Source organism: Ambystoma mexicanum, chromosome 7p (genome assembly GCF_040938575.1).
Source record: "Ambystoma mexicanum isolate Mex_15411 chromosome 7p, UKY_AmexF1_1, whole genome shotgun sequence".
NCBI classification, from domain to species: Eukaryota; Metazoa; Chordata; class Amphibia; order Caudata; family Ambystomatidae; genus Ambystoma; species Ambystoma mexicanum.
This window is the reverse complement of record NC_090939.1, coordinates 507,038,875-507,615,590: the sequence shown is the minus strand read 5'-3', so window position 1 is coordinate 507,615,590 and position 576,716 is coordinate 507,038,875. Positions and strand designations below refer to the sequence as shown.

The window sequence follows — 576,716 nt, the reverse complement described above, 5'->3', positions numbered from 1 at the left end:
GTGATAACACAGAGTACAGCCAGTACAGTCAAGCAATGTAGCGTATCCTACAGATCAAGGTGGATATAATTTTTGGCCACAGGGCAGAGGGAATGGGCCTAGATGCAGACAAGGGGGATTTCAAAACTCCCAAGGAGAAGAGGAAGCTTCTTTTAAATTGCCAAATGCTGTCTGCATTTCAGTTGTCCATATTATATGCGTTTTCTCTTTCTGTGCTTCCTTAAGGCCTGCCAACAAGGGCCTTGTATATGCGGCATAATCCAATATCCAGGCGCTGAAGTAGTAACATATCCTGAGCAATTTCTGCACATTTAACTTTGTGTGGTCTGGTCGAGGCACGCACTGTTGCCGCCCTGTTGGGTATAATTCTTTTACCATCTTTTGAGATCAACTGGCCCAAGTACAGGACCTCGGTCAGAAAGTATTGTAGTTTCTTCTTATCTACTTTGTACCCTTTGTGTGCTAACAGTTGGAGGAGGGCAAGGAGTCTCTCCTACAACTTTCTTCACCGTCAGTGCAGACTAGGAGGTCATCCATGTACTGAATTATGGTGCTGGGAACCAAATATTGCCAAGGTCTTTGTGTAGGATTCTGTTGAATATACTGGGGATTTCACAGTATGCTTGGGGCAGGCGACGGTGTACGTACCTCTTCCCGCCTAGTATGAATTCTGTAAGGTGGGATCAAGGGGCACAGGGAATAAGGCATTTTTCAAATATACCACAGTAAAGTGGGTAGCCACGCCCCCTGTCACTTTCTTGATCAGATATATGGCCGTATTGCATGGGGAGTTGGAGGGGACAATTATACCTTTTTCCTAAGAGGGCACACAGTGCTTCCTGAATTCCTTCTTCTGCCTCTCTGGATGAGGGGGGTACTGCTTTACTCTAGGAAATATCGCTCCTGGTTTTAATGTAATTCTCACAGGTGTCACTTTTCTTAGTAGCCCTACATCATGGAGCTTGGTGGTCCACAAATGTGGGGGCACTTGCTGCATATCTGAGTCATAAAAAGAAGGTGGTGTACTGACGACAGCCATGAGGGGGCTCAATACTTTCCTGTACTGTACCATCACTTCACACGGGATACTTATTTCCAAAATAATTTCCCCATCATTGCTGTCATCTGTAAACAGTTCTTCACCACTCAACTCACGTAATGGTACATTTGGGTCAATGCACAACACTGTGCGCCATTCACATCCATGGGTGTCCATTCCTATTGCTACAATCCTTTTAGCAGACACTTGTACCCCTTCAAGATCTAGGGATAAAATTGGGCCAACAGCCATTTCGGGGGCAGCTATGGGCGGAATACAAAATCAGAAGGCACTCTCCAATCCTTTCTCGTGAGCTCAGGTACTGCTCTAGCCAGTACCCTGATTCCATAGATAAACATGTCAGGGTCCACTGAAATTCCTTTCACTCTCAACTCGTTTGCCACTGTGTTTATCAATAGCATGGCTCTGAGGGAGCACATGCCAGGGGTAGAACAAACAATCCCTCTTTCAGTGAATGATATTGTCATATTCAATTTGCTCAATAAGTCACAGCCTAGCAAATTGAGTGAGGAACGTTTGTAATGAAGTAGGGGTGCCTGCACTGCTTTACCTCCTATTTTGCCATTAAAATCTTCTGTAAAAGCAACTGTTTCTACAGCCCCAGAGAATCCTTGCATTTCGAGATTTTTTCCAGATAACAGAAAATCAACTTTGTTTACACATGTGTTTTCCGTCCACCATGAAGATCAACTGTGTCTTCCCTATCTCTGCCCCCACCATTGGTTCCTCTTCTGGATACCAGGTAGTTGATATAACTGGACATGCAGGTGCTCTCTGTGGGCTGTCCTAGTCAGAATGGGTGTCTGTCCCCAGGCAGGAAAAGATGTTTTCATGGAGTACACATGTTCCCTGATAAGGTGCAGGTGTATCGTTCACAGTAGTGGCGACAGGATTCTGGTTTCATTGGACCTGCTGAGTGGGGCGATTGTGTTGCGCCGGCATCGTGTGGGTTGGGTGACGTAATGCATTATAACCAGGTGGTGGCATTTGTGATCGCTGTTGCTTTTGGGGACCCTTGTGTGATCCCTGGGGCAGTCCATAGGGGCTTCCTAGGTGTGGGTGTCCGTATTGGGGAGGGGCATACTGAGGTGGTGTGTAGTAAGGTTGATTGTATTGGTAATTCCCACCTAGCCTGCTGCGGCACTCTTGTGAAAAGAGACCACACCTCCTTCATGTCCAGCACTGCCCTTGGTTTCGCCTCTGGGTCCTGGCCCTCCATATCCCCCTTCCCCATGTATCCTCCTCCCCGAGGTCCCCTGAACGCACCTCGTCCTCTTGCAGGCCTTCCTTGCCATTGTTGTTCCATATATGGCTGCTCTCCTTCCCACTGCCCTTGTCCGTTATCCATTTACTGTGGCCATTCTTGCCTTTGTAGCTACGGAGACACACCCCTCTTCTCCCAACTGATCTGTGGGTGGTGCGGCTGTGGCTGCCGTGACCTTCACTAACTTTTTCTGCACAAGTGTTGCTTCTTCAGCTAACCTTCTCAGAACAATCTCTTTCTTTGATCCTCCTACAATGGTGCACTATGATGCTTTGATATTCTGGCCACCCCTTTGCTTCTATTCCTGGTATTTTATCTGGGGCCTTCTGTACTTCCTTGGGTAATCCCCTTTTTATGATAAAGTAGAATAGGAAGGTCGATAGGTCCCCCCGTTTCCGCACACCACATCTCCTGCACCCAAAGAATGAATTGCGCAGCATCTTCATCCTCCCCCATTGTACATTGCATTATAGAGCGTAAGTCGGGGGTGTGTTGGGGAAGGTTCTCTGCAGTGCATCCCACACTTGTGCCAGAACATTATTAAATGATGCCCTATCGTGAGTGTCATTACTCAACTTTACTCCCGCGAACCCTGCTTTCACCCACACTGCATCTGCTTGATCTCCTACTGCAGACACCAAGAGGCTTTTAATGTCCCCTATGTACGCCAGCTGTATTTTTCTCAAAGACATATCCATTTTCCCGCACCCACAGTGAGTGGGGGAGGGACTTGAGGAGATTGTTTTTATCCATTTGGGCCCACGGAACATAATGGGATCGCCCTGCTCCGTTATGGATGAGGGGCATTTGCAATTTTGATTTTACTTTTCCATCCTTCATTCCAGATCCTTTCTTTTTAGCTAGTGCCATTCTTCCCAATCTGTTCCTCAACCTCCCCTCCCAGGCATCTTCTGCAGTAGGCATGATCCACTGGACCGGCTGTACCCCTTCTACTGCCCTTTCTTCTGATTCGTCAAAATCCCCCCATGATTCTTTGTCCCTTGCGGAGGCCACAGTATCATATCCTACACTATCAGTTTCTCCCTCTCTTTCTACCCGTACTGCACGTATGGGTGCGCTGTCAATTTTGAAGAGCATTTCTCCCGATTTCCATTTGTCTTCCTGTATCGGTGGGGTGCCCCATGGCGGTTGGGGGTCACCCTCTAATTCTCGTATTGGGTCACATACTGCTCGTAATCAAGCCAGTTCTGTTCGGGTGGACGCTAATCCCACTTCTAGATCCTGTGCACCTACTCCTGCAGGAGCGGGAGTGGTAGTCGATGGGACATAAGGAGGGGGTGGGGCTGTACTCTGTGTGACTGGTGTATTCACCCCAGGAACATACATAGGAGTTGAATACCCTCCTGTGGGTTTTGTGAATAGGGGATACATTCCTTTGGGTCCTGTTTCCCCAGTTAACTTGTTTTTCCCCTTCTCTCTCCAGAGCTGGAGTTTCTGACCCTCTTTCCTTCTTATGTGTAGTCAGAGTCTCTTCGAACATCTGCCACTAATCTACTATTTCTCTTCTGTTCGGCAACTGTTTCCCCTTGTATTTAGCTGTTAGGAATGTGGACAGGTGTTCTAGAGTTCCTTTATCAAAAGATCCGCCATCTGGCCAAGCATGTGATAATCCCTCTCCTTTCGTTTCTGTTAACCACTGCCTGTGGTATTTTTTTAATACGCTCACTATACAGGGCGAGCTGCTTACAAATATGTGACAAAGGTGTTTCTGTCCCCATTATTTGCCGCCCCTATTCCTTTTTTTGTCCGTTCCCTTTCTTCAAGGCTTGTGCAGAGAGAAAGGTACTCTTCCCTCTACTTTCCTTTCCTTCCTGAAGTTTCTTTTTCTAGGTTTGTATTCCCCTCCTAGCGCTCAAATCTCGTATGTGTTACTATATTACACAATTACAAAACATAAATACACATATATATAGACATATCAACATAAAACATTTTTCACATCACCAGGAAATAATACATAAAACGAACCACATATAACAGAACAACCTCTCCCCACCCTTATTTCAGAGCCACCCTTCCGTTCCCACTCACTCCATCGTCATTCACATCACAGTCGCCCCTCATGGGCCATCCTCTGTGCATATATATAAAAAAACCACTGAAAATAATAAACTAAGATAATAAACTAAAACAACAACTTCTACTTGTCCCTGTCCCTGAGTCGTCTAATTATATGGGGCTCCTACTTTTTTACTTGTTTAATTCCGATACTGCCCAAAACAGTGCCCTGTGGTGCCACTCTGCAATCTCTCTCTAGGTCACGCCTCCATACTTCCTCTTTTATCTTTTCTTCACGTGTCTCTACCAAAAAATACTAATGGCCAATAAAAATGGAAAGCGCTTTACTTCAACAAGTCACCCAATTCAGTCATCCACTCATCCACTGCTTGTTCTCCTCAATCACATTGCACTATAATCCCCACAATAAACCCTGCTTTGTTGTTCTTTGCAATTTATACTCACCTGCCTGTGTTCTTCAAGGAGCCTCCGTTCGGTTTCTATCCACAACTTTTGGGCCTCTCCTTGGGGCCGCACCCAGCTCAGGCGAGCAGCAGGGGTATACGCAAAGCTGAGACCCACAAGAACCTTCTTGTTTTACATACCCGTCTTTTCGGGACTTGCTGAAGAAGCCCTGGATCTTGCCGCAAGTACAGGGGACTCAAGGATATCATGTCTACCGGGGTCACCAGACGAAGGCACCCACAAAGCACGTGTCCCACTAATACATAAAAAATAAGGTAGACTCCCCATCAGGGGAATGAGACCAGGAGATGAGTTGCAAAGATAAAGTTTATATAGTCATAAAAATCACCAGCAAAGAACTTTGCTGCCCGAGAGCGCTCTGCCGAAACCTTACACACGCAGCACATTAAAAGGACACACAGCATCACTGATGATGACATGTATATGGTACATTTTCTTGTATCGGATTGGTGGGTGGCATAAAGAACAGCTGATACTATATGGGGATACAAGATGCTAATTGGTCGCCGTCTTGCAGTCACACTTGGCACACGTGGATCAGCTGGGCTCATCTCCGCAGTGTGACGGTCAGGGCAAGGGAGCAACATCTCTAACTAATTAAACTAAACAACAGGAACTGATAATGCAGAAATAATGGCACACATAAAATCTTGCATGGGTGGGGGTACCTAGGTCAGATATGATATGATAATTTATATAACGCCAATACACAATGTGTTTCAAAGCAATATATTGGCATTCCAACCCCTGCACTCAGGATTCTCTTTGATACCACAATTCTCGCACCCATGTGCCGACCCCAAAGGTTTTGATCTGCCATCTGTCCTCCAGGGGGTCCTAGTGATATAGGTGGGCATGTGTTGATTTTGGGAAAATATACTGCTACACAAAATTAGGGCTGTGGCAGGGGTCCTCGAGTGATCGAGGTGCGGGCGGGTCAGATGCGCATCATCATGAAAGAAACTGGGGGGTCAGGCTGGTGGGCTCTGGCTTGGCAGGGGTGGGGGTTGGGAGGGCCCAGGCAGTTTAGTGGAGATGAATGGGCACTAGGGTTTATGACTTGTCACTGTCTCCCGCTATCTGCAGAGCACATTCTTTCGGAAATGATACTACGGGATTGTAACAAGGCATGGCTGGGCTTCCGTGAGAACAGGGCTCGTGCGGAGCTGGCATGGGAGAAGGCGATTACGTGGGCTGGCTGTGTGAGGGTATGGGAGAGCTGCATTTCTACAGAGAGATTTTCGGCCTAGAAAAAGATGGCATTGGGCATATTTCAAAATGGTGTTATACTACAATGCTAGGGTTATATCCTATATGCTGTTCGCTTTGGGTGTGCGTATGACATAAGCATGTAGGGGGTGGCTGCGCCTCCCCCCTTAGCTACTATGTATGTTATTCACCTGGAGTGACGTAAAGTGGAAGGGGGCAAGGATTGTTTCCTTCCCAACATTGGCAAAGAGACGTTGGCAGAGAAGGTCGGATTTTGAAGTCTTGGCCTGCATCCTTGTGCTAGAGAAGCCATAGAGTGGGCTAAGCTTCAGTGTGCCGCCATGTCCCATGCTGAAAATGTGGGGAAGGGGAGCCAATGGCTTAGAGACACTGACATATCAAGTCTTGAATACTTTTCTTTTGCATATCATGGTTTCCACACTATTTGCATTTAGAGGTAAGGATTGGCAATAGGTTTATTAATATAGGCCCTTATATTTTGACAAGACGCCATTAGGACTGGGTTATCATTGATGGTTGTAGCTTGCTCCCATCTTTAGATTTAGGCGTTTTTCAAATCCAATTGACGTTCAATAAACACCCTTGAACTGTGATCACTTGGGTCTGTCTTACTGTTTGATACCATGCCTTTCTTACATTCCCCACTGTCCCTTGAGCTCTACTGCAAGACCCTTTTTGCGTTTTGCAAGCTGGACGTTTGCCGCTCCAGATTTCTTTATTTCCATTCTTGGCTGATGCCCTTTATAAACCCAAATGGCATTCTCGGACATGTGCCTCCCACGACTTGCCCAGGAAGCATTTTGCTACCCACCGTTTCACATTTTTCCTTTTTCTGTTGGGGTGGGTCAGGTGGGACACAAGATTTGCTCTCTGGCCGCCTTCTGACAAGCTTATCCATTAAGGATGTGCTTGTCCCCAAAAAGTGTGCACCATACTGTGGCCGCCCTTTTTATGCAGGCTTCTAACCCTTGCTTTCTTTTGTTTGTAGCTAGGGGGCCGGGCCTCCGCCGGCCTCTGCTGCGTATTTCGCACCTTCTGCTTTGGGGATGGGGTGGGACTGGGTCTCTGCCCACCCCCCCTGTTGCTTATTTGACCAGGCCAGGACTGACCCCCCCCCCTACCCTTTGGACTATCTTTTGTTTTGTTGCCCCCTGTAACCTGTTGGTTGGCATTGGGGCCTGGGTGAAGGCGCCAACTTGGTGCCCACCGGAAACTAGGAGAAACAAGCTGGCCTGCCCCCCGCACTCTGGCCCTCCATCTTCCCGCCCTTTGGCCCGTCAGGGACCTGGGTCCTAAGCGGAGTAGGGCAGGCATCCCTTGCTTCCTACCCACACCTCAACTACCTGTAAATAACCACGCTCTACTATGGCTTCTGTGGAATAAAGATTTGGCCATAGGCGGGGCGTGGCTTAACAGCCATGTTGTGAAGAAGCTCTTCTAAACAGCTCCCGATGATCCTGACTGATCCTGGCCTGCAAGAGTGGCCATAGCATATGCAAGTACTCCAGGAAGCACCAGCAGCTGCATGAAGGCAGCGGGATCACAGTGGAGAAAATTCGTGCATCAGAGGTTTGCTGTTTGGAAAGTTATATGTAATAGAAGGAGGTGTCTGGAACGTCGAGGTGAATGAAGATGGCGGTCACTGGGACCTAACCAGGACTCTGCCGAACAAAGCACAACGAGGTGCCATGTACAGAGATCGATGCCCAGCGGGGAGCTGTGCAGGACCGGGTTTGCAGTGTGATCACCAGTCACAAGAAGCACAGACTGGGCGAAATAATTTAGGCTTGTGAAGCTACACTAAAGTGACTGAATTGATGGCGGATAGCCGAAGAGGGACGACAGAGGAGCAGCCGGCGGGGTGAATGGAGCGGCCGATTGCAGCACGGCTGAGGTATAACGGTGGAAAGCGCAGGAGGTGAGCGCAGAAGAGGGACGAGGGCAGATATAAGGCAGCAGTACAGAAGTCCGGCATGTAACACACCAGTGCGGCAAGGTCATGAAGTGGCCCAGCCAACCCCCCGACCCGCTCGCATACAGCAGCGTGAATACTGCCGAAATGCATTAGTGGGCATTCATTGGAGCCCGAACCGAGCGGCAGGAATGAAGTAAAACACAGCCCCAATGTACAATCAGTATCATATGTGCACACCTCTGGGGACAACAAATACAGCTAAGCGGAGAGCGGAACATTTCACATTCAACAAGATAGCATAGCAGTGGGGAGAAACGCTGGAGCACCAGAGCCCTGTAACAAAGTATAATTGCTGACGAACCCACGCAACACTCAATACAACGGCTCACAGAGCTGCAAGCTTCGTAGAGCCCAGAATTTAGCAGCTAAAGAACTAACTTCCCACACCAGTCCTGATAAGGGAGTATACAGGAGAGTGCATACACCCTCTGGACATAACAGTGGGCACCGCAGATTGGAGAGCAACCAACAGTCAGAGGGTGACAGCACAGGAGTGTGAAGGCAGGACTGCAAACAACAGATTACAGGAACACATTATTAAAGCCTAACAGGCTTAACAATATAAGGGATATTACGAGGCCAGACTGTACCTCTCAAAGGGCACATCAGGCAGCAAACTTGGGTTGGCCACATCCCGGGAAAAGGGCAATATGCAGCTCTGGGGTGCGGGTATATAGTGGGAGCGCATACCCGCCAGATGGAACGGAAGAAGGCGCTACCGACTGTGGTGCAATCTACACTTTTCATCTAAAGGGCCGCCCTTTGGTTTCTAACCGCGTCTCATGCCTTCCCTTCCAGCCCCCGCATTACGGAATTGAAGAAGCGCTATCCACAAGCCTTCACCCAGGCCCGGGCTCGGATGACGCAAACTTTCTCTACGCTTGCCACTCTAAGAAATGGCATTATGCTATAAGTGACACGCCGCTCCACTTCCTATATCCGGTAAGCCGCCATTTGTATTTATTACTGATCTTCAAATGTTGGAAGTTTTCACCATAGCCTGTGTGTTACGGATCATAATTGCTTCCACCCCCAGAGGATTTATTCATTTTTCTTCCCTCGCTTGATAACCAACAGTTGCCACTCTATTCATGTTAGTGCTCAAATCTCTACAGTTTGTTTTCTCTCTCTAGCCGTTCCACCAGTGCCGTCTAGAGAATTGTTATCTCTCCCATACGTGACGCCCCACCTGAATAGCACAGATGGGTGTCCTGATGATCTATTCAAAGATCTACCCCTAGACATATGAACACTTACACCAATGTCTATTCATTTGAAGGTGATGCCCTCGATCACTGGTCTGTAGGAGGACATTTGATGGGCTTTCAACCATTGTTTCTCTTTATCGAGTTACATTATGCCTATGTGCGATTACACAAGAAGTAATGGAGTTCATGTTAAGTTCTCATAAGTGTATGGTCTGATTATGGTCTTCTGCCCCTTTTACAACAACCGCTCCCTTTTAGTGCATTTAGTGGACTGTAGACAGTCCCTGAAGAATTTCCACACCATTTTTGTTCACATGAGGATTGGAAAGGAACATGTTGGTATAGTTTGTTGCAAGAAAGAATGAGTATGAATGACCTCAGAGTAGTATGAATGGAGTTTATGATTGTGTTTGACTGAGAAAGTTTGCACAGCACAAGACAGTTTTTTTGTTGGCGTCAACGCACAGGGTTGGACACCAATAGCCCCGAAGACCTAACCCTGTCTGTTCCATTGTTGCACTGAACATTAGAACTATTATTCAATAATGGTCTATTAATTTGTATACGTTTTTGTTGTTGTAGGCAATTTGGTTGCATTTTTAAACTGATTAGGACAATTGATGACTTTCCCCACTAGCCGGAAGATCGTGGAGCTTCCTGTGGAGAGCAGTGAACTTAACAGACGTGAAAGACTCGCTCAACATGTGCCCCTTTGAAGACAATTCTGTCTGGTTCCCCCAGGTGCCCTGCAGACTGAAGGCAAACTGGTAGATTGGGGAACAGTGGATGCCGAGGGACTCGAGCTGAGCAACAGATGTAAGTAGAGCATTGAAAGTGGCAAATAAAGAGGAGGGATTATAGTATAAATGTAAATATATAGTAACAGGATTTGTGTTTCAAGAGATGGAGAGATACCTTGATTCCTGATTCTAACGGGGCAGAAGAACATGCATTAAACTCTAAGTAGAGTATATGTTAGGGATTCCTGGGGCAAGCACCAATATGAAGAATGCATGTTACACTCCAAAATGGGGTAAATATTGAGATGAGATACATTTTCTATGAGAAAGGTAAAGGAAGTTGATCACAGAAAAAGAAAAAGTGCACATTTACTTGGGGTTAAATATGTCAGTGTAAAACTTTTATTGTGTATAAACTAAGAAACATAAAAATAGTAATATTATTTAATTATCAGGCATCAAAATCAAGTGATTCACATCAATCAGAGAAGGATAATAATTGAGAAAAAAATAGTAAATTAAATAAAGATTCTTCCAGTGGCAATAATAGAACAAACAGGGCAGCAAGAATCAATAGAATTATAAACGAAGAAATAAAGAGAAACGATCTTGTATCAACTTTCAAATTGGTTAAGATGTCAGTTTTTTTTTGCAAAGGGCGGCGATTGATGGTGCTTGCCCAAATCGATTTTTGTGTTGTGGGTGATTTAAGAAACTGGTAAGCATTGGCAGTCGAAATCGACTTGTCATAATGGGCGACACTCCCCTTTTACATCTATGCAGGACACTACCAAGATACGCACCTAAAATGAGGAAGTACCACGCTGAGTGGGTAAAAGGCACCACTAATAGAATACTTATGCCATGGCCTCGGGAAGGCTCATTATCAAAAACAGTACTGTGACACATGACAACATATTTGCATGCTACATATACGGGGAAAAAGCTACAAAAGAGGTTAGCTGTTTTATAGCTATGGAAGATGTATCAAAGTGATAAACAAGACCCACCGTAGAAGGAGTAGATGCTCAATCAGCATAAAGAGGAGGAGGACATAATGCCCTCAGCTCCTCTTTCTCCTCCTAAAAAAGATAACACGATGGAAGATAAACAGGGAATTTACCCTCTAAAGGAATTAAAGGCAGCTGCGGGTATGTTAATTCAACATACACACCACCCGCTTACAATAGTGAAGACAGCATGGAAAAAAGTGAGAATAATGAAGGTAAATATATGTCCACATGCCATGAACATAAGGAGCGTGATGAGCAAAGAGGTAGACAGATAGAAATAGAGGAGGAAATGGAGGAGGAAGCTATCAAACAAAAAGACGGGGAAGGACAGAGCCAAGGAAGGGATCATAGTACAAAACGAATGGATGGGAGGACAGATGTTACTCAAGCTAGATGGAAAGGGTATCGATGGTGATAGAGAGGGAAGAAAGAAGAGCGGGAAGAAAAAGAAAAGGAAGAGCATAGAAAGAGGAGAAGGAAAAGAGAGAAGGTGAAAGGAAGAATGAAGACGATATGATGAACAAAAGGAGAAATAGAATAGAGGAGAAGAAACAGTGAAATAGAAACTCAGAAAATGAAAGAACATAGGTTGCTAAGAAGGCAAGAGGAAGAAGAGAAAATTCAGATGAGGAGAAGGGAAAAAAATGAGAATGGTCAGGGAACAAAAAGATGGAGAAATAGATCATCTTATTAACAGATGCATAGTGCCAGTTGAAGTACAAGATGGGAGGGAGGGTCACAACAGCCCCGTAGGGAGTTACAGGAAATATCAAGAATGCAGACATGGGCTGACAAGAAAGAAGCGGAATGTATATGGAAAAGGATAGGGGCTTTATATAGGCAAATAAGGGATACGCTTGGTTGCAAAAACAAAGGGAATATCAAAGGATCTCTATTAGAAGGAACAATAAGTAGATTGGATGAGATAATGGTAGATCAGCATAGAGTGCTGCCCTTGAGTGGGTTAGATCTTAATGATGAGGAAAGGGACGATAGTTATACAAGTTGGAGTATAATGATCTCGGATGAAGAGAGTGAACAAAATGAAAAAGCACAGAGAGAGGGTGCATGTGGTTTTTTGATAGACCCAAGCATAGAGAAAGGGGTAAAATGGTCAGACTTAGAAGACCCTAAATAGAAAACACCAGAACCAACATCATATTCTGAATGACCGCCAGCACGATTGTGCAGTACAGGGGATATAGCCCGGCCATACGTGAGCATAATAAGGTTGCTGCCAGGAAGAAGACAGACAGGTGAAACTAACCCCGCTTGGAAAACGAGAAGTGTAGGTGGGTATGATTATGGGTGAGGGAATACACAATTCCCATAATTAGAGAAAGGGGGAGGACGACCACAAACACAATTCCCATAATTAGAGAAATGGGGAGGACGACCACAATATATAGCGTGGCCGCAAATGGATAAAGACCACGTAAAATGTACATTGTCTACTTTGACTGCAGGTGTGGGAAAATGGATTTATGAGTTAGAAAGAATGACAGCAGGAATTATGTCAACAGTGGGTGACATAAAAGGCCTACTAGCAGCCATTCTAGGGGAGAGAGTTGACATTTGGAGCGAGCAGGGTATGAGAGTGTAGCGACAAAACACGACACATGACAGAGCGCCATTTAATAATTGTAGAGCAGATGTATGGAGAGCGCTCAGAGTACAGTAACCTGACACATCAGACATGCGTGCGATTATGACAAGGAAAATGGGTGAGGATGAAGATCGAGTTGCCTTTAATTAAGAGATTCAGGAACGTTGGCGTCTCAACACTAGAGAACTGTGGGATTAAACAGCGGCATTATTTTATCATATTTTCTGTCAGGGGCTGCCCTAGCCAGTTCAACGTCAGATGAAGAAACAGGTAGGAATGGAAGCGAAGACATGGCCAGAAATACTGTTCACTATTGTACATCATTGTCAATTGTTGCAAGAGAAAAACAAACAAGAAAGCTGAGGGTAGAAAGCAAGAGGAAGCAAAGTTAGTTCAGAAACAATTGTAAAAATGTGCTATATAGGGAGCGGTATTGACAAGTGACGAAGGTGTGATAACACAGAGTACAGCCAGTACAGTCAAGCAATGTAGCGTATCCTACAGATCAAGGTGGATATAATTTTTGGCCACAGGGCAGAGGGAATGGGCCTAGATGCAGACAAGGGGGATTTCAAAACTCCCAAGGAGAAGAGGAAGCTTTAATGGAGGACAGCCGAAACAATGTTGGAATTGTGGGAGAATGGGACACATAATCCGAACGTGCAGAAGTAGAGGGGGCATGCAGCAAACTGGCAGGCTCCAAGAGGGGGTGGGCTATTCTCCACAGTATAATACAGAACCGCAGGAGTATTATGCCCAAGATCACACAGGGAAATCAGACAAATGCACCGCAAATACAGCAAGCACAGTAAAGTCCAGCACAAGTGCAAATGCCACAAGGGCATCTACAGCAAGCCCAAAAAGTACAGACCCAGCAAGCAATTGCGCCACAATGGAATATGAATACAGGAGTCCCACAAGCATCCACACCCAGCATAGGGAATGTGACCCTGCTAGAAGGAAATCCTTTGATGGTTACTGGGATGAATTTCTATCCACAATAGGACAGCCCACAGAGTGACCCGATGTGATCACCATCATCTGTGACACTGGGCCTCCAAGAGGAACCAAGGGTCTGGGTAACGATAGGAGGCAAGACATTTGGGGCCTGATTCATGGAACGTTTTCCTATGGTATTGCGCCATTATAAAACACTTCCATGAATCAGGTCCTTAATTTCTTGTAGAGACTGAAGCGACTCGTTCCTGTGTTCGAGTGTGAAAATACCTAATGCCTGGCATTGCCATGAATGCGCAGGGATTCTCTAGGGTGACAAGTTTAGTTCCTTTCACTGATGAGTTACAAACTTCTATAGGCGAACATGATGTGTCTATGCTGCTATGGTTTTCTCAACAGCCGCCAGTTAACATATTAAGACGTGATCTGATGACAAAATTAAACATTACAATATCTTTCACTGATAAAGGGATTGTGTGTTCCACTCCAGGAATACATCTTCTGAAAGTAAGAGAGCCAATATTGGCATTTGCAGGCCAAAAGGGGTTCCCCTAGACCCAGAAGTATTTTTCTATGGCGTAACTATTCTGTTAACATGGCTCCCCAGAATAGTAGGTAAAATATTGAGAATACCTGATGGATTTTTGTTTAGACCAGAAATACCTATGAAAGGTGAAGATGGGCAGGTAATTTGCATAGAATTAGAAGCAGCAGTAGTAAGAGAAGAGAGGGTGGTCATCCATAGGACAGGTGAGGGAAGAGGATGGTGAGCAGTGATAGCCCTCAGTGAAGGATATGGACTGACAGACTTGACAGATGAGTTATTCAGAGATGATTATTCAGACGATTAATTCATATTTTTTATAAGTCTTCCTTATTGGATTAAAATATAGAGTAGAGAAATACTGCAAAGAATGGCATTAGTGAAAACGAACCCGTCATTTTCTCCAGAATACTTGGAAAAGGAGCATCTTGTGGAATATTAGTAGGAGCAGTTAAAATTAAGCTCAAGCCTGGAGCTATCTTGACACGAGCAAAGCAGTACCACATGTTCAGAGAAGCAGATGAAGGTATATTTGAAACCATTTCCACTTCAATACAGCAAGGAATATTGGTGCCATCAGAATCTCCATTTAACACAGCTGTGCACCCCGTGAAGACTTATTCAGGATCTCTGCCCTCAAGAATATTGTTGAAGCAGAGTTTCCTTTAGTTCCAAATCCATGTACAATATTATGTAATATTCCAGCCACAGCTAAATATTTTATAGTAATAGATTTAAAAAACGTGTTCTCTTCAGTTCCCCTTCATGTGGACTCCCATGATTTGCCCTAATTTCTGGAATGAGGGCCTAAAACACACTACTTCCTCAGGGATACTGTGAGTCCCCCTCAATCTTTAATAGGGTCCTTCAGATGGACCTAGATAATGTGCAGCTTGAGAGTGCAAGATTTCAGTACGTAGATGACATATTTGTGTGCAACGAGACGGAAGAAAGATGTAGAAAACACTCAGTTCAACTCATGACCATATTAGCAGAGAAAGGATATAAAGTAAATAAAGAGACGATACAATACTGTCAGGAAGAGGTCCTGTACATAGGACAGTTAATCTCTCAAGACTGGAGAAAAGTAACACCTGAGAGAGCAGATGCAATTCAGAAGACTCCTGAACCAGAGACAGTAAGGCAAATGCAACAATTTCTAGGCCTATGTAGTTATTGTAGGGCCTGGGATTTTAACTACAGTACATATATCCAACCACTTTTAAAAGGACTCAAGGAAGCAATTTGTACAGCCCATGTGCTAGGAATCCCAGATTATAACAGAGTTTTATTTGTTTTCACATTCAAATGGAGATGTAATTACAGCAGTCATTACACAGAAACCGACTGTAGGACATGGCCACAAACCATTTGCTTTCTACAGTTGGATTTTAGACCCAGTAATGAAAAGTCATTATCCTTGTGAACAAGCTTTAGCTGCTGCCGCTTTTGCAATTGAAAATTCTGCAAGTATTACAATGAGGTGCTCAATGACATTATTTGTCTAGCACTCCCTATTTCCCATGCTAGAGAAGCCTGAAAGTACACTGACTACAAAAAGAGCATCAGGATATGCGGTAATTATTTCAAATCCAGCAATTAAAAAAGTGTTAGATGTAGAATTGTGGACCCAGTGACATTTCTAGCAGAATTGGTAGGGAAAGAGGATTATGTACATGATTGCACAAAGTATATTGAGTTTTATGACGACATTCCCTATGTTAGAGAAAATGCCCTCAGAAAGGGGGCGGGGGGAGTTCTCTTTATTGATGGTTCTTCAAAAATTGTCCAAACGACTGGCGAAAGGCATACTGGGACGGCAGTAGTAAAGTTTAAAAAGAATGGTGAATTTGAGGTAGTGACAAGTGCGAGATTGCCTTTGCATTGTTCAGCACAGGCTGCAAAATTAGTGGCGCTTATCGCGGCAATCCTGAGATCTGTCAGAACGCAGCTTGGAGAATATGATTCTTCTCAGGGACTCTGGACGTTGTGCCTCTGCTCTCCGAGAGAATCCGACCCACAGACCTGACAGTCTGTGCGACTTATTCCCCCGGGCGGGAGTGCTACTGGACACACACCCCCTCAGGTACAGCAGAAAAGGTAACATGAGCTGCAGTAAATTAGATAATTAACACAATTGGTCTAATAGTAGGCATATAAGAATATCCCTTAGACACCCAATCAACAGTCTAAACGTAATCAGGGCACTCCTGGTGGTTAAGAACTCCAGAGAATGATCCTTCCCTACACTCACTAATTACCTTACTTGGTTATTCAGAACTGTGAGAAACAGGATATTTGGGTTCGTAACACAGGTCATAGAAACAACATTCTACCGTTGCGAGACACGGAAATGCATTTTCACTGTGTTTAAATACACACACACGGAACTTCCTGAAACAGGGACAACAAAGGAACAAAGCCAGCAATGAAACAACATGTACGTCATGACGTTCCGATCTGGAGATCTATAGAGGGCATCGCTCTCCCATCTTCCAGGAAAAATGGGAAGCCCCAGTGTAACATCCAGGGATGGCACGCCTCTGTGCCTTAAACCCTGTGAGGGAGTGTGACGGGTGAGCGGTACGTAGTAACAGATGCGTGCCTCGTGGCAGGTTCCTAACAGCATGCCCCCCTCTAAAATCCCCCTTCGACACCAATAGGGTCGGCAAAGGACCAGGTTTCGGAGGGAAACAAACGTAAAAACGTTTCACCAGACATCACAAACATAAACCCAAGACCTCTCCTCTACCCCATAGCCCTTCCAATGAACCAAATACTGTAATGAACAACCCCTTAGGCGGGTATCCACAATGCCCTGTACTTCATATTCATTCTGAGGACCAACAGCTGGAAGAGCTGGGGTTATAGGCCAAGGATACAGTCAAGATGCATGAGAAGACTTCAAAAGAGACATGGAAAACTGGATGAATACGGTATCGGATGGGTAATTTCAGTTCCATAACCACAGGATTAATGATACAGCATATCCGAAAAGGACCAATATAACAGAGTTTGAGTATCTTTGAACAATTAGGTATTTTGATATGTTCAGTAGATAACCATACTTCTCTTTCTTCTGTGGACACTGGCCCTCTTGTACTCGCTAACTGCATTGGTTCAGGGTCTTCCGAAGTATGTTCTTTTTCCCCCATCGGGGAGTCAGATTCCAGCGGTATTCAAACTGCCATCGTTCACCATTTCTTTCCATGGCTCTCTCATCAATTTGGATAACCAATGTGAGAAAAGCAGAGAGTGTATCAGGGAGATCAACCAGCCAGCTATGGCCGTCTTTAAGGTCTTCCCCGAGTCCTTTTCTGAATATGGAGATATGGGCATCTTCTGGCCAGTTGGTTTTTGTAATTGGCCCTTTAAAAAAATGTTATGTTATTTGGCATTTATATAGCGCTCTATATATCATTGGTATGACCTCAAAGCGCTGGTAGGTTGAACGCCCTCAGGAGCGCGTAGTCCAGTTCAGAGATTAAGGTGTCATAGGGTGCTTCGGTACACCAGTTATGTGTTCAGCTGATGCAATTGCCTGATGGTAGCTGCATCCTAGCATTAGGTGTGGAAATACTGATATCAATTGAATGTGTGCAGTCTGGAGGGGGGGGGCACCAAGACTGGGTTCAGGCAGCTTTAGGCCTGTGTAGGACGCTTATGTGTCATGGGATGTAGCTGCGTTTTATTAGGATGTTGAGGTGTTCATGGAGTACTGTTCGTATGTGAGCAGATAGGCCGGAAGGTAATATAGTCTTGGGTGTGTCGGATATGTAGGTGGAGCGAGTTACACATAGTTGGGGCCAAGGTTGAGAAAGCGGATCCTCTGATCCTGACAGAGTTAGAGGTAGGAATCACTAGATGGAGGGTAGTGCTTGATCTTAGGGTGCGAGATGGCAGGTAGGGTTTTATCTTTTCTTGTAGGTACATTGGGCCGGTCTTGTGCACTGCTCAGAGAGGGATGCATTGTGGGATGTATTTACCCATGCATCCTAGCCCTACCTCAAAACTGTGCAGTACTGACATGGAAAACATCATGATGGCCAGAGCTTCCCAGAAAATGCACAGGGAAATGCATGAAGAATAGGCTGCCACTCATTTTTGCCGATGTTATGGGCACAGAAGGACACTGCCTAAAACCACCATTGGACTACCCGCACAGTAGTCTGAAACCATTGGGAATGGCAATGCTGATTGCCAAATGCAACCTAGAATTGTGGGGAATTCATTTCTTAAATCCCAAAAATGGGTGCAGTACCAGTACTCACCACTATCCAAAAGCCGGCGTTTTAAAACCACTGTTTCCCTGAAGGCAAGTCAAAATGCCTATTTTCAAACATTGCAATATGTGCAAAATATTTACTGAACACCAGCAGACATTTGGCAGAATGGAGTTTTGTGTGCCTACAAAATCTGGGAAATGAAGATCATAAGACAAGGTTTATAACAAGACTGGCTGCGCTGTGGATTTCAGCAGTTTAAGTTGCACTGGATTGAAAGACACTAAAAAAAAAAAATCTAAATGTTTAAATTGACTGAGTGACCTACTTTTGAGTGTCACATAGGTTGCAATTGTTTAAATGTCATAGTTTTGCACTTAGAATCAGCATTCTAGCTGCATGTGTAAAATTGCAAGTTAATTTAAAAAGCAACAAATAACATGACAGTAGCTGAAAGTCTGGCTTAAGGAACTTGATTCTGGCTGGCAACTACCCCCATCAGGAGTGAAATTTGAGTCACCACTGTGTTCCCAGGCCAACCTTCCTTTTGCTGCCCACACTAAGGATATGCCATCTATCTGATAATTGAATTACCTGTGCTCTGCAAGAGAGTGAACAAAGCCCTCTTCACTCAGGCAAAGGTTTTTATTACCGCAGTCGTAAAATGTAGCTTCCTCTTGGCAGGAGCTGGGAGGAGCACTGCCTGTGAGAGCAAGCTGGCTTGGCAGAAACTGGAAAGACTGGTTTCTATACCATGTGACCTGGGAAACCACACCCCTTTGGAGCCAGAACATAACTTTAAAAAGATGAATAACTCATAGAGCGGACATGTGAAAATTTTATAAATGATACCATAATTCTTGTGATTTTTCTGCCCACATTTTAAGAGGTTTTTCGACCCGGTGGCATGTTCAGGGGGGTTTTAGCGGAAAAATGGATATTACTCTAACTGTATGCATGTTAAAAATCTGAAACTTCTTCAGTTAATGTCCATACTCCCTGCACACATGTATGTAAAGTTGGGTCAATGTCAGAAATTGAAAAATCAGTTAAAAAGTGAAATATGTGCCATTTCTGAATGCAAGCTCTTAGAAACAGCAGATTTGGACAGAGACATGGCTAAATTCAGCCACACCATGTATATGTAATTTCAAACAACTGTGTAACTCTGAAATATGTCTTTTATTATCAAATATAGGATATGTGCAATCTGACAGAGGAGTGTCCTATCTGCAGGCCATAAAATGACATCCCTCTGACTCACAGTTCATTCCCCAATCAAATAAGAAATGGAAGTTTGACCAATTAGAAGCTGAGAGAGAGGTAGGGTCAGTGATGCTAGAACACACCCACATTCTAAACACATAAAAGCAGACAGACAGGACAGATAGGGACTTTTTAATTCCATTTGCTGCAACGCACTCTGCCGGACCATACAACATCCAGAGATCCAGACTTTACCTCCATCAAACCTCCAGAGAGCCAAACTAGAGACTTCAATCTATCCAGAACTAGAGACCAGACCAGAGGGAGAAAGCAGTGCTGTACCCAGAGAGAAAGCAGTGCTGTGCCCAGAGAGAGACCCGAGCCCAGTCCAAAACCCTGACCAGATCCATGGCGAGGCCCATTTCACTCAAGAATATAGTGTGAGTACCTAGAAAACTGTGCAGAACCAATCTCTTAGTTAAAATAATATAATTCAATCTATTTAATCTAAGTAGAACTGCCTCCTAACTGTCACCTGTCATTTGTAAAGCTGTCACTTGTCATTTTCTAGTCGCAAGCTGCACTTGTCTTTTTGAACTTTAAAATTTGCAAAAACCAAAAACGACCTCTAGTAAATCGGTCATATCTCCGCAACCGTTTGGGCTAGAGACTTGCAATAACTTTCATTTGGAAGCTGAGATCCTAGGCTTTCCTAGGACCCCAAAACGATAGAGATAGTCCTTGCGGTTCCTCCGTAATAGCGCTCGGCGCATCCGCGAATTTTACCGCGATTTGCAATTTCTTCACATGTAAAAACTGCTGCTGCTTGCCTTCCATTTGCCAGAAATTCGTTTAACCTGCTAACTATCCCTGCATCATTGCTAGTGTGAGCCTGGACTAATATTAACTAGATACCACTCACCCTGAACCTCTGAAAAGGGAATTAAAAGCATTTTAGCATATTTTTTAATTCATTGCCAGCACATATCAAAGCAATTTGGGCCTGTGTTTTCAAACTATCTGTTTTCTTTAAGCTTGCTGGGGTGAACTGAATTACATTGAATTGCATTTCTGAGAATTGTGTGCCTTCCATTTCCTTGCCTTGCATCAAGGGGGGGAGGGGATTGCCAGAGAAAAGTGATTACATTGTTTGGTTGAAATCATATTGAGTATTTTCTGTACTGCATTCATTGAATATTGCATCCACCTGAGCTTACATAAAGCATTCTGTACCACCTTATACTTTTGTTCCTATTCACCAGTGTGCTACCTTATCCATTTCATCTCAACTCCTTAGTAATTATAAAGAAGTGTGCTAGTGCCAGATTCTCTGTTGTTAATCTGTATCATATCAGATTAAGTGTGATATTCAATTATTAATTTATTATAAAGCGTGATATATATATCTATTTTAAATTATCAAATAAACCTTTTAAACTTGCAAAACAGAACTACTTCTTGGCTCAGTGGGGTCAGGGGGATGCCAAGAGAGGGGTGTTATATAGGGGTAGTCATCCAGAACGCATGAACTGGACCTAAAGATATATCAATAAGGGTTTTCATTCAGTATTCTAGACTAGGCGTTAACTTAGCTGTAGTGCTGAATTGAATCCTCTTACAGCATAGGGTCTTGAAGGTGGCCCTTTGTCTGACTGGGAGCCAGTGGAGGGTTCGGAGAGCTGGCGAGATGTGGTCTCTTTGACCCAGGGCGAGGAGCAGTTTTGCGGCAGCGTTTTGGGCTCTTTGGAGTTTGTTGAGTTGGTATGCCGGAGCTCCTAGGTATAGGGAGTTGGCATAGACCAGTCTCGACATCACAAGAGACATAGCTGCAGCAAGTATGTTGGGGTAGGAGAGGTAGGGAAAAATGTGTTTGAGAAGTTTGAGGTGGTAACAACAGCATTTTGACATATTGTTGATCTGACGGGAGAGGGTTAGGCCTGAGTCCATAGTGCAGCCAAGGTTTTTCACTATATTGGAGGGTGGTGGAGGGGGGGCCGAGGGGAGGGACAGGGGCCACGGGAGCAGAGGGGAAAGGGGCTACGGGAGCAGATGTGGCAATGTAGGGTATGGGAAATGAAGGTAAGTAAATCACAAGTTCCTTGTCGGATGTCCAATAACTCGTTCCTGACTGCTTGGACAGTATATTGTCGATCAAACATGGTGCTAAAAGCAACCTGAAAACCGTTATAGTCATTCAATAAGGGACTATTCCGGTCTACATATGAAGTAGCCCATTGGAGGGCTGTTCTTTCAAGATTCAGTAGTATAAATGACACTCTAGCTTGGTCAGGGGAACATATCGGAGTTCTGAGGAAATGGATACGACAGATTTGAACTCTTTAGGATCCCCACCATATTTGGGGGGCATGGGAGAAGGAATACCTAATGAGGTGCCTGGTCCTGATAAGGTAGCAGGGGCAATCACTGCTCTATTGTCAGAGCAACGTGTAGATCACAATGTTCCGATCTCGACTGTAGTTGGAAATAAACAATATGTAGATCTATTGGGGGCGTCGCTCTCCCAGCTTCCAGGAAGAATGGTAAGCCCCATTGTAATACCCAGGGAAGGCTCATCTCTGTGCCTTAAGCCCCGTGAGCGAGTGTGACGGGTGAGCAGTCCGTAGTAATGGATGCATGCCTCGCGGTAGGTTCCTAACAAAATATGAGGATGAGGAAGATACAGTCTACTCTTACTCTGCCTATGTGACGTCAAACCTACACGCAGGATAGTCACGCTCAAAAAGGAGGGGTTTCCTCCACGCAGAGACGACTCACCAGTGCAACATGCGCAGCTATTGGATATGCTTATTAAAGTATGCAACCTTCCATTGGCTATCATTGCGCAGCCCATACTAAAAGGGCAGATTTGATTTCTCGCAGTAACAAAGCCACAGACGTTGAAGCCAAAAGGGCAGCATATTTCCCAAACATTTCAGATTTTGAAGTAAAGAGTGTTGAGCAATTGTCAGGACGGTGCATGGTGATGAAGGAAGGCTTTAATAGGTTATCTATTGTACAGTTAATTGAACTACAAGGTCAAGCCCCACAGGAAGAATTGGATTTCTGGAAAAAACAGGGGTGTTCTTTATCCCCACAATGAGGCTATATGGAGATAAAATAGCACTGGAAAGACAGTTATTCCTATAGCAGCAGTGAAGGTGGCATTGGAGCACCTTCACTAATCTGCGCACACAACAAGAGAGAGTCTTGCTGCCACTTGCAGAAGACTGGTTTCCACCAAATGTATTAGAACATGTGGCACAATTTATTGTGAACTGTATTGTATGCTAGAAGTTCACAGCAGGACACACTTTAAGAACAGTGAGAGGAGCAATCCCAAAGCCTAATGGTCCTTTTCAGCATCTACACATAGATTATGTGGATATGTTGCAAACATGCAATGGCTTCAGGTACATGTTAGTGGTAGTATGTCCCTTTTCCTGATGAATCAGGGCAGGTCCAAGCATGCACCCCGATGCTTCATGCGCTGCCAAGTTGCTCGAGCGTGAGGCGTTTCCTAGAAGGGATGTGTGCGAAGTCTTGCGGTCTAATAATGGCCTGCATTTTGTAAATGAGTTGTTTGAGCAAATAGTTATTGTATTAGGTATAAAAAAGAAGTTTGTCTGCTTATCGCCCACAGCCCAGTAGTATCTGTGAGAGATTAAACATTTAAAATGACTCTGGAAAAGGGGTGGCTACATTGTCTACTCCTCATTTTGTTTGCATTGAGAAACCTGCCTGGTTCAGAAAACCACCTGACTCCCCACTAGTTGGTGACTGGACGCTCCATGAGAATACCTCTTGCCCCTCCGACTGGAACAGAAACTGATGCCCACAGTGTAGCAAAGGCTTTAGGTGATGAGATACATGATTATTTAACAAATATGATTGCTAGTGTTTCTTTTATTTCTCAACAGATCAAACATTGGAAGGAATGGTCAAAGACGATTGAAGAAGACAGCCAAACTGGTGATCTCAGCAAACTGTTAAAACAGCCTATTTGTACCCAGGGGACAAGGTGCTTGTGAAAGGTTTTCTGCGCACTTGGAATAAGCCCCACTTTGAAGGATCATACTTAGTAGAGGAGGTTACACCTAGTTAAATTAAAAAACAGAAGAGCCTGGCTGCATCTGAATGAGATAAAGCTCTACAAAGGAGAGACATCAACCCCTACGGCAAACCAACAAGATCGGCTGCCAAGGACCAAAACAAAGACTTATCAGAATAAAGAAAACGTTTGAACTTTTCAGTCATTCCCAAGTCCAAAGAAAAGTGAAAATTGCAGCAATTCTCAAGTAATTTTAGTCAGGAACAATGTGCCAGAGACAAAGCAACAAAGTATACATATATAAGGTTACCAGTCATTTGGTCGAAAACCAAAGGATCGAATGCCATTTGATCGACAGTCAAATGGTCGATTTTTTATTTTTATTTTTTATTTATTTTTTTTAAATGGGGGTTCCCCCCCAACCCACTGTTTTCTTTATTAAAAATATTTTTAACCAACCAAAACAAAAAAATATATATAAATAAAAAATTCAACCTTTTTTTTCCACCATTTGACTGTCGATCAAATGGTCATTCAATCTTTTATTTTCCACCATTTGACTGGACACCCATATATAACACTGTTACCCATAATTGTAGTGTTGCACACATTACTGAATACTGTTTTTACCTATATTCTCTGATCTTACCCAGCTTTAGTAAGACGACACCGGGATGCTGTTCTCATTGTTTGGGAATCCTAAAAACAGTCCCATCATTTTCAGAATTATTATTGCCATCATCCTGTAATTCTTGTTGTAAAAAGGAATAATTCATAAAAGTGACAAGTATATATATCGAGAAGAATGAGAATGTTCCAGATTACAAGAGATACCATGCCAGTGAGAAGACTAATAAATTCATTTGGATTGATGCTTGTATTGTCATTCTGTACAATGGGCCTCATTCCGAGTTGGGCGGTCTGATAAAAAAAAGTGCTGGTATCCGTGGATACCGGCACTTTACTGGAACGCCCGACTACGGGTTTGCCTATGGCGGTAATGAGTTTAGGGCCCTTTAGGAACATGCATATGTAATGGATGAGATCACACCGAATAATTAATAAATAACTGAACTAACTCAAGCAGATGGCAAGGTACTGATTTATTAACCATTATCTAAAACAAGGCGTTATCAACAGACGTACGTTCAATTTCTTTCAGGAATCTTCACACAAATCAGCTTTCATATCAAAAACATGACAGAGGTGACGTCATACTACATGGCAATAATGAAAAACCTATCAAGGGTCGGGATAGGCATGGGGAACATCTAAGTATACTTTTCTGTAAGGAATAGGATTGTGATTGGCTGCCCACTATCAGGTGGACAACATATGCCTACCTCTAAAACATGTAATCTTTGGCAATATTAGATACACAATTTCTCATTGGTTTTTCAAACTATAAGGTCCTTTGTTATATGGACTAATACAATTGGTTACCACGCTTGTGCCAGGTCAGGAACATTTGGTTCACTTAGCAGCATGACCCAGGTGCAAAGAGATGGGGCATGACGCTACCTCCCCACCCATTTAGTCCAGCATCTCATTGCCCATGCCTTCTGCCATGAAGATTGTCTTTGAACGTGGCCTTGCAAAGTATCCTTGTCTTTAGACTGCATGGGAGTGAGAGCACTCACTATTGTGTTCTGGGACTCCCAAGTTCGACCTCTATTTTCATCCATTGCTCACTTGACAGGAGACCACGATCTGGTCCATTTTGCAGCTTTTAAATTCTTTAAATGAATTAAAATTGCACTCTTGGTGTTTTTCTTTGCACCATAACAAGGGATGATTCATCCTTCGCACGTTAGCCAATTTCCAGAATAGATAACGAACCTTGGCTTCTTCAGTCTTGACTCCAGGCCAGACAGCATCGTCTTGCAGCTCCACGATTCTACTTATTCTTGCTACGACACAGTTTTCCATTCCAGCTTCATGAGTCCTGGTTTACTAAATTCACGATGCCGATGTCCAGCTTCCATACAATGGCAGCTTAGCCTAAGTTCTATTCACTACGTATAGCCAGCTTCTATGATAACTTAGTCTACCTTGCGTTTCAGTATCTGTACATTTATTGAACAGATGATTTTCTACAGCACTTTGTGCACATGTAATCTTTTACATTTGAGAGTTCACTCGATTCTTTACTTCGCTATTAGTTTCTTTAGCGGAGGTAACAAACAACCTTCTTCGTGGGGATCAATGGGATAGCTCTCTTTAGCCCAGCTTCCCGCTGCACAGACTCTGCGTGCTTTTTGCCACAGAATGGTTTCTCACAGCTCCTTCGCCAGTGCCTTTCTCCTTGCTCTAGGTGGCGAAGTATTTTATATCCATTAGGAGTGTCAAGGGAGCTCAGGTGTGGGCCACCAGGACTGACTAAGGCCAAAGCTATTAGGTGGACGTGCCTGGTTGTTCCACCTGCATACCTCTTTAGTCCTCTTCTTCGTCTCAGTACCAGAGTGGTGTGTGTATGTATGAATGTCTATGGGAAAATAGGGGTCTGACCTACAATACCCTGCAAAGGTCTGGGGGATTGATGGAACATCTTGAAAGGGAAATAGGGGATACCACGTCTCACCCAAGGGTTTCTCTTCCCCAGTCCCCAAGTCCCCTCCATCCAGGTGATCCTCCCTCACATATACACCCACAGCGGCATTATCAAAAAGCAATGGCATTTCCCTGGACCCCTGGTGGGAGGAGAATATATTGGGAAAAGAGGTGAGGACACCCTCAGATTCCTCGCACTTGCTAATCACCTTCTTCAGCACTACCTGAAAATGGAACCGAAAATGGGACCTGCTACTTTACCAACCTTCCCTTTCCAAGCTGGTCCGTCTTTGACTTTCTCAGGCATATAGTTATGCAATCCGAACCATGCTTATGTCCCCTAGAGCTAGCCCATCCCCTGTCAATGTGTTATTTGCTACTAGCTCCCCTACTCTAAAGCCCCCAAAGTATCATGCTGCCCTGAATAACGCTGTCACGTAACTGTTGGTGCACATCGTTTCGAGCACCACCAACAGACATACCATTTCCCCAAATTACAGGGGTCTCCTTGCGTCTGGCCTGTTTCCCTCGATCTTGTCCCACTCCTTTAATGCATACCTTATCAGCGGGTTATTTTTTGGGTCTGTCCCCCTGGCCACCTTCACTGCGTATGCTACCACTGCTAGGTGTGCCGTTGCCCAGCTTTTCCTTTTTCCTTGTGTAAAAGCCCACAACAAATGTTTGATGATATCTGTTTGGGTAAAGGTCAACTCACACTTTTTTTCAATAATATTTTTAACAATTACTGGGTACTTACAGTACTGCTTAGCTGTTTTTCTGGGCCAAAGCGTTCTTGCCGAGGTACACTATGACCTGGCCCGTCCTGCTCTCCGGCCTCTCCCTTTCTTTGCTGGTGCCATTACTCTTTAAAGCGTCCAGCTTCGAGCAGTGATCTCTCTCTTTTTCGAGTCTTTCATCTTTGACCATGCCTCTGCTGGCGTGGCTGTCCTTAGCAGGTCTGCATCCGGCCTCAGTCGCCTGAAAGTTCCCCACTTTGAACGAGACCAGGCGTCAGCGACATCATTTACCTCGCCGGTGATATGCCTGGCTCTCAGTACCATGTTATTTCTCAGTGCCATTACAGTTATTGCCTTTAATACCTCCAACACTAGCTGGCTAAAATGCACTTCCTTTGTTAAGCACTTGTACCACCGTCATATTATCTGACCACACAGCCACCTCTTTGTTACGCAGGTCGCTGCTCCAAGTGCATATCGCTACCCATATTGGAAACAGTTCCAGTAGTATGATGTTCCTGGTCCAGCCCAGGACCTGCCAGCTCTCTGGCCACCAGTTTCCACACCATTTGAATACTGATGAAGCCGCTTGCGCCTGGTGCATCTGGAAATAGCACTCTTTTGCTTTCCTGGTTGATAGGCGTGCGTCAGATAGCCGTGCCGTTGACATCCCTCAAAAACTCTTCACATATTGCCAGGTCTTTCTTAATGCTTGAGTCCAGCCTGGCCCTGTGGTGTTTCTGTGAGGTCCCCCTCTCTCCTCAGTTCAGTGCTTCTTTTAAATACCTGCCCTTGCAGTATTACTCTGCCTGTAAAGTTTAGTTTCCATGCGAGTGACTGTAGCTCCCTTACTGCTGCTTTATTTTTGGCTTTCATACGCACAATGATGTCAGCTAACTCTGCTACTTTGTCCTCTGTGATGTGGCACAGACCTTCCCTCGCGTCAATTTCTATTCCCAAGAATTGAAGTACATGAGCTGGGAGGCCTGTTTTCTCTTGTTCTAGTGGGATACCCCAATCCTCTGCTAAGCCCATGACACTTTTTAGGGTTTTCCTGCATAGCCTGGAGTTCTGGGGCCCTACAAAATGCACTAACCGTGCTTGCAGCATTATTCTATTGACCGCCCACTGTATTAACGAGCTTTGCTACTGAAAATATGAACAAACATAGTCCTGGGTGCGAGGTCCTGTGTACAGGGAATAGCCAGAAGGCTGATTTAATGTCTGCCTTTGCCAGCCATGCCCATCTTCCTGCCCCTCTGACAATTTACACTGATTCCTGGGAGGCAGTGTATGTTACTGCTGCCTCCAGCGGGGAGATGCCGTCATTCACCGAAATGCCCAGCGGGTATGATAAGTTGTGGATCAATCAATCAAACTACCCTTTCTTGCTTTTGGGTACTAGACCCGCGGGGGAACATATGAATTTATGGAATTATATTTCTTAGAATGGGCCCCGACTTCCAACCATTTAAATCTATTTTTGTATTTTCTCTTTCACCAGCTCTGGGTTGTCCCTTGCCGACTTCAAGTTCTATGGTATGTCCTGCAAGCCCTGCCCATTAAACGGGATGGTAAAACCCCTATAAAACAGCCTTTTATTAGCTTGGCCATCTCTATGTCTGGGAAAGCCTGTAACCATTTCTCCATCCTTTTTGGTGACCTTCCCTTCATACCCAGGCCCTCAAGGGTGTTTGCCCCCAGTCTGTTTTGAGGCATTTGCAATGGCCATGGTACACGTTGTGCTGCTGTGCTCCCTGCTGCACCTGCTACATTGATGCCTACATTTGCAGTCCTTTCCCCAGCTGCATGACACTAAATCGAATTTCCAGCAAATTGCGGCAGGACCTTGGACGGCCTGTGTACCCCCCCACACACCCTTGCCCTGTGCTCTCTGGAAGGCATGCTGCTCTGCCAAGCTTTGCTGGCCCCTGAACTGCTTCCTCCGAAAAGGCTGCCCCCTTGCCAGTTTATATCCGTTATCACTACCCTTGTAGCTGCTCTACCAATATGCTTTCTTTTGCTGGTTGCTCACGCTCTGGGTTGACTGTTCCCATTTCTCTTTTAGTATGTTGAATGTAAATGTTGGTGTCCTCATCTCACCCTAAATCTGGGTAGCAACCCATTTGCATGCGAAAATTCGCAATCATATTCTAGCCATGCAGCCCCGACAAAAGACTTCGGAACTTTAAAAACCCTTTCTTCGTAGTCTACCAATGCTATCCCTTCCTCCGAATATTTCTGCATTATAATGTTGGATAGGATGTGGAAGGCCGACAGCCAATTGTTCTGCTCTACTGCACCTTTTTTGCTTGCCGCTTTCTCTTCCTCCTTTTTCTTATCCCTGCAAACGTCATCCCCCCCTCTTCTGGTATTCCAAGAGTGAGACCATTTCTATGAATTCTTTGCACCAGATCATATTATTTACCTTCTTTTCTATGTGCCAGGCCATTGTTTACTTTTTCTCCGGTGCACATCTTTACCCATTGTTGCTCTCCCAAATGTAGTCGTGACCGCACCTCTGTCCAGGCTATTCTTAGCCTTGTTTTCCTCCTACCTTGCCGCCATAACTGCGCCCTCATCCTGGCTAACTCTAGCCTTGTTCTCTCCCTTACCTCTTTCCCTGCGTATTATGCTCTTCTTCCTCACCCATCCCTTCAGATGTTCCCTCTCATCATCTTCACCAGTGTCTGCCTTATCCCGCCCCCTCTCCTCTGAGTTGGATGAGCTAAGGCTGACATATTTTGTGCATTTCTTCTTTTCCCCATAATTTTTTGTTCTTGCAGCACCTTTTAGTGCGTTTTGCCCTGCTCGCCTCTGCATGAGCGTAGCATTTTCATTATACATTTTTCTAGACCACTTTTTTTAGTACCTGTATTTTGTTCTTTTCTGTTTTTCTTCTTTGGGCCTCCATTCGCCTTTTTTTCTGCACAAGTCCCGGCCTCAGCTCCTCCTTTTCTCTTCTGCACTCTTAGAAGGGTCTCTTCCTCTGCTCCTCCTGACTCGCCGCCGCTGCTTTCATCTATTAATAGTGTCAACATTTCTCTATTCTGCTCCTTGCAGTGCTTTGGTCACCCACTGTGCTCCAAACTTATTCTCTGCTGCTTTTGCCCAGGATCAGTTTGTTCTCCCTCTGGCGTTGCTCCCCTGCCTTTTTCAGGAAGCAGTGAGCTGGTAACCAGTGAGGTGCAACCATAGCCACCACTGTCTGCGACTGTCCTTCTTCTGACCCCCAAACAGGCTATTTGCTGCTCATTCCATTTTTTACAACTGCAACCGTTGCCACTGTAAACAAATGGCTGGTATTCTGCTAAATGTTTCCAATTTCCTCCCACTGTGTAGACACAGTCTGTGATTTGTTTTTTAGCTTAAGCCTGCACCATAGCCACTGCATCATGCTTGCCAGTATTATGCGTGCTTTTATTGATTATTTTGTCCTCTTATCTCTGGGCCCAACTGTGGCAGAAGCCCTGTGGGGCTATGAGCCGAGCCCCTGCTTTCAGCCGCTGCGCTGAAGCTCTTCGTGAGCCAGTGTGCTGTGCAGTAGCTCCGCCCCCTTCAGCCGAAGTCTTCTTGCCACAATTGTTGCAAATTCGCTCCTTTTCTGTGAGAGTCTCCTGGCAGCCCACCTGATCTTGCCGCCTCTTGTGTGCACCCCGCCGACACCCCCGCTCCGGTTCCCTCTTCATGGATCCTGGCAACCGGACTGCTTCCCTTCTTCAGTCCCGCTGCGCTTTCGATCTTGACGAGCAGCACTATCGGCAGACCTCCCCGACTTCAGTGCTCGCTTTCTGCTTCTCCTCGACTCACCAGCAGCCCAGTCAGGCCCAAAGAGCGTCGCGCTCACCGACCAAGTAGGACCTGCAAACGAAAGAAGATTTTTCCTGCAAGCTTATCCATTGAGGATGTGCATGTCCAAAAAAGTTCTACCCGTACCGCGGCCGCCCTTTTTATGCCGGCTTCTAACCCCTGCTTTCTTTTGTTCGTACCTGGAGGGCCTGGTCTCCGCCTGCCCCATTGCTGCATATTTCGCACCTTCTGCTTTGGAGGGGGGGAGGGGGGATGGCGGGGCGGGTCTCCGCCCGCCCCACTGTTGCTTATTTTGCACTCTCTGATCTTCTCTCCCTCCAAGGACTGCCCCCCCTGCCCTCAGCAGCTCAAAACGTTCCTCTTCTTTCTCACTCTCCTGCTGACCTACCTGTCTACCGTACCGACTGGTTGCTTGGCTACCCTCGAGTCTCACTGGGTACCAGGCTCTTTCTTGATCAGTCACCCTTGCACTGACTCCGGGCATAACACGCACTAAGGGGCTGTAACTGTAACCCTACAGTCCCTTGTTCTCCTTGCACTACCCAGAGCCGTGCTGCACTATTCAGAGCATTGCTGCCCTGTTTTGCCCTCCCCTCGCCCTTGTACTCCCCCCTCCCACTTCTCTTACTATCTGAATGACACATGGCCTAGTAAGATCATTTGTCTTGTCCTCCCTCAGTCTTCCCTCCCTGGTCTTGTTGCACCTAGAAACACTTGTATACAGGCACGTTATAAATGACATCATATCATATCTTTGGAGACTCTTGTTTTGTTGCCCCCTGCAACCCGTTTATTGCCATGGGGGCCTGGGTGAGGGCACCAGCCTGTCGCCCACCCGAAACCAGGGGAAACAAGCTGGCCTGCCGCCCGCGCTTACGTGAGGAATTCGACCATCCGCACGGGGAGTGTGCGCTCACCTGGGCTTTTGCTGAAATTTTGTAAGAAATAGAATGATGGCAGATCAACCTCAGAAAATGTGTGGGCTAATCCGCACACATTTTCCTCTGCTCAACATACACATACTGAAGTGTACTCCGGTGAACTCAGCCTACAGGTGTAGTTCTTCCTTATCACATTTCGCTGGTATGTGACAGCCACGGGTACATCAAAGCATCTCAGGAAGGGGGAAGGAAACAGCTTCCTCCAGCCATGGCCAGCCTAATTAAAATATCAAAGGCTCCATGGATCCACCCTGCCTATTGTTAAGTTCTGTGTGGTGGCAGCGCATACTGAAGAGAGTTAAGCAGGCCTGTGAATAGGCCTGTTCACAGAACTAACAAAGGGCAGGAAATCCAAACACCTTTTTGATATGCAATGTGTCAACTTAAAGCTAACTCCCAGCCCTCTGTATGAAGGGCAGTGAATGTCATGTCTGGGACAACTCTTTAAAGTAGGCAACCCCTGCAGGCAACCCCCTTTCAGAGGGAAGAAGTATGTGATTTGATGGAGACAGAAAGTCTGTTCTCACCACAGACTTCAAGAGGGAACTGCGCTTTGATCAGGAGTGACCAAGCTCAATTAACCAGAGAGACACTTTGATCCACGACAGGAAGATGGGTGGGACTTAGTAGTACATGTTGTCACCCCTTACGTTTCCTGTTGCAAAGCACTCTGGTTAGGACCTTAAGATTGTTGGTGGGAACCCATGATCAGTTCATTAAGGTAGGCTTAGCCTGCACCAATCACATTGGGACCATTTGGCTTTAAAAGACGGTTGAGCCCATCTTTTGGCAGATCATCTGTTGACTTCGAAAGGAGTAAGAAGGACTCATTTGGACCCTGGCTGTGCTTCGGACAGTGAAGGAAGGCCAGGATTTCCAAGAGGGAGCCTCCCCTAAACATCCCCGAGGCAACTGAGGGAGATACCAACCTCAGAGGACCCATCCAGCAGCTCCAGAACATGTACCCAGTCAGCACATAGCGTGCCCTGCTAGGTTCTGGCAGCAAGCAACCTTCGTGAAACAGTCCTCTGTGCTCCGCTAAAGGGTGGGCTGTATATTTTAGTGTGCTAGAACGGTCTGTTGGAATAATAATAAAGTAGATATATTTATACAACCTTGACTGGACAGTCCCTTTTATCATTGGGTAATAATTGTATTTTCACTGTGTTCCAACTAACCACGATCCACAACCATGCAGAGATAAGCCTGCTGTTCCGTCCACGTTACCAAAATTGGACAAGGAGGTTTATAATGGACTTGTGTTTCCAATCTGTTCGGATCCCTTGTGGTGTACTAGAGGTGTGGGCGGATTGATGGTTTAGAAACAGATAGTCACCCCTGGGCCACTGGTGCCCCGGAAGTTGAATCGTCACAACTTAAGCCCCAGGCCCTCTATCTTCCCGGCCTGTCCTGGGTCCTTGTATCGGTGCCCGAGGATGGGAGGCATTGTAAGTCCCAACCTTGCAACACCAAAAGGCTAGTCACCAAGAGTGGAACTTATAAAATATGCATCTGCACCATATTGTGTAAGTCTTTTGAGAATTGGATTCAGGATCGTCACTACCTTCTTTTCTGTCCCCTTCCCCCCCCCCCCCAACTTCACTCACTTGCCTGCCTACGCTCTCCCTCCATTCTTCATCTTCCCTCCCTAGTTCTTTCTCTCCCTTCTTCATTCTCCTCCAGGGGCATAAAATTGTCTCAGGCACCAATGAAAAAGTGGCCCACAGTTGCAAATGGCAATTCATTCATTTTGTGACAGACTGTTTGAGTAGTACCCAACAGGGAGGTTTTTGATAAAATGTTATGTAAATTGTGCATTTCGAAGAATATTTATTCAGTAACACTGGTCATAACTACTAGTCGCATGGTTAAGTAACTTATGAAACTGGCCCACTTTGATCAAAAACATGGGCCCACACTTGCATTTTGCGTTTTCGGCTCAGGCATTGCCCTATAGGCCAGTCCGAGCCGGTCTCCTTCTGTCATGATGACAGTGTCACCTGTCCTGGCTCTCCTGTAATCCCTGCATTAATTCTCTTGCACCTTCCTATCCCCTTCCCTTTTCAAATCTCACTCTTTACTATTCTGTCCCTTATATTTCAGGTATCTTGCTCTCTCATTGTCCATCACTACCGTGCTGTCTCTCCTCCTCCTCCCCTGTTCTCACTATTAACTTTGTTGTCTTTCCTCACTACCCTTCTCACGCTCTCTGTTCTCTTCCTCTTTCTCATTTGTTATTTTCTCTTTCTTGGCTCCCTCCCCACATCGCCTCCCTCAGCTCCCTGTGCCATCTCATTCTTTCCCTCTAGTTTGTCTCCTTGACTCGCTCTCCAGTTCTCACTTCTTTTTCTGCCTCCAATTCAGTTTCTTGTTTCTCTCTACTTTTCTCTCGCCTTCTATTCTATGCCTAGCCTGTCTCCTGATAAACATCTCTCCCCTTGCTCTCAATCCTGTTTTCTCCTTCTTGTCCTGTCTCTTCTCTTTGCTCCCGTTTCCACCACCTCTAGCTACTGCCCATTCTCTCTTATTCCCGTTTAGTTTATTTTCTCTCTCTCAATCCTTTTCTGTCCTTGGCCCCTGGTGGTAGGTAAAAGATGGCTTGTGGGCAGCATTCCTGGCTGACTTGAACAGGTCACAAGTTTGGAAAACGGTTGAGGTTGAGGTTCCAAACAGCACTCTGGGTCTATTCACTGATGTAGATTGGAGGGTGGTTTTTGGGGTTATTGTGTGTACAACCTGGTGTGCAGTGTAACGTTCCTTGAATTGTTCCCCATTGTAGTCACCTTAACGATGTAGCGGAAAGAGTTGCACAGTAGGAGCATGTCTTTTTTGGTCAATAGCATGTCCGTGGTCCAGGCCATCAATTATCAGAGGACATCTGGCTCTCTGGTCATTAGGTTTTTAAAGGAACTAGTGTTGCCTTGTTTGGTGTCAAACGTATGTTTCGAAGCAAAACATGTTCTCTATGCACAGAATAACACACCTTATTCTTTGTCTCATTTTAAGATGCAGGATTTCCGGAGATGGCACACGTGGGATTAAAATCAGTTGACCGTTTTCCGGAGACACTGTGCAAGCTTAGTCCCCATCAATCTCACATATGATCACACAGTCACTGGCGGATAAGACTATTTCGCTCTATGAGGGGGCCTTCAGGGACTTTTGTATATTTTGCATGTCAACAGTAGATTTGCCATGGTTTACAAGGGAGACATTGTTGCTTAATTTGGGGCATTTGCATTTGCAAGGGGTTTCAGTAGTTTACACTAGGAGGCATGTGTCAGCTTAACAGTTCTTTGTCGGCCTGGTGAGTGATGGTCAGTATTTCCGCACATTTTGAAATCCAAACGGCGTTGTCAGGTTGGGGGAAATTACTAGGGGTGAGGTAGGATTGTAGGAGGCCCCTGGATCTGGGGAAATCGCCTTTTGAGGCTCATAACTCATTGGGGAACTTGTTCCTGCCAGTAAACGAGACATGAAAGGAGGTATTGAAAGGGGTGAAGTATAACTGGTAGGGAATGCAGTAGCACACCTGTGGGTCAGGAGATCTGAGAGGTGTAGGGATGCACGTTCAGATCACCGCCCCTCCCTAACGATTTATATTGGGAACAATATATTAAACTGCAGAGAATGCCTAGAGGACAGTGTAGGAGTCCGGGGGGAACCTATGGGTGAAGTAGTCGATGGGGAACACATGTATTTTAGGAACTCATACAGGGGAATACTAACCATTGCTTTGTGATAGTGTCACTTAAAATATATTGCATACATGCAACATTCATAACATGAGCTAGGGCTGCAATCAATAATAGGCCTGAATCCTCACAGGCCCTGTTGGAGACAAAGAACAACGAGGCCTCATCTCTTGCTTGATTATAACATTCCAATCCCAAGGCACAGCAAGGAACACGCAAGCACACCCACATATAAATGTATCAAGTTAGCCCTTTGAAAAATTAGGTAGGAATGTCAAAAGACGAATGGGAGACGGGCTGCGACCCAGTCGAAGGCCATACCCATGTGAGCTGGGACAGAGGTATGAGTTGCCAAAATAGGAATTGAGATTTAGGACACTAGCGCCCCCTAGAGGAATAGTCATTCTGTTTGAACTACCAGATGCAGAGTTAGTGCTCTTAAATCCTTCATAAATTGGATGGATTAGTAGGACCCCAGTTCCAGCCCCTGTGAGGGGTAGCTAATACAGGGGGGGGAGCGGAGCACAGCAAGGTCTGTGATTTGTACAAGGGAGATTGAAGGGTGATGGCAAGTTACAAGATTACAACGGGGGGCACAATGGGGGTGCCTACGCGTCTGGGGTGAGAAAAGAGTTGCCGTGCTTGCAAGGAGCAGACTGATCTCAGAGTTATCTGTTGAGTTCATGCGAATGACCAGGCGCACATAATTTGGTTAGAAGTGAAGATAGGATGTCGCCCTTCAACCAATTACCTTGCAGCGCTCCGAGGTGAAGAACTTGCCACCCACATGTGGAGAAGATGGTGAAGAAGACGACAGCCATTCGGCACATGGGCCATATGCAATCATTACCATGTAAATAGGCGGCAGCCAATGGGGGTGGGGGATTAATATGGTATATCGAATGTGTCATGAATGACAATCTTTGTATTTATAAAGTGACCTCCATCTTGAGGAGTAGAGAGCTCTGTGGCAGTGTACCATTGTCGCCATTTTCCTTTTTGTATACAAAATAAAGCTCTTGTTCCTCTTGAGGATGGGCACACTAGCTTTTTTCCCTAGCAGGTTGTCTTTTTCTATGTCTGGTTGTTGAGAAGTTACCCTACATTATTGGTGACCCGACGTGATCCCAGACTCCCCTGCGAAGACGGAGGATTCCTGGCCGCACATCCGTAGGAGCCACGCGCACCTGCAGAAACCAGTCCCCCTTTTGCGCACCTTCGAGAGGTTTACAGAAGCCATGTTATCAGAATTCCTGTCCGTTCTTTGGAGCAGGGTGCTGTCCCCGGATTGTGAAGGGACCCCGTGGCGGAGGATTTCGGGTGAATGCATAGATGCAAGTGCACCTTCTTTGGATAAAAACAAGTGGCATATCGGAAGGGAGCATGAGTGTTTGAGGGTGTGAAGAGCGGTCTTCGTGTATTGGTAGGCCAGGAAACCATGTGGTATTGGATATATGTCAAGTTGTTTTTGTTTTGTTTATATAAAGAATTGTGGTGTAACGGGACCCTTTCCCAACACTTTAGGGAAGAAGACCATCCGCAGCAGCAGCATCATCATCATCGGAAGGGCAGGAGCACTACCCGCAGCCCATCTGCCAGACTTGGATGAAGTACGACCTTCGTGCTTCGCAGCTTCTTTAAATGGGGTAAGCTTGCCGAAATCGGTAAGAGCCGATGCATTTAAGCCCCACTCTTGACCCATCCAGGCACCCCCTGCATTTCATAAACCAGCCCGCATTTATGCCAGCAACATGCAAGTTTGCTGTGACAAAATGGCTTCTCCTGCATTGTTGATACGTTGCTAGGCAACATTATCGACCTAGGATATGCTGATCTTCACATTTTAAAGGATAGCACGTCACCGGATGGCGGTAGCCGGGCCTCACTCCTAAGGCCTCCTACATAAGGCTAATTCTGGCTGGGCCTGTCTGGCCGAAACAGAATCAATGGGCCCGCTACACTGCCCTAATTCAACCAGCATTGCACCAAGGGTAAGCCACACCATCGTTCAACCCACCTTAACTTCACTGTCAACTTTCTATAGACTTCTACCACGGCAATTGCTGAAAACATTTCTTCAACTGACCTCTCACCGCCTGTCGTAACCAGCCCTAGGGGCGTTAATACCGTGATTCATACTATAACACTGTATGAATCATCACTATAAACATTGTCATGATGTACCCATTATTGCTGGCCTATTAGCCATGGCATAACTCAATTGAAATACTGTCACTGTTATGTATCGCACCTATCATGCTAGATTTTGACTTATTCATTCCCTGTAACAAATTACATGTATCTGACACTATACATGCTCCATCGCATACGGACGGAGACGTCAACACTTTGAGAGCATACACTTCGCCATCTGTATGCACTGCATTGTGTGCCTTTGCACGTTGTAATTTTATTTTTGCTCGATTTTAGTTGTTCCCGCCTTGAGAATTCTGCATCATGTTTCGTCACGTGCATGCCTTTTTGTTGCAAGCCTTTGCATTCTAAATTACACATACCTGAACCTAGTTCCTGTCCAGATTGTCTTGTACTGTGCAATACAACTCGGATAGTAGGCTGATTGGCCGTCGGAATGTGGCCCGCCCCGTATCCAGAGTCAGACTTAAGCCCTCTGCCGCAGTCAACTGCCCTTCACAACCGTAGCCCACCACTGCTACTGTTCCACTACGCTCACCACTACCCAGCCCTACTATCACAGATTACAAAACTGCCTCCGTTATTGACCCGCCACTGAGCCACAAGCTGTGTGTGGACAGCTTCACCACTCTGAACTTCGCACGGACCTTCAATCCGCCCTCCCCTCCAAACTACTGCTTAATCCTAACGCATCGTCACCCTCACATGTTGTATCCTACTGCGCCTCTATATACCTAATCCTACCTCAAATAGTGCATGGTACTAGGTCCATAACTGCGCATTTGCAATAATCATTTGTACTGCCTCACCCCTTGTCATCTCACATATTCATGTTACAATTTTGTAACTATGTAAACAGCTGAATGCTGTGCCTAGGATGAATATTACAGTGCTTGCCTAACCTTATGCCTATGCCTAGCATTACTCCATAGCTGACCCTGTTGATTAATTTCTAGGCCCATGCCAAATGCCTACTTAACGGATCTTGCCTAAATTGTTCATTTTCACAGTATCTGCCCAGTCATATGTCATTACCTAGCGCTACTCCTTAGCAGATTGTGCTGCTAAATTCTCTTACCCATGCCAATCTGTTTAAAATTACCGTACCTATGCCAATCTGTTTTACCCAGCTGGCTGTTCCTCAGATTGTATAAAAACCTCAGCAGGCCTAACTTGACACTGAATGTTGAATGCATCTTGCTCCAATTGTTGCCAACTGCTCATAGCACTCAGTAGATCCTCAACCTTTAACCCTGTGGGAGTAAGCCATGCTTATGCTTCACCTCATTACCATCTACCTTCACACTGCGCCGAGTTCTCTAGCTCACCATAGCTCAGGAGTTACTAGGGATCACCTCCTGCTGCCCTCCAACAACATGAACACCATGCCTAGTTTCCATAACACTCTTATAGCTATGCCCAGAAGGCAATTGACCTTAAATCACATGCCACCCACCCCATTTCTACCACAGGGCCTCCTAGCTACCATAAAACCTCATCACAACCTACCCAAATGCCAAAACAATCTTAACACACCTGACCTATGGATTAAACAATTTACCAAAAGACCCACCCCGAACCAATCTTGCTCGTTGAAAGCTAGAAATGAAAGGCTGGGTTCCAGACTTACACTTGCTCCATCATTACCCAAAAAAAAATCTTCAGCTACTTCTGTTGATCCCCCATCTAGGGCGCACTATACTCCTAACAATTCCCCTACTTTAATCAAAGGCACGATGATTAATGCAAGATCATTACCAGCACATACCCTTGATATTGTCGATACCCTAACATCTCTCGAACTCTACTTCCTAGCAGTCTGAGACATGGCTCCACGCTGCAGCAGGACCTGCTCGCTCATTTGAATTCCCAGACAAGTATTCCATCATCAGACTTGTTAGAGACTCCAACCGAGGCAAAGGTGGAGGTATCGCCTTCATTTCAAAAACTGCACTAGGCTTGGGCCTATTTCTAACCAACCCTTCCTGTCGGCTGAAATATTGTCCATCAAACTACCCACAATCACCTTACATCTAGTATACAGACCACCTGGTCCTGTACCCACTTTTGAAGAAGCTATCACTCTTCTCCTCTCTAACAATACTAAGCCCGGCTCACAAATAATCCTACTTTGAGACCTCAACCTGGGCTTCCAAGATGTAAAATATACCAAGGCTGCTTCCCTTGCCTCCTCAATCACTGAAGTAGGCTTCATTCACCGGATCACAGAACCTACCCACAAAGGTAGGATGTTAGACTGGTTAGCAGATCTTAACGGACATAAACGTCCTTTCCAAATCACCTTGTGCCTGGACTGACCACCACTTGATCTCATTCACAATAAGGAAGAAGGCATCCAAAACAACTCTCACTGCCCCCTCCACTCAAACAAGGAACTCTCAAAATATAACAGTGGAAAAGTGGCTTCCATTAATGCAACCAATCATCAAAGCCACCAACACTAAACACTCAGAACCTACGGTTTTAGTGGACTTGTTCAACCACACCATTCTCAATGCCATAAACTCAATGGCCCCCCTTAAACTACGCAAAGCCAAACCCATGGCGCATCTGAACTTGTGGTTCACCCCACACCTTAGATTACTGTGCAAATCTAAAAAAAGCCGAAGCACTCTGGAAGAGTCATCCAATAGCCTCCAAAAAATACAGCTTCATAATCTCCTCCCGTAATTACAAAGAAGGAATCCTACTAGCTAAAAAAGAAATGTACAACACCCGTGTCACCCAAGCTAAATCCAACACTAAAGAACTCTTTAAAGTTCTCAGACAGTTGGAATCCCCAGACACCTCCACCAGATACCTGCATTTAAGACGCCTCATGGTGCACCAATATTCAGTCAGCACTACTGAACAAAATAACCATGCTGAAAAACAAAATTGAGGCCACAAAACTCACAATTTTGGATATTGCTTCCATACAAACTACCTCTACTCTCGCCCCAATATCTATGAGACCTTTCATCTTCTCCCCTCTTTCCATCATCAAGAATGTAGAGGACATTATCGGCAAATTAAAACCCTCAAGATGCCAGGGAGATATCTGTCCTGTGCCTATCAAAGAGACAGCCAAAGAACTGGCTCCATTCATTAGCACCCTAATCAATACATCATTTGAAACAGGCATAGCGCCTAATAATCTTAAAGCCACCTGGGTCCTCCCGCTTCACAAAAAGCCCACTCTATACCTGAATGTCCCCACAAACTACAGACCTATCACCACGGTCCGTTTCCTTCTAAAAATCATCGATAGAGCAGCCTATCTACAGAAGCATCTAGAAACCAATAACCTCCTGGGTCTCAGACAATCTGGTTTTAGACCAAGGCACGGCACTGAAACAGCTTTAATTGATTTAAAGACACAAATTGAGGAGTTGAAAGACAAAGGAAAACTTGCCTTACTCCTCCTACTTGATCTGTCGGCAGCATTCGACTTAGTAGACCACAAAGTCACAAAGTCATAGGTCGATGAGAGCCTTCTCACCATCAGCCTCGGCTGAGCCGGCACAAGTCACATGGGGGGTTCCCCAAGGCTTGTAGTACAATGTAGTTACGAAGCCCCTGTTCGATGACCTGGACTATATGGGTGTCACCTAAACTTGCTATGCAGATGACGCCCAGATACTCATACCAGTATACGGAGATTATGAAACGGACGCCAAGGTACTCGACATCTATGGCGTCATACAGGCCTGGATGGCTAAACATGGTCTGTGTGTCAATAATGAGAATACTGAGTTTCTCCTCATAGGGTCCAAACTTAAACTTAACAGATTAGACAAACAATTTGAAGCTTTTAATATTGACAGCAACTCTATTCAGGTTTCCAAAGATGTTAAAACACTTGGCATCTACATCAACTCCTCTCTTAACCTATCCAGACAGGTTAACGCGCCGGCCGCTGCCACAGCTTACACTTGTAAGCTAATTACAGCTTGCAGACCATACCTCGCCACCCCCAACTGTATTACAATAGCCAGAGCGCTAGTACTTTCGAAGTTAGACTATTGTAATGCATTTTACCTTGGAACCAGCCAACAAAATTTGAAAAAACTACAAGGCTTGCAAAATAATGCCATTAGGGCAGCACTTAACATTCCTAGATCTGAACATATCTCGGAGGGAAGACACAACCTGAATTGGCTCTCAGTCAAGCAAAGGATTGCTTTCAAAACCCTCTCTCGCCCACAAAGCTCTCGCCAACTTAGGACCAAGCTATCTAACAAAAAACTTTGCACGCAATACCTCTGACCGCCCCATGAGATCGACGCAGAGACATTGCCTCAAAATCCCTAATTTCAAGCTGCTAAAATTAGGAGGTAGTAGTTTACCCGTTCTAGCAGCCAAATTATGGAACCCCTTACCTCTACCACTAAGAACAGAACATAACTAATTTCCATTCAGAAGGAACACTAAAACATGGCTTCTTGGCCAAGAATCACAGCTACCTCTATTTTGTCTACCGCCAGCAGACCTACAAACAGAGCGTCACGTTAGAAACACACTATCATATGCTGTACATATATAAGCTATTCCTTGTAAATTGCTTTCTTTTGTATATACTGTATATTATAAAACTCAATTCTTTATCAAACGTATATTCCATGTCTTGTCGCTCCACTACTGTAATTACATAAACTTCTAGACATGCCTCTTGTAAATTATGTAAACTTATAAATATGCCTGTGTACTTCTGGAACTGCCTTGGCAAGAAATGCACCCAGATGCCTATGGGCTTGGAGCGCAATACAAATAAAAATAAAAATGAAATACAAGACAGTGCTGTGTAACGGAATGAAAAGGATGTGGATAGAGACCCTGTATATTTAGTGGGTCTGGGATCTCTCTGCCCAATATAAGCGGGGCGTGAGAACGAGAAGTAGTTGTGGTAGAGGCCCTTGGGGGCATGAGATATCCTCACCCAATTTAAAGTGGGTGTTGGAACAAAAAAGTAAAAAATGTTGTGATAATTTTAGTGTTGTCGACTTGTTGTTGTAATTAGCTGAGGCCGCATGAAGTCCTGTTGTGTATTTTGGGAATATTGAGAGGTGTGAGCAGGTGTGTGGGTTTGTTGTGTGTGGAAAGTGCGCATGGAAGCGAGCATTGAGGGCAGGGGGTTCAGCAGTGGCTAAGGGAGGGACATTGGGGAAGGGGTTTTGTTTGTTGGGTTGGGGCAAGGGTATTGAAGAGCTTATCAAATAATGAGATGGGCGGCTACGATGGTGCTGGAAACCCTATTAGAATATATGTGCAAGGCGCTTCCTTTGCATCGAGAAAGATTCTTAAGTATCATAAGGAATGGCTTGCGGAACGTAAAGGAGGAATGTATAAATCATTGCCGAAACAGGGAACAAATAGCAGGGACAAACTAAATATAAGGGGAGAACATTTTAATATATAAAAGGAGGTTTTAGAATTATGGAAAAGGGTGGAGGATTTAGAAGATGGGGACTACATAATCCCTTAAAGCGGCGAGTGATGGTAGAGAAATATTGTGTCCCGACAACAACTACGCCCACCTTTCCAAAAGTCCTTGCTACCCATATTGAGGTTGCCCAGTGTCCCCCGTTAAGATGTTATCCTACGTGTGCTGCTTCAGGATATATGAAACACACATGTTCCACTATCTACCACGGCTCCCCCGCTGCCTAAATTCCAGAATTTCCCCAACCGTATAGCATCTGCCGCTGCAAGGTGCAACATACCATCAGAAAACACTGATACAAAGCAACAGGAGTTGGTAGATGCATTAAAGAAAGCGGAAGGCGAAAGGCGTTGTAAGCGATATTCAATCAACACTACAGCCAAGTCAATGCCTAGTCTGGGATGCTGAGGAAAACCCTTATTAATGTATTTTTATGTCTAGTTCAGTACTCTGGCTGACCACCCTTGTATTACACCCCCCTCTTAGAATCCCCCTGACCTCACTGAGCCAAGAAGTAGGTTTGTTTTGCAAATTAAAAGGTTTATTTGAGAATTTAAACAATATATATATATATCACACTTTATAATAAATTAATATCTGATAGTACACTTAGACATGATGTTGATCAACAATGGGTAATCTGGCACTAGCACACTTCTTTACAATCAATGAGGAGTTAGTATAGGATGGATAAAGTAGCAAAAATACTTTTATGATTTCAAGGGAAAAGCCATGAGGAATAAAATGCAGTACAGAAATACTTGATATGATTTTAGCAAAAGATAAGATAATCACTTTTTCTCTGGCAATTCACCCCCCTCCCCTATGCAATGTAAGAAATGGAAGGAGATGGAAAGAGGAGCACACAGTTCTCAGGAATGCAACCAAATACAATACGAAATTCAGTTCCCCCCCAGCAAGCTTAGAGGAAACAGGTAGGAGTTTGAAACACAGGCCCAAAATCCTTTTAAATGTGATAGCAATGGATGGGAAAATGTGCCAACTAATTTTAATTCCCTCTAGAGATTCAGGGTGAGTGGGAGACACGTGTTGGTATTAGTTCAGGCTCACTTTAGCAGTGCTCTATGAGTTATTACCAAGTTGCAAACGGATTTTAACAAAAGAAAGAATGGAGCTGCTATTTTGACAAGTGGAGAAATTGAGCCAAAATCGCAAATCGCGGTAAATTTTGCGAGTGCGTAATTCGTGATTGCGGAATAAGTATAAGGAGTAGGAAGTCGGTTCTAGGCTTGTTGGAAAGCTTAGATTCTAAGCTTTCAGATAAATTTAGTTCCTAGCCGAAAAGGTTCCAGAGATACGGACGATTAAATAAAGGTTGATTTTCGGATTTAAAGTAAAACTCAAAATGACAGGTGACAGCTTGCAGCTTCAGAATTGACAGGTGACAGTTGTGCAGCTTTACAAATGACAGATGACAATTTCTAGGAGGCTGTTCTACTTAGGTTAAAATAGTTTGGATTAGATTATTTTAACCAAGAGATTGGTTCTGCACAGTTCTGCTAGGTACTCACAATATAATTTGAACTAGGCCTCGTCACGAATCTGGTCAGGTTTTGGACTGGACTCCGGTTCTGGTCTCGGCACTTCACAGTGATCTGGGTCAGCTCTCTGGTTCTGCTCACAGCGGTCTGAGTCAGCTCTGCTCTGCTGGTCTAGCCTCTCTGGATTCAGCGGCCTCTGGTTCTGGATACTGCTCTGCTTTCCGGTCCGGATCAAGTGGATTCTGGATGTAACACTGCTTTCTGGGTACTGGCAAGAGTTCTTGGCAAAAGAATTCAGACAGCTCGCCCGGTTGTGGAATAGTTTGCAAATGATTTTGAGGCCTGCTGACAATACTTTTGCTTGCAGTGGGCCTTCTTGGTTCAAAGTTCTGTAGTCTCTGTTTAGCTTGGAAGTCTAAGTGTTGGATCGCTGGATGTGAAGTCGTCGGTCAGCATGCTCCGCAGCAAATGGAATTGAATCTCTCTACCTGTCCCAGCAGTCACTTTTTTATGTGTTTTGAAAATGGGTCTGGGCCTAGCTAAGCCTGCCCCTCTCTACTTGTCGTTGGCCCAATTCTCCCCTCTCCCATGATTGGGGGAAGGAAATGGATGTCATCATGATGAGGTCTGTTTATGGGTCAGAGGATCCTCCCCTGGTCAGTTTGCCCACAAATCTATATTTGATTCAAATACATCTTTCCCAGATATACAATTTGTTGAAATTACATGTGCACATTATATATTCCTTATGGTCCGTGCCTGCCTGCCTCTGATCTTCCTGGGGGCTTGCATTAAAAAATGACAACATTTTGCACTTTTTAACTGGTTTTGCAATATCGGACATTTACCCAAAATTACACACATGTGCGCAAGGAGTATGGACATTAATTGATGAAGTGTCAGATTTTTAACATGCATACATTTGGAGTGAGACCCTATTTTCCGCTAGCAACCCCCCAGAATACACCACAGGGTCCTAACGCCTCTCAAACTGTTCACAGAAAAATCACAAAAATAATGATATTACTTATATAATTCTGACAAGTCCGCACTATGAGTTATCTATCTTTTTAAAATTATGCCCTGGTCAAAAAGGGGTGTGGCTTCCCACATCACAGGGTGGAATAACTGGTTTATCCACTTTCCCCAAGCTCCGCTGCTAGCAGAGGCACTGCCCCTCCCAGTTTCCCCTAAGAGGAAGCCACTTTACGATGCCCCCAATATAACATTTGCCTGAGTCAAGGGAGTTGCATTGTTCTGTTCCTTCCAGTTCCCAAGTGCTCCACCCCTAATCTAATCAGAGAGGTGACAACTCCTTTTGGCAAGGGGCAGCAGGATGCAGCTAGGCCTGGGAAGAGTGGCTGAACAGGTTTCTCCTGTCGGGGGTAGTTGACAGGCAGAATTCAGTTTCATTAAACCCGGTTTCAGCTAAATGTCACTTTTTGTTCCCAGTTTAAACAATTTTTACATATACATTAAATAATTACTTCCTTCAAGTCATTTCAGAATATAGTTTTACATTGTATCCACCTCTTAGCAAGTCTTTCCTTGGTCTGGTTTTGTTTCATTTGTGCAGTTTTACACAAAAGTCTGGTGGTTTTAAAACGCCGGCTTTCTGATAGTGGAGAGTACTGGTAATGCAACCATTTTTGGGATTAAGAAAATGAATTCCCCACAGTTCTTGGTTGCTTTTGGCAATCAGCATTGCCATTCCCAATGGTTTCAGGCTACTGTGTGTGTAGCCCAATGGTGGTTAGGCAGTGCCCTCCTGTGCTCACAACATAAGCAAAAATGGGTGGCAGCCTATTCTTCATGTTTTCCCTGTGCACTCTCTGGGGAGTTCTGGCCATCATGATGTTTTCCATGCCAGTACTGCACAGTTTTATTGTAGGGCTTGGATGCATGGGTAAAAACATCCCACAAGCCCCCCCTCTTGTGATGGCCATTCTGTCCTTTCTCAGATGGAACTCACAAGATCTAGGATGTTCTCCTCATCTTCTTCCGGTAGATGGCACAGTTCAGCATCTTTTCCCCATCCAGTTGGATCGATGCCGGTCCTGATGGGAATATTGGGTGGTACCCCGGGCCCCTCGGGTCTCTGCTCCCTGTCCCCAGTCGTCCTCCTTGGTCAGTCTCCATGGTTTCATCTCTCCTAGGATGATAAAGCAAAGCGGCAATACACATTCCTAGACATTTTTCCACCACTATTAATGGTGTGGCGAACATATACATTTTATGAATCAGAAGATATGAACATATACATTTTCTTTTTTAACTTAGGAGACAAGAATATATATATATATATATACACACACACACAAGGATCACAGAATTTTATATGCTATATGTGGAATATTTTAGGGTTGGAACTGAATTACTCTGGAGCGGCCCCCTCTGGGATTCCAGTGGATTCCTCCAGTTGTTGCAGTGTGTGCCTGGGATGGCAACACTTTAGCTGATTCATATGTACCCACTTGTCTTCCCCCTCTGCCAAACCGCCTTTGGGGATGCGGATCTTGTAGGCCACGGGGGAGATTTTGTCTATAATTTCAAACGGTCCCTTCCATGTAAGCAAACATTTTCGCTGTTTGGCCTGGTTCCTTTGGAAATTGTATAGATAGACCCGATCACCCACCTTATATTCCTTTCGGGTAGTTTTTAAATCATAGTGGGTCTTCATGCTCTCAGCTGATCTTTCTAGATTCCGCTGAGCATAGGCAAAAGCATGCTGAAGGTGTTTCCTTAAATTCCCCACATACTCATGAGTTGTGGAGGCATTTATAAGTGTCTGCTCTTGAGTCCTGTAGAGCAAATGATGGGGAAGCACCATCTTGCGTCCAGTCATCAACTCAAATGGTGAAATTTTGGTTGCAGATGAAGGGGTAGATCTGATGGCCATTAGGACCAGAGGTAATCGGATATCCCAACTTGGCCCAGAATCTGCCACAAACTTTTTTAAGATGCTCACAATGGTTCGGTTATATCTCTCCACTGCTCCAGAAGAAGCTGGCCGGTAAGCGATATGTAGCTTTCTTTTGACCGCCAGTATCTCCCACATCTTTGTCATTACTTCACTGGTGAAGTGGCTACCTCTGTCCGACTCAATCCTTTGAGGTAGACCAAAACGGGAAACGATGTGGTTAATCATCAGGGCAGTTGCTGTTTCTGCCTTGCAGTTTGGTGCCGGGAGACATTCCACCCACTTGGTAAACAAGCATGTAACGGTCAACATGTACTTGTTTCCTCTAGACGAGCGGATTATAGGGCCTACGAAGTCAATTTGCAAATCTGACCATGGCAGTGTCATCCCCCTCTTTTGGAGAGGCGCACGGTGTGTGAGGATTGATGGCTGAAATTGTGCACACACAAGACACCCCTTCAAGTATTGTTCGAAGTCCTGCCCCATGTGTGGCCAATATGCAACCTCTCTTTAGATTTCCAGTGTTGTGTGAAACCCCCTATGACCGGCGGTGGCCGCATCATGGGCGTGACTTAACATCAGGCTTCGGAATGAGGTAGGAACCACCCACTGATCGTGGCCAGCTTTGGATTTCCTTACCAGCAAACCGTCTTGGATTCGGAACATTTTTGGACATTTCATCAACACTCTTAGGTCCTCTTTCCCAATGTAATCAGTATCCGTCAGGAGAAAGTTCTCAGGGTCCTCAAGGTGTTGGTAAAACTTACCAATAATTGGATCCCCCTTCTGAGCTGCAATTAAATCAGCATCAGGGGTCTCCTTACTCCATTGTGCAGTTGAAAGATCATTGTGAGCATTTGTCTGGGACCTAGTGATAGCAGTGACCTGGATTTCCCCCAATAGGCACTCTATTTCTATTAGATCCCCTTGGATGGCCCCGGTTTTGGCCAGCTGATCAGCTAAGTCATTTCCAGTTTTGTCTGGTCCCTCTACTTTGGAATGACCCTTGATCTTTTTCCAGTAGATGGTCATCCCATTCGATGTGACCAGATCATCAATATTTTGGATTAACTTCCCATGTTTCAGGGGTTTGTTATTAGCATATAACATGCCTCTGGTTTTCCAATTAACCAGGTGCTCCACGAACCCGTTCAGTACGTAATCCGAATCTGTGATTATGACCAGTTTGTGGAGTTGATGTTGGACAGCAGTGAGGATGGCCTGGTGCACAGCCATCAACTCTGCCACCTGACTACTTCGGGGACCAATTTTGTATCCAGCGGAGGGTTCTGGAAACTCCTTCACCCAGGCATTCCCTACGCCGGCCACCAGTTCTTTCTCCCCGTTGTTGTCAACATGGTACGAGCATCCATCCACATAGACAGTGGGCATTCCCTCACACTTGTCTTCTTCAAAGACTTTGTGTGGGAAATTAAGGTATGCCTCCATGTTGTCTTTGATTTTTAGACTTTCGTCCTCGGGACAGTTGTCTCTGGCACAATCATGCAAGTCAGCCAGACCTTGTGCGAGGGGACTCTTCTTGTTTTGGCCATATCTGACCTCCACAGGAAAGCCTTGCATTGACAGAATCCAGGAAGTAATTCGGGAATTACTCACATTTCCGGCCCGGATTCTGTCACTTTGGAGATATTGCAGAGGCTGGTGTGGAGTCTCCACTATGATGTGTTCCCCCTGGATAAACGGGCGGTAATTCTTCAATGCCCACACCGTTGCCAGGAGTGCCTTCTCACAATCGTTGAATTTTTCCTCCACAGAGGATAAAGTTTTGCTCGCATAGGAGATTACTTTATTGACCTTGTCATGCTTTTGGTATAATACTGCCGTCAAGCACGTATTAGAGAACCCCGTCTCCAGGAAGAACTCCTGGTTTCTGACAGGGTAAGCTAAGCAAGGCGCTTGTGAGAGGCTTCTTTTGAGTTGTCTTACCGCCTCGGATTTTTCTGGACCCCATTCCCACTTGACCCCCCCCTCAAGAGATGAATCAGGGGTCTAGTGATCTCTGCGTAGCCTTCAATGAACTTTCTGCTGTAATTAGTCAGTCCAGGGAGGCTCCTTAGTTCCCGCAGAGTTGTGGGGTCTTTCAGTTTCTGGAGTGCTTCCACTTTCTTTTCTTGGGGACAGAGACCCTGAGGAGTAATCTCATGCCCCAAGAAATTAACACGGGTTCTTGTCATAAAGCACCAAAGTATTGACTGAAAAGGATACGGTACTCAAAAGGATACAGATAGTAGGGTCTTCCGAATCCCTGTTCACACGATTTGATAGTTGTGACGTCAAGTTTAGACCTTCCAAATGATACGACTCTCTGGCTGATGAAACAGGCAGAGAGATGGATCACTGGAAAGGGCGTGGGTAAAGTATAGGAAGTCAGCCTAGAACAAAATAAAGTATCATAAGAAACTGCCCCAAATCGACTCTCTATGATAGAACAGTATTTGGCATTAATTCACACACTGACCTTATGACTGGTGTAGAAGAATCCAGCAGAAGTCTCTTGAGGAAAATCCGGAATTGGAACAAACGACAAGGAAGGGAAGATTAGTAAGGGAGACTTATCCCGAACGGCACGAGGCTCACGCTAGATACCGGGTTGCTGCACCACAGGATAGCGTCCAAAGTACTGTTCACTGTCACCTTCCAACAGTCCTTGAAAAGCTTCCTTCCCACATAGTGAAAAGTATAGAAATGAATAAATCCACCTGTTAATATCACAGATGCAGGAGTCGGAAATAGCGCCCTTTTGTGGAATAAACAAAGTACACGCGGTTCTGAACAGCCACGAAGAAAATAGTGTGCGCCTGTGGAATTACACGCGAACAGGATTCACGCAGTCCAGGCCAGCCGCGCTTGAAGACAGCGTGCACGTGTGGAATTACACGCGAACAGGATTCACGCAGCCCAGGTCCGCCGCGCTTGAAAACAACGTGCGCTTGTGGATTTGCACGCTGACAGGATTCACACAGCCCAGGCCAGCCGCGCTTGAAGACAACGTAAAACTTGTGGATTTGCACGCTAACAGGATACACGCAGCCCTGGACAGCCACGTTTGAAGACAATGTGCGCGTGTGGAATTACACGCGAACAAACAGCTCCAGGAATCAGCGTGTGGCGGAAAACACACTATAGAAGGCCCAAGAAGCAGCTGAGGAAAACTGCAAGGACGCAGATCAGAAGTTCAGCTACACAGCGCCAAATGATTCGATCAGAAGCAGTGAGTGAAGTTTCCACGCTACTTATATACGTAATGCCGTAGCTCACGTGACGAAACAGAATTCACGTGAATTTAGCGACGTGAAAAGTGCAGACGTCGCTTTCCCGGCAATGAATCGAACAACCGCCATTTGGAATAGAACGGTCTAGCTGTTCTATGAGCGTAAGAGGTAGAACCACGTCCAGCATGCATGACAGTTCTACACCACTGTGCTTTCTGAAAGGAAAGTTTTGCTCCGGCGGCCCTCAACTGTGTCAGAACATAACCGATCTCCGCTATGTGTTCTTCCACAGATTAACTTTTGATGAGGACATCTACATAAGCCAGGTTACCCCTCGCACCCAGGTCGGGCATGGCCTTATGTAGGAAAATGTTGAATTCATTGCCGGAGTTGAGGTATCCGAAGGGAGTACGAGTCCATGTGTACTGCTGGCCCCCAAAGGTAAAAGCCAGTTTGTATTGGTCCTCCCTACTGACAGGCACGGTCCAGTATCCATTGGTCAGGTCTATTGCAGTGAATACTTGTGACCCTTGAATCTGGGCCAGCCCTTGGTCAATGTAGGGCAGAGGCCATCGGGAAGTATGGACCCATTTGTTGAGCTCCCTAAGGTCGGCGTAGAGTCTCCACTGGTCGTTTGGCTTCAATATTCCCAGCACCAGATTATTGAAGGTGCTGTGTACTGGACGCATTATTCCCGGGACTCAAGGTTCTTAATTATTTCAGTAAGGGACTCCATGGATGCGAGAGGCAAACGATATTGCTTCACAAACACTGGAGTCATTCCAGGGTCCGTGGGAATTGTTGTGGTGTGGATGTCGGTGCAACCACAGTCATATGAGTCTACCGCAAAGAGATCTTGAAAATCCAAGAACACTTGTTTCAACTTTTGCTTCTTTTCCAGAGTCACACAGGCATCAGCTAGGTTGACTCTCTCTTCCACCATCTGCCTGAAGCCGGGAAAGACTTCTGGTTTGGCTATCTCAGCGGCCTCCTCCAGCTGGGTGGAGAAGTCCCTGATAAGAGTGCTGATTTGGAATGGAGGCTTCAGGTGGGAAAGGCAGCCCTCATGGACCTGGAAAATCACCTCATCCCTCCTGAAGTCACAAGTCACATCTTCCTTACCATAAGGGCAAGAAGTGTACACCAGGAAGTTCCCCCCATGCCGGGTGAAAATCATGTCTGGTGTTGTATTGTCCTCACTGTCAAAACAGTCCTTGGGGATTGGTCCTAACAGTTCATTTCCTAAATCAATGGAGAAATGTCGGTCATCAACCTCCATTCCAATAATGGTGCCTGCGGCTAGAGTAATACTCTAAGTCGCTGTTATCCACCTCTATTGGAATGGTGTCATGTTCTATGTTGACTAATGGTGTTGGGTTTACCCCCAACCCTTGCTGTTGGAGAGAAGCATTTAGATGTATATAAGCATCAGGGTTTTTCAATTTTTGTCCTCTTTTAACTTGCACTTCCAGGGAGAATTGTCGGGTCCTTTCTGGAATGGTGACTTCCTCTTTGATCTGATTTTCAACTGCACAAGGTAGCAATTGAGCTGACCTAAATGCTTTTTCTGAATCATCAAAGCCCACGGGATTATCCGCTAATCGGGACCAAGCTTTGAAGTTTATTAGGTCCAAACTAATGGCGAAGCGATTGAGAATGTCACTGCCTAAGTAAAAGGCGGCAGTGACATCTCGCACGACCCAACAATTATGGACTATGCTCTTGTTGCCAATGGAGAGTTTGAGCATACACCTGCTTGGCAGGAGATGTTTGGAATTAGGTGCTTCCAGGTCCATTTCCCATTTGTCTATCAGTTTGAATGTGGGAATGGCTGGATCTTTTGGGAGTTGGCGGAACATGGCTTCGCTGATGAAGCTCTTACCGTTGTTCACACACACTCGAGCGAGAACAGAGTCTTTCCCATCATTTAACTGAACAGGGATGAACAACTGCTCTCCAATTTGCTGAATATCAGCCAGGCTCTGAGCTGATTTCACATCTTTCTGGACTATAGGAGTGGGAGATTCTGATTGTGGATTAGTAAAGAATTTCAGGGTGTTTCCTTCCAGTGTGGAATACCACCTTAAACTGGAAGGAAGGTTGATTTTCAGAAATAGAGAGGACCCCCCCATCACCAGTCTGTTGTCCTACTGCTATTACTGTCACGTCTGGAGTTTGGTTATTCTGGAAGTGAAATTCTACTTGGTCAGATTTTTGTTCAACCATGTGGCAAGTGACGTTTAAACTAACATGGTTGACACTCTGTTTTAATTTTATTGGTCGGCTAGTCTGGGTCCAGAGGACCTTGTTTACGCAATCTATTAGGGGTGACAACCTTCTCAGGAGGTCATTCCCTAGTAAACAAGGGGTGCCCTCTGGAGTCACTACTATGACAGGGTGTTTCACCTTGTGTCGCCCAATTTTGATGTCCAAGTCTGCAGTCCCCTCAACGGGAATTTCCTTCCCGTCAAAGTTCTGCAGTTGGCCAGGAAGAGAGGTGAGAGGAATTCAGTAATTCTCCCCCCCTTCCTGCATTTAGTTCCTCAAAGGCCCTTTTGGACAGAAGGGTAGCTTGGGATCCAGTGTCCACCAGTGCCAAAATTGTACCCTGCCCCTGTACTTGTACCGGGGCATAATATCTTCCCTCCTTCTCCTCAAGGGGGCACAGATAATGAACATTTTTGGACAACTGGTGGGCTAACTTTCTGGTTTTGGACATGGCGAGAGAAGATATTTGGGCAGAATTCTGTGGAAAGCCTTGGGAATCTGAAAGAAAAAGTTGGCAACTGGAGATCAGAGCCATTGTGGGTTCCCCTGGTTCCGGTTCTGGGCCGCCCCCCCCTTTTTGGAGGCAGTCACCAGGATGGGTTTGAACCAGGGGATTTTGGTATTGTCGGTTCGGGGATGAGATGATGGGCGGCGGTAGCTCAGTCTCCACATCTCCCCAGTCTGAATTGACATCCCTTGGGACCCATTTTTCCTTGGGAGGAGTTCCCCCATCTCTGAAGGAGAAGATCCTTTTCCCAGGATCTTCTGAGGATCCCTCTCCCTCACATTGGAAGACCTGTACCTCCTCCACAAAGTGGGTCTGTTTGGGTCCTCTGTTTCTCCTACCCCCCCCTCTGCTCCTTGGGAGGCAAGGTTTCAGGGGCAGGAGATTTTGTTTCCGGTTCCTGGTTTTCCAGGGGCTGTTTGCATGTTGGGAAGGAAGCTTCCTCCAAGGCTTTACACCCCCCTTCCCCTTGTGCCTCCTCCCTGGGAACCAGTGGGTTATCGGGGTGCTGCCCCGTCATTGTTCTGGAGCACCAGGTCCAGAGTTTGGGGCATTCTGCGGCGGCATGCTCATCTGAGGCTTCTGTTGAGCCCTCAGTATGTGACCCAGATCTCGTGCCATATTTTGGACCTGGCGCTCAAGTTGTGAAACCCGCTCAGGCTGATACGGGGCTCTATTTTCTCCCCTGGGCTGATCCCGTTAAGGGTAGCTATCCCTTCTCTGGTAGAACCCCTGATTGGGAAGATTTGGGTACCCCTCCACCCTTGGCCTCCTCTCTCCCAGATTAGGTTGTCTGGGCTCAGGGAATTGGGGAAAGAAGGATGGATGGTTTTGGGGTTGGAAATTGGGTGGATACCTAGGAAAAAAGTTCTGCCCAAGATTTGGAGAATTTCTGCTCTCCTGGGGGAAGTTAGGAGGGAAGTTCCCCGGGTCAGGTGCTTGGCTGTATCCCCCCCCCCCCCCCTTGGGCTGGAGGAGTCCACACATAACCCAGGATTGGTCGGTTTCCCTTGTAGCTGGGACTTACATAGTCAGGGGAGCGGGGGACCCCATTTGTGGGACTACCTCCTCGACTCCCTGTTTGTGACTGGCCCGAGGGCCTTCTGGGCTGTGAATTATTTGGTGCAGGCAGGTTTTTAGGCCCCCCATCTCCCAATCTAAAACGGGGGCAACCTTTATCTCTGCCACCTTGGCAGCAGCAGGGGTGCTGTTGGTTTTGGGGTTTTTCGGCGCGTTATTTTTATTTTCGATAGGCTTCTGCACCTCATAGATCCGGGTAGCCTGTTCAATGACCCAGTCTAGTGACCTTCTCGTGAAAATCTCTCACGAGCTGGGTCATTATGTATTTGGGTAAGGCATGGAAAAACTTATTGATAAATTCTCCGCTATCCATGCGCACTCTTCTGGTGGTCTGCGCAAAAGCACGTTTTAATTCTTGCACAAACTCTTGTGGGGCCTGATCCTCCCCACATTGCAAATTGTAGGCTGCCTTGCGAGCCGCTTGAGGATTTCTGTGAACAGAAAAAGGTTTCAAGATGGCCGCCTTATAGGTGGACCATCTTAAATGATTTTGGTCCTCCAGCCCCGCAAAGAAACTGGAGTATTCTGGGGAGAATGTCCATTTGACGTACTGGATGCAGCTACTGCTGTCCTTCAAATGGAAAGTCTCCATCATTTGCTCATAGAGCTCCAAGTGTTCCCAAATGGAATACTTGGTGTTCTTATGATAAGGAGTGATGACACTCCTGATTGCCTTTATTTGTTTCAATGCATCCTTAAGCAAGGCCCTTTTTGCCTTATTGGCCTTTTTGGTTCGGGTAACCCTGGTCCATTCATCCTCTGACACAGAAGCACTGCTCCCAGAGGTGCCTGTATGATCTTCCAGGTTTTCCCAGATTCTGCGAGCCTGGGAATGGCTGGCAGAATGTGGGGACCTGGTCTCCTGTGTCCTGCGACACTCAGAGGAGTCTTCAGATCCCTCCTTGATACCAGGATTTGCTGGGTATCCCCCCCACTGACCTAACTGGGCAGAGGTTTTCAGGATGCCCTTAATGGGCCTACTCTCCTAGGGTTCCCCACTAAATTGCACTGTGCTTGGGTGCCCATACCCGGATACCCACCCATCCATTCCTGGCAGGTGCTGGCCTATGAGCCCCATACTTCTAGCTGGATAGTAATCTGCCATCCCCGTGGCCCTGGGCTCATGTGCGCGAGGGGACATGGGGGTGGCAGAGTCCAGGGACTGGGAGAGATGAAGGCCTCTGGTACTAGGGCTCCTGAGGTTATGCTCAGGAGTTTCTCTTTCCCAGCGAACCTCATCTCTATCCGCCCTTGCTTCCTGTTGCAATGCAAGAGCCTGCGCTTTCGGTTCCTCAGTTAAGGCCTTACTCGACTCTATCAGTCTCTCCTGCATCGCTACCTGTTGCTGGAGCCTATCATTGTGCTGACAGAGAGCCTCATTTTCTCTCTGTGCCTCCCGATTGGTCCTGGGACAGTCTCTGCTGCAGGAGGGTTACCTCCTGAGCTGTATCCCTATTGGCCTGCTCCTTTCTTGCCAGAGCATCCTCCACCCTCCTGGTGTGCTCTAACAAGTTGTGGTGTTCTTTTTGGAGGTCACCCAGTCCCTGGAGGGCTAGGTGATTTTCTTCCATTTTCCTTTTTAAGTGGTAGACTTCCTGGCCTAAGGTATCCCTTTCCTGACTAAGAGCCTGCATCTGTGCTGCCAGGTCGTCCCTTTGCCTTTGGAAGGCACCAGCTTTCTGGCGCTCCTGATCAAACTCTGCCTGGGTATCCAGGTCTTTCAGAATCAATTTATTGCTTTCCTCTTTCTCTCTGTCTAATCGAATTTGCAGGGTGGCTACCTGCTCTGTGCATGCCCTGTTGAAGTCCAGTTGTTGCTCCAGCTTTTTCTGGCTCTGCAGAAGAGAGTCCAAACCTTCTTGGTACTCCTTCTGCAAGGCCAGAAATCTGGTATCCTGGTCAGCCTTCTCCTGTTGCAGTCTATCCATGTGCTCTTTTATTTTAATGATATACTGCCTACTATCATTTTCTGACTCCTGGCTCCTCTGCAGCCTCTGCTCAGAAGAGACCAGGTCAGATTGGGCCTTTTCTAATGCCAGCTGTTGCCTACTTGCCAGATCTTGGCCTTCAGCACATTTGTCCTGCATTGCTCCCATATATAGATACAAATATGCCACTATCCTAACCATCTTGTCGGGTTCATCTTTAACTTTAGGAGCCATATATAATTCACTCAGGGCCACATGTAGGGGACCCTGATCTCTCCATATATCTGACCCTGATTCAGTGACCTGATGCGCGATTGCCTGCAACCAGACCGTTTGGTCCTGATGAGTCCACTCACCTCTCACAAATAGCTTATGTAAGAAGTGCTCTCTGGCTATTTTGATGTCTACCAGTGTCGTCATTCTGGAATTTGAGTTCCTTCCTGACTTACAGAAGTTTGTATTTTATTTAGCAAAACAGACCGTTTCCTTAGAGCGTTCCTTTGAGGGGTGCTTTCACAGTGTAAAACAGCGTGGTGATCTAACTGGATATGTGTATCTGGTCAGTTGGCACACTGTATTAATCTGCACAAATGGTAAATCTAACCCAGAATATCCCAGACGAGCCCCCACTTTTGTAAGTGATATTCAATCAACACTACAGCCAAGTCAATGCCTAGTCCGGGATGCTGAGGAAAACCCTTATTAATGTATTTTTATGTCTAGTTCAGTACTCTGGATGACCACCCTTGTATAACACCCCCTCTTAGATTCCCCTTGTCCCCACTGAGCTAAGAAGTAGGTTTGTTTTGAAAATTAAAAGGTTTGAGAATTTAAACAATATATACATATCAGACTTTATAATAAATTAATATCTGAAAGTACACTTAGACATATGATGATCAACAATGGGTAATCTGGCACTAGCACACTTCTTTACAATCAATGAGGAGTTAGTATAGGATGGATAAAGTAGCAAAAATACTTTTATGATTTCAAGGGAAAAGCAATGAGGAATAAAATGCAGTAGAGAAATACTTGATATGATTTTTAGCAAAAGATAAGAATCACTTTTTCTCTGGCAATTCACCCCCCTCCCCTATGCAATGTAAGAAATGGAAGGAGATGGAAAGAGGAGCACACAGTTCTCAGGAATGCAACCAAATACAATACGAAATTCAGTCCCCCCCCCAGCAAGCTTAGAGGAAACAGGTAGGAGTTTGAAACACAGGCCCAAAATGCTTTTAAATGTGATGGCAATGGATGGGAAAATGTGCCAACTGATTTTAATTCCCTCTAGAGATTCAGGGTGAATGGGAGACGCGTGTTGGTATTAGTTCAGGCTCACTTTAGCAATGCTCTATGATTACCAAGTTGCAAACGGATTTTAACAAAAGAAAGAATGGAGCTGCTATTTTGACAAGTGGAGAAATTGAGCCAAAATCGCAAATCGAAATTTCGTTCCTAGCCCAAATGGTTCCAGAGATACAGACGATTAAATAAAGGTAGATTTTTGGATTTAAAGTAAAACTCAAAATGACAGGTGACAGCTTGCAGCTTCAGAATTGACAGGTGACAGTTGTGCAGCTTTACATATGACAGATGACACGATTTCTAGGAGGCTGTTCTACTTAGTTAAAATAATCTAATCCAAACTATTTTAACCTAAGAGATTGGTTCTGCACAGTTCTGCTAGGTACTCACAATATAATTTGAACTAGGCCTCGTCACGGATCTGGTCAGGTTTTGGACTGGACTCCGGTTCTGGTCTTGGCACTTTACAGTGATCTGGGTCAGCTCTCTGGTTCTGCTCACAGCGGTCTGGGTCAGCTCTGCTCTGCTGGTCTAGCCTCTCTGGATTCAGCGGCCTCTGGTTCTGGATACTGCTCTGCTTTCCGGTCCGGATCAAGTGGATTCTGGATGTAACACCGCTTTCTGGGTACTGGCAAGAGTTCTTGGCAAAAGAATTCAGACAGCTCGCCCGGCTGTGGAATAGTTTGCAAATGATTTTGAGGCCTGCTGACAAATACTTTTGCTTGCAGTGGGCCTTCTTGGTTCAAAGTTCTGTAGTCTCTGTTTAGCTTGGAAGTCTAAGTGTTGGATCTCTGGATGTGAAGTCGTTGGTCAGCATGCTCAGCAGCAAATGGAATTGAATCTCTCTACCTGTCCCAGCAGTCTCTTTTTATGTGTTTTGAAAATGGGTGTGTGCCTGGGCCTAGCTAAGTCTGCCCCTCTCTACTTGTCATTGGCCCAATTCTCCCCTCTCCCATGATTGGGGGAAGGAAATGGATGTCATCATAATGAGGTCTGTTTATGGGTAAGAGGATCCTCCCCTGGTCAGTTTGCCCACAAATCTATATTTGATTCAAATACATCTTTCCCAGATATACAATTTGTTGAAATTACATGTGCACATTATATATTCCTTATGGTCCATGCTTGCCCGCCTCTGCTCTTCCTGGGGGCTTGCATTCAAAAAGGACAACATTTTGCGCTTTTTAACTGGTTTTGCAATATCGGACATTTACCCAAAATTACACACATGGAAGGAGATGGAAAGAGGAGCACACAGTTCTCAGGAATGCAACCAAATACAATACGAAATTCAGTCCCCCCCCCAGCAAGCTTAGAGGAAACAGGTAGGAGTTTGAAACACAGGCCCAAAATGCTTTTAAATGTGATGGCAATGGATGGGAAAATGTGCCAACTGATTTTAATTCCCTCTAGAGATTCAGGGTGAATGGGAGACGCGTGTTGGTATTAGTTCAGGCTCACTTTAGCAATGCTCTATGATTACCAAGTTGCAAACGGATTTTAACAAAAGAAAGAATGGAGCTTAAGAAAATGGGATTAAGAAAATGAATTCCCCACAGTTCTGGGTTGCTTTTGGCAATCAGCATTGCCATTCCCAATGGTTTCAGGCTACTGTGTGTGTAGCCCAATGGTGGTTAGGCAGTGTCCTCCTGTGCTCACAACATAGGCAAAAATGGGTGGCAGCCTATTCTTCATGTTTTCCCTGTGCACTCTCTGGGGAGTTCTGGCCATCATGATGTTTTCCATGCCAGTACTGCACAGTTTTATTGTAGGGCTTGGATGCATGGGTAAAAACATCCCACAGCGCAGTTAAAGTTGTATAGTCGAAACGGGCAGCGCTTACCTGTAGGAATAGATGAATGGAAGAGAAGGAACAGCCACTTGTTATTTCCCCACGAGTTGAAAGCTTGTGGGGACCTAGGTTCCGAAACAGTTATGGCCCCAAAGCTGTGGCTGAAAGATCGGTCGTAAGAAAAAGAAAGTGGTGAAGACGGTAGGAGCGCAGTTTCCATTGTTACACAAGGGACCTGGGAGAACACACTATTTATCATGGTCCCACATGGATAAAAACAATCTTATAACGACGCTCCCATCCCTTACTGCAGGGAAGTGGATATATGCTTTTGAAAACAAACAGATGGTACAACCTTGGCTGTAAGGGACTTGAAACGTTTGTTTCGATACTGGGAGACCAGGCTGACTATAGCCATGATGGGGTGCATTTTAATGACATTAGACCTCAAGTGTGGGCGGCATTGCGACGCACATACCAGACACCCCCAATCTGCAATCGATTATGCAAAGAACAATGCATGATGACGAGGACCCGGCTCAGTATATACTGCACATCCAGGAAATGTGGAGGGTAGAAACAGAAGACTCTTGGGACCAGACAATTCCATTATTTTATTTTGTTGTGAAAAGGGGACTTCCAAAGGAGGTACAGAAAGCGCTTGAGAAGATAGTGGGGAACGAAGCGAAAGGGTGGGCAGAGATTCAGTCTATTATTATCCATTGTTGTAAATGGCCGAAAGAAAAAGGAGAAGGAAGTGGCACAGCGAGTGGAGGAAGCAAAACTGGCTCAAAATAAGTTAGCAAAGGTTGCATTGGAAGGCGCTGTAGCAGCAATGCAGACGGAATGACCGACAGAGTTTACGGCTGTCCCGGCCGATGTGCAAGCGGCCCTAGGGTGGGGGGGTGAAAATGATTGGGCAGGTGGGTACCAGCCTCAATACCAGGGGGAATTAACCCGGGGGTTTCAGCGAGGAAGAGGGCGGGGGTTCCAAGGCCCGGGGAGGGTGAGGAGATTTGGGAGGTATGGGCCCTCGAGGAGGAGGAGCAGGTCAGTGTTGGACATGCTGGTGAATTGGCCACTTTTCAAGAGAGTGTAGAAGCAGGCAATCGTTTGCATACCCTCAGCAACAGATGTATCCCAATCCCCAAGGAGGTCTGGCCCCATACCCCCAGTCATATGGTTAATTGCCCACGACAGCCCCTTATGGAGTTCCAGTCCCTGTTGCCCTGCCTGTTCCTGTCCACAATAAAGGCTCCAGTGAGATGCCACCGTATGCAGTGCATCAAAGGCAACAGCAGGGCCCTCAGATGCCAAACAATAATGCTGTACCCAATGGCACAGTGACGCATTATTAAGGGGCCACAATGGTCCAAGGAAATCCATTTGTCTTTCCAGGGACAAACAGATATTTAGATTAGGGCAGCCCACAGAGAGCCTTTGCATGCCCAGTCACATCAGTCACTGCTGACCCAGAAGAGAAGGAGAGAAACCATTCATTTTATGGTAGACACAGGTGTGACTAAATCATGCATTAGTGAGGGAGAATTACATTTGTCAGGTGAGGTTATGGACATTCAGGGTCTCTCTGGAGTAATTCCATCGGTTCCTTTCACGAAACAAATTACCCATTAAGGTGGGCGGCAGGGAAGCATGGGCCCCCTTGTTGTACTCTACTGCAACCCGAGCAACCTAATAGGAACGGGCATCTTGAGTAAACTCAACAGGACCATCTTGTTTACTGAAAGGGGCGTAGTGTGTCCAACACCCAGTATGTGTTCTGTGTGGGTGATGTTGACCTTACATTCATTGGGCATTGAATCCGCAGCAAGAGGAATGTCAGTAGCTCCTGATTTGTTCTTATATGGTATCACAATATTGATCAGTGCAATACCACAGGTTGCCAACCGATATTTGCGTGTGCCCTCCGAATGCTTGTTCCGGCCCCCCACACCCCTCAAACCCAGGAGGATATTGCAGGGACAATTATCATACTTGACATAGAAGGAGTTCTGGTGACTCAGACAATGGGGAGTGGTGCACAGTGTTGGGCATCAATCCCAAAATACTGATTCAGATAGGGACCTTATTGAGAACAAGGAAAATGAAGGGGAGATAATATTGGAACTATGTGTCCCGTGCCAGATAATGATTCAATATAGACATGTGGCCTGTTCTATGCTACTGGTAGGGGCTGTTCCATCTTTTGCTTCAGAAGATTTGAATCAGGTACCCGATATGTTATGGACAAGCAACCCGCAGGACGTAGGGCTCTTACAGAGTGTTGCACCAGTACGTATCACATTGGAATCTGGCGCTGTATTGCCCAGGGTGAAGCAGTATCCCCTGTTGCAGGCAGCGGAAGAAGGGATTTATGACACCATTATGGCTCTTTTGCATCAGGGCATCACAGTATCATCTCGCCGTGCAATACAGCTATCTACCCAGTGAAGAAATCAAAAGGGGCTATTTGGAGGACGATTCAGGATCGGCACCCCCTCAATGATGTGGTGCTTGCAGAGGTTCTGATGGTTCCGAACCCTACCACAATACTGTGTAATACAACAGTTGAAGAAACCCATTTCACTGTGGTGGTTTTGAAAGATGCTTTTTTTCCTCAGTGCCCTTGCATCCAGACACACAGCGTTTACGTTTGCCGGGAGCCGATTTGAGCACACTCGGCTACCTCAAGGGTACTGTGAAGTCGCGGCGTATTTATAAGAGGGTTCTACATGAAGATTTAGGAAACATTGATGTAGCTAGTACGATTATTCAATATGTGGACAATCTGTTGGTATGCAGCACCACTGAAAAACAGCGCTGGGAGGATTCCATTGTGTTGTTACAACTGTTGGCTTACAAAGAATATAAGGTAGACAGAGCAAAGTTGCAGTATTGTCAGTGAGAGGTGTTGTATTTGGGTCAATTAATTTCAGAAAATGGGAAGAAAGTGACTCCAGAAAGCATGGCAGCAGTGCACGGTACTCTCAGCCAGTGACAGTTAAGGACATGCAAACATTTCTTGGGTTATGTAATTACTATAGAGCATGGATCTTTGATTACACATCATACACTCAACCCTTACTTCAGGCCCTCAAAGAAGCACAACAAATAAAAAAATTCAACTATTAGGACATACGAGATGGTTAACAGTTTTCAGGAGCTGAAAAACTTTCTCTCTACGTTCCTGTTTTGGCAACTCCTGACTAGACCAAAAAGTTTTATCTTTTTTTACATTCCAAATTTCAGATAGTCAAATGATGACCGCAGTATTGACGCAAGGCAGCAACATGGGTCACAAGCCCCTAGCCTATTATAGTGGCATGATAGATTCTGTTATGCAAAGACAGTTCCTGTGTGAACAGGCATTAGCTGCTGCTGCTTTTGCCATTGAGAAGTCTGTGACTATTGTCATGGAGTGTTCACTGACATTGTATGTTGAACACGCTGTCTTTGCAATACCAAATCCACATTGACGACACAGAGCTTCCACTTTTCGCTCAAGCCCATCTATTCACATTGTTCGTTGTAAAACTGTAAATCCAGCCACATTTTTGACTGAACCCGTTACTGAAGATGACGAAGTGCACGACTGCTTTACGTACGAGGGTCCTGAGGATGGTATTCCCAAAGCATGCGACTATGCTTTAGATGATGGAGTGGTGGTCTTTGTTGATGGGTCTCCCACTATTGACCAGGAGATGGCCCAGCGACATAGTGGTGCGATTAGTGGACTGAGAGTATGAGGTTCTTGTACAGCGCAGCTTGCCGGGTCACAATTCAGCACAGGCAGCAGAATGAATTGCTCTCATTGTATTGCTCGAAGCAGAGCAAGAATGTAGGGTCACAATCTATTTGGATTCAGCTTAAGTCACCACCACTGTTCACTCAGGATTGTCGAGCTGGATGAGGGTTTTGGAGAGCAGATGGGTCTCCAGTTCAGCATGCGGCGTTGCTAGATTGATTGATGTTCTATCACAATCCTCACTGACCACACAAGTGGTGCAGACTTAGTTTCCCTCAGGAACGAGGCAGCGGACAAGGCACGAAAATTGGCTGCGTACTTGCTGGTGCCAGAAATTCTTGAGCATCCAACATTTGCAAAAATGCAGTTACAATTGCAGGTTCCATATACTGCCCTTCCAGTCACTGAAATAATTGAGATACAAGGTCAGGCACCACAAATTGAGAAGTTGGTGTGGCTAAAAAAGGGAGGAGTGCGCAATCCCCAACTGATTATGTGTTGAGACAGACTAGTACAGGAAAAATGCTGATGCCCCAGGATTTGGCTTTAGTGGCCTTTGATCAGATATACTATCCCACCCATGTGTTCAAACAGCATATTGCTGCAGATATTCAAGAAGATTGCTGTGTGCCCAATATTCAGGAATTCTTGTCCATGTTTACATCCAACTGTGTGGTTTGCCAGACAAACAGAACTGGGCAGACATTAAAAACCCTGAGGGGAACTTTGCCTCGGACAATTGGTCCATTTTGAGACTTGGACATAGATTTTGCAGATATGGGGGAAAGATCTAACACCTTCCACTAACTCATAGTCGTGGTCTGCCCATTCTCCCATTTGCTGTGCACATCCTGATGCTAAATCGGTCGCCAGGTTTTTGGTAAGCGAAGTATTCCCCTCATGGGGGGTCGCGATACGCTCAAAAATAACAATGGTATACACCACTTTAAAGAACTGTTCAAGGAAATTGCAGCTCTTTTGGGAATTAAACACAAGATGTGTCCATGTATCACCCCCAGGCCAACAGTGTTGTGAAGAGAATGAAAGATTTGCTAAAGACCAAGCTATCTAAACTTTTTGCAACATTAAAAAGAAATTGGGTGCAGGGTCTCCACCTAGCCTTGTTTAGTTGGAGGACCCAGCGCTGTAAGGATCATCACTTTTTTTTTTCATCACTTCTCCCCTCACAAAATAGTGGCAGGGAGGCCTATTCACACAGCATTATCTCCCTTGGGCAGTACATCAGATTCCATTCCATTCATATTGAACTCAGTTAAAAATGTATTTAAAACCTTTCGACAGATTGCTGCATGTCGAACGGAAGGTGAAAATAGTGCTGCACCGGAGACTGCGAGCTCACCACCATTACAATTGTTTCCTGGTGATAGGGTCTATAATAAAAACTTTGTCCACAGGTGGAGTGAGCCTTGGTATTATAACGGCCCTTACACTGTGGTGTATGCTACTCTGCTTGCAGTCAAAGTGAAAGAATTACGGTACTGGATACATTTGTCTGATGTTAGGATGGCATCACAAACATTGCCTCCTCCAACTAGCATTTTATCGGAATGTTTTTGAACTGGCATCTTTCTTTCCTGTGACATTTCTTTTTTTAAGGTTATTTGTGTTTTAGTATTTGGGCATAATCTGGACCTGTGTTTTCAGTGATTTATTGAAGTAATATTTTGGAATATGTTTTAGTCTGTTTTTGCATTTTTAAGGGTCTCAATGTAGCACATTTTTCTGTTTTCTATAGAAGAATGTTTTTTTCTCTTATGAGTGGATTTTTCTTTGTATTGTTTTTATATTTCTCTGGTGAAGTTATATGATTAGGTCACATAAAGCAGGAATGGGGGTGTAACATAGGGCAATGTGAAACTACTCAATTTTGTCATGCTACAACACCAAGTGATGAGTAAATGACTACTGAAATGAATTTTAAAAGAATGAAGATACATGACACAATGTTAATGTCAAAGATCATTTGTACCACCCACCATCACCACTGAGGTGGCCCCTTGGCGCTCTGGTGGATCTGTAAGGTAAGAGTGGGGTGGGGGGGTAGTAGGATATAGCTGGAATAGGTGGGGCAAGAGTTGTAATGTCCTGTTGACAGCTTCAGTTCGGTTTGCACTGTTCACTGAGCTTGGGTGCGATTAATGGCTCAGTAGATTCCTGTGTGCTGTTGTGTAGGGCTATGTGAGGTTTGTTTGTCATTGAAGCGTGGTGAAGTGCATGCAGATTGCTGTACAGAGAGGTGTTTATTTTGCATTTGAGAAGTGTGTGCAGAGCTTGAGGTTTTTAGGGTTGGGTTAGTAGGGGTTATTCTACCTTGTTGCTTTGGACTGCTGTGCTCATCTTCTCTGTCCTTGCTGTGCGTTTGTATTTAAAAATGTATTAAATCCTTGTGTTCAGGAGGCAATAGCAAACAGATGCCTTTTGTTTCACAATACATGCATTATCATTAAGAATTCAATCTTGATCATCCATTTATTGGGTATTTGTAAATCGCATATACATCAAATGGTGTTTCAAGGCGCCACAAGACAAAAAGGGGACAGCAGCGGAGAACAATAATAATAACGGTCCTACTAGGCCATGTGTCATTCCAATCATTTGTGTGCAGTAACAAGAAGTCCAGAGGGAGTGGGGGGGAGGGGAGTGCCGGTAGGGGCAGAAGGGATAATGCTAGGGTGGGAGGGAAGTGCAGGGCAGAATGGCAGCATTCAGTGCAGGATGGGGGGGAGGAAGAGGGTCCATGGGGCTAGGCAAGTGCTAAGGGGAGGGCCAGGAGGGCAGTGCCAGGGGATGTAGGGAGGACCACATGCTAGTACAAGGATGGGGGAGGACCAGGCTCGGTAGGGATACACACCCAACCAGGCTTGTCAGAGGGAGGGGGTCTGGGAGGGCAAGTGCAGGTTAGAGCGGGGGGTCAGGTAGACGGGGTGCTGGGTGAAGAGGGCCTGGTGCCTTGTAGGACTCAGAAGGGACCAGGCAGCCAGTCAGTGTGGCAGAGGGGGCATTAGCAGGGGAGAGGGAAGGAAGAAGAGAAAAGGAGGGTCTTGAAAGCTCCTGTAAATTAAGGAGATCTGCCTCAGGCCTGAGGGGGGGAGGGAGGCCATTCCATAGAGAGGCTGCTGCCAAAGAGAGAGATTTACCCCGGCTCTCTGCTTGGAGAACTGTCTGATCTGCAGAGTTGAAGCTAGTAGACCGAAGGGCTCTAGAAGGGAGGCATTTTGGAAGAGAGAGTTGGATGTAGCGGGTCCCAGGCCCCAGAAAGCATTATGGATGATGCACAGGGTATAGAACTTGATTGTCACAGCCACCGGGAGCCAGTGGAGAGATTTTAAGGCTGGAGAGATGTGGTCCCTGTACTTGAGGCCAAGGATAAGTCTTGCAGTCCCATTCTGGTTTAGCTGAAGGGGCGGAGGGAGGATAAAGGTAGATTGAGGAAGAGACTGTTGCAGTAGTACATCTTAGAGAGGACCAGATCTCTAGAGACATTGAGTTTCTGGGGAAAGGTGAGGAAAGGGAGAATGCCTCAGAGGAGGTGCAGCTCAAAATGGTCCTTCTTACCAAGGTCTGCGATGTGAGGAGAAAGAGAAAGAGATTGACGATGACGCCAAGGTTTTTAGCCTCACAAGAGGGTGCGGGGAGGGGACCCATGGAGGGCAGCCAAAGAGTAGGAGGGAAGAAGGGAGCAGGGGTCCCAATGAGAAGGATCTCAGTCTTACTTGCATTAAGGCAGAAATCATTAGCAGCGCACCATGCATGAATAGCAGTCAGACAGTTGGGAATGAGAGAGGAAGAAAAGGAGGAAGTGGAGGGAAGCGTGAAGGAGAGCTGTGTGTCGTCTGCATAACACTGCAAGTGAGACAAGAAGCTGTAGACAACCAACAGATTCAGTGTGATGGATCAGTTGTGAGATGACCAACTTCTCCAAGAGTTTGCCCAGGAAGGGGCTAATGGAAATAGGGCGGAATTTAGCCAGGCTGGAAGGGTCGGCAGAAGGTTTTTTATGGAGAGAGTGCACAATAAAGTGCTCGTGGGGTAGTGGGAAGGAGCCAGTGGCAAAAGAGTGATTGCAGAAATCAACCAAGGCTGGAGCAAGGGAGGCAATATTGTCCTTGATCGTTCTGGAGAAGTAGGGGAGCACCTGTTTGGAGGAGATTTTCACTTGTTTAGAGACCTCATCTGGTGCGATGGGCAAGAAGGAGGAGATTAGGAGGGCCCCAATGGAGGCCTGAGAGCGGGTGGTTGTGAAGTGGGAGGCCAATGCAGAGGGCCTGGGATGGCAGAGGAGAAGCAGAGACTGCAGTAGGATTGGCAAGTTCCTTGCATATTTTGAACAATTATGCTGTGTTATTGGTGGCCCCAGAGATGCAGGCTTGGATATGGACTGCTTCATCGAGCCGATATGATACGATGGGTTATTTACAACGCGCTTAATACCCAGACATTTCTAAGCGCGGACCCGGGGATCGAACCTGTGGTGCTCCGTGTTGTCTTGCTTCCAAGGTGAGCAAGTTGCCCCTGAGCTATCCTCCTGAGACGATGGAAAGTCTGTATTGCCTTTGGAGCAGGTGGTAGGCCAGTCTATCAGTGGTTGTACTTTAAGCCAGCCACTTCCGTTCAGCAACGCTGCACTTGGGTTTCAGAGAGGCTAGGTCAGAATCATACCAGGTGTTGCGCTTGGAAGCAGGCTTCATGCGGATACTCATGACAGGGGCAAGGATGTCCAGGTGTTGGAGATGGAGAAGTGAAGTTTAACAATGGCTGTGTCAATGCGAGAGTCGGTGGCTGGAGTGGGAGAGGGAATGAAAATGGCGGCAAAAGCAGCAACTGACACTCTGAACGAGAATGGCAGCGCAGGTTGATGCTTAGCCGGGGGACCCAAGAAATCCAGATGAGAGAACAGGAGAGCATGGTCAGACAAGGAGAAGGGTGTAATGAGAGTGTAAAGGAAGGACGATCTCCCCCACCCCCTTAAACCGAGCGTAGATAACTTGGTGTGGTAATCTAGTTCAAATGTGCAGAAAACTAGAATTATAGTGCTTCACAGTAGAGCACTTTAAAAACCGATTTATGTTTATAAGGTACGAATGTTTTAAATAATGGAAGGCTTGTTAAGTAGTACATGATAAGCATATTGTGCAAAAAAACTAGACACGGGCCAGGTGTCAAGATATGACCAGAAATAGGGTAATCCACCATTTTGTGATAGGTCAGGTAGCGATTCCTAAAATGGTGGATTACTGCGAGTCATGATGACACCAGTGGGGATCTTTTTTATAAAGTTCATGTAAAGGACAAAGGAGGGGAGAAGGAGTGAGCAGAACCAGTTTAGATTAGGCTGGAGTGGCAGATGGGCCAGTCGAGTGGCAGAGAGGTCAGCGAATCACAAAGTAGAAATAGGAACAGCTCACTGATCATGTCATATGAGTTAACGAATCAGAGATAGGAAGGGGTTGTCTTTGTGACAAAAACCATTAGCTCACCTCCCTAGGACTGTATATAAGGCTGGGTAAACTTATCAATTTGAGCAGAGTTCCTGAGGTGTCCCTGGTGTTTGATGTTTGTTTCGCCAGCTGGAAGAAAATAAACTGATAACTTCTGAAACCTGCCTCAGTCTCCTGCTTGTTCCAGAGTCTCCTTTTTTGACCTCAAGAGATGCCAAGACCCAGCAGATGGGGCTGTTGGGACCCTCATGAACACTTGGCGAGCCAGCCACTTGTCATGAGCTGATGTCTCCAGGACCGACTGAACCAGGAAGATTGGGTAAGCCATGCCATCACGCCTGGATGGGCAAGTGAGAATGAATTAGGAGGACAGATGGGGGGGCAAACAGCAGTTGCCCCAGCCGATAGAAAAGAAGGGGCTTTCAGACATGATAGCATGGCAGTAGGCCTTGTCATTAAGCAAGTGAAGGGGACCATTTATTTTTGGCAAATTTCCAAGAAAAATTATTTCAGAGTCCTTTTTGGAAATGTTCCAAGAAATTTTAAATTGAGTAAAAATCTGAGGGTCTTCAAAAAATTAAATATTATTAATTATTTAAAAATCCATGAGAAGCATTACAGAAAAAACATGTTTTCTATTTTTCAAGAAAAAATTAAAAGCCACTTGAGAGAAAACTTAGAAAAATTATTTTTTGAGGTAAGGTTTTAACGGCTTTCAGAAACAACTTTAGCAACTCATGGGGAACCCTTGGAAGAAAAATGTTTTGAGATTATTTGTTGACGGTCTTTTCAGACACAAGATTTACTAATTAGAGGGAACCCCTCCAAAGATTTTATTTTTTGGAAAAGTAATATTTTTAAATAAAGTGTAAGTAGTTTAGAAAGAGTAACAAAAAAATGGGAATTAACTCAAGACGTTAAGCGTCAAGGAACTTTTAAGAAACTTGGCTCGAGTGTTGCCGAGCAATTAAGAGACATTGTGAGAGAGGTCACGATAAGAGAATACGCCTTGTTCCTAAGCTTTAAAGGACAAAGGAGTTTGTCCTTTAAAGAAGGACAAGGAGGAGAAGAAGTTTGAACCCATAGCCCCATGGCGGGATACTAGGAGACAGTCCCACTTAAAGGTGGTTCTAAAGGGGTTAACTTACGTTCCAATCAAAGCAATTTTTAGAAGGCAAGAATATGTCTTAGAAGAAGACTGTTAGAGGAAAAATATATGTGGCCGGCTGAGTGAGTTTGCTGTCTGTTTTGTTTGTGTGTTGTGTTTCATGTCACATGTGTGCACTGTACATTTCTGTTTATGATTTAAGACAAGAGAATGCATTTTTAGTCAATTTAAAAAGGTGGCATTAAGCCAGGAATTAAAAGTAAATAAATAACAAGAATGAGATAAAAAATATATTATAGATCATGGTAAACCGATCTGTGGTGTTTTTATGTTGATAAAAACAAAACAGTGAAATAAATGAAAAAAAACTTGAAAGAAACTGCCTCCCTTTGAGCTTTTATAAGAAATTAAAGGCCAGCAACTCTGGAGCTAATTTCTAGATTTGCTAACACTAGACAAAGCGATTCATGATATGCACCCCATACGATAAAAAACTGCATTGATTTTGATGGAAATAAGTAGGTCAAAGATAAGGCTGGGAGTGGAGTTTTCAACAAAAGAAAAGATGAATACAAGTGCACAGGCATCTAAAACAGCTCTGTGATAGAGAAATGCCAGCAGACAGAAAGTTAAAACCTTTATATTTATGATGTTAACATCTTCAAGGGCTTGAAAAATGTCCAACGGTATAAAACCGTATTGTATTTTCTTTTAAAAAAATTAGAGATAAGATGGTGTAGCCACAGAATAGGAAGCTGTAAATGTGCTAGAAAGCTCCAGTAAAGTAAAGAAGATTTATTGGTTTTAATTGCATAGCTGACAAATGGCCAAGATAATGCCCGCACTAAAGCGATCTACGCAGTTAGATGTATGACTTATGTTTGCAGTGGAAGTCTTTGGAATTAAATGTAATTTGAAACTGCATGAAAAACATGACATTGAGTAATGGTTAACTTAACAGATGAGAGAGAAGCAAATCTCTGTTTGAAGAACAGAGTAAGGTAACTTTTTATGTGAATAAATGGGCGTTTTTAGGGTTAAGGAGAAGTGGCTAAATTGAAGTTGAAAGCCACGCTGACACAGTGTTCGAACAATCACAGAACCATCTTTTTTTAACACTTGATGCATAAACTATGCCTCATTGTGAGGCAGTCCTTTGATTATGTTAGGCTAGCTGGCAATAATTGTTTTGATAGATGCATGGTTTGAAAAATGCCCATGAGTTATGTGGTTTAAATAAAATGAATTTTCAGGTTGCGAATAATTGCATGAAGTAAAATAATTATGTCCATTTATAAAATTGCACAAAATAAATTTGCGCAGAAGACAGGTGTTGAATGAGGAAGAGAGGTTTTTAGTGATATATATATATATATATATTTATTATGTTTGAGAATTTAGAAGACATTTGGACATGAATTCAGAGAAAAGGTGCCCAGGAGCACACAATTTGAGAGAGGTGTAGCTGAGATTTAAATTGTATTTTTATGTGCAGAATACAGCAGATAGCAGGCCAATGTGCTAATAAATGGTACTTGGACCAAGCACAGTAAGCACATTATGGGAAGTAACAGTAATATATGAGAAAAAACATTATTTGATAAATGTTTTTTGAGCTAAACAACAAATTTGGAAAAATATTAAAATATATAGTTTAAAAAGAAATATGAAAGCATTTAAGTAAAATCATAGCAAACTGTACCGACATATGTGGGCATCCATAAAGATGCATTGACATGATAAAAGACACAAATCGCATTACACATGAGTGTACCACTGGCAGGCTTTTTTAATCAAATGCTTGCAACAATACAGATTGAAAATATGAAAGGTTTTGTTTTGCCTCAAGTATGCAGGCCAGAACAGAATAATTTGACAGTGTTTAAGAAAAAGGAGATGGTCAGGTTTAGATGCATTTGGATCTCGGGCAGCAGAATCACTGGCACAGTTAGAGCAACTTAAAAAAACATCACAGTGAGTGCAAGGAAGTTTCCATCTCATGGGAGCACAATTGAGATCATCGTCAGGTAGAAGGTGGTGCAGAGCCATTGCCCTCACTGTGGACAGACAATGAGAAATGAAAATGAGTTTGAGGCTTCATAGTTTCTCTTGCTAGAGAAAGGGTGAACCAGATCACAGCATGTACCTTGATTCTAGAGGAGTATGAGTAAATTAAGGCGCAAACTCCAGAGTTTTTGACTTCTAGCGCTAAGTGGATACATGTACTAGACGAAATGTCAGAAAGAGGCACATTAAGCTACAGAAGACAGCAAAGGTCTTCTAGCTGTGGGGACAAAACAACTGATGACAGTTGGTCAAATGTAAGATATTTAAGAATTACCACTCATAATGGAGGGCTGTGTAAACAATTAAAGGGCGGTAGTCTTGAAAGCGCTTGTAGTGCTGCGTCCAGACATGCCAGATGAGGAACTATCGAAATGCCAGAGGCTGTCAGAGCTTATGCTGACACATCCTAAGGAATTAGTGGGCCTGGAAATAAGGCCATGATTAGAGATGTAGTTAACCATTGTGCATTAGTGCAGGCTTATGTAAGAAAAGAAGCACAAGACAAATAATGCTGGGAAAGTGAGAAAAGGTGAAATAAGTGCAAAAAGTTGATGAAATACACAATTGAAAGGGCAATGTGAATAGGGGAGGCAAATCGAATTCCCAGTAAATAAGCAAGCATGCCGCAGATAAAGAACCAAATGCAGCTTGATCAAGGTAATAATGGATCAGCACTATAAGGTAGGGGAGGCTTCTAGGATAGAGGCATCCCAAACAGTTAGGGAAATTCTCAGAGTAACCCGGGTGGGTTTCAAAATATGCAGAACAATCGAAATATGCAGGATGGGCAGGTTAGGAGACCTCCTCCTATGCATTGCACATGAGGTATGTTAGAAGATTTTTTCACGCATGTGTAGAAGCCAAAGATCCATGCAGAATGAACAATCCTCAAGAAGGGGGACAGCATGCCCCTTAGTGTACAGCTCACAAATCAAGGAGGGGCTTTTATGAATGAGAGAAGGAATACTGAGTAGACTCTGGTTCAAGGATGATCAAACTATACTGAGGAAATATTCTTTTGCCATATTCAAATGGGACTGATAATAAAAGCCCATATGCAGAGACTCATATTAGGGTGGGCCTTGTGTGCGCACTACAGGGGGGGGTTTTGGACCCAGTGATAAGGGATCACTCCCTTTGTGACTACAATGATGGCAGCTGTTGAGTATGCCATCATGAGGGCTGACAGTACGATAAGATGATTTTGTAACATAAAATATTGAACATGTAGGGGTTTTTCTGTTTAGGTAAATCTAAAGGTATGTGGGTGTCTTCAAGGGCTACTGCCTATGAGGGGACTGTGTCAAAACTGATGATTAAATAGTCAGAGAAATGAGAATTCTGGCATGGGGCAGCGAAAGGCACTAGGAGAAATTGCGCAAGCTCATGATTGTTTGTATTTGGAGGAATGTTTAGGATGAACCCTCAAGGGTAAAGAAAGAAATAGTGGCAGCAGGGGAGATTCTCTTTTCTGACGGTTCTTTAAGAATCAATCAAGGTAATCGACTTAAAGATGCAGGTTCCGCTGAGGTAAAGCGCACGATTGATGGAGATATTTGAGGTATCGACAAAATATATGCCTACCATCTCGTTTTTCATCATAGGCTGCTGAATTAATGGCACCGATTGTTTCACTAGAGAAATCTTGTAGACCAGGAAGTAATGGTGTACAGTGACCCCGCCTATGTGACGTCGGCAGTACACGCAGAACTAGCACCTTGGAAAAGAAGGGATGACCTCCGAGTGGGCGGCACTCCTGTGCAGCATGCAGCATTATTGAATTGACCCATGGAAGAGAGCACTACGACTCCCAGTGGTCATTATAGTAGGGTGATAGGATAACTATGCTGTTTGGAGTACATCTATAAAAAAGAACCACGCCGCAATGTCTGCGAGATATGTTTTGGTGTGAATAAAAAAGAACTCGTTGTATAAGTAAAGTGCACCGTATATAAAATGAACTCACTGCAGAAGTTAAGACCAAATAAGTCTACCTGCAGATTTAGCAATATGCAAAAACAGAATACATAAAGACACATAGGAATAAAAGGTGTTAGCCTAAAAAGAAGAAATGCCTTTGAAAAAACAGAGGTATGCATGAATTTATAGTAGGACAGCCTCACAGGGGGACCCGATGCATTTAGCATTGTTAGTGGCACTAGGTTTTAAAGGTGCCAAGAATTAATATGGCAAAGAGAGAACAATTTTTGCTCTAGTGGTAGACATTGGGACTGTATGTCCATGCAGCAAAGACAGAAAGGTGGTAAATGAATATTAGAAGGCTGGGGATGATTTTTGTAGACTATAAGTGTACATTTTGTCTAGTAAGAAATTAGCAATCTCTGAAGGATAGTGTGTTATGATGAATTTGGTGTAGTTGCAACAGGTACCTGCCTGTGGTTGAGGAAAGGATTGATTGACAAAGCCCAAGCATGATGATGTTGTTTAGGTAATCAAAGAAAAGTGTGTTTTGTTTTGAGAAATATACCATTTTAATATGGGTATATTTATAGGGGCATGAACAAGGCAGCAGGCCGATGAGATTGTTCTGGTAGAGGTCAAAGGTTTTTATTATTGTGGCAAAAGCACAGTATTAGTGTGACCTAGTGGAAACGTGGTGAGAGTATATGATGAATTCAGTCTCAGACCACAGATATTTATGAGCAAAGAGGGGGGACAGTTGACCTCCATGAAATTAGAGACAGCCATAAAGCAAGGAAATATGGCAAATGATTAAGGAGTGAAGAATAAATATAGGATCATGAGGACAGTAATGGTTCATATAAAAAGATTTAGGTTAAGTAGTGCCACAGATGGCGGTATACCTAGATAGGGCTTAATGGAGTATGAAGTGGTGCTTTCTGTAGGCAACATCACACATTAAAAGGAAAGGAAACATTGCAATATACATGACAATGATGTAGCAGCATTTAGAATATATACAAATAATTGGAAAAAGTGTCGAAACGTTAGGTACACTTGGAGCCTTTTTTGGCATGGGTCCAGAAAATTAGATAAAGAGAAGATAAAAATAAATAATCTATTCTAAACAGTATAATAAAAGTAAGGATCTCAGTTTAAAAAAATTGATGGCTTTTGGACGAAAAAAGAAAAATATATAAATAAAAATAAAATAATGAATGAAAGAGAAGATCGAATGAAGAAATGATTGGACGAGAAGATCGACCGAATAACTGGATATGAAATTAAATAGGGAACATAAAATAAAACAAAAACTCATTGAAAAATTAAGGAGAGCAATAAAGAGAGTCAGGAAATAATAGAGAACCAGAAAGGGGTATGGTTGACCAAAATTGGGTTAACCAGACAAGGAATATTAATTATATACAGAACCAATTGTAGAAGAAATAAAAAAATTGTAATTTACTCCCCTTTTTATGAGTGCCTATAATGATTTTGGTTTATGTTACAGATGAAAGTCGAGGATCTTGCGTGAAAACAAGAGAAATGTCTGCATGGCCTTTAACGGGGAGAAAAAGAAAAAATAGGAAAGTACTGGTTCACACTACAAGGGTGTGGACACACAGTTGATCATAACTAAAAGAGGATCCAGGTAAGTAACAGAAAAAGAGGTAGGTAGAGACATAGTGTCTTCAATTGTATAACCATTTTTTCCCCCAAGATGGATGCAATCTGATGTGAAGAGATTAGAAAAATAGATGAAAGTGTGGCCACTTCAGACAAATGCAGAAATCAAATTGAAGGTGGGTAACCATTTCCCTATTATTGTGGAGTGTATAAAGATGTTCAGAATAGGCAAACACTGTAGCTATATGATCTAATATGAAGGCACATTGTAAGAATTGTTGCCATAGTCTAGAAAAACAGGGGTAGCATAGGTTAGTGTAGTGGGGATAGGGAGGAAATAATGTTTCTGGTTGCCTCAACAGGATCAAAGCAAAGCACAGAAGGAAAAGACCATGGTCCAACACAATCGGGAGAAAGGTGGAGAAACAAAGGCATGAAGCATTTACAGCATAGCTGAATGAAGAATTTACAGCTGAGCTGCAAGCACGCTCTGCTAAGCGGATGAAGACCATTCAGCTAACCAGAGAAAAAGGCTAAAGTATAGGCCTAAACCATATACAGGTCCAGTAAACAAGTTTGTTCTTATGTGTGTAAGCGACTTCAATTCAACACTACAGCTAAGTCAATGCCTAGTCTGGGATGCTGATGGAAGCCCTTATTGATGTATTTTTATGTCCAGTTCGTTACTCTGGATGACAACCCTTATATAACACCCCTCTCTAAGAATCCCCCTGACCCAGCTGAGCCAAGCAGTAGGTTTGTTTTGCAAATTAAAAGGTTTATTTGAAAATTAAACTATATATAAATATATATATATCACACTTTTATAATAAATTAATGTTTGATAGCACACTTGTGAAGATGATAGTGATCAACAATGGATAATGTTACAGTGGTACACTCTTTTTGATGGCTTAGAAGTGATATAGAGAGGATAAAGTAGCTGAGAATGCTTTTATGGCTTCAAGGACAATGCAATGATTAATGAAAATGCAGTACAGAAAATAAACTTGATATGACTTCAACAAAAGACAATGTAATCACTTTTCTTTGACAATTCACCCCCCCCTTTATGCAAGGTAAAGAGATGGGAGGAAAACACACAGTTCTCAGGAATGCAATCAAATATAATTCAATTCCCCCCTAGCAAGCTTAGAGGAAGAGGGATGATTTTAACACAGGCAAAGTACTTTAAAGGTGGTATGCAAAGAAGTGAAAAATATGCTAAAATGATTTAATTCCCTCTAGAGGTTCAGGGTGGGTGACAGCTACTTTGTATTAGTTCAGGATCACTTTAGAAATGCTCTATGAATGATTATCAGGTTGCAAACAAATTTTAGCAAAGGAAAGCAAGGACAAATATTTTTACATGTGGCTGAAATTAAGCAAAATGTCAAATCGCGGCAAATTTAGTCGCGTGCGTCGAGCGCAATTACGGAGGCACTATAAGGTATATTAGTGTATTTAGGTTCATTGGAAAGCTTAGGATCTTAGCTTTAAGATGACAGTTAAAGCTCGCTCCTAGCACACACGGTTCCAGAGATACGGCCGATTTAGTAAAGATTGTTTTTCGGATTTTAAATTTTAAAGCTCAGAATGACAGATGATAGTTTTCAGTTTTAAAGATGACATAATGACACGATTCTAGGAGGCAGTTCTAATAGGCTAAAATAGTTTGGATTAGATTCTTTTAAACTAAGATTAGTTTTAGCACAGTGCTAGCTGGGTACTCACTAGATTTTGGACAGGAATGCGACTTCGTCACCGATCGGGTCAGGATTGGACTTCTACTAGCGGTTCTTCACAGCGATCTGGTCTCTGGGTCTCTGGTTCTGTTATCGGTTCTGCTAGCGGTTCCGGATACAGCACTGCTTTCTGGATACTGCTACAGGTTCTTGCAAAAGTTCTTGGCAAAGAATTCAAACAGCTCGCCCGGCTGTTGAATAGTTTGGTTGGTTTTGAGGCCTGCTGAAGAGGATTCAGCTTGTGGATTCAGGCCTCTCTGCTACAAATTCTGGAGTTAATTTCTGTTCTCTGGAGATTGATGGATTTGAAGTCTGGATCTCTGGATGTGAAGTCTGAAGTCTCCCAGCAAAGCGTCCTGCAAGAAAGTGGAGAGTGAATGTCTCTACCTGGGTTTCAATGGCTCTTTTTGTGTTTTGAAAATGGGTGTGTGCCTGGTCCTAGCTAAGCCTGCCCCTCTCACTTATCATTGGCCAAGCTTTCCTCTCTCCCTTGATTGGGGGAAAGAAATGGAGTGTCAGAGTGATGCTGTAGGTTTAATGGTCAGAGGATCCTCCCCTTGTCAAATTGCACACAAATCTATTTCTGATCCAAACACATATTTATCTATGTACCATTTTTCTAATATTATAGGTCCAGTTAACATATTTTCTGTAGCACCAAACCATCCGATCCCTGTCTTCGTAAGATGTCGTGTCCACCTATGACAGAATTCTCCCCTTTTCATCCAGATAACAACCTCTAAACCTTTCCAGATTTTACACAAATGTGCACCAGGGATATGGGTTTCAGATGATAAAGTGTCAGATTTGTAACATGCATACATTTGGAGTAACAACCTTTTTTCCCGCTACTATCCCCAAGAACATACCACAGGGTCCTAACACCTCTTAAAATGTGCACAGAAAAATCCCAAGAATGATGATGTTATTTATATAATTTTGACAAGTCCACACTGGGAATTATCCATCTTTTTACAATCATGCTCTGGCCCCAAAGGGGTGTGGTTTTCCAAAGCACATGGTGGAATTTCTGGTTTATCCACTTCCCCCAAGCTCAGCTGGCTCTCACAGGCACTGCCCCTCCCAGTTTCTCCCAAGAGGAAGCCATTTTACGACCCCCCCAATATAACATTTGCCTGAGTCCAGGACAGGGCTTTGTTCAACTTCCTGCAGTCTGCAGGTACCACTCCCCTAATTCAATCAGAGAGGTGTCACCTTCTTTTGGTGGGGGCAGCAGGATGCAGCCAGGCCTGGGAAGAGTTGTTGAGCCAGTTCAACTCCTGTCGGGGGTAGTTGTCAGGCAGAATTCAGCTAAATGCCACTTTAGTTCCCAGTTTTCTACATTCAAATCCAACTTACAATTTTTGCACATGCAGCTAGAATGCTGATTCTAAGTTCAAAACTATGACATTTAAACAATTTAAACCTATGTGACATTCACAAGTAAGTCACTCATTTATTCTAAACATTTCGATTTTAGTGGCTTTAAACCCAAATTCACTTAAGCTGCTGACATCCCCAGCTATTTTTTATATATACATTAAATAATTACTTCCTTCAAGTCATTTCAGAATATAGTTTTACATTGTATCCACCTCTAAGCAAGGCTTTCCTTGGCCTGGTTTGGGTTCATTTGTTCAGTTTTACACAAAAGTCTGGTGGTTTTAAAACGCTGGCTTTCTGATAGTGGTGAGCACCAGTATTGCATCCATTTTTGACATTAAGAAAATGAATTCCCCACAGTTCTGGGTTGCTTTCAGCAATCAGCATTGCCATTCCCAATGGTTTCAGGCTACTGTGTGTGTAGCCCAATGGTGGTTTTAGGCAGTGCCCTCCTGTGCTCACAACATAGGCAAAAATGGGTGGCAGCCTATTCTTCATGTTTTCCCTGTGCACTCTCTGGGGAGTTCTGGCCATCATGATGTTTTCAATGCCAGTAATGCACAGTTTTATGGTAGGGCTTGGATGCATGGGTAAAAACATCCCACATGTGCACCACCGAGTCAGAGGAAGCTATAAAATTAAATGAGCTAAAGGAGTGAGAGATGATCTTACATTAAAAAAATGTGTTAGTAGCAAGAAGAAAGGGTTTAGGTTAGGAAGAAACTGGACCTCCTTGCCAGTCCCCGAATGACTTTTGTCTCTATTTCGATTTTCTACAGACAACAGAGATTCCTACAAGCAATGTTCCCGTCTGCTGCGGATGCACCTAGAAGAAGACATCCTTCTTTTTATGAATTTTTCATGAGCTTATTTGTTGTTTGTTATTTTTGTCCCCTTTGTCTGAAAGTGTGAACCGGAGGAAATGTGTCCCCCCGAAGGACAAAAATGGTATAACCAGAAAGCCCATATGTCACAAGTGCCGAGAAAAATGAGAAGATTTAAAATTATGTTTATTGAAAACAAATCAGGTTCCAGCAGGCCAACCATACAGTAGAATATGTATTTTAACAAAATTGAAAGAATTAGTAGCTTTTGACACACCAAAACCAAAATAATGTTGGATATAGTTTTTCTAGGAGGTAGGGATATTCAGAAAATGTGTATATGTAGTTTGTTTAGAAGGCAGGTGAAGTTTGCCAGAATAAGCAAACAAAGATTTTTAAGGGGATGGGTTGACAGGAAATGTACTGCTAATAGAGACATTTATTTTACAAAGGAAACTCAATCAGTTTTATATTACAGGTGGACAACGAGGGACCCATGTGGCTCAGAAAATTGGCCAACTACATAAGCAGAGAGAAATCACAAAGGAACCCAATGCAAAGCCCTGTTCAATTACCCATCTGTGTTCAAATCTGCAAAAGACTCCCCCCCCCCCCATCCTTGTGTTCCCCTGCTAAAGTGCCCCCTCCCCCCACCAGTTGACATTTAATGGACATACAACTAATGCTCTATGGAAAAAGAGACACTCCAAAGCGAAAGAACTGGCATATGAAAGGAAAGGGCCTACGGATGGAGTCGGGTGGAAGATTTAACAGGGAAAAGAAAAAAATGAACTTTATGCATTTGAAAAGATGTATGGGCAAGTCAATAGGAGCAAGGAATGATGTTGTGTTGTGGGAGTAGCAGAAAAGATGTGGATGATGAGCCACAATATGGCTAAAATGTATGCAGATGATGGGCTGTTGGGTTACCTCAAGTAGTGACTGTCTCTAAAAAAAGGCACAGTGGCTGTGAAATTTTCTGAGACATATAGTTGGCTTAGAGTGAACTGGGGAATGGAGGTAGAGCTCAAATAAAAGTAAATAAAAGTAGTTCAGGGACAAATACATGTTTTAAGACTAGGAGAGTATAATGTGTTAGTACTGACGTTGTAAAAAAATGTGTTAGTATACCTCTAAGATTAAAGAAAATTACCTGTACAAAAGGGTGATTAGGTCAGAAATGTGTAGGTACATGAGAATTGAAGATGGTGGACATGGGTGTGGTTGTAAGTATTGTGTAAATAACTAAATACTGTACAGATGGGGGAGCGTATAGGAATGGAAATCCCTCCTCACCTTACACCGAGCATAGATAACTTGGTGGGGTGATCTATGCCTTCAAATGTGCAGAAAACTAGAATTATAGTGCTTTGCAGTAAAGCGCTTTAAAAACTGATTTATGTTTATAAGGTCAGAATGTTTTAAATAATGGAAGGCTTGTTAAGTAGTACATGATAAGTATATTGTGCTAAAAAACTAGATTTGAAACGGACTAGGTGTCAAGATAGGACCAGAAATTCCTAAAATGGTGGATTGCTGCCAATCATGATGACACCAGTGGGGATCTTTTTTTATAAGAGTTCATGTAAAGGACAAAGGAGGGGAGGAAGGTGTGAGCAGAACCTGTTTAGAGTAGGCTCGAGTGGCAGATGGGCCAGTCGAGGGGCAGAGGTGTCAGCAAATCACAAAGTAGAAATAGGAACATCTCATTGATCATGCCATATGAGTTAATGAATCAGAGATTGGAAGGGGTTGTCTTTGTGACCAAAACATTAGCTCACCTGCCTAGGACTGTATATAAGGCTGGGTACACTTAGCAATTCGAGCAGAGTTCCTGAGATGTCCCTGGTGTTTGATGTGTGTATCGCCTGCTGGAAGAAAATAAACTGATTGACTTCTGAAACCTGCCCGAGTCTCCTGCTTGTTGCAGAGTCTCCTTTTTGACCTCAAGAGTTGCCAAGGCCCAGCAGATGGGGGTGTTGGGACCCTCGTGAACAAGTGGGTGGAGATGGGGATTTCTGCTGAAATGAGAACATCCAAGGTGTGTCTGGCTTAGTGGATTGGATCCGAGGGTAGAATGGTGAGGGAATGAGACTCACAGAGGCGGGGGAAGTGTTCAGTGGGCGCATCAGGATAGTCGAGGTGAAAATTAAAATCGCCAAGGAGGAAGAGCTTGGAGGTAGAAGACAGGAGAGAAGGGGTGAGGTCAGACTGAAAGGAAGTGGGAGACCAGAGCAGGGGTCAGCAAGAGGATAGGAGAGACACCAAGCCTGAAAACGAGGCATTCGAAGAAACAGTAGGACTGAGTGGGTATGACAGTAGCAGGGACCCATTCAGGGAAGAGCAGGGCCACTCCGCCTCCAGACCAGTTAAGCCTGGGCTTTGAGAGGATCTTGGAACCGTCAGGGAAGAATGTGTCAAACAGTGACAGAGCTGGCAGTTAACCACGTCTCAGTGAGAGCGAGGACGTCAAGGTCAAAGTATTCAAGGAGATGACAGATGTCAGGAGTGTTTAACGGCAGAGCAAGAGTTTAGGGTAGCTAAGTGAAACTGGTTGCCACCTTTGAAAGTCTTCTGAGGAGTACAGGTATGTGGTACACCCAACTGGTGGCAAAGGGGTCAGGGGGGTGGCAGAAGGAGGAGTGGCAGGAGAAGGTGGGAAGTTGGAAGACGCCCATCACTAAGGAGGAGGTTGGGCTGAGAGCCCTGGGCCATGACAGTGCCATTCTGGTACACCCTAATGATGCACCTAGAGAACGGGAAGTGTTATCAAGAGTACTTCCCATCTGGCTCCACCCTTAATGGGTGAAGAAGAGCAAGGGGAGAGGACTGAGACGTATGGGGAGTCCATGGGGGTTCCATGTGATAATATCACCGCAAATATATTTTAAAAAAATGCGGTGATATTACCCCATGGAACCTGCGGGGGACACCCCCGCAACTCCCATATATTTTAAAAGGGAGCGGGGGACACCCCCGCAACCCCCCCATCCATTTATCCCATAAATTATCCCCACCAAAAATATCACCTATGGCCGTTCCCGACAACCATTTGTAAGGCGATATTTTTGGTGGGGATAATATTACCTGATACCTCCATAGGTCCAAAGAGGTAGCGACAAACAGGATGCCAGTGCTTGGAAAAAGCATTGATATAGGTGTCAGCAATTGGCAGGCCTCTTAAATGTTTTCCTTCCAGTTCTTCGAAAGAGAGGTGGGATAGGAAATAGAGCAGCAGTTAGAGTAAATAGGGGAGATGGATAGCACCATGGAGGGAGAGGGCAGAGAGATGGAAGGGGGAGAGAGAAAGGGGAGGAGAGTAAGATGGAGAAACTGCACGATGAACTTATCGGGTGGCCTAGCAGCAAGACAGGCACAGACGAATCAGGTGCACAACGTCTCATAGGTCTTGATCCTTTGCCAGGTTATACAGGTGGCCAACCTGGCCGTGGCTCACTCCTCAGAAGACATGTGCGGCAGGGCTGATGCAGTGGGCCGCCTAATAACAATGGACCGGCCAACTTGTGCTGGAGTAGATCAGTCTGATCCTTGGTTTTTGATGACCCCTACAACAATATGGAAGTTACAGTTGCAGGTTAAAAGGGGTATAAGGAAAACAAATAGAACCAATACAAACATGTAGTGTGATACAATGTCTGATGTGCACCACCCAGGTACAGTCATATGAACTGAGTGGGGAAACAGAGGTAGAACGGGAGTTATGACTGCTTTCTCATCCCCCATGTGTCTGGGGCACCCAAAATGTTAGTAGCCCAAGAAATATTGCCCTTGGAAGCCCAGTTCTTGGTGCAGCTAGCGCTGTGCAGGATTTGCAGTCTGTTCCAGGGGCACAAGGTACAACTTGTACTAATGGATAAAGATGAAGAGAAGTGTGCTAAATACAACAGTGCACCCCAATGCAAGCCACAGCCAATGTTAAAAGTATTGTTTGTGTCGAATAGATGGGAGAAGGCGGTGGTGAGCTGAGCTGCAGGGGGGTTGGCAGGGTTCGGAAAATAAGTGATATGGAATCTCCACAATACTAACAGGAATAGAAGCATGTGAAGCACCAGTAAAGGTCAACCAGCAGAAGAATATCAGTTTTGTTTTCAAGGGCATGGAACTGTTCCTGTAGGAACTAACACCAAGGTCAACAAGACAATGTGCATCCCAGATCTTGAAAAATGGACTGCAGCCTTAATGGATTTGTAATGGGTATGCAGTCAGCAAGCATACCTGTATCTTCCTTCTTCCTGGCGAGGCACAATTGCACTCCGCTAATGTAGTGGCGCCTGAAGCTCATTTTAGCATCCATCTATTCCCTCAATACAAAGAAGAAGAAGCGGTTGGTGAAGCAACGAAGGAGGAGATCGAACGACCTGTCGGAAGATTTGTCCAAGCTGCTCAAAGCAGTTCCAGATAAATACCGGCTGTACACCAAGACAGAGGTATTCTTTGCATCACTCTTGCTTCCAGGGTTCCAGGCTGCAGTAAATGCCAAGTGGTTGCACATTGTCCAGTGGGAAGTGATCCAGTTGGCAAATGACACTGAGCAAGGGTTAAACGCTATCAAGAGTGAGCTGAGGGCAATCTCGTTGATGATGCTCCAAAACCGGTATGTCTTGGATCTCCTATCGCCCAGGGAAGGTGGCGTGGGTAAAAGGATAGGATTATTTTGCAGTACATAGACACCTCCAAATGATGCTGAGAATGGGTCCCCGACACACATTGTAGGGGCCCTGCACAAGTTAAAGACCGACATAGAAAGTGATGCAGGTGTGCAGGCCAAAGATTGGTTCCAAACGCTGTTCTCGTGGGCCCCATCCTGGCTTGGGGCAGTGGAGAAGATATTGGTTCTCATCATGGTGCTCCTGCTGGTGTTATTCTGTGCGTGCCAGGTGATGCTTCAATGTTGTGCAAAGACTATCCCGAACAGTGCAATGATGATGGTTACTATTGGGGCAGGTATGGCTCTCCCAGGTACAAACCACAAATGGTGAGTATTGAAAGACTTATAGACCACCCCGGGGATATTGACTTCACCCCCAACAGACCCAGAGAATTAGGTGGAACACTGGGTCGATTTATCAGGGGATAGGGACTGCCTTTACCTCACATGTACCCCAGAAAAATGTGCACAAAATGGAGAAAGCATGCGTCATGTGCGTAAAGCATGGGTGCCCAAAGATGATGATTACAGAAGCAGGGAATTGGCTGGGTTAGTTAATAAAGGATTAACTAAATGGGGAATGTGGGGATTCACGTTCAGATCACCGCCCCCTCCAAACGATTTAGATTGTGAAAAATATATTAAACTGCGGAGAATGCGGAACAGTGTAGTGGGGAGGGAGGAACCTATGGGTGGAAGTAGTCGACGGGGAACACATGTATTTTAGTAACTCAATTATTTTATTTGACATTTGTAAGGCACCTATACAACAAATATTGTTTCAAGGCACCACAAGACAAAAGTGGGGGGCAAGGGAGAAAGACACAATAACGGCCCTGGCTAAGTCTTGTGACATTCGGATCGTGCAGGTGCAGAACAAGAAATGCGAGGAAGGGTTGGTGGTGCCGGTCTGTGTAAAAAACGAAGTGCTAAGGTGGGAAGGGTTAAGGTGAGGTGCAAGTGCTTAGTGGAGGTCAGAGGGAAAGTGCCAGGGAATGCAGGTAAGTGCAGGGAAGTGGGGGTGAACTGGGAGGGGGGCCTAGAGCCCTACAGTACTCAGAGGGAACCAGGCAGTCCGTCACTGAGGCAGAAGAAGGTGTTAGCAGGGAAGGGGGAGAGTAAAGTGTCACTTAGAATATATTGCATACATGCAACATTCTTAAAATGAACTAGGGCTGCAAGCAAGAATAGGCCTGAATCCTCACAGGCCGTGTTGGAGACACAGAACAGGGCATCGTCTCTTGCTTATCACATTCCAATCCCCAGGCGCGGCAAGGAACACCCCCACATATAATTGTATCAAGATAGCCCTTTGAATAATTAGGTAGGAATGTCAAAACCCAAATGGAAGACGGGCTGCGGCTGACTACAAAGGCCATTCTCAGAGCAGCCGTGGCAGAGGTCTTGAGCTGCCAAAATAGGAATCGAGATTTAGGGCAATAGTGGCCCCAAGAAGAATGGTAATTCTATTTGAACTACCAGATGCAGAGTTAGTGATCCTAAATCCTTCATGAATTGGATAGATTAGTAGGAACCCAGGTCCATCCCCTGGGAGGGGGTCGCTGATACAGGAGGAACCAAGCACAGCAAGGTCCTTGATTTGGACCGGGGAGAGCAAAGGGTGATGCCAAGTTATAAGATTACAACAGGGAGGCAAAATGGAAACCTACGTGCCTGGGATGAGAAAAAGGTTGCCTTGTTTGCAAGGACCAGACTGACGTCGAAGTCATCTGCTGAATTCATGCTGATGACTAGATGCACATCACATGGTTAGAAGTGAAGATAGGATGCTTTCAAGTTTAACCAACTACCTTGCAGCGCTCCGAGGTGAAGTACTCGTCACCCACATGTGGAGAAGATGGCGAAGAAGACGACACAACCAATCGGCACAGGGGCCATGTGTAATCATTAGCATGTAAATAGGTGGCACCGAATGAATGTGGGGGAGTCATACTGTATATCGAATGCATCATGAATAACGATCTTTGTGTTTATAAAGGGAAGGGACCTCCCATCTTGAGGAGGAGAGAGAGCTATGTGGAAATGGACTTCTAATACCACTGTCAACATTTTTTTTTTTGTAAACAAAATAAAGTGCTGGTTCTTCTTGAAAAAGGGTGCACTAGCTTTTTTCCCCTAGCAGGTTGTTTTGGTATGTCTGGTTGTTGAGGCATTACCCTACAGAGGGATCAAGAATGGAGGGAGGCCCAGATGTCTTTAGGGTTAGGGGAGAACCCAGAAGTTATGGGGGAACACTTTAACGGTTCAAGGACAAGGGCTTCTGTAGTTTCAGAAGGACGGTTCTTGCCTGTCTATTTCAGTTCAAGGGAGGGTTTCAGGTTACACTGGCTGGGGCAGAACTCAGTGGGGCAGGGTATGCCTCACATTCATTCTGGATCGGTGCAGGGAATACGACAGTTGGATTAAGATTGGGCGAAAATAATGGAGGTGTGGAGTGTTAGGGAGAATTCTCATAAATGTGCCAATCCCCTTCACTTTAGAAACCCCCAGCAACTTTGCTGGATTTTGATGACTTGATTTTTTTACCTAGAAAGAGCGTGAGCCTTTTTTTACCCAATCTTTCATGTGCATTTTACTCGTGTTCTTTGATTATGGAGTTTTAAGATTACTCCATAGGCATCTTTTCATGCGTGTTACACATCACCCTCAGTGCAGTGACACAGGGATGTCTTTTTAGAATTCCAAAAGGTTTAAATACCTTCTCTGGGATAATCTACTGTTTCCCAGAGAATGTAAAGTTAAATTGACTTCACTGGCCTTTTTAAGTTCCTAGACACATCACACATTATCTTCCTATAGAGTGCTGAAGGGGTTACCTAGTATCCCCTATGTCTAGAAACTCATGTAGCAGTCAAATGCTACCCTTTTCTATCGAAATGGCTGGTGGCAGTGGTTTTACAACAAACTACCATGATTTTTCCCGACCGCAAACACCGGTAGCTAATAATCACAGGAGCCATGTTTTTCAAGATGGTGCCTTAAGCCCCTTTGTTTAAACAGGTCCTGGTCTTTTTTCGCCATTTCTTTTTGGAAAGGTCCTTCTAGTGTTTGTCTCTGCACGCCAAGGTTTGGTCCCTTGTTTTCATGCCTTTGGCGGGCTTCAGCACTGAAGACCGCCTCTGACATCTGAGTGTCTGGGGTGGACAGGAAGTGAGGGAGGTGCCCGAAGCTCCCTGTGCTTAGTCTCCTAGGAGACTCAAATGCACTCTTGCGTGATTGGCTGGCTGACTGTCCGGCAAGGATAGCCACCCTGCTGCGTGAGTGACAGCTAGGCTGGAATGAAAGGGAGAAGACTGTTTAAAATGCGAGTCTGTTGGACTGGAAAGCAGAGCCGAGCACTGGAACGAAAGAACCAAAGACGAGCTGGAAGAGGACGGCTGCTGCAACTCCTGGACCGTTGGTTTGCCCGGTGAAGCCCAGCTGCAGGTCTGAATTGTCAAGTTCATCTCGACAGAGAAGCCCCTTCAAGGACGACTTCTTCCTTTGAGTTGGTCGGACCAATCAACTCGTAAGCCACCTGGATGCCATTCTGTGAGCTGGTTAAGATTAACCAGGGGGAAGGACACCAGCTTGTGTGCTTGACTACAGTTACTTGAACTGAAGTGACTCCATTTTGTCCGCGTTTTCCGACGATCCTGTGCAGTGCAGGAGTCCCCCATCGTCCTCCCTCTTGTCCCCACGACTGAGGCTCAGGAACAGTGAGATCTGCAGGAACCAACATCTTCAGCTGCATCTTTTGCTTCATATTAAGTTACTGTGCCAACCTGATTGAGGGAACGCCTCGCTTGCGGTGAAAGTTCGTGGAACTTTACCAACTTGCAGGCCTAATCAGCTTGTGACCCAACATATGATTCTTTTCGAACACACTACTTCTGAGAATTTTGGCAAGACTTTAACGTTTACTTCACAAACTGCTCTTTTCTATCCAAGACACTAGCCCATTGACTTTAGACTAGGCCTATTGAACTGAATCGAGTCCTCTAGTGAACTGAAACTATTTGCACTGCCTAAGAAAGTATTTGTGATCATTCTATTAACATGTGCCTTTGCCCTCCTATTTAAAGTGGCTGAAATGCTATTTGCTCCTATTTCAGGGGAGCCTAATTTACTCAGAAAAGTATTGGTTTGGTGTTGAAGTTTATTTGTGTATGATATTAAGTTGCCTCCTTCTAGTGAATGTTTTCTAAATGATTGTGTAATAAATTAATAAGCGTTTTACCAAGAAACCTTGAGTGTAAGTGTCTACTTGAACCACTGATTGTAAGACCTCTGTGTTACATCCTTGTACTGCTCACATTCCCTCTTGAAAACTGTAGTACAGACACCTGTAGTCCTAACTTCGGTGGTGGTCCCAGAGGGAACTGCATGCAATTCTGCCTAACACTGCTGGCAAGCAGTGAGGATAAAGTATAGTTGTTAGATTGAGAGTGCTGCTCTTACTTTTGTTCAAAGTAAACACTAAACAAATAAAAAAAAAGGTTAACACAAAACAATTTACAAAATTCAGCCACACAATTCTATTTCTGTTGACTGATCACTAATTGTGATTCCTTTGTCAGTTATTTCTTTTATCTTTACAGTTCTCCCACTTGATTTGTGTTCTAAACCCAATGTTTGTAGGATCTTTGCAACTGCGATCACCATTTTCGTACTGTGACCACTCATCATTCTTTCCCACCATGAATCGTCAGAGTCTTATCTGTTCCATAAATGGAGTCAGAGAGGTCCTTCTTAGTACAAGGGTTTCGGGGCAGGCCAGTAAAAGGTGTTTGATTGTTTCTGTAGAGTTCTCGTTTTTAAGAAACCTGCAGCTGTTATTTGCTGTTTGTCTCCGATTTCCAAGATCTTTCATTTTTAGGACATGGAGTCTTGCTTTCAGGTATGTTGCATGAAAAATTCTGTCCAGACAATTTTCCAAATATTTCCTTACTTCATTTATGTTTTGAGAGTTGCACCCTGGTAGATGTTTCGTCAATTTACATTTGGAAGCATTTTCTAGTGCTTGGATCTAGTCCCACCTTATGGTTTTCAAGCTTACTTTTGTAGGGTTAAGTTCCAGCTCTTCCAAAGAGCTACCCATTTCTTCAAGAAGCTTTAAGTTCCTCTTTGCCCAATTCACCATCATGTTTTTTGACCTTCATCCATCTATTTCTTGATTAAGTCGAATATTTTGGGTCTGGGAGTTCGTTAAATCTTAAAATTCCATCTCTTTCTTGATTAAGTCGAATATTTTGGGTCTGGGAGTTCGCTAAATCTTACCATAAAATTGCAAGTTGGCTTTGGCCAATTCCATCTCTTTCTTGATTAAGTCGAATATTTTGGGTCTGGGAGTTCGCTAAATCTTACCATAAAATTGCAAGTTGGCTTTGGCAACATGCCTGTGTAGCGAAACTAAGCTTAACTCTTTCCTTTCCTTATGATTACAATTGGTGTTGGGTTAGGCAATTTCAGCATTTGCCGCCAAAAGTGACCTTCAATATTCTTCCAAAGTTGGTTCAGGATGGCTGGCATGGCCTCTGCTCCGTATATTATTGTTGGAACCACTTGTTTTTTTTATAAAAGTTCAATGTCGGTATTATACAAAAGCATCCATATTTTTATCCAGCATGATCGCCTGTGATGTAAGCATCTTCATTTTCATCCTTAAGGCCATTTGCTTCGGGCTTTCTGTTGGAGTTTTGTTAATAGGGACTCCCAAGTATTTGTGCATTTGAACTGATTCCAGAGTCACACCCTCTACGTTCCAATTATATTTCCTCACTCGTCCAGCCAGATCCTTTACCCAGAGTCAGTATTTTGTTTTTTTCTTTATTCGTGTCCAGATCGTTTTGTTTCAGGTATGTGGACAGACTATTCAACTGTCTCTGGAGGCCCACTTCAGTTTGGTCCTTTAAAATTATGTTGTCCGCATAGAGCAGGCACAAGATTATTTCATCTCCTACTGTAGGAGGAAAGGAACGCACTGCAGCATCGCAGGCTTCCATATCCTTAATGTAAAATTTATACAGTGCAGGAGTCAACAGGGAACCCTGTTTCACCCCTCTTGCGGTACTTATGGGCTTTGATAACAAGCAAGCTCCGTTCAACCTTACCCTCATTGAGGTTTCAGAGTATAGACATCCGATTGGCTCTAGAATGGATCTGGGGAGTTGCCGTTCATCCAATTTTGCCCACATTTTGGGCCGGCTTACCCGATCAAAAGCCTGTGATAGGTCAATGAACGCTAGATGGATTTTTGGTTTTCCCGACAAACTTTGGCTTTAAGTGCGCTTATGAGCATGATGTTAGCATTTGTGCCTATCCCTTTGGTGAATCCTCTTTGCAAGGGATCTACACAGCTCTTTTGTTTACACCAGTCGTGTAATTTATCCAAGAGAAGAGATCCAAACACTTTCCCTATTGTATCTAACAGGGCGATCGGCCGATTATTGGTCTTATTCCCCTTCTTAAAGATTGGAATTACATTAGCAGTTTTCCAAGACAAAGGGATATTTTTCTGGGCTATACATCTGTTTAATTTTAAAGATAAGGTCCGTCCATTCCTTGTGATGTAGTTTCAAGGTGACATTGTTTATGCCATCAGGGCCAAGTGCCCTAGAGTTTTTTTAGGAGCCTTATTTTTTCTTCCTATTGACTCTTTGTCAAACTATCTCCCATTGTGTTGGAATAGCCCCTTGAGTAGTCTCTTCCATTGCTGTAGTTTCAGAAAAGAGGTCTCCAAGGTACGTCAACCAATCCATTTCACCCACACTATTCTGTAAGTTATTCGGTGAAGCTCCAGTGTTTTTTTTTTACCAATGACCAGAAGTCACAAGAGTTTCTACTGCACACGGCCTTCAACATTGCTTCAGAGTCTAGTTGGAGCATCTTCCAGCGCTAGCTCCTAAGCCATGATCTGCAGGCCCTGAGCGCGTGATCTGCAAGGTCTTGATTTTCCTTTGTTAGCCGCTTAATTGCTTTCCTCTTTTTTTGCCTCATGATTTTTTCCCTGTCTGTTAATTCACCATTATAGGCATGAAGGTGTTGCTTTAATGGCCCGCTTCTTTTGTTTCTTTGCCTCTGGTAAGGAATTAACAGCAGGCAGTAATCAGGTGTTTGGATTTCAACAGCATTATAGTTCTTTTGTGCCGCGTATTGTAATAGTATTTCACCAGTCGCCTTTTTTGTTAATTTCAGGCACGTTCCCTGGTTGTCTACTTAAATTGGGAATTTCATGATTGTTTTTGTTTTGGGCCCATCCTTCCAAATAGCGATTCATAGATTGTGGTCACTTCGTTTGGTTTCCTTTACTTCAAAAGTTTCAATGAGAGCGAACAAGCCTTTTGACACATATACGTGGTCTATTATAGATTTTGCACCTTCTCTCTCCCACGTCAGAATCTTGGGTTTAGAGGTTTCAGACAAACGATGAAGGTTGTGCAAGTCTATTTGGTCCATAAATTTAGCCCACTGTGTTCCATGTTGCTTGGATTTTTGATGATATATATTATTTTGCCTCTTTTTGTTTGTTGCTGGTTCCCATATATCGCTGACAGCAGGGATAATTTAATTGAAGTCGCCACAGATGGCTGTATACTGAATATCATATTTAGTGTTGGCCTCATCCAGGGCTAGAGATAAGTTATCCAGCATTTCATTAATTGTTACCATCTTAGGGTTCCAATATATATTAATCACCAGGATCCATGACCTTACACTGGTATTCGGCAGATTTGCTGGATAGGACCAACTCACCAAGACCACTTGAATGAATGTCGAAACATACAGTTCTTTGTGGATGTTCAACGTACTCCCTGATCCGACAGCAATTAATAGTCCTGCTATTGGGCGACCTTTAGTAGCTTGTGCAGTTGATCATTCATACCCATCAATGGTTGGAGCAGCTATGAGCCATGTTTCCTGGAGACATATCACATCAAAATCCTTTAAATTTATGTCACCAGGGCTGGAGTTGTGAATTTGCTGGGAATTTCGTTTTTTTTAGCCACTATGAGGTCCGTTTTTCCATCATTTAATGATGGCTATTGACGTTTGTTACTAGCCAGAGATTCCGGGACCCAGGCACATTTTTTTGTTTCTTTATCTTGAAGGGTTTTTAAGTGAGTGGCCCCTGCCGAAGTTTTATCCTTGACCAAGTTCTTTCTACTGAATGTCACTTTGAGTTTAGGGGGAGGCCCATTTGGTTTTTGTTCAATATCCTGGGATTCCTCCAGAGTAGAATCCTTCCTCTTTAAACATTTCCTGTCTTCTTACAATTTTTTTCTTGACTGAAATCCCTTTTCCTCGATGATCGTTTGATTTTCGCACACTTTGTGTTAGTGGACCACCTTTTTCCATTAATAGGGCCATTTGAACTCTCTCAATGCTCATCTCATGGATGAAGGTGCTCAGAGGCCATTTTTCTCGATTGCCTCTCAGTCTTGCTAATCCAGGTTCGGTCTTGTGAGTTCACGCCCCTCCGGCCTCTATTTTCCGATGTTCTAATGGACTCTACCTTCCTGCCTCCTCATCTTTGAGCCCCTTTCTTCATGGTTGGCTTTTCTTATGTCATATCCAAGTCTCCGTAGGCGGCTTGCCATGCTCAAAAGGGTGTTTGTTAGAGAGCTCAAAGTGAGATGTAAATATATGGAGTCGTCCTTCCGTTTTCACAAAATTCGATAATTTTTATGTCATCTGATTTGATTCAGTATCGGACAGGAATATGCTGTAATAGTTGGAGTGTTTTTCCTATTAAGGATTAGTTTGTCACCGGTGTCTAACACTCATTCCAATTTTAAAATTCGAATAGACCAATTTTTCTGTGTGAATAAGGGGCCATCTCTTGTTGGTATCCTATTTGTTTTTTCTTTACTACAATCTTGCGGGAGACGTCCTCTTTCTTTCACCAAACGATAGTTTTGCAAATTTATCTCACTCGGTATTCTCATATTACAAGTCTTCCATGGGTGTGGAGTAAGATCTTTTCCCCCTTCTGTTGTAATAGGTTTTCGCTTTCCATTCTGCAAAGCTACTATATTTCGGTTTTGCATCAACCTGGTTACACGGGAGATTTCTTACTACTGCAGACGGCCTGCTATTTTCGGCTCTCGATCTCATGGATTTTGATCTCTTTATTGCCATCCTTCCAAAGGCTAAGCACCACTAGAAAAGCTATTGTTTTAAATGCCAAATATGGATAACTTTAAACAGGAAGCCCTGATCATTCTAACAGTAGATCAACTGAAAGATATGTGTACGGTCAGGTCTCTCTCTCTGTTAAAGGCAAGAAAAATGAATTAAGAAATTGTTGAATCATCAAAGACTTGGAGGTAGAGCTATAACCCCTAAACCCTCAGCAAACGTGGATAGTGTTGATAATGATTCAGTATTAGCTAGAAGAGTCAGGAGTCATCTCAGGATGTGAGCCCAACTGTACTTGTACCTGCTTTAGGCCCTCAATGTATAGCCACAAAAACCCTACCAGGTCCAGTGCCGAGTCCAGAATGTCTCTCTCTTGGAGAGTTCAAAAGGCTCCAAATGCAAACTGAAAGTAAACATCAAGAAATCAAACTCAGAGAAACGGAAATGCATCATGCTCTTGTAATGAAGAAATTGTCTCTTGAAAATGGTTCTATCCCGGAGTCTTCTAGGTCTTCCAGTCCTAAGAGGCTTTGCATGCCTAAAGAAGCTGTGAGTATGCATGAGGTGAGACTTGATATTTTGGATTGGTTGGCTGCTTTTGAATAGAACTATGGGATTCAGGGTTTTAGAGGGAATCAGTTGATTCCTTGGCTTTTGTCTGCGCTCCCCCGGATTGCAACTGATGCTGTAATGGAGGTGGGAGAACCTGAAAGATTGAAGTATGAAAATGTGAAGCTAGCTTTGATAGCTAGATTCGGGAAAACTCCTTCCCAGTACCTTAAGAGGTTTAGGACCCTCAAAAAGCATGATGGTGCCCCTTGGGCTACCTGGGTGTGTGAATGTTAGAAGAATTTAGATGGTTAGATAAAGGGTTACAGAGTTAACACTTTGGAAGGAATCAGAAATCAATTTTTGTTAGAATCTATTTTTGATGCCTGCTCTCCTGAGCTGACAGAGCACTTGGCTGACTCCAAGGAAATTGATCCAAAGAAGTTAGCAAAGGCTGCTGACTTGTGGGTTGCCAACAGGGCTACTCACAAGGATTCTGGGGCAACTCAGAAGGATGATGGGAAGCAGCAGCAGAAAGATGGCAAAGAGAGTTCTAATACCTCCAATCCAAAAGAGGACCCCAAACAGAAAAAGGGTAAGCCACAATGGAAACCGAATCAGGCTAGTGAAACCTCTGGTGCCAAACTAGAGGGAGGTCAGCAGAAACCCCCATTTGGAAAATGTTATTCTTGTGGGTCTACTGACCATGTGAAAGGGGATCCCAGATGCAAGGGTAAACCTTCAGGGGTCCACACTGTCTCCTTAGCCTTTTCCCCAGAGGGAGAAGAACAAATGGCAAGTGGAAACTTTCAATTACTGGCTGAAGACCCCATTGGAGTCTCTGCCAGTGTTTCTTTAGTGTCCCTGGGTCTGTGGGAACAGAAGAATTGAGATGTCTATAATTCAATTCCAGATAACACAAAAGAATATTACAAGGACAGTGCACTTGTGAATGGTCAGGAGACCCCTGCCATTAGACACACTGGAGCCAGCATTACAGTGGTGGGTGAATCTTTTTTCAAACCTGAGGATGCTGCTAAGGCACCCAAATGCCTCACTAAGCTTGCTGGAAGCCTTGTCCAAATGCCTCCTGGACTACCAGCTCTCATCCAGTGCAACAACATGACTGTCAAGATACCCGTTAGTGTACAATGTGAGGTGCCTGGGAGAGTCCTGTTGTGGAATGACTTAAAAACTCTTTGTATCAAGCACCCCCAGGCCTACCAGCAAAAGGAAACAGGAGCAGACAAGGAAGGCCCGATAGAGTACCTTAACTGACTCTAGTGAATGTTACAGAGAAATCTATAACATCCAGTCCACAGGAATTACTAAATGCTAGAAGAATGAGAAAGGGGAAAACTAAAGTTTCAAAGAAAAAGCCAGAATGCACTCCTGTGCTACCAACAAGGACATCCCTGAGATGACTGTCCAGAGTCACACCTGTGACTGCTCCACCAGCTGAGGCGGAGTGTGAGGAACAACCAGGAAAGGTTGAGTCAGCTTCTGAAGATTCAGAGCTGGGAGAAGACCTTACCTTTGTTGGAGATCTAGATCCTAAAGACCATCCTGAGCTGCAGTCTTTACTGGCAGAAGGTGGCCCCTGTAGGGCAGACTTCAGCAGAGGTCAAAGAGCGTGCCCTACTGTTGAAGGTCTTCACCAACAAGCAACTTCCCAGCTGGACGGGCAAGAGCCAGGGAAGCATATGTTGTACTGGGAGGATGGCCTCTTCTACAGTGAACCAACTGAGTCTATCCCAGGGGACTACAGAAGACTTGGACTGCCTCGAGAGACAAGACAACAGTTAGCCCACAAGATTTATTTGGCTGGTCACTTGAGTTTCAAGAAGACCAAGGAAAGGCTTTCTCTGTATTTCTACTGGCCTAAATTGGGGTCTGATGTAGATCAATTCTGGAAGCTGCTACACTAGTCAAACCACTGGCATGATTGGAGCCAAGAATGTGGCACCTTTAGTGCCTCTCCCAGTGGTGGTAGTTCCGTTTGAGAGGGTAGGAATCGACATTGTTGGTCCCTTAGACCCTCCAACATCTTCAGGCAATCGATTTATATTGGTTGTAGTAGACCATGCTACTAGGTATCCTGAAGCTATACCTATGAGGACTGTTAGAGCTCAGGCTGTTGCTAAGGCCCTACTTGGTATTTTTACCAGGGTAGGTTTTCCTAAGGAAGTCACCTCTGACAGGGGATCCAATTGTATGTCCCACTACATGCAGGCCATGTGGAAAAACTGTGGAGTGACTTACAAGTTCTCAACTGCCTACCATCCCCAGACGAATGGGTTGGTAGAGAGGTTTAACCGTACAATGAAGAGCATGATAGGTGCTTTAGAGGAACCCCTTAGAAGAAAGTGGAACCTTCTACTGAAGAAGAAAGTGGAACCTTCTACTGAAATGCCTTCTATTTCCTCATAGAGAAGTCCCTCAGGAGGGAGTTGGATTTAGTCCCTTTGAGCTTCTATATGGTCATCCAGTTAGAGGCCCATTTGGCCCTAATGAAGGGGTTGGAGAGTGCTCCTTCTCCCAAGCCAGTAAGAGTCACTGACTCTGTGTTAGGTCTTTCCGGAGGAGAATGACACAAATGATGACAGAAGCATCTGATAACTTAAAAGCAGGTCAGGCTCTGGTGAAGCATTGGCATGACCAGAAGGCGAACATGGTTCAGTTTACTCAAGATTAGCAAGTTTTAGTTATGGTACCTACAAGGCAAACAGCCTTACAGTACAAATGGATTAGACCCTTCAAGGCTGTGGGAAAACTTGGAGAGGTCAAATATCTGGTGGACTTAGGCAACCCTAAGGAGGCCCCCAGGGTCTTTCACACCAACCGTCTAAAAGCCTATGTCTCCAGACCAGAAGTGGGAGCTTTGCTTTTAGCTTCAGCTCAAGAGGAGGAAGAGAGCGAACCTCTACCTGATCTCCTCAGAGGACAACCTTTAGATGACAAAATAGAAGGAGTTAATCTCTCTTCTAATCAGACACTGGAACAACAGGAGAAGTGCAAGTTTCTGTTAAATTAGTTTGCCTCCTTGTTTTCACTATCACCAGGCTTGACCCCTTGGGGCCAGCATGATATTCTCATTGGTGACTGTACCTGTTAAAAGCAGAGGTTACAGGATGTCAGATTATGCAAGAACCCACATAAAGGAAGCGGTCAACAAGATGCTTGATCTTGGGGTAATAGAACCCTCTACCAGTCCATGGTCTAGTCCAATTGTAATAGTGCCAAAGGCAGGATCCAAGGAGTTGAGATTCTGTATGGGCTATAGAGCTCTAAATGCAGTCACTAAGACTAATGCCCATACTTTACCTGGGACAGATCAGCTGGTAGACAAACTTGGTTCAGCCAAGTACCTCAGTACATTTGACCTAACGTCAGGCTATTGGCAAAGAGCCCGGACAGACCATGCCAAGGAGAAAACGGCATGTTCAACCCCAGAAGGCCTCTACCAGTTTAAGGTAATGCCTTTTGGATTAAAGAATGCACCTGCAACATTCCAAAGGATGGTTAATCAAGTTCTGAATGGGATGGAGGACTTCTGCATGGCATACTTCGAGGAAAATTGCAGTGTTCAGCCCTACTTGGAAAAAACATGTTGACCACTTAGGATATGTTTTGCAGGCTCTTGAGCTGGCCCATCTGACCATAAAGGCAAGAAAATATCAAATTGGTCAGAACAAAGTGGTCTACCTTGGACATGAGGTAGGAGGAGGTGAAATAAGGCCATTGCCTATCAAAGTACAAGCTGTACAAGATTGGGCCACCCCTACTACTCAAACCCAAGCAAGAGCCTTCTTAGGTCTCACTGGCTATTATAGGAACTTCATACAGAACTATGGGTCCATAGCTTCTCCCTTGAATGTAGTCTCCTCACCCAAATTTCCTAAAAAGGTCAGGTGGAATGAGGAGTGAAACAAGGCATTTGAAGGACTTAAGACTCGAGCTTGACAAAGGGCTTTCTTAAGAGCTCCTGACTACAGCCAAACCTTAATTGTGCAAACAGATGCTTCCAATACAGGTATAGGTGCAGTTCTGAGTCAGCTGGATGAGAAAGGTAGGGAGTACCCTATCTGCTTAATCAGCAGGAAGGACCCAGAAACAAGGTGGGCAACCATTGAAAGAGAATGTTTTGCTATTGTGTGGTCACTGAAGACGCTTAGACCATACTTGTATGGATCTACTTTTGTGATTCAGACTGACCACCAACCCTTGAGATGGTTAATGCAGATGAAGGATGAAAATCCTAAATTGTTAAGGTGGTCAATCAGCCTACAGGGGTTTGATTTTACCATTGACCACAGGGCAGGGTGTAATCACCAAAATGCTGATGGTCTCTCCAGAATGTTTGACCGACTGGAGTAAGGCGATTCATCCAGGGGTGGATTAAATCCTCCTGTCCCCTAGTCTCGGGGTGGGGGGGGGGGTGTTAGAGAGAATTCTCATAAATGTGCTAATTCCCTTCACCTTAGAGACTCCCAGCAACTTTGCTGGATTTTGAGGACTTGATATCTTTACCTAGAAAGAGTGAGAGACTTTTTTCCCTTATGTATTTTGATGTGAGTTTTACTCTTGTGTTCTTGGATTATGGAGTTTTAAGATAACTCCATAGGCATCTTTTCATGTGTGTTACACAGCACCCTCAGTGCAGTGATACGGGGATGTCTTTTTAGACTTCCAAAAGGTTTAAATACCTTCTCTGGGATAAACTACTTGGATAAATCCAAGAGAATGTAAAGTTAAATTGACTTTACTAGTCTTTTTTAAATTCCTAGACCCAGCACACATTATCTTCCTATAGAGTGCTGGAGGGGTTACCTAGTATCCCCTATGTCTAGAAACACATGTAGTAGTCAAATGCTACCCTTTTCTATTGAAATGGCTGGTGGCAGTGGTTTTACAGCGAACTACCATGATTTTTCCCAACCGCGAACACCGATAGCTAAAAATCGCGGGGGCCATGTTTTTCAAGATGGCGCCTTAAGCCCCTTTGTTTAAACGGGTCCCGGTCTTCTTTTTTCACCATTTCTTTTTGGAAAGGTCCTTCTAATGTTTTCTGCGTGCCAAACTAGGCTTGGTCCCTTTGTTTTTATGCCTTTCGCGGGCTTCAGGACAGAAGACCGCCTCTGGCGTCTGAGTGTCTGAGGTGGGCAGGAAGTAAGGGAGGTGCCCGAAACTCTGTGTGCTTAAGTCTACTAGGAGACCCGAATGCACTCTTGCGTGATTGGATGGCTGACTGTCCGGCAAGGACAGCCATCCTGCTGGGTGAGTGGCAGCTAGGCTGGAATGAAAGGGAGAAAACTGTTTAAAAGGCGAGTCTCTTGGACTGGAAAGCAGAGTCGACCACTGGAACGAAAGAACCGAAGACGAGCTGGAAGAGGATGGCTGCTGCAACTCCTGGACCGTTGGCTTTCCCGGTGAAGCCCTGCTGCAGGTCTGAAATTGCCAAGTAAATCTCAACAGAGAAGCCCCTTCAAGGACGACGACTTCTTTTGAGTTGGTGGGACCAATCAACTCGTAAGCCACCTGGATACCATTCTCGGAGCTGGTTAGGATTAACCAGGGGGGGTTGAGGGGGAGAAGGACACAAGCTTGTGTGCTTGACTACAGCTACTCGAACTGAAGCGACTCCATTTTGTCAGCGTTTTCCGACGATCCCGTGCAGTGCAGGAGTCCCCACGATGTCCTCCCTCTTGTCCCCACAACTGAGGCTCAGGACAGTGAGATCTGCAGGAACTGCCAGGAACCAACATCTTCAGCTGCATCTATTGCTTCATATTAAAAAGGTACTGTGCCAACCCGATTGAGAGTATGTCTCTCTCACAGTGAAAGTTTGTGGAATTTTCCCAACTTGCAGGCCGATCAGCTTGTGACCCAACATGATTTTTTTTCGTACAAACTACTTCTGAGTACTTTGGCAAATACTTTACTGTTTACTTCAAGAACTGCTCTTTCCTATCCAAGACACTAGCCCATTGATTTTGGCCTAGGCCTATTGAACTGAATCGAGTCCTCTAGTGAACTGAAACTATTTGCACTGCCTAAGAAAGTATTTGTGATCATTCTATTAACATGTGCCTTTGCCCTCCTATTTAAAGTGACTGAAATGCTATTTTGCTACTATTTCAGGGGAGCCTAATTTACTCAGAAAAGTATTGGTGTTGAAGTTTATTTGTGTATAATATTAAAGTTGCCTCCTTCTAGTGAATGTTTTCTAAATGATTGTGTAATAAATTAAGTGTTTTACCAAGAAACCTTGAGTGAAAGTGTCTACTTGAACCATTGTGATTGTAAGACCTCTGTATAACATCGTTCTACTGCTCACATTCCCTCTTGAGATAAGCCTGGCTGCTCAGCTCGCTACCACAAAACTGTGCAGTACAGACTCTACCAAAGGTTGGTTTTGCTTACACCTGTAGTCCTAATTGTATGTGGTGGTCCCAGATGTTACTGCATGCAATTCTGCCTAACAGGGCGATGGAAGTGCAACGCGAACAGGTGCTAAATGCAGCCTCACCTGTTGGGCTAGGTTGGAGTGGGGGACAAGAGCAGACGCAGGCTTGGTCGACCAATAATATGCTATTAACAGGTTGTTCTCGTCAAGTACACAGAGCATGGTAATGCATCAGGTGGTATGGATTGGCCAGTCATTCATCAGGCTTGTGCAGGATTTTGGCAATAATGGCTTCAAGGAAGATGTGTTTGTGTGGTAGATCAGCATCAGCTGTGCCTCGGAGTTCATCAGTTGAGGTCGGCCATGAAGAAGGAAAGGGGCAGATGTCATTTGCCTTCGTCGGACCTGGAGATCCTGGATAATTGGGGCTACAACTTGATGTCTTTGGGTCATCAGGGCCCGAGAGAGCATCTGGTCTCTGCCTTTCATGGATCGGCATGTTTTGTCCCTGGGCTATCATTGCATGGTCCCAGATCATACTACAGAAGGAAGATAGTTTGGTCCACTTTGTGGGGGTGGTGGCACCACGGTAGGATTAGTCGGTACAAAAGGAAGTCCATGCTAAGGTTAGGCATAGCCTCCTTCGACCTCCTGCTGCTGCTGCGCTGCCGCCAGTCCCCCTCGTTGAGAAACTCCCTGCTGCAAGGATTTTGGCCCAAACAACTGCCCTGTTTTAAGTTGTTTGTGGTGGAGCCCGCAGTTGGTGGTGGACTGTTTGGACAGAGATTTGTTCTTCATGTGATCCCTGGTGCCTGGGGTTGGCTGGTAAGTGCTCAAAGCAGTACTCAAGGAAGGCTCTGGGCCATTAAGGGCCACAGGGACAGGAGTGGCATCGGCGAGAATTGGTTGCAGGTCCAGCGTCTTTGACCCGCTTCTCTGCTATGCACTGCGAGAATGCAGATTTGAGTGGTCCAACATGGTCAACAAGATTGGAAATGTTTGTGAATACGTTGTTCTTGCAGTATTTTGAAGTTGAATAAATGTGGCCTACTATAGTCCAAAAACGTTGTGTGTGTCGTCTTTTGAGCCCAATAACCTGAGGCCCAACAACTTCATTATACCCGAAGCATACGCTCAACAGGGTGGAACAATGCAGGGATTAGTTAACATATGGAGGTCCGTCTTTGGCCAGAAAAACCACATTTAAAGTGACACCGACTTTAGTTTGAGAAGAGTGATGCCTCCCAAGGGAATAGGTGCACACCATCAGCCCTTGAAATCAGGAGGTTAAGAGCTACAGCTAGTCACAGGACAGGCAAACAGCAGGGGCGATTAAACTCTTAATGAGCACTTAAGAAATGCTATTAAGCACTCTGGGCCTGAATCATTTATTTACAGAATTACGTTTATTTTCCTCACTGATTTGCGTGCATTCAGAGTGAGAAAGGGGTTTATTTATAGACAGCAGTTTATTTAGAAACTAAGTCAGAGGGAGTTTTTGTTAAACACCACCTGAGAGTGCGAAGTGACCTGTAATACAGGTTTACAGGGCCTCATAAAATGTAGTGTTTGGGCAGGTGGTGGACCTTGCAACCTGCATCTCCTTTAGGCCAAAACCAGCAAAATGTGGCCACTCAATTTTCCAACCTCCTTCCCTCGATTTCAAATCCCACTTTAAGCACTGGGCTTGGCAGTCCCAGAATTAGAACTCTGGAGTTTGACCTGGGGTTGAAAGTATAGCGATGCCCATACAAATAAGCAACCAACCAAACTTCAAAGATTGCAATAAAATGCTATCGAACCCCTCAAGATACCTACATTACATTGTGCACGAACTCTCAGTTCTCCGAATCTTACTTGGAAAAAACATGCTCTAACAAAACATTATTCCCCCAACTACAACCCTCCCTCCATTTGTAGCATGTTTCCTGCCTTCCAATCCTCTTTATCTCCCCCACCCCCGTCTCATTTTCTTTCTTCCAGGAAACTACGTTCCAGGTACATCAAGCAGGGGCATAGTACATCGCTCCACAACCAAATCTAGGCGCTCAGAAACTACTTTGGTGGCGATTTGGCACAGCATACAATCATATAAATATAACCGTTACGGAGGAACATATACCAGTATTGCAGAAAGGAAGGTGTATTCTAGAATGTTTGGAATTCAAATGGACTGTGTGCACGAGCGTCCGCTTCCAAAAGCAATAGGTATTCAGAATCAAATAGTGTTTGGCTGTGTGCTGGAGGTGTGCTCAAGGGGACAAATGCTGATTAGTAATTCTGGGACTGCCAAGCATAGAGGCATAGTGTGTGCCAGTAAACAATAGGTAGTGCGTGCGGTGAATATTGGTGGTGAATAAAAGGGAAGGAAGGGTAGATAGTCTGTCTGATAAATGTCAGAATATGGGGAAAGCCTGGCGTCTCGTGATGAGACTGTGACAATGTTGAAACTGCCCCAATTCTAAAAGGGAATGATACATTCTCATGTAATATCTGTGCGAAGTTTTACTCGACTACCATAGGGCAGACGCTTTTGTTAGGGACTGTGCCCTATATAATTGATACTATATAAACAGAAGTTAGAGGACACAGAGGTGCAGTGGAGCCGAGAGTACAAATAGGTCATAAAACATAAGCAGAAACCGATGAGCACCATAGGAGTATATGTAGTGGCTTGAAGCGCCCATCCCCCTGCACTTGGCAGATCAAGATCCAGCTCAAACAGCTGCAGGAAAACGGACTGATAAACCACATTATAAGATAACAAGGGTATTTGTTAAGGCACGTTCACCCCCAGAGGGGCTTCTTGGAGCTATTGAGGTGCGTATTGCTACTCAACTTAATGGTACTCATTTTATCGAGGCTTAATTTGAACCTGTGGTCAAACAGACTCATGCAGTGGATGCATTGGTCCACTGAGCCACAGACCCAGCTAAACTGCTTGCCCGTCTGGATTTCATTTAATTTTAAGTGTGAACATGATACCCCTACACTGCATCCGCACAGTGGAATTCGGTCAGAGCTGCAGACAAAACAAGTGTCCAAAACGGTATGCCTGGCGTTTCCTTCAGCGATACCAGAAGGTCTAATAAAGTGCCTGTATTCACACGTGTGCATGGTTACTGATGTTTAAAATGATTTTATATATGTTTAGTTGATCTATAGAGGATGTTATAATGGCTAATTAGAAGTTCAATAGATGTAAAAATTGTCATACTGATCCAATCCTGAAGCAGTCAGGTTGTCGAAAGGGACAATTCATAATTAACGTTCTCCATGTACTATGGTAGAGGTGTCAAATGTCCCCTCACTACTAGTATGCAAGGCAGCTCTTGGACAGAAGATTCTTGTGCTTGCTCGACCTCTCTTGCAATATGTCCTTAAAATGTCAGTCGGTCAAGACCAGTGGCGTGGTTAGCCCAACGTCAGAACAAAAGGGCTGCAGCAAGAGAATGGCAAGCCCGAAGGAGACTGAACAGGGGTGGGCCTACTGGACAGTCATTCGGCCTTGTCCTCAAGACAGTACACGGGGAAAAGGCCCAACCAGTGGAATAGTCAAAACACCACGATCGAGGCATATCTGAATCAGAAGGCATGCATACAGGAGCCAAATCTTCCTCCAAAGAGCCCCACAGCAAATAATCCTGACCCCCCACAGGGTGAACCTTCCCATACGGCCTCCCACCCCCTCTGCTCCCTCCCTGCACAGACCACCTCACTCAGCAGCTAGATCCGCACTACACCAATGACACACACACACAATGACATACAAAAAGGTAAAATACTCCCTCTGCTGCCGCATAACAGTGATGTGACGTCAATAAAACATGCAAGCAGGAAAACTCCCAAAGTTCTTAATGTAGAAACAGCAGCGTCAACCTCCTCTCGCCCGACTACTTTATTCACTCTCCTGCTTCAAAAATGCATGGCTCAAAAGACCCCCAAAGCATGCTCCTCGAGACCCAGCACATCTCACGCGGTTACTGCCTACAAACCACAGGCAGTGGTGAAAATTGAGCCTTCCACTCTTTACCCTAAACCCAAACCCCCAGATTTACCAGTCAGAACCTCCCAACCCCCCCCCTGCCGCCTCTGGTGCTGTATGCACGGGTGCCAGAACCAAACATTCTACTTATTAAAGTATATTGCTTTATAACGTTCTAAATTGCACCATATGCATCGCTTCAAAGTGTAGGGATACGAGGAGGAGTAGGGAAGAGTCAGTGGACCGTAACAGCAACCCAGGGCCGCATTCCGATCCTAAGGCACAAAGAGGAACAATAGATTGGTGGCTTGGGGGGGCAGAGTACACGGTCGGTGGGTCGCAATCAACTGCCGTTAGCACCATATCTAGGAAAAGAGGGTGCAAAGTTGCACCAGTGGCTGATGTGTGCCATGTATGTTACCATAACATGACCCAGCGTAGATGGGCCGGAACACGACTGGCAAAGGTTGTTTTGCTGAAGCGCTGCTCCTCCATCCCGATGCGGAGTAAACCCGGACAATCCGGCGTAGCGCTTCAGCCGCAGTTCCCCAGATGCACCCTGCTCGCTGCAGCCCGGGGCGGAGGGTTATTTATGTATGCTTTAATTCATTGTCAACCGAAGCTCGGGAAAATGCAGTGCTTGGACAGTGTATTCAAGCAAACAAATATCTCGGCGCACAGGTTCCTGCGTTTCGCTGGCCATGGAGCAAAAACACAGCATACCGCACAGATCTGTTTGTTAGCAAGCAGGCGCGGCACAGGAGACCATATGCAAAAACAGCCAAAGCCTTTCACCGTATGCAGAAGCTCTCAAAATTGTATAACGTCATGCAATTTGAGTTTTGTGACCAGTGAAAAGAGCATACAGTCCGACATCCATTACTCTTTCAGAAGGGTCGCTTGCTGGATCGCTAACACAAAATGTTTTCACATTTAAATTTGTGAGGGTTCTAAAGTTCCCAAAATGTTCTTTGCTTTTGCGCAAATCTCCAGACTTGGGTTCCATGTAGGGTGACCGGATTTTCAAGAAGAAAAACTGGGACGGCCAACAACATAAAAGGACTACCACCTCAATCCATTTATAGCACTGACTGACATAACCTATGGGTAAGTGCGTGTCCTCACTTCCCAAGGCAACAGCAGCAGGCCTTCCTTCTGAGCCCGAGGCGTCAAGAGTGTAATCGCAGCACAGCAGTGTAAATCTGTGCGCTGTAAAGTACCCTTGGGTCCCCCTTGCCTTTGTCGCCCCTAAGCCTGGGCAGGGTGCACTCGCAGGCAGTTTCGTGGGTGTAGCGTAGCAGCTGCGGGTTCGAAAGCTGCACCCGTCTCCGGCGTCCGCCGCCACAGACTTCCAAGGCCCCCGGCAGGCGAGCCTGCGCTTGGTTTAACCCGGGTCGCAGTGAATCCCTTCTGCCTGGCGTGACTGGCTGCCTTCGGGTTACGGTTTGATCGCTTCCGGAAGATGAAGCACGTGACTGGCGCACGTGCTCCGTTCAGGCTGCAGCGGAGGCTTGGCAGGCCGCCTCCGAGCTCTGCTAGCTTTCTGCGATCCCCCGGCCGCCGGCGTATTCTCTTTCATATCGTGGCCTCTTTACCCCCCCTCCCCGGTGCCTGGCTGTTTTCAACGCTTGCCGTGCCGGTTCCCCAATGGCGTGCCTCATGTCCTTGCACCCGGCGTGTCTGGCTTAAGCTGCCAGCCTGAGTGAGGTTCCTGCGCTGGCGCCTTGCTCGCCCCCCTCCCTTCGGTGAAAGCCCGGTTTACTTGTGGTGCCTGAAACATCGTACCTCGATCCATAAGCGGCGGCGCGAGCAGGTCCGCGGAAGCCATTTTGACGTAAGTGCCAGGTTTCCAACGTTCATTTAATGGCGATGTTGTCCACCTGTAACTCCGCACAAGAAAAAGTGATCTTGATGCAACGTCCCACATAAACCTTCAACTAAGCTAATATATGGAATATCAGGGTACTCCAGTCCTAGCTGTGTTGGGATTTTCAAATGAAATGGCCAAAGGGAAAGGTATTGTAACGCAGCAATAGGTGTCCCTAATTGGTGGCCTCCCTACGCCCCCCCCAAATAACTCTTTCCAAGATGGAGCCTTAAAAGTGCTCCTTCGCTCAGCCGCCATTCGCGTGTTTGCAGGCCTTCTATTTGCTTAGACTGAGTTCGTTCTTCTGGCCTGAAAGGAACCCAGTGGGAATCAATGGGCCCCGAATATCACAGGGGTGGGGGATCATCAATGTTAAAGGCAGGCTACCTACATGCCGGGCACACTATTGTTTTCAAAATGTGCATCTTACAATTGCCTAGAAAAAAACAAAAAAGACGTTTCCAAACTGAAACATGCTCTTAAACTTACATTTACTAGTTTTCTTTAAAATGTGTTTATATTTTTTTGTCAGATTACTGTTGTAATACGCAAGGGCTCGTGCATGGGCATCGTGTGGAATGTTGATCTACGTTCAGAATCAACATTCCGCAGGAGCAGTTGAGCGAGGGGAGCTGTAGCTAGAGGCTGCGGGGTCTCGCCAATAAAGAAACATAAATACAATTACCTGTGTCTATGTAATTGTGTCATTGGCGACGAGGACCGGGATTGTAGTCGAGACCCTGTTCCACCCGTGTGCTAGCCTGCTGCCTGGCTCCCCATCGTCTGTGGCGCAGTCGGTGCGGACGGGGCCGACTGGCGCTGGACCGTCTGGAGCTGCTGCTGCGGGCTTGAAGGCCGAGCGGGTGGTTGCCTGTTAGGTGTGGTGGTCGAGGAGCAGTTCGGGCGGGGAGCTGCTGCCCCGGATCGGAGGCAGGTGAGCGTGCCTGCATCGGCTGTCCGCGGGCGCCTCGCCCCGCATTCGTCAGTTGCTGGTCCAGCTCCGGGGGAGGTTGAGGAGCTGCTCGAGCGCCCAGGCGGGGTGCGGCCGGGCTGCCGCTGGTGGCCGTCAGGCGCGGAGGTCGAGGAACGGTCGCTGCAGGTTGGCCGGGGGCAGTTGGTGAGGTGCCCTGGATCGGAGGCCGGTGTGCGAGCGCACCTGTAGTCCGCCGGCAGCTGGCCCGGTACTCGTTGTCCGCCGGCAGCTGGTTCCGGCGTTGGAGGCCCAGCGGGAGCACAGGCAGTTGCTGGTCCAGCCCCGGTGGAGGTTGAGGAGCCGCTCGAGCGCCCAGGCGGGGTGCGGCCGGGCTGCCGCTAGTTGCCGTCAGGCGCGGAGGTCGAGGAACTGTCGCTGCCGGTTGGCCGGGGGCAGTTGGTGTGGTGCCCTGGATCGGAGGCCGGTGTGTGAGCGCACCTGCAGTCCGCCGGCAGCTGGCCCGGTACTCGCTGTCCGCCGGCAGTTGGTTCCGGCGTTGGAGGCCCAGCGGGAGCACAGGCATTGGCGGGCACCAGCAGTTCGCCCGGCAGTGGGCGCCGACCTGTTAGGTCCGCCGGCAGCTGGTCCCGCCCCCGGTGGCGTGCCTGAGTGGGGGCCCGGCGGGAGCACAGGCACCAGCAGTTCTTCCGGCAGTGGGCTCCGCCTCGATAGTGTCTTCGTAGATACGAGGCGGGGCTATGGTGACGTCTGCATGATCAGAGCTGCCTGCGGTTGCTCCAGGGAAGCAGGAGGGGCTGCAGGAGCAGGTACAGGTGATTCAGGAAGCAGCTGTCGGTCGCGTTGGTGGATGGAACAATAATAAACAAGAGGAGAATAACATCAGCTACGTGGCCGGGGGGGCTGCTGGTAAGGTGGGGACATCCCACATCGTGGATTTGGTTGTGACTCACCCTGTGCCAGGATTTTGGTTGTACTGCATATGCGTGGGGGTGCACGCGCACAAGGCCACAAGGGAAGACATCCGGGTGCCGTCATCGGGGTTGATGTGGAGCCTACTGGCTTGAAGTGTCTCTGATTTTAGGGGCACTTAAAAGTGGATATAAGTATTTTTGGGTGGGCACAAGTTCTTAGCCAGCAAAGTTGACCATGTTGCATACAGCAGCTAGGCCTCCACCAGCATTTCTGCCTAGCCCGGGAGAACCAGTGGTGCCTTGGGAGCAGTGGGTAGATGCTTTTAAAGTGTATTTGCGGGCTGCTGGTGGGGCAAAGTTTAACGATGATGAAAAGGAGGCTGCTTTGCTTAATTGTATTGGTACGGAGGGCTTGAGAGTCTTTCGTCACCTGCCTGGAGAGAATGTAATGATTCAAGGGGGAGGTGAAGGGGAAATGGTTGTAAGTGCATATGAGACAGCTTTGAAGAAATTGCAAGTACGCTTTGGAAAAAGAGTAAATGTGGTTTTAGAACGGTATAAGTTCTTTTCTAGGGCACAAGGTTCCACGGAAAGCATAGATTCATATGTTACTGCCTTACGTGCGCTCATGGCTACATGTGGGTTCCCGGGTAACGGTGAGGAACAGATTAGGGATCAGATAATGATGAAAACGTCAAATCAAAAAATCAGAGAGAGATTGTGGATTGAGAGCGATCCGTCACTGGATAAGGTTTTGGAGATTGCTAGAGCTATTGAAGCCTCCAAGGCGAGTGTACAAATGGTTACTGAAAGGGATGGAAATAGGGTGACGGTGCATGCGGTGGTGTCAAAGTGCAAGAAGGCACTGGACAAAGGGGTTGCACAAGGGAATAGAGCACAAAAAAGTAAAGAAGTGTGCAAAAATTGTGGTTGGGCAAGTCATACAGTGGATTCGAAATTCTGTCCGGCTAGCAATGTAGAGTGCAGGAAATGTAAAAGGATGGGCCATTTTGCACGTATGTGTAAAGGGCAGGTGGTCGCAAATGTATCTGCAGAAGAGTTGACTAGGGGCCTGGAGGGAGTTTCAGGTGGGGGTCCCAAACAGACTGTCATATTACATGTGGAAGGTGATGGGCGGAAGGGTCCATGGGTGTCAGTATTGGTGGACCAGCACCAGGTGGAGATGTTGGTGGATTCCGGATCACCTTATACACTTGTGTCTCCGGAAATGTATCAAGAGGTTTTGGGTAAGCCGATCTCTAATTTGTTGGCTCCAGATATTAGACCGTATGCATATGGGCAAAATTCCATTGAGCTACTGGGTTATGATTGGTCAAATTTTTCATTCAAAGGAAGGCAAACTTTAGGTAAATTGTATGTGGCTAAAAAAGGGACAAGTGTGTTGGGTTGGGACGAGCAGGCTGCACTTAAAATACAAATTCATCCTGGTGAAAAAGAACCGGTTCTCAGTGTTGGGGAGAGAAGGGAAGAGAAGGATGCAAGAGTAACGCCTACAGTGCTGATGAGCGAGTTTCCGGAAGTATTTTCTGACATCCTGGGAAAGCTTAAGGGCTTTACGCATCGCATTGTGTTGAAGAAGGGTGCAGTGCCTAGAGTTCATAAGGTGAGGGGGGTGCCAGTTGCAGTGAGGGAGGCATTTAAGGCGGAATTGTCTAGGTTGCAGGTGGCAGGAATAATAGAACCCATTGAGGCTTCGGAGTGGTTGTTTCCTGTGGTTTTAGTGAAGAAGGGTGATGGCAGCATCAGAATGTGTGTGGATCTACGGGAGTTGAATGCCAGCATATGGGTGGATCGGCATCCTTTGCCAAATATTAATGAGTTGCTCTTGACGTTGGGTGAGGCTAATTATTTTTCGACTTTTGATTTGTCAACGGCGTATCACCAAATTGACTTACATGTTGAGTCGAGACCTCTTACTTCATTTGTGACTCCATTTGGGGCGTTCAGATTTTGTCGTATGCCGTTTGGTTTGGCTTCGGCCTCGGCAGTATTTCAGAGGCTAATGCAGCATTTGTTTGAAGGGGTGGTGGGTGTCAGCTATTTTCAAGATGACATTTTGGTTTGGGGCAGCAGCAAGGAGCAACATGATGAAAGGGTAAGGAAGGTCATGCAAATTCTTAAAGAGAGTGGCCTAACAGTAAAATTAACAAAGTGTCAGGTGGGGGTGGAGGAGGTCACATATCTGGGACATACTTTGAGTTCACGAGGTGTAAGTCCAAAAAGGGAGTTGGTACAAGTGTTGAGGGATACGCCAGCTCCGGTTAATAAGGATCAGCTGAGGGCTTTCCTGGGTCTTGCAGAGTATTATGTTAAATTTGTGTCAAATTACGCGGAAAAAACTGTGGCCATGAGAGCTCTTATGAGGAAGTGCGTAAGATTTGTATGGTCTGCGGAGTGTGCGGCAGAATTTGAGCTGGTTAAGAGGGAGGTGGAGAAGGCTCCATGTCTGAAATCATTTGACCCAAAAAATAGAACTGCGTTGACGGTGGATGCAAGTGAGGTGGGCCTAGGGGCAGTGTTGGAGCAATGCATCAATGGGGAATGGGTCCCGGTGGCTTTTGCTTCGAGGACCTTGAGAGATGTGGAAACCAGGTACTCGGTAATAGAGAAAGAGACTCTGGCAGTGTTGTGGGCATCAAAACATTTCAGGACATTTGTGTGGGGTATACCTTATGTAGTCAGAACGGACCATAAACCGTTGTTACAGGTATTTTCTTCCAAGGGAGTCATGGCAGTATCCCCGATAATTGCGAGGTGGTCGGTACAGTTGCAAGATTACAACTTTTCTTTGCAGTATGTTCCGGGGAAATTGAATGTGGTAGCGGATTGTTTGTCCCGGTTGCCAGTTGTAGAGCAGGTTAATGAAGGGGAAGTAGGGAAGGAGGATGATGTGCAGGAGTGTCAGGTTGCTTTGGTTACCTCGGCTGTGGAGAGGTCGGTGTGGGATCAGGAGTCTGAGGGTGACATTGAGTTAAAGTGGATTAAGGAAGGTTTGGTGAAGGGGTGGCACACTGTGAAGGAGAGGCCGGAAGGGAAAGGCTATGGTCAGGTTCTCCTGGAATTAGCAGAGGGTCCTTGGGGTGTCTCGAGGGGTAGTAGATTGATACCCCCGATAAGTTTGAGGGGGAGAATGGTGGAGTTGGCACATGAAGGTCATTTGGGCCGATCATTGACTAAAAGGAGATTGAGAGAGGAGTATTGGTGGCCGTCAATGGACAGGGATGTGGAACAGGTAGTGAAAGAGTGTCAAGCGTGTTCTGTCAGTGATAAGAGTAAGGTACTGCATCCACAACCGGTGCATCCTGTTGAGGTTCCAGAGCAGGTATGGTCGAAATTGGCGTTGGACATTATGGGTCCATTCGACTGTCTGGAGCCTGAATCCAGGTACATGTTGGTGTTGGTGGACTATACGTCCAGGTGGATTGAGGTGGCGGCGTGTTCAGATATTACGACCAGTACGGTAATTGATTTTCTGAGAAGAGTGTTTGACCGTGAGGGTTTACCGGCAAGTTTAGTTACGGATAATGGTGTGCAGTTCACTTCTAGTGCCATGAGAGAATTCTTGGAAAAGCATGCCATTTCGCATTATAGGACAGCTTTGTATAATCCGTCGGCAAATGGGCTGGTTGAAAGGGCTAATGGCACGATTAAGTCAGCCATACAATTGGCGTTGGCCAATGGTTGGAAGTGGCAAGAAGTTGTGACACAATATTTGGCTGCATATAGGAGGACTCCGGCCGTGCTAACGGGAAGATCTCCATTTGAACTAATGAGGGGCAGGAAGGCAGGTACAAGGTTGAGGACATTGGCTATGGGGGGCGGTGGCCCATGCGAGATGGATTTGCAAGCAATACATCGTAGCATTATAGAGCGCCAGCAGACTATGGAATCCTCACAAAGGAGTAGGAAGGAGTTGAATGTAAAGCCTGGGGATCAGGTGTACATAAAGAATCCTAGATTAGTTCATAAAGGGTACAGCACTTTTATGCCCTCGAGGAAGGTTATTAAAGTGGGAAAAGGATATGTGCATTTGGAGGATGGCTCTGTGTGGAGTAAGAGGCGTGTGGCGGTGGATGGACGTGGAAGTGAGGATAAGGATGGTGTGGAGTGGGAGGAGGAAACACAGGAAACAGCGATGGATTATAATCCTGTGGTGTCTCAATCCATTGGGAGTGAACAGCAAGAGGGTGTACCAAGCCAAGGTCCTGTGGATCCACAGGTAAATGTGGAAGCTCAGAATGCTATGTCTCAGGAACCTGATCTAGTTCAAAATAGGGATCGCGTGGGTAGGAGCTGTGGGCGTCCCATAAGATTTAGGGATTATGTTTGTTAAGAGTGGAGGACATTGAATATTATCCATGATTCTTGGATGGTTATATGGTTAAAAGAAGTGGCATTTATGACATGTCAGGTTATGTTGTTTCATCTTCCATTGCTAAGAAAATTGTAAATATTTTTATCTAAGGGAAGAGGATATGTTGTAATACGCAAGGGCTCGTGCATGGGCATCGTGTGGAATGTTGATCTACGTTCCGAATCAACATTCCGCAGGAGCAGTTGAGCGAGAGGAGCTGTAGCTAGAGGCTGCGGGGTCTCGCCAATAAAGAAACATAAATACAATTACCTGTGTCTATGTAATTGTGTCAATTACCACACAAATACGCTGTTATTTGTGTGCCCCTTCCTTTGTGTTTTATCAAAGGATATATTTCTAAAGCTGTTATATGTTTGTCAACCTGCTTAATCGAAAATAAATGCTTCTTTTGTGCTGATAGCAGTTTTTGGGAAATTAAACTGTTTTTTAAATATATAACACCTTAGCAACTGTCACTGAACCTGCTGAGCTACCCTGGTATTTACATTAAGTATAAGGGAAATACCGGGATGCACCTGTATATGCAGTCCTGACCCTGCCCCAGAGTCATTAATTACCAAAGAACAACATTGAGATCAGGAATAACTCAGTATCAGCAGTGTAAGAAAATACAAAGGATAGAAATGGTGTATATCCCCAAAACAAAGGGCAAGCAATAGCAGAACGATGAGAAAAGGGTATATACATTGAAAAAGCTTTAATAAATATTAAAAATCCACCCTGTGGCTAAAAACATTTAACACACAAGGATACATACACAATCGCAGAGACGTTCAGAATTCACAATTTAAATGTTTTACAGCTAAAGTGCAAAGATAAATGACACGTGAATAAAGTGCTATAGTGACTCTTGTACAAACAAAGTTAGGACTAACTGATGAGGTAGAATGGTCTGTAAACTAATTCCAGATCACATGGACTTGGGTTTCTAAATGTAGTAACAAAGGTTCATGTATAGGCCATTGCAATTTTACAGTGCTATTGCTCTAACAAATTAGTTTAGACCATTCTACCTCACCAGTTAGTCCTAACTTTGTATTGTGCATATTTGATAAAGCAAGCATGCTAAGTGTTATGTGGCTAGACTGGGATTTTGGTGCAGCCAGTCTAACCATTTCTTACTGTCACATGACATTGTGTATTGGGTATCTTTGATAAAGCAAGCATGATAAGTTTTATTATAAAGCTAGAATGGCATTTTAATGCAGCCAGTTTGGATGTATTTTCATACTGTGGCAGGGCATTTTTAATGGTAAAGCCAACTGGACTATGTTCTTACGTGGGGATACTGGCATATTTTGGCAGAACAAGCGTGGACATGATTTCTTACAGTATCATTACTGGCATAATGCGTAAAGCAAACATGAATATGTGCTTAAATGGGAATACTGGCATATATTGGTGCAACCAACATGAACATGTTTTTATCCTGGCATATATTGTGGGCAAAAGCAACCTGAAAATGTTTTGGCGAAATGCTCCTCTGCACTGTTGGTGACTTGCGTTACCGTACTGCAAACTGGCATTTTACCCAATTTTTGCCCCATTTTTAGCCATTATTTAAAACAATTCTCTGGGTGGGAAGCTCCCCAACACACCTTTTATTTGGTTTGGGCTCCCTCGCTACGCACTGTCACACTGGCATATTTGGGGGAAATATTTACATCTCTCCAATTAAACAATTCACCAGCCGGCACGGGTGTGTACAGCCAGAAACTGAACAATTCTGCAGAGGCAAAGTGAGATTCCGGCAACCACTGCGAAAGAACCAAGGGAGCAGTTGCCTCCTTTGCCCACGTACTTCGCGCCTTCATGTGTTCAACAGCAGTGATTGTTAAACGGATGATTTTTGACCAGCTATTATTTAAAGCTGAGTCAGAAGTGATATCTCTTCTGCTAAATACCACCTTGATCTACACATTATTTGAAGCTGTGGTAGGAGTAATTTCTGCTTGAAGTAAAATAATGCATTCTCTTGAGGACTGCAAGGGCATTTCTGCAACGGTTGAACATGAGTTAACTTTTTAGGAAATATATTAATTTGATTCAAAACTTTTATTGCATTAAACTTACTTCTCTGAACATGCATAGTGACCATTTTTTTTTAACCAGATTGGTCAAATATAGGTATACTTAAACCAGTTTGGCCTGTTGACCCTTATTTGGTGTGCTGCCACCACCCGCCTCACCATGTTGTATTTGTGCCCCCTGGTTTGCCCCCTAATACTGATTTCTAGTGACGCCACTGAACGGAGGTCGGGGAACGTGGGGGCCACAATTGGTGTCTGATATGCCCAGTAGGATTACCGCTTCACCCTACGAATGATGCAAAGGAGCTAGTAACTCGCAGAAATATTCTTGATTGCCTAGCAATCCCAGGGTCAATTGAAGGTGAAACGCCCTGCATGGCTCTGGTTCTTACTGAAATCGGAAAGTGTGAAACAATGGGTGCAGACCAGTAAGTCCAGCAAACAGAAGTTTATTTGTCACGACGCACCTCATGGCCGCACCACCACTAAGCCGCCACCAACTGTAATAGGATCTGGAACCCTGGCCAAAGAACGACGACCACGGTTCTATTACAACATTCCTCCCTCCCTTAACAACCCAAAACAAAACATGAAGAATGGGGAGAAAAAGAAAGGACTTATGGAAATGTAACCAAAGGGATGAAGAAAGGAACCACTGACACAAAATGATAACAACTGGCTGTAAAGAATGAAACGCTAATAAACGAGGTAAGTAACATGACATATAAAAGTAATACTCAAACACTCACACCCTTCGAGACATAATCCCTCAATTAGACTAGAGACAACCTGATCCTTGGTGTGTGACACTGGTCCCTATGGACCGTACTGTGACCCTGGACCACAGGTTCTAACACTGCCACAACACTGCTCACATCTCCAGAAACTACCCCACCCCGCTCCCACTGCACACCTCATCACCCACACTACTTCTTCCTGTCGCACTCTCAGCCATGTGATTACTCCCACACGTGTCGTGCAGCATCACAGGTGCCGCTTTCTGCACCACAATTTTTCTCTTGCTCCACCGTGAACCATCACCCAGAACCACATACCCTGCCCCTACCTTTGCCACCACGCGTGGAACCATGAACACGCCCTCTGGGCACAAATCTGTACACGCACCCAATCACCAACCTTCACTTCAGTCGGCTGTCTGTTCACCTGCTGTGACCTCACGCTCTCCTAGGCAAGCCCTTACTCTCTCCAACACATCAGACATGTTTAACTCTGTGAGCACCCCACCACTTAGGGCAACTGTCCTCAGTTTAGAACCTGCTTTCCTATTCTTCATGAGTTCAAATGGCGAGCACCCTGTAAGAGCGGACGGTGTGTGCCTGTAAGCCGTCAATGCCTCTGACACTACACTACACCACGCCAGCACAGCCTGTTGGCCACAGCCAATTGAACAGCCCCTTCATGAACCGATTCATTCTCTCAACCAAACCGTTTGCAGAGGGATTGTATAAAGCAGTCATGCTGTGCCTGATACCAAGATTCCCCAAAAACTCCTGCATGCGATGCAAGACAAACTGAACACCATTATCTGTGACGATGCTCGCAGGTATGCCTCCCTGTCAAACACTCTGCTTAGAAACTGAATGATCTTCTCAGTTGTCACCGACTCCAACACAACAGCCTTCACCCACCGCAACGTGTAGTCCACCAGGACCAGACCACCAATGAGACCATGATGTCCAACGCTAGCTTCGAGCATACCTCACCCAGAATCTCTGTAGGATATATTGGTTGCGGGCACAAAACGCCGCTTTTATCACTCATGGCACATGCCACACACTCCTCTACTGCAAACTCCACCTCCTCATCCATCCTTAGCTACCAGTACGACTCCTGCAATCTCTTCTTGGTCAAAGACCTGCCCAAGTGCCCCTCATGTGCCAACTCCACAAGCCTCGCCCTCAAACTGGCAGGTGGAACTAGCCTGTCGCCTCTGGTGACGCACCATGGACCTTCCGCCAACTCATTCAAAACATGCATGTAGGCCTTTCATTTCTCCTCAACATTGATGGTCTCCCATCTGCCATGCAAACCAGCCCTAATTCACGACAACTCAACATCCTATGCACACTCTCTTTCCCACTGGCTTTCGTCTATGGCCGAAAGCACTCTGGCAACTTGGGTGCACACCTCACACTACACTGTCTCATCCGGGGCGGCGACTGGCAACTGGGACAGTCTGCCGCAACATTCATTGTACCAAGAATATACCCCGCAACAAAATTTAATTCTTGAAGGCCCACTATCCACCTTGCTATCCTTGGGGATAAAGACCCCCACCCCTCTGGTAGTCAGTACATAGGTGAGAAGTTTGTGGTCTGTCCTAATGACATATGGAATGTCCCACAGAAATGTCCTTGAATGTTTTGATGCCCAGGACGCTGCCACGGCCTCCCTCTCAATCACGGCATGACGCTTTTTGGCACCCCTGAGCGCCCTAGATGCAAACCTGATGGGCCTGAATTTTCCATCTTGCTGCTGTTCTAAAACAACCCCCAGACCAACATCACTTGCGTCAACGGTGAGCACAGTCCTATTTTTGGGATCAAGCAAACAGAAATACGGGGCATTGTTTACATTATCCTTCAACTGAACCAGCTATGCCTGGCACTGCAGCGACCATTCAAATTTGAAAGGTTTTCTTGAGCAAGGCTTGCATGAACACTGTCTTTTACACATAGGACGGAATGAACTTGACATAATACTCGGTCATCCCCAGAAATGACCTCAGCTGCTGCTTATTTGCAGGGAGCAGTATCTCTTTCATCACTTTAACTAGGCCTTGCCTGGGTTTTATGCCATTGGCATCCAATGCGTGCCCTAGATACGTAACACAGTAAAAGCCCACCTGACACTTTGCCCACTTTACAGTTAACCCACTTTCTTACCAGATCTGCATGAAACTATGCACCCTTTTGTCGTGCTCGTGTCGATCCCTAGCCCAAAAAAAATATTGTCTTGGAAGTAACTCACACCAGGCAGTTTCCCAAACAATGCCTGCATCAAACGCAAAAAAACAGCACACACAAAGGCCAGACCAAACGGCTTGTGACAAAACCTGTATGCCCCAAATGGGGGGGACAAACGATGTGAGAGGACGAGACTCCTTTTGCAGATTTATTTGATGATACGCTGAGGAGAGGTCAAAAGTGGAAAAACATGATGCCTGGCCCATGGTCGCCAAAAGCTCATTAATATTCGGCGGACCATGGGTGTGCACCCAGAAGTTCGGGTTGAGCTCTCTATGGTACAAACATCCTCAGACGACCATCCCTTTTCCGCACCAAAACCACCAGCAACAACCATTCCGAAGACTCCATTTCTTCAATTATACCAGCCTCCTTCAGGTGGAGCTCCTCTTTAAGTCCTTCTCTGGCCAACACCGGAACATTTCTGACCTTGTGAACCTTGGGCACTGCCCCTCTCTGGAGCATAATCTTGTGTGAAAGTCCATGTAACGTACCTAATTTCTCCTCAAAAACTGCAGGGTACCTGCCACTTAAGTAGTCCGCTGACATACGGCCGAGCCGGAGGATCCCTGTCAATCCACAACCTCTCTCTGACCTTAGCGTTACTTGTATTCATCATATTCTGGTCTCTAATATACTCCTCCTGTACACCTGTAAATGTACAATATGATACGAGAGTCTGCAAAGCTGTGACATATGCATCAATGGACTCCCCCCTGCCCTCCCACACCCAAATGTATAAAACCCTGAGCCCTTCAGTGCCAAAACAATTCAAGAGCGTAGCCTCCTCATCGTCACTGTATTTCGCTTCACCAGCCGCTCTCAAGTAGTTCTAAATGGCGTCTACCCCGAGACCCCACCACACTGGAGGTTCACCAGGAGACGCTAGAAATGCAGGTGGAGGCCTGCAGTTTTGCTGCATGACACCAGAAATGAGCACAGGGAATTAACAGTACCTTCTCCTTTGCTCTTCCCTCGCTGTGAAACTCAGTGCACTCTCCACCCCAAAAAGGAGTTCTTTGCACAGCAATGTGACAACGGCCATACTGGGACGAGGAAGATGCCACAAAGGTTGCTCAGATCACAACAGATGTTCTTTGCACAACACTACGATACAGCAGTACTAGGATGACAAAGCTCCCACCAATGCTGCTCACCACGCAACTCGGTAATGCAATGCCATTGCTAGGTAACCAAATATGGTTGCCACGTTGCCCGACTTCTACAGGTCCTTTTCTCAGACCAGAGCAGATCCTACGACACTCAACGGTCGGCAGGCAAAGTGCCGACCAAAGCAAGCATGCCTGGATGGCACTCCCTTTCTTGTGCACCCCTGCCCTCGTGGGGCTCTCTGTGTGGGATTGCCGCAGGAAGTGACCGCACAGCTCTGCCGCCACAAGCGGCCCATCCAGGCTGTTTGCGGCCAAGATGATGACGCTGGTGATCCATCGCCGGCCAGCCAGACAGAGATACGTGGTTCTGCGCCAGTGAAAGAATGGATGCAGACGAGTAAGTCCAGCAAACAGTAGTTTTATTGTCACGACGGACCCTGTGGCTGCCCCGCCAATAATCCCCCTCCAACTGTAATAGAATCTGGAACACTAGCCAATGAACAACGACCAGGGTTCCATTACAACACAGTGCTTAAAAGGGGAAGCACCATGACCTATGTAGTATGAAAATAGTTAATACTGCACCTTTCTCTACCAGACACATGCAAAATATTTATAATAAATGAATATTACTGTTTCTAAAATGTCTTTTAAACATGCACACATATATACACACTGGCAGTCAACTAATACGCTTATATTGTCAACTAAAGTAACAGTATTTAACGTCATATATACAAAATGAATACTATTTATTAAAATGCTTTACTCGCATGACAATTATTACCAAAGTAAGCACGCGCGATGCATAAACGTGAGACGGAAATGGCAATTCGGTTATGTTGGGCCTTTGCAGGCCCTTTCCTTTCCTGTGAACATGCGTGTGTTGTGTACATGTCTTTACTATTCTTTTGACACGCATGGCGGCTGTCCACTACGCTTTCTTCCGGTAGTCCCACAAGGAGACGATAGACGTGTTGCCTTTTCGGTTTTTCTCGAACCTCTGCGGCAAACGCTACCCCGGTTGTTTGTGTGCGGCCAGTGTAGGTGAAGGTGTCGCGCCCCTCTTCTCTCTCCGAGACCGCCTAGTTGGCAGGGATCGGCCAGGCCCCTGCCTCCAGGAAGTCTTTTTTCCTCTCCCCCAGATGTGAAGTGCCGGTTGAATGTGTATAAATAACCCATCAAAATCCCCCTTTTGTAAGAGGTTGGCCATAGAAAGGGAGATATAAGCGCCGATTGCGGCAGAATCTCCCTGCAACAGGGACATTTGGCGTGTGCCTGCCTATGTGGTGTCGGGTAGCAGGCGGCCCGTGCTGCGGTGTAGGCATCGAGGGCTTCGTGTGTTCGTCTGGAGAGAGCGCGGACTCCGGGCTCTGAAAAAAATAAGCGCAGAGCGTTTAGAGGAAGTGGAAGCATCAAAGTGGGAGAGGGGAGGGGGGAGGAGGGAAGCCGGCAGCCAGAGACTGGGGGAGGGGTGGCCTCGCCATCTTTTATGTCAAAGACAGACAGAGCCCGTCTCGGCTCCTTTTCTAGGAGCGGGAAACGTGCGATTAGCAGCAGCAGACATCGGGAGCTGCGCACAGACACAAGGCTGCTCTGCTCCCCAGGCAACAGAGGGACCACGGTACAACACACACGGACCTGCACACTGGGAAGCAGAGCCGCATGGGCCTGCCGGCCACCCCGCCATGAGACATCACGCATTGCCTTGCAAACGCAAACGGGGTGGGGGAGCAGCACATGGCCCTCCAGCCACGAGGCCATAGCTCACAGTGGCCGCAAAACGGGCCTTGCAAACCGGGGAGCATAGCTCCGGCACCCTCCGTAGCATAATAGTTCCAGGCAATCCGACACAGCGTTGCAAATCGGTGCGCAGAGCTGCATAGTCCTGCCAACCATAGCACAATGGAAGAGAATGACGCATGTGCATCAACGGGCCTATCCGCCACACACCCAGATGACACCTGGTCAGCGCAGGCCTTAGTGGCAGGAGCGCCGCGGGCAGAAAAAGAAGCTATTTAGCCCCTGGTCAATGGGGGGTGGGGGTTGCAGGCGCCAAATGTTTCTTTTTGTGATGGGTGAAACGTCGTTTTATAATTAAACGTGCTCTCCAGAGCTGGTGCATTTAACAATAGGAGGAGCAGGGTGGTAATTATTTGAATAGGGTGCCAGTACCCTATTGTGGGCGATTATCATTTTAATAAGGTGCCACAGCCTCCTATTGTATTTGTATTTATTGATTTATAAAGCGCCTTACACCAAAGCGCTGTATTGTAGTTAAATGCGCCCGGGAGCGCATTTGATTTAAAAATTACACTTCTCCAACCATGCCAGATCAGGGTAGCCCTTGAAAGGCTCCCCCAGCTGGCGCCATGGGTGGCTAATTGCGCCCTGGGCGGTCGCCCGCCCTGCCCTAAGGCCGGCTCTGCACTGGGTCATCCCACACACAGCCCAGAAAACCAGTGAGCATTCAAGCCACTTTGCCGTTGTGTTAATGAGTTTATAGTATTGACATTATTCCTGTTCTTTCCTGTTTTAATTGCGTCATTTTCATATATTTTATATTGATGTTTTTACATGTATGCATTGTGTTGCGCTATCTTATGTGCTTTTTTATGTACTGCGTCTAAAATAAACAAAATTTGACTAACACCAAGCCATTTGGTACTGTGCCGAAAACGCGGGTGCTCCCCCCTCCCGAACGCTATTTTCATTAAAGTCTCCATTCTTGGAATGGGACTTTTTTTTTTTCTTTTTTTTTTTGCCGCCGGCCACCCCCCGCCCCCACACCCTGGGAAAACCAAGGTGGTGCCCCTGGTACTGTGACCGTACAGGGTACACACTGTTAAATGCTTGTCCTGCTTAGTATCGTACAAAAATGTCGACCTGGGAATTGCGACGGCTGAAAATGCCGACTTTTTTTTTTACCTCCCCTTAGACCACATATATATGTGGGGGGGTTTAGAGTATAATATTAATATGGGGGGCTGCAGAGGTCTTCCCCGCATGTATATGTGGTGTAAAGGGTTAAAAAAAAGTCTGTTTTTTCGGCCATCACAATAATCACATAGATCCATCCTGCTCACCAAGACAGGGTTGTTGCTAGGTCTGGAAAAGATCAGGGGCTAAGCTAATGCCTGGACTGGTGGGATTCGGGGCTAACTATAACCTTTGGTTGTAGTCCTTGAGCTTCTATCCGGGGCTACAACCAAAAGACAAGGGGCTATAGCCCCCTCAGCCACCTCCTTAGCAATGCCTCTGCTCCACGATACCAGTGTGCCCCCAACACCTCAGGCACAAATAATACACAAGATACCAGAAAAACACACCAGTGCATGGGAGGGCTGCTCACTGCTCTGCCCCTCGCAGGTATGGGTCATTCTTATATACAAACTGAGTTACTAAATCCACCCATGAAGTTTGTATGATAACAAAAAGGTCAATTTCGGATAAAGGGGAAGGAAGCCTGCAGTTGCGATTGGCTTTCAGTTCCATTTCTGTGAGGTAGCCACTGGCTTTGGGATTTGAGCCAGCAGCTGTGTACATTTTCAGCAGGGGCCTGAACTGACCATGGCAGCCTGAGGCATCACACATTCCAGGGCGCAGCTCTGCTCGGTGACCTCGCTTGGCAGGGGTGTTTCAGCTGTAGGCCAGTCTCATTGTGTCTGATTTGCCTCAAAGAAACCAAAAGAAAAAGCAGTATCAGAGATGGTAACACACACCAGCTACACAACTGCCCAATATCGAGAAAAAAAATGCAGTAAATCTCTTGATTCTGTGACCCAAATGCATGCACCATAGTGACCTTCTAAAAATGAAACGTGCCAAGACTATAAATAAAAAATGAGGTTTTAAATAAAACAAACTATCCACTTTGTACACCTGTCTGTCTATCCGTCCAATTACGTTTGTATTTTGCATAGTGCGCTCCCATTCACGCTATTCTGTTAGACTTTCATATTCTCCCCCTCCATGCACTTCCCCTTTTTCCTTCCCCATGCACTTGCCCAGTCTCAATGTCACTGGGCCCATTAAGATCGTTGTTTTTTGTTCTCCCTTGTTGCCCTCCCTTTGCCTGGTCATGCTCTGAAACACTTGTGTACAAGCGCGATATAAATAAAATATCACATAAACAGCCAGCCATAGAGCATCGAGCTGGTGAGTCTACCTATGGATTTCTTCAGCGTCAAGCTGTACACGTGCCCTTATGTCTATCCTCTGCCTCGATGGCATTTGGACCCTATTGCTAGAACGACCAGATTTTTTTTTATCTAAACTGGGACGGGCCACAAACATAAAAGCCGTACACTACCCCCTTAACAATCTGCGCCCCGCCCCCGGGATCCTATAATACATTCCAATTAAGGAACTGCTCCTTGATATCAACTGTGCGACTTTGCTGTGATTGTAAGCAGTAAAAAAAGAAGCAAGGAGCTTTTGTTATGCCTTAATTCTGAAACAGTCTGTGGCGCAATTAATTAATGCAGGTGGCGGGTAACTGAAAGGATGGGGGCTCGAGCTTATCCGGCACGATAAGTAATTATTTGGTTTATTAATTAAATGTTGCCAACGTTAAATTGATGTTCATGCTGAATCTTTATATGCAGTCTAGATGTGATCATCCTCACTTTTCGCAAAACTGGGGGGACGGGTTTAAAATAAACAAAAAAGCCATTGGAATGTGGTGGGAGAGGGCCCAATGTGGTCACCCTATGGTTTGGAGGCGGGGATCCTGTGTGGAGTGGGGCTTAAGTCCTGGTTGCACCTGCCGTGCTCGCATGTTCTCGAAACGTCCTCCCGGCCAGGCAAGACGCGAGAGCAGCACTGCCAGGGAAGCGGCAGGCAGTGCTCCCGCGCGCCCGGGCTGTTCGCCTCGCTTCAAGACTCTGGGCTACACAAGACCCGCGCGTGAGAGGGGACGCCGTCGAGGGCGAATTCAGGGCGCTAGTTCCGTGCTAGGAACCCCCGCCGGCATTCTGGGTGGTCCTGGGAATGAAAGGATTGATATGTGTGGATTGTGTTCCGTCCCCGACACGCCAGTGCCGCGCAGAGCCTCGAGCTCTTTCGTCGAGGGCCGCGCGCAGACCGGACCGCCCCGACATCCGGGTCGGCCGCCCTCGCTTTCACGTATCCCGCGCCCGCCTGAGGTGCAAGGGGATTTCTGGGCCTGACTAATCGCGCGGGCGTCGGCTGCCTGCACTCATTGCGAGAGAGAGGCTAGTGGTGAACGGGAACACGTACAGGCGTCAGATGAGGGCTGCTGGCGCGAAGATGAGAGAGGGGCACAAGAGTGAATGGGAGACGCGGACCGTGGGGAAAGGAGGGTGGAGGGGGCGGATGGTAGGTGGCGAGGCATAACAGGGATCAGGATCAGATGTGGGCTGGCAGGGGAGAGTGCCGACGGACGGGTGGCAATAAGATGGGGAGAAGGAGAAGGGTATTCAGCCCCAAGAGTGGGGCAGAGAGGAGAGTAAGGGGAGCATAGGGGTCGTTGGAACCAGAGTGCACGGAGCAGTGGCGTGGCACATGGGTGGTAGCGAGCCGAATTGGGATGGGAGAGGAGAACGGGGATAGGGAATGAGCTGCTAAGAGAGGGATCGCACGATAGTGGAGGGGGGGGGGGTTTGAATAGAGACTTAAGCTGGGCGATCTGAGGGGCGAGAGTGGCAGGGCTGCACGGGTAATAGAGCTGCGAGACCATGGAGGTTGAGGGATGGCGTCGGCGAGAAAGGAGGCTGGTAGAAGAGAAAACAGGGAACAGGAAATGGAAAGTGAGGGCGCAGAGGCAGAACACGTGTCAAGGAGGGACTTGAGCTGATGAGAGCGGAGACTGCAACGAAATGGAGGCGAGAGGAAAGAAGACCACCAGAAAAAAAAGAAGGGATGTGGTGGTGCCTTACAGGAAAATGACACATGGGGTTAAATAAGAGATGGGGCGGGGAATACAGCGAAACGAAGAACTCGACTGACAAAGGGGGAAGCGGAGAGGACTCGGGTGTGGGGCATGAGAGGTCCCCGGAGAAAGGGGGAATTACCAAAGACCAAGTGTGTTGGGATGAGAATAAAGGCGGAAGCGAAGGCAACTAAGACAAACGAGGACGATTCGAGGGCGCAGAGAGGCGGGGGTGACCGCGATTCGGGGGGTGAGGGGAATTAGATGAGGGGGCGGCTGTAAGAATGAGACGTGTGCGAAGGAAAGCCAAGGTGGGAGGTTATGGGAGTTGCGCAAAATACGGTTCGGAGGGACATGGCTCATGAGCTGCCAGAGAGCACAAGCTAGTTCAGAACCGGGTGAACCTATGCCCTTCTTCCCCATCCATGTATATTAATTTCCGACATCAACTAAACTAACGGCGCCGCTTTCCACCAGCTCGTGATGGACAAGCGCCCCATTAGGGACGGGTCAGGCACTGACTTGCAAATGTTTTTTTTCCGCTGCTGCAATGGCACTGACGGCATAAACAATGATTGAAAGGAAAGCTGCCCCGAATAATTCCCAGCGGTTTAACGCATTCATAGCTTTCCATCCATCACTTTTCGGGTATTTCAGCACTCGCCCACACAGGCAGCCAGAAGCAAACGTGTGGGGAGGGGTGTTATTGTGCAAGATACCTCATCGTGTTAAGCGATCGCTTCAAACATCTGTGCTCAGTCTGCAGGACGTCGTTTTTAACCCGGGCAGGGATCAGACAGCCCTTTAACCATGCGAGAGCAATTCATTGAGGACCATTAACTTGGATTATATACTGCTATCATAGCGTTTAGAAGCTGGAGGATTCGGACATAAATCTTTTCTTATTTTTATCTTCTTAACCTTAAACACATGAATCGCAATATAAAATTGTAACACATGCAAAAACATAGGATACATAGGTGCTGGAATTATTTTAGGCGGAAGAACGTAAAACACAGAAATATGAGTGTGTGCATATAGCCCCATTTCCCCGCCTGCATTTCAGGATCGTTTGAACTCTGCTGATCTGCGTTGGGGTGTTGTCCTCGCGTGTCTGCATAGCAAGAGAAAGCCCATCTCCTGGTCGCCGGTCCTCTCTTTCGTAGAGGTTGGTTAGTTTCGTGTTTGCTGGTGTTACGGCTTTTGGAAATGTGCTGCTGGCCGCCTGAGAGAGCCAGCTTCTGCGTTGAGTGGAATGAAGGCCATTACAAAGGGGATCCCGGGCAGGTAGCGGTAGCCAGTGACGCGCAGGCAGGGGGGTTGAGGTTTCTGAAGCTGCCGGGTTGCCCTGCTTTGGGTGAACACGGGTTGGTTGACGCCTGCAGACAGTGCACCGCCGCAGACGTAGAAGTGCTGGCAACAATATTTTTACTGTTCGCCGGAGTGTCCAATGAAACTAGCCCGTGTGGGCCTTTTTGACAATGTGACGTTTGAGTGAAGGTTGCCGTAAAGGATGAAGCACATCGATACAGCGCTCAGGGCTGTTTCCGGCATGGAACCATTCGAGGCTCTTAATATAGATAAGATGATTGCAGGATTAGAATTTTTATTGTCAAATGTATTTCCTTGCATCTATGCTTTTTTTTCCCAAGTTTCGGAGAGTCCCCATACATGAGTGCCTCGCAAACAGCCATCCTTTCTTTCAGCCTGCCGCTCTAACCTTCCCATACGCACAGAACCAAGATTCGTCATAGCTCGTTCCTCTACCTCCTGGCACACTGTCATGTGCCAGGAGGTGGAGGTATAACATGCAGTTCTCCCTCAATGCTCTTCACCTCTGCCAAGTCACTGTGTCCAGGAAAACACACTGCCTCTCAGCACCCACTACCCCCACTGGAGGCCTCCATGGTTAGTCATTCATTACCCCAGCTTGGACCCAATTTGTAAGCTGGCGCGCATGCATACGCAAGGCAAAAAAAAGAGGTGATGGCTGGTAGCTTTAGACTTCATCTTAAACCTCTGGCAATTGCTCTGACCTTTGTTCTTCGCCTGCCAAGCCATTACAGAAAGGGTAAAGACCATATGAATATCAGGCTTGGACCCACCCCCAAAGGGGCAGTCCAGCCCCAAACTGCTACATCACAATCCCTTCTGCACGAGACCACACACATCCCCAGATCTATTTCGGCCTCATTGGGTGCCATCAGTGAGTAGCTTGGGTCTCTAGTCCCAGCAGGCACAGGACCCACGTCTGGGCACACCAGTACCACTTGGGGTGACAAAGCAAAATAAAGAGGGGATGGCTGGAATACATGCATACACGCTTTGATGAAACAACTTCCGGGGTTGGGGGGGGGGGTGCTATTATCGCCAGTGGTATTAGTGCAGAAAATGGGCTTAAAGTCGGCGTATTCACCTCCAACTCAGACCTGAAGGTGAATACCTCAGAACACGGTTGGGCGGAGCAGTAAATGTGGCAGTAATAGCCTTACCGTCAGATTTTACCACTCCACCCAACTTGTGATGACCCCCTAAGACTCTTCTGCAGGTGGCATTTTTCAGTCAGGACACATCAATCGAATTAGTTCAGAACTTTCTTCACCCTAGAGAGATTGCTCATAAGATCCAAACTTGTCATACACAAACTGTTAAGCATTCCTTCACATACAATTCTGAAATCATTCAAAGACTTGTTCTAATTTTTTTGCATTACTAGCCCAAGTACTGAATATAGCAAGTTTTCACGAGACTCCAGAAGTTTACGATAGGTCAGTTTTTTTCATCTCACTACAGATGTTTTCCCATTAAAGCTCAAATCAAACAAAATAGTGGTTGTGGGGACAGAGTTGGGTATTCCCATAAGCCTTCTCCATATCCTGGCTTCTACCTTGGCCAAAACGTCAACCACCCAGCACGGGTGAACCCCAATACCATAAGTCAATTTCGGTAGGACTACTCCTAGGTACATTTTAACAAACGGGATAACCGAATATCTGCAGAACCTGTTTTTTGCTAGTAACATGTGGGGAATAATTAGGTGGGTTTTCTGTTTGAAGAATTACATTACTTCGCTCTTATTGTGGGAACCCAAAAAATAGAAACCCAAGTAAATCATTCTGGTAAAATTTTCTAAGTGTTCTCCGCCCAACTCCCATTTCCCCTTGGACACCATTTTCCTTGCAGAGAAATTCAATACCTTTGTTTTAGATGGATTGATTTTCAACCGGTTTTCCCCCACAAAGGCATTTAATAATCTCTGCAAGCCCACTATGGTGGAATCAACAAGGAGAAAATCGTTGGTGTACACTAACCTTGAGACTCAAGACTTAGCTATGTTAGGTGGAATAAAAGAACAGGGCTAAATGGTTTCCCATATATCTGTAACAGTTTTATTACACAGCACACTCCAGCCAGGGACTCTTCCCCGACAATGAACGTGGCGTACAATAAAGCGCTTTTTATTTTTAATAAACCACATGTACTTTTTCTTTGAGTAGGCCTCTAACCCGTCTCACACCCAACCTCCACAAGCACCCTGTGTCACAATGGACCAGGAATCAGGCCGGTGTGTATCAATAGGATATTTATTAATTTATTATTGCAAAAGGAAAATCAAAATATTTCAGAGCCACCAATGTTGTGGTAACACACATGCACTGATCTCTACAAAACAATTAGGTTAAGATATCCTGTTACAATTCACACAGAACTATTTTATAAAGAGATAACACCAACGGTTTAGCACTCCCCCCTGCAACACCCACCTCCAAACATCAGCTAACTTGATTCCTTTGAATGGAAGGCAGTGGCATGGAGTAGGAATAGAGAGACAAAATCGGATTTGGGCTAAATCCCACCACCCCAAGATGGGAAGCCAGCAAAGAAAGTGAAAACCCGTTTTTGGAGCAAAATGGCAGAATGGGATTTTGATTACTCACAATTGCTAGGGGACAGAAAGAAGGGAAATTTGAATTGCTTATACTTTAGGAGATAGGGAAAGTTTTGAGAATACTAATCAGCACACCAGGGCAAAAATAGAAATGAAGTGGGAAAATCGGTTTTGGGAGAAAGCAAATGCAAACGGGAAACATACAATGGCAAACAGAAGTTAGTTTTACACTGGATTTAGAATGGCGGGCAGCTCAGGGAAGGAGTTTAGCTCAGAATAGGAAAATTGGGTTTCAGTGACAGACACATAACCAATCGACTTGTAGGCAAAAGGGATTGCTCTCAATGGGACTATGATTTGGGGTTTTAATAGGACAGATGCAAATAGGAATTTGTGAGGTGATGCACACAATACAAAGACAAACTCGGTTTAGTTACAAGGAGACTAATTATTTTGCGGCAATACTTTAATGACTATAATAATTAAAGAAAGACACCATTACTCAACATGTACATCACAAGGTGTCATATATTGCATTAAATGTCCATTGATTACTATATGTTGGACAAACCAGTCGAAAAGCGCGACTGAGATGGAACAAACACAAATCTAACATAAGGACACAAAATCAATACTCACCAGTTGCTAGACACTTTAATCAGTCTAACCATCAAGTAACACACACCAGATTTCAAATTCTAAGTAGTACCATCCACCAACCTAAGAATGAGCTTCACGAAGAAACTTGAACAGAGAGAAGCGTACTGGATCGAGAAATTGGACACAGTATCTCCCCGTGGATTGAATGAAGAACTAGATTTACATTGTTTTTTGTAAAGCAAGACACAGACCAGTATGGCACGTAAAAGTCATTAAGTCATTGATATGTTAACTGATGAGAACAATATTTATCAGAACCATGGATTAGCATCTCAACCAGGATTATGTTGCATATAGATTACAAGTTCCTCAAAGGGTTTGCACTACCTTATTCTAGATATAGACAATGACTCTTACAAAATAACATGTAAACAATGTAGCAATTGCCAAAGGTATAGCTGCAAACTATTGAGAGTAATTTCTATGAGACTAAATGGGTATGCATCCCTAATTACGCCAATCGAAAAGAAATTGCTTTGTTAGAACTATTTTGTTCATTGTGATAGGTACCTTAGCGCTGCTGTATATCCTATGTTATTCAAAATCACCCTCATTATTTGTTATGTCTGATTTACAAGTCAAGAATTTTTGATCATTGTTAATCAAGAGATAAGAATTTTTTAGAAAATGCATGTCTAGGGCTGTATCCAGAGATATGTATATGTATATTTGTACGAGAAAAATTAGTCACTTGATGTTATGGACAGATATGAGTGCCATTTATACCACAGTAGGCACATATTATATACATATCCTATGTTCAATGCACATAGGTGCATACACTAAATTAAATACATTTGGACGGGTTAATGCACGATATGTAGAAAAGACCAAATGTCTATAACATAAACGGAAGCATAGTTTAGTTCTAACTATCTACACAATCTGCCAACACCCTTCAACTGTCTTTACCTATGCATTTTTGACAGCACATTAAGTTTGGCTTTAACGGCCAATGTTTACGTGTTACCATAAGGTTTAAAGAGAAAGAAGGTACATCCATGCTAAATAAGGACAAGCTATGCTCCCTCACGGAACCTCAAGTGAATATCTTGCCACAATGTATCGAAGCGCATTTAGCCTTGCTTTTATTTAGATGCACCGTTATTAATGATGAACATGGGTACATAGTTATTCTGTACCTTTCGGAACGGAGTATAGTTTTTGTACTTTGAAGATGTAACATTTTTCTAACCAGTGACAACTAGTACCGGCTTTTTCTTCATAATCTCCGTGACTAACCGGTAGGTTGCCTAGGCAACACCAGAACGCTACGTGTCGCCACGTATGGACATATTTCTCACGATGTGTCAAACTCGCGATGCGAGTTTCCATAACAACGGCAACAACCCGCGGCCGGACTTCTTTACCTGGCCGCGACCACGCTGCCGAACACAGATTTTTGTCCAGAGATTAGCCAACATGGTAAGAACAATTTTACAACAAAAAGGAGAAGCAGATGCTAGAAAAGCTACGCACACTATAAGAAGTGGCTAACATTATACATCATTCACTAGGGGCTACAGAATAGACGATAATCGTTGAGAGATGGCCTGGTTGCCATTTTCCTCGGTACCTGGCCAGTCTGTGTACAGATACAGTGACACGAATTGCAACCACACAGTTTAGAACACGGTACGAAATCCTGTAATTAGTATCTCTGTGTATTTAACAGCGACAATGAGACAAATATATAACATACATATAAGACAATATAGATAGAAGCGCAAATCTAAGAACAACTTTCATATTATTTGTTTTGCAGAAGCTTTATATTGGAGCACCCAGAGTTATATGCATTAACTTGAAAGTTATAGAAGTGACCGATCGGCAGCTAAAGGAGTGTGGTTATTTAACATACAGGACAAATGGATTCATAGCGCTAAAAATACGAGTGCGCTTAAGGATATAGACAGAGATTGTCTAAAGATTAGACACATTGTTGTGCAGGTACATTTCAAATTATGTTTGAGTTTATTTTTCCGGTCTAACATTGAATGGTGTGGAGTCAATAATATGGTATCAACGCATTAGCTGCTCGATAAAATGGTGAAACATTACCAAGAACATAGAGTAAGCTGCAAGCCTGTTCTGAAATATGCTCTGTCTTACTTTCTTGGTGGGACGCTAAAGGCTTCTTGAATGAACAACAAGCTCTTGCCAGATTTTGACTGTATATTATAGTCTGGTTAAAAAATGTCTTTTAATGTCTTACGCTTTGGGTGTGACACTAGTAGGTCTTGAGTCACCGACAAATTTTTGACCGATTGTGTCTGTGGATTACTGTCTGGTTTTTGATATATGTATAACTGATTAAGCATATTGTTTCATTTTGTAGAGTCCGCCCTGATGAAGGACCAAATGTAGGTCCGAAATGCATTGGCAATATACAGACTCTGCTTCTTCGGCAATATTGAGCTACAATTGAAAGAATTAAATTACTACTAAAAGACTCGATTAAGAATTTTCTTCCCTTCCTTTTGGGAAATATGAATATCAGAAATTATTAATGACTGAGTAAGCATTACACAGTAGTATTCACTATACGTGTTGGCAACCCCAGGGCTGATGAAAGAATTTCATTGGACACTTTTTTTGTTGAAATTCGAAATTAAATGAAATTGCCTCTGTTCAAGTTTCTTCGTGAAGCTCATTCTTAGGATGGTGGATGGTACAACTTCCAGAATTTGAAATCTGATTTGAGTTACTTGATGGTTAGACTGATTAAAGTGTCTAGCAACTGGTGAGTATAGATTATGTTAGGTTTGTGTTTGTTCCATCTCAGTCGCGCTTTTTGACTGGTTTGTCCAACATATAGTAATCCACATGGATATTTAATGCAATATGACACCTTGTGATGTACATGTTGAGTAATCCTTGATCTTGACTTTTTCTCCCGCCCTGGGGTGCGTAACAGTATTGCCTTTGGTAATGTTATTACAATTACTGCATGTCATACAGGGGAAAGTACCTTGTTGCTTAGATTTCAGTTTTGTGTTCACATGAGGTTTGGTCTTCACGATAAGGTCTTGTAGGTTACTTGTTCGCTGGTACGCAAATATGGGTTTATCTTGAAACACGTTCTGATATTTGTCGTCAAAGGTCAGTAAGGGCCAATGTTTGAGAATTATTTTCTTGATTTTGTGCGTTTGTATACTGTATTTACTGATGAAAACCAATGGATTGTCAGATAAGCTGGTATTTCTTTTGGAGTGAATAGACTCCTTCTATCTTTGGCTTTCTCTGCTGCCGCACTTAATTCATCGTCCTTTGCAGAAGTAGAGGATGTAGCCAGATTGCAAGAACAACACTTTGCTGATTATGTGCCTGCCACACCCAGGAAGACACAACCGTTTGTTGGGTGTCCTGACCCACGTTTGGACTATTATGTTGCAACATTTGGTGCTGTGGGCTTAGGAAATCCAAGAGGGCGGCAAAGCCCACATTTGCGCCAGAATCCTAGAGAACCGTGCAGTTTTGCGCACAGCAAAGTGGTCCCCTGACCTGCCACCCACCAGTGTAAGCATGATGGGCCAGGAGGGCCATGAGTGAAATGTGTGCCAAAGGAAAAACAGCAGTGCCGGTTGGCTAAAAAAAGCGCTTTAAAATCACCTTTGTTTCCCTGAATGCAAGCTCAAAATGCCTATTTTAAACATCACAAGATATTCAAATATCTCAATGAACACCAGCAGACATTTGGCAGAATGTATTCTTGTGTGCATACAAAATCTGGAAAGATGAAGAGCCCAAAACAGTGTTTATAACAAAACTGGCTGAGCTGTGGATGTCAGCAGCTTAAGTTAAATGGACGGAAAGCCACTAAAATCGAAATGTTTAAAATAAATGAGTGACCTACTTTTGAGTGTAACATAGGTTGCAACTGTTAAATGTCATAGTTTTGAACTTAGATTCAGCATTCTAGCTGCATGTGCAGAAATTGTGAGTTTGATTTGAATGAAGAAAAACTGGGAACAAAAGTGACATTTAGCTGAAGCCAGGCTTAATGAAACTGGATTCTGCCTGACAACTACCCCCGACAGGAGAGGGAATTCAGCAGTTATGTTCCCAAGCCTGGATGCATCCTGCTGCCCCGGCCAAAAGGAGATGACACCTCTCTGATTGAATTAGGGGAGTGGCACCTGGGGACTACAGGAAACTAAACAAAGCACTGTCCCTTGCTCAGGCAAATGTTATATGGGGGGGGTCGTAAAATGGCTTCCTCTTGGGAGAAACTGGGAGGGGCAGTGCCTGTGAGAGCAAGCTGACCTTGGGGGAAGTGGATAAACCAGAAATTCCACCATGTGCTTTGGAAAACCACACCCCTTTGGGGCCAGAGCATGATTTTAAAAAGATGGATAATTCATAGTGCGGACTTGTAAAAATTATATAAATAACATCATCATTCTTGTGATTTTTCTGTACACATTTTAAGAGGTGTTAGGACCCTGTGGTATGTTCTTGGGGATAGTAGCGGAAAAAAAGGTTGTTACTCCAAATGTATGCATGTTAAAAATCTGACACTTTATCATCTGAAACCCATATCCCTGGTACACATTTGTGTAAAATCTGGAAAGGTTTAGAGGTCGTTATCTGGATGAAAAGGGGAGAATTCTGTCATAAGTGGACACAACATCGTACAAAGACAGGGATCGGATGGTTTGGTGCTACAGAAAATAACTGGACCTATAATATTAGAAGAATGGCACATAGATAAATATATATTTGAATCAGAAGTAGATTTGTGTGCAATTTGACAAGGGGAGGATCCTCTGACTATAAACCTACCTCATCACTCCGACTCACAACCCAGTTCCCCCAATCAAGGGAGAGAGGAGGAACTGGCCAATGATAAGTTGAGAGGGTTGGGCATAGAAAATGAGCCGACCCACCCACTTTCTAAACACATAAAAAGAGCCACTGGAACCCAGGTAGGGACATTCACTTTCCCCTTTCTTGCGGGACGCTTTGCCGGGAGACTCCAGACTTCAAATCCAGAACTCCAGGGATCCAGAACTTTACTTCAGAACTTGTAGTAGAGAGGCTAACCCACAAGCTGAGTTCTCTTCAGCAGGCCTCAAAAATCATTTGCAAACTATTCAACCGCCGGGCTGTGCGGTTTGCTGCTTGCTAAGAATCCACTTGATCCAGACCCGCAGAACCAGAGACCGCTGTATCTGGAACCGCTAGCAGAACCGATAACAGAACCAGAGACCAGATCGCTGTGAAGAACCGCTAGCAGAAGTCCAGCCAATCCTGACCCGATCGGTGACGAATTCGCATTCCTGTCCAAAATCTAGTGTGAGTACACAGCTAGCACTGTGCCAAAACCAATCTCTTAGTTTAAAATAATCTAATCCAAACTATTTTAGCCTATTAGAACTGCCTCCTAGAATCGTGTCATTCTGTCATCTTTAAAACTGAAAACTGTCATCTGTCATTCTGAGCTTTAAAATTTCAAATCCGAAAAACTACCTTTTTACTACATTGGCCGTATCTCCGGAACCGTTTGCACTATGAACAAGATTTAACTTTCATCTTAAAGCTAAGATTCTAGGCTTCCCAACGAACATAGAACCAACTTCCTACCCCTTATAGTGCCTCCGTAATTGCACTCGACGCACGCGACTAAATTGCCGCGATTTGACATTTTGCTTCATTTTAGCCACGGGTAAAAATATTTGTTTTTGCTTCCATCCCTGAAATCTGTTTTCAACCTAATAACCATCCCTAAATCATTGATAGGGCTGGCCTGAACTGATTCAAAGTATCTATCAACTACCCTGAATCCCCCATAGGGAATTAAAAGCAATTTGAGTATATTTTTCACTTCATTGCCACCACATTTAAAAGGATTTTGCCTGTGTTTAAAACTCCTACCTGTTTTCCTCTAAGCTTGCTAGGGGGGAACTGAATTACATTTGATTGCATTCCTGAGAACTGTGTGCTTTCCTCCCATCTCTTTACCTTGCATAGAGGGGGGGGGTGAATTGTCAAAGAAAAGTGATTACATTGTCTTTTGTTGAAGTCATATCGGGTTTATTTTCTGTACTGCATTTTCATTCATCATTGCATTGTCCTTGAAGCCATAAAAGCATTCTCAGCTACTTTATCCTCTCTGTATCACTTCTAAGCCATCACAAAGAGTGTACCACTGCAACATTATCCATTGTCGATCACTATCATCTTCACAAGTGTGCTACCAAACATTAATATATATATATATTGTTTAATTTTCAAATAAACCTTTTAATTTGCAAAACAAACCTACTTCTTGGCTCAGTGGGGTCAGGAGGATTCTAAGAGAGGGGTTTTAAGGGTTGTCATCCAGAGTAAACGAACTGGACATAAAAAATATATCAATAAGGGTTTCCCTCAGCATCCCAGACTAGGCATTGACTTAGCTGTAGTGTTGAATTGAATCCGCTTACACATACAGAAGATGTAAGGTGTGTACAAAACAAGGAAGGAGGAGGAATACTCAGGTGTACTGTCCCCCATGCCCTTCAAAGCCGGCCCTCTTCCAACAGCCTTGCTTTGATTTGTATCATACAAAGAAAAGATATTGGGAGATCAAGTGATTTACTGAAATGCCCATCTTTCCTACAAAGTGACCCATAGACTCTCAATTCATGCAACACCCAATTTACTTGTGTTTTGGAAAAGACACCATTCAGGCTTCCTCCACTTGAGGCGTGCCTCACCTTCCATCAGCATTACAATTGCAACTGCAAACTTCTTGATGGCTCTGGCCTTGGAGAACACCAATGAACTCGAACTGAAGTAGATATAATTTGCATTTTCCCTATACTTGTGTAAGATCCACTAAGTCGAAATCATGGGCTCCCAATGGAATTGATCCAAAAAACTATCAGTATGTTTTGTTAGAAATTTTGAAATTGCGAAAAATTGCATGATCTGCAGCAGGTGGGAAATTATGTGCTCTGTCTTATACTTTATACAGCTTCTTACGGAAATAGCTTGTGATCGTGGTGTTCAGATATGAAACACAAATGCATTGGAATCACTGTATTTTGTGGTTGGTGCCATTTTTTGTACTTTTATGATGTATGACATATGCATTTGTAACTTGTAATTGAAAGTTATGTTTTTTTTTAAAATATTTTTTATATTATAAAAATATAATCACCCTAATTTATTTTAATATGGGAGGTATCCTACAACATTTCTACAATGTCAGTACTAACACATTATATTCTCCTAGTCTAAACATGTATGTGTCCCTAAAGAATACCTTTGTTTACTTTTATCTAAATCCCACCTCTATTACTCAGTTAACTTTAAACTAACTATATGCCTCAGATAATTTTACAGCCACTATGAAAATTTGAAAGACGGTCACGCTTTGAGGTACCCCACCAGCCCGCTTGTCACACTTTATTCACGTGTGGCTTATACTCCACATTTGTTCCATCGCTCCCATCCCATAACATTTCCTGGTTCCCCATTTGTATTTTTACACATTGATTTTCCCTCTCTTCTTTATTCATTGTGTATTTCTTCCACCCAAATCATCTTGGTTTGGACTCAATAGATCGTCTGTCCGGTCGTATTTGTCCTCTTTTTAGGCGTGCTTTGCAGCAAGCTCCTGGCACTTTCACTGCATGGGCCACTTAGTGCATTACTTTTCATTTTTTAATGTCTTTTTGTATACCATTTTAAAACGTGGAGAGCGTTCGGCCACTTCTTGGGGAATTCAACGATATGGGAATTTTCACAGGAGTTTGTCCACTGTCAAAAGCACACAGCAGACACATTCGTGTAGGGCATCTGGTTAGGTCACTTGACCCTTCTCTCTGCTCATAGGTTCGAGTGCCGCCAATTCTGCGGGTACATAGGGTTCTCTTTCTCCCCACCTGCAATATTAAACGGAATGAGTTTCCTTTGAAAAATAAGTGTCTCTATTGTCAATATTTTTCCTTTCAAACCAACCCTTTAAAACCCATTTATGTATTACCTTTAAACATTCCTTCCTGCTAAACAACCTCCATTAGATTTTTTGAACATCCCTGCCTCCTAAAACAAAACTTTATCATATCATTTGGTTCTTTTTTTGCAAAAGTGACTTTTGCGTACCCATTTACTTTTTTCTTACTGTATGCTGTCTAATACCGGGACCTGGTGTGTTTTCAGTAAACACATTCACCTATGTGTAATTTCTAGGCAATAAATACATTTGCCTGTCTCATTTTTTGGCCTTATGTTTTATGGGCTTCTTTTTACAAAAATGATTTGTCCCTTTAGAGGACTTGCTCGTTTTCTAAGGTCGACACTTTCAGACCAAGGTGACAAAAAATAATAAACAACAATAGAAACAAATATAACAAAATGAGACGACTTCTTCTGTCTTCTAGGCGCATCCATAGCAGAAGAGGACATTGCTGGCAGGGATCCCTGTTCTCTGTAGAAAAATCGAAATAGAGACAAAAGACATTCGGGTACTGGCAAGGGGGTCAAGTTTCTTCCTAACCTAAACCCTTTCTCCTTGCTGATAATAAAAAATGTTCAGTAGAATCGTTTCTGGTTTTTTTCAGCCCATTTAACTTGTAGGCTTTTCCTGACTCGTTGGTGCACATAAGAATCAAAATAATTTTCTTTGGTCTTGTACACAATTTTAACCTGTTCTTGGTTTTTTCGTCTGCTTTGCTGCAAATGCTTCATCTGCTTTGCTGCATGTACCACACTTAGATGGAATTCTCAATTTAGCCTGCGACGCATCTAGATAGAAATGTGAATGTTAGCATGTACCACACTTGGATTGAATTCTCAATTTAGCCCGCGCCCCATCTAGATAGCAATATGAATGTTAGCATGTACCACACTTAGATAGAATTCTCAATCTTAGCCGGTGTCACATCTAGACAGGATTATGAATGTTAGCATGTACCACACTTAGATTGAATTCTCAATTTTTGCTTGCGTCACTTCAATACAGGTTTGTGAATGGTAGCATATACCACACTTAGCTGGATTTCTCAATCGAGCCTGCGCCGCATCTAGATAGAAATGTGAATGTTAGCATGTACCACACTTAGCTGGAATTCTCAATGCAGCCTGTGCCGCATCTAGATAGAAATGTGAATATTAGTATGTACTACACTTAGATTGAATTCTCAATTTTAGCTTGCATCACATCTAGACAGGATTATGAATGTTAGCTCATGCCACACTTAGATGAAACCGTAATGATGACAAGGTCAACACCCGGATAGAATCATGATCACTAGCCTCCTCGCATATAGACAGAATTTTGAATTGGGAAGCACCAAACACTTAGATGGAATAATGAATGATAGCAAGCATCACACCTAGACATAACTGCAAGGACAGAAAGGCCAACTAACCAATCCTCTAACAATGTCACCCCTCTGCTTACACAGAGCTCAAACTCTAACGAAACACAACCACAAGCCTAAAACGCAGCAATCCGCACAAACTTCACTACACTGCAACAACAAAACAAACCACACAGAGACTTGCACAACAGCACACGACGACTACCGATCGTAAAACACCCCAAGCCCAGCCAACGGACCCACCGGGCTGAGGCTGCCAACAGCAAATCACTGCTCTCTTGGACTTTTCCAACCTATTCCCACTAACTCAACCCCCACCCCCCCTCCCTCTTTCAGAGTGCCAGGGGACCACTCCGGTGATGACAGTGTGCGGTACAAATATCCTTTAACATTAACATTAACCTCTAGCTTTGAATTTGTCCAGCATAACCTTTTTCTCTTGTTCCTATTCATGTTCTGTATTGATGATCCGCTTTATCCGCAGTAGTTGGCTATATGGTAAACCTTTGATGGTTGTGGGTGGATGAAAACTCATCCTATGAAGCAGATTATTTCTTTCAGTTGGTTTATGAAATTACGCTGGTTACAAATGATGGTGTCAGAACATCCAGAAAATGTACACTTGGTTTACCAATCTCATGCGTGAATTGAATTCTTTGGTTGATCATGTTGAGAAATGTCAAAAATGCCCTCAGTAATTTCGAATTTCAACCATCTTGTGCTGTGAATTTCAATAGGGGAATTAATTGATTTACTTAAAATATGCTAAGGATTTACACAGACACTGAGAGGTGTACCACAGGGAATATGCTAACATACACAGGTTAAACACAGATTCTTCTATGGGAAGGTGACTGAATTACACTAGCAATGTGGGGGTTTTAATGAGGGAATTATTGGGTGCAATGCTACAAAAGAAGGGGCTTTTGCAATTTAGGTCTGAGGTATATGCTATTTACAAAGCAAGCCTTGGTTTAGGATTCAGGACAGCCAGCTGGATCTCAGGACACTGGACAGCTAGGCAAGGGGTCTGGTCACTGCACTCTGCCTTGGTTTGGGATTCTGGAAAGCTAGCTGAATCTCAGGACACTCTGGACAGCTAAGCAAGGGGTCTAGTCCCTGCACTCTGCTTTGGTTTTGGATTCTGGAAAGCTAGCTGAATCTCACGACACTCTGGACAGCTAGGCAAGGGGTCTGGTCACTGCACTCTCAAAGATGGTAAGGTACAGCCGCCTTCTTTCCGTCGCCTTCTTTCCGTCCTCCTTCTCCTGTCTCCCTGGATTTTTGTGTGCATCTGTCCTCTGACTTAGCACAGTCCCCCTTATATAGCACAAATGACATCACTCAATTTACAATCTAGGGGGAGTACTCTGTAATTACCCCTACCGCTTGGATATGACAGTTTATACCATTCCTTTCTCCGCCCCCTTGCATGATTGGTTCAAGGGAAGAGAGCACCATCTGCCCGGTTGCATTTATTATTATTCTTTGTTCTCTTGGCCACTTTTTGACAAAAAACATATGTCTCATAACTTCATAATTCTGTATGACGTAGCATGGCCCGGTGACACATTTTTGTCCTTTACACAAAATGTATAACGGTCATAAATCTGCAATTGATCAAGCATGTTCATAATTTTATTTTCCATCAATTGTCATATTTGTCCCATTTTTAGATCAACCAGGACACCGTTCTAACTGCCCATTTCAGTCTCCAAAGTCCTAGGAAAAATGCACGTCATCTCTCTAAAACCGCCTGGAAATTACATAGACATGGCATAAAATGAAATTATTTCTTATTCTAATTGCTGTGAAAAATGCCTAAAAAGGAAATCCTTTAATGTCAATTGGGAGGATGTGTCCCCTTCTGTGAGAGGGGTGCTTCAGCCCCCACATCCTGTGACCAGAGATTTTTATGACCCCCCTTTGAAGTTGTCAGTTTGTTCTTGGTAGTGGGTGCAGGAAGGAGCTCACACCTCCTAGTCAAGATTTAGCCACACTTGCTTTCTTTGAAATCCCCTAGCCCCTGCCTTCAAGTCTGGCAGAGCAGGTAATTATGACGCCCTCAGTAACATCACATTTGACTGCAGGATTGCTCACTGGTAGGTGCGACTTCCAGAGGAAGCAGGGCTTTTAAATGTGAAGTTTCCTGTCTTAGCCCAAACTGGTATTTCCAGTATCTGTGCCTCTTCAAAGGTGACTGAAGTCTTGTGGGTGGAAACATCATATACATTGCTTTAGTCAACCTGCCCACAGCATATTTTCCTGACATTTCTCTGTGAGCAGTGCTGTCTTATCACTGTGGCCTTTTAATGTCATTTTTCTTGTTCACGTGTCCAAGCAGTTTTTTTTGTCTAATTTTTGAAATCCTGTCTTGTATGTCACGGGATTCTTTACTTTCTCCTTTTTGAGCAAGTTTGCATTTGCTGTTGGTCCATTGATAATGAAGGGTAGACCCCCCTTCCACACGGTTCTGTGATTTGACATGAACAAAAGAAAAAGCCAAGCCGTTTTTAGTTAGCAGCGTTTCAAGGGCTGTTGTTCCAGTGAAATGGAAGCAAAAGCTGTCTCTGGTCGTGGTGTTGAATTTCTTGCCCCTCATGTGAATTAAAAGTAAAACAACACAGTTTTATAACTTCTTGTCATTCCAGTGAAATAAAAGCAACATAGGGCCATTTTTGGGTTGCAGTGCTCAACTGCTGGCCACTCATGTGACAGGGAAAGCAAAGCACGGCCTAATACCATCTGAGCTGAAAAACGATTGTTTCCTTTTTGATTTAATGCACAAGCGCAGAAAGGAAGTAATGTCAACTCCCATTCTAGACCATGCTTGGGAAGGACTGTTACTCATGAGAAAACCCTTCTCAGAGCCGGCACTAAAAAGGCAGCTGGAGAAGAAATGTAAGGCATCGGAGGTATCCCCGAAAATGCCTTGCATCCCAATATCAGCAGCAGCATGCAGAAACTCAAACGCTCAAGGTCAGAAATGAGCAGTACCACTTGCAACGACAGCAGGAAACAAGACGCATTTGCCAAGAAAATTCTGCCCACAGGAGCCACAACAGTAAAATCAGCAAATTTACTGGCAGTAATCTTGAGATAAGACCACGAGATGTGGAACCGTATGGCGCCGCTATTAGAGTACTTGCCAGAAGATAGAAGAAAACAGGCCGTGGATGTCCTGCGAGAAGGGGAAAACGCCTCCAATCATGCGATCAACATCGCAGTCGACATAGCGAAAACAGGCTTTAAAGTAACAGCATCCTACTACGGAGACAGGCATGGCTAAAGTGCACAGATTTCAGAGTGGATGTTCAATCAAAAGTACTAGACATACCTTTCGAGAGAGACCAACCTTTTGGCCTCAAAATTGACGACACCTTTAAAGCGATCAAAACAGACATAGATGCAGTGAGATCGCTTACCACCATGATGGTGAGATGCACTTTTCGCTTCTTCTGAGGAGTCTCGGGTCGCTCCACAGTGACTAATAGAGGCAGAAAGGTATACCAGAGGGGAGCCTCCCATTCGCAGATGTATTACCAGAGGTATCGCCAGGAGTACCCGTACAAACAAAAAGACTACAAGCAAGCTCCAAGAAGGTGACAGACAACATCCACCTCTAGAGGCAAGCAGCAAAAACAAGCCTGACTTCCCTTTCTCGGCCTGCAACAAGTGGAGGGCAACTTGCAGTACCATCTACGGTGGTCGGTCAAAAGACCGAAAAAAAAATCTCGAAATACAATAATCTCGAATCCAAAATCCCGAAAAAAAAAAAGTCGAATTTTTTATTTATTTAATTATATGCTTTTTTGGGGTCAGGTAAGTAAAAAAAATGGGTTAAAATAAAAAAAAAATAGAAAAAAGGGGGGTTGGGGGGGAACCCCCCCCATTTCGAACAAAAAACGTCATTAAAAAAAATTCGACTTTTTTTTTTTCGAGATTTTGGATTCGAGATTATTGTATTCGGGATTTTTGTTTTCGGTTTTATGACTATAAACCAGAATTCCAAGGAACACTCCCTTTGACGCCCCTAGTATTTCAACACCAACCACACTTAAACATCTAAAGACGCGAAATGGAGAAACTGCTCATAAAAAAACACAATCGAAAAAGTCCCAAAACATCAGAGGGGCAAGGGCACCCACTGCAGATTCTTTGTGGTAAAAAAAACAGATGAATCATGGCAACATATTCTGGACTTAAGAAGTCTCAACAAATATGTGAAGAAACAAAAGTTCAAAATGGTCACCTTGGCAGATGTCATAAAGTCAGTAAGGGACAGCGATTTCCTAGCATCACTGGATCTCAAAAGACGCATATTTTCCCATTGCCATTCGGAAAAGCCACAGAAAGTAAGATTTGTTGTGCAAACAAATCACTATCAATTCAAAGTCCTCCCGTTTGGTCTTTGCTCAGCCCCAAGAACATTCACAGAATGCATGGCCCGATGGCCACCTTGTTCAGGAAAAAAGGATACCATGTGTATACATATCTTGATGATTGGTTAGTACGAGCACCATTGCACCAGGCGACAGAAATGGCGACCCAGCAGGTGTCCCAACACCCTGTCCCACCTCGGCTTCGCAACAAATTCAAGCAAATCCTGCTTCAAGCCATCAAACACACTAGTGTTCCTAGGGGCACAATTCAACACCACAGAGAGCCAGGCACGTCCCTCGATAGAGAGAGCAGCGTCTAATCAGGAAATTCTACCCAGACACCAGAATCAAAGTCGGAATGTTCATACAACTACTGGGCACCATGTCGTCCAGCATTCCCCTTAAACAACATTGCAGGTTACAAATGAGACCGCTACAAGAATTCCTAGCGGATTGGTGGTCCCAGCTAAAAGGATCATAAAATGACAAATTGACAGTAAGAAAGTCACCCACAGACAGCTTGCGGTGGTGGCTCATGCCATCTCACATCACAAAAGTTGTCCCATTCAGGGATCCACCGTTTCAAAGAAACCTGATCGTGGATGCCTCACTGACCGGATGGAGCATGCACGCACGTAAAGGCCCGTTGGTCCGCAGCCGAGGCACAACTTCACATCGACATCTTGGAACTGAAGGCAGTAGCACATGCCTTTCGCTCGTTCAAGCCAGTGCTCAAGAACAAAGTGTTGAGTGTTCATAGGCAATATGACCCAATGCATTATGTGTGAAGGGAGGCACAAGGTCAGTGGTGCTCTCGAGAGAAGCCCAACGGTTGTGGCACTGGGCCATCGAAAACAACATACAACTACAAGCATTCCATCTTCCGGGAAAGAAAACAAAACTGCAGACCAACTGAGCAACGACCAGTCCTACGAATGGCAACTGGCGGACAGGAAACTCCTACAAATCTTCAACAAGTGGGGAACACCGACCATCAATTTGCCACGTGGGAGAATAAGGAATGCCCTCTTTTCGTGAGCAGATATCCTCACAATCGATCTCTAGGCGATGCGTTTGCAATATTATGGGGAGGAATCTTCGCCTATGCATTCCCCCCCCAACACCGGAGATGCGCAAGTCCCTACAAATGATTGCGACATAAAAGTGCACGGTCATTCTCATAGCACCAACATGGGTAAGACAACCGTGGCTCTCAGAGCTTGTTCACCTATCGCAGGACCGTCCAATCCCTCTGGGTCAGGACCCCAACCTGCTTTCCATGTGCAACCAGCAGGTGGTCCATCACAATCCAGGGGTGCGCAACTTAAAGGCCTGGCTCCTGACTTCAATGAGTTCAGACAAGTTGCACTCATGCAGGAATGCAGAAACATCCTAAAGGCTGCCAGGGGGGAATTCACAAAAAGATCATATCTATAATAGTGGAATAGTTTTTGCACTTGGTGTTCTCAACAACAATTTGATCCATTAACTGTATAACCTCACCAGATTCTACCACACCTGTTAAAATTAGTGAAAGATGGTTTGTCACACTCGTCCATCAAAGTACATCTAGCTGCAATTTCTAGATACAGAGGGAAGCAAGGTAAAGCTCCCATATTCGGGGCCCGCATTGTAAAACACTTCATGAGAGGCCTCTTCGGCACTTATCCCCCTCAAAACAAAGTGCCACCTCACTGGGGCCTGGAAGACTGCCTTTCTAGTAGCAATCACGTCTTTCAGACAGGTGTCGGAAATACATGCACTATCTGGTAGACCTACAAATCTACGCTTGAAAAGAACAGTCGTCTCAAAAATGAATTCTACGTTTGTTCCCAAAGTGTTCACCAACTTTCACCTGCAAACAGAAGTAACCTAACAGTTTTCTTTGCAAACCAGTCCACACCAGCTGAACAATCTGTGCACTCGCTACACCTTCGGAAAGCCCTGAAGTTCTACTTAGACAGAACCAAGAACTTTCGACAAACGTCTCAACTATTTGTGGTATTCGGCCCCCTAACAAAGGTCAACCTATTTCGAAGGAAGATATTGGCAGATGGGTTTCCACCGCAATTTCGGCGGCGCACACTCAAGCCAATCGACCACTACAAGGACTCGTTCGTGCTCATTCCACTAGAGCAGTGGGCGTTTGGCAGCGCTATGGGAAGGGTTCCCCTGTCGGACACATGCCACGCAGCAACCTGGGCAGACCCGCACAGCTTCGTCAAGCATTACTATGGAGGAAAAATGAGAATCTGAAGCAAGGGTAGGAAGAGCTGTCCTACAACACGTGTTTCAATAAAGTAAGCCTTCTCCCGTTACGCCTCCTATTAGAACATTTAACTGCTGTGGCAATCTATTCAAAGCATGTGAATCCATGAAAGATCCCATGCTGGAGAAGGAGTATGTGGCCTACCTGTAACTCCTGTTCTCCAGCATTGGTATCTTTCATGGATTCACACGTGCCCACCTACCACCCCTAAGGGAGCAAGGCTATGTTTCGCCAACTATCTGAAGATGGACTCCTGGGTGGGGCTTTTCACTCGACGTCCCATTGGCAGAGTCGGTATACACCCAAAAGGACATGGATGGGCTACTAAAGAGAGCTTAAAAGCTCTACTTTAAGCTATAATAAAATGTTACAGAGAATTCCCAGGCTGTTGGGGGGGTTGAGGGGGTATATTCAAAGCATGTGAATTTATGAAAGATACCAATGCTGGAGAACAGGAGTTACAGCTAATCAACATACTCCTTTATTACAGCTGGGTGAGCACATATCAAACGGAACAGTGGACTGGAACTGATTGATGGGAGATGACATCTGGCCATTCAGCGAACATTAGTTTTATACTATAAAATACAATGGTCAGACACTTAGAAACAATTGCAATTCAAAATGTTCACACCACATGGGACCCCCATCACCTGTGACCATACCCCACAGGCAGCCCACACCACATGGGACCCACCCATCACCTGTGACCATAACCTGCAGGCAGCCCTCTGTAACAGGTTTCCCCCCTTCTTACCTGTTTGTGTTCTTTCTTTGTTGGAGTCTTCCTTCGCACGGCACTGGTCTTATATAAGCCCGCGCGGGTGTCCTCAGCTTCCAGCGTGCGTTCAGTGATCCAGATCCTGGATCGTTCTGAATATCCGGGAATTTCTGGAAACAGCAAAGCTTCCACTCGGCAGAGTGTACCCGGAGATCCGGGATGAAAAGGAGGGTTCAAGGAGCCAGGAGCTAGTAGTTAACGAGAGCGAACTTCGGCAGCACACGTCAACCTCAGTAAACAATAGCGTTGAGATGGCCAGAGCCGCGGGAGCATGGCCGCTTTATGGAACGTGATGCGTGCGATGCGGAAACTGGTGCGCAGAGTTCCGTAGTCTGTGGCCATGTTGGATGTACTGCTGCGTGTAGGCCTCTATGGGTCAGGGACCAGGAAGTCCAAAAAGGACGAGTCCGGTGGTTCATGACACCCACACCACATGGGACCCCCCCCATCACCTGTGACCATACCCCGCAGGCAGCCCATACCACACGGGACCCCCATCACCCGTGGGCATGCCCCGCCTCATGGGACCCCCCATTACCTGTGACCATACCATGCAGGCAGCCCACACCACATGGGATCCCCCCATCACCTGTGACTATACCCCGCAGGCAGCCCACACCACATGGGACCCCATCACCTGTTACCATACCTCGCAGGCAGCCCACACCACATGGGATCTCCCATCACCCGTGACCATACCTTGCAGGCAGCCCACACCGCATGGGAACCCCATCACCTGTGATCATACCCCAAAGGCATGCCCCGCCTCATGTCCCCCACCACCACCAGTGACAGCAATCTGCATGCAGGCCCCGCCTAATGTCCCTCACCACTACTAGTGACGGCAACCTGCATGCAGGCCAAGCCTAATGGGAAACCCACAACACACTGTGGACTGATAAACATCAATTCCGCAGATGCGAAATGAAATGCCACCACACGCTGCACACTCCCAAGTGCATCTTCAACACCCATCCATTGTTCATGTACAGCACAACATGCCACATACCATTGGAAGTGAAACATGACGCATGCATGTGTGCACACACATGAACAACATAGGACAGCATCATGGACATAGAACAGAGTAAGCAAGAGTGAAACTTGCCCTAAACCATCGAAACCAGACACCACTTTGATTTTGAATTAAACAAATATATTAATAACAATATTCAAGTCATACTCCTATGAAACAAAATAAGTAAATCATCATCAAATGAGCAAAGAAATAAAAGATAGTCAAAAAGAAAATCTAATTCCAAGGCAAACAAATTAAGATGAAAGCAAAGATGTGGTCCATGTCCATTAAGTAACTCAAAATGAAATCACCAAAAAGAGAACTATTTACACAGATCCAGGGTCCATTGTCCAAAACCATGTCCAAATATGGAGAAGAAGAAAAACAATGAAGAACTATATACAATACGTGGAGGAAAGTACAAAAACTCCTAAGGAAAAAATAACAAAAGGAAACTTAAACCTAATGAAGTAGAAGGGTCCACGTGTGCCTTTTGCCCAATGGTTGATTGTTGCCTCACCTCCATTGGAAGCCCCGAGTCCTGTCGCCTCCTACGCCGAGCCAACCACTGCAGAAAAATGCAGTGCCTGCGCCTCCGGGACAGCCTGCAGAATGATGACAACCCTCGGGGCTGTCGTGCATGTGCCCAGCTGCTTGTTGCCCGCTCATCTACCATTGCCACATGTCCTGTTGCCGGATGGATCCCTGTGGTGACCACCTCTACTGATCCACTGTCGACTCTCGATCCTGGTAGGGATCTAGTCTCCACCAGTCTGGCTGCCGGGGTTAGGACAGGTGCACAGGGGGCCCTGGTGCCAGCCAGTTCACGAGACGGCAGACCTCCTTGTGATGTCGTGCAAGCGCCTGATTGAAAGCCTGCACATCATCACGAACGGAGTCTACCCACCTCATGATACCGGCTAGTGCAGGTTCCACCCTGTACTAAATGGCGACATCCACAGGCATTGGTTTTTCCGTCTGTGGAAACGACTGCCACCTGTGGGTCTGGCCTGGGGCATGCCCGCAGGTGCATACTGCTGCAGTCGCAGTACCAGGGACAGGATTAGGCACAGGCCCCCCCACGACGACCTGCACTGCCTCTGGCCCCTGACCCTGGACTGCAGCAGTCACACCTACGTCATCACCCCCGCTGGGCCACATGGGTTGGGCTGATGTGGCCTCCTCCTCCTCTCCCTCCCCCGTCAACCTCCTGGATGCCTCCCCACTTCCTTCCGCAGTGTCTTGCCCCTGTGCCTCCCACTGCTGCGGAGTCCTCCACCACCTTCACCCTCTTGGACCTACCCTCAGCAGCTGCGGCCGTTGACTCTGAGGCGGCACCAGTCTCGTCGCTCACAGAAGATGACAGTCCCTGGGAGGATGACTGGGCCTTGTGTCTACGCCTGGTGGAGGCATCCCTGCTGCTGTGCTCCACAGTGCCTTCTCCTCCCTCTTCTTCCATCATCGCTGTGGATAGGGAAACATAGAACACATACATCAGGGTACTGGACATGTGTGTTTGTCACAATGTAAATGTACATCAGTGGCACTGTCAAAGGTCCTAACCATCATCACCGTCCACAACACACAGGGAAGTGCCATTCACACACATGCACAATCATATCTGTCATTCACAGCAGACATTCACATCCTTGGACAAGGCACTGCCAGCTAATGAATATTGTGCATTCAGCTCACACGCATCATGGGAAATACACATCTCATTCACACACATCACCTGACAGTCATGAGGCAGGCCGTGGAGCTATTGCGCCAGAGTGCACTCGAGGTCAAATTGGCCTAATGAGGCAATCACACAATCCAAAGCCCTATTATCATACTCAGCTACTCAGACCATGTAACCATGCATGTTGCCCAAAGCACCTATGTGTCAACCTCTGGCATGCCCCAGTCCACACTCAGGCATGCAAACATGTGTACGTTGTTACATGCTGGCACACATCACGCATTACAACACATGACAGCATTGATGTTGCACACGCTTCAGTGGACTCACATGCAGCAGTAACTTGGACATGCACACAGACATCTGTACAGGAGGCATGTCAGACATAAGACCAAGCTGCAAACTCCAACCACACGTCAACCTGCACATCCACTATGGTGGACAAGGACACTTACCAGTCGACTCCAGACGGAGCACCAACTCCAAAACCTGGACGTGCAGCGCTGGGTTGATGCGCATCTCGGCGGTGGTCTACTGGCCCCTTTGGTCATCACCAGGCTTGACGAGGTGCCGGGCCTTGTTGAGGGTCCTGGACTTGTAGTCTTCCCAGCGCTTATGGACATGTCAGTAGTCGCAGGATGCCACCCCCTCGGTGTTGATGGCACCCACGATGTCCGCCCAGATCTTGTTCCGTCCTTCATTGCCGACTTGGGAAGAGGGCATCATGATGCCCCAGGACTTGCTCGACCAGGATGCCAACTTCCCTGGTTGAGAAGCTGACAGCCCTCTGCCTCTCTGCCAGGGGGTTGCCACTTGCCTCAGATGGTGTTGGGTCAGACATGGCAACCCCTGAGGCAGGTGTAGGTGGGCAAGGTGGTCCTGGGCTGTGGAGCGGTGGTATGGCAGTCGGGAGTCTTCAGGATCAGCAGAGGGGGTCACGACGACAGGATAACTGGCAGTGGCTGATGAGCAGGCACAAAAATGCAGGGCACGTGGGCAGCAGGCACACAGAGTGGGCTGGCAGCAGCAGATGGCTTGTAGGAGGCAGCTCGGAGCAGTTGGAGGCAGGTAAATTGGCTGGTATGCAGGAGCGTGGTTCTTCCGGGTTCTTTGCGTGGCCAGCCGGAAACAGAGTGACTCTGCATGTGCGGAAACGGCACATTAGCATGTAATCAGAGGAAAGGCCCTAAGCGCGTAAGTTATGTGACACGCGCTGAACGTTAGGTGTTGCCGTCCAGTATCGGGTTAAAGGTGTGCGTAGGACAACATTACAATGTACGTGCATTTCGTTGTGGACGGACGCGTGGACTTCGGAGTATTTTGGGGTCTCACCCGAATTGTTCACTACTGTTCGAGTGCATACTCCTTCTTTTGGTGGGGGAGTTGCCTATGCACACACGCACGTGTAATTTTTTTCTTTCTACGAGGCAGACGGTGAGTCGCGCACGCTTTTTTCATACTGTGGTTGCCCCTGTATGTCGCGTACCCCATTTTCGAGGTCATAATACCATACGTGTACCATTTTTTTGTGTTGCTGGGGGCAACAGCGTACTGCGTGACGTTTTTTCTTCACACGAGGGCTACCGAGGGTCGCGTACACGTTGATTTTGGTGTTTGGGGTGCCTGAGCGTCCCACGACCCATTATTCTTTCCCCAGGGGTTGCATAGAGCCTTGCTGGAGCACAGTGGTATGTTTTCCATCACATACCCTGCCCCCTCACTCCACTTGCCCAGGACAATTGTTAGCTGCACCTCCCATTGCGCTAGTCCATCAGTAACATGACTGGGAGGGCAACAAGTGGGAAGGGAGGCAAAGGTGGGCAACCTGGCAGAGGTGGCCAAGGTGGGTGAGGTGAGCAAGTTGTCTGAGGTGTCCAGGCCTGTGCAGGGAGAGCTATGCCCCCCACCCAACAGGGTCAGGGAGCTGCAGCTGATGCTCACGTCCCCAGCACCCGGTGTCCCAGACCAGCAGTGTCAGCTGCTGTCCAGAGCTGCCAGGGTGTGGAAGCTTCAGGGGCAGCTGCGGCTACCACCACCTAGGCTCAGGGTCACCCAGCCCGGACTGTAGTATTCCCAGCCCAGGCCCAGAGTGACTCAGGTGCAGATGTTCCTATAGGTAAGGGCAAGGGATGTGCGGAGAAAGCTACTGGCACCAGCACCCTGGTACGGATACCTGCAAGCCAGCCTACTGTCGTTCCATCAGTGGCTGACGCCATTGCCCAGTCTACCACTACTTCAGCCCTTACTGACCCAAGTGGTCCCAGACACTCCAGGTCTGCACCACCTTGCAAGAAGCAAAAGCGTGCAGTAGGGGTACAAGCTCCAACCCAAGACACTGCACAGGAGCCTCACACGTTGAGGAAGAAGAGCTTCCGTAATGAGGAACTCAACATCCTCGTGGACTACGTGTTGGAGCATGGACGTGACATGCTTGTGCGTGCAAGGAGCACACATGCGCATGCTCCGCGTATGGTACACTGGCGGCATGTCGCGGATCGTATAAACGCCATCGGTCATGAGAGGCCCACAGCTCAGGAGGTGATCAAGCGTTGGAATTACCTCAAACGCAGAGCCAAGGATAAGCTGGGTGCCAACTACGCCTCTACTCTGGTGACTGGAGGTGGGACACAGCCAGCAAAGGAGGAACTCACTCCACATGAAGAAAATGTCAGTGATCTCATTGATGTGGGGCAGATCGAAGGCGTGGGCGACCTGCCAATTTCTGACGGATCATCCGGTGAGTGGTGCATGTTGCTTTGATGAAATGTTGTTGAATGATTTGCAGTTATGCCTAGGTTTAGATGACTGCTATGTGTTGACAGTGTCATGGTGGACTGATATGTGCTTGTTGTCATGCAAACTGCATACGGACAATGTGCTGCACACCGGGTCAATGCTCATCATCACCCCTACTCACTGTCCAGCCTCACTTGCCCCTCTTCCAGCTGCAACCTGTTATGGCGTATTGCCTGTAATGATCTTCCTATGCACACTCGCATTGTCTCGTCTCATCTCTTGATGTCTGTGAGAGGTCCCCCTCCTCAGGTGTATCCTACCTTTCATCTCCTTCCCCCAGCAGCTCACTGTCTCCCGGGGACTGGTCATTCCTATGCTGACCTACTGCGACAGACTATGCATATATTTCTGTGCTTCTACTCTCTACCCTCTGCAGCTCCCCCAGGACTGGACTGTGTGAATGGTCCTTTTATTTTGGGGCCAGGTAACACCCTAGGACTTTGATACCGCCACTGGCTCCCAGACACCACCCGCACTTGGGGTGTATTTACAATATCTGTACAACCCACTGACAGTGCTTCACGCCGGTTTCATGTACTTGCCCTTCCACTGCCGCCATCCCACAATTTTGCATTTCCCGGGTAATGTAGATATATGCTACATTGAGCGTGTTCACATGTACTGCAATGCCCCCTCACACGTCAAAACCCAGGTCTCCCCTTCTACATGCCTATCCACTTGCTTTGTCAATGTGACCTGGACACATGGAGTCGGTGTGCCTGCCTTCACTCTGTTCCACCACCCTAGCATTGCAGCACCGTGTGACACTTGTGTATTTAGTCATTGGTATTTCCATGTCATGCTGTTTGACGGTTCAGGCATGGCCATGCTGGTGGCATCTGTGTGTTCATCAGTGATGCTGGTGACTCAACTATGTCAGTCTGGTGCTTGTGTGTGAAGCACATGATATGCACCATGCACTACATGTGGTGATGTGCCCTTTGACACACATCCATGTCTCCTTTCATGATACCCTTGCCTTCCAATGACACTGTGTACGTGCAAGTGTTTGTGACCTCACTGTCATGGCAGTTTGATATGTTGCATGACTACATTGTGATACCTATGTGTGTGGGATATGCTATTTAAAAGTGTCTTCATGTATTTTTCTGTCGTTCTGCAGGTGATGAGGCACTGGATGCAGAGGTGGAGGAGGTGGAGATGACTGGGCATTACATACTCTGCCTCTGAGGAAGCCTATGGCTCTGGTGGCAAATCGGACATGGATTCCTTCGAACTGTCGCAGGTGAGTGATTCAAACATATCCCAAACATCTTTAGTGGGGAAAGAGCCCTCACAAGCCCAGTCAGTGCTGAAACATCAGTCTGTGGTGGTTATGGGTGCAAGGCCACGCTCCACACTATTGGCCCCTGTTCCTGGGACAGCTGCTCAAGGGAGGGATGCAGTCCTAGAGCCACAGAGCGCAAGCACATCAAGGGCCAGGTTTCCTTGGGCCAAACAAGTGTGGGGCCCGCCAACATGGTGGCCGTGTGCCAACAGGGGATAATGTGTGGGAGCAGTCCATGTATTTTGTTGCACAACAGCAGGGGGCTGCATATGAGATGTTGGCTCAGGGCATGGATAGGGGGGCCAATTCCATTTTCCCCCCTGAGAGACAGATTGAGCTCTGGCTGCAGGCTTTGCGGTCCCAATGCCGCTTACACAGGCTCCACATGGTGGCCAGCAACAGGTGCTGACGGGCAGAAATTTGGTCTCTGCGCTCAGCCATGGCTGCAGAGGGTCGGGCCTGCAGGGCAGCGCTGTCGGATGAGGCCAGGTTATTGCAACTTACACTGACTGCACTCGAGGCGGCATGCAGTAGACGTGCAGAAGAGCACATGTAACTGTTGACACGCACCATCTCTGAGGAAATGCGAGCAACCAATCAGGTGTTGCAAGCAGAACTGCATGCATCCTGTGAGGTGTTGCATGCAGACCTCCGTGCCATCATGCAACAGATGCGCACATCTCAGTCCTGCATGGCCGCTGCCATGGCGGAGCAGGCCCAGGTCTACACATGGTATGCCTCCCTTACCACAGCCACCTTCTATTGTTACACCAGAGGATGGCGACAGCAGCGACAGCTCGCCCAATCCATGATGGCCGAGCGGACCACGAACCCATGGAGGTTTTTTTTCTCTCAACATCAACATGTGAGTGTTGAGGTGCACCCTACCCCTCCACCCACCTGGGTTGTCCGCCCCCGCCCCCTCCCCGGGTCCACCAAGGGCATTTTCTTTTATTTTTTTATGTCTATTGTGCATTTATGTGACAGTGTGTTGCTTTGTGTGGCATCCGAGGGCATCCACTGTAGGTTCCATCTGGGCCATACAGGCTTGTCTTGTGTTGGTACACTCCTTGTTTGTGCCTTAGGGTTCAGACAAATATCCAACTCCTGCTTCCCCTTTCCATGGGCTTGCAAGGAGTGTAGCGTGTGAAAGTAACTTATACACAGGCATTGGGGTTCTATTTCATCTGTGGGCAGTCTGAAGTCCGACCAGTGTATACACCCCTAGTGGGATTCATGATCGTTTGTCCAGTGCATGGTTGGCGTGCATTTTTGTTTTGACATTGAGATGCATCCTTTTTTCATGTTGCTTCTTCATGTATTTGCTTGGCCCTCTCCATTGTTGTTGCACTTCCTGATGTTTGCGCTTCCATGCCACCTTTCATTTGGCAGGCCAACACTACTAATTGAAGGGTGCCATGTGTTAGTTAGGGCACATTGAGGCACTTGTGGTATTCTGATTGTTGACTGTCGGTCATATTCACAGTTGTGTCCTGTGTGTGTGGTATGTCATACTGGCCAGTTGATGTTCCTGTGTTCATGATTGTTTTGATGTGTGAGAGGGAGTTATTTCAGTACTTGTTCAGTTTAGCCTTCAGAGCTTTTTGAAAGTACTGTTATGCATTGGCCGTTTATGTGTCACTATTGATGTTGCTTGGCATGGCTTGCGAACCAGGTGACATGAAGTTTGGGATGCTTTAGGTGACATACCGTCATTTGGATGTGTATTTTTCCATGGTGTTAGTGGCATACTGCATCTTCCATGTGTGCCTTTGGTGCACACAAGTTTGATTTTGTTTTAGTTGAAAGGGATGCACACGATTTAGCACTTCCAAGGACAGGTTGTCAGGGTGGTAAGGTTGTGACAGATGATTGTCCCTTTGTCATCATCGATTGTCACCTGGAATGTCCCAGGCCTGTGTGCATTCAGCAGGGGTTGGATTTTAGGTGAAAAAATGTGCCACAAGCTGAGCACAGGCAGCCTCGCCACGTGCCCTTTCCCCTCCCATGCGCAGCGGCCATGCATGTGGTTGGGGTTGTGGGGGCACCACCATGTCCACTGGTCCGCCCCCCACCGTGTTTCAACATTGTGCATGACACATGCTGCCCCAATGATCCTGCACACTACTGGCGGTGCATTTAGTAGCTCTCCACCAGAGTGGTCAAGGGAGCGAAAGCTTGACTTTAGCACTCCGAATGTACGCTCCACTATGCCCCTAGTTGCAATATTGGCTGCGCTGTATCTTACCTGGAGTGGAGTGGTGGGGTTCCGTATTGGCATCCTCATGTAGGTGCTCAGTGGGTAGGGACTGTCCCGTGTGGAGGTGAGAGAGTTTGTCAGTGGTGTGTTTTGTACTCACCAATGAGCCATGTGTTGCCATGCCTCCCAGCTTCCAGGGCCTGGTGTAAGGGTGACATTCTGTATACGTGACTATCATGGGTCGACCCTGGATTGTTAGCATATACAGAGGTGATGATTCCCTTGGCATCACATGCAGCTTGTACGTTGATGGAATGCCAGTGCTTGCGATTCCGATAGATGTGCTCAGTGCCCTAGGTAGACGTAGGGCCACATGTGTGCAATCGATGGCACCAAGCACTTTAGGGAAGCGTGCCTCCCTATAAAAGTCCTGGACCACGGGGGGCGCTGTTGTGCGGCATCGAAAATGGCCGCAGCCTGAGAGCGCTCTGCTGGAGGCTTACCAATCCTGTCCCACCAGAGGCTCACGACAGGCTACAACTGCTTTAATTATCTGCCTTACTGCAGTGGAACATCCTGGGATCACTTGGTGTACAGCTTGGGGTGAGCTGTCGACGATTTGCGGCGTTTGGCTCCAAGCCCTAGGACAGCTTAGGCCGCGTGGTGCTGGTGTGCCCTTCCCCCCGCTCTGCGGAGTAGAGGTTCCTTGGTGGTCCCGTGGACAGAGGAGTCGTGGCTGCGAGGTGGAGCGGTGCCTGGCGTGGGCGGCCCGTGGCTCCAACGTGTGCAGTTCATGAGGCGGGGAGCAGTTCCTTTGCCGGGGCCTGCTGTACTGGTGCCCCTGCTTGACATTGGGATGGCGCTGGCATGCGGAGCTCTCCCGAAGTAGGTCCGCGGTGGACTTGCTGTCGGCTGGGGCTGGCGCTCCCTAGCACCTGAGAGGAGGTGGGGCGAGGGACCTGTGGAAGTGAGTGGTGATCCTCTCTCCCGCCTGACACATACACCCAGCGGAGGATGCTGTGGCCTGGCTCCGGTGCCCGCTCACGCGGCAGCACCCTACAGTGAGGGACTTTGGGGGATCCTGCCCACCTGAACTCGGCTTCCTGGACTACGTGGGGGGGGCATTTGATGTTTGGGATAATTTGCGCCACCATGTGGGGCGGCAGCCTTGTGAGGGAAATGGTGATGTAACCCAACTGCTCCCCTTCCCTGGTGTGGAGCGAGTTACCCCTCCCCCCTGTCAGTAGAGGCTCTGGTTAGGGCAGGAGGTTTTTTTTTTCTTTTCCTCTCTACGTGTGGACTGGTGGCCACTGAATTACCTGAAGCTGTGGGCTGGACTTGGGGGGGAGGGGTGGGAGGCCGTCTGCCCCTGCTAAACAGTAGTCGCATGGTGTGCAACCTGTGGATGGTCCTGGGGGCCTGAGAGGTGGGGCTTGGATCTCGGCCCTTGCCCTGGGTACATTGGCTCCCCGACATTGGTGGGTCCTGGTTTATTGGAATCCCTTCTTCCTGGGCATTGTGTTGAGGCGAATCGGGCATAGGCCCTGACTGTTACTCCCTGCACCCCCCAGAATGGGTAATCAAAAACGGCAATCCAAGATGGATCAATTTGCAAGGGCAGACCGTTCCTCTGCCTGCCAGGAGGAAGTCCCCGGGGACACCCGCATTGACATATCTGCATTAAATCAAATCCTGCTGGCCCTCAAGGGAAGTACTGACAGCCGGGGAGCAAAAATTGACGCCCTCATCTGTAAGGTGGATGTGTCGGCGGTACAAATTGAGAAACTGTGTGGTAGGATGGCGTAGGCAGAGCAAAGGATAGGGGAAGGGGAGGATAAGATCTCCGCTCTCCAGAGAGAGGTGGCATCCCTGCAACAGAAAATTACTGCCAAAAACGATGACCTCGAAGGGAGACCGAGGAGAAACAATATAAGGATTACAGGGGTGGCAGAAACTACTCACATTGACAATATGGAGCTCTTTGTTGAACAGTTACTCAAAGAGGTCTTGGACAACCCGCCAGTCACTAATATGTTATGGTTGAAAGGGCCCACCGCTCGTTGGCGGCTAGACCTCCCCCGGGGGCCCCGGAAAGAGCTATCATAGCTCAAATTTTCGATTACAGAGATCGAGATACCCTGCTGCGCGTGACCAGAGAAAAGAAGAACCTGCAATGGGGCTCATCGACAATACACTTATTTCCGGATTTTAGCCAGAAGGTGCAAGATCAGGGGAAAACGTTTCTAAGTGTCAAGGCCATGTTGCGGAAGAAGGGGATTCGCTATTCCATGATGTATCCCGCTAAACTTAGGGTGGTACAGGATGGCAAGGTATCCTTCTTCACTAACCCTGAATCGGCTGAGAGGTTTGCCTTGAGCATTCTGGACCTCATTCCCCCTGCTCCGGTGACCCCTTGACCAGGAGGAGGCCAGCGTGCGCATATGGCTTTATATTGGTGCACGGCCGGACTCGATCAAAGGCCGATTAAGATGTTCCACTGCTATATGATCATAATTGGTAATAATTTCCCCAGTGGGCAATCAAAAGTGTCATGTTACCATGGTATTGAGCCTCCAAGCTTTATGAGCCGCAGATGCCGCCAGCTTCCCCCCGAGCCCAGCGGCCACTTAGCTTGGTTTTGATTAATGTTTGAGGGGTCAAGGGAGGCGGGTAGTGTTAGGGGGCCAGTAGATTGGGGTTTCTGGCATGGGGGGGGGGGGGGTTCAGGGTCTGTTTTGCTATTCTGTTAGCGTTATTTGTTCGGGGAAAGGGGGTACCCAGGTTGATGCAGATGGAGACCCGAGAATTGAATTAAGGGTGGGCATTACCCGTTTTCTAATTGTTATTGGCCAAATTTCACACCTGTCAGTGTTCACTCCCGGTCTTGGGCATGGTTGTTTTGTTACACTCTAATCTAAGGGATGGGAGGGGCGGATTTTCTCTTTAGGAAGGGCAACGCTCTATGAGCGGCATGGTCAGGTTAGACACTCTCATGGCCTTACATCAACTGACACCTCAGTGGCCGCAGATCCTTCAAACAAAACCCACAGAGCCATATCATGAGTGTTTCCACGGGGTCAGGTCCCCCTTTTACCTCTGACATAGCCTTGCTTACATGGAATATTCAGGGCTTTACTAACGCAAAAAAAGGCGCGACTCATATCCAACTACGTGAAGAATCGCCAAGTTAATGTACTATGTCTGCAAGAGACACATTTAGGGAAAGGTCACAAGTTCCCTGCCCTGTCTGGTTGGGGGATTCACAGGTATGGGTCGTCTTACTCTACACACTCCCAGGGTATTGCAGCAGACATACACTGCTCCTTGGGATTCAAACTTCACAAACAGGTGGTGGACGGGGAGGGACGGTTCTTGTTGGTGGCCGAGGAGATTGCAACCCGATCCGTCCTATTTATAAATGTTTACGGCCCTAACTACGACTCTCCCGATTTCTTCCAGGCATGCTCGGAGCATTTACGATTGTTCCCGAGATACGATGTGGTGTGAGTGGGGGATTTTAACGTAGCCCCTTCCTCCACATTGGTTAGATCGGTGTCGACCCAAAGGACGCTTCCCCGCGCAGCACAAAAATGGCTGTCCATCGCGTCCGATTATTCCTTGTCTGATGTCTGACGTCGGTGTCATCCTCACACCCGGGAATTCACGTTCCACTCTAGTGTGCATGAGAGTTCGTCCAGGATTGATTATGTGTTTCTGTCTCCGGACCTGACCCATGTGGTGGACGGGGCAGTGATTCTCCCGCACACCCATTCCGATCATTTCCCGGTCCTGGTGAAATTCAGGGGCCCCCCATCCTACCCCAGACAGCTTCGTTGGAGGTTTCGGGCCAGGGCATTGGAGGACTTGGTGTTCCGGGGGGGGGTTGCGTCAAGCCATTATAGAATTCTTTCAGTTCAACGCAGCGTCCGTCCCTAGTCCAGGGGTAGTATGGGAAACTTTTAAGGTGTTCCTCCAAGGCTGGTGTATGTCACAGGAGGGGGGTCCTTAAAAGTATTCGCAGAGCCATTGCGCGTAAGGAGAGTGAAATTAAGAATTTGGAGCTCCTCCAGGAGAGTGCGGATTCTTCAGATATTCAGGCTGATCTTGCAGCAAGGAGGCGGGAGATCTATGCTCTGATGGATGGAGAGGAGCGATTCTTGGGTGACCCGATCACTGCAGCGAGATATGGGGAGGGAGATCGCCCGAGTTGAACCCTTGCCTGGGCCATTAGGCAGGAGAGTCGACTGGAGCCTATATTAGAAGTGGACCCCCAGGGGGGAGCACCTACCAGGGATGTGTTGGGATAAATGAGGTATTTTGCCAATATTATGAGCAGTTGTATACTACTCATAGCACGGCTGGGCATGATGATATCATGCAATTTCTTGATAGGGTTGCCTGGGGTTGGTTTGATTCAGAGGTGGGTGGGCTTCTTTATGACCCCCGCATGGAAGAAGAATTTCATAGGGTGATAGAATCCCTCCCGAATGGTAAGCCTCTGGGAACGGATGGGATATCGGCTGAACTATACAAAACATATCCTGATTTGCTTATACCCCATTTATGTAAAATGTTTGAGGAGGCGGAATCCTCTGGAGTGCTCCCGGAGTCCACACGGACAGCCCTAGTCACAGTGTTACTCAAGCCCATTAAAGACCCCCAAAAAGTGTCCTTCCTATCGCCCCCTGTCACTGATAAACACTGATAATAAAAAGTTACTCACGTACCGTCTTCTCCCACACATGCCTGCTCTGATTCTTCCAGATCAGGCGGGATTTATCCCGGGGCGATCACCCCAGAATAATCTGCGTAGACTATTCACCTTAATGCACAATGTGAATCCGGAGGTCCCTATTGCGGTAGTGGCCTTGGACGCGGAAAAGGCGTTTGATTCTGTGGAATGGCCTTTCCTGTTCGAGGTCCTAAGCTGATCGGGCATCGGGCCTGTGTTTCTTAGTTGGATTTACCTTCTTTATTCGGCACCATGGGCGAGGGTTTACACAAACGGTGTTCAATCTGCTCCTATTTAATCCAACTTGGGGCACTAGGCAGGGTTGTCCCTTCTCCCCTCTCCTATTCGCTCCGGCGATTGAACCGGTGGCCTGTGCACTGAGAGAGTTTCTCTCCCATTGTGGAGTGACAATCCGCTCACACGTATCTATCGTCTCTCTCTACGTGGATGACATGCTTTTATATATAAAACATCCTCGGACAAACTTGCAGCCTGTGATGGAGGAGATATCTGCATTTGGCGCTTTGTCCGGGCTACGGATAACTGGTCTAAATTGGAGGTGCTCCCGCTTACACCGGGGGTTGCCCTGCAGGATGTGGGCGAGGCCTTCGCATGGCGCCCACAGGGAATCTGATATCTGGGTATAAAAGTATCCACCTCCCCTGCACTTATGTATGAGGAAAACTATATTGCCACTTTGCAACACCTGGAACATCGGGTGGACACTTAGCTCTCTATTTCTCAGGCGGCCCCTATTTCCTTAGCTAAAATCGTGGTCTTACTGAAACTTTTGTATATCTTTAATAACGTCCCGGTATGGCCCCCTGCAACGTTCTGGAGCCGCATAAAATCCTTGATGATTAGGCTGACTTGGGCGGGGAAACGATCCCGCATCTCCTTGCGCACTTTGTCACACCCATATGCCTAGGGGGGTATGGAGGTTCCCAACCTGCTTCTTTACTATTTAGTCGCTCAGATCCAGTACTCTATCTGGTGGTGGTCACCAACGAATAACTTGCCACATTCACAGCTTGAGAGGGCTATTGCCCAAGCAGAGGACCTTAGAGGCTTTCTTTGGGATCGCCTAGCAAAGTGGGTTGGGATGGGTCTGTGGTATTCACCCATGATAGCCATATATAGGGTTCGTGGGATCCCTCTTACATTTGAGCACATCTTCATTTGGCACTTTCAGAATTTGCGCATCTACACCTTGGGCGATGTGGCACGACAAGGGAAATGTATAACGTGGGAGGACCTTAGGGCCAGAGGCGACTGGACTCCGGTCACCCAGTTGTTGTATTTCCGCCTCCGCGAGGTTCTGAAATCGAGGTGGCCTGACCTTCCTAATGCCGAGAGACTTCCCCGATTCTAGAGTATACTGTAGCCCCGCCTTCTCCTAGAAAGGTGATGTCCTCCTTGTACAGCTTGGCGCGGGGGCTTGGGTCTCCTTCATCTTCCTCATATAGGGTCAAATGGGAAGATAGTTTGGCTCGCTCACTGTCTGAGGCTCAATGGAAATTCATACTAGCTCAGACTAAATAGATTTCCAGCAATAACAGATTTCGCTTGATTCACTTCAAATTCTTACATCAACTGTACTTTTCTCCCCTTTCGTTACACAAACTGTTCCCACTCAGGTCTCCGAATTGTAAGAGATGTCATCAGTCCCCTGCTGATTTTTACCATGTAGCCTGGTCCTGTTCCCAAGTCCAGACCTTTTGGGTGGCAGTTGCTGAAGTGATGGAACAGGTGTTGGAGGCCTCGATTCCTTTTACTCCGGAAACATGGGTACTGGCGTGGGTAGAACTACATGTAAACAGTGATAAGACTATTTGGTATGGCCTCTGTGTTCGCCAGGGCACTGGTGGCTCATGCATGGGGGCATCCACCACGCCTTCATTACATCAATGGGTGAACTGCATGGCGATGTATGAGCGAAGGGAATCAAAATACAACCAAACGCTCCCCCTTAATAGCAGCCCCAAAGACTATTGGCAGGCCTTTAGAAGCTAGACGGCTCGTGAATCGGACTCCGAGAGCCCCCTCTCGTCGCAAGACAATATGGGGGTCTCCTCTGGACTATGTTAAGGACTATCTGCTCTACAGTCTTTTCAGAGTCTGCGTCGTAGTGTGGGCCCGTCAGTGTTTAGTTTATTATTGTATTAGTGTACTCTAGGCCAAGTGTCTTCTGTTGTGTTGAGGGCTCTCAGAGGTGCCATGCTGCATCTATATACAACCTGGTGGGTGTTCGGGGGGTGGGGGTGAGTGGGGGTGGGTTTCTGTCCTGATGTGGGACGTTGTTAAGTGTTCTTCTTTAAGTTTTACTCGGCTGTGTCTGAACTGTTGGATGTTGTGCAATTGAAAAAACGAATAAAAAAAGTTTGAAAAAAAAAATCCTGGACCACGGCCTGCCTTTCTGCGGGTGTCCTGGGCATCTATATGTGCCTGCGGACTGAAGAGTGTGTAGTCATGATTGCCAACACAACGCCCCCCACAGTTGTCCGCTGAAATGACCCGGTGGCCAAAAGATGCAGTACATTGAGCACCTTTTACAAGGTGGGTGATGTGAGGTCATTTCCCACTCCCTGACCAGGTTTAGGATGCTATGAGGTGGAAACCTATACCTGCCATAGATCTGGTCATCAGGCATCCCAAAAAGGCTGGTCCTGGGTAAAGAAATGCAGTGTCCCACGATCACTGCTGCGAGAAATGTCACATTCATCGTAGCTGTATACGCGTGTTTGTGTTTTGCGTGTCTATTTATGCATTGTATTAGTGCGCGGTGACGCTTGCGCCAGTTTTCGCTTGGCGGACGTGTTTCCGGATTAGCGTGTCTTTTCCCCCGTGCCAGTGAGCCCTGTTTGATTCCATGAATACGTGTTGTAAGTGCGCGTGTGGGCGTTGCGAGTATTTTACTGTGGTACTTCCCACGTAACGCCCACTTTTACGCTTGTTGTTCCCCATTCCCTTTCTAGTTGACTGCGTTAGGCTGTATGCATCTTCGCTGGGCGCCTCACGCAAGCCGTTTGCGGTGTCGCAGTGACGTGTTGAGCCCTCGCCGATTCCGTGCACGTCTCAGGTAAGCCACACGCACTGTGTTCCATGAATCGGTAAACGGGAGCTTGCGCGCATTTTTGCGCCCAAGTACCCCCTTTTACGCACAGATGAATCAATGAATCGGGCAGTTAGGGTCTGATTTACAAAGCATCTCTCGATGGGAAAATCCCATTGCAAAATGTTTTGTGAATCAGGTGTTTCAGCTCCCTGCTGGCTGGCTCCCCTGTGGTAATCTACAGCAATTAACATCCTCGCTGCATTCCTTTGTATCCATCATTATTTAAGCACCCCATGGTTTCCTCAGTCTATTTTCTAAAACTGCTGGCAAGTGGGCCCTCAAACATCATATCGAAATGGCCTCCCACGAGTACTGACAAATCATTAGCCAGCCCTACTCTCTCGCCATCTCTGCCCCTCCCTGCCTAAAGAGAGGGAGCAAAAACCTAACCGTAAAGAGGGCGTGTATGGAGCGGTTCGAAATAGCCTCAAACCGTTTCAGGAGTCCCTTGCTTTTAAAAAAAATATTTTGAACGTGTGCGACAGGAACCGGTTCCGTTTGTTGCTGTCTGTGTATCCTGCTTGTGGAATCGAGGTGCAGCACCTATGCCACTTGTGAACATGTCTTGTCTCAGGACTGAACCACCCGCAGTCCACTTATGGGTCTGTTCTAGGTTGCTAGGCAACAACACCACGGAGTGAATGACGAGGTGGTGAAGAGGACAGGATCTTTTGCCTAAAAGGGATTCATGCCTGTGGAAGAAAGCAAGCAGCTTGAGCTCCCTGGGGCATTGGCCAGCTCTACTTCGTGCAGAATTAATCTTTATCTCGGTTCCTGTGTTGTCCAGGCTCCAGTAAGAAATCCACACCTGCTGCTGCCCCCTGTGAAGAAACAGAAACTGGGTAGCATACCCCAACGTTTTGATTGTGCCAAAATGAAGGTACATGTGAAAGTTAGAAAGGCCATATCACAGAGAAACCGAGTGATGTTCCCCTGCTTTTGCATATGATCCCTGGGTTCTCAGCTGATCTTTAGAGAGCTGCAGAGTGATAGGTCATTGCTGCACATATGCCTTGAAGGAATTGATCTGCTGACCTCTCAGTTTTGAGCAATATAAAGAGAACCTATTAAGAGCGGGACAGCTCCAAGAACCTAAATAGCCTGGGACAGTTCCAAGGACTTAAATAGCCACCTTCCGTGAGCTTCAATCCTCTTTCTCTCTCTGTCACGTGACTTTCAAGTGGATTGTACTGCACACTGCTATCCTTCTAATGTTACAGAGCAAGAGTGAGGCTCTACATGAGTTTTCCCTTTTGGACCTGACTACTACAGCTAAGTAGAGGGTACATCCGGGTGGACAGTGTCCACCCACTTTTTCAGAGGACAAATGCCATTCCCCTGGTGTGTTTGAGGTAAGTAAAAACATGTATTGTGCTCACGTTCATAGAATGAATGGGTTAACGCATTTTAAGGTAATTGCCAGATTTCAATGTACCTGTTGTACCACATGAAAAATGTCACCAAAGCACTTGTGAATTGTCCAAGTGTGATATTGCTGTGGAGGGAATACTTCAGTATGGACTCCTGGGTTTAAAAGGTGCATTTCCTTTATACATACTGTTGTTCCCCGGCTCCTCCATTTCCCTCCTGCCTCCCAGCTCGCCCTGTGAGCCTGATTGGCCTTCCTCCACCACATTGCTCATTGTAATCACCGGCAATCCTTCCTAGCTGCTCTTTCCCCATCGTGAGCACTAGGTGAGTGAAACTGCTGTTGGTGACCCTCCTGGGCCTGTTCTCTCCATGTCTGCGCTTGTATACTGCCTGTGTCCCGGCCCTGCACCCTGTTGTTCCCCGGCTCCACCATTTCCCTCTCCCTCCCTCCCTCCTCCTGCCTCCCAGCCCGCCCCATGAACCTTTATTGACCTTCTTCCACACCTTGCTTGGTGTAATCACTGGCAATCCTTCCTGGCTGCTCTTTTCCCATCATGAGCACAAGGTGAGTGAAACCGCTGTTGGGGACCCTCCTGGGCCTGTTTTCACCTTTTCTGGGTTTGTATGCTGCCCGTGTCCGGGCCCTGCACCCTGTTGTTCCCAGACTCTCCCTCCCTCCTCCCAGCCTTCCCCATGAGCCTGATTGGCCTACCGGTTTACTCAAAACTCAACTACCCTGGGCAGCCCTCTGCACAGCAGCCCCTGCGGCGAACGATCCCAAGGCAATGGGCGGCTCCTACAGAGGCGGCTCCATATCATGTCTGCAGGTGTCAGCAGGGGAAGCCAGCGGCCAGCCGTCAACCAGCAGCAACTACTAAGATAAGTGTGGCATGGGTGGGGAGTAGAGCAATCACTGTACTCCAGAAATCCCTGCCCCTCTACCTTACCTTACCTCAAAACATGGTTAGCCATGCTTCTATTACTAACAAGCTCCACAAAGAGTGAGGATTGCTGAACTACTATTCAAACTGTGGGATGTATTGACCCACTCCGCTATGCTATGCGGTATCAGCCTGCTAATTATGGTGAAAGGCACTGCAACAATGGCGGCAAAACTCTTGTGCGCGCCAAAAACCTACAAAAAAACTGTGTGCTTCAGCACACAAAAAGAGGGATGCACAACCTGCCACCCATGGTGCATGTGTAGTGGAATAGAGCACACACCGCAGAAAATGTGCCAGTGGGCTCCTTGACCAGCAAACGGAGTGCAGAGAGAGAAGCAGCACTTTGCAAGTGAAAACATTTGCTAAAATTCATGTAATCTAAGGAAGCATTGCGGACATACAAAGTCCTAATATGAAGAGCAAAACATTCATCAGACAAATTGGATTGTCTGTAAACTGACAGCATCTGTCAAAATCTGGGTGCAGTACCCTGGGCTACCTGAATGACGGCTGTCAGATGAGTTACTGATGAAACTTTAAAGTGATCCAAAACTAAAAAGTCTGCTGAATTAGCAAACATAAAAAGGATTTTTGCTAAAAGGAATACAGATTTTAGTTGTGTTTTGATCCCCCAGATGTAAAGCCAAGAAAGTAATGTATTTATGTTTGATGCAACAAGTTTGGGTTTTGCTGGATTTAAGAAGTTAATTAGCCTGGCGGAGCTGCAAGAACTGGTAAAGCAGGTTTCTCCCATGGGGAGGGACTTCCTCTCAGCAGAAACTCACCTGCAGGTGCTAATTGCGGGTTAGCCCAGACTTTTGTCTATAGAAAGCGAAGGAACAATGACGGGCCCTTCAGCCCAGGAAACGGAGGTGTGAAGGTGGTCGTAAATGGCTCCTGGAAGTAACTTCCTCAAGGAGGGGGATGCACTGACTCCCAGGAGAGACAAAGGGGTGGAGCGAAGCGACCATCTGCTGTTAAGAATGAACAATGAACAATTTTTAAAAGATTCATAACTTGTGATTCAAAGTGGGGAAAATATAAAAAGGACAGTTGTTAATCTAATTTTTGGCTGCACGTGTGAAGAGGCGGTAGAACTGTGTAACATGTTCTGGACAGGAATGGCAATATATGTGGTTTCATGCGAAATGCATTAATTTTAGAATTGTGAAAATGTACACACACACCCCTATGTTAAACACACACATTTGTGGAAATTTGCATAAAATTTGGAAATTGTGTTGATAGCGAAAAGGACACAATTCTGTAAAAAGTTTAAACAAGATCCCACCGCTGCGGGATTTGGAGGAACAGATGCTACATAAAATATGGCCTCTTTGTGTGTGATTTGTAAAAAGGTGACTAATGTATAAATGTGTGTTTAGTATAAAATCCGATTTTGAGACCAGTTGCTAAAGGGAGGTCTCTGAGGACTGTAAAACAAACCATAAAATGTGACATCATCCGGCCTTGATCCAATCACCCAAATGCAAGGCGGAGATGAAGTTTTGATCCTATCCCAGCTCACAGGGGCAAGCTTAGCTAAGCCGCCCCATACACCCACTTTGTGATGTCATTTTTAAGCATAAATAAAGACAATTGACAACACGTAGGAACTCACTGATCCACTCACTTTCCTGATTCCGGCGAAGCACTCTGATCCAGCATTCTACATCCAGCTTTAATATTCTTCCAGATCCAGATGCCAAGACTCTTGCCAGCAATAGAGCGCTATTGATTTCTGCAAGGCCTAATCCTCAAACTTATTCCCAAACCCCCAGAGAAGTACTGTGTGACGGGAAGGCCTTTTAAACCAGTATCCTGAAATTCTCTGGCTTGCCACCACTAGGCTTGACTGAGGAACTCGTTATCCAGCTGATTGAAATATCCACAAACAAGAAGGACAGATCCTGTGCAAAACCAGTGACCGGCCTAGCTGAACCAATCCCGTGCCTGATGTGCTGTTCTTCCTAGACCGGATCCAATCCATGACCAGAACTGATAGTCCAATTTAATAACTTATTTTGGGAGTATTAATAGGAAGAAAAGTGACCCTAATATCTCTGCATAGTCTTATCCCAATCGCAATTCATCCTATCTGTAAATTCATAATCATAGTATTGTCAGTATCTTTCTGGCGCTGATTTTTCTCCTTTGTTTCATAAAATCATAAGTCATTAGTGATTTTGAGTAAGACAAGTATATCCCAGAACGGAAACTAGAGTATCACACGTGAAGGGTTACGCTGGCCACGTAACTGTGGAAATTCACGTGTGACATTCTCTTTTTCATAGTCATAATATAGTGGAATCAAAACCATCTTTCATTTTCAAAGTGCATTTCCGTTTTCCATTCCCACGCCTATTTTACAAAAACGACCTTTACTAAAACCGGTATAACTCCCTCCGTTTTTATGATAGAAACGAAATTTAAATTCCTACTTGTACCTAACATCCTTAGCTATCCATAGAACCCAAAACAGTGCGATTCTCCCGTTATCGCGAATATCGTGCAAGGAAAGGTTTGCCGCGAATTACAATTCTGAAAGAATTCTAGACTTGTGAAATAGCTTTAAATTGTTTCTTACTAGGACTTTGAGATTTCAAATGCTTTCTTTGGACTAAATCATTGTTTGTGACTGTGTGCAACTGTTCAAAGCGGCTACCATAGGAATTTACAACAATTTAAGTATTTTTGACAATACTTGGTGTTTTTGCCCAGTCAATTCTAAAGACAATTTTAAAGCCATACTGACAGCTGAAAAGTCAATTCTGTTTTTCTCTTGTGTTTGAAAGGGGAAGGTGGGACTGATATTCTGTATGATTTGTGCTATTCCGGAATACCTGCTCTCTCCTCACATCTACTAAATTGCCAATTGGGGGGTTGAGGGGTGTTGCAGGGGGAACCTTTAACCATAGTGCCATCTGTCCACACCAACACAAAAGTATTCTTTTCTGCGCTGCATATGTTTTTGGTGCTCATTAATTGATTCCTAATGTATTAAAAGATATTATTCTGTCACCAGTTTGGTGATTGTTGTTTACCTATTCAAATATACTGTGATTACATTTTAAATACATAAATAAATATTTACCTTTGCAAACTAGCCTGATTCCTGGTTCATTGTGACCGGGGCGGGGGGAGGTCTCAGGAGAAGGGTGTGATATGAGTGGTATATCGCTCAGAATATTGAATTTATAGATAAAAATAAATAAGGGCTTCAATTGCGCACTACATGCTGGGCGAGACTTGGGTCTGTGCCGGATTGAAATCACTTACCCCCTTTGATGAGCAGCAATTACTCTCGAGATGGATGGGGATGCAGACCTTGCTCATACATCAATAATGGCGCCAACTCAGGAAGTTGACAAAAGGAAAACTGTTTTAATATCAATTATCTAAAACAGGGAGCATAACGAACATCAACGCAAATGCTTGCTCTTCAAACTCAAAGTACTTTAAGAAAAAACTGCACTTTTATAAGCAGAATGTGTCATCAATGACGTCCAATCACATGTGTACTAACGTCATCCTACTTGGCAAACTACAAAAACTTATAAACATGGGCTATTGGTTCTGAGTGAACGTCTAAGTATATGATCCCTACTAGCCTAAAAAGTGTAGCTATGTGATTGGTTACCTAACATCAGGTGGGGCAACTAAGTCCTCCCTTCAAAAATGATCACTATGAACGTCACTAAATACACAATGTCCCATTGGTTTACACACTATAGGACCCCTGAATACGCCGGTCCTCTACAATTGGTTGGCAGTCTAACAATCTTCAGTACTTTTCCACCTATGTTAACAGCCTGCACGCCGGCCATCCAGATGCTGGGGAGGTTGCCTTAACTTTAGCTTCCCACCAATTAGCATATCAATCCATCATCACCTCCATGGTCTACAAACGATTAGACCTTTGAACTTCATCCTTGAGAATTTTCTTAGCTCTGAGAAAATTAGGGAGTGAGAAGCACAGTCTTCCTTCATGTGTAGGTGTGACCATCTCGTTCACCCAACTTCATGCTTCCACAAGACTAGAGACCATAAAATTGAACCTTTTCGTGCATTTAAAATTCTTTCTTACCAGACCTCTGATGTCTTCCTTGTTATGTTCATTCCTTTTGAACAGGAGGTTTGTTCTTTCACACAAATTTGTATCCAAAGTCAGTTTACTCCAGTTTTGATAAGACCTTGGCTTCTTGGCTCGCTCAGCCATGCCTTTCACCGATGCGCTGCTTGTAATTCAATGTCTGCTTTTTAACTGCGACACACTGAACTGAGGCCTTTTTGCTAATGTCCAACCAGCTATAATACGTTTAGTGGAAACATCCATAATTCTCTCATTCCTATGTATGTATACATTGCCGCTTGCCGCGATCTATTTACTATAAGTGTAGAGCTAGGTTCACGATTACTTTGCTGCTTGCGTTTCTTCTGCGTCTGTCCACGTGTAAAATGATGTGATATCTTCATCTGTTTCTGTTGCATACGTTTCTTCACCTTGAGCCCAAGATGTCACGTATCCTTATTGCTTTCTTGATGCCTTATAGAATATCCGTATTCTCTAATTACTGCATCTTTTCTATTTACTTCATCCTCAGCTCCATGTAACATATACTTGGCAATGGCTAGTGATACTACCATTCATCCTTGCCGTTTATTGGTTTTGCTTCTTCAGGGATTCAATTCAGATGGCCATCATATTTCTTCGTATGCAAATCAAATACGGTTTCCTCAATCGATACCTTGGCTCCCAGATTTTCTTAGGTACTGACCCTTTCACTGGTACTGGACTGAGTCCATATTCTGCTCTTTGTCGATCCAGCTGTTCTGTATAAGTCACATACTCTGGTTTCCAGCATACAGATAAAAGGGGCGGGGTGGTTGAGGTGGGGGTACTTGGCTCCTCCTCTACACTACTGTGAACACTAGCCTGCATCACATTTTATCTATAGGATGCCTTATTGGCACGAAACTGCGATTATTGATATAGAACTATGAAGAATAAGCTGCATCGCTCTCTTAAGAATCTCCCACATACATATATTCACATATACATAAATAACAAACCTTCTTTGCATGTTATATTTCTAAATGCACTGTATTATATTCTGAAACCTATATCGCATCGTATTCCAGACATTTGTTCAATTGCCTCCTCCCCGTTCATTTGGTGCCTGCTGCGCTGTGGGGCCTAGGCCTCTCTCCCACTGTACAGGACTCCCGGGTCTGGGGTGACCGACCTCCATCTTTGTTTAGTATATGTTGAAACCTACTGCATTGTGAAACCTAGGCCTCTCTCCCACTATACAGGATTCTCAAATCTAGGTGTAGGCTCCTTCCTTTAGTATATGGTGAAACCCACTGCATTGTGAAATCTAGGCCTGCATTCTGAAACCTAGGCCTCTCTCCCACTATGCAGGATTCCAAAATCTAGGTTTAGGCTCCTTCCTCGCTTAGTATATGGTGAAACCTACTGCATTGAGAAACCTAGGCCTCTCTCCCATTATACAAGATTCTCAAATCTAGGTGTAAGCTCCATCTTTGTTTAGCAAATGATGAAACGCACTGCATTGTGAAATATTCTAGGCCTGCATTGTGAAACCTAGGCCTATCTCCCACTATACATAGTCTCGAATCTAGGTGTAGGCTTCATCTTGGTTTAGCATATGGTGAAACCCACTGCATTGTGAAACCTAGGCCTCTCTCCCACTATACAGGATTCTCTAAGTTTAGGCTCCATCTTTGTTTAGTTGTCTACTACTGGATTGTGAAATCTAGGCCTGAATTTTGAAACCTAGGACTCTCTCCCACTATACAGGACTCTCAAATCTAGGTGTAGGCTCCACCTTTGATTTGTATATGGTGCAACTACTGCATTGTGAAACCTAGGCATCTATGGTATTGAACTCTCTAATCTAGGCCTGTTTCCTCTGCTGCACTGGACAAGAAGCTAAAACTATTTCCAAGCTTACGGTACGTATATCTCATACCACCAGTGTGGACACAGGCCACAGCCACAGCCAAGCATCCATGCGCCGTAGAATGCTGCTGTGGCTACGCACTTCCTGTCTAGCATCACATATAGCTGTCCAGACTGAAACACCTGACATACCTCAACACCTCTGCCTCTAGCATACAGTGACTACCATCCGAAAGGAACTCTGTACAGCTGGCCAAACATCGACTCATCAATACAATTGATCACAAACCTTCAACAGCGTCCACCCACGTGCCTGTCCTCTCTTCGGGCTGCTTAGTGGAGCCTTACCAGCCACCCAAGGACTACAACGGCAACATGCAAACATCTATATCTAGCTTACCAAAGTACTGGGCTTTTTTTCCTATATTTTGAGAAATGGAAATCTATCTTTTGCATCAATTGAGTACAGTTCATTACCAGATGTTCCAAAGTTTCCATGGTTTCAGTAGCAAGGCAAAATAGAGAATTGAAGCCCTTAGGGCTAGTCACTATATTTCTCCAGAACGTCTCCAGAATTTGAACAAATTCAAGCGAAAGCTGATAAAATCTCGACGTAATCTTTGACAAGGGAAGAGTCTCGAATGCTGGGCTATTTTCCCCCTGCACTTATGTCCATAAATCAAATGACGGTGGGCTCTATCACAAGTTGGGTGGCTAATAGCGTTACCGCAACACGGTCTGGTGCTATTGGCACTGGATCACAAGTTGCTGGCGGTAAATCCCCATTCCCATTGGGTCGATTAGACCCAATGGGGTGGGGAGGCGCTATTACCGCCGGCGGTAATAGTGCTGAAAATGGCCTTAAAGCCAGCACATTTATTTATTTTTAAATTTGTAAAGCGCACTAGCAGCCCGTAGGCATCGAGGCACTTTTCCATGAAAATGACTTAGTTACAACAGAGTATTCAGCTCATGGTTTTCACCTCTAGCTCAGACCTGGAGGTGAATGCCCCAGAACACTGGTTTAGGCGGAGTGGTAAATGCAGCAGTAATAGCGTTACTGCCACATTTCACCAGTCCACCCAACTTGTGATGTCCCCCTAAGACTCTTCTGCAGGTGACATTTTTTAGCCAGGACATACTAATCGAATAAGTTCAGAGCTTTCTTCACCCTAGAGGGATTGCTCATAAGGTCCAAACTTGTCATACCCAAACCGTTAAGTATTCCTTCACATACAATTCTGATATCATTCAAAGACTTGATCTCATTTATTTGCATTACTAGCCCAATTACCAAATATAGCGAGTTTTCACGAGACTCCAGAGGTTTACGATAAAAGGTCTGTTTTTTCCATCTCGCTACAGATGTTATCCCATTCTAGCCCAAATCAAACAAAATAGCGGTTGTGGGGACAGGGTTGGGTATTCCCATAACCCTTCTCCATATCCTGCCTTCTACCTTGGCCAAAAAGTCAACCACCCAGCATGGGTATACTTCAATACCATTTCAATACCATAAGTCAATTTCGGTAGGACTACGCCTAGGTACAATTAACAAGCGAGATAACCAAATATCTACAGAACCTGTTTTTTACAAGTAGCATCTGGGGAATAATTAGGTGGGTTTTCTGTTTGAAGAATTCCATTACTTCTCTCTTATTGGGGCAACCCAAAATATAGAAACCCAAGTAAATCATTCTGGTAAGATTTTCTAAGCGTTCTCTGCCCATCTACCATTTCCCCTTGGACACCATTTTCCTTGCGGAGAAATTCAATACCTCTGTTTTAGATGGATTGATTTTCAACCGGTTTTCCCCCCACAAAGGCATTCAATAATCTCTGCAAGCCCACTACTGTCGAACCAACAAGGAGAAAATCGTTGGTGTACGCTAACCATGAGACTCAAGACGTACCTATTATAGGTGGAATAAAAGAACAGGGCTCAATGGTTTCACATACGTCTAAAACATAGAGGTTGAAAAGACAGGGGGCAAGAATGGCCTGATTTGGTCAACTTGACCTGAAGAACTGTGTTCTCATGCAGCCTAATGATTAGTTTTTAATAAGCCTTGCGGAATCCCCCATCTGGATAGTTTAACCAAGAGCAAATTCCGATTAACTAAATCAAAGGCTGCATTAAGATCGAAAGTAGCTAGGCAAATAGTTTTGTCACGGCCCTCCTGGACCAAATCCTGACAGGTTTTAAGGATGAACCCGTTCAGCGAGGTCTCGTGGGACTTTCTGAAGCCTGTTTGCCACTGGCTCAGACACCCAATACTATTCGCCCGACGCTCAATGCTCCAGATGTTTAAGGAGAACAGCAGCAAAGATCTTACTACCAGCATCAATAATTGAAATTCGGCGATAGTTCTTGGGGTCTGAGCGCCGGCCATGTTTGCCAGAATGATATATAAGCTATTTTACAGGTTACCGAGAAACTTTGCTTAACACAGATGTCTGCGAAGAGAAATGACAGAATAGTTGCCCAACAAAGCGCACTTTCCTTAAATAGCTTACTTGAAAGTTTGTTGGGCCCCGGTGTCATTTTTAATGATGTCCAGGAGTCAACCAGGTGAAAAATCTATTCTAAACGGACGATCTTCCTTAGGCTTGTCGAAATCAATCTTGGTTCCCTTCTTATCATTAGCATTTCATAGTTAAAAATGGGAAACCCAAGCTCTTTCGGGCACTGCATTTACCTGTACAGCTTTTTTTTAAAGTTAATAGATGAGTTAAACCATGACCAAAAGTTATTCCCTTGTTTATTCCTAAGGCAGCCGAGTATCTGAGAGGAGTCCTGAAGTTAAAGTCTCACTCTTTGACCTTTGGTACAATTTCTTTTTTTTTTTTAACCAACTTTATTTTCATTTTGTTCTTTTTTTTATACGAAAGACAACAGTTAGCCTTTGGTTACAGCAGTACTACAACCATTATCTGTGAAAACAAATTATTTAACCTATTTAAACTTTGGCATCGAGACTATTATTGTCTTCCAACTCCCCCCCCCCCCGAGTATCCCCACCTTCGCCCACCCATCCCACCCCTTTCCCTTAGAGTTTATCTGAACTAAACTGAATCAAGGTTATAACCAGAGCAGAGCCGTTTCCTGAGCTCATCGCTCCTCCATGTCTACTGCTGTCTCTATCTGATATGAATGTTTCTTAGAGTCCTGGGTTTAAAGAATTGAGCCTCCCTTTCCCTCACATAGTCTTGAAGTGGATCCCATATGGCTAAGAATTTCAGGTATGTCCATGATTTTGTGGCGCAAATGTTTTACATCGCCATAACTCCTCATACTTTCATCCACCACCATGGGGTTGTAGGACCTTCCACTGTCTTCCATTGTTGGGCCACTGTCATCCTTGCTGCAGACAGTAGGTGGGTGATGAGAGCCGCTCTGTTCCCTGAAGCTGCGTATCTTCCTTCTGACACTGCGCCCAACAGAATGACCTTAGGGGATTGTGGTAGGTCTGCGCCTGTTATGTCTTTGATTAGACTCAGTATTTCCTTCCAATACACTTTTATCCTTGGGCATGACCACCACATGTGGAATAGGTCACCTCTTTCTCCACACTGGCGCCAACAGTCTGAAGGATACGTGGGGTTCATTTTATGAATTCTACTTGGGGGCAGATACCGCCGGTAGCCGATTTTATATGCTGATTCTTTGATTGCTGTGGATTTGGATAGTTTGTGAGCCCCTCTCCAGATTTGACTCAGTTCTTCCTGTGTGATTTCCTCCCCTATGTCCCGCTCCCAGTCCTTCATATATTGGAGGGTTTCATCTGCTTGCGATTTATCGAGTAACTTGTACAGTCTAGTGATCCCTTTTTCCTGTGTCCCCTCCCGTATCGTGGGTTCTAGACCTACTGGGGGGCGTAATCCAGCCTGTTTCACCTCTGGGTGTGAGATCCAGTGACGCACTTGTATATATTTAAATCTGTGATGCTCAGTGATGCCAAATCTTTGTTTGCATAGTTCAAAGGAAAGTGGGGCATCATCTTGGTACAAGTCTCGTAAGGACACTGTGTGACTATAAGAGGGGAGAGGGGACACCCCTGCCGTGTACCTCTCTGGATATTAAGTCTTTCCGATGTGTAGCCATTTACAATTAGGTGTGTAGAAGGATGCTGGTAATTAGCCAGAACCATCTTAGTAAATGTCGGCCCGCAGCCGAAACCCTCTAGAACCAGATTTATGTACTCCCAGTCTATGCTGTCGAATGCTCATGTGGCATCAAGTGCAGCGATGGAGAATTTCTGGACGCCCCTGGTGCCCCAGTCTATGATGTCAATTACCCGCCTGACATTATCCTGAGTGTGTCTTCCCCGTACAAAGCCTGCCTGGTCTGTATGTATTATCCCAGGCAATACTGTCGCCAACCGATTTGCGAGTATTTTTGCATATAGTTTAGCGTCAGTATTGAGGAGGGTAATGGGGCGGTAACTGGAGCATTCCACCGGGTCTTTCCCCCGGCTTTAGGGGAAGGATTGTGACCGAGTGTCCCATATCCTTTGAGACCGCTCCCTTATCCCTAATTAAGTTGAAAAGGCGAGTGAGGGGGGTTGTCAGCTGCGTCAGGAAATACTTTGTAAAACCCGTTCCCTAAACCATCTGGGCCGGGTGCCTTTCCTCTAGGTAGTGCTGCAATCACGTCACTCACTTCTTGTGTTGTGAAAGGGGCTCCTAAGTGATCATTTTGCTGTTCGGAAATCTGTGGCAGTTTTATGGTTGACAGATAGGACACTTGTTCTGCCGCGTTCAGGTTCCCACTAGACATCTGGTTTTTGTGAAAATGGACCATCGTTTCTAGTTTCTCATTATCTCCCGTTTGCAAATCCCCACTACTATTTCTGAACCGGGTGATGTGGCTGCGCGCCTTCTGTTTGCGTAATTTGGCTGCCAAGAATTTGCTCGCTTTCCCCCCGTGTATGTAATATGATTGTTTAGTGTTTAGCAGTATTTGCGCTGTTCGGTCCGCCATGTGGTTTTCTAATTTGGATCTAGCCTTTTTTAGGTCTCGCCAGGTTCTGGGGGTCTGACAGGTTTTATGGAGCTTTTCAGCATTTCTTACCTCTTCTTCTAATTTCTGCGTTGTAAGGGCTTTCTCTCTGTAGTATTGCGTTGCTTGAGCTATGAATTCCCCTCTAATAACTGCTTTCCCTGCATCCCATACTACCCGCCAGTCCACCGCTCCATTGTCATTTTCCAGGAGGTAATTACTTCCTCCATATGTGCTCTGAGCGCTATGTCCCTCTGGATTGTTTCATTTAGCCTCCATTGTGGGCGGGGCCTATTCGTTATTTTCTGCAGTTCTATGCAGGTTACCACTGGGGCGTGATCTGAGAGGTATTGGACCTCGATTTCTATTTTCTTGATATAGGGGATCAGGGTGGAAGACATCCAGGATCATGTCAATTCTAGAATATCCCCTGTGTACCGCCGAGTAGTGTGTATATTCCCTGCTTTCTGGGTGGAAGAACCGCCACATCTCTATCACCTCCAAGTCTCTGAAGAGTTTTCCCAGGGCCTGTCTATTTCGCTGGTCTGCAGCTGTCGGGGGGGGGGGGAGTGTTTTATCTATTTTTGGGTCCATGACGCAGTTAAAGTCTCCACCTTTTATCACTCTGCCCTCACACCAGCTCCCGATCTTCTTGAGTAGTTTGGGGATATACTTGTCCTGTCTTTCATTGGGGACATATACTGCTATAATTGTGTACATTTGGTCATTGATGGTACCCTTCACACCCAAGTATCTGCCTTCCCGATCCTTCATGACATGTTGTTTGTGGAAGTCCAAGTCCCTGCTACATAGGATTGCCACCCCTTTTGTTTTAGACTGGCTTGAGGCGGAAAACTGGAGAGGGAACGATCTACTACGCATCCTTCTTTCATCTTGCTGGAGCAGGTGTGTCTCCTGTAGGATTGCTATTTTCGTTTGCATGGTTTCCAGCCTACTCAGAATCGATCGTCTTTTAGCAGGGGAATTCAGACCCTGGACATTAAGCGAGATTATGTTCACTTCTACCATTGCTCTCTAGGAGATGGGGTTCGGCATATTGGATCTTGTATCCTGCTACAGAATTTTCCCACTGCCTGTTGTCTTTCTGTTAAACCCAGTTGTGGAGGTGGCTCATTTTTGCTCATAGTTTTTTGGTTCCTTGCTTTCCCAATCTTCAAACATTTCCCCCCCCCCCTCCCCTCCCCCTTCCCATCCCCTTTCCATCTCCCCTATCCTGGGAGAGTATGAGGCCTGGGCCCCAAACGGGCTCCTCCGCTGAACCAACAGATGTAAGGCCTCTAGGGTCCCCCCAGTTCACAATGGTCAGGAGTAGATTTACTCTGACCCTGCTTCCAAGATGAATGACCTCCTACCACGGTGCAGGCGCTTCAGAGTCATTTTGCGGTCTTCTCACTTTTAGGTGGCGCTTCACTCATTGTCTGTGTGCTTGGCTGCCTTCGGGTCTGGTGGGCCTTTGGGTTCACAAACCTGAACCGGTTGGGTGCTGCCAGTTTTACCCATTCTTCCTCGTCTTTGGCCGAGGGCGCTCGGGTGCCTCCTGCTGTTCGTCCTCCAAGTGTAAGAGACCTAGACCTTCTGCACAGTTCCCGATATTCTTCTGTTTGCCTTCCCATGTGAATGAAGGGCCGAACGGGTGCAACCATCTATATCTGATTTGGTGTGTCCGAAGGGCTTTCGTGACTGGTTGTATTAGCCGCCTTTTATGAAGAGTGATTCGGACGAGGTCTTGGTATAGCTGTATGCGGGACCCGCTGATTTTGAGGTCCCCGTTCATCCTTGCCGCATGTAGCACCTCTTCCTTCAGACCATACGATGTCATTGCTATTAAGACATCTCTGGATCGTGACCCCGGTTCGTTGCGTATTGGGCCCACTCGATGAATCCTGTCGAAGCCTATAGTTTCAGGTTGGGCATCAGCTAGTAGGCTGCTAAAGCAGAGTTGCATAGTGTGTCTTAAGTCCTTGTCCAGTACTGATTCCGCCAGGCCCTTAACCCTGATATTGGATCTTCGCAAGCGGTTTTCTAGATCCTCCGTCTGGAGTTCCAAATTGTTCGTTGCGGTTGCCAGCTGGTCTAGAAGCAGGCTATTTTGATTAGTCTCCTCCGTGATGTTCGAGAGGCCTCTTTCCACTATGTCTACTCTTTCACCCATCTCCGCCATTTCCTTGTTAACCTCCTGGAGGGACGATTTCAGGTCCTCCCTAAGTTGTTCCATTTGAGTATGGAAGGCGTTTGTCATCATGGCCTCCATACCTTTCAAGCAATTTAACAGTTCGTCTTTGTCGGTTGCCATATTACTAGTAGGGTGGGCTTGTGCTTCAGTGAGTGTTCGAGGTGGCATGGTTGTATTATTTCGATGCACTCTGGATACTGACAGGAGGGCAGTCAGTAAAGTAATTAATCACAATGTTCAAGGATACTTAGTTTCAGCACAAAGGGAGCAACGGGTTGTTAAATGTCACTATGGGCCTTCGGAGAAGGACCAGTGGGACAGAACCACAATCTACTTGTAGAAGTTCTTTGTGCTCGACAATGTAGAGTCGGTTTTAGGGTGCTTTGCAGCTTCTGCAACAGAGTTCAAGGCAGGAGACAGCTGCGGGTATCAGGCGGCAGGCAGTTCTGAGAGCGAAGCTGGATGGAAGGCTGCAGGCTGGTATACACGGTGGCTCGGGTTCAGGAATCGTCTCAGTGCTGGTCGGTGGGTCTGAAGCACTGATCAAGGCGGCTCTGACGACGTTAGAGACTCTGGCATGACAACAGTCAGTGGTGCAGTCGGTTGCAGTTCTAGGGGCTCGACTGTCTCAAAAATGTCCTTTCAGGCAGATGCTGGTTGAAGGTTGTCGATGCACTCCTCCTAGCTTCTTCTCTGGGCTTGTGTCATCCTTTAAGGGGGATGGCCCATAGCGGAGGAGAGTGTTGCAGGCAATGGCCTTGTCCTGGGTTTGGTTCAGACACTCTCTTGACACTTATCACCTAGGAAGCTTGCTTGCAGAGCCCAGCAGGGTATGCTGTGTGCTGGTTTAGTACCGGTTCTGGAGCTGCTGGAAGGGTCCTCTGGGTTCAGTATCTCCGTCTGTTACCTGGAAGATATTTAGGGGAGGGATCTTGCTTCCCTCTTTGCAAATCCTTGCCTTCCTTCACTGGTGGAAGCTGTAAGGCAGACTGTACCTTCAGCCAGAGTCCAAATAAGTCCTCCTTGTTACTGCTTGCAAAGTCTTCAGATTATCTGCTAAGAGAGGGGCTCAGCCCTCTTTTAAAGCCAAGTGGGCCCCAGTGATTGGTGCAGGCTAATCCTAGTTTAGTGAACCAATCCTGGATCCCCACCAACAATCTTCTGGTATGTGTGAGGTCATAACCAGAGTGCTTTGCAACAGGAAAGGTAAAGGGATGAAAACATGTACTACTAAATCCCACCCATCTTCCTATCTGTTGTAGATAATAGGGTCTCTCTGGTCAATCAAGCTCTCTGTGGTTCCTGATCAAAGAGCAGATCTCCCTTTAAGTTTGTGGCGAGTACAGACTTTCTGTCTCCATCAAATCACAAACTTCTACCCTCTGAATGGGGTGCTCCTGCGGGGGTTGCCTACTGTAAACGCATGTAATAGACATGACATTTCACTTCCCTTGATACTAAGATGCAGAAGTTGACTTTAGGTTGACACTGATACATATCAAAAAGATGTTGGTTTCCTGTCCCCTTTGTCAGCTCTGCAACCAGGCCTCTCGCAGGCTAGCTTCAATTAACTCTCATCAGTATGTGCTGCACCAGCAGACTGACAATGGGCAGGGCAGATCCATGGAGCCTTTGATATTTAATTAGGCTAACCATGGCAGGAGGAAGGCATTGCCCTCCTCCTCTTGATGCTTTATTGTACTCCTGGCTGTCACATTCCAACTAAATGTGACAGGGATGGACTGCGCCTGTAGGCTGTGTCCATCCAGAGGACACAGGTCTATGGGTTTGTCGAGCAGTGAGCATAGGAAAATGCGTGCGGATTAGACCCACACATTTTCCGAGGTTGATCTCCCATCATTCAATTTCTTTAAAAAAAGATCAAACAAGCCCAGGTGAGTGCATACCCACCGTACGGATGGTCGAATTCCCCACAATCCCCCTAGTTCACTCGACTGAAATTCGATTAATAGTGCTCCGACAATTGAAACCACTAGTTTTGCATTAATCGTGCCATGGTCCATTTTTAATAAGGTAATAAGCCCCCTCTTTGGTCTTCCCCGCTCCTCTTTTGTGGCTGCGTGAAAGAATGAACAATAACTATTAACACTGGGGATGGGGGGGGTGGATGAGCTAATGTTCCTATGGCACACACAAGGCATAAATTAGTTTTCAAAAATTGATTAGCAGAGTTTGCTAATTAATTTTGTCTTGATTAGCAAACAACCCCATTTGATTAGCAATTTTGTATTAATGTTTTTAATGCCACCAGAAGATAATTTTATCCGAGATTTAAAATGAGAAACAATATAGCCGTTTTGTGTTCCTGCTGTAAGTAAGACATTATTGAGAAGTCAGGCCTTGCAAATGCTTTAAAATTCCACTAGACCTGCAGGTTGAGTAACTTTGTTTACCCACTCGACTGAAGAGACATGCACTAGACCCATGGCAACGGATGACAGCAAATTTAAATGCACTTTCTGTAAAATGGTGCATGTCACCACAAACCCACTTTAGTTTGGCACACTGTTGCCACCTAGAGGCCAGCCATACACAGTTAAACTTTTTTTGACATTTACTGCAAACAAAGTAACGTTTATTTAAATGTTTCAAACAACCCCTGCAAATGCTACTGGCCCTTCTTAAAATTTACTCGACTATGCAAGTGGGCAAAAATACTTCGCGAGCCCTAAAGGAGTGTCTGTAAAAAGGTTAGCTGCATGAATGGACACAAATCAATAGATATGATAAAAGGCTCTGAAAACAGTTTGGCCAGCTCTCTCTACTGCAGGTGCAAATATATTATGCAATCATAATCATAGAGGAAATTGAGCCCTGGAGGCCAGCCACAGTGCACAGTTTTGCAGTGGGTCTGTAGATGTGCAGACTGGATGAAATTATTGATCGCTACTTTAAGTAAATATCAAGTTAGCTTTGTGAATTCATTATGTAAAAGACCAAGTAGTGTGGATGCTGTAGCAGGCACAGAACTGGGCAAACTAGGCAGAATATTGTAGTTTGCGCCCCTCTCACTTTCAGGGTAGCGGGTATAAAGCAATATGGTAAGCTAGAATGTCGAGGAGTATGGGATCAGCTGATGGGTTGAACCCCAGTTGCAAGCGTTATGTAACCAGCAGGCCACAGAACTAGGTTTGCCCTCCAAGCATTTGGCTGCGTGGTCATGTACATTTTCAAGTGTCCACTCGTCATATGATGCATCTTCCCCACCAAAATGAAATCTAGTTGACACTGAAATTTAGATACTTAACTGTAAAGCATGGAGACTATGCAGTGTTTTACAGTAGCAATCCTGTAATTATGCATTATGTAACCAATTATATTTTTAGAAAAGGAATTGAAAGCCTTTTTAAAAAAAAATAACTAACACATACTGCTCTTTGGCAGACAGGATACAGTTAGCTTAATAACATTATTATCCCGATTATTTCTGGTTTGCAATTATTTGAAAAAAATGTGCGTAGCCCTCCCACACAGACATTTTGGCACATGAGCGAAGAGGATGATTACTGCTGCACTCTCTCTCTGTTAGCCCCTTTGAACTTGCAGTCAGAGAATCGAGGGTGGAGAGAGCTCTGCAGGCAAGAGAAATGCTGGGTGAGCTGTGCGTTCATTGAGCAGGGTGACTTAAATAGCTAGCTTTGCTACACAAGTGCTGATTTAATTAGCAAACCTACAGAATCGCATAGCAAATTGCTCCGCGACACTGCTTATTTTATGCCTTGCACACAATATGATGATTCCACAAAATGGACAGTTACTCATTGTTTTTAAAAAGTATTCCATGACCCCGAGAATTCCATGAAAGTATGCGTATTGTGGATTTTACTGCTATATAGGGACATTTCTAGACTCTTGATTCCTGTCGATGTTAATAGCTCTAGAGAGCCAGAATCAGTCTCTCTCCACCCTTTACCCATTCATGAAACTCTCTGTAAGGTTCACTCTTCTTTTGGTCCTTCCATTTTCCATGGAAATAACAAATCTTTACATTTATGTGACAAATTTTGAAATACAGAATCACCCCCTTTTGTTGAAGTTTGGCTAATTAAATCCCTAATTTCAAAACCCAGTTTCCTAAACTGGACTGATTCTCGGAGGATAGCCTCTACCACCAAACTGGAAGAGGCATGCGGGGTCACAATATTTGTGTGAAATGGATGTCAGAACTCCACACGATCAATATCCCTTGTGCTTAAACAATTAAGATTCGGGATTTCTGAGAATACCATTAATATGGCTGATCTATTCAAAATCAATCGGGGATCATTCTTAAAAATACATTCCATTTCAATTGTGGGATTTCACGAAAGATTTACTTTCCTAATATCTGCTGAAATGGCCACTGGAGCCTCCACCCGTTGTTGTCCCCGGGTGGAGTCCCAATCCTTCCCAGACTTAAAACCACCACAGGTGCCCCTAAGTATACTAAATTCTCCTGGGGCTTGCCTAACTTCAGGATTATAGCACGCCTATATCAGCGGTTTGGACTGAACGCACAGTTTTTTATGCAATAAGTCTGCAGCCCCGTAGATTCATGATGGTAGTCTGACATATTGTGATGGGGTCCATTTGTTGCAACCACGGAACCATCATCGAGACTGTTTGGTTGACCATGGGTTGGGAACTTTGCGCTTCGCAAAATGCGATTCAGGGCCCAAAGGCTGAGGAACTCTTAAGTGAATTCCATTTTCCTCATGGTTTGAACAAGCGACCTCTATTTGGGCTGCATTACTTTGCATTAAAACCGGAACTGTGAAATCGCACTGTGTACCAATAGTAGCTCCATGTTTTAATTGCGATAGTACTGAGCATTGTGAATTTCCAAGACATTTACATGGCTATTTGTTTGAGAGAGTTGGAGGGACCCTGTTGGAAAAACCCTATCTCTGCCTTGCTAATTGGGGTTACCCTCCACTTCCTGTCCCGGCCTCCAGGCTTCCATTTGTTGTGGAATTCCAATGGGGCTCCTAGCAATTTGTGAGGCCGCCAAAGCCTCATTCATAGAGGGAGGTTCTTCTGACCATCAAGGATTACATTGGCTTACCTCCATGGGGATCTGGTTGTCTCGGAAGGATAGCTCACAGTCAACGTGCTCGCCTTGGAAGCAATACGACACGGAGCACCACAGGTTCGATCTCCGGGTTGGCCCTTAGAAACCTCTGGGTATTGAGTGCGTTATAAATAACCTATCATATCATTTCCCACTATTAACTTTTGGGGTTTACCCCCTGGTGCTTGGCGAATCCCTGTGAGTCCTCTGTTTAACAGGTAATAGTTTGCCAAGTCATTCGTATCCGTTTGAACTGACACTAGTATTAGCCCTTCAACCGTAGGTTTTAAAGCAGAGGATTGAACCAAAGTTTGGCCAAACTCCAATCATTTGGGTCCTTGGCCCACTGCTATGATATCAAGCTAGATCTTTTCTTGCCGTGCTGTATGAGGCCCTTTGACAGGTTTTAATAAACCACCCTCAACAGGGTAATGCGACCCCCTTTGCCGGTTGTAAAGGAGATCATAGTTTGTCAGGTCGGCTGTTTCAGTTTGAACCGACAAAGCAATTTTCTCTTTTCTCCGATCTCCAAAAGAGAAATGTTGACTTGGCATTTCCCCTCACTCATGAGCATAGGTCTTTTTTCCAGCCAGAGTAGTCCTGGTCAGAATCAGCACCTGGTGAGGCAAGATTGGTGAGTCATACTTTGTAAGCTCTTCTTCCGAAAGACTGTTTGTAATGGTTTGAGGAGGGAGTTTTCCTTTTGTCCGACCCAGCCATTGCTGAAGAGATTTTGCCTTTGCAAAGGCATCTTTGATCGTTATATTTCGAAAAATCCTTTGGATGATTTTTTGTTATTATTAGGCATTGGGCAGTTCTTTGGCTTTTTTCCCCACCTGTGCCTCAATATGATTTTGCTTACATGGAGCTTCCTTATGCTGCATGGGTACTGGAGTGCTAGAATCTCCTGGAGGACCAGAACGATGAAACCTTTGTTCACTTCACAGAGCTCCCGAATGATCTGGGCAGACATATCCAGCGCTTCTCGTAAAGTTACCTTCGGGATTTGTAACATTTGTATAGCCTGAGACCAAACCGACGACAATCCTTTTTTTGGCGCGAGGGCTCTAGGCATGGAATGGGCTTTTGAGTCTGCCTCATTTGTAGCCGTGTCCAATCTTTTTTTAATAGAGTCAAGGGCGATTGTATGGATTTGTAACTCCTTTTGTATACTTTCGTGCAAAGTACCAAAAGAATAAAGATCGTACTTAAAAGCATATAACGCTTTTTCTGTATTTGGCGCTGGTTCCTCAATTGAGTTGACCAAGTTTGTTGGTATACATTCTGAAGTTTTACGCTGAGGAGTAGGCGCATAAGATGTGTCAGTAGTATCAGTCACGTACGTATTCAACAGCCTCCTGGTCAAAATAAATAGGAGAATTCAAGGTTGAGGTATTGTGTACATTAGAAGGTGATTCCAGGTTTATGCGGCCATCAGTTATATTCACTAGTTCTTCCGTTAACGCCAATGTGTTCGAGGCAGCTTCATTCGTTTTTAACGTTCCCCTATTCGACTCAACACCGGAGGGTGGAATCTCATGTTCTACGGACTCTGTCCCTCTTTTTTGATTCATGGCGTGCAAAGCCGCAACTTCTTTGGGGGAGAAATCGGCAGCGACAGATTCCTCACCATCTTAAACCTTTGTTCGGCAAGACTTCTGAGCAAGTACATGCTAAGCATAAAATCAGGGCTCAAGTCGAGGGTACACACGGGCGGACAGAGTCCACCCACTTTTTTCAGAGTGTTGCCACAGGCCCCCTTGGCATTTAGAGGTTGTGTGGAAAATGAGAACATCTGTCTGTCTGTCTTTGACTTTATGCCAAACTGGGGATCCGAACCCAGTTCGCAGGCCAAGCACTTCACCACTGCACCATATAACCTGATGAAAATCACACTACAACCAGTTCAAATGACACAGTTCGGAACGGCATGTTCCAGGAAAACATTGGTATTGATTCTTGGAGTTTAAAACGTACGTACACACCTTTTAACATTTTCAAACATTTTCAAACACTATCAGAAGAAACTATCCTCTTCATTGTTGGTGGGTGTTGATTTTCTGAAATGCAAATGCCATTCATCCTGTTGAATTGTTATGGTTATGGAAATTAATTTGAATGCAATTTGGATATGTCACCTTGATATGCAAATTTCCGGTGACGCCACTGCGTATATTAAAGAGTCCCCCCACTTTCATTTTGATGGACTTGATCCCTGCATACAATCTAGTTGATCTGGCACTCACCCCGATTCCAAGCTAGGCCGATTAATCAGAATGAGAGACAGATCCCTGGACTTCACTCCTTCCAAATCCAAGGGCCGGATTATTCGCGGCTGCTTGTCCAAATACACGAAACGCACAGCTCGCACACCGTTGATTCAGCGACTCCTTGCAACATGGAGATGGAAACAAGACTGCTGGCTCCAACGCTGTGTTTAGACAAAGATTACGGCCACCAATGTCACGAAACACGCAGCTCGCACACCATACGTCACTTCCCAAAGTGTGCACGAGTCGTCCTACGTTTTTTTTTTAACTTGTGCCCTGTATCAGTAGTTTTTATCAGCTGCTGCTCTTAGAGATTGCTTGACTGTTATTGATGTGCGAGGCCCCATATGGTCTCGAAGAACTAAGTTCACCACATGCCCAACTGGCAAATGTGAGAAATCTTTAACTCTCGCCCTCCAGCTACCATTGATTACTTAGCTGAACCCTAAATGCAGACATGTCCTGAACCCTCTAAAGATTTTGCTAAGAAAAGCGCAACTCTACGTTCTGTGAGTGCCCGGGTTTCTAGCGCCTCCAGTCGAGAGTGGGAGCCTTGTGGCACTGCAATAGTCCTTTTCTTTATTCAAGGCTTCCTAGGTACTAGAATACTGGCGTTGTCTCACTGAGCTGCACTGTGCGCTAAAGGACTGAGCTCAAGGGGCAGTCTCCCTACTTTGGCGGCGCTAAAGCCAGAAGAGCTCTCGCTACCAAACCGAGCATCTGTCTTTGATAAGTAGAACTTGAGGACTTTTATAAAAATGTGCCATCACATATATTACCAGAAACTGGCACAGTGAGCAAACGCTGGCTTGTGCCTCAATTTTTTTACTGTATTTTAATTGTGTGTTTTGGCAATTAATGTAATTTTGGTTATATGTTTCTCATCTAAGGTTATTTTATTACATTTTTGCTGTATCACTACAAGTTTCACATTGGGCCTCATTAAGAGGTAGGCGGTAAAAATCTGTCATTATTGGCATGCCGGTATGAACGTGTCCCTGCAGTACCCACTCCGCAAACAACGTACGATTACGAGTCTGCGTGCATGCGCGTCCCTGCATGCCGGTAACGGATGCACCGCCTTGCTGGTAAAGCCCCCCCCCCCGATAGTGGCATCAAGGAATGCATTGAAACCTCCCCTGCCAATGCTGACACCCTAAATAACGTCATCGCGCCGGAACAGGAAATGCACCGCGGCCATCTTAAAAAATACAATCCATTGCAATCCTCCGCAGACAGGACCTGAGCACCCGACTTCCCAATCCCTAGTGGTGGACAATGGGCCTCATTACGAGTCCGGCGGTAGCCGTGCTGGAAAAACCAGCAGGCTGCCACCGGACCCGTAATACCATTCCGCCTCCGTGATTGCCGGAATCACTGGGGCATTAAAACCCTGGTGACCCAGTAATTACGGAGGCAGAATTTTGTAAATCCCCATTCCCTAGGACTCCATGGAGATGAGGACCATTGAAACATCGGTACCGTCAATGACAGAGCCGGTGTTACCATGTCCGCTGCAGGCGGGTGGTGTTAATCCCGCCAGGTCTGACCTGGCGGGAGTGACACCTCCTGCCTGCAGGACTCTGAATCAGCTGGTCCGGAAAGAACGGTGGCAGCGGTTTTACTGCCACTGTTCTTTCCGGGCCGGCAGGGTCGTAATGAGGCCCAATGTCAAGTCACCAAGAAAGGCGCAGCACATTTGCCAAAACCGTGTTTCAGTGATGATGAGCTGAATATGCTCGCTGATACGCTAGTGGAGCAAGCGGATATCGTTTTTTTGTGCAGACCTGCGCCGTCCAGCACAGCTACAGAAAAAAAAATGGGAGGAGGTTGCCAGAAAGGTGAGTGCGGTTGGAACCACTGCACGCTCCGTAAAGGACTGCAGGAAGCGGTGGGATGTCCTGCGCCTGCGAGTCCGTAACTTCTTATCGGCTAACCGCAGCCAGGGGCAGGCAACAGGCAGCGGTCCAACTCCCCCATAAAGCTGTCGAGGTGGGAGGAAACCTGTAGCTCCAACATCGACATGGAGGCCATTGAAGGAGTTGGTGGACCAGAGAATGGAGTCCCATCATCGGCTGATGAAGGCGAGTGACCCTTTGTGCACCACACAAGTCCCCACAAACACCGAACATCCAAAGTACAAAGTAGGCCAACAAATGTGATTTTGATGAGAGCAAATACATGGCCCATCATACACACATCCCTGCGAGATGCTGGACGCACCAGTGTCACATCAAAACGCATGCTGCATGCAGATCCTATACACAAACAAAAATCACATGTCACACAGCACGCAAGCCCCAACACACCTGTTGGCCTCACAGAAGGCACCATGGAAAACATGTCTACACCTGAGGGATGCCAATACGACCTCCCCCAATCTTGCAAGCACCCTGTCCTCCACGCCAACAAGCATGCAATGAACCACAAGGCCCAAACTGCACAAACACCAATGCATGCATGATGCAAGTACTCCAATCACTGATGCCCTGCCTCTCTGTCCCCCACAGGCACGGATGCAGACATCGACGAGGATGATGCAGCGGCACAGCCCAGGACACCTGCCAAGACGTCCAGGGGTCAGGACGATGGCACCAGGCCATCCATGTCCAGGGGCACACGGAGGAGTCAAGGGGCTCACAAGGCACACACCAGTGCCCAACCGGCTGCACAGCCCCCAAAACATGTCGATCAAACACCTGCCCCTGCCCCCCTGGAGACACACATTTCACAGGATGTGCCCACATCTGTGGCAAGCAACCATGACGGCACGCAGCCGGCAGCCACAAGTTCAGTTGGGGAGGTTGCTGTATCTGCCCAACATAGTGCCGATGAGGAGAAGGGGCATGAGGAGGACACCTATGAAGGGGGTAGCGTGTTTGGGGATGGACAAATGCCCAGGCCTCAGGACACACCACGGGCCACTGCTCAGCATGAGCCTGAAGGCCAGGGCAGCCAGGAGGAGTGGTCTCCACCAAAGGACAGCCCCTTCTTGCGCACATCCACACCAGCCATGCAAACATCCACTTCCACCGCAATACAGGACCTCAAGGGACGTTTGTCGAGGATGGTGGGCCGTCAAGAGTCCATGCATGCACTTGTTAAGCAATATGTTGCCGATGGGGAGGCAACACGCCTGGCGATGAGAGAGAACATTGTGGCCATCATCAAGGCTGTAAATCAAAATTCAAAGCGGGTCCATGAGGGCTTTGCAACTGTGGCCCAGATACTGGAGAGAATGGCCTACACCATGGACCAGCGGCGTCCTGCGGCATCCGAGCCACATCCATCCACTTCCTCGACTACCACGCCTGCCAGCTCAACACAGCCAAGCCCTGTGCGCAGGTCCCTGCGCAGCATGCGGCGCACAAGCATACAACCCCCTCCATCGAAAAGGGGGCGGCAGTAGCAGGGGTACCCTGCACGTGTTGACTGTCATTGCATCTGTTCTTTCTGTTCAATACACCCGTAATTCACATGACTGGACATTGCTTCTTCAGCCTGTGTCAATTTATTGCATGACAGTGTACAGTGTCCATTTTTCCCCAAACCCAGTGCCCATATTCCCTCAATCACAGTGCCCAGGGTCCCACATCCATAGCACCCTCTGCCTCCCAGTGCATCAGAAACTATAGTCTATCACTGATTGGCGCAGAGCTGGTCCCTCATGTGCATCGCTACCTGGCTGATGTGCAACATCTTCTCCTTCCTCATCTTCATCTTCACCTGATGGTGGCTGGTCCATGTCAGGTGGCAGAGGTACGTTTGTTGTGCAGCATGGCACATACTATGGCGATTTTGCCCACCTTCTCAGGCCCGTAAATGAGTGCGCCACCCGACCTGCTGAGGCAGCGAAACCGTGCCTTCAACAGGCAAAGGTCTGCTCTATGACCACATGAGTGCGTGTATGGGCACAATTTAAAGTCCTCTTCGTGCCTGTTCTGCGGATTCCTGACAGGGGTGAGGAGCCACGGCTTTTGGGGATAGCCAGCATCACCTGCATGGGAGCGCAATAAGGTATGTGTAAGGGTGTTTCTTCAATTCCATTTGTGCTCAGCCGGTACATTGTTCATGTTCATATGCATTATATTGTCAATGGCAGCTATTGACTTCACATCTGCGCAACTATCTGCCCCGAACACAACTTGGCAATCCATGGTGCTGGTCTTGGGTGATGTACACGACTTAGCGGCCTTGACATTGGAATCACCAACTACCCAGATGGGGTGTCAAGGTCCATGATGTACTCGCATGAGTAGGTTGTGTGGCAGGGGATGAGACCAAATGCATGTTGGGCCATCTTTGATGCATTAGGCTGATGCCCAACATGATACAGGTTGTTTAGACTATCATGCTTTTGGATAATTGTTGACGCCATGCACGTTTTTCCATCGGCACAATGTGATTGTCGGTAGGGTCTGCCAGTGTAGGGATGTGTTCCTTGGATGATGCAGGGTGTCGACTTGCATGCTGGTACTCGTGTGCTGTGGGTGATTCCTGCACCCATCACACCCATGTAGGTGCTGTTCACTACTTGATGGGTCTAATTTGAAGCATCCTTGTCACATGTGTTTTCCCATTTGTATTCATCTGCACATGTTGCCATGGTGTTATACAGTGTTGGGGCGGGGCAGTGACAGGGTATTTCCCTGAGTGGGAATTCATACTGCGCACTCATGGATGCTTGACCTGCAAGGTGCTTCGATGCGGTCATGTGTATTCAGCTTTGTGACTGCATGATGGTGCATTGTGGTGCTGTAGGTACGGCCAGGTGATATCCAGTGGACAAGTTCGGGGGTGGGCGCTGATTGTGAGTCTGACATTTACACATTGGTGTGCGGCCAGAGTATGTCGGCCTCCATTGTCTGTGTCATGCATCTTATTTGAATGATTATGGGCACGGTGTTTGCCAGCATGGACAGTGTCCAGTCACCCCATTGAGGACACTCCCAGAGGGCAGACAGGTTGCATATGCATGTACCCCCCGCCCCCCAATATACACTCCCATGGCCCAGGGAGCAGACAGGTTGCATATTCATGCCCCCCCCACAAAATACACTCTCATGGCCCAGAGTGCAGATTCACCCAGCAGCTAAGCATGTCGGGCAGCATCTCGTTCCATGTAGCGAGGAGTTCCGCCGCACCATTGCATCATGTGTAGATCCTGGGAATCTGGCACAGCAATTTGTTATCATCTTGCTGGCATCACACACCATCTGCACATTGATGGAGTGGTATAGCTTACGATTGCGGTACACCACCTCTATGGCATGTGGGAATACCAACTCCACGTGAGTGCAGTCAAGGGCACCATTGGCATTGGGCATGCCTGCCAGTGCATGAAATGCTATTTTGGTGTCATTCACCTCCTGTACTGTCCGTGGTAGGGATATGTAGGCCCTTGCATGCTTTAGGAGTGCATCCAGCACTTGGCTTAGCACATCGGAGAAATATGGTTGCGAGATGCCATGCAGCTGGCCCACTGTGTGCTGGTGGCCAGTTAGTGGAGCACAGACGCCACCTTCAGCAGAGGGGGGATCGCGGTGCAGATGTTGATCAGGCTGATCAAGTCTTCATGTATTAAATCCACTATGGTGGTGATGGTGTCCCTGTCCAGACGGTACAGGGTGTGGATCTGTGCTGGGGTTATGTTGAATGGACTGGCCCTTATGCGAGGGATTGGTGGCTGCCTGCGGGGAACCACTGCCTGCACTGTTGGAATTTTCTGGGGCAGTCTCACCCTCCTTCTCCTGCGTCTCCTCTGTAATCCCTGGTGTACTGCCTGCTCAAGGAGAAGCAGTGCAGGCATGTCCTACAGCTGCAGTATCACAACTGCAAGTGGAATCATTTTGGTCTTGGAAGGGGTGTGGTGTGTGGGTGTGCTCCTTTTGTGCAGGGCCAGGCTCCATTGCCTCCACCTGTGCTGATTGTGTGCACCTGTGGCAGTTGAGAACACAGCAGTTTACTATTAACGGGTGATCTGCGATGCTTACCGGCATCATGGTGCCCGTGCGCAGGCCGGTATGGTGGTGCATGGCCACAGCGGGTCCCTGTCGATGCCGGTAGGACCGGCATTGCAGGTTGTGATGGGCCGGTCCGGTAAATGATGCCGGTAATACCTTACCGGTATCGTTATTACTGGACCGCCAGCCCTGTAATGAGAATGAGGCCCATTGACTCCCACACGCCCTGAACGTTTTTGGATATCGTGAGTGTTTGGCCTCACTACTCAGTGGCAAATGGTAGCATTTTGAGACCCTACTTTTAAGAATGATGTCAGTGGATGAAGGGAGACTCCAAGTTTCCAGCGCACTGGCAGTCGCTTCCTGGTCCACAGTATCTGCTAAAACAAATAGTTATCCGTATGAAGCATATTTTCAGTGTGTGAGTGTTGTCAGGAGGAAGGGGCAACAGACCACTCAGGATCTGACAAATTAAATATGATACCTTTTATTCCGAATGAAATACACAGTGCAGTTGGTAGAGAAAGAAGGGCACAACAAACAGAAAATGACCTACTTGGCAGGGTGAATGTTGGATCCAACAAAAGGTGATTTTCAAACCAACGAATGGGCGTATCTGGCAGTACTCATAGTCAATACCATATGGGTATAGGGACACCCCCCCTCCCAATGCCATAGGGCTGTTACCCCCCTTTTCCCAAATACTTGCCCTGTATTTGGCACAGTCTCCCTGGCTCAGTTTTGCTAATACCTGTAGTCCTCTTGACCTGAGTCTTAGGATCAGATTAGGATGTGAAAAACCTCTACGGGGACCTACGGGAATATATAACCAACCACAAATAATCAGGTAGCAGTGTCAGGGTGGTGGGATACATGAAGCCACTGAAGGCTCCTAAGCTCAGAGGGCCTAATATCTTAGTCTAGCATCCTATACCTATTCTAATAACGGCAGATCCAAGGCGCATACACCCAGGAAAGCATTCTTCAATGGTCTTCGACTCCTAGGGAGCTTTAAGTGCCCTAGCACACTTCTTGGCTTGTCATTCGCAGATGATCCCAAAAGTTAGCATTCCTCCGGGATTTGCCATCATTTGAGGCAATCCTAGTGTGGTATGGCCTTTCATATTACCCCTCTTGTCCTAGTTGTCTCCTCAGACTTATTACTGGAGCAAGATCTGGCATTTTTTCTTCCTCTTGCCCTAGAGGTTTCTTTACACTGTTACCAAAGCAAGAAATAATTGAAGAAATAATTTTGCGCACTGCGCGCGGTCTGTTGCCTGCCTCCCTCCCATCTCCACTTCCTGGTTCTCCTGCTTCTCTCCACCCCTGATTGGTCCAGCTCTCTTAACGCATCCCTGCCAGGGCAGCCCCCTGCCTGTGCAGCCCCTGCGGCTAAGGGCCCCAAGGCAAAGTGCGGCTCCATATCGTGTCTGCAGGTGTCAGCAGGGGAAGCCAGTGGCCAGCCGTCAATCAGCAACGACTAGTAAGGTAGGAGTGGCCCGGGTGAGGAATAGAGCAATCACTCTACCCTGAAAACCCTGCCACATAGCAACCTTACCTACAATAGAATAATACTGTGATGATTAGCCTGTGCCACATTGGAATAGTGCTGTGATTATTGGCGTGCATCACACCCTCAGAGACTTGGTGACAGGACCGTGAGTCACATCGAGAGAGTGCCACACTTGGATAGTATTGCTGATTTGTAGCCTGTGCCACTCTGAGATAACACTATGGTTATTTGCCGTATGTAAACTGCATTGTGAAACCTAGGCCTTTCTCCCACTATACAGAACTCTCAGACCTAGGTGTGTTGTTCTTCCTGTCCTTCCTCTGGAGTCTTTCGCTACCTCTGCAACTCTCTCTCACTCTCTATCCTCCCCTCTGGCCCGACTCACTTTGCAGGGCACACTCTGGATGTTCTGATCCCTACAGATCTTCCCCTTTCTATCTCTCTCACCACTCCTCTCTCCTGGAGTGATCATGTTCTCCTTTCCTCCCAGCTCACTCTCTTCACCCCGCAGGCCAAGCCAACTCCAGCACTGTCACCTACCTTCTCGGTTATCTGACCCATGAAGCGTGTGTCAGTTGAGGCTTTCTCCGCCACTTTCTCACCACCCCTCCCCCTTCGACTGACTCACACTTTGACACAGCCCGTTCTATGCTCCACTCTGCTATATCTCATACTCTTGATGTTCTTGCCCATGTCATGAGGATCTGCTTGAAACCCAAAGCCAAGTGCAACTCCTGGTACAACTCAAACCTTGTAACCCTTATACGTAAGTGCAGGCTGTCTGAGAGGAAATTATGTGCTTCTTGTACATCCTCTGACAAAATGGCCTGCCGCCTGCTCTCTGTCCGCACCAAGAAGAGAGCCCTCATCCAAGCCCGCATCTCTGCGGCATCCAACAACTCGGCCGAACTCTTTAAAATCTGCAAGGAGCTGGCCAATCCTGCTGCAGATTCTACCTCTCTTGTCCCTCCCAGGCCCTCTGCATGGCCCTGGCTTCTCATTTCATCTCTAAAACACAGGACATCCTGTCCTCTCTCTCTTCCTCTCCTCTTCCTCCCTCTTCTCCCTGCTCTTCTGGCCCTACTGTGGCACCTCTCCTCCCTCCTTCTCTGCCTTTCCCCAGTTCTCCCCAGGCGAGGTTTCTAGACAAGTCTGATCTATGAAATTCTCAACAGGTTCTCCCCTGTTCCTTTTAAAACCATCAAAGACCACATTGACACTCTGGCTCCTGCTTCGGCTGACTTCTGCAACCACTCCTTCGCCACTGGAGTCCCCCCCCCAGAAGCACTCCCTTGTGCACCCTCTCTTAAGAAACCCTCAGCCGACCCCTCCTGCCCTGCTAACAGCCCAATCTCCATCACTCCTTTCCTGGGCAAACTCCTGGAAAAGCTGGCCATCTCCCAGCTTAATCTTCACACTGAATCTGTTAGTTGTCTCCATGACCATCAGTCTCGCTTCAGAGCTGCCAGAAGCACTGAAACTGTTCTCCTGAACATCAGTGAAGACCTGCTCTCCAACCTTGACTCCAGTACCCCCTGTGTCCTCATCTTACTTGATCTCTCTTCTGCCCGTGACACGGTCAACCATGCCATCCTGCTCAACCGTCTCCGTGATAACCTGGTTATCACCGATCAGGCCCTGGCTTGGCTGCCCTCTTTCCTCTCTGATCGACCCTCCCAAGTCTAACTTCTCCTCTATCTCTGTCTCTATCTGTGGTGTTCCCCAGGGGTCTAACCTCTCTCTCTGGCTGTTCAACCAACACCTGCCACTTCTTGCCCACTGCATTGCCGCTCTCTGCCCCAACTTTCAGTGCTATGCGGACAACACTGTGCTCATTTTCAGTCTACCTTCCACCACCTCTCTTCTCTCATTTCTGACTGTCTGTCCTCTATCCTGGAGTGGTGTGCTGTTAATGATCTCTGCCTTAATGCCATTAAGACTGAGATTCTCCTCATCGGTACAACTGCTCCCTCCTTTCCTGTTGATCTCTGGCCGGCGTCTCTTGGCCCTCTTCCTTCTCCCACCTGTGAGGCTAAAAACCTTGTGGTCATCTTTGACTCCATACTCTCCTTCTCTCCTCTTATCTCTGACGTTTCTAAGAAGTCACACTACCAGCTGCACCTCCTTAGAGGTATTCTTCCTTTCCTCTCCTTCCCCCAGAAGCTCACTGTCTCCAGAGCCCCGGTTCTCTCTCGGCTGGACTACTGCAACAGCCTCTTTCTAAATCTTCCTGCTTCTACTCTCCAACCTCTGCAACTCATCCAGAAAAGGACTGCAAGACTTGTCCTTGGCCTGAAGCCCAGGGATCGTATCTCTCCAGGACTGAAATCCCTGCACTGGCTCCCAGTGGCTGCGAGGATTAAGTTCAAAACCCTCTGCATTGTCCACAAGGCCTTCTGGGGCCTGGGTCCTCCATACATTCAACTCTCTCTTCCTAAATATTTTCCGCCTCGAGCTCTTCGCTCATCCGCCTCCAACTCTGCTCATCTGCCTCCAACTCCCTCAGGGTCAAGTGATTCTCCAAGCAACGTGTTGGTGGTAGATCTCTTTCTTCGGCTGGGGCCTCCCTCTGGAACAGCTGCCCTGCCTCCCTGAAACTTGAGGAGAACCATCTACAGTTCCAGATGCACCTCAAGACCTTCCTCGTTGCTTCTGCTTTCTCTCCTCCTCTCCCCTGCTGAACTCTTGACTGAAACTGCACTGGTCACCTGGCTACCCTCTGATCTTGGGCCCAGGTCCCCTCTCCCGTCAGCTGCACTACCTCCCGAGCAACCCATGCACTTGGGGGGAGGGAGGGCTGTTTCTGTATCCTGACAGTCCCCACCAGTTCTTGACACTTGATGTCTGCACTTACCTCTGCACTTGCCACAAGCTGGCCTCACTTTTTACCTATTTTATTTATTCTGTTTGTTACTGCTGGTCCTATGTACTGCACTGCCCACTCCCTCTGCCCCAACCCCGCACTTTCCCTTCCCCCTCCCCTGCACTTGCGCGATCTTAATGCCACCTGGCCTAGTAAGATGTTTGTCTTCCCTCTGTTCCCCCTTGCCTCATTGCGCCTTGAAACACTTGTGTATAGGCGCGTTATAAATGCCATATCATATAATTTCATATCAAGATGGCACAGTTTCCCCCTCCCCTTGGGTTCTATTAAGGCCGCAGTAATGATAACTGCCGGGGTTGACCTCCTTGGGTTGAGCTACAGACTCTGGACTCTCACTGTTGCAAAACTTCGTTTTTCAGTTGGAGTAGTTTGGCTTCCAACAGGCTCGTAAATCGAGTTCAAAGCATGCCGATCTCGTGCTCCTCGTTTTCAGTGTCCTCTGGCTCTTGATAGCTTCTGGGACTGGGCCCTCAGCAGGCCCATTGCTCTATTCTCTCACCTGTCTCAGTGTGGCCTTCTTGACCTAACCCCCTCTGCTCATTAACTCACTCCCAGTGTGGTCTATTTCACTCGTTCACCTCCTACCCACCATTACTGTACAATTGTGTGTTTGGTATAGCGCAAGATTGTGTGATTGTTATATGCAAAATGGTTCCGGCTCCTCCTCAAGTGGCTGTTGCATTCCCCTAGTGTATTAATCTGTTGTGTTTTCCCTAATGATTCTATTTGGCCATTGTCTTGGCCTCTGCAGACCAAGGTCTCAAGTAGCATTTCTGTCTTCTTGGAGTCAGATACTAGAGTCCTCGCATCTCAGCAGTCCTGTTTCAATCTGAACCTGCCTACGCTCACTCAGGTTCAGATTGAAACGCACCCGTATGCAGTAGATGCTTTCCTCTCTTTGTCGCCATTTGCTTTTCCTCATGCTATGGTCAGTGGTCAGCTTGTCTCTTTTAGAGTACAACCGGGACATTTGGTAGTGGGGCACCTCTCCTGTGTGGCACCCTCTGAGGTTGCCGAACGGGAAAGATGTCCCGCTGGCAGAACAATGAGGTTGCCAAGCACGGTGTTCCTGCTCATCACCCTCATTGTCCTGGCACAGAACATTACCATGGGAGCCATTAGACATTGCTGGGAGGGAGGGGGGACTATTAGCAGGTACTTTTGTCCCTTATGAAATGTGAATGAGGATGATCAGAAGTGAGAAGGGTGCATTATGCTGCATGCTTTATGAAATAATGACAATGGCTTAAAAACCCAAGGGGGGTTTGTTAGGCTCACATTTATCTGCATGATGCTATTGTGACGTTGCATGCAGGATGGGAGGAATAAAGCAAAAGCCATACTCTTATTGCTCAACATATTTCTATGACAATGGGCCTCACTACGGGTCCCATGGTAACCCTGCCGGTGCTACTGGCGGGTTACCGCCAGACCCATAAATATTTACTGGCACTTGCCTTCCCGGTACCACCGGGAGATTACAACCCTGGCGGCCCGGAAAGTCAGGCGCCAGTAAAATGTAAGTCCCCATTCCAGTGCTGGTTCTTCCGTGACAGGTCTTTCTACTGTGGCCACTGTGCCCGGCAGGGTCAGACCTGTCGGGCACAGTGGCTCTGGCAGGCAGACGCACAATGTGGCGGTTCGGAAACAAGGGTGCCGGTAGGCTTACCGGCACCCTTGTTTCCAGACAGCCACTATTTTAATGAGGCCCAATATGTATAGTTAGTTTATTATGTAATATGGTTTGCTTCCAAGGCATTGCTATAGATAAAGTATTATTTAAGCACATGACATACAAAGCAAAACCTTAATAAATATCTATATCGACTAAACCTGGGAAGATGTGTTCAGTTTCTTAAATTGTCCACATCCTGGTTTCACCATTTATCCAAAGTGTGTGATCCTGGGCGAATCATTTTAATTGCACTGTGTCTTATCTGCAGCTCTGTAAGTGATTCACTTCATAGCGTATGTTAATATATCATGCTGCTATTAAAAAATGACTATACCGTTTCTCCATATATAATAGTGCAATTTAGGTATTTTGCACCACAAAGTTATTTGCCACTTAGCTTACTTATGGCAACTTATTCTAAAGTCACTTCTCCAGCATTGGATCTTTCATGGATTCACATGCTTAGAATATTCCCCGTCGTCAGACTGGGAACCCTCGGTACACATATATAGTCGTTTCCTATAGGAAAAACTTCCGACACTTGTGTGTCCTATCCACATCTACGTTCTCCCCGGGGACGTCCACGCACGCCCCATAGGACGTAATGGTATAAAAGCCCCGCCCCCGCGGGTCCCGTCAGATTTCAACCGTCTCCAAAGATAGTGGGATCTCCTCACGTAGTCTCTACTTTCTAGGCTATCGTTGAAATTACTCGCTGGATTGACTGAACGACCCTCTAGGTTTTTTGGTCTTACCAGGATGTCGGGCAAACCTCTGTTTCGCCTGTGGGCCACATGCGGATTGAAGAAGGTTTACGAGGGGGACGGCCATCTAGATTGTATTTATTGCCTCCACCCTCACCATTCCGCAGACCAGTGTGAAATATGTAAGGGTTTTTCTCAGAAAACCCTGAAAGATCGGAATCGGCGGCTGGTGTCGTGGTTAAATGACAGGGCGGGAGCATACCCTCAGTCGGAGGTGGGTTCCGTGCGCAGCGTGGCCTCGACGAAAACATCGGGAGCCCCGCGCCGTTCAACCTCGTCGGAACCACCGGCGAAGAAGACTCGACCGGCGGAAAGGGATGTTCCACGAAGCCACTCTTCCAAGGACTCTTCAAAAGAATCTTTGAAAAAGATACCATCATCATCATCGTCGAAAAAACAAGGAAAGGAAAGGCCAAAATCCTCCTCGGGCGATCCTCGTAGATCTGCCACGAGTAGAGAATCGGATAAACGCAGGGAGAGCACCGTTAAGGCGGGACCGCCTAAGCCACCTGCAGGCCCACCGTCGATGACGACGAACCAGTCAGTGTCCTCACTGCCTCTGACGCAGTTGGTTTCCCCCGTCATCAACCCGATGACGACAGCGACGATGTCCTCGTCGACCGAAGTTCTGGCCTGGAGACCAGAAGTTTTTGATATGGGGTTGCCGGACACTTTACTGCAGGAACAAGCAGTGACGATTTCCTCGAAGGAAGACGACGGTTTCAGGATTGCGGGCCCGGAAGATCTTGGGCTACGAGCCAAGTCGCCATCAGGAGCTACCTGCTCTCAGGTGTTTACCAATATTCCAAACTCTCAATCGGCCCTGTCCATGGAAGTCCTGTCCTCCTTACACTCGCTGCTAAAATCGTTGGATGAAAGGCTTCCACCTGTGGCATCGACCCCCCCCCCGTCGACGAACCCGGCCCGTCACACCGTCCAACCAAAACGATCGGAGTTCCGGTGACTCCAGTAGTCCAGGAGGAGGGTGAGCTTTCGGACTCTTTATCTGACCGTGGGGCAGCATCGGATATCTCCCTGTCTCCATCTAGGGATCCATCCTGGGTTTCGGATGTGGAACTGGAAACACCAAAGAGCCCCACTCGCCCATCGCCACCAGACGATATTGGCGCTTTTCATTCAATGATGGAAAAAGCATGTAAGGAGTTTGGCCTGGCCCAGCAGGAGGAGAAAAAGGACTGATTTCTATTCGATCATATGGGTAAGAATAGACGCTCAATATTCTCAATACCCATTTTAGATCATGTCTGGAAAGAGGGTGTTCAAACCATGCGTCACCCGTTTTCTGAACCGGCCGTCAAAGGCCGCATTGAAAAGAAATTTAAAGTGCCAGACTCTACCCTGAAGTGTCTTTCGTCCCAACCTACACCTGATTCAGTGGTGTCGGCAGCGGCGACGAGGAAAGCCAAGGCTCAACACAAGTGCTCTACCCCTCCGGATAATGAGGCAAGGCGCCAAGACGTGTTTGGTAAGAAGGTTCTTTCCGTGGGTGCTGCAACTGTGAAAGCGGCCAACTCTCTGGCTATTGTGGCCAGGTACGACGGGGAGATGTGGCACAGACTGGCCCCTATACTGGACCACCTTCCGGAGGAACATAGAAGAACGGCGATGTCTCAGGTACGAGAGGGCGAAGAGGCGTCGAATCATGCTATTAACATAGCGGTGGACCTGGCAGATTCGGGTTTTAAGCAGATAAACAACGGAGTTGTTCTAAGACGCCAGGCTTGGCTTAAGTGCACCAACTTCAGACCCGAGGTGCAGTATAAGGTATTGGACATGCCCTTCGAAGGTGACCTTCTTTTCGGAGAAAAGGTGGACGAGGCCTTGAAGGGCATGAAGGAGGATTCGGATACGGCACGGTCGTTGGGTGCTCTTCAGGGTGGTAAACACTTTCGATCCTTTCGTCCCTTAAGAGGGGCATCTGGCAACTCAAGATTTTCTACACCCAGGGATAGATCCTTCGGCAGATCGGCGTACCCTTCCCAAGGATATAGACGCGCCTCGCAAAACTCAAGCCGACGCAGAAACTTCCAGTCATCCAAGAGACGACCGACCTATTCGTCGTCGACGAGCAAACAGAAAGACCAGCAATGAGGGAAAGCGCACCGTTCTGGGAGGAAGAGTGTCAAGCTGCGTCAAAGAATGGGAAAACATCACAACAGATCAGTGGGTGTTGGACACAGTGAGGTACGGACATTCTCTACTAGTCAAATGCAAACCTCCGAAGTGTCCACCTATACCCCTACCCCAACCACATCTGGACAATTTGCTGCAGGAAGTAGCACTTATGTTACAGAAAGGTGCCATAGAGTTAGTCCCTGCATCGCAGAAAGGCCAAGGGGTATACTAGCGGTGTTTTGTGGTAAAAAAGCCGAACGGAAAATGGCGTCCCATTCTCGACCTACGCGACCTCAACGAGACCTTACAGAGCCAGAAATTCAAAATGATCACGCTGCAGGAAGTGATCAGGTCTGTTCAAGTGGGAGATTTTTTGGCATCTCTAGATCTACAGAACGCATACTTCCACATCCTTGTGTGTCAAAAACACAGGAAGTTTCTGAGGTTCATGGTAGGTCAGACACACTACCAATTTGCAGTGCTCCCGTTTGGTCTCAAATCCTCCCCAAGAACACAAAATGTTTGGCGCCCGTGGCAGCCTGGCTGAGAAAGAAAGGGCATCATGTATACCCGTACCTCGACGACTGGCTTGTGAGGGGATCCTCCTCGGCGTCGACCAACGACAGCGTACAGGCTACCTTACAGCTTCTGCAACGACTGGGGTTCGCAGTGAACTTCGAAAAGTCCTCTCTAAGGCCATCAAAGAACTTAAAGTTCTTGGGAGCTCAATTCGAAACCCAGTCGGGAATAGTGAAGCCTTCCCTAGACAGAATGTCAAAGATCAATCGGCTGACGAGTCAACTACGTCTACATGGCACACTCTCAGTGAGAAAGTATGTGGCGATCCTAGGTTCCATGGCTTCCTGCATCCATCTAGTAGCCAACTGTCGATTGTTCATGAGGCCACTTCAGGAATTCCTGGCGGACATATGGAAGCAGTCCACGGGTCGGTGGTCAGACAGGCTAACCGTCGACGACGACAAAATCATCCGAGCCCTCCAATGGTGGAAAATGGTTCACAACCTGGACAGAGGGGTTCCTCTACAAGAACCTGAATTTCAGAACACCATCATCACGGACGCATCCCTGACGGGCTGGGGAGCACACATGGACAACCACCAAACCCAGGGCAGATGGTCTCCCACCGAATCACGCCTACATATCAATGTACTGGAACTGAGGGCAGTGAGATGGGCCTTTGAATCATTCCTCCCACATATCAAGGGGTCGAGAGTGAGAGTGCTGACAGACAACACGACAGCCATGTTCTACTTGATAAAACAAGGCGGCACAAGATCCAGGACCCTTTCTGTGGAGGCTCAAAAGGTATGGCATTGGGCTTTGAAACACAGCATATCTATAGTGGTTCACCATCTCCCAGGAGTGAAGAACGTACAAGCGGATTCCCTGAGCAGGAGCATGGCTCAGATACACGATTGGGAGATGGACACCATTCAGCTGCAAAGAATCTTCAAAAGGTGGGGTCACCCCTCAGTCGATCTCTTCGCAACGAAAGAGAACAAGAAATGCAAGCAGTTTGCGAGCAGATGGCCTCAGAAAGGATCCCTAGGGGAAGCGTTCTCATTCCCGTGGACAGACAAGTTCCTGTACGCCTTCCCTCCATTTCCCCTTATACGGAGGACAATACAATGGATTTGCAGATACAAATGCCGGGTCATTCTGGTGGCACCGTATTGGCCAAGACAACCGTGGTTTTCCGACCTACTACACCTGTCGTTGGAACAACCGATAACTTTCCAGAAAGTTCCGAATCTCCTATCCAGGGACAAGGGAACGGTGTGGCATCACAATCCGGACAGCCTCAACCTGACGGCATGGCTCCTGACTTTGCAGAATTTGGCAATTTGAAAGTCTCGTCGGATTGCCGGAAAATTCTACAGGCTGCTAGGGCTCCTTCCACTAACAAGTCATAACTATGCAAGTGGCGTAGGTTCTGTATGTGGTGGCAAACACAGCACGAAATAAGGCCTTGGGAAGTAACTCCTGAACAAGTTTTACCGTATCTTCTTCACCTAGCAGAGAGTGGGCTATCCTCGTCATCCATCAAGGTGCACCTGGCGGCCATCTCAAGGTTCACGAGAAGGAGACATTCCGCACCGTTATTCAGCGACAGACTGGTAAAACATTTTATGAGGGGTCTCTTTAGAACTTTTCCCCCTACAAAGCGGTTCCCACCATCGTGGAGTCTAAATGTGGTGTTGGCGGCTTTAATGAAGCTTCCTTTCGAACCAATGTCCTCTTCATCCATGCAGTTCCTATCGTGGAAGCTGGCGTTCTTAATTGCCATTACGTCAGCTAGAAGAGTGTCGGAATTACAGGCATTAGTCATAGACCCTCCATATATGAGATTCTTTAAAGATAAAGTGATACTATCAACTAATCCTACTTTCATCCCGAAAGTACCGACGGTCTATCACAAGCACTCGACCATTGCTCTCCCTACTTTCTTTGCGACCCCGTCGTCGACGGCGGAAAAGGCTCTTCATACGCTCGATGTGAAAAGAGCGTTAAAGTTTTATCTGCAAAGAACGCAAGAACTCAGAACTACCAGACAGCTGTTCATCGCATATGGTCCGTCGACGAGAGGGAGGGCAATTTCCAAGCAAGGACTGGCTCGATGGGTCTCGTCGGCAATTGCTTTTAGTCACTCCAAGGCCGGTAGACCCCTATAAGGGCACCCTAGAGCCCATTCCACGAGATCGACAGCCTCCTCCGCGGCGCTATGGGCAGGAATTCCTCTGACAGACATCTGCCAGGCGGCGGCGTGGTCAGTCCCACACACGTTCACACGCCATTACTGCCTGGAAAGGCAGCATGCGGATGAAGTACAGATGGGGAGGGCAGTGCTGCGCCATCTTTTTCAATGAAGAAAGTCAAATGGTGAGACTGTTGTCTTTTACCTTGCCGATGTTTGGTTCCTTCCTTGATGTGTCGCCTTTATATATATATATATATATATATATATATATATATATATATATATATATATAGATATATAGATATAGATATATATATATATATAGATATAGATATAGATATAGATATAGATATATGTATGTATTATGAATACGTTTATATCAGAAATATGTTACTGCTTACGGGCATATATAGATATATATATATATTTGGACTGGGAGTGGTTTGTTTTGTAATGTATGTTGCATTGCATTCTCACCTCCTTCTTCTAGGATACTGCTATACAATCTATTCTAAGCATGTGAATCCATGAAAGATCCAATGCTGGAGAAGGGAGTAGTTTCTTACCTGTAACTCCATTTCTCCAGCGTTGGTATCTTTCATGGATTCACATGCACCCACCAGCCTCCCCGAAATGCAATGTGCAGGATATGTGCATAAACAGGTTTCCCCCTTTCTTCTTTGGAGGGGTCGAAATCTGACGGGACCCGCGGGGGCGGGGCTTTTATACCATTACGTCCTATGGGGCGTGCTTGGACGTCCCCGGGGAGGACGTAGATGTGGATAGGACACACAACTGTCGGAAAACTGGAGAGGGTATGATCTACTATGCATCCTTCTTTCATCTTGCTGGAGCAGGTGTGTCTCCTGTAGGATTGCTATTTTCGTTTGCATGGTTTCCAGCCTACTCAGAATCGATCGTCTTTTAGCAGGGGAATTCAGACCCTGGACATTAAGCGAGATTATGTTCACTTCTATCATTGCTCTCTAGGAGATGGGGTTCGGCATATTGGATCTTGTATCCTGCTACAGAATTTTCCCACTGCCTGTTGTCTTTCTGTTAAACCCAGTTGTGGAGGTGGCTCATTTTTGCTCATAGTTTTTTGGTTCCTTGCTTTCCCAATCTTCAAACATTTCCCCCCCCCCCCTTCCCTCCCCCTTCCCATCCCCTTTCCATCTCCCCTATCCTGGGAGAGTATGAGGCCTGGGCCCCAAACGGGCTCCTCCGCTGAACCAACAGATGTAAGGCCTCTAGGGTCCCCCCAGTTCACAATGGTCAGGAGTAGATTTACTCTGACCCTGCTTCCAAGATGAATGACCTCCTACCACGGTGCAGGCGCTTCAGAGTCATTTTGCGGTCTTCTCATTTTTAGGTGGCGCTTCACTCATTGTCTGTGTGCTTGGCTGCCTTCGGGTCTGGTGGGCCTTTGGGTTCACAAACCTGAACCGGTTGGGTGCTGCCAGTTTTACCCATTCTTCCTCGTCTTTGCCTTCTCCCCGTCGTCCATTCCCATGGCTTGCTTGACTGGCCAGGTGCGTTTGGCCGAGGGCGCTCGGGTGCCTCCTGCTGTTCGTCCTCCAAGTGTAAGAGACCTAGACCTTCTGCACAGTTCCCGATATTCTTCTGTTTGCCTTCCCATGTGAATGAAGGGCCGAACGGGTGCAACCATCTATATCTGATTTGGTGTGTCCGAAGGGCTTTCGTGACTGGTTGTATTAGCCGCCTTTTATGAAGAGTGATTCGGACGAGGTCTTGGTATAGCTGTATGCGGGACCCGCTGATTTTGAGGTCCCCGTTCATCCTTGCCGCGTGTAGCACCTCTTCCTTCAGACCATACGATGTCATTGCTATTAAGACATCTCTGGATCGTGACCCCGGTTCGTTGCGTATTGGGCCCACTCGATGAATCCTGTCGAAGCCTATAGTTTCAGGTTGGGCATCAGCTAGTAGGCTGCTAAAGCAGAGTTGCATAGTGTGTCTTAAGTCCTTGTCCAGTACTGATTCCGCCAGGCCCTTAACCCTGATATTGGATCTTCGCAAGCGGTTTTCTAGATCCTCCGTCTGGAGTTCCAAATTGTTCGTTGCGGTTGCCAGCTGGTCTAGAAGCAGGCTATTTTGATTAGTCTCCTCCGTGATGTTCGAGAGGCCTCTTTCCACTATGTCTACTCTTTCACCCATCTCCGCCATATCCTTGTTAACCTCCTGGAGGGACGATTTCAGGTCCTCCCTAATTTGTTCCATTTGAGTATGGAAGGCGTTTGTCATCCTGGCCTCCATACCTTTCAAGCAATTTAACAGTTAGTCTTTGTCGGTTGCCATATTACTAGTAGGGTGGGCTTGTGCTTCAGTGAGTGGCGCTGGGGGAGGAGAGGGCGAGTCCGCCTGCGTACGGCCTCTTTGTCGCCAGCACTTCTCAAGCTGTCCCTCCTGGGGCCTGGCCGGGGTCCGTGCTCTTGATGGGCCCGTTTTGGATTTGGTACCTGGCATCTGAGGCAGGCAGCTATTGTCGGCGGTTAGTTTGCCTGAGGCAGTGCGAGTTTCGGTGTTGCAGCCATTGCCTTCTTCCGTTTTAGGTGTCCCTTGCGGAATTGTGGATCAAGGGTCTGGATCACAGCTCCTTTTGGGTGCCTAGGCGGAAATTTCCGTGCCTATCAGGGTTCCAGTGGCCAGTTACTGGGCTGCTAGCGTGGCGCAGACTTAGGGGGGAACCTTTAAATACTCCTAGCGTGTTCTGCTCACAGCACCCCTTCTAGCCCAAACACCTCGTGTAATATCATGGGTGGGGGTCACCCACTGCCTGGTGCCTCGTGATGTGCTAACTCCTCTGGTCCAAGTCCGACCTCCTTCTCACTGCTCATCCGGGCGAGCGTACGCTTTTCCACGGCTTCAGGGGTGTCAGCAACCTGGGGGGGGGCCCAGGCCGCGCTCAGATGGGAAACTTCTAGAACTTGGGGCGCTGGATGTGCCCGGTGTCCGCTCCCGTGCTTCCACAGGGGGGGTTCCCAACCTCAGCAGCGTCTCCCTCTCCCCCACCACCGCAGCTCACTGATTCCATATCCCGGGCCTTCCCCCCACGCCCGCCGCTCCCCCCTCCATTCACACCGCTGTCTCTCCCTCTGGTCACTCACCCTGCAGTATGTGCCCCTTTTGCAGGGGCCACCGGCACCTCGCGGGCCCCTCCGCGCCGCTGAGGTGCGTTGATGGGCGGGGGGGAAGAAGGGAACCCCTAGCGGGCTTCTCTGCACCGGTGAGGCGTGCTGTTGGGCGGGGGAGGCGAACTCGCAGCTCCGATCAGCTTCGCTGCCTTCGGTGCGGCCTGGCTCAGGGCTTCGTTGTCTGGAGGCGGGGGAGCCGAGCGCTTGGGGCTGCCCGTCACCGCTGTCTCGGGACCTCTTGCCTCCCTCCGAGGTCTCCCACACTACACCGACAAAATGGAGCGGGGGACACCCCCGCTCCCATTAGTCGGTATAGTGGTCGTCGGCATATTATTACAGCGCAAATGGTGCAGTAATTAACATGTTGCAGTGTTCGAGGTGGCATGGTTGTATTATTTCGATGCACTCTGGATACTGACAGGAGGGCAGTCAGTAAAGTAATTAATCACAATGTTCAAGGATACTTAGTTTCAGCACAAAGGGAGCAACGGGTTGTTAAATGTCACTATGGGTCTTCGGAGAAGGACCAGTGGGACAGATCCACAATCTACTTGTAGAAGTTCTTTGTGCTCGACAATGTAGAGTCGGTTTTAGGGTGCTTTGCAGCTTCTGCAACAGAGTTCAAGGCAGGAGACAGCTGCGGGTATCAGGCGGCAGGCAGTTCTGAGAGCGAAGCTGGATGGAAGGCTGCAGGCTGGTATACACGGTGGCTCGGGTTCAGGAATCGTCTCAGTGCTGGTCGGTGGGTCTGAAGCACTGATCAAGGCGGCTATGACGACGTTAGCGACTCTGGCATGACAACAGTCAGTGGTGCAGTCGGTTGCAGTTCTAGGGGCTCGACTGTCTCAAAAATGTCCTTTCAGGCAGATGCTGGTTGAAGGTTGTCGATGCACTCCTCCTAGCTTCTTCTCTGGGCTTGTGTCATCCTTTAAGGGGGATGGCCCAAAGCGGAGGAGAGTGTTGCAGGCAATGGCCTTGTCCTGGGTTTGGTTCAGACACTCTCTTGACACTTATCTCCTAGGAAGCTTGCTTGCAGAGCCCAGCAGGGTATGCTGTGTGCTGGTTTAGTACCGGTTCTGGAGCTGCTGGAAGGGTCCTCTGGGTTCAGTATCTCCGTCTGTTACCTGGGAGATATTTAGGGGAGGGATCTTGCTTCCCTCTTTGCAAATCCTTGCCTTCCTTCACTGGTGGAAGCTGTAAGGCAGACTGTACCTTCAGCCAGAGTCCAAATAAGTCCTCCTTGTTACTGCTTGCAAAGTCTTCAGATTATCTGCTAAGAGAGGGGCTCAGCCCTCTTTTAAAGCCAAGTGGGCCCCAGTGATTGGTGCAGGCTAATCCTAGTTTAGTGAACCAATCCTGGATCCCCACCAACAATCTTCTGGTATGCGTGAGGTCATAACCAGAGTGCTTTGCAACAGGAAAGGTAAAGGGATGAAAACATGTACTACTAAATCCCACCCATCTTCCTGTCTGTTGTGGATAATAGGGTCTCTCTGGTCAATCAAGCTCTCTGTGGTTCCTGATCAAAGAGCAGATCTCCCTTTAAGTTTGTGGCGAGTACAGACTTTCTGTCTCCATCAAATCACAAACTTCTACCCTCTGAATGGGGTGCTCCTGCGGGGGTTGCCTTCTGTAAACGCATGTAATAGACATGACATTTCACTTCCCTTGATACTAAGATGCAGAAGTTGACTTTAGGTTGACACTGATACATATCAAAAAGATGTTGGTTTCCTGTCCCCTTTGTCAGCTCTGCAACCAGGCCTCTCGCAGGCTAGCTTCAATTAACTCTCATCAGTATGTGCTGCACCAGCAGACTGACAATGGGCAGGGCAGATCCATGGAGCCTTTGATATTTAATTAGGCTAACCATGGCAGGAGGAAGGCATTGCCCTCCTCCTCTTGATGCTTTATTGTACTCCTGGCTGTCACATTCCAACTAAATGTGACAGGGATGGACTGCGCCTGTAGGCTGTGTCCATCCAGAGGACACAGGTCTATGGGTTTGTCGAGCAGTGAGCATAGGAAAATGCGTGCGGATTAGACCCACACATTTTCCGAGGTTGATCTCCCATCATTCAATTTCTTTAAAAAAAAGATCAAACAAGCCCAGGCGAGTGCATACCCACCGTACGGATGGTCGAATTCCCCACAATCCCCCTAGTTCACTCGACTGAAATTCGATTAATAGTGCTCCGACAATTGAAACCACTAGTTTTGCATTAATCGTGCCATGGTCCATTTTTAATAAGGTAATAAGCCCCCTCTTTGGTCTTCCCCGCTCCTCTTTTGTGGCTGCGTGAAAGAATGAACAATAACTATTAACACTGGGGTTGGGGGGGGGGGTGGATGAGCTAATGTTCCTATGGCACACACAAGGCATAAATTAGTTTTCAAAAATTGATTAGCAGAGTTTGCTAATTAATTTTTTCTTGATTAGCAAACAACCCCATTTGATTAGCAATTTTGTATTAATGTTTTTAATGCCACCAGAAGATAATTTTATCCGAGATTTAAAATGAGAAACAATATAGCCGTTTTGTGTTCCGCTGTAAGTAAGACATTATTGAGAAGTCAGGCCTTGCAAATGCTTTAAAATTCCACTAGACCTGCAGGTTGAGTAACTTTGTTTACCCACTCGACTGAAGAGACATGCACTAGACCCATGGCAACGGATGACAGCAAATTTAAATGCACTTTCTGTAAAATGGTGCATGTTTCCACAAACCCACTTTAGTTTGGCACACTGTTGCCACCTAGAGGCCAGCCATACACAGTTAAACTTTTTTTGACACAAACCCACTTTAGTTTGGCACACTGTTGCCACCTAGAGGCCAGCCATACACAGTTAAACTTTTTTTGACATTTACTGCAAACAAAGTAACGTTTATTTAAATGTTTCAAACAACCCCTGCAAATGCTACTGGCCCTTCTTAAAATTTACTCGACTATGCAAGTGGGCAAAAATACTTCGCGAGCCCTAAAGGAGTGTCTGTAAAAAGGTTAGCTGCATGAATGGACACAAATCAATAGATATGATAAAAGGCTCTGAAAACAGTTTGGCCAGCTCTCTCTACTGCAGGTGCAAATATATTATGCAATCATAATCATAGAGGAAATTGAGCCCTGGAGGCCAGCCACAGTGCACAGTTTTGCAGTGGGTCTGTAGATGTGCAGACTGGATGAAATTATTGATCGCTACTTTAAGTAAATATCAAGTTAGCTTTGTGAATTCATTATGTAAAAGACCAAGCAGTGTGGATGCTGTAGCAGGCACAGAACTGGGCAAACTAGGCAGAATATTGTAGTTTGCGCCCCTCTCACTTTCAGGGTAGCGGGTATAAAGCAATATGGTAAGCTAGAATGTCGAGGAGTATGGGATCAGCTGATGGGTTGAACACCAGTTGCAAGCGTTATGTAACCAGCAGGCCACAGAACTAGGTTTGCCCTCCAAGCATTTGGCTCCGTGGCCATGTACATTTTCAAGTGTCCACTCGTCATATGATGCATCTTCCCCACCAAAATGAAATCTAGTTGACACTGAAATTTAGATACTTAACTGTAAAGCATGGAGACTATGCAGTGTTTTACAGTAGCAATCCTGTAATTATGCATTATGTAACCAATTATATTTTTAGAAAAGGAATTGAAAGCCTTTTTTAAAAAAAATAACTAACACATACTGCTCTTTGGCAGACAGGATACAGTTAGCTTAATAACATTATTATCCCGATTATTTCTGGTTTGCAATTATTTGAAAAAAATGTGCGTAGCCCTCCCACACAGACATTTTGGCACATGAGCGAAGAGGATGATTACTGCTGCACTCTCTCTCTGTTAGCCCCTTTGAACTTTTAGTCAGAGAATCGAGGGTGGAGAGAGCTCTGCAGGCAAGAGACATGCTGGGTGAGCTGTGCGTTCATTGAGCAGGGTGACTTAAATAGCTAGCTTTGCTACACAAGTGCTGATTTAATTAGCAAACCTACAGAATTGCATAGCAAATTGCTCCGCGACACTGCTTATTTTATGCCTTGCACACAATATGATGATTCCACAAAATGGACAGTTACTCATTGTTTTTAAAAAGTATTCCATGAACCCGAGAATTCCATGAAAGTATGCGTATTGTGGATTTTACTGCTATATAGGGACATTTCTAGACTCTTGATTCCTGTCGATGTTAATAGCTCTAGAGAGCCAGGATCAGTCTCTCTCCACCCTTTACCCATTCATGAAAATCTCTGTAAGGTTCACTCTTCTTTTGGTCCTTCCATTTTCCATGGAAATAACCAAATCTTTACATTTATGTGACAAATTTTGAAATACAGAATCACCCCCTTTTGTTGAAGTTTGGCTAATTAAATCCCTAATTTCAAAACCCAGTTTCCTAAACTGGACTGATTCTCAGAGGATAGCCTCTACCACCAAACTGGAAGAGGCATGCGGGGTCACAATATTTGTGCAAAATGGATGTCAGAACTCCACACGATCAATATCCCTTGTGCTTAAACAATTAAGATTCGGGATTTCTGAGAATACCATTAATATGGCTGATCTATTCAAAATCAATCAGGGATCATTCTTAAAAATACATTCCATTTCAATTGTGGGATTTCACGAAAGATTTACTTTCCTAATATCTGCTGAAATGGCCACTGGAGCCTCCACCCGTTGTTGTCCCCGGGTGGAGTCCCAATCCTTCCCAGACTTAAAACCACCACAGGTGCCCCTAAGTATACTAAATTCTCCTGGGGCTTGCCTAACTTCAGGATTATAGCACGCCTATATCAGCGGTTTGGACTGAACGCAGTTTTTTATGCAAGTCTGCAGCCCCGTAGATTCATGATGGTAGTCTGACATATTGTGATGGGGTCCATTTGTTGCAACCACGGAACCCTCATCGAGACTGTTTGGTTGACCATGGGTTGGGAACTTTGCGCTTCGCAAAATGCGATTCAGGGCCCAAAGGCTGAGGAACTCTTAAGTGAATTCCATTTTCCTCATGGTTTGAACAAGCGACCTCTATTTGGGCTGCATTACTTTGCATTAAAACCGGAACTGTGAAATCGCACTGTGTACCAATAGTAGCTCCATGTTTTAATTGCGATAGTACTGAGCATTGTGAATTTCCAAGACATTTACATGGCTATTTGTTTGAGAGAGTTGGAGGGACCCTGTTGGAAAAACCCTATCTCTGCCTTGCTAACCGGGGTTACCCTCCACTTCCTGTCCCGGCCTCCAGGCTTCCATTTGTTGTGGAATTCCAATGGGGCTCCTAGCAATTTGTGAGGCCGCCAAAGCCTCATTCATAGAGGGAGGTTCTTCTGACCATCAAGGATTACATTGGCTTACCTCCATGGGGATCTGGTTGTCTCGGAAGGATAGCTCACAGTCAACGTGCTCGCCTTGGAAGCAATACGACACGGAGCACCACAGGTTCGATCTCCGGGTTGGCCCTTAGAAACCTCTGGGTATTGAGTGCGTTATAAATAACCTATCATATCATTTCCCACTATTAACTTTTGGGGTTTACCCCCTGGTGCTTGGCGAATCCCTGTGAGTTCTCTGTTTAACAGGTAATAGTTTGCCAAGTCATTCGTATCCGTTTGAACTGACACTAGTATTAGCCCTTCAACCGTAGGTTTTAAAGCAGAGGATTGAACCAAAGTTTGGCCAAACTCCAATCATTTGGGTCCTTGGCCCACTGCTATGATATTAAGCTAGATCTTTTCTTGCCGTGCTGTATGAGGCCCTTTGACAGGTTTTAATAAACCACCCTCAACAGGGTAATGCGACCCCCTTTGCCGGTTGTAAAGGAGATCATAGTTTGTCAGGTCGGCTGTTTCAGTTTGAACCGACAAAGCAATTTTCTCTTTTCTCCGATCTCCAAAAGAGAAATGTTGACTTGGCATTTCCCCTCACTCATGAGCATAAGTCTTTTTTCCAGCCAGAGTAGTCCTGGTCAGAATCAGCACCTGGTGAGGCAAGATTGGTGAGTCATACTTTGTAAGCTCTTCTTCCGAAAGACTGTTTGTAATGGTTTGAGGAGGGAGTTTTCCTTTTGTCCGACCCAGCCATTGCTGAAGAGATTTTGCCTTTGCAAAGGCATCTTTGATCGTTATATTTCGAAAAATCCTTTGGATGATTTTTTGTTATTATTAGGCATTGGGCAGTTCTTTGGCTTTTTTCCCCACCTGTGCCTCAATATGATTTTGCTTACATGGAGCTTCCTGATGCTGCATGGGTACTGGAGTGCTAGAATCTCCTGGAGGACCAGAACGATGAAACCTTTGTTCACTTCACAGAGCTCCCGAATGATCTGGGCAGACATGTCCAGCGCTTCTCGTAAAGTTACCTTCGGGATTTGTAACATTTGTATAGCCTGAGACCAAACCGACGACAATCCTTTTTTTGGCGCGAGGGCTCTAGGCATGGAATGGGCTTTTGAGTCTGCCTCATTTGTAGCCGTGTCCAATCTTTTTTTAATAGAGTCAAGGGCGATTGTATGGATTTGTAACTCCTTTTGTATACTTTCGTGCAAAGTACCAAAAGAATAAAGATCGTACTTAAAAGCATATAACGCTTTTTCTGTATTTGGCGCTGGTTCCTCAATTGAGTTGACCAAGTTTGTTGGTATACATTCTGAAGTTTTACGCTGAGGAGTAGGCGCATAAGATGTGTCAGTAGTATCAGTCACGTACGTATTCAACAGCCTCCTGGTCAAAATAAATAGGAGAATTCAAGGTTGAGGTATTGTGTACATTAGAAGGTGATTCCAGGTTTATGCGGCCATCAGTTATATTCACTAGTTCTTCCGTTAACGCCAATGTGTTCGAGGCAGCTTCATTCGTTTTTAACGTTCCCCTATTCGACTCAACACCGGAGGGTGGAATCTCATGTTCTACGGACTCTGTCCCTCTTTTTTGATTCATGGCGTGCAAAGCCGCAACTTCTTTGGGGGAGAAATCGGCAGCCACAGATTCCTCACCATCTTAAACCTTTGTTCGGCAAGACTTCTGAGCAAGTACATGCTAAGCATAAAATCAGGGCTCAAGTCGAGGGTACACACTGGCGGACAGAGTCCACCCACTTTTTTCAGAGTGTTGCCACAGGCCCCCTTGGCATTTAGAGGTTGTGTGGAAAATGAGAACATCTGTCTGTCTGTCTTTGACTTTATGCCAAACTGGGGATCCGAACCCAGTTCGCAGGCCAAGCACTTCACCACTGCACCATATAACCTGATGAAAATCACACTACAACCAGTTCAAATGACACAGTTCGGAACGGCATGTTCCAGGAAAACATTGGTATTGATTCTTGGAGTTTAAAACGTACGTACACACCTTTTAACATTTTCAAACATTTTCAAACACTATTAGAAGAAACTATCCTCTTCATTGTTGGTGGGTGTTTATTTTCTGAAATGCAAATGCCATTCATCCTGTTGAATTGTTATGGTTATGGAAATTAATCTGAATGCAATTTGGATATGTCACCTTGATATGCAAATTTCCGGTGACGCCACTGCGTATATTAAAGAGTCCCCCCACTTTCATTTTGATGGACTTGATCCCTGCATACAATCAAGTTGATCTGGCACTCACCCCGATTCCAAGCTAGGCCGATTAATCAGAATGAGAGACAGATCCCTGGACTTCACTCCTTCCAAATCCAAGGACCGGATTATTCGCGGCTGCTTGTCCAAATACACGAAACGCACAGCTCGCACACCGTTGATTCAGCGACTCCTTGCAACATGGAGATGGAAACAAGACTGCTGGCTCCAACGCTGTGTTTACACAAAGATTACGGCCACAAATGTCACGAAACACGCAGCTCGCACACCATACGTCACTTCCCAAAGTGTGCACAAGTCGTCCTACGTTTTTTTTAGAACTTGTGCCCTGTATCAGTAGTTTTTATCAGCTGCTGCTCTTAGAGATTGCTTGACTGTTATTGATGTGCGAGGCCCCATATGGTCTCGAAGAACTAAGTTCACCACATGCCCAACTGGCAAATGTGAGAGCTCTTTAACTCTCGCCCTCCAGCTACCATTGATTACTTAGCTGAACCCTAAATGCAGACATGTCCTGAACCCTCTAAAGATTTTGCTAAGAAAAGCGCAACTCTACGTTCTGTGAGTGCCCGGGTTTCTAGCGCCTCCAGTCGAGAGTGGGAGCCTTGTGGCACTGCAATAGTCCTTTTCTTTATTCAAGGCTTCCTAGGTACTAGAATACTGGCGTTGTCTCACTGAGCTGCACTGTGCGCTAAAGGACTGAGCTCAAGGGGCAGTCTCCCTACTTTGGCGGCGCTAAAGCCAGAAGAGCTCTCGCTACCAAACCGAGCATCTGTCTTTGATAAGTAGAACTTGAGGACTTTTATAAAAATGTGCCATCACATATATTACCAGAAACTGGCACAGTGAGCAAACGCTGGCTTGTGCCTCATTTTTTTTCTGTATTTTAATTGTGTTTTGGCAATTAATGTAATTTTGGTTATATGTTTCTCATCTAAGGTTATTTTATTACATTTTTGCTGTATCACTACAATTTTCACATTGGGCCTCATTAAGAGGTAGGCGGTAAAAATCTGTCATTATTGGCATGCCGGTATGAACGTGTCCCTGCAGTACCCACTCCGCAAACAACGTACGATTACGAGTCTGCGTGCATGCGCGTCCCTGCATGCCGGTAACGGATGCACCGCCTTGCTGGTAAAGCCCCCCCCCCCGATAGTGGCATCAAGGAATGCATTGAAACTTCCCCTGCCACTGCTGACACCCTAAATAACGTCATCGCGCCGGAACAGGAAATGCACCGCGGCCATCTTAAAAAATACAATCCATTGCAATCCTCCGCAGACAGGACCTGAGCACCCGACTTCCCAATCCCTAGTGGTGGACAATGGGCCTCATTACGAGTCCGGCGGTAGCCGTGCTGGAAAAACCAGCAGGCTGCCGCCGGACCCGTAATACCATTCCGCCTCCGTGATTGCCGGAATCACTGGGGCATTAAAACCCTGGTGACCCAGTAATTACGGAGGCAGAATTTTGTAAATCCCCATTCCCATGGAGTCCAACAGGACTCCATGGGGATGAGGACCATTGAAACATCGGTACCGTCAATGACAGAGCCGGTGTTTCCATGTCCGCTGCAGGCGGGTGGTGTTAATCCCGCCAGGTCAGACCTGGCGGGAGTGACACCTCCTGCCTGCAGGACTCTGAATCAGCTGGTCCGGAAAGAACGGTGGCAGCGGTTTTACTGCCACTGTTCTTTCCGGGCCGGCAGGGTCGTAATGAGGCCCAATGTCAAGTCACCAAGAAAGGCGCAGCACGTTTGCCAAAACCGTGTTTCAGTGATGATGAGCTGAATATGCTCGCTGATACGCTAGTGGAGCAAGCGGATATCGTTTTTTTGTGCAGACCTGCGCCGTCCAGCACAGCTACAGAAAAAAAAATGGGAGGAGGTTGCCAGAAAGGTGAGTGCGGTTGGAACCACTGCACGCTCCGTAAAGGACTGCAGGAAGCGGTGGGATGTCCTGCGCCTGCGAGTCCGTAACTTCTTATCGGCTAACCGCAGCCAGGGGCAGGCAACAGGCAGCGGTCCAACTCCCCCATAAAGCTGTCGAGGTGGGAGGAAACCTGTAGCTCCAACATCGACATGGAGGCCATTGAAGGAGTTGGTGGACCAGAGAATGGAGTCCCATCATCGGCTGATGAAGGCGAGTGACCCTTTGTGCACCACACAAGTCCCCACAAACACCGAACATCCAAAGTACAAAGTAGGCCAACAAATGTGATTTTGATGAGAGCAAATACATGGCCCATCATACACACATACACACATCCCTGCGAGATGCTGGACCCACCAGTGTCACATCAAAACGCATGCTGCATGCAGATCCTATACACAAACAAAAATCACATGTCACACAGCACGCAAGCCCCAACACACCTGTTGGCCTCACAGAAGGCACCATGGAAAACATGTCTACACCTGAGGGATGCCAATACGACCTCCCCCAATCTTGCAAGCACCCTGTCCTCCACGCCAACACGCATGCAATGAACCACAAGGCCCAAACTGCACAAACACCAATGCATGCATGATGCAAGTACTCCAATCACTGATGCCCTGCCTCTCTGTCCCCCACAGGCACGGATGCAGACAGCGACGAGGATGATGCAGCGGCACAGCCCAGGACACCTGCCAAGACGTCCAGGGGTCAGGACGATGGCACCAGGCCATCCATGTCCAGGGGCACACGGAGGAGCCAAGGGGCTCACAAGGCACACACCAGTGCCCAACCGGCTGCACAGCCCCCAAAACAGGTCGATCAAACACCTGCCCCTGCCCCCCTGGAGACACACATTTCACAGGATGTGCCCACATCTGTGGCAAGCAACCATGACGGCACGCAGCCGGCAGCCACACGTTCAGTTGGGGAGGTTGCTGTATCTGCCCAACATAGTGCCGATGAGGAGAAGGGGCATGAGGAGGACACCTATGAAGGGGGTAGCGTGTTTGGGGATGGACAAGTGCCCAGGCCTCAGGACACACCACGGGCCACTGCTCAGCATGAGCCTGAAGGCCAGGGCAGCCAGGAGGAGTGGTCTCCACCAAAGGACAGCCCCTTCTTGCGCACATCCACACCAGCCATGCAAACATCCACTTCCACCGCAATACGGGACCTCAAGGGACGTTTGTCGAGGATGGTGGGCCGTCAAGAGTCCATGCATGCACTTGTTAAGCAATATGTTGCCGATGGGGAGGCAACACGCCGGGCGATGAGAGAGAACATTGTGGCCATCATCAAGGCTGTAAATCAAAATTCAAAGCGGGTCCATGAGGGCTTTGCAACTGTGGCCCAGATACTGGAGAGAATGGCCTACACCATGGAGCAGCGGCGTCCTGCGGCATCCGAGCCACATCCATCCACTTCCTCGACTACCACGCCTGCCAGCTCAACACAGCCAAGCCCTGTGCGCAGGTCCCTGCGCAGCATGCGGCGCACAAGCATACAACCCCCTCCATCGAAAAGGGGGCGGCAGTAGCAGGGGTACCCTGCACGTGTTGACTGTCATTGCATCTGGGCACATGTTGTGCTCTTGATGTGTGGGGGTGTAGGGGGGTGTAGGATGGGGGAGGGGAGGGGACTGTGTGGGGATGTTGGGGGAGGGGCTGTGTGGGTGTGGTGGGGGCAGGGGGAGGATGGTTTGTGGGGGGTGAAGGGTTCATTCATGTTGAAAATACTTTCTGTTCAATACACCCGTAATTCACATGACTGGACATTGCTTCTTCAGCCTGTGTCAATTTATTGCATGACAGTGTACAGTGTCCATTTTTCCCCAAACCCAATGCCCATATTCCCTCAATCACAGTGCCCAGGGTCCCACATCCATAGCACCCTCTGCCTCCCAGTGCATCAGAAACTATAGTCTATCACTGATTGGCGCAGAGCTGGTCCCTCATGTGCATCGCTACCTGGCTGATGTGCAACATCTTCTCCTTCCTCATCTTCATCTTCACCTGGTGGTGGCTGGTCCATGTCAGGTGGCAGAGGTACGTTTGTTGTGCAGCATGGCACATACTATGGCGATTTTGCCCACCTTCTCAGGCCCGTAAATGAGTGCGCCACCCGACCTGCTGAGGCAGCGAAACCGTGCCTTCAACAGGCAAAGGTCTGCTCTATGACCACATGAGTGCGTGTATGGGCATAATTTAAAGTCCTCTTCGTGCCTGTTCTGCGGATTCCTGACAGGGGTGAGGAGCCACGGCTTTTGGGGATAGCCAGCATCACCTGCATGGGAGCGCAATAAGGTATGTGTAAGGGTGTTTCTTCAATTCCATTTGTGCTCAGCCGGTACATTGTTCATGTTCATATGCATTATATTGTCAATGGCAGCTATTGACTTCACATCTGCGCAACTATCTGCCCCGAACACAACTTGGCAATCCATGGTGCTGGTCTTGGGTGATGTACACGACTTAGCGGCCTTGACATTGGAATCACCAACTACCCAGATGGGGTGTCAAGGTCCATGATGTACTCGCATGAGTAGGTTGTGTGGCAGGGGATGAGACCAAATGCATGTTGGGCCATCTTTGATGCATTAGGCTGATGCCCAACATGATACAGGTTGTTTAGACTATCATGCTTTTGGATAATTGTTGACGCCATGCACGTTTTTCCATCGGCACAATGTGATTGTCGGTAGGGTCTGCCAGTGTAGGGATGTGTTCCTTGGATGATGCAGGGTGTCGACTTGCATGCTGGTACTCGTGTGCTGTGGGTGATTCCTGCACCCATCACACCCATGTAGGTGCTGTTCACTACTTGATGGGTCTAATTTGAAGCATCCTTGTCACATGTGTTTTCCCATTTGTATTCATCTGCACATGTTGCCATGGTGTTATGCAGTGTTGGGGCGGGGCAGTGACAGGGTATTTCCCTGAGTGGGAATTCATACTGCGCACTCATGGATGCTTGACCTGCAAGGTGCTTCGATGCGGTCATGTGTATTCAGCTTTGTGACTGCATGATGGTGCATTGTGGTGCTGTAGGTACGGCCAGGTGATATCCAGTGGACAAGTTCGGGGGTGTGCGCTGATTGTGAGTCTGACATTTACACATTGGTGTGCGGCCAGAGTATGTCGGCCTCCATTGTCTGTGTCATGCATCTTATTTGAATGATTATGGGCACGGTGTTTGCCAGCATGGACAGTGTCCAGTCACCCCATTGAGGACACTCCCAGAGGGCAGACAGGTTGCATATGCATGTACCCCCCCACCCCCAATATACACTCCCATGGCCCAGGGAGCAGACAGGTTGCATATTCATGCCCCCCCCCCACAAAATACACTCCCATGGCCCAGAGTGCAGATTCACCCAGCAGCTAGGCATGTCGGGCAGCATCTCGTTCCATGTAGCGAGGAGTTCCGCCGCACCATTGCATCATGTGTGGATCCTGGGAATCTGGCACAGCAATTTGTTATCATCTTGCTGGCATCACACACCATCTGCACATTGATGGAGTGGTATAGCTTACGATTGCGGTACACCACCTCTATGGCATGTGGGAATACCAACTCCACGTGAGTGCAGTCAAGGGCACCATTGGCATTGGGCATGCCTGCCAGTGCATGAAATGCTATTTTGGTGTCATTCACCTCCTGTACTGTCCGTGGTAGGGATATGTAGGCCCTTGCATGCTTTAGGAGTGCATCCAGCACTTGGCTTAGCACATCGGAGAAATATGGTTGCGAGATGCCATGCAGCTGGCCCACTGTGTGCTGGTGGCCAGTTAGTGGAGCACAGACGCCACCTTCAGCAGAGGGGGGATGGCGGTGCAGATGTTGATCAGGCTGATCAAGTCTTCATGTATTAAATCCACTATGGTGGTGATGGTGTCCCTGTCCAGACGGTACAGGGTGTGGATCTGTGCTGGGGTTATGTTGAATGGACTGGCCCTTATGCGAGGGATTGGTGGCTGCCTGCGGGGAACCACTGCCTGCACTGTTGGAATTTTCTGGGGCAGTCTCACTCTCCTTCTCCTGCGTCTCCTCTGTAATCCCTGGTGTACTGCCTGCTCAAGGAGAAGCAGTGCAGGCATGTCCTACAGCTGCAGTATCACAACTGCAAGTGGAATCATTTTGGTCTTGGAAGGGGTGTGGTGTGTGGGTGTGCTCCTTTTGTGCAGGGCCAGGCTCCATTGCCTCCACCTGTGCTGATTGTGTGCACCTGTGGCAGTTGAGAACACAGCAGTTTACTATTAACGGGTGATCTGCGATGCTTACCGGCATCATGGTGCCCGTGCGCAGGCCGGTATGGTGGTGCATGGCCACAGCGGGTCCCTGTCGATGCCGGTAGGACCGACATTGCAGGTTGTGATGGGCTGGTCCGGTAAATGATGCCGGTAATACCTTACCGGTATCGTTATTACCGGACCGCCAGCCCTGTAATGAGAATGAGGCCCATTGACTCCCACACGCCCTGAACGTTTTTGGATATCGTGAGTGTTTGGCCTCACTACTCAGTGGCAAATGGTAGCATTTTGAGACCCTACTTTTAAGAATGATGTCAGTGGATGAAGGGAGACTCCAAGTTTCCAGCGCACTGGCAGTCGCTTCCTGGTCCACAGTATCTGCTAAAACAAATAGTTATCCGTATGAAGCATATTTTCAGTGTGTGAGTGTTGTCAGGAGGAAGGGGCAACAGACCACTCAGGATCTGACAAATTAAATATGATACCTTTTATTCTGAATGAAATACACAGTGCAGTTGGTAGAGAAAGAAGGGCACAACAAACAGAAAATGACCTACTTGGCAGGGTGAATGTTGGATCCAACAAAAGGTGATTTTCAAACCAACGAATGGGCGTATCTGGCAGTACTCAATAGTCAATACCATATGGGTATAGGGACACCCCCCCTCCCAATGCCATAGGGCTGTTACCCCCCTTTTCCCAAATACTTGCCCTGTATTTGGCACAGTCTCCCTGGCTCAGTTTTGCTAATACCTGTAGTCCTCTTGACCTGAGTCTTAGGGTCAGATTAGGATGTGAAAAACCTCTACGGGGACCTGCGGGAATATATAACCAACCACAAATAATCAGGTAGCAGTGTCAGGGTGGTGGGATACATGAAGCCACTGAAGGCTCCTAAGCTCAGAGGGCCTAATATCTTAGTCTAGCATCCTATACCTATTCTAATAACGGCAGATCAAAGGCGCATACACCCAGGAAAGCATTCTTCAATGGTCTTCGACTCCTAGGGAGCTTTAAGTGCCCTAGCACACTTCTTGGCTTGTCATTCGCAGATGATCCCAAAAGTTAGCATTCCTCCGGGATTTGCCATCATTTGAGGCAATCCTAGTGTGGTATGGCCTTTCATATTACCCCTCTTGTCCTAGGGGTCTCCTCAGACTTATTACCGGAGCAAGATCTGGCATTTTTTCTTCCTCTTGCCCTAGAGGTTTCTTTACACTGTTACCAAAGCAAGAAATAATTGAAGAAATAATTTTGCGCACTGCGCGCTGTCTGTTGCCTGCCTCCCTCCCATCTCTGCTTCCTGGTTCTCCTGCTTCTCTCCACCCCTGATTGGTCCAGCTCTCTTAACGCATCCCTGCCAGGGCAGCCCTCTGCCTGTGCAGCCCCTGCGGCTAAGGGCCCCAAGGCAAAGTGCGGCTCCATATCGTGTCTGCAGGTGTCAGCAGGGGAAGCCAGTGGCCAGCCGTCAATCAGCCGTCAATCAGCAACGACTAGTAAGGTAGGAGTGGCCCGGGTGAGGAATAGAGCAATCACTCTACCCTGAAAACCCTGCCACATAGCAACCTTACCTACAATAGAATAATACTGTGATGATTAGCCTGTGCCACATTGGAATAGTGCTGTGATTATTGGCGTGCATCACACCCTCAGAGACCTGGTGACAGGACCGTGAGTCACATCGAGAGAGTGCCACACTTGGATAGTATTGCTGATTTGTAGCCTGTGCCACTCTGAGATAACACTATGGGTATTTGCCGTATGTAAACTGCATTGTGAAACCTAGGCCTTTCTCCCACTATACAGAACTCTCAGACCTAGGTGTGTTGTTCTTCCTGTCCTTCCTCTGGAGTCTTTCGCTACCTCTGCAACTCTCTCTCACTCTCTATCCTCCCCTCTGGCCCGACTCACTTTGCAGGGCACACTCTGGATGTTCTGATCTCTACAGATCTTCCCCTTTCTATCTCTCTCACCACTTTCTCCGCCACTTTCTCACCACCCCTCCCCCTTCGACTGACTCACACTTTGACACAGCCCGTTCTATGCTCCACTCTGCTATATCTCATACTCTTGATGTTCTTGCCCATGTCATGAGGATCTGCTTGAAACCCAAAGCCAAGTGCAACTCCTGGTACAACTCAAACCTTGTAACCCTTATACGTAAGTGCAGGCTGTCTGAGAGGAAATTACGTGCTTCTTGTACATCCTCTGACAAAATGGCTTGCCGCCTGCTCTCTGTCCGCACCAAGAAGAGAGCCCTCATCCAAGCCCGCATCTCTGCGGCATCCAACAACTCGGCCGAACTCTTTAAAATCTGCAAGGAGCTGGCCAATCCTGCTGCAGATTCTACCTCTCTTGTCCCTCCGAGGCCCTCTGCATGGCCCTGGCTTCTCATTTCATCTCTAAAACACAGGACATCCTGTCCTCTCTCTCTTCCTCTCCTCTTCCTCCCTCTTCTCCCTGCTCTTCTGGCCCTACTGTGGCACCTCTCCTCCCTCCTTCTCTGCCTTTCCCCAGTTCTCCCCAGGCGAGGTTTCTAGACAAGTCTGATCTATGAAATTCTAAACAGGTTCTCCCCTGTTCCTTTTAAAACCATCAAAGACCACATTGACACTCTGGCTCCTGCTTCGGCTGACTTCTGCAACCACTCCTTCGCCACTGGAGTCCCCCCCCCAGAAGCACTCCCTTGTGCACCCTCTCTTAAGAAACCCTCAGCCGACCCCTCCTGCCCTGCTAACAGCCCAATCTCCATCACTCCTTTCCTGGGCAAACTCCTGGAAAAGCTGGCCATCTCCCAGCTTAATCTTCACACTGAATCTGTTAGTTGTCTCCATGACCATCAGTCTCGCTTCAGAGCTGCCAGAAGCACTGAAACTGTTCTCCTGAACATCAGTGAAGACCTGCTCTCCAACCTTGACTCCAGTACCCCCTGTGTCCTCATCTTACTTGATCTCTCTTCTGCCCGTGACACGGTCAACCATGCCATCCTGCTCAACCGTCTCCGTGATAACCTGGTTATCACCGATCAGGCCCTGGCTTGGCTGCCCTCTTTCCTCTCTGATCTACCGTACCAAGTCTAACTTCTTCTCCTCTATCTCTGTCTCTATCTGTGGTGTTCCCCAGGGGTCTAACCTCTCTCTCTGGCTGTTCAACCAATACCTGCCACTTCTTGCCCACTGCATTGCCGCTCTCTGCCCCAACTTTCAGTGCTATGCGGACAACACTGTGCTCATTTTCAGTCTACCTTCCACCACCTCTCTTCTCTCATTTCTGACTGTCTGTCCTCTATCCTGGAGTGGTGTGCTGTTAATGATCTCTGCCTTAATGCCATTAAGACTGAGATTCTCCTCATCGGTACAACTGCTCCCTCCTTTCCTGTTGATCTCTGGCCGGCGTCTCTTGGCCCTCTTCCTTCTCCCACCTGTGAGGCTAAAAACCTTGTGGTCATCTTTGACTCCATACTCTCCTTCTCTCCTCTTATCTCTGACGTTTCTAATAAGTCACACTACCAGCTGCACCTCCTTAGAGGTATTCTTCCTTTCCTCTCCTTCCCCCAGAAGCTCACTGTCTCCAGAGCCCCGGTTCTCTCTCGGCTGGACTACTGCAACAGCCTCTTTCTAAATCTTCCTGCTTCTACTCTCCAACCTCTGCAACTCATCCAGAAAAGGACTGCAAGACTTGTCCTTGGCCTGAAGCCCAGGGATCGTATCTCTCCAGGACTGAAATCCCTGCACTGGCTCCCAGTGGCTGCGAGGATTAAGTTCAAAACCCTCTGCATTGTCCACAAGGCCTTCTGGGGCCTGGGTCCTCCATACATTCAACTCTCTCTTCCTAAATATCTTCCGCCTCGAGCTCTTCGCTCATCCGCCTCCAACTCTGCTCATCTGCCTCCAACTCCCTCAGGGTCAAGTGCTTCTCCAAGCAACGTGTTGGTGGTAGATCTCTTTCTTCGGCTGGGGCCTCCCTCTGGAACAGCTGCCCTGCCTCCCTGAAACTTGAGGAGAACCATCTCCAGTTCCAGATGCACCTCAAGACCTTCCTCGTTGCTTCTGCTTTCTCTCCTCCTCTCCCCTGCTGAACTCTTGACTGAAACTGCACTGGTCACCTGGCTACCCTCTGATCTTGGGCCCAGGTCCCCTCTCCCGTCAGCTGCACTACCTCCCGGGCAACCCATGCACTTGGGGGGAGGGAGGGCTGTTTCTGTATCCTGACAGTCCCCACCAGTTCTTGACACTTGATGTCTGCACTTACCTCTGCACTTGCCACAAGCTGGCCTCACTTTTTACCTATTTTATTTATTCTGTTTGTTACTGCTGGTCCTATGTACTGCACTGCCCACTCCCTCTGCCCCAACCCCGCGCTTTCCCTTCCCCCTCCCCTGCACTTGCGCGATCTTAATGCCACCTGGCCTAGTAAGATGTTTGTCTTCCCTCTGTTCCCCCTTGCCTCGTTGCGCCTTGAAACATTTGTGTATAGGCGCGTTATAAATGCCATATCATATAATTTCATATCAAGATGGCACAGTTTCCCCCTCCCCTTGGGTTCTATTAAGGCTGCAGTAATGATAACTGCCGGGGTTGACCTCCTTGGGTTGAGCTACAGACTCTGGACTCTCACTGTTGCAAAACCTCGTTTTTCAGTTGGAGTAGTTTGGCTTCCAACAGGCTCGGTAATCGAGTTCAAAGCATGCCGATCTCGTGCTCCTCGTTTTCAGTGTCCTCTGGCTCTTGATAGCTTCTGGGACTGGGCCCTCAGCAGGCCCATTGCTCTATTCTCTCACCTGTCTCAGTGTGGCCTACTTGACCTAACCCCCTCTGCTCATTAACTCACTCCCAGTGTGGTCTATTTCACTCGTTCACCTCCTACCCACCATTACTGTACAATTGTGTGTTTGGTATAGCGCAAGATTGTGTGATTGTTATATGCAAAATGGTTCCGGCTCCTCCTCAAGTGGCTGTTGCATTCCCCTAGTGTATTAATCTGTTGTGTTTTCCCTAATGATTCTATTTGGCCATTGTCTTGGCCTCTGCAGACCAAGGTCTCATGTAGCATTTCTGTCTTCTTGGAGTCAGATACTAGAGTCCTCGCATCTCAGCAGTCCTGTTTCAATCTGAACCTGCCTACGCTCACTCAGGTTCAGATTGAAACGCACCCGTATGCAGTAGATGCTTTCCTCTCTTTGTCGCCATTTGCTTTTCCTCATGCTATGGTCAGTGGTCAGCTTGCCTCCCACCCCCCAGTGTCTCTTTTAGAGTACAACCGGGACATTTGGTAGTGGGGCACCTCTCCTGTGTGGCACCCTCTGAGGTTGCCGAACGGGAAAGATGTCCCGCTGGCAGAACAATGAGGTTGCCAAGCACGGTGTTCCTGCTCATCACCCTCATTGTCCTGGCACAGAACATTACCATGGGAGCCATTAGACATTGCTGGGAGGGAGGGGGGACTATTAGCAGGTACTTTTGTCCCTTATGAAATGTGAATGAGGATGATCAGAAGTGAGAAGGGTGCATTATGCTGCATGCTTTATGAAATAATGACAATGGCTTAAAAACCCAAGGGGGGTTTGTTAGGCTCACATTTATCTGCATGATGCTATTGTGACGTTGCATGCAGGATGGGAGGAATAAAGCAAAAGCCATACTCTTATTGCTCAACATATTTCTATGACAATGGGCCTCACTACGGGTCCCACGGTAACCCTGCCGGTGCTACCGGCGGGTTACCGCCAGACCCATAAATATTTACTGGCACTTGCCTTCCCGGTACCACCGGGAGATTACAACCCTGGCGGCCCGGAAAGTCAGGCGCCAGTAAAATGTAAGTCCCCATTCCAGTGCTGGTTCTTCCGTGACAGGTCTTTCTACTGTGGCCACTGTGCCCGGCAGGGTCAGACCTGTCGGGCACAGTGGCTCTGGCAGGCAGACGCACAATGTGGCGGTTCGGAAACAAGGGTGCCGGTAGGTTTACCGGCACCCTTGTTTCCAGACAGCCACTATTTTAATGAGGCCCAATATGTATAGTTAGTTTATTATGTAATATGGTTTGCTTCCAAGGCATTGCTATAGATAAAGTATTATTTAAGCACATGACATACAAAGCAAAACCTTAATAAATATCTATATCGACTAAACCTGGGAAGATGTGTTCAGTTTCTTAAATTGTCCACATCCTGGTTTCACCATTTATCCAAAGTGTGTGATCCTGGGCGAATCATTTTAATTGCACTGTGTCTTATCTGCAGCTCTGTAAGTGATTCACTTCATAGCGTATGTTAATATATCATGCTGCTATTAAAAAATGACTATACCGTTTCTCCATATATAATAGTGCAATTTAGGTATTTTGCACCACAAAGTTATTTGCCACTTAGCTTACTTATGGCAACTTATTCTAAAGTCACTTCTCCAGCATTGGATCTTTCATGGATTCACATGCTTAGAATATTCCCCGTCGTCAGACTGGGAACCCTCGGTACACATATATAGTCGTTTCCTATAGGAAAAACTTCCGACACTTGTGTGTCCTATCCACATCTACGTTCTCCCCGGGGACGTCCACGCACGCCCCATAGGACGTAATGGTATAAAAGCCCCGCCCCGCGGGTCCCGTCAGATTTCAACCGTCTCCAAAGATAGTGGGATCTCCTCACGTAGTCTCTACTTTCTAGGCTATCGTTGAAATTACTCGCTGGATTGACTGAACGACCCTCTAGGTTTTTTGGTCTTACCAGGATGTCGGGCAAACCTCTGTTTCGCCCGTGCGCCACATGCGGATTGAAGAAGGTTTACGAGGGGGACGGCCATCTAGATTGTATTTATTGCCTCCACCCTCACCATTCCGCAGACCAGTGTGAAATATGTAAGGGTTTTTCTCAGAAAACCCTGAAAGATCGGAATCGGCGGCTGGTGTCGTGGTTAAATGACAGGGCGGGAGCATACCCTCAGTCGGAGGTGGGTTCCGTGCGCAGCGTGGCCTCGACGAAAACATCGGGAGCCCCGCGCCGTTCAACCTCGTCGGAACCACCGGCGAAGAAGACTCGACCGGCGGAAAGGGATGTTCCACGAAGCCACTCTTCCAAGGACTCTTCAAAAGAATCTTCGAAAAAGATACCATCATCATCATCGTCGAAAAAACAAGGAAAGGAAAGGCCAAAATCCTCCTCGGGCGATCCTCGTAGATCTGCCACGAGTAGAGAATCGGAGAAACGCAGGGAGAGCACCGTTAAGGCGGGACCGCCTAAGCCACCTGCAGGCCCACCGTCGATGACGACGAACCAGTCAGTGTCCTCACTGCCTCTGACGCAGTTGGTTTCCCCCGTCATCAACCCGATGACGACGGCGACGATGTCCTCGTCGACCGAAGTTCTGGCCTGGAGACCAGAAGTTTTTGATATGGGGTTGCCGGACACTTTACTGCAGGAACAAGCAGTGACGATTTCCTCGAAGGAAGACGACGGTTTCAGGATTGCGGGCCCGGAAGATCTTGGGCTACGAGCCAAGTCGCCATCAGGAGCTACCTGCTCTCAGGTGTTTACCAATATTCCAAACTCTCAATCGGCCCTGTCCATGGAAGTCCTGTCCTCCTTACACTCGCTGCTAAAATCGTTGGATGAAAGGCTTCCACCTGTGGCATCGACCCCCCCCCCGTCGACGAACCCGGCCCGTCACACCGTCCAACCAAAACGATCGGAGTTCCGGTGACTCCAGTAGTCCAGGAGGAGGGTGAGCTTTCGGACTCTTTATCTGACCGTGGGGCAGCATCGGATATCTCCCTGTCTCCATCTAGGGATCCATCCTGGGTTTCGGATGTGGAACTGGAAACACCAAAGAGCCCCACTCGCCCATCGCCACCAGACGATATTGGCGCTTTTCATTCAATGATGGAAAAAGCATGTAAGGAGTTTGGCCTGGCCCAGCAGGAGGAGAAAAAGGACTGATTTCTATTCGATCATATGGGTAAGAATAGACGCTCAATATTCTCAATACCCATTTTAGATCATGTCTGGAAAGAGGGTGTTCAAACCATGCGTCACCCGTTTTCTGAACCGGCCGTCAAAGGCCGCATTGAAAAGAAATTTAAAGTGCCAGACTCTACCCTGAAGTGTCTTTCGTCCCAACCTACACCTGATTCAGTGGTGTCGGCAGCGGCGACGAGGAAAGCCAAGGCTCAACACAAGTGCTCTACCCCTCCGGATAATGAGGCAAGGCGCCAAGACGTGTTTGGTAAGAAGGTTCTTTCCGTGGGTGCTGCAACTGTGAAAGCGGCCAACTCTCTGGCTATTGTGGCCAGGTACGACGGGGAGATGTGGCACAGACTGGCCCCTATACTGGACCACCTTCCGGAGGAACATAGAAGAACGGCGATGTCTCAGGTACGAGAGGGCGAAGAGGCGTCGAATCATGCTATTAACATAGCGGTGGACCTGGCAGATTCGGGTTTTAAGCAGATAAACAACGGAGTTGTTCTAAGACGCCAGGCTTGGCTTAAGTGCACCAACTTCAGACCCGAGGTGCAGTATAAGGTATTGGACATGCCCTTCGAAGGTGACCTTCTTTTCGGAGAAAAGGTGGACGAGGCCTTGAAGGGCATGAAGGAGGATTCGGATACGGCACGGTCGTTGGGTGCTCTTCAGGGTGGTAAACACTTTCGATCCTTTCGTCCCTTTAGAGGGGCATCTGGCAACTCAAGATTTTCTACACCCAGGGATAGATCCTTCGGCAGATCGGCGTACCCTTCCCAAGGATATAGACGCGCCTCTCAAAACTCAAGCCGACGCAGAAACTTCCAGTCATCCAAGAGACGACCGACCTATTCGTCGTCGACGAGCAAACAGAAAGACCAGCAATGAGGGAAAGCGCACCGTTCTGGGAGGAAGAGTGTCAAGCTGCGTCAAAGAATGGGAAAACATCACAACAGATCAGTGGGTGTTGGACACAGTGAGGTACGGACATTCTCTACTAGTCAAATGCAAACCTCCGAAGTGTCCACCTATACCCCTACCCCAACCACATCTGGACAATTTGCTGCAGGAAGTAGCACTTATGTTACAGAAAGGTGCCATAGAGTTAGTCCCTGCATCGCAGAAAGGCCAAGGGGTATACTCGCGGTGTTTTGTGGTAAAAAAAGCCGAACGGAAAATGGCGTCCCATTCTCGACCTACGCGACCTCAACGAGACCTTACAGAGCCAGAAATTCAAAATGATCACGCTGCAGGAAGTGATCAGGTCTGTTCAAGTGGGAGATTTTTTGGCATCTCTAGATCTACAGGACGCATACTTCCACATCCCTGTGTGTCAAAAACACAGGAAGTTTCTGAGGTTCATGGTAGGTCAGACACACTACCAATTTGCAGTGCTCCCGTTTGGTCTCAAATCCTCCCCAAGAACGTTCACAAAATGTTTGGCGCCCGTGGCAGCCTGGCTGAGAAAGAAAGGGCATCATGTATACCCGTACCTCGACGACTGGCTTGTGAGGGGATCCTCCTCGGCGTCGACCAACGACAGCGTACAGGCTACCTTACAGCTTCTGCAACGACTGGGGTTCGCAGTGAACTTCGAAAAGTCCTCTCTAAGGCCATCAAAGAACTTAAAGTTCTTGGGAGCTCAATTCGAAACCCAGTCGGGAATAGTGAAGCCTTCCCTAGACAGAATGTCAAAGATCAATCGGCTGACGAGTCAACTACGTCTACATGGCACACTCTCAGTGAGAAAGTATGTGGCGATCCTAGGTTCCATGGCTTCCTGCATCCATCTAGTAGCCAACTGTCGATTGTTCATGAGGCCACTTCAGGAATTCCTGGCGGACAGATGGAAGCAGTCCACGGGTCGGTGGTCAGACAGGCTAACCGTCAACGACGACAAAATCATCCGAGCCCTCCAATGGTGGAAAATCGTTCACAACCTGGACAGAGGGGTTCCTCTACAAGAACCTGAATTTCAGAATACCATCATCACGGACGCATCCCTGACGGGCTGGGGAGCACACATGGACAACCACCAAACCCAGGGCAGATGGTCTCCCACTGAATCACGCCTACATATCAATGTACTGGAACTGAGGGCAGTGAGATGGGCCTTTGAATCATTCCTCCCACATATCAAGGGGTCGAGAATGAGAGTGCTGACAGACAACACGACAGCCATGTTCTACTTGATAAAACAAGGCGGCACAAGATCCAGGACCCTTTCTGTGGAGGCTCAAAAGGTATGGCATTGGGCTTTGAAACACAACATATCTATAGTGGCTCACCATCTCCCAGGAGTGAAGAACGTACAAGCGGATTCCCTGAGCAGGAGCATGGCTCAGATACACGATTGGGAGATGGGCACCATTCAGCTGCAAAGAATCTTCAAAAGGTGGGGTCACCCCTCAGTCGATCTCTTCGCAACGAAAGAGAACAAGAAATGCAAGCAGTTTGCGAGCAGATGGCCTCAGAAAGGATCCCTAGGGGAAGCGTTCTCATTCCCGTGGACAGACAAGTTCCTGTACGCCTTCCCTCCGTTTCCCCTTATACGGAGGACAATACAATGGATTCGCAGATACAAATGCCGGGTCATTCTGGTGGCACCGTATTGGCCAAGACAACCGTGGTTTTCCGACCTACTACACCTGTCGTTGGAACAACCGATAACTTTCCAGAAAGTTCCGAATCTCCTATCCAGGGACAAGGGAACGGTGTGGCATCACAATCCGGACAGCCTCAACCTGACGGCATGGCTCCTGACTTTGCAGAATTTGGCAATTTGAAAGTCTCGTCGGATTGCCGGAAAATTCTACAGGCTGCTAGGGTTCCTTCCACTAACAAGTCATACCTATGCAAGTGGCGAAGGTTCTGTATGTGGTGGCAAACACAGCACGAAATACGGCCTTGGGAAGTAACTCCTGAACAAGTTTTACCGTATCTTCTTCACCTAGCAGAGAGTGGGCTATCCTCGTCATCCATCAAGGTGCACCTGGCGGCCATCTCAAGGTTCACGAGAAGGAGACATTCCGCACCGTTATTCAGCGACAGACTGGTAAAACATTTCATGAGGGGTCTCTTTAGAACTTTTCCCCCTACAAAGCGGTTCCCACCATCGTGGAGTCTAAATGTGGTGTTGGCGGCTTTAATGAAGCTTCCTTTCGAACCAATGTCCTCTTCATCCATGCAGTTCCTATCGTGGAAGCTGGCGTTCTTAATTGCCATTACGTCAGCTAGAAGAGTGTCGGAATTACAGGCATTAGTCATAGACCCTCCATATATGAGATTCTTTAAAGATAAAGTGATACTATCAACTAATCCTACTTTCATCCCGAAAGTACCGACGGTCTATCGCAAGCACTCGACCATTGCTCTCCCTACTTTCTTTGCGACCCCGTCGTCGACGGCGGAAAAGGCTCTTCATACGCTCGATGTGAAAAGAGCGTTAAAGTTTTATCTGCAAAGAACGCAAGAACTCAGAACTACCAGACAGCTGTTCATCGCATATGGTCCGTCGACGAGAGGGAGGGCAATTTCCAAGCAAGGACTGGCTCGATGGGTCTCGTCGGCAATTGCTTTTAGTCACTCCAAGGCCGGGAGACCCCTATAAGGGCACCCTAGAGCCCATTCCACGAGATCGACAGCCTCCTCCGCGGCGCTATGGGCAGGAATTCCTCTGACAGACATCTGCCAGGCGGCGGCGTGGTCAGTCCCACACACGTTCACACGCCATTACTGCCTGGAAAGGCAGCATGCGGATGAAGTACAGATGGGGAGGGCAGTGCTGCGCCATCTTTTTCAATGAGGAAAGTCAAATGGTGAGACTGTTGTCTTTTACCTTGCCGATGTTTGGTTCCTTCCTTGATGTGTCGCCTTTATAGATATATGTATGTATGTATTATGAATACGTTTATATCAGAAATATGTTACTGCTTACGGGCATATATATATATATATATATATATATCTATATATATATATATATATTTGGACTGGGAGTGATTTGTTTTGTAATGTATGTTGCATTGCATTCTCACCTCCTTCTTCTAGGATACTGCTATACAATCTATTCTAAGCATGTGAATCCATGAAAGATCCAATGCTGGAGAAGGGAGTAGTTTCTTACCTGTAACTCCATTTCTCCAGCGTTGGTATCTTTCATGGATTCACATGCGCCCACCAGCCTCCCCGAAATGCAATGTGCAGGATATGTGCATAAACAGGTTTCCCCCTTTCTTCTTTGGAGGGGTCGAAATCTGACGGGACCCGCGGGGGCGGGGCTTTTATACCATTACGTCCTATGGGGCGTGCGTGGACGTCCCCGGGGAGGACGTAGATGTGGATAGGACACACAAGTGTCGGAAGTTTTTCCTATAGGAAACGACTATATATGTGTACCGAGGGTTCCCAGTCTGACGACGGGGAATATTCTAAGCATGTGAATCCATGAAAGATACCAACGCTGGAGAAATGGAGTTACAGGTAAGAAACTACTCCCTTGCATGGTGCCTCCAAGTATCAAAGACTGATGATGCTCCTTGCAATGTGCTTTTCTGTGAAGTCACTTCTGTTGGTGCACTCCATATGCAAAATGGGAGGTTTGCATGCATTTTACCCCACAGAGCCTGGCCAGAGCTGTAATAGATGAGTTTCCTGCATGTGTAATGGTTCTGCAGTTTAATTTCTTTGTTTATGTGTTAAAAGACCATCTGCCACTAATGTTACCAAAAAACTTTAAAACTTGATTTTGGGGGTGGGGCCGGTGGGTAGGTTGGATGCAAATGATACCGAATGAAATTGCGCATACTGCATTTGGTGGGAAAAGTAGCAGGACCGTGAAGGCAAGCCATTGTTAGAGAAATGGGGAAGACAAGAAAAGACGGAAGCAGGCGTTAATATGTGTGAGAGAAGAGAAAACCGTGTGACGTGAGAGAGGACCCAGTAAAGTCTAGAATTCAAAGAGTGAGAATGAGACTGCTATAGGATTAGACATGTGGGAAAAGAGAGACTCCAAATAAAGTGAAAAGCAAAGACTGAGGGCCTCATTACACGGAAGGCGGTAATGGTTAACGGCCACCGTTAATGGTAACGGTGACCGTTAACCATTACCACCTTACTACGAGGTCCCTTAGTGGGTTGGTGCTTTAACGCCTGCTTTTTGCAGGCGTTAAAAACCAACCCGCTAAGGGACCTCGGAGCTAATTACGGCACCGCAAAATTGCGGGGCAGAAATGGGAATGGGGACGGGCAATAGCAGAAGGGGGATTTACCGCCCCACCAACCTTGGAATGGGGCGGTAAATCCCCTTTCCGCCAAGGCAGTGCCGGTATTTTACCGGCACGAGCCATGGCGCTAATAGCGCCATGGCTCACCGCCTTCCGTGTAATGAGGCCCTGAGACCGAAAGCAGTACGAATAACGTGCATGAAAGAGAGAGACAGAACCTGGAAGAGACTGCCATTGAGAAACGGTACACAAGAGACCTTACAGGTTGAGAAAGAGACTCACGGCATGCAGAAACAGAGCGGGAAATCGCAACTGATATAGACGCACATGAACTCAAAGAGAATCCCAGAGAGAGAACATGTGACAGATAAGCATGTGAGAGATAAACCAAGAGAAATCATAAAAAGGAGATACATCGACAAAGAAAGAGGGCCCAGCTAGAAGACTGGTGTCAATTTACTCCCCCTCATCAAAAATCCTTCTTCTATGGACAATTCATCTTTCACTTCCCAAAACTTCATGCATTCTCCATCAACTGATCTCTTTTCTGGCCAACCCAACATTGTAAAATCTGCAATTATCTGTAGTGTTACGTCTTTAGTGAACTCATCTAGCCATTTTTCCTTAGAGGTCACTTCTAAAACAACCACCACCATTTCTTCATTACATTCTGCCTCTAAATCCATATTCTTTAATGGTAAGCGTGACAAATAGTCTGCAATGACATTTCTCTTACCTGGAACATACTTTGTCACAAAATGATAATCCTGTAACTTGATGCTTAATCTAGCCAACCTAGGTGACGCTTTACACATTCCTCTCACAGTCAACACCTCAACGAGTGGCTTGTGGTCTGTTTGTATGACAAACTTGTAACCCCATAGATACTTTCTAAAATAGTTTACAGCCCATGAGCATGCCAATAGCTCTTTTTCAATTACGGAATACCTGCTTTCTGTGTCCGAAATCGCTCTGGAGGCATAGCATATTGTCTTCTCCTTGCCGCCTTCATCAATTTGGGATAACACTGCTCCTAGACCATTTCCACTAGCATCCACTGTAACTTTGGTCAATCTCCCAAAAACATACCCACCCAATTCTGTGGAATTGCAGATTTATCTTAATGCAATTTACTGCTTCGTCACATTCATTACTCCACATAAATTTGGCCTCTTTCTTTAACAATTTCCTTAATGGTTCTGTTATATTAGCAAATTTCTCAACAAATTTGTTGTAATATTCGCAAAGCCCTAGGAATGATCTAAGCTCATCCTTATTACTGGGATTGGGAGATTCCCTGATTGCTTTCATAGCATCACTCTTTGGTTTATATCCCTTGCCATTAACCGTGTGTCCCAAATAATCAACTTCATTCATGCCAAATTTGCATTTACTCTTTTCAATTTTCAAATCCACGCTCTCCAACTTCAACAAAACATCCTTCAACCTCATGTCATGTTCCTCTCGACCTTTGCCAAATACAATGATGTCGTCTTGATAAACAAATATTCCCTTCAACCCCTTCAACACATGTTCCATGACCCTTTGAAAAACTGCCGCCGCGGATGCCAATCCAAACGGCATGCGTTTGTATCTATACAATCTGTGTGGGGTAACAAATGCTGTGATGTCTCTACAGTCTTCCGTCAGAGATATTTGATGGTATGCACTAGAGAGATCTAGAGTAGAAAACACATCTGCACCACCTATGCGATTTAGCAATTCTGATATTACAGGAAGCGGAAAAATGTCAACTATGACGTTTTTGTTCACATCTCGAGGTCAACAAAAATTCTAACTTTCCCTCTTTTCTTCATCACAAACACAATGGGGCTTGCCCTCTCCGACGATTCAATCTTTTCTATCACTCCATCTGCTTCCAACTGTGCTAATTCCTGTTCAACCTTGTCCGCTATGGCAAAAGGTATGGGTCTAGACTTCACATGTCTGACAGGTACGGCACCATCCTTCAAGCGAATCCTATGTGAAAAGTCCTTTAATAGTCCCATTTTCTTCTGTTGTATACCTTTCACAGTCTTAATTTCTTCTTTCTGCTTGTGACTGGTATTGACAACCAAAACGTGTTCATTTTCACAAGGATCTAAACTGATCCGCAGACCAGCTTGATCTCTCCAGCCAATATGTTAACTCCCTTTTCTGCAACGTAAATCTTCACCTCTGCTTGTCTGTCCTTAAATTCTACGATACCCGAAAACCAGCCAATCATCTTGATTTTCGACCCTTCAAATCCACCAGGGTTTTTTTTATATCTGGTTCATATAGTTTGCTTTTAAGACCGCATGTCAATAAATTCTTCCAGGTTCTTTTTGTGATGATCGTCCATGGTGAACAACTGTCTACTTTTACTTTGGGTTTCCAATTGTCAATTGTTATGACACAACTTGGGCATTTGAAGTCTCCCTCAGGTGGTTCACGGATGGTAAACACTCTTTCTTCATCCGAATCTTCATCTTCATCTTGGATGACAGATATTCTCTTTTTTCGTCTGCATGTGACAGCAAAGTGTCCTTTGACTCCACAATTCCCACACTTTTGTCCTATTGCAGGACAATGTTTAGCATAAGCAAAATGACCAAACCTTCCACAATTTTAACATCTGTCGCCCTCTCTGGGTTGTGCAGTACTCGGTTTGGGTTTGGGTTTCACCCAACCTTTCCCTCTGACTGACTGTCCTTTGTTTTCACATCCTCTAGACCTATTGTTCTTGACAGCATGGTTTTCTGCTCGTTCCCTTGTCCTCAGTGCGTTGACCATGTCTTGTTCTGCTGAGTCTAATGAGGATTTGTCATTCTGTTGTTGCATGTTCAAAGCAGCCTCCTGTTTTTTATTTTTTATTTCTTTGGAACATAGATGGCTGTGCTCTATTCGCTTGGCAATGGCCATAGTTTCCGGCAAGGATGGGTTTCCTACCATCCACAGTCTCTCCTGAACCAAGCTATCTTTTGCATGTATGGTGATTTGGTCTCTAATAAGTTCATCCAGTGTGATCCCATTGCCAAAACGACATGTGCGTGACAACACTCTTAAAGCTGACACATAATCTTCAATAGATTTGTGCTCCTTCTGAGTCCTTGTGTAGAAATTATACCTGTTTATCGCTACATTAGTCTCAGGGGTATGATATTTGTCTAGTTGTCTTATAGATTTTTCATGTTCGTCAGCATCTCCCGCTTCATCTACTGACAACTCCGGTAATTCTCTGTATTTTCTTTGTCCTTCTAACCCTAAAGCATGAAGCAGCAGCGATTTCTTCTTATGAGGGGTTAGACCTTCTTGGTCAATTGTTTGGACATAGTTTAGCCAAAAGTCCTTCCATTCCAACCAATTTACAACGGGTTGTCCAGCCTTTGGGAGGAAACTCGCTGGGGGTTGTATGCTAATGCCTTGCATTACTCTGTATGGTTGTGTCAGTGTTAAAAGGGATTACTATGAAATTACTCCAAATTCAGTGTTTACTATGGCTTAGAATTGTTCAAATTCCACCACCTCTTTAGTATATATATATATTTTTTTTAAATACTGTGAAGAGAATGAGGAGTCTGGTGTTCACTCCTCATTCTGCCTGACTCCAGGAGGAACGAATCATGTGATTCGCGTGTGCGAGGCGGGTCCTTTTCTCCAATATACTAGAAACACGGTGTATCCGTGTTGATGTTGGCCCAGCAGCCAATCAGATCAGACTTGAAACTTGAATGATCGGCACAAACCAGCGCGACTTCAAGCGTCGATTCGGAGCATCTGCTCTCCCTGCGGTGTCGTATACAGCAGCACAAACCAACGTTTTGTTTAACGTTAGTTCGGAGCATCTGCTCTCACTCTCTCCATGCAGCACAAGCCAGCACAGCGCTGTGCGATGGCTTGGAGTGCCCGCTCTCGGTTCCTGCTTTCTTTCTGGTTCTTCGTGGGTCCTCAGGACGCCTGCAATCCTCGTTGCCAAATGAGGTATGCCAGTCAGAAACGTTGTATGATTAAGAAGCTTTATTTCTTATAACTATTCGGCGCCCTGCACTGCCGCTCACACTCTAGTCTCCCTCTCTCTCCTGACTAACCCTCACCAATCGAATCCCCTTCAACTATAAACATTCCTACCCTCGCGGCAGGCAGGGACGTCGTAGGCAGAACACACACAGGGATGGAATACTACAACTGGCATAAATGATGACCCACTAACAACACAGAAACGATATTATCATGTCTTCTGATGATGGCAAACTCTTTGTTGGTGTTCTGAGCTTTGAGACAGATGAGCAGAACTTGGAACAACATTTTGCCAAGTATGGTGGGATTCAAGAAGTTGTGGTGGTAAAGGACTGAGAGACGCAGTGTTCCTGGGGCTTCAAGTTCATCACGTTTGAGAACCCGTAGGACGCAAAAGATGTGCTGCAGGCCATGAATGGATGCTCGTCAAATCCAAGTGGACCAGGCAGGCAAATCGGAGTGAGGTGGTTGCAGAGGCTACAGAGGAGGGTCTTCTGGTGGCAGAGCCTTTCGCAGAAGCAGAGGTCGAGGTAATTAATTTGCGGTGTCCCTTTGCAGTGAGGAACCACTGTGACCTCCCTTTTACTAATCAAGGTTGTCAGAAAAGGGTACCCATCTATGGCCCAAATCGAGTTGAGAAGTAGCCCAACCACATTGTTTTGCATGGGCTTATATTTTCTGTTCAAAATGATTAGCATTCGTGTTAACACTGCACTGCAAATCGTGTACAAAAACAAGCCTCAGCCTTCCAGAGCTCCTGTGAGAGCAGGTAGCGCCCCATGCAGCCTCCATTCGAGGGTAAGCTTAGAGTCGAGACCGTTTTCCTCCTTGGCCTTCCTCGGTAGTCCTCCACGCTGCCCGTGTTGTGTTTTCCCTACACTCCCTCGCCTTGTAATTCTCCCCTGTACCGCCCCTCCCCTCTCCCGTCCACCCCCTCAGTGATTGGTGTAGGGCTCCAGGAAGCGCATCGCCCACACCGCACGGTGATCGGAAGGCCCCTTTCCTCCCAGAGCTCCCGCGAGAGCAGGTAGCAGCCCCTGCAGCCTCCATTCAAGGGTAAGCTTAGAAGCCTTTTCCCTCCTTAGCCTTGCTTGGCAGGCCTGCACACTGCCCCTGTTGTGTCTTCCCTGCACCACATCCCCCTGCAACCATCCTCTGTTCCTCCCACGCCCTCCGTGATTCGTGTAGGGCTCAAAAAAGCCCTTTTAATCGAGAACCCCACGGCAGCATTGCCCGGCCAGGCCAGCCAAGGGTGGAAGGCAAAGGACCCCTCTATTAGGCACCTCCTCGTTGCCTGGTTGTGCCTGTTCGCCCTGGGCAGTCCTGCCAGGCCGGGACTACGTATTTTGCCACTGTCTTTCATATATGATTCCGGATACGGAATTGGATTGGGATGATCTCTGTCAACACTGTCTCACTGTTCTTGAATCTAGATACCCTAGAATGGTATTGATTTGGCTGGCACTAGAATTGCATTATTTTACATAGCGCTGCTTCTGAAGTTCAGACACTAGAATTGTATAGATAATGTATTGAATCTAGATGCATCATTAAGTGTAGCCAATGTACTGAATTTAGGTGCATTTTAGAGCGTAACCAATGTATTGAACCTAGACACTCCCGCCAAGAAAGTAAGGAACAATGTCAGCTTCTCAGGTTCACCAAGCAACTGAAGAACATTTGAAAAACAGGACTATGTCTAACTTTTGATAGCGCTCGTCGCTTCTTCTTGTAAAAGTCAAATTTTTCTTTTTTTTGACTATACACAAGTAAATAAAAAAAAAGAACCTAGGTGCATCACCCAGGATAGCCACTAGGCTGAAAATGGTATGGTGGCCCTTCGAATATTGCCAGTGTGCTGAAAGCTAGTTTGCACTGTACTAAACACCTCTGTTCCTTACTCCTCTCTGGCATACATCTCAAGTACCACACAAGCCCAAAGGTCCATCCACCCCACACACAAGACACAGAAACCGCATACCTCCCTAGTATACCGCATACCTCCCTAGTATAGAGCTGGGGGAGCCAGGGATTTCATGGGTTGGCCATGAAATCCCTGTCTCCACCAGAAAAAAAAATTGCCCTGGTGAGTCACCATCAGTGTGCATTTTTTTTTTCATATTTGGGCATTTCTTTCCATTTTGGCCACACAGCGCGGGCAAAATGGAAGAAATGCCGAAGTATGAAAAAAGAAAGCAGCCCTTGTGCCCTCTCGGCACCCGAGCCGGCATAGGGGCAGATTTTTTTTCCTTCATATTTGGGCCTTTTTTTCAATTTTGCCTGCGCAGCACTGGCAAAATGGAGAGAAATGGCCAAAAAATTAAGATAGGGTGGGGAGTGGAGCCTACCGTAATTCCGTTGTAGCTGCTGCGCGCCTGTCTCGTCCTGCACCAAGTGACTCCCTGTTCTGCCCTCACCCAATAGTGTTGTCTGGGGGTGGGAATGGAAGTCATGGCTTGAGGGTAGTGTGTGGACGGCCAGGCCTGCATGCAGCGTAGGATATGCTGCTTTTCCTTGCTGCGATTGTGTGCCCACAGTCACACTTCTACTGGGCAGCCATGGTAGGGCAAGGCACACCACACAAAACACACACCCACCTCAACAACCGCAAGCAACCCAGACACTGGACCTTACCCCTCCTGTCACAACAGTGCACACAATCAAAGCACACTCAGAAAGCCAACATGCACATACACCCGTTTCTCCTGATTCTGCAAACACCAACAGAAGAGAGCACAATCTATCCTATGCATCTTCCCTCACTAACATACCCTTCCCTCTTTTTTACAGAGCCACGTGAGTGCCTGGAGACCATGCAAATGGTATCGGTGTGCAGTAGAAGTCAACATAACATAAAGTGAAAGCATAGGAGCAAAACTGACAGAGGAATGATGTCGTCAGTGGAAAGTATCAGTCACGTGTGGGGCAAAGAATTTCTTGCGCATATTCTTGCATTCTACACACCCCAATTGATTACTTAGTGTACGCGTGTTCACAACAGCCTGCAGTGCAAAGGATGCAGTGTTACATATGCACATTAAACATTTCTGTTGCTTCAAATTTATGCGTGATGTAACCCAGATGGTCCATGACATAGAGTGGCAACATGATTCGTTATTGTGTACCCTGTCTCATTTGAGCTCCAAGTTGTTCCGTTCATTTGTGAATAAACAATCCTTATGGCTTACGGATGACAAGCTCATACTATCAACGTAGATTGGTAAGAACCTGCCCTTCTCTTTATAAACTTTTCAGGCACTGTTATGTTCCATAACAGGGACTCAGTATAAGTTTACAGGTAACTGAAATAATTGGAGGTAAAAGAATTACCTCCAGTTTTTATTCACTCCTCACTATAATAATGTTGCAAACCAAAGAGGAGGTATTACCTCCAATATATTCATTGTGGTATGACCTCCAAAAAATGGAGGCATTACCTCTGGAAGCAACTCACCCAGTTACCAATAACGTCTTATGGGACTTAAGAATGGGGACTAACCACAACTCAAAATCGGGTGGAAACACCAAAGTTTCCTTTTGGAAGAGTTAGAATTACTAATATCTCCAAACATTTAATGATACCAACAGTAATGGCCCCTGGTTTATGGATTGTGCCGCAAGGTGGGGGATGTTAGCTCAACCCTCTTACCAAGAAAACTGTGCTGCCAGTGTGCTGTCTTTTCTATAGAGAAAGTGAGGCTTGGCTACAAGCTAAGCTACCGGACTCTACACAATGAGTTAGGAATCCTGAATACACAGTCCATGGGTACCAGCTCTCTTTTGCACAGGGGCCCATTCAGCGTAAAGTCCATGGAGACTGTAGGTCTTGACCAAGGACCCCCTAAACAGACCATGGTGGAGAGAATGCCTCCTACACAGGGACCCAGAGCTAGGACACCCTTTGAGGACAACTGACCACACACTGCCCCCAGCCCCTCCTGAAAGGAGTTATGTTGCTCCAGGCAAAGTGCCATTTTGGCACCTTTCTTACCTTACAATGGGGTAAGATTTGATGATTTAAATGCCATTAGCATATCCTTTAGTGACCCGCTGCTAGTGGAGCCGCATTCACTTGCTTAGAAATGCATTATTATAGCTGCCGCCCTACAGTGACCTGATCAACAAAGCTGCCCCAATGTATTCATTGCACCAGTTTTCCTATCACTGGAGCCTCTGGAAGAAGTGCACACAGCAAGTTCCTATTCCGAGAATCACGGGCTATCCCAGAGTATAATGAACAGAACCTGCCTATACAAAGTACCAGTCACCATCTCAATATCCCAAAACAATTCCTCGTTAATAATGTATGCTCCTAGACACCTATCTATTAACAGAAATAAAAACAAACCCATTATTGCAATCTTTCCGACCCCTATGGCTATCCAAAAGCAAATACTTAATGTCACACGTAACCTACAACTCTCCAGAAACAATACCTATTAGTACAATATCCGAAATGCCCTATCCAGATCTAGTGACAACCCAACACCACAAAGTGCCAGACACCCTATCAATCTGCAGAATCAATAACCTATCAATACATTGTTACAGACTCTGTAGCAATAATCAGAAACAAATACACATTTTTACAAGGGCTTACTCGTCTATCTACGACAGAAATAAAAACATATTCCTTAGTCACATGCTGTCAAGATTGCTAACGGCTAGGTCTCTCTCCCGTGACCCCTCCTCACCTGAGGTTTCTGAGGAAGTGTTCAAAGTTCTTGAGGACCCTCTGCTTCCTCTAGTAGTGGTCGTCTGAGTCTTCTTTCCTTGGCCCTTGACCTTCTTATCGTGGAGGTAGGGACGAGCTCCACTGGAGGCCACCTTGGCAACTGAGGAACTCCCCGCCAAGTGGGACCCCCAGTAAGCCCGTCCAAGTAATCAGGGAAAAAGCGTCTGCGGCACCAAAAAACCCTGAAGCACACAGGCTGAACTTGGAGCTTGATCTTTCCGGTGGTGGAATTCCAGAGAAAGGTAAAGGTATATAGAGAAAGGCAGAAGGAAGAGGAAAAACGGAACAGAGCGCCAAGGGCAGCTTTAGAGTGTGAAGGGGCACAGGAAAGTAAGGGAATAAAGCGACCCGATTCGAGTTGGCACTGGGAATCGAAGTCAGGAAGAAGGAGTTAAATCTACTGAAGGTCGGAAGAGAGAGAGTGGGAGCGAGGAAAGATGGAAACAAATCAATCCGGGCGGAAAGAAGCAGAGCGAGGAAGGACGGAAGCCGGGAACAACTCCCGCAGAAAGGACCTGGAACCAGAGCGACCAGAAGGCGAAACGAACCAGAGTAAACAAAGTCACAAACAGGAAGTGGAAGCGATACAACGCACTGAGCGTAGGTCTCAGTGCGTTGTTATAGCAACACTGACTGGGGGCGGCCATCTTGGAAGAAGACTAGACCGTGCGAAACGGTTCTAGTCGTAGATCGCTCACCTAAGTCGGGAAAGGGACCATTTTTGCCAAACCTTCATGGCCGGAACATAACAGTATGACCTCTTCTCCTCGGGGTTCCCCCCGGCTTGCCAGGGTGTTTTCTGTGGAACATTCGCAACAGACGAGGTGCATGGATGTGATGACAGGGTTCCCAGGTACGTTTCGCCACTGAGTATCCCTTCCAATGGATCAGATATTGTAGGGACCCCCGGTAATATCTGGAGTCCACTACTTGAGACACTTCATATTCTTCGGGCTCAGATACAGGAGGTATTCTTAGTTGGATTCTGGGTCTTTGGTAGGAATCCGGCACATAAGGCTTTAACGGGGAAGTATGAAACACTGGATGAATTCTCTTCATCTTCTGGGGGAGTCGGAGACGGTATGCTACTGGGTTAACTTGTTTGATGATTGAGTAGGGTCCCAGGTATTTTGGAGCAAATTTGCCAAGGTGTAACCATCTAGGTAGGTATTTGGTCGAAAGCCAAACCAGCGTTCCAGGTGTCCATTCCGGGTTACTTCGTCTATGTCGATCTTCCCTCTCTTTTGTCTTCTTGCGGCTGTCCTCCAATGCCTTCAGGGCCATCTTTTGGGTGGATCGAATTGTTTCCAATAAACTGTCCACCGTGGGAGAGTCTGAACAGTCTTTCCGAAGGCCTGGTACGTGGGAAGGGTGGAATCCATAGGTGCACAAAAACGGGCTCATCTTTATGGCAGAATGATATGTGTTATTATATGAAAATTCTGCCAAGGGTAACAAGGAAGACCAGTTGTCTTGCTCCCTGTTACAGAAACTTCTGAGGTATTGTTCTAGAGTGGCATTAAGTCTCTCAGTCTGGCCATTACTTTGTGGATGGAATCCCGATGATAGTGCTCTCTGTATTCCTATTTGTTTACACAAGGAAGCCCAGAATCTTGATGTAAACTGCGACCCTCGGTCGGAAAGAACTGTTTTGGGTAACCCATGCAGTCGTACTATTTCACGAAGGAATACTGTTGCCATTTCTGGAGCTGTTGGGAGTCCTGCAAGTGCAATAAAGCGAGCCATCTTACTAAAGGAATCCACAGTGACCATAATGGTTCTAAGACCTTCCGAGGGTGGCAAATCCACTATAAAGTCAGTAGACACGTGTTCCCAGGGCTGAGATGGTACCTCCGGTTGTTGCAACAGACCCAAGGGTCTACCAGTTTGGGGTTTGTTCGCTGCACATACCGGACACGAGAACACGTATTGTTTGACGTCTTGAGACAAGGTTGACCACCAGAAAAGTCTCCTCACCAATTCCGTCGTATTCCTCAGACCCTTATGTCCTGCCAGGGGAGACTCATGGCACCACCTCAGCACCTGTGTCCTCAGATTCTGTGTTGGGATGAATAAAGCTGAGTCGTGAAATAATAGTCCGTCTTTGAGAAGGAGATTGGGGTCTACTCGGTTGCTGCTCTGAATTTCCTCTTGTATTGCCTGCAGAAAACTAGAAACCACTGAGATAAATTTCTTGTTGGCAAGGAGCAACTCGTTGCTGGACTGTGTCTCAGAAGAAACGTCCCAACTTCTAGACAGGGCGTCTGCCAAGATGTTTTGAGAACCTGGTAGATATGTAAGGTGAAAATCAAATTGAGAAAAATAATAGGCCCACCTAGCATGTCTAGCGTTGGTGCACTCCATCTGTTGTAGCACTCGCAAATTACGATGGTCAGTTCTTATGACAAAGGGCTCCAGGGATCCTTGTAAGAGGTGCCTCCATTCCTCACAGGCTTTCTTCATTGCCAGAAGCTCTTTCTCCAGTACAGAGTAATTTCTTTCACTAGGACTCAAGGTCTTGGAAAAATAAGCTATCGGATGTTCAGCTGTCTCCTCTGATTTCTGGAGCAGGGCCGCTCCAATGGCATTCTCCGATGCATCTGTCTCCAAAACAAAGGGACGTGTCTGGTCAGGTTGAATTAGAATGGGAGCAGAAGTAAACAAACTCTTGAGATACTGAAAAGACTGTATTGCGTCGGAGTCCATCTGAAACCTAACCCCTTGTTTCAATAGTGCTGTGAGTGGTAGAACAATCTTAGAGAAGTGAGGGATGAATCGACGATAGAAATTCGCCAGACCTAGAAACCTTTGAAACTCCTTGACACACCTGGGTTCTGGCCATCGTAATATGGCCTCGATCTTTCCTGGATCCATCTTGATACCTTTATTGGATAGGATGAAACCTAAATAGGGGATAGAGTCAGCATGAAATTGACATTTTTCGAGCTTAACCAAGAGCTGATTCTCCTGAAGACGTCTCAGAACTTCTTTTACCACCTGGATGTGTTCGTTCTGATGTACAGAAAATATAAGGATGTCGTCAAGATAAACAACTACGGATCGGTATAGTAAATCTGAAAATAGACGATCCATAAATCTTTGGAATATTGCAGGGGCATTGACCAGACCAAAAGGCATCACCCTGTATTCGAAATGGCCTAGGGGAGTCCTAAAAGCAGTCTTCCATTCATCTCCTTCCTTAATCCTAAGGAGATGATAGGCCCCCCTAAGGTCCAACTTGGTGAATAGATGTGACCCCTGCACCGCCTCCAGGATATCTCTTATTAGTGGCATTGGATATCGATCTCTACAGGTGATCCTATTGAGACCTCTGAAGTCAATGCAGGGCCTTAGTTCTGTAGTTCCCCTCTTGGGTATAAAGAACAGGGAGGCCCCACCAGGAGATCGTGACTCCCGGATCAGTCCATTCTCCAGATTCTCCTCCAGATATTCCTTAAGGGCCTTCCTTTCTGGGAGAGATAGAGGGAACATTCTTCCAAAGGGCACCACTGCACCCACCTGTAACTCGATGGAGCAGTCTTCTGGTCTGTGAGGTGGCAAAAGACGTGGAACCTTGTCTTCGAACACTTCAGAATAACCTTGGTAGACCAGCGGAACGCTCGAGACAACCCTAGTCTGTAGAGTGTTACTTCGCCCCTCCTGTCTCTCTGGTACCTGCTTACTAAGGCAGTTCTTATGACAGAACTCAGAGTCAAATCTTAATGTGTTGAGGGACCAATTGATGTAGGGATTATGCTTGCTGAGCCAAGGGATCCCCAGTATAATGGGGAAATGAGCTGCTCTTATCACATCGAAACTGATCTTTTCTTGGTGATCACCCATCTGTATCCATAAAGGTTCGGTCTCGGAAACTATGGGTCCAGAAACAAGAGGTGTACCATCAACTCCTTCGACAGGAATAGCTCGGTGTTTAGTCTGACAGAGAACTCCTTGATCCGTAGCCCAGACCCCATCCACAAAGTTCCCTGCCGCGCCGCTATCCAACATCGCCAAAACCTCCACGGACTTCTCGGTAGACAACTGTAATCGAACCTGGAAAACCATTAAGCGAGAATCCTCAGCTACACCTGAGGCTTGGGTGTGATCGCAGGGCTTGCGATGGTGTCCCCCGAAGTCGCCCCTGCACAGACTCGGGGGGTGGGGGGGTAGCGTTTCCCTTCTTCCGGGGAGGCACATCGGGACTATTCCGGAGTAAATGTTTAGATGACCCACAATACATACATAGACCCAATTCACGTCTTCTTCGTCTTTCTTCAGGTGTCAGCGGGCCCCTGGCTGATCCAATCTGCATAGGTTCTTCAAATACAGACTCTGGTTTAGGTACCAGCTTGGTTGCTGGAGGAGGGTCATACGAGGGAGATTAACCTCGTTGCCGTCTCTTCTCAAGGCGTCTCTCATTGAGCCGATATTCGATCTGGAGAGTTAAGGCAACCAATTCTTGAAACGAGCCAGGTCGTGAAACCCGAGCTAGTTCATCTTTGAGTTCTTCGTGTAAACCCCTCCTAAAGATGGTTTGTTGTGCCGAATCAGGCCATCCAGCCTCGGAAGCCAGCTTCTGAAATTTGGAAACATAAGTTTGGACGTCTGCACCACCCTGCCTGACGTCCAACATTGCCTCATATGAAGCAAAGACCACCTCCGGGCGATCGAATCTTGCTTGAAACTGTTGCGAAAATTGATCAAAATTCTGTAAGACTGGGTCATTATTAGTCACTAGTGGAGTGGCCCATGCCAACGCGTTCCCCACCAAGCTTGAGATTAGGAAACCCACCTTCGCCTTATCTGTCTCGAAGGTCTTTGGTCTAAACATGAAGTACACCTTACAGGCATCCATAAATTCCTTCCAAGCCCTGGGATTTCCATCATATTTGCCAAACGATAGCGGCATCAGGGGAAGGTCTCCTCTATCCTCATTGCGGGCGGCCACTTGTTGTCTCAAAGAGTTGTTCTCTGCCTGCATGTTTTGCATTTGTACTGTGAGACCCTGGATGGCGGCCACCAACTCCTGATATTGTTCCAGGCTAGCCATAGGTGTTTTCTGGCGTTGTATACTGTCAAGATTGCTAACGGCTAGGTCTCTCTCCCGTGACCCCTCCTCACCTGAGGTTTCTGAGGAAGTGTTCAAAGTTCTTGAGGACCCTCTGCTTCCTCTAGTAGTGGTCGTCTGAGTCTTCTTTCCTTGGCCCTTGACCTTCTTATCGTGGAGGTAGGGACGAGCTCCACTGGAGGCCACCTTGGCAACTGAGGAACTCCCCGCCAAGTGGGACCCCCAGTAAGCCCGTCCAAGTAATCAGGGAAAAAGCGTCTGCGGCACCAAAAAACCCTGAAGCACACAGGCTGAACTTGGAGCTTGATCTTTCCGGTGGTGGAATTCCAGAGAAAGGTAAAGGTATATAGAGAAAGGCAGAAGGAAGAGGAAAAACAGAACAGAGCGCCAAGGGCAGCTTTAGAGTGTGCAGGGGCACAGGAAAGTAAGGGAATAAAGCGACCCGATTCGAGTTGGCACTGGGAATCGAAGTCAGGAAGAAGGAGTTAAATCTACTGAAGGTCGGAAGAGAGAGAGTGGGAGCGAGGAAAGATGGAAACGAATCAATCCGGGCGGAAAGAAGCAGAGCGAGGAAGGACGGAAGCCGGGAACAACTCCCGCAGAAAGGACCTGGAACCAGAGCGACCAGAAGGCGAAACGAACCAGAGTAAACAAAGTCACAAACAGGAAGTGGAAGCGATACAACGCACTGAGCGTAGGTCTCAGTGCGTTGTTATAGCAACACTGACTGGGGGCGGCCATCTTGGAAGAAGACTAGACCGTGCGAAACGGTTCTAGTCGTAGATCGCTCACCTAAATCGGGAAAGGGACCATTTTTGCCAAACCTTCCATGGCCGGAACATAACACATGCAGCCTGTTAAACAGCCAGAAACAATTTAGAGTTGCTAAATCCCAAACACGCAATCAATATCAAGAAACAATGCACAGTGATATAAAGGCCACAACCCCACACCATTAATCATGAGCAATGACTTACTGGGCCTCATTATTTGCTTTGTGGTAACGGTGTAACGGGTGATATTTTGTATTACTGCCTGTTTTAATCTCTGCACTAATACAGGTTTTGCAACCCATGTGTGCTGACAACGCCAGGTTGTAAGCACAGATATTACCGCCATTTCCAATGGTGCTATTGACCCATTCAGCATTACCAAATGCACTAATACCACACGACCTTGATGGGGTTCAATGGGACCCCAGCATGGGATTAACTAGTGACTCTTTAGGACTATAATCCAGTAAATTAATGTTACCGCTGTCAAAGTATTTTGGTTTGAATAGGTAATTGGAGGTAATACGTCAAAATTCATGATGGGGACTATGGATGCGGTGTCCCAGATACCAATTTGTTATCCAAATCCAAATGTACAAACAAAATATCAATATCCAGAAACCATTCTCCAATGATGCAAATTCCCAGACACCTTACAGAACAACACTACTTCAATAGAAATAAGTCTTCGAATTCAAACACTCTATTAAGATATTAAGATCCAGATCGTGCAAAAAACAATCGGCCATGAATAGACGCAATAACCCACCAACATTAAGTCTCTCACCATAGAAATGTCCAGAATCAATAACCTTTCATTACAAAGCCAAATACACACTATCACTATTCAGAAACCATAAACTACCAATAAAATGTCCACATCACCCTTTCCAGATCCAAAAAAAACCTCATTAATACAAGGTCATAGACACTGTACTAACATCCAGAAACAATACCATACAAACGTTCCAGACTCCATCTCTAGACCCAGAACAAACATGATATTGTAGAGCCACCCCACATCCCCCATCGACGTGCAGTAAAATGTCTTTCTTAAATCAGATACCCAGGCTCCAGCATCATCTCCACTGGACTCATTGCACAATAACCACGAACTACTGAAATTCCATATAGGGAAGTCTTTCAGGACTATTTGCTACAACACTTGCTGCTCCTGCAGGATGTGGCAGCTCAACGATTTTCTGGTCGTTTTTACGCAGGGACCATGGTATGGACTGTACGTCTGTATTACTCAAACTGAAATAATCCAAGTCAAGGCTTTTCTAGCTCAATTGTGTGTAACTTGCCTCAGCTAATAAATGCCTGAAAACCGTGGTTTTCAGAGATATAAGTACAGATATGTGAATAATATCATGATAAATGGTGCTCCAAATGCGCTGTGCTGTTTCCCCTATGAAAACATCTGAAACCAATACAAATTCCGCTTAAGTATTACTCGGCAAAAGAAGAGGAGTGGACAAATATTCACACATAACACTGCTGAAATTATTTCTAGCAAACTAATTATTTCAGGTGAACAGAATGACAGAGGTATGTATGCTATGCACTGAAATAGGCTAAACTGTATACCACTTCCTGCTTCTCTCTTATGACGGCCCTGGGAGTGATTGACTACATCCATATGACTGTAAGAATTTGGATGCATCCTTTCGTCTGCTTTGTGATCCTCCAGAATTAAGTAAAACCGGTTTATTTACTAATTATATTTATTAGAACTTTTTGGGCGGTATGGATGGTGGGGTTTGAGGAAGCCTGGTCTACAAACATGTTGATTTAATGTTATCTTGTCTTTCCAATGAATGCTTTTTTATGGGGGCACAGGACTCACAACCACACAATAGGCAGGCACTCTGGAAGGGGGGCAGTAGCAGACTGGCTGTTGAAGCAGCAGAGAAGATACCGCCAGTGCATTGGAGCTGCTAGAACTGGAAGCCATTTTGTTTGTTTAGCCATTTTGTATGTTCAGTGTCCTGACAGGCTAGGCACAGCCAGACATTTTGTTTTCCATTTGGATGGAACAGGGAAGCCCGATGGGCTCAAATGTAAAGTACAAAACTATTTAAAAATCTATAGAAGGGATATACAATGAAATACAGAACAATACATTTCGAAGGGATTGTGTCCTCTGACATATTCCTTATCTTGATAGATTACTACCAGCTTGCTGGCCTCAGAAAATGTTTTCAGTAGAGGGCGCTGCACGTCGACATCCCTCGAGTTGGTGTCCCTCGACAGCCTCCGTATCAGCGCCAACGTCATCGTGCGTATAAATAGACTTGCGCAGCTTCCGTTGCTCAGTTCCGTTTTCCTGCGCTTCGTGGGCCTCGGAATCGTCTTCAAGTATTATCCTATTATTCCTCGAAGATATCTTCATTCGATGGCTTCCTCTTCCGAACCGTCGACCCCATGGTCCGTCTTCAAAAAGTGTTGAGATTGTGGGAAGAAAATGTCATTGACGGATCCTCGCAGGATCTGTTTGTGGTGTCTGGGATCGGAGCATCACTGTTCGGAATGCGAGGACTGTATGTCCATGACGGCGAAAGCCTTGAAGGAGCGTAAGTGGAAGCTAGAAAGAGGTAAGACTCTTAAAACTTCAATTTCTTCGAAAGTTTCCTCGGCAGAGTCAAGACATTCGTCTCCTCGCCGTCACAGGAAACATTCCTGTTCAAGGTCTCGAAGCGGTTCCCATCAGTCTTCGAGATCTAAACACTCGAAAAAGAGGCGTCGTAGATCTCCCCCTTCTTCTTCGTCGTCTTCCACTATCCCGGAAAGGGTCACCTGCCCCACGAAACACAGCTCTCCAGCTAAGTGGGAGGAATTCCGTAAAAAAATGCTTAGCGTCTTCGAGAAAGCAGCCTCGACCCCCTCGGAGACGACTAAAGGTGATACCTTGGATGAAAGACCCAAAAAATCAAAACACTGTGAGTTGTTGCACCCGGCGAAAGAAACTGCCGAGAGCGTCATGAACCCTCGAGCAAAGGCAGTAAGACTGCGTCATAGACGCCGTCGTCGAAGGTTCCTTCGGCTCATAAATCTGCATCATGAATGCCTTTATCGAAGGGCCCGTCAACACACAAATCGGTCGAATCGACGCCGTCTTCGACGCCGCTGTCGACACCGATAAAGGACAGACCTACTGCTGTTACTACATCTCAGTCAGTAGACGCACCGAGGGCTTCGACCATGACCTCGAGGATGTCGTTGTTAACCTGGACGACTCTGAGTAGGATTCCGATCCTCTCAAGTTCTTCGAGGCCTCTTCATACTTTTTCAATGCCTTTTTCAGTTTCATCGAAACCTTTGACTTCCGCGTCGACAACTTCGACGTTTTCTCAGCCGGTGACTACAAGCTTGGCCCCTTCTGCTCTAGAAATGGGCTTTAAGCCATACCCAAGGTCAGATTATTTCAGAGCTTTGTCCTCTATATATGAGGAAGGGGAGGATTCTGACCATGAAAGACCCTTTGGGTTACAGAGGACCACTACACCTATACCAGAGGAATTTATCTCTGAAGAGAACAGATTGAAGGACCTTCAAGACTCTTTGCATGAGGCAAGTGGTTTAGATACTTCTCCAGAAGTAGAATTCGCTAAACCAGACCAAGGGAACATGCTGAGACCCCTTATAGGGTCTTAATGGCCAGAATAATAGAGTTCATGGGGTGGTCTACACCTTCACCTTCTTTTCAACAGGATGATCTTACGGACATTCTACTTAAAGGCCCACAGGAAGATCCTGTGGTTCCCTTTCATGCTGCATTGCAGAGAAAAATATCTGTCAACTGGGAAACTCCTGAGGTTATCCCGGCAGTTAATGAAAAACTATCTGCCAAATATAGGGTATCTGCTTCTGACCCTGAATATTTGAGCAAACATCCAACTCCAGAGAGTTTGGTTGTACAAGCAGCAACTTCATCGAACAGTAGATCTGCATACCCTACTATTACACAAGACTGGGATGATAAAAGATTTGACGCTATGTCAAAAAATGTCTTCTCGGCATGTAGCATGGCGCTCAAATCCATTAATACTACTTGCACGCTCGCAAGATTCAGTCATACACTTTGGGAGTGTGCTTCATTTGCGGCTGACTGTCTCCCGGAAGGAGAGGAAAGGGAAGCATTTCTGAACATCATTAAAGATGGTAAAGACGCAATGTGTGAGTCCCTTGAAACTGGCATTGATTCTGCTGACAGTATCAGCAGGGCCATGGCGGCAAGTACTACAATCCGCAGATATTCGTGGTTGCGAAAGTCTGGTTTTGCTTCAGATGTACAGGCCAGAATTTTGAATATGCCCTTTGGCGGCACTTCTTTGTTTGGTAAAAAGGCTTATGACAGCCTAGAGAAGTTACAAACATCCAAGGCAGCAGCGAAATCTCTTGGAGCTGCAATCTCCGTATTGCCCCTCAGAAACCTCTTGGAGGTGCAGGTCCTTTCGCTTTTATACCGCATTCGGAAAAGGCAGAGGACAGCCGGGGGGCCAAAAACGATTCACCTGCGGTGGACGGGTTAAAAGTACAAAAGCTGCAGTAGCAGCAGGTGCCTCCTTGCAATCGGCATCTGCATCAGCCGCCTCTAAACCACTCTGAGGTCTCTCCTTACAAGACACCAGTAGGGGGCAGGTTAACTCAACATCTGACGGAATGGCAGGCTATTACGTCAGATGCTTGGGCATTGGAGACAGTTGCCCAAGGTTACTGCCTGCCTTTTCTACGCACCACTCAGAGTCATCCACCGGGGAACAACTCTCTGAATTTTCCAGATCCGCTCCTTTCGCAGGAGATTCTAGACCTGCTAGAGAAAGGTGCCATAGAACCGGTACTTGTAGCGGAGAGGAACAAGGGTTGGTATTCCCCCTACTTTCTAGTACCAAAGAAGGATAGAGGACTGAGACCCATCTTGGACTTACGAGAATTGAACAAATTCCTCAGGAAGGACAAGTTCAAGATGGTAACTCTCTCTCAGATCCTTCAGGCCGTCCAGCTTCAGGACTGGCTGGTATCTCTAGACCTTCAGGATGCTTATTTCTATGTGCCAATCCATCTCAAACACAGGAAATCCCTGAGGTTCACAATTGGCAACTCACTATCAATTTCGAGTTCTGCCATTTGGGCTGACTCTGCCCCGAGGGTCTTCACCAAGCTAATGTCGGTAGTGGCTGCAAGTCTAAGGAGGGAAGGGATCCACGTCTACCCCTACCTAGACAATTGGTTGATCAGAGCAGTATCTTCGGAACAAGCTCAGATCCAACTAGATTATGTCTGCCACTTCCTTCACAATCTGGGCTTCTCCCTCAATTTAAAGAAGTCACAGATGATACCATCACAGAGACTCCAGTTCATCGGAGGGGTCCTGGACACTTCCCTGGGGAAAGCCTCGCCACCAGAGGTGAGGGCTCCAGATATTCTGCAGATGATCATCAAGTTTCAAAATGCCCAACGTCTCCCAGCCTTTGACTTTTTGAGGTTACTAGGCCTCATGGCATCCTGCATCTTCCTTGTGCCAGAGGCTCGCCTGAGAATGAGATCCCTCCAGTGGGCACTAAGAACCCAGTGGTCGCAATTCTCAGGAAGAATGACAGATCTCCTCCAGGTCCCGGACAAAGTGGCTCGAGACCTTCAGTGGTGTCCCTGTCCGGAGAACATTTTGAAAGGAGAACTGTTTTGGCAACCATGGCCTGAGATAACAGTAGTCACAGATGCCTCACTCACGGGGTGGGAAGTCCATGCCAACGACTTGACCATCAGCTGTCGTTGGTCTCCATCGGAGTCTACACTACATATCAACCTGTTGGAGCTGAGAGCTATCAGATTAGCGCTGAAGGCTTTTCTGCCATCTGTACAAGGGAAAAATGTCCTAATAATGACGGACAGCACAGTGGCCATGCACTACCTCAACAAAAGCAGAGGCATAGGATCACTGCCACTGTGCAGAAAAGCGATGCAGCTCTGGTTTTGGGCAATTCAAGAAGGAATCTCTCTATCAGCAGTTCACCTAGCTGGAGAGAAGAACTTGACAGCGGACGCTCTGAGCAGGCAGAGCACAGTCTCCGACGAGTGGGGGATAGCTCAGGAAGTCCTTCAAGAGATCTTCACCCTTTGGGGAACCCCTCAAGTGGATCTGTTCGCCACCAGTATCAACAGGAAGTGCGATCAGTTTTGTTCAAGGGAATTTCCCCCGAGAGGAGCTCTAGGGGACACGTTTGTAGTGGACTGGGAGTTTCCACTTCTGTGCGTGTTTCATCCGGTCCCTGTCATTCCTCAGATGATCAGGAGGTTGAGAAGATTCCGGAAGACTATGATCCTAATTGCCCCAGAATGGGCCAGGAGAACGTGGTACCCGGACCTTCTGGACATGTCCATCTGCCCTCCGATTCGTCTTCTGCACGGGGAGGGTCTTCTCTCGCAGATAGGAGGTCAGTTTCTTCATCCAGACATCAGAACCGTCAATCTTCACGCTTGGTTTCTGAAAGGTTGAGATACAAGGATTGGGACCTCCCATATGACGTCATGGAGGTGTTGCTTTCGGCTAGAAGGCCAGCAACAAAGACTTTATACAGCTACCGTTGGAACAAGTTTTGCAGCTGGTGTAGAGAAAAGAATATCGAACCCTTTTCATGCGGTACACCAATGGTGTTATCTTTTGCTCTATTTGGCGAATTCAGGTCTTCAAGTTGGTACGAACAAGGGCTACCTCGCAGCGCTGTCGATCTTCAAGCGCACTGCGGAAGAGCCATCATATTTCAAATTACCCCTAGTAATTCAATTTCTGAAGGGGTTAACTATGTCTATCCCCCAAAGCCGTTTCAAGTTCCCTTGTGGGACTTAAATCTAGTCTTAAATTTCCTGATGGATACTCCCTTTGAACCACTCCATTCTTGTTCATTAAGATTTCTCACCCTTAAAACAGTCTTACTAGTGGCTTTGACATCTGCCAGAAGAGTGAGCGAATTACAAGCTCTATCTTGCAAACCTCCTCATACAATTTTTCACAAAGACAAAGTTGTCCTACAAGTGAAGCCTAATTTCCTCCCAAAGGTAGTCTCTGAATTCCACATCACTCAGAAGATAACCTTACCTTCATTCTATCCTCCTCCCTATCCAGGGAAAGAGGAAGAGAGGCTACATAGGCTGGATCCAAGGCGAGCCTTGAGTTTTTATATCAGCAGACTTGCCAGGATAAGGCAAGCAGACCAACTGTTTATAGGTTATGCAGGACACAAATTAGGATTGCCAATCACAAAACAGACCATTTCAAGATGGATTATTTTAGCCATTCTAGAATGCTACAAATTGGTAGGGAAGGAGCCCCCTCAACACCTTAGGGCTCATTCAACCAGGGGTATCGCAGCCTCTTCGGCCATCCAAAGAGGGGTAACGATTCGAGACATATGTGCGGCTGCCACATGGTCGTCCGCACATACCTTTACAAAATTCTACAATCTGGATTCCTCCTCTAGCCAGGAGACAAGATTTGGCAAAGCTGTGTTACACTCTGTTCATTCTTAAAGTGAAATATTACAATTTTACTCCCACCTCCGTTTACACACCACTGCTATGGGAGTCTATCAAGATAAGGAATACGTCGGAGGACAAGTTACTTCTTACCTTGTAACGTTCTTTCGATGGGATGTTCCTCCGACGTATTCCATATCGCCCTCCCATCCATCCCCTCAGTAAAACTTCCCTTGTAGTTGCAGTTTACGCTCCTTCAAGGTCAATAACCAATTCAGGCACAGCTACTCTTAAGCTTCAAAACGGAACTGAACAACGGACGCTGCACGAGTCTATTTATACGCACAATGACGTAAGCGCCGATACGGAGGATGTCGAGGGACAGCAACTCCAGGGACATCGACACGCAGCGCCCTCTACTTAAAAAAAGTTCCGAGGCCAGCAAGCTGGAAGTAATCTATCAGATAAGGAATAAGAATCCCTTGCCCCACGAAACATAGTTCCCGGGCTGAATGGGAGGAATTCCGCAAAAATATGATGAGCGTCTTCGAGAAAGCGGCCTCGATCCCCTCGAAGACTGCCGAGAGCGATGCTCTGGTCGAAAGACCCAAAGGTCAAAAACTCCGCGAGTCGCAGTACCCGGCGAAGGAAACCTCTCGAGCGCGTCTCGAACCCTCGAGTAGGACTATGACCTCCAAACCTTCCTCGAAGGTTCCGTCGACGCCGTCGACAAGGGTTCCGTCGACGCCGAGGTCGGTGTCTTCGACGCCGTTGTCGAAGGGACCTTCGACACACGGGTCTGTCGACTCGACGCCAGCTTCGACACCAGCGTCGACGCCAAGAAAAGTCACGGTCACGACACACCCAGTGACTATCCCCAGGTCCTCGATGACGATGGCTTCGAGATTGTCGAGTAGAATCCCAATTCTGTCGAGGTCATCGAGGCCTCCGCCTTTGTTTTCGATGCCACGCTCGAAGCCTTCGACGTCGGCGTCGACGACATCGACGTTTTCGAGGCCGATAATGACAAGTTCGGCACCCTCTACGTTGGAAATGGGATTTACTCCCTTTATGAGTTCAGAATAATTGAGAACTATGTCCTCAATTTTGGAAGAGGGTGAATTGTCTGAACAGGAAGACACATTTGAGTTGCAGGGACCTGTAACCCCAATTAGAGAGGATTTTTCCTCTGAAGAACGCAGGTTAAAGGATCTTCATGATTCCTTACATGAGGCAAGTGGGTTAGACACTTCCCCTGAGGTGGAGTTTGCTAGGCCAGACCCGGGGGAGCATGCTGAAACCCCCTATAGAGCCTTGATGGACAGGATCACAGAGTTTATGGGGTGGTCTGCACCTTCACAATCTTTCCAACAAGATGACCTCACGGATATTCTTGATAAAGGCCCACTGGAGGATCCTGTGGTGCCTTTCCATAAAGCTCTTCAGAGGAAAATTATGACGAACTGGGAAACCCCAGATGTCGTCCCGGCAGTAAATAAAAGACTTTCTACAAAATACAGGGTATCCTCTACAGACCCGGAGTTTTTGTCAAAATACCCATCCCCACAAAGTCTGGTGGTACAGGCAGCATCTTCTACCGATGTCAAGACGGCTTATCCTACCGTCCCACAGGACAGGGACGATAAAAATAATAATGCTGTGGCAAAGAAAGTTTTTTCGGCATGTAGCATGGCGTTAAAATCTGTGAATGCTACTTGCACCCTTGCTAGATTCAGCCATACACTTTGGGAGTGTGCTTCTACAGCGGCTGACTGCATCCCGGAGGGAGAAGAAAGGGAGGCGTTCCTGAATATCATACAGGACGGTAAAGACGCTATGTGCGAATCCCTCCAGACGGGCATTGATTCGGCTGACAGTATCAGCAGAGCAATGGCGGCAAGTACAACAACCAGGAGATTTGCTTGGTTGAGAAAGTCTGGTTTTGCCCCAGATGTACAAGCCAGGCTCTTGAACATGCCATTCGATGGCTCTTCTTTGTTTGGGAAAAAGGCGGATGACAGTTTAGAAAAACTGCAAACTTCAAAAGCAGCAGCAAAATCCCTAGGCGCTGCAATCCGTCAGACACCTTTTCGTCCCACAGGAACCTCTGCGAGAGGCAAGTCCTTTCGCTTCTACTCCGCATTCGGAAGAGGTAGAGGACGACCGGCTCAAAGGGGACAAAGAAGAACTACCCGAGGTGGACGGGGTAGATATTCAAAGGCCGCAGCAACAGCAGGTGCCTCTTTATCATCGGCATCTGCATCAGCCGCCCCAAAACCACTCTGAGGACTTCCCTCACAGGACACCTGTAGGAGGCAGGTTGACTCAACATCTGGCGGAATGGCAGACTATCACGTCAGATGCTTGGGCATTGGAAACAGTTGCCCAAGGTTACTGCCTGCCTCTCCTACGCATACCTCAGAGTCATCCACCGGGGATCAGCTCTCAGAAAGCTCCAGATCCGCTCCTCTTGCAGGAAATTTTGGACCTGCTAGAGAAAGGTGCCATAGAACCGGTACCTGTAGCGGAGAGGAACAAGGGCTGGTACTCCCCTTACTTTCTCATTCCAAAGAAAGACGGAGGACTGAGACCCATCTTGGACTTGCGAGAATTGAACAAATTCCTCAGAAAAGACAAATTCAAGATGGTCACTCTTTCTCAGATCCTCCAGGCCCTTCAGTTCCAGGACTGGTTGGTATCTCTGGACCTTCAGGACGCTTATTTCCATGTGCCTATCCATCTCAAACACAGGAAATACCTGAGGTTCGCAATTGGCAACTCGCACTATCAATTTCGAGTGCTGCCATTTGGGCTGACCTCCGCCCCGAGGGTCTTCACCAAGTTAATGTCGGTAGTGGCGGCAAGTCTAAGGAGGGAAGGGATTCATGTCTACCCCTACCTGGACGATTGGTTGATCAGGGCTGTCTCTTCGGAAAAAGCTCAGATCCAACTAAATCACGTATGCCACTCCCTTCACAGACTGGGCTTCTCCCTCTATTTAAAGAAGTCACAAATGATACCATCGCAGAGACTCCAGTTCATAGGAGCGATCCTGGACACTTCCCTGGGAAAAGCCTCGCCACCGGAGGTGAGGGCTCAAGATATTCTACAGATGGTTACCAAGTTTCAAAATGCCTAACGTCTCTCAGCCTTCGACTTTTTGAGGTTGCTAGGCCTCATGGCATCCTGCATTTTCCTAGTGCCAGAGGCTCGCTTGAGAATGAGATCCCTCCAGTGGGCACTGAGGACTCAGTGGTCACAATTGTCAGGGAGAATGACAGATCTTCTTCAGGTTCCCGACAGGGTGGCTCGAGACCTTCAGTGGTGGCCCTGTCAGGAGAACATTCTGAAAGGAGAACATTTTTGGCAACTCTGGCCGGAGATAACAGTAGTCACGGATGCCTCACTCACGGGGTGGGGAGCCCACGCCAACGACTTGACCATCAGCGGTCGTTGGTCTCCATCGGAGTCCAGACTACATATCAACCTGTTAGAGCTGAGAGCCATCAGACTTGCGCTGAAGGCGTTCCTGCCAGCTGTACAAGGGAAAAACGTCCTGATAATGACGGACAACACGGTGACCATGCATTATCTCAACAAAAGAGGAGGCGTAGGATCACTACCCCTGTGCAGGTTTTGGGCAATCCAAGAAGGAATCTCTCTATCGGCAGTTCACCTAGCCGGAGAGAAGAACTTGAAGCGGACGCTCTGAGCAGGCAGAACACAGTCTCCCACGAGTGGGAGCTAGCTCAGGAAGTCCTTCAAGAGATCTTCGCCCTTTGGGGAACCCCTCAGGTAGATCTGTTCTCCACCAGCCTAAACAGGAAATGCGACCTGTTCTGCTCAAGGGAATTTCCCCCGAGAGGAGCTCTGGGAGACGCGTTCATAGTGGACTGGGAGTTTCCGCTTCTGTACGCGTTCCCACCGGTCCGTGTCATTCCTCAAATGATCAGAAGGTTGAGAAGATTCCGGCGAACCATGATCCTAATTGCCCCGGATTGGGCCAGGAGAACGTGGTACCCGGACCTTCTAGACTTGTCCATCTGCCCTCCAATTCGACTTCCACTCAGAGAGAACCTACTCTCACAGAAGGGAGGTTCTCCATCCAGACATCAAAACCCTCAACCTTCACGCTTGGCTTCTGAAAGGCTGTGGTACAAGGATTGGGACCTCCCTGATGATGTTATGGAGGTGTTGCTTTTGGCAAGGAGGCCAGCAACAAAGTCTTTATACCGCTGCCGTTGGAACAGATTTTGCAGCTGGTGTAGAGAACAGAATATCAACCCTTTTTCATGTGGTACACCAATGGTTTTGTCCTTCCTACTATATTTGGCAAATTCAGGCCTTCAAGTTGGCACCATTAAGGGCTATCTCGCAGCGCTATCCATCTTTAAGCGTACTGCGGAAGAACCATCCTATTTCAAATTACCCTTGGTAATACAGTTTCTAAAGGGGTTAACCAATGTTTATCCCCCAAGACCATTCCAAGTTCCCCTATGGGATTTAAACTTAGTACTTACTTTCCTGATGGGCACACCTTTCGAACCTCTCCATTCTTGTTCGTTAAGATTCCTTACCCTTAAAACTGTTTTATTAATAGCACTTACATCTGCTAGAAGGGTGAGCGAATTACAAGCTCTTTCTTGTGAACCCCCTCACACAATATTTCACAAAGACAAAGTTGTCCTGCAAGTGAAGCCTAATTTCCTCCCAAAGGTGGTTTCTGAATTCCATATCACTCAGAAGATTACCCTACCATCTTTCTATCCTCCTCTTCACCCGGGGAAAGAGGAAGAGAGGTTACACAGGCTAGACCCTAGGAGGGCTTTAAGTTTTTTCATCAGTAGACTAGCCAGGATAAGACAGGCAGACCAGCTGTTTGTAGGTTACGCAGGTCACAAGCTGGGGTTACCAATAACTAAGCAGACCATTTCCAGATGGATCATTCTAGCCATTCTGGAATGTTATAAACTGGCAGGGAAAGAGCCCCCTCAAAACCTTAGGGCTCATTCGACCAGAGGTATTGCAGCTTCATCGGCCTTCAAAAGAGGCGTGCCGGTTAAAGACATCTGTGCGGCCGCTACATGGTCGTCTGTCCATACCTTTACACGTTTTTACAATTTGGATTCCTCCTCCAGTCAAGAGACTCGGTTTGGAAGGGCTGTACTGCATTCTATTCATCAATCGAAGACAGCGTGAAGTCAGTACTCCCTCCTCCGATAATAGAATACTGCTATGGGAGCCTATCTAAGATGAGGAATACGTCGGAGGGCACAATCCCTTCGAAGAACAAGTTACTTCTTACCTTGTAACGTTCTTTCGACGGGATGTTCCTCCGACGTATTCCTCATCGACCCTCCCATCCATCCCCGCAGTTCTACTTCCCTTGTTGTTGCAGCTTACGCTCCTTCAGGGTGATTAGTTTAGTCCAGAAAGTATTATTGTGGGCTACAAAACGCTACTGAGCACCGGACGCTGCGCGCGGCCTTTATAGGCAGGATGACGTTGACGTCGATACGGCGGCTGTCGAGGGACATCGACTCGGAGGACGTCGACGCGCAGCGCCCTCTAGAGAGAGAAAAAATTTTCCAAGGCCAGCAGAGCTGGAAGGAGATATCTAAGATGAGGAATACATCGGAGGAACATCCCGTCGAAAGAACGTTACAAGGTAAGAAGTAACTTGTTCTTCTCTGGCAATTCACCCCCCTCCCCTATGCAATGTAAGAAATGGAAGGAGATGGAAAGAGGAGCACACAGTTCTCAGGAATGCAATCAAATACAATACGAAATTCAGTTCCCCCCCAGCAAGCTTAGAGGAAACAGGTATGAGTTTTAAAACACAGGCCCCCAAGTGCTTCGAATGTGGTGGCAGTGAAGTGAGAAATATGCTGAAAATGCTTTTAATTCCCTTTAGGAGGTTCAGGGTGAGTGAGAGATACTTTGGATGAGCTCAGGCTCACGTTAGCAATGATTCAGGGATGGTTATTAAGAGGCAAACAAATTTTTAGCAAGGAAAGAAATGACTGCTGATGGTTACACGTGGCTGGATTTTTAACCAAATCGCAAATCGCGGTAAAATTCGCGAGTGCGTGAATCGTGATTACTGCAAAAGTATAAGGAGTAGCAAGTCGGTTCTAGGTTCGTTGGAAAGCTGAGATTCTAAGCTTTCAGAGGAAAGTTCAATTTCGTTCCTAGCCCAAACGGTCCCAGAGATACGGACAATTAAATAAAGGTAGTTTTCCGGATTTAACGTAAACTCAAAATGACAGGTGACAGCTTGCAGCTTCAGAATTGACAGGTGACATCTCTCTGCACTGGTCCTGGCAAGAGTTCTTGGCAAGGGATTCAAGCAGCTCGCCCGGCTGTGAGTAGCTTGCAATGATTTGAGGCCTGCTTCAGAGAACTCAGCTTGTGGTTTTAGGCCTCTGATTTAGGTTCTAAAGTATAAATTCTATGTTCTGGAGTATGTAGCTGGAGTCAGTCTGGAACTGGTATCTTCTGGATGTTGTGTGGTCCGGCAAAACGCTCCGCAGCAACTGGATTTGAATGTCTCTACCTGTCCCAGCAGTCTCTTTTTATGTGTTTTGAAAATGGGTGTGTGGCTGGGCCTAGCTAAGCCTGCCCCTCTCTACTTGTCATTGGCCCAATTCTCCCCTCTCCCATGATTGGGGGAAGGAAATGTGAGTCAGAGTGATGCTGTAGGTTTTATGGTCAGAGGAACCTCCCCTTGTCAGTTTGCCCACAAATCTATATTTGATTCAAATACATCCTTCCCAGATATACAATTTGTTGAAATTACATGTGCACATTATATATTCCTTATGGTCCATGCTTGTCCGCCTCTGATCTTCCAGGGGGCTTGCATTCAAAAATGACAACATTTTGCGCTTTTTAACTGGTTTTGCAATATCGGACATTTACCCAAAATTACACACATGTGCGCAAGGAGTATGGACATTAATTGATGAAGTGTCAGATTTTTAACATGCAGACATTTGGAGTGAGACCCTATTTTCCGCTAGCAACCCCCCAGAATACACCACAGGGTCCTAACGCATCTCAAAATGTTCACAGAAAAATCACAAAAATAATGATATTACTTATATAATTCTGACAAGTCCGCACTTTGAGTTATCTATCTTTTTAAAATTATGCCCTGGTCAAAAAGGGGTGTGGCTTCCCACATCACAGGGTGGAATAACTGGTTTATCCACTTCCCCCAAACTCAGCTGCTAGCAGAGGCACTGCCCCTCCCAGTTTCCCCTAAGAGGAAGCCACTTTACAGCCCCCCAATATAACATTTGCCTGAGTCCAGGACAGGCCTTTGTTCAACTCCCTGTAGTCCCCAGCTGCTCCACCCCCAATCTACTCAACAGGGCCATGTGACCTCAGGATGCAGCCAGGCCTGGCAGCCAGGCCTGGGAACACAGCTGTTGATCCAGTATCAACTCCTGTTGGGGGTAGTTGTCGGGCAGAATTCAGTTTCATTAAGCCAGGTTTCAGCTAAATGTCACTTTTTGTTCCCAGTTTTCTACATTCAAATCAAACTGACAATTTTTACATATACATTAAATAATTACTTCCTTCAAGTCATTTCAGAATATAGTTTTACATTGTATCCACCACTTAGCAAGTCTTTCCTTGGTCTGGTTTTGTTTCATTTGTTCAGTTTTACACAAAAGTCTGGTGGTTTTAAAACGCCGGCTTTCTGATAGTGGTGAGTACTGGTAATGGAACCATTTTTGGGATTAAGAAAATGAATTCCCCACAAGAAGGTTGTATCTTTGGAGTGGTCTTGTGCCAACTGCGCAGTTCTCCTATTCTGGCGTGAATGTGGGCGGTGATAGCTCATCCCCACATCCACCCAGTCTATTGATTCAACATGGGTCAAAACCCATGACACATGGGACAGATGGAGAGCATGGAACGGATTGAGTGCGTGCGACAAGTGACATGGGCTGAGCCAATAAAGTAGGATTAATCAACTAAATGAGTGGAGTGGGTGGAGCGGATGAGCGCGTTGAACGGATGAGCGCGTTGAACGGATGAGTGCGTTGAGCGGATGAGTGTGTAAAGCGGATGAGTGCGTAGAGCGGATGAACTGGTTGGAACGGATGAACTGGTTGGAACGGATGAACTGGTTGGAACGGATGAACTGGTTGGAACGGATGAACTGAGTGGAACGGATGAACTGGGTAGAACGGATGAACTGGGTAGAACGGATGAACTTGGTAGAACGGATGAACTGGGTGGAACCGATGAACAGGGTGGAACGGGTGATATATGTGGATGGAACAGGTGAAGTATATGGATGGAACAGTTGAACGAGTGTAGAATGGGTGAAGACGGTGGAACAGGTGAAATGGTAGAACAGATGAAGTAGGTGGATGAACGGCTGATGTGTTTGATACTGGTGAAGTGGGTGGAACCAGTGAAGTGGGTGGAACGGGTGAAGTGGATTGAACGTGTGAAACGGGTGGAACCAGTGAAGAGGATGGAACTTTTGAAGATGACGTATGTGGCTGGATGATACATGGAGAAAGGATAACGTGGGTAGAACAAATGAAAGGAGCAGTGCATAAAATGGTTGGAGTACATAAAATGGTTGAGTGCATAAAATGGCTTGGAATACATGCAACGGATTGGAGTGCATGGAACGGATTGGAGTGCATGGAACGGATTGGAGTGCATGGTACGAACTGGGTTGCATAAGAATGGCGTGACTTACATGGAATGGGTTGGAGTGCATGGAACGTTTGAAAGAGCATTGAAACGGACAGTAGAACAGATGAAGTAGGTGAACGGCTGATGTTTCTGGAACAAGTGAAGTAGGTGGAACCGGTGAAGTGGATGGAACGGGTGAAGTGGATTGAACGTGTGAAATGGGTAGAACCAGTGAAGTGGATGGAACATGTGAAGATGACATATGTGGAGGGATGATACATGGAGAAAGGATAATGTGGGTAGAATGAATGAAAGGAGCAGTGCATAAAATGGTTAAGTGAATAAAATGGCTTGGAATACATGGAACGGATTGGAGTGCATGGAACGGATTGGAGTGCATGGAACGGATTGGAGTGTGTGGAACGGATTGGAGTGCATGCAACGAAGTGGGTTGCATAGAATGGCGTGACTTACATGGAATGGTTTGGAGTGCATGGAACATTTGAAAGAGCATTGAAACGAACAGTTTTGAGTGCTTGAAACAGTCGTAATGCATAGAACAGTCAGAGTACATGGAACGGATGGAGTACATGGAACTATTGGAGTGGGCTCGATCGCAAGCACCTAAGGTCAACCACCATATCACATCTCCACGATTACTCTCTTCTTTACACCGCCACTCAACTAGAACACAGCGATACTATGACACCATTCGGTATAGCTGTTCTCATACCATCATTTTGCCTCATACTCCCCATCACTCTAACTAAACGCTGCTGGTTTCACACCCTCCAGCCTAGGATTTCTCCTCAGGCCTAACCCAACCACAATCGGTCTGGATAACAACCTGCCAGAACAAACACATACTCTTGATCTCTCAACCACCACACCTACCGCTAAGAAGCAGCTATCACACGAATGCCACACCAGCTGCACACATATCCGGTGCTCACACGCACCTTTTGACTCCCTCTACTTCTCTCTACTGACTTGAACTTTGGTTCCCGAGGGCGTTCAACCTGCCAGCGCCCTGAGACCATACCAAAGGTACATAAGGCGCTATATAAATGCAAAGTAACATAACATAACATATGTCTTTCTTTTCCTTGCTGAAATGCATTCCGCCTATCTCCGTACTTTTGAGATTTAAGCCCACTTTCTTTCCTTTGAGGTTTATGCTTGTCTTTAGTTCAACAGGCCTCATGTCCGACATCACCATTTCTGTGCTGGCTTTAGACTTCAATGGGACTTTACAAATTACTCTGGCCTCTTTATTTCTGGCATTCAGGGGCTATATTTTACCCCACACAGTGGTGTCTCTGTGACAACGGGCATCAAGATAGCACTGTGTGGCGCGTAGTGATGTGGACAGCACCCAGTGCACAGGGCCACCCAAAGGATTGTAAAGTAGCCACAGCAGCGAGGGTGGGTGGCTCCCACCAAGTTAGGGAGGTCACCCTGAAGCTATGGATGGGCCGTAAGTCACAGCAGTGATGTCAGGCGGCCTCACCAGGCTACGGCGGCGAGAGCGGGTGAGCTCCCACTTGAGCAGGAGGCCGCCCAGGAACATTTAACGCACAGGCCGCACATGGTGTGTTTGGGCAGTCCCAGGTGGTGGATGGGACAAGGAAAGGGAGGAAGGAAGATTAATACGTTTGCTGATGTTGATGCTTTAGCTCTATGTGTTTTACAGAGACACTCTTCTTTTCGTGGTTTGACTTTGATGTTCTGGTTGCTTAGCCCTATTGTGGTGCAAGTGCATTGCTCTGGTCGCTTCCTCTAGCCTGGGGCCCAACTGGCATAAAGTTGAGTGGGGCTCACGGGAACAGCAGACGCTGCTGGCAGCAAGTTAGCAACGTCCTGCATGTTTTGCTTTAAGGCATCCAATACCCAGTGGAATCCATTGAAAGCTCTTGGCTTTTTTGTCTGGTGGTTTAGCAGGTATTCCATCCACCAGGGCAAGTTGGTGCACATGGTATGCACTACTTTCTTTATCGAAGGGTGGTGTTGCGGTTCAGTGAACATAGCACGTTTTGTATTGTTGAAAGGGATGGCATGCAGATAGCACGAGCCAAGCAAGTGGGGCGTTTTTTTTACAGGCAGATGGGACTATGCTAAAGAATGAAGATGAGCGGGCATGTTGAAGGGATTATAGATACAAGAGGTGCAAGAGAATGTCTGCTTTAGCTACTGAGCGGCGCAGAATTTGGGTGCCCGTTTTTCACTGTTTCTTTACAGTTACTAGGCCCAGGCAATTCCCGTTATTAGTCAGTGCTAGACATATCCCATCTGGTGGATGTTACGCATGTGTTTCGGCAAATGAGGTGCGTCGTGGCTCAGGCGTTCGTTGCCGCTTTCTTCCGCAGGTGCTCTGGTTGGGTATGGTGGGACCCTTGTGGATGTCCTAATTGTCCAGGAGTGCAAGGCAGTACAGGTTTCATAGTGCCTCCCTAATCAGGGTGTGCCTCTCTGCAAATTCAATAGGAACTGTCTCATAGCTCGCGGGGGATAATGACCGCTCTGCAGGGCTCGAGTCCTAAAAAAAAAAAAGCTGGGGGACTCTGACAAGCATTGGGAAGTGACAGAACGGAACGTCAAAGTGAAATATGCAAACTTCATCCAGGCTTGCATTTTGCCAAGACAACAGACTTTCATATTACCTTGCTGCATACGTTTAAAATGCACGCACCTTTTAAATCCGAGAACATGTAACAAAACATGTCATATATCATATCAATAGGAGACATTTTCGAGTTTAAGCACCAACTATTGCCGTGGCCTTTTAGTTAAGTCTCCCGTTTTACAGGTGCAAGGTTCGATTTCCTGCTGCAGCCAATTGTTAGTTTTTTTTTAACATGTATTTCTTAAACACATATGGGGACGGCATTTGCCCTCTCCAAAAAATGGGCGGAGGCTGTCCACCCGCGTGGTTCCTTGACTTGAGCGCTGCCCTTTTGTTATTTGGGGTGTTACAGTTTTCAGGGTGTTGCTGAAATAGCTGTACCATCTGCTCCACCAGTCCAAGGAGAGTGCACCTCTGGGCTTTGTGAGTATTTTAATTCAATAGTAGGATTTTGTCTCCATCATGTGTGGGCAGGGTTTCCATGGAGGTGCACAGCTGCATTCTTGGGGCAACAGAATCATGGGTTTAACCTCTGGCCCCAATGGGGCCCTTTCAGGTAGGGGCTTATAGACAGGTGCATGTAAGGGATAAGGTAAAGTAAGCGCGAAAAGAAAGAACTAAGAAACAGACACAGGGGTTTTAAAAGTATTCATTTGAATGTGTATGTGCTTGACTGGACTTGCCTGACTGAACCATGTATCCCCACCATGGGAAAACATAGAACTCTGGGACAGTGGAGCCGTGCCAGGAAGAATGTACTTATCTGAGAAAGATTCACTGAAGGAAAGACAGTTAAAGGTGTCATTTTGAGGAAGGGAAAAACGCAGCATGGCAGACAAAGATATGCAGAGAAATAAGGAAGGCGAAAAGAGAGAAAAAGGAGCAAATGTTAACGTTCCTTCGGGGCCATGGCCTCGAGCGGCCCCCCAGGTCATCAGGAAGGGGGCTGGGCCTGGCTGTGTATGCCAGCTGCAGCCCATCAAAAGCCCTGGGAAACGTGTGGGGTGCGGCCCAGGTGAAGAAGCACCCCTAGCACAAGTTCACAGCAGTGAACTGATTCCCCAGACAAATGGCGGTGTGGCCAATGAGGCAATGGGCCGCCGGGGTCCAGTCTGGGCGATCCGGGAACAAGGGAAAGCATGGGTCGCATTACGAGTATGCGGTCTGGCCACGTGAGCGAGCGTCTCTGACTCAGGGCAAGGCTTGAGAGCTTCGGTCCAACCGGGCACCATGATGGGTGGACTGGAGAAGCTCCAAGCCCCGGGCCGCATTGCATGGAGCAGCCCGGGCGAATATGGCGGAGTGGCTGTGTGGGGAAGCCCACCCGCCCTGTTGTCAGACAGTGCGGGTGGTGAAGCTGAGAATCGACACTGACGGTACCAGCGGCACGAGCGGGGCTGCCAGTACCACTGGGGGCCCTGTGAGGCAACTGCTCTCCCGGGCCCATACGGGGCGGGTGCGAGCATCGAACTTATGCGGCCGGGCTCCTGGTAAGTCCTATGCGGCCGGGGCTCGTCACGCAGTGCACATTGGTTCACCGAAGGCTCTGCCCTGGTGGGCGGGATCTGGGTGCATCCCAGCTGGGACTTTCCCTGCCGGCTCAGGGAAACAGAAAAGCGCCACCAAAGAGATGAAATGTAAAGGTTGCCAAAGCCCTTTAACCACAGACATTGCCATGTAGTAAAGTGAAGGGCTTCCAAATCCTATTGAAAAAAGCGCTGTCATGGAGGAAATAGAAGGGTTGTCAAGGCCCTTTAACCAACACACCGCACAGAGGAAAATGATGGGCATCCAATGCCCTCTTGAAAAAAGCACTGCCACGAAGGAAAGAAACGGACTAATCAGGCTCTATTAATTACCCACACCGCCACAGAATAAAAGAGCAGAAGACAGCAGGCAGCAAGGTCCCAAAGGACCACTTCTCATACCTGTGGCAGCAATCCGCGGCCTAGCAGGGGTTTGACCAATTGGTGCGTCACAGCGGTGAGGGCGCAACATGAAGGTACTATGCTTAGTAGACTTTTTAAATGACTGACAAGTAGGGACTCGGACTGGAAAAAGTAAGGGCATTCTGCAGCTGCTAATGTGATTTAATCGATTACAGTGAAAAGTGTATTGGGGAAAACGGAAGGGCTGGAATGCATGTATTTCGCCCAGGTGGAGTGTGAAAAGGAACGTGCCCAAAGTTCATATGGTGTGGGGCTTGTGTCACATATTATCTGCCGCTTTATAAATGACATAACATGCTTTCATTGAGAACCTGAAAGGGGGCATACTGGAATGGGAAAAAAGGTGTCACTTATTTATAGTTGACGTGTTGTATATAAAAGCTCGTAAGCATGTCATAACCCTCTGGTACACCACTGCCACCAACACTAGGCCAAATTGCATCCTGTGATAATGATGCATTCCAAACGGTGCTGTAAAATCTCCACAGTCTTCTGTTAACCTCATTTTATGGCGTTGGGGGGGAGGGGTAATACGGGACAAAGGGGTTTAACTTTCAACTAGTGCACAAGGATCCCACAAGACAGAACAAAGGAAGTGGTGCCTGAAGATGGCGGCCAATGCCACGGAAAAGGAGTAAACCTAGCCCAATTGGCTTCAGCCACGCCTGGAGCAGGAACCAGCAGGCAAAGGAAGGGTTTTCTAAGTGGCTCAGATGGGAAGTGAGGACAAGTACAGCTTGGTGCCTGCTGGGCTGGAATCCAAGGTCTTTGGGGTGAGTGCCCCTAAACGCTAGATCAGGGCCCCTGTGGTTCCAGGTATGGCATATTGCATTGAATTTGTACTGGTCCCTGACATTTGGGGACACGGTTAGAGAGATTTTCCTCCTAGATGGGAGCTGAGGCCGTCGCTGATCAGCGTGGTGACGTCATTGTCAGGCATGTTCATGCACGGCCACTCTGTGCCCGAAGTCCTTGTGCATGCAGTGTCTCGGGTGTGGACGCCCTCTAAGTGGGGAAGTGGAGCAATGTTCCTGCTCTTTGTTCAGGGGCGCTCGAGATTCGATACTTCAGAAAGGGGATGTGTGTGTGGCAGCCAAGATTTATGCGTCTTTCCACCCACCGCCCCACCCCTAACTTTGAGGATAGGGCAAGTGTGGGTAGTGCTAGGGTGTGAGCAGTAGATTTAGTACAGTGCATTGAATGTATACTTGCCCCAAACATTTGGGGACATTGGTAGAGAAATGTTTCAGATAGTTGGGGGCCGAAGCAGTTATGGCAGGCTTGGGGTCTGGTCTGTTCGGTTCATGGAGTCACCTTATTGCCCCAGGACCGTTCTTTGGGCATGGAAGAGATAGGAACAACCACTCGCTCACGCATAAGTAAGGGATGGAACTGTGAGTATCTTTGCTGCATTGCATTCACTACTGTTGCATTTTGTAAATAAATGCGGCCAAAGGCCTTCCAAAGGGATTCATGTGTCTGTCTCTCTCCTTGGCCTCAACGCCTCTGTCGCCTGTACCCTGGTTTTCTGCTCCTTTTACTCTCTTCCCCCATGCACACCGCCCGGTCCATCCATGTCTCCCGCACCTCATCTTCAAAATGGTCACGTGGGAGAAACACCTCATGCCCAAGTTAGAGGAGTTGGGCTTGCTCTGGGGGGGGAGGGATCCTTGGAAAAACATTGTCAGGGCCACTTTGGGTTCACAGCCCATGCCCAACACCTTTCGTTTTTGATTTCCCTCTCACTAACAAATTTAATTATCTGCAGAGCCAAGAACTCAATTAAGTGTAAGGAAGGGAGGGCTGGGGCAGCTCTCCTGTTTTTCCTTGGAACTAGGCGACACCATGTGACACTTTCCTAGCTCACTGTGGCCAGGTCTAGGCTCACTAGCACCAGGCCTGACTGACCGCTTAGTGTCTGCGCTGTAGACGTAGAGGCTCCAGTGGCTATGGCAGGATGAACTCTGTGGCTGAGATTGGAAGTGTTGGCGGATTGGTGAAGCCAGCAGGACACAGAAATCTGCCTGTTTCACTTAACATAACAATTACACGCAGACTGTGCAAGCGGAGGGCAGCAAAGATATTAAGTTTGCAATTTGTAAGACGAGGGCAGGTATCAAAGACAGTGGGGGTTTTTAGCTTTAACACAAATATCGTGCTATCACATCATACACCCCCCACCACCTAAAAACGTGCAGATCAAAAACCCAAAATGGGAGAAACCCTCATTCAAGTGTGAACAAAAGCTGCAGTTGCCAGTTCTGTGGGTTGGGGCCAACTCAGGAGATTCTCAATCACGTTTTTGCTTTTAGTGCCTTTCTCTGGGGAGAAAATCTATTTCCATATCAGGCTGATGCCTCCCACAAGGTCCGTCCAGCACTGAAATATCTGCAGATCGCTTTTGAACAAACAGCGACCGCAAGCATGTGTTTCTGCCGATGCGGTACCTGGGAGTTCATGTCTGGATTACCCTGAACACTCTACTCAAAAAAACTACACCCGAGAGACCCTCAAGCAAGAGGAGACAACAGCTATAGTAGGCACCTTGTTCCAGCGGGTATACCTGACACCCTCTCAAGCCTCCTCATTCTCATAGGCAGTGCTTTAACTGGGGTGATAAATTGAGGGGGAATCTCGTTAGGCGCCGTGGCCTAAGTACGAGTGTTAGGCCACGCCCCCAACAAGAGCCCAGCCCTTGCATTCAACGAGCCTTGGTTAAAGAAATGCCTGCGCGGGATAGGTTGTGTAGGAGGTGGGGGGGGGGGGGCACTGACCCTCCCAGGCAACCCTTTAACCACACAGCTCCTTAGCTCCTTGAATGCAATGGTCTGCCTGCTGCATGATGTCTCTTTATTCCGAAACAAAAGGAGAGGCTGGCCAACCCAGCCGTCCTCCTGTTTCTGAATAAAGAGACATCCCATCTCAGGTTTAGCTGAAGCACTGCTCTGGTACACAGCTGACTTCAGGTGTCGGCATTTCGGATTAGAAAAAAGAAAAGGCATATAATCGGAAATGCCGACACCTGCAGGCAGCAGTGTAACCATGCAGCGCTTGAGTAAATGGCTGCCTGAGAGGTCGGCCCTGGCCCACGTAAAGCCCTGCTCATAGATCCCCCAATAAGCCCACTGCCAAGCATCGTTAGTGTTGGCAAAACAAGTTAGCCTGAGGGACCGTGCAACCAGTCCTATTCCTCTCAATCTCTCTGTTGCCTGTAACTTCTCAAGTCTCCCGATTAACACTTCTCCACTCTGGCCATAGGTAGATCTTAGTTTAGAGGCAAGTCTGAAGGCTGTGGCAAGAAATGCATATTTTCAAGCTAAATTATTAGATGATAACTCAAGGAAAGCAGACCAAAGTGGCCAGTCCTCACCTCATATCTCGCTGACGATGAAAGAAATTGCACGCTGAGGTTCAGAAAGTCGGGCAGTGTCCTGAAATGCTGAATGCTGAATTCTTCCCCAGCCCACAGTGAACGACAGCATAGCTCTTAGGCCCCCTCATTGTTTTACCAAGCTGTTCACAATGTCCATCCAATGTATCTGTCCAAATCATTTTACAGATTCTCCCTCTGCGGGCAAGTTAAAGCTCAAACCTGTGTTAAGGTGGCTGTGCAGTTCATATCCCAGGGAAGCGGAGGCCAGGGGGCATGGAGGTGGGGCATCCAGCGATACCTGATGACATCAGGCTGAAGGACTTCTGGACAGAAAGCGCATCGTCTCAATGTTTATGACATGGGTTGCCTTGGCTAGTGCACGCGGAAGTGGAGCTCCAGCACTGTCCCAAAACTTCATCTGAGCTAGTGATCCCTCAGCCTGCACAATGCAGTCGCAATAGTTTACAGCAGTAGGGATGTATCAAACAGCCATCATCCCTCTCCCAAAGGGTGAGGCTGTACAAATGAGTACATATATATATATATATATATATATAGGTTGCAGTGCTTTTACTGTTAGGGTATTACCATAAGTTAACATTTAAAAAAGGCAAAAGGCCAGTGTGCATTATGTGCTCGAAATGGTTGCAGGCTTGAGTCACTGTCACAAACATATTCGTCAACTCTAAAAAATGTTGTCATTTATATGTTCGACAAATGCTCTTTGATTTGTGCAAAACAGCAAGTAGCTTACATTGGTGCTATTTTTCTCGGCTTCCCTTTCTCATACGTGATTTCCCTGCCGGCTCAGGATGAATGGGGGCTCATGGTGATCAATTACAAAATGATGTTTGGGGATTCCCCCTTTACTCCCTTGTAGGCAGCTGTGTGCTGCATAGATTACAAAGGAGATGTTTCCAAATGAAAACTGTAATGGATGATTTCCCTCACGTTATCATTGAGAGTGCATACCATGAGTGCCCCCTATTATTTCCCGAGCATATACTCTGCCCCATACTAGAGTAAAACATGCCAGTGAAAAGGTGCACTTTTTAAAGAGTTCTGTCTTTGGTCAGCAAATTCACATTTAAAGTAACAGTCTTTCGCTTGTTTATACCAATGCCTCCTTCAAGAATGTTTGCAAAATATCAGCCCCATCTTTCGGGTTAATTTTGTGGCAGAATCCTGCATAACGCAATGGAGGCAGGGGCGAGTAGTTGTAGAGTATCAAGGTGCAGATGTATTACCCCTGCATGGCAGAACAAAGAAAGAGGTGCAGCTGAAATCCTAAATGATCACTTAGGAAGAAATATTATTCTGCCCCTGATGCCGGGGAAGTTGATTCATTTACAGAATTATGGCCATTTACTCACTGTTGGAATTCTTTATATGATGAGCGATTAAGTGGTTTATTTACAGACAGTGTTTTATTTACATATGGAGCCAGAGAGAGATGTATGTGCCTTATGCAAACTGGATACAAACAAGACAAACAGGGACAATGCTGAGTGATCCAAAATGTATGTTTTGCAGTGTATCGTTATGTGATATTTGGGGCAGCTGGCCCTTGCCTAAACCATGTGCCCCTCTTTTAATCCAGCACTCTTTAGGCCAAGGCCAGCACTTGGGCCACACACCCTTATTAGAACCTCCTCCATTTTGCATCCCACTTAAAGCACTAGGCATTGAACAGCAGGAAACTCCAGCCTGTAATCACAACTTCGGTGAGGGGCTGTTGGGCTGTATGGCTATGAGGGAAAATTGGCGTGTGAGTTGGCTCAGTCTGACTGCATTGGTCCTTTGACGTTGGCTCTCATGCTTGTGCTGTTCCCATGGCCACTGTCACAGACGTGTTAGTAGGTTGGTTGTTTTGGAGGAAGGAGTGGGGAGACTAGGTTAGAATCGCTTAGCATTTATATATGGGGGCACATTTCTCCTACACAATGATAAATGCGGTTTTTGCTATATGAAGTAATCTCTTTATAAATATTTGTTTTATTTTTAAATGTGTCAAATGTGTATTTTTAACTGCTTAGCGCGCCTCCAAAAATCCTATATAATGCAATTGGTCAAAGTGCAGTGAGGAAATAGCCCTCCACTCCAGAGGTGTCGCCAGGATTGTCTAACAAGTGGGGCCTGAAGCTAATGAGAGTGGGTCCCCTCCCCCAGTGGAGGGGCTGCAGAGTGGCCGGGACGGGAGGCGCCAGCGAAGCAGCAGAGGAGGGGCGGCTGCTGGCTTGGCCGCTGGGAGTTGGCCGGGGCAGGGCACACCCTCAGCAGAATCAATGGGGCGAGCTACATGTGGTGCCGCAATAAGGGGGTGGCGAAGGGAGTGAGGACAGCAGCTCCTCTACCTCGCCTTTTTGGACCCTGCTGGACGGCGACTTCTGGATCTCGCCCTGGGGAAAACAGCTGACGCGCCTTTCTCTCTCCGCCGACCAGACAGAACTGCTGGACTCTCCACTACCAAGTTTCCATCCCACCCACCCGTTTTGGTAGGAGAGGAGAGGGAGCAGGTGGCAGGTGGGGGACCAGGTGGTCAGTGATTTACCCCTCCGAGGGGGACCCTGGGGCCGGTTAGGTGCAGTGGTGAGGGCACAGTCTGCCCGGCAAGGGGTATCCGATGGGAAGGTGGACGAGAAAAGGGGTTTGGGGGGGTCCAGGATGCGAAAGATGTCGGACAAGCGAAGGGTGCCTCCTGGGATCACAGGGTATGGCGGGGAGGTCCGCGACAGCATAGGGGGGGGGGGGGCTCACTGCTGTACAAACGCCAGGGGGTGTTCCACCAGGAACTGCCTGTCACAGGAAAGAAGTATTGTAAATTGTTCGTTATGATTTAGGCTTTAAAATTGCTTTGTAAAAATGATAAGATACTCATGGTTACTAGGGTCGTGTTTAAGTCAGTAATTCATTGATTGTATTGCGTTAATAATGTTAAAGGATTACACATGGACGGATATTTCCAAAAAACAAAGTGTGTGGGTTCTTTCTCTCCGGTCTGGTCGGCAATGCCTCCCTGCTAAGCCCATGTAGTTGGGCCCATTGCAGTGACATTAACCTCTGTAAATGCGCACACAGTGCTTCTGAGTGGGCATTTACAGATTTTAGGTGGGCGTTGCCGCTCAGGCCCTACCCTGTCTACCACTCTGCTCCACACCCTGTGGGTCTTGCACCAAGACATGGACGGTTATGTTCTGCGCAACTCGGTGGTTAAATGTTTTCAAAAGTAAACAGTGTGTCCTCTGTAATCTGTGGTGCTTTTCCAGGGCCTCTTCTCACTATGCTTAGGGCCCAATTGTTGCAGAACTCAAAATGTGCTCCTAGGGCTATCTTTCCACTGCCCCATTAAAAGGAGACACATCAATGTGCACTAGGCATGGCCACTTGGCATGATTCACCAAACTATTTTTCTGGCAAGCAATCCCGTTTGCGTGAAAAGAAGTTGTGTCCCATTCACAAAGGGCATCTCTATGTGTGCATCATTGTTCCCCTACTGTGCTCCATTGGGCAAAGTAGAGGATGGAAGAGGGTGTATTAATAATTCCAAAGTGCAGGGGGCGCTGTAAAATGTGTGAAGGAGTCAGGTGTAGGCCATTGCAGAATTAATAATAGGGTAATTTTTGTAAATCAGGACAACAGTAGTTTGAGCCGCTCCTGCCCCCTTAAATTTCTATTCCCTAAAGAGACATAGACATTTTGTTTATTATATGTTTTACCACATTTCACATTGGCAGAACATCACGGCTAAATGCCCTTCCAGCAGCCATACGAGGGCTGGCAGGCCATCATCCATTATTAATGTATGCAATGGAGAAGCTGGTGCAGAAGCCCACCAAAAATGAACTGGACACCTTTTTTTAAACTTGAAACATGCTCACCGGATTCACTGTTTATTGCTTGATTTTTGTGTGATTCGGTCTCACTTCGTTTATCTTTGGGGGTCTCTCGGAAACTGAAAAAAGCCACAAAATGTGAAATCACTCTTTTGCTATTATCCCAGGCCATCAATCAGGCGGCCCCTTGTACCTGACCAATCACAATTCAACTCCGAGGAATGGCTGACAAGGGTGTGCGATTTCCATGCATAAATCCACCAGCCAAGGTCGTTGAATCACCACGCACGCACTGCTGTTGTTTCCATCCAGTTATTTGCGCGATCCATGTGCTGTAAATGTCACATTATGTAAGCAACTACTAAATCAGCCGACTTTTGAAAAATAGCAAAGGTTACAACAGCGATTTGCCATTTAGCATTGATTCTCAATAAAGTGGCTGTGCGCCTTTTCACGTACGTCACTTCCCTGTCCATTCTTCATTGTAATTCCGTGGTTTCTACTCTTCCTGTTTTTTTTGTGAATGTAATGTAAAGTGGTCTTAGGTAGCACACTTCTGCCATTTTGGTTACCTCGTGGTGCGCAGATCTGGAATAAACGAGAGGGGGCGGGGAGCGGGGGTAAGGGAGAAGATGGAGAGATGGGAGGAAAACCAGAGCTGTTGATGTGTGCAGGCCGGAAACAGCCAGTCTTGGATTTCGGGTGTGATTGTACGTGCTTAGTGACAGTATGTTTTATTCGCTGACAGCTATTGGACACCAGATGAGCCACTGCTCTGTGAGGGAGGGGCTATGTGACTAGACTAATCATGGGGTATAGGATGATGAAACTTGCTCTTCTTCTGCCTGACTTGGCCCAAGGTGTTCCACTTCGGGAGGGAATGATGGGGTGTCTGTATGCCCAATAGGACACACGGTCCAGGGACTGAGTGGGAGAGTGTGGTTGTTAAGAGATGCATCCATAGGATGCAGTTACTGCAGAATGATGCAGTCTGTATCGTAAAAAGTATCCCAAGAGGTGACCCAATCTCTGAACATAGAAGAGATTTGCATTGGTTGGCTATTGAGGAGAGGATCAGTTTTAAAATTAGCACAATTACTCATAAGTGCTTATATGGTTCAGCCCCGGCATATCTTTGGGATGGTCTCTAGCTGCAGCAACCTGCCATGACCATTAGGTCCGGCGTGACAAATCGACTTCCGAGGCTCTAGTACACCAGAAGGGATCCGAACACAGAAGTCAATTATAAACCTCCTTGTCCAATTTTGGTAACTTCGAAGAAACAGCAGGCTTATCCCCGAAAGGTTGTCGATCGTTGGTTAGTTCCAACACAGTGAACATACAATTATTACCCAATGATAAAAAGTGACTGTGCGGGCAAGGTTGTATACAAATATCTATTTTATTATTATAACAACAGCCAGTTCTAGCACACTACAAAAACCAACCCACCCTGTAAAGGAATGCAGAGGACAGACAGTTTCAAAGAAGGAAAAGGGATGCGATCTGGAAACTGACAGGAGGGTACTCGGTATAGTAATCAGTAGGATACTCTGTTTCAACACAAGGGGAGCAATGGGTCATAAAATGTCACTAGGGGCCTTCAGAGAAGGAACATGGGGACAGAACCACAATGTAGCTTGTGCTTGTACCACAAGCGCATACGGGTGAATAATCACAGACGCTTGTACGTCACCACATCCCTTGTTAACCATAAACAAACGAACCAAATCTTTATAACCAACACATTTCCAACACAAATATTGCCTCCACCCCAGAGTGCTGTTAACTATCTCTAAGTCTGACTATTGACTACAGTTATTTCATGGGTCAATCATGTAGTCTTCTGGGGATACACCTGTGCTCTCTTTTAGGATACCTTGCTAGTGGTGAAGCCATCAGGATCCTGATCATCATCTTCTCCCGACTCCCTCCTTGCAATCGTCATAGGTGGGATGTCCAGGTCATTTATCTCTGGGATGTCCATTTCACCCTCATCTTCATCTGGCCGTTCACTTGCATTCACATGGGAAGGATACGAAACACTTTCCAGCTGAGTTGGGGACTTTCCTCCATATGCAAAGATCTGTATTTTGGGCTTGGACAGGCCTGTATCTATTAACAAGGGTACCTGGGTCACCCAAATAGTTACAGCACATCTTGGCTGTCATCTCTCGTTTTTCCCTCCTAATGAAAGAGCGGATATAAAGAAGACATCCTCTGTGTCCAGGGTGTCGTTCTGTGCCTCTCTCCCCACAGGAGTATCTTCGGAAAGGTTAGCCACCTTTACTGTCCGACCTTTCGATTGATGACCAATACGATGCGTAAATGACAGAGGCCATGGCGCCCTGCAGACATTCGCAAAATGGGCCATTTTCTCAGAGCAGCCACATTGGCCTCCCATGGCGAGAGTCTTTGTGCGTAAGGCAGTGCACCACCACAAAACTCGCAGGGGTGCTTTACAGCCTCCCTGACGTTTGCTTGCACAGATGCTCATCCTCCTGTTGGACCCCTGGAAGGGGGGGGGGTTCCTTTGTTGGTACAGACTGCTTGGGCTTCTTCCACCTTCAGGCCCTTCATAGCTTCTTCCATGTGTATGGCCAGCTCATTCGTGCGGCCTAGTATGAGAATCTGAAGTAACGGTAGGCACGACTGCGTTACGAAGCCTTTTTGTATCATTTGTCTTTGTAGCTCCCCTTCATTATCCTGGAAGGCACACGTTGCAGCAAGGTGTTGCAGCCACGTATAGAAGGCATCCAGCAACTCATTGGGACCCTGGGTGGCTTGTCTCCACTAAAATCTCTCGTAGTCCACGTTCACCGCTGGCGTAAAGTAGTTTGTGTGAGCATTGCCAGCGTCAGTGTAGGAACCCATGCCTTGAGGGAGTGTCTTGAACACTTAATGTACCTCATTGCCTTCGTAGAAGAGTAACATAGACTTCTTTTTTTGAGTATCCTCAATCTTGGCAGCCGCAATAAATATCTCAAGACGCTCTATCCACAGTAGCCACCTTGGCTCCAGAGATGCTGAATTGCTTGTGGTATCACATTTGGGCACTGGTTTGGGTGTGGGATTAACCCCTTCCTTCTCTTGAACGTGCTGTGCTCCCTCTGCACTCAGAGCCGGCTCAAGGGGCGATCAAGTTGTGCGGGCGTACATGGGTGTGGCAAATAAAGGGCACCACCTCAAACTACTGGAAAGGCAGTGACTCACTGTAGTGAGTTTGGACGGTCCAGACTTGATCGCCCCTTGAGTCGGCTCTGTGGACCACAGGACTGGAGTCTTTCTCTGGCTGCCAGGGCCAACTCCGAGACCCAGTAAAAAATGGGTGTGGTGTGGCAGCGGCACAGCGCCTATGTAGCAGTAGGCAGCCAGCTAGGCTATAAAGAGCAAAAGAAGACCTCATTATGAGGTTGGAGGTACGCTACCTCCATACCGGCATGAAAATCCAGCACTCGCGAATGGGCAATTACTGGGGTATTCTGGCCCCGTCGGACCTGGTAATTGCCCTTTCGCAGGTGCCGGTATATCCCCATTCCCATTGAGCCCTATAGGCTCAATGGCAATTGGGGATTCCTGTAGCAGCGGCACTGTTCATAACGGTGCCGGTGCTACAGGCTTGCTGTGCTCGCGGGTGCCTTTCATTCTGCCAGGCCAGGTCTGGCAGAATGAAAGGCACCTGCAAGCACAACTCAGATTTTGCCGGTCCGGTAACAACGGTACCGGCAAGCATAACGGTACTATTGTTACCGGACCGGAAACCTCGTAATGAGGCCCAAAGTCCCCCACCATCCTTCTAATCCCTCCCCTCCCCTGGCATGCAAGTGCTAACCCCCATTACTATTTCAATTGCCTAAAAACCGATGCATACAAATGCAGGTGCCAACAAAGAACTTTAAGCGCCCGTTTGCTGACGCCAGGCTGGCTTAATTTACAATCCCCCAATGTACAGCACTGGGTGGCAACGAGCTGTCCTCCTCTAATTTGCCCAGCACCTCTTGCCTGGAGCCACACTGGGGAGGGAGAAAACAGGAGCACGTGCGTCTTAAATAACACATGCTCATAGGCCAGCAAAAAGCAGAGAGACCGCATAAAGCCATGATGCGAATCCCCCAAAATCCCCACTAATGTGTCCGAGCACATCCGGCGCTCAAACACTTGTGCTCCGTTTTGCGTCTGAAATTCATAGATATTGGGAAGCGAATGGGCATACCCATTTATACATTAAGATAATATATACCTACTCACAAGTGAGAGCCAGTCCCGATGGTAGGAGTGCGTGTTTGCACGTCAAATGAACCACAGGGCAAGGGTCTGTAAAAGCAAATTGCAGTCAGGATCCACAGTACTCCCCAAATGGTCAGGCAGACCCATGGACGGCTTGGAGAATCACTATGTGAGAAACAGTGGAACATGCTGTAAACATCTCTGCAAGCACCTCCAAGTGGCAGACTTCTCAATGGTCTGTGACGAATGAACGGTGCACACCTTTTACTACGGTCCATTGCATTAAGGTGACCACGATTTGAAGGACAAAAGAACGGTTAATGAGCAGTATGGTGTGCCAAAAAATAGTGCTTCGTTCAGTAAGTGCGGTACACTGCCTTGAACTTTTTTGTTCTAGCGCAGAAATCCAAATGCAATATGGATTGGAACCTTGTTCTATTATCTAAGGAGGCAAGTAAACCTTTGCTGCTCATGTTCCACCAAAGCAAACCCTGCACTCTGCCATGCCGGCGATCCCCCTGGTGTTCCCGGGCCGCAACAGTGCGCTGCGTGATTGGAGCTGTTCTGTTTGGAAAAAAAGAGAGGCAAAGCAGCACGGCCGTTGCCGCCGCCGCGGCCGCCGCCACAACGAAGCAAGTTAAACTCCTGCCTGGGGGAGGGGTAGCTTGGAGCAGCCCATATCTCTGCTGCCTTAGGGAGATGGGTTTGGTGCGGCCAGAGATGCTGACTTTCCATGGTCCCGGCAGGTGGACCCACCTCCCCGCAGCGATTATTCCCACCTGCGGAGAGAAGCGGTGCGGCCTCTGCTGCCGCCGCATGGATGGGCGCGGCGAGCTACCGCATGATAACATGCCCAGCTCCTGCCCTGGGAGAAACTGGGCCGCGCCGCCCTATAACAATAATCATACCAGCTGGAGATGGCTTTCATTTTTGCAGCCTTAAATCTTGATGTGTAAACATTTGCAGTGCACCATTCCAAAATGAGCAATTAAAATATGAATGCTCATTTGATCCTAAATGCAATGGTCTTATGCCATGGTCAATCGATATATCCTTTTGCAATTATATATGTGTCTTGAAAGCTCTTAATCAATTTTGGAATCTGGATTGTATTATCACTGTGGATGCTATATCGTGAAACAAACGTGGAAAAAATGTATAAGTGCATTGTAAAAGTGGTTCTTGGTTCACTTGCACACATCTGGAAATTGTGAGGTGCAGCGTGGCAATAGCAATATTGCCATGAAAATGGGGACATTGGAGAAAGAGGCAGACATCTTAGATCAGCCCATGACTTCCTGAAAGATCTTGACTTGAAATAAGAGGGCTGAGCAAGGAAACGCTGCCTGGCGCGGCATGGGCCCCCATTTGGTAAAATACAATGCTCCGGCGTGGGGGAGAGGGGCGGCCCATGCCTCTACATTAACTTGAGATGCTCCCATTTGGTGTGCGCATGCGTAGCGTGGCCCAGACACTCTGCCACCAGTGTCTTGCTGCTGCCTGCCCCACCACCAGGACTACAGCCGATTTGCGACCTGATGTCTTTGGGTGTGGTGTTGCCGGTTGATTAAATGTGCACCCAACAATCCTGGACTAATAAAAGTGTGTGTTCTCCCAACCCTGACAGACCCACCAGAGCTGCACATAACAGCCGAATCACTATTCCTAAGACATTCAGGACTCGCGCAGGTGGATCTAGCTTTCCTGTCATGGCCGCGACCCACTGGAACTGCCTAACACCTCACCTCAGGAGCATCGACTCGCACATAGCTTTCCGGAAAGCCAGCAAAACTCTTGTTTTATAAACGGGTCCGAAGGGTTTTGCAGCTTTCCATGCTGCATGTTACGCCTCCTCACGCTATGTATGCTTCACTGTTAAATGTATGATGTATGTAACGGACTACCACCTATGTAACTTTCCTGATCTGTTAGTTCCATGCTCTCTGTAACCTTGAGCAAAGCAATCCTCTTTGTAACTAAGAAACTTTCTTGCAACAGCGCCTCGATGCCCCAGGGCTGTTAGTGGGCTTTACAAATTCAAAAAATAAATGCAAAATTAAAATAAAACCCCATGACTGTGTCCATGTTTGTGGCCACGCTGCCCCAGGGCACGCATCAGGAGCCGGTCACGCCCTGGTGTTTGGGGTCAAACTGGTTTCCTGCAGCCTCAGGAATGCTCAAAGAGGACTCAGTAAATACGCACTTTTGATGCTGTGAGTCTGTATGTCATTGATGTGCTTAAAGTGGTCCAATAATTATGTGTGTGTGAAGCTGTGATCATGCAGATTGTTGGCATGCTTAATATGGTTCCAGTAACTGACAATGGTGCTGTCTGTTGGTTGGAGTGCCATCCTTCCACACTGAATAAAGTTTTCCTTATGATGCGTTAGAACTGCCTATATGCCACCAGCAGTCCACCAACTCTGACCGCCATCCGCAAACTAAGCAAAGGGAGGTCTAATAGTAGTTTTGGTTATTTTATTGTTTGGAACTGACTGAGTCTTAATGTATGTGGTTATTTAATGTTTTACCCCACGTTTCCCAAGGGGACCAAATATTGCTGTTTGTGACTGTTGATTTGATGTCCATTGATGTTGTTTTCAATTTGTTTGTTAAGAAAAAGGAGGAGTGTGGTATTGTCTTCTTTAAGAATGTTTGTCTGGCTCCCAATAAAAGGCGTCTCAGCCAGCACGTGCGCCAAAACAGCAGCAGACTCTATGAATGGCACTTCTGTCTTGCCGCATTTTGTTCGGGCGGCCAGGCTCACGCTGTGTGACCACGGTACTCCAGCCCCCACAGATTGGCGTGACCACAGACCCGCGTGTGTAACCTGGTGCCCTCAGGCCACCGTCCAGCCGAATGCCCCCACCTCCATTGAAGTCCAGATGCCCCTGTCAACCAGGTACGTCTGTGTGAGCACGCAGCAGAAGAGCCTGTTGGGTGCCCCCAGCACTGATCCGGACACCCTGACTGATCGCTGTTATGGGTGGATCAAGCTCCTTTGGTCCTCAACGAGCGCGGGTACACTAGACCCGTCGTTGGCAGTTGTTACGTTGGCGGAAATAACACCATACAGTGTGGGGAGGCCTGAGTGATATACTTACTAATAGACTGACCCATATTTTTGCGGGTGGGGAACTGCGGGAGGGTTCTTTTATTTACGTCACGTCCACCAGCGCCACGCACACGAACCACACAGACGAGTGTGTGCCACCACAGCTTCGAACTTCAAAGAGGGCGAAGGCAACCGCCTACCTGGGTTTCGTGGACTGCCCTCCACCTGGCCGCGCTCATTCTAAGCATGGCTTCCTCTCCACGTCGGAGCACCTCTCGTTCTAATGACACACTGGCGCAGCGCCTGCTTGCTGTGCATTATTTATACCCAGGCCTGTATCTCTAAACCACCTCCTGTTCCTGCTGCCAGGCCACTTCGCCCTATCAGGGATGTGCACACTACCGGCCCGGTCAGGGGCTTCGGGGCTTGGCTGGTGCCTGCGCTTCCTGCTGCCCCCAGCCAGCAGTTTCCAGAAGGCAGGCTTGTCAGGCTCGGAGATGGCTGCTTGCGCCCATCCCCCTCCCCGCACATCCTGTCTCTCTGCTTCCTGAGTTGTGCAGCTCGGGCTGTAATTGTTCGCTGCGTTTCCTCGCATCGCGGGGCCTGCTAAGCATGTCCTGGCCGCGGCAGCAGCACTCACCATGGAGTGATGGAAGCACTTAGCCCATACTCTCCCTTGACCCGTCCCTCCCTTCTGTGATCACAGTCATTCTCCTCAGAAAGCCTCCCACAATTTAACCCCAGTGCACCGGCAACTTCCACTGTAATTATTGCGGCATGTTATTCGCTCCTAATTGTATCCCCGCGAGTGTAGGCCTCCCGGGACCAAGAGGGCGTTTAATCTGCCCTCTTTGGCGGCGCAGTCCGTTTTCGTAGCTTTTTCGCAATTGCTACATGTGAAAAAGCCCTATGAAGGAACCCAGCAGCGCTAATTTTCCATTTAAGTAGTGATGTCAGTGACGGCGTCTAATGACTTTCTGGCAGAGTGCTAGGAATAATACAAAACCAGGCACGCCACCAGAATCCCAAACCACCCTCTTTTGGAAGGCATGTTTTATGACCCGGCGCTCGTGCGCTCCCATGGAACCACCTCCCTTCCCCGCTAAATACTCACATGTTAGAAGGCTAGGCTGAGCTCCCGGAAAGATTGGCAGACGCCATGATGGGATATAGAATGCCCCGGTTATGAGGTAAGATATAATTACCCAGGTCTGAGGAGCCCCAAAAAGCCCCAGGCAAGAGGCGAAAGAAGATAGAATGACCGGGGTATGAGATGAGGTAGAATGCATGGGGTATCGGGTGAGATAGAATGCCCTAGGTATAAGAGTATGTATGTAGTGCAAACCTGTCAGGGAAGCAGCACTGCACACAGGGAGGTTACACGTAGGGTGCATGAGTAATAGAGGAGCTGGGATGGGTAGGAGGAGCCGTAGGAGGGGTGATCTCTGGAGAGAGGTAAGTAGGGTCGAGTGCAGTGATCAGAGATGGATGAGATGCCCTTTGAAGAAGAGGATCCTGGGGGTCTTCCTGAAGAGTGGGGGCTTCTTGATGGTAACTTCTCCTATAAAAGTAAGACAGATTGCCTGGGTACGAGGTGAGATATAAGCACATTGGGCTGAGGTGAAAGAGAATGCCCTGGACAGAAAGTGAGTAAGAATTTCCTTAGTATGAGGTCAGATCAAATGCAGCAGCTTGAGATGAGACAGAATACCCCAGACATGAATGAGACAGAATTCTCTCTGTGAGACCAAAAACAGGTTGTGCCGAGCATGCTGTGAGATAAAATGTGCCGGGTATAAATTGGGATAGAATGCCAAGGGTACAAGGTTAGATAGAATGCTCCATACCAGAGACGTAGCCAGGACTGTCTATCAAGTGGGGCCTGAAGCTAATGCCCAGTGTAGGAGATAGAATGTAGCAGACAGGAAATGAGAGAAAATGTGTTTGTATAACGTGGGATAGAATGCCTGGGGTATGAGGTTAGTTATAAAGCTCCAACCATGAGATGAGATAGAAAGCCTTGGGTATGATGTGAGATAAAATGGCCCAGGTATGAGGTGAGCTAGAATGTCCTGGGTCTGAGATGAAAGAGAGTGTTACAGACAGGAGATGAGATAGAATATCTTGGGGATGAGGTGAATAGAATGCCCAGGCATCAGACGACCTAGAATGGCCAGGGTTTGAGGTGAGGTAGAGTGCGTTGGGAATAAGGTGACTGGAACGGGCCAGGTATGAGGTGAGATACAATGCTCAGGGTATGAGACGAGGTAGAATGCACCAGATCTGAGGTGAGGTAGAATGGCTTGGGAATAAGGTGACTGGAATTGCCCAGGTATGAGGTGCGACAGAATGTTGGACTCCGGAGATGAGACCGAATAGAATGGCTCAGGTATGAGGAGAGATAGAATTCCCAGGCTATGAGATGACAAAGAATGCCCTGCGTTTGAGGTGGGGTAGAATGCTTTGGGAATAAGATGCCTAGAATGGCGCAGGTATGAGGTGCGATAGCCTGCTCAGGCTATTTGATCCGAGGTGAGGTAGAATGCCTTGGGAATAAAGTGGTTTAGAATGCCCGAGCATGAGGTTAGATGGAATGTCCAATAATGATGTTTGATAAAATGTCCTGTTTATGAGGTGTGACAGAATGCCTCGTATAATGTGAGACAGGAGGTCCAGAGTATGAGATGAGATAGAATACTTTGGGGATAGAATGCCCAGGTATGATGTGAGGTAAAATGCTCCAGGTCTGTGGTGAGGTAGAAAGCCTTGGGGGGAAAGGGCAGGTATAGGGTGAGATTAGAATGATTTGGGAATAAAGTGTCTTAGAATGCCCGAGTGTGAGGTTAAGTGGAATGCCCCCATAAGGTATGATAACATGTCCTACCTATGAGATGCGATAAATGCCTCGGTATAAAGTAAGATAGAATGTCCTGGGCATCCGCTGGGATAGAATGTCCTGGGTATGGGGTACAGTTCTCTGGCTGGATCTGAGTTGAGATGGAATGTCCACTGTGAGCTACTGAAGTGCTGTTTAACTATTTGTATTGTAAAATGCACATTATTTAAAGAAAAACAATTCCACATATGAAACGAGATAAAATGACCCGGCTAACAGGGGAACTAAAATGTTCCAGGTCTGAGGTGGCATGCAATGCCCCAGGCTTCGGGTGAGATGTACCACCCCACCATACTTGAGAAGAGTTTCTGCCGGTGTTAGCAGAGACAGAACAAGACAACCACGAGGTGGGATAGAAGGTCCCGAGCATGGCATGATAGAATGCCCAGGTGATGCCCAGGTAATGCGGTGAGATTAGGCCATACTTGTTAAAAATGGCCTGCAGTCTTGTGTAATACCGTTGCAATGCAAGCCTCCCTCTTTCAAGCACAGAATCCCCTCTCGGCTGTTTCCGACGGTCCACGTGATTGGGGACATCATGAAAGCATGCTGTCGTCGATGCCCATATAGCTGTCCAGGTGATTTACAATGTATTCCAATAGACCGGCGAATGCATTGCCCCTCCCCCACCACCGGCGATCTGGGTTGGCGATAAAGTGAGGAATTGCCCTGGCCATGCTCTCAATTAGCGGTAAGTAGGGGGCCGGAGGGGGGGGGGGGGTAGGGGCGATGGGGGGAGGGTCTATGATGTTGAGATTGGGGGTAACGCGAGGGGGCGTAGAGCGGTGGCTGGGGAGAGAACAGTTGGAAATACGGGCTGGAAAGAGGGAAGACAGTGAAGGTGGTGGGAGAGAAAAGTAGACATGGGGAGACAGACAAAGGGGGAGGGGCGAGAAAGACTGAGAGATACGGGGAGGGATACGCTACAGGCCAGGAGAGAGAGTTGCGAGGAGGGTGGAGGATAGACGTGAGAGACTTGCAGAGTGAGGGCGATAGGACGCGTGGTAGTGATAGGAGGGAGTGTAACAGAAAGAGGAGCAATGAGACAAGGGAGGGAGATGGCAGACCGAAAGAGAGCGAGATTGGCGGGAGTGTGACTGAAAGAGAAAGACACGGGGGGTGAAGGCAGATTTAAAGAAGGCGAGGGGAGGTAGTGCAGGCATGAGAGGGCGCGAGGGCGGATGAAAAGGAGTCTTCCACAGAAGAAATATACGATGCATATTCCAAGAATAGAGGAAGGAGGGGGCTGTCTGTGTGTGCCGCAGCCTCTCGCGGGAAGGAGCAAGAGATCCCGTCCATTAAGGAAATGGAACAGACCACCGGGGGAGGTCCTTTTCGGGGTTGCGGGGATGTGGGGGGGCAGGGCAAGTGAGCGCACACGAGTTAGCAACCCCGTCTATTTGGAGGTGATCAGACACCTTCGGATGCCCAGGGGCTCGGCGGACTTAGGCGCTTACAGCCGGAGGGCATACATCGCCCACACACGCACCCATTGCACGAACGATGCAGAGAGGGCAGCCCAGTGGCCCTCGCAGCCCGGACCAGCAGCTGTTAGTTAGACTGACCTTCGCATGCCTTTGGCATGATAGGGCCAACGCCTACCACATAAACACACACATCGGACTGGCTGGGCTGTCTTGTCGAGCAGCTGCCAGTCTGCGTGTTTTGATTGGGGCGATGTTTTGTGGATGTGCCGCACATGACATCATGTGCTGTGTGCAGACGGTGCGAACGTGCACAAGGCTTCCGGGCACAGCGAGCTCGTCTCCCGGGGAGCGGCAGCACCGTGGCCGTTCCCTCCGAGGCGATTCACGCACTCCCGCCTCGCTGGAGCAGCGGCACAGGAGCAGCATGTGCTCTGCGGCCTCGGGTGCGAGCGTGCCCGGAACTTAGGTCTCCGCTTCCCCAGTTCCCGCGCCGGCGGGTTTCACTTCTGCCTTAAAATGGACGTCCGTGTATTTAAAGTCTTCCGCGGCTGCGTCAGGCCAGCGAGGCCGCGGCCTCAAGTCAACCCCTTGGCAGCGGCAGCGCCGAGTGTCTCTGGACGCCCCCGTGCCTCCAGAAGGATGGCCTCATTAGGCACGGCGCCCTATCTTGGCATCGTTTGTAAAATGATCACTGTAGTCGGTGAAAGTCTTTCAATATTTTATAGATTATCTGCCAGTGACGTCAGAACTAGTCAGTGATGACGTAAAGGGTTCATTCTTATATCATCAGATGTGTTTACTGTTTTTGGTTATGAGCCAGCTGCCGGCCAAAGTAAAGGGTTTGGGCCAACTAAGCCTGGTAGAGTGTAGGGATCAGGAAATTGCAAATGCAATGGAGCGACAATGACACATGCCATAAAAGTGCTGAATGACTATGCATGCACCCATGCTGTCACAAAACATTTTTTCACCTCTGCTTCCCTCCCTGTGTTTGTAGCATCCCTCATTCCCATCCCCTTATCGTATTAGGTGGTGGGGAATGGGGGAGGAATGACTACTGCAGAGGTGGAAAATCCCAAGACACTACACGCATCCACACTATCTATGGCCCCTTAGGGTTGCAGATCTCTTTCGTATTTCGGGAAGAAAATGAAATGGATCATGGAACAAGCCTGTAGTATGAATGTGACAAATCAACTTCCTGGGTACCAGTGGTCCAGGGATGACTATTGGTTTCTAAACCATCAATCAGCCCCACACCTCTAGTACACCAGAACGGATCCGAACAGATTGGACACACATGCAAATTATAAACCTCCTTGTCCAATTTTGGTAACGTGGACGGAGCGGCAGACTTATCTCTGCAAGGTCGTGGATCATTGGTTAGTTGCAACACAGCAAAAATACAATTTTTACCCAATGATAAAAGGGACTGTCTGCTCAAAGTTGTATACAAAAATCTACTTTATTATTATCACAACAGACAATTCTAGCACACTACGAAATACAACCCACCCTGCAAGGAATGCAGAGGACAGACTGTTTCGAAGAAGGAAATGGGATGCCCTCTGTATACTGACAGGAGAGTAGTCAGGATAGTAAATAATCATAACAGTTCAAGGATACTTGGTTTCAGCACAAAGGGAGCAATGCACAGCCATTGCTAGGGGGATGAGGGGGCTATAGCCCTGGGTCTTTTGGTTGTAGCCCCAGATAGAAGCTCAGGGGCTACGGGCTACAACAAAAAGTCTAGCTAGCGCCGAGTCCTGGCATTAGCGTAGCCCCGGATCTTCTACAAATAGAGCAACACCCCTGGAGCAACAGGTTTTTAAATGTCGCTAGGGGCCTTCAGAGAAGGACCAGGGGGATAGAACCACAATGTATCATGTGCTGTAGGAGTACTTTGTGTTCAACAGGGTCGAGTTGGTTTCAGCGCACTTTGCAGCTTCTGCGACAGAGTTCAAGACGGAAGACAGCTGTGGGTATCAGGCGGCAGGCAGTTCGGCAAGCAAAGCTGGAGGAATGGCTACAGGCTGGTAAACACAACAGCTCAGGGTCAGAAAAACGTTGTCTCACTGCTAGTCGGCGGTTCTGAAACACTGGTTGATGCGTCTCGGATGGCTTTAACGACTGTGGAATAACAACAGTCAGCAGGGTAGTTGGTTGCAACTCGAGGGTTTTGACTGGCCCAAACCTGTCCTTTAAGGCGGACGTGGGTAGATGCTTGTCGATGCACTTCTCCCAACTTCTGCACTGGACTTGTGTCATCCTTTAAGGCGGACGACCGAAAGTCGAGGAGAGTGTTGCAGGCAGCTGCCTTGTCCTTGGTTTGGTTCGGAGACTCTCTGGCACTTCCTAAATAGGAAGTTGGCCGCAGAGCCTAGCAGGGCATGCTGTGTGCTGGCTGGGTACCGGTTCTGGAGCTGCTGGAGGGGCAGCTGGATTAGTTATCTCCCTCTGTTCCCTGGGAAATGTTTAGTGGCGATGCAGTGCTTTAAGTGGGATTGGAAATCGAGGGGGGTCCTAGTTAGGGGGTGTGGCCTAAGGACATGCCCCTTAACGAGAGCACCCCCCTCAATTAAGGATGGGGGCAGCTGGTAAAAGTTGGAGCTGGGGCACACTGGCATTATTACCTTTGATGTGCCCAGCCCTTCCTTTTAAACAAAAGAAGGGACTGGGACGTCCCAAAAGGTGTGACACCAGTCAGGTAAAAACCTCTCCAAACTTCAACTAGTGCAAAACAACGCTCTTAGGGCCGCCAGAGGCCTCTCACGTAGGGAACATATCTCAGGGCTCAGAAGACAGGTCCACTGGCTACCAGTCAAAGAAAGGATCATTTTCAAAACTCTTGCCCTTACGCACAAGTGTCTCCATGACCTGGTCCCCCTTACCTTGTCCAAAGGATCTCCAAACCCCCTGCTTCCAGGCCATCCAGAACACCCTACTCCAACATGATAACTGTTCCCAGGACACACAAACAAAGCCTGTGCCGCTGGCACCAGCTTCCCAACTATGGCTGCCACCTACTGGAACGCCCTCCCTCCTCACATCAGGCTAATTGATTTTCATGCGGCCTTTCGCAAGGCCATCAAAACCAGACTGTGTATGAATCAGCATGTCTTTCCTGACTCTAATTCTGTATCTGTAACTAAGTAACCTGATGGTCACCTATTTCTGTATGTGTAACTGTGTACCCTGTACTGTACCCTGTACTAAGTCTACTTATCATGGGCGGATTTCCTGTAACCCTGAATCAAGCCTTCTTACGTTTATCTTATAGCACCTCGATGCCTGTGGGCTGCAGTGCGCTCTACAAATCCAAATAGTGTGCCCCAGCTCGCACACATCAGGAAGCACTTTCATTCAAGGAGCCCGCTTTAACCACAGGCTCCTTGAATGGAAGGTCTGTACTTGAAACAGGAGGAGGCCTGGGGCCCAGTCTCTCCTTTTGTTTTTCGAGTAACTAGTCATCACTCAGCATCATGCCGTTAGTTACTAGTTAGTTGCTGGGCAGTCCAGTCCTCCTCCTCTTTCGGGTCCATAGACATCAGGCAGCACAAACTACATAGTTATGCCTGCTGCTTGCAGGTGTCAGCACTTCGGTTTAGAAAAAAGAAAAGGTGACACCTTTTCTTTTTTCTAAACCGAAGTGCTGACACCTGCAGGCAGCTTGTGTAACCGTGCTGCCTCTACACTGGCTCCCTGAGGTGTTGGCTGGCTGGGTCAAGTCGGTGTGGGCCTCTGCAGGGCCCCGGAGACCTTTCGGGAGACTGCCGGGGCCTGGCCCCAGCTGTACCTGGCCCACTTAAAGCTTTGGGGAGGGGTCTCGTTTCCCTCTTGGATGTCCTGGCCTTCCTTCACTGGTGGAAGATGTAAGGCAGACTGTACCTTCAGCCAAGGTCCAATGTTGAGTTCTTCTTGTTTCCATGCAAAGTCTTCATATGATCTGCCAAAAGAGAGTCTCAGCCCTCTTTTAAAGCCAAATGGACTGCAGGGATTGGTATAGGCTACGCCTACCTTAATGAATGAATCATGGGTCCCCACCAACAATCTCCTGTATGCGTGCGCTCATAACTTGAATGCTTTGCAACAGAAAAGGTAAAGGGGTGAAAACATGTAATACTAAGTCCCACACATCTTCCTGTCTGTTGTGGATCAAAGGGTCGCTCTGGGTAATGGTTTCTGATTAAAGCAGCATTTCTTCCTTGAACCTGCAGGAAGACCAGACTTTCTGGCTCTGTCAATCCACATACTCGTCCCATCTGAACGAGGTATCCATGGGGGGATGACTACTATAAACACGCTATCCCAGACAAGACATTTCACTGTCAATACTGAGGGCGAGAGCAGGCATCAGGTTGACATAGTGCATATGACAGGGTGTTGGGGTTTCCTGACTCCTTTGTTAGCCTTTGCAGCCAGGCACCTTGTGGGCCTGTTTGAATGAAACTCTGATTATTATGTGAATGCTGCCACCAGCTACAGGGCTCAACAAAAGGGCAGGGCGGATCCATTGAGCCTTTGTTCGTTAGGCTGGCCATGGCATGGGGCAGGTTTTGCCCTCTGAGGTATCCTGAGCCAGTGATGACAGGGAGCAGGAACCAGGCTGACTCAGGTAAGTGTACAAGGAAACGGGCTTTATTCTTCTTGGTTACATAGCATAGTCAATGAAAGGTAGGAGAGTAGGTAATAAGCCTCTGCCCTGGTTCCCAGTCAATCTCCCAGTCCCAACCGACACTCTCTAGAATCCTCAGGCCGCCCTCACTCCAAGCTCCACTTCAACATTCTATGAGGCCCTTGTATACGCTCAGCCATTCACCACAATCATACCAGGATACCACACCCTCCCCCTTCTGAGATGACATGGTGTACTCCTGGCGTCATATCCCAACTAAATATGACCGGGAAACTGCGACTGTAGGCTGTGTCCACCCAGAGTACACAGGTCTATGCATATGTTGTGTGGTGAGCATAGGTAAATGTATGCAGATTAGCTCCACACATTTTCCAGAGGTTAATCTACCATTATTCAATTTCATTTAAAATTTCAAAAATGCCCAGGCGAGCACACACCCACTGTGCAGATGGTCGAATTCCGCACAATGAACGAATCTTCTCCAAATAGGAAAATCAGATCTACAGTGTTACAGGTCGACCAGAGAGAATGTTGGAGCTTCCATGGTCCCAATCATTGCCAAGATGCCCCCCCCCAAGATGCTCTTCATTCTGGGTCTCAGAAAACTGTGAAATTCATGCACACGGTTCGTCGATGAGTTGCAGAGCAGAAAAGGTAAAGATGGAGGAACAATCTCACAAAAAGTCCACATAGATGGAACGCCACGGCTGCAAAATGGCCCATAGAATAGGATGTATAAGAGATACTTCTCCAGAGAGCCCCCAAGCCAACTCCAACCTCAGAGCAAACAATCCCACTGCTCAGGTGCAAGTCTTGTCAGCAACAAACTGTCCTTCCTGGGTTCCACTTTTCAATAAGTCTAGGAGTGTGCACAGAGGGACTGCAAGCATGGAGTGTACATAAGGTTAGTCTGTGATATGGAATAGTAAGTTATTGAATGACGCACATTATGTTAACACTATCTATATTTTATGATATAGTATATAATAGCCTGGTATGAAAGAGTACGTATTATAGTATGGAATGGAACTCAATAGTATAGTAACTTATGGTATGTTAAAATAAGGTAGGGTTTCAAACAGTGTTGTTTTCTGGTACAATATTGGCATTTAGGTAGCGCTCAAATTAGACTGAGCATGTCAGGTGTTAAGCTTATTTCTTTGCATTGTGGGACTTGCTGTTTACTTTACCGATGGTTTGGATGAAGGATTGCATTACTAAACTCCTGACCCATCCCACTTGGTTGATTGGCCAGCGAGGGTCACATGGATACTCTGTCAGCCCACACAGAGGCAGGAGTTACGTTTAGCCTGTGGTCCTGGCACGTACTCCCACCCCTCTCCCCACATTTGCTTTAGCATAGGTTGTAGTTAATGTTGCTTTTCCTGGGTTGGGGACTCGTCTACCACTTGGTTACGAGTTTTCATCTCTATCCTAAAGTGCTCACGTGGTTTGAGATGTGATGGGTTCATCAGAATACAGACAAGATTCCTAGAAAGTAGAGAAGGATGGGAGGTAAAATCGAATTTAAGTTATGGAAAAGGGGACATGGGGAAGTTTGGAAGGTAGGCCTGAAGAAATTCGCAGCAAGGCCTGGTTTTCAGGAGGACATGGAGATGGGGTGTGTGCTCTTTGGGTGGTTTGATTCATTGAGGATCCAGCCGGGGAAGTGTAGGAATGTTCACCATATGGGGTCACTTGGCTTTGTGAGTTCCGACATGCATTTGAATGAAGAAGACTTTTGTCTACCTAATCACAGCCTCCGCGATTACCTTCGCCGGCCTCTCTCTCTCTCTTTGCAAAGAGAACCTCAACGCTGTCATGGGGGTTGGGGACTTCAAATTCACTGCATGCAGTCAGTTTGATGGACATTTAAACACATGGTTTGTTTCTTAAAGGCCAACCCTTTATACCGTGCAAACGCGCTGAGGTATCTAGCAAGGCATCGGTGTTTATTATTTGAATCTGCTTCCCTCGGAGACGGTTTCCACCTTGGGAGCTTGAATGCGCATGTTTCTCTGACTGCCGTCGTAATATTTCACCTTCAAAAGATGCACATCGAATGCAGACCTCCACACCTCGCACGAGAGACCGGAGTGCGCAGGTGCGATACTGAGCGTGGGTCGGGTATAATGCACGGCCCGAGCTCTGCAAGGAAGAGGCCCGGTGTCGACATGGGCTGTGGCGCGTGCAGCAGCGGAGCACGTCCGCACGATTATCGGGTTTCTCTCTCTCTCTCTTTCTCTCTCTCTCCCTCTCCCCCTCTCTCTCTCTGAGGCAAGCCAGCCGCCTCGCGGAGCCCCAGCCTTGCGCATCCTCCTGCCGGCGAGCGGGGGCCCCCGCGAGGCTGCTTCCTGCCGGCATTATGGAAAAGTAATTACGTGATTATCGAAAGCGACGCTTCATTCTGCGCACCCCCCGTGCTGGGGAAAGGGGGCGCATATAGGTGGGGGGCCGACACACACGGGGGATTAAACAGACGGAGCGTGTTCTCGTGACTTCATAAAGAAAGGGTGTTCTTGATGCCATTCACAGAAAGAGGCAGAACAACATGTACAGGTAGAACTATAAGTGAGGCGTCAGGCATAAGAGGAATTACGGGGCACGGACATATCTGGAGGCAAGTGTGATATTGCTTGTGACCAAAGCTGAGGGCACCCAGCTGACATCTCGGGACAATGGACACCCTGTCAGAAGGTGAGCACAAGGTCTCTTCCATGGCCTGGGGGCACCCAGGCAAACACAAAGGACAGCTCAGGAGTTGCCCAGCAGGGGCACCAGCACCTCACTGCAGAGTTGCCCATCAGGTACTCTAGGACCACGTGGATGCAGAGTTGCCCATCAGGGGCTCTGAAGACATAAGGGGGGGAGGGGTCATCATGTATAGTGTTGCCCAGCAGGGACACTGTCCGTGTGGAGGGCCCTGCAGCAGCAGGCCCTCTGCCTGCTATGCAGCGCCAGCTTTGTGCTGCAGTAATAACACACACAGCAGGCAGGGCTCCATTACATCAACTGATGAGCCGGAAATGGCATGTCTCTTTTATTACTACTGAGTCACATGGCCATAACATGTGACCTTGGCACAAGCCCTGGGGCTAGCTCACGGCCGCAGCTAAAGAAAAGGCTGTGCACTTTGCTTAGTTTCATACATACACTTACCCGCTCCCCATTTCCGGGGCTTGTGCTTCTTTATTAGTGCCTCCAATACAAACACGTCATGACCTATGCGCCATGACACGCTTCACTCTTGTCCCCGGTCTGTACATCACATCCCTGTCCAACTTGGACCAAAAGTTCATGGGTTCTCTCGGGTACTGGTTCGCTGGTACACTGGTACACTCTGTGAAGGGCATAGCCCCTGAGCTTGGTAGATGCTTTTGGGTGCTCTCAAAGGGGGTACCAGTGGTCCAGGAATAAATATCGGCTTCTAAACCATCAATCAGCCCCAAACGTCTAGTACACCAAAAGGGATCTGAACAGATTGGAAACACAAGTCAATTATAAACCTCCTTGTCCAATTTTGGTAACATGGACGGAATGGCAGGCTTATCTCTGCAAGGTCGTGGATCGCTGGTTAGTTGCAACACAGCAAAAATACAATTATTACCCATTGATAAAAGGGACTGTCTGGTCAAGGTTGTATACAAATATCTACTTTATTATTATTACAACAGACAGTTCTAGCACACTACAAAATACACCCACCCTGTAAAGGAACACAAAGGACAGACAGTTTCATGAAGGAAAGGAATACACTCTGGATACTGACAGGAGGGTAGTGGGTAAAGCAATCAGTCTGAACTGTTCAAGGTTATTTGGTTATAGCACGAAGAGAGCAAGGGGTCGTAAATGTCACTAGGGGCCGTCAGAGAAGGATCAGGGGGACAGAACTAGGGCTGTATCGAATAGCATATTTAGTATTCGGCCGAATACCGAATAGTTTGTCAACTATTCGGCCAGAGCCGAATAGTGAGCTGAATAGTTGTTGAGGGGACATGGGGGGGGGGGCACATTTCAAAGCGAGGCCGCCGGGGTGGGCAAAGTGCCCCGGCGACCTCCTGAGTCTGGGGGGGCGCTCCTGCAGGAGCGGCCCCCCAATGCAAAACAATGTCAGGCCACCGGCTTTGCACCGGTGGCCCGACAAACAACAATATTATTGCGGTGAGGCTGCGGGGGTTCCCTGTGGCCCCGTGGCCTCACCGTGCTGAAGGGGCGGGGGGCACATTTCAAATCGAGGCCACCGGGGTGGGCAAAGTGCCCCGGCGGCCTCATGAGTCTGGGGGGGGGGCCGCTCCTGTAGGAGTGGCCCCCCAATGCAAAGCAATGTCGGGCCACTGGCTTTGCTCCAGTGGCCCGACCAGCATACAGAAAATTATTGCAGTGAGAATGCGGGAGTGCAGGGCACCCCCGCGGCCTCACCGTGATGAGGGGGGCACATTTGAAATCGGGGCCGCCGGGGTCGGCAAAGTGCCCCGGCGGCCTCATGACTCTGGGGGGGCCTCTAGGAGCAGCTCCCCAATGCAAAGCAATGTCGGGCCACCGGCTTTGCACCGGTGGCCCGACCAGCATACAGAAAATTATTTCAGTGAGACCGCGGGGGTGCAGGGCACCCCCGCTGCCTCACTGTGATGGGGGGGCACATTTGAAATCGAGGCCGCCGGGGTCGGCAAAGTGCCCCGGCATACTCATGACTCTGGGGAATGTCGGGCCACCGGCTTTGCACAGGTGGCCGATGAACAACCATATAACTGCGGCCTCACCGTGATGGAGGGATGGGTGGGGGCGGTCATGGTCACTTACCTGGTGATCTCTCCAGGTCCGGGTGCTGGCATCTGCTGGAGCCCGTCCGTTGGCATAGTAAGCGAGGGAAGGGAAGAACTGTTCCCTTCCCTTGCTTCCTATTTCAACACGTTAGGCTGGTTCCTCTGTAGTCAGGCTGCAGAAGCCAATAGGCAAACAGCTTGTTTGGCTTCTGCAGCCTGAACACTGTAAAACTTTCTATGATTGGCTGTCCTCTCCCAAAGGGCAGCTAATCATAGAAAGTGGACTTCGGCTTTGAGTCCCTACACAGAAACTATTCTGCCGAAGCCGGATAGCTGTATTTCAGCCGAACTTTGGCAGAATAGGGACTCGAAGCCGAAGTTCGGTACAGCCCTAGACAGAACCACAATTTACATGGTGCTTGAGATGATCTTGATGCTCGTCAGCATCGAGCCGGTTCCAGGACGCTTTGCTGCTCCTGTGACAGAGTTCAAGATGGGAGACAGCTGCGGTTATCAGGCGGCAGGCGAAAGCAAGGCTGGACGGGCGGGTGCAGGCTGGCCTACACGGCGGCGCGGGATCAAGAATCGTTGTCTCTGTGCTGGTTGGCAAATCTGGAACGCTGGTCGAGGCTTCTCAAACGGCTTTAGTGACTGCAGCCTGACAACAGTCAGTGATGCAGCTGGTTGTGGTTCGAGGGCTCGGCTGCCTCGAAAATGTCCTTAAAAGATGGACGCTGATTAATGCTTGCTGTGGCACTCCTAGCTTCTTCACAATGCTCGTGTCGTCCTTTAAGGCGGATGGCCCAAAACTGAGGAGAGTGTTTGTAGGCAACAGCCTTGTCCTTTGTTCAGAAACTCTCTGGCACTTCCCACCTAGGAAACCTGCTAGCAGCACCTAGCAGGGCACTCTGTGTGCTGGCTGGGTGCCGGTTCTGGAGCTTTTGGACAGGTCCTTTAGTCTGGTATCTCCCTATGTTCACTGGGAGATGTTTAGGGAAGGGATCTTTCTTCCCTGTTGGAATTCCTGGCCTTCCTTCACTGGCAGAAGCTGTAAGGCAGACTGTACCTTCAGCCAGGGTCCAAAAGAGTCCTTCTTCTTACTCCTTTTGAAGTCGTCGGATGATCTGCAAAAAGAGGGGCTCAATCCTCTTTTAAAGTCCAATGGGCCCCAATGAATGGTAAGCCTACCTTACTGAACTAACCCTGGGTCCCCACCAACAATATCCTGTTTGTGTGACGTCATAACCAGAGTGCTTTGTAACAGAAAAGGTAATGGGTGACAACATGTACTACTAAGTCCCACCCATCTTCCTGTCTGTTGTGGATCAACATGTCTCTCTGGTTAATTGAGCTCACTGTGACTCCTGATCAAAGTGCAGGTCTCTCTTGAAGTTTTTGGCGAGAACAGATTTTGTCTCTATCAAATCACATACTTCCTCCCTCTGAAATGGGGCTCCCTGCAGGGGTTGCCTACTGTAAATAGTTGTCCCAGGCATAACATTCACTGCCCTTCACACAGAGGGGTGGGAGCTAGCTTCAAGATGACATATTGCATATCAAAAAAGGTGTTGGGGTTTCCTGCCCTTTGCAGGCCTGCTTCAATTAACTCTCATCAGTACGCGCTGCCACCACACAGAACTTAATAGGCAAGGCAGAGTCATGAAGCCTTTGATATTTTAATTGGGCCATGGCCGGAGGAAGGTGTTGCCTTCCCCCTTCTTGAGATGCTTTGTAGTACCCATGGCTGTCACATTCCAGCTGAACATAACAGGACTTCTCTGATAGTCAAGTGTACTCTGGGTGACAAAGTCTTGTTGTGCGGTGAGCATTGGGGAATGTGTGCAGATTAGCCCCAACTTTTCCCAGAGGTTTATATACCAACATTCCATTTCTTAAAAAAATTATCAAAACAGCCCTGGTGAGTGCACATTCCCAGTGCTGATGGTCGAATTCCGCACAGCCAGGGTTGACTCCTTCGAGCGGGTGTAGCAGTTTCTCGACATGTCTCATCTCCTTGTGGCTTTGAGTCACTGGTCCAACCTTGTTCATCCTGGGTTGGACTTGTTTGGCTTGCTCCAATATTGCTTGACTGCTGTGGGATGTTATCCATGGGTTGCTCTTGTTCAGCTCTCTCCCCAGCCATTTCTGGATACTCTTGAGGCTGGCAAACAGTGCAGTTGGCACAGTTTCTCCTCTCCAATGGGGGTGTGGGGGTACTTCCCCGGAAGCATGATGAGTTGCCTATCATTGATTCATGTTCCTTTCCCCCGTAATCATCCCATGATTGGTCCTCAGTACGATCCATGGCTAGGACTCCCATGACAGCATCATCTTCTTGTGTGGGCACCTTGTCTTGACTAAGACTGAGTCCCTGATGATCAGATTCTGGTGTTGGGCTCCTCTTGCTTGGCTTTCTTTGGCATTGTGAGCTAGTCTCCGTCGTTCAACTTCTCTGTTGTCTACTTCTGGTACACCACATCTTTCGTGTAGCGGTAGGCCTGTATGTATTGGTACTCTGAACATTACTGCTGCTGGGCTGACCTGCGTGGAGGAATGTGGAGTTCGCCGATGTGACCAGAGAAACCTGTAGACCTCCATCAGCCACAGATTTCTCAGATCTTTTGCAATCCCGACTACCTAGTTGATGGATGCAATTCATTGTTCGGCATCTCCGTTCGCTTGTGGCCAATTTGGAGTAATCCCGTGGTGTAGGATGTTCAAGTTGTCAAAGAATCCTTGGATCATCTCCTGTTTGAACGGCGGTCTGTTGTTGCTTTTAACTTATCGTGGCATACCTTGTATTGCAAAAATCTTCTCCAGGCCTGTGACTACTGACAGGGCATCAATTTATTTCACTTGCTCTACTTCGGGGTACCTGCTGAGTTCATTTACTGCAACTAGCAGGTATGCTTCATTTGCGATTGTGAAAAAGTCAATGCTGCTTGATTCCCACCTCTTTTGGCTGCAAGGCAGATTTGTGTTGGGTAACGGATGGCCTTACTGTTGTGTGAATTGGCATGCCGCGCACAATGTTTCTTGCTCCAACAATTTTGTTTGGATGTTGGACATCCACACCCGTGATTTGAGGAAAGCTTGGGTCTTCAGGATGCCCTGGTGGCCTTCGTTCTATGTGAAGTACTCAGAGTTTGAAGATACTGGCAGGACGATCTGGTTCCTGAATTAGGATGAGGACTTCTGGTGATACAGACAGTTCATACTGGATATTGAATAGTCCCTGGAGCATCACCTGAGCCGCTGGAGTTCAATGTGTTAATGCAGTGAGGAAGTGCTTCCCTTCCCCTGATAATATCGCTTTCTTGGCCAGTTTTAGACAGGTGTCTTCGGACGTCGCATTGACTACCATTGGAGAGACCCACAGGTTAGGACCTAATGTCTTTTCGATGACGTGGAGGTCCACTAGCTTCTTCAACTTGGCTTCTACTGCTTTCCTCATGTGGAATGGCACTCGCGGATGTCGTACATCTCTGGGTTCTACTGTTGGGTCGTTGTGTAGAGTCACTGTCTTGTTCTTGAGACACCCGATCTCTTGGAATAGCTTTGTGTGTTTGTCTAGTAGTTGTTTAATTTCAGGGGTCTGAAGACTGAGCGCAAATTGTATGATCTTCAGTTGTTCTGCCATCTTGCAACTAAGCAGGGTTTCGATCCCGGTGTCCACCGCATATATACAGGACCAGCATGTTTTGAGTTTGTAGGTTAGGTTGGATTTGAAAGAACCCTTTACTGGCAGGGGTTTCTTGCTCCCATATGCAAATAGTTGTACTGTCCGCTGTTGTAGTCGGCACGTGGCAAGCTTCTCGAACCTAGATGTCGGTATATTGACTGTTGCTCTGGTGTCTATGACCATGCACATGGGTACTCCCTGCCAGGACCATGCATGTCAGCTTGGCCTTTCATTTTCCACTCTTAGGGATTATTGCAGAGATCATGTGTACCTTGTCGGTTCTCTTGCAATGGTGCCTTTTCCTCTGTTCCGGTGAGGATTCTCCCTCTGATTGTTCTCCATCTTCGCTGTCACTCTGTTCTTCTACTGCTCGAGCCCTCCCTTTTTTCTTTTGTACTGGCCTTTCAGTGCTTCTCTGTCTTGGCTCTTCTTTGGTGTTGAGTTTAGGCATACCATGGCAAAATGGTTGTGTCAGCCCCATTTCCGGCATTTCACTCCTTGAGCTGGACATGTTTCCCTTGTTTGCCAGGTGCCGCTGCACCACTTGCCAGGCCGTTTTGGCATAAGGTTTCCCCGGCCTCTGTTTCTTGTGTCAATGGCAGCCTCTACTGCTTCTGGTTCGGCAGCATCTATTGGAAGCCGACTCATAGCAACCTCCATTGCGGCTACTTGTACGTCTGTTGGTTGTATGTTGTGGCCCATTTCCAGGATGCGGTCTAGTGCTAGGTTCCTTTCCGAGAGTATGGCATGGCATGGCAGAGCTTCTCCAACGACAGTACATGTATTACCTGCTGTTTGGCTGAGAACTCCTCATCCATAACTTAAAGTCTGACTGCCATTTCTCACAGTCTGGCATGGAAGTTGTGGATTCTTTCATTTGGTCTCTGTGGAGCTAGGCTCATTTGGAATTGTGTGTGGTCTGGGTTGAGCTGTGGTTTGAATTTGTTGGTCAATGCCGCCTTTGCCGCTGTGTAGTTGTAATCCGGGCCACGATTTGGTATTGAATTGAATGATCGTAGTGCTAGCGTACCAAGGTTTAACATGAAGAATACTCTCTTGTCCTCATCTGCTGCAACTTTCCTCGATCTCAGGTACAGTTAAAATTGTTTTAGCCACAGATCCCATTTAAGGGCTGCTCCTGGCGCATATGGCTCAAATGGTCTCATGAATATGCAGTCGTGTTTGGGTCCAGCCGTTCCCCTTCCGGGTCCCATCCTTCTGGTCTGGGTGCAATGTCTCTTGCAGGGGGTGCTTGCTGTTCATCCGCCATTTGCCAGTCCATAGTTTCCGCCTGCTGACTCTATATTACCGTCAAGTAGGTCTGACACTTTCTTCAACCAACTTTATTTTTTTCAGTCCTGTTCCCTGAATTGGCCAGGTCGGCATTGATGTGCATGCCTCCCCAGTGTTTGGCTCAGTAATGATTTGGATCGTTGGGGGCTCTATCTCATTGTTTTTTTTTCTTATCCTCAGGCAGATGCAGGGGCGTAGGAGACACATAAAATCTGGGGGGGGACTGGGGACACCTTGGGGACTTTGCCTTCTTTATTTATTGTGTTTTAGTCAAAGAACTCGACTTTTCACAATTTTTGGATTTGTTATCTGACTATGAGCTCATGGTAAGAGAGGAAATAACAATTCCTTCCAGTGGGCCACAGCTAGGACGCCAGCTCGTTAAGAGGCAGATCACCTGTAAGTGGATTCCTGCCAAATAAAGGAGTTGCAGCCTTTTCTACCAACTGCAAGTTGCTACTTTTTTTGTGTCGGTCTCCGGGAGGTTGGGGGTAGAGCAAACAAGGAGGATGAGCGATCGCAAGCCCACCCCCTTATAAACACTCCCCAGGTCCGCGGCTGGATGAGTCGGACCCGGGGGATGCCTAGTAAGTGGGATGTATGTGGACCCAGGGGGGTGGCCTGCCTCTCTAGCGCTCCTGTGAGGGCCAGCCTCTCACAATGAGTCTGGTCCCTCTTATTCCATCTCATGCTGGCTTTAGAGCCTAGCCTTTCTTTGCCTTTGTTATTCTGAATGCAGAGCTGTACTCTGTTCTTTCCCGTTTAACATTTGCTGCAAAGCCTGATCTATTTGATTCTCTCATATGTTACTAGGACGGCAGAGCATGGGTCCTCTGCCCTGTTACACTATTCAAAGAGCCCCTCTGGCCTTTCTTTGCCTTTCCCTTGTCTCACTGCTTGCTTGCTTAATACATACCTCCTTGCTTGAACACTCAACATATTCTCCCTAACACAGCAATGGCAGCTGCAGTCTGTCTTAACTGCTGTTTGTTCCGTGTCTTGAATTGGCCTCTTATTTCCACTTTACTGTCTGCCGTGGAAAGGCATTTGCCAGTCACTGCCATAATGATTCTACCTGGCCATAAGAGGGCAACAGCTAGCCAATATTGGAAGAAAATGGGCATATTATGCCAGAGGCTGGCAACTGCCTTCCTAATGCCTACACAAGAGACACAACTCTTGCCTTTGTTTCTAACAGTAATTCAGTAGATGAAGAAACGTGAGAGCACACATATTGCTTATAATTGAAGGGATGATGTCACACTTGGTTAAGACATTTTGATCATGCCAGGAGCTAATTTCCAGCTGCAATTAAGCGATTACCTTTTAAACTTTTGGCTTTAAATAAGGTTAGTATCACCTGGAAAGCACAGAGGTTGCTCAACAGGGTTCCAGGAGCACGAGGGGTATCCTACTCGTGGGCATGGATGATTGATGGGCATTCTTGCCCTGGTTTGGAGCCTGGCCCTTACATCCATGATGGGGGAGGGGCCTATTACTTTTGGTTGTACGCACCCTTTGAGGGTAGGCAGACATTGCCTCCTGCTTTAGCCCAGTAACAGCACTGCTTTGCAACTTTATCACACATGCCTGTCAGATGGTGTGTAACTCAATGCTACTAATGTTATCAGCCTCGGAAGTCTGGAATCCTGTGCCACATCAACTAGGGTACAAGGCTTGCCACCTGAGACTTACCCATGTCTGAGTCGGCATATGTCGCCCTGTGGGGAAGACACACATAGAAAGAGTAGGGTACAAACAACAATATTATTGCGGTGAGGCTGCGGGGGTTCCCTGTGGCCCCGTGGCCTCACCGTGCTGAAGGGGCGGGGGGCACATTTCAAATCGAGGCCACCGGGGTGGGCAAAGTGCCCCGGCGGCCTCATGAGTCTGGGGGGGGGGCCGCTCCTGTAGGAGTGGCCCCCCAATGCAAAGCAATGTCGGGCCACTGGCTTTGCTCCAGTGGCCCGACCAGCATACAGAAAATTATTGCAGTGAGACTGCGGGAGTGCAGGGCACCCCCGCGGCCTCACCGTGATGAGGGGGGCACATTTGAAATCGGGGCCGCCGGGGTCGGCAAAGTGCCCCGGCGGCCTCATGACTCTGGGGGGGCCTCTAGGAGCAGCTCCCCAATGCAAAGCAATGTCGGGCCACCGGCTTTGCACCGGTGGCCCGACCAGCATACAGAAAATTATTTCAGTGAGACCGCGGGGGTGCAGGGCACCCCCGCTGCCTCACTGTGATGGGGGGGCACATTTGAAATCGAGGCCGCCGGGGTCGGCAAAGTGCCCCGGCATACTCATGACTCTGGGGAATGTCGGGCCACCGGCTTTGCACAGGTGGCCGATGAACAACCATATAACTGCGGCCTCACCGTGATGGAGGGATGGGTGGGGGCGGTCATGGTCACTTACCTGGTGATCTCTCCAGGTCCGGGTGCTGGCATCTGCTGGAGCCCGTCCGTTGGCATAGTAAGCGAGGGAAGGGAAGAACTGTTCCCTTCCCTTGCTTCCTATTTCAACACGTTAGGCTGGTTCCTCTGTAGTCAGGCTGCAGAAGCCAATAGGCAAACAGCTTGTTTGGCTTCTGCAGCCTGAACACTGTAAAACTTTCTATGATTGGCTGTCCTCTCCCAAAGGGCAGCTAATCATAGAAAGTGGACTTCGGCTTTGAGTCCCTACACAGAAACTATTCTGCCGAAGCCGGATAGCTGTATTTCAGCCGAACTTTGGCAGAATAGGGACTCGAAGCCGAAGTTCGGTACAGCCCTAGACAGAACCACAATTTACATGGTGCTTGAGATGATCTTGATGCTCGTCAGCATCGAGCCGGTTCCAGGACGCTTTGCTGCTCCTGTGACAGAGTTCAAGATGGGAGACAGCTGCGGTTATCAGGCGGCAGGCGAAAGCAAGGCTGGACGGGCGGGTGCAGGCTGGCCTACACGGCGGCGCGGGATCAAGAATCGTTGTCTCTGTGCTGGTTGGCAAATCTGGAACGCTGGTCGAGGCTTCTCAAACGGCTTTAGTGACTGCAGCCTGACAACAGTCAGTGATGCAGCTGGTTGTGGTTCGAGGGCTCGGCTGCCTCGAAAATGTCCTTAAAAGATGGACGCTGATTAATGCTTGCTGTGGCACTCCTAGCTTCTTCACAATGCTCGTGTCGTCCTTTAAGGCGGATGGCCCAAAACTGAGGAGAGTGTTTGTAGGCAACAGCCTTGTCCTTTGTTCAGAAACTCTCTGGCACTTCCCACCTAGGAAACCTGCTAGCAGCACCTAGCAGGGCACTCTGTGTGCTGGCTGGGTGCCGGTTCTGGAGCTTTTGGACAGGTCCTTTAGTCTGGTATCTCCCTATGTTCACTGGGAGATGTTTAGGGAAGGGATCTTTCTTCCCTGTTGGAATTCCTGGCCTTCCTTCACTGGCAGAAGCTGTAAGGCAGACTGTACCTTCAGCCAGGGTCCAAAAGAGTCCTTCTTCTTACTCCTTTTGAAGTCGTCGGATGATCTGCAAAAAGAGGGGCTCAATCCTCTTTTAAAGTCCAATGGGCCCCAATGAATGGTAAGCCTACCTTACTGAACTAACCCTGGGTCCCCACCAACAATATCCTGTTTGTGTGACGTCATAACCAGAGTGCTTTGTAACAGAAAAGGTAATGGGTGACAACATGTACTACTAAGTCCCACCCATCTTCCTGTCTGTTGTGGATCAACATGTCTCTCTGGTTAATTGAGCTCACTGTGACTCCTGATCAAAGTGCAGGTCTCTCTTGAAGTTTTTGGCGAGAACAGATTTTGTCTCTATCAAATCACATACTTCCTCCCTCTGAAATGGGGCTCCCTGCAGGGGTTGCCTACTGTAAATAGTTGTCCCAGGCATAACATTCACTGCCCTTCACACAGAGGGGTGGGAGCTAGCTTCAAGATGACATATTGCATATCAAAAAAGGTGTTGGGGTTTCCTGCCCTTTGCAGGCCTGCTTCAATTAACTCTCATCAGTACGCGCTGCCACCACACAGAACTTAATAGGCAAGGCAGAGTCATGAAGCCTTTGATATTTTAATTGGGCCATGGCCGGAGGAAGGTGTTGCCTTCCCCCTTCTTGAGATGCTTTGTAGTACCCATGGCTGTCACATTCCAGCTGAACATAACAGGACTTCTCTGATAGTCAAGTGTACTCTGGGTGACAAAGTCTTGTTGTGCGGTGAGCATTGGGGAATGTGTGCAGATTAGCCCCAACTTTTCCCAGAGGTTTATATACCAACATTCCATTTCTTAAAAAAATTATCAAAACAGCCCTGGTGAGTGCACATTCCCAGTGCTGATGGTCGAATTCCGCACAGCCAGGGTTGACTCCTTCGAGCGGGTGTAGCAGTTTCTCGACATGTCTCATCTCCTTGTAGCTTTGAGTCACTGGTCCAACCTTGTTCATCCTGGGTTGGACTTGTTTGGCTTGCTCCAATATTGCTTGACTGCTGTGGGATGTTATCCATGGGTTGCTCTTGTTCAGCTCTCTCCCCAGCCATTTCTGGATACTCTTGAGGCTGGCAAACAGTGCAGTTGGCACAGTTTCTCCTCTCCAATGGGGGTGTGGGGGTACTTCCCCGGAAGCATGATGAGTTGCCTATCATTGATTCATGTTCCTTTCCCCCGTAATCATCCCATGATTGGTCCTCAGTACGATCCATGGCTAGGACTCCCATGACAGCATCATCTTCTTGTGTGGGCACCTTGTCTTGACTAAGACTGAGTCCCTGATGATCAGATTCTGGTGTTGGGCTCCTCTTGCTTGGCTTTCTTTGGCATTGTGAGCTAGTCTCCGTCGTTCAACTTCTCTGTTGTCTACTTCTGGTACACCACATCTTTCGTGTAGCGGTAGGCCTGTATGTATTGGTACTCTGAACATTACTGCTGCTGGGCTGACCTGCGTGGAGGAATGTGGAGTTCGCCGATGTGACCAGAGAAACCTGTAGACCTCCATCAGCCACAGATTTCTCAGATCTTTTGCAATCCCGACTACCTAGTTGATGGATGCAATTCATTGTTCGGCATCTCCGTTCGCTTGTGGCCAATTTGGAGTAATCCCGTGGTGTAGGATGTTCAAGTTGTCAAAGAATCCTTGGATCATCTCCTGTTTGAACGGCGGTCTGTTGTTGCTTTTAACTTATCGTGGCATACCTTGTATTGCAAAAATCTTCTCCAGGCCTGTGACTACTGACAGGGCATCAATTTATTTCACTTGCTCTACTTCGGGGTACCTGCTGAGTTCATTTACTGCAACTAGCAGGTATGCTTCATTTGCGATTGTGAAAAAGTCAATGCTGCTTGATTCCCACCTCTTTTGGCTGCAAGGCAGATTTGTGTTGGGTAACGGATGGCCTTACTGTTGTGTGAATTGGCATGCCGCGCACAATGTTTCTTGCTCCAACAATTTTGTTTGGATGTTGGACATCCACACCCGTGATTTGAGGAAAGCTTGGGTCTTCAGGATGCCCTGGTGGCCTTCGTTCTATGTGAAGTACTCAGAGTTTGAAGATACTGGCAGGACGATCTGGTTCCTGAATTAGGATGAGGACTTCTGGTGATACAGACAGTTCATACTGGATATTGAATAGTCCCTGGAGCATCACCTGAGCCACTGGAGTTCAATGTGTTAATGCAGTGAGGAAGTGCTTCCCTTCCCCTGATAATATCGCTTTCTTGGCCAGTTTTAGACAGGTGTCTTCGGACGTCGCATTGACTACCATTGGAGAGACCCACAGGTTAGGACCTAATGTCTTTTCGATGACGTGGAGGTCCACTAGCTTCTTCAACTTGGCTTCTACTGCTTTCCTCATGTGGAATGGCACTCGCGGATGTCGTACATCTCTGGGTTCTACTGTTGGGTCGTTGTGTAGAGTCACTGTCTTGTTCTTGAGACACCCGATCTCTTGGAATAGCTTTGTGTGTTTGTCTAGTAGTTGTTTAATTTCAGGGGTCTGAAGACTGAGCGCAAATTGTATGATCTTCAGTTGTTCTGCCATCTTGCAACTAAGCAGGGTTTCGATCCCGGTGTCCACCGCATATATACAGGACCAGCATGTTTTGAGTTTGTAGGTTAGGTTGGATTTGAAAGAACCCTTTACTGGCAGGGGTTTCTTGCTCCCATATGCAAATAGTTGTACTGTCCGCTGTTGTAGTCGGCACGTGGCAAGCTTCTCGAACCTAGATGTCGGTATATTGACTGTTGCTCTGGTGTCTATGACCATGCACATGGGTACTCCCTGCCAGGACCATGCATGTCAGCTTGGCCTTTCATTTTCCACTCTTAGGGATTATTGCAGAGATCATGTGTACCTTGTCGGTTCTCTTGCAATGGTGCCTTTTCCTCTGTTCCGGTGAGGATTCTCCCTCTGATTGTTCTCCATCTTCGCTGTCACTCTGTTCTTCTACTGCTCGAGCCCTCCCTTTTTTCTTTTGTACTGGCCTTTCAGTGCTTCTCTGTCTTGGCTCTTCTTTGGTGTTGAGTTTAGGCATACCATGGCAAAATGGTTGTGTCAGCCCCATTTCCGGCATTTCACTCCTTGAGCTGGACATGTTTCCCTTGTTTGCCAGGTGCCGCTGCACCACTTGCCAGGCCGTTTTGGCATAAGGTTTCCCCGGCCTCTGTTTCTTGTGTCAATGGCAGCCTCTACTGCTTCTGGTTCGGCAGCATCTATTGGAAGCCGACTCATAGCAACCTCCATTGCGGCTACTTGTACGTCTGTTGGTTGTATGTTGTGGCCCATTTCCAGGATGCGGTCTAGTGCTAGGTTCCTTTCCGAGAGTATGGCATGGCAGAGCTTCTCCAACGACAGTACATGTATTACCTGCTGTTTGGCTGAGAACTCCTCATCCATAACTTAAAGTCTGACTGCCATTTCTCACAGTCTGGCATGGAAGTTGTGGATTCTTTCATTTGGTCTCTGTGGAGCTAGGCTCATTTGGAATTGTGTGTGGTCTGGGTTGAGCTGTGGTTTGAATTTGTTGGTCAATGCCGCCTTTGCCGCTGTGTAGTTGTAATCCGGGCCACGATTTGGTATTGAATTGAATGATCGTAGTGCTAGCGTACCAAGGTTTAACATGAAGAATACTCTCTTGTCCTCATCTGCTGCAACTTTCCTCGATCTCAGGTACAGTTAAAATTGTTTTAGCCACAGATCCCATTTAAGGGCTGCTCCTGGCGCATATGGCTCAAATGGTCTCATGAATATGCAGTCGTGTTTGGGTCCAGCCGTTCCCCTTCCGGGTCCCATCCTTCTGGTCTGGGTGCAATGTCTCTTGCAGGGGGTGCTTGCTGTTCATCCGCCATTTGCCAGTCCATAGTTTCCGCCTGCTGACTCTATATTACCGTCAAGTAGGTCTGACACTTTCTTCAACCAACTTTATTTTTTTCAGTCCTGTTCCCTGAATTGGCCAGGTCGGCATTGATGTGCATGCCTCCCCAGTGTTTGGCTCAGTAATGATTTGGATCGTTGGGGGCTCTATCTCATTGTTTTTTTTTCTTATCCTCAGGCAGATGCAGGGGCGTAGGAGACACATAAAATCTGGGGGGGGACTGGGGACACCTTGGGGACTTTGCCTTCTTTATTTATTGTGTTTTAGTCAAAGAACTCGACTTTTCACAATTTTTGGATTTGTTATCTGACTATGAGCTCATGGTAAGAGAGGAAATAACAATTCCTTCCAGTGGGCCACAGCTAGGACGCCAGCTCGTTAAGAGGCAGATCACCTGTAAGTGGATTCCTGCCAAATAAAGGAGTTGCAGCCTTTTCTACCAACTGCAAGTTGCTACTTTTTTTGTGTCGGTCTCCGGGAGGTTGGGGGTAGAGCAAACAAGGAGGATGAGCGATCGCAAGCCCACCCCCTTATAAACACTCCCCAGGTCCGCGGCTGGATGAGTCGGACCCGGGGGATGCCTAGTAAGTGGGATGTATGTGGACCCAGGGGGGTGGCCTGCCTCTCTAGCGCTCCTGTGAGGGCCAGCCTCTCACAATGAGTCTGGTCCCTCTTATTCCATCTCATGCTGGCTTTAGAGCCTAGCCTTTCTTTGCCTTTGTTATTCTGAATGCAGAGCTGTACTCTGTTCTTTCCCGTTTAACATTTGCTGCAAAGCCTGATCTATTTGATTCTCTCATATGTTACTAGGACGGCAGAGCATGGGTCCTCTGCCCTGTTACACTATTCAAAGAGCCCCTCTGGCCTTTCTTTGCCTTTCCCTTGTCTCACTGCTTGCTTGCTTAATACATACCTCCTTGCTTGAACACTCAACATATTCTCCCTAACACAGCAATGGCAGCTGCAGTCTGTCTTAACTGCTGTTTGTTCCGTGTCTTGAATTGGCCTCTTATTTCCACTTTACTGTCTGCCGTGGAAAGGCATTTGCCAGTCACTGCCATAATGATTCTACCTGGCCATAAGAGGGCAACAGCTAGCCAATATTGGAAGAAAATGGGCATATTATGCCAGAGGCTGGCAACTGCCTTCCTAATGCCTACACAAGAGACACAACTCTTGCCTTTGTTTCTAACAGTAATTCAGTAGATGAAGAAACGTGAGAGCACACATATTGCTTATAATTGAAGGGATGATGTCACACTTGGTTAAGACATTTTGATCATGCCAGGAGCTAATTTCCAGCTGCAATTAAGCGATTACCTTTTAAACTTTTGGCTTTAAATAAGGTTAGTATCACCTGGAAAGCACAGAGGTTGCTCAACAGGGTTCCAGGAGCACGAGGGGTATCCTACTCGTGGGCATGGATGATTGATGGGCATTCTTGCCCTGGTTTGGAGCCTGGCCCTTACATCCATGATGGGGGAGGGGCCTATTACTTTTGGTTGTACGCACCCTTTGAGGGTAGGCAGACATTGCCTCCTGCTTTAGCCCAGTAACAGCACTGCTTTGCAACATTATCACACATGCCTGTCAGATGGTGTGTAACTCAATGCTACTAATGTTATCAGCCTCGGAAGTCTGGAATCCTGTGCCACATCAACTAGGGTACAAGGCTTGCCACCTGAGACTTACCCATGTCTGAGTCGGCATATGTCGCCCTGTGGGGAAGACACACATAGAAAGAGTAGGGTACTGTGCCCTTGTGGGTTTATCACACTTCTTCCTCGCGGTGGGCACAATTCACTCTGCAGAGAAAGTGGCACATTCTGGGCAACATTCTCCGACTTTGCAATGTCACCCAAAGAGCTAAATTGGCCCTTTGAAATACCTCTGTCGAATTATTATTGCACAATCCACACTGATCGGTTTAAGCACCTCTTTAATGTGAGATGGCAATCAATTAAGGGCATTTGCCAACACACTCAAGAAGCACATTGCCATTTATCTGGGGTCAGGTTAAATGTATTTATTTATTTATTACATGTGTAGCATCACGCAAAACCCACAAGCATCAAGGCGCAAAGTAAACTGCATGGAGTGGACCATTTCCATTGGCGCAAGTTTTTACTTTTCCACCTCAAAATTGAAGATTTTAGCATAAAAGGCAGGTGAAATCGCATTGCTTTTCCACTCTGGAAGAGTGTAAATACCTCGGACAATTAGCGATTTCTGGCGGAATTGACAATGGCTTCCTCTGGACTCCGCTCGCTTTTACCAGGTTTAATTTCCAAGGAGATCCCAGAGGAATCCCTTTCCTTATTTCCAGCATGAGAATCCATGCTGGCAGTAAGGCTGCATTTGTCTGGTGGAGCACGAAATACAGGAGGTCCTGGTGTGTCCACTCGGCTCCCGAACTACACCCAGAAAATGCACGAAAATCCGGCCAATTAGAAAAAGTGACAGTAATAGTGTTTTCCACCACTTTTTCTGAACTGATTGACCTGGAAAATTCTGTGTTGCATCGAAAGCTGAATGCATTCACACCGCATATTATCCCACCGGAAGATTAAGGCAGGTGCTGAACACAGGTGTTACATATTCCTGTGCACGATATGCATTTGGAGCATTAACTCACTGAGCTACCTTACAAATGATATCTCTTCTGGGGCTTTACCGTCTTAACCCCTTAACTGCCATGGGTATTTCTGCCAAGGCCTTTTTTGGTGATTTCGGTATGTTGCCATTCAATCCCTTGTAACTTTTTTGTTACATAAGATATCTCGGCCAAATTTGGTTCCTTTTTTCCCCGAATGTAGGCGGTCGTAACGTTTCGGACTTTGCCGGGGATTGTGGGTAATACATTCTGGGGCAATTTACGCAAGTCAGACCTCTGGATTCCCACAGGTGTCCTCATTTTGGAAATGCATGAGGATCCCTGTTTTCCTTGGTGGCTTCGACACCATAGGCCCAAATCTGTATGTTGTCCACATGAGCAAAATCTGCTCTGCTGAAAGGCTTGGGGTTACCAGTGGGTTAGCCTTTTCCCTTTGCGCCCAGGTAGGTGCACTCACACATGTGAGGTACCTTTTTAGTTGATACACCTGTGGGAACGCAGAATGGTAGGACATGTGTTGTTGGCAGCGTGTTTCGGTGGTTGTCCAGAGTGAAATGTCTGAAAAAAAAACATTTTCCACCAAATTTCAGAGACATTTCCCTCTGCCCACCCACCGAAACAAGCCGCCAACAACAGATGTCCTATCTTCCTGCGTTCCCACAGGTGTCCCGACGAAAACGGTACCTCATATGTGTGGGTGCACCTACCTGGGCGCAAAGGGAAAAGGCTAACCCACTGATAACCCCAAACTAGAAATCTGCCCTCAGGGAGGGCTAAATGAGATGCCCCCATCCATTTGGGGTAGGGGGGAGAGGGCCACCCCTTTCCACTACTAACATCCATGGTGGTTCAGTGAACCCCCCACACCCACCCAAAACAAGTTATAATTTGTTTTGTTTTTGTTTTGCCCCTTTCCTAGGGGCTGATGGGCACATGTGTGTGGCCATATGCCCCCGGGGGGGGGGGTCAAAACATACTGCCCCATGCTTGGGGGGTGGCTCTGCCAATATTTGCAGTGGCCTCTACCCCCCACCCCAAATGGATGGGGGGCATCCCATGTAGCACTTCCTAGGGGCAGAAATCTGCCCCCAGGGAGGGCTACATAAGGTGCCCCATCCACTTAGGGTGAGGGAGAGGGCCACCCCCTTGCAAAAATCCCTGGTCTAGTGAGCCCCACTGGGCCTCCTACCCCCACCCAAAACAAGTTGTAGTAATGTTTTTTTTGTTTTCCCCTTCTCTAGGGGCAAATGGACACATGTGTGTGGCCATCTGCCCCCAGGGGGGGTCAACAAGTACTGCCCCAATCTTGGGGGGGTGGTGGTCTGCCAATATTTACAGTAGCCACTCCCCCCACCCCAAATGGTTGGGGGGCATCTCATGTACCCCTTCCTAGGGGCAGAAATCTGCCCCCAGGGAGGGCTACATAAGGTGCCCCATCCACTTAGGGTGGGGGGAGAGGGCCACCCCCTTGCAAAAATCCCTGGGCTAGACATTACATCCCCCCACTTACAATTGTGGGGGGGATTTGTCCCCCCATGTCCTACGCCCATGGGCAGATGTATGCTCTGTGAACCTTCCGAGGTCAGATGGGCCGGACTGGCGTCTGCCTGCGCATCCAAGTGTCTCTGGAGGGCAGAGGAGTGCTCAACTGTATCGGCGTGCCTCATTGGGCGGGTGGCTGGCGGCTACGTTCTGCACCATCGTGAACCGCTGGGGCCCTCGAACATGGTGATCGCTGGCATGTCACTGCAATCCATGCAAGGTTCACGTGGCATCCTCTTTCTCCTTCACCAGTGTGATACTGCTGTACACTAGCTTGCGGCCGCAGCAAAAAAAGGCGGTGCACCTTGCTTAGTTTCATACACACACTGACCCCCGTTTCCGGGTCTCATGCTTCTTTATTAGTCCCTCCTCCAATACACGCATGTCATTGCCTATGCGCCATGACACGTTTCACTAGTGTACAGTACAATGGGAGTGTAGGCGCACTCAGAATTAAATAATTCTGAACTTTTTAATAGAGTTCAGGGTTTTGGTTATAAAGTTAAAATGTATTTCAGGTGCTCCTGAATGGATCTTGGCTACAAGATCGTTGACAAATGGCAAAAAGATAGGCGGTCTTGCAAGTTTGGGAGACAACTGCAGTGCACTCTTGAAGCTAACAATGCAATGGTTTCTTCAATGTCCAAAGTAACTCATTTCTTGTAAATAGTTGGTTAATTAACAAGGTAAGTAATACAAAGTACTTAAGAGCATAATGTGTATTCTTTGCATGTAGTCTCTTAAATGTATGCAGTTTTTCTCAAAAACATAATTTTTCATCCCAATATGTTAAAAAAGAAAAGTATTTTACATAATACAGGATAAATCACAACAAATAGATCATTCATGTGACACTTGTTTAAAGAAAAAGGTCGATTAAAGTGGAAAACTAATGTTTCTTTCAAGAGCCTGTGGTACTGGAGACCAATTCAGTCCAGTATCACTGCGCGTTTTGGGCAGAGCCTTTCATCAGGTGTAAGTAGTAGAGTGGGTATCTGTAAAATAAGTAAATGAAAATTAAGTCACATTACTAAAATGTGTGTTTTTGTTTAAATAAGTATTCAAAATCAAAGTACATCTGACCTTGGTGTTCATTTTTCTGTGTCAGAGAGGAAAAGACTATATAAATTATATCACTCGTCAGGGCGAAGTAATTCAGACATTAGTCATCTAGGTGATGAAGGAAAATGAAATGAAAAGGGAAGCTGGTCTCAAATGTGTGTTTTTCAATGGTAAAGTAGATGGGTGGCCAGGCACGGGATCAGTCGCTATGTGTTAGCGCTGGGTCCCATGGCTCGACCATCTCTCATTGAGTTGTGATGTGATTAAATTAATTAAACTTACTGCTCCATCGGGGTAAGTAGTTTGGACACGTAGTGAATAGTCAAGTTTGGCTCAATGCTCAATGGTATTGCATTTCCTATAATGAAATGTGCAAGTCCCGGGTACATGTCTATGATGTGTGATTCAACATTGAAGTCGTTGTGAAACAGTATTAATCAGGACTTAAGGTAGCTAGCTTACTTGGTACGGGTTTGTACGTGTTCTAGTGTCCTAGTATTTCGTGTTCTAGTGTCCTAGTATCTGGAGAACTTTTGAAATTTTGGTTCAGGGTATGAACATGTAATCTCTTTATACTGTTTGGGTGTTTTAGGGGAAGTTAAATGTTTTATTGTTTTATCTCATTGCTTGTTTTATTGTAGATATTTAGAGGGAAGTATGTGTGATTCATTATTGGGGTGCACGTCTTTGGGAGTATAGTTGGGAATACTGTTTTTTATTGTGTAAGACAGTCTGATTGTTGGGTCCGTAGTTGATCGGACCCTATCCAAGCAATGCTTTTTATTTGTTGTTTATGTCTTTATGTTGTTCTTGTGTGTGTTTGTAGGTGTGTGTGTGGGCTGTGCTATCTCATATCTTGTTTATCTACTGTAGTGTAGGTCTCCTTTCTGGTTGGAGAGGATGTATAGAGATTTTGTTGGTGACAATACATTTGTCATTCGTTGTTATGTGCTCTTCGATTACTGTTAATTCTGTTATCTCCTATATTTTGGGGTTCTCTGTAATGATGCTGAGTATATATAGATTGTGATGGGGTCCTTGACAGTTGGAACCTGGAATGTTAAAGGTCTAAATTGTCAGAAGAAAAGGAGAATGGTGTTGTCAATAAGGTGGAGGCATAGAGTTGATGTTGTTTTTCTCCAGAAGACGCATTTACTACCGGGATCTGAAGGGCTTTTGTCTAACTCTAAATATCCAAAAGTCCTGTTGAATTGTCATATAGATAAGTCTAGGGGTGTAAGGATTCTATTTAGAAGAGGTCTGACTTTTAATGTGGAATGAGTGAGTATGGATGCTGATGGACGTATCTTGTTAGTTGATTTGAAATTTGAGGGAAGATTAATTTCCATTGGCTCTATTTATGGCCCATGTGTTCATAGTGGCAAATTCTTTGAATCTTTGGAAGCAATGTTGCGTGCGTGATATGAGAGGAGAAACTATTAATTTGGGGAGGACTTTAATTGTATATTGGATTATAAAAGGGATAGGTCCTCTGTGTATAATTTTTCAGGGCAAAAGTCAGGCAAGGAATTTAATGATTTTTTGGATGTCCATGACCTTGTGGACACTTGGAGGAACTTGCATCCAAGAGATGTTGGTTACTCTTTCTATTCCCCAGTGCATAATTCATTTTCGGGACTGGATTATGTTCTAATTTCTTATGTCTTGATGGAATCTGTAGTGGAAGCAGGTATGGGGGAACGCCTTAAACTGCGTTTTGATAATGAGGGGAGAGGGAATTGTAGATGGCGACTCAAGCCCTTTATTTTGAAAGAGGAGAATGCCTCAAAAGCATTGAGTGCTTCCATTATTAATTTTTTTAATGATAATAAAAGCTCATAAAATGGTCTGATGGTTTGGGACTCCTTTAAAGCTTTTATTAGGGGAGAGTTAATGTGTTGGACTGCTAGGGCAAGGAAAAAAGGGGAAATAAAGATATTGGAACTAGAGACTACTTTAAGGGATCTTCAACGGAGATATGCCTTATCTGATAGTAATAAGGATAGGATGAAATTGAATACAGTGAAAGAGGCCCTTTAACTGGAGATGGAGTCGCAAATGGAGAAAGGCTTGTTTTATATGAGGCAAAGATATTGGGAAGGAGGAGATAGAGGGGGAAATTGTTGGCAAACAAACTGAAGGGTTCTTTAGAAAGATCACATGTACGTAAAATTGATAAGGGTGCTGATGGTGTGGCGGTAACGAGGAAAGAGATAGGTGAATTATTTTGTTTATTTTATACTGACTTATACACTGATGAGCTCACACCACAATATCAACAACTAAATGAATTCTTTGGGAAAATTAATGTTCCATCATTGTCTGAGGATGGCAGGAATTTACTTGACGCACCAATTACTGTGTCAGATGTTTTATTCCGCTATTAGTGGGTTAAAGGATGGGAAATCCCCAGGTATGGATGGTTTATCTACTGAATTCTATGAATGTTTTGATGAACTGCTAGCGCCAGAGATGTGTGAGTTGTATAATCGATTCCTAATGGAGGGCGTTTTGTGTCCTTCAATGAAGGAGGCTGTTGTGACAGTTGTTCCTAAACCAGGGAAAGATGCTGCTTTATGTTGCAATTATCGACCTATCTCATTGCTTAATGTGGATGTTAAAATCTTTTCTAAGATATTGGCAAATAGATTAGATAAACAAATGGGAGGGCTGATTGATAGAGCTCAGGTGGGGTTTATGAGACAAAGACATGGATACGATAATATTAGGACTCTTCTGGATATTATGCACTTGCCAGAATCTACAGTTGGTGAGAAATCAATAGTTAATTGGTCATTTCTGAATTATACTCTCTTGAAAATGGGATTTGGACCTGTATTTATCAATGCTATTGGGGCTTTGCAATCAGATATTTCGGCCAAGGTCTGGGTGAATGGGGGATTTTCAGGGCCCTTTCGGTTGTTTAGAGGCACAAACAAGGCTGTCCCCTGTCTCCTTTCCTTTTTAATTTGGTTCTGGAGCCCTGGTTAGCCTATATCAGACAAAATGTTGCAATTAAGGGATTGTGTGTGGCGGGTGGGGAACTTAAAGTCTTGGCATATGCAGATGATGTGGTGGTAATCCTGGATAATCCGAGGGAAGGTGGTCCTATTTTGAGAGCTATGATGGAAGAGGTAGGGAGGTTGTCCTGTTATAAAATCAATTGGGGGAAATCAGTATTTTTTCCTCTAAGTATTACTCTTAATTGTGATAGATTATTGGGTTGGGATTGTAAATGGGAAAGAGATTTTGTCAAATATTTAGGTATCCTTTTGGTTAGGGACGTTAAAAAGTTGGTTGAGTTTAATGTGAATAAAATAATAGAGGTTCTCCAAAAAGACATTAGGAAATGGCGGTGTACTATCCCGAGTATCTGGGCGAAAGTTAATGCAATTAAGATGATGCTGCTTCCTAAGGTTTTATATCTCTTACAATCCATTCCTTTACGGTTCACGAAGAAAGTACTCGGTAGTATAGAAAGTTTTTCAAGATTTTTTGTGGAGGGTTGGGAAGAGAGCTAGGATTCCACATTATATTATGATTCGGAAAGTTTGTGATGGTGGATTTGGTTATCCTGTGTTTGGGAACTATTGTAAAGGCTTCTTGCTTAAAAAAATGTTTATTTTCTTGAATGATGATTTAGACTTAATGCCCTGATGGGTGAGAATTGAGAGGGAAATGTTGAAACCATACAATGCAAGAAGTTTATATTCTCTTGGGAAATTGCCTCGTCGGGCAATGAATCTGAAATCAATCGCTGTCACTAAGGACACTTTGACCTTCTTGGTTACTAATAATGGCCAGGGACTACATATGTATAGAGAAGCTTCTTTATGGTGTAATCCTGGTTTGCAGGTTAATAATATGTTGTTGCATTGGAAGAGTTGGTATAATAGAGGTGTTCTGGAAATTGGGGATGTTTGGATGATACTGATGAGATGATTTCCTTTGATGATCTGTGTTTAAAATTTGGACTAAGTAGGAGGGAACTGGGAAGGTATAGAATGCTGAAGGATTTGCTTTCTGAACGGCGACAGATGTTAGACTCTGGATTTGTAGAGAGGACAGAGATACTTGGGTTGTTTACTGTAATGGAACAGAAGGTGTCGAATATTATGAACTTTCTCCCTTTGAAGAATGCTTGGTTATTCTCATGGGAGAATCTTAGAACAAAATGGTCTAAGGAGTTGAGAAGTGACATTCCGATGGAAGAATGGGAACTAATCTGGAAGGTCCCGGTTAGGGCAAAAGTGGATTTAAATTTACGATATGTTCATCAAAGGGTATTGGGAAATATTTACTGGACCCCGTTGCATATGTGCAGTCTTGGGTTGTTGGAAAATTATATTTGTTGGGGGTGTCGGAAAGAGAAGTGCTCTTTGTTACATGTGTTACATATGTTATGGTGCTGTGATAGAGTGAAGGACTATTGGATAGGATTGATGAAATTTGGATAATTGATTTCCCACGGAACCCATTATCGGTGCTTCTGCTGTCTCCAAGATGCGGGCGTAATATTGCTTATGTGGTTAGGAGTTGGATTAATAAAGGAATATTGGTAGCTGTTAAACAGGTGTTAAAAGTGTGGAAAACGAGGAAGAAACCTGTTCTGGAGGATTGGCTATCTGACATGAGGATTCTTTCAAGATATGAGAAGTGCTTATTTTGTAAACAGCAAAAAAGAGAAATTTATGAGGAAGTGTGGGTGTTTTTTTAGGTGGTGTGGATATGTGTTCTCTATCTTGTCTTGTTTGTTTTAGTTTGTCTTGTTGTTTTTTTTTTATAGTTTTGTAATATTTTGAAGGATCTGAATTTGAATGTTTTTACTGTACTCATTTCTTCTTGATCTTAATGGTATTAATGATTGATTGAAATTCATGTATGGAAATTATACATTTTTTTAAAAAAAAAGGCGTCTTCCCAGTTCATCGCGGGTTGTCTTGGCAACCGTGATTGACTTGCGCATTCAGTAATCACTAGTGTCCCTGGTACGGATATCACATGAGGGGGCACTTAGAAGCACGGTCAGTTAGAGAAGTCATTGTTGGGCACACATTCACCCGAATTCATGAAAAGTACATTATCTCGCATTGGCTACCCTGTACCTCACTCGGCACAACGGAGGGGGGCACAGTGGCTAATGTTTTGGATAACAAGGCCCATTGTGGTTTAAAACTGTGACCTATCAATAAAAACCGAAAACCATACAAAACGCGAGCATGGGTACGCATGGATCATAAATTACGAGTTAGGGTCTATTCCTCTTGCACACGTGTATAATACATTAGAGGTGTGAGAAATGCATCAGGGAGGCCAGGAGTGTGATATCTATTTAGTGGGGTATGGTTATTAACTTAAAACGCACAGCGCCCTCTCTATCTGGTGGTTCATTACTAGGAGGAAATTAAATAGACTGCTTGACATACCCTTTGACTCTCTTTATGACAGCGCAGGAGAAGCTCAAAATCTACGCACCATCCAGAAATTTTCGGATGTGAGGAGGAGGGATGATGCAACAATCAAGAGGCTGTTACACTACGGCAGCAAAGAGCTTTCTTACGAAGACCTTCCCAACCATGGACTCCGTTTTGGCATCCTTACAAGTTGCCTTGGAAACTGTTCAGGTCACGTAAACGTGCTAGTCAGCTGATCGGACGTGCTTTGCTTACACGGAAGCCAGGCCCCCTTGTTCCTTAAAGCCTTCAGCCGCGGGAACTTCGTTGCTGCTAATTGTACGTTACTACGTGCCTTTTCGTAGCCCGCCTACGCCACTGTTTGCCTTCCTCGGATTACCCTCCGTGAACCTTTGACTCTGAACTCTCGTTACCAGACCTCGGCTTTGTACTCTGATTCTGTTTATCTGGATTACCCTAGGGACTTCTTGCCACAGTAGTTTTCCTTTACTGCCGGTAAACCGCAGGAGCCTCCCCGCTCAACCTTCAGTTTCTACAGGCTATGCGGTTCTTCACTTCCGCTCAAAACTGAACTCCAGTTCTCATTCATATTACGTTTGCACAAACGCCCTTGTTTTCCATCTGGAGTCTCCAGCTCTATGATTTTCTGATCCGCTTCAGCGTGACATTGCTTGGTCCTTTCTTCCTGTTCAATCTGAATCATCTACTTGGACTATAAGACCATTCTTACCAGTGCTGCTTATCAAGGACTTCCTTTGCTCCAACTACCCGATTAACTGTTTGCTCTTTCTACTGAAGTGCATTTACGAACGCTTTCCAGGACATGCACCAACCTGGCTCTAGTGCGTCCCTCGTGCCGTTCGGGTTGTCCTCCCTATACTAACTTTCCCATTTATTATTTTTTCCTGTCGTTTTCATCAACCATTTGGATTTTGTTCTCATTATTGAAACTGGTCCAGGATTTCCTCTCGGGTCTACTCACATACACTATCTCAGGTACCGGCAGTTCTATTGTGTTTAATAGAATTAATTAAAACAAAACAAGTTAGGCATAATACTCAAAACCTTTTCTGTATCTCTTGCAGCATTGGTCTGTCGGTGCACTCAATCCCGCTCTTTTGCATTATAGATTACTCTGTCTGTTCTTACATAAATAGCAGAGTGGTACATCGTGAAAAATAGCCCCTCTCGAAGAGGAAGCCTGATTCGTGAAATCAGGGGAACTGGGTTTTCGGAGACGTCTACGGCTCATTCTACATCTCGATCCAGGTTGGGGTCACATACATCTTCCGGCTTGGGCGAGTAACAGAATTAGCAGCCTATAAAGATGTCGACTGAGACTACCGATGCTTTAAACCAAATTGTGCAGATGGTTACTGATCTCTGGACTGACCTGACAAGTGCACAAGAAGCATTGCGCCAACGCATGGACGCAATTCAGTCTCTAGTCACTACTCCAGAAGCACAGGCAGCCGCTGTTGCTATGGCCTCTGGGTCTGGTTTTCCAGCACCCGTTCAAGAAAGCGCTCCTGTGTTGCTTACTACCCAGTTCCCATTGGCTCCTCCGGAAAGGTTTTTGGGAGATCCCAAACAATACAGGACGTTCATTAATCAGTGCAAATTGCATTTCCTATGCCATCCTACCTCCTTTCCCACTTCCACTACCAAAGCGGCTTTTGTTCTTTCTCATTTAGGTGGTACTGCCGCAGCCTTGGCCAATCCCCTGCTTGAATCCAATAGTCATGTACTATACAACTGCGATGCTCTTCTTACCATGATGAGCAAGTTGTTTGAAATCAGATACACTACCCAAGCCACAGATTTAGAGCTACTCAAACATCGACAAGGCAATTCTTCCTTGTTGGTTTATCTCGCCCGGTTTAATCAACTGGCGGTGGAAGCCGACTGGCCCGAGTGGAAAAAATCGGCAGTGTTTTATCAAGGACTTTCAGAGGAACTTAAGGATATTTTGTCCACTGTTCCCGTGGTGCCTACAGCTTTCGGGGAGTTGTTCGACTTGGTGCTACAAATCGACGCCCGAAAGGCAGAAAGACATGGAGAAAAGAAGGCCACACCCATACTACCGGCCTCAGAAGCCGTCTCTGCACCTCTGCCTCTCCCTGAACCCATGCAAATCAGTGCTGTTGAAAGTCCTTTAACGCCAGCTCAACAGGAATATTGTAGGTCCCACAATCTGTGTATGTACTGTTGTACATCTGACCATCTTTTACCAGAGTGTCCAAAGAAATCCAAAAGAAAGGCGGGAAACGCCAAATCCCGACAGTAGACAGAGTCCCTATGTCGGGAGGTCCAAATCAGGACTCACCTTGCCTTGGATCGTCTCAACTCATTCATCTGCCTGTCACATTTTCTTTGACTCCTGGACCATCCATTGAGGCCCAGGCAGTTATTGATTCAGGAGCCACAGGCAACTACATTGACCATGGTTTCGTCTCAGTAGCAGGGATTCCTTTGATTCTCAAGAAACAACCTGAAACGGTTAATTCTGTAGACGGTTCAATCCATGTTTCTGGAATGGTCACCCATCAGATGGTGCCCCTGGTCATGTGCCCCCAGGAAGGAAATACTGAGACCATTACATTTTACGTTATTAAGGCTCCAGTTTATAAGGTCATTCTGGGTATTCCATGGCTTCGTTTCCACAACCCTGTTATCGACTGGGTCACACACCAGATACAGTTCCCTTCTACTGTGTGTAACCTTCAGTGCATGCCCTTGCATGGTATTATTCAGAATACTCCTATTAATGCTCTTGCATCTTCTTCCCTGCACATCGGAGCAATTTCTACTGTCGCCTCACCATCTGTTCCTACAGATTATGCCGACTTCCTAGATGTGTTCGACAAGGGCATGGCTGAAACCCTACCACCCCATAGGATCTACGACTGCCCCATAGACTTAATGCCCGGGGCAAAGATTCCTGTGCGAAGGGTGTATTCTCTAACCCTAAAGGAGGATGCTGTGCTAAAGGAATATCTCGATAAAGCACTTGCTATGGGGTTTATTAGACCGTCTAAATCACCGGAGGCGTCCCCACTCTTCTTTGTACCTACAAAAGAAGGTGATCTTCGTCCCTGCATTGATTACAGAGCCCTGAATGCAGTTACCATAAAAAAACAACATCCACTTCCACTGATTTCTGTTCTTCTCGATCAGTTGGGGTCTTCTCAGATTTTCACTAAGTTGGACCTCAGAGGAGCATACAATCTGGTGCGCATGCGAGAAGGGGACGAGTGGAAGACTGCATTCAAGACACGGTATGGGTTGTACGAATACTTAGTGATGCTCTTCGGGCTTTGTAATGCCCTGGCCACTTTTCAGGTTTTCATGAATGACTTGTTTCATGATATCTCAGACCGGTATGTTGTCATATATTTAGACGACATATTATTTCATTCACAAACCCTTACTGAACACATTCAACACATAAAAACTGTACTCCAACGTTTAAGGGAAAATCATCTATTCGTGAAAGCTGAAAAATGCATTTTCCACACTTCTGAGGTGGAATTCCTGGGTTACGATCTCACCAACCAAGGGGTGCGTTTGAACAAATCCAAAGTGAAGGCCATACTTGAATGGCCAGCACCCAAGACAGTTAAATCCCTCCAATCTTTCTTGGGTTTCGCCAACTTTTATAGACAGTTTATTCATGGCTTTTCTGCTCTTGCAGCACCTCTTACCTCACTTACCAGTGTTAAAACGCCATACGATTGGTCACCTGCGGCACAACAGGCTTTCGACCAATTAAAATCAGCTTTCGTCTCTGCACCTGTCCTTAAACACCTTGACCCTGATCTTCCTTTTCATGTGGAAGCTGACGCCTCAGGGACTGCTATAGGAGCAGTCTTGTCCCAAGAATGTCCACAGACTGGGGAAATGCATCCCGTAGCCTTTTTTTCTCGCAAATTAACAACATACGAAAAGAACTACTCCATCACGGAACGGGAACTGCTGGCGATCAGAGATGCCTTCACTGAGTGGCGACATCATTTGCTTGGAGCACGTCATCCTGTCACTGTGTATTCGATCACAGAAGTCTTTTGGCTTTCAAATCTAGGAAGTGTCTCATGGCTAGACAGGCAAGATGGCATTTGTTCTTTTCGCAATACCAATTCCATATAACCTATCGTCCTGCCAAGGCTCAGGTATCAGCTGATGTGCTATCACGTCTTCATTCGGAGGGTGACCCGTCCAAGACGGAGCCGCCTATGCTTCTTCCAAACAAGGTTGTTTGCGGATGTATGGTACAGCCCTCCTTGCGTAATATCATTGAGCAATGGGCGATTGAATATCCAAAAGGGGTCCAGGAACTCAATATGGATTTGTCTCAAGGTCTACCCATCATTCAAGGGCGTATTTTCATACCTCCGGTCAGGCTCGTTTATTGGCGCTCCAGTGGGCACATGATTCTGTGGTTGCTGCACATCCAGGTCAGAATAAAACACTGGAATCTCTACAGCGATGGTCTTGGTGGTCTAACATGGCTCGTGATATGCAAGATTACATCGCTACCTGTGCTATATGTGCCCAGTGTAAATCCGCCAGGTCCAAACCAGCGGGCTTATTGCGGCCTTTACCGGTTCCTCATAAACCCTGGCATATGGTATCGATGGACTTTATTGTGGAATTGCCAGAAGTTCAGGGACATGATACCATATGGGTAGTCGTGGATTACTTCACAAAATACGCCATTTTTGTACCTTGTTCGGGGTTGCCTTCTGCTTCCTGTTTGGCCAGACTGTTTATAGCTAATGTCTTCAGATATTTTGGTCTTCCTTCCATCATTGTGCCTGATGGGGGTACACAATTCACCTCAAGATTCTAGAGGGTGCTTACTACCTCTTTGGGTATCGATGACAGGTATTCTTCATCCTATCATCCTCTAACAGATGGCCAAACTGAAAGACTTAATTCCACTATTGAACAGTATTTGCGCTGTCTTTGTCTCAAGTTCCAACAGACTTGGTATGCAGCCCTGCCTCAAGCGGAATTCGCATATAACAATTCCTTACATTCTTCTACGGGGGAATCCCCCTTTTTTTTACATTATACGGTTTACACACGAGGTCTTTACCATTGACTCTTCCCTTACCTGAGGCCTCTCCTGCTGCGTTGGCATGCGTAAGAGACCTAGACCAAGTACATTGGGATGTACGTTGCCATCTACTCCGGGCTCAGAAGCATGCAAAAAGGGCAGCGGACGCTCGCCGGCTACCGGCACCGGACTGGTATGAAGGTCTGGTTGTCTTCCCGCAACTTGCGTTCCTTGCTGCCACGCTTTGTTGGTCCTTTCCGCGTTTCTTCTGTGATGAATCCTGTCGCGGTTAAATTGGATCTTCCAAGGAGTTGGCGTATTTACCCTGTGTTTCATGTTTCACTAATAAAGCCATTCATTCCATCCACTCGGATGCCTGCATGCCCTGCACCTATCATGGTGGATGGGGAGGAGGAGTATGAGGTCTCTCCGCATCCTTGACTGTAGGATCTCTAGGGGTTCTGCTCTTTATTTAGTGGACTGGAAGGGGTTTGGACCTGAGGATCGTACTTGGGAGCCTTTGACCAATCTGCACTGCCCAGATCTCTTGCAGGAATTCCATGCTGCCCGGGGGTTGCCGGCGTTTTTGGAGGCGGATGCTGTTACACTACGGCAGCAAAGAGCTTTCTTACGAAGACCTTCCCAACCATGGACTCCGTTTTGACATCGTTACAAGTTGCCTTGGAAACTGTTCAGGTCACGTAAATGTGCTAGTCAGCCGATCGGACGTGCTTCGCTTACACGGAAGCCAGGCCCCCTTGTTCCTTAAAGCCTTCAGCCGCGGGAACTTCATTGCTGCTAATTGTATGTTACTACGTGCCTTTTCGTAGCCCGCCTACGGCACTGTTTGCCTTCCTCGGACTACCCTCCATGAACCTTTGACTCTGAACTCTTGTTACCAGACCTCGGCTTTGTACTCTGATTCTGGTTATCTGTATTACCCCTAAGGACTTGTTGCCACTTGTTGCAGTAGCCTCTCCGCTCAACCTTCAGTTTCTACGGGCTCTGCGGTTCTTCACTTCCGCTCAAAACTGAACTCCAGTTCTCATTCATATTACGTTTGCACAAACGCCCTTGTTTTCCATCTGGAGTCTCCAGCTCTACGATTTTCTGATCCACTTCAGCGTGACATTGCTTGGTCCTTTCGTCCTGTTCAATCTGAATCATCTGTTTGGACTATAAGACCATTCTTACCAGTGCTGCTTATCAAGGACTTCCTTTGCTCCAACTACCTGATTAACTGCTTGTTCTTTCTACTGAAGTGTATTTACGAACGCTTTCCAGGACATGCACAAACCCGGCTCTAGTTTGTCCCTCGTGCCGTTCGGGTTGTCCTCCCTATACTAACCTTCCCATTTATTATTTTTTCCTGTCGTTTTCATCAACCATTTGGATTTTGTTCTCTCATTATTGAAACTGGTCTAGGACTTCCTCTCAGGTTTACTCACATACACTATCTCAGGTACTGGCAGTTCTATTGTGTTTAATAGAATTAATTAAAACGAAACAAGTTAGGCATAATACTCAAAACCTTTTCTGTATCTCTTCCAGCATTGGTCTGGCGGTGCACTCAATCCCGCTCTTTGGCATTATAGATTACTCTGTCTGTTCTTACATAAATAGCAGAGTGGTACATCGTGAAAAAGAGCCCCACCTCGAAGAGGAAGCCTGATTCTTGAAATCAGGGGAACTGGGTTTTCGGAGACGTCTACGGCTCATCCTACATCTCGATCCGGGTTGGGGTCACATACACCTTCCGGCTCAGTGAGTAACAGAGGCACTGTTTGCTTTCAGGTAAAGAATTATACAACTCAAATTCCTGGTGTGGGCATCTATATGAATCAGAGGAATTTCATTTAATATACCCTTCCAAATTAGTATTAAAAAGCTAAGGCTGCCTTTGGCACTAGTAAGTCAATAGGACACTTTGCTAGGGTAGTGTACGTCTCACAGAGGGGCCTTGTAGGGGGGGGCGTGGTCATGTGGTACTTAAAGCCCTGTCAGGGTAGGGTGTGTCATTGTTCCATGCAGGTGGAAAGAAGCACGGAACTAACCCAGGGTTCAGGTATCAGTAGCAGGTGAAGCCAGTCGCAAGCCTTCCGGGTAAAAGTGTGGAGTCCAAGGTGCTGAGGGAAACAGGGCTCCAGTAAACAGAGCAGGATGCCCCCGTCGGCTGAAACAGTATACACAGCCGCCAGGTCCACACCAAAAAGCTGCTCTCCTGTTGGTAATAAAATTAGCAAGCAAGGTTTTAGATGTATATGATAATCAAAATATTATTTCGAATTCCTCCATTAACAATAATTATAATTGGTTATTTATATCTAAGTGCGGACCCGGGGATAAAACCTGTGTTGCTCTGTGTCGAGAGCGTTGCCCTTGAGCGATCCACCCGAGCTACACAGTAAAATACATAATCAGATCCACAAGATAAATACAACGTCATAAAACCCAATTTAAAACCTTCCAGTTCCAGACATAGATATTTAAAATAGACAGACTGATAAACTTCAAGGTAGGTAGAAACATAAATCTATTCGCCCGCATTGTGCAAAATATGCAATCTCAGGACTAACACTCTTTTTTCAAATTCAACCAAATCATACAAAAATGAAGTATCCTCTGAATTCAGGACAATAGACATTGCTTCCTTAATAACCTTAATCTGCTTACTCCTAAAATGTGGTTTTAACCATTCCTTCCTCAAATCATGATAATGTGGACAGATGAGAAGAAAACAAACCAGATTCTTATATAACCCTGTTTTACAGCCACATTTACCACAACCCCTCATCCAGCTCATCATTCTAGGCAGCGGCAATAGATTTAAACATGCCAAAATCAGTAGCCTTCTGCCTGCTGGTGAGTTTATTTTAGTAATGGGGCTGGTCCCAACTTAACATTTTCAGGTCAGAATACCAGGCCTACAACATTAAGGATTTAGAATGTGCCACCTCTGAGTTGTGGGCCTTTGCCTTTGACCAGAAAAGAATACTTGCCATTGCTTTAATGTGCCTCGCTCAAGGTATTCCCCTGATCCTGACCGGAACTCCTGCCAGAGGCTTTGCCTGGTTCTGAACCACTCATGTTTCAGTGCCTTCGCAGAGGCCCCAAACTCTAGAAATCCAGCAGCCCCACGAGCATTACCAACAAAGCCTAATTTGAGCTCTTAGATGTAAGCATTTGCAAACCCATCCCTCCTTTACAGGGACGGAGCCAGCCTCAACATTTTGGTAGGCCTGGTGGCCAGTTTTAAAAAGCATGTCACGACTGTTGCCATGAGTGATCACCCAACACCTAATGCCCCTCCATGGGCCTGCATGCCCAATGTCAATTGTGCCTTTTCTTTGTGCACTCTTGCCTCAGTAACCCTCAAACATAAGCAGCCCCACTGCTTCCAAATGTCCATAAGAAAATTAGGAAAAAAAGTGAAACACACGGGGGTCAGTGTTGATAAGTTACTTGTGCTGGGAATCAACAGGGCACCTTCTTGAGGTGGTAAAGTGTTGTGACGAATTGCAGGATACCGTCACTTTTCCACATGGGGAGCCTTTCCCTGTGAGGCTAGGGAGGTGAACCCTCTATGCAATAATCCACCTAGGGGTGGTGGTAAGTGGGAACTCACATGGAGAGACTGCCCCCCCCCCACACCCCTGAGGGACCAGGACTCCCATTCTGCAGGGGAACTCCATAAAACCCTTCCCCTTTACACCACAGGGACACCATAAAACCAAACCACTGTGTGTTGTAATACAAGATTCAAGACTTCCCTTGAAGAACAATATATTGTAAACACCATGAAGAAGAAGAATGATGAAAGAGTTATAGTAATTACTCCCCAGTCTGGAACCAACTAGTACTGTGACGAAGAAAATTGAACCAAGAATAAAGAGTGTTCAACAAACAGAGGATGGACTATGATCCTCCGCTGGGGAGGACCGAGGAACCTGTAATAAAAAGCAAAGGAGGACTTCTATTACAGAGACAGAGAAACAAAGCCCTGAAGCTTCAAATCAGGCAAGTCGTGATTGAAACAAGAGACCGAGAGATCATCTGTCGGGAGGAAGGCAGAAGGTGCTGTCGGGCAGAAGCCTCAAGGAAGTCCGGGCCGACAAGTAGATTGGAAGAAAACTCTAAGAAGGAGAAGCAGGCAAGAGCGGTGGCGTGACCCTGGAGGAGAGGACTGGTAAGTCCGAGAACTACGCATAGACCGATGGAGCCCTGAAGCCATGGAGCCGCAGATAAGAGTCCAAAGCAGACGGAACGAGAAACCAAGCTGTCCTGACAACGTATGAAGTCCTGCTCCTGCGAACAGGTCTAGTGACACCAATCCTCGAAAAGCAAGGTAACGGGTACAGCTGGAGACTCGGGAGGGAACACAGCAACACAGAATACTGTCAACCTATAGCCACAGTGAGTGGGCCGAAGTTAAGAAGTGTGACAAACACTCTGGGACTCAACCTGCTAGTCCCAGTGAGTGGTCTAAAGTCCAGAAAAAAGTGATAAAGACTCACTGACAGCTTATTCGGCCCAGTGAGTCACCAGAAGAGAAAAACCATTGTGAAACCCATCCTACTCGTCTCAGTGAGATAGGAACTGGACAAGATGATTACTATTGGGTCTGCAATAAGAATAGCAAGGAGAGAAACAGTGAATCAGAAGAGGTAGAATATCATATCAACTGTTTTATACACATAGAGTTAAAGAACTATAGCAACAGAGAAAATGAGAACAAAGAGAGAATAGGTCTCTGCAGTGGAGCCAGGAAGAGAGACTTTTAGAGGCACTGAAGAGAGATCTTTTTTCCAGGATTTCCAAAGCTAACAAAACTGAGGAGGAAAGGCCTGCCAAAGGAACAAGCAGGGGAAACCAGGACTGAGCAAGTCCGCTACAAGAAGGAAACCAATTAATTCACGAGATGGTCAAGCAATATCTCAAGATTACATGCTGAAGCACACTATCCAGGAGAAGGGAGACATTCTCCTGGTCTTTTGTTGTTTTCCATTACTGGTAGGGACAGAGGAGCTTTGAGTTGGACAGAGGACCGACTGTTTTCTTTTGGACTTCACAACAGACAGCGAGCACCTTGGTTAGTTTGGTTAGGTAGGGAAAGCCATAGACTGGAGATAGCAAGGCATTTTCCTTTATTTGAATAAATAATCTTGAAATGACAAAAAAACGAATGCCTTCCTTTGGTCGTTAGGTCCATCTTTCACTGCAATTCAAATGATATTTTGTTTCACAAAGAGATGCTAATCATGAGGAGGTGTGAGCCATCTGAAACTATCTGACTTGGTCATGGGGGTATATTGATATAAGCCGGGCAGACTCAGTTCCTCTGCCCCTGTTTGCTTCTGAGTACTGTTCATAGTTTCTAAATATAACCAATCTGCTCTCAGCGGTGAGAGATTTTATAGTCTCTTGCTCTAGCGCCCCTATATATCAGTGCCCAGGGCTGAGCATTGTGGCAAAGTGTTGCCTTCTGCTTTTAACTTCATCAATGTGGGATGAATTAAACACTTCAGGCCACTAGCTGGCTACACCACTGCTCCTTTGGCTTCAAACAGATTGCGAGCAAGCCTTTCAGCTGTAGCTTCTTCTCTCTGGCCTCTTCAGAGATTTTCAAGTTCAGGGCAGTGGTCGAAGTGTACGAAAAGTAGTAGCGAAACTATGTTCCCTGCTCGCCTGCTCCTGCTCCCCACAAACCCCATCGCCATACCCCCTCCCATGTGCAATCCAAACCCCCAAACAAACACGCCTGCTGTTGAAGTGAATGTTCAGTGAAGTGCACTGAAGTGCAAGTTTACATTTCTTCCTACACTTATATTTTAAAAGTAAACCATTCCAGAATGTTTTCTTTTGAAAATAAAAGTATAGGAACAGTAAAACCTTTTTTTTTTGTTTAAGTAGAGGAGCACCGCTCCAACCCACTTCAACCACTGGTTCAGGGGTGCGGCCATCCAACATGGCTCTTGGAAGCTGGAGCATGAAATCATTGGCGTATATGTGAGACTGCCTTCAGTGGAGAGCAAACGAAATGAGTGAAAAGTCTGGCTGCACTCTCTCTGACTCTTCCAGTGTTGGAGAGTCCTGCACGTCAAGCTCTTGTTCCAGAATGCTTTCGCGATGATGTCCACCAGCACGCTAGTGATGACTTCATATCAACAATGTTTTACTGCTGTAGCACTGCATACCATGAAATTTCATAATAGAAATATCTCATTTTTATATAGCGCTTTACAGTGGATTTCCCCTGCTTCTATGACCTTCAATAATAGATGTTATTACCCAATGTAATGGTACTCATTAAATTGATGGATGGATGAAGGGCTGAGTCGCCCTGCCAGAAATGGAATCTGTGAATACGTGATGAACACAGATGTCTGGGGTGAGTGCTTAGCTCGCTGATTAATCTTACCGGCTTGTCTCGCGAGCGGTGAGGCGCTCTCTGCAGGATTTCTCCTGAGAGATAATTATCGTGAACCAAATGACTCTCATTCTCTTGGCTAGAAGCCTGTGATGGAGGCTACCAGCGCTCTAGTGCAATGCTGTGTAGCCTTCATGCTTCATAAGCTGTGCAGTCCGTGGCATCAAATGGATGACCTCTCCCTCCACCAGTCCTGGGAGGTTGTTAGGGAGCTGTCTCCACACAGTCTTTGGGCCAGCAAGGGTCACAGTAGTCCTTTTCGGGGATTCTCCTCTAAAGAAGGTACAACCTTGAGAGTGGCGCAGCTGGCATGTGTTATGCTGTAACAAGTTGTGCTAATAAGTCTCTCTAGGCAACTTAGTTCCATCATCCAACTGATTCTCATTTACTGCATTATTGGCCTACACCATCACCCACAGGAGTTGGTTTCAGACTCTCCTCTCCACCCCTTCACACATCCCAACTACACTCGTATCATAAAATGCCTAAACCACGCGTTTTTAGAGAATAGCTCTAATGTGTTTATTTCTTGTAAGTCTGGGTATTAAGTGCGTTATAAATAACCTATCATATCATATACCATATACTTCAAAGGGAACATTTTTGACGACCCCGTGCACTGCTGGGGCCGGGGGTCCATCTATTAAAGGGCACTTTCAGTATCTGTCCAAAGACAGTATAACACAATTATGGTCTATTATTTATGTCTATTAATCCCCTGATTTGGGAGGCACAGTTTGTCGGTATGTACGGATGTGAAATTTAGGCTCCTGGATCTAGCACTGAAATGTCACCGACAGCACATTCTGTAGACCAGGGGCCTCATTACTGCAATATGACAAACTCCAAAACTGCTGTATACAAAATTGGGGGATCCCCTCCAATGTTGGTAACACACTAGTAGTAAATACTAAAGCACATTTATATGTACATAACAAATCATGTATCCTGGCTTTTTCATATCCCCCAAAAAGTTTGTCTTTAGTCCCAATGCTCAATTATGGGGGCCAGAATACAAGTCCAATCCATTTCGGGTCGAACGTCCTTCATCAGGGCAGGCTCTACAAACAACATAACAGAAATATCACTGATGTTAATAAGCTTGCTGTACGTTACAAAAACACACAATGACCAATGTCATCCCAAATTAATAAAATTGTTACTGTTCACAAGCGTAGCCAATATTCTGTCAATTTAGCCTATATTATCATATATCAAACACAACTAAATGTGTAATTCGCTCTATCAGTATTCACAGATAATTGTGTAGACAAGTAGTAGTTTAGAAAACCCAAAAAGGAGAAACATTTAAATGTGTTCACTACCTTATCTCCTGATTATTAATGTGTGCCATTGTGTGATTCAAAAGAAGAAACTGAAGAGATACAAACAGAACTAGAAACCACATTTTTGTTAACACAGTGAACATACATATGTAGAGGATATTGGGAAGGAATTTCTAGATCAATGCCAGAAAGGCAAAGTCACTTAAAGACTCACCAGAATGTGTGCAGTTTGAATCCTCAAGCTGAGGAAAATGGCATTAAGAAGATTCTAAACTCCAATACTGTTACCACATGCAGCAAGCATGCAGTCACAGTAGGGACGTCATTTCACCAAAATTCCTGGGGTAGCAGAAGGGACATCACACAACCCTTGACCATCTGATGACATCACAGGAAGTGATGTCATTTGACCCTGCCCACAAGTGACATCACGGAAACGGATGGCACACAACCTTTCACCGCTTGACAAAACAGGAAGTTGCATCACAAAGTATTGTTCCAGTACACTAAGAAAAATAGATATCACTGTAATATGATACACATTTCATACAAGAATAGATCACCGTATGTAGTATTAATATCAGTGTGTATAGTGCCAACAACGCAAGGCAATAAAGCACTGTCAACCGGGCAGTGACAAACTGTTACTGCTGGAACGGAAAAAAGTGTATGAACAACCAATATAGTGAGAAACACTGAGATCAATATATGCCCAGAACAAAAAAGTTTTAAAAAGCTTTTTACAGCCTGTAAACTCAGCTTCTGCCCAAATAGAAAGGAGGCCAGCATTTGTCTGCTATTATAGGTGGTGACTACTGGGCAGAGCCATCAAGTGAATATTTTCCATTTAGCGAATCGGCAGTCAACAGCCGGGTTATCCTGCGAAAAATAGCGTTACTTGGTGCTGCTCATTCCCTCCAAGGACTGTCGTTACACTTGCTTTGTGGGCTGGAATTGTGGCTTTTCAAAGGTCATTACACCTTTTTAGTACATGCCTGCCCCAATGGATAGGTTGTTTTTCCAGAGAAAATGCATTGGAACTTTTATTGCTCTACAAAAGCTCATTAAGCCTCAGCCCGATAAATTGAATATTAGCACTGGGTTGTACTGTGACCATTGCACATAGTGGGAGTGTGTGGTTTTTGTTTGCATTTTGGTCAGGCTATTTGGGGCTGTTTGCAGAAAGGATATGTACAAAGCATCACAGGGATAGACCTGCAAGAAGCTCATTCTTCAACCATGAGGTGCAATAACAGCAAATGGAATATTGCCACTTTGTGACAGGATCTCTGCGGCCCTAATCTTTGTTTTGAAAACTGAGCAAAGAGTTGGAAAGATTGACCGACTGTTCAAGGGTTCCCACAGAACCCAAATGGGCTCATTCCTTGGGCTAATTGAGATGTCTGTGCAAGTCTGTTGCTGTTCTCCAAGTTGCAACGGGTGATTGACCTCAATATGAAGATATCCATGGTCGAGTCCCAATAAGAAAGAAGAAAACTGTCACAATACAGCAGCAGGCTTACACTGATTAAACATAGAGCAGAGTCTTCCAAACTAACCTTTTAAAGCCGTCTTTGTACAAATTGTCCTTTGGAAGCATATTTATACCTCCATTAGCATCTGTGGGTTGCACATACAAACTGGGCACACGTGGCAGATGATGGTGGTATGGTGTTTAGTCTATGCTGCCCCATTTTTATGGTTTCAGTTACTATTTCTATGACTGTATCTAGAGCAGGTTGTTCAAGGCCACCAGATATTTCTTTCGATTGCTGAGGGGTCTGCACTTCCTGCAGGTGATCTATGTTTGTTTGGATGGATAATATGATGATCTATGTAGCAGTCTGTTGTGAAGCATTGTAGGAACACTTGAGTCAGGGTCTCCTGTTGGAGAGATGGTTTGTGGTGCATGATCATTCGGTCCTTCCAGCTGGTCAGTGCGAGATCTTCATTTACTTCTGCCGAGACATAATTACGTTCTTGTTTGGCCCAAAACAAGTTTTGTTCCCAGCCACCCACTTATCTTCCAAGGTATAGTTTTGGTTAAAAACGTATTGTACCACAGTCCGAATGTGTTTGGGTCTGAAATTCCATTGGCTTTCCTGTACAGTCTAATTTTCAAGGTTCAACCACCCAAGAGCATGGATGGAGGTTCCTGGCTGGTTGCATGTTCTGCATTTCTGTAGGACATTAGAAACCTTAATTGGATTAGTTCAGAGGCAATCATTTGTCTTGGAAGCAAGACAATGCAGAGCGACACAGGTTTGAATCCCGGTCCCTCACTTAGAGACTGGTCCCTGGTATTAAGAAAGTTATTTAATTGGATTGCATCTCACTACAAATCAAATAACCTGTACTAATTATGTCAGTCCACTGGGACAGAGTAGTCTGTATGAATTGTCGGAGGCCAAAACACTTCTTGAATTTTCTGCCTATTCAAATGGGGCTCTTTCCAGGTGCCACCGGACGGGCCAAGTCTACTGATGAACATGATTTCTCACCTATGGACCACGCATATATAGCCTGGCCAGCAGGAACACCAACCCAAAAGATCCTACATTGTCATCCTAAACCGATTTAGTGCATTGATTTTTAGCATTATTTGATTCTGTTATAGATTTGCTTTTTCCAATAACAACTAAAATGGGAAAAAAATTACGACTATCATGATGGCTTGGTGCCGCTTCCCCCTTCTCTCCCATTTCCCCAGTCCCACCACATCAATGGTTCCCACGTCACAGCCGCTAATTGTTCACATGTTATGGTAATGTGATTTCCCTCAACAGTGCTGTGCATGATGGGCACTTGTAGGTCCATATTGAGAATGGGGGAAAAGAAGTCCTTCGTCCCAAAGGATGGTCTCCTCTAAAACCTTGACCGGCTGATGGGAAACCTCAAAGTGGCAGCAGTGCCATAGCCGTACTCTGAAGGCCTGGCACAATATTCCATGCATCTATTATGATGCATCACAGCAGCTGTTAATGTTTTACCAACAGCAGCAACATAGATCGCCACCTTCCTGGAAATTAGATCCACGAGTGCCTTTGCTGCGAATGCTAATGCCCCCTTGGCACCCATCTCTTTCGGTTTTCCACAAGGATCTTGTGTTTCCCTGACACTTTACAACAATTTTATGAAGCCTTTATTTGATGTACTCGAAGCCATCGGCATAACCTACACAAACTATGCTGATGATAACCAAATACTACTCCCTCCCTCACCGGCCTCTACCAGGAAGAATCTGCCAGGCTAAACTCGGTCTACTCGACCATCCAGGCATGGATGGCTACTCCCCTCCTGTTTCTGAATCGCGATAAAATGGAGATCCTCATAGTAAGCCCTGCAGCTATGATTAAGAAGCTCGACACCCTCTACACCTCCTTCGATGGCACCCCGATTTCGGTCTCCCCTGCAGTGAAGACACTGGGAGTTTACCTAAATGACACCCTCTCGCTTACACAGCAAGTGAATGGTATCTCCTCTTCGGGTGCCCACACCACCAAATCGATCAAATCCTCTAGACCTTTCCTCTCCCCCAACAGCTGCCTTACAATCGCCCGGGCCATCATTGGTTCTAGGCTTCACTACTGTAACGCACTGTACGCAGGTACCTCGCAGCACAACATGCAGAAGATGTAGGTGATCCAAAACAACATGCTTAGAGCCCCCCCCCCTCAACATTCCAAAATGAAAGCACATCACCTCAGCTAGGAAACAAAACGCCCATTGGAAATCCTATTCAAAACACTATCAATGACGCACATTTGCCTCTCCAAGGCAGAGCACCCCTACCTCTCTCAGATAATCAAGAAAGCAAATGTATCTAGACCTACTAGAGCCACAAATGCTCACTGCCTCGTCCAACCCAAGTTCAAAAGGGTTAAAGCAGGTGGCTCGACCTTTCCGTCTATTGTGGCCAAACATTGGAACTTACTCTTGCCGGCCCTGTGAGCCCAGAAATCATACTGGACCTTTTGGAAATCACAAAAAAACCTGGCTGTTCGCATAATCTCTCAGCCCTAACCTATGTACTTGATGTATATGCAATTTATGTGTGAACAAGTAACTGGTCAAGTAACATCGTCTCGATGCGCATGGGTTTAGTGCGCTTTATACATGGATAAATAAATAAATACATATATGTAATGGTGATAAAGTAGGGAATTGATCATTTGAGGTTCTTACTGTAGAGGAGAGATGTAGCTTGCAGCACAAATGGACCGATTTTTTATTGATGTGTTTTGCACTGCACCAACATTCAGTATGAACGGCTTCATAGTGCTGTGGAAGGAGGTGGTGAGCGGAGGTCTTGGCTGCAGGAGGGGTGCAAACATTCAATATGCGATCAAGTCCTTTAAGGGCATCTGCTGGAGGAGCAGTAGAGAAAATAACAAACAAGGCTGCAATCCTGGGATCAGGTAGGCAAAGAGAACAAGTACAAGTTAAATGTGAGGGTCCTAGTCTGCATTATGGGTGGTATTAGACCCAGGTGGGCTGATTCCAGCAGGAGTGCAAGAAGTGTCATTGGGCGTGGAAAAATGGCTGAAAGGCCTGGGGGCTACCCAGTTTTTTTTTTTGCCAGGTGTAGCAAGGGAGTCAGCAGGCGTTGCAGCTGCGACCCATAGCAACCCCCAAATGACGTCCCTGAGTCACAGGGTTGTTTCCGCATGGCTTGAGTCATGGAATCCCTTCAGTTACTCCCCATTTTGGAGTCCAGTAGGACTCTATGGAGGATTGGTAGCAGGTGTGATAAGGTTTATTTTGTGGAGACAATCTCCACTACACAATACCAGGTGGAATTGTTGAGTTTCATTTGTAAACGTTAAATTTGACACTGTAGTAAAATTGGTAATTTCGTTACTGCTTTTTTACTGCACGGACAAGACCTATGAGTTTATTCACCACTGTTCCTCAGGTTTCACCAAATGTAACAGTACACCACCACTGTGCGTAAAGAGGTGCAGGGTGGCATGGGCAGGCCTATGTTCGAACCCTTCCCATTTGTATATTTGCGGGTATATGTGGGGTTTTACAATGCACTACATGCATTCAAAGTTGCTTTAGAGTTCCATAGAAAAAGTGAGAAGACCAAAGTAGGGAGCGAGAAAGAAAGGGAGAGGGGAAACAGGGCAAGATTATGAGGGAAGATTCTTTGAAATGTAACAAATAAGGTTGCATTACAGAAACCTAGGTGCACTTTTATAATCATCATATATGGAGAGTCCTTGAAAGCTAGATGATTTGGACTATGAAGAGGGGTAATCTTTGCAAAGAACACCAACATTTTCAAGGTCTTCCTGAACTTAAGGCAGTTTGACTCAAGCAAGTCTAAGAGTGTGAGGAATCTTATTTCAAAACTCTGGACTCTTAATAGTGAGCAGATATTCATCCTCTTTATCATGTTTTTTGTGCCTTTTAACCAATAGCTCTGTCGGTGATGCATCTCTGGTCCGGGAACCAGTGCAAAGATTGTAGAGCCCTGGGAATGTGTATGTTTAGCCAAGCCTAGTTCCAGAAGGGCCACTCCATTCTGGATGAGTTTAACTTTCTGTAGGACTTTCCTGGGAAGACGTGCTATTGCAGTAGCTAGTTTCTGAGATGCAGAGGGCATTTGTGATTTCCACCATTTGCTCGTGTCAAGGTATAGAAATATCGTCCTCAATACGTCTAGCTGAAGGTGGTATTTGCTGGTTAGTGCATTGATTTGTGGTGTGAACGAAAGGTCAGCATCAAATATAATGTGTAGGTCTTTGATAAGATTGATTTGAGTTTGAGGCAGTCTCAGCATTGGGCGCCAATTTTGAAACCTCTGGGGCAGAGCAGAGGCCCCTATCAATCATGCACACCTGAACCTATTGCCAGTTTGGAACGAATGATACCATCTTCGCCTACTTGAATAATCAGCTGAGATCCATCAGCATAAAGTAGGAAAGGGAAGTTATACTTTCAATAAGGGAAGCTACAGGATCTCAGATACAACCTTAATCCATCCGGATTGAGGATGTCTCCTATTTAAAACCTAGCACATAGTGATGAGAAGATAAAAAATTCCTATGCATAGAAATGTTCACTTCTGCAGAGGCGTACAAACATGATGACAGCAGGGACAACGTCGATAGGGCCATGCCCACCTATTAGGTCATAACATGAGTCCAGAAAGAATAAAAAAACACTGGGACAAACAAATGTCAGATGGATTCCTTACACTGGTTGGCAAACATTTCCTCATACCTTAATACCCGGAGGGGGCACCTAACGACCCCAAAGGGAAGTACTGATTAGCTCTTTCCAGTCCGGGAAGCTGGGTATCATATCTGCAGAGGTTATACTGGACTAAAGTGCTTCCATGCAATTAAGGCACAGGCTCGGTACGGTAGGCGGTTTGAGGGGGAACATGAAACCAGATACTTCCAAAATCAATAAATATGTATGTCCACATAGGGGTATTTACATGGAAAAGAAAACAATTCTTTATTTGCATAACACAATAAATATATAGTAATATTAGTGTTCTAGAAGTAAACCAGAAATCTGCAGACACAGCGGTTCAATAGTTCTTGAAGGAGAGCTGGAAAGAAGTTTTAAATGGGTCTCAATGTGGCTGTAGGAAATTATGGCAATCAGTGGGGTATTCATTTTTAAGGTAATTCACGTTAATAAGTGGCGAAGGTGGAGCAGTGCTAGTTCTGGACGTTGAAATGTAAAGTTTGGTTCTATCATCCTGTGGCGGTCACAATATCAGCTCTTCAAATCATGTTGTCAATGGATAGCAGTAAAGATTAATTTTCCCCACACAAGGGCAACAGCAAGTTCCAATTGCAGCACGGGTGGCATGCCTATCCAATGTAGGCCTTGCGAGGCTCAATGTTGATAAAGGACAAGTTAATTTTACCTGCCTACAATAACTTGTATATCTACATTGAAACATAGGTAAAATGTATAGATCACAGTTCTGTCTGACAATGCCAGTATTCTGATCTTGTCAAGAGGGAATGGGAGCCCCTCCCAGCCGGGTGTGGGAGGCCTCTCACTGAGAGCTCCAATGCCAGTCCTCCCACTGAGGACAGTGGCAGTTGAGAGGGCTTCACCTCCTGCCCCTCCCTGTGCCAGTATGTCTTTGTGCAGTACAATCTTGTCTCACCCCATACCTCATATGCAAGATGCTTGCCAGAGTCAGTGATAAAAAGGATGCCTGTTTAAAGTGCGAGGTGTGAACAAATGTGCACACGCCCACAAACATTTCAGTAACATGAAAGTGAATTTCACACAACTGAAATACGCTCACGTCTTTAACTATTGCCTTAAACAATGTTAAAACATGTGGAAAAGACAGGACCCAGAACGGTGCATTGTAGTGTGACGAGTCGAGGAAATTTGTCCCTTCTCCCCAAGGGGTTGCCTCCCCCTTGTGAGTCTACGGAGGTGAGCCCATTCAGCAACACCCTCCTTACGGGTAGAGGCAAGTGGGACCTCAGCCGGATGCATATGCAGGCAAGGGAGCCCCCCTGGACATGTAACACCTGATGGAGATGGAGCAAAGGAGAGACGTGGAGCCTGCGAAAAGCATGCCGGCCCTGAATTGCAGAAGGAGATGCTGGAATCCCAGGGTGTGCGAGAAGGGAGAAACAGGGGCGACAGAAGCTCAAACCTTGGTGGTGGCGTGACCATGAGGAGTTTGTGGTGGGTAGACTACCCATTCAACTACGCATACACCACCAATCACAAACTGCAGCGAATGGTCCGGTTACCCAAGGGGGTACCAAGATCCCGTGAAGGAGAAAGAGACCCGCAAAAAGAGGACTGCAGCAAAAACAAACTGACCATGCAGAGGAACAAAAGAGAATGTCCGAAGCCAATACAGGCCCCAGAGACGTTCCCTCGGAGCAGTGAAGGTAACTGGGAGAACGGGCAGACTGGGAGGCCAAAAGGGACTAGTTATGTATATGTAATCAGAGATGCATGTCTCAGTATAACTGACTAACACTGGAGACAAAAGCTAATGAACTTGAACTGTATTAATGTGAGGAAGAGAATCACAGAAGACTCTTAGAGGGAAATCAATAGTGCTTGGGGATCACTACCCTGGGAAAAGGGGAAACTATCCCATTATTCAACAAGGAAAAAGTGGAATATAACAGAGAGAAAACATTTTGAATTGAAAGACAGAGAAACCCGAAGATAAATAATATACAAAAGAGACCGGGCTGGAAAGAGCTGAACTATAATTGATCAGAGAGCAAAACCCACAGAGAGAGATATACTTTCCAAGATTACTCAGTCTATTATTAACCCGATCCAAAGGTTTGACAAAGGTTAAAGAAAGACACCTCTAAAGAGGAGAGAAAAGCCAACAATATCTTGAGAGAACTACATGAATTGATAAAGTAATGAGAGACTATTTAAAAATTGCATATTAACAAGAGAAAGAAAGAAGACAACTGCAAGAAGCAATCATCAGGAAAAGGGTGTCATTCTCCTGTCCTTAGTTTGTTTACAATAGTAGCCTGCTCAGTCAGGGCTAGTTTTGGACTGCAGACATTCCTTTTGGACATTCACCGATGATGGACGAGCACCTTAGTTAGTGATATATGGAGAGAATACCCCATAGCGATAGGGAAAGTAAGGCCTTTTTATTTTTCTTTAATAAACACACGTTAGAAATGTCCTCATTGTTTCAGTGTCCTTTCTCTGACCCGCAACAGCAGCCATATGTAATGCCCTGAGTCCCAAGTTCAAAGCACAGAGAATATAAATTTCACTTGTGTAGCATTCAAAACTGTATATGACTTCAGCATCCACTTCTCATGCTTCGGGTTGCTTGCACCCTCACTTTACTGTCTTTCGCCTTGCGCCCCTTTGCGTACTCTGCCTTACTCTGCTTTATCCTTGCTTTCCTTTCTTTTCCGCTTACCGCTTTACTTTCAGCCGCCGCTCCCGCTTCAGCCATCCTCAGGCGCCTGGGTTCCTCTCATTCGCCTAGGGAGACTCACCCAGATAGCACGGTGCCAGCGAGCAGCTCCCCGGGATATTGGTTGTGAGGTCAGGGTCTTTCCACCTGCTCCTCAGACACGCCTGGGACCGAAACATGTCCCAGGGGAACGAGCACTGGCCTGGACACTGCCAATAAGAAGCACCTCGCCTTCCTCCAGCTTCACAGAGACCTGGCTCCTTCGCCACGCTGCGACCCCTCTGGTACACCAGGTCAGCCTCTTGGCGTTCCGTTCTCCTCCGGTCCTCCCAGGATTCTTGTGTTGCTGCCTTAATGTTCCAACAAGCAATCCCAGCCCGCTCATACTTCCGGGCAGAATCCCATCTTTTATACCTGAAGCAATTGTCACCTGGAGTCAGGTGCACATGTTTTGGGTTAATCGCCTGACCATGCCTGGCTCTATCAGTGGGACAGTCTACTGGTGTTACATGGTAGGCTTCCCTCTGTATCCTCATATTGTTGCTATGGGTAAACCTCATTGCTCCCAGTCACCTCTTCTTTGTCCCAGTATTTATTGGAAATGAGGAGGGGGAGATGGGGTGCGCTTGGAAATACCCCATTAAGGCGGCGGGAGAGTGGGTTGGTGGATAATGGGGAAAGGGGGGATACCATGTCTCGCCCTTGGGTATTCTCCCAATCCCCTGTGATCCTCCACTCGGGTGGTCTTCCCTTACTTGTCCACCCCCGGGGTCGGATACAAATGCGATGGCCCTTCTCTGGCCACCTGAATGGAAGATCCCGTGGGAGAAGGTGGGAGAATACTGTCAGGTTTCTCACACATGGTAGTGCCTGATATCCCTGTTGTGCTTCACAAATTGAAGTGTTTGAAGTGATTGCATTGCAAACAAGGTGTGAGAGGCAAAGTTGTGTATTTGCCTCTCAATGTACAAGTACAAGAAAACATAAACACTCTAGTAGTGAAACCTGAGATTGATTATTCTTTGTTTGATCAGGAAATTGTGTTTCCACAAAGGAGAAACAAATTTGGCAACAATTTATAGATGTCAGAAAGGGGAAAGAAGCTTTACAATTTCTAATGAAGCAGAATGATTTGTACAAAGACAGTCCAACTGTTCCAGACATGTCTATACTTGATGTTGAATCAACAAGCAAGAGCAGTGAAGGGTAGTTCCAACATCTAACTGTTGCAGAAGGGGATTTGTTTTTATGAACATTACACTATTCACCCTCTACACTCGGGTGAATTTATGGGTGACAGTCCAGAGTTATAACAGATGAAACCAACAAAAGGTGCACAATTCTGTGTTTGGAAAAACCCTTGCTCGTTGTTTCCCTCTACTTTTTCCCACTGGAAGAGGAGGCAGATAGGACATTTTTCACGTTTTCTATGAAAGTATATTTTCAACACTATGCTATTCCATTGCTCATACACCTCAGACAGGAACTAGATTTAAAAATGTTTCTGCATGTGAAACAAAAAAAATTAAATTTTAGAAAACATTACCAATATCCTTGCCACAATGAGAGGAACTAAGGAATATTGGTATAGAAGACACTCAGAGGTTAGATGCATGATCAGAAACTTGGGCCCTCCAACTTCGTTTGTGACTTTAAGTTGTGCTGAGTATGTGATTGGGATGATCTTGCAGAGTGGATTTGTGAAGGAAATCCAAATAAAGAAAGGATAGTACACAGGACACCAGCAAAATTGTGTAAGTGTATCGCGATTCTTCAATCATCAATTTTTAGCCATGCTACATTTTATATGTAGTCAAGAAAATTGACCACTAGGTACTGTACTATAGAGCATTGCTTTTGGAGAGAAGAGTATCAGGCACGTGGATTTCCACATAAATATGCTGTTGTGGATTAAAAATGCTCCTCAGTTTGGTAAAGAAAGTGACAGCTGTGTGATGGAGTTAATCGAAAAATATTTACTTGTTCCATCCCTGCTTAGCATGTCAGTCGAACAAGGTTGAAAGGTTTCAAAGGCACTTGTGTGGAAAGTACTGTCAGTAAAGTAAAGACGAGTACTACAGATTTGGATTTCCTAGGCCTATTACACCAGTTTATTTTATTTATTTTATTGTTTGCTTGTTAGGTACTTACACAATAAGAAATACCGTTTCAAAGCACCCACAGGGCAGGGAGGGAGCAGGAGTGGGAAATACATTAAAATACGTTAAAAACACAAAATATAAGAGCATTGGGGAGAGGAAATCAGAAGGAACCTACTTTGCCTTGTGAGTATTCAGAACGTGCGAGTGCAGTTGGTCCATCAAATAGCCTCATGTCATCTGTTCGACACCATGTGACTTAAAAGTCACCAAGGAATATGTACCACTTAGAAAGAGATAAGGAATGCCAATTCATAAATGATTACAATCCTGTCATTGCTCAACTCTGGAATGCAAATACTGATCTACAGTACATTGCAGACAATACAACAGCTTTTGCTTCCAATGTTACAGCATGCATGGCTAAAGCTGAAAAGAGCAGTGCAGCTGAAGTGTGGGCAGACTTATCAGCTGACAAAAGTCTCAGTCAAAAACGTCTAAGCAGCAGTGATTGATATTGGTCACACATTGTTTAAAAAAGGAATGTCACATGTGGCACTGTCACATGTAAAAGATATTGAAGGTTTGTTTTTAATAAACATTGACGGGTGTAAAGTGAACTCTGGTCTGTTCTCGACTTTATGTGGGAGCTGCTGAAACACACTTTTCTTCCTGTGGCCTTCAACTCCAGATACTCTAAAAGTACATCTAGAGACTGATCACACTGGAGGGAAAGGGGAAGTGAATAAACTAAAAAGAAAATGCACAGACTCACATTCTTCTAACTTGATGCTCTCCTGTAGAAGAAAAAACATTACATGAGTTGACCTGTATTCCTGCTGCTCCTACACCCCATGTGCGTACTCGTCCCAAAGTTCCTTTTGTACCCCTGCTTCCTCAGAAGATGCCTTGAGGAAATGTGATGCTTGTTTGTTTAAACTAGTTTTGCTTTATCTTTTTGTGTTGTCTTTCACAATGCTTTTATTCTCAAGTTATTTCTCCAAGTGGTCTTTATAATAGAGGCTTTTCTCTCATGAGCTTTGATATAAGAAAGTCTTTTGCTTAACTTCCTTAATGCCAACGTTTGTCTTATGTTACTGGTGTAACTTGAATTGCGTTATACAATTGCTGTTAGTTGCTTATTCTATCTTTATTTAACCTTTTATTCCTCAACTTTCAACAGAAACTGCTTACACTTTCACCTCTGCAAGTTATAAGATATTGCCTGTTGCATAGAATATCTACAACTGTTTTGCTTTTAAACCTTTTTTGACCAAACTCTATGGCCAAAAGAACATTTAAAGCCAATTTATTTCTGTGCTGGTTTGTTTATTGCAATTATTTTGGTATTAGCACTTGATCGAAAAACATTTGACCTTTTTGTTTTTGATTGTTTTTTCAATTAAATAAATATATGGGGAGGGTTAAGGGAATAGGTTATGGTGGTGGGAAGTGGAGGGTGGTTTGCGGAGCATCTCCCCCTGCATTTATGACCAAATGAACGACCAACACAAATTAGGTCAAATTGGAAAAGGTCAAATATTTTCGACCAAGTAGACCCAAACCATTATTTCAGCCTCTCGTTAATGCGGCTCTGTCTGCAAAACCTCTTAACAAGTGGCCCACGCTCCCTCTTTTTTTTTTTTAAAGTATATCTTTATTGTGATCACAAACGAAGGGAACATCCGCCAAACAGCTTGAAAAGCCAACAACAAGTTTAACAATCTGATAACAATCTTATGATTTCATAATACGAAAGAAGAGAGAAAGAACAGAACAGAAATCAGCCCACATTTTCCCCCACATCCCATCTTCCACCCCCCCAAGTTTGACTGCTATAGCCGACTACTGTCCAGTGAGCCTGAAGAGCAGATACTGTCTGCTGGGGTCTGACAGCTAGCTTTGTAACAAAGTCCAAGATCAATAGGTAGGTTACAGGATAAATGAGATTCTGCCAAGGTGGCCTGGTCCCTGGAGACAAGCCCGTGCCGAGCTCCAGGAGAGCTTTAGGCACGTGGATGAAAACTTTATCCCCGCCAGTCCCCCAACAGAGGCGCCATATTAAGCCTGGGCTGCTTGACCCTCACAGAGATACTCCAGAAACAGAAGCCATTGTTGGTCTATATGCGTGAGACTCCATCATGAGGGCAGTTAGGCTTTCCATGTCATATATTTCTTTCGCTTTATTCAGCCAGTCTGGTTTCGTGGGAAGGGAGGATGGTTTCCACCTTATCGTAACACATACACGGGCAGCCAGGAGCAGGTTTCTTGGCATGTGCGGGAGAAGCAAATATCTGTCCTCAATCTTTTCAATTCCAAAGAGGACCAAGAGAGGAGTCAAATTTCTCCGAATTCCCTCAATTTCAAAGATCTCCCCCAATATCTCCTTCCAGAACAGCTGAATCCGTGAACAACCCCACCACTGCTGTCAGTATGTGCACACCTGAGTACAGCCTCTCTCCATCAGCAAGGGGAGATGGCCTGGTACATTTTTGCTAAGCGTTGCAGAGTTAGGTGCCATTGGGTCAAAATTCTGCAATTGTGCATCTTATATTGTATCGAGATCGAGGACCTCCAGACTGCCTTGTATATCGCATCCCAGCCAACCTGATTCTCTGTCCAGCCCAAGTCCTGATCCCATTTGGCTTTAGTGTTTGGAGGGGAGAGATGATACCTGTCTATAAGCGCCCTATACACAGAGGCTATGAGCCCCTTGGAGCCAGAGTGCGTGTTCAATATGTTTTCAAACGGTGTAAGGGGGTGCAGCAACAAACCCTTCCACTTACGGTCTGTGAGAATTCCTTTCAGTTGCAGATATGGCAAGGGGTTAATAGTAAGGCCCTGTTGTGCCTATTCAAGCTCTCCCTTAGACAGGAACCTGCCTTCCCACCATATTTGCCCTGCCCTGACCAGTCCCTGTTCATACTAGGGTTGAAAACGGAGGGGGTCCTGAATAGCATCCCTAATTGGTGGGGCCCAATTACAGCTAAGTGGTGACGGCCACGTTGTCACCCCCTCCATACCCGGATTTCTCCTATCCCACAGTGTCCAAAGTGCCTGTAGGACGGGATGCTCCCTTGCCTTGCACGGAATAGCATCTTGAGGAGCCCATAGCCATTCCCCAAGAGTGACTGGGGCAAATAGACCATTCTCCAGAGAGACCCACTGTTTACTCTTAGACTCACGGATATGATCTACAAGTACACGTAATTGAGCGGCTACATAGTATGTGTGGATGTCCGGGTATGCAAGACCCCCCTTTTCCTTGGCTAAGACCAGAGTGTTATACAAAATACGCGGTCGTTTGTTATCCCAAAGAAAATCCAGCAGAGTTTTTTGAACCGTGCTCAGGAAGGTCTTGGGAAGTACTATGGGAAGAGATTGGAACAAGAAAAGAAGTTGTGGCAGGACGTTCATTTTGATTGCAGTATATTTACCCACCCAGGAAAGGTTTCGTTTTCCCCATCTATCCAGGTCTTGTTGAATCACTAACCACAGAGCCTTGTAGTTGGACTGCTATTACTCTTGGGGGTCCCTCATGATTACCACCCCTAAGTACCTGATGCTTCTTTGCGCGACTCGGAGGCCCCACGTCTGTGAGCGCTGCGCACCTGCTGGGTCAGGGTCCCTAAGAGGAAGAATCATCGTTTTGTTCCTATTTATGCGGAACCCCGATCGCGCCCCATAATCCTCCATGTCCTGAAGGAGAGCAGGAATTGATTGCTCAGGATGGGAGACGTAGGCCAGCACGTCATCCGCAAACAACGCTAATTTATATTCTACCCCATATTGAAGAAGCCCTCTGACTTTCGGGTTACGCCTAGTGCTTTGGCCCAGAGGTTCCATGATTAGAATATATACAGGTGGGGAAAGGGGGCACCCCTGCCTGGTACCTCTGGTTAGCATGAACTGTTTTGAGGCGATTCCCTTGACCACTACCTTGGCTTGGGTATTTCGATATAGAGCATGTGCTCACCTAACCCAATTTAGACCCAGACCTGCTCTGCATAAGACCTCAGACATGAACCTCCACTCCACTTGGTCGAAGGACTTTTCGGTGTCGACCGATATCAGTGTGGGTCCTTCTTCCGTGTCTGGGATGGAAGCCATGAGATCCAGAGTTTTTGCGGACATTGTCCGACCTCTTCCTGCCGGTGACGTAGCCAGCCTGAGCCTTGTGTATCAGTCAGGGGAGAACAGCGCCTAACTAGGAGGCTAGCGTAGACCTTTGCGTCCACATTTAACAACGAAATAGGTCTATAAGAGCTACAGTCCATCCTGTCTTTCCCCTCCTTGGGTATCACTACAAATCTTGCCTCTGCAAAGAAAGGGGGGGGCCAAACCAGACTCCAATATACTATTAAAGAGCAGGGCAAGAAAAGGTGGCCGAGCGCCTTAAAATCTCTTATAATAGGCTGGGGTGAATCCGTCTGATCCCGGCGCCGAGTCCGCCTTAAGGTCGGAGATAGAATGCTCAACCTCATCTGTGGTAATTGGATCATTTAACCCGGCCCGGTCCTCGTCAGTCAGAGCAGGGAACCTTACTTTGGACAGGTATTCCTCACTACTTTCAGGGGTGGGAGCTGTGTCAGAAGTATAAAGCTGCTCATAAAATTGGGCAAACCTTCCTGTGATGTCAACCGGGTTCGTGAGTATCGCACCCGAGTCAGCCTTGACCTAAAAGACAGCTCTGTCTGCTTTCACTCTTTTGAGCCTGGCCGCTAGGAGTGTATGGACTTTAACCCCTTTCTCAAAATATTTTTGCTTGACAAACTGCAGGCTAGACAACGCCTTACTCTGCCAAATCTTTTTTAATTCCTGCCTAAGGGCTCTAATCTCACCCCTCATCTCTGCCATGTCTCCTTCCGCCCCAGCAAGGGCCCTTTACTTATCCGTGATTAGTCTTTTGACTTGGGTCTCTCTCAACAGCTTTAATCTTTTGACAGAGGAGCCCTGTGCTATAATTAAGCCCCTTATTGTAGCCTTCGCTGCCTCCCAAAAAATATGAATGCAGGTCTCACCCGTGTTATTCCTCTCAAAGAAGCTGTGTATTTCTATGTCCAGGGTCTCCCGGAAGAGCTTATCTTTAAACAGAGTGTCATTACATACCCATCTTTTGTCCCCCAGCGTGTTTCGACCCAAGTCTATGCCAACCGCGACCATGTCATGGTCCGACCAGGCCACCACCTCAATGGTTGCTTCTGTGATCAAATGTTCTAAAGATCCTTCCAAGAATATATAATCAATGCGGGTGAAAGTTTGGTGGGGTGGCGAATAAAATATGTGGGCCTTTATTTGCGGGTGTGTGATTCTCAATGCATCTACAAGGTGGTGTGCTGCAAGAAGCTATGTGCCATAATCACATACCACAGGGAGGACATCATCTTATGGGGGGGAGATTTCAACTGCGTGCTGAATGAAGAAATGGACAGATCCACTGCGCCACGTATCCTCAACACCTCCGCCCCCCGAGCACTCTGCAGCGCGATCGAGGACTTGCACTTAGTTGACGTCTGGAGAGATTTACACCCCACCGATAGGTCCTACTCATTTTACTCGGCCCCCCACGACCTGCATACCAGGATAGATCTCTTTTTCATCGACAGTGGGCTAACTTCGCAAGTCGAATCTGCGTGCTACCTTGGCAGGTCAATATCGGATCACTCCCCGCTGCTAATACAGCTCTGCCTCAGGGGCCCTAGACCACCTATTCCGATGTGGCGCATGCCGACAGACACTTTAACAGACCCCGCATTCAAGGATGCCCTGGGTGAAAAGCTGGAAGAATACATAAATATCAACAAGGGATCAGTTGAGAAATGGAGCACACTATGGGATGCCATGAAGGTGGTAACTAGGGGCGAGATAATAGCTGAAGCAGGAGGGATCAGGAGAGAACTGAGAAAGGAGCTCGAGTCAAGGGAGGAGGAGATCAGACACCTAGAGAACAATCTCCACCCTACCAACGAGAAGGAAACCAGACTGAAGGAGATCAGAGAAGAGTGCAGAATTGCATGGGAGAGGCTGTCCGAATTCGACTTCTCTGTGCGAACCCTTAAGGCACACAAGGAGGCAGACAAACCAGGCAGGATACTTGCCTGGCTATGCAGGAGGGAGCACCCGAGGCAGGCCCCCAAAGAGATCAAGGATAAAGATGGTATAACTCATAGGTCACAGCAAGCAATAAACAATGTATTCTCAGACTTTTATGCCAAACTATATGCCCACAGAGACCGAATCCCTGAATCAGACATCAGAGACACCCTGGCCGAAGTTGAACTGCCTAAACTGAGCCAGGAACAACGAAATATGCTGGGAGAGGCCATCACTATTGAGGACATTTCAGAGGCGATCAGATCCCTTTCCACGAGCAAGACCCCTGGGACAGATGGCCTAACTCCAGAATTTTACAAGGCCTATGAGGGGGTCCTTGCTCCCATGCTGCACGGAGTATACACGGAGGAATATGAGACCGGGACGCTACCAAGTAGTATGAGAGAGACCCTCATAGTACCAATACTCAAACCAGGCAAACCAGCCGACGAGTGTGACTCATATCGCCCCCTAGCGATGTTAAACTATGATAGTAAAATATTGACAACGATATTAGCTAAGAGGCTCTCTAGGGTGATAGGATCCCTGATACACGAGGACCAGAATGGTTTTGTCCCAGGACGCAATACAACGGCCAACCTGAGAAGGCTCCAACACATAATGGCTCAAACAGCTGAGTACAACGACGACCTGGCAGTACTCTCGCTTGATGCCATAAAAGCTTTTGATTCAATATTCTGGGAGTGGCTGATTGAGACCCTGAGGGAGTTTGGACTTGGTGAGCATTTCATCCGGTGGGTTAGAGTGCTCTACAACAACCCAGTGGCGAGAGTGAAGACAGGAGGCATGGTGTCGGGGGCTTGGGCTATCCAAAGGGGAACCAGACAAGGGTGCCCACTGTCACCAATGCTGTATATCCTTGGCCTGGAACCAGTGGCAATCTATTTCAGGAGGCAGCTCTTCGACGCTGGCATCAACATCAATGGGGTAGATAACATCATTTCCTTGTACGCTGACAACGTCCTTTTATACCTGCGAGACCCACAACTGAATGCACCAACCGCGCTAGACATCCTTGATAATTTTGCGAAATATTCAGGGATAAAATTCAGCAGACAAAAATCTTGCTCCTTCCCCCTGGCTGGGCTTAAAGGGAAGGGTGCAGAGGAACTACCCGAGATCGGGATCCAATGGCAGCCGGAAGCCTTCCGCTATCTTGGTCTCACCATCATGCACACCCCAGCCTCCACTCATGAGTGTAACACGGAGGCAGCAATGCGCGTAGTGCGCAGGTCTATCAAATTCTGGTTGAAGTTACCGCTCTCAGTGATGGGCAGAGCTGCAATCTCCAAAATGATTATACTACCGATATTCCTCTATTACTTTACCAACATAACATACTACATACCCCCGTCCTTCTTCAGGAAACTGGAATCCCTAATCAGAGACTTCCTTTGGGGCCGGGCCAGACACAAACTTACATTGAACACCCTTACGCTCCCATATGCAGAGGGTGGCATACAACTGCCTGAGTTCCAGAGGTACTATTTAGCAGCACAACTAACGCATGTCGCTAAGTGGCTACTGGATGAACCGACTGCTGAGACAGGCCTCCTCCGTCAACTAATCACACCAATGCACCCAAAAGAGGTATTCTGGAGCACTCGAATAGGGCCCCCTGACCCACCCATGATTGTAAAGCTGGGGAGACAAATCTGGAACAAGGTCAGATCACTGCTCGGACTGCAACACTTATATGCACCGGACATCCCCATGCTTGCAGACGTATGCAAAATCCCCACAGACTTACCAACTATGAGGAGCTGGGAGAACTGTGGCCTCTATACATGGGGAGACATGTTCGACGAGGGGCTGTTCAAAGACTTCGATTCGTTACAATTGAAGGATGGGCTTGCCACAGGACAATTCCTATGGTACTAAAGGGTGAAGCACGTAGCCAAGACAAATTGGAACACTTGGCCTGAGGAGCCAGAAACACCCTCTTGTGCAGCAAATGTACAACCTTGGCGACGGCTGGAAACCGACATCGAGGCTCTACACACGAAAAAACGACAGGCATAACCCGAGAAGTGCGCGCCGGAAAGAGAAGTGGGAGACTGATCTGGGGACTGAAATCACGGAGGGTGAATGGGCAAGAGCCCTGCTGTATCCGAAGGAGGTGTCACGGAATGCCAGGTTTAGGCTGCTTCAGCTGAATGTCCTTTACAGGACTTACATGACCCCGCACAGGATAGCCGCCTTTAATGATAAAGTCCTCCCGACTTGCCCATGGTGCCCCTCCGAACATGCTGACATGATCCATATGTTTTGGGCCTGCCCCAAATCACAGAAACTCTGGCACACAGCTGAGCAGACCTGCAGGAAAGCGGGAATGGAAATATACGAATGGACACCCAAAGAGTGCCTGTTGGGCACTCACCCGAGACTGAGCAAAGTCAGGCACTTAGTGAAACTCATGGACATGGCGTGTATACTAGTGAAGCGAACGATCGCTATGGCCTGGAAGTCGCCAGCTGGCCCCAGGTCTGAACCATGGATCAGGGAACTGGAGAGATGGTCCGCCGCTGAAACAAGAGCCTGGGAGGAAGGGAACAATTGGGGCGGAGAAGAAGTGAGCACCACACTGGAGTCTTGGAAGGCCCTCATGAGAGATATGATCTTCTCCAGAAGTTACAAACCCCCCTGAGTTGACTCTTCTGGCACAGACTATAAGCTTGAAGCACTGACCAGGACGGCGGGCCCGGGCACTCCCTCGAGCCACCCCCCATGTGAAGGCAACGGAGAGCGGAGGTGTTGGGCTCTGGGCTTGAAGTACGAAGAATGAAGAACGGCACGGCAGAAGGAAAAGGGCAGTCAAAGTAGTTACCACTGTTTTTCTGTTTCTGTTTATTGTTTTTTCTCTCTCTATATTTTCTCTCGTTTTTCCTTTCTTTTTTTGCTGCGTGTTCTTTTTCTGTTGTTCTTTACAGTTTACTTGGCAAATAAGACATGCTACAGCTGATATGACGCGCATCTTTTGCGCAACTGTTTCTGGTACACTTATAAATGCCAATAAAAACATTTAAAAATAAATACAAGGTGGTGTGCTGCGACTAGCCGCTGAAAGGCTCTAGTGTCCTGGGGGGGTGACGTGCCAATGCGGTAAGACCGCCAGTCTAGATTCGGGTTCATGATCTGATTGAAATTGCCACAGCAAATGACAGGGCCTCCCCCTTTTCTCTCTACGGTCATCAGAAAATCTTTGCAAAATGGTAGCTGCTGAGCATTAGAGGCATGCACTGAACAGAGCATGACCGCCGTGGAGCCAATGGACCCCTGAACGATAAGAAATGCACCCTTTGGATCTCTGCGCAAACATGTTATCTGAAGCCCCAACAAAGCACGGTACAACATGCCCACCCCTCCTTTATTCTGAGGACCTGATGCCCATATTGATCCCCATATACACTCCCCCTCCTTACTTCAAATTCCCCCAACTGCATGTATTTTGTTTCTTGGACAAATAGTATGTCTAGATTAGCAAGTCTGAAAGTGCGCCTAAGCATGGCCCTTTTTGCGGCAAATTTAGACCCTTGACATTAAGGGAACCAACTCTAATTGTGTTAACCCCCATGACCTCTCGGATGCAAGCTTGTTTCCGCCCCCCCCTCCCAAACCAGCTTCATTTGTGGTCATGCTCTCCACATTTTCACTCTCTGTATAAATTGTCGCATGAACTGCCAACTGCAGTCAAGCCCTCCCACCCCCTTTTCCACCAGAAGATGTAGAATAGAAAGAAAAGAAGAAGTACAAGAAAACATTCAACTGGGTTCTCTTCAACTGCAGAGACGCCCCGGGTGTTAACATGGGGCCACATACGGGGTAGTAACCCCAGGAACCTCTGGATTCTCCTCGGTTAGAAAAACAAGTCTTAAGTGGTTGCTCTCTACCAACTATCAATGCCCAGCCCAGCTTCCAAATAAGCTAAATCTAAATTGCGCGGTCTGCCCATCTCGATACCATCAGAGGGTGTTTAACCTTTGATACTTCTTGCCTCCTCTGGACTTGCTCTTTTGCCGCCAGGGCCCTGAGGGAGCTCTTGCATGTTCCGAGGATGAAGGGGGCCTCTTCTCCTTCAGTTGCGCCAGGCCCTGCCTGTAAACTACGAAGAACTCCCTCTGCTACCTCCCTAGAGGTGACCCTGTACTCTTCATTTCCATATGAGAATACCAAGGCGAACGGGTGATTCCACCTGTACCTCATTTTCTTTTCCCGCAGCCATAGGGTGAGAGGACGATACTCTCTTCTGTGTGCCAGAGTGACAGCAGAAAGATCCTGATATATTCTTACTTTAGAGTCCTCAAAGTCAATAGTTTCCAATTCTCATGCCTTCTGGAGGATGTCTAGCTTGTGCTTGTATTGGTGTAATTGTGCCAAAACTGACCTCGGCCCGCCGGGAGGGCCTCCTGCCCGGTGGACTCTCTCAAATTCCAGCTGCGGGGAGATTGGAGAAGGAAGTATAGAGGCTATGAGAGCTTTTATTCTTCTTTCCAGGGAGGAAGGGGTCTCATTCGGGGCTTCCTTAAGGCCTTGAACCCTTATATTTGCCTGCCTTTCCCGATTCTCCAAGTCGTCAACTTTTGCTTTCAGGTCCTAGTTCTTCTGCTCGAGTTCTTGAAAACGGGCCTCCGTCCTCATTTCACTTATATCTATTGACTGCTGGTAATTCTCAAGAGCCTCCACCTTATCCTCTATCTTGTGGATCTTGTCCTATAACATGCTGACAGTTGTAGTCATGCTTGTTCTAAACGCACACATTTCTCCCAGCAGGAGGCAGATGTCAGCCTTGGTCGATCATTTCTGGTCACTTCCCGGGATTGCAATCTCATCTTGGGGTGAGGGAGAGGCCATGCTCGAAGGTTCCCAGCGGAACTGCTGCAGCTTTTGAACTGTGGAGGGGCCTGCGTCCTGCTGCATGAGGAATGTACGATATGCAATGCCACCAGGTCTGTGCTTCTTTCAAAAGAGGGCATACTCCTGTTGGACACTGCTCCCACAGGGACAGATCTATGAAATTGCAGGCAAAGCTATGGGAGTGTCAATGTTCTTTTTGTCTCATAGCTCTTCTTGCCGATCTCGACTGTCTCCTCACGTTTTCCTGCCTTTCTCCAACTTTCTTTGTTTATCATTCACCACTGGGGGAGGCTAGGCCATCGACACTGGTCCCCAGCTGCACTGCTGCCCTCTAGCCCCAACACGGGGTGCTCTCCTACCGGGGAAATACCCAATCTCCTACTCGCAGCTCGAAATAAGTCCCCACTTGATGGATGTTGCGGGGCACACAACCCTCTCCCCTGTCTGTTTTATCCAATTGACTGCAAGGCCAGAGCAAGGAGCACAGTTTATATGCCGCGTAACTAGATGGACGCCTCCCAGGCGTTGACTCAGCCCTGGCTTGCTGTCTCTATCTTCCAAGCGTGAGGCCTCAACTCCAATGGATGTCTTTGCCCTTGGATGCTGAGTGGATGAGTGGAAAGGTGGATAGACAGCTATGCCTCTGCTCCCCCACCAACACCCGCACCGCCCGGTCCACCTGCTCACCTTACCTCACTGCCACATCCCAGCGCCTGGCTGCGCCTGCTCCGCTACTCACTCCAGGCAGGGGCCAGTCCATTGCAGCGGAGTGTGGGTGCACACACACCATTTTGGAGGGGGGGGCGCTCCGTGCCTTCCCGCAGAGCGTGCCGCTCCACTCCCGGGGGGCCAGAGAAAGCCCAGCACTCCAATGGCACGCTCTGCTGACAGTGTCCCTCCGAAGCAGAGGCACGCTCCGAGGGCTCCCCGCCCTAGCCTTCGCGAGTCCCACTTGCCTTGGGGCCCAGACTGGACAGTCCGCCTCGTTGCCGTGACGTCCGGTGCCCCCAGGCGACCCAACAAACACACCGCGCTCCAGACCTCTATGCGCGGGCAGGGTGAGGCAACTTCACCGCCGACGTTCACTCGAAAGAGCTGTCCAATTTTCTTCAGGAAAGCTGCCAGTAATGTAGGATTCCTTCCACCACCGGAATATCGCAAGAATTGTAATCTGCGGGTTGGGCAAACTTCCACAATTCACTCTGTACCGTTGGTTCCTCTGGAGCTGCGCTTTCAGTCTTCGCCCCCAGGTGGTCTCCTCCCACGCTCCCTCTTAATCCTTCGATCCTCGCCACCCACACTTTCTTCCTCCTTTTACATTACAGAGTCACTATGTAAGAAATAGTGAATGGGAACTAAGATGCTACTCCATTATTACATGCACGCGAGCTCTGACGCAGCTAATGGAAAATGCGCGCACACTGCCTGACGTGTCCTAACAACACTGTTGTAAGGCCAGGTGCACGAAACGTTGTAATCAACACGCGCACATTAGTTTCTTCCTCACGGCAACTTTAGGAAGTAATGTAACCTTCTGAAATGGCTTATATTTACACAGACTGAATTAAGACTATGGGCCTCATTCAGACCCTACTGGGTGGAAAACAACGGTACTGGTAAGCCTACCGCACCGTTGTTTCCAGACGGCATACTACAGATCTGCCTGCTGAAGCTGCCATGCCCGACAGGTCTGACGCTGCCGGAATCCCAAAGTGGCACCGGGAAGTCAGGCGGCGGTAACTATTTACGGGTCCAGCAGCAACCCGCAGGTAGTACCGGGACAGTTACCGCCGGACCCGTAATGAGCCCCTATGTCTTTTTCCTTAATTGATTTTTTGTGGACTTTAAATTATAATACAATCAAACTGAACAAAGTCAAAAATAAGATCTTCACAGTTAACTCAGCTAACGCCTTTAATAGTCTTGGGAGGATAGCTCATGGGCAACGTGCTCGCCTTGGAAGCAAGGCGACACGGAACAACACAGGTTCTATCCCCGGGTCCACGCTTAGAAACCTCTGGGTATTAAGCGAGTTATAAATAACCAATCATATCAATCTGAGTTTTTCTATTTAACTCTGCATTGTATTATTTACACAGTATCTAATTTCTTAACTTCTAGCAACAGTTTAAATTACTAAAAGGAACTGGTGCTGGCCCATTGACAATTTGACAAACTGCCGCACGCCCACCAGATTATCTTTTGAAATGCTGTTCTCCTCGTTCTTCCTGCATTCTCCGAATCCTCATATTGACCAAATTGAATCTTCAAATGAGTTTTCTACTCAGAGCTTGCCGAAATAAATGTTTTCTCTCCAACTTCAGTGATGAAAGGCAGAGGTCAGAGTTATTGCCCACAAGTTCCATTACTTCCATCTTGGCTTGGGTGGGTTTCCAATATCTACATTACTGGTTAAGGATCAAAACACAATTTAACCAACTAACTTTCAGGTACATTTCCCAGACCATCCTTAAAGATATGCAAAGGGGTGACAAATGTAATGTAACGTAACTACTGTTAGTATCAGATATGTGTCAGATGCCTTAGAACCCTGACAAGTGACAGCTGACATTTCAAGTATTGAAACTATAGTAGATTACATGTACTTTATGCTCATTAGCTTGACCTTCTTTCTATTCCTATACAGCTTTTAACAAGAATAAATAAGCAACAGGCAAAACTACATTCAAACAAAGAGGTTGCTCTTAAGTCTACAAAATAAGATAACCTACCAGTATTGGAAAGTCAATCAAATATGACTACTACCACTGTAGATTTAGTAATGAAACCGGGGTTGAATGCTATTCAAATACAGCTTTATGCATGTTTCAAATAAGACATTGTTGCATGAAATAGCTTCAACAATAGAGCAAAAGGTATGCAGAGAAATTTCTATTACTAAAGTATATGTCAATGAAAGACCATACAACATGCATTCCTAAATGTCAATATGAAATGTAATGGCTGTAGAGAGTGGAAGAGAACATTTTTCTGAAGATATTCAGGAAGATAATGAAGAATGACAATTTTTGAAGTGTTAGAGCAGGAGGAAGTTAGTATAGACAGATATGTAGGAATGTCTTATGAGTGGAACCATGAGTGTGCACAATGTCATAAACATGAAATTACACAAGATCCTAAAGAACGATTTATGTATCTTCATTTCCCAGATCAGAAAAGTTGGAATTTTTATGATCTAGTAAAAAAAGCATGCCTTGAAATGAGGTGCAGTGAGTGTGGTTGTAATTTACAATCAACACTGCCATACCTAATTTATAATGAGCAGCTTTTAAGAATGTTTCAACAATACAGTATGGATGGTAGACAAATTAACACTGCTCTGCTAAACTTTGCCAATAGTTTGGTTTCCATTTCTAAAAAAATATTTATAACATGTGCAATCCTTTGTCATGAGGGAGTATCCATTCACTGTGGACAGTTCACAACATGGGTGCATACAGAAGTAGATTGGCATGTGTGCAATGACTCTATAGTTGCACGCCAAACTGGATTGCCAAAGAATTTAAAGAATGCTTACTTAATGTTGCTAGAATCTAAGTTTTAATGTATGTTGTATATTCATTGTGAATATAGATATGCAATATGGATATTTTAAAAGGTAAAATAGGTGATAAGTAATTTAAAAAACTGAAGAATAGAAATGTTCTAGTTTGCAATATAGAATCGCTGCAGAACAGATGTGTATAGTAGATACTCAACATCCTATACATTATTTTAAAAAAGAGCATTCTGCAATCTTCTACTCCTGTTGTATTATGTAAAACACTATTTATATTTTAACGTGTTAAAGTGTTCCCTATAAGTACTAGGTTATGTGAGTGGTTCCATGTAAATTATTTTGAGGGGTATGGAGTGTAGTTGCAGATAACTCTTTACATATGAAACAAGTAAACAGTAGCAAACAAGAAAAGTAAAGTATTAAAAAATAAATGGGTTTAGACAAAAAACTGAAATGTTAAGGAAAGATTGTAGTGCGTTGTCATTAGCTTCTTATGTGTGTAGGTGGCCAAAATGAGGAAGCCTGCAGTCTTATTGTAATGACACAAGATATGAGTATAGTTTTAATAAAATATTTGTTTATTTTAAAGTTTTAACATATGACCTCCACATTGAATACAAAGCGCTTTACAGTTTAACAAGAATACATCAAACATGGAACAGTAGAAGCAATAACAATTTACATGAATCAAACCAGAAAAACAGTATGTAGAACAATTTGCATATAAGAAGGAAGGGGAAATGAGGGGGTGGGGAAGGAAGGAAGAGGGAGAGAGAGTAGGGAGTAAAGTGAGTAGTAAGAAGAGAGGAGATCTCGGGGAAAGACGGGGCAAAGATCACTATATCACACAGTCGCTTCAGTGCATCTGTAATCTGCCTAGTTTAACTACTAGTTGGTGGATTCTCTGTAGTACCTCCCATTCAACTGTGCGAATTTGGAAAAAAGTCCAGAAATGTATTGTGTGTTTGCGCTCTGGACTTTCCCTCAGATAAACTATTTAAAAAGAAGAAACTTTTTCAAATATAAAATAAGGGCACACACACATTTTAAAAGAAGTATTTTAATTACGATTTAGAGATAATTAGTATACTACCAACTAGGTATCAGAACAACAGGGAATCCACTCTGCATCCTGGGTCCCTAGTGTTGTCTTGTTTACTGGTGAGCAACCTATTTAACTGGTATTTCAGATTGGATGGCAAAAGTATGTAAGAGGATTCAATCCAACACTACAGCTAAGTCAATGCCTAGTCTGGGATACTGAATGGAAACCCTTATTGATATATCTTTATGTCCAGTTCATGAGTTCTGGATGACTACCCCTATATAACACCCCTCTCTTAGAATCCCCCTGCCCCACTGAGCCAAGAAGTAGTTCTGTTTTGCAAGTTTAAAAGGTTTATTTGAGAAATAAAACAAAATATAGATACCACGCTTTTATAATAAATTAATAATCGATATCGCCCTTATAAATGTAATGTTAATCAACAATAGGTAATCTGACACTAGCACACTTCTTTATAATCAATGAGGAGTTAGTATAGGATGGATAAAGTAGCAAAAATACTTTTATGGTTTCAAATGGATGCAATGTTGAATGAAAATGCAGTACAGAAACTAAGTAATATGATTTTAGCAAAAGATAAGATAATCACTTTTTCTCTGGCAATTCACCCTCCTCCCCTATTCAATGTAAGAAATGGAAGGAGATGGAAAGAGGAGCACACAGTTCTCAGGAATGCAATCAAATACAATACGAAATTCAGTTCCCCCCCAGCAAGCTTAGAGGAAACAGGTAGGAGTTTGAAACACAGGCCCAAAATGCTTTTTAAATGTGATGGCAATGGATGGGAAAATGTGCCAATGATTTTAATTCCCTCTAGAGATTCAGGGTGAGTGGGAGATGCGTGTTGTTATTAGTTCAGGCTCACTTTAGCAATGCTCTATGAGTTATTACCAAGTTGCAAACGGATTTTAATAAAGGAAAGAATGGAGCTGCTATTTTGACAAGTGGAGAAATTGAGCCAAAATCGCAAATCGCGGTAAATGTTGCGAGTGCGTGTCTCGCGATTGCGGCAAAGGTATAAGGAGTATCAAGTCGGTTCTAGGTTCGTTGGGCAGCCTAGATTCTAAGCTTTCAGATGAAAGTTAAATTCCGTTCCTAGCCCAAACGGTTCCAGAGATACGGACGATTAAATAAAGGTAGTTTTTCGGATTTAAAGTAAACTCAAAATGACAGGTGACAGCTTGCAGCTGCAGAATTGACAGGTGACAGTTGTGCAGCTTTAAAAAATGACAGATGACACGATTTCTAGGAGGCTGTTCTACTTAGTTAAAATAATCTAATCCAAGCTATTTTAACCTAAGAGATTGGTTCTGCTAGGTACTCACAATATAAATTCGAAATAGGCCTCGCCACGGATCTGGTCAGGTTTTGGACTGGACTCCGGTTCTGGTCTCGGCACTTCACAGTGATCTGGGTCAGTTCTGCTCTGCTCGTCTAGCCTCTCTGGATTCTGGATGTAACACTGCTTTCTGGGTACTGCTACAGGTTCTGGAGATTGATGGATTTGAAGTCTGGATCTCTGGATGTGAAGTCGTCGGTCAGCATGCTCCGCAGTAAATGGAATTGAATGTTTCTACCTGTCCCAGCAGTCTCTTTTTATGTGTTTTGGAAAGTGGGTGTGTGCCTGGGCCTAGCTAAGCCTGCCCCTCTCTACTTGTCATTGGCCCAATTCTCCCCTCTCCCATGATTGGGGGAAGGAAATGTGAGTCAGAGTGATGCTGTAGGTTTTATGGTCAGAGGAACCTCCCCTGGTCAGTTTGCCCACAAATCTATATTTGATTCAAATACATCTTTCCCAGATATACAATTTGTTGAAATTACATGTGCACATTATATATTCCTTATGGTCCATGCTTGTCCGCCTCTGATCTTCCTGGGGGCTTGCATTCAAAAATGACAACATTTTGCGCTTTTTACCTGGTTTTGCAATATCAGACATTTACCCAAATTTACACACATGTGCGCAAGGAGTATGGACATTAATTGATGAAGTGTCAGATTTTTAACATGCAGACATTTGGGGTGAGACCCTATTTTCCGCTAGCAACCCCCCAGAATACACCACAGGGTGCTAACGCACCTCAAAATGTTCACAGAAAAATCACAAAAATAATGATATTACTTATATAATTCTGACAAGTCCGCACTATGAGTTATCTATCTTTTTAAAATTATGCCCTGGTCAAAAAGGGGTGTGGCTTCCCACATCACAGGTTGGAATAACTGGTTTATCCTCTTCCCCCAAGCTCAGCTGCTAGCAGAGGCACTGCCCCTCCCAGTTTCCCCTAAGAGGAAGCCACTTTACAGCCCCCCAATATAACATTTGCCTGAGTCCAGGACAGGCCTTTGTTCAACTCCCTGTAGTCCCCAGCTGCTCCACCCCTAATCTAATCAACAGGGCCATGTGACCTCAGGATGCAGCCAGGCCTGGCAGCCAGGCCTGGGAACACAGCTGTTGATCCAGTATCAACTCCTGCCGGGGGTAGTTGTCAGGCAGAATTCAGTTTCATTAAGCCAGGTTTCAGCTAAACGTCACTTTTTGTTCCCAGTTTAAATCACTTACAATTTTTACATATACATTAAATAATTACTTCCTTCAAGTCATTTCAGAATATAGTTTTACATTGTATCCACCTCTTAGCAAGTCTTTCCTTGGTCTGGTGGTTTTAAAACGCCGGCTTTCTGATAGTGGTGAGTACTGGTAATGCAACCATTTTTGGGATTAAGAAAATGAATTCCCCACAAGAAGGTTGTATCTTTGGAGTGGTCTCGTGCCAACTGCGCAGTTCTCCTATTCTGGCGTGAATGTGGGCGGCGATAGCTCATCCCCACATCCACCCAGTCTATTGATTTAGTTTGTTCTGGGATCGAATAATGGGCGGCAACAGCTCATCCCCACATCTACCCAGTCTATTGATTTAACATGGGTCAAAACCCATGACAAGTACTATTTTATATGGCCCTGTTAGCTCCAACAGCTTGAGGAACATTGTGCAATTTAACTACAGGTTGGTGGAATTCCTGAGGTACTTCAAAATTGCAGTTTTCCATTTGGTTGACAAGTTCAGGAAGGTATTCTGCAGATATGTGTAAGCCTCTGTGTACATGAAAGTATTAAAAAAGCAGAGAATTTACTGAATTAAAGATTGAAAGATGAAGTATATATTGGAGAATGTTGTCATTAACTTGTGTGTAGGTGGCCAAAATAAGGACACACGCAGACTTTACAAGAAGCATTGAAATGCCATTTCTAATATAGTATATCTTGTAGTAAATACTCATATTTAAATACAGGGTCGTTTTTACTGTCTACCTAGTATTTTAAATAATAGTATGACTATACATTAAAAAGCTTTACACTCAAAATAATTGTACAATGTTGGCATGGCTGTATATTTCTTTTGTAAAACTGGTGTAGTTAGGTTATATGTCTCAGTTTCCTTAAGGTCGCATAAACTACTACATACATTTTGTATGTATTGAAAAAAGAACTTTGTATAGCCATGAAAGATTGGCTTTGTGTATATAGTTACATATTGTTATGATGTTGTTATCGTACATATTTTCTGTAAATAAAATGTATTGTTGTTAAAGTGGGACATTAAGTAGCAGAAAACTTTTTGAAAGGTCTGTCTACAAAACTACCTTTGGCAGGTGCACGAACCAATGAAAATGCTGCAAACCCATTCAGAATTTGCTGAAGCAGGACAAGTTTTACAGTAACCTGAATGATTAGTGCAGCCGCACTTATCATTATTATAGTATTTATTGAGCGCGGATCTAGTTTTGAGAATCAAAAGAGCACTTCACAGAGCTATACACCAATGCAGATAGATAACGGAGCACTTTACAGAGGTGTACATTAAAGATGCATAATGGAGTGCTTTTCAGTGGTAACATCAGAACAGATATACAGCAGGGGCAGGATACAGAGGGGCACAGAGGAGTGCAGCTGTAGTGGGTGACTGGGAGGAGAGGGGTGAGCGTTGTCTTGCGAGTCGGGTTGCGCGAGGGACGACGTGATGGTCTAGGTGTTGATGAGGAGAGAATCCTTGAAGAGTTGGGCCCTACCTCTGCAGTGTTGTTTGCCTTCCTTTACTGACTCTCGCACTTAACGAAGCCCCTCCACACCACTCCCCATTCCCAATCTAAACTCCTAATCTTAGGGTGCATGGTTTCCTCGTTTATTGCTATAAAAATGGAAGTGGGCCTACTATCAAATGCCTGGCTTTCCTTTCCATGGCAACCCTGACTCTCTCCAGTCGCTGTTGCAAACAATATACAACACAGTGATGGGTGGAAGGTTTTGAATTCATCTGAAACACTGGCACTCCTCTGTGCAACCTTCCACACCACCATTTTTTTAACCGATCTTCACCATTGCAAAAGGGGTCCAGCCATATGCAAATCAGTCAGGTACTGCTTCCAATGGGAGCAGCTAAGCGCAACTGCTTTGCCAGGTCCCCTCGCCACAGAAGCACAAGTAACCCCAGACATGTTTCGGCCTTGTTGGGCCTCATCAGTGAGGGGCAGCTTTGTTCTCTATGGTGCAGCGAGGAAGGTACCCACATCTGGCCATACCCTCTCTCACATATGGAGATAAACTATTAGTAGGTGCGCAAACCAATGAAATTGCTGCAAAACTATTCTGAATTTGCTGAAGCAGGACCAGTTTTACAGTAACCTGAATGCTTAGCGCATCTGGCCTACCTCTGCAGCGTCGTTTGTCTTCCTTTGCAAACTCCCGCCCGTAAACCAGCGCCTCCATACCACTTCCCAATCCAACACTCCTAACCTTAACTATAGTTAGATCTAGGGTGCATAGTTTCCTCGTTCATTGCTATAAAAATGGAAGTGGAACTGCTATCAAACATCTGGCTTTCCTTTCCATGGGCAAACATTTACCCAAAAAGTAATAGGTTGAAGGGTTTGAATTAATCTGAACCACTGGTACTGTTCTGGGCAACCTTCCACACCACCGTTATTCAGCCCGCCTACGCGATTGCAAAACGGGTCAAGCCATATGCAAACCAGTCAGGTAGGGCTTCCAATGGGAGCAGCCCAGCCAAACTGCTTGGCCAGGTCCCCTCTGCGCGGAAACACAAGCAATCCCAGACATGTTTAGGCCTTGTTGGGCCTCATCAGTGAGGTGCAGCTTGGTTCCCTATTACACAGCGAGGAAGACGCCTACGTCTGGGCATATCCTCTTTCACATAGGGAAACAAATGATAACTAAAAGAGTGATGGGTTGAAGGTTGCTAATTAATCTGAACCACTGGCACTGCTGTGGGTTTTTTGAAAGGTTTATCTACAAAACTAACTTTGGCAGGTGCCCGAACCAATGAAATTGCTGCAAACCCATTCGGAATTTGCTGAAGAAGGACCAGTTTTACAGTAACCTGAATGCTTAGTGCAGCCGCCCTATCGCTGCAGTGTTGTTTGCCTTCCTTTATCCTCACCCTTAAAGCAGTCCCTCCACAGCACTCCCCATTCTCAATCTAACACTCCTAACCTTAACTCTATAGTTAAGTCTAGGGTACATAGTTTCCTCGTTCATTGCTATAAAAATGGAAGTGGAATTGCTATGAAATGTCTAGCTTTCATTTCCATGGCAACCCTGACTCTCTCCAGTCGGTGTTGCAAACATAACAGCGCTGGAGAGAGGTATTAGCATTTTTAGAGTTTGCTTTAGGATGATAATACCAATAATTACACATTCTGTGGGTGACATTGATTTAGAAACAGCAGCAGGAACTGTAGTTAGGGTGCTCCCTTTGCTTGGGCCTGTAATTTGTGACCCATGTTATTAATGGCTGATGTAGCCATATAATGTGGAGTTATTGCTAAATTAACATCCTCAGGGCGTATGGCATCCAGTGAGGTACCTGGAAACTCAGACGGAATCTAATGTGAATGAAGATGTTCTTTTAGTAAGGAAAATCATGTATGGAACATTGATGTATTATCAGTAGTTTATGTATATAGTAGTGATGTTTTTAGGAAATGCAGAATGAAATCATGAGTATTATTTATATTGTTTTAGATTATTAGTATTGTAAGAATAGAAAACAGTTTAGATGTTAATGTTTGAATTTACCACAAAGTTTAGTACAGTGAGTAGAGTTCTTTTTTTCTCTCCAATGAGGCTTTTTCCTCTACAATAAGATGATTGATATTCACAATCTTGATTGGTTGAGTACTAAGAACACATTCAATATTCATACAGTACTATGATGAAGAGAAAAAAAGTTACTACTGTTTTTTATACTTGCATTTTGAGATATCTTCCATTTTCTTTGACAGACTTGTTGGTGAGTAGGCTGGCAAAATGGAGAACAAAATGAAGAAGTTAGGTAAGAAATATTGCAAAATATAGTTTGGCATGTGAATTGTTTTCAATTAATATTCTCGCAAATTAAGTGTTTGAGTTTCTTTTCTACGTATTTTTAGAAAATATGTAACAAAGAAAATGTTTAAACTATGGTATAACTAAACCTTTGAAATTCAGGGAAAAACTTTATTTACTGGGACATTAAGGTGAGAACGTAATGCAACAAAATCCCTGAAATTCAGCTCAAGCCACTTTAACTTTGTGCCCCCTGTTGTGCATCCTATGACCACAATGATGACATCATAGAAGACATCACTGATCACATCACAGATGACATCATTGGTAACATCACTAATTACAGCATATATGACATTATTGATAACCAGTGTTGGCATAACTGATGCCAACACTGGTGAAAACACTTATTACATCATATATGACATCACTGATTACATCATTGATGGCAGAAGACAGAAGGTCACTCAGTAGGTATGCGAAAATATTTCTAGAGCCCCTATCTTTGGTACATATGTGCTTTCAGTGTGCTTAATAACAATGAAAACATGTGAAACATTAAACAGCTACACATGTATGATATCAGTACTTGTGAAGCTTTTATTTGTACTATTTCGGCAGAAGACAAAAATGTAATTATACATTTGTAATATTTGATAAATATCTTTACTTTCTTTAAAAAGCAATCGATTTAAAAAGTGCATTGCACAGATTGTAGTTGGTTGTGGCAAATATATGTGAGATATGTATACCATAATGTAATATGTATTGACATTAATACAAAAATAGTATTATTAAATAGAAATAAACACATGTTGCACTCTGATTGTTTAGTATATGTTATATGAACAGATGTCAATAGTCTGGTGTGCTTATTGTAAGAAAAGTCTGCACACAAGTGAATTTGTAAGTGACATTAGAAAGTGCTACAAAACAACAGCCATATATGTATTGAGAATATTTTAAAATTTGTAAATATGGGTATGGCAGTGTAAAAACATATTATTGCTCCACATTTATGTATGTATAAAAAAAGGAACTTTCCAAATTCAACATTAATTTGTACACATGTAAGTAGATGTAGATTATGTTACGTTTTTGTTCTGAAAGTGATATATACATTCAAATTAACAAACTATATATACTATAAAAAGATATTTTAAATATTATCATACATAATATATTTAGTTTTGTGTGTTCTTCCAACTCTATACCATACACTACATTAAAGTAGACTATAGGTAAATAAAGTTTACCTTATATTTACAACAAACAATAATGTATGTTCATATAATGTATTTGTGTTTGATGTTAAACAAATAGTAGGACAATTTAGAATTGTTATTTAAAGAATCTAACCTTAATTACCCAAGTCATATATGCTGTAATTAGTGACGTCACCAGTGATGTGATCAGTGATGTTATCTGTGATGTCACCATTGTGGTCATAGACTGCGCAACAGCGGGTGCAAAGTTAAGGTGGCTTTAGCTGAATTTTAGGGGCTTTCATGCGTTAAGTTCTCAGCTTTACTTCTCTGCAACTAACGTTTTTTCCATTAGTGTATATATATATATATATATATATATATATATATATATAATTTCAATGAAAATAATCACAGAGCATTAGTTTGTTGTGATAATGGACTGACAAAGTCCTGTGTAGAATTGAATGTGTGGCGTGCTGTAATTTGCATGGCAGAATCATGTCTTTAGCCATGTTGAATTTGGACACCAGTACACTTGTGCGGGTATGAGAGATGAAAATAAAATGTAGCACTTTTTTTTAGATCGAGTGCCCTGGATTGTTCTTTGAAGTTGGACTCTATTCCTTTGATGTTTAGTGCTGATGAACTTACTTTGTTGGACTTACTTCGTTGGGAATATATATATATATATATATATGGAATATATTCACTGAAAAAAACCCCAGTTAAGGGTTAAGGAGACAATAAGGTGAAAATTTAATGGCAACATCCTTGAAATTTGGCAGGCAATTCAGGCAAGACCACCTTAATTAGTCACCCCCTGTTGCGCAGTGTATGACAACAATGATGAAATCGGAGATTACATCAGTGATGACATCACTGGTAACATTGCTAATTACATCATATGTGGCATCACTGATTACATCACTGATGACATCAGATATAACATCATATATGACTTGACTGCTAAAAGCATTGATTACATCAAATCCATTTTCAACATTTAGTTTTATGTCTGTTCGTCGACACCATGTGACTGGCAAGTCACCAAAAAGAGATGAGCAATGCCAATCCATTTATTATTACAATCCTGTCAATGCTCAACTTTGAATGCAAATACTAATGTAAGTATATTGCAGATAACACAACAGCTGTTGCTCGCTATGTTACAGCATATATGACAAAAGCTGAAAAGAGCAATGCAGCTGAAGTGTGACCAGCCTTAACAGCTGACAAAAGTCTTAGTCAAAAACTTCTATGCTTTGGTCTGAAGATGCTCTCTCGCAGAGTATGTGTAAGCTACAAAGCTGCAGATCAGGTAACTGCCTCCGTATGGACGTAGCATTAATGTAGTATGATTAGGTCTTGGCCCAGCCACTACAAGAAATCGAGTGCTAAAGCCTTAGGGTGAAATTTAACGGTCAGCTCAAAGAGTACCTGATAGTACAGAGATCTTGCAAACCAACCTGGTTGATACCTATTATCCAAATAGGTCTGCAGAGTTGGAGGATCTTTGTTTGTATGAAGTAGCAGAATGGTACTCATATCGAAATGTTGAAGCAAACAATGACAGAGGACAGTTTAAAGTACAACGATGTACTGGTTGTCTAGTGAGACATGAAAAGCCAAGTCTCATTATTTTATTTTTGCATTTTGCAGTTGTTCTTCCTATAGCATGCAGAGTGTGATTTGCTTGGAAGTTTTAAAACCTTTGAACAGTCATTTTTTGCAAAAAAAGAAATGATTACATATCAAGAGTTTGACCGGTACTTAGAGCTTCTGGAGAAAGAACTTCGCCAAGAAGAACATTTGATAGCTGTGATAGCTGAATTGGCAAAAGAGACTCCTGAGGGCAGTCAAGGTTCTGCAGAAGGAAGTCAAAATGTGTTAGGCGAGCCAATTATTCAAACGGATGTTGAACTCGCAATGGAAGAAGTAGAAAGTGCAATGCAACACACTAAAGTTACACATCCACATTATGACACATTAGTAAGTATACTAAATGAAGAGCAGAAAGATGTTTATGGTAACATCAAAGATATGTTTTTAAATGGTTTAAAACATGACAAGCATGAATGTTCTTGTGTCCAATATAGAGCTCTATTGATGTATGTTAGTGGACAAGCTGGAACAGGAACATCTATTTTAATTCATGCTTTGAGAGCAATGATACAACATGCCAATGATTGCTCTTTCTCATGTATTCTAACTGCTCCTACAGGCTTAGCAGCATTTAAAATAGGTGGTGTTAATTTCCATCGATTGTTTATGCTACCAGTGGAACAACAACTGACAATGAGAGATGAGTGGAGTGGCTTACCAACGTCTGGATTGTACTCCAACTCAAACATTGTGGACAATACACAACAATGGAATCCAACCGTCTGTCTCCTTAGTCACTCTTCTATTCACTACAGAACTCGATCCATGGACCAAATAGCTACCGAGTCAAAAGATGATGAAAAAATAATGACCAATTTATTAACACATCAAAACATTTACTTTCATATCAAAAACACACAGAGATAAAAATGTGTAAAATCTAGTGCACATTTCTAAAAACCAACAGTACAAAACAATTCTACACATTTTTTTTATAGATTTACCCTAAACACCCCACAGAAACTTCACTGCCTATACAAATCTAACAAATACAATTTGTGACAGACAAAATTCAAAACAATGTGCAAAACAAAGCAAAGGTGAGTAGCACCTAGAAATCCTTCATTCGCGAATTGTTCCTGGAATATCATTCTTAGTTTAATCTAAGTAATTTGTACCCCACTTCATGCTACTAGGGTGAATACAACAAATCAATATAGTATTGTCAGGTACCATTATAATTTCTGGTGCCTTACAAAACCCAACATGTTTCGTTCATAGACTGCTTAACCTTCACTTCATGAACTTCATCAGGGGACCAAAGGTTCCCTGTCCACACATCTTAAACTACAGTCGTTTGCTGTCGTCCTACTCCCGTAGGTATGTAGTCAGTATGGTGCTGCTGCCCAATTCAGCACTCCAAAACCTATTGTGGAGTGAAACCACCAAGAAACAGTGACATCAGGAGAGAAAAATATAACAACAGTGATCAGAAATATGTTTACTACTGTATATACTGTTCATTTTACTAGGCTTTCATTCTCCTAAGTAAGACTTACCATAAATAACAAGAATGCAATGTAAATCTTGAACCTGGTAACGAGGGGAGCATCCTGCTAGTAGACGATTATCACACTAATCACAAGAGGTGAAGATAAAAAAGAGAAAAGAAGATGGAAGAAGAGTCAATTTAGTGCATAGTGCTCACAGCATCTAAACACTATCTAGGAGCGCATACCACACAAATGCTGCAATCTTGTCCATGTGCCGACAATGCTATACTCATGTCACTGGAACAAACAAGTGACAAGGTAAACTAGCTCCTATCCAGTTCTATCACTGGTGTCAAATCAATATTTCTTCAACATCACCTGCTGACTCCGAGTACAATTCAACTTTTCACTACAAGCGATAGTAGCGTCATAAGCCCAAGTTGTTATTAAATCCTAATGCATTTGTGCCCTCAGTTTAACTGTATGAGTCTCTGATATTTCAATATCAACCTACCCACTCTACTGTTGTGTGCCTGCGCATCTGTATTCACATCGAACCCGGACATGGGAGCCTAAAAGACATAGAGCGGAAAGCCCCGTCAGTGTCATTGGAGAACGATGGGCGGTACAACAAACTCAACCCGTCTCCTTTGTTAATTAGTACGGCGAAGTGGGTCACTTACCGATCTGGTCAAAAGTCGATCGTCCGTTCCCTCGTGCGCAGAGCTCAGTAAGTGAGTCTTTCACCCGTCTTGAAACGTGCCTCTGCTGTGATTATTCGTGTCTCTTTCCGGATGTTTATGCAGAGACGTAAGTTGCTGCATCGAATCATGTGATGACACATGCATCACGACCGCCAGCAACAGACCACGCCCATCATCTGTCGCGGGATATTCTGGAGAACGCCCCCATTCAAAACACTGCCGGAAGATATCGCCGGGCTTGTAGACAAAACACAAGGCACACTCGGGATCATAATATCGAGTATTGCGGCAAGGTATTAGAGTGTTTGAAAAGATGTCTGTACCGCATGTTTTGGACAACCAATATGGAGTCACCCGTACGCAATCCCATGGAGGCATGCACGTCAGTCCTGTTCAAGGGTCTATTCCCCTACATGACATAAGGCATTTCCAGCTACATTGATTTAACATTTATATTTCTGAAGTAGCTGGTATATGTACAAGGAAAAAGTGCATAGTATACCCTGACTAGAACATTATGAAAATTATACCGTGAATTAAGTATTATGCTTCCAGTCGACCTGTTCATTCAGTCCTAATTCGAAGGACTTAGTTAAGAAAATAAGCCATTGTTCTTTCAAGAAAGGTTTTCGAGTATTAGCATCACTAGTATACTCAAGTTGCCATAAAATGGTCCATTTGAGCTCTTCTACACTATGATCCATCATAATGAAATGACTTAGCAAGGGTGCTGTGAAGTTTTTCTTTTTGATGCAGCTCCTGTGTTCGCTGATCCAGAATTACTTTTTCGCTCTGTCATCCCTATGTATAACTTGGGGCATTAACACCAGATGGCATACACCACATTAGCTGAATTGCAATACGTGAATTGTTTTTGAATCCAAGGTTTAGTAAATCCTAAATCGACTTCTTCAGTCCGTTGAGAAAAATTTGCATTTAATGCATTGACTGCAGGCTGAATGTCCTGTTAGCGTGGGGAGTCCCCAGGATTCAGTGACACTTCTTTGTGGAGTTATTTTTAAGGAAATACCATTTCTCGTTAATAGCTATTTAAGATTAGGTGCTCTCTTATATGCACATATCGGCATATTCAGTGGGCATTCACTTCCTGATAAGATATGCTAGTTTTTCTTGGCTAACTTAATTATTTGGCTAGTTCTTGAGCAAAATGTACTCACAAAAACAATGTAATTCTTCGCAGTTGGCTTGGGGCGATATTCCAAAACGGCTTCCCTATTATTATTATTGGACCTCCTAAAGGTTCACCTCACTATTCTTTTGGGGTACCTTCTCTCATGTAGCTTCGATTTCAATTGCTCTGCTTCTTCTAGGAAAGTACTATTTAATGTACTATTCCATTTCAAATGCAAAAATTGTCCAAAGGGCACATTTTTGCGCGTGTGCCTTGGATGGCAACTATCAAACCTGAGTAAGGCATTCCTATCAGTAGGTTTATGGAAAGGACTGACCTTCAATACTTTCACTAGAGGGTCAACTGCTATTGTAATATCTAAAAAGTCAATCTTCTCCTTACTGTAGACGGATGTAAATTTCAGAAATTGGTTTTATTGATTGACCCACTTGCAAAATTCAACAAACGAGTCGACTGTACCATCCCAGAAAATGAGGATGTCATCAATAAATCTTCGCCAAAGTGCTATTTTAGAAAATAATGGGTTGGTAGGTTGGTAAATATGTGTTAATTCATAGTATTCTACATACAAGTTGGCTGCACTGGGAGCCACAGGAGAGCCCATGGCTGTCCCATGAATTTGGGGATATAGTCTCTTGTTAAAGCAAAAATAGTTTTCTGTTAATGATAATTCTGCGCACCAAAGTACAAAGCTATTTGGCGTGGGGCCTGAAGTTCTTTTGGTCAGTAACACGTCTTCTAAACCTCCAATGTTTCTTTCTGTGGGATACAAGTATATAATGCTACTATATCCATACTCGCTAACAACTGTGTACTAGGATGAAAACTAATTTTCAACACAGTGGATAACATCTGTGGTATCTTGTATGTAAGAATACATAGTTAGAACCTATGGTTTCAGGTATGTATCAGCCAGTTTAGATAATGGGTCTAGTAATGAACTTGTTCCTGAAACAATGGGGCGGCCTGGTGGTTTGTCCATAGATTAATGTATCTTGGGTAACGTCTGCCAGTGGAGCATGATAATAAACTTGAATATAAAAACTTGTATCAAATGCAACACAAGAAGTACGGAGAGTTCTAAGAAAATGTAATGTGTTGATTGTAGGTGAAGTGAGCATGGTGTCTAACTTGATGCTAGCTTTCATTCACTTGCGAATGCAAGAGGTTGTGAGGACTGACTATGATGTTATGTTTGGAGGGAAAAATGTGATTGCTTTTGGAGATTTGTTAGTTAACTCCTGTGTAAGATCAACCAGTCTTCAAGATGCTGCAATCTAAAGATAGTCCAAAAACTATAGGTAGTATTGCTAATGTCAACCTTTGGAATGATTTTGAATTCAATGAACTTACCATTAATATGAGGCAATCTGCGGATTTAGAGTATGCAGAAATGCTAAATAAGATATGTATAGGTATGCCTAAGGAGAATATGAAAACAGTATTAAAAGGGAGACTAAATTCCAATATGTTTCAAGCAGGTTGCACTGGATCTGATGTCATGTTGACTCTTCAAGAAAATAACATTTATTTTGCTGCTTTGATGTGTACAGTCACAAAGTGCGACAATTCCAACTCAATAATGCTGCTGTCTGAGTAGCAAGACGTTGGGCCTCATTACGAGTCCGGCGATAACACTGCTACTGGCGAGTTGCCGCCGGACTCGTAGCATTTTACTGGCGCCTGACTTCCCGGTGCCACCGGGACATTACAAGTCTGGCGGCCCGGGAAGTCAGGCGCCGGTAAAATATTAGTCCTGGAGGACTCTATGGGAGTGGGGACTCAGAAGCGCCAGCACCATTGCTAACGGGGCCAGCGCTTCTGTGAAGAGTCTGCCTACCGTGGCTGCTGCACCCGGCAGGGTCGGGCCTGTCGGGCGCAGCGGCCACGTCATGCAAACTCGTAGTTTGCCGGTCCAGAAACTGTTACGCTCACCTGGTCTATGCAGAGGCGTTGTGGCACGGTTGCAGCCCTCCCAGGGGTGAGGTTGCTCGGGTCCGACTTTTCCCCCTGCGCTTATGTGGTGACTGGTGGTAATAGGTGATGCTGCTCGGGACTGCTCCTGTTGATTAGTTTTGGCGAGCACTCTGTCCTGCTGCTTCTGGCAGGGGCGCTTGTATGATCTGGACCGATTTCCTTCACTGGTCCCTTCCACGTGGTAGTCCAGTCCTGCTGCGACTAAGCCACTATTCTTCAGGTAAGTGTTCCTGTTTGCCTTTGTCTTTCCTCGTCTGTTTTTTGTTGTATTGTAAAGTTCGTTGTCTTGTATTGCTGCCCGTTCCACTTTTGAAGTTTGCTCTTTTGCTATCTCCCTTGCAGGTGATGTTGCTGGCCCGGCAGAAGCTGCAGAGCTAGAGGCGGCAGCCGGAGGGAATGAGGAACGAAGCTGCAACGGTACAGTAGCTGGTAAGTTGTTAACTAGGGGGCGCGCAGGCTTCAAATGTGGCGCAGCCCTAGGACGGATGTTCTAACCTTGTCTTTCTTCTTCTTCACAGGGTCCGAGTTCGTGTATGCGGAGTGCGGTGCTGCGGCGTCGGGATCAAGATCACTAGATGTCAGGAGATGAATATGCAGATGAAGCGATGGAGCACCGGTTTCCTGGAGGTGAGTATGCAGGAGAACGCCTGGTTTCAAAGGTAAGTAAACTGGTCCAAGCGGCGGTGAGTGTCACGTTGCACGCAAATGCATTCTAACGCGAAGCACCGGCCTTAAGGATGGAGCAGTTTATATAGCCGAGCTTCTGAAGCCACGCCCACCAGGTTCAGCCTGCCTGCCACACCCGATGAGTCAGCACATGAAGACCAGGCCTAGGGAGCTACAACCGATGAGTCAACACATGAGAATGTTCTCTGGAATAAAGGCTTTCCGCTCCTGCAAAGTTCTTGTAAAATAAAAGCACTGAAATAATGTTAAAGCACTCCTGCACTGAGATAAAGTGTTCCTACTCACATCTCTATATGAGCCTGGCGCCAGGAATGAGTCCAGCCAGGGCCCCTGTGTTTATGGATCCCAAAGGGACATAAGTGAGTCTAGTGACTCATTGCCCCTATCACTAGATGTGTGGTTTGTGTTCTGGGGCCTGTGGCCATGCCAGAAACAAGGGTGCTAGTGAGCTCACTGGCACCCTTGTTTCTAGACCAGCAAAATTGTACTGAGGCCCATTATACAGATAAAATCCTGTTATGTTTTAGATGGACAGTTTATGCCTCTAGAATAATATACAAAAGCAAATGCATGATTAGTTCCATTAGACAAATCTGTTTAAAAATCAGTAGGTCTGCAATCAGTTTTAAAACTGTACGTTTATGCACAAGTTATTTTAAAACGGTACTTGGATGTAGAAATGGGTCTAGTGAATGGAGCAATGGGAAGAGTGTTGTCATTTGATACTTTTCCTCACAGTACAAGTATTGAGCATTTCTCATGAAGCTTGATTATGTACAGGAACCCCATTTGATTTCTCGTTCCTCCGCACGCGTCATGATTTGTAAGAATACCTTTGTGAAAAGAGCACAATTTCCATTTTGCTCTGCATATGCAATTTCTGTGCATACATCACAAGGATTGACTTTAGAAGCCGCATTGATTGACATTGGTCAGACAGTGTTTAAAAAAGGAATGTCATATGTGCCCCTGTATTGAAGTTTTGTTTTTGAAAAACATTGACATGTCTAAAGTGTCAGCTGACATTTCATGTATTGAAGAATATAATAGGTTACATGTACTTTATGCTCCTCAGCTTGACCTTCTTCCTATTCCTGTAAAGCATTTAACAAGAAGAAAATAAGCAACAGGTAAACCTACATTCAAACAAAGAGGTTCCTATTAAGACTACAAAAGAAGACAATCTACCAGTGTTTGAAAGTGAATCAAATATGACGTACTCCCACTGTAGATTTAGTTATGAACAGGTGCTATTCAAATGCAGCTTTGTGCATGTTGTTTCAAATAACACAACTGATTCATGAAATAGCTTCAACAGTAGAGAAAAAGGTATGTAGAGAATGTTCTATTCTTAAAGTATCAGTAGATGAAAGACCACACAACATACATTCAGCATTGTCAATCTGAAATGTAGTGGCTGTAGAGAGTGGACGAGAATATTTTTCTGAAACAACTCAGGAAGATAGTCAATCATTTGTTATTACTTTTTTTTAGGTGTTAGAGCAGGAAATAGTTAGTGTAGATATAGATGTAGGAATGTCTTATTAGTGTTACCATGGGTGCCCACAATGTATGAAACAGGAAATTACTCGATATCTTAAAGAAACAGTTCTGTATCTTCATGTCCCAGGTCAGAAAAGTGTACATTTTTCTGATCTATTAAAAAAAAAAGCAAACCATGAAATGAGATGCAGTAAGTGTGGTTGTAATTTACAATCTACACTGCAAAAACGAATGTATAAGTATGATCTACACTGCAAAGAAAACAAGATTATAAGTATCTTTTACTAATGTTTCAAAGATATAGTGTGGATGGTACGAAAATGAACACGGCTGTGTTAAACTTTCTAAAAAGTCATGTTTCCATTTGTAATTAAATATCCATTCTCTGTGGACATTTCACAACATGGGTGCATACAGAAGTAGAATGGCTTGTGTGTAATGACTCTATGGTAGCGTGCCAAGCTAGTTTTCTAAAGGGTTTAAATATGCTTATTTACAGGCCGATTCATGGAATTAATGTGCGCTGAAAATTCCTGCGCAAGCGTGCGAATCGCAGTGCAAGTGCGAAAATCGCAGTGCAAGTGCGAAAATTGCAGCAAAACCCGCGCACATCGATTCATGGAAGTCCGTGCGCGAGTAAAATCTGGGATGTGCGCTGAAAATCTGCGTGGCGCACGCCGGCGCACAGGTCATCTAACGGCGTGCGCTACGGCCACAGCGAAAGCGCACATAGCACGGCGCACATAACAAAAGTAGGCGTAACACGGGGAATGGGGAACAACGTGTGAAAATGTGGGCGTCATGGGGGAAGTACAGGAGGCAAGTGCGCGGAACGCCCACACGCTCGCCTACAAAACGTATTCATGGAATTGAATAGGGCAAACCAGCACACGGGCCTAAACACGTCCGCCACACGAAGGCAGGCGGTAGCGTCCCTGCGCATGAAAAAAATGTGCGCCAAAATGTGCACTAACAAAAAGCACGTATATACAGCTCTGATGATTGTCCCATACTGTGGCCCTCTAGGACAACTGACGTGCAAAGGGGTACGCGACAAACACAAACACCCGCTGTGTCAAAAATAGCGTGTGTGTGTATTTCTGGGGTGCGCAGGAAGTTTCACACGCAATTGGCCTTGGGCGAGTGGGGTGCGTGTATTCCTGGGGTTCGCGTGATGTTGCACACGCGATTGGCCTGGGTACGTGTAAATCTGGGGTTCGCGGGAAGTCTCACACGCGATAGGCCCTGTGCGAGTGGGGTGCGTGGATTCCTGGGGTTCACGTGAAGTTTCACATGCGATTGGCCCTGGGCGAGCGGGGTACGTGTATTTCTGGGGTGCGCGGGAAGTTTCACACGCAATTCCAGCAGAGTACTTGTATTTCTGGGGTTCGCGGGAAGTTTCACACGCGATAGGCCCTGTGCGAGTGGGGTACGTGTATTTCGGGGGTGCGCAGGAAGTTTCACACGCGACAGGCCCTGTGCGAGTGGGGTACGTGTATATCTGGGGTGCAGGGGAGTCCTACACGTGAATTGGCAGTGTGGGTCCTCCCAGGTGTTCCCTCTACACCCTCCACGGCCCCTGCAGGCAGCCCAAACCACAGGGGACTACCCTGCACCCCAGGTCATGTCCCACAGGCAGCCCATCCACCATGGGCATGCACCCAGGCAAGACACATGTCAGCTTGCACTACTGATCACCAACGCATGACCCCCTACACCCCCACCCCCCAGCAGTGCAGGGCACCTGCCAGCAGGCCTCCACTCAAAGCCCCCTTGCACACCCACCCCCCAGCACTGAAGGGCACCTGCCAGCAGGCCCCCACTCATGTCCCCTTGCACACCCACCCCCCAGCACTGAGGGGCACCTGCCAGCAGGCCCCCACTCATGTCCCATTCATGTCCCCTTGCACCTCCACCCCCCAGCAGTGCAGGGCACCTGCCAGCAGGCCCCCACTTGTGTCCCCTTGCACACCCACCCCCCAGTACTTAGGGGCACCTGCCAGCAGGCCCCCACTCATGTCCCACTCATGTCCCCTTGCACCCCCACCCCCCAGCAGTGAAATGGCGATCTCATGACACAAACCAAAAGTCAACTATGTACATCAACACATGTCCGCCACACGAAGGCAGGCGGTAGCGTCCCTGCGCATTAAAAAAATGTGCGCTAACAAAAAGCCTATATATAGAGCTCTGATGAATGTCCCATACTGTGGCCCTCTAGGACAAATGACGTGCAAAGGGGTACGCGACAAACACGGACACCCTGTGTCAAAAATAGCGTGTATTTCAGGGGTGCGCGCCAAGTTTCACACGCGATTGTGCCTGGGCGAGTGGGGTACGTGTACTTCAGGGGCTTGCGGGAAGTTTTACACGCGATTGTGCCTGGGCGAGCGGGGTACGTGTACTTCAGGGGCTCGCAGGAAGTTTTACACGCGATTGGGCCTGGGCGAGAGGGGTACGTGTATTACTGGGGTGGGTGGGGAAGTACAGGAGGCAAATGCGCGGAACGCCCACACGCACACGCCAAAAAAGACGCGCTAATCCGGAAACACGTATGCCAGCAGGAAGCAGGCGTACTTGGACCCGCGCAGCATAAAAGTGCGCGCAAACAACAAGCAAGCTCAGATGCCAGGATGAACATACCGTTCCTAGCAGCAGTGGTCGTGGGATACCGCAGGAGGAGGAGGAGGATAGTCAGGCCCAGAATTTTCACACCTAGAACCAGTCTTTTCGGCATGCCTGATGACCAGGTGTATGGGAGGTACAGGTTTCCACCTCACATAATACTCGACCTGGTCAGTGAGTGGGAGGATGACCTCACATCACCCACCCTCTGCTCCCAAGCACTCAGCCCCCTGGAGAAGGTCCTCAATGTACTGCACTTTTTGGCCACCGGATCATTTCAGCGGACAAGTGCCATAGTGGGGGGGGGGTGTCACAGGCCACGCAGTCACGCTGCCTACACCAGGTCTTGGCCATCATGACTGCACGCCCATCAGTCCGCAGGCACATATACCTGCCCAGAACACCTGCAGAAAGGCAGGCTGCCATCCAGGATTTCTACAGGGTGGCACAATTCCCCAAAGTCCTAGGTGCCATTGATTGCACCCATGTGGCTCTACGTCCCCCCAGGGCATCACAGCACATCTATAGAAACCGCAAGCACTGGCATTCCATCAACGTCCAGGTAGTATGTGATGCCAAGGGAATCATCACCTCAGTATATGCCAACTATCCAGGGTCCACCCACGACAGTTTCATTTACAGAATGTCAACCCTAAACCGGGACCTAGAAGCTGGGCGGCATGGCGATACATGGCTGCTTGGCGAGTATAAATGCCACAGCACATGCATGCATGCCAGATACTGAGTAATGTCACAACCCTACTAATGATACCCATCACCACCTCCCCAGGGGACAGTGCCTACCCTCCGAGCACCCACATGATGACGCCAATTCGGAACCCCACCACGCCACCCGAGGTAAGATACAACACAGCCCATATTGCAACCTGGGGCATAGTGCTCAAGTCACGCTTTCGCTCCCTTCACCGTTCTGGCGGGCAGCTGTTATACGCTCCCCCAGTAGTGTGCAGGATCAAAGTGGCAGCATGTGTCCTGCACAACGTTGCAACACGCCGGGGCCTGCCGGTGGACATGGTGGTGCCCCCACATCCCCAACCACATGCACGCCTGCTGCGCATGGGAGGGGAAAGGGCACGGGGTGAGGCAGCCCAAACGCAGCTGGTGGCTAATTACTTCACTTAGAATCACACCCCTGTGGAGTGCACACAGCCCTGCCACATACCAGCTGACAATCAACGATGACACAAGGGACAGTCAACTGTCACAACCATACCAGCCTGAGATTGGTCACCTGGAAGTGTCACAATGTGTGCATCTCTACCTACAGAAACACAACCAATGCTGTGTCATCAAAAGACACATATGCTGCTAAATGCATTACCCCCTTGCAAAATACAACATGAGAACAGTGCCATGTTACCCAACCCCTCCCCAGCACCGCCACCCAACACACCATGGCATGTCATGCTATGTGAGAGCAAACAAAGCAATCCTGAATACCTGACACAAGTGTCACAAAGTACATTGTCCCTAATGGAAACTGGTCACACACAATATGCTCCCAGTAATGTTGAACTAACAACACACATGACCAAATACTTAGCAACAATACAATGCAGCTACTTAAGCTCAAACATAACTAAAACATGACAGTAGTAAGTTAAAGTAGTCGTAGTCTTACAACCTGAATATGCCACCACATCGCCCCCTTCCAACTGTAGTCTTGCAGGCTTCAAAACTTGTCTGTGTACTGCATACAACATGAACTCCATCTCCAAAGTAGACGGCCTTGTGAAGATATGAGGAATGAACCTGCAAATTCAGAGGGAGACATGGAAGCAGAAGCATACATAATTCCAACATGCAGCCTACAATACAACAACAATATACACAAGGAATGTCTACACAGTATTGACTACAGACTGCCCACAGAGCTCATGGGAGCCCAACATCACTGTGTACATCACTGTCACTTGGTCACACCCTTTGCACAAGCCCATGGAAACGGGAAGCAGGAGGGGTGTGTGTCTCACAAACCCAAGCATCGAACCCAAACTCAGGACAAGCCTGCATGTGCCCAGCCGGAATACAGTGGATGCCCACGAACGCCACACAAGGCAACACACTGTTAAAAAATAATAAAAAATTTAAAATCAAAAAATTTAAAATCAAAAATCAAAAATGGCCATGTGGGGGACGGGGCGGGGGAGAGGCCACCTAGGAGGTCCGAGGACAGGATGCGCACCAACAGCCGCCTGTGTGGATGTTGGGAAAAAAAACACCTCCATGGGCTCATGGCCTGCACGACTATGCCAATGTGGGAGAACTGCTGCTGTCGCTCTCATTACCCTCTGCTGCTGCCACAGGAGGTGGTGGTGCTATGGGAGGCAGCCCACGCAAAGCCCTGGTATGGTCCTCCATGGCAGCAAGCATGCGGGTGTGGAAGGTCTCGTTCTGGAGGATTATAGTGCGGAGATCCCCACGCAGCACCTGACGTGAAGCCCGGATCTCCTCCCGAGTTGCCTGCATCTCAGCTGAGAGCAAACCTGTGAGCCGCTCCAGCTGCTGTTCTGTCCTCAAGTTAGTGGAAGTCTGAAGGTCAACAAGAGTCTCCCTGAGGTGATGGAGTTCTACCCTCAGGGCTTCCCTGTGGCCCTGGGACTCTATTGATATTGATTGGCGTAGAGTCTCCAGTGACGCCCATCTGTCCCTGTTGGACGCCAACATGTCCTCCCTGTGTGATTGGCAAATGGAGTCTGTTGCCTGCTGTAGTTGCTCCATCTGCCTTTCAGGGGGGACAATGGAAGTGGCCACCCTCTCCATTGCTTGAGCCATCATCTCAACTGATGCTGCCTGTTGGGTTGCCATACCGTACATGGATTGTTCCCATGTGGTATTGCCTGGTGGCGTACGGCCACCACGTCGGCGGGCACCACACCTGTTTGGGGCAAGGCAATCTGCGCCTTGCTGTGCCGGCACTGCCTGAGGCTGCAGCACTGCATTCCCCCTCTGATCTGCTGGCCCAGGAACAGGATCAGATGTTGTGGAGTGTGACTCTGCACCCGTAACTGCCAAAGGCATACTAACCAACACTGACATCCCCATAGAGGGTTCTACCCCTGGTGCAGGTGGGTTGGACAGAACAGAACCCCTTCCAGAAACACTTACCTGCGACGCCACATAGGTCTCATCATCCAAATCAACACCTGAATAGAGGTCTGGGGAGGTGCACCCAGAGACACCCCTGGACAGAATCGTCTGCAGCAAGAGTGGGTTCTCACCCGCCACCACACCATGTCCCCCACTGGTGGCCGGTTGTGCCTCAGGTTCCTCCTGGGTCTGCACCATTTCCTCAACCTCAACAGCATCAAGTGCGTCATCCCCTGCAAAAACATGAAAGACAAAAAATGGAAACAGGCATTAGCACAATAGCACACAAATAGGCCTGACAAGCTACAGAACCAGTACATGATTTACACATGTCCCACATGACTATAACCCTCCCATGCATGCACTGTCACAGAGTTGGAAGGGGAGGCAAAAGTCAGACACTGATGACACCAAGATGGAAGAGCAACACATTTGCTGCATGCTGGGTAGCACTGCCATCACACATTGGCCTGTGAGTGGCATGTCCTATACACATAAATGACACATGCCATCACACAGATGGCATGTACCATAGCCATGGTACATTCCACAAGTACATCCATATGTCAGTGAATGAGTACTGTCACCCATCCATGTGAGATGGACATGAAGAGATGAAAAATGCCACATAGTGTGAAAAGATATGCCATGTGCCACACACTGCAACACATCCAGTGTACAAAAATACAGTGATTGCAGGGCCATGTACACATCAATGGTTGTGCACTTCAACATGACAGGAAACAACTAGCATGTTCCACGTTCAAACAGGCCCCAAAACAACATGTGATCAGGACAATACTCATTCAGCCTGAATGGTCAAATCATTCAACTACCAAGGTGACACATGTGGGCCAATGTGGGGTTCTTCAATGACAGAAGCATGTCACAATAGGGCTGAGGAATGTGTTGCAAAAGTGGGAGAATTGAAACAATCAGCCTGAAAGAACACTGAAAAATACAAACAATGTTGTTGCATGATGCCACCTCAAGGGCAACTGCCGTATTGTTGCGCTAAATTACTACTGTGGGCAGAAGGGATAGTGTCACACCCAAACTCAAGGCCGCAGAATGTTTTGGATGAAGCACATGGGTGACCCATACTACTCAGTCACACACACCCTCACCTGCCACTCAATCAGAACCCGTCACCCAAACAACATACACATGCATTACACACACACGCATGGGCACTCACCGGACAATGTGTCATAATCGGGTAATTCTCCCACACCTCGGATCTGTTCCTCTGTGACGAAGGTCCCAGCAACAGACTCATGTTCAGTGAGTTTGTTGTCCTCTTGTGGAGACCCACCGCCAGTCACCAGAGTAGCGGCATGACTTGAGGCCAGCTTGTTCTTTGCTCTGCGTTTCAGGTCGTTCCACCGCTTGTAGCAATCATCAGCTGAGCGCCTTACAAATCCAAGGGCACTTATGTGTTTGGCGATGGTCTTTCAGTGTGCCTTAAGTTGACCAGGTATGGTCTTGGACCCTGCAGTCACCACCATTTCGTGGCTATGTTGCAACACATAGCTCACAAGTGCATCAAGTTCTGAATCCTTGAAGCAAGGCTTCCTTGAGGTACCGGAGTGTGTAGCCGTGCCTAGGGTCTCAGCTTGTCGTGCCAGAGCACCCTTCTTCCTCTTTTTAGAAAGTGGAGCGGAGCCAGAGTGGCTAACGCCGCTCTGGTCAGTAGGGGCAGAATCACCGGTGGACTGGGTTGTTGGAGTGTGTGAATGCACATTGACCATAGGACTTGGTGCAGGCATTGTCTGAAGTGTGATGTTGGCAGGGGGAACATCAGTATGATGGACCAGGACCAACATGGTCCTGGCTGGGAGAGTCAGAGCTGGAGCGGATGGAGCTGCAGCTGCCCCTGCAGCCTCACCACCCTGCATACTTGGGGCAGCAGATGACATAGCTGCCCCAGATCCACGTGGCTTGGTGACAACTTGCACCACCACACGTTGCTTAGACTTGCTGACCTGGAAGTCAGCCAGGGAGTCATCCTGTGCCAGGCCAGGTGCCACAGTGGGCTGGTCCAACAAGGGCTGAGCTGGGATGGTCTCAGCCACGTTTCCCTCAACCATGGGGGGGTCATGGGTGTCCCTGATTGGTCCTCCACACATGGGGGTATAGGGGCACCCTGCAAATCCCGGCCACGTCCCCTACCGGGCCCACCACGTCCACCTTCTGAAGGTCGGCCACCTTTGCCTCCCTTACCGTTTGGTCGCCTCCCAACCATGGCACTGATGTTGTTGTGCGTATGGGAGGAGCAGTAAACTATTGTCCTGGGCTATTGGGGGTCAAAGGGGTAGGGGGTACTAGATGGAATTCGTACCCTAGTGCTCTAACAAGGCTGTCTGTGACCCCTGGGGGAAGATGACGGGTCACGCAACGCACAGGCAGCCCAAAAACAAAAATAAACGTGCACGCAACCCCTCGTAGACCACTTGCGTGGAAAAATGAACCCGCACTATGCTATGGCGCCCAGAAACACAAAAATAAGCGTATGCGTGATACACACATCCTACAATGACCTCTGAAGGGGTACGCGACACACGGGGCAAGCACAGTTGCTAAGTACGTGTGGAACTCACCGTCTGCCTGGAAAAAGAACATGAAAAATACGGATGTGTGCGCGTTGGCAACACCCCCACCAAAAGAAGAATTGTACGCTGTCTGAGGAGACGGGACAAAAGGAGAAGTGAACACTGTTTGAGGAAACAGGCCCAAAAAAAGTAGAAAAATGAAAGCTGTCAGAGGTAACAGGGAGTACGAACTTGAAACGCTGTGAAGTAATCGTGTGTGAGCCGACAAGAAGTACAGAATCCCCCCACTCACTCTCCACAAAAAGAACGTACAAGGAAATGGCGTCCTACACGTACATTTTAAACCGGCCCACACGTACCCGTCACTTACGCGTGTACGCGCCCTTTCCTCCAATTACACGCGCCGACACTCGGACGTGCAGCTTTTCCACGTGTGCTCTGTCATCACGTGCTATGAGGGAAACACCCGCACACGTTACGTCACAGACACGCTTACGCGCTAAGGGCCTTCGGTCCAATGAAATCGCGTACGTGCGCTGACGCGCATACGTGCTAAGGGCCTTTCCTCGGATTACACGCTGACGTGCAAGATTTTCACGTGCCAAATCAAGCTGGCCACGCGTTCACACATGGAAGACCATGCTCCTGCCCAGAAGGCCGAATTACTGCCCCCCAGAGCTCCAAGCACGCTCCCACCTGCCATCTGCTGCTGCCTGATTGCCTGCTGCCCACGTGCCCTGCCATTTGCTGCCTGCACGTCAGCCAGGGGTGCTGTTGCTGTGACCAACCCTGCTGGAACCGAAGACTCCCGACTGGGATTCCATCGCTCCACAGCCCAGCCCCAGGACCCAGTTGCCCACCCACTCCTGCCTCTGGGGTTGCCATGTCCAGCACTACACCATCTGGCGGCACTGGCAACCCCCAGCCAGAGAGGCAGAGGGCCACCAGCTTCACTGCCACCGAAGTTGGTGTCCTGGTGGAGCAAGTCCTGGGGCAGTATGATGCCCTCTTCGGAAGGTCGCACGTCGACAAGGAAGGACGGACCAGGATCTGGACGGACATCGTGACTGCCATCAACGTGGAGGGGGTGGCAGTCCGCGAATTCCATCATGTCAAGAAGCGCTGGGAGGACTTCAGGTCCAGGACCCACAACAATACCCGGCGCCACCTGTCGGAAGACCAAATGAGGGTCCAGGAACGCATATGCCCAGCGCTCCACGTCCAGGTCCTTGAGAGGCACATCCTCTGGAGTCGAGCGGTAAGTGTACATGCATACTGATTGGAAGCTATGCGTGTGGTGGTGTGCCAGTAGTCTACAGTTTGCACATGTGGTTTTGTAGGGCCATGTATGGATGTGTATGTACAGGGCCGTGAGGCTGACACATGCGAGTCTTTTCATGTGTGAGACACATGGATGGTGTATTTGTGGGTAAGCATGCAGGCCAAGTGCAGATGTGTGAGCACACATGTTTGAATGACTGTGTATGTCAGTTGTCAAGGTTGTGGTGTCACACATGGATGTTGGTTCCAGCTGCATGTATCTGCACTGTGTGCATGTATGTGTATCTGACAAGTGTGCAACTGTCATGCAACATGGATGCATGTGAGACTGATATGTAGAGAACTGATTGCCAGATGTGACATGGATGCCGATCTCATCACTGCGACACTTGGTGGAGGTGTACACATGCATGTAAGTGTGGTGGCGTGTGTGCATGTCTAGTGCACTCCCTGTGTCTCATGTGATGTCTGGCTCACCTTTGCCTGCTCGTGCTGTTGTATGTGTATGGATGGTGCTGGCTGTTGCGATATGGCTGTGGAATAGCTCATGTGTGTGATTTGAAATGACATGTGTGTTGGGGATTGTGATGCAATGTCTGAAGTTTGACATTGACACTCGTGTGCAACTGTCATGTGTGTATGAGACCATTGTACAGTGCCCTGATGCCTGTGTCCTATCTCTCCCTGTCTGCAGCGTTGACTGATGAAGAGGGCGGAGAGGGTGCTGTGGAGCACAGCGGCAGGGATCGCAGCGCCAGCCGGAGACGCAAGGCCCGGCACCCCTCTCAGGTTGTCATCTCGTCGGGGAGTGAGGAGTCCGGTGCCGTGTCCCAGGTCGCAGCTGCCGAGGGGAGGTCCAAGAGGCGGAGGTCGGAGTTGGACTCCTCGGCAGCAGAAGGGGCAGCTGAGACCCCACAGGGCCCGACGGAGGAAGATGGCACGGAGTCATCCAGGTTGGTGGGGGGTTTGGTGGAGGAGGAGGCCACGCAAGGGACAGAGACTGGGTCTGGAGGTGGGGATTCCACTGGTGCTAGTGGTGCAGTGCAGGGGCAGGGACAGGAGGCAGCACAGGCTGCCGCGGAGGTGCCTGTGTGTAATCCTGTCCCCGATCCTGTGACTGCATCATCCTGCACCAGCAGGGATACCTACGTCCAGACCCGTTTTCAGGCAGGGGATGAGCTTACGACAACTGGCCTTCCTCTGCCTGCGGACGTGGCTATCCGGGACCGGGTTGAGCCTATCCTGGGGTGGTGTGGCGTTGCGTCAACGGGCCATGCGAGGCGAAATGCAGTCTTTTCATGGGGAGACTGCATGTCGTCTCAAATGGCTCGTTGACCACGTCGACCTACTGGGACAGGTCACCAGGGCCAGATTCCTCCGTTTGCTGGGCCTTGTTCCGACCCCCTCCTCAACTGAACCCCCTATGCGCCAGTCGTACTCCGTGCCATCTTCCCACCCATGTATCACCTGGGTGCCCTGTGGAGCTGCTTCTGACCCTGCGGCCAGGCTGGTGGAGGACACATCCCTGCCACAGTCAGGAGTCGGACGTCCAGCAGGGGTGGCCACCTCAACAACTGCACCCCAGCCGGAGGAGGATGTGCAGGCAGCAAGAGCCAGGGCACGGGCAGAGGCACAGCAGCAGCAGTAGCAACAAGGTGGGAGCCATGATGGCTCAGGGCCTTCGTCATCGGAGGGGCAGGCATCGGCCAGAGGGCAGGAGGACCCAGGACGGGAATGTCTTCCGTGTGGCAGCGGTTAGGCCATGCCATAGATGCGGAGCGGCAGCGGGCAGAAGAGGCACGGCTCACGATGGTCAGGGCGGAGAACTCCATGCGGAGGGCCCTGAAGCGGGCCGAGTGCCTCGAGGCAATTCGCAGGGAGTTGGAAGAGAACATGTCGTCGTCCCTGCGAACCCTCGGGGCCATGGAAGAGGGCCGCCTCCAGGACACTGAGCAGGAGTTCGATGATGCCCTGGCCCTGGACATTCAAAAGTGAGCCGTCGGACTAGCCCGCTGCCCTTGTAAATAGTTAGATGGTGTTAGGTTTCCTTTGGTTTTTTCTTTATTTTGGTTGCGCTTGGACAATGCACCACGTTTCTGTATATAGTTTTTCATTAGGTAGTATTTTAGATAGGTTTCATTTCTACAGTTGGGATCATGGACCCTGGATTGTTCATCTGTATATAGTTCACTATTGGATTCATCTCTTTTTTTTGGATTTCCCCATGGAGCAATGTTTTTCTGTGACTTTGGACACCTTTCCTTTGGATTATGATTTCTTGTTTTTCATTATTTTACGGACATGCAGCTTTTCTTTTTTTATTCCCATTGTTGTTTGTTTGATTTTAATTCCATTCATGTTGCTTTTAATACATTCTTTTCTTCATATTTCGATGTGTGGTATTATCTCATTGGTTTCATGCATGTCATGATATGGGTTTTCACATTCACTTGCAACCATTGTGTGTGTGTGACGGACATGTATTCATTTACATACTTGCCATTGGGGTTGTATCATGTAATTGCCTTTTCTGTGTGGGTGGATGCAATACTTGGTTGGGTCATTGGGCTGGGGAGGCTGGCCATAAGGGCCATGATTGAGGATCGTCATGACCTGGGGGCAGGGGGACATGAGTGGGGGCTTGCTGGCAGGTGCCCTGCACTGCTGGGGGGTGGGGGTGCAAGGGGGCATGAGTGGGGGCCTGCTGGCAGGTGCCCCTCAGTGCTGGGGGGTGGGGATGCTGGGGGACATGAGTGGGGCCTGCTGGCAGGTGCCCCTGACTGGTGGGGGTGCAGGGGGACATGTGTGGGGGCCTGCCAGCAGGTGCCCCTGCTACTGGGGGGTGGGGGTGCAGGGGGACATGTGTGGGGGCCTGCTAGCAGGTGCCCCTGACTGCCGGGGGTGGGGGTGCTGGGGGACATGAGTGGGGGCCTGCTGGCAGGTGCCCTGCAATGCTGGGGGGTGGGGGTGCAAGGGGACATGAGTGGGGGCCTGCTGGCAGGTGCCCTGGACTGCTGGGGGGTGGGGGTGCAAGGGGACATGAGTGCGGGCCTGCTGGCAGGTGCCCCTCAGTGCTGAGGGGTGGGGGTGCTGGGGGACATGAGTGGGGGCCTGCTGGCAGGTGCCCTGCACTGCTGGGGGGTGGGGCTGCAAGGGGACATGAGTGGGACATGAGTGGGGGCCTGCTGGCAGGTGCCCCTCAGTGCTGGGGGGTGGGGTGCTGGGGGACATGAGTGGGGGCCTGCTGGCAGGTGCCCCTGACTGCTGGGGGGTGGGGGTGAAGGGGAACATGTGTTGGACATGTGTGGGGGCCTGCTGGCAGGTGCCCCTGACTGCTGGGGGGTGGGGTGCTGGGGGACATGTGTGGGGGCCTGCTGGCAGGTGCCCTGCACTGCTGAGGGGTGGGGGTGCTGGGAGACATGAGTTGGTGATCATATTGCAACGTGACATGTGGCTTGGCTGGGGGGCATGCCCATGGTGGATGTGCTGCCTGCGGGACCTGATCAGGGTGCGGCGTAGTCCCATGTGGTGTGGGCTGCCTGCAGGGGCCGTGGAGGGGATAGAGGGGACACCTGGGAGGACCCACACTGCCAATTCACGTGTAGGACTCCCCGCACACCCCCGAAATACGCGTTCCCCGCTCTGACAGCAAAATCGCGTGTGAAACTTCATGCGCAGCCCGGTAATACATGTACCCTGCTCCAATCGCGTGTGAAACTTCCCGCGCACCCCTGAAATGCACGTACCCAGGCCAATCGTGTGTGAAACTTCTCGCGCACCCCTGAAATACACGTACCCAGGCCAATCGCATGTGAAACTTCCTGCGCACCCCTGAAATACACATAAGAAGGCCAATCACGCGTGAAACTTCCCGCACACCCCTGAAATACACGTACCCAGCCCAATCACGTGTGACACTTCCCGCGCACCCCTGAAATACACGTACCCAGGCCCAATCGCATGTGAAACTTCCCGCGCACCCCCGAAATACACGTACCCAGGCCAATCGTGTGTGAAACTTCCCGCGCATCCCTGAAATACACGTACACAGGCCAATCGCGTGTGAAACTTCCAGCGCACCCCTGAAATACATGTACCCAGGCCATTCGCATGGGAAACTTCCCGCGCACCCCTGAAATACACGTACCCAGCCCAATCGTGTGTGAAACTTCCCGCACACCCCCGTAATACACGTACCCCACTCGCACAGGCCCTTTCGCGTGTGAAACTTCCTGCGCACCCCTGAAATACACGTACACAGGCCAATCACGTGTGAAACTTCCCATGCACCCCTGAAATACACGTACCCAGGCCATTTGTGTGTGAAACTTCCCGCGTACCCCCGTAATACACGTACCCCACTCGCACAGGCCCTTTCGCGTGTGAAAGTTTCTGCGAACCCTGTAATACACGTACCCTGCTGAAATCGCGTGTGAAACTTCCTGCGAACCCCATTAATACACATACCCCACTCGCACAGGCCCTTTTGCGTGTGAAACTTCACGCGCACCCCAGTAATACACGTTCCCCGCTTGGCATTTGCTGTTTGGCAGCCCTGTAAACTGGCCCAGGGTTAGCGCAGCCCTTTGCACTGAATTAGGAATTTTGATGGCTTTTCCTTGCGCGAGGGCGTTCTTGCGAGTGTAACTGGCCCTGCTGCAGGGTCGCTGCGCCACTCTCGCTACGGCTGGTTTTGGAGGCTAAAATCCATGAATACGCTGTGCGCCGAAATCGATTTTAGCGCACGCGGCTGGCGCAGACATTCGCATGCGCACACTGTGCGCCAGCCGTGTGCGCCACTTTTGTGCGAAATTCTATGAATTACCCTGTTAATGTGTCTAGAACCTACATTTTAAAGTATCTTCTATATTCTTTATGAATATAAGAATACAATATGGTCATTTTAAAAGGTAAAATAGGTAATAACTTATTTGTAAAAAGTAAAGAATAGATATCTATTAAGTTTCAACATAAAATCCCTGCAAACACACGTGTATAGTATATAGTCAACATCCTATAATGAAAAAAAACATTCTGTAATATTGTACTTCTGTTTTATTATTCAAAACACTATGTTTGTTTGTTTGTTTATTTATTAATGCGCACCAAACCCTTAGGTAGACGGGCGCAACAGTACAGGAATTCTCGAAGCTTAGTTACAGGCAGGTACATACATGTGAGTACGATACAATATAATACAATACAATATAATACAGTATATAATACAAAATATGATACAAGATATAGCTGATCAAGGTGCAAATCAGGCCCAGACTGGGTCGTACATGGTGTACATACAGTGTGCATACCTAAGGATACAATGTCTAATACTGGATCTGGCTGATCAGGTGCAGATCGGGGATCAGCTCTGAACATAGTCTATAGGGTGATGGTGGGGTGTCAGAGACAGGATGAGGAGATTATAGGTCATTGGTACGGAGCCACTTGATGGCATTGTGTCTAAATCTGACGTACGGTAGTGGGCGTCTGAGGTCGATAGGGAGGGATTTCCAGGATTGCGCCGCTTTGACTGGAAAACTGGTTCCTCCGGCCGTAGTCCGCTTGAATCGAGGGGTTTCAAGCATGAATGAATTGGCAGTTCGGGCAGTTCAGCTACGTTGTTTAGGCATTTGGATGTGATGGAGATGGTTTTTAGGAAGGTTCTGTCTTTTATTTTTAGCCACTGGGTCTCTTTCCTGAATTTCGTGATGTGGTCTCAATTTGGGATATTCAGCGCTGAACTTAGGGCATTGTTTTGTAGTCGTCGTAGTTTGTCAGTGACATATTTGTTGGCTCCAGAGTACAGGGCGTTGCAGTAATCTAATCTGGACATGATTAGAGCGTTCGCCAAGGTGATACAACTGGCCCTGGAGAGGAATGGTCTAGCAGCCTGGATTAGCTTGCAAGTGTAAGCTGTTGTGGAGGCGAGGGAGCTAGTTTGCTTTTTAAGGGTAAGGGAGGAGTCTAGATAGACACCTAGTGTTTTTACTACAGGCATAACTGTAATGATATTGTTATCAATGTTAAAAGAGCATAGTTTGGGGATAATTTATTTAGGTTAGTGTCGGATCCAAGGAGCAGTATCTCTGTTTTGTCGTCATTCAGGCAGAGGCAGTGGGTCGCCATCCATGCCTGAATGAGGATGTATGTCTTGTTCACCAAAGCCAGGTCCGTTTCATAGTTGCCTGAAAGGGGTATGAGGATCTGGGTGTCATCTGCATAATTTGTGTAGGTGACGCCCAGTCTATCCAACTTGTCAAACAGTGGCTTGGTGAAAATGTTATACATGATGGGAGAGACACAGGATCCCTGTGGGACTCCACATGGTTCGATTAGCTAGAAAGGATTGGACCCATGCTATAGCTTCCCCAGTGAAATTGGCGGCGAGCCTAAGGTGGTTGCATAGAACTGCGTGGTCCACCAGGTTGAAGGCTGCAGACAAGTCCAGTAGAAGTAGCAATGCCATTTTTCCGGCTGTCCTTCAGCTCCTCAATTTTAGTCTTAAGGTCTAACAGGGCTGTTTCGGTGCCATAGAGGGGATGGAAACCTGATTGTCGAGAACCTAGCAGGTGGTTGGCTTCCAGGTAGTCCTGGATTTGTAAGTAAGCCACTCTGTCGATGATTTTGAGAAGGAAAGGCACAGTAGTGATGGGTCTGTAGTTAGTTGGGATGGATGGATCAAGGGTTTGTTTTTTGAGTAGGGAGAGGACCCAGGATTCTTTCAAATTGGTGGGTACTGTGTTTGATTTAAAAGAGGAGTTTATGAGCTTCGATATAAAAGGGGCTAAGTCTCTAGCTCATCCTTTATTATTTGCGCTGGGCAGCTGTCGCCTTTACAATTGGACGGTTTCAAGGAGAGAATGACTTTTTCAGTGTCAGTAGTGGAGATAGTTTTGAAACTGAAGGATGGGATAGTATTTGGCTCGGTAGGCAGTGGTGGTTTTTGATTAGGGAGGGCCAGACAGTCCTTTTTTTAATTATTTTGTGTTGGAGGGTGGTGATTTTATTGGATAGGGCGTTTTGTATGTTGGAACACCATGTTCTTGTCCTTAGGAGTGGTGTCTACTGGTTGTATGGGGGATTCCATTTCCCGGAGGATGGAGAAGAGTTCCTTGGTATTGGATTTAGCTTTTATAATTCTGTCGTTCGATCCATTTTTTTTTGTATTGATCATTTCTTTCTTATAGAACTTGGAGAATTGGGCTAGTTTAACTTTGTTGTTTTCGGTAGGTGAGTTGCGCCAGATGACTTGGAGCTTTCTTTTTTGTTTTATTAAGTTGGGGTGTGAACCAGGCATTCAGGTGTGCTTCTTGCTTGCCTCTACGCAGTTTGGTTGGTGTAATGGTATCTAGTGCCATAGTTATAGCTTTGTTGAAGGTATCCACTAGGATGTCTGAGTTGGTATTATTGTCCAAGCTATTAATAGCTGGGAGGATGAGGGGGATACGTTTTTCGGCAGTAATGTCTTTTTTACTTCTGGTGGGGAGAAGGGGTGCCATGTTGATGGTATTGGGGCTAAGAAGATCATGTGTGGTTGTAAAGTTTATTAAATAATGGTCCGTCCAGAGTTGTGGGACAATGTCAGTAATGGCAATGTTACAGTTAATGTCTGAAACTCAGTCAAGGGTTCTACCTTTGATGTGAGTGGGGGTGAGGACTTTTTGGTTAAACCTGTGGTCATTGAGTAGAGCTGCAATTGAATTGCAATGTTTGTTATTTGGGTCGTTCAGTCCAATATTGAAATCGCCCATCAGCAAGGTTTGGGATTGTTTTTGTGAGTTATTCGCTATGAGGTTAGTCAGGTCTTCTTCAAAGGTCCCTAGTGGTCCCGGGGGCCTGTAAATCAAGTGGATGGTTAGTGTGCGGTTATTAGATAACAGCAGTTTGGCTGTGAGTGTTCCGCAGGATGAGCATTGGGGAGAGGTGGCAAGCCTAATGGGCAAGGTGGTTTTGAAAATAATGGTTAAGCCGCCACCCTTGGTGTTGGGTCTATCTACCCTAAGGATCTGGTAATTATCGGGAATGGCTAACATCAGGGTGGGTCCTGCAGCCTTGTGGAGCCAGGTCTCTGTTATGGCGAGTAGGTCCAAGCTATTCGTATTTAGGATGTCTGCAATTTCAGTGGCGTGGGAGACCATGGATCTGGCGTTGATGAGTGACCCTGTTAGCGTCAAGGAGCTCTTAGGGATGGGTTTGTGAGAGGGTTTGGTCGTGTGTCTATTTTGGTTTGGCTGTTTCTCTATGTGAGAGTGGTCTGGTATAGAGATAGGAGTGACTATTTTAGCTACCTGGGCTTGTTTGGCCGGGTGATGGTGGGTGGAGAGGAGTCCATAGGTATTTCTTGTTTGGTTTCTTTTGGGTTCATAGATGCAGGGTAGCCTTGACCTGAGTCTCAGGTTTCTGTCTGTGGGTGGACTTGTGCTCTAGGTAACATAGGCCATGATTATGATAAGACCAATCGTGAGCATACGAATTGGGGTATTTATATTTTTACTCATGTTGGGCAGGGTGCTAGTGAGCAGTGGACAGTTGGCTGGCATTGTTCGTAATGGCAACAAGTATTCGGTATTGCTAGAGGGCTGTTGTATGAAATTGGACAGGAACCAGTTTCATTGGAGTAGGATGACAGGAGCTGGTAGAGCTAAGAGTACAGTGTACAGGTCAGGGGAGCAGTTTCAGCAGAGGCTGAGTCGTAGTGTGCCTATATTAGATAATCATAGTATGAGATGACAATGCAGTGCAGTGGCAGGATTCAATGGAGTTAGCTTAAATTTGTGACCGTAAGGCTGAGGCTAAGGAGGTGGACAGCTAGTCCAGGTAATACGGGTTCACCTAAGTTTATTAATCATAGTAAAAGCTAGAGTGCATTCATTTAATAATAAGGGTTCACATAAGTTCTAAAGTCACAATGGAGGCTAAGAATGCATGTAACTGGTTAAGGCAATGGGAGTCTGTCTACTTTTACATGTATATTTTAAAATGTAAAAGTGTTCCTTATAAGTACTAGCTTATGTAAGTGGTTCCATGTATAATATTTTGGGGGTCCATATAGTTTTACATGTATATTTTAGAACTAGCTTATGTAAGTGGTTCCATGTATAATATTTTGAGTGCTAGGGGGTGTCGTTAGAAATAACTGTTTACACATGAAACAAATAAACATTAGCAAACAGACCAAAAAAGAATAGTAACGTTTTGAAAAATAAATAATTTGTGAAAGATAACAGACATTTTAATGAAAGATTGTAGTGTGCTGTTATTTCCTTCTTGTGTGTGTAGGTGACCAAAATAAGGATGTACACAGACTTTACAAGAAGTATTGTAATGACAATTAAGAGAAAATCAGTATAGTTTTTATGTACTTTTTGGGTATGTGATAGATTTAAGATATAGTTGATATTGGGACATCCACATTTAATAATCGCGTATCGTTATGATATTTGGGTATGCTTTAATTTGATGACTTCATGCTAATAGCATGTTGGGGTGAATGAAAAGATCAATGTCTCACACTGTGTCTTCAGCTGCATCTGTGTCAGAAAATCTGCCTAATTTAACTACTACTTTGTGGATTCTCTGAAGTACCTCAATGCAACTTTCTAGAAAAGTCTGCAAATTTATTGTGTGTTTACACTCTGAATTTTGTCCAAAATAAACTACTTTTTCAAAAATACAAATGTAATTTTGCAGCATAAATCATAGAAACTTGTCATTAACATTTTATGTGAGTAGGTGGCGTGAAGGCATCAGGAAGTAGACACAGACAGCTGAATTCTAGTTTAACTTTAAAACTTGTATTAACAGAAAAGGAGTTGGGAAAAAGGCCTAGTTTGCACTATGCTAAGGTGGGATTTCTCGACCTAAATAAACGAATGATAGTCTTCAACAGTACCTGCTTCTCGTTCTGATCGGTATTCAAAAGTGCTTGCTTTCTTGCTTTCATTCAAAGCGGTATTCAAAAGTGTTTACTTTCTTGCTCTCATTCAAAGCAGTATTCAAAAAAGGTTTGCTTTCGTTTGGTTTGGCATTAATTAAAGTTATATAAGTGTAACATGCACCTGCCATCCCTGTGTTCCATTTCATAGATTGACTCACTGGTCGGTGCTTACGGCATTCAAGCGAGGTCTCCGGCTGCCACGAGTTCTTTCTCTCTGGTGTGGCACCTCGCTCAGTCTCCACAGTGGCTCTCAGTGGTTTCGCTCCTGCCACTGATGCGTCTCTCACAGCCTGGGCCTCACTTTTAAGCTTTACCTGGTCACGCCGGTTCCCAGTTAGTTACAGGGACGTTAAGTTAAAATTTAATGCAAACCCCCGCCCCTTTAAATTCAGCTAAAGCCCTGTTAACTTTGCACCCTGTGTTGCACAGCCTGTGACCACAATGATGACGACATTGGTGATATCACTGGTGACATCACTTACATCATCTATGACATCACTGATGACATCACTAAACGGCCATGTCCAGTGGCCGCAGCCTTTGGCCGTGCCCATTGTATATTTCACAACACTAACCAGCCACTAGCCATGGCCTTCGCCCATGGCCAGTGGCCACGTCCTTTGCCGGTCCGCCCTGTATATTTTAACACATTATGGGGCAGTAGCCATGGCCTTCAGCCATGGCCAGTGGCCAAGGCCTTTGGGCATGCTCAATGTATATTTTTAAACACTTGCTGACCCCTTGCCATGGCCTTCGGCTGTGCCCACTGAATATTTTACAACATTAACCACCCACTAGCAATGGCCTTCACCCATGGCCAGCGGCCACGGCCTTTGGCTGTGCCCAATGTATATTGTACAGCACTAACCAGCATCTGCCATGGCCGTTGGACAAAGCCAGTGGCCACAGCCTTGGCCATGGCAAAGACCACAGCCTAAATTGTTATTTAGTTAATCAATGCTTTTTATTAGCCAACTCATAAATTATTTATGTCTGATGCCATCACATATGTAATCAGTGGTGTCATATATGATATAAGTAGTGATGTCATTAGTTATGCCATACATGATGTAATTAGTGATGTCACCAGTGACGTCATCAATGATGTCACCAGGGATGTCATCTGTGATGTCATCATTGTGGTCATAGGCTGCGCAACAGGGGGCACACTGTTAAGTTGGCTTTAGCTGATTTTCAGGGGTGTTGTTGCGTTACATTTTTACCTTACTGTCCCTGCAACCAAGGTTTTAAAAATGAGTTAAGAGTGTGTTAAGGTTAATAATTTCAACACAACAAACCCCTAATATTTAGTGACAAAACTTTAGTTGAAGAGTTGAAGTGACGTTAAGGTACCAGTTTAAAATAACAAAAAAACGTGAATTCAGGGGGTGCTGAAAGGTATGAAAATATCAGTACTTATTGGCCTTAAAATGTATGTGCCTCTATTGGGGACTGCTGATGTTTTTGTTTTTTTTGTAGAGTATTTTTAATTTCGTCCCTGAGTCCTGATTAAGCTGTGTGTGTGTTGTAATGAATGTTTTCTATGGAATATATCTCCCTTTCTGTTTTAGTTCTTTTATTGAGAAATGTATCCACTTTTTAATGATACAATTCACTTAATTTTCTCTGACGCCGTCCACACTTTTGGCATCAGAGAAAAACATTGTGTTAACATATGACTAGTATATTCTGGGGCAAATTCAACTCTAATACGTTGGACATCATTTGTTTCTAGCCTGGACATGGATACAAGAGTGTTTGGTATGGCTTCTTTGGCTACAAGTTTGGGTTAAGAGTAGAAGCTTTTATTTCGGAGAGCAAAATATCGATATATGAAAAGGTCCCACAAACATTGGATTCTAAAATTGAAGTAGAAATGGAAAGGCAAATTAACTTTATTTAACATTAGTACCCAGCAGGGGGATGTGGCAGCCTCTCAGCCAATGAGGTGGCTCACAATGGGGGCATTACCAGCGCTATTTCCCCTCGCTCCGAGCGCCTCTCAGCTGGAGGCTGCCACCTTCCCCCTACGGGAACGAGGTAAGTGTGGTCTTCCCCCTCGCCCCTCCCTCCTGCCCTCAACCACAGAATTCCCTCCCAGACCCTCTCTCAGCCTCACTTATCATCTTTTCAGTCCATTTCGGGAGCGGACGTGCTGGGGAAACCTCTTACATCACGTCCCGTCCCCTTTCCTTCATACTTGTAGGACATTCCGGCCTTCAGGATGGGACCGGAGCACCTTTGTTAAAAAGCATCAAAAGGTAACATTTGTTGTCCTTCTTCTCTTTTTACACGGGGTACCGCACGCATCCGTAACCCCGCCCTCCTAAGTTCTGCCCGTGCATTGCCCTTCAGTCCTTTTCTCGACGTGCTCGCGGATGGACGCAATTGGACATTTTTTCTTGTTCCCGTTGTCCATCTCTCCTGCTCCAGTTCTGTGGTCGCTTAGTCCTCCGTTTATGCCAGAGCGTCTGGGATTTGTGTCCTGTTCTTCATGCGAATGTCGCTTTGCTGGGGCGGATCCCCATTCTCTCTGCTTGGAGTGTCTCGGGCCGGACCACCGCTGGGATTTGTACTTCTACTGCGATTCCCTTTCTGTCTGGGCACTCCAATGCCGTCTTCTTCGGTGGGAGGACATCTTTCAGCATGTTCCTTCACATCATCTTCAAGTTTTCATCATCGAAAAGAAGAGACGCCCGGTAAGTTCCTTACTTTTTAGGGTGCCCCGGCCGGGTCTTCTCAGTCCGGGAGGGGCTTGAGCAGCTCTACCCACCAGGGTTTCCCCTGAGGTGCCTCGCGGGCCTAATAGGCGTACCAGAGTTTTCTCCAAGGGTTCCCACGTCGGACCTGCCAAGACCGGACCACGTGCCGAGGTTCACCTGTCAGGTGCTAAACTTCAGCCCAGTTCAACTGTGGCTTTGGACACCGGGGTTCGCTCTGAGATCTCAGTTTCTGGAGCTTTCTGTACCAAGACACGGCTTGAGGCCCCTCACGAGGGAGCTCCACATACCGGTACGTAACCAGAGGTTCCTCTTTTTGATGTTAAGGTCTGTACGGACAAAACCCGAGGGACCTGCTCCTAGGGTCTTGTCTGTAAGGGTGATTCCTCAGCATTCACGCGCTCAGGGTCGCAGTGATACCGGTTCTGTCGAGGGGGGAAAGAGGGCAGACAGACCGTAACTCCTCTGTTACCAACTCTGCCGAGGCTCCTCCTCTGGAGGCTAATTTTGGGGCCACCTGCAAGATGTCCAGTAAACATCCAAGACCCCCCAGTACCGGCTCTGCCGGGGATCCTTGTGTCAAGGCTAAGATGTCATTTAAGTCCCCTGACCAGCCTGAGGAGATGATTGCTTCATCTACACATGTGATGCAGTTCTCTTAAGGCATCGACAAAATGGCGGCCCACCCCTCATGGTCCACGGTGGCCATTTTTGATTCTTCCCTTACACTTAAGTTCTCGACGGCGGTGCTGGGAATCTTAATTTTGGGGCTGAGCAGCCTTTTTCACCTCAGGTAGGTGGAAGGTAAACATCCATTCCGCCCTTCTTATGACTGGCGTGCTCGGATGCCGCTGCCACATACTGTCTCGCTTCTGCCTACTTCTGCTCCACTGGTCTATGCGGACCCGATTGGTGGTGGGCCTTCCTGGTAACCATCCTCATTAGTTTTGTGGGGGTATGCCCCATATGAGAGGCCTCTGCCTACCCCAGCTCCTAAATCTTCATCAGAGGATGCATTTTTGGGGAAATTTCAGAGGCTCATGCATTCTGACCCTATGGAAGAGTATTTTAAGGGTCTTTTCAAGGAAATCTACCCTGTACCTCCGGCTCCACCTTCCACCCCGGCGGCTCCTGCGGTGGTACCACCTCTTCCTAATGGTCCGCCTCCAGCGCTTCCTCCCCTACCCCGCTGTCTCTCTTAGAGAAGACACCAGTAGAATGGGATAGCACTTTAAAACCTGTGGCGGCCCAGCCGTCTGCTCCCGATTTGCTGGATGACCCTCAAGCAGATCATGATAGCGATGAGCAGCGCCGCTCTGTCAGAGCATTCTGTGACCGGGTTCTGGATATGATGTCCCTCCTTGACATTCCAGTACCTGAGGCCCCCGCTCCTCAGGAAGGGGTGCTTTCAGGAGCGTTCTCCTTGTCACCACAAGAGCGTACTGGCCTGTTCCTCCAGAAGGACATTTTGGCTGAGGCCCGTAAGGTCTGGGAGCCCCATATTAATAAGAGAATCTACGCCCATTACAGGCTTCACACCTCCGAGGAGATAGCCTTAGCATCTTGTCCGCTCCCTTCCTCGACGGTGGTAAATGCGGCCACGCTTCAATCCAAGCCAACCTCTGCAACCTCTACAGCTGTGGCTCAGATTCTCTCCAAGGAAGACAGAATTCTGGACTCCTTGGGCAGGAAAGTCTTTGCCAACTCAGCACTGCAACTTTGCCAGGCAAATATCGAGCTGATCCTGGCAGCAGCTAATATGTAGCTGTGGAAGGAGTTGGCTGATTTCCAGGAGTGTATTCCTGCGGATAGGCTAGACGACTTCAAAGCCGGTTTGTCTAACGCCAGGGTGTTGGCACAAGATCTCCTGGAAGCTGCGACACACCATGTGAATACCTCCGCTTGAGGCCTGATGGTGGGAATCGACACCTCCCGCAAAGCGTGGCTCCACACGATGAAGTTTTCGAAGGAGGTGCAAGATAAAGTTCTAGACCTTCCCTTCGATGGCAAGGAATTGTTCCATTCTTCTACGGATGACGAACTTACAAAGACGAAGGCAATCACTCAAACCGCCAAATCTTTGTCAGTCCTGGCAAAGGTCCCAGTTAAGGCCCCTTATACACAGAGGTCAGGGTCTCAGCCTCGATCCTTCTCTGGCTTCAGGGGGTTCCAGGACCGCCAGGGGGGTAGGACTGAACCTCGGTTGGCGGCACCTGTCGAAAGCAGCAGCACGGTCAGTTTTTCTCTTGGCCATCGGCCTCCTCTTCAGGGGCAAGTAGTCTCCCTGCCAGTCTGCAAAATTATATTTTTTGTCGGTCGCACGAGACTCCGGTGGGAGGACGAATCTCGTCTCATCTGGAGGCGTGGCAGACCATCACCGAAGACTGGTGAGTTTTGTCCATCGCTCGGGTGAGCTTTCGCTTGCCACTCCCCTCTATCCCCCCTTCAACCCTCCCTTCCAACAGATCGGGACACCCTCCCTCAGAGCCGAGGTTCAGAAACTTCTAGACCTCAGGGTGGTGGAACTTGTTTCCCTCAGGGAACAAGGGGAGGGCCCCTACTCCTGTCTGTTCACAGTGCCCAACCAAGCTGGCCTGCGCACCATCCTTGACCTTTCCCAGTTCAACCTTTCTCTTCCCCAAGAGAAATTCAAGATGATCATAAAGTCCTCTCTTCGGAAGGGCGACTGGCTCAGTGTAGTGGACCTTCAGGATGCGTGTATACACATCCTGATATGGAGGCCGCATCGAGAATATTTGCGGTTCTCCCTGGGAGGGGAGCACTTCCAGTTCTGTGTACTCCCTTTTGGTCTCAGCTCGGCGCCGTGTGTCTTTACGAAGATGATGTCAGTCATCGCAGCTTTCCCTCGGCTTCGGGGTGTTCATGTATATCTGTATTTGGACGACTGGCTCCTACGGAGCCCTTGTCCACTGACGGCTTTGAGCAATCTCCAGTCTCTCTTCCAGCTCCTGTTCCATCTTGGGCTTTCGGTGGACTGGTGGAAATCTTCCATGATGGTCTCCCAAGACCTTATCTTCCTGGGTTTCCATTGGAACACGATCGACTCTAGGGTATATTTGACAGCGGACAGGATTGCGGATCTGTTCGCCACGTGTCAGCTCTTCATACAGTCAGAGCACATGACAGCTTGGTGGTTCCTAAGATTCTGGGCCTCATGGCCTCGTGCGTACTGGCTCTTCCTCTTGGGCGTCTTAAGATGAGACGTACGCAGCTGGCTCTTCGGAGCTCTTGATGTCAGGCTTCGGATGCGGATTCCAAAATGGTCCCAGTTCCATCCTGCATGATGACAGACCTTCTATGGTGATCTTCGAGCAACAATCTTACAGGGGGGCCTCCTTTCAGGAGCCCTGCCCATAAGTGACGATTACCACGGATTCCTCCCTTCTGGGGTGGGGGGCGACTTTGGATCATCTCCAGGTTTTCGATCTTTGCACCCTGCAGGACAGGCAGTTCAATATAAATTATTTGGAACTCCTGGCTGTTTTTCTGGTGCTGAAAGCTTTCCAAAATCCATCACGAACTGGGTGGTCCGCCTCCACAAGGACAACTCGATGTTTTATATCAACAATTAGGGTGATACCAAGTCACCACCTCTTGTGGACCTTGCCATTCAGGTTTGGGAATGGGCCATCCAGCACAGAATTTGGCTATTTGCGGTACACATTCCGGGTCAATTCAATATGATGGCAGACTCACTCAGCCGACAGACAGCGGCCAGTTACGAGTGGGAACTGAACATGGAGGTCCTCTCCACCATCTTTTGCCAATGGGGCACTCCAAAAGTGGACCTTTTTGCGTCGGCCACAAACAGGAAACTTCCTCTTTATGCATCCAGGAACAGTCTCAGGGCCTCCTCTCTAGGGGATGCTCTTGAGATCCTGTAGCACAACATGAAGGCATATACCTTCCTGCCTCTTCCTCTGATTCATCGGTCCCTCTGCAAGCTCCGGAATACATCGAATTTCACTCTCCTGTTCATAGCTCCTTGGTGGCCAGCCAGATTCTGGTTTTCCGAACTTCAGCATCTGTCGATTTGTCCCCTGATCAGACTGCCGTTGATTCCCAACCTGCTTCAACAGTGCGATCAGCAGATGTGGCACCCCTCCCCACAATCATTCAGCTTGGCGGCCTGGTGCCTGAATTCAAATCCTTAGAGCAGTTTAACCTGTCGGAGGACAATATGCACATTATCCAAGCGGCCAGGAAGCCTTCTACGAGGTCTCAGTATAGGAGCAAGTGGCTCCGTTTTTTTCACTGGTGTTTAGCTCAGCAACTAGACCCCAGACATGCTACGATTGACTCTGTCCTTTCGTTCATTTCTCATCTGGCTGCTTTGGCCATTTATGTCTTGTTTTGTCGGACTTACTTGTCGGCTATTGCCGCCTGCCTGTCCACTGACGTCTGTTCCTTTTCTTTGACGAACCCACTCATTAAAAGGCATTTTGCAGGTTTATTACATCTTTTTCCACTTGTATGCAATCCTCACCCAAAGTGGGATTTAAATGGGGTCCTGACCGCCTTATTCCATAAACCATTTGAGCCCATGGCTATGATGGATCTAAAGTACCTTTCTTGGAAGGTTGCCTTTTTGATTGCAATGACTTCGGCAGGGCGAGTAAGCGAGCTTCAAGCTTTGTCCGTGAAACATTCATTCCTTACTTTTCATAAGGATAAGGTTGTGCTCCGCACTCGTCCTTCTTTCCTCCCTAAAGTAGTGACTGATTGTCATTTGAATCAATCTATCTCATTACCTGTCTTTTTCCCGAACCTGGCCTCAGATGCCGAGAGAGTATTACACAATTTAGATGTCAGGCGAGCCCTGAAGTTCTATCTGGACAGAACAACTCAACTCTTCTCAACTCTTTGTTACGTTCGTAGACCCGAAAGGGAAACCTGCTTCAAAGGCTACTATCTCCTGATTGATTGCCTCCTGTATTTCAGAAGCATATACCAATCAGTGCCTTCACCTTACGAGAGGTATTCATGCCAATCTTGTGGTGGCAAAACGGCTGCTGTTGCCTTCCAAAAATATCTTCCCTGGGAAACCATTGCGAAGGTAGCTACGTGGGCTTCCCCATCAGCTTTTTGTAAGAATTACTGCTTGAACCTGAGCTCCAGGGCCGATGCTTAATTTGGTCAGGCTGTTCTTAAAAACCTTTTTCAGTAAGGGGGTTCCATCCACCCGTATTACCTGTGAGGAGTGCTTTGGAATCTCCCACAAATATGGAGGAAAGGGGACGGGGCGTAGGAGTATAACAGTTACTCACCGTAGTGACTAACTTTCTCCTAGTCCATAGTCCCTTTTCCTCCATACGCCCGCCGTCCCCTCTAACAAGTATCCTCTGTTATTGCATAAATGGTCGTAGACCATTTAAGCAATAACAGGACTGAAGGCAATTTAAAGGACTGAAGGTCGATGTGCGGGGCAGAGCTCAGGAGGGCAGGGTTACGGCCGCATGCGGTACCCCACGTAAAAAGAGAAGAAGGACAAACTTTTTTCAATTTTGATGCTTTTTAACAAAGGGCCTCCGGTCCCGTCCCAAAGGACGGAATATCCCACAAGTATGGAGGAAAGGAGACTATGGACTAGGGGTAAGGTAGTCACTATGGTGAGTAACTTTGTTAGTCCCCAGCGCGTCCACTCTCGATTTCCGACAGGCCATCACGGAAAGGAAGAAGGGACCACGCATAGTACCTTCTCTCCTTTCCATGCCCTGTTTGTATGTTCCTATGTAAAGTTCAATGTAATGTTAACTAGATCAGTGGTGTCTCATCCATAAATGTCGAGGGGTCGTTGCCCGCCTGAACCCTCAACCATTATGGAGCAGACGAGCCAGCCCATTGTAAATACTGAGTGCTTCCTCAGCTGTTTTATATAGCAGAGGAAGCACCCCTCAGCTGGCGTCAACTATCAACATGTTCCACTCCCCAGCGTGCATGTAAAATGGGCCTTGCAAGGCTAAGGGTGTTTTGCTCTCCCAGCCTTGCATGGCCCACTGGGGATGCAGGCTGGGGAACTGCATCTCTGAATGTGTGTAGGGGCAGTCCTGCGCCTCTCTGCATAGCCTGGGGCGTTGACTTGAGAGTGCTCCAGCTCCTGCAAGCATGTGCAGGAACCAGGAAGTGCTCTTTGCTTCCTGATTCCTGTTCATGTGGCACAGGAGCTGGAGGGCTTCTGTGCTTCCTGGGAGGCCAGTGTGCATTGAGGAGCAGAGTCCAGACTGGGGCTGAAGTTGAAAGGAATGTATTATGTATGAGTGCGTGTGTGAACGAATGAATGAGTGTATGATGTATGGATAGGTGCTTGGTGCACGTCTGAATGAGCAGGTGTGTGGTCTATGGGTGCGCCAATGACTGCTCAGTGAATGGGCAAGTGAATGTTGTGTAAATATGTTTGTGGTTAGTTTGTGCCGGGCTGGGTCACTGATTTTGGAGGGGCTTTGGTGACGGGATACAACAGCATCATGTGATTTAAAATGGGCATATGATAAAGTAAGCATGAGAAGTGTTATTATGCGGCTAGACTGGCATTTTGGTGCAGCCAGTCTAGCCATTTCTTACTGTGGCATGACGTTTTTTACTGGCATATTTGATAAACAAGCATCAAAAGTAAGGCTCCCTGGTTTATGGTATTTATTTTTTCACCATTTCCGTCTGTATTTATCCATATTTGTTTTGATCATATGTTCTGTATTTTTCCAAAATAAGTTGTAACTAGTATTTTTCCTTAATTATTTCCATGAAAAAAAAACACATCAGCACTTGAATGCCTGTAATGCGACGCTCATAGATGATGGATCTTGAACAACAAGTCATGTATATCTGCAGCCATTTAAACAATGTACATATTAATTTCATTCCTTTTTCAACCTCTCTGTTATATCACTTCTCACGGCCTTTGACCTGCAATGCACGAATAACTACTTAGAGATCCGAACCAATAGAACTGTATTTCCGTTTTTTCTATTTTTACAAATAAATACTGAAAGGAAACAGCATGATATCTGTTTATTATGTATGTGTAAAAATCAGTAATAATGGAAAAGACAGTCTTAATCTTAAGTGTTAATAGGTGCCTAGACTGGCATTTTAGTGCAGCCAGTCTATTTCTTTGGCATGGCATTTATAATGAAGCAAGCATGATAAGTGTTATTTCATTGCTAGACTGGCATTTTGATAAAGCCAGTTTGGACATGTTTTCATATTGTGGCATGGTATTTTTAATGGCAAAGGCAACAGAAGTATGTTCTTATGTGCACAAAGCAAACATCAGTATGTTCATACATGGAAATACTAGCATAGACTGCTGCAGCTAGCGTGGAAAGCTATAGGCACACCCATTATGAAAATATTTTTATACTTGCATACATTGTGGGCAAAGGCATCATTACCATGCCTTGGGAAATGCTCTCGTGCACTGTTGGTGACTTGCATTGATTGAATCTTTTCATGAGTCACACTACAACACCTATTGCAAACTGTCTGGCTTTTTACCCAATTTTTCACAAAGTGTGCTGTAAAATGCACCATTTTAACCCATTATTCAAAAACATTTCTCGGGAAGAGTATCCCTCTTGGTTGGTTCTGGCTCCCTCCCTGCACAAGGTCATTCTGGCATATTTGTGGGAAACATTTACATCCCTCCAATTACACAATGTATCATTTGCCAATGAACTACAGCATCACTATCGTACCAATAATCCATATATATATACACAAAAGAGGTGGATTCGAAACCAATCCGAGTCACAACGGCACTCCGGCTGTGTTCATGACGAAAAACTGGATATCACCAACAAACAGTCTTTGTGTACCGTGCAGTCAAAGTGTCCTTTATTGATTAAAATGCATGGACAAAGGAGGCAGCACTGGTCTTTGATGCAAAAGAAGAACGACGCGTTTCACCCTGCTCGGGCTTCGTCTGGTATGTGACAGAGAGAGAGGACTGTGGTATTATAGAGAAAGGTGTATAAGTCCATCTTTAGTGTTTAGCACTTAGGTAGAATAGCATTAGATAGACAAGAAAGCGACCATATTGGAACTGTATGACCCCTAGTTTCAGTGCACTCATTAAAGACACATTGTTTTAAATGCACTATAGTAATTCCTCTCGCACTCGTCCCAAATGCCTATTAGCCCAAGTGGGTTAAGGGTGGACAATTTGCACGGAATTACTAGTTTAATATAATATAATTTCCATCCTAGTTTTCGCCATTGCCAACATAATTGAAGGAAGCGATTCTTCATCATTTTCTATTTCACTAGGCATGTTTCTTTAGCCCAAGTGGGCCGACGCAATGTCTTAGCTTGAACTGAAATGTGGAGTCAAAAGTTTACAAAATACATATTGTAAACGTCAGTACCAAAGTTACAGATATTTCATAAGTAATAAAGTGCAATGTGCTATATATATCGACTTGAGGCTGTATGTAACCCTTGCGGGGGCCTCTATGGTATGTTCTATCATACACAAATCAACTCAACATAAATATACTAAGAAGGACATAAAAATCCAGAATATATGTTGTGAATATTCATAATAAAGCACATAGGTTGGTCTAGTACAACAATAAAGGCAGTGTGTTACGCTTGCGTGCGCTTATATATTGTAACTTAACCAGCCTATATATCAGATAGTCTAGTAAAAGTATATATATATATATATATATATATATGTATTGAAGGTCGGTGAGCTCATGTCACTGCTGAAGAAGTATGTGTGCATTCCAACAACAATAGGCTCCTATTTGCATGGGCCAACTCAACCGTTCCTTTTTTTTCCAGATCAGTAAACTGGGTAGCTGTGTAGAACATTTTATTGTTAGTGCTTTCACAGCAAACCATGAGGGCGGATTACGCCCCAACTGTTTTCCCTGTATCTTTAAATATTTTTGTTTGATGTTGAAATGTAATCCCCGAGTTACATTTGCAGTGGTGGCATTCTTGTTATGTGTCTACTCAGTGTAAGGACTACATATTCATATTCTAAAAGTTCAGAATAGATTTCTGATCGGTATATTTTAATGGTTTGGTGGCAGAGTATGATATTGTTGTAAGGAAGGTCACAGTCCTTGCTGCAGTGACCTAAATCGATTAGGAAATCCTGTTTGAAAATGTCATTGTTTATGCTTTGGAAAGATCAGGAAGCCCCCATGTTTGCACCATGAAGTCAGTGTATCAATGAGACAGAATTATGCACTTTCACAAGAGAATAATCCTCTACTTACCAAGTGGCACAAAGAAGGACATGACTTAAAGAGATTTCCAAGCCATTGCTGAAGCCATTAGTAGCAAATGAGTGGTGTGTCCTCAACCATAGTAGAAGCAACATAGACTTGTTGATACTGGAGTAAGTGAGTATAATTGGAACCACCAATCTGCCTGGGGAATCCTTGACACTTGCAATTAGAGAGATTCCAGAGAAAAAGTGCAAGGATGCATTGTGTCCATAGTCTGGATTCACCCATTATGGAAACTCCTGGGTATGATGTAATGTTTGCTGTCATGAATAAGTAGATGAGATTGGATACATGACTATGTTCTGCCTGCCCTTTACACCAAAAATTGGCTACTTTTATTTTTAGGCTTTAAATCCTGCCAGCAAGCGCCTTCGTAGTCAGTTTATACAGCTTCAGGAGCCTATAAACATCCTTAACAGAGGTGCAGCGATATTCCTCTGCTTGTGGCCATTTATCTTCAAACCGGCCTGCTATAGTGTAGGCCTAGTCCAACCTGTTGGAAAATGAGGCAGTCTTAAAAACTCTTTTTTTGTCCTCACAAAAGTATGTGGAATAACTTGGCACACCCTTAAACTAGTTTTGTTTGGAAGTCCCTTTAATATCGGTAACCCTGAATGTGCCTCTCTGTGCAGAGATCCTTTTCGATGAGTACCCACGCTTACTCTCTTTTAGGGTCCAGTGTGTGTCTTTTTAGTATTAATAATCACATTTTTTAGGTCACACTGACATTTCAATAATTGTAATTTGTATATGCTGCTGTTGTCATGCCTCAGTCGAAGCAGAGAAACGTCTAAGTAAGGTAGGGAATCAGCTTCTCATTAGAAGCGCTCTCATAAAAACAGCAAGTACCGATTTTTCAAAATAGTTTTATTAAATGTTCAACTCCACAGTAAATTAATTGCATTTCTCCACAAATGCTATTTACCAATTGTTAGCAAATTTCCAACTTAAATCATTGCCTTGCAACATTTCTCCATGACCCATGTTTAGAGACACTGCTGTCGGTTGTCTTTTCTTGCTGCGAATCATGTGTCTTGTTATAGTGATCTAGTACGGGTAGTAGGAATCCCAGAATATCCACCACATGTGGATCCCCTTATAATAAAGGTGTGATACCAAGTCATTTTACCATGGCAATACCCAAAACTGAACCTAGGCTTCTATAAATATATCAAGTCTCCAGCTCAGCTCAAGACACGTTAATCTATATTAAGAAGAATTTATACTGCACCAAATCATTCTAGTCGTCTCAGAGAGCCTAGGGTTATTTAAACAGTAGTGTTATGTGTCCCAACACATAGGCCTTTCTACACTATAGGGGATGGAGTGGGGGAAGAGAAAAATAAAGGACAAACAGGTAAAGACATAAACTAGTAGTTAACATGGAGAGGATCAGTGTTTGTGAACGTTTGAGTGCATGATGCTCCAATAAGCCTGGAGCCTAAACATTTTTACAGAAACTTAAGAGTAAGGCAAAGGTGTCCGAAGTGAGAGCAGGTGTAATATAGAATGTTATAAATTGTAGTGTATGGCGGCATGATGGATTCAATGTGTCCCTCAAACTTAAACCATGTCAGATTTAATTGCCTGGGAATGCGTTTCATTTCTCCCACAAAATAAGCTCCAGAATAGTCATTCTGGGATTGCCAAGTCCATTGGTCAAGTCAAGAATAGGCTTTGTGAAATGGGAATGTGGAGGGGGACACAAAGGATAGGCAGGGAGGGTTTGGCCAGATATCTGGCATTCTGTATGGAGTTACAATCTGGCCACCTTTTATGTAAAACGTTCTAAGGATGTGAGCATCTGCCTTTGGCTCAGCGCTGCTCAGGGTTTTTTTTAGGCTTCTGTAGTCCCAGGGTGTCATTGTGAGCCTAGTTGTGTTGAAACCATGCAGAAGGGAGCAGGAGAGAAAAGCCCTTGCACTTGCTCCGCAGGACATGTATGGCCAGGTTCTATAGACAGGAGAGCTGGGAGGAACAACAGGAACTTTTACAAATGAGAATTAATTTTGAATTGTGGTTCCTCTGGAGCAAAGCCTTCAACCAGGCCACCTAAATGTACTTGAGGCCTGCTAGGAAGTTTATGGGGATGAATATAGTGGTCTGAGAGGTAGGATTCCTCTTAGCCCGAGGACTGGCTCTATTAGAAGTTGTCATGTATAATCCAGCCTTGTCTGCCCTTCTCGACCTAGACTGCTTTACCTTGTCCTGATATCACAGGACATCATGGCAGATTTGAACGTGCCTGTTGATATTTGGCCACCACAAGGCCTGTTAGGCGAAGCACTACAAAAATTATAGATGAGCTCCGCAATAGCTGATGAGAAAATGACCATTGTGAATTTTTACTTTCAAATAATGGAGAATAGATTTGCTGAAAGCTGACATGAGTTGCACCACCTTACATAACATACATGAAAGGCCTCAGCATTAGTACTTGTGCAAGAAGACAAACAGTGCAGAGAGGCCTAACTCTCATATCTTAGTGACATTCTTTTTTAAAATATGTTTTAATTTGCATTTAATTGAAAAACAATTTGTTTGCAAAAACAGAACAGGCATTTTAAACCCCCACTCCCAGTCATAGCTTCCTTCGTCCTTTGGAAGTTTCCCCAATGTATCCTTTTAAAACAATTTAGATACACGTTTTACAACTGCAATCACATAAGACGTCTCCATCAACGTTCTCCACCATAGTTACGGATCGAGTATTCGATAATCAGATAGTAGAGGGCCAAAATAAATTGTCCAAGGCTCTACTAAAGCTGGACAGAATATGATAAGATGCTTCAAAGATCCACTGCCAAAGAATCTTTACATAATCGGCATTTGTTCCCATATGAAATGCCAGGAACTGCCCGTATCTCATTCGTGGGCAAAAGATTCAAACGGGTTCTCAGGAATTGATCTCTATAGTTTCTATTAGGAAACTGTTTTTAGATAGTTACATACGAAATCTAGTTTTCATGGTTCCACGGATAGACTCTGTTCCAAAATACACCCTCCAGCTGGAGTCGAGTCACACAGAATCCGGGATGTTAGGCATTCCCTCAGCTCCATAAGTTATGGCAGGGACAACCTTGGATTTGTAAAACGACATTACCCGGTTTATTGAAAATCGACCGAACTTCTGATTTACTGCATGTGCCTGGCTTGCCATATCTTTAGTTTTTGCCCTTGACTTTGCCACCATTGGTGTCAAGAACCGAGGCTTCCTCCCCCAACTCCTCACCTGATTCTTCTGTGAAGGATTCTTTAGGGTTGGCCTCTGGCTTCTTCTGATCCCTTCTCCTTTAGGGAGTCTTGGCCTTTGGAGTTCGGACCTTCTTATCGTGTAGGTAGGATCTAGCCCCTCCGGAGGCCACCTTGGCAGAGATGTAACTCTAACCTCGGGGATCCCCAGAGGGCCAGTCCTAATTTCCAGGGAAAAAGCACGAATGCAGAAAAAACCCTGTTTCTGGATGGGCTCAGATGGGGGACAGTCGGTTCCTCTCAATCGACAAGGAAGGCGTTGTTTGCTCCACACCAAAAAGGAATGCTGGTTGAATAGATGTCTGATTCCACAATTGTCCAGACTGTAGGGAGTATAAATGGAATAGAACACCAGAAGTTCTCCAAATTGAATGCTGATAAGAGTAAAGGGATATACGGTGAAAAGGCAACACCACGTGATAAGAGACCGAAGATGGATATAAATAGGATTAGGACAAAAAGAATATCCTGAACTGGTTATGAAAGGCTGACCGAAAGGAAATAGAAATGTATACGGATCTAGTCTAAATAAGCAAGAGCAAAAGGTTCCCAGGGTGTAGTCAGAGCAACAGGGACCCAACAAGTGAAAGGCAAGGCAGCGCCGATAGAAGTAAGAAATACCGGCGCCCACAATTCAAAATAAAATAATAAAGGAGAGGCTGAGTAGCAAAAGGAACAGGAGCAAAGAAGGACAAACTAAAGGCAAGGCACAGAACAGGCGGCGCCGAGACACCGGGAGTAGAAAGATGAAGAAGATAAGGCGGGAAGCAAAACAGAGCAAACAAACAAAAGAGGCACGGGCAGGAAGGAGGAGGGAGACTAGAGTAGGATTCAAGGCGGTAAGTAAGTTCGCTGTAGGCACGGAAGGATCCACAGAAGAAACTACAACACACGAACCGAGTGTTGACAAACAGATACAATGTACCGGCTTGTGGGAGGAGCCAGCCTCTTAAAGGTACGGCGGCCATCTTGGGTGAGGACTGGAGCGCACGCTGATCATAGCCTCCAGCGCTTCCACAATCTCCAGTTCCTGACAGTATACCCCTTCTTCCTCGGGACACCCCCAGGTTTGCCCGGATGAAGTCGATGGAACATCTGCACCAGACGTGGGGCATGTATATGGCTCACAGGTTCCCATGTCCTCTCTTCTACTGGATAATTCTTCCAATGAACCAAGTAGTACAACCGCCCTTTGCGGTAACGGGAATCCACCAAATGAGACACTTCATATTCTTCGGGTGTCGAGATCACTCGGGCACGTGAGCGGTTCACCGGTCTCTTGAAGGGATCCTCCTTATATTCTTTGAGAAGGGATACGTGAAAGACCGGATGCACCTTCCAAAGATAGTCTGGTAGCTGGAGCTTATATGCAACCGGATTGATCTGTTGCAAAATGGAAAAAGGTCCAAGAAAACGAGAGGAGAACTTCCCCCTATGAACCCATCTAGGTAGATACCTGGTGGATAACCAGACCAAGTGTCCGACCTTCCAGCTTGGATGGGCGCGACGACCTTTGTCAGCGCACCTCTTCTGCGCTAGTTGACTTGCTTGGTCTGCTTCCTTAGCGAGCTTGTGCACCTTCTGTAGGTCTTGTAGAATCGAATCTAGAGCCGGGATCTTGATAGAAGGAGGACTGAGCCAGGGTAGGTGTTGAGGATGGTATCCGTATGTACAATAGAAAGGGCTCGTCTGGATCGAGGTATGCAGGGAATTGTTACAAGCGAATTCCGCTTGTGGGAGGAAGCGATACCACTCTTCCTGTTGTGGACTGCAAAAACACCTAAGATATTGTTCTAAATTGGCATTAAGTCTTTCCGTCTGGCCATTACTCTGTGGATGATATCCTGAGGAAAGAGCCTTGTGAATCCCGAGAGCTTGGCAAAGGGAGGACCAAAACTTCGAGGTGAATTGGGGTCCCCTGTCAGAAACAATGGTCTTAGGTAATCCATGAAGACGAACAATGTCCTGGAGAAAGGTTGCGGCCATCTCAGAGGCTGAAGGGATTTGCTTGAAGGCAGTGAAATGCGCTAGCTTGCTAAAGGAGTCGATGGTCACCATGATTGTGGTCATGCCATATGACGGAGGGAGATCCACAATAAAATCTGTGGATATATGTTCCCAAGGACGGTCTGATAGGGAGTGTTGTTGCAACAACCCCAGCTGCCTTCCTGTTCGGTTCTTGTTGGAAGCGCATACCGAACAAGCAGACACATACTGGTCTACATCTCTTCTTAAGGTAGGCCACCAGAATCCTCTTTGGATAAGATCAAAGGTCTTCCTAATTCCGGAATGGCCGGATAGGGGGGTGTCATGACACCAAGAAAGTATCAGCCTTTGCAACTCCTTAGTAGGAATGTAGAGAGCTCCTTCATGATAGAACAATCCATCCTTATCCTGGTTAACAGATAACGGAAATTCGGAACACCTCTGATACTGTGGGATTAGGTCTTGAAGGAACGAAACTGTAGAAGCTAGGACTGTGAGATGCAGAAAAACCAGTTCATGTTCCTTATAGGAACTAGATCACTCTCCTAGGCTTCTGGACAAGGCGTCCGCCTTCCTGTTTTCTGTGCCAGGTATGTAAGTAATCATAAAGTCGTATTGTAAGAAATAATACGCCCATCTGGCGTGTCTGGCGTTAGAACATTCTAACTGTTGCAAAACCCGAAGGTTACGGTGGTCTGTTCTAATGGGGAATTGATGTGTGGCTCCCTGTAGGAGATGTCTCCATTCTTGGCAGGCCAATTTTATGGCCAACAGCTCCTTTTCGATTACAGAGTAGTTGCACTCACTACTAGTCAGTGTCTTGGAGTAGTAATCAACCGGATGTTCATAGTCGTCTTCAGTCCTTTGGAGTAAGACTGCCCCTACCGCCCCTGCAGAAGCATCCGTTTCCAGAATGAAAGGCTTGGCCTGATCCGGTTGGACCAGGATGGGTGCTGTAGAAAAACATTCCTTTAGGAAACTGAAAGCTCTTTGGGGTTCATCTCCGAATATGAACCTCACACCCTTCTTCAATAAGGAGGTCAGGGGGAGTACCTTCTTGGAGAAGTTGGGAATAAACCTCCTGTAAAAGTTAGCCAGTCCTAGAAACCCTGTAGTTCCTTGACATTGGTAGGTTCCTTCCAATCCCTAATGGCCTTTACCTTATTAGCATCCATCTCAATACCATCCTTGGACAGTATGAAAGCCAAGTAGGACACTGTTGTGGATTCAAATGAACACTTCTCTGGCTTTACCAGTAAATGATGGGACTGTAGACGCTGTAGAACTAATCTGACCAATGATCGGTGCTCAGATAAAGACTTGGAAAAGATTAGGATGTCGTCCAGGTACACTACTTCCGACAAAAACAACATGTCGGCGAACACCTTGTCCATGTACCTCTGGAAGATGGCTGGTGCGTTTACGAGACCGAAGGGCATCACACAGTATTCAAAGAGTCCGAAGGGGGTGCGGAACGCCGTCTTCCACTTGTCACCTTGCCTGATTCTCAAGAGGTGATAAGCGCCTCTTAGGTCAAGCTTAGTAAAGTACACCACCCCCTGTACTGCCTCCAAGATATCCCGGATTAGGGACATGGGATATCTATCCCCGATGATAATCTTGTTTAGACCCCTGTAATCTATACAAAGGCGGAGCTCTGTCGAGTCCTTCTTGGGAATGAAGAATAAGAAAGCCCCACAGGCGGACTTGGACTCTTGGATTAAGCCGTTCTGTAAATTAGCGTCGATGTACTCTCTTAAAGCCTTCCTCTCTGGTAGCGACAAGGGGTACATTCTACCAAAGGGTACCACCGCCTCCAGAATTAAGTCAATGCAGCAATCCTCAGGTCTATGGGGCGGTAGTTGTCTGGGTATGGTGTCCATAAACACCTCTGAGAAGTCTTGATAATGTACGGGAACTGAGGCCACAGTGACAGGTTCCTGAACCCCACGCTAGCTGTGTTCTAGGGTGTTAGGAGAAGCAGACAGGTTCATACAGTGGGACTCACAGAAGGTCGAATTGAAAGAGACCCTGTTGGCAGTCCAATCAATGTGAGGGTTGTGTCTCCTTAGCCAAGGAATTCCTATAACTAACGGAAAATGAGCAGCACGGATCTGGTCAAACACCAAAAACTCTTCATGTTGGCCTAGCCTCATCCTTAATGGAATGGTCTCCAGCGTTATGGGTCCGGACGACAGGGGCCTACCATCGACCCCTTCTACTGGAATCGGAGTGGCCTTGGGTATAGTGGAGATTAGATGCTCTGCTGCACACTTAGAGTCAATGAAATTTCCAGCAGCCCCGCAGTCTAGCATAGCGAACACCTCGGTGGGGGAATCCTCGGCCAACCACAGGTTGACGCGAAACACCATAAGGCTGTTATCTTCCGGGGTGCTCACTGCTCCTGTGTAGTAGCAAGGGTGCTTGTTACTTCCCCCGAAACCTCCCTTGCTGTGGATCGGGGGTGGAAGTTTCCCTGTCGTCTAGGTGGGACTTCCGGACAGTCTCTCAATAAATGCTTCGAGGAGCCGCAGTACATATATAATCCTGCCTCTCTCCTTCTTCTTTCTTCTTGCGTCAAGGGACCGCGAGCCGCCCCAATCTGCATATGTTCATCCGTTATAGGGTTAGTTCGAGGTGGAGGAGCAGGGGATGGTTGACTGGACTGTTGTGGGAAGCCTCTGGTTCTTCTTCTTTCGGATCTTCTTTCTTGGAGACGGAACTCGATCTGAAGTGATAAAGTCACCAATTCCTGAAAGGATGCCGGACGAGCCACTCTGGCTAGCTCGTCCTTGATTTCTTCACGAAGACCCCGTCTGTAGATTGTTTGCTGAGCGGAATCAGGCCAATCTGCCTTGGCTGCCAGCCTCTGGAAACGGGAGAGATAGGTCTGTATGTCCGTGTTTCCCTGTTGGACATCAAGTATTGCTTCCAGAGAAGAATAGAATACTTCTGGTCTATCAAATCTTTCACCAAAAACTTCTGTAAAACGATCATAGTCGCTCAAAACGGGGTCATCTCTGGTAACCAAGGGTGTGGCCCATGCGAGGGCGTTTCCGATTAGATTGGCTATGATGAACCCCACCTTAGATCTGGCAGTCTCATAGGCGTGAGGTCGGAAGGCGAAATACACTCTGCAGGCATCCAGAAATTCCTTCAGACCTCCCGGGTGACCATCATATTTGCCAAAGGAAAGGGGCATCGTAGGCAGGTCTCCACGATCATCCCGATGTAACACTACCTGCTGCCGGAGGGCTACGTTCTCTGTCCGTAAAGCCTGCACCTCTAAAGTAAGGTTCTGTAAAGCAGCTACCAACTCCTGATACTGCTCTAGTGAGGCCATGATGGTTATTGGGCGTTGTATGCTGTCAGGAACCGAGGCTTCCTCCCCCAACTCCTCACCTGATTCTTCTGGGAAGGATTCTTTAGGGTTGGCCTCTGGCTTATTCTGATCCCTTCTCCTTGAGGGAGTCTTGTCCTTTGGAGTTCGGACCTTCTTATCATGTAGGTAGGGTCTAGCCCCTCCGGAGGCCACCTTGGCAGAGATGTAACTCTAACCTCGGGGATCCCCAGAGGGCCAGTCCTAATTTCCAGGGAAAAAGCACGAATGCAGAAAAAACCCTGTTTCTGGATGGGCTCAGATGGGGGACAGTCGGTTCCTCTCAATCGACAAGCAAGGCGTTGTTTGCTCCACACCAAAAAGGAATGCTGGTTGAATAGATGTCTGATTCCACAATTGTCCAGACTGTAGGGAGTATAAATGGAATAGAACACCAGAAGTTCTCCAAATTGAATGCTGATAAGAGTAAAGGGATATACGGTGAAAAGGCAACACCACGTGATAAGAGACCGAAGATGGATATAAATAGGATTAGGACAAAAAGAATATCCTGAACTGGTTATGAAATGCTGACCGAAAGGAAATAGAAATGTATGCGGATCTAGTCTAAATAAGCAAGAGCAAAAGGTTCCCAGGGTGTAGTCAGAGCAACAGGGACCCAACAAGTGAAAGGCAAGGCAGCGCCGATAGAATTAAGAAATACCGGAGCCCACAATTCAAAATAAAATAATAAAGGAGAGGCTGAGTAGCGAAAGGAACAGGAGCAAAGAAGGACAAACTAAAGGCAAGGCACAGAACAGGCGGCGCCGAGACACCGGGAGTAGAAAGATGAAGAAGATAAGGCGGGAAGCAAAACAGAGCAAACAAACAAAAGAGGCACGGGCAGGAAGGAGGAGGGAGACTAGAGTAGGATTCAAGGCGGTAAGTAAGTTCGCTGTAGGCACGGAAGGATCCACAGAAGAAACTACAACACACGAACCGAGTGTTGACAAACAGATACAATGTACCGGCTTGTGGGAGGAGCCAGCCTCTTAAAGGTACGGCGGCCATCTTGGGTGAGGACTGGAGCGCGCGCTGATCATAGCCTCCAGCGCTTCCACAATCTCCAGTTCCTGACAATTGGGGCCTCAGTTTTTGTGTCACTAAGCCATACAATCAGATACTTAAACGAAGATACTTGATCGATCCGCTTGCCCTCCAAAAACCAAGAGCAGCTGTTTCTTCCTCCATTGGACTTTCCAAAGGACAGAATTTTAGTTTTTTCTATGTTTATTTCCTAGGCATTTGCTGTGATATAACAATGCAATGAGTCCAATTGACGTTTCAGCTCTGTTGATGTCTGATCGATTAGGACCACATCATCTGCGTACAACAGCATCTGTGTACAACAGGCGGGACAGTGGAACCCCTCAGACCTATGGTGTAAAAGTTCTAGATAACATTTCTGTATGTTTCATATCCACCAAAAAAAAGTTGAATAAAGCCGAAGCCATTGGACACCCCTGTTTGACTCCCTTTGATGTAGTAATTTCATTTGATAGGAGGCCCAAGCTGTTCAACCAAACTATTAGGGTTGTGTTCTCATGCATGGCCTTTATAGGATCTAATAAGGCCCCCCAGACAATTGTTTGCCTCCAGTTTTGTTCAGTTAGCACCAGTCGATCTGATCGAATGTCTGGACCAAGGGCACAAAGGCCATAAAGATCTTGGGTTTTCCATCTTGTACTCGTGCCTTTAGTATGTTCAGTAATAATATATTTACTCCGGTCCCGATCCCCTTAACAAAACCCGTTTGCATGGGGTCGTTGCAACCTTTTTGTAGGCTCCACTTATGGAAGAGGTCCAGGAGTATCGTACCATATAATATTCCGATCACGTTGAGGAGGGCGATAGGTCTGTAGTTTTTAGTATTTTCCTGTGCTCCATTTTTAAAAATAGGGACCACTATCGCCCTCCTCCATGAACTCGGAATTTGATGCAGTTGGGAAACCTGAGACAATAAAGCATGAATGAACCTCGACCATTCTTCAGCACGTTCTTTCAACATCGAGTTGGTCAGACCAGCCAGACCAAGGGCGCACAAGCCATTCAACTTTTGAATACGTATTTGGATATCATTTATGTCACTCTCGTAGACCCAAGGAGCCAGGTCTTGAGCTCGTTGTCGAGTGGAAGTAGGTTCAATTCCGGCAACGTATAGATTTTTAAAGTGTTTTATCCAGCCACCTTCACTTATAGAATTGGTCTGATCGTTTTCCATAATCAAACTCACCGATTTTATCAGGGACCAAAAGTCCCTGGAAACTTTTGTTACAAGGGTCTTGAGCATGGCTTCAGAATCGTTCTGATAGGTTAGCAATTTGATAGACAGTCAGTTTTTAAATCTCTTTTTTTCTCTGACAGATACTTCGTCTATCTGAAAATTAGATTTATTTGCCATCCTTTGGAGCCTTCTAACCTCTTTTCTTCTCAATACTACTTCTTTGTTGAAAGTATGCCGATGGTTTATGGCTGGTTTTCCTGTCTTGTTCCAGTTTGTCCGGTATACTTCAAGGAGAGGCGTATATTCAACTGTAGCTCCAGTCTGACCATAGTCCCTTGGAAATTGTTTTATGAAGTTTTGAGAGATTTTCAGGTGCGAACCACTGCTGCATATATCCACAACCCCTAGCATTTTTTCTCAAATGCTAGGGGTTTGAATCGACCAATCCAGAAGTAGTAGATGATGATCACTGTCGGTGGTATTTACCACTTTAAATGTGTGGATTAGAGGAAGAAAGTTCCTAGAGAGAAAAATGTAGTCAATCACTGATGAGCGGCCCATGCTTTCCCACGTCTGGTGAGGCAGTATATCGCCTCTGATGTTTCCTTTCAGCATGTGCATGTCTTTTGCCTCCATCAGGGAATTCCACATATCTCTCTGTGTATCCGTGGTTCCCACGAGAACTGACTTGACCCGTGTAATGTTCAGTCAAACCTGGTGTATTTAGATCCCCCCATATGATCACATGTTGCGTCTGTTGGACTATGTACGCATCATCAATCAAGTCTGCAATGTGGTCTATAAAGGTTTCCTTCGCAGTTAGCATAGGGTTCCAGTAAACATTTATTAAAGGCAGTTTAACTGGTGTCCCTTTTGCCTGACCCACATCCTCAGATTCCCACACGATGAGAAGTTCTTGAGTCAAAAGGCTGGATGAAATTGTGTCAATTAGGTTCAAAGGACTGCCAGATTTCACTGCTGTAATAAGACCGGCAGACGGGCTCCCTTGATTACCTTTGGAAGCAGGACTCAACAAGATTTCAAAACCATCCATGATGGGCGTCTCCCTAAGCCATCTCTCCTGCAAACAGAATAAATCAAAATCCCACAGGTTGACTTCGCTTGGTTTAGGAAGAGTGAAGCCTCTCGTGTTCCAGGCGGCTAATTTTAATTGTGTCGACTGTCAGATGTTATGCCCATTACCCGGTTCCAGAATTGATTTACGGTTTGGTCATGTGAATGGCTAAAGATCATTTTGAAGGGTTAGCGCCCTTGATAGCCATGACCAGTCCATAGTTTCGGTTCCTGCAGCAGTGACACCTGGCACTGTTGTTGTGTTTCTTACGTGACACAGCAGGGGTTCCAACTTAGTTGGTCCATTCTGTTTTTGACCCAGACCAACGGGCACCCTTCCTATCTGTAGGGGATCAAGGTAAGTGTTAGTGGGATCTGTGCATCGGGCTGTTGTTAGTGACATTCAAGGTCAATGTCTACTGACACATGATGATTTGAAGGCCAAAATAACTAACCAAGCCATTTATATTGAAGGCTTACTAGATGACATGATGAATACAAACTGTGACTGAAAGAGTGTCCAATGCAAAACTTGTAATGAAGGACATTTACTCTCAGACCGAATTCGATCAGCTCATATAATCTATCTATCTTGAACTTGTATAGCGCAAAACTTATAATGATCAAAAATCATTAAGAAACAAAATTCTCAGTCGAAGAAAAAGATGCTGTCATTCGCAAATACATCAGCTTACCTCACAACTGACACGGGGTGAGCAAGGTATGTTGGCTGTGATGAATTAATGCAGAGAAGAGAGGAGAATGTGTCCTTGAGAGCGAAAACGGACATATTAGGGAAAGATCTTAATGACGTAATGTCAAAGATTAAAAACTTATAGAAAGAAGTGATTATCTGGCAAACTAGCAGCCGTGAATCAACGGGGGAGATACATGCTTACTAGAAAGTAAAAGATACCTTACAGAAAGAATGACAAAAATATGAGAGATAAACTGGCTTCCAAAATTAGGACATTGGACACTAGCCAGGGTAGTCTGAGTCTGTTGAGCAGCTAGTGTGAAGTGAATAGCAGATAATAATTGAAATGGATCATAATGCTAGGTGAGGACAAGAAATCAATGGTGCTCAAGTTGGTTCATATTCTCAGTCTAAAACTCGCAGAAAGATGAGTTTCATGCAAGAAGGGTGATCATCCCCAATTCCTGAAACTACCTGTCCATTCCCCAAACTTCCCAGAGTCATGCTGGTGGTGTTGGCGCAGCTAGCCATAGTCATGGTATAGGATGTGTCAGACACACCATCCCCTCTTCCATGCACAGGTAGACCTGATTTATAGTATAGAGAAATCCAGTTATGAGGAGAGGGGAGTGACATACTTAGCATGTCAGGAGTGGACAGGAGAGGAAGTGAGAGTACACCCAAACAATGAATTAGTGATTAAAGACATAAAAATTGGTTACGGCAACATGGATTACAGAATATGATTTAATGGAGAGACCACTCAGAACGGTTTTAGTGCTTGAAACTGTCGTAATGCGTGGAACAGTCGGAGTACATGGAACGGATGGAGCCAATGGACCTATTGGAGTGGGCCCGATCTCAAGCGCCTAAGGTAAACCACCATAGCACATCTCCACGCTTACTCTCTTCTTTACACCACCACTCAGCTAGAACACAGCGATACTATGACACCATTCGGTATAGCTGTTCTCATACCATAATTTGCCTCATACTCCCCATCACCCTAACTAAAACACTGCTGGTTACACAACCTCCAGCCTAGGCGTTCTCCTCAGGCCTAACGCAGCCAGAATCGGTCTGGATAACAACCTGCCAGAACAAACACATACTCTTGATCTCTCAACCAACACACCTACCGCTAAGAAGCAGCTATCACACGAGTGCCACACCAGCTGCACACATATCCGGTGCTCACACGCACCTTTTGACTCTCTCTATTCTCTCTACTAACTTGAACTTCGGTTCCCGAGGGCGTTCAACCTACCTGCGCCTTGAGACCATACCAATGGTACATAAGGCGCTATATAAATGCAAAGTAACATAACATAACTTAGCCCGTTTGGCTGACAGAAAATGCATCCTAAAAACAGCTTTTTAAAAGCCCCATCTAGCAGGGTCTATGATGATGCCTCAGATCCCCTAGTTAGAGGGAGAAAAACAGAGTTTGAGTGACAGTTGCCTTACAGTCATAGTGACAAGGGAGGGAAACATGCAAATAGGGAAGGGGATTTGCGCCATGACCCCGATTCTGATAAGGAAAGTTGGATTCAGGTGAAGAGACACAGAAGAACAAAACCTCAATCACAATTTGTGAAAGACCCAATCAAGCAGATTAAGGCTATACAAAGTTTTATGACTCTTACATAAACATGCTAAATATTCTGTTTGGGAACATCTAGATTTGCAAGAACAAATGATTGCATCATTTCGATTGAAGAATGATGAAAACAGCACAGCCTTTGTTAAATGGATGTTCTCTCCCTAGTTTCCTAGTCTCTTTGCTGAGCTGGTAGACCACAATAACTACAAATGGTTCACTTACAAGGTGGCCATTTTGAACTATTTTCCCACTTACAGAAATCCCCAGGAAGCCCACAATGGGAGAGGGTCCCCAGTACCATACACACAGAAAGCATCAATCCACTCCCGTTCTAAATAACTAAGGTAGGATTCTCCAAAGAGAAAATGTCTTCTTTGATTCTTTATTCAACATACTTACACACATTTATGTAAAACACGTGGTAGTCTGGGAATCTCTCTACCAGCACGAACACAGCCCAATCACCTGTTCTTGGGTAAATAACCCCTGGGAGAGACTCTACCAAGTCTTTAGCTCACTGTCCCTTTCACAGAGAAGAAATTTCCCTGCATATCAGTCTTTGTCCTGCCCAGTGGGAGTCCAGCACCGAAATACTACGCAATTCTCCTCTGAACAAAAGTACTAACAGCAACCCCATACACGTGTTTCAGCCTTGTTGGGCATCATCAGTGAGGTAAAATTGTGCCTCTCTAAAAACTGTGAGCAAGGGGTCCACGTCTGGATCGCCCTGGTAACTTAGGGTGAGACCCAAAGTTAATTAATGTAAAACAAGGGGGATTTGGGAATCTCTCTACCAGTACGAACACAGCCCAATTACCTATTCTTGGGTGAATGACCCCTGGGAGAGACTCTACCAAGTCTTTAGCTCACTGTCCCTTTCACAGAGAAGAAATTTCCCTGCATATCAGGCAATTCTCCTCTGAACAGCAACCCCAGACAAAGACTGATATGCAGGGACATTTCTTCTCTATGAAAGGGACTGTGAGCTACAACTCCCTCCTCTGCACTATAATTCCCTCCTCCAAACTACTACGCCCTCCTTGTCACACTTTCCAGGCAGACTTTCTGTCACAAATCCACCTATGTTTAACTCCCCCTCTATCCCCAGTACAAGATCCCGAGGAAATTTAAAGTCGAATGCCTTTTGAAAAAGCAAAGGCAGTCCGAGATGATCATATAATGTGAGAGCAAAGTTTATTGCATGTTGAGAAGTGACGTTCCCTTTTACAGCTGTAATCTTCCCAATGGAAATGCTGAGGGACTGAAATGAAGAGATCGATAAGAGAAGTGGAATCATCATGCAATGTGCAATTTGGGAACGTGAAGGAGATAGAAGCAACTTCTTGGATCCTAAAGAAACAGAAAGAAGAACTTGCAAGTCTACAAATCTGCTTAGTACTCAATGAAGTTCTGAGTCTTTTAATGGCCGAGACTTAGCGCCCAACCAAACTTAACATTGCAGCATGGAACATCCCAACCTGTAGCTCTACTATGCGTTCAGGTACAGATAATGAATAGACGCGTATGCGGATGCATTGATATTCAAGGAAGTCCTGCAAGGTTATCACAAAGCCAATGTTAACCAAGCCTACAACAATATTGAAATACTTATCAGATCTTGTTATTTTATTGTTACTGCCATGCACTTGCCATTTTGTTCATGTCACTTGAAGCCTTCATTGTCTACATGTACTGCTATTTGATATGCACCACCACACGATGGTTTAGCTGAAACCCAGAACTGTGCAACACTGCACACGACAGCTCACAACACTGACAGACCTCTCAATAGCAGATGAGTCCAGTACAAATGCTATGTAACATGAGGGAAAATTACATATTTCCTTCAGGAAAAAAGGTCTTCCCAATGTGAAAATGCTAGCTAAATCTCTTCCTACAACATATTATATGATTACAAAGGACTGCCCACGTAATATTTCAATGAGGAACTCTTGATAAGTGACACTTTTGGACTGCCTCCTTCACTGAATGGAGACAGTGAAACGGGTAAACCCAGTAGTAGAACAATATCCGCACTGTTCCTGTTACGAAAGGAAAAGAACATTTGCTGGAATTGCTGTGATTAGCAACATTTTCCTACATTCATCCTTGCTGCCTTACTCATCATTCTTCTGCAACCTCGGAAGGATTCTCGCTATGTTAAAAATGGCTAACAAGTAGAGGAAATAGAAGAAGGGCGAAAGAGATTCCAACAAACCATTAAGTTGCCAAGGAACACCTAAACGCTGCAGAACAAATCTATAAAAGCTATGCAGCTAAGGTACAATGACTACCGGCTAATTACAGAACTCGAGACAAGGTATGATTATCCTCCCCATACATCGAGCTGAAAGGAATCCGGACATTTCAGCCATCGTTTTTGTGCCCCTTTCAGTCTGCAAAAATATTTCCTCCAGTGGAGACAAATGAACGTTTCCAAAACGAATAAAAATCTGTCAAGTTCTTCATGTTTCCTTGTTAAAACCCGTACTTTCCACCACTCATATCTCGCAACCAGTGGCAACAAAGAACCAGAATATGAAGCAAAGTGAATACTAGATACTGAGAAAATCAGTGGGAAAATATGTGAACTGATGCACTGAAAAGGGTCTATCTCCTTTTCCAGTGCAAAACTCTTTGCAAAATGTAAGGGATCAAGAGTAAGGTTCAGACACAGAGGCATCTTAAGTGTTGGTTACAGACTTTTATTAATCACAAAATAATAAGAGGGTTTTGGAGAAGTCCTATTTATACCTAATCCTCTATCAGACCCACTGACTACACAGGAGCATCCCCTCCATGATAAAACGGCTGCCACCATCCCAACCTCTCTTCCTGGCTGTCTTTCTGTTTATCAGTATCTGTGCCCTGATTTGTCGCTGAGGGGCCATAAGGGGAATGAGACCCTGAGCAGGCAGGCGAAGCTGGCCACAACTGAATGCCCACAATCAAGACCCCTGCTGCCTGTCTTGGCTTTTTAGTCAGCCATATCTCGCATCTATGTAGATTGTGTTAGTCAGCCATATCTTGCATCTAGGTAGACTGTATTAGTCAGTCATATCTAGCATTTAGGTTTGTTAGTCAGCCATATCTCGGCAGCTTGTGTGAGTACCATATCTTGCATTCAGACAGATTGGGTCAGGAAGCAACACCTGACATCTAGGCAAATTACCCATTGCTATACTTGCAGCAAAGTCATTTACCCCCCGCCCTGGTATCCCAAGTTACTGCCTGCATCATTATACCCCTATTTAGGCATGTCATCGTCTTTCTAGGCGTCTCAAATCTAGGTTCTCCTGCATTTTACTGTCTACTGTTGTATCCCCATTTAAGCATCTCTCCCTCTATCCATGTGCTCCAAATCTAGGTACTTCTGCATTTTACGGTCTACTGTTGCAATCCCCATTTAGACGTTCCTCCTACTATCCAGGTGCCCCAAATCTAGGTGCTACTGCATTTTACTGTCTACTGTTGTATCCTCTTTTAAGCGTCACTCCCTCTATCCAGCTGTCCCAAATCTATGCGCTACTGCGTTTTACGGTCTACTTTTGTATGCCCATTTAGGCGTTTCTCCCGTTATCTAAGTGTCCTCACCCTGACCAGGTGCCCAAGGCCAGGTGAGCACATATTTACTGTTTACCCCAGTTGGACGTGCCCTCTCTACTCAGTCACATAATCCGAGGTACCCTTCCCACAGGTTAGACACCATGCCACACACTGGCCAAATCAGAGCCGCACACTGGCGCACCAGTAGGCTTGACAAGACTCACCACAACCTAACTCAGCCATCCCCAGCACACAGCCCATCATCACAACCCTCCACCTCGTCTCCCGGCCCCCCACCTATCCCCTAAAACCCCAAGGTATATGTCCCTCCTCCTCACCTGTTGAGCCCCCCTCTCCTCCTCCTGCCACACCCTCAACATAGATCTCACTCCGCTCAATCAAGAGCGGCAAGATGGAGAGCGGGAGCTGAAAACATCGAGCCCTGGAACATACCAGAACTCCCTGCGACCCACGTAAAACAACCTTCCCACCCCACCCCCTCTAGCTAATCACCTGCACCCTCTGCTTGCACCTGTCCCGAACATCATAGCACCCCCTCCCACCCCCAACCCACACATCCCTTCTCTCAGCACAGCAAGAGCAGCCCTGGTCAAAACCCCAACCCCCACAGCCCTCTCACCCCCACTCTCTCCCACATCCCATGAGCTGCATGAACATCAAGGAAAGGCCCAGACCTAGGCCACCTCAGGCCCCTCCTAGCATCACCTGTTCTCCAACCAAGACCCCAAACCCTGCCTCCTCAATATAGGGCCCAAACCTCCCTGCCGACACCCAACCCAGTCCTAGCCCTATTCCCCTCTTCGCCCACCCCCCCAGGTCCACCTCCACCTCCACCACCCCACGCCTCCTCCCCACACCGCCCACCGCTTTGCCCATACCCATCCTGACCAAACCCTATCCCCCAAATCCCCCCTAGTCACACCCTCCCCCAACTCCTGGCCACCTCCTGCTCCTCCTCTCCTGCTCCGCCTACCATTCCCAATCTGACGCGGCCAGCACTTGCAAGCTTACCCTATTAACTCTCCTGTGCCCTCATCAACGCCAGGTCAGTCTCCAAAAAGAAATTCCACATCTTTGACCTCATCACAGAAGGAAATCCAGACCATCACAGAGACCTAGTTTGCTGACGACTACGAGCCCACTGCACACAAGACCTTCCCACCCGGGTACAACCTTACGGTTCAGAACAGAACACGAAGGGGTGGAGGACTTGCGATATTACTCCAATACCAATTCCCACTAATACTAAAGGACACCTCAGCCAACACCACAGACTACAAATCTCTTCTGGTAAAACTCCTATTCTCACCCTCAGACTCGCACAGCTTCCTACTCATCTACAGACCCCCTGGCTACAACAAAAACTTTGCAGACACACTCTGCGATGCTCTGATGACCAACCTCACCCTCCACCCTACACTTATCATCCTAGGGGATTTCAACATCTGGTTTGACTTGCCTTCAAACCCTATGACCCGATCTCTCACAGACAATTTAGAAGCATTCAACCTGACACAACACTTCTCCACACTCACCCATATTGGAGGTCACACCCTCGATGCGATCTTCAACACCAACATATCCACAGTGCCCCCACTCCCCCTATTATGGACAGATCACTCAGCAATCTTCTTCTACGTACCACTGACCACCACAGCCCGCACCCAAGGCCACGCCCAACCACCACCAACCTCTCACACTGCTAGGGAATACATTCGTTATCACCCCAAATCTAGCCAACTCCCTCCTCACCTCTCTCCCAACACTCTGCCTCCAGGAAGGGCCACCCCCCATCAAACTCCTCAATCTCTGGCTCTTGAGCTGCTTATTGTGGGCTCCCCCTCTGGCTCAATAACCTAGACCCTGCATGCGCCTCCTTCACCATTGATGGCACCAACCTACCAGTCGTGAAGCATGTCAAAACCCTGGCAATCTACCTGGATGCAGAACTTCCCATGACCAAACATATCAACACCCTTTCTTCAACTACAGCCTACACCGCTAAACGTATCTCTTTGAGTAGGCAATTCCTTACTCTGAACAATTGCGTGATGCTTGCAAGAGCCATTAGCAACAGTAAACTGGACTACTGCAGGTGTAATGCACCTCTCATGGGTACCTGTGCAAAAAAACTCACCAAACTCCAACTTCTTCTAAACAAAGCCCGCATGGTAGACCACATCTCAGCAACCAGGCAAGACATCTATTGGCACCACATCAAAGCTTGCATTGAATTCAAAACTATCTCCATTGCACACCGATGTGTGTACAAAGAGGGTCCACTTTACCTTCACAACAGCATCACCCCCAAAATCCCATTTGCGCCTGCTACAATCTGCCAACCACGCCCCTATTCTCCCCTAGATTCCAAAGTAAAAGAGCAGGGTTTGTGAGCTTCTGTGTCATAGCACCTTCCCTCTGGAATTCCCTTCCACCAAACATCAGAAATGAATACTCCTACCTGACTTTCAGAAGACTTGTGAAAACATGGCTGTTTAACAAATATGAATAATGTCCAGCCTTATCTCTGTTTTCTACCTCCTCGTGTCTTCTGTATAAACGCTGTGATACCTTCAGGTTTGGGCGTTACACAAATACAATAAATAAAAAAAAAAACGGGGTTTCCCTACCTCAATAAAACTAAGAAATGTCTGTGTCAGGTTGTTAAACCAAAGAGCACCCTTCGTCCTCTATCCAAAACCCTAAACTGACCCTTACATGAAAATAAAAAATATCATGTGCAACTCTGGGATTTCTTTCAAAGTTCCAAACAATAAAGTTTTAAAGTGCAGAAAAGAAAGGGAATAGATCCACCAGGAAAGGGGTCTTCCACTGTCTATGTGGTACCGCCGGAAAAAGGTCATTAATGTTCCACTGCTTCACAGGGTGACTCTTCCCCTGCATTTCTCCTTTCATACATGTTTTACTTCACAGTTTCAAGGGGGGTGTCTCCTCATTTGAGACTCCCGTAAGCACACAGTTATTTTGAATGTTTCAATCTCTCACTCCCTGGATCTCAATCATCCTTAAAGTGGTATGGTTCTTCCCTTTTTCATTGATTGTCACTGTTCCACAATTCCAAGGAGGGCTTTCAACCCCTGAGCTTTCTCAATATTTTTCCATTCCCTGGTATACTCTCCTGCCATGGTACTCGCAGCTTTATTACTTCTCTCGTTCTGGGTCTCAATTCTCTTTCAAGGGAGTGTGTTCTTCCCTTTTTGTATTGATGGTCGCTGTTTTGCAATTTCAAGGAAGGGGTTTCACCTCATAGCTTGTTCAACCCTTTTCCTACCCGTGGTGTACTCTCCTGCCAGTGTACTCACACTTTGCTAATTATCCTCAAAAGTTGTATGGTTCTTCCCTTTCATACGGTTATCACTGTTCCACAATTTCATGGCGTAGGTTTTACCCCTGAGTTCTCTCACTTCTCTTCTCACCCTTGGTTTACTCTCCTGCCAGGGTATCCCACTTGGGTGCAGGTCCCAGACTTGCACACTGCCCGGTCTGCTTTCCTGCCAGGACTTTTTCTGTCCTCTCATGGGTGTGAGTCTCAGACTCACTGTTTGCCTGGTTCATTATTGTGATGCTGGAAATGCACTGGGGGGACAGGGCCTCCATGTCCTTGTCATGTACTCCCTTACCATGTGTGTTCTGTGTTGTTCTCTGCACTGGAATCCAGTTGGACCTCTGGCAGCGCAGCTTTTCCTCTTTTTGGTTGTGGTGAACAGAGACCCCTGGGATACCCTTGTGGCACCCATGGGGGGGGGCTACAACCCTGCACCCCTTAAGTATGCTTTTGGGCACCTTTCTGATGCCCACCGAGCAGCGCATGGGCTGGTGGCAGCTTCATGCTGATGTGACGGGAGTTCTGAGTATCCTCCATTTTGGGACACCCAGGCCCTGGCATAGGAATCAGTGGATTCCTGATAGAAGGCAAGATGGCCCCTGGGGCCTTTTGGTTTCAATTACCTGTTACCTTGGTTTCCCAAAGTCCTGGGAAGCCCTGACTCTCTTCCCTTTCCCCTGACTGGCTGTTGGGTGGAAGGACCATATATGGTATTGTTGGGAAGTCCAGGCCAGACTGGCTGCAGCCTTCCCAGTGAGTGCATGTTGTGGGTACACCCTTGGGTGGGACCTGTGTGAATGGATTGTGTGATCAATATGTATTCTATGTTATGGGTGTCTGGGTTCTGTGTGTGTGGCATAATGAATGAGACAGCCCTGCCTGAAACTGACATGAATGCATTGTGGTGTGCTGAAAGGCTGGGTGCTTGCCCCAATCCACATACCTTGTTATGGGTGTCTGGATGGACGTGAATGGACTGAATGCCTGTCAGCCTGATTGCTGCCTGCCTGCATGAATACCCTTCTGTGTGATTGGCTGACTGAGCCTGGCTCCGCCAGATTGAATGATGGACAGATGTGTATATCGGGGACCTCTGATTTGCCAATGTGTTCAGAAGCTGAAGTCGAAACTTGAAGCTCATCCTTGAAGCCGAGCTGGAAGACGATTGCTGCTGCATTTAGTTTGATGTAATCTAAAAGCTGTCGAGTCTGTTGAGGACTGATCCAAGAGAGGGCCTGGCTAGGAGACTTCTCCCCGAGCTACGAGGGACCATAGTGCAAAAATTGCAGTTCTTCATCGAGGCACCCTGGAAGCCAGTTCTGTGAGTCTGATGTCTGGAGAAGGGGTCTGCCGAGAATTCGGAAGAGAGCATCTGGACATCGAGGATGGTCGAAGTCCATTGGCGACGACCGGGGTTCGGAAGATTGCCATGACCGCTGGAAACCAGGTTAAATCATGTCGCCCAGAAGCGTGGATACCTTGACGCCGTGCTGCTTGAAGCCTGGAGCTGAAAAAGCTCCTTTTTTGCCTAAGAACATTTGACAGAGGGCTCCCTTGCCATCACCGCCAACCACTTTGTCCCGCCAGAGAAAGTCGAGTTTGCTGGCTGCCGAGGAAAGTCTGCTGGTGACTTTCCCGCCACCAGAAGCCGACAAAGACATCTCGAGGACACTGATGGAGTGACGATCCGAGGTCCAGCCCGTGGTCAAATCCCGATCACCGAAGCTATCCCGAAGTATGTGCTGTGGGTGCAGCACCGACAGGCCAGAAGACCGCCGAAGCAACACCCACTGCCGGGCCTCCATCCATCACTACCGAAGGTCTTTTAAGTCCACTAAGTCTTATTTGCAGCACCAAACACTTTGCATTGAGGTTTACCGCACGCCTCATCTTCCCAGGACTTCCACGATCGATCGTCGAAGAGCACGGCAAAGGTCGAAACTGCAGCATCACCGCAAGTGTGCCAGTTTTCGTCGAGGTTCTCGACGCTCAGTGGCTCTTGCTTGAAAGGGAGTCCACCCTCAAAGGATAATGTTGACGAACTGTCGAAGAAAGTTCCACTTTAGGTACATTTGGGTGGTTGCACTTTTTAATCAAGAAGCAAGGCTTATTGAGCATTGATGGACTGGGCTTGTTAATTCTCTTATTACAGGTTGCCCAGGTGGGGGGATTCTCATTCAGAATTGTGCATCTATATCCAAAGAAAGCATTATGCCATTGCTTAACCTTAACCCACCTTCCTTCTTTATTATCTATGCTGATACACCTTATTGAATGATTTGTATGCTCTACTATATCTGCCAGCAGTTGATGCATTCTAAAGGAATCTATAGTCCAAGTGTGGTACCACATAGAATTGTATAGATTTGTCATTGTAGAATTACCAGAGTACAAAGTGTGTTACTGAATTGTGTATACATCTCTCAACCTTATTTTTATATAAAGAACTGTGTTAGCACATAACATTGTGTGTAGACATTCCTTTGTGAGGGCTTGGGGACTCACTGTACGTAAGAACCAGCCTGCATCACCTCCTGAGAGCTTAAGCCTTGGTTGCTCGTCCATAGCTACCATATAGAGAACCTTGGCTGGGGTGCTCTGTGTCTCTACCTCACCATATAGGGGGCATGAATGCAGATACCCCCCTCCAGTCTTTACAATTATCCTGCCAGGGCTTTTTCGTTCTCCGTTCACACTCTCTTGCATCCAGGAAATAATATTTTTCCAGTAGTGGGTCACTGACCCTTTCTTAACAATGTTCGGAATTCGTACACATTATTTAGTTCCTTTACTTAGGCTCTCTCGCACTGTCAACACTACGTGTTATTCGTTTACCGGTCTTCACTGATGGCTTCGGCTTTCCTCAAGTCTTTCCGTCTTCTCTGCTCTCGGCCAGCTGGCTGGGAGTGCGTCCCGTTAGCAGTTGGTTCTCAATTTGCCTTCCTCCAGTTCTGGCAGCCCCAGATGCTTGTGGTAATAGTGCGGCAAACTTCTCTTGGCTCAGTCTCAGTGCACACCATTCTCATCAGCCTTTGTGCCACGTCCTGCAGTCTGCTCGCCTCTGGTGTCCCAACCAGCACCAGAACAAGTTGGATTCAGCTGCAGTCTCCCCCTCTGTCTCCTATTCTGTTCAGATGTGTCCATTTTAAAACTTGCCAGAATTGGTTAACGTTTTCCAAAGACTAGAGCGTGTGATTGCTTACCGCTTCTGGTCATCCTCATTACTCCATCCCTCTTCTTAGTGTTGTGTGTCAATTAAAAAGGGATAGTTTGAGAAATGATACTATCAGATTCTGCCTTTTCAGGACCACATGAGGAGAGCCTCACCCCGCCCTCCCCCACCCGCAGGAAAGTAGTGACTTCTCCAGCATGGGGTCTGGCATGGATTCACATGCTCATGAATATTCCCCATCGTCAGGCTGGGAATCCTCAGTAAAGAAAAAATCAGTATCAGTTTTGTTTCTGATCTGTCTTTCTTAGTAGTAACCAATCACTGATCTCTGGGTCATACTGCCCCCAGCCAATGACTGCCCTCTCCCTAAGCCCCGCCTCCGGCAGCCATCCTCAGATTTTTACCGCACGCTCAAGTGTTGGGAGTCCTCGTGTTTAATTCTCGAGTTTTTTTGCTGCGTTTTCACGCTTTTTCAGGAGATTTTCTCATTTTTCGGTTCAATCGAGCCTCAAGAACCACCGTTTCTACTTCCGACAAAGGGGACCCGTTTCGGAATTCTTCCACGCCCCTCAAGGGTGACGTTTTCGTCGAGTTTACACTTCTTGGAGGATTCCGGAAGATCTGCGGCCTACCTCAACGGACATGGCCGAGGACAAGGGAAGCTCGACGCCCGGATCCAAGCTGTTCAGGTGCTGCCCTGGATGCGGATTACAGAACGTTTTCAAGGAGGGCGAGCATTCGCAATGTCTCTACTGCCTTCATGAGGACAAGACGCACGTGGAGAAAGACTGCGTTCTGCAAGAACCTTTCGGAACGGACCAAACAAGATCGTCGTTCCCGCCTCGCCGCCTGGCTGGAGAAGGGCACAGCAGGTGAGAAGACGAAGAAGAAGTCTGAGCGGGCTTCTAAGTCCTGCCAGGGCGCCACGGCGATGGGGGCCCAACAGAAGGCCAAGCACCGTGAGTCCGCGGGCACTGGGAGCGCCGAAAGGTCGGGCTCTTCGGCTGCCAAGCAGGGCGCTACTTCCCCGGCACGTTCGACCACGAGCCAGCGCTCTGGTTCGGGGAAGAGGAAGTCTGAGAACCCGGGTAAGCCGCTGGAGCGGACCCGGTTGATCTCGAAGGGGGAGCGAGGCGCTGACCCTCCCCCCAAGGCGAAGGCCCAGGACGCACCTAAGGTGGTGAGGGCTTTGATCCACCCGGCAAAGGCCTCTACCGAAGTGGTCACTGCGACCCTGGCGAAGCCGGCTGAGGCTATGCCAGTGGAAACGCCCTCTGGGCCCAGAGTATCCCTGCCACCGCGGAGGGAATCTTCTTTCCAGCCCATCGTTAAGACCCCCGTGAAGTCCCTGGCGGAAAAAGAGGGGGGGGGGTGGCCATTACAGACTTGGAATCAGCCTCTGAGGAGGAGCTGGTGGAAACCGAGAAGGGCCTCAACGAAAGGTTCATTGGCCTCAACGAGAGGTTCGAGAAGGTTCGATCCCAGGATGCGGTCCCGGCTGACGTGATCGAAGATAGCGACGATGCCGACAAACAGGGCCCAGTGGAGCGGCCATCCCATCCGTCGCAGCCATTACCCGAGCCCCAGGATAGCTCGGGTTCCATTTTGTTGGCAATCCAATCCTTATGTACCGAGATAAGGACGAGATTACCACGGACCACGACGGAGGATCCAGAACCAGGCCTGTCGGGAAGCCCTCCGAGCAAGCGGAGGAGAGTCCACCCCGCTCCGCCCTTCGTGCCTGCGAGACCGGCGGATCCCTCATCCCCCTCGCCGGACCCTAGAGAGGATACGGCGACGGATACAGCGACGGGGACTGATGATGATGGCGGCGATGACACAGCAGACATCCCGTCATCACCCCCCCCCCCCCCGCGGGCGTCTCCAGCCGACGAAATTGGCTCTTTCCACGCCATGCTAACCAGGGCATCCGAGCTCTTCCAGCTCTGCCCTGAAGAACAGAAAAAGGAGGGGTTTCTGTACCAACGGCGAGAGGCCAAGAGGAAGACGGTCCTCGCGGTGCCTTTACTCGACGACATCTGGGACGAGGGGCTTGCTGTCCTCAAGAACCCTTCCACGACACCCGCCAAGAGGCACAGGTACGAGAAGAAGTACCGAGTCCCCGATGCTGCCTCAGGGCCCAGCCCACGCCGTACTCTGTCGTCTCGGCAGCGGCTAAGAAGAAGGCAGCGGGCGCGGCGGCAGCTTCAACTTCCACTTCCCCGCCGTCAGCGAGGGCAAGAAGTTGGACTCTATGGGACGACGAGTCATCCCGTCGGTGGCGACGACAATTAAGGCGGCCAATGCCTTAGCGATCGTGGCCTGCTACGACAGTGAGCTCTGGTTCAAGATAGCTCCCCTGCTAGACTTCCTACCTGATGACAAAAGGGCGGAGGCCCTAAAAATTCTGCAGGAAGGCGAGGTGGTGTCGGATCATGCCATAATGGTGGCAATGGACATGCCGATACCGGATTTCCCCAACTGGGCAACAGAGTTTACCTCTGACGACGAGGATGGCTAAAGGCGTCAGACTTTCGCCAGGACGTCCAGACCAGAGTGTTGGACATGCCGTTCGACGGCCACAACCTTTTTGGTAAGGCGGTGGACGAGTCTCTACAGGCCATCGAGACCGATTCGGAGACGGCCCGGGCCCTTGGGGTGCTTCAACAGCGACGGCCCTTTCGGAGCTCTGGAGGCAGACAGGTTGCCTCCAAAGGATCCAGCGGTGGCTCCTCCACTTACCACCAGGCGGCCCGCTCCTCTTCCCAGGAGGCCTACAGAGGTCGCGGCAAGCTAGGGGGATCCCGCCGTCGTCGCCAAGGAGGCCAAGGCGGCAAGGCCGCCTCCAAGCAAGACTGACCGGCCGGGTTGTCGGGCCCCCACTGAAGCACCCCGGTGGGAGGCCAGCTGACGAAGTTAGTCAGCGTGTGGGAGTCCCTCTCCACCGATCGTTGGGTGTTGGACACCCTGGCCAATGGGCACTCGCTGGAATTCCAAAAGAAGTGCCCTTGCATTCCTCCCGTGGCCAGGATGGAGAATCACATCCCTCAACTGCTGTTGGAGGTAAAGGCAATGCTCAAGAAAGGTGCCATCGAGCTCGTCCCCAGGAGGCTCCGGGCTCCGGAGTGTAGTCAAGGTACTTCCTCATCAGAAAGAAGACAGGCGGTTGGCGCCCCATCCTGGACCTGCGTCGGTTAAACAAATACATCAAGGCGCAGAAATTCAGGATGGTCACCCTCCAGCACGTGCTGGGACAGCTGGAAGAAGGCGACTTCCTATCGTCGTTGGACCTGGGGATGCCTATTCCACATCCACATTCTAAAAAGGCACAGGAAGTTCCTCAGGTTCGTGGTTCAGGGACGTCACTACCAATTCAGAGCCCTACCGTTCGGATTAAAGTCGGCACCCAGGGTTTTCACCAAGTGCCTGGCACCAGTGGCGGCGCGGCTGCGCCTGCAGGGGATCCACGTCTACCCCTACCTGGACGACTGGCTAACCCGGGCAAGGACAAGGGAACTCGCCGTCGAACATACGGCGAGGACCGTCCGGTTACTCACGGAGCTGGGGTTCGCCATCAACTACCCCAAATCCCACCTGGTTCCATCGCAAGTAGCACTGTTTCTGGGAGCGAAGCTCGATACCGTGGGGCAATTGGCCTCCCCTTCAGAAGAGAGGACCAAGACCATCCTGGGCAAGGTGCGGCACCTGTTGGCCACGGACATTGCCAGGGTGAGGTCCATTATGTCCCTTCTCGGGATGATGTCCTCATGCATCTACCTTGTACCCCTTTGTAGACTTCGGATGCGTCCGCTACAAGAGTTCCTCGACGCCCGCTGGTTTCAGGCGACGGGCTGCTTCGAGGACAGGATCCCCCTCGACGAGGAGTTCTGTCGGGCGATCCTATGGTGGGGCACCCGGGCTCACCTCACTACAGGCACGGACTTTCAAACCCCGGTGTTTCAGGAGACGGTGACGACAGACGCCTCTCTGGAGGGTTGGGGGGCCCACACCGAAGATCTCCACGCAAGAGGCCTTTGGCTCCCGTAGGAGAGGTCTCTCCACATCAACATTCTGGAGCTCCGAGCAGTGTTCTGGGCGCTCAAGTCGTTCCTTCCGTCCCTCAAGGACAAAGTGGTGAGGATCTTCACTGACAACACCACCACAATGTTCTACATACGGAAGCAGGGGGCACCAGATCCCCAGCCCTATCCAAGGAGGCCCAGGATCTGTGGCACTGGGCCGTCGCCCAGGGGATGTTTCTGGTTCCCTTCCACTTGGCAGGAATAAAAAACACCATCGCTGACTCACTCAGCAGGGACCTGCGCTCGTGGCACGAGTGGGAACTACGACAGGATCAAGTGGATCGGCTCTTCCAACGATGGGGCAAACCCCAGATCGACCTGTTCGCGATGGCGACGAACTCCAAGTGCCAGAGGTTCGCCAGCAGGTTCCCACACCCGAGGAGCATGGGCGATGCTTTCTCTTTCCCCTGGGACGGCCTGTTTCTCTACGCTTTCCCTCCGTTGCCGTTGCTGCTCCGCCTCATCAACCAGCTCAAGAGGTCCAGGTGCAGGATGATCCTCGTCGCTCCAGCGTGGCCGAGGCAGATCTGGTTCCCAGACCTTCTGGACTTGTCAACGTCCCCACCAGTCAAGCTGCCGGCGGACGCAGATCTTCTCTCCAGAGAAGGAGGCGCCATTCTCCATCACGACCCACAGTCGCTGAACTTGCAGGCCTGGCTCCTGCGGCACTAGAGTTTGGAGGGTATGATATACCGGCTGATTGCAGAGAGGTTCTTGCAAAAGCCAGGGCATCCTCAACTCTCAAGTGTTACGGTCATAAATGGAAGAGGTTCTCTGTCTGGTGCCGTGCACAGAAGTTTAACCCTCTGCGGATTACGGCCCCTCAAGTACTGCCGTACCTACTGTTGCTGGCCAAAGCTGGACTGGCCCACGCCTCCATCAAAATACATCTGGCTGCCATCTCCCGATATACCAGGACTACGGGACGGGCGTCCTTGTGGTCTCATAGCCTGGTGAAGGAATTCATGAAGGGACTATTCCGATCATTCCCGCCGGTGAAGGCTCCTGCCCTGGCGTGGGAGCTCAATGTGGTGCTGACCAGGCTCATGGGGGCCCCATTCGATCCTATGCATTCGGCGCCTTTGAAGTTCCTGTCATGGAAGACAGCGTTCCTCGTGGCCATCACCTCCGCATGACGAGTGGGAGAGATCCAGGCCCTATCTTGCAAGCCTCCATACTTGACTTTTCATGACACGAGGGTGTTGCTGAAGACGCACCCCTCCTTTATGCCCAAGGTGCCGTCGGACTTCCACCTCAACAAGCCCTTGGTGTTGCCAGTTTTCTTCCCGTCGCCTTCGACGCCGGCCAAGAGGACTTTGCACTCGCTGGATGTAGCTAGAGCACTGAAGTTCTACGTGGACCGCACAAAGAGTTTTAGGAAGACGTCACAACTGTTTGTGAACTTTGGGTCTGTGAATCAAGGGAAGGCTCTCTCGAAGACTTCCATTTCCAGATGGCTCTCCGGCTGCATCATGCACTGTCACCGGTTGGCAAACCGACCACTGCCCGGCCGTCCGAGAGCCCATTCGACCAGAGCGATCACTGCTACCACGGCGTTCCTGTCTGGTGTGCTCCTGCTGGACATCTGCAGGGCTGCTACGTGGAGGTCGACACACACCTTCACAAGATTCTACTGCGTCGATCGGGACTCCAGGGAGGAGTCCAGGGTCAGCCAAGCAGTGCTGCGCAACCTGTTTGCCTAAGGCGAGCCTGGTGAGGAGGTAAGAATTGCTTAATGTTGAGTTTTGGATGTAATGCTTGCCTTTGCCACCTCCCGTGGTTGTGCATGTGTATACTGCTATGTATTCTTTATTCATGAGCATGTGAATCCATGCCAGACCCCATGCTGGAGAAGGAACAAGTTACTTACCTGTAACTGTTGTTCTCCAGCATGGGTCTGGCATGGATTCACATGCAAACCCTCCCACCTACCCCTCTGCGGCTCTTCACTTGGCCATACTGCCACTTGGTGTGCTACCAAATCTGAGGATGGCTGCCGGAGGCGGGGCCTAGGGAGAGGGCAGTCATTGGCTGGGGGCAGTATGACCCAGAGATCAGTGATTGGTTACTACTAAGAAAGACAGATCAGAAACGAAACTGATACTGATTTTTTCTTTACCAAGGATTCCCAGCCTGACGACGGGGAATATTCATGAGCATGTGAATCCATGCCAGACCCAGGCTGGAGAACAACAGTTACAGGTAAGTAAAAGGTGTCGGCGCCGTTAAACCCTTAACGCCTTACTACGGGGTCCTTTTGCGGGACCCGACTTTAACGGCTGGTCTAGACCAGCCTTTAAAGTAGGGGCCCGCAGAGGGACTCTCGAGGTAACTACGGTACCGCACTTACCGCCTTCCCCATTCCCATTATGCCCTATGGGGCGGAAAGGGGAAGGGCCATGGTGGCATGGGGAATTACTGCCCCGCCAACCTTGGAATGGGATGGTAATTCCCCATTCCGCCATGGCGGACTCCGGCATCAACCATGGTGCTAATAGCACCATGGTTTTCCGCCGGAGTCCTAATGAGGGCCATTAAAAGAGTGTTGAAAAGAAAGATGGATAAGAAATTGGGAAGAGGAGGGAGAAAGGCCACAGAGCGACCGATCTACTAGAACCCCAGTGAGATGAGGAGGTGTGAAATGCTAATTGAGGGGACCAACCCAGAATGTGAGATGGGCAGGGGCGGAGCCAGCCTCAACATTTTGGGGGGGGCCGGATGGCAGTTTTGAAAACTGTTAGTGAGACGGGACATTACACCTATTATGCTACTGATTACCCTACCCCAGCGCCCCCCCTTCCTACCGTCCCCTCTCCAAGCCCAGTAGGCTGAGTAGATATTACGCATTCCTTTGGCCCATTAGACCAATCTTTCACTCCAAATCACCAGAGGCATAGGCATGATTTTAACAAGTGGGACCTGGGGCTAATGTAGTAGGACCCACACTAAGAAGAGCCTGCAGGAGTGAAAGAGAGTAGTGAGGGAGGGTGAACCATTCATTCCACACAGTTTACAATTGGGTTTGCAGGGTAAAACATAAAAAGACCATTAGATGCCAAGCCACCAACAATGCACAGGAGCATTTTCAAAACGCATTTTCATAATGGCTTTGCCCACTATATGCCAGTACTCTGCAAGAGTACAAAAGCATTTTCATATTGATGTGCTCACACATGTCCATTCAGGTGCACCTATATATGCGACTATTCCCACATAGGAAAATACTCATGTTTCCTTTGTCCATAATGCAAGTAAGGATACTACAACAAAGCATGTTTATGCTGGCTCTGCCAATACATGCCAGTATCCTCTTGTAAGAACATACTCCTGTTGGCTTTACCTTAATGCCAGTGAAAAAAAGCCATGGCACAGTAAGAAAACATATCGAGGCTGGCTACACAAATCCCTCACTCCCCAGTCTCGGGAGGATAGCTCAGGGGCAACGCGCTTGCCTTGGAAGCAAGACGTCACAGAGCAACACAGGTTCAATCCCTGGGTCTGTGCTTAGAAACCTCTAGTTATCAAGCGCATTATAAATAACCAATTATAAATTATATAAAATTATTATAAGAACTCTCAGCATGTTGTATTTTCTCCCTAACAGCAGTAAAAAAATGTCATGCCAAGGTAAAAAAAAAGAAACTTTGTCTTGCTGGCTGCACGAATGCCCCCACCCCAATGTAAGAATACTTATGTTGCCTTTGGCCTTTACACCGTTAATAAACTGCAATTCCACAGTAAGAAAACATGCTCTTGCTGGCTAGCCGGTAAGATAGCTCAGCGGGCTGAGCACATGCTGTTGTAATCTGGGTGTGAATCGCAGGTTCAAATCCTGGCAAGGCCCACTCAGTGACCTCCCTGATCTCTACCCTCCTCTACGGACCTTGTACTATTATGTTGCTTTTGCACCTTGTTACCTCTCTCTTACTCTGTACTGTACTGTGTTTTCCCTGCTCACCAAGTTGTACCAGCGCTGTGATACTTACGGGTTTGGGCGCTGTCAATGAATGCAATAAATAAAGCTCATTAAATGAGTGCAAACTTCGGGTGGCTGATACATTTGATGTAAATATGTTCTCTGTACAGCGCTTTGGCGAAATCGCTATATAAATAACATATCATTACACAAATCGCCCATATAAGAACATGTATGTTGCACTCATCATGTTATATCCTCCATGTAAGAATATTTATGTTGCCTTTGACACCAGTAAAATAAAAAGCCTAGTCAAAATAAGTAAACATGCCCTCCATGTAAGAACACTCATGTTGGCTTCGCCCTTAATGCGAGTACAACATTCTATGCCACAGTAAGACCCAGCCAGGCCAGCTCGGCTGTAGTATTTCCCCCTAACTCCCCTCTAACCCCACCATCACATAAAAACACTGAAGTTGGCTTTCCTTTGCCCGAAAACGGCAGTAAAACATGCCATGCACTTGTAAAAAATGTTCATGCTCCAGTGCCCCTCCCCAGGTCCCAGCGTGCATACATACAGAGATATAGATACATTCAGACACATTCACCCACTAGTCATGCACCTACACAGCTGATCTTTCATTCACAGGAGCATCCCTAACATTTAGACTGTGCACTCATCAACACGCGCAGTGTACGCCATTCACACTGCATTCATTCATAGGTGTGCACTTGTAGACACCTCGTAGCATACAAACATACACCCATTTACATACTCCCTCGCATGCATGCATGCATGCACGCATACATTCAGACATGCATGCATACATACAATTCCGGCATGTACACAAATACACCACTTTTTAGTTATTGGTCATTATTGAAAACATAGGCCATGCAAAAGCTGAGCCAGCAGTTAAGCATTTAGCTGCAACTTGTGGGGTGGGGGAGGTCTACTGATGTCCCCATGGCATGCTGTTGTCCTCTGCCTCTACCTTCACTTCAATGCCTGTTTTCTTAACTTGGAGAGCGGTGTATTTCCTTAAGTAAATACACCGCTCTCCAATGTGAGAAATGTGACAGGTTCTAGTGGTCTGAGCCCTGGACTAAGGACCTGGAGGAAGGGAACCACACGGGGAAACGAGGGGGGAAGAGGAGGGGCTACTAGAGCTCGGGACAGAAAGCCTGTAGAGGGAATAAAGAGGAGTCCTGTATAGCAGTGGCTCCTCCATAATTGCCCGTTTCCAGTTTTCATAGATGTCCCAGAGTACCAGCTCTGTCCATCTTCTCCAGTCCACACGCTGGGATTTGGGGTCAAAACAGGGACCAGCCCAGATTGTGATATGCGAATCTATGGTCCAAGCAAAATTGAAAATGAGGTGAAAGAGTCCATTGTGTTGGATGCTGGGAAATGTGATCCATGGTCACAGCAACAAAGTACAAAACAAAGTGAGAAGAAATGTTGAATTGCACATTGTGAAAGGTGTTCCAAAGACCCAGCAGCAGTCGAAGAAGGACTGCAGGCGTGAAAAAACATTTGAGGCATGCTGGAAAATGTGGGCCAACGATCTAGCCACACTCTAAGAAGGATTGAATGCGAAAAGAGACATTTCCAGTCTGAGAACTACTTAAAAGGTAAATCAACATGTGTGCTGCATGCTGGGAAATGCAGCCCAAAGACAAAGCTAAGCTATATGAGGATTGATGGAATGATGAGCCATATTAGCTGTAATCTGGGAACAGTGATTCAAAGACCCAGCCACAGTCTAGAAAGGACTAAAACAGCAAAGCGATATTTCCAGGCATAAGGGCTGAAAGAGTAAAGCTATATCTTAGTTGCATGGTGGGAAATGTGGTCCAAAGATCCAACTCCAGATAAAGAAGGGTTTAAGAGCGAGGAGCCATTTGAGCTGCCAATTGGGAAATTATGTCTAAATCCCAGGTGGCTGTCGGGGAAGGACATAATGAGTTAAGAGTCATTATACAAAGACATGGATGTCCCCGGGATCCATTACCTCCATATGTGCTTAACATATATCATGATTTTTACCATTACAGAAATGGTCAATGAACCAATTAGCAGACTATTACATATAAAGGTAAACTGCATTACAAAGAAGAAAACAATACTAAACGTGTTTTAGAAACATCACATGTATAAAGAGTAAAACGCCAAACATAAAACCTGCAGAATGTTTATTGTACATGCTAAAACAATGATTTCCCTGATAAGATTACATTGAGAAATGTAATACATACATCACACACACACATATTATTGGAAAATACTAGACTAAAAAAACCTCAGACAAATGTTATATATTTATGCAAATATATAACAGTGTATTATTATTGATGAATGGCCACATTGAATGTAAACCGCAGTGTACAAAACAATTCTTAGCAGACCATATTTTGATTAAAGGTACATGACAAAATGAATTACCTTGCATGACCAGTTCTGGTCGACTGCATGAATGTGTGTCAGGGTTCATTGCTGAATTCACATCCAATATGTTTGTCTAGAAGGGTTCATTGTGGGTGGCCATCTCTAGGGTTCATTGTGGGTGGCTGCAAAATATGTAGATGTTGCTGTAAATCTTGTTAGAAGTTGGTTGTTCCTCCAGCACCCAAAAGGAAAGGTGGGAGTTTCTTCACCAGTCATTGGTCAATCAATGGGACACTTACTTTACTCGTTGAACAGGAACTTCCCTGGGGAGAAGGGAGGGATCCTTCTGTGGCTTATTGCCATAATATGTAATTTGAGACAGAATAATGCTGATCAACAAGCATTCCAGATATCTTCAAATTACCAAAGGGAACCAAATCAGTGCTCCCTTCCCTTGACCTGGCCACAATTGCAGGGTTAATCGTTAGCAAGAATGAAAGCCTGCTTGCTGGGCCCTGCATGGCTCATTTCCTTGCTGAGGCAGAAACTACCCTCAAGGCAGTACCGGAGGCAGCTTTTGGTGGATGGGGGCATATAATTGGGTGCCAGTGGGAGGCTGGTGGCGCACTGGGAACCGGGGGGAGTGAGGGGTGGACACCCCCTTTCCCCCACCCTGGATCTGCCATTGCTTCAATGCTTGGCAGTGGGACTGATCTGCGACCTACCCCTGATTAAGAAGCAGATATCACCTCCAAGGGCTCTGGGGAATCCCAGGCTTGCCTTCCTCGAACCACTGGAACATCATCTGCACCACTTGCCTGCCGAGACTGCTCTCCTGGCTAGGATGTTTACTGCACCATATCTAAGCATCAAGTTGGTCTATCCATTAAACTGCAACCTCCTCCTGGGCTCTTGGGTCATCAGCTGTCCATGGACATCGCCGCCTGCAGACTGTTCACCTTGTTTGTTGAACTGCAACTAGTCCTGACGCTGGAAGCTTTAAGCCTCCCCTACCTCATTGATTTGGATTGAGCGCAAGTTGTTTTCTTAACTGTGACTTGTGCCGCTCTCATTATGATGATCACTTCACTTTTCCATAGCCTCAAAGCTTTCCTTTTATGTTTACACTGTTGACTAACATTGGCTTTTCCTTCATTTCTGAAAACCCTATATCTAACTTTGGCTTTTGAATGCTAAAACTGAATCTTTGATCCGTTGAGCGACTTATCACCTCTGTTTATCTCCTCTGCTTATCCTCAACTTCCCTTTCATCTGCCTGCCCACTCCGGCTTTCTTAGCGGCCCCACTTCACTCTCTCCCTTCAATCAATCCACAGAGACCTTGATGTTGGTTTACATTTCAGATTGTTCTTTTTTTAGGATTCCCAGCAAAGGAGTCTCGTGTTTTAGGGCTTCTATGCCATTTATTTTTTATTTTTGTAGGTCGCCTAACCAAAAGTCGATTTTTTTTATTTATGTATTTTTTTGGCCAATTTTAGGCGGCCTACAAGAATAGAAAAGAAACACATTTCCTCGACCCCCTGCCCCCCCCCATGCTACAAATCGGGGGTTCATCCACTGTACCCCCTTCCCTCAGCCCCTGCTGCCTCCCTCGCCTCCCAACCCCCCCCACACCATTACACACACACAAACACGTACACTAGAACAGTTTTAGATACTAAGCTGTGATCCAGTATGGAATCCTCTAGATAATAGTTGGTCATTAGATTTGAATGTGGAAGATATTATGATTATTATCAGTACATGCATTAATTCCTGTGCACCTGGCTCTAATGGTCTGTGTAATTGAATCTTTAAGAATAGACTTAAAATATGGGCCAACATCCAAAATCTCTAGGGCAGACCCCACCCTTATGGAAATCTTCAGTAATTGTTCCCATTTATAAGAAAGGATCGAAATGAGATCCTATGAATTATAGACTGGTCACTCTTCCTGCCTCACACACAAACATATGTTCCACCCTCATTCTTAAGGATCTAAACCAGTGGTCTGCCTCCCATAATATTCTGAATAGATTTCAAACTGGGTTCCTTGGAGGGGTGGGCACTAATCTCAACGGCTGTGTAATCGATGACATTCTGAGATTTGCATGGAATCAAACCTACTCTCCTGTATATAGGGCCAGTCCTGCTTTCGAAACAGGTAAATCAAAACAGGTTATGGTTTAAACTAAATAAATGGGGCTTGTCAAATCATCCATTAGGTATTTTGGTCTATATCCATTCTGACTCCAGTTTGCAAGTTAGGTTGTATATTCAAGGGCATACTTCTAAAACAATCCCCATGTACAGAGGGGCTGAGGCAGGGGTGCATCTTATCCCCCAGTCTGTATAACCCTTACACAGCGGACATGGCACTGTAACTTGCATATGCAGCTTTTCTTTCCCCAAAGGTAAATGGTACCAAATTGTTTTGTATCTCTTATGTTGACAATGTCATACTGCTAGACTCAACCCAAATTGGGCTACAAAGACTCCTGACAGCCTTTTATGAGAATAACTTGAATAACAATCTTGTAATCAACATTGGTAAGACAAAAACATTTACATTTTCATGTACTAAAATCAACAGGTCAAGCTTTAATTGGTAGTTGAATAACCAAAAACTAGAAATCATAAATGAGCTAAAATATTTAGGATTTATCGTTATGGCTCATCCAAATCGTAAAATCCTATTGAATAATTTGGAAAAGAAAACAAAATACATTAGAGGGCCTGAATGAAATATGTCAACAATAAGTATGGGAATTCAAGGGCATACTTCTAAAACAATCCCCATGTACAGAGGGGCTGAGGCAGGGGTGCATCTTATCCCCCAGTCTGTATAACCCTTACACAGCGGACATGGGACTGTAACTTGCATATGCAGCTTTTCTTTCCCCAAAGGTAAATGGTACCAAATTGTTTTGTATCTCTTATGTTGACAATGTCATACTGCTAGACTCAACCCAAATTGGGCTACAAAGACTCCTGACAGCCTTTTATGAGAATAACTTGAATAACAATCTTGTAATCAACATTGGTAAGACAAAAACATTTACATTTTCATGTACTAAAATCAACAGGTCAAGCTTTAATTGGTAGTTGAATAACCAAAAACTAGAAATCATAAATGAGCTAAAATATTTAGTATTTATCGTTATGGCTCATCCAAATCGTAAAATCCTATTGAATAATTTGGAAAAGAAAACAAAATACAGTAGAGGGCCTGAATGAAATATGTCAACAATAAGTATGGGAAGTTTTCTTTGAGCCCTCTAATCAAATTTTATGAAGGAAATGTTATTCCTGTGTTGATTTCTGGCTTTTAAACCTACCATCTTTTGGCTGACCATGAATTTTCCAAAATTGGAGAATTAATTCGGAGAATTCTGTTGTGCCTTTCTACAGGGGTTCCGGTACAGTGATTCATTTTGAGTTGGGGCTGTGGTCTTTAAATTCACACCTTCTTTGGAGAAGATTGATTATTTGTCAAATGTAGTTTTGCTTCCACAGAACTCTCTCTAATGAACTCTTTAACAAAACACTGCGCTATGTTGAAAATTGTGAACAAGCTATTATTTCTTTATCAAAACTATTGAAAATGTGGGTCTAGCCAAAAAATGTATTTGGCAGCACGACTAGTGTGAGACTTGCAATTAAATTAAAAGATACCGCTTTGTGCATGATCCTTCGTTTGTTTTAAATGAGGGCACGAATTAACCAAGGACTCTCCTTAGCTTTAAATTATACACTTTTTTTAATTCCTGCAGAGAATCAATTTATTTCCATATAACAGGAATCACAGAATAAATTAATAATTACATGTCGTTTTTAATGATATGAGGCACTAAATTAAGATTGATTCTGATGAACTTACTATGTGTGTTGTTTAACTATGAATTCTTTTAAGTTTAAAGATTTCCTTTTAAGGATGATTGCTATGAATTTTGTAAATATTTTTGAGTGATATTTATATTATTAACTTAGATAAGAATGTTGTTATTGTTTTTGGAATTTAGATTGTTTTATTCTGTCATGTAAGGTTTGTTTTTAAACACAAACACAATAAAAAAAAATTGTTATTTATTGTATTTAGGTGTAGGTGCCCCTTCATTCATGTAAGCCCTGTAACAATTCGACAGGTCTTGTCACTTCCCCCAAGGGGGGATCCCTTTTCTATGAGGCTATGGAGGTGAGGCCGCTACCTGATATTCCCCCTAGGGGGGTACTATGCTGGAGGACCTCATAGGGAGTTTTCTGCAAGATTGCCTAAAGACCACTGCGGAGAACGTTTATAGAAGGACCAGGAGAAAGGAGTCATTCCTTCTGGTCCCTTGTGATGGGACATTGAAGGAGTTACTTCTATTATAAGACTGAAGCATCCAGGAGAAGGGAGTCATTCTACTGGTGAAGGAAACACAACTTCACTTTAGTTAAAAGATTTATGTTTATAGCGAAAGGGTTGGATTAGTTGGTTTTTGACGGAGGACAGAGAACATGGATATTCTGACAGCTCACTAAAGTTTTCCTAGGTTCAGGCAGGGCAAGCCCCTTAGAAGTAGGGAGAGAGAGGTTTTCTTGAGTTACACCATAGAAGTGTAACAAAATGACCCCTTCTTGTCAGCCTCCTTCTTCTACACCCTCACATGTGGTGTCAGGTGTGGGATGCCGGCAACACAAAAAAGAGTTGGCCTACGTAACCTTTTCTACCAGCCCAACATCCCCTCTGAGAAGCAGAGAAGGGTCTAACCCACTTCCCAATCGATCTAGGTCCCCAAAGACACAATTTTGAACTGGATGGACCCCAGCCGGCCCATAAGACTGGGGGTCTCCAAACAGTCCTTTAAGATGAGCAGCAGCACCCTCGAGATAGATGGGGATGCAGATTCGTACTCTTGCACCAAATAAGAATGACAACTCAATAGTTTGGCAAAGGGAGTCCATTTAATGACAAGTACAAAAAACAGGGAGTTCAATGAACATCAGCAACCGCTCTATCTTCCTTCTCTCTTAAACTCCAATTAATTTCAGATAAATCACAACCCTTATACCAAAAAATCATCATCATTGATGTGTAATCTTAAAAACCTAACATGCAACTTGATTGGTTATAGGAAGGTAACTTTAACATAGGTACTATATCTGTGTATGGTAACGGGGATAGGGGATTGGATAATCAATGTCAGGTGGGGCAACTAAGCCCTTCCTTCAAACTGGCCACTGTAAACGTCACTAAAGGTACGACGTCCGATTGGCTCTACTCTCTAGATAGGACCCTAGATTACGTGGCCCACTGTGATTGGGTTGGCATTGAGCCCACTCGAACGTTTCCACTTGCGCTTACCAGCATGCAGAATAATTATCTAGGTGCAGGGAGTAAGTCTGCACCCCAGCTTCCCTCCAATTATTTTACAATCATCCATCACCTCAGTGGTTGTGTGTCAATTACTGCTTTGTAGTGTGGCCTTGAGTCTGCCTCTTGGTCTGAGAAAGTTAAGGAGTATGGGTACGGCAAGGCTCCATGCGTAGGTGTGAAAGTCTCATCCCCTTCTGCCTACCTTGCCACGTTGACTAGGACACTGTGAAATCGTCCTCTTCTTCATGCACTTTTGTGTATTTGATTTACTTCTGCTTATATCGACCTTGCTGAACAGGAGACTCTGTTATTTTTTATCTTTAATTGTAGGCATTGCTAGCCTATTCCAGTCTGGTACGTACTTGGCTTCTTTGCATGGTTACCTTCAGCTGAGTTTCTCTTCTTCTTTAATTCTTGGTTTGTTTGCTGCAGCCCTCTCCTCCCGAGACCTTTAGTAACCTCTATTCAATTCTGCTCATGTGCGTAGTGGATTTTCACTCATCTATAAAGTGCTTTTGAGGTAGATATGTGTATAGTTGGCGCTTGCCGCAATCTATTTTACTACCAAGCATAAGCAAGCTTCGTGATTTCTCTGCTTCTTGCGGTTTCTTGCGTATGTACACGTTTAAATTGGCCTAATGTCTTCATCGTGCATATGGCATAGGTCTCTTCATCTTGAAATCAACTGTTTCACCTTAGGCTCAATATGTCACTTATCCATGGTATTTCATCTCTTTATCAGCATTCTCAGGTCATTATATACTCTAAATGTGCACCAGTCCGATCTCTCATGACATCACCAGTCATCTTCTTTTAGTATCTTCTTAGCTTCTTCCGGTATTCCATTCTGACAACCATCCTTTTGTCGTGTCTGTAGATATGGATTTCTCAGTGGGTACCTTACTGTCCAGGTTTGCTTAGGTGTCGGTACTTCAATAGGCGCTGTTACTCCAATAGGCACTGGGCAGAGCCCAACTGCGGCTCTCTGCTGGTTTATCTGTTCTCTGTACATCACATATTTTGGCGTGAACATTTCTGGCACTTGGAAGGGGGTGGCTGGAGTGTGGATGATGCCTGGCACTTTCTCTTCAATCGGATGAAATTATGTGAGCCCATGAGCAACCCAGGCACTAGAATAGGACTCCCCTTCCTCTCACTAACTTCCCAGGCCATTCATTGAGTTAGGAAGAATGTGGAGGGGAACAACTACAAGCTTTTTAGTCCTTGTGATTACTGGATCCACAGCAGAGATAAGGCAGTACTTTCCTAAGACATGCAGGTAGTCGTCCCTATCGGAGCAGTTATATATGTAACCCCTCCTGAAAAACCTTGGAAGAAGAAGGGTTTAAATATGTTACCCTAGTTGCCTTGTGGGAAAGAGATGAAGTTTATTATTTTGTGTCTAACCTAGTTAAAGTTAAAAGGGGCAAATTGGTCGGGTACTTATATATGAGGCCCTATGGGAAATGACCCCAATCAAGGAAAACAGAGTAAGAGACATAAAGGATCTAGAGAAACAACCAGTTGGGCAAGCGACTAGAGAGAATTATTTTGATTGCCCTAAGTTGGAGAATGAGTTCAACTATGACTTTGATCAAAATGAAACAGGGAATTACATATCTTTGGAAAATACAGACCCTCCAAATTCCCTAGTACCCCAGGAAATCTTCTCCCCCATGGAGACAGAAAACACTGAAGTTCCAGAGGTCGGTCATGTCCTTGATATCATGCCATTGGGATAGTATTTCTGTAGAACATGGAAGTGAGGAAGAAGAACTTAACTCAGAAAATATCATGCACTACTTAGAGGGGATTGAGACCTCTCAACAGCTGGAGGAGAAAGAACCACCAGAGATAGTGATGTCCCCTCCCAGATAGAGGAAGAGACAGAACAAACTAGTGTAGAAAAAGTGCACATGGTTCAGAGGAGTTTGAGATGCCCAAGTCCTTGGGGGAAGTAGAGCCACAAGAGATTCTCTGAAGTAGTGAACCATCTGCTCCCAAGGAAGACATCCAGGAAAAGCAGATATCATTACCATCCCTATCCTCCCTCGAATGAAAGGCATGCTATTCATATAAAAAAATTGGGATGCACAAGGAACTGTCCCTTAAATATAAGATCACCCCCTCCCTCCTCACCAACCAAACAAAATTCCAAAATCTCCAGGGAGGTACATGGGGAAATACCTCAATTATCTTGTGCTAGGGTCCTCTGCCCTCAGATAACCCCCATAAATGTAGACTTTGGAAAGAAAGTGGGAGTTCATCTTTCCAAATGGAGCGAAGAGTTAGAAAAAGAAAGTAAAAACAATTACCTATATGCATGAAGGAAAAACATCTACAGAATACCTGCTACCATTCAACAAAGAAAGGTATGGGCTCAATTAGATAGTGGCAGTAAAGGATGTGCAATACACTCCGAGCTAGTGCCTTTGAGGTGGACAGAGATACAAAAGAAGGAGGTCCGCCCCCGGTGCAATCATGGACACACTAAGAATTACCCCAGATTGCAATACCTGTGGCAGTAATTCCAAAGCTACCTGCCCAGTTAATAATAGGTAGCAATGTTCCACAGTTCCCTCAATGGTTGTCTCGGATCGCACAGATAGACCTTAAAGCTCAATCTCTAGCGTCATATGGCTCCCTGTACAACTATAAGGAACTATCAGGGGCAAAGAAAATAGGTCTACCCATTGGGGATTGGGAAAAGAGTCTGAACATTGTTTATCACAAAGATCCTGTTAAGGAAGCCCACTCACTAATGTTAGATGGGGAAGCCACATCCATTGTGTAAGGGTATGTGATGATTCACCAGGTCTCGTCACTTCTCCCCAAGGCAAAGCCCTTTCCAATGAGCCTAGGGAGGTGAGGCCACTAGCCGATAGTCTGCATAGGAGTGCTAATATGCGGGAGGACCTAATAGGGAGGGACTCCCCCCCCCCCCCCAACCCCCCCGGGGATAAGGACATCCACCTGGGGAAAAGCCTCCCTAGAATCCTGTCACATAACCCCATACCCTCATGGTCACTCTTTTCTCCCACCGTTGATAGTGGAACCATGTGTTATTGCAGAACCATGACTGTGACAAATGTAAAACATACTGGGACAAAGAAGAACATGAGAAGCATATGGAATAACCATATGCAAAATCAGCCAAGTACTCTAACCAGGTGGCTCACTGGAGGCCTGAGGAGTGCCAAAGAGATATTCCAAGATAGTGCTATTACACCAGGGCGCAGTCAACAGTAGAAAGTAAGAACAGACTAAGGAGATCTCACGGGCGGAAGCTAGGAGTACGCGAACTACATTCGGGAGGGAACGGCGTGAAGACCGGGTGGGTTCTTGGAAGAGGCCCAACTCAGAGTGCATCATGAGTCATCTCCCTCATCGCACTGGTCAGTCTAATACCACTGCCCAAGCATAGTGCTTCGGGAGCCATCTCCCTCGTCGCAGTGGTCAGTCCAATACCACTGCTCAAACAGAATGCATTGGGAGTCTTCCTCATTGTAGTGGTCAGCCCAATACCACTGCCCAAGCAGAGTAGAACAGGAGCCATCTCCTTCATCATAGTGATTCACCAAATACCTCTGTTAAACCAGAGGGCATCAGGCGTTGTCCTCCTCGTTGCTGTGGACCAACAAATGTCGTTGGAAAGTCTGAAAGCTTTGGGAAACAATCACCTCATTACAATCTAGAAACCAGTAGAGAGATATACAAGAATGATTTAGAGAACCCTGGGAAAGATGTCTATCATCAGAGTGTTAAATGGAAGCCAAATAAGGCTATGTTTTTTTCTGCTTCCTGGATGGCGTTAAAGAGACCTATCCAAGTTTTCTGCACGCGTGCTTAAAGACCACCGTGGAGAACCTTTATAGAAGGTCCAGGAGAAAGGAGTAATTCCCCTGGTCCCTTGTGATGGGCATTGAAGGAATTACTGAAGCAGCCAGGAGAAGGGCATCATTTTCCTGGTGAAGGAAACACAAACTTCACTTTAGTTAAAAGACGTATGTTTATAGTGTTACGGTTAGATTTTTTGTTTTCTGATAGAGGACGGAGAATATTTATTTTTTTACGGGCACTCTGACTGCTCATTAAAGTTTTTCTAGGTTGAGGCAGGGAAAGCCCCTTAGAAGTAGGGAGAGATAGGAGTTACACAATAAAAGTGTATAGCCAACAAAATGAGCCCTCCTTGTTAGTCTTCTTCTTCTACCCCCTCACAGCCCCCAACTCAACAAAAAGGTCTGTCCTTGAAACATCTATATGATATTGCCAATTAATGCTATACATCAATCCACTTGATAACCAGTACAGAGATCAATACATTTTTATTTATTTATTTCACTCCTAGCATTGCCATCATTCACCTAGGTACTCACATGATTTGCAAGCTGTCCACACCTTTTGGCCAGGTAGTACCATAATTTGCCATGTGTTGCTTATATATGGCACTGCATGTACATTTTCCCTAACTAGCACAGAGTCTCTGGAATGTCATACACCAACCTATTGCCCGTTCCCAGAGTCAAACGTGCCGGGGGTGGGGGTGTGCAAGCTTCCGTTTTATTTCTGCAAGGCACTGGAACTACCTGCACAGGCCCTCGGAGCTAAACCCTCTCATCTGACCTTCCGCAAAGCAATCAAAACCAGACTGTTTGCCTAAAATGTCACAAGCTGTACTGGTCACCCATACAGCCACAGTGAGATGTTTTATGCCAAACATAGGTAGCCCTCTTACACTGTGCTATGCGTGGAGCAAGATGTATGTATGCATTTAGACAATCAAAGTTGGCCAAACTCAGAGGCTAATGTAACCCAGCCTCCTACCTAAGTACCTAAACTAAGCCACGTAAGTTTGTGGGCTAATGTAACCCTGCTGCCCTTCTCTATGTACTGCAACTAAGACGTCATCTTGTAACAGCGCCTCCATGCCCCTGGGCCGTGTGCGCGCTATATAAATGCAAATAAATAAATTAAATAAATGTAGCGCCAGTTATGCTTCTCAGTTCCAACTTACAGTCTCAGAGTCATAGCACCTGGCACTCCTTTTAAGAGTCCCAGGGTTATTGCTTGTTGAAACACAGTACAATGGTTATAGTGCCCAGCTTGGTTCTTGAACTCACCTACCAGCAAGTGATTTAGGGTATTGGTGTGGCATCAATATTCTCACCTGCTTGCTGCAGTCGCTCTCCCCGGCTGATGATACCTTTTTACACACTCCTACCAGAAAGTATTTCCCCTTGTTTTTGGACAGGCGTCGGTAACATGCGTCTCGCCAAATGTTTTGGACTACAACTCCCATGATCCCTATACATTGGCAATACTGGCTTGGGCTGATGCGTGTTGGGCTGATGCGTGTTGTAGCACAAAACATTGGGCGAGCCAAAGGTTGCAGACCCCTGTGTTTAGGGTGTGGGTTTGCAATAGATATTGTCACCCTCTAGCTGCAGGGCACCACTTTGGGCTAATGATTTCGCCTTTTTACACATTTCTGACAGAACCGAGTTACACTTGGGTTTTAGTGAGGCTGTATTATTTTAACCCACCAGTCAGGGCTCGTTCGCCTGGGCCATGGATTCTTCTATTCACTCTCTTGGCCTCTGGTGTTCTTCCAGCATCTGGAATGCAGCCCTCTTCAGGTAGGCAATGCACTCTTCCCTTAAATGATTTTCAAAAAAGGAGGCAGCCGCTTTGCCTCTTCTGCCCGTCTAACTGCTGCAAGGATAACCTGCCTCTGCCCACAAGACTTACTTCCTTTCAACTCCAGCAGTCTTTTACCATTACATGTTAACTTCTGGAAATTCTTTACAAGCACCCAGCTACCCTTCCCCAGCTTTCTTACAGCTTTTCTGTCCAAGCAATTTCCCAGAAGCTGTAGGGCCACAGCTTTAGGTAACAATGGCCTACTTTTATCTGCGGTCTCTAGATGTTTTAACAACTTCACAGATTAGGCAAAGGGGGTTAAACAGTTTTTGTTTCACTATAAAAAGGGATTGCCTCTTGGCTTAGGTATTGCCTGTTCGCCTCTTCAGTATAGTAACTTCATGAAATAAAGAATATAAATTCTGTAAAATGCAAGGTTCAGTCTTCAGAGTGAAAACATAATTGGGTACACGCAACCACTCTTTAATGTAGCTCTTTAAACTTAAATTATTGACTGGAATTGCATTCCCAAATAGTATCACTGAGACAACTTCTCATTTCTCTCAGGAACCACAATTGGTCACATGCAACCTTCCTTTGGTGCAGTCTCACTTGTAACTCTTGTAAAATGTTAATGTTAGGTTTTCTGAATGGAGTCGGTAAGCGTTCCTTCGACAATTAAGGATACGCGACCACTCCTTCAATATGAAAGAGTTCAACAATGGATGTAATGGATTTATTTTCACGCGAACACTTCAGCCTTCAAAATAACCATCCATGTTACATTTCCATTGTTAACAGTCAGTTTAGAATTAACAAACAACTACTCACTTTCAACTCTATGCGAGCCACTTTGGAGCCGGTTACTGTTACCAGCAAGGCTTGTTGAGTGAATCTGAACGCTGTACTTCACTCACCGCCTTCAGGGACACTCCAGTTGCGGGTTGCTCTGCTTCCCTGATTTCCGGGACCTGTACTACTACTTTGGGCTCACCTGGGACCCACACCTTTCCCCAGCATGGTGGTCTCCGGTCGGCTACCTTAATTGAGACACTATTTCACTCCCTAAACCCTTGGCTTGTTTTCTGCCTCTAGCCTTGGGTTGCTGCACGGTCACAGCTCTGCAATCAGTGACTGGGCTCACATGGGGAAAACTTTACTTCCAGCGCATCTTCCTCTGTGCGACCCCAAAATTACAGGTTTTAAGAACACAGGGCCCTCTCAGAATTTGCATGTGAAATCTGTCTCCACGTTCTGGCATCCCTTCAGTGCTCCCACTTCCTCGCAAATTGCCAAACTTGTGCTTCTCCTCTTCTACTAATACTGCCAGCCTTCCAACTCTTGCTCCAGCTCCTTCTTCCTCTCCTTTCATGCTGGGGGTTTTTATGTCCCCACAGGTTTGACAATTGGCTTTGGGTGTGAGCCATCAGTCTCAATTGCCTGACTCCTACAATGGTTATTGGGCTTAATTGCCTGACTACTACAGCCACATGGCTCTTTGGCCCTCTTCCTCATCTGGGTCCCTCTAGGATTCTGGGACATGTAGTTTGTTTCATCAAAGTTAGCTTTTCCTGCTTTTTGATTACTTATAAAAGGTAGATTTATTCCCCTTTATATTTTGAATCTATGTCGTTTTACCCAAATAAATCCATCTATAAAACCCATCGTATTTTGATTTTTTGATTTTGCGGGGTTCACTCCCAAACCCCTATTTCCCCAGGTTATTGACCCCAACCCATCCCTTTTACTCCTTGGCCCCTAAGCCCCATACATATTTCAAAGAATTTTTTCGATTGAATTTTTTCAGTAGAAATTCCATCTAAAAAATTACTGTCGGCATAAGGACACCATACCCATATTTTTAACAGAGGGGCTGTGAATTTTAACTTGTACAGAGGAAGATGGTTTAGAGAAGACAACATTATCACAATACTTTGTAGTGTACCTTTGGAATTGAATAGGACATTTAGTTTTAACTTTAGTGTGGTATAATGTGCTTTGATGTTACAACCTTAGGGTTCACAGCCTTAAATTTAATAGAAGGTGGAGAGTCATTAAAATGACAGCCATGACCTCTTGTGGTAAGACTCTCCCAGTCAGAGGAAAAATACTGTGTCTCGTCCCACGGATTTTCCTCACTACCCTGGGCCTTGTCTCCACCCAGGTGATCCTCCCGCAGTACCCCACACCCAGGATTGGGATCACAAAGCGTCTTCTTTCCCCTGGCCACCTCAGAGGAGACTTTAGGCAGGGTTTCAATGAGGGATCCGCAGGATTCTTCACAGCTATGGCAAAGGGTTTTCCATCTACAAGAGGACACCATCACCAGTAGAATCCTTACTTCTGGTCTCAAAGCGTATGCCCGGTGTACCACCAGGGGCGTGTGGACTCAGCGTTCCGGAAACCACAGAAAATCCATGGCTGCGGTGGAAGTGGTGATCATTCTCCAAGAGGGAACTTTCTTAATCAAAGGATTCAAGTGTAAACATTTGTTTTTTCACTAAGAGTTCTGGGCTCTAGCAGTATACATAATTTGTGTGTTTGCAGCCCTTTAAAAGAAAGCAAGTAAGTAATATGTGGATTTGGAGCTCAGAAACCATGGCAAATCCATGGCTGCGTCATAAGCAGCTATCATACCACTTTTTTAATCTACGAGGAGGGAGAATTTTTCGTTTCATGTAAATTATTAATTTGGGAATCACAATCATGGTTGTTTCAGCTTGTAGCCAGGTTTATTTATAGATTTATTTACTTGTGTTAATCAAATTAATGATTTTTACAAAAAGAAGCAGAAGACATAGAAGAAAGAATACAGTTTTGCATTACATTGGTTAGAGGGCTAATATTTGTTTCAACGTCTGTACTGTAGCGATTGTCCAAGTGGTCCTTTCGCCGCTCATTAGCCTGCCCCACCACAGCTCCTCATCTCTGGTGTAAGAAGCAGATAGATGCGGTAACAAGTACTTTTCTCCAATTGACTTTGTGCCAGGGCAGTTAAGTAATAGGCGTTGCATGGTTTCAACCTCAACTCCTTTGGAGCAAAATCAACATTTGTTTGCGCTGCTTTGCCCTCTAACTGCCAAGATCTTGTGAGTTTCCAGGAGATTTAAGCAAGCCCTCATGAACAAATTTCTGACTGGTTTGCAGGGAAATTTGCTCAAGTAATTTGGAACAAAATTTAGTTTACTCAAGTGGGGCGGGAGATGGCTGGTTGATTTTGCCTTAGCTGCACCATCTAAAGTCTTAATCCAATATAGCTCAGCCATTTTCCTTTTTATTTTCTTTGGATTTCGAATGAGCTCAGTCTCAGACGAGTGGATTTCCGACAGCTTCACTTTGCACGATGTTTCCCAGTGTTTCAACGTACTGCAGCGCGTGCCCAGTATTTCAGTTCGAATTATATCCAGCACATGTGAACGATCCGAGAGCAGGTTTTCCTGTAAAACATCATGTTTTTGGTTTCAGTTATTGTTTCAAGCGAAAGCAGACCTAGCTCTCTTCTGATTAGTAGCATAGATGATGATTTCGGCAAACCCAGAACAGTGCGCCAAAAATAGCCTTCCAACTTAGGCCAGAGTTGCGCAGGTGTTTGCGGGAGCGCCTCTGCGGCGTAGGTGAGGGAAGGGACCCCCTTTGCGCGATAGAATCTTATCATCGGCATCAAAGAAAAACAGACAAATCTGTTGTCTTTTGCACATGCTTGGGCGGCATGTTTCTTTGCTTTTTCCAGGAGAGTAAGTTGCTGGGTTGCATTTACACTTGAGCAATCTAAGGTTACTCCCAGATATTTAAAGTGCTGTACTCTTTCAAGGGCAACCCCTTCCAGATACCAGCTCAATTTTTCCTTTGGACGTTTCGTTTTTTCCATGACTAGTATCTTTGTTTCGAAGGGATTGTGTCTTCTCTGACGTATTCCTTATCTTTGATAGATATCTCCCAGCTTGCTAGCCTCAGAAAATGTTTTCAGTAGAGGGCGCTGCACGTCGACGTCCCTCGAGCTGATGTCCCTTCGAGATCTAAGCATTCAAAAAAGAGATGTCGAAGATCCCCTTCCTCCTCTTCTTCTTCCGTTTCCCCAAAAAGGGTCTCCTACCCCACAAAACATAGCTTTCAGGCTGAGTGGGAGGAATTCAGGAAAAAGATGCTGAGCGTCTTCGAGAAAGCGGCCTCGACCCCCTCGAAGACTGCTGAGGGTGATACCCTGGGTGAAAGACCCAAAAAATCAAAACGCCACGAGTTGCAGCACCCGGCGAAAGAAGCCACTCGAGAGCGTCACAAACCCTCGAGTAAAGGCAAAGTCGCATCGTCGACGCCGTCGTTGAAGATCCCTTCGACGCATAGATCGGCGTCTTTGATGCCGTTATCGAAGGGTTCTTCGACGCACAGGTCAGTCGAGTCAACGCCGTCTTCGACGCTGTGAAAGGACAAACCCACGGCCACCTCACAGCCAGTGACCATACCCAGAGCCTCGATCACGAGAATGTCGTCGACAACCTCAAGTAGAATTCCGATACTCTCAAGTTTATCGAGGCCTCTACCACCTTTCACAACGCCTTTTTCGATGGCTCCGAAGCCTTTGACGTCCGCGTCGACGACGACGACGTTGTTTTCTCAGCCAATCATGACGAATTTGGCCCCTTCTGCTCTGGAAATGGGATTTATACCATTTTCAAGACCTGATCACTCCAGAGTCCTATCATCTATTTATGAAGAATGGGAGGATTCGGATCAGGAAAGACCTTTTGAGTTGCAGGGATATGCAACTCCTGTACCAGAGGAATTTACCTCTTAGGAAGGTAGGTTTAAAGACCTCCAAGAATCCTTACAGGAAGCAAGTGGGTTGGACACTTCCCCAGAAGTGGAATTTGCCAGACCAGACCCAGGGGAACATGCTGAAACCCCTTATAGAACCTTGATGGCAAGGATAATAGAGTTTATGGGGTGGTCCACACCCTCACCTGCTTTTCAGCAAGACGACCTCACAGACATCTTGGTCAAAGGTCCACAGGAGGGGCCTGTGGTGCCATTTCATGCGGCATTACAAAGGAGAATATTAGCAAACTGGGAAACACCTGAGGTAATCCCGGCGGTTAAAGAATTATCAGCTAAATATAGGGTGTCTTCTACTGACCCTGAATTTATCCAAACACCCAACTCCGGAGAGTCTGGTTGTTCAGGCAGCTACTTCATCAGGTAGTAAATCGGCTTATCCTACTGTTCCACAGGACAGGGATGATAAGAGATATGACTCTATGGTCAAAAAAGTATTTTCTGCATGTAGCATGGCGTTGAAATCCATCAATGCTACTTGTACGCTTGCAAGGTTCAGCCACACACTTTGGGAGTGTGCTTCATCAGTGGCTGACGGCCTGCCGGAGGGAGAAGAAAGGGAAGCGTTCCTAAACATCATCAAGGATGGTAAAGACGCTATGTGCGAATCCCTTCAAACTGGCATCGATTCTGCTGACAGCATCAGCAGGGCCATGGCGGCAAGCACAACAACCAGGAGATTTGCTTCGTTGCGGAAGTCTGGTTTTGCTCCAGATGTGCAAAGCAGACTCATGAATATGCCCTTTGACGGCTCTTCCTTGTTTGGTAAGAAGTCGGATGACCGTTTAGAAAAGCTTCAAACATCAAAGGCAGCAGCAAAATCCCTGGGAGCTGCAATCCATCAGACACCATTTCGCGCCTCGGGAACCTCTTGGAGAGGTAAGTCCTTTCGCTTCTATTCGACATTCGGAAGAGGCAGAGGACAGACGGTTCAAAGGGGTTAGCGAAAATTCACCCGAGGTGGACGGGGTAAAAATACAAAAGCTGCAGCAGCAGCAGGTGCCTCTTTACCCTCGGCATCTGCATCAGCCACCTCCAAACCGCTCTGAGGACTCTCCTTACAAAACACCAGTAGGGGGCAGGTTAACTCAACATCTGACGGAATGGCTGGCTATTAAGTCAGATGCTTGGGCATTGGAGACAGTTGCCCAAGGTTACTGCCTGCCTTTTCTACGCATCCCTCAGAGTCATCCACCGGGGAACAGCTCTCTGAAAGTTCCAGATCCGCTCCTCTTGCAGGAAATTGTAGACCTGCTAGAGAAACGTGCCATAGAACCGGTACCTGTAGTGGAGAGGAACAAGGGCTGGTACTCCCCCTACTTTCTCATACCGAAGAAAGACAGAGGACTGAGCCCTATCTTGGACTTACGAGGATTGAACAAGTTCCTCAGGAAGGACAAGTTCAAGATGGTAACTTTCTCTCAGATCCTTCAGGCCCTCCAGCCCCAGGACTGGCTGGTATCACTGGACCTCCAGGATGCTTATTTCCATGTGCCTATCCATCTCAAACACAGGAAATACCTGAGGTTTGCAATTGGCGTTTCTCATTATCAATTTCGAGTTCTGCCATTTGGGCTGACCTCCGCCCAGAGGGTCTTCACCAAGCTAATGTTGGTAGTGGCTGCAAGTCTAAGGAGGGTAGGGATTCAGGTCTACCCCTACCTGGATGATTGGCTGATCAGAGCTGTATCCCCCGGAACAAGCTCAGATTCAGCTAGATTATGTCTGCCACTTCCTTCACAAACTGGGCTTCTCCCTCAATTTAAAGAAGTCACAGATGATACCATCACAGAGACTCCAGTCCATTGGAGCGGTCCTGGACACTTCCCTGGGAAAAGCCTCGCCACCAGAGGTGAGTGCTCAAGATATTCTGCAGATGGTCACCAAGTTTCAAAATGCCCAAAGTCTCCCAGCCTTTGACTTTTTGAGGTTGCTAGGCCTCATGGCATCCTGCATCTTCCTTGTGCTAGAGGCTCGCCTGAGAATGAGATCTCTTCAGTGGGCACTGAGAACTCAGTGGTCGCAATTCTCAGGAGAATGACAGACCTTCAGGTTCCGGACAAGGTGGCTCGAGACTTTCAGTGGTGGGCCTGCCAGAAAAACATCTTGAAGGGAGAACTGTTTTGGCAACCATGGCCGGAGATAACAGTAGTCACAGATGCCTCACTCACGGGGTGGGGAGCCCATACCAACGACTTGACCCTCAGCGGTCGTTGGTCTCCATCGGAGTCCAGACTACATATCAACCTGTTTGAGCTGAGAGCAATCAGACTAGCGCTGAAGGCTTTTCTGCCATCTGTACAGGGGAAAAATGTCCTGATAATGACGGACAACACAGTGGCCATGCACTACCTCAACAAAAGAGGAGGCGTAGGATCACTGCCACTGTGCAGAGAGGCAATGCAGCTCTGGTTTTGGGCAATTCAAGAAGGAATCTCTCTATCGGCAGTTCACCTAGCCGGAGAGAAGAACTTGGCGGCGAACGCTCTGAGCAGGCAGGGCACAGTCTCCTACGAGTGGGAACTAGCTCAGGAAGTCCTTCAGGAGAGCTTCGCCCTTTGGGGAACCCCTCAAGTGGATCTGTTTTCCACCAGTACCAACAGGAATTGTGATCTGTTTTGTTCAGGGGAATTTCCCCCGAGAGGAGCTCTAGGGGACACGTTCGTAGTGGGCTGGGAGTTTCCACTCCTGTACGCGTTTCCACCAGTCCCTGTCATTCCTCAAATGATCAGGAGGTTGAGAAGATTCCGGAGGACCATGATCCTAATTGCCCCAGACTGGACCAGGAGAACGTGGTACCCGGACCTTCTGGACATGTCCATCTGCCCTCCAATTCGTCTTCCACTCAAGGAGAATCTTCTCTCACAGAAGGGAGGTCAGATTCTCCATCCAGACATCAGAACCCTCAACCTTCACGCCTGGCTTCTGAAAGGTTGAGATACAAGGATTGGGACCTCCCTGATGACGTCATGGAAGTGTTGCTTTCAGCCAGAAGGCCAGCAACAAAGTCTTTATACCGCTGCCGTTGGAACAAATTTTGCAGCTGGTGTAGAGAAGAGAATATCGACCCCTTTTCATGTGGTACACCAACAGTGTTATCCTTTCTACTGTACTTGGCAAATTCAGGCCTTCAAGTTGGCACTATCAAGGGCTATCTCGCAGCGCTATCAATCTTCAAGCGCACTGCAGAGGAGCCATCGTATTTCAAATTACCCTTAGTAATACAATTTCTAAAGGGATTAACAAATGTCTATCCTCCAAGGCCATTCCAAGTTCCCTTATGGGACTTAAATTTAGTCTTAAATTTCCTGATGGGTACTCCTTTCGAACCACTCCACTCGTGTTCGCTAAGATTTCTCACCCTTAAAACTGTCTTGTTAGTGGCTTTAACATATGCTAGAAGGGTGAGCGAATTACAAGCTCTATCTTGTAAACCCCCTCGTACAATTTTTCATAAAGACAAAGTTGTCCTACAGGTGAAGCCTAATTTCCTCCCAAAGATGGTTTCTGAATTCCACATCACTCGGAAAATTACCTTACCTTCGTTCTATCCGCCTCCCCATCCGGGGAAAGAGGAAGAAAGGCTACATAGGCTGGACCCAAGGCGGGCTTTAAGCTTTTACATCAGCAGACTTGCTAGGATTAGGCAAGCAGACCAACTGTTCGTAGGTTACTCAGGGCAAAAATTAGGACTACCGATAACAACACAAACCATTTCCAGATGGATTATTTTGGCCATTCTGGAATGTTACAAACCAGCAGGGAAAGAGCCTCCTCAAAATCTTAGGGCTCGTTCAACCAGGGGTATTGCAGCCTCCTCGGCCCTCCAAAGAGGGGTTCCGGTTCGAGACATATGTGCGGCTGCCACATGGTCGTCCGTACATACCTTCACAAGATTTTACAACCTGGATTCCTCCTCTAGTCAAGAGACTAGGTTTGGCAAAGCCGTGTTACATTCTGTACATTCCTAAAAGGAAACATGTCGGTTTACTCCCACCTCCAATTACACACCACTGCTGTGGGAGTCTATTAAAGATAAGGAATACGTCGGAGGACACAATCCCTTCGAAGAACAAGTTACTTCTTACCTGGTAACGTTCTTTCGATGGGTTGTTCCTCCGACGTATTCCTTATCGCCCCTCCCATCCATCCCCACAGTAATACTTCCCTTGTGGTTGCATCTTATGCTCCTTCAAGGTCAATAACCAATTCATGTAAAACAACTGTTAACGTCAAAACGGAACTGAGCAACGGACGATGCGCGAGTCTCTTTATACGCGTGATGATGTCGGCGCCGATACGGAGGCTGTCGAGGGACATCGGCTCGAGGGACGTCGACGCGCAGCACCCTCTAATGAAAAAAATTTCTGAGGCCAGCAAGCTGGGAGATGATCTATCAAAGATAAGGAATACGTCGGAGGAACATCCCATCGAAAGAACATTACCAGGTAAGAAGTAACTTGCTCTTTTGACACATTAATTTGCAGATCATTGTCATGTGTGTAGGAGGCCAAGTTATCTAGTTGGCGTTGGAGGCCAATCGGGGTCAAATCCATTAAGATCATATCATCTGCGTACAACAGACTTGTTATTTTCTGCGAGCCCATAGACGGTGGAAAGGAACGTATGGTCGATTCAGAGTCCTTAAAATCGCTGATGTAAGCGATAAAATTTGGCCGGGCTAATGGACAGCCCTGCTTGACGCCTCTTCCGGCCGGGATTTCATCAGAAAGTAAGCTAGTTTGGTTTAGTCTCACTCGCAGCCTGGTGTTTTTGTGAAGAGTGCGAATAGGCTGGGCTATATCTCTAGGGCAGTTCCAATAGCTCAATTTTTCCCAAAGGGTCTCTCTAGTGACCTGGTCAAAGGCTTGAGCCAGGTCAATGAAGATTTGGTTCCAGCTGCATATCCAATTTATTTGCCGCACACAAGACGTTAAAGAAGATTTGGGACACATATGAAAGTATTACAAATTTATACTAGTAAGAAGAATATTTTCAAGAAAGTAGGTTACTACCGTCAAATTAGTTCTTTATCAATCAAAAGTTTCAGAGAACATTCAAAGTGTTATTATTCATTTATATATTAGACAGTATTCTTCTGTTCCACAAACGTCTACAAAATATTAAGATTAAATCATAATGTATTGTAATATAACTAAATCTGTGAAGCTATCCCTTTAGACTGAATTATCTCCTCTCTCGCCTCCAGACCTCCTAAAAAGAAATGGCCTCTCTCAAACCTACTTTCTACTGTAATGATATCACCCCGGCCTCCATCATTAAACACTTGATGGCCCTGGCGCTCAATGCACTACTCAGCATCTTTAATGCCTCCCTCACAGAAGGGTCATTCCATTACACCCTCAAGAATGGTCTCACGCAACCTCTTTTGAAAAAACGATGCTCGACCCAGACGACCTGGCCAACTACTGCCACAATACGAACCACCCATTTATTGGCAAACATTTTTTTTAAAAGATGTTGCTACACAACTACTTGCCAGAATCAATAGACTACACCTCCTAAACGACTATCAGTCGGGGTACCGTCCCAACTGTAGCATGGAGACGCCAACCATCCAGATGATGCCCTACAAATCACAGATAAGGGCAACTGGTCCCTCTTTGTCCTCCTCGAACTCTCGACTGCATTTGACATAGTCAACCACTGTAGGCGCCTCTCCCTCCTCGCCAACAGGATGGGATTCTCTGGCACTGTCCTGAATTGGTTTAGGTGCTACCTCTCGGGCAGACACCAGGCTGTCCAGATGAACGCATTGCATTATGATTTCCAGTCTCCTGCGTAGTCCCCCAAAGCCTCCATCCTCTCGCCGATTCTTTTTAACCTTTGCACAGAGCCTCTGGGTACACGCCCCAAAGACCCTAATATAGCCAGCCACCAATCCATTGTACATGAGAATAGAAAGTCCACAGGACATCATCTGCGATTTCGTAGCCATCATCCAGTCCTGGATGTCAGCTGCCTACCTCAAACTTAACCCAACCAAGACTGAATGTGTCCTCATCGGTCCTCCCGGTAAAGAACAACTTGTCCAACAATGACTCGATGATCTGCGCCTAGAACGATTTAATCCGCAACTCTTGGATTAAGCAAAATCCTTAGGCCTCACCACCTGTCTTTCCAGAAACACACAGCAAAGAAAGCCCAAACGGTCTGGTTCCAAATCTCCACCATTCGCAAAAATCACTCCCTTTATCAAGCTGCTGGACTTCCAGACAGTAGTGCAGGCCCTTGTGGTCTCGCACATCGTTGGGAGAAATTATCTCCCAAGAGGGCTCCAAGCTGCTCTCTTGGTCCACCTAAAAGCAATCCACCACACCTCCACACCTCGTAGGACAGGTGCGCAGAAATTTGTCTGAGTCACTCCTGTCCTACGCAAACTACATTGGCTTCCTCTCGAGGTCAGGATACTGTTCAAGACTGCATGTATCATCTACAAAGCAGCCACGAGTAGCACACCAGCATATCTGGTAGTTAAACTCCACAAATCTGGTGGCACACGCTCCTTGAGCAGCAAATCGAACAACCGGCTTGAATCACAAGTAGTATGCAAAGAGAGGACTCGCAATTGTCTTGTCACATACCCACCCAATGGAGCTCAATCCCAGTATTGACTTGGAATGCCCCAATTCTCCAATCTCTTAAAACATGGCTTTTTCAACAGCACCTAACCCTGGACTATAGAACAAAAGTTGCAGTACTGGGCTACGGTCAAAAGATGCCAGCCCAAACGCTGGCTACCAAAACCTTGTACAGCACTTCACTGCTCTTGGGTTAGGTCCACACTTTAAACAATAAAGAAAAAATAATAAATTATGTCAAACACATTTTTGGAGGATTGTGTATTAATTTCTTTTTCATATTGTGTTCTCTTCTCTTTTCCCTTAAGATATTACATTTTTGTTTGTTTTAAAAGACTTTGGGGAAGCGCCTATAAATAAACATCAATGAGAGTCAGCCTGTGTTCCCCAGATGGAGGAATCAGCATTCCCAAAATGTATGTATGTGAAATTCGATTTGTGGCCGACTTTTCAGTGCTAGGCAATTTAAAGATTGTATGTACAAACATGTGTATGACGATAATGATTTGTTAGTTATATAGCGCCTTGTAACATTTATCATCCGAATCTACGTTGATACTCATTTATCTACCACTGAAGGATGCAAGGCTGAGTTGGCCTTGCCAGGATTCGAACCTGCGACCTGCAGCTCACACATAGATCGCAGCAGCGAACGCTCAACCCGCTGAGCTATTATATCGGCAATGCGGTATGTTTGTTGAAAGCATATATGTTGTGAACACATAAATTGAGTGCCAAATTATACGCGTAACAAAATAGTCGACCTAAACTGAATATTGTTAGCAGTGATGCACATTTCTTCCCACGTGTAACAGACGGTTTAACTACCAGGCCCAGGATGCAAGCTAGAAGCTCGGGCAGGCCGAAGGTTTCGCGCGTGACTTGGAGTCGCACGGCATCACTGACTATTGCTGGTGTAAACATTCCACCTTGTTTATTCTTTAGTCGTCCACTTGTAAGTTAATTCTTTGGTGTGCTTTGAGTTTAGATACTCGTGTTTGTTATTTTTCCACGGATTTGAGATGGGTAAAGTGCAGCGAGGGGTGCGTGTTTTGGAGTAGATAACAGTCCCCTTTCGGAAATCGTGGCACCGGAAACAGGCTGCGCAATAGCTGCATTGCAGAGGAGGGCGGATTGAACAACTGTTCAGGGTTTTACGTGGCTCGTGCCCTGTGGAAGCGTCAGCCCAGAGCTGCCCAGCTGAGAGATCACCCACAGGCCGCGCAGCAGAGGAAGGAAATATGTGAGACGCGCGGCTTTCCGAGCACGGCCACCAGAGAAGGCGGGAGGGCCCAGTGTAGGGTGTGGCCCGGAGGGACGGGAGGGACTGCGCCAGCTGTCTGGAGGCGCGGCCCTCCTGCCATCGGGTTTTGGCAGCAGTCGGGCAGAGGATGCTTTCGTTGGAGTGAGGCTTATGGTAATCGCGGTGATTCCCCGCCCGCTCACTGGCAGCTGTGAGAAGCGGAAAGAAGGTTCTTCACGGAGGACTGCTTCGCCTGTGAGAAGAGAGCGGGGTGTAGGAGCGAGAAGCCTTCTGATCAAGCATCACGACTGGAGGAGTGGGAGAGTAGAAAGAGGGAGCTGAGAGGTGTTTGAATTATTAACACTCAAAGCGAGTGTCCCTTAGGACACACACATAAGTGTGTCCAGGGGCGTAGACTTTTGGTTGCCTGGGGGGAGGGGAGGAGCCAACGGCAAAAAAGTCCCATTGTAACATAGAGACACAATTGGTCTTTCCAGGGGGGGGGGAGGGTCGGTGTCCTTGACTGTCTCCAAGTCAGTGCAAGATTGAACCCCGTGGAGCCCCTTAGGCATTGGAGATGTCGGTCCCCCACTCACAAATAATCTCCTTAATTTTCTGCACCACTTTATTTTAATCCGTTGTCACACTGCCCCTAAAAAGAGTAGAGTCCATAGGTCCGTGCCTACTCGGCCTAATGGGTAATCCGGCACTGTTCCTAGTGTGAGCAGCACTCTTAACACAACCACACAATTGTATGTAGGCTACCTTAAGTGTGATGAAAAATAATCCTTTAGAACTAGCCCTTTGTGTGTCAGGATTGGTAAGAGTGACTTCCATTTACCACCCACACCAATGTTTTTAAGTGCTTTGTAGGGGGAAAGAAAATACTGTTTAAACATTTGAGAGACAATGGAGCACAGAAGCCTTTGTACAATTACAAGTGTGTGAGAGGGGAGCAGCTCACCAATACAAGCATGTAATTAAATGTAATTGCCTCCCTATTTCCCCCAGAAGCTGTCACTGACAGTCATGGGTGTGTGTGGGTGCGAGAGCGGGGAACAACCAGAGTGAGTTGGCTAGAATCATAGTTGCCAACACAATCCCTTTCAATCGGTAGGTGCTTATCCAGTCCTGTTTGTTTCTTTGCATTCGGGGACTTGTACAAAAATCGTGGGAGACTCAGAAGTACAAGTCAGAGAATGCAAAGGACCGAATGAGCACCTACAGATTGGAATAGATCATGTTGGCAACTATGTGAGATTGGCCAGAGATGGTAACGGAATAGGAGAGAGCAGCCTCCCTGCACTCATCGCAGTAGCGGGAAAGATGCCTACCATAGAGGTATGTGGGGGGAACAGGCTGTGTCACATTGTGAGGAATTCGACCATCCGCACTCGCCAGGGCTTTTTTGAAATTGTATATGAAATTGAATGATTGGAGATCATCCTCGGAAAATGTGTGGGGTTAACCCGCATACGTTTTCCTATGCTCACTGCACAACAAAAACGTAGACCTGTGTACTCTGGGTGGACACAGCCTACAGGTGCAGTCCTCTCTTTCCCCTTTAGTTGAAATGTGACAACCAGGAGTACTTCAAGGCATCTCAAAGGGGGAGGGCAAAACCTTCCTCCTGCCATGTCCAGCCTAATTAAATAACAAAGGCTTTATGGATCTGCCCTGTCCATTGTCAGTTCTGCTGGTGGCAGCCTCGCATACTAAACAGAGTTAATTCAAGCAGGCTCACGAGAGGCCTAGTTGCAGAACTAACATAAGACTAACACCTTTGATATGCATCTGTGTCAACCTGAAGCAGCTCCCGCCTCTTAGTATCAAGGGCAGTGGAATGTCATGTCTCGGACCGCTGTTTACAGTAGTCATCCCCGCAGCAGGACCCTATTCAGAGGGAAGGAGTATGTGATTTGATGGAGACAGAAAGTCTGTTCTCGCCACAACTTCAGGGGAGACCTGCCTTTAATCAGGAACCACAGCGAGCTCAATTAATTCGAGAGACCCTTTGGTCCACAACAGACAGGAAGATGGGTGGGACTTAGTAGTACATGTTTTCATCTCTTTACCTTTCCTGTTGCAAAGCACTCTGGTTATGACCTCACGCATAACAGAAGATTGTTGGTGGGGACCAGGATTGGTTCATTAAGGTAGGCTTAGCCTAAGCCAATCCCTGGGGCCGATTTGGTTTAAAACGAGGGTTGAACCCCTCTTTTTGCAGATCTGAAGACTGCAAGGGGTAACAAGAAGAACTCTTGTGTACCCTTGCTGAAGGTACAGTCTGCCTTACAGCTTCCACCATTGAAAGAAGGCCACTTTCCAAGAGGGTAGCAAGATCCCTACCCTAAACATCTCCCAATGAACAGAGGGGGATACTTAACCCAGAGGACCCTACAGCAGCTCCAGAACGGTATCCAGCCAGCACACAGCGTGCTCTGCTATGCTCTGCAAGCAAGCTTCCTAGGTGGGACGTGCCAGAGAGTCTCTGAACCAAACCAAGGACATTGCCTGCAACACTCTCCTCAGGACAACTCGAGCCCAGTGAAGAAACTAGGAGGAGTGCATCGACAATCATCAACGAGCGTCCCCCTTAAAGGACATTTTCGAGCCCCTTGAGCTGCAACCGACTACACCACAGACTGTTGTCCTGTCGTAGTCATGAACGTCATCCAAGATACCTCGACCGGTGCTTCAGACCCGCGAGCCAGCCGTGAGAGAACAATTCCTGACATGAGCCGCCGTGTAGGCCGGCCTGCAGAAGTCCGTCCAGCCTTGCTCGCCAAACTGCCTGCCACCTGATAGCTGCAGCTGTCTCCAGTCTTGAACTCCGTTGCAGAAGCTGCAAAGCACCCTGAAACCGACTCGACCCTGTCGAGCACCAAGAACTTGTACAAGCACAAGGTACATTGTGGTTCTGTCCCCCTGGTCCTTCTCTGAAGGCCCCTAGTGACATTTTACAACCCATTGCTCCCTTTGTGCTCAAACCAAGTAACCTTGAAATATTGCGATTAATTACTTTACTGACTACCCTCCTATCAGTATCCACAGTGCATCCCTTTTCCTTCTTGAAACTATCTGTCCTCTACATTCCTTTACAGGTGGGTTGTACTTTGTACTGTGCTAGAACTGTCTGTTGAATAATAATAAAGTAGATCTTTTTTATACAACCTTGACTGGACAGTCCCGTTTATCATTGGGTAAACTGTATTTTCGCGGTGTCGCAACTAACCAACGATCCACGACCTTGCGGAGATACGCCTGCCGTTCCATCCGCGTTACCAAAATTGGACAAGGAGGTTTATAATTTGCTTGTGTTTCCAATCTGTTCAGATTCCTTCTGGTGTACTAGAGGTGTGGGGCTGATTGATGGTTTAGAATCGATATTAATCCCTGGACCACTGGTGCCCCGGAAGTTAATTCGTCACATTAGTGGCACGGGGTCGGATCAGTTGGAGCCTTGCGCACAGCTTAGTCACCCAACAATAAAAGTACTGTTGAAGGCAACATTTAGATACTGCTAGGTATTTGTAATAATCATGGATCTTGACATAGAGACTGTAAAAGGCATGACCAAGGATGTCCTGAGCATCCAATGTCAAGAGAGGGGACTTCCCAATAGCACTAAGGTTAATAAACCTGAGCCTCCAAGCTTGGGTAGAAGCTAGGGCGGTTGGGGAGAAGACCCCAGGGGACGGGCTAGGCCCTGTGTACCTGAATGGAAAAGACCTTTCCAAAGGGGGAAGTGGAAAATGATGAGGAAGACAGCATGAGCAGTGTTTCCCGCCAACCATCCCACTGGGCGAGGTGGCGGGGGGACAAGCATAGTTTCTCAACACTCTAGAGTGTCAGTGAGGTCAGAGGCTAGTGTTGCATCCCGCAGGTCCCAGGCCTCAGCACAGTCTCTAAGTGTCCTAGTAAGTGTTCCGGCTGTTAACTAAGTAAAGGCTAGAAAGCTCCTGCTTGAGGAGAAGAGACTAGCGCTAGAGGAACAGAAACAGCAGGACAAGGTCACCATAGAGCTGCGCAAGCTGGCGCTTGAAGAGCAGAAGGATGCCAACAGATCCACCTCTAGCGAAAGCAGCAGTAGTGGCTCAAACCAGAGTGCCCAGGATAAGCCCTGGCGGGATATTCCCAAAGACTTAGTGCAGTCTTACGAAGTGGGGAAGGATATTTTTGACTGGTTTGAAGCGCTCAAGCTTGCTTTTCAGCTACAGGAGGTTGACGAGGTATTGTGGGGTGCAGCCCTGACGAGTCGCTTACTGACACCATGAACGGATGCAATTCTTCAGATAAGTTCAAAGGAAAGCCCCGTTTATAAGAGGGCTGAAGGCCCTGAAGGCGGCCCGACTCAGGAAGTTCTGTAAAACCCCAGAACACTATCTCAAGAGCTTGAGAGAGCTCGGAAAGAAAAGTGGGCAGACATTTGAAGCGTTCACACACTTGTTGAAATATCTGAGTGGGTGGCTGGTAACAAAGTTGACACATTTAAAGGGATGTACAATTTGATTGCGTGTGAGCATGTATTGAATAATTGTGAGGTTGACCTACACCAGCATCTTGTGGACAAGACTATCACAGACCCTAGGGAGCTTGCAAAGGGTACGGGCAGGTTTTTGAGTACTCAAGTCCAGAAAAAGGCTTGGGCGAGCACTCCCAAACTGGAAGAAAAATCTTCAGACAAGAAAGTGAACAAGGATGGGAAGGACAAAGGTCCAACCCACTCCTCGTCAATGCCACAAGGCGGAAATTCGTTTTAAAAAAAATTGATTAGCAGTTTGCTAATTAATTTTTTCTTGATTAGCAAACAACCCCATTTGATTAACAATTTTGTATTAATGTTTTTAATGCCACCAGAAGATAATTGTACCAAAGATTTAAAATGAGCAACAATACAGCCGTTTTGTGTACCTGCTGTAAGTAAGACATTAGTGAGAAGTCAGGTCGTGCAAACGCTTTAAAATTCCACTAGACCTGCGGGTTGAGTAACTTTGTTTACCCACTCGACTGAAGAGACATGCACTAGACCCATGGCAATGGATGACGACAAATTTAAATGCACTTTCTGTAAAATGGTGTATGTCACCACAAACCCACTTTAGTTTGGCACACTGTTGCCACCTAGAGGCCAGCCAATCACAGTTAAACTTTCTTTGACATTTACTGCAAACAAAGTAACGTTTATTTAAATGTTTCAAACATCCCTGCAAATGCCACTGGCCCTTCTTAAAATCTACTCGACTATGCAAGTGGGCAAAAATACTTTGAGCCCTAAAGGATTGTCTGTAAAAAGGTTAGCTGCATGGATGGACACAAATCAATAGATATGATGAAAGGCTCTGAAAACAGTTTGGCCAGCTCTCTCTACTGCAGGTGCAAATATATTATGCAATCATAATCATAGAGGAAATTGAGCCCTGGAGGCCAGCTACAGTGCACAGTTTTGCAGTGGCTCTGTAGATGTGCAGACTGGATAAAATTATTGACCGCTACTTTAAGTAAATATCAAGTTAGCTTTGTGTATTCGTTATGTAAAAGACTAAGCAGTGTGGATGCTGTAGCAGGCACAGAATTGGGCAAACTAGGCAGAATATTGTAGGTTGCGGCCAACTCACTTTCAGGGTAGCGGGTATAAAGCAATATGGTAAGATAGAATGTCAAGGAGTATGGGATCAGCTCATGGGTTGAACACCATTTGCAAGCTGTATGTAACCAGCAGGCCACAGAACTAGGTTTGCCCTCCAAGCATTTGGCTGCGTGGTCATGTACATTTTCAAGTGTTCACTCAACATATGATGCATCTTCCCCACCAAAATGAAATCTAGTTGACACTGAAATTTAGATACTTAACTGTAAAGCATGGAGACGATGCAATGTTTTACAGTAGCAATCCTGTAATTATGCATTATGTAACCAATTACATTTTTAGAAAAGGAATTGAAAGCCTTTTAAAAAAAAATAACTAACACATACTGCTCTTTGGCAGACAGGATACAGTTAGCTTAATAACAGTATTATCCCGATTATTTCTGGTTTGCAATTATTTGAAAAAGAAAATGTGCGTAGCCCTCCCACACAGACATTTTGGCACATGAGTGAAGAGGGTGATTACTGCTGCACTCTCTCTGCATTAGCCCCTTTGAACTTGCAGTCAGAGAATCGAGGGTGGAGAGAGCTCTGAAGGCAAGAGAGGAATGCTGGGTGAGCTGTGCTTTCATTGAACAGGGTGACTTAAATAGCTAGCTTTGCTACACAAGTGCTGATTTAATTAGCAAACCTACAGAATTGCATAGCAAATTGCTCCGCGACACTGCTTATTTTATGCCTTGATGTCAGGTCTCCAAAAGAATGAATGGAAAACCCCAAAGCTTTACTTCAGCTGTACACACTGAAAAGAAGAGCGCAGGCACCCCTAACACTGGGACACCTGCGTTCTCACCCGCCAAAGGTTGTTTTGTGTGTAAGGAGCTGGGCAATAGAAGAGGGGATCCTGCTTGGTAGGGCTTACCCAAGCAAGCCATAGTGAATGTTGGACTCCTGGACTAGGCCAAGGAGTGGCCGAATGCAGACTGGTTACATTGAGTGGGAACGGTACCAGGTCTCCAGAAGAGATCCCAGTTCTCAATAATACTCAACTCTATTTAGAACATGTGTATATCAATGGACACAAAACTCCTGCGGTCCGAGACACCACGGCTAGCGTCACTGCTGTCACCCGGCAGTGGGTGCAGCCAAGCCTTATGGTCACCTTCAGACCACATTTGAATTGTGTTGTGCCTTATGGTCGCCTTCAGACCACATTTGTATTTTGAATTGTGTTGTGCCTTATGGTCGCCTTCAGACCACATTTGTATTGTGTTAATCCTTATGGTCGCCTTCAGACCACATTTGTATTTTGAATTGTGTTGTGCCTTATGGTCGCCTTCAGACCACATTTGTATTGTGTTGTGCCTTATGGTCACCTTCAGACCACATTTGAATTGTGTTGTGCCTTATGGTCGCCTTTAGATCACATTTGTATTTTGAATTGTGCTGTGCCTTATGGTCACCTTCAGACCAAATTTGAATTGTGTTGTGCCTTATGGTCACCCCCAGACCACATTTGAATTGTGGTGTGCCTTATGTTCACTTTCAGACCACATTTGTACTGTGTGGTGCCTTATGGTAGCCTTCAGACCACATTTGAATTGTGGTGTGCCTTATGGTCGCCTTCAGACCACATTTGAATTGTGTTGTGCCTTATGGTCGCCTTCAGACCACATTTGAATTGTGTTGTGCCTTATAGTCGCTCATCAACGATCCTGCCGGTGCCTCCTGCTGCGCCTTAGCCACACTGATACCTCCTAGTACCTTAGGATGCTCTTTAGCCCACTCTGAACCTATCCACTCTTGCCTACCTCAGGCTAGGTCCACCCAACCAGACTGTGTCCTCCTCCATACACAGCCCTGCCCAGCTTACAACCATGCCCATAGCGTCCTGCAAGCTCACCATTGCCACCACCACGCTGCTCACTCTCCTCACAACACTCACTGCTCTACAACTCTATACTCCTATCCATCCACTCTTACCCACACCACTAAGCCCACTCCCCTACCCCAAGCATCTCGCTATCCCGGATACCACACTAACCCTGCCACCGCACACCCTGTGTCGTAATTATGCATAGACTAGAAATACTTAGAGCTCACACACAGACTACAGAACTTAGCACACTACCCCTTCCCTCAGAATACAGAAACTACAGACTGAGTTCCCGCACCACTTCCAAACGCTGCCCCCGCATGGGACACCCTCTCTCCCACAGTCCACCACCCACTAACCTCGCCACACCCCACAATACCACTTCACATAACATACCAGATACGACCACCACTCGCACTTCCACAAACAAACCACACACACCTCACATCAAATGTGCCCTTCTCAATGTCCAATCACTCCCAGCTCATGCATCTGATATTCATGACCTCATAACCAACAATAACATTGACCTATTAGCCATCACTGAAACATGGTTACATGAAGCATCAGGCCCCGCCGTTGCACTTGCACTACCACCTGGCTTCACCATACTCAGACAAGACAGGCCAGATCGAATAGGAGGCGGAGTAGCCCTCATCTACAAGGAGAACCTCCAGCTCCGACCTGTCAGTCACCTCTCGACCAACAACTCTGACCTCTTATCGGCCAAACTCACACTGTCACCCAACAGCACCATCAACATTCACCTACTAAACCGCCCCCCAGGCAACACCCCCGACTCCCAGGATAACATAATTCACATCCTCAGCAATAATATCAAAAGCTCCACCAAAACCCTTCTACTAGGAGACCTCAATCACGGATTCAACGATACCAAGGGCAAATCTGCAGCCACTCTCACCAAGGAACTTAATGACCTGGGCTTCACCCAAAAAGTAGAAAGTCCTACTTACGCCAAAGGCCGCATTCTTGACTGGATTGCAGACCATAATTGCCTCTCCACCATCACCTCTAACTCTACTCTACCTTGGACTGACCACAACTGCATCGAGTTCTCTATTCCTATCACCAAAAACCACAAAACTCTGACCCCTGCTAGCGCTGCACAAGTCAGAAGCTCAAAAAAACTCGGAGGATAACCTGCGCCCATACCTCAATGCCCCCGAGTTAGCTCCCCCATTCGCTAATGATCCCAATATCCTAGCAGACATCTACAAAGATGTCATCACCAAAGCTATCAATGAAATAGCACCACTCGAATGGAAAAAAGAGAAGAAATCTCTACACACCAACTCATGGTTTACTGAAGAACTGCACTCAATGCGATCCTACAAACGAGCAGCACTAAAAAACTGGCAATCTGACCCCAGCACCAGCACCAAAAACAAATTCAATTTAATCTCCCACCAATACAAGATAGCTATCACCAATGCCAAAGCCAACGCTTTCAACACACAAATCTACAATGCCAAATCACACTCTAAAGAGATCTTCGCCATTTTTAATGAGCTCATCTCCCCCCCCAATACACCGGACGAAATAATCAAAGATGAAGCTTGGTGTACCAGCATTCAAGCTGCCATGCTACACAAAATTGACCTTCTCCAAAAGGAAATCAAGGACCACTGCAAAGCACTTCCTCAACAGACAGGAACTAAACACACCAACACCCCACCCACCTCGTCTAAGCCCGCCATACCTGACTTCTCCTTCAGAGACGTCACTGAATCAGAAGTTATCAACCTACTAAAAAACTCAAACCTCCCCCCCTTTAAAGTCGACATCTGCCCACCAAAACTAGTCAAAGACTGCGCCGACTGCTTTGCGCCGCTCTTTACGGCATTCATCAATGCGTCCTTTAAAACAGGCATCATCCCAGCTAACCTCAAAGAGGCCTGGGTCCGGCCTCTCCTAAAAAAAACTACTCTCGACCCCTTGCAACCAAACAACTACAGACCAATAACCACGGTGCCATTCCTGCTGAAATTACTGGACAAACCTGCACATTGCCAAATCCAACACTTTCTGGAAACCCACTCCATCCTCGGGACTAGGAAATCAGGCTTCCGGAAAGGACATGGCACAAAAACAGCCCTGGTGGATCTGAGGAGTCAGATCACCCAAATCATGGACAAAGGCAAGCCTGCTCTCCTGCTCCTTTTAGACCTCTCAGCCGCTTTCGATCTGGTTGATCACAAGACTCTCACTTCACACCTCACACACTCAGCCAACTTCTCTAAAAAATCAGCTCTATGCATCACCTCCTTCCTAGAGGGAAGAGCCATGAAAGTCTTCTCGGACATCGCCAACGCCACTCCTACGACAATCCACTGCGGGGTCCCTCAAGGATCATTTTACCGCACCCACACTCTACAACTTGTTCACCAAGCCCCTCTTTGACAAACTAGACTCATATGGCATTACATACACGAACTATGCGGACGACACACAAGTACTTCTACCCCTTTTAGGATCAGACAACGAAGACGCCAAGGCACTCCACACAATCTACTCCATCATCAAGGCATGGATGGCAGTTAATGGCCTTTGCCTCATTGGAGACAAGACTGAAATCATGATACTAGGTCAACAGAACACCTTAGACAAACTTGACAAACTGTACGCTAACTTCTCCATTGACAACTCCATCATCCCCGTATCCACAGCCGTAAAGACACTGGGAGTATACCTTGACTCTTCACTATCTAGGTCTAGACAAGTCAGCGCAATCACTTCCTCATCTGCGCACACCACCAAACTCATAAACGCCATCAAGCCTTACCTCTCTAAACCCAACTGCCTCTTTTTAGCGAGAGCAACCATTGGAGCCAAACTGGACTACTGCAAAGCACTCCTAGCAGGCACATCAGCCAAAAACCTAAACAGACTACAAGTCACGCAGAACAATGCTCTCCGGGCCGCTCGTTGTATCCCAAGTAGAGAGCATATCACCCATGCCAGGCACTCAGCCCAATGGCTCCCGGTCAAAGAGCCGATCACCCTCAAAATCCTCACCCTCACTCATAAATGCCTCTCTCTCTCCGCCCCATCCTATCTATCAGAAACCATCCTCAAACCATCCTCCTCCCGTCCCACCAGAACGCAATATTCCAACCTACTCTGCATCCCACGCATCAAAAAAGCCAAAGCCGGAGGTCTAAGTTTCCCCTACATTGCAGCCAAGACCAGGAACTCTCTTCCTGCAGACATTAGAGCGGAAAACTCACTCCCTATTTTTCGCAGGAAACTGAAAACCTCATTCCTTGCAAAATAATTAGGAAACTCTCAGGAATCCATGTAAATATACTGCATTGCTAACGTGTACATGTCTACTGTAAATATTGTATTTGTATGTAACTACTGTATCCTATGTAACTGAGATATTGTCTGTAACAAGCGCCACGATGCCCCCGGGCTGACGTGCGCTCTACAAATTTGAATAAATAATAATAATCAATGGGCCTGATTGTAGTGTCAGTGGGTTTGACGGAAAGAGTAAGTGCCCTGTGGCGATAAAGTTCAGCTGGCGAGGTGAAATGACAAAGTGCCGTGTAGCAGTGAAAGACTCCCATCCCTGTCCCATGTCTGTTGGGTAATGATCTTCCTGACCCCGAGATAGTCACAACGGCTACCCAATGGAGGGCCAAAGAGATCGCCAGATGGAACACTCTCAGAGCCTAGGGTCTGGAGTGCTTCCAGAGGGCTTGTTGGAAGGACCAGCGTGGCCGGTAGCCCCTAGTCCAGTTCCACAGAATGCTCCTGCGAGAGTGGGACCAGTAGCTACTGATGACCCTACTTTGGTAGCAGGGGACACAGTGACTTCAGAGTTGCCTGGCGCAGTGCAGGAACCTGAGGTGGAAGACCAGGTGGGGGCAGATCTGAATGGCCTGCCCAAGCTGGATGAGTTTGCATCAGCTGGGGGCTCAGGTCAGACTGACTTCTTCACAGCCCAGAAAGTGTGTCCCACTCTGGCGGGTCTGCAGAAGTAGGCGGAGGAGCAGGCTAAGGGCGGGTCCCCTGGACTGTTCAAAGTGTACTGGGAGGATCCTGTACAGTGAGCCAAAAGACTCTGAAGGTGAGAGCACCAGAAGGTTGGTGATTCCCCAGTGCCAGTGAAAGTTCCTTTTGGATTTGGCTCACCAGATTCCTTTAGCAGGTCACTTGGGAGTGACTAAGACATCGGACTGATTGTCTGCGCACTTTTACTAGGTTATGGAATTTGTCCGGTCCTGCCAGACTTGTCAAGCTTCTGGCAAGTCAGGTGGTGCCACAAAGGCCCCCTTAATTCCACTACCCATGGTTGGGCGGATTTTCGAGAGAATAGGCATGGATCCCATTTGATACTAGGTCCCACTCACCTTCTTGTCTGCTGCGATCAAATGGGTCTGGTTAATTGTTCTCCCTGTGTGGTTCCTTTTTAAAGCAGCAGATCTCTTTTGAAGATGCGGAGAGACAAGGCTCTCTGGCTTCTGCAAACCACATTCTTGTAGCTTGTGAATGTTGGCCCCCTAGTGGGGGATTGTCTACTGCAAATAGACTCAGACATGTCCGTTCACTGTCATTAATACTTCGAGGCGGGAGCTGGCTTCAGGTTGACACAGTTACATATGAAAGGTTTGTTGGGTTTCCTGTTTCCTTTGTTATCCTCTGGAGCCAGGCCCCATGGGTGCCTGTTTGAAGTACCCTCTACTGGAAAGTTAATCGCTGCCACCAGATGCAGGGCCTAACAACAGAGCAGGACAGTTCCATGGAGCCTTTGTCAGTTAATCAGGCTGTCCATGGCTTTGGGAAGCCCCCCCCCCCTTGGGATGACATTGTGCTCTGCTCTCATGTCCTACTCCAACTAAATATGACGGGGCCGACTGCGCCTGGAGGCTGTGGCCATGCCAGAGTACACTGGTCTATGCGTTTGTTGTGGTGTGAGTATAGGCAAATATGCATGGATTAGCCCCACAGTGTTTCCTGAGGCAGGTCTACCATCATCCATGTACTTAAACATTTCTAAAGAGCCCAGTTGAGCCCACGCCCACCATGCGGATAGTCGAATTCCTCACAAGGTGATGTCACCTTTTTTCTGCTGCAGATAATTATTTCCTCGAGAAAATATGTTGCAAGTGAAGGCAGCCCGGCCTTTAACTTACCCTGTATGAAATATTGTTTTGTATGCCATCTTAGTCAACTACGTCCGGATACCAGCACCACCAAAAGTCACCTCATTGTGTTACACCAGAAGGGTGAGACAGTCTAGCAAATATATATAACAGGCTAGTGCCTGTGATTACCTCAGTGGTTAGGAGAGTGCCAAGAGTTTGTGAGACCACATACTTTCCTCACTCCACCTAAAGAAGCTTAACTCTCAGTACCAGGAACTGCATATGGCAAAAGCACCCCCAGTTGCCCCCGACGACTGGCTCTAAGCCATGGTGTTGGCCTAGTCCCACTGCTTCTGACTTCTCCACAGCTCCATGGGTACTCGGTGTTGTTGTAGTTCAGTACAAATGAGCCTCCTCCACTAAACTGTCCTGCAGTGTCCACTCAATCTTCAACAAATACGATTGCCACACATGCATGTCTCCAGACAGGGTACTAGCTCTGCTGTGTCTGTTGGATGCTATAAGAGTCAGCCAAAGGATCAGCATTTTCAGCGTACAAACCAAATTCTGGTTGGAAGGCTAGGAAAGGCGACCACTGACCTAAAACATCTGAGTACCGAAGAAGTCCATCTGCTATTCCCGGCAGCCTCCATGCAGTTTCTTGTCAAACATGAGTCTTGCATGCCTTTAATTGGGTAACATTGAAAATTGCAGTAGTCAGGTACCATCCTCAGACACAAGGTTACTCTGACACATATAATTGTCTCGGAAACTAATGAAAAAGTGGGCCACATTCCCAAATAGCAATGCATTCCTTTTGTGGCAGACCACTTACTAGTAACCAAAAGAGATTTTTTGTTGTTGGTATCATGTGGCACAAATTGTACATTTTAAAGTATATTTGTTCAGTAACACTTATCAAAACTTGTAACCGCGGTACAAATAACTAATCAAGCTGGCCCACGTTGGGCCCGACCCTTGGGCATTGTCCTACAGGCCAGTCCAAGCCTGCCCAGACAGAATGAGGACAATTAGAAAGCCTGAACCACAGGTTCCAGAAACACTACATTTTCATAATTGTTTTAGATTGCAAATCTACAATGATTGGGACTAGAAGCTTCTGGTTTTCTTTCAAAATCTCTGAATGTGTATTATCTTTGGATGTGTACTCCCAGTTGTTACTCTTCTAAAATAACCATTTCTGATATGTTGTTGTGTTTAATCTCTACTTTACTCTGTATACTGCCCCACACATCACCTGCAAAGTTTGACCCTTGCCTGTTAAACCACAGCTACTACAGGTGAGCCAAGCAGTACTACATGAAGGCTGATGGGTATTCTGTTCTGGTCCTGGGATTGAGTGGACAGTCTGAAAAAAGGCCTAATTGGATCGTGCGGCTCCCTCTGCTCTTATGGCAACGGATGAGACTTGTGGTGACCATGCTTTGTCTGAGGGTTTCCTGACATTGAGGCTCCTAATAGCAAAGCAGCTATCAGTCTCGATGCAAGAGCAGCATATCCCACTAGGCATGGGGGAGGCAGGGCAGGGGTGTAGCTGCAAGTTGCTTTGCTCAGTCCTGGTAGCCAATCTTCTTCCAAGTAAGGAGCCCAGCAATTCTTCTTTGGCAAGGCAGAAGGAGGATTTTGCTACTGATGCCATAACTTGTGGGTAGTCCAGCTTGGCATTTTGTATTAAATGGAAATATGTATTCACTGTACATTTGTGGTTCTTTTAGTACCCAATCGATACCTTTGTTTTCCACATATCGTACATTTTTATGTAGTGCTTCATACTGGATTCCAACCACTTCTATGCGCTACAGTAACCAGTGTTAAATTGCATAACTCTACCAACCTCCGGATTAAAGGTCAAGTCGGCCCGTAGGTAGGATTCAAACGTGTGAAGTGCAGGTTGTCTTCCCGGGCATATAATTTTATTGAAACATTAAATCAACAGAAGCAAATAGAAAGGATCAACCAAGACATTAAAATGATCATCTTCCAATCCCATATATTGTGCAACAATAGTAGAAAAGGCTTGCCAAAACTGTGAGGGTCATTCTACTAAAAACAAACTAGGCCAAATGACCTATCTGCTCGTTGAGAGTGGCCCTTCAAGACAAGAGGAGAATTTGGGTTCTTGGCAGGGTAAAGTGGTAGGCAGATGGGGAACACAGAAGTGTTGATGTGTGCACGCCAGAAGCATGCGTGTCCCAAGTGCTGGTAGGATACTATGTGGTTCATGGTGGGAACGCATTGGTGTCTGTTTTCATTCCATAGGGGAGAACCCAAGATCTATTAAAAGATGCCAGGTTATCTGCCGGGGTGTGGATGATGGGTCTAAAGATGTGTCGTCCTGTACAACTATCTGTTATCACTACTTTGTAGTGTATTGCTCATTTTGTGAAAGTCATCCGATTTTGAGCCATGCAGTAACAACTTCTGCTGAAATGCTGACCCACAGCCTGCAAATGTGACGGCAGTATTGTATAATCGCCGCTTAATAGCGTGTTCAGAAAACATCACTTGTGCTCCCCACACCTCCAGTTGCCACTATCCATGTCTGAGCACTTCTTCGCTACTGTGCTAGTTTCATTGAGGGTTCTTGGCAGCTTTCCCGCAGGGTGCTGATCACACATTCGAGCGAAAGTGCCCCTCGCCCCCATTGCATGCTGATGCCACAAAAAGAAAACAAATGTCCATGATAAAACATCGGCTGTCAAGTGTGATTGTATCGCTTAAAAGTAAGAGCGCTGTTCCAAGTGCCAGAAAAACCTTGTTAGCTAAAACCCAACCTGTAGACTGCACTAAGCATTAAATGGAGGCAACGGAACAACAGAGACCCATACAAATGCTTTTTTTTTTTTTAGATTAGTATGAACCTACTTTTTATGGTGTCCAGTGATGTTAACCAATAAAAAAAAAGAATAACGTTTTTGCCGAAATGAAAATACCGAAAACTTGTCCAATTTTTAATTTCAATGTATATGGGGGTTGGGGCAAAGGGGTAAACAGGGTTGGGGGCAGCTCAGAAGCGCAGGGAAAGAGGGGTTAGGCTGACTCCCAAATCAAAATCATTTTTTTAAATAAATCAATATTTTCTCCGTAAAAAAGGTTCAGTCAAAAAGTATTCTCAGAAATGTCAATTCAGTAAGATCACAAAGATCCCTTTTTATTATCAACAAGGACCATACTTTGGAAGTTACCATCATTTATAGAAGAGTCGCCTGCTTTAATCTAATTTCCACTTCACCCAACAAGCCCCAAGCCTTTTACTGGAATCGCCCTGAGAGCAAACCTTCATCCACCTCTGCAGGAATGTTGATCTAAATATGTTCTGTATATTGTTCAACACTATACAGACATTCATATCTGGTTGTTTTTCTGTTTTCTTTAACATCAACACCTCCGCTGCCCTTGCTGGCTCTTTTACTGGAAAATGACGCTATGTAGTGTTTCTATCGAAAATGGTTAATTTTCATTGGGGTGGGTTTTTAAAGGGTAAAAAACAGGGGGTTGGGATCCCCCCAAAAATGCATTTGATGCAAATATTTTCGATGGATAGGTTTCGATGAAAAAAACTTTTGTTGGAAAGTTTTCGTTTGAAAGACCATAAACCGAAAATGACTCTTTCTCCTATTTCTCAACCATTGGATGACAAATAGGAGAAACAGCAGAGGCTTGAAAAATCTGCCAACAAACGAAATGATGGCCCAGAGGTGCAGGTAGTGCTAGTGGATGCAGACATGTCATGGGAGAGTGCTTTCCATGCAAAAGACCCAGGTGCCTCCAGGTCTGTCCCTATGCCCCAAGCTTGTCAACGCAAAAGGTTTTCGAGTGAACTGTTCAGCCAGAAGTGCCATTTGTACTCCCTAAGGAATAGAATGCATCTCTTAAGCGTGTAATGAATCTGATGAGGTCATCACTCCTTTCCCAGCAGTAATCTCTCCCCATGTGGCCAGGGGATAGCAGCCACTACCTGATCCTGGGGGCAGCTATATGAGGCAGGACGACATGGGGGTTGGTGACCCTCCAAAGGGGTGACATGACATCATCAGATGAGACATGGTATCCCACTTTTCTTCTTTGGGATACCCCTGCTATTCCCCCTGCCTTAATAGCCTTTAAGGCATGGGGAATGGAAGGGGTAATAGCTCCCTTCAACATCTATGGGACCTACTGATATATTCCACTGTTCTATCCATACGTTACCAAAAACTGATGACAATTTCCATGCATGTGAAAGTAATGTTATGAGAAAGCTGAATTGAGCAATGAGGATCAGTAAAGGCGAGAAACACAAAACGCGCTATATTGGTTTCGATTGCATGATAGGTGCCGTGACATTTAAAAACCCTAACCAGCTGGCAGGGAGGGACGCTGCCTGGGATCGACAGAGGGACCACTGTGTTGCAAAGAGAAGGCCAGAGGAAGAAGACTGCAGGAACCGCTCCACTGCGTAGAGGCCGTGAGAGGAAGCGGGAAGACCTTAACTTTTAACATTTTATAAAAACACTGAAAATGGTACAGCAGTGGCTAAGCGGTTCAAATCAGGCTCATTAGAGTGTTCACTTTTTTTCCCCAAAGGTCGGCATCATCTTGGAGATGTCATTCAGAGCCTACACTGCAGGGCAATGCTATGTAGATGTGAGCCAGCCAGGTGGGACTCAAGCCAGCCTGGCCCAGGTAGCTAGGGCTCATTCCTAGTCTCTGTTGACCCAAATGCGGTGTCGGAAGGGTCGAGCTCTGACACCGAGCGGATGGCATATGTTTGAATTTCGGTCTTGCCCGCTCCCAAGCACACATCTCTCCTTGGGGCCTGAGGGCCTGCCTGGAGTCTTCCCTCTATGGCTTCGAGTGTCATGTTAAGCAAGGGTGTCAGCAAAGCTGGTAGGGCTCATGAGCAGAACCTGCAGGCCTTCTCAAAGGTCTTGTTTTGCCGGCAGCACATTTTGGTTGGAGATTGTGTGTGATTGCATGCCAGGTGAGTCGGCTGTTGTCCTTAAACCAGATGTGAGCGATGACTGATTAGAACTCTATGGGCACACTTGCTTTTCTCCAGTACACTAAGTAAAAATAGGTCACTGCACCTTTTGAACCATCTTGTGTGTATTTATATGTTCTGCTTGTTTGACCTAAATCGGGGGCTGTTTTTGTGGTCTCACTCGCATTTTCTTTGCTACATACATAGTTGAAGGCTGCAATCCTGTGTCATATGGTGGCTGCTCTGAGATGGCCTTATCACACAGTTTTGGTATTAGCTGTTCATCTCTGAGCCTTGACAAAGCAGAAGGGTGGCATTGCTTTGCATTCTGGTGCTTGTTGTGTTCCATTCAAGACGGTGAGAGAGGAGCTGCAGTTGTGCTATTTTTGCTTGGCAGTGGGATTTATATTTTTTGTCAAGATGGTTTGTGCCTTTCGGGTGATCTCTGTGGGGCAGGACAAGTGTGGGAATAAGCCCAAAGTGATGGGTAGCGCAGTCGGCAAGGTCAGTGAGGGACACCAGACACAAATATTCTTTCGGAAGGCATTAGGCCACATTTATGATGACATCTCTTACATCATCAAAATGCGACAGACCATGACATTATCAGACTTCCAAATAGCAATCCAACGAAAGCCTCCTAATGGCCTCCTACAAATACTACCCTGCCGCATTCCTGCGGACCGAGCTCTCGAGGAACAAAAACCTGATCATACTTCCCATACTCAATCCTCCCTGCTGCCAACACGTGCAGTCAGCACACATAGGCGCTTACAAAAATCATCTACAAAACACATCTACAAATGCTTGCGGCCTGCATACCTTGGTCTGATTCCTGCATCGCTCGCCTCGAGCACTGCAACCAGCACCTGAGTTCCTCCGTCGCTTCTCCCTCACCAGGACCAGACCGCCGGACCTGAAAGCGAAGCAGAAACCCTGGAACAAATCCAAAATTAAAAAGGTGCTGCCTACGCACCTCGACGGTCCTGGGCAGGGCAAAAGCGAGGGGGGAGCACATTGCACCTCCTCTCCTTATACCCACCAGGACGACTTGGCTCTACTTCCGGCACCGGGTGGTGGCGCATGCCAGTGAGGTTGCTGCGCTGCCCAGCGCCAGGTGGACCCCTTCCCCAAACTGGTGCCTCTCCCCCCCTTGGCACGCCTCCCAATCTGCTTCCCTGGCCACATGGCAGGGCTGCTATTGGAGGGCTTGTGGTTGGTGAACGGGCTGCAGACTGGTCTTGGGTCCCATGTTGTGGCTCTTCTAGCGTGCAATGCTGGGCAAAATATGTTGTGTCACTGTGCCATGTCTGCCAGTGTTGGGATCCCGAGTGCAGATTTTGTGTTTTGGTATGTGGGTACACAGAGAGTTGTGTAGGTTTTGTGGGTTGGGGGCTAGGGGCATGGTAGGGCTATTGTGTTTTGGCAAGGATGAGAGGAGGTGCCAGGATGCTGTGTAGGGGTCTTTTGTTGGGGTGGCAGGTGGGGGTCTTGAGTTTTAGTGAGGAGAATGGGGGGGTCTTGTGCTGTAGAGTAAGGTGGTGGGAAGACCTATTTACAAAGCCATTCGTTTTCTAAATCAACATACCCCTACTTATGAATTATCTGGCTCTCCCACCTCCAAGATACTCTGGCCTGTTGTGGGATGGAATAATATGTCAAAATAGGAGACTGGTTACCCCTCCCTTACTTGGTCATAGGAGACTGGTTACCCCTCCCTTACTTGGTCAAGGGCACGCAATGCTTACCCTTATCGGATTACTCAACCATCAGCTGTTATTCATGCTTCCGGTTTATGAAAAAGAGTATCATATTACTCGTTTGTTTTTGTGTTCCAAAAACAAATGTATTCATAGGATGCATAAACAAAGCCTAAGAAACGGCTTCATCAATTAGAAAAATTGGTTAACAAAACAACATGAATACCCAAATTGTGTTCATTTAGTGCTCGGCTCGGACAACATATATGCTAATTACAGAACATACTAGGTACAGCAAATTATCACACACAGAAAAATCGTTGTGACTGGGGGTTAGTATGATGGTGATTTTGCTACTATTTTGTCAAGACACATTGGTGTAGACGGTGTCTTATCTATTCTGAAGAGCACAGAGGAAGTGTGTAGTAACGAAGACCTCCGGTACGCAAGGTAAGTTCATAGGGTCTTTATTGTCCTTGTCCTGTACTCAATCAACAAGACACAGGGATGGTAGGGGACACAGATGACACAAGATCACAAGGGAAACACCAGGCTCAACCCCACACCCATCTTCTCAGCTCTCAGCTTTCTCTCTCTGACCAACCGTCACCCAGCAGAACACTTCCACCACCAACATTCCACTAGCAGATGACATCACACACACTGCTACCCTGCAAGCCAGATTACAACACCTCTCCCTCCCTAGGGAAACGCAAAAGAATGACTAAGGCAAAATTACCAGCACCAAACCCTAAACATCCAAACCCAGCACGGTACCAGAAATTCCGCACACAGCGGTCGCCTATACCCAGAACCCCTGGCAACTTCAACTTAAAGGAACCACACAAAGGAAAACCCTTCACAGGGCAAACTGGACCACGTAGAAATTGCCAACGGCACCCCAATTCCATGACAACAACATGCTGCAACCCACAACCTATTCACCAAGTCCATCACACTACTCACCAAATCCCTCGGTCCTAACCCTCGAGGCCTAAAAACAATAAACAGTGAAGACCCTATGAAATTACCTTGAGTACCGGAGGTCTTCGTTACTACAAAGTGAACCTCTGCAGTTTTCTTATTCAGATTGTCGACACATGTTTTGGCTCTCGGTCCGTGTTACACTGTACTCGCGTGTACACAGTTAGTTTTGGAGCCACCTTCAAGACATAAAGCTCATTTTTGTACGGTACTAGTCAGAGAAACTGCCTCATTGTTTATACAACCTACAATAGATAACACAATACAGATGTTGGTCTACAGTTCTTAAACTTCATTTGAGGCTTTCTTATGTGTTATAGTAATGCAATGAAAAGGAGACTGCCTTGTGACAACGCAGGCGCAGTAGGGAACTTGTAAGGGCGATGATTTCTGGTCCTTGGTACTCGGATGGCAGATATCTGCCAGATAACTTGCAGGTATGGGCGAATGTATCTTGCTACTATACAAGAGCAGAATATAGACATGCAAATCCTCTTGTTACTGCTGTATGTTTGTGGACAGATTATGGTCACTCTTAATAAATGGTTAATGATCCAAATGTGTGTCCCCTACCAGATGTTGGGTCCTATGGGAGATCAATATCCATGGACAGTGAATTCATAGTGCTTGATGAGTCGCGAGCTGCAGTTAGTTTAAGGTGAAAAAGAAATGTCTGCGAGGTGGCACACTGAGAAAGGGTGCATTGCTTATCTGGCAACATTGCAAAGTGCTATACATTGCCTGTAGGAGTAGCCCATTCGAGAATTAAGAGAGACAGTGGAGTTAGGCAAAGGTGGAAAATCTGCTCCCCCGCCCTGCAGCCACTGCTGCACGATTGGACTGGGAACCAAAAGACGCCATGGAAATAATTTTCAAAGAGGCTCCATATTACACATTTTCGGCAAGCTCAACCCTTTTCCTACAAGAAAATGTGGATATAAATAGGTTACTGTTCCGGTATGGGGCCCGGTGGTGCGGGGTCTTGCGAGTGGAGGGCTTTGATGGGCAGGCCTAATGCATGAGGCGTAGCGCTAAATAACACACAAGAGGCAAGAGTCGGATGGCATTGACTGGCGAGAGGGAGCGCTGCTCGCCTCTTTAATACCATGGACACGTGGTGTGTGCCACGTGTCTACAACACCTGTCAGAGCACGAGCCCAGAAGGGGCCTTAGTTACAACATCCCATGCGAATGGTAAATGTTCAAATAATGACAATATGCAACATTCGATACATTTTTAGAGCATGTGCATGGAAAATCATTACTTTCGACCGTAAACACGTTATGATCTGGCAGTTTTTCACAGGGCGTCCGAGACGCATCAAAACCCAGCCAGTGGGCCCCAGGCATTACCGCTGCACAATACATTTTATCAGTCCAGAATGGGGTCGGGTGGCGGTTCAAATGGTAGCACCCATAAGAATTAATTTAATACACTGGGATGAATACATACATTAGGAGTGCAATGACACCTTACTGTGTCCACTTTAGGCATATGGCAATATGCAGAATACCAGTTTTTCAGGGAACACTGTTTCTTCCTGGGGATGGTGAGACCCACCGGCCACATGAGCACTTTCCTCCAAGAAAGCCGTGGCCCGATCTGGACAACTGGTGACTGTGGTTGGCATGCTTGCCTACTGCAGGATCATCCGTACTCCCCCGGGTGGGAGCTCTTATCACATCAGCCCGACAGAGGTCACATCGCCACCCTGCAGGCTCCTCAGATCAAGCAACAAAATCTGCCTGGAACAAAAACCATACCATGAGAAAAAATGTGGGGCTCCTTCTCCCACTTAGGCGCAAAAACCTGGAACAACATCCAAAAGAAATAAGAAACACCAAAGACCACCTACAATACAGAAAATTACTAAAAACCTGGCTTTTCAACATCAGATTCAAACTGAAAAAGCGAAACAACCGAACGGGAAACACAAAGAAAAGGATGACAAATTTAGTAAGACACTGACAACATCCAGAACCGAATAAAGAAACTCTTACTTCAACAAGAGAGACGATGCTAAGTCAAATAGGACACAAGCGACACCCATGAGGACAGAAATCAGCATCCCTAGCCAATTTCCAGCCAACAACCTTGCCTGCTCCATAATTGCTACTAGATATCATACTTGTATAGAGTTGTGTGAACGTTAGCACTTGCCACACTCAAACTAAGTTGGTGATATTGGCATGGGCATTGACCGAAGGGAGTTGTGAAGGCAGATGCCGCCACTGGACATAATTGCAAGCATTGGCATTTGCCACGTTCAAAAGGGGCTGGGAGCGGTAGCATGCATGAGCAACTTTATACGATGATGAATGCCGACCATATGGGTGGAGTAACCCTGGTTGACCGATTCCGCGCACGGACTAGATTGGGAATGCTCTCTGGGCCAGATTTGAAGGGACACACAAACGCCTGCCTGCCCCGCATACAAACAGGTGTCACGTAGGTGGCTGGTGCCCAATTTGGACAAGGTTATGAATGTGAGGGGATGCCATGTGGTAAAGGGACTGTGAGTGTCAGACAGCCCCAGATCTGGACAGCAACGCTCCCGCACCCAACCTGAACAGAATATGGAAGTTTAGCGCCTCGCTTCCAGAAAGCAATGCCAATTAACCAATCCACTAACAATTTCACCCCTCTGCATACACCTCTCAAACTCTAACCAAACACAACTACAAGCCTACAACACAACAATGTGCACAAACTTTACTACACTGCAACAACAAAACAAACCACACAGACTCGCACAACGGCTACCGACCGTAAAACACCCCAAGCCCAGCCAATGGACTTCCTGGCTGAGGCCGCCAACCAGCACATCACTGCTCTCTTGCACTTGTCCAGCTTATTCCCACTAACTCACCCCCACCCCTCCCTTTTCAGAGCCGCCAGGGGACCACTCCGATGGTGATAGTGCACAGTGCAAATATCTTTCAACATTAACATATTCTTTGATGGCGGCACTCAAAGCTGCAATGACAGGACAGCGGATTTGCCGCAAATCCCTGTCCAGGCTCGCCCTGGCAGGAGCCATCGGCAGCAGTGTTCCGGGCCGGACCATGGCAGGCTCCCTCAAGCTGGAGTATTTTGTGGGTTGCATGCCGGGAAGGCCGGCAGATCGGTTGCGAGGAGGCTTTGCCCCTCATTGTGGCCACCATCTTTGCCCCGAGTGCATGGCAATGCTGTACGCTGTTAGCATGCTTGGCCATGCTGGTAGCAGTGTACTGGAGTCCATCCTCGTCGCCAGTTGTTATGGGGCCCAGCGGTCCCGGGCCCTGCGAGTGGAGGGCTCTGATGGGCAGGCCTACTGCCTGAGGCGTAGCGCTAAATAACACATGAGAGTCGGGTGACATTGTCTGACAAGGAGGAGCACTGCTCGCCTTTATTACCATGGGCACGTGGTGTGTGACACGTGTCCACAACATGTGTCCCTGCACAAGCATAGGAGGGGCATTAGTTACAAGTGTTACCCCACAAGAGATACCCAGGGTGCGGAAGCTTAGAGGCGTTGCTAGGGGGTGCCGTAGTGCTGGATAGAAGCACAGGGGCTTTAGCGTAACCCCGGATTTACTCCAGACCTAGCAACTAGAAGACTACTGGGAATTCTTCACAGTTCTCTAGGCCAGTCTACCACCGGAGTATTAGTGGGGTGAAGTTGCAGGCCCTGCATTAGACCGTGTAGAGTGGTTGGTGACAGGGAAGCACTGGGGTGTAGCGACACCCCCTAGGGATCAGGCTAGTGTGAGGCGCAGCCTACCGCGGAGTGTGAGAAAAAAGAAAAGCCACCGAGTATGAACGACGGTGAAGTGTGAACATTGCAATAGACGGGATTGGGAAACCGCGCGGAAAGGTGCTTGAGGGAGCGGCCCCGCAACACGGAGAGGGTGGTCACGGTCGCCTTGAGCTAATGGCTGGCGAGTCAAAAACCGAGAGCCGCGCGAAGCAGATACCCACTTTCGGAGCACAAGGCCCCGTCGGCCTCCCAGTGACACCGCCCTCCCCAGCCCCCGCCCTCACTTGGAAACCTGCGAGTCGGAGGCGCCGCTTCTTCCCACAGACACTGAGGGGCGGAGCCGAGTGGGGGAGGAAGCGAGCGGGCATCACAGAGCCGACTAACGATCGGCAGCGAGCGGAGTCGGACGTACGCAGACTGTACAGCAGCAGCAGCACTCGAGCGGAGCACAAGACGCGGAAGCCTCGAGCCCCACCGGAGCGCAGCCCCGAGGCCACTGGAACTGACTGACTGACCACCGTGTCCTAGCAGGAGTCGGGAACGGTACCGGGTCGGAGAATGGCGCTGCCCAGCCCCCCACCCCCGTCCCTGTGACCCCACTGGGTTCGGACTAATCTGCTACCCACGGACGGCGTGGAATTACCAGGAGGAGCCGAGAAAACCCTACCCGCGAGGAGGAGGAGGGAGCCGGGGAGCCCAGCGGAGGAGGGCTTTGCCCGGACGCGGGACGCCGCCAGGTCAGTGGTGCTTTCCCCTCAAGCGGGTGTTGGGGTTTTCGGAGTGCGGTTGTGTGTGTGCGCGCTGGCGCTGTTGTTGTATGACTTGTGAGCGGTTTGGTCCGTTCAGTGCGCAGCGTCCTGGCTCCGCTCTGCAGGCCGCCCCCTGCCTGTTGTGGCTAGACTCCCGTGTCACTCTAGTGGGGCGGGGGGGGTGTCGGCTCCGCGGATACGCACTCGTTTTAAGGTACACCTTGCGAAGCACGGTCTCTTGGTGAGGAACGGCGGGCCGGTTTGGGTGGGCTCTAGGTGCATTGGCCGGCTCGGGGACTCCTCCCGCTACGGGGAATTCGGGGATGAGATTCCGCTGTGGGTAATTTCCTCGTCGGGGGGGGGGGGGGGCGACGCTTGCGTTTTGTCTCGATGTGATGTCGCGAGGCGCTTGTTTCCGGGGGAAATGCCCAAAGGTTGCCAGGCTCCATTCAAGGTCAGGGTCCAGGCTGGCGCAAATTCAGAGAAATTCATCTGCGATCCCTGGAAGGGGCTGACAAAGCTGCGGCTCCACTAAACACTAGCACAGAGCTGCGGACCACTATGCCGTGCAAGAACACCCGCCAATATCATTTTGGTGACTATGTGGTCGTACCTGCAGAGTTTACGGTAAAAACACACCTTTATTTCGAAGCGCAAGTAAACTTCAGTTTTATAACTACAGTATTGTATACAATAAATGCAGGAAACGGAAGGCTGGGTCGGTGAGCGGAGGCTCCGCTGCAATTCGAGCCTGGCCGTATTACACCCTCCCCCCCGCCCCGTGGGGTGCGTAGTGGCTATCGGTGCTCCTCATTGCATATTTCGAGACTGAGACGGACCAGTACAGTGAGGCCCTGCATACGCTCAAGTGACCCCCCCCCCCACGGAAAGTTAACTGGCCCGGACCACTCGCGCGAAACCTTAGCCCCTCCCTGCACCCTCAGAATCGGGGTGATTAGCTAACCCTGTTTGGGGTTCTCCTCACTCAGAACTAGGTTTATTCGTGCCTTAGCAGTGCACCACGGTTGCCGTTTGTCGGCGGTGCATCCATGGGGGGGAGGGGGCACCACGGGTTAACGGGGACGTGGTCTGCAACCCCCCACTTTAGTCTTGTGTGGAGGGGTTAAGGCACGTACGCCACGCAGCTTTCTTATGCTGAAGACGGGAGTCAGCGGAGTGTGGCAGGCGAAGGTGTAGGCTTCCTGCCAGCCCTGGGATAAGTGAAAAGGTCACGGGGAAGTAAGTGCGGGTTTGCACCTGAAGCTGTTGGTGAAACTGATTCGTGTGCTTGGCAGAACCCGCTCTTACCAGCCGCACAGTGTCAGATCGTGGGCGGAAGGAGGAGGGCGGAGAAGCACCCCGGGGATCGCTGCTGGAGTATGCCACGAGAAACGGTCCAAATGAGCCTTGCGAAGCCGGGGTGTCATTTCGAACACGCGATCTTTTAGTATGTTCGTGATCTGGGCGAGCTGTAGGCGACCCGAAGGATACTCAAAGCCGAATACAATCGGAAGTGGCCGCCCGAGCCTGGCTCTCCGATTCCCTCAGCCGACCTTTAGGAAGGGGTAAGGGCAGCCTCCCGCCAGGGCCTGCCTGCCCGCTGGGATAGCAGGCAACCCTGCGCCTCTTGGGATGAGACGGCACAGTCCCCCCATGTGGTGGTAATGTTTCTCTTTAGTGAGAGAAGAGTGGGCAGGCACTGATGCAGGGAGGACCGATGCCAAAGCCGGTGAGGCGAAAGGACACAGATCGTGTGCGGCCGGGCCTATGGGCATATCCCGGTCAGGGCAGTTGCCGGCGCTTGCCTGTGAGGGCGCAGCCGCACGTCGCTCGGCTCAGGCTTCTTTCTTTGTCTGAGCCCTGGCGGCTCCCGCCCCCTCTCCAGCACGCACCGGTTCTGGCACCGTGCCAGCCTTTGCTGTGCTTTGCCCCAGGGGCGCCCCCGGCAGCTCCTGCGCTTCAGGTCAGGGTGCGGGGGGGTTCTAAGCGTGACTGGGACCAGATTGTCCCCGGCAGCAGGGTATTGCGTTCGGCCACTGGTGCCGACTGTTGCGCGTAATCCTTGCTCTGCCACCACGTCCGCCGAGCGGCAGAGCCGCGTTTTCCACTGGCTGTGGTTTACTGTCGGTGCCCTGGACGAGCTGCCCTTACAGGAGTTTGTTTGGATAGAGGGGCTCCCCTTTCAGTCATCGTGTTAGATTTGGCACAATCCACATGTGTGTACCAGCCAGGCAGGGGAGGGGTGCATTCGTAACCCCCACCCCTTACCTCTGTTCTTGGATGGTGTGGACACATTCCAAGGGCGGCCGACTAGGGACCCCTTGGGGTGGGGAGCGAGGGCAAAGGCCCCACCTGCTGCTGTGTGCGCGCAGCTCGCACCACTTGCGCCTTGCAGTTGGGGGCACACCGTGTGCGCAGACTTCGTGTGTGGTGCCGCGGCCTGTGCAGACACCCTGGCATAGCAACCTGTCCTATTGGAAAACGAAACCCACTGGGTCCTGATCTGCCTCTTAAGTGTGTGTGAATATGTATAAATGTATGTGTGTATATATATATATATCTCCGCGTGGCTCACGCAAACAAGTGTCAGCAAATTGTGGATTGGCATTGGTTACTGTGTAAACTTGTGTCGCGTTAAATGGCACTCATGTATTTAATATCGGATAGCGTGGATAACGACGGCCAATGTCTTGCGAGTTTATATAATCTCATTCTTGCATGGTATTGGTATCGGGCGACCGGTACTCTCATGTGTGGGCACGAGTAAACCATACAGCTTTGTTGCAAGATTGCACATAGTCCGTGCTACTGAATGCCGGGACTAGGCCGTGCATAGTTCTTGGACTATATATATATATATATATATATATATTGCTTTTACCCCCCCCCCACCCCTCTAAACCATGTGATGAAAAGTGGTTGAACGGGCGGCTTCAAAGTGCACCCTGTCTCAGTACGGTGCCACATGCACCCCCCCATCTCATTTGTGTATACTCGCACTTCTCCGAGGGCCTCCCAACTGCACCCTCGTGTTGGAGACCTGGCTTTCGTTCTTCCATCGGGCGTCAGAATCCGAATCGATTCTGGTCACATTTGGAGTGTTGGTAATATGAGAGATGCACCGACCACTTCGACTGAACTGTACCAACACTAAGAAATCTGGTGGATGTCCTTGATGGAAGGGTGCAAGACGAAATATATAATTGCAGTAGTGAACATTTCTCTGAAATTTTAACCTGAAGTACTGCAATTGCCAAATTTAAGGAAGATCTTTTTTTTTTCTCAACCATATTATAGATGTGTACGTTTTGGACTGTGATATTGCTAAACAATTGTTTCAATTTCAATACAATTACATTTTTAAAAAAAGAGCTGCACCGACCCGACCGTCACTTCGACTGAACTGTACCAAGAGGGTATAGGCTAGTCCATCCTGGTACCACGTGCCCCCTTCCAATTCGCCCGAGTACAATTGACCGAGTTGATTTCTGGGTCTGCGCGATTGGCATTGTGATAACACCCCCATGCCATCCCTCAATGTAGTCATCGCACCTGGGAACCATCTAGAAACAATGAAAGCTTAATGTCAACAAGCCAGCCCTCGAGCATCAAAGCCTTTGGTGGGGGTGGTAGTTCAGAGTAGCCTTTCATGATTATTTTCCGGTTTCTCTTTGGTGTTTGTGGGGGGGGGAGGGGGAGGGGCAGAAGCAGCATAGTTATAGGGCCATATCTGCAGTGGTGCTCGAGACTTTTGTGCTTAGCCTTCCAATGGCAGGGATGTGCTTTTCCACATCTGGTTTGCGTACATAGTGCTTTAGGGTTAGTGTGTGCTCTTCTGAGCTAGGGCGGCCAGAATTTCAAGACGAAAAACCGGCACGGCTAACATAAAGGGAGGGAGCGGACCCCCGCCCCCCAACAACTCTCCCCCTCTATATGAATAATATAAAATTTAAATTGAGCGGGTAATGCGTTAATGTTGACATGTTAATTTAAAAAGGGGCTTTTACTGTGAGTGATTTTAAAGGCCTTGCTGTTCATTTGTTTCTCTCTGGCACAGTCAGTTAATGCAGTGTGGCTGGTGGTAACAGCAAGGTTGGGGATCGAGTCCTTTAAGCGATAGTTATGATGTAGATGTAGTTTATAAATGTATTACATGGGAACATCATGCACCCTCCCCTTTCACCAAAAATGCGATGGGACAGGTGCCCCAATTCCAGGACAGTCCCGGCAAAGCCAGCTCCGTGTGGACGGTCCCCCAATATGCGCACCTCGTATCCAACGCGATACCCGTGCTTGGTTAGATGGGTAGCGTATGAGGCTGGATGCCCTTCTCTTCATGACCTAGGTTAATATGCCGGAGCTAAGCCAAGAGGGAATCGCGGAGGGGTCCGCAATTTACGGCTGTCCAGATCATTTGGACTACAGCGCTCATGATCCGTCGGCATGGACTATGCTCCCTAGGGCTGGTGGGGGCCTTTTAGGCCAACTCCTCTGGACAGCCAAAGTGTGCAGACTCCTGTTGCTTTGCATCTCAAGAAATGCCTTGCACCAACTACAGTGATATAGTCTACCAAAGGATTTCCACTTGCATCTGCGGGACCAGGAGACCGAAGCTCGGGCGAGTTCACTGTGGCCGCGCTTGATTCCGCCCCCCAACTTTTCATGGCACACCATTTTGTTCCCCTCATTTTGCAATGGCACCTTTCCTTCAGATGTCATGCCCAATCGCCCACATGTTCAGCAAAGTTACTACACTCGCTGTAAATGCCTGTGTCCACCTCTGTGGCTGTTTAGGCCTTCTTTTTTATTGCGGTGCATACGAATTGTGGCTCCTGTTCTTAGGCTGTTGTGCAGGCACGTTTTTGCTTTAGAGGGAAATGCATGTGCGTACCGTTTGGACCAAAGGGTGTGGGAGGGGTGGCCCTTCAACCCTCCCTTCGAGGAGGGCCCTTGGGCCGCGTGTTCGTGTGCACAGCCCAGTCATCTGAGTGCCTGCGGTCCCGGCTCTCTGGTGACAGCCCCCCCCCAGTGCATTATCGGCCCGTGATGAGCCTCTTGGAGGGGGCGATTCCCCCCTCCTCCCCGCAGCCCACACTATAATTTGTGTGGCTGGTTTGCTGGATAATCTCATTAAGGCGGCGCAGGCTCCCGGTGCTCCTCTGCGCCGAGCGCACAATGATCCATTCATATTGACCCCGGCCCGGCCTGCCTTTCACATGCTAATCGCCGCATTGTGGTCCTCGGGGCGCAGGGAGCGTCAAAGGCCGGAAGCGAGCACGTTACAGGTGCAGCCCCGGGCCCTATCGTTCTTTCAGCACGCCCCCTCCCCCAACCCACAGGCGGGCGCCTGTGCATTTGTCATGTTTAATAATGGGCGTCGTACGTAGTGGTATACCAAAGGGCGCCCCTTTGCACAGCCTGCAGTCCATTAGTGTCTGGTACGATGCGAGTCGGTATCCCCCAATGCGCTTTCAGTTGTGCCTGGGGCGGTATATACTGCGCCATGGTTCGGGGGACGGGGTACTCTCCTGTAAGAGCGGGGAAAGGTCTAACCACTGCCGGCTGCGCTCGTGTTTACAATCGAATGTGATGCTTTTCCTACCTGTATCCCGTGCCCTTGACTCGCTGCCATGTGTGGGTGACAATGCCGGCTGTTTCGCTTGCACGCCCGTTCCCACGCTGTATGAGTGTGTGCGGGAAGTACGACTCCAGCATAAACACAGGGTGGCGGGTGTACGGTCAGCCGGGATCATAAACTGGAAATCCGTGTTTTAGTGGTTTACACGTACACGCACAATTTACAAAATCGGTTCCCCCATTGCCTGGCAAACCGACTGTTTTGCAGGCGAATCGCTGTTGCTATGTCTACATTCTAGTGCCACGATTATCGTATAGCGCCTGGTCTTGCATGTACGCTTACGGTAAATTGTGTATAGGTGTGTGTGTGTGTGTGTGTATATATATATGACTGCGCGAGTTATGTGTGTATGTATGTATGTGTGTATATATATATTTATATATTTATTTAGACTGCGCGAGTGTAAGGGGGCCCCATCTCAACATCGGGTGGTGCTCGGTGCCTCCTTAATTCGGTTCGGTGTCGCAGCACCTGTGTTCATGCGCTTGCCTCAGTGCTGATTGCAATCGGCACGGTGCTTTCACGCAAAGCCCTCTGACACCAATGGTCTGTCACGTGTTTTGGAGCGGCCGGTGTGCTTCACCGTATGTAGCTGAAAAGCAGTGGGTTTGTAGCTGCTAACCTTGTATTGACCCTGAAATGATGAGTTGCAAGACCGGTCTGTCGGAGAATACAACTGGCCTCCCCTTAGCACCCGCCTAGCCCCTGTGCCCCTCCCCCATTTGTTACTGCACTTGCAAGAACCGAATATGACAAGGCCTAGTAGGACTTTTGTTTGTTTGTTTTTTTTTTTTTTTTTGATTTCTCCCTCGCCCCCCCCAACCCTCCCTTGTCTTGTGTGGTGCCTTGAAACACTATTGTTGTATAGACACCGTACATTTATCAAATAAACCTGGTTACGTGCCGAGTGGTATAGGGATGGCACTGCGTTGAGGCACCTTCATTTGTATTTTAGTAATCACGAAAAGTTGCCAGTGGAGAGTTGGCCCGTCATGTTTGCCTTTTTAAAGGTGTGGTTGTGGGGAGGTTGCACGGCACGCGTTCACCTATGGTTCCATCTTCCCACAATGCACACTCCTCGTACAATCCCGTCCTCGGAGGCATCTAAATGTGAATTAAAATGTGTGCGAGCCGCTGCTATTCCGCCATTTGCTATCATTAAAAAAAATATCCACGGGTGGCCTAATATGAGCGTAAAATCGCGTCCCTGTTGTGTTGGTATTTGCAAGCCGTCGCGGGGTTTCCGTATTTGACACATCCCACGAGCTCGCCCTCCCCCTTCTGGCATTGGTGTGCCCGATCTTGTACGGCGATCACAGCTGCTTGAAATCCACCCCGCAGGCCGCGCATGGGGCAGGCAGTAAGACCGCTTCGTGCCCGATGTGTGCGCGCTGCAGCCTCGTATCTAGAACGGGCGTGCGTGACGCCTTAGCTTTATTGCCGATCGCTGGGCTGCCCAAGAGAGGCCACAAACCAAACCGGAGCTAGTGCCAGCCTGTATCGAGCGCAAGAGCAACCACCCCAGGGCCATTTCGGCCCGCCAGGACAGAGGCCGACCCTGGTTGAAGCCGTTGTGCCATTAAATAGAGCAGGTGCTCGGAGACCATACTATAAAGTGCCCCCCAGGGGTTGGCACAGCGCCTGCCGATTCATCCCCTTTTGTGGCAGGCTTCCAGACTCGCGCCGCAGCGGAGGGTGGGGCCTTTTTGTGTGTCACACCACCCGGCGCTTAGCCCTCGGTGTCATTTGCTTCTCATTTAGAGCGTATGCGTGCTAGGCTCTGCCGAGGGCATGGCGCATCATCGGGCGTTTAGCTGTGCCCAAGCCGAGGTGCCAGATGTATCCCGAGATGTGCATTCTTGCTCCACGCGGTGAGAGCAGGTGTTAGTCATGGTGCCAGCCCATAACTGGTACTGTTGGCACGAGATTTGGTAAACGGGCCTATCCATGGATATTAGTCTGGCAGCGGCTCCGTAGCCTTCCTCCCCTTGCTATCGTACGTGTATTTACTATGTAAACCCGCCCACAAGGACACTCGTGCGCCAAGCGAGTAATTACCATGCCCTGTGTTGATGCCTACTGGCGGGAAAGATGACCCCCGATTTGTTTGCCTCGCCGGGCCTGGGGCATGGCCTGCCTAAACCAGGGGATTTAATCTCCATGATGGCTGGCCGGGTGGGCTCTCGTAGGCAGTCAAGCGACGGGCTATGCTGCCTATGCAGCTAGCGCCCCATGCGTTCGGGTTGGCGTTATTCCGCAGGCCCCGGGCTTCTTGTGAAGTGCGAGTAGCGCCTGCCTTGGGGTGTCTGTGCCGTAGGTCCCTAGTCACGGGCTGGCTCTGAGGCAGCAGCTCCTGGTTATAATGGCCTGGCTTTGCCGGAAGCTGTAAGGACTGGAGCTCTAGGGATATTGTGCGCAGAAGGGGCAGTAGCTCTTGCTCAGGAAGCCAAAGAGTTGCAGGAATAACTGCAGTCTGAGCGTGGGATGCAGTAAACCTCGATTGGGGGAGCATGCGTTGTTTAAAAAATAAACCTTTAACAAATCACAATATATCATTACACAAATTAATGAAATACTTTACAATATAACAATGTTAAAATCACAATTAAAACAGAATTTGCAATTTCATAACCCGTTACGAACACATTTTAAAAAAAATACAAACATTTCCAAACCAGTTACCAATAGGAAGATGGAATAAAATATCCATGATATATTAAGCTTCCACTCAGGTTCATCAATACGTTAAGGAACTGATTCATTGAATATTTGCCCAGTTCAAAGTGAATTTGCACTGCTGAAAAGCTGCCGACACGATCCCCGATTCATGTAACTGTGCAAAGTCCGTTCAATTTCATTTTGAACTGCAAAAATGACTGCTGACTTTGCCTGGACTTTGCCCTGCAAAAATACACTTTGCACGGTTCCATGAATCAGGGGTTGTGTTGGCAGTGCAGTCACTTTTCAGCAGTGCAAATTAACTTTGAACTAGGCAAATATTCCATGAATCGGGCCAGCAGTGTCGAAGGTGCAATACATAAGAGTCCAAATAGTTAGTCACTGCAATAGTAATGACATTTATTCTTCCGAAAGACACATCTGCCAGATGGACTCACAATCAGATGAGGCAAACAATTCAACGTATTACCAAAATAGATCGGTCTTTTAGGGCAGGCTGTAATAATATTCTGCAAGGTTTCTCTTGACAGAATCTACATCAACTTATCCATAAAGAATTAAAATCTCCCATGTCAGTAAAAAACTGTAAACATGTTCCTCTAATTCTTCTAAGAGGGTACAGTTAAAGATGGAGCACGTATTCCATCGTTTTATAGTATCAACTTAGATGACATTAGTAATTTATAAGAATGCATTTCGTCTATTGTGAGGGTAAAGTCATGGTAAAGTAACTGCAATTTGACTTTGGTTTGGCAACCAATTCAAACACACATGACCCAATTTGCTCCAATAAACTGCAACAGAAATGTAAAAATGCTTCCACAAAGTGGTCGCCTTTATTAGCTAAGGTAAAACCTAGTCTACAAAAAGGTATCCCTTGGGTGGATCTAAAGTCTTGTAATAAACATTCAATTAACTGGCCCTTGCTGTGAGAGTAATAGCCCAACACATCGTATCGGGGCAAGAGGCAAACTGTTTGGAATGTGTAATAACTTTTTCCAGATTAAATATTTCAAAATAAGGAGACGATTTTTCCCCTCAAGGCTCTTGGTAGGGATCGTGGAAAATGTACTGTACTTGTTATCAATTCTACAGTTGATTAAGCAATTTGATCACCCCTGTCTTTAACCACACTTTGATTGGTTCTTTGTAGGGTTTCACCAAAATGATCTAACAATTTATTAGGAGTTGAGTCAATACGCAATGTATACCAAAAACCCAGTGAGAAAACGCTGCAGGCCTATTTGGGCACCATCAAAGATCATAAAATCATCCACATTGGGCAGCCACAGCATCGATTTTAGGGGTGGCAAATGCAGCCGTTAAAGTGTTTCCCCCTACATCGGACATATATAGGTTAAAAAGAATATGTGCCAACACGCAGCCCTCTCTCACACCCAGATAGGTCTTCATTTGGTGAGACAGGTCACTCTGCTCTAACATGAATGTTTGAACCCTCATAAAGACCAATGATTAAACGTAAAAGCCATTCAGGGATTACCCAGTCGTGTAGCTTGACACATAACAGATCCAGATCAGCGAAACCCAGCAGATAGATTGTCACTAAAAAATTCAATCAGATTTCGAGGACAGGGCCTGATTCATGACACTTTCAAAATAAAACCATTGATCGAGGCACCCATTTGTTTTCGCGTAACCCTGCCATTTTGAAATTCTCCCCACCTACAACTGCATCATGTATAACTATGTAACCCATGCCTCGTATATCCTTACTGCTGCGCCCTCTTACCCTCGGGTCTGTGCACATTATAAATGGATAAAACAAACTGCCATACCTCAAGGTTCCCCAATAGCAAGGCTGCAAAGACCTTGCTGTCTGCATCGAGGACGGCAATTGGTTGGTAATTAAGTGGCCAAAAAAACACATAACAGGAGGTGTAAGGGAAAAAGAAACTCCCGTGAGTAACCACCCTTATGAAGGTCAACAACCTTTAAATACTTGACAATGAGGTCAAAACGGGCATCTTGTTAGTTTTCAACATAGGGAACCATAGGATCCATACAACGGTTGTAGACTGCCTATTTCCATTAAATTAGCAGGCAGTTTTTGGATACAAAAAAAAACTTTTTTATTGATAAAAAGGTGAATCATAAATTTTATATATCATCAATATTTATAAAACACTTTATCAGTGCAACAAAATGTAGAAACAAAACAACAAACACCAGTCAAAAGCGGATGTGGGGGACAAAACAAAATGATAATCGTTCACAGTTTGAGGTACTAAAAATTATACAACTAAGTTGAGCCTCAAACACCAAACATTCTACCATTCAACATCTTACAACTACATCCTTCTCAACATACATTCATCCTAATTAAGTGGGTCAGATCTTAACCCTTTTAAAAAATTGGCATTACGTGGGCTGTACACCAGAAGGGAGGACACCTATGAGTAATATATGCACAAACTGAATGGCCAAAATCGCTACTCAGGATTGCCTTTAAATAACAAGTTAGACAACTTGTAACTTGGAGAAACTGATCTTCCTTATTCCTCAATTTCAACAGGGCAGACTGGTAAAGTCCACTTATTCTCAAGCAGCTCTAAAAGCGGCTCGTAATCATGGGCAAAGCAAATAACAAAGAATAAGGGAAACCCACATTTTCTCTGGAATGGGGTGCAATACGCACCCAAGCACAAGATTCTCAAGCCCGTTGAGTGCTTGCCAAAATTCCCTAGAATTCTTATTGGATGCAATTGAGAGCATGTATTCAGCTTGACGCTGATCCGTCCAATAACCATGTGCCCTGATTCCGTTTCATAGGACTGTTTGAGCTTTAGAATACATCTAGTTTTATACAGAAGGGTCAAGAGATCCATTATTAACTCTAATCGCAGTCCTTAATGTTCTTTTCCGACCGGCAATCTCACCATCGTATAAACGTTTGTGGCGCCAACTCGCAGGGCGCTTTTTTTATGCATAAACAAAGTTTTCTTAATTAAATATTGCACAGAATCTGCAAAATGATCTACAGAAAAACAAGAATAGAGCGTAGCCTGTGTATTAGTCAACAAAAGTTGGACAGGTGGAATTCCCTTTCAACACTGGATGAGTTCCAAATTATTCTATTCCCTGCCAAACACCAGAGAAGCACCCTGGGGCATTCCCCAACTCCAGACCCAGTCTAAACTTCAGACAATAATGTACAGTGGTCACTATACACTGTCGGCAGAAGTATATACCTCTTCCCACCAGCCCTTGACTGACAAATATGTAATCCAGGGTTGAGTGGCTCATGCCCCTGTGCCATGTGAAATGACCTGGTACATTCCCTTATGTTGCTCTGTCCAACACTACTATTCCTACTCCTGTTAATGCTTTCAACCAAATGTAACCATGATGGTCTTTGTCCTCTGTTTACACCCAGTCCAGTTGGGGAGCAATGGGACAGTCGAGGGGAGTTAAGATCTTCATTGATGAAGCCAATTAACTTTTCAAAATAGCTTTTGATGTTCCTCAAATCCGCATGCCAATAGTTATTCAGAACTAAACTGTCCATTATGGATTGGAGTGACATTCATATATGGGTAGCTAACATACTGAAGCAAAAATCAACCTGCCCAATATGCAGGTCAATTTAATCCGCGTTAATAGTCCACCCAATGATACCCGTTTCGGCCGATTGGGAAGAGTGCTTAAACTTCCATCAAAGGAGGGTTCATGCTTACTATAAGTTACTGAGGAGAGTTCACTATCGGATTGTTAAAAAGAGGGACATGGCCCCGGGTGTTCCATGGGGGGCATGCTCTACACGTGGGTGGCACACTCGAGACGTACAAGAGGTATTTGCAGGTTCTGTACACTGGGCGCAGTGTGGAGGCCATGGGGGTGCTGGAAGCCCAGGGCAGGCTGCGTGCAGTGCATGCTGTGCCCTGTGTGTGAAGCCCAGTGCAGGGCTCACGCGAGACGTGCATGAGGACATTAGTAGGTACACGAGGCAGTAGTAGCCCCTGGGCACATAAGCTATGGAGAAGCATGAGGGAATTAACCAAGATGAAAATATTACACTGAGGCAGGAATTATGGAAAATAACAGGCCGTAGGCTTTATTAGTTATAAACAGAGACTTGTGTATTTATGCATTTATAAAGCGCACTAAGCCCATGGGCATCGAGGCGCTGTTACACAGCAAAATTATAAACTGGAAGTGTTCAGTGTGCTTTTGAGCACATCGGAGTCCGGAAGGAGGACGCCCCTTTACTTCGCCAGCGTTTCTCCCGAATCAAATTTATATCCCCAGACCCACGTCAGTGGGACCTGTCATTTTACCAGGCCCGCGTGAATTGCACCCGTCTGTATTATCATTCCCAAGCCGATGAGCTGGCATCTGTGATAGCCATTTGTGGCTGGCGCTGAGTCTTATGGGAAGAAGGCATCCTTCATGCCCACGACTTCGTAACCACCTTCGTTGTCTGTTTAATCATTCAATGTGGATCTTTTTCTCTCATACTTGCAGCTGTAGAGTGGTAAATCAATTCTTCCTAAGCGAGCCCCGCGCAGAGCGCGCCGGGGAAGGGTCTGATTGTGGGCCCTCTGCTCCGTCTGTATGGGACAGAATTGGCCCGAGTCAGAGCCCCCTCTCGGGTGCGTGCAGGCGGCATGATCAAAGAGACCTGTTTCCTTCTTGCCTGGCAGCGCACCCCTTCTTTTTGCATTTTCCCCACTATCCCCTTTTGACGGGATAGTGTGAAATGCCAGAACTTCACCTTTACCTCCCCCGTCAATCTGCCTTGCTAATAAGAGTAGCCAAGAAGGGCTGGAAGCCTGGGTTAAACTGTGCGCAGGGGCTGCGCTGGTCCTGGGGCTGCAAGCGCAGGGTAGGCTGTGCGCAGGGTTGCGCTGGTCCAGGGGCTGCAAGTGTTGGGGTAGGTTGTACGCCGCAGATGCGACGGTCCAGGCACTGCAAGCGTGTGGTAGGCAGTGCGCAGGGGATGCGGGAAGCCCAGGCCAGGGCTCCACGCGGGAGCTACAGGAAGTAGCCCGGAGCAGGGTCTGCCGTGAGATCGGGTTTCCCGTTGCGCTCCCGCAGGAGCCGCCAGCGCTTGATTGAAGCTGTACTTGGTGCTCGGCTCCCAGGGGATGCCAGTCCTGAAACACGAGAGCTCTCTGGCTCTCCGCCTCCCCATAACACCCTCCCTCCTCGCCTCTGAAAGCCTTTGTGCTGCTCGGAGAGCGCCTCGGCAGGCACGGATCGCTGGGCTCTCGCAAGAATGCGCGTCTGCAGCCTTTGCTGACTCGGTTTTGTTAGCAGGGAGGGTGTTTTTAACAAGCCAGCAGAATTATAACCGGTGCGTGTAGGCGGAAGGCAGCACGCCTTAATGAGTTCAGCTCGTTCCACCCACCGGTGGGGCCCACTGGATGCCATTTCAAAACCATAATCTTACCCACCATTGGGGTGAATGCCAGTGTCTCCGTTCAACAGCGTGAAGCGTTTTCAGAAGCTAGCAGCCGGGTGTTGGCGCTAGTTATCGATGGAGGCGTGCATGCAGGCAGCAAGGCCTCGGGTTTTAAATGAACCTAATTACCAAAGCCTTTCTTCCTGCTCGGTAGTAAAATTCCATCGATTCTTGTTCGGTACTCTTCCTTGCTAGCGGCTCTATTGCTCACGCCCCAGTCCTGAGAAACCGCGCCCTCCCCAAGCCAGCAGTGCATAATGCACCCTGTTCGCGAAGAGGACGGCCTGGAGGTGGGTGGTCATTATTACCCCGATACATAGAAGCCAGAAGTACGGCCACTCGCCTATTCTCCTAACGAGCGGCATTCCATTCGGAAGCCTCCGAAGGTGGGGCCTAGCGCATAAAGGGTGTAGTGTAAGGGTCCGCCGGCAACGAACACTGGTACTTTTGGAAAACGTCCTGTGCCCTGAAAGCTCCCAGGCCGGCTGATTGGGAGCTGCTTGAAACGCTCAGGGGGGGCAGGGTAGGCATGCCTTTGCGAGCTCCCCCCCCACCCCCCCGAAAGGTGCACACGCGTTGCAGATGAGGGCCGTCTCTGCAGATCGCTTTCTGGGTGTCGCGTGCACGCGCTAGGAAGCAGTCCTCCGGAACAGCCATTCACCTTTTACTTTACCAATTTAGTGGACATGATAGCGGCGACTCGAGTCTTGTGACGTTACGCTCGTGAACTCGTAGTACGGGGGGTTGTGGGGTCATGCTCAATAGTCACTTTGTGCAGTGGGCGGGAGAACCGAAATATGATGGGCAACCCCAAAGTTCCTGCACTGTAATCAATTTAAATCTTCTTTAATGGCCCGTTTGTTTTCTAAATGCAGGGGATGGGGGAGGGGTGCGCTGGCTGGCTCAAATCCAGAGTACTTAGTTCGGAAGGTGGAGACCAGGGGCGCAGCCAGCCTCCTGGTCGAGAATGCAGGATGCCAGGAACCCGTCCGCCCCCCTGTAGAACCAGGAGATGGGGCAGCGAGGATCATGCGCTCCGTGTCCCCCCCCCCCCGCCTTATCTGCCGTAGGTAGACAGCACGAGAGCCCCTCTTCCCCGTTTCAGAGCAAATGCCTTCCATCTCTGGCCCTGTGCCCCCTGTTGCCTTCTCTGCAGTTTCTAATGGCATAGTGTGAACTGGCTGTGCTGTCCGCTTGATATGTCCGGCTCTGGCGCACATCCCGGCTGGAGCTTGGGGTCGGTGGGGCCCCCTGCTCTCCCAGACCATCGTTCGTGCTGTATTCAAATGGACACCCGTTGGCGTTGAGGGACGCCCTGCCCTACTTCACAACCTACTTCTCCATAACCTCTCTATCCCGTACCTTGGGGTCGAGCAGGTGCCCTGCTCCTGGGTGCCCTTCACCAATGCATGGGGAAGGGTATCTGGTTCCCTCGACCCTCTGCACGAAACCAGCGACTGGCATTTGGCCCCGTTTGAGCTTGAACTGCTGCCTTGTCTTCTCAGCCACCCGGTGCCCGCGGCTCGGAGTCTGCACCCCCATGCACCCAGTGCCTGCAACCTGTCAGCCCCGTGAATGCACTGCACTTGTGGTGCCTGGCACCTCGCCTTATTGGACAGCCGCAGCCAGGCCTGTCCCCTGGGGGTGGCAATGCTTGGTACAACTAGTGCACGGCGGCTGTCTGGCATCTCGTCCTATGCCGTGGATGGCTGTCTCTGGCATCCATGTCAGCCCCGTGAAAGAATGTTGTGGTACTTGGCATGCCCTGTCCCGGTGCCTGGCCGATCACTATTGTATGGCCTCTGCCTGGCTTCTTGCCCTGTCCCGTGGCTGTTTGCTGTGCCCTGCCCTCTATGCCTCCACCCGTGCCTGCGATTTGCTGCCTGTAGCTGACAGTGGCATGTCTCATCCACCACACACCCCCCCCTCCCCCCAGTGCCTGGCATCTCTGCAAGCTCAGTGGATGCAGTGTTTGTGGTGCCCTGCCTGTCCCCTGGGGCGACAGCGCCTGGCACATCTCTAGTGCACGGGGATGTGATGGCTGTGGCTGGCATCTCTCCCGCGCCTATGAACGGCGAATGCAGGGGCAGGCTGGCCCGGCTGTGCGCCGAGGCCTGTTTACAGCGAGTGCAGATAATGTGACAGCTGCTGCCGGCCCCGTCGGCCTCTCCCGCCGCACAAAGCCCTCATTATGGGAGGAGGGAGCGCGGCGCAGGCTCGGCAGTTATGGGCTGCGTGGGTTCACTTGAAAGGCATGCCCTTGTGCTCGCTCTCCGGGGCCGCGCCTGGCGTGTCGGCTTTGTAGACTCCTCTCCCGGGCAACTGGGGGGGGGGGGTGTGTGAAGCCACCCCCCCCCCCACCCCTACTCGGAGAGTCGTGACGGGGGTCCTGTAAACATTTAGGTTTATACACAGTATCGCAAAAATGCAATGCATGGCACGCAGTGTATAAACGTGCACTGAGGCCACGGCAGAGAGGCTGGCCTGCTTTCTTCGAGAAATGATTGGAGGGGGCAAAAGAAAAACTCGGGTAGCTTTTTCTTAAATACTCTGCGCACTGCCTTCTCGGACAAGGCATATTGCTGGTCAAATGCGCTCTTGCCGCCTTACTGTAAAGGTGAATTAGGATAACAATTACTATTTTTACACATTAAAGTGAGCCACTCGTGGGGGGTGGGGGGCGGACAGGCTTATCCACCCCAATTCTAGCTAGTGTTTTTGCAGCTGAACTGACATTGTTTTAGAGCGCTTTACTTATCTCAAAACTTCTTAGGCCCAGGTGGGGTGGGGGGCTTTGGTTTTTTTAATGGGGGCTGGCGGCGGGTGACTGCCCACGGGGAAGGGGGGATGGGTCTGCAACGTGGCACTACAGTTATTTTAGACTAGGGCACCCAGGATCCACCACAAATGACTAGGCTGGCTTGGGCTCATGGGGCTTGTAGTACAACACATTTGTAGTACCAGAGGTTGTGTGTGGGGGCAATGGGCGCACGTATGTGCACCAAGTGATGATTTCTCTAGACTCTCCGGGGTTGCTCGCTCTTTAGCACATACAGGTGAAAGAGCTTGCGGTGTCGTGCATTATCATGACGTGGCTTATCCTCGTTATTGATCACCCATATAAGCATGTTTGCGCTATTTAAACGATGATGCAGTCCCCCAGGTGTGCACACTGGCTAGCCTTAAAGTACCGAAGTAAGAGTCCAAGTCTACTCGTCACGGTTTTCGCGAGTCTGCATGCATTACCGTTTTTTTTTTTTTTGGGGAGTCAAATACCATAAGCACTTGAAGTGTTGTGTGTACACACGATTTTTGCCCTCAGCCGTTTTGATTGATTTAACGTGGCAGAGACGGGTACCCCTTAAGATGAGGGGGCTGGTAGTCGGTGGCGGGTCAGACATTCCGAGGGGGCACCTCCTCCATAGCCGCGTTTTTTGGGCCACGGTGCTTGGGTCGCTGTTTCTCGGTAGATGAAGACGGCCCTTGATGAATGGCGCGCGCTCTCGGCTTGACAACGTTGTAATAGCCGAGGACTGAAAATGTGTATATATCGGCTGACCTTTTGACCCGGTGGCGGCTGCAATAAAGCCGAGCCGGCGGACATTATCACCCGAGAATCGATTGCAATAAGTTGGTTTGGCGGCACACATGTGTCGGATGCGCAGGCAGCCCTCTGTACAGGTGTGAATCTGTGCGTATTCATCTAGCATCGTATCTTCGAATCGTTGCAGACCATTGCGAAGGGGGTTGGGGGAGTTGTGTTGATGCGACGGTTAGTGTATAATCGCTGGATACGCGGCCATGCGTGTGTTTGATGTAGGTTTGTTCCGGGCCTAGACTGTGTGGTGGCGCTCTATCACGGTACAGTGACTAGGCACCCGCCCTGATGAGAGGAAGCCTGCTTTGAGAACGGGGGATGTTCACGGTCGCGAGTTCAAATCGTATATGCTAGCACAGAAGTAGTAAAATGAGTGCATGTACAAAGCTGAAACGGATATTAAATGCCATCAACAAATATAAAACTCATTCAAATAATTGGAAACGTCAAGGGGCCCTACAGGATTGGTCATTGAATAAGAGGCCAGTGTAGTTACAGTTCAGCTGCTGTTTCGGGGGCGAGCGTGGGGTGGGGACGGGGGGGGCGTGTTACCACTACGGAAAGGCGTCAACGGCACCCATGTGCTGCCGGCAACAGGGCCGAATGAAAGGCTTTCACTGCCAGCCTGGGCTCTATTCTCATGTAAACGTGCTGCTTTGCGGAGTTTATTGACCTAGGGAGGAGCGCCGCCCCTGGCTGGAGACGGCTGATGGGTGGCCTTTTCGACTGTGCCGAGACTCCGGGCAGCTGCTGCATGCGCTGGTCTCGTACGGTGGCCTGCTGGCACCCGAGCCCTCCCTGAAGGCCTCTTCCCGCCCCCTTCACTCAAGAGGTGCCAGGCCTAATTTACTTTAGTTCAGAGCCCGTCAATCGGGATCTCGCGTCCTTCATTTAGGTCCCAGGTGTGTTTGGTTTTCGAAGGTGCATTAAGCCGGGCAGAGTTGCATTGGTTGGCGCGATGTGTAGTAAACTGACACTTCTGTAGATGCCTGCTTAAGTTTGGAGCATCCATCACCCAGTGAGCCTGCAAGTTGAAATGTGCAGTGTTGAGACTAGTACATTAAGCTAAAAACAACGGGATTTGAACGCAAGACACTTAATGGGACAACTCCACGATTGTTCACTTTGTTTAGTTTATCTGTAAACTATGGGAGGGGGGGGGGGTTGGTTTGCAGTGGGTGCAAGGCAGGCCCGCATCTCGCTGGAACGGTGGGAAGCGGGTTGGATAACACTCGAGGCCCCGGCGCCCGCATCAGCCGCTTGTTGTTAAGCCCAAGGCCAGCAGTCCCTCCCTCCCTCTTTTCCCCCTCCCGCCCCCCACCTACCCCCTCCGCTCGTCTGCCAGCTCCTTGCGTCTGCTCACAGCCGTTCAAGGCAGCCCAGCCCGCCGGAGCCGCGGATCAAGAGCCCGTAATTAAAGCTGAGGGGCGGAGGAGGCAGCTCCCCACCCCTCCGGGTGCTGCTTCACGCTTCGTTGGCAGTCACAAGGCGGGGAGGGCAAAGCCCGGGCAGAGAGCGCCGCATCGCCCAGGGAAAGGAGGGCGGGGAGGAGGGGGTCGTTGCTCGGCTGGAAACCAAGACGGAAGAGCAGGGAAGTTGCGGCCGCTATTGTGTAAATCCCATCGGGTGCCGTAACTGAACTGCATCCGCCGATCCTGTGCAGTGTGGGGCAGCTGCTGTGCTCCTGCACACACTGTACCCACAGACGGAAGGTTGCTGATTTTGGCTTGCAGTGGTCGGGAGCCCGCTTGCTAAGGTGTAAAGCCCACGCTGACTTGCTGTCTGTCGATCCGTGCCTTGAATTCACTGGACGGAATGTAGCCACAAAAGGGTCCCGACCAGTCGTCTATGCTGAAATGAACGTGTCGCTTCTTTCAGACCGCGCAGCCCCTGCTTAACATCGCCTAATGTAAAATTTAAAACGGCAGCACCGGGAAAGGCCGTACGGGAGCACGCACGCGCTTACAGCCCCTGTACCACGAGAATGAAGGCTCCTGCCGGGGCGGATTCGGCGACCGGGCATTTCTGTGAACGTGTAAACGAACCAACCACAGGCCTTTTCAGCCCCAATTATGCAAAAGTCATGGGAGCCCTCTCTACCGAAAATGATCACGTTCAGATGACCTGTTCTCTGGGTAGGTGCCCACTCCGGGGGTCCCGTCCCTCAAACATCTACAACCTCGTTTTAGCTCGCTGTACCTTGCACGGAGGAGACGTATACCACCATTTGCATTTCAGTCAAGCATTGAAATGCTAGGCAATTCTCCTGTGATGGAGTACCAATAGCAAGCCCAGACATGTCTCCTGTGAGGTGAAGCTCAACCACAGTGAGCGAGGGGTCCATTTCTGGATTACCTGGGTAATTTGGAGGTAAAACCTCAAATCTCTAAACATATATGCAAACGGTTCCGAGAACACTGACGTAGACAACCGGTTCTTTGGGTAGGTTCCCGTTCTAGCCCAGTTGGGGCGGTTCGGTGTCCTGCGCTGCTGTTGCCTAAACAAGGCAACCACCGGCCTTGTCTGCCACACTTATGCAGAAGCATCGCTTTTCAAAATTAAGCCAGGTCAAGTGGCAGAGCGAGTAGAGCGCTGCTTTGACATCCATGCAGAGTTTGCTAACAGGTTCGAATCCCGGCTGGGCCCAACACTCAGCATTTCATCCTTCCAAGGTCGATTAATGAGCACCACACACCGTGGGTAATGAGCAGTGCGCAGATACCTGAGGGTTCGTAGCGCTATATAAATGCTATATTATTATTATTATTATAGATAATCCCAGCCGATGTGCCTGGCTGTTACGACCTTGGTAGTGCAGCCAGGGGAGGGCGGCAACGTAGCTGGTCAAAATAAAGGTGTCACAACCTTTGTGAGAAACCAGTAATGACCGCGCGTTACATATTTATATATAGTTTTTAAACCTTTTTTAAAAGCTCTCCATTTCAGATCACACCACACAATAGCGGAGGCTTGCTCTTATCGAGTGTGAACTATACCATAGGGTGAAAAGGTTGGTTGGCACCTGTGCAAAAACCTGCCTCTCGTCAGCCCTCTTTCTTCAGAGTGGGGCAGCTGCCACCATGCACCGATCCTAGGGGCGGCCACAACCTCCCAGCCAAATTGGGTAGTCTGGCATGCACTCGATGATGGAGTGGGTATCCCGCGGCGGCTGCATACAGTCCGCACACACCGGGCGTGATGGCAGGGTGCATAGAGGCCGCCACTGGAGCTGCGTGTGCTACACATGTCGAGAGATAGCGCTGGGCTAGCAGGGGCGCCCACACAGAGCTCTTGGCACCCTGCCTTCCTCCCCGCAGGGTGTGCGTGTTTTCGGCTGGGGGGGGGGGGGGGGGGGCTCGCGAGTTCTGCCCCGGGAGTTTTGCTCCCGCAAGTGTGGCGTTTCTTTTCAACTTGGAAGTTTCCCGTCCTTAAAATGAGAGGGGGCAGCGCTCTCGGTCTCTAATGCTTTGTTTTCGGAAGTCCAGGGGCTCCTTTTTGTTTTTGCCCCCCTTGCAGGTGGCTGGCGGGTGGGGCAGAGAGAGATTCCTTCAAAGGTGTATGGGTGAGGAGCGTGAACCCCGGGCAGGGGTCGAGGCATCTCTACAGTCAGCCCCATGGAAAGATGGGGGAAAGATGGGGTTCAAAACAGAACGAGGTCCGCTATTGTATTTAAAAATCGCCCAAAATTTTGCAAATAATATTCTGTAATCCAGGGAAACGCACTCGCAGCGTGACTTCTTGCGTGCGAGATAAAAAAAAAGCCCTTCTCCCCATAATCTACCAAAGGAAACCCTTGCCCCGATGAGAAACTCAGCAAGGGGTGCTGTTAGCAAAGTTGTGCACACAGGCATTCCTTGCAAGGGAACGAGCCCCGAGAGTGCCTTCAGTGAAGCTACAGGAAACCACTAGGCCTGAGCAAGCGTGCGTACTCTCCAGCCTTAGCGGGGCACTATGGTGACGAGGAAGGGGGACCTTCAGCAGCAGCAGCCGCCTCCGCACCGCGGCATTGTGTGGCAGGGGCCTCCGAGCCGCCGCTTCTAAGATGGCGTAGCACGTATGGAAGCGGCGAGCCGAGCGTGGGGCCTGTGACTCCATAGGAAGCACCCATCTTCAGGCTATGTGCTGTGTTCGTCGGGCTGGACCACACTGGCCCTCATGACCCCATCAGTTGGTTGGGAACCGAATTGTGGGTTCACCCAGTGTGGTCATTGGGCCGGATCTCGGACCCAGCCTGCCTCAGCCCTGACAGGGGCGTTCGCAGAGGGAAGCTAGGGGGCTCTGAGCTAAGCTAGGGGCTCTGATCTAATATGTGCCCTTTCCCTGGCCGTCCTTTGCGCATTACCAGGCTTTCTTCTGGCCTGAAAGGGACACCATGGAATCAATGGTACATGGCTATCACTGGGGTGGGGGCTCTTCACTGTTAAAAGCATACTTTTAAAATGCTGAACACTGTCCAAATGTGCATCTTACACATTAGGAGAAACACGTGTTTCCAAACTAAAAAATGCTGCTTTTTTCTTAATTTTTTTTTGTCGGACTACCACACACCCTGTGATTTTTGTGCCCATACCTTTTGTGTTTTATCACAGGTTATATTTTATAAAGATGTTATGTGCTTCTCAAACTGATCACTAATGCATGCTTTTGTGTTGATAGTAAGTAGTTAAACTGTTGGTGCATGGGTGCCAAATTATTATTTTTAATATCTTTTTTTTCACTTCAGGGGCAGAAATACCCCCACCTCTGACCCGAATATAGCACTTTAAAAAAAAAAAAAAGTATAAGGAATTGCGAACAGTCATACGATTAGCAACCCGTTTTTGCAACCCGTTTTTAATATATAACATCTCAGCAACAGCCCCTCAACCTGGTAGTCTTCTACTGTAGATCGGGGTCTATGGATCCCTTGATGCAGGGGTGTTGCTAGGTCTGGAAAAGATCCGGGACTGGGGGCTAGCTAGCCTTTTTGATTATAACCCCAGAGCTTCTATCCAGGGCTACAACCAAAAGACCTAGGGCTATAGCCCCCTCAACCCCCACCCTAGCAACGCCTCTGCCTTGATGTAGTAAATATCACTTACTGCCGTGGAAGTTATTTAAAGTGGAATTGATGTACATTGTGGAGTTTGTCAAGAAGCAGCATGAAAGAAATTGCACAATTTTTAAACTTATTTTGAACCGTTCCTTTGAGGTTCAACTGCCAGTTCTGCCCTCTGAGCTGCACCCGCTCCTCCAAACTCGGCCCCTTGTGGCATCCCCCTTTCAATTATTTTTATTTCCACCACAGGGTCCGCCCACTTGAGCGGCAGCTCGGAGCGCGATCAGTCTAGCGTGGTGGGGGCTGCGTGCACCTGGTGCCGTAGTCTCAGAGCCAGTGAATGTTTCAGGCCACTACTGCCCCTCATCCTCCAGATGATCAAGACTCTGGATGTTTTGCGGCGGCTGGGGGGGGGGGGGGGGGGGTGACTCGTAGGCATGCTCCTTACGATATTGGGGTGAATTTAAACAAAAGTGCAAAAAAAGCTATCTGGAGGGGGCCAAGAGGAAAAGGATTGGAATCGCTATAGGGGAATCTTGTGAGATTACTGTGGTAAAACGTGCTCAAACAAATGCATTGCGTAAAGCCAGGTGAAAGGGAGTAATGGGAGGGACGCAGAGAGGCAAAAAAAATCCACTTAGATTCCAGGGGGTGTGGGGGGCCTAGGGAAAAGGAAGGAGAGGTGTGGTGTGGAACATGTACAGTGGCCACGGCTAGTACCCCTTGAATAAACTAAGCTATAACAAAACCCTTGATTGATTGAAAGCTTTAGTTCAGGTGATCAGATTTAACACAACAAAATCTTTGAAATATGTGGGAAGTGATGATCACCTTACCGTTCCCTCCCCATTGCAAAGCCCATGAGCACATACCTCCCTCCTTTTTAGTCTTGAGCAGGATTTCCTCAAATTCCAGAAGCGCCTCAAGACGTTCCTCTTCACCTCCTCCGTCCCTCTAATCTCAAGTCGCTGTGATGGGGACCTGGCCTCCCATACAGAATCGCCCGGCCTACCTCTCAGCACTTGCCTTGGCACCCACCAGCCTCAATCCTGTAGGCTTGCACTTTCTTTCCAATGCGGTGCCAGACTGCATAGCACTTACTGTATTTTGCACTTCATCTTCTGTTCACACACGAGCACGTACATTCCAGCACTTGAACTCTTCCCCCCCGCCCCCACCTGCTGCACTGGGCTGGGTTGGACTGCACTTGCACATTCTGAATGCTCACAAGGCATAGTAGGTTTGTTTTTGTCTTCCACTGTATTCCTTGTTTTTCAATCCCGTGTTCCCTCCCTGCTGCCCTGTGGACACTTTGAAACAGAATTGACTTATTGTGTAAGCGCCTAACAAATGCACAATAAATAAATGCATAACAGATAGGATTCACAATGACAAAAGTGCGCATTTGTAAATGCATTTTCCTCATAAGTAACAGCGCCTCAATGCCCTTGGGCTGTTTGTGAGCTATAAAAATAAAATGATTAAATACAACTAGCGGCCTGCAAGGTTGCTCGGTGGGTTAAGCGCTCACTGCTGTGATCTGCAGGTCGCATGTTCAATTTTTGGCAAGGCCAACAAAGCCTTTCATCCTTCTGAAGTCAATAAATGAGTATCCAAGTCAGTTTGGCCGGAATATTGTATGTGTTCTATGTAGAAGTGCTTGTGCGCAAGCACCTTATAACAAACGCATCATTGGATAAGGGTCCTCAGCAGATGGATGGATGGAGGGGGGGGTGCAGAGTTAAAATTATCCTCACTTCCCACACCTATGCTAAATTTAATGCGTTAAATTTGATCACCTTAACTGTCCGTCCAATTCCTCCAATTATATATAATTCTATCATTTTCATATCCGTGCACGATTGTTATGCATTCGGGCATGCAGAGTGACGCTGCTGCAACTTCGGGTCCTGTGATCCCACTGTATTATTATTTTTTTTTTTATTTTTTTTTTTGCATTTACTTTATTTTGCTGATTCAGTATCCGACTGCCTTGCTCCTACTAATATCCCTTACGGCGCAGTCTAGAATAAATGAACCCTATCGGGAAAAGTTTCTTCTATGGGCCATACCGGGAGGTGTAGGGGCTTTTCATGAAGCGAGCGTTGGAGGCAGAATGTATAAATTGCCAGCGCACCACTTTGTATGCAGTGTCCGCTTGCAAAGCACCCAGCTACTGTTGCAGTATTATTTCCATGTGTTGGGGTTGCTGCGCCCCGCAAAGCACCCACTTACTGTCGCAGTATTATTTCCATGTGTTAGGGTTGCTGCGCCCCGCAAAGCACCCAGCTACTGTTGCAGTATTATTTCCATGTGTTGGGGTTGCTGCGCCCCGCAAAGCACCCACTTACTGTCGCAGTATTATTTCCATGTGTTGGGGTTGCTGCGCCCCGCAAAGCACCCACTTACTGTCGCAGTATTTCCATGTGTTGGGGTTGCTGCGCCCCCTTCCCCCGCCCCCCCGAAACTAGGGCTCGGTCGGTCGGCTCGCAGGCAGCAGCAGCAGCAGGAGGTGACACGGTGGAAAGCTGGCCCGCAGCCAGCAAGCAGCTCGTGGTGGTGGTGGGGAGGGTGGGAGGGAGCAGAGGAAGGGGGAGGAGGAAAGGCGCCAAACGGGAAGCGGCGCTGTCTGCTCAGAGCTTCCTGATCGCGCTGCCGGCAGCACGCACCGAAGCTGTGCCCGGTCACACCGCCCCGGAGGGCGCCCACCGCCGAGGACCCGGGCGCAGCAGGTACGGGCGCGGCGCCGCTGGAGACAGGGCGCGCTTTGTCGGGTGGCGGCAAGCTCGGCTGCCTGTCGGCGTGTAGCAGGTGTCGCTCTCGCCTTTGTGCCTCGTTCGTGTTCCTGACGGCGAGCGCCCTGCGCTGCGGAGTAAAGGTCGCGGTAGACCCCGGTCGCCCCGCTGCTGCTCGCCTGAGCTGGGCTGGTGCGACACGTTCCTTGTGCAGTGCGCTGCTATCCAGACCGGCTTTCCCCGCGGCGCTATAGCCTGAACAGGCTTCGCCGTGCAATACTGCTATTAAGGTTGTTTCTAGGCGCTGTGAGTATAGAGGGATTCTAGTCAAAGGGCTTATCCTGAATGGGCTTCGTCGTTTTTAGCGTGAACTTTATCAATTTTGTGGCGATGTCAAATACACCGACGTTGTGTGCTGCAGGGCACACGGCAGTGGCTATCTGCACACAGGGTCTGGAGCTATCCAGAGGGCCACAGCTACTCTTGTGTCCCCGGGACCCCCTCCCCGTCCCCTTATCTGCAGCTTCAGCCGGTGAACTTCTTGTGAACTGTTGGAAAGTGGAGCTCTGTGGAACGGAGAGCGGCGCCACAGCCGGGCGTAATTTCATTGCAGCCAGCGGCACAGACCGTTAACCCCTTGCCGTCTGGCGCCTCCTGCATGCCCATGGACGTGTTCGGAACTGCTGCTCCTAGATCAGGGTACTGGTCATTTGCACTAGAAATACTTCGAGAATCTATTCGGAAACGAATGCATATACGAAGAATTATTTCATAAGGGACACCGTGTAGGCGATTGGTTATTGTTCCATTCCAAACAAGCTCGTTCTAAAGACAGCAGGGTGTCCTTCTCCAAGTCTGGTGAAGCCGAGCTCGCGTGTAATAGGAAGACTCGTTTATGCATGGCAGGGCTTAGGGTGCCAGTAAGGCTTGGGGCGGAGGGTGTATGATGGGTTGGCGGTGGTATCAGCTGAGGGTGGGCTAAGGCCCACTGAAAACTCAGTTCCCAGATCTGACAGTGTCGATCTAGGGCAGGGGCAGCCGCGGGTGTGCGGGGCTGGTAACGGCCCCCACCCTGTCGAGCATTACGAGAATCGGCGAGCTGACAGTATCAGTAACTGGAGTGTATTGGCAGGCAAGGGGCTTTTTCTGGAAGGGTATCGGCAGAGTGCAAAAGCCATGATCGTATTCCCGGGGGATGTGCACCCCGCCGCAGCCCTTAACTGCCGTATTGAGCATTTTTAGTGTTTCTCGTTCTAGATGAGGTTCGGATTTTGTTAGTAATTTGCTTTCGCGTGATGCTGGGCGGTTGCACGTCGCCCTGGGAAGCGACCCCAGCATTTTAGGGTTCCCTGGGCAGCTGCCCACCATGTTGCAAGTCCACCTGTCAGACAATATGTCTACCGAGGTCTCGCAGTGTGGGCGAGGCTTCCTACTTGTGTATTTTTATTTTTTTAAACTATCTGCCCCTTCCCGCCCCCCACCCACGCAGACTTGACCGGTTGCGCTTCGGAATCTCGGTGCAAGAGTGGCGCACCCCGACACATCAATCACACGCCAGCTCCTTTGTCCCTGTTTTTTTCAATTTCTGCCTGGTATTTCTTTTATGCCTGGGTGGTGTGCTGGCTGCTCTTGTACTGCGCTTCGCCCTGGGTGTGCCGAGGGAGCTCCCATGAGCGCTGCAGACTGGCATCCCCAAAGATCTCGAAATAAACGCGCGGGGGAGCTGAAGGGAGCTGCCACCGCCTCCTAATGCGGCACGTCGAGCCAGGAACCAACTCCCGCCCCCCTCCGTCTGCAGAGCGGCCGTAGAGCCTGCTACGGACTCGGCTGCGACTTGCCCATCGCGGCGTGCTCGGCTCAGTGGGGTCAGAGGCTAGCTTAACCATATCGGGCCCGGTGGTGGCACGCAGTCTAAAGTAGTACACCCGCTCCCCATGCCTCTCCCCCCACAACCCATTATCGACAACTAAGGAATCGGTAAATCGCACCCCCATTATTAATATGCCTTGAAACGCGGATTGACCCAATGTTCCCTTCTAGATAACTTATTCTTTATGAAAAGCTAGGTTTAGGGAATTCGCGCGCTGTTTACTTACGCACACCTTTCTTTACAATTGTTAAACTACATTATAAATGCAGGAGTACGTAAACTTGAATGACACTGCAAGTAAGTTTTCACATCAACAAACCACAGTTATCGCGGAATGGTATGCGTTTTAAAATTGATAAAACAGCTTGGTGCACGGATTGAAGTATTTTGGGATACCCCTGGCCCCCGACTTCGTCTGTAGAATCCTTTTAAAGAAAGGACAAATGTGCCATTTTAAAGGAACACCTAGGTGGGTGCGGCGCGCACGGTATACTGTACGGAGGGCGGAGAGCAACCCACAATTTTAAAAATGTTTTTTTTTCTACATGGGTGAGGATGCATACTGCACAATACAGCTGTGTCCCACTACTGGGTACTGGTGTGTAGGCTGTTTCATCCACAGTACGTGCCCACCTGAACCTCCCTGCAGGTCCAGGGCGTTGCCAATCTGCGAAGGTTGACCCCATGTGGCGGCCGCATGAGGAGGGGGTGCGCACGTTGTGGCTCGCCTGCGGAGACCTCTGGTATCGCCATCCCCACTGCGTGCCAAACCTACGATACCTGAAATTTGTAAACCATGCCTTTTTTAACTCGCGCAATTGTACGTGGCCCAGCTCAGTTACCGCCTGTGCGTACGTACTCCCTGTCCGTTTGCACCCATACTTACGATAGTGGAATTCTCTGCATTTATCGTAAGAGCAAGACGACTCAAATGTGATGGGGGGTGGGGGGACTTGGGCCCGTTTCTACAACACGGCCGAATTACGAATATGATGGCGCACTAAAAACGCGCCCCTATTTTACAGCACCATCGTATTTCGTGGTTGGAGGAAACGTCTCCACCGCGGAGCTCCCCCACCCTCCCTCATTTATTGCCTCCCAATAAATTACCGTCTACGCTAGATGCTCGAGTACTCCAATTGAGTGCCATGAGGCTCCAAAATGGGGACTAACCCTACCACTAGTAATGTGGCGGGTTCCCAGTAGCGTAAGTGTAAGGGGGCCCTGTGGGCAAGTGGCACTGGGTCACCCATATGCCACTGTAAACCAGGCTACTATAGATCATTGCTCAGTTGAAGAATTTCGCAAATTCATCCATGTTCGTTTTAAAACTTAAATTTAACTACAATTCATACACGCTTTCCCAAAATTAAATGTTGGTTATACACTAAACTTAAAATCATAATCACTGGTTTTTCAAAATCTAAAACAATACTGACCTTTGATTAACCCCTTTGTCCAAACATAGCAACTGTCTTGTCTGTGTGGGGTGTAGTGCTATTCCCATTAATTTAGAAATTGTAATGACTTGGTTCGTAAACAGTGTTGACCTTTTGATGCACCCGCACCCCCTCTGTCCAAACATAGCAAGTGTCTTTGTGTGTGAGGTTTATGGGAGGAGGGTTGAAGTGCTAACTGTTCCCATTTGGGGGGCGATAGGTGTGCGCAGTCTCGGCCCGGACCAGCCTTCTCCAGGTGGCGGTGGCGAACGCCAACGTAGTTGCCCTCTGTCATTTGGGTATCAGTGGTTCTGTCGCTGCCTACCAACGTCGGTACGCTCCCCCTCCCATCCCTTTAGTGCCCCAACACCGCCTAGGAAGATACTCTGGTTCCGCCCGCGGTCTCTTTTCCGCTCCCAACTATATCCCAATGGCGGCATTTCCGCGGGCAGAGTGGTGTCCCCCGTGCCCCTTCTTTCTGCCGCTTTGTCCTCGGCACGGAGCGCCGGCGACCCAGTGTTTACCGTCGGGCGGCACGGCACAGCCCGCTCCAACCGTGCGCGATGCCTCCTGCGTATGAAGCCAGTGTTCAGCAGCGGGATGGCGGCCGGGCCCGCCGGCTCCTCCTCCTTCACAGAGCAATTAAACGCCTGCACTGGAATAAATCATGCGCGGCGCTAATCCTGTTAATAAAAGGCAGCCTGTCCTGACACTTCCCGGGGGGGGGGGGGGGGAGGCAGGGGGAGCGCTGCTGCAGGCGCAGGCCGTGTCTGGACTCTGACTCTCCCGGGGAAGGGAAGCCTCCTCCAGCCGGGAAATGATTGATCCGCGCAGCCTGCCCCTCCCCCAGCGCACACAAGCAGTCCCTCCCAACCTCTCCACACTAGCACAGCTGTCTTCGCGCAGCCACCTACACAAAGCAGCACTCGCATGCACCTCTTGCACAAACAGTGCACGCACACAATGGCACACTTATGCACCCACCCCTGCACAACTGAGGCAGAGGCAGTTCATGCAAGCACCGCCCCAGGCCGGCTACATTTATCGGGAAGGAATGTTGGTTTGCACTCGAGGGTGTTGTGCTTGTAAACGCTCAGTGCAGCGCTCCTCTTGTGTGTATTTTGCGAGGGATTTGTGCAGTATATGCATGTTTTTCATTTCATGCGTGGCCGTTAGCAAGCGCTCTGTTGTGCTGTACCTAGCTAGTTGCTGGCATTTTTCTCGCCAGTCTCTTGCAAGGAGGCTGAAATTACATGTCTGGTTTGAGGGTGGCAAGGGGTCCACCCCTCTGCGGCACAGTGCAGGTGGACCTGTTACAAAGCCGCGCCGACGTTGCAATTTTATAAGTGTGCAATAGCCTATACTGCCCTCTCACCGTGTGCTTTCTCTCCACAGCCTGAGCCCCAGGAGCGGGAGCCAGCCCGACCCTTGAGGCCGCCATGCTTTCTGCAACCCCCCTATATGGCAACGTGCACAGTTGGATGAACAGCGAGAGGGTCCGCATGTGCGGCCTCACCGAGGACAGGTAACTAGGCCCGAAGCGCGCGCTTGGCGACGGTAGGGTGGGTGGCGTTCGCTGGTTGACGCGATGAGTGAAAAAGCGAAATCAAAACTACCCGAGGGGGAGACTAGCGGTAGACAGCAAGGTCAGAGTGGAGGACCAAGGCGGCTTGGTGGGTTTTTGTTTCTGTCAAACTTTTCACACAAAATAATACATTATAAAAACACTATAAAATACGAAAAAGCAAACATTAAAGACTTCGAATCGTTAACATCAATTAGTATATGTAACCACAAATTCTCCGATAATAAAGAACAGCAATACTGAACGCAATCTCTGAACAGCTTAAAATGAGTTGCCAAAAACCCTCTTTGAATAGTCTGTCGACATTGAATACGAATTTTAATTCATAAGAACGAACCTCAAACAAAAATGTGCAATCCACAAATAATGTTTTAGTTTCAACGGCAGAATTGCAATATCTGCATAGTCTTTCATCTTTTACATTATTGTATCTGGCTCCTAAAGCACGTGATGGATGCTTAATCAAATATGGAGAGATGCCATTTAAAAGCTTTAATGTTCTGGTTCAAATGATCATTAAGTCATCAGTAGTTGTCTTGATAATCTAGTCCACTTCCCGGACTTTCTTCTTTGCATACCTGGAGTAAAAGTGAAATCCTCGTGCAGTGTCATGCTTGTGTGCACAGAGCAATCTGTCAAGGGGCGCACTCCTTAACCGCAGTATTTGGTGCCAAAGAACCGCTCTTTTTGGTGATGCAAACAAAAAAAAATGTACACGCGATAAAAAATATGGAACGTTTTTAAAACCCCGGCATTGCATCTAGCTTCTCTGCATTTGTAATGGGATATAGGTATGGGCAGCTTTAGTTTCTTTAGAGGCGTAGGGGGCCAGCATGCGCCTTCCTCCAGCCGAGTTCCCAGTAGGATATGCACCTTCCAGAATGGGCCTACGGCGCGCGCACTCTGCTACTTGGGTCATTGCAGATATAAAACGGCATCCTGCTCAATTGGTGCCGCTACATGCAGGCAACCCTCCCGTTAACTCGTCCCTGGTATTTTATTGTGGTAGGGTTCAACATTTGTAATGGCCGCTCACAGCATCGGCCTTTCAAGTAGTGTGGTATAGGAGCTGACTGCTGCTGGCCTGCTGTAATTGAATGTTTTCGGTTGGGCACTAAACCAGGATTTGAAAATTGGCACTGGGGGAGTTTTTCTTTAAAAAAAAAAATTGTGTGCAGGTGTAGAACTGAGGGGGGCAAGTGAGTGTATGCCTGATAGCAGCTTGGAATTCACGTGTGCGTGGTTCATTTTATTTGTGTGGCATTATTTTTGTGATGGCCCCACTTCTTGAGCACTAAAAGGGCAGACTATGTTTATCGTAGCATAGCAGCATCCCAAGTGACTTGACAGTGAACAGCTGCAGAATTTCCAGTCTTTACATACACGTGCATGCAGGCGCACAGCTTCAGAGCCCTGGTACAATGGTGCAGCCTCTGCTGCTCTTTGGAAATGTGGAAGTAGAATTGCTGTTTACATTGCTTTGTATTTTTCCATCAGGAAAATCGCAGTAAACGATGGCGAGGGCCAGAAAAGTCGACTGGAACTAAGGGAAGACAGTCACCTGGCTCACAGTCTGGTAAGACCCCAATGGCTAGTGATTTCCAATATGTGGGCCTGTTCGTCGTTACTCACATTTTTGTAGCAGAATGTTGAAAGGGCACTTTTGTGGCCATCTCATTACTAACTGAAGCTACCCCTACTTTACCTGACCCCGTTGTCTCTATGCCCCCTTTATGCTAGCTGTCTGTATTTTATTGTGCGTTTGTAAGGGATACATCAAGTAAATTGTCAAACCTACTCTTGGACAGGCTGATTTTCTTATGTGATTTAGGATCTCTGCAGCCGTTACTTTTACCACCATCCTTCCTTTCCCTAGCCACTATGCCCTTTTGTTGGATTGGGTGATCTACTTTTACTCCGGGTGAATCGTGACTTAATAATTGCTGACCTGGCATCTTGGAAAGTTGATTTGGTGGGCACATGACTGATTTTTTCACTTTGCATGCACCCCACTGTACTTTCAACCATCGGAGCACGTTAGTTAATGCAAAGTGAATAGTCTACTGCTACAAGGACAACAATGTGAAAATCCCCTTAAGCTGACAATGTATGTTTAGGCCCTGCTGCTGCCTTGATCGCTGTAATTTTATGGTCCCTGAATTTGGGCACAGGTACTCTACCTTTTATCCTTGGGTGGTATATAAATCAAGTACGTTGTGTTCGTAGAATTTAGCCTATGGTATGCAGTATGTAGTCCTGGTCCATTTTATTTAATGACAGTTATACAAGCATACTTAAGCTCTGCTTTGAACAGCCAGACCACACGATTGAAATATGTCCCTTGCACATTGTATATAGCACCTAAGCAAAGTGGTAACGTGCCTCTCTTCTCTTTGCTAAGGTGGACGTGGCTGCAGCCCATCGTATGGACAGCCTTGCAGCGCTGAGCATGGACAGAACAGGATTCATGCGAGAAGGCCTCAGAGTGCCAGGAGGAATAGTCTATTCCAGCCTATGCGGGCTGAGCGCAGAAAAGAACCGAGATGCTGCAAATACCATGGCTAGTCTTGGGTACACGCCCGAAAGGAATCCAGAAATGCAGTACAAATCTAGCCCCGGAGATGGCTTGGATGGCTCCCCGGTTTCTGTTGACAATCCAAACGGCTTCAGTTCGATCTACAAAACTCCGCCCGGAATACAAAAAAACATTCCACCAGGTGAACAACTGGGATTGGACAGAGCTGCAGGCGACAAACAGAGCCCACTCTCTGTGAATGGCGCCAACTATTTGAGACTCCCTTGGGTGCACCCCTATATGGATAGTACAGCAGCGGCTATGTACCCCTTCATTGAATCTCCAAGTAAGTACTCCTTGGGTATGTACAAGGCCTTGCTACCTCAACAGTCAACCTATGGATTACCACATTTGGCGTATTCTCCGGTCTGTACAAACAGTGAGCGATTTTTGTACCTGCCACATCATTACGTTGCACCGCCAATGCCTTCCTCTTTAGCATCACCAATGAGGATAGCCACAGCTGCTTCGCCTCAGGCAATCCCGCCTCTTGTGCATTGTCAAGATAAAAACTTGTCTTGGAAAATGGGCATCAGCCCTGTTGAATCGCATGCCTACCAACATCTCCAGAACAGCAAGCCTCCGCGAGTGCAGTGCCCGAAACCAGCACCTGCTAACATGCCAGCAGATCCAGTTCTCTTGATGCCCCACTCGCCAAGGCAACCCCCTCGTGTTCACATGGCGTCACAGCCAATGGGAGACACTTATGCAGAGTTTCAGAAACATCTTGCTAGGTTGTCAAACTCTCCTTCTTCAGTTTCTCTGTCCAACCATTACATGAATGTAAACCATGACTTTTCTCCATCTAGGCTGCCCAATGGAACATTTGCCAAAGCCCAAGATAACGCTGATAATGCGCAGCAAGCTCCAGCGCAAACCAAGAAAACCATACGTGACCGGAAAGACTCGAGGTCACCTCCTGTACTCGAAAAACAAGTTCAAGTTCCTACCAAAGACGTTGTAGACAAGCCATTGGATTTGTCATCAAAAGTTTTCGATTCAGAGACACCGAAGTTTGACAACCTAAAGACAATTGCCCCCACAGTGTTGATCCCGAACAAGCATGGATGTGGCCTAGTTTCCTCTGGGAGAGAAATTCTGAACGAAGCCATTTCCCCACCAGGAAACGGTTGTGCAACCTATCGCCCTGAAATCATTAGCACGGTGCCCTCCTCTTGGGTAGTGCCGGGCCCAAATGCTATTGACGAAAATGGTGGCAAAATTATGCAGCTAAAAAACAAAGCTCTAGAGCGAGTGTTGCCCCAACCAAGAAGCTCTTCATGCCCAAGAATGGGAAGCATTGAGGGAACAATCAGTAATAACACTGGGAGCATGCAAGGCGGAGGGCGCCCAGCTTCTGCATCGCCAGCGCCAAATGCTGATTGCCCCAAAACCAATCGAAATTCTGTTGAAAGCACAACATCTGTTATACAGCAAATAGGACAGCCATTGGCAGCGTGTACAAACCAGAATAACATTCAAAAAAGCACTAATCAAGAATCCAGTGTAAAAGCCACAAGCCAAGAGTCGATTTTCAAGCCATCCAATCAAGAATCTAGTTTCAAGCCAGCTAATCCAGAGTCTTGCTTTAAGATGGCCAATCAAGAATTGTGTTACAAAGCAATGAATCAAGAATCCAGTTTTAAACCAAATGAGACCGACCTATCTAGCTCAATGTTTTTAACTCAAAATGACACTTATCGTTCTCCCATCCATTATCCAAGAAGCTTTCTCCCATACCCACTTTCAGAAAGCCTAGCTCTAGGCCATTTGTCTCTACATGGGAAAGGACCGATGTATCCCCATCCAGTTTTGTTGCCAAATGGCAGCCTCTTCCCAGGGCCCCTGGCACCAAAACCTGGCCTTCCTTACAGTATGCCTACCACTCGTGTGGATTATGTGACCTACCAGGATGCGATGGGCATGGTGCACCCCATCCTTCTGCCACCATCTACCCTGGAAATGAGCAAAGATGATAAATCGGAGAGACGATCGCGGTCGCATGAAAGACCCCGATATGAAGACAGTGTCCTGCGAAACAGACTACCGGATGTGAATGAATCTACCCCCAAACATTTCGATATTCCAAAGGAAAAACATGGAAAGGCACTCCTGAACTCTACGAGTGTCAACAAAACAGTTACCAAAGTCGAGAAACTTTCCTGCAGCGATCCCATAAGGGATACTAAAACCGAACTCTGCGTCGCTAAAAGTCCCCTTGTACCTGATGGCAACAGCCGAAGCAGCGAACCATCGGCGCTTTCATTGGATCAAGCAATACAGCACAGAGAAGTTATTGTTATGAGGGATGATTTTATAAAGAAACAGGACTTCCATGATATTACTAAACCGGCTCAAAACTCTACACTGGTGAGCTTGGCAGGCAGCATGCCAGCAAGGCAGCAGGAAGAGAACGTCTGCACTCAGCCTCCCATGGGTCTCTTTGAGGCTAGTTGTGGGCCATCATATTTTGGGACAGCTCCACAGGATGCACAGAGATTCTGCACTGGAAATTCCCATTCCGGCACAGATGGTAACCAAGCCAAAGATGCAATGGAAGACTTTGACCTGAAAAACCGCTCATCCAAAGTGGTGAAAAGGATTGAGAACTCTGCTGGCTACGTAGGTGATCGTCTCAAGTGCATGACTACCGAACTGTTTGGAGATTCAAGTCAACTCAGCCGCGAGCAGCGTGCTTTGCAGGTGAGCTTCTATTGGTTACTCTGGCCGCATTGGTCGTGCATGTTACTTGCAATTATGTATCTACTTCATAAAGAGATGAGGGGTGGGTATCCTTGGTGGGTCAGCGAATTCTCCCAAACTTCCATAAGTTTGTGCAAGATCACATCCGCATTTCTTTACCGTGCAACGGCGTAATCTTGCCAGTAGCTTCTGAGTTTAAAATCTTTGGGGAAAATTGAAGTGTGTGTATCTGGATGTGTGCTGATAACTGGTGGAGCAGTGCAGATGGTGGGGTGGTGCAGAGTTGGTCTGAACCTCCCCATACAGACTGGCAATTCACCCCTCCTATGCTTTTAAATATGCATACATATGTTGTCTGGTGCAATTTTTTTTTTTAAGCTGTACCCTGATCAAATTCAATTGTGCATTCCTTGCCGCCCACACACATGTAAAGTGGAAATTAGGGTTACAGTTTGCTTGTTGATTCCTACTCTTGCTATGAGTCGGACTACCCATTGGAATGGGGTGAAGCTGGTGTAGACCTTACTGGTTCTCTGTGGAGGACTGTCTCCCACTGGGTCATGCATAGCCTTGTTTTGAGAAGTCGGTTACTACATTGAATACAGGCTCTGGGGCTCCTGCTTTTTCTAAAGCTGTGCACGCCCTGCAACGCGGGATCTGAATTTGTCAGATAGTGAATTGATGGTGCATTGTATGATAGCCCACTCAAACCACAAAAGGCACTGACAAGAAAACATTTTGGTTAATGCTGATTAAAATGGCTGCAAAATGATTTAAATGACCCAAAAGTGCCCCTTTTAATTACTTAGATGGAAGGATTACAAGAGGACAGTAATTTGTGCCTACCAGCTGCATATTGTGAGGTCAGTGCTTACACTTTTTTTTATTACTGTGCCCTTGTGTAACACTTAATTTCCTGCCCAGTCCACCAAGGGGATACAATGCATCATGACCTCGTTTCTTAAGTTTTTGCTTCTTTTCACTTCGGAAAAGCATGTATTTGTAAAAGTTTCAAAGTGGGGGAACACTAAATTTGGAATGCTGCCGTTTGTATTTTTCATTTCGCATGCCACTTACATCATTTCCCCCACCTCTCTTGTATTGGTGAAATTGCATGCTTTCGTTTAGGTTTTCTATATATTGCATGGTCCTGTAACCCATTGGCAGTTCTGGTGACTCTCCCCACTGAATGACACCGGAACCCAGAGATGGCATCATCGGAACCATCATTTCATGTTTGTTGTGTGTTTGCATGATCGGATTTCTCTGTGGTTAAGTTGCAATGGCGCAAATTCTCACGACTCCTGCATGGGGATTGAGTCCATTGTAAAGCAAAGAACAGCAAAAATGTATATCGTTTGGAATATATGCATCTTGAGGCAGTGTCGTGTCCTAAAGCCTTTTTATGTATGTGACCTCATTTACCTGCAAGCAAATCTGCCATTTTGGAAGTACAATTATTGCACAGATGGCTGCCACCGTTTTGTTCATAAAATGTGTGCTTGCACATTCGAGTAATAGTAAAGATCTTCATGTCCACGCTCTCTTACAGCATGCAATGATGCGCTTCTCTGAACTGGAGATGAGGATGCGAGAGGGCCACACACCGACAAGGGACTGCGAGGGATCGCTACTGGCAGGGGCAAGTGAAGGCAAGCCCACATCCGTCATTTTGGAGAATGCCATGGCCGACCCACAGGACAGCATCCGGTGTAAGAATGGTACGTCTTCCGGCAAGAGAAAAACTACACACCCAAAACGTGTATCATCAGTTCCAATAACTGAGACACGCAAAACACGACCAGCCGTTCACATATGATCTGACCCTACGGACTCTCCCGCTCCCTTGACAATTTGTAATGGCACCCATTCTGCTATGGGTTGCTATTGGGGACCTAGCCACTCGCTACCCACCTTCTTGCTGGCTAAAAAGTTGTGCACACATTTTAGAAATACTTTCTTCACCTCTGACATCTCCCATCAGTCTTCCGAAGGGCGCTTTAGTTCCCCACAAGCCACGAGGTCATACCAGTGGCAGTCGGCGCTATACAAATGCCATCCGAATTCTCAATTAACTTCAGTGGAATGTGGTGGAGGCCTTTTTAAAATTTAGATAAAACTTTTTTTTTAAAACTGAACGGTTGATTCTGCACCCCACACCCCTTTACTAGTTAAAAAAAATGGTATCGTTTGCAAGATGGCCCTTTTTACTATATGCATTTTATAGGGAAATATGTCCACTGGAAAAGTAGCTTCTTTAAAAAAGTTACTTTTGGGTCACAACTGACCCATGCCAAGCTCCAGCTCTATCCTATAGAGGATGCTGTGCTGTGCCACTATCCTGCCCGTTGTTTGTGGTGTTGGTCTGTACACGCAGCATATGGCGTACAAAACTGTGATGTGTGCTGATATGTCAGCTCTGGAACCCCATTGAATGGTATAAAATGCACAAACGAGGATGTGGGTGTTGCAGCTGGTGCAGTCCCCAATATACTACACCCTTTCAATCACAAATCCTGGGTGCGATTGGTCATTTATAGCACTACAGTGTCTGTTTTCTCCTTTGTAACCTGCTTTTCTTGTTGCTATGCAGGTGACTTCAGCACCGGACTTAGTAATCCTGCCAGCCTTCATCCAGCACCCGAAGTGGAGAACTCGTTCCTGGAGAGAATGGCCTTTTATCAAACCACAAAGGAAAAAGCCAAGGAACTCTTGGCAGATAGCAGAGCGAGCCCCTTTGCAGAACTGGAGCGAAAGCGCAAACATTCGGGCAGCGATACCTGCCATAGTGAGAGCTGTGAGGAGGTCGCTCCTGGTGACGAGGAGTCGCAGGCCAAGAGGCGGCGCACTGAGAATGGTAAGATTCCACCACGCGTGCTTCAGCGTCGGCTCCATTGCCACTAGAATTGCTGCTGTTCCAGGCACCGCATTCATCATCCTTTTTTGTTATTCAAAAAGATTTGTCGTTGGTACACAAGTTCGTCTTAGTCCACATTTTGAAGTGTGTGGAAGAATGTCATCCTCCCTAGGTATTTGGGCATTTTAAGGCCTTAAAAAAATATACTGAAAAAGGTGCATTGTGTTGGTGTACAAGAGAAAGAGCAGATGGGTACACAACGCATGCACTGAACTTTGTGCTGCAGTCACACTGCTGAAAACTGGCCTGCTGCTTGCTTAAGCGTGAGGTTTGGCTGCCGCTTCCCAAAAGGGAGAACTCTGTGGTGCACAATTTATTGGGCACGCGTTAGCCTTTTGGTTATGATATTTCATAGAGAATATTTCTTTGAATGACCAATGCCCTCACTGACCCACCGAAGGGAAAATGGGTCTCGTTTTCAGATTGCCAGCCTTCAGCAAGCATGAGAATGTGTCTAGATTTCATTCTATTGGAGGTTATTGACCTATTTCATTCTGAAAGCAAAATAGGGGTTTTCTTTGCGATGGGTTGACCAGTCCATCCTCGATTGTTGTGCTGAGGTAGAATGTGATTTTTTTTATGCAGCGGGAGTGGCAGGGCAGAGTATGTGTTCCTTTGAACTAACTTGGTGGCACCTTTTGGACAGCATCCCTCTTGTTTTCCCTTGCTAGTCATGTGGGCTGATTGTAGAGGATGCATCTTAAAAGGCTGGCTCTGTACGAGAGGGGCTCCAAAAGTTTAGTGTGTTTGTTTGTGTGCGTGTATGTTTGACACCCAGCAGTGCAGCCTAGGCATACTTTGTGCATAGTGGAGGGGGCGTCATGATTAATTGTAGTTGTCTTTCGTTTAGATGACTGGCCTGAGAGGGAAATGACAAACAGTTCCTCTAACTACTTAGAAGAGCCCCCTTGTAGTGAGGTGACCAACCTGAAGGTGTGCATTGAATTAACAGGGCTCCATCCCAAAAAGCAGCGTCACCTGCAGCATCTCAGGGAGCTTTGGGAGCAGCAGGAAGCGCCCATGGAGCAGCCCGCCTGTGGCAATGCGGGCAGTCAGGACTATGAGGCCAGCGAGAAAGACCCCAAGAACAAAGACTGGGAGGAGGACAGGCACAGCAGGAGCACCCCAGAGCTGGTCAATGGCACTAGAAACTGGTTGGAGGAGTCTCTGAGGAGGAGTGAAGTGGAAGAAGGTATGCCAAGGGTGTCTGGGGCATCGCTGTACAGGTGTATTTTTTTTGTTTGCGTTTGCTGGCAGCCGATATTGGTTAATGAAGGGGACTCGAATGATGTGATCGTGCTTGCAAATGTGCAGTGCTCTTGCTCCGCTCAGCGAGCTTTAACGTTTTCCCTTTTATTTTAGACATGTCTGTATATGCAGTGTCGCTGCAGATGAAAGGCCTCTCTGCCAGCTCCCCTAACAGCAAGCGCCCGTCTGCCCCCAGCCCCACCCCAAGGATTGACGCCAAGCAGCTGAGGACCGAGCAGAGCCTCCAAGCGGAGGCGCTGGGCACAGACGACGAGGAAGGCTGCCAGGCACTGCTGCAGAAGCACGAGGGCGACAAGCCAACTGGGAAGCGGCAGTGCAAAACAAAGCATTTGGCTGCGCTAGAGCGAAGCAAGCAACAGGCCTCCCTGACTGGCGATGACGCCACGGATGTGGAGAACTCTGATGACAAGGTACTCCTCTTTCTTAACCCCATTAAACATTGGCATGTTGTAAGCACCAGTGCAGACAGTACACTGGCAGTGGGCAATAACCGAAGGAGGTCTCCTCATATGCCAACTCGGGAGTCTGTGTGAATAACAATTAGTCTACAGTTGTTTGTGTATATATTTCATGACATTGTCACCAGGTCTTGATTGAGCTAAACATTTCTAGTACCTTCCAGCAATATTACTGGTCATGTTCACATCTTTGCTTGATAAAATAACTGGCTAGATGTAGATGTGTGTTCTGGCTTGACGATAATGCCTGTTCTTCATGCTCTTCTCTAACGAAATCTAAATCCTCTTGATTCTGGCAGGGTACGCTTCCAAGGGGGTGTAAGAGGCGACACGAGGCAATCTCTGATGGAGAGGCCTCCCCAGGGAAAGCATCGGAGTCAGAGGACAACCTGCTGCAGACCACCTTGTGCATCCCTGCCTCTCAGCCCCCACAACCTCAGATCGCAGATGGACCTCCAGAGGTGATTCCGAGCCGCCCCATGCCCCCGGAAGCACGTAGGCTGATAGTCAACAAGAATGCTGGGGAGACTCTCCTGCAAAGGGCCGCTCGGCTGGGATATGAGGCAAGTAGATTATTCTGCTCATATTACATTTGAGGTCATGAATATAGATTGCGATGGATACAGTTTACCCACATGCTGCACCAAATGGGATTGTACTCCTGCATCAAAAAGGCAATCTGCCTAGGGCATTTTAAACTTTTGCTTTTTTATTGTAGTTAATTTTCCTTTTTTAGTAATGTTTCCAATCCCTGCTCCTTGCTCTAAATCTTGCGGTCATGAGGTGGTCCTTGCTAGTTTAGGCTAGAGCCATGGCAGTGCCTGACACCACTGTATAGAGGTGGGGGGGGGGGGGGGGGGGTTTGTTAAGTGGGTTGGAGCCGTTGTTTCAGGGTGCCACCAAAAGTGATACAATTCAGGGTACAATCTGTCTACTGCCTGGGGATGGTGGGATTTGCAGTCCAACACATCACTGCGGTATGCACTTCGACTGGCGTTTTCTCCACCTCATGCCACATCCTGGCGTTAACTGATTGATTACAGGGGATGTGCTCAAATCTCTAACTGGGGAGGGTGGCTGACCTGTAGTGTAACGTTGAAAATAGCTGACCTTTCTTTGTTCCGATCAGCTGCATTTGTTTGAGGCTGGGAAGGAGTGCTGGTGGTGGTAGGGCTTTGTATAACCTTTCATAGCACTCCAATTTGGGCTAAGTGGGTACGGGCAGATGATCTAGAGCTTTGGTTAATAGTATGAGCGTTCATCTGCACAATACTGCCGAACTCGCCCAATGGAGAGAAGAATTATATACATATGCATCTATTCTGTCTGCTGAACATGACTCTGCTGGTGTTGCTGTACTCCCTCCCACCTTCTGTGTAGATACTGTGTGCATCACACTCGGTAGCCTGCTGGTGGTGTGATACAATCCCCTTCTCCCTTGGGGAGCTGGTGGCAGCAGTGCTGGACTGGGTCTGAGGAGTATTTGTTAGAGGGGGTGGGGGAAGGTCGAGCTCCATCAGCACGCAGCTGAAGTGTGGTGGCGATCTAGACCCTGCCATTAGACAATCGAGGGGTTACCGCCGATCTGCCGCCTACCTTGTGGCTTTCTGGGGAGGGATGCTGCTAGATATTTGGTGGCAGTGGGACAGATGTTAATTCACATGCCAAGAACCTGAGTGTCGTAAAGCTGTGGTTAGATGAATTGCCCATTTGGCATGGTAATCCGCCCCTCGCAACCGAATGGCTTAGTGTGGGTAACCCTTGCTCTCGTTTTGATGGCTGAGCAAGTGGGGTGGCTGCGTCCATGTATATTTGAGGCACCTTCACTGCAGCATGCTGCTTTTGGAGGCATGCAGCGAGCTTGCTTTAGTATGTGGACTGGGCCTACAGTTGTGGCTTGGTCCCACAGCAATGATGTGGCTGTACCGTGTGCGGCTTCAGGTGGCTGGGCTGTCTGGAGTCTGCTGAAAGGGAGGGTGGGGGTATTCCTCCCCTAATCGAATCGTCCACTGTGAATGCCCTGAGTGGTGTCTAGCGTCATTCCGCATCGTTGGGGCCCTCTTTGAGGCATTGGCTGAGTGGTGCGCTGTTTGGCGTAGTGGAACCAGGCCACCAGTTTTTCTCCTACATTGTTACTGTCTCTGACCGACTGTAGCCTGGCCTTCTGTTGTAAGTTTCTACATTCAACCCACAACCCATCTTCTATAACAGACCTCCCAACCCATTTCGTCACTGTGCCGTTCAGAGGGTGTGCCGAGGGGCTATAAGCCCGAGGTCTGTTGGTTGTAGCCCCGGATAGAAGCTCAGGAGTTAGCCCCGAGTCCAGACAGTACCTAGCCCCGGATCTTTTCCAGGCCGAACACCTTGGCTTGCTACCAACATGCATGGCTGCTTCTAGTGTTTTGTTACATTGGTTTTGAAAACTGCGTGTGTGGGATGCGATCGAGGCTGATCACTTCCATATTCTAGAGGGAAATTGGCACACATGGGATTTTTAGTTGTATGCCGCCCGGCTTGGAGTATAGTATAGAGTGTAGCCATATAATCATATCTGGGTTCACACCTTATGTTGGATGAGCCTCCACGTGGGGTCTGGGTCGAACTGTTGCCTCTGACATCTGTGGCCAACTTGTAAGACGAAGGTTCGACTCCCGGCAGGACTAATTCAGCTTTTCACCCAGTACGATGTTGGATAACGCCCATTATTAAATCTGTTGTAAGCAGGAGTACATCGAGCCAATACAACATTCGTAGGTATCCTTGCAGTTAGAGGAATGACCTGGCCTCTACCCGCTATGCCCCAACTGTTCGTAAAGTGCAGTTTGCACGTCAGGAAGCAAAACATGTAGAGCTATTCCCATTCAACGGCATACGGTTGTTTCAGAAAACAGTCTGGGAATACACAATCCCGATCTTCATGCATGGAGTGTAACTGCAGGTTTTGGTGTCGTCGATGCTCGGCTCAGCGGTGCCCTCACTTTTCAGGAGCAGAAATGCGGCCACTGCCGTTCATCCAGACATTTATCGCGTGCGTTTCTAACAGAAGGCCTTTTTTGCTTTTCAAAGCACGTGGAAACGGCTAATAGAGAAGCATTCCAAGGGCCCGCGCCCCCTTAAAACGACTGACGCGCCCGGAGCTCAGTTGCAGGGATTCTCGTAATGGCGGCAGCGTGTGGTAGTTTGACCACCGGGGGAGGCGCGCGGACGAGTTGGCCGCGGGCGTTGCCTTGGACTCGGTGGGAGCGTCGTGAAGGCTCGGGGACGGTGCGGGGAGTGCGAGCAGCGCGCGGGATCTTGCCGCCGCGTGCCCGGACCGGAGCGGCTCCATGCGGTCTCCTGGATACAGTTTCTGGGTTCAGGAGCGCTCAAGAGCAGATTTAGGACTGTGACAAAGGACGCTCCCCTCCCCCTGTGCCAGCGGCTCTTGAACGCCGAGCGTGTACCCAGAGAGGTCGTCCTGCTGTCTCTGCCACAGGCCGAGCGGTTCATAATCTTCGCTAGCAGGAAGGGCGCTGCGGCTTTCAAAGGCACAGTGCATGGCATTGCGCTGCATTCTCAACGCTGCCAGACAACCGAGGCCGCTGCAGCTTTGAGAGGCACTGTGCGGTATGGCATTGCTCGCGAAACCTGCCAGGGCTGCTTATTAGCGGCGGTCTTGGTAATCCTCCACCTCCTTCGGGGATTTCTCCCGTTCGTAATGTATTTGGACCCAAACCATTCTGGTACTAGATTACAATTAAGCGCCTCGAGGCAGCGGAGTAACTATGCTGAAAAGATGGGGGCGGCATGACATCTGAAGAAAAGTTGCCCCAGCCAAATGAATGGGGACAAAATGGTGTGCCATGAAAGTTGGGGGGGGGGGGGGGGGCCGGGCGGGCAAACAGCCCCGCCCCCCCCCCTAAAATTACGCCCATGTCTCGAGGCCATAAACAGGAGGTTCTATACAAATGCAATGCAATACAAGACGTTTTGCTTTAATTTTTGGTTTAGTTTTAAAGAAAGTGTTTTGTAGTAATATTTAATGAAGTGCGTAACCAGTCTGATATATATATTTAAACTGAAAACGAACCGCCTTGGGGTTGGCAAAGCCATATTTAACACTTAACTGCTGTGTGTGTCAGTAATTGCATTTCATTTTCTTTTCTAGTTGTTATTTTTTTTGTACCATCCTTCCCCTTTATTTTTTGAGTGGGGGTGTGACTGTGCTGGCTGCATGCTGCCTGTTGCAGAAACCCGTGCCTAAACATGCCTTTTGCACCCTCTCTCTTCAGGAAGTGGTGCTGTACTGCCTGGAGAACAAGCTCTGCGATGTCAATCACCGGGACAATGCCGGCTATTGTGCCCTGCACGAAGCGTGCGCCCGGGGCTGGCTCAGCATCGTGCGGCACCTCCTCGACCACGGAGCTGACGTGAACTGCAGCGCGCAGGATGGTACCAGGTAAGGAGCACGGCTAAACTTGGAGGTTATGCATCTGGTATGTCCAAGCATCCTGGTCCGGGTGTTGCCACCAGAGTCCTGTTTTAGTCCTTTAAGTGACATTTAGAAATGTTCCTCACTATTCCCAGGTCTGCAGGTCCCTGACAGGGGGCCTTGTGCAGTTCTCGAGAGCTGCAAAGTGGCAATAGCCAGCCTCCTGCTTGGGTCCCCTGCACTTCCCCCTTCAGATTCGTGGGGCCCACCCCATTGCATAGTAAAGATGAGACACCTGAGTATCGTGTATACTAACTACGCTGACGATACCCAGATCCTCCTACCACTCAAAGGGGACTATGAAAAGGACTCGGCACTAGTGAACAAAATCTACAGCATCGTTCAGGCATGGATGGCAAACCATGGCCTATGCCTGAACGATGATAAAAACCGAGCTACTTATCCTAGGCACTGCTTCCCTCATTAAACTAAATACAAACTACTCCATCATCGATGAGAACTGCATACAAGTAGCCAAAGAAGTAAAAACGTTAGGTATATGCCTTCACTCCACCTTATCATTTTCCAAACAAGTAAACTCCCTAGCCTCAACAGCTTACACATGTAAAGTAATCAGAGCAGGAAAACAATTATCTCAGCACAGTTGTCTAACACTAGCCAGAGCCCTAATCATCTCCAAACTAGACTACTGCAACGCATTGTACATAGGAGCTACTAAATCCACCATCAACAAAATTCAGATACAGCAAAACAATGCCCTCCGAGCAGCATTGAACATTCCCAAGAGAGAACACATCTCAGAAACAAGAAGGAAACACAAATGGCTCTCCACCTACGAGAAAATCAGACTCAAAACTGCATCCCTCACATACAAATCACTTTATAATAAAGCCCCACAATACTTAAAGGACAGATTCACCAGAACACACTCCACCAGACAAACTAGACTAGCCAACACCAATCTCCTCCAAGTACCCCTATTCAAACTCGCCACCATAGGCGGAGCTAGCCTCCCAGTGAAAGCTGCCCAATTGTGGAATGAACTACCTATCGCTGCGAGGCTAGAACAATCTTTCTCCAAATTCAGACAATATGTGATCAACTGGTTGACAACAAATGATAAATGAATGCATGAATGTGTCCCTACCTGTCTGTTACCATGTTTTACTTGCCTGTATACTTACAATTATTGTAACCGTGCTCTAAGCTGTACATCTTCTTACCTTCTGCGCCCTTATACCCCAGGGTCCGGTGCGCATAATAAATGCAAAACAAACAAACTTGCGATGCTTGCTGGATAAAAGGGGGGGGGGTGCTTTTCACTAGTACAACTAAGTAGTGCCTTAATGCTACTACTAACTGTGTGAAATGGACGAATGCTTTTACTGCAGCAGAGTAGATCTGTATAGTCTATTGAAAGTATGCGAACCCCTGCTTGGACTACTTACTACAAGTAAATCCACCCCATAAAAAATGGTAGCATATTTTTGCTAGTAGCAATACTGACCTTTGGAAACGCCACATGGCTGACAAATTGCGTTTTAAATTTGGGGGAGGTGCTCTATTTTTGTAGTTTGGAGACTTTCCAAATCCAAAGAGCTCCCTACAAATCATTGACCAAAAGCCCATCCTCGACCTGTTAGGTGGCTTATTGTCTCAGATCTGTTTAGTGGGCGCATTGCAGTCACTTAGCGCGATGGGGCAAAGCATGACATGCAGACCAATGGCAGAGACACCCTCGCGACTTATTAAATTAGTTCTCTGGTTTGGGCCGATACCTTCAGCCGTTTCCCACTTGCCCAGAAGCAGCTAGGTATTCTCCATTCCCGCTTATGCAATGCTATGCTATATATCTCCTCTGCACCTTTCTGCTTGAATTACTTGTGGGTCAGGCCTTTCCTAAATATCTTGGAGGTTCAGGCTGCAAATATTACTCTCGCATATTAACTAAGAGTGCTAGTCCGCAAGACATTACTGCTATAAGGTGTTTTTTAAATCCTCGGTTGTCCATTTGCGTTTTAGTGTTAATGCATTGGAGCAGAACTTGACTAAATCTGCCTCTCTTCCTTAGGCCGATCCACGACGCGGTTGAAAATGACCACTTGGAATGTGTCCGCTTGCTGCTCTCCTATAGTGCCGACCCGACCCTTGCAACCTACTCTGGCCGGACCATTGCGAAGATGACCCACAGCGAGCTTATGGAGACCTTCCTAACAGGTGTGTGCTTGTCTCTTGCATCTAGCAAGACTGTTAACTGGGGAGGGTGGTGGATATTGTTTAGCTTACATCATACTTGCCAACATGACCCATTTCAATCTGTAGGTGCTTATCCAGTCCTGTTTTTTTCCTTTGCATTCTGGGGTTTGTAGTTCCACTTTTCCCATTATAAAACTCGGAATACATGTCCCAGAATGGATGTGCACCTACAGATTGAAATGGGTCACGTTGGAAGTATTTTGCAATGGTTAGGCAGGCGTCTGCATCCTTGTCGAACACGGGCGTTTTTGTGTGGGTTGGAAACGTGGATCGTAACAGCTGCATGGCTAATTGTGCCGGTGATGCATGCAGTTGGGAATGGAGGGTGTCGTATGAGGAAGTCCTTGCTGTCTGAAGGGCAGTAGCATGCCCATGTGTGCTGTTGATGGCAATATTTCAAAGCGTTGGGGAAATCCTTGCTCTGGTTATACTTAGACTGCAGGCAACTCTGAACACAGATCGCCTTGCTTGGTATGTACACGATTATTTCTTTTCTGAAATATGAAATTTGAAATTTTCGAAAAGTTAATAATCATGAACATCACCCCCTCCTTCCACTTCCCTAACCCTTAACACATACATGTTTACCTCCGGCGCCACCTTGCGACGCGAGTTCCGCCTCCCCACCTAGAAGCGGACTTCAGCCACAGGGTGCATTGTTTTTTTTTTTTTTCTTTAAAAAAAATAAACGTCGTCCGTGCTTAACTTTTAGGGGGGGCGCCCCCCTGCAACGCCCGAGTCCCATAATGTCGGGCAAGGGGAGCTTGGGACACGCCCTTGATCTACATTATGCTACTTCGACTATTTTTCTGATGCCGGATTCGACATTTTCGTCCTTTTTTGTTTTTTTATACGGCACCATTGCTTTGCAGAACAGCAAATCTAACTATCCAACACTTGGTTTTGGCACTTGAGGATAGGGTTTTGTTGCCATACAGGACAGGGTACCAACCGTAGTTTTGCCTACTTCTGCCCATGTCCGTACAAATCTTGAGCTCTTCCTATCTGCAAACCTGTAACTGGTACTTCCGATCTGCCTCGCACACTGTGCCCTTTCTTTCTTAGAGCCATTCGTTCTTGGCGAGGGGCCCTGGAGCCCCTCCGCCGAGAATATACACAAGCTCTGGAGCCCCTCCGCCGAGAATATACACAAGCTCTGGAGCCCCTCCGCCGAGAACGAATGGCTCTAAGAAGGAAAGGGCACAGTGTTCGCGTGTTCGTGTGTTCAGAAGGGCGCTATATAAGGCCACATTAAATGCTGTTGAGGGGAACACTAATATCGTCCCACCATAATGAAGTACTTTAAGAATGTTGAAGGAACCCCAGAGACTTTTTGATATCTGAGCAAAGCATCCCGTATCCACCCATCGGGGGCGATTCCTATGCTTAATTCCTCCCTCTACCCCCCCCCCCCCATCACCACACCACAGGGAAAAGAGTAGGCCTTTGCCCATTCTTTTGCATCAGGTTAGAATGTGGAGGTGGGCTGCCAAGGCTGGGCGTTCAGAGTTGGTGTAACACTGCGTCAGTAAGAGGAAAGCAGACAGTACTCTTTGAATAGGACGGCACCAAAATAAATGAAAACCCTGTGTCCCTTAGCATCACTTGGGCCATCCTCCTCCATCTCAGAAATGGCAGTTTCTTTGTGTGGTAACCGGGGGCCTGATCCGAACTGTCCCCTCGGCCCCCTCCCAACTTGTCTAAAGGGTGACGCCTTTGGTGTATTCCCCAATCTTTCGGGGACTCCATTAAGAGTGCTTAACAGGATAAGCCCTGGAATTGGGTGCCATGTACAACCATCAGCTCTCTGCAATTGGATTGTACACACTTTTCTTGGACACGTTGATGACCCCTTTTCAGGATTTAATTTCCATTTGATTCTTTTTCTCCATTTTGTGTGTGCCAATGCAGCAGAGGACATGTGGGTGGGTGGGGGGTGTTTGTCGGGTGTCTGGAATGCTTTGCCACATGTCTTGTGCAAAGGATGAGCAGTCTCTGAATCTGAGCGATGACTCAACGTCGTGCTATGCACCTGGGCACATTTCTCATCCACTCTCTTCCTCTCTAGAGTATTTAACTGACCTGCAAGGTCGTGGTGGTGAAGACGCCAGTATGTCCTGGGATTTCTATGGCAGCACCGTGTGTGGTAAGCAAATGCAAACCTTTTCCTTAACATTATTTTCCCCAGGCTTCTCAGATGCCCACATGCCCTGCCCTATCAACCCCAATAGATGCCAATTTCTAGCATGTGATATGGAAGGTTGGGGGGGTAATGCAACCCTACTGTAATTCTCGGTTAACAATATTAACAATTTTTTATTTCATTAGAGCCAAAAGATGAGACTGGCTTCGATATCTTGGCAAATGCCCCAGGCCCCAGCGATGACGAAGATGGCTGCAGCGATGTTTTCGAGTTTGAATTCTCCGACAGCCCTCTATTGCCATGCTACAACATCCAGGTGTCTCTGTCTCAAGGGTAAGTGCAGTTTACGGTTGGTTTGTTCAGTGGCTGTTGGAGTGGGCTAGAGGTTTGACCAATAAGCATGCCTACGACTATGGGATACATTAACCTCTGCGCGACTGTGAAAGAAGCTAGAGTTTCTGGGTCCCTGGATCATTTTCCTTTTTCCGCCTAATGGGCCCTTGTGACTGTTCTCTGCGTCCTGTCCAGTGTGTGCAGGGGGACCGACTACAGGGAGGTTGAAGTGTTTTCACCATCTTAACCCCCTCGCCCCCCTCCCCCCCAAAAAGATTTGCAAATGGGTTTAATCTGGACTATTCCGATAGTTGTGGTCTTTAGTTCCCCACAGGCCAAACATGTTCATTGTTTCGCAATGTTTTATTAGCACAGAAGAAGCCCATTGACCTGGTCTTTTGTGTGGTTTCTGCCCAGTGGACAATGAATGACTTGTTCAGATTGCATGAACGGTCCACTGGCTTCATTGAACGTACATTTTGGGCTATGCCAGTTTACATGTATCCATATTTACATCAAGTGTTACCTTTTTTTTTCATGGGTGTTAAAATGTGCTCTTGTTTTTCAACTTGCATTGTATGCCTAGACCTTTATTTTTGGCCTCCGAAAACCCTCACCCCGCTCATTTCCATTCTCTCAAAGCAACCATTTTTTTATTTTTTTATTTTTCGATTGTGTAGCTTAATGAGAGAGCACCCTATTGTAACCCTGCCCTCAACAACCAGACTCTGTTCAGGCACTTTGACAGTGAAGCTCTTCACACTTCTGAAGTGGATTACATCTTGGGTCCCTTGTGATCATTCAGCCCCTCTAATCCAATCTGACCTTCCAAACACGCAATAGTGGAGTACCCTTTTTTGCAAAATTCGTGGGCAGAGCTGCCATGTGTCTCTCTGACCTCCCCTCCAACCATTCCTGACTTCGCTCTACCTCACTTTGCTTTCTTGGCTTTGTCCTTCAAGATTCCCAATAGAAAGTGGGGCCCACTTTTCCATTTCACCGTGCAGTGTGGATTTATGAAGGTACATTGGGGAAATATCAGTGATCAACCTCCAGGCCTTCCCAGGTAATGCAAACGCCATAACTTCCACTGTGTGGCTGAGTGCTTCTCTGAATAAATGAATATGGAAAAAAACAGCCTACTCGATCATTTGGAGAGAAAAAACTGAAATGCTGCTAATGGGGTGCACAGGATAAACCTGGAAAATACATATTGTCAAAATCTTACTTCTCCGATCCGTGTAATCTTGTATAGCCCTAAGAAGGCGGCCATATACAATGCTGCTAGCTGGAGCGGATCGCACCTGCCATGCAGCTGTGTAATGGGCCAGACATGTATGGGTCTATAATTAAAGCCTCCACACTTGTACTTTTGGTTCTCGAAAGGAGCTTTCTGTTTTGTGGATATATTGTTTATCTGTAAGATTGATGTTCACTTCACTGGCTGCTGCACAGAACATGAACCTGGAAGTCCTTTTCTTAAATTGCTCTGTTCCCATGGTCCCTTTTAGGGAAATGCAGTTAAACAACACGCTCTCTTGCAATACAATTACCACATATGTGGATACATCTAGGTAGGCAATAACTCTGCCTTCCATTAATCTTTTATAACTTGCTTACTACCGGGGACCAGTCGCTAATCTCAAGACTGGGATTCGAACCTGTGTTGCCATGCATTGTCTTGCTTCCAAGGCGAACGTGTTGCCCCAGAGCTATCCTCCTGGTGCTTCACGAAGGCCGAGTGACCATCATCACATAGGAATGACCCGGGTAGGGGACTAGTTTTGCTTTTGGAACATTCCATCCAATGAGTGTAAAGCGTTTTGCTTAAAACAAGAAAACGCAGAGGAGATGCCATGGAATGTTGTAACAGAAGTCAGGGTGCCAATCTCGTTGCTTGGAATAGTAGGTTCATTGCATTGCAAAACCCCACTGTTCTAAGCAGGAGTGCCGTGCACCCGTAGCCCTCAAATATTTACCCGCAAAACCACTGGGGTACGCAATGTTAAGATGTGGGGGTAAGATGACCTTAGTAAACCTGTACATTTTTTTTTTTAACTTTACTCTTACACGAGGCAAATTCAGTTTTCAGGATTGATGAAAATCGCAATGAACAAAGTAAACACTCCCATTGTCAGCAGTAGCATTTTATTGGAATCTACTTTTGCAGCCGCTTCTGTACATTGCAGGTGCTAATGGCGCTATAAGCTGCGGTAGTGGGTAACCGCTCCACCCCCTGCGTTAACTGACCCTCACTACACACAGGCCCTTAACTTGGGTGAGGGGCTCTAGGGCCGGTACGCGGCTGTTTAGATCACCTCATTATTGCGCTCTGACCCTGCATTGTCTGCATTGGAACTGCCAACATTCCAAGGACCTAATTAAATTGGTAATGGGCAGTTCTTGAATTGCATGCAATTGTAACTGTTCATGCAGTAACGGTGAAAGTGTGCATTTTTTTTTTTAAAGCCGATATCTCATGGAAAGAAGGTTCATTTATTTGTACTTGCAATGTTTCTGGATTATGAGAAATGCATGCACGTCTTCAGCTTGGGAGTGTTATGTAGGCTTTTCTTTGCAATTTGGTTTTAAAAAAATCTGTGGTGTGGTATAAACTGGCACGGGAAAACTGGAGCTCTTGCGTACTACTGCGCATTTAGACAAGTTTGGCCAAAGCGATTGTCACGGTGATCTGAAAACTGAGCAGCGTTTGTTTTGCACAGACTGCCTTAATGCGTTGCGAGTAAGATTGAATTGGTCATAAGTGCCCTCAGAATGAGCAAGGGTGGTGGGTGATCAAAACAGAAATTAATTCTTTTTTTACCTTGTCCTGCAGGCCCCGGAACTGGTTTTTATTCGCTGATGTAATCAAGAAGTTGAAAATGTCATCTGAGGAGTTCCGATGCAAGTTTCCGGGCGTGGACATAATCACCATATCAGAGGCAGAGTTTTACAAGCAGACGTCCCTGAGTCACTTGTTTTCTTGTTCTAAGGACCTTGAAGGCTTTAACCCAGAAAGCAAGGATCCCCTGGAAGTCGTGGAGTTTACCAGTGAACTGCAGACCTTGCTCGGGTCCTCCCTGGAGTGGTTACACTCTGAAGTGCGCACCTTCCCGGCCACCAACCGATGATGGACCCTGATCCCTCCATGTACATAGCCCATCAGAGACTTGTACATATGTTCTATAGGATGTTTATTTCTGTACAGAGAGGACACTATTGCGTTTGGAAACCTAGTTCCTGTGATCAAGGGACCCGAATTTCCAAAAGGAAGGACTTTGTAAGAACTTTTTTTGAACTAGAATAAACACTTTACGTTTTTACAAAAACTCTTATAAATATATAAACTTATTTTTCAATGCACACACACTTTGGGGTACATTTTGCTTTCCCTTGGGACACGTCTATTATGTTTAAGCCACATTGACTTTGCTTCATACAAAGCACTGATTACACAGAACATGGTTTCAATAGGGTATATGATCAAAGTCGTGTGGTCAAAATGTATGGTTGGTTTTACCTGCATTTCGTAAGGCACTTCATATTTTTATGTTTACAAATTTACCTGCTTTGGACGGGTAAGTGCTATTGGATATAATCCAATATTTTTTGTACTTAAAGAAAACTCATATACCAACTAGCTGTTTGAGCTTTTGTATAATAATTTAAATGTGTAATTAGATTTCATACCTCGAAATTATTTGTATATATGTACCTATAATATATATATATTTCAACATTTTATGCTTATTTAAAAGAAAACAATTAACTATTTTTTTCTGTACTTTGTAAAATATTGCAAAAATGTTACATATAATGTTCCAAATTGAATCTGTATATTAAACATTTTCTGAAATGTGTTTGAGATCTGTTTTAACTTTAGATTTTCCTGGTTTTGTATTTATATTTTGCAAAAAAAACTCAAGAAGAGACAATAAAAGGAAGTACATTGAGGATATTAAAATGGCTCGTGCTTATTTAGCATCTATTGTGATGCATTCAATGACTTAGGCAAAATATGTACAATCCTGGGCTTTCGAGTTTTTGTTGGTGCATATTTTGCAGCTGGAATGTTAGACAAATCACTTTCAGAGAAGTGGCCTGGTGCAAAGACAAAGTGAATCTAAAAATGGAAATCTCTGCCAAAATGGACCACTGCGTTAAACCATTTGAAATTGGGAGACCATATGTTGGGGTTCTTAATTACGCTTATGAAGGGGTATGTGTGGCAACGAATATCTAGTGGGAATCTCCATATGTATGAACTTGCAACGGAAAGAGTCTCCAGAGGTGGTCTATTTCTTGGCTTGGGGTGTAAACGATTACAAGAGGGCAAATATTAAGGAACCAATTTGAAACTGTTGGACGCATTTGTGTACAGGACTGTCTTAAGTTCTTGTGCTGTCAAATTCACTGATTTTGTGACACTTGTATGGCAAGATTCTATAACAAAACGCCTGTCTCTTCATGGGGAGTTAACTTATCAAGTGTTTAATGGAGTACATCCTCATCTTAACATGAGTCTGTTTTACTGTTGGGAAGCCTACCACTCCCTCCCCTGAAATTCATGACACGTAAGGAGGCCAGGAAACGCTGCAATCGCCCATTATGTTTTGGATGCATTCCCAAAGGACCAATGGTTGACGAGTATGTGTGAGACACCCCCCCCCCCCCCCCTCGGCCAGCCATATGCCCACAACCAGCCCTACAGGTTTTTGGCCGACCTACCTTGGCCCTGCATCCGCACCTGCCTGCGAAGCAAGAAACCTTTCATCTTTGACTCCACTCTTTCTCCACTCACATTTCAGACATCTCTACAAAGTCTTAACTATCAGCTTCACCTCCTCAGAGGTACTCTGGTGTCCCCTCACGTAGTCCTTATCTTTGATAAATCCACTTCCAGCTTGCTGGCCTCGGAAAAAAAATTCCACAGTAGAGAGCGCTGCCTGTCGACATCCCTCGAGTCGGTGTCCCTCGAAGGCCTCTGTATCGGCGCCGTCGTCACCATAGGTCTAAATAGTCTTGCGCAGCGTCCGTTGCTCAGTTCCGTTTCTCCGCGCTTTGTAAGCCTTGGAGACGCAACACTCGATTCTTCAGTAAACTCTTTGAAAACCTTCATCCTACGATGGCATCTTCGTCTGCTTCGACGCTATGATCCGGCTTAAAAAAATGTTGTGGAAAAAAGATGTCATTAACAGATAATCACAGGATCTGTTTGGTGCCTGGGATCAGAGCACCAGAATGTGAGGACTGTGTCTCCATGACGGCGAAAGCCTTGAAGGAGCGTAGCGGAAGTTAGAAAAAGGTATGACAGTTAAATCTTCTACCCCTTTGATATTGTCCTCGGCTGAGTCAAGACATTAGTCTCCTCACCATCGAAAGAAACATTCCCGCTCGAGATCTCGAAGTGGTTCTCACCACTCATCTAGATCGAGACATTCTAAGAGGCGTCATAGATCTCAGTCCTCTTCATCCTCTAATTCCCCAGAAAGGGTCACCTGCCCCACTAAACGCAGCTCTCCAGCTAAGTGGGAAGAATTAAAAAAAAAATGCTTAGGGTCTTTGAGAACGCGGCCTTGTTCCCACCCCCCCCCCCTGAGATACCTAGAGGTGATACCCCAGATGAAAGACCCCGAAAAACAAAAACACTGAGTCGAACCCGGCAGACAAAAACCCTCCAGCGTCATGAACCCTCGAGTAAAGACAATAGTTCGAATAAAACTGCGTCATCAACGCCTTCGATGCACAAGTCTGTCAACGCCAATGAAAGAGATCCTCGAAGCCTCGGACCCCAACTGCACTAGGTGTCAAAGGTCCCATCGAAAGTGGCGTCAACAATATCGATGACAGAGTAGAATTCCGATTCTCTCTACGACATCGAAGCCATTTTTCGAGTTCTTCAACGCAGTTTGTAGGTTTGTCGAGACCTATGACGTCTCCATTGACAACTACAATTTTATCCCAAGCAGTGTCTACCAATTTGGCACCCTCTTCTCTTGAAGTGGGTTTTACACCTTATCCACACTCTGACAACTTCAGAGCTTTATCCTCTATGAGGAAGGAGAGGACTCGAATAATGGGAGAACTTTTGGTTTACAGACTAGAGGAGCTAATATCTGAGGAAGTTAGAGAGATCTTCAAGAATCTTTACAAGATGCCAGTGGCATAGATGCCTCTCCAGAGGCAGAATTTGCCAGACCAGAACCTGGAGAGCATGCAGAAATGTCTTACATACCGTGTATGGGGTGGACAACACCTGCAACCTCTTTCCAACAAGATGATCTTACAGACATCTTATATAAAGGGCCTCCAAGAAGACCCTATAGTTCCTTTTCATGCAGCATTGCAGAGAAAAATAACTGCAAATTGGGAAACACAGGAGGTTATCCCTGCAGTAAATAAACTGCGAAGTACAGTGTCGGCCTCAGACCCTGAATACTTAAGTAAACACCCAACCCCAGACAGTTTAGTAGTGCAGGCTGCGATGTCAGCAAGTTGTAAATCGGCATACCCCACTATTGCACAAGATGGTGACGACGAAAGATTTGATGCCATGTCTAAAAAGATCCTTTCAGCATGCAGCATGGCACTTGTCTGTTAACGCAACTTGCACGCTAGCGAGATTCAGTCACACCCTTTAGGAGTGCGCTTCATTGGCGGCTGACAGTCTCCCAGAAGTGGAGGAACGAGACGCATTATTAAATATCAAGGATGCGATGTGCGAGTCCCTCCAAACCGGTCTCGGCACTGCTGACCGCATCAGCAGAGTTATGGCGGCGAGTACCACAATCCGCAGATGTGTGGTTGCGGAAATCTGGTTTTGCTCTTGATGTACAAGCCAGGCTTCTAAATATGCCCTTTGACGGTACCTCACTATTTGGAAAGAAAGCTGATGACAGTCTGGAGAAATTGCAAACCTCAAAGGCGGCAGCAAAATCCCTTGGGGCTGCAATTCGTCAAACTCCAAATTGCCCCACAGGTACGTCCTGGCGGGGAAAGCCCTTTCCTTTTTACTCCGCATTCGGAAAAAGGCAGATGGCAGCCAGCTCAAAGGGGCCAGAAATGATTCACCCGTGGTGGACGGGTCAAAGGTACCAAGTCCGTATCAGCAGTTGCAGCTTTCCCCTCTGCATCTGTGTCAGCCGCTTCTAAACTCCTCTGAGGTCTCCCCACACGAAACACTAGTAGGAGGCAGGTTAACTCAACATCTGACGGAATGGCAGGCTATTACGTCAGATGCTTGGGCATTGGCAACAGTTGCCCAAGGTTACTGCCTGCCTTTCCTACACACTCCTCAGTCATCCACCGGGGAACAACTCTTTGAAGTTTCCAGACCCGCTCCTTATGCAGGAGATTTCAGACCTGCTAGAGAAAGGTGCCATAGAACTGATACCTGTAGCGGAGAGGAACAAGGGTTGGTATTCACCCTACTTTCTAATACCAAAGAAGTACGGAGGATTGAGACCCATCTTGGACTTGCGAGAATTGAACAAATTCCTCAGGAAGGACAAGTTCTCCGGCATTGGATCTTTCGTAGATTCAGATGCTTGAATATTCCCTGTCATCAGACTGGGAATCCTTGGTGATAAAAATTAATTATAATTATTATTATTTTTTTAATATACATCCGTTCCTCCCTAGTGAATGCATGTAGATACTACATTGTGGCTAATGAGCCACTCCATTGTGTAGTCCCGCAACCTCACTTTGGTCCTTTATGGCCCCAACCAATGAGGTGGCAGGGCTTAAACTCTGCCCCAGGCAGCCATCTTAAGATTTTTCACTGCTGTCTATCAGACAGAAGGAATCCTCCAGCTCTCTGAGCCTCAACACCTCCGGGCTCATTCAACCACGGGTATCTCAGCCTCTTCAGCTCTCCAAAGAGGAGTTCCAATTAAAGACATATGTGCGGCTGCCACAGGGTAGTCTGCACATACGTTCAACAAAATTCTGCAGTCTAGATTCCTCCACTAGCCAGGACACTAAATTTGGGAAAGCTCTGCTGCACTATGTGCATTTAAAAAAAAGAATGTTTTTACTCCTGCCTCTGATACACATTACTGCTTTGGGAGTCTATCAAAGAAAAGGAATACGTGGGAGGACACAATCCATTCGAAGAACAAGTTACTTACCAACTGTAACGTTCTTTCGACTGGATGTTCCTCCCACGTATGCCTTATCGCCCCGCTCATCCTTCCCTTGTAGGGAATAAAACTTCCCTTGTAGTTGCAGCCTATGCTCCTTCAAGGGTATTAACCATCTCGTACAAAGAAAATACAGCACCTCAAAATCGAACTGAGCAACGGACGCTGCGCAAGACTATTTATACCTATGGTGATGTCGGCGCCGATACGGAGGCCTTGGAGGGACACCGACTCAAGGGACGTGGATGCGCAGCGCTCTCTACTGTGGAAAATATTTTCCAAGTCCAACAAGCTGGAAGTGGATTTATCAAAGATGAGGAATACGTGGGAGGAACATCCAGTCGAAAGAACGTAACAGTTGGTAAGTAACTTGTTCTTCTCACTTTCCCCCAGAGGCCATCTCCAGAGTCCTGGTTCGCTTTCCAGGCTAGACTATTACAACAGCCTCTTCCTCAACCTCCCTTCTTCTGACCCGCACCCTCTGCAACTCATCCAGAACAAGACCTACCCTTGGCTTCAAGCCCTGGGACTGCATCTCTGCGGCACTGAAACCGCTTCAATGCCTCCCCGTGACGGCAAGGATCAAATACAAGACCCTTTGTATTGTTCACAGGGCTTTCTGGGTCCTGGGACCTACCTACTTGCAACACTGCCTTCCTAAATACTGTCCCCCATGAGCCCTCCACTCATCTACCTCCAACCTTCTGCGAGTGAGCCAGTTCTTAAAGCAGAGCTTTGGAGGGGAAAAAAGTTTTTTCAAAATTGATATTTGTATCTCTATACATTCGTGTTTAAAGTGTGTTTGTGACTACTCCTGAAAAAGTTCTACATTCATGAAGAGGACTGAAACATGTTGAGTTTTTCTTTCTAAATGTCAGCTAAATTCAGTAGTTGATTCACAGACCAATTCAGGGTCTAAACAGTAATGGAGTTGACAAACGTTTGAATTGCCGTTCTATTGAATAATGAATGCATAGAATATCCGGCCTTCTATTGAGAAGAATGTATTGTCACTTAAAATACAAATTTATGTTTTTTAGAATTATTTCATGAATTATCTTGTACTGTGATCTCATATAAAGAGATTTTTAAAGAATCTTAAAATATTTTTTTGAATTGAATAATAATGGTGTTCGATGAGGTAACAACTGTTGATAATCTAGTTTCTACCTTTCTTTTTTACGATTAGTCCTACCTACCCAAATTCAAGGTAGAGTATCACCTCAGTGTATATTTGGGTTTTCCCCCCTTTCGGTTGCCGTAGGCCGTTGGAGACACCATGAAGACATAGCTGCGTTAAACAGGAAGCACACGTGCAACCTGCTCATTCGGGACACTCGCACACCAATCCACACTGAGAACATGCGTGTACAGTTCTATGAGCTAGAGGACAGTGACATATAGATACTGTCTGCATGTTTAATATTTTGCCACTTAGGATCGCTACAGCACCGCAGAAACGAAGATGACGGAAGAGCTTGTGCATATGCTTGCAGAATCTACACGCTATTAACCCTATGGATGGGCGCTACGGAAAGCAAGCAAAGAAATAATGGAAGAAATGGATCGGGCCAGGAGGGACGAGATGGAATGGGAAAAGCAACAGGACCGGTGGGTATCGAAGGCGTACACAGGGAGCAGCATGAGAACGGCAGGGATGCACCCGAGGGGGGCAGGAGCACAGAGGGGAGGAGAAGAGAAAGCAACTCTTTTTACAAACATTGATCTCGAAAGTGTAACGGTGCGCTACCCACTCCCATGTAAACTAACATTCTCAGACGGATTCTGTAGTGAGGAAGAAGAGCTGGGGCAGCTGTAACACACAATAGGGGACACGCCTGTCAGCGGGGCGGGCACACAGGAACACGGGATGCCCCACGCGGGTTACACAATATAGACATTACAGACATTGGCGCAGACATGGAAGATGAGAGAGGGCCTATCCAGATACAACAGTATAGACTGTCACCTGAAGAAAGGGATGAATATTCACAGGTGCCATTATTAGAGAGAGGGGGGACGAGGCAACAATATGTACCCTGGAAACACACAGACATGGAAAACATTTGGTACAGGTTACCATCCTTAAGTGGAGGAGCAGGAAAATGGATATACGAAATGGAGAACTTGACGGCAGGGCACAGGCTAGCAGTGGGGGACATCAAGGGATTGCTAGTATCCATATTGGGTGATGCTGCAGATGACATATGGAGGGGGGCAGGTTTCCCATGGGTGACGACACAAAACACAACACATGACGGATCGCCATTTGCAAATTGCAGGCATGCGGTATGGTAGGCACTAAGGACACAATACCCTGACACATCAGACAAGGAGACAGTTATGTCATGCAAGATGCGTGACGATGAGGATCCGGTTAGCTACATCAAGAGATTCAAGAGCTTTGGTGCCTTGAGACACGAGAGCCGTGGGACAAAACAATAGCTATCTTCTATCACATCTTAAGGGTTACCAGAGCCAGTGCAAAGCCAACTGAAGAAATTGGTGGGGATGGAAGCAAAGGCCTGGTCAGAAATACAGCTTACAATAGTGCACCATTGTAGATTATGGCAGAAGATTAAACAAAAGGCAGAGGATAGAAAAGCAGATGACGCTAAATTAGTGCAGAAGAAATTGTCAAAATATGCTTTAGAGGGGGCAGGAATCACCAGCGCAGCACCACAAACTCAGACAGCAGTGTCCCAACTGCAGCTCCAGCAACAGCTGCCACAATATAACACAGCCCAGCAATACCAACCACCCATGTGGGGCGTGGGGGGTAAATGGGTATGGGTGGATACCAACCAAACTTTAGAGGAAGGGGAGGGTTTACTAAGGGGCGGGGCTTCGGGCCACAAGCACACCATCCCGTAGGTGGGTTCCGGGGCTACCCACAGCAGGGAGGGAGGAGGATGATTCCCATGGCAGGCGCGGGAACCATCCCAATGCTGGACGTGCGGACAGTTAGGTCACATTTCTTGCACGTTGCAGATACGGAGCAATACAACAAGGGTGGGGTGAGCAAGGACAACAAAACTACCAAGGAGGCCAGAGTGGGTACTATCCACAGGCAGGGCAGCAGCCAATGCCACAACAGCAGAGCATACCCCAGCCGCAGACACACCACCAACCGGTGCCAGGGACATCGCAACAACCACCACAAAATATCCAAACAGCACAGCAACTGACGCGGTTACAGGACAACATACAACAACCAATGGAAACGGCAGTGGTGGTGCCAGTGACAAAAATGGGAGGGGTTACAATAATGGGACACAACCCTTACACTGGGAACAGACACTCCCTATACCCACAGTAGGACAGCCCACAGACTACCTTGCTGTATCCCATCCTATCGGTAACACCTAACTTTGCGGAGGAACCTCACATAATGGTGGCGATAGGTGACAAATTTGTTTAGTTTCTGGTCGACACGGGGGCCACGAGGTCATGCGTACGGCAAGGGAAATATACGTTGTCAGGCAATGCCATGAACACTCAAGGATTTTCTGGGGCTCATGAGATCATGACTTATCACTACCCTTACTTTAAACACGCGCCTGTAAACATCTTGGGACGTAACATAATGAGTAGACTGAACATGACCATCTCCTTCACAGACAAAGGTATAGTGTGCTCCACACCAGGCATACACATGCTCACAGCCAGGCAAGTACTTCAGGCGTACTGTGGCAAAAGCGTACAGATGGGTGAGCCAGTGGACCGCGAAGTATTTCAGTATGGCATGGACATGGCACTGGCATGGTTACCCGGGGTCGCAGGGAAAGTGTGGAGAAGGCCAGGTGAGCATCTCTTTAGACCAGAGATGCCAACAGATGAGAAGGAAGGAACGTTTGTATCCATCGAAATAGAAGGAATAGTGGCTAGAGAGGATTGGATTGCAGTACATCCTCTAGACGACAAAGGAAAGGCAGTGGAGCACAGTAATAGCACTATCAGAGGGGTGTCGACTGACCCAAGTATCAGACGAGGAACTTTTCTCACAAGAAAAAGAAGAGGGTGAGATGATGCTAGGGATGAGTGTGTACTTTTGGCTACGATTAACATACAGGGAAGTGGCCCAGAAAATGGCAGTGGCATTGGAAGCACCACTCCCCGCACCACCCCCTTCTGCGAGGAAGACTTAGCAAAGGTACCCACTTCACTATGGACAACTAGTCCCTATGATGTAGGGTGCATTAAAAGCATAGGAGGAGTGAAAATTAAACTGAAAAAAGGAGCAATTCTGCCCAGAGTTGGACAATACCCACTGTAAACGGATGCAGATGAGGGCATTTATGAGACAATAAGCGCCCTCATAGAGGCATCCTGGTCCCATCAGAATCCCCCTGCAACACTGATGTGTACCCCGTCCGCAAGGCAAATGGGGTTCATGGCATTTCATACAAGATTTGAGACCCCTAAACCATATTGTGGAAGCAGAATACCCAGTAGCGGCTAATCCAGCCACAATACTCTGCGGCATTCCAGCTGAGGCTACACGGGTCACCGTAATTGACCTAAAAAATGCCTTTTTCTCGATAGCACTGCATCCAGACTCACAAGGCGTAACAAGCTTTATGTACCGCAACACAATGTGGAAAAACACAAGATTGCCCCAAGGGTACTGCAAGTCACCATCCATTTTTAGCAGGGTGATCCAGATGGACCTAGGCAACATTGAGACAGAGTATGATTCTGCAATATGTGGATGATGGCCTCATCTGCAGCACCACAGAAGCGGAGTGCTGGAAGGACTCGGTTAAAATGCTCACTGTATTAGCAGAAAAAGGATACAAAGTAGACAAGGCAAAGCTGCAATACTACCAGGAGGAGGTTCTGTACATAGGCCAACTAATATCTCAAACGGGCAGGCACATAGCACCAAAGAGGGCACAGGCAATACTCGTCACACCACAACCAAAAACAGTATGACAATTACAACAGTTCCTTAGTCTATGCAATTATTGTAGAGCATGGGTATTCGACTACAGAACCTACAGAGGTCCTCTGCTTACAGCCCTCAAGGAAGCCCAAATGGGAGGGAAGAAGCATTTTCTCTTTTTATCCGCACATGCAGGGTTTTGCATTTAATAAATGTATATGAATGAATGTTAGAGATAGGTTGAAAAGTTGATTTAGATGTTACCCCCAATTAAACACCCTGAAGCACTGTCTCATCAATATATTCATGCTCTACGAAGGCCCACACACTCCAGACCAAGGCCACCACATGTATATTACAACGCATTCATAGAATACATAGCCCAAACGTAGCCACAACTCCACCACGCCCTACCCATACTTAGAAACAGATCCATAGGGAACATTTGGGAAGATTTATTTGCATGGGCATTGAATGATTATTTAGTGAACCAGGCTTGAAGTACTTATAAATACTAACCTCATAACGCTTTTTATCGCTATTTATAGCCTCATCAACAGCTGGACAGGGTGGTAAGCAGTGTGTGTGTGTGTGTGTGTGTGTGTGTGTGTGTGTGTGTGTGTGTATATATATATATATATATATATATATATATATATATATACACATACTCATGGCTGTGATAATAAAAGTTGTTCGTACAACCGTGTGGCTAATGCTGTACACTGAATTACTAGCCGCTGTCATTTGGATTTGGTGGCTGTATACCGCTCTGCTGGTCTCTGCAACCCCTGATACAAACACTTCACCTACCCAAACTGCAAGGAGCACTGTGTCAGGTGGTACGACCAGCACGGATGAAAAGGTAAGAAGAGGTAAGCGTAGTGCTAGTACTGATGTTAATGGGGTTGACACATATTGTGGGATGTCTTAACCCACTTCTGCTCTGCCATGCGGCATCACAGTGTTATGATGGTGCCAGAAACATCAAAATGGCCGCAAAACCCTTGTGCGCGCCAAAACCTCTGAAAATTGTGCGTTGCAAAGCACAAAAAGATGGCTGCCCAATCTGACATGCATGTTGTCAGTGGTGGAACAGAGATCTCACTCCTGAAAACATGTCACTGGGCTCCACAACATATGAAGATGGAGAACAGAAGGAAAAGCAGTGCTTTGCTAAAGGAAACCCCCAAATCTTGCTTTAAATCCTTTTTTCTTTGTTGCTAAAACTGCAGAATGTCGGTACAAAACACCCTTAAACATCAAAAATTCTTGCTGGGTGCTACAATTCACTAAGTATAAGAAATCAAGGGATTTCCACAGCAAAAGTGGCCTGTCTGTGGATCTGTCAAAATCTGGGAGCAGTACCCTGGGCCGCCTGAATGACAGCTGTCAGTGGCCTGCAGGATTAAACTTTAAACATGTATAAACTGAAATCAAATATTTGCAATCTAAGAGGCCTGTTATTGAGAGTAAGCCATCTTGTATTTGTTTTGATTCCATGGTTTAAAATCTTGAATAAGTATTTAGCTGTGATGTGATCCCACAAGTTTGTTGTATGTTAAGGGAAAATTCAACAGAATTAACAGTTAAAATAAAGCTACCAAACAGGAATAACAGCTTTCCTCACATAGGTAAGGCCTCTCCCTCCAACTCCCTCCACCAGGAAATCACACCAAAGCGATAATTATAGGGTGGGGGAAGAACCTTTGCAGTGGGGAAGAAAACAATGAACAGTTGCAAAACAGGAAAGACTAGGTGTGAGGACTGTCGTAAATGGACTCTGCCAAGAGCCAACAGGGAGAACATGCTTCTGGATTGAAGGGAGACAAAAAGAGGCAGATCCAAACAGCCATCTGTGGCTGAACATTCACAAAGAAAATTTGTTTTAAATACATATACCTTGCCACTTAAAATTGTCAGAAACACAAAAATAACAGAATTGTAGATCTAAATTTTGGCTGCACATTTCAAGAGGCGGCAAAATCGTGTGACATATTTTGGAAGGAAACGGCAGAAAATGTGATTTTACCCCAAATGCATTTCTACCAGAAGTATGATACTTTATACACTTACGCCCAGGTTATATGCACAAACTTGTAGAAATTTGCTGATAAATTGGACATTGTGTTCCTGATGAACAGGGCAAAATTCTGTGAAAAGCAGACACAGATCCCAAGCCACAGGGTTTGGAGGAGTAGCTTCTGTACAAACTATGTGATCTATATATGTAGTTGTTATAGAGGTTGAACATGTGTAAATATGTATTGTGTCAAAAGTAGATTTTGTGTTCAAGAGGCTAGGGGTAGACTCTAAGCCTAATAAACCCACACCATAAAGGTAACACACGGTTTTTCTCCTCCTATCAAGGCAGAGAGGAGGCCCTGGCCAATCCCTGTCAAAGGGGCGAGCTTAGGCTAAACCAGCACACACACACCCTTTTATCACACATAAATAGAGACAGCATAGGGCAGATAAAGACAGACAGATCACCCACTATCCGAATGCTGGCGGAGCACCCTGCTGCAGAACTTTACATCTTCCTTGCTCCAGACTCCAGAAACTTGGCAAAGCAGAACCCATAGCATAGCTGAATCATTTTCAGCTAGGCCTCAATTGCACACAAATGCAATTGTTTCAAATCAAAAGGACAGAAAAAAAAAATAAAATGCACTTTTCTTTTTTGGGGGGAGGGGGTCCACCCCCAAACCCCTGTTCTTTGGGCAAAAACCACTAAGTTAACCTATACCAAGGCCAAAAAAAAATAATACATTTAAAAAAAGGCATTCAATCTTTTTTTTCGGTCCTTTTGAGTCAAATGTATTGTATTCGACCCTTTTGAATTCAACCCTTTGACTGGTCACCCAACTATCCAAAGCGGCTCCCATAAGAATTATAACAATATCAGCAATTTAAAGCATATTTAGTGTTTTTGTCCAATCCATTCTCAAGATAAATTTAAAAGCCATTCAGACAGCTTGACAGTCAATTCTATTTTCTCCTGTGTTTGCTGGGGGAAAGTGGGATTGTTATTTTGTTTGAATTCTGCCATTCCTGAATACCTGCTCTCTCCTCCTATCTTTTTACATTACCTATTGGGGGGTTGAGGGGTGTCCAAGGGGAACCTTTAACCACAGTGCTATTTGATCTGAACACACACACAAAAGTATTATTTATGTGCTGAATTGTTTTGCTCACTACTACACCTTGTGTATTAAAGAGATTATTCAGTGTTACATCACCCCTTTGGTGATTGTTGTGTACCCATTAAAATGTAGTGTGATTAAATTGTAAATAAATATTTTAACTTTGCAAACCAGCCTGATTCCTGGTTCAGTGTGACCGGGGGGTTCCAGGAGAGGGGCATGATATGAGTGGTACATCGTTCAGAATAAAAACTTTTAGACAAAAATAAATAAGGATTTCAGTTGTGTATTACATACTAGGCGTTGACTTAGGTGTATGCCGATTGAAATCACTTACAATATCTCACTGGTACAGCACACAACAAAAAACATGTGGTATAAACGCATGCCAAAAATTGGTAAGGACACTACACGGGACAGCTGTTATGTCTGCTCATTGGTCCCATATGCCATGAGCGCCTCCAGGACCTTCGTAGCTACAGAAGTACCAGCAATGACGGCACAATGTCTCCTGTATCTCGTACTGTTCCAGATACAAGGGAGATTCCAAGGGAAGACAGCAACACTCAGATGGAGATCAAAGGCAACATACCCATACGAGGATAGTTTTTTAAAAACACTGCCTATGTTCGATAATTATTGGCAGCACACTCGAGCATTACAGTACATAACTGATGGACCAGAAAAAGGGGAAACGAAGGAGGTGACATTGGACTACCTGACGTACAAATGGAACGCTAGGAAAACAGGCGGAGAACCCGGTTGGTGGGAGCAGCCCCAGATGTTGGTGTCTGGGAAAGTATATACTAAAGAAGGATGGGTAGATGGAGTGGTGGGAAGTAAGCCAATAACGTTGACAAAAGCTGCAGTAAACAAGGTTCAGGAACAAAATGGCAAGTGCCTCAAGGAATTGGCCAGGAGCTCAAGCTTGCTGACATGGCTAGACAAGGAAGAATGATCACTGACAATTATTCCTCTAACACCACCCACATTGTGCTACCAACACAACAGGGATCTTGAAGTAGTAACAAACGAGGGATGCAGGCGGATAGAGAAGATAGTGGAGATCGGATCAGGCACGGCAGTACTCATGGATTATTATTGGGCCTGTGGATCAAAATCATACTACAAACTACCACCAAACTGGGTAGGGATCTGTTCACTGGCGCATGTCAATGTACCCTCACTGGTAATGCCTGAGAAACATGTCAAAATAGACAACTTCCTGAAAATGGACGAAGGCAACAGAATAAGGAAGAGGTCATTATCCCCATCTGAAGTACCACCAGGCAACACCACCACCAAAGATGGGAAATTACAGAGAGTAAAACGACAAGGGAATTACTTTTGGGGAAAATCGGAAACTGCTCTCAATGAAGTACCACCATCACATCGGCTGTTCAGCAGGACTGCCATGTTCCTCTCGGCGATAATACATCCTGGGTTCCAAACGTACGCAAATGCAAAATGGCTCCAAATAATAAGATGGGAGCTAATGATGACAATAAGCTCAACAGTGAACGGATTCAACGCAATAAAAGAAGAGCTCCGAGCTATACAACTGGTGGCCTTACAAAACAGGTATGCCTTGGACCTCCTCACGGCAATTAAGGGAGGAGTCTGTGCAAAAATTGAAAGTTCCTGTTGTACGTTCATACCGGCAGACGATGAAGATAACGGGACATTATCAGAAGCCGTATCACAATTCGCGAAAATGCACGAAGAATCCAAAGGCACAAACCAGACGGTAGCTGGTTTTTGTGCCTCTGGTCCTGGATGCCATCCTGGCTGTCGGATTGCCTAAAAATACTGGCAGGAGGTACGACCCTGGGGATGGCCTCACTACTTGGGGTAAAAGCATGCATGGTAAAATCTAAGACGACTGCAGAAGAAATAATCGGAATGAAGCTACTCCTGCCTGCAGAGGATGACCAGCAGACATACACATGGAACGAGAAAGACTACGGCAACAGCTGATGCAATCAGACATGTATCCGCCATCAATGAAACTAGAGAATCCAAGGAATCCCAAGATTTATATAGGGAAATTGGTTTACTGCAAGCCTGGAGGAGGATGCTTCTATATGTATTGGTCATTTGAATATCATGTAAATCACTACAGACATCTGGCTGGGATCACAAAGGTATGGCGCCTGAGAGATGACAAAAGAAGCAATAATTTTGTGGTCAACAAGTCAACCAGAAGGGGGACTGAAGAGGGAAAATCCGAGTGTCCCTTCCCTCCCGATGGGGCACCCAACCGGAAGAAGCACCCTCAACAGAATAACCACCAACCGTATGAGGTTGCACCAATCCCCAGCATGAGCACGCACCATGAACGGTACCCAGCTACCTGACCACATAACCCGGCGATGGTACAGACTCTATCCAAACCAAGCGACGACAGTCAAGACTGAGCTGTAGATGATTATATGGACCGAATCGACTGAATCTCCCACAAACCATGTTGCAGGTCGTTAGAGACACCATGGCAACATAGCTGTGTTAGACAGGAAGCTCATGGGCAACCTGCACATTCGGGACACTCGCACAACAATTCACACGAAGAACACGCGCGTACAGTCCTATGAGCTAGAGGACAGTGACATATGCATACTGTCTGCATGTTTATTATTTTGCCACTTAGGCTTGCTACAGCACCACAGAAACGCAAGATGACAGAAGAGCTTGTGTATATGCTTGCAGATGCTACACGCTATTAACCCTATGGATGGACAGAGCACTCAAGGGACCTGACTGACCATGTTATGCCCTAACTCTATGGACAATTACGCTAAATGCATAATCGGAGCCAAAGTAGGCCTTAGGAAAATGCAGCAAGCCAGAATCGTCTCTGACATCCCAAGCCGCAAGATGCTGTAAAAGCAGAATAGCCCTGGCTGGGACCGCTGCAGCCAAGGCCATGATGTTGCAAGTGACATTCCTCACCCACTGGACCACGGTGAGACTGGCTACAGGAGAGAATATTTCAAGCAAAAATGCAAATTAAATTGAAGTAATTCGGCCTCACCGACGGTCTTCTCACATGTGACTCGGACAAACTGACATGGTGCCAAGGCCTGGAAGCTGGGAAGACGTGGCTGTCTCGCGTCTGGGACCGAGCTCGCAACAAATTGTAACAATCCACCTACAGCATGCGCTGGGAATGGACCGCTCTGATGGCATTAGTAGAAGCACCCCATTGGTACACACTGTCACATAGTCACACCTTGTCGATACACACTGTACGAGAGCAGGTGTCTGGTGGGCTGGGAACAACGGTAGTCCCAGGCTTGGGGGCCAGTGGCCTGACCAATGAGGACACTGGGGGCTAGGGGCTGGTGGCAGGAATCCCAGCCAATCATCGGTGGTTGTCAATGTAACAGTTTTCAGCTAACAATTTTTATGGATGATCCAAGTACACCACCTGACACAGTGGCCACCAATAACCTTATGCCCTATATGTCCCGATACTGGACCTACCACTCTGGGAGCCAAACCTGAGTGGCGTTAGGTTCGGGGAAGGATTTTGGTAAGTGAAGCTAATTGTGATGTCACAAGCGTACAAAAGTGGCCTGCGAGCCCAAAATCGGAGAGATGTGCCTGGTCTGGATTTTGACCCATGCGTGTGATCCCTTCTTGTTTGCTATAAAAAAAAAACAGCAGTAACCCTTTGCTCCTTGTGTGGACCTCTACTTCTTTGGGACATTGGAAGGAGTTAGGTCCGACCCCAGAATTTACCCTAACAGTATGTTATATTAGAAGGTCAAACTAAGTGTATTCTATCATTTTACAGTGTTGTTATCACCCCACTGGTGATTGCTGCCCAATATTAAACTTGTATGATTTCATTGCGATTTTTCAAATAAATATTGTATTACCACCCACCGGCCTGGTTCATGGTCCATTGTTGCCCCGGGTATTTGTAACAGGGGGTGTTAGACGGGATGGGTTCCATCTCAATCTGAATTCTTAGAAACTAAAGTAAACATGTTTTAATCGTGCGCTGCACCCTAGGCCAGTATCAAGAGTCCTGGTCTGGTGTGTGAGGCCTCATTAGAATCCTTAACAGCACTTGCACGATCCGTACGCACCGCGCCTGAAGATCGTCTGTCTGTTCTCCCTTGTCTTCACCCCTAAATTGCACTGTTTAAAATGCAGAATCGCCGTCCAGCTTATTTGCTATCTCCCAAACTGTTACATTTATTGTTTACGCACTTACTCTGCCAACTCAGCAGTGTTAGAGACGAAGCACATGTGCCATCCACACTCCGGGATATAAACACACACTTGAATACATGAAGAACACGAGCATACAGTTCTATCGTTCGAGAACAGACACAAATACATATTGTCAATGCTTTTATTATGTTTGCCATTAGCCAAACGCAGAAACAGCAAGAAGCAAGAGATCTCGAGCAAAGCTTGCAGATGCTTACATGCAAATAACTCTATGGAACTTCAGGAGCACCTATGGGACCTAACAGAACCAAGTGGGACTAACCTATGGAGAATGTAGTATAACACAAACATTATAGAAACTGCATTATAATGGAACTGAATTAAGGCAGGACAGATGGCAAGATGTGTGAGACAAGACCCACTGCCAAGGCCACAAGATGCGGATGCAATTCGGTTCCCTTTAAGACAAAGGCCCGAGCTGCAGTAAATAGGAAAAAATCCCCACAATTCATGGTTGTACAGCTCAAAATCGTGGTCTCTGAAGATATGACCTGGCCGAAGCAGACAATGGGCAGCGACCAGCGCTGGGAACGAGAGCCGATCCTAGGCTACCAGACAGAGGACATCAACAAAATGCTACAATATGAGATGTGTTGCACCGAGCAAAAGAGCACTCTCATAGACTAAGGTGGTACACACAAGTTACAATGCAGACACATAGGGCCTCATTACACGTAGTGCGGTAAGGGTTTACCGGTACCGGTAAGGGCACCAGTACCGGTAAACCCTTACCGCCTTACTACGAGGTCCCTTTGCGGGTTGGTTCTTTAACGCCTGCTTTTTAGCAGGCTTTAAAAACCAACCCGCAAAGGGACCAGGGTGCTAATTACGGTACCGCAATTTGCAGTACCGTAATTAGCGCCTTCCCCATTCCCATAGAGCCCTACGGGGCAAAAATGGGAATGGGGAAGGGCAATGGAGGAAGGCGGAATTACCGCCTTCCCAACCTTGGAATAGGGCGGTAATTCCCCTTTCCTCCAAGGTGGTACCGGTAAATTACCGGCATGTACCATGGTGCTAATAGCACCATGGTTTACCGCACTACGTGTAATGAGGCCCATAGTCCTTATTACCTTGAAAAGGTACACCGAGAGCTGAGAATCTTTGCAGATCCCAGGACTGGAGACATCAGCTCTAGCCAACACAGTTCAGTATACTAGAGGTGGGTAGCTATGGGCCAGAGCCAATGGTAAGACCCCCACACTGCTACTTTGTTATAGTGACTTGGGGATGGACCAGGACAGCCACCTGAAATGTGAGACCCAGTAGAATAACATGTATAGGTGACCTTATAGGTTATTAGGCTCCTGATGGCCAATCCCACACGTTGATAGGTTTTTGGAGACAGGCCCATGTAGTGACGGAGCAGTGACGTAATTTTGCATCACAAATTGCCTGCGAGCCAGGAGAGGTTGAGTTGTGCATAGATTCTTCCTATTGTTACACTCACCTGGTCTCTGCCGGGACGTTGGGGCACGGTTGCAGCCCTCCCTGGAAGTGGATCACCCCTTTCAGGCTTCTTCCTCTGCAAATTTGCTGAGGGCTGCGACAATTGGTGACACTGCTCCTGCATGGATATGGGAGAACGTGCGAATGCTGCTATGTGACTGTTGTCTCTCTCGAACCCTTCTTCCCAAAGTATGGTGAGCATGCGCCACCCATATAGTCTCACCTGAAGATTAATGATAATGAGCTCTCCGTCATGCTCCTCTCTGCAGGGGTGCTTTTTGATGGGACCGAGTTCCTCCACTGGCCCATTGTACGTGGTAGCCCAGACCAGCTGTTACTAAGCCTCTCCTTAGGTTTGTATTGTTAATGTCTATCTTCTGATTTCTCCCTGTAGGTGGAATTGCGGCCTAGCTGCGGCCTTGGCGCATGAGGCGAAGCCAGATAGAAGAGGAGAGGTTCCGCGATGGTCCGACAACAGGTAAGTGGTGGTTTAAGGTTAAGCGCCAGGTTAGGTGGCAGTGCGACCTTAAACTGAATGTCTTTAATGTCTAACCTTGTCTTTCGTATCTCTTGCAGGTGCTGTCTTCGTGGATGAGGAGCGCGTTGTGCTGCAATGTCAAGGTCAAGATTTCATCTTTTCCGGGAGGCTGAAGCTGGAATGCTGGATGCCAGGTTCGACGAAAGGTGCATGCAGGCGAGAACAGATAGGCAAGTATGAAGCTGGAGCCAACAGGTAGGTAAGTATGAAGCTGGAGGCAACAGGTAGGTAAGTATGGAGCTGGAGTCCAAGAGGTGAGTCTGCAGTCAGGCGACGATGAGCGTTACACTGCATGGAAGTGCAGAATAACGCGAAGCGTTCGCACGAAGGCTGGGTGGCCTTATATAGTCGAGTTCCCAGCCACGCCCACTAGCTCTGACTTACCGGCCACACCCTACCACTCCTAGATGATGCTGCACATGTAACCCAGCTCCCCAGCATCCACGCCCAAACCGAATGCATGGGAAAGTTCCTGTGTCCATGAATAAAGCACTCCTGCCCAAAATAAATATTTCTGTTTATATTTGTTCATGAGCCTGGCACCAAAGGACTGAGTCTAGCTGGGCCCCCTGTGCTTGATTGTCCCAAAGGGACGAACAAGAGCTGTGTCACACATTGTGCTCATCCCCTGATGGTGCGAGGTCTGTGTTCTTGGGCCAGTGGCCATGACAGCACCCCCCCTCAAGGCCCCTCTCATGGGTGGTTTTGCTCCGGGTCCTGGCTTGGTGGGATTATTGCGATGGAATTGTTTGATCAAGCGTGGTGCATGGACAATCTCACTGGGACAAACTCACTGGGTTCCCAGGTGTGATCTTGAGGCCCTAACCTTTCCAGTCTATGAGGTAATACAATTTAGACTGTACTATTTTGGAGTCTAGAATAGTTTTGACTTCGTATTCCAGTTCATTTTCCCAGATTTCTGGCTCGGGTGGAGTTTTGATTCGTGTACCTGGTTTCACTGGTTTCAGGAGTGAAACATGGAATACCGGGTGGATCCGCATATGAGATGGTAGTTCCAATTTCATGGCAGCAGGGTTGATCACAGCTTGATGAGATAGGGTCCCAGGTACCTGGGACGGAAGGCTCGTGGTCCTTTCAGAGAAATATTTTTTGATGCCAGCTAAACCTTGTCCCCGACCAGATAATGTGGAGCTTCATTCCGGTGTCAATCTGCAAACTGTTTAACACTATGTCGAACTGAAGACATGAAGTTGTTTACTTCACCTGTTTCTGTAACTGGTCTAGGGAAACCAAAGCGGCATTTGGTGTAGTATTTATCTTTGATTTTGTATTTACGGCGACAATATTTGCCACATTTGTGTCTTTGAAATTATAAAATCTGCCCATGCAGCTCACCATGTGTCTGTTGTGAAGGGATTTCACATGTGACATATTTTTGGATAAACTGCAAAACAGTGCTATTGCTGTCGTGCCCAAATTTCGGTGCACCTTTGATCCACAACCGCATGTGAATATGTGGTGCTCCTCTCGCTTGATATTCTTTTCTCCAAAAGAAGTGTTGCACTTCTCCAGGGGGTGGAACAGTTTTATTGCAAATAAAGTGTAGCATTCCAATGAAACGATGATGGAAATATCTTGAGACATTAACTGGATCTAGAGAGCAAAGTTCTCCAGGAGTTAATATATCTATGTTGTTTTTGTTGCTGTTTGCTATGCATAGGAACTCATGTAAATCTTCCCATGCATATTCTGCACAACTTAGCGTAACAAACTAAGTTGGTGGTCCAAGGTTTCTGATCATGCAACGCACGTCTCGGTGCCGTCTGAACCAGTATTCCTTTGTACTACGCATGTTTGCAAACAAATTTGTTATACTTGATTGTAAAACCTCATCTTTTTCTTGTACTTTTTGTATTAACTGCGCAGCTGACATATTTTGAAAGTGCATCCCAGATTTAAGAATGTGTGCACCTCCATAACATAGTGTTGCTAATTCACTTTCATAGAGTAGGTGGAATATGTATTACACATTTTGTCTAAATCGGGGATCTTGCGAATACATTCGTAATGAGCAGTATTCTGATGCCCCAATCTGAGTGGGTCTATCATCATATCTCCCACCTTTGCCAGTAGGAAATAGCAGTGGAAAAGCATGTGCTTCTATACTTTTTTCCCAAATACTCATTGGTGACCCTTTGGTTTGTCGCATTTGGTAAGTTTCTAGTGCATCATCTATGATTTCATTGGAATGCAATGGATGAATTGTGTAATGGTCCAAACGAGTGGATACTGTAGCTGGATCCAGAAGTTCGAATTGTCCAGTTTCTGATGGCTCTTGAATTATTTCAGTTGTTTGCCTTAAGCTTTCATCAATATTTATTTCCTTGTAGTATTCATTATTGTCTTTTAGATATTGCAATGATTGTCTAACTTTGTGTAAATTCACTAATTGTTGCCAATTTTTTTTGTCCTTTGTTGGTACTCCATTTACCAAGACTATTAAAGAATGCTCTATTGAACGTTCCACTCCTAGAGTGTGTACATTTTCCGTTAGATCTAATGCCAAGTAAACTACTTTGCCACAATTTCCTTTCACCACTTCAGAGGAAGGTCATTTTGCTGTTTTTGTATGAAGGCGTATAATTGCTTGAAATGGGTGAACTGTTTGAATTTTTATGCTCTCATACAAATTGAGCTGTTGCAGGATTTTTGGTAATGGAAACAATTCCAAATTATTTGTAATAGCACGTGAAGGAGTTTGGTTGTTGTCTAATTTTGCAGTACAGTAACTGCAACATATTAGGCGTTCAGTTATTTCATATTTGTTTTCAGCTAAAAGGTACAAAGCTAATTCAAACCATTTAGAGTCTTCGTTGTTTTCTATTTTATATGCTATGTCCACATTTTTTGTGTTCCTTTTGTAAAACGTTCTGCGGCAACACACACACGCATGGTTTGGTACTTCAGCCGATGACCTTTTAAATTTTACTATTTCTTTTCTGTATGTGTGTAGTAGAAGGTTGCTATGTGCAGAATTGTTGCTACTATGTTCTAAAACTGTTGCATTTTCTACATGACTCTCACTTCCAAAATACTTTTTCTGTATACGGTCCATTTCTTCTTGTAAGTATTTGGGTGTACCATGTAGAAGAGTGGTATTTAAATTGCTTAATTCTGAAGCTGGACTTTTTGCATAGTATATTTTATACACTACATTTCTTACATTGGAATGATGTACTGATATTCTTTTGATATCATGGAAGGTACTTTTGCAAATAGGCCCAGAAATGCAGGCTAATGAATGTCCTTTTTGTTATGATGTGCTTATTGCCAGTGCATGCCTGCAGGAATGCTGCTCTGTCCTAGCTTGGAATGCTAAGTGAGCCTGCAGAATGTTTGGTAATGAATCAAGCCCCAGGGTTCCAGCCTGGTCAGTTGAGCCTGGGCGATGGGACCTGGTGGTCTCTCATACTTAACAGCTCATGTAATTTATAATAAAGAACTTACTAAATAAACCTAAGAAGTCTATGAAGCTGCTTCATAACATTGGCGACGAGCATTATCAAGAACCCAAGAGAGGAAGAAAGCTGAGCTGTGGTGGGGGAGCAGCAGAAGAAGCAGAGAGAGAGACCACTGCCCCCCAGTCATCCAGAAGTAAGTCCCATCACCCAGGGGGGCCAAAAGCGCAGGGGTAAGAAGGAGAAGATAAGGGGGTGTAAAAGAAGCATATCAGTAAAGCCCCAAAAGTTAACTTTAAACCCAAAAGTAATGCGCTGGCCCATAAGGATGAAGTATAAAGCCTGAAGTCATCTTAGCGGATGTGAAGTAGAGCCCAAGAGACTTGGATGTAAACAAGGGTGGCTCAAAGATTAAGCAAGCGGTGAGGTGAAGGGCACCCTGCGCGAATATAAGGGGTTATGAAGTAGAAAAAGTAAAGGGCAAGATGTTAAGCCCCAACATGGAAAGGTAACCATGTATGACAGTGAAGCCCCGAGGTTAAAAATAAAAAAATAGGTATGATTAGAGCAGTTGTATTTGGGAAAGACAGTGCAAGCTCTAAGATTGAAGCACAGCCCTAAGAGGAAGTAGGCTCTGTGTAGTGTTGGTGCACAGGCGCTTTGCCCTAGTTGAGCAGCCCGAAGCAAAGCATGGAAGTGAAAATATTTTTAAAAAACATAGAGGTACAAAGCCATATTGTCACACTGCGAAATTGCCATAAGGAGCAGCATGTTGATTAGCTTTACTTTGACCGGCTCACCGTATAGTGAAGCATGCTTTGCTAGTGCTTTAGTTGGTCATGCTAAGGCGGCGACCGTTGGCCAGGAGAGCTCCGTGTGGCTCTGTAGTCAGTGAGCGTTTGATGACGTCACAGCAGAACTAAGGGAGTTGGCGATGGCATGGAAGGTTGGCCCTGTGTATTCTTGCCGTTTGAGAACGCTGAGGCACTCCAGCATCCTTCCCGAATGGGAACACTGAAGTGCTCCGAGCTATGGGATTTCATACGCGTTTTTTCCCAGTGTTTCGAAGAAGGCACCCTACAGCGTCGTTCGACGTGAACAGGAAGTGAGGCATCGGGATTGGAACAATAGTCCTGAATGTGCAGAGGATATTGACTTGTGCATGATTGGGTCCCAGTTGTAAACAGTCCGAGTTCCACCGGAAGTGGAGGCAGCCGTTTGATAAATTACTTTGAAGGACACCGCAAGCAAAGGGAGAAGCGGAAGTACATCTAGTGCATGTCAATTTAGTGGCATGCAGGGCTGCAGCGGAAGTATGAAGGAGCAATGAAGCGACCAAGGAAGAGGGTCGGATCGGAAGTCAAGGTACTGTCGGAGCGGGGGTTATTAAAATAAAATGCTTTTGCTAGAGCCATGGAAGAGTAGAATGTACCGATCCACGTACGGTCTGATGCTAATGACAATTGAACTGGTTTGTTTATCTTCTTGATCTTTTGGGAGCCGCAGTTTAAAGGAACAGATATGAACCGGCACGACATGTATCCTTTATGATAAGTGTAGTATTGTACACGGGGCATGAGCGGGGGTGGGGAACAGGAGGGAGACACTGGGCATGAGCGGGGGGTGGGGGGAACAGGAGGGAGACACTGGCCATGAGCGGGGGAGGGGGGCAACAGGAGAGAGACACCGGGCATGAGCGGGGGTGGGGGCAACAGGACAGAGACACAGGGCATGAGTGGGGGTGGGGGCAACAGGATAGAGACACGGGGTATGAGCGGGGGGTGGGGGGAACAGGAGGGAGACACGGGACATGAGCGGGGGTGGGGGGAACAGGAGGGAGACACGGGGCATGAGTGGGGGGTGGGGGGGAACAGGAATGAAAACACGAGGCATGAGCGGGGGGTGGTGGGGAAGGGGAGGGAGACACGGGGCATGAGCGGGGGGACGGGAGAGAGACACGGGGCATGAGCGGGGGTGGGGGGTACAGGAGGGAGACACGGGGCATGAACGGGGGGTAGGGGGAACAGGAGAGAGACACGGGGCATGAGCGAGGGTGGTAGGGAACAGGAAGGAGACACGGGGCATGAGCGGGGGGCAACAGGAGAGAGACACGGGGCATGAGCGCGGGGTGGGGGCAACAGGAGAGAGACACGGGGCATGAGTGGGGATGGGGGAATGGGAGAGAGACAAGGGCATGAGCAGGGGGTGGGGAGGAACAGGAGAGAGACACAGGGCATGAGCGGGGGGTGGGGGGAACAGGAGGGAGACACGGGGCATGAGAAGGGGGTGGGGGAACGGGAGAGAGACACGGGGCATGAGCGGGGGTACAGGAGGGAGACACGGGGCATGAGTGGGGGGTGGGGGAACAGAAGGGAGACACGGGGCATGAGCGGGGGGTGGGGGGAAGGGGAGAGAGACACGGGCCATGAGTGGGGGGTGGGGGGGACGGGAGAGAGACATGGGGCATGAGCAGGGGGTGGGGGGGCAATAAGAGAGAGACACGGGGCATGAGCGGGGGTGGGGGAACAGGAGGGAGACACTGGGCATGAGCGGGGGGTGGGGGGAACAGGAGGGAGACACTGGCCATGAGCGGGGGAGGGGGGCAACAGGAGAGAGACACCGGGCATGAGCGGGGGTGGGGGCAACAGGACAGAGACACAGGGCATGAGTGGGGGGTGGGGGCAACAGGATAGAGACACGGGGTATGAGCGGGGGGTGGGGGGAACAGGAGGGAGACACGGGACATGAGCGGGGGTGGGGGGAACAGGAGGGAGACACGGGGCATGAGTGGGGGGTGGGGGGGAACAGGAATGAAAACACGAGGCATGAGCGGGGGGTGGTGGGGAAAGGGAGGGAGACACGGGGCATGAGCGGGGGGACGGGAGAGAGACACGGGGCATGAGCGGGGGTGGGGGGTACAGGAGGGAGACACGGGGCATGAACGGGGGGTAGGGGGAACAGGAGAGAGACACGGGGCATGAGCGAGGGTGGTAGGGAACAGGAAGGAGACACGGGGCATGAGCGGGGGGCAACAGGAGAGAGACACGGGGCATGAGTGGGGATGGGGGGAATGGGAGAGAGACAAGGGCATGAGCAGGGGGTGGGGAGGAACAGGAGAGAGACACAGGGCATGAGCGGGGGGTGGGGGGGAACAGGAGGGAGACACGGGGCATGAGAAGGGGGTGGGGGAACGGGAGAGAGACACGGGCCATGAGCGGGGGATGGGGGGACGCGAGAAAGACACGGGGCATGAGCGGGGGTGGGGGGGCAACAAGAGAGACACAGGGCATGAGCAGGGGGTAGGGGGCAACAGGAGAGAGACACAGGCATGAGCGGGGATGGGGGCAACAGGAGAGAGACACGGGGCATGAGCGGGGGGTGGGGTGAACAGGAGGGAGACACGGAGCATGAGCGGGGGGTGGGGGCAACAGGAGAGAGACACGGGGCATGAGCAGGGGGTGAGGGGCAACAAGAGAGAGACACAGGGCATGAGCAGGCGGTAGGGGGCAACAGGAGAGAGACACAGGCATGAGCAGGGGGTGGGGGCAACAGGAGAGAGACACGGGGCATGAGTGGGGTGTGGGGACAGGAGGGAGACACGGGGCATGAGCGGGGGTGAGGCGAACAGGAGGGAGATACGGGGCATGAGCGGGGGTGGAGGGAAACAGGAGGGAGACACGGGGCATGAGCGGGGGTTGGTGCGGAAAGGGAGGGAGACACGGGCATGAGCGGGGTGGGAGGGAACAGGAGGGAGACACGGGGCATGAGCGGGGGTAGGGGGGCAACAGGAGAGAGACACGGGGTATGAGCGGGGGGTGGGGGGAACAGTAGGGAGACACAGAGAATGAGCGGGTGGTGGAGGGGAACAGGAGGGACACACGGGGCATGAGCGGGGGGTGGTGGGGAAAGGGAGGAAGACACGGGCATGAGCGGGGGTGGGAGGGAACAGGAGGGAGACACGGGGCATGAGCGGGGGTAGGGGGGCAACAGGAGAGAGACACGGGGCATGAGTGGGGGGTGGGGGGTACAGGAGAGAGACACGGGGCATGAGCGGGGAGTGAGGGGAATGGGAGAGAGACACGAGCGGGGGGTGGGGGAACGGGAGAGAGACACGGGGCATGAGCGGGGGTGGGGGGCAACAAGAGAGAGACACGGGCCATGAGCGTGGGTTGGAGAGAATGGGAGAGAGACACGGGGCATGCGCGGGGTGTGGGAGGGAACTGGAGAGAAACACAGGGCATGAGCGGGGGGTGGGGGGTACAGGAGGGAGACACGGGGCATGAGCGGGGGTGGGGGAACAGAAGAGAGACACGGGGCATGGGCGGGGGGGTGTGGGGCAACAGGAGAGAGACACTGGGCATGAGGGACAACAGGAGAGAGACACGGGGCATGGGCGGGGGGTACAGGAGGGAGACACGGGCCATGAGTGGAGGGTGGGGGGCAACAGGAGAGACACACGGGGCATAGGCGGGGGGTGGGGTGTACAGGAGGGAGACACGGTGTGGGGGGTACAAGAGGGAGACACGGGGCATGAGCGGAGGGTGGGGGGGAACGGGAGAGACACACGGGGCATATGCGGTGTGTGGGGGGTACAGGAGAGAGACACGGGGCATGAGCGGGGGTGGGGGCAACAGGAGAGAGACACGGGGCATGAGGGACAACAGGAGAGAGACACGGGGCATGAGTGGGGGTGGGGGGTACAGGAGGGAGACACGGGGCATGAGTGGGGGGTTACAGGAGGGAGACACAGGCCATGAGCGGGGGGCAACAGGAGAGAGACACGGGGCATGAGCGGGGGGTGAGGGGGAACAGGAGTGAGACACAGGGCATGAGCGGGTGGTGAGGGGGAACAGGAGTGAGACACAGGGCATGAGCGGGGGGTGGGGGGAACAGTAGGGAGACACAGAGCATGAGCGGGGGTGGGGGGGAAAGGGAGGGAGACACGGGGCGAGAGAGGGGGGTGAGGGAGACATGGGGCATGAGCAGGGGGTGGGGAGAAACAGGAGAGAGACGCGGGGGGGAATGGGAGGGAGACACGGGGCATGAGCAGGGGTGGGGGGAATGGGAGAGAGACACGGGTCATGAGCGGGGGGTGGGAGGGAACAGGAGGGAGACACGAGGCATGAGTGGGGGGTGAGGGGCAACAGGAAAGAGACACGGGGCATGAGCGGGGGGTACAGGAGGGAGACACGGGGCATGAGAGGGGGGTGGGGGGGTACAGGAGGAAGACATGGGGCATGAGCGCAGGGGGTAGGGGGAACAGGAGAGAGACACGGGGCATGAGCAGGGGGTGGGGGAAGGGGAGAGAGACATGGGTCATGAGCGGGGGGTAGGGGGAACAGGAGGGAGACACGAGGCATGAGTGGGGGGGTGGGGGGGACAGGAGAGAGACACGGGGCATAAGCGGGGGGTACAGGAGGGAGACACGGGGCATGAGAGGGGGTTGGGGGGAACAGGAGGGAGACACGGGGCATTAGCAGGGGTGGGGTCAACAGGAGGGAGACACTGGCCATGAGTGGGGGGTGGAGGGGCAACAGGAGGGAGACACAGGGCATGAGCGGGGGGTGAGGGGTACAGGAGAGAGACACTGGCCATGAGTGGGGGGTGGGGGGCATCAGGAGGGAGACATGGAGCATGAGAGGGGGTGGGGGGTACAGGAGGAAGACACGGGGCATGAGCGCGGGGGGTGGGGGGAACGGGAGAGAGACACGGAGCATGAGCGGGGGGTGGGGGGAACAGGAGAGAGACACGGGGCATGAGCGGGGTGTGGGGGGCAACAGGAGAGAGACACGGGGCATGAGCGTGGGGTACAGGACGGAGACACGGGGCTTGAGAGGGGGGTGGGGGGTACAGGAGGAAGACACGGGCATGAGCGCGGGGGGTGGTGGAAATGGGAGAGAGACACAGGGCATGAGCGGGGTGTGGGGGGCAACAGGAGAGAGACACGGGGCATGAGCGTGGGGTACATGATGGAGACACGGGGCTTGAGAGGGGGGTGGGGGTACAGGAGGAAGACACGGGCATGAGCGCGGGGGGTGGTGGAAACGGGAGAGAGACACAGGGCATGAGCGGGGGGTGGGGGGAACGGGAGAGAGACACAGGGCATGAGCGGGGGGTGGGGGGGCAACAGTAGAGAGACACGGGGCATGAGCGGGGGGTGGGGGGTACAGGAGGGAGACACGGGGCATGAGCGGGGGGTGGGGGATACAGGAGGAAAAGACATGGGGCGGGGGTGTGGGTACAGGAGGGAGACACGGGCCATGAGCAGGGGGCAACAGGAGAGAGAGACGGGGCATGAGCGGGGGTGAGGGGGAACAGGAGGGAGATAAGGGGCATGAGCGGCGGGTGAGGGGAACAGGAGGGAGACATGGGGCATGAGCGGGGGGTGGGGGGGAACAGGAGAGAGACACGGGGCATGAGCAGGGGGTGGGGGAAGGGGAGAGAGACACGGGCCATGAGCAGGGGGTGGGGGGATGGTAGAGAGACACGGGGCATGAGCGGGGGGTACAGGAGGGAGACACGGGGCATGAGAGGGGGATGGGGGATACAGAATGAAGACACAGGGCATGAGCGCTGGGAGTGTGGGGAATGGGAGAGAGACACGGGGCATGAGCGGGGGTTGGGGGAACAGGAGGGAGACATGGGGCATTAGCAGGGGTGGGGGGAACAGGAGAGAGACACTGGCCGTGAGCGGGGGGTGGGGTCAACAGGAGGGAGACACGGGGCATTAGTGGGGGGTACAGGAGGGAGACACGGGGCATGAGCAGGGGGTGGGGGGCAACAGGACGGAGACACGGGACATGAGCTGGGGGTGGGGGGCAACAGGAGGGAGACACGGGGCATGAGCAGGGTTGGGGGGAACGGGAGAGAGACAAGGCATGAACGGGGGGGTGGGAGTTAACAGGAGGGCGACACGGGGCATGAGCGGGGGGTGGGAGGCAACAAAACGGGGCATGAGCAGGGGTTGGGGGGCAACAGGAGAGAGACACAGGGCATGAGCGGGGGGTACAGGAGGGAGACATGGAGCATGAGAGGGGGGTGGGCGGTACAGGAGGAAGACACGGGGCATGAGCGGGGGGTGGGGGATACAGGAGGAAAAGACATGGGGCATGAGTGGGGGTGGGGGTACAGGAGGGAGACACGAGGCATGAGCGGAGGGTGGGGGGTACAGGAGGGAGACACGGGCCATGAGCGGGGGGCAACAGGAGAGAGAGACGGGGCATGAGCGGGGGTGAGGGGGAACAGGAGGGAGATGAGGGGCATGAGCGGGGGGTGAGGGGAACAGGAGGGAGACATGGGGCATGAGTAGGGGGTGGGGGGAACAGGAGGGAGACACGGGGCATGAGCGGGGGTGGGGGAACAGGAGGGAGACACGGGGCATGAGCGTGGGGTGGTGGGGAAAGGGAGGGAGACACGGGGCATGAGCGGGGATGGGAGGAACAGGAGGGAGACACGGGGCAGGGGGTGGGGGGCAACAGGAGAGAGACGCGGGGGGTGGGGGTACAGGATGGAGACACGGGGCATGAGCGGGGGTGGGGGGCAACAGGAGAGAGACACGGGGCATGAGTGAGGGGTGAGGGGAACAGGAGGGAAACACAGGGCATGAGTGGGGGGTAGGGGTAACAGGAGGGAGACACGGAGCATGCGCGGGGGGTGGGGGGCAACAGGAGAGAGACAGGGGGCATGAGCGGGAGGTGGGGGGTACAGGAGGAAGACACGGGCCATGAGCAGGGGGTGGGTGGCAACAAGAGAGAGACACGGGGCATGAGCGGGGGGGAATGGGAGGGAGACACAGGGCATGAGCGGGGCGTTGGGGGGAACAGGAGAGAGACACAGGCCATGAGCGGAGGGTGGGGGGGAACGGGAGAGACACACGGAGCATGTGCGGGGGTGGGGGGTACAGGAGGGAGATACAGGGCATGAGCGGGGGGTGGGGGGGAACGGGAGAGAGACACGGGGCATGAGCATGGGGTGGGAGGGAACAGGCGGGAGACATGTGGCATGAGGGGGGTACAGGAGGGCAACACGGGGCATGAGCGGGGGGTGGGGGGCAACAGGAGAGAGACACGGGGCATGAGCGGGGGGTGGGGGGCAACAGGAGAGAAACACGGGGCATGAGGGGGGTACAGGAGGGAGACACGGGCATGAGAGGGGTGTGGGGGGTACATAAGGAAGACACGGGCATGAGAGCGGGGGGTGGGGGGAACGAGAGAGAGACATGGGGCATGAGCAGGGGGTGGGGGGAATGGGAGAGAGACACGGGGCATGAGGGGGGTACAGGAGGGAGACACGGGGTATGAGAGGGGTGTGGGGGGTACATAAGGAAGACACGGGCATGAGCGTGGGGAGTGTGGGGGGACGGGAGAGAGACACGGGGCATGAGCGGGGGTTGGGGGAACAGGAGGGAGACACGGGGCATGAGCGGGGGGTGGGGGCAACAGGAGAGAGACACGGGGCATGAGCGGGGGGTGGGGGAACTGGAGGGAGACACAGGGCATTAGTGAGGGGTGGGGGGTACAGGAGGGAGACACGGGGCATGAGCGGGGGGTGGGGGGCAACAGGACAGAGACATGGGAAATGAACGGGGTGGGGGGCAACAGGAGAGAGACACGGGGCATGAGCGGGGGGAGGGGTACAGGAGAGAGACCCGGGGCATTAGCAGGGGTGGGGGGCAACAAGAGAGAGACACGGGGCATGTGTGGGGGGTGGGGCCAACAGGAGGGAGACACTGGCCATGAGTGGGGGGTGGGGGCAACAGGAGAGAGACACGGGGCATGAGTGAGTGGTGAGGGGAACAGGAGGGAGACACGGAGCATGAGCGGGGGGTGGGGGGAACAGGAGAGAAACAGGGGGCATGAGCGGGAGGTGGGGGGTACAGGAGGAAGACACGGGCCATGAGCAGGGGGTGGGTGGCAACAAGAGAGAGACACGGGGCATGAGCGGGGGGAATGGGAGGGAGACACAGGGCATGAGCGGGGCGTTGGGGGGAACGGGAGAGAGACACGGGCCATGAGCGGGGGGTGGGGGGAACGGGAGAGACACGGGGCATGAGCATGGGGTGGGACGGAACAGGCGGGAGACATGGGGCATGAGGGGGGTACAGGAGGGAGACACGGGGCATGAGAAGGGGGTGGGGGGAACGGGAGAGAGACACGGGCAATGAGCGGGGGATGGGGGACGCGAGAAAGACACGGGGCATGAGCGCGGGTGGGGGGCAACAAGAGAGACACAGGGCATGAGCAGGGGGTAGGGGGCAACAGGAGAGAGACACAGGCATGAGCGGGGGTGGGGGCAACAGGAGAGAGACACGGGGCATGAGCGGGGGGTGGGGTGAACAGGAGGGAGACACGGGGCATGAGCGGGGGGTGGGGGCAACAGGAGAGAGACACGGGGCATGAGCAGGGGGTGAGGGGCAACAAGAGAGAGACACAGGGCATGAGCGGGGGGTGGGGGCAACAGGAAAGAGACACGGGCATGAGCGAGGGGTGGGGTGAACAGGAGGGAGACACGGGGCATGAGCGGGGGTGAGGCGAACAGGAGGGAGACACGGGGCATGAGCGGGGGTGGAGGGAAACAGGAGGGAGACACGGGGCATGAGCGGGGGTGGTGCGGAAAGGGAGGGAGACACGGGCATGAGCGGGGGTGGGAGGGAACAGGAGGGAGACACGGGGCATGAGCGGGGGTAGGGGGGCAACAGGAGAGAGACACGGGGCATGAGCAGGGGGTGGGGGGAAGAGTAGGGAGACACAGAGAATGAGCGGGTGGTGGAGGGGAACAGGAGGGACACATGGGGCATGAGCGGGGGGTGGTGGGGAAAGGGAGGAAGACACGGGCATGAGCGGGGGTAGGGGGGCAACAGGAGAGAGACACGGGGCATGAGTGGGGGGTGGGGGTACAGGAGGGAGACACGGGGCATGAGCAGGGGGTGGGGGGGCAACAGGAGAGAGACACGGGGCATGAGCAGTGGGTGGGGGGTACATTAGGAAGACACGGGCATGAGCGGGGGGTGTAGGGGAACAGGAGAGAGACACGGGGCATGAGCGGGGAGTGAGGGGAATGGGAGAGAGACACGAGCGGGGGGTGGGGGGAACGGGAGAGGGACACGGGGCATGAGCGGGGGTGGGGGGCAACAAGAGAGAGACACGGGCCATGAGCGTGGGTTGGGGGAATGGGAGAGAGACACGGGGCATGCGCGGGGTGTGGGAGGGAACAGGAGAGAGAAACAGGGCATGAGCGGGGGGTGGGTGGGACAGGAGAGAGACACAGGGCATAAGCGGGGGGTACAGGAGTGAGACACGGGGCATGAGAGGGGGATGGGGGGTACAGGATGAAGACACGGGGCATGAGCGCTGGGGGTGTGGGGAATGGGAGAGAGACACGGGGCATGAGCGGGGGTTGGGGGGAACAGGAGGGAGACACGGGGCATTAGCAGGGGTGGGGGGGAACAGGAGAGAGACACGGGGCATGAGCGGTGGGTGAGGGGTACAGGAGGAAGACACAGGCATGAGCGGGGGGTGGAGGGGCAACAGGAGGGAGACACGGGACATGAGCTGGGGGTGGGGGGGCAACAGGAGGGAGACACGGGGCATGAGCAGGGTTGGGGGGGAACGGGAGAGAGACAAGGCATGAACGGGGGGGTGGGAGGGAACAGGAGGGTGACACGGGGCATGAGCGGGGGGTGGGAGGCAACAGAACAGGGCAGGGGTTGGGGGGCAACAGGAGAGAGACACGGGGCATGAGCGGGGGGAACAGGAGGGAGACATGGAGCATGAGAGGGGGGTGGGCGGTACAGGAGGAAGACACGGGGCATGAGCGCGGGGGGTGGGGGAACGGGAGAGAGACACGGGGCATGAGCAGGGGGCAACAGGAGAGAGACACGGGGCATGAGCGGGGGTACAGGAGTGAGGCACGGGGCATGAGCGGGGGTGGGAGGGAACAGGAGGGAGACACGGGGCATGAGCGGGGGTAGGGGGGCAACAGGAGAGAGACACGGGGCATGAGTGGGGGTGGGGGGTACAGGAGGGAGACACGGGGCATGAGCAGGGGGCAACAGGAGAGAGACACGGGGCATGAGCGGTGGGTGGGGGGTACAGGAGGAAGACACGGGCATGAGCGGGGGGTGTAGGGGAACAGGAGAGAGACACGGGGCATGAGCGGGGAGTGAGGGGAATGGGAGAGAGACACGAGCGGGGGGTAGTGGGAACGGGAGAGAGACACGGGGCATGAGCGGGGGTGGGGGGCAACAAGAGAGAGACACGGGCCATGAGCGTGGGTTGGGGGGAATGGGAGAGAGACACGGGGCATGCGCGGGGTGTGGGAGGGAACAGGAGAGAGACACAGGGCATGAGCGGGGGGTGGGGGGAACAGGAGGGAGACACGGGGCATGAGCGGGGGTGGGGGAACAGAAGAGAGACACGGGGCATGGGCGGGGGGGTGTGGGGCAACAGGAGAGAGACACTGGGCATGAGGGATAACAGGAGAGAAGACACAGGGCATGGGCGGGGGGTGGGGGGTACAGGAGGGAGACACAGGCCATGAGTGGAGGGTGGGGGGCAACAGGAGAGACACAAGGGGCATATGCGGGGGTGGGGTGTACAGGAGGGAGACACGGTGTGGGGGGTACAAGAGGGAGACACGGGGCATGAGCGGAGGGTGGGGGGGAACGGGAGAGACACACGGGGCATATGCGGTGTGTGGGGGGTACAGGAGAGAGACACGGGACATTAGCGGGGGGTGGGGGCAACAGGAGAGAGACACGGGGCATGAGGGACAACAGGAGAGAGACATGGGGCATGAGTGGGGGGTGGGGGGTTACAGGAGGGAGACACAGGCCATGAGCGGGGGGCAACAGGAGAGAGACACGGGGCATGAGCGGGGGGGTGAGGGG

General features: G+C 47.3%; 1 protein-coding gene across 7 annotated transcripts; it reads left to right on the top strand.

The window, feature by feature from the left end:
- The first annotated feature begins 105,603 nt into the window (after nucleotides 1-105,603).
- Nucleotides 105,604-542,970, top strand: BCOR (BCL6 corepressor). Of its 7 annotated transcripts, XM_069636543.1 has the most exons (16): nucleotides 105,604-105,912; nucleotides 364,965-365,014; nucleotides 519,731-519,860; nucleotides 521,418-521,496; nucleotides 522,322-525,198; nucleotides 526,008-526,061; nucleotides 526,751-526,919; nucleotides 527,792-528,055; nucleotides 528,966-529,307; nucleotides 529,478-529,794; nucleotides 530,142-530,405; nucleotides 534,114-534,280; nucleotides 536,346-536,491; nucleotides 538,599-538,676; nucleotides 538,859-539,006; nucleotides 541,843-542,970. In XM_069636543.1, the coding sequence occupies exons 3-16, from the start codon at nucleotides 519,775-519,777 to the stop codon at nucleotides 542,135-542,137; spliced, it is 5,286 nt and encodes a 1,761-aa protein (XP_069492644.1). In that variant the 5' UTR covers nucleotides 105,604-105,912; nucleotides 364,965-365,014; nucleotides 519,731-519,774; the 3' UTR covers nucleotides 542,138-542,970. The 7 variants fall into 7 exon arrangements, with proteins under 7 accessions (XP_069492644.1, XP_069492647.1, XP_069492645.1 ...); XM_069636546.1 differs by lacking the exons at nucleotides 105,604-105,912; nucleotides 364,965-365,014 and adding an exon at nucleotides 489,519-489,904 and having other exon boundaries at nucleotides 529,068-529,307; XM_069636544.1 differs by lacking the exons at nucleotides 105,604-105,912; nucleotides 364,965-365,014 and adding an exon at nucleotides 489,519-489,904 and having other exon boundaries at nucleotides 530,142-530,409; nucleotides 534,118-534,280.
- The last annotated feature ends 33,746 nt before the right edge of the window (nucleotides 542,971-576,716 follow it).

Bases quoted from the DNA above. Each gene is read 5' to 3' on its own strand.
- BCOR (XM_069636543.1), top strand. From the start codon at position 519,775: ATGCTTTCTGCAACCCCCCTATATGGCAACGTGCACAGTTGGATGAAC. The intron at 528,056-528,965 runs GTAAGATTCCAC...TCTTTCGTTTAG, and splicing joins GAGGCGGCGCACTGAGAATG to ATGACTGGCCTGAGAGGGAA. The intron at 529,308-529,477 runs GTATGCCAAGGG...CTTTTATTTTAG, and splicing joins GAGGAGTGAAGTGGAAGAAG to ACATGTCTGTATATGCAGTG.